The sequence below is a fragment of the Cervus elaphus genome, chromosome 4, assembly GCF_910594005.1.
Source record: "Cervus elaphus chromosome 4, mCerEla1.1, whole genome shotgun sequence".
NCBI lineage: Eukaryota > Metazoa > Chordata > Mammalia > Artiodactyla > Cervidae > Cervus > Cervus elaphus.
The window spans coordinates 47,796,101-48,267,256 of NC_057818.1; the positions used below are offsets into that span (position 1 = coordinate 47,796,101).

A 471,156-nucleotide genomic window follows, 5' to 3' on the forward strand; every position below is an offset into this window, starting at 1 on the left:
AATGTTTAACTTCTGATCTGGATAGGTGGTAATTCTACAGTTTAAACAACAGCAAGATATTATGAAAATGTACCTTCACAGTTTAGTACTTGATTTATTCTATGTGCATTTTCTCAGTACCTTTTATTTTTTATTTTTTTAAATTTTATTTATTTATGATTTGGCTGCACTGGGTCTTAGTTGTGGCACATAGGATCTAGTTCCCTGACCAGGGACTGAACCCTGGTCCCCTTCATTGGGAGCTTGGAGTCTTAGCCACTGGACCACCAGGGAAGTGCCTCTCGGTACCTTTTAGTATTACATGAGTTAAGGAATGCTGAATATGTGTATTTATATTTAGTGCATTTATAATTCAGTTATTTAGCAGTAGTTAAACAATATTAGGGAAGAGTCATTCCCTCCTTAATTACTGTCTTTTATGGAATTTCACAACTCATGGAAAAAATGAAAATTTTTGTTACATGGCTTTATTATTAATAAACAAACCATTCACGCTGACTGAATTATTTTTAAGGTGACAAGTACACCAAGAAAAATAACATTTAGAGCTTTCTGGACATCCATATACATTTAAGTAGGACGCGTTCCTGTTTTCTTTGGCCCGGACTACCTTGTTTGAGTGTATTGTCTTGCTGCTATCTCCTTCATGGTGAATTTCTGGATCTCATTGAATTACTGATGCTTCTTGAACTTCACTCTATTTATATGTTTGCGGATATTGATAATGTTTTCTCTAGTCTGTCTTACAGGTAACAGAATGGCTCTTAGTTTTTTCCTAACCACCGTTCTTTGCAGGAGCCATTATAGTAGGACCATTTTGGGAAAGAACTTAATAATTAGTCTTAATACAACTGGATAAAATGTAGGGGGAAAAATTAGGTTCATGCTAGGCAGTATAAAGTAGGGTAAATTCCCAACAAAAGGTCTAAATATTTTTAAAGGAGGGGGAAAAAATGAAACTTTATTACAGGAAAACATGAGTGAATTCCTTTATAACTTTGGAACTGAGATATCAATAACTGTGATTCAAAAATCCAGGAAGAAGTGAGGAAGAAGTCAATTTTTTGTAGAATTAAAGCCGTATCAACAAAGGTAAAGGAAAATCGCAAATTAGAGATATTTGCAACTATATCACAAACTCATATTCTTAAAGAGCCTAAAAGTTGAGATGAGAATATAAGACCACTACACTGAAATACCACTTTATACCAATCAGATGGACAGGACTCCAACAAGGTATTAAAATATTCTATTGGCAAGACTGGAAAAACAAGGACTCTCACATTGATGAAAATGTAAAATAATATAACTAATATAGGAGAGAACTGAGCAATGTCCATGTGTAATATATATATACACACACACACACATATATATACCTTAAGACTGAGACCCTTGCTTCTAAAGATACACTAGTGAAGTTACAAAATGTGGTATGCATAAATTTTTTTAAAATGCTATATGTGAGTGCAGCAGGCTAGAAATAAGATATCCAACATAAACTAGATGAATTAACTTCATATTTATCTAACAGTGGGATATCATGTAGCTGTATCGTAATAGGGAATGATCTTCAGGATACAATAAAGAAGAACATAGGTAAGTGGAGAATAATATGTATATTATTCTAATATTTGTGAAAGGAAGAGAGGAATACTATATATGCCTATACTTTAAAAAAGAAATAATCAAAATGAAACAACAGTAGGGAGAGGACTCTGTCTCTGCCTCACAGTGGGAGAATACATAGTCACTAAAGGTCTCAGCAGCCAAGGATGTTAGAAGGCGGCAGGTGCGCCTGTCACACAGCCACAAAAGCAAGCGCGCACACACATCTGGCACTGTGGAACATAAAGGGTATTGATAACTTATTTCACTTTACTCAAGTGACTCCTCAGAGGTTCTAGAAAACCTCAGAGGTTACCAGACCTTGAGTCTTGCAGTGATGCCTTCCGAGAAATAGTAGTCCAGGACTGAAAAAGCTGCAGAAGTCTAAGAAGTAGGGTCCAGATTTCTCAGACAGAGCTCTGGATTGGATGTGGTGACGGTGAGTACTGGGTTGCTGCTCAAAGGGGTTAAAGGGTGTGATGCTTGCTTCATGGTCGTGGTGGGTATGTGTGTCCTTGTGTGTGCGCGGGCAGACACACAAGTATCCTCTACTGGGGAAGGGAAGACTGTAGGGAGCGTGATGTGTGTCAGACTGTGCTTGAGTCTGAGAAATGTTAGTGGATAAGCATATAATCTATTTGGGATTGTTAAAGTGTCTAGGGATGGTGTGACTATAGCTTTAAGGGTGATGTCTGGGATTAATCAGTCTATGACTGAGTATTTTATAACTTGTTAAGAAAATGATTTTATTTGCATGGTTGTGTACTTAGATTCCTATGAAATTATAGAAATGTTAAGTGAAAGATACATGGAGAGTTCATTTGTAGCAGTGAATGCACGCACAGTATTATAAAAATGGGTATGATTGTGTCATCATGCAGCTCTGTGTAATAGTGATATCTTTAAGTTTCAGTGTCCTCGCCTGTAAAACAAAGCTAACATTCATGCAGTGTTGTCCAATAGAAATTTCTGCAGAACTGGGTTACATGTTGAATGTCTGTGCTATCCAGTACTGTAGCCACTGGCCACATTTGTCTACTGAGCACCTGAAATGAGACTAATTTGACTGGGGGATGAAATTTTAAATTGTTTAATTTTAATATATTTAAATAGCTATTGTGTTGAAAACCGTGAAAGTGTTAGTCACTCAGTCGTGTCCACTTCTTTCAACCCCATAGACTAGATTGCCAGGCTCTTCTGTCCATGCAATTCTCTAGGCAATAATACTGGAGTGTAGCCATGCTCTTCTCCAGGGGATCTCCCCAACCCAGGGATTGAAAGTGAGTTTCCTGCGTTGCAAGTAGACTCTTTACGGTCTGAGCCACCTATGGCAGCCTGAAGCATCAACTTACCTTCAAGATTTGGAGGGGGAGAAACTTAAATAATTTAATCTAGCAAATAATTTGAAAAATGAGAAATGAAATGAAGAGAAATATATATTGAAATGAAGAGACATGAAAAATGGAAATTCAGCTTTAGTCTTTATTGGGGGGATAATTTGCATAAAGTCCACAAACAATTACTATATACCTTAGGGATTTTTTTTTTTTTTTTAACATACCACACACATCAAGATGAAGAGCAGGGATACCAGAATGTTCCCTTTTACCCCAGCCTGGTCAGTTCTGACTCTACCTACAAATGACCATTATTTAGAATTCTAGCACTATAAATTAGTTTTGTGTATTCTTGAACTTCATTTAAATGCAGTCAGTGTAATGATATGTGTCTGGCCTGTTTTTAATCAACATTATGGCTCTTGAGATGAGTCCTTTAACCAACTAGTAAATATTCTAGGTTTTGTGGGCCAAATGTTCTCTGTCACAACTGCTCAACTCTCTCAGTGTAGCATGAAAGCAACCATAGACAACAAGTAAACAAATGAATGTGGCTGTATTCCAGTAAAACTTTATAGACACTGAAATTTGAATTTCATTTAATTTTGACATGTTACAAAATATTTTTTTTTACATCCTTTAAAAGTACAAAACCTTTCTTAGGTCATTGGCCATACAAAAATAGGTGACAGGCCACTTTTTGTCCACAGGCTACAGTTTTTCAGTTCTTGCTATAATTTATCCATTCTGTAGTGACAACAGACATTTGTGTGGTTTCCAGGGTTTTGGTTATAATGAATAAACCTGCCATGATTGACCTTAAAATATCTTTTGGTAGACATAACATTCATTTCTATTAGGAGTCCAAGAGTGAAATAGCTGGATCATAAAGTATTAATAGGTTTACATTTATCTGTGGAAGTACATTGTCAAACTATTTCCCAAAGTATTTGTGTCAGTTTACACATATATCAGCAACGTAAAGGATTTCAGTTGCTCCATATCTTCTTAAATGCTTGGTATTATCAATCTTTTTAATTTTTACCATACCAGTAGGTGGATAGTAGTATCTCAGTGTGATTTTTATTTGCATTTCCCTGATACTCACTTTAGCATCGATTCATATGTTGGCCATTTGGATGATCATTATGCTGAACTGCTTTTTTCACTCTTGACCATTTCATTAAAATCAGTTTGTGTTTTTTGCTATTTGTTTATAGGTATTTTTATATGCTGGGATATGAGGACTTTGTAAGACATATTTATTGTGGATATCTTTCTGGGGGTATGGCTTGCCTTTTCACTGTGATAATGAAGTCTTCAAGAACAGATGCTCTTAATTTGAATGAAGTTCACTTTATTAATCTTTTGTTTATTATTGATGTCTTTGCCATAAAGACATGAAGGTAGAATTCTGTTTTTCTTCTAGAGACATAATTATTTCACCTTTCTCATTTAGAGCTATAATCCATCTCAAATTAATTCTGTTTATTTCTTTTGAGGTGAGGGTCCAAGTTTTTTTTTTTACCATATGCATAACAAGTTGTTCTAGAACTATTTATTGAATTGCAACAGTGCATTTGTAATAGGACTAGTGACCTTATATGTGTGCATGTTTTCTGTACTCTTAGTTTGTCTCTTTGGTATATTTAGCTATTCTTGTACTTATACTGAACTGTTTTAGAATAAATATTGAAATATGGTGTGCACTTTAAGCTTTATTCTTTTTCATTATATTGGGTATTCTAGGCCTTATGCAATTCCATATATATTTTGAGAACTGGTGGTTAATTTTTTTTTTTTTTTTTTGGTGGGTAATTTAAAACCTGGAGGAATTTTAACTGGCATTTCTTTGACTCTTAAAAAAAAAAAAAAGGTGAATTGTTTTAATACTGAATTTCCAAGTCACAAACATAGTATATCTCTCATTTTCTTTAGGTCTTCATTAATTTCTCTCAGCAATGTTTTATAATTTTCATTGGAGAAGTTTTATACCTTTTAAAAAGCTTTGTCAATATATAATTAACATACCAAGAAGTTCTCACATTTAAAGTGTTTAGTTCAAGTGGTTTTTAGTATATTCACAGTCATACAACCATCCCCACATTTTCTGGTTTTAGAACATTATCATCACCTGAGAAAGAAACCCTATATCCATTAACAATCATTACCACTTTCTGTCCCCCTACCCCCCAGTTCCAGGCACCCATTAATCTCCTATCTTTATCTGTATAATTGCTTATTCTAGACCTTTCATATGAATTGTTGTTGTTGTTCAGTTGCTAAGTCCTGTCCGACTCGTGACCCCATGGACTGCAGCACTCCAGGCTTTCATGTCCTTCACTATCTCCCAGAGTTTGCTCAAATTCTTGTCCATTGAGTCGGTGGATATGAATAAAATTGTACAATATTTGTTTTCTTTTGTGATTGGATTCTTTCGCTTAACATATTTTTAAGGTTTATCCTTATTGCATGTATCAATATTTTATTACTCTTTATTGCTGATACTATTCTATTGTGGGGCTTCCCAGGTGGCACTAGTGGTAAAGAACGCGCCTGCCAGTGCAGGCGATTCCGTGGCCGGGAAGGTCCTCTGGAGGAGGAAACGGTAACCTACTCCTGTATTCGTGGCTGGAGAACCCCATGGACGGAAAGCCTGTTGGGCTAGAGTCCATGGGATTGCAAAGAGTTGGACATAACTAAGGCAACTTAGCATGCACATTCAATTGTACATATCTATGCCACATAACTTAGGAGAAAACATTCAGTCTTTCTCCATTTATTATGAAGTTAGCCGTGATTTTTCATAGATGCCCCTTATTTGAAGAAGTTTTTTTTTTCTATTCTGAGTTTGTTGAGTGTTTTTATCATGAAAGGATAAAGAATATTGTTAAATATTTGTCCTGTGGCATGTGTTTTCTGTCCTTCATTCTATTAACATGATGTGTTATATTGATTGATTTTTGCATGTTAAACCAACCTTACATTCCTGGCATAAATCACATTTGGTCATGGTGTATAAAATTAAAAAGTTACTGGATTTAGTTTGTTAGTATTTTGTTGAGGACTTTTGTGTTGTTTGTTTGCTATGGTAGGTACTTTTGTTTTTTTAAGTGATTTATTTAGTTATTTTTGGCTGCACTGGGTCTTCCTTGCTACATGCAGGCTTTCTCTAGTTGCAGAGAACAGGAGCTACTCTTTAGTTGAGGTGCACAGGCTTCTCACTGTGGTGGCTTCTCATGTTGCAGAGAATGGGCTCTAGGGCAAGGGCTTAGCTGCTCCATGGCATGTGGGTCTTCCCAGACTATGGGAAGCGTAAGAACAACATATGTTGTTCCTAATGTAATGTCTACATATGTTAAGTTGGCTAATTATAGTAGTCTCACGCACAGACACAACCCCATCCACGTAACGTACTCACTCAGGCACAGTGACACCCAGCTCGCTCTGGGATCCTGCCCCTGGCAGTTTTACCACCCAGTTCCAAACCCAACTGCTTGCTCCTGAAGAATCCAGCGAGAACACACACTCCTCTATGCGCCTGCCACACTAGTGACTATGTTTAGCATTCCCTGCGGTCTCCAGAAGGGGCGGGTCGCAGAACTGATAACTAACTAAAGAAAAAAAACCAGAATCTCCAACACTTCCGGCAGAGTCCCAGGGAGGAATTAGACGCAACTTGTTACTCAAGGGTTCTTCTTCAGTGTTTTGAGATTTTCTTGGTTTGAGAACTATCAATAACCTCAGATGTGCAGATGACACCACCCTTATGGCAGAAAGTGAAGAGGAACTAAACAGCCTCTTGATGACAGTGAAAGAGGAGAGTGAAAAAGTTGGCTTAAAGCTCAACATTCAGAAAACTAAGATCATGGCATCTGGTCCCATCACCTCATGGGAAATAGATGGGGAAACAGTGGAAACAGTATCAGACTTTATTTTTTGGGACTCCAAAATCACTGAAGATGGTGATTGCACCCATGAAATTAAAAGACGCTTGCTCCTTGGAAGGAAAGTTATGACCAACCTAGATAGCATATTAAAAAGCAGAGACATTACTTTGCCAACAATGGTCCGTTTAGTCAAGGCTATGGTTTTTCCAGTGGTCATGCATGGATGTGAGAGTTGGACTGTGAAGAAAGCTGAGCGCCGAAGAATTGATGCTTTTGAACTGTGGTGTTGGAGAAGACTCTTGAGAAAGTCCCTTGGACTGCAAGGAGATCCAACCAGTCCATCCTAAAGGAGATCAGTCCTGGGTGTTCATTGGAAGGACTGATGCTGAAGCTGAAACTCCAATACTTTGGCCACCTCATGCAAAGAGTTGACTCATTGGAAAAGACCCTGATGCTGGGAGGGATTGAGGGGCAGGAGAAGGGACGACAGAGGATGAGATGGCTGGATGGCATCACCGACTCAATGGACATGAGTTTGGGTAAACTCTGGGAGTTGGTGATGGACAGGGAGGCCTGGCATGCTGCAGTCCATGGGGGCGCAGAGAGTCGGACATGACTGAGCGACTGAACTGAACTGAATAGTTCCTTGTCTGGAGGTATCACACTTTATCCATTCACCTACTGAAAGTCATCTTGGTTGCTTCTAAGTTTTGACAGTTATGAATAAAGCTGCTGTATCTGTGTACAGGTTTTTGTGTAAACATAAGTTTTCATCTACTTAAGGATCTTAATTTCTGGGTTGTATGATAAGAAAGAGTATGTTGGACTTCCCTGGCCATCCAGTGGTTAAGACTCCATGCTTTCACTGCAGGGGCCTGGGTTTGATCCCTGATCAGGGAAGGGAACTAAAATCCTGCATGCTGCACAGTGTAGTCAAAAAAAAAAAAAGTCTGTTTACTTTTGTAAAACCACCACCAAACTGTCTTCCAAGGTGGCTGTGCCAGTTTCTTAACTGGAAAATACTACTTCGTAGCATTGTTAGGAGGGTTAGATGAGTTAATAGTGCAAAGTCCTTAGAATAGCCCCTGGCACATATTAAAAGCTCAGAAAACATTGCCTGTTATGTGTTTTTCTCTGCAGGCAGAATGAGCACCCAACAGTGGGCAGTCAGGTGACCCTGGTGAATGGAAGTCCATGTTGCTGAGCCCATGCATAATGTCCATCCCCTGCCACCACTATGTTCATAAGCCCATTGGATGATAATGGGGGGTGACTGGGAAAAGAAACTTATCCACAGAAGAGACCATCCTATCCACTTGATTATTAAATCCTCTGCTGAGGTCACCCTTTAGTGAGCAATTACACAGGACACAAATAACTTTAAATGTTTTGCCCAGAGAAGCCTATCCACACTTCTCTTTCCCACATTTCACTGTCACCAGATTTCCAATCATCTTCCTTCCACCATTATTCTACGTCTTAATATCCATTCCCATACTTGTTCCCTGGATTTCTGTCTGTACAAATTAGAAAACTCAAGCAGTTCTTTTTGAGTGTAGCACACCTCCTCTCAGGTCGCACTTTGAACTTCACCTTTAGGAGTCTGCTGGGACTTGAGTCTATTAGTGATGGGCCCAGAAATAAACAGGGGTAGCAGGGACAGTTTCTGAAGAGTCACATGGCCTCTGCCTCAGGGGAGATCATTATGCTTTTCAGGCAATGCAGTGCCTATCCCATTAAATGGAGGTGGAAATGTTGCCTCTGGATGGGGATGCCACTTCCACTGGTAAAGCAGACTCTAAACTTAGGAGTTCAATGGCCCCAGCATCATCAGGGTCTTCCCAATGTCTCCAAACCAACTTACGAGATGCTATTCTTTCCCAATCTATGCCCTCACTTTAACAGTATTTTAACACTATCTATTCAGCTGAGAATTTTTCAGATCTTTAGGTTCTGCTTCAGAAATTCCATCTTTTAAGTCATTTCTCTTTTCTTGCACTTCATTATCATCAGCCGGAAGGAGCAAAGCCACATCTTCAATTTCATTGCTTTAAAGTTCTACTTTCCACAAAACATTAGAACACAAACACAATTTAGCCAAGTTCTTTGCCACTTTATAAAAAGAATGACCCTTCCTCCCACTTCCAATAATACGTTCATTTCCAGCTCAGAATGAACCAGAATGGTCTTTACTATTCATATTTCTACCAACATTTTGTTCATAATTTATTTTCCAAGAAGACTGAGGTTTTCATTTCAGCTCTCCTCTTTTCTGAGGTTTCACCAGAATCACCCTTATCATTCATTATTCTTTGCGTACATGTCAAAACTCTTCAGCTTTTATCCACTCACTATTCAGTTCCAAAGCAGCTTCCATGTTTTTAGATATTTGTTAGATTAGCATCCATTTCTGGTACAAATTTGTCCTATTTAGCTTGGGTTCCTATAACACAGAATCACAGACTGGGTAGCTTATAAACATATTTATTTCTCACAAGCTTGGAGGCCGAAGTCTGAGATTAGGGTGCTAGCATAGTTTTGGTGACTATCTTCTCGTGACTTTGTTTTAGTGAACATTTAGTTTTAGTGAACATTTCCAGATTGAAAACTGTCATCTTCTTGTCCTGTCATCCTCATATGACAGGACAGGGTGACAGAACTCACTGGAGCCCCTTTTTTAAAAGCACTAATCTCATTTAGGAGGGCTCTATCCTCATGACCTAATTATCCTGAGAGGCTCCATCTCAATACCATCACAGTGGGGCTTACGATGTCAACACATTTTGAGGAGACACATTCAGTCCATTGCAAGGCCCAAATGGTTTCACTGGAAAATTATACCATTCAAAGATTAATTAACACCAATTCTATACTACCTCTTCAAGAAATTAAAAGGAGGCAATACTTCCAAACTCCTTATGTGAGGCCACCATCAACCTGATACCAAACGAGACAAAAAACAGAACAAAATTATAGACCAGTATCCTTCATGTAGACACAAAAATCCTCAAGAAAATATTAGTAAATCATAGCAATCATAGCAAATCCAGCTATATATATATATATATATGTTTGTGTGTGTATATATATTTAAAGTATACACTACAGACAAATGAAGTTTACTACAGTGATATAAGATTTAATCAATATTTGAAAATCTATCATATTAACAGTAAAAAAAACCACATTATATTCATTGTATCAATTGGTGCATATTTCAAGTAGAATTTCAAGGAAGTATAGATTCATGACAGTGTTTACAGGTAGCAAAGGGTTCTCAAAATTACAACGGGCTTGAGAGTGGAGGAACAATCAAGTATTCGGGGTTGTCATAAAAATATGGCTCCAGGGTAAAGATAAAGCCAACTTTCATCCTTTCTGTGAAAGAGCAGGGCTTCTAAGAATTTTAAAGTCATTTTCCCACAGAAGCCTCACAGGAAACCCAATACAGAGAAGAACCTGTTGATCTTTTGTCTAACTGAATGAACCCTAATAAAAATCATAGAAAATACAATCTTAAAGAGAATTGTACTTGATGCACTGCAAGCTTGAGCTTAATGGGAAACAGTATAAAATTAAAAAAAGGCCTTTGGATGCCAAAACTCTACAGGCCAAAAGCAGTCTGAGAAAACGACTCAGCTGTAAACACAGGCTACATTTTATGAAGAGGGGAAAAAAAAAAAGTCCAGCATGACTCAGGGTAGAACCAAGAAGGCCTCAGTAAACAAACATGCTACTCGACAGCAGAGACACACTTAAATTTGGGTTCTGTATTATGTAGTAACGCAAACCACTGAAGTTCACAGCTTCCCAACTACAGCAGAGAAACGCTGCGAGAAATTGAGATGTTAATTCTTTTTTTGAATGAAGTACTCAAAACCTCATGTGTATTTTACACTTAAGACCATTTTAATTTGTACTAACCACCATTCCAGTTCTCAGTAGCTCAGTTTTAAGTGCTCAACATGCTGCTAGCATCTACTTTATTAGATACTACAGTTCTATTCCATTGATTACACAAATAGCTGCAACTGCTCTTTTTACTCACTCCTGAAATATATGAAGTACTATGGGAACAGGTACTACAAGAGATGTAGCATTAGTTGCACTAGAGAAAATCTGGATCCTCAATCTTAATTTCCCAAATACCTTATAGAACATTTACTATCCCTATGTGTAGAACTTTAGTTACATCCGTAAGTTCTGATAGGTAGCCATTTACAAACACTATTCACTTAAAGCTGGCTATAATTTCATAGATGCTTTATGATTTTAAAAGTGATGGAAAATTTCAAATACATGAAAATAGAGAAAATAGCAAAAACAAAATAAGCAAAAGCCATGCAACTGATTTATCTTACCATGACTTAAACAAGTTATCTATCCTCACTTTTCTTTTGCATGAGCATTTTAACAGTAATTCTACACATACTGTTTATGTGTATAAACTTGCTAATTTATCTCCAAGACACTTTTACATAAACATAATGCTATTAGCACATCTAATAAGAACATAATTTCTTAATATTATCTAATACTATCAACAGTCCCATTTCCCCAACTGTCATAAAAATGTCTTTTGTTTGTTCAACCTGTGATCTAAATGAAAAACACTCATTCATTGCATTTGATTGATACATCTCTTAAGACTTCGTTAACATCTGAGAGTTCCACCTCCCTTTTTTCAATCCATTTCATTGGGTGAGAAGCTTATAGTCATTACTCTCATAGAATTACCCACATTTTATTGGTCTGCTTCCTGTTATATCGTGTAATTTGTTCTTCTGTTTCCTGAATTTTCTTTAAAGTGGGAGTTAGATCTTGATGCTTAATTAGATTCAGGTTCAATATTTTTGGCAATGGGATGTCTTATTGTATCATACAAGGAGGCATAAAATGTTTTGTCCTATTTTTGATGAGATTAAAGTTGATCAGTGGGTCAGATGTTGTCAACCTGATCTATTCACTGGGAAGTTCATATAGACCATTCACCTAAAGGTCTTAACACTTCTACTGAGAACTGTGCTTAGATCCATTATTTCATTATGTCCTGCAAATTCTCTAATAAAGAACTTTACCTCATCAACATCTAGTTGCCTTAAGCTATAGTTTATACAGGAAATGCAGGCTAAATCACTCCTCCTTCCTTCTGTTTATCAATGTCCAGAATGAGTTGGTGCCCTGGCAACCTCCAAAGGTTGGTATGTACAGATGAAAGAACAGAGGTGGTAATAAGTAAGATCAAAAGCTTTTTCACATTCACTCTTTAAGAGAGTTTCTTTCTATGAATTTCTATCAATTTCCAAAAGTTTAACATGGTTTGAGTGGTGATAAAACACTGCTATGTATTCATTAAATTAGCCTACTCTTTTAAAACCTCTTGTTTTAACTTTGAGCATGAAGCAAAAGGGATTCCTACATTCAAACACTTCTCCTCTAGAATTTCTTTTCTAACGCTCCTTAACACAAAATTCACAATGGGTGGCTTTCTTATAACTATTTAGTGACATTATGAACTCTCTGATGGTAAGTAAGATGTGAATGCTGCCTAAATGCCTTCTTACATTCCTTACATTTGTATGGTTTCTCACCAGAATGAATTCTCTGATGTTGGATAAGAGATGAATGAAGTCTAAAGGCCTTTCCACATTCCTTACAGTCATAGGGTTTCTCACCAGTATGAATACTCTGATGTTGAGTAAGTTGGGAGAGCAATCTAAAATTCTTCTCACATTCCTTACACTTATAAGGTTTCTCACCAAAATGAATACTCTGATGTTGGGTAAGTTGTGAGAACAGTCTGAAGGCCTTCCCACATTCCTTACAATCATAAGGTTTCTCTCCAATATGAATACCCTGATGTGAAATAAGTTCTGAGTAACGACGAAAGAACTTCTGACATTCCTTACATTCATAAGGTTTCTCACCAGTATGAATTCTCTGATGGAGAGTTAGATGATAGGCACGACTAAAGGTCTTCCCACATTCCTTACAATCATAGGGTTTCTCGCCAGTATGAATTCTCTGATGAAGAGTAAGTTGTTGCCGCACTCTAAAGGCCTTCCCACATTCCTTACAGTCATAGGGTTTCTCACCAGTATGAAGTTTGTGATGTACTCGAAGGCCTGTACTACACAGAAAAGCTTGCCCACATTCCTTGCATTCATAGCATTTCTCAGCAATATTAAGTCTTTGATGTCGAGTAAGGTGTGCATATTGTCTAAAGGTCTTCCCACATTCCTTACATTCATAGGGTTTCTCACCAGTATGAATCCTTTGATGGAGATTAAGTTGTCCTCGCACCCTAAAGGCCTTCCCACATTCCTTACAGTCATAGGGTTTCTCACCAACATGAATTCTCTGATGTACACGAAGATCTGCACCACATGTGAAGATCTTTCCACATCTTTTACATTCAAGGAGTTTGTCAGAAGCATGAATTCTCTGATGTCGACTAAGGTGGGCACACTGTCTAAAAGCTTTTCCACATTCTTTACATTCATAGGGTTTCTCGCCTGTATGAATTCTCTGATGGAAAGTAAGTTGCTGGCGTACTCTAAAAGCCTTCCCACAGTCCCCACATTCATAGGGCTTCTCTCTACTGTGAATTCTTGGATACAGAGTAAGAGATGTGCGTTTTCTGTTCTTGGGCATTTTTTCAGAGGTGGTTTTTTTCACTTGCCTAAAATATGCCTCGTGAGGACCCGCTTGTCCCTCAAACTTTTTATATTCACAATCTTTCCTGAAAAAAGAGTCTTCAAGGCCACAACCTCTAATTCTTTCCATTATCTCCCACTGAGAAAAACTCATTTCACAAATATCCTTTACTTGAAATAACTTTTTAGTGTCACATCTGGATTCCAAATCTGAAAGAAAAGAAGATAAAACACATGCTATTTTCTTCTAGAAAAAGTAAACAAAGAAGCAAATAAAAACTTTAGAATAGGAAAAAAGAAAATAAAGTCCAGTTGAAATAAATGTGCTTAAAAGTACTTTAAAAACTAACATAGCTTGAGAAAAGCTAAGAATAAAGAAAATAATGAATTAAGACCAGATAATTCAGAAGAAAATCAAAGTCTGAGATCTCTACCTAAGCTTTTTAATGATTTCCTTTTTAGTAAGAATAAAGTACAAATACTTTATTATGAATAACACAGCCTTTGTTTACCAAAAGATGTCATTTCAAGCTGTAGACCCCTTTACTCCCTATGTCTGTCACACTTGCCTCCTTTCAGCTACTAAAATATGTCACAATCTTTCCATTTTTTAAAGCTTTTTACTGGCTATTAAGTCTCCCAGGAATGCTGATGGGTTCTCCACATGGTTGGGTTCTTTTCATCCTTTAGATATCATGATAAAAATCAGAAAAACTATCTGTGCTGACTTCATCTAAATGATATCCTTCATTTTCTATCCCAATAATTTGTTCCCTGCTTCTTAGCACTTTTTTCAATTCTGTTGTCATATATTCATTAATTTTCCAAGTTTTTATTCTGTGTTCTTACCTTAACAATTTCCCAAGAGAAGAAAAAATCTTTCACTTATCACTGAATAACAAATACATAGCACAGAGAAACTATTATTAAGTTTTCATAATTAGTTAATAGCAAAAATATATATGTTTCCTTGCCTCCAGTCTTATACCTTTTTTTTTTAGCACTTTCTATAGAGATGGGAGACAAAAGCACACCAATGCTATCTCAATCAAATACATAAATGGAAAAATTTCTTTACATCTGCTCATCCTTCCAATGGCCTCTTTACTTTCATGTGCAGATATCTCCACTTCAGCTCACTGTCTACATAGCTGTAAGTGAACCTCGCTTTTGCAACCAAGGTAATGAAAGGTTCTATTTATTTATCTTCAAGTTTATTAACTATACACATGAATATTACAAACATGCAGCTCATTTTGTTTCTTCATACCCTTTCCTATCTTCTCCCTAAAGTCATCATAGCCAGTGCCATTTAGTTACTGTCTAGAAAGTATATTAGTGATTTTTTCAGTCAAAGCAACAGGTTTATAAAATAGTAACATGCTAGTAAAATTCTGAGCAAAAAATGTATTTTTTAAAAAAATCTACAACATTATTTTTAATATGCACAAACTAGAAAGAATCCAAGTATTCATTAACAGAAGAATGACTGAGAAAAGTTATGTATATAGATATGGATACAACACAATAAGAACAAACTGTAACAGCAACAAGAATGAATAATCTACAAGTACACACAATATGGATCATTCTCACTAACATAAGGGTGAGCAAACAAAGCCAGGCATAAAATAATATATATTATTCCATTTTTATAAAGCTCATAAACACTAAAACTAATCTATGGACTCATTAAAAGTCAGGCTATTAGTTAATTTTGATAGGGAGGAATGACTGGAGAAAACTAGAGAGGAGCTTCTGATATCCTACTAAAACTATTTCTGAATCAGTATACTGATTAGCTGGGCATAATTACTTTGTGAAAATTCAGTGAGCAGCATATTATGATTTCTGTTGTTTGGATCTATTTCAAAAAGTTTACTTTAAAAGTATATAATAAAAATATGTTAAAAGGCAACAATGATTTAAATACTGTAGATAATTTGTGAGCAGAGACAAATAAGTGAATGTCACAGAAGACACTCTGATGAAATCTGAGTATCTTTCTGCCTCCTTCCGTCTCCCATCCCTCTGTCCCTTCCTTCTTCCCTTACTCTTCCTCTTTCCTTTGTCTTTTTCTCTCCCCCTATCTTCCCTTCCTTCCCTTCCTCTTTCCTCTTCTTTCTCTCTCTCTCTCCCTGACTATCTTCCCTATTCAAGAAAGCAATGTAAAACTAATGTAATTTTGTAAAAATTACTGGGAAAAAAAAATTTAACACCTACAAGTGTTAAGGCAAATAAATTATAACTGATATATAAAATGAACAGTAATTAGCTAGTCATAACAGTAGTAAATAACTAGGTAACTACAAAGGCGTGACAGCTGTTATTAAGATGGTGATTTCAAAGAATTTACTTGTAAATTAAAAATCAATGATTTAAAGGAAAACAGTAGTCAAAATAAACACTGAAGGCCCAAACATTGGGAAGAAAAATGAGAAAGTGTATACAAAACAAAAGCTCATACAAACTGGTATAAGAAAATTAAACAAAAAAAAAAAAAAAAGAAAAGAAAATTAAACAATGGAAAAAGTAAGAGAATAAAGGAAGTGAGCAGACAATGCACAAAATAAAAATATAAACACACTGAGGACAAAATGTCCATATTCACTCATTTAAAAGAAAAAAAAAAAGTAGAAGTTACAATACTTACCCTAAAGAATTTGAAAGTTTTAAAGAACAAACAAAACATTCCCAGTGTGGATATAGTGAACCTGAGACCTTTTTTTAAATTAATTTATTTTTAAATTGAAGGATAATTGCTTTACAGAAATTTGTTGTTTTCTACCAAACATCAACATGAATCAGCCATAGGTGTACATATATCCCCTCCCTCTTGAACTTCCCTCCCACCTCCCTCCCCATCCCACCCCTCTAGGTTGATACAGAGTCCCTATTTGAGTTCCCTGAGACATACAGCAAATTACCATTGGCTATCTATTTTACATATGGTAATATAAGTTTCCATGTTACTCTTTCCAAACATTTCACCCTCTCCTCCCTTCTCCCTGTGTCCGTAAGTCTGTTCTCTATGTCTGTTTCTCTATTGTTGTCTTGCAAATAAATTCATCAGTATCATCTTTCTAGATTCTATATATATGTGTTAGTATATGATATTTATCTTTCTCTCTCTGACTTACTTCACTCTGTATAATAGGCTCTAGGTTCATCCACCTCATTAGAACTGACTCAAATATGTTCCTTTCTATGGCTTAGTGTAATATTCCATTGTGTATATGTACCACAACTTTATCCAATCATCTGTCAATGGACATCTAGGTTGCTTCCATGTTCTAGCTATTGTAAACAGTACTGCAATGAACACTGGGGTGCATGTATCTTTTTCAGTTTGGGTTTCCTCAGGGTATATGCCTAGGGGTGGGATTGCTGGGTCATAACCAAGACTTTTATATGGCTTCCCTACCTGACATGACACATTAAGACTTTGGCATGCTGAATATTCACATCTAGGAGACTATACTACAGTTGACCCTTGAACACTGGGGTAATAGGGGCCAATATCGCCCCTCCATTGAAAATCTGTGTATAACTTTACAGTTGGCCCTCCATTCCTGCAGTTCCACATAAACAGATTCAACCAACCTCAGATCATATAGTACTGTGCATGTGTGCTAAGTCACTTCAGTCATGTCCAACTCTTTGTGTCCCTATGGACTGTAGCCTGCCAGGCTTTTCTGTCTATTCTGTCTATTCTCCAGGCAAGAATACTGGAGTAGTTTGCCATGCCCTCCTCCAGGGGATCTTTCCAACCCAGGGATCAAACCCACATCTCTTACACCTACACTGGCAGGTGGGTTCTTTACCATTAGCACCACCTGGGAAGCCCACAGTACTGTAGTACACATTTTTTTTTAAACCCATGTATAAATGGACCCCGGAGAAGGCAATGCACCCCACTCCAGTACTCTTGCCTGGAAAATCCCATGAATGGAGGAGCCTGGTAGGCTGCAGTCCATGGGGTCGCTAAGAGTTGGACACAACTGAACGACTTCACTTTCATTTTTCACTTTCATGCACTGGACAAGGAAATGGCAGCCCACTCCAGTACTCTTGCCTGGAAAATCCCATGGACGGAGGAGCCTGGTAGGCTGCTGTCTATGGGGTCGCACAGAGTCGGACATGACTGAAGTGACTTAGCAGTAGCAGTAGCATAGATGGACCCATGTAGTTTAAACTCATGTTGTTCAAGGGTCAACTGTATAAACAACTGAACTGTAATCTTACGATTTCTATAAAAAGTCAGCCATGATTTTTCCCAAATTCGTTTATGCCAGTTCTTTCCCCTTCAAGAAACTAAAAGACAGCCATTTCAGTCAATCAAAACTAGGTTCAGTGCTTTGCTATTTCTGACTACAGATGCACACTGCATTGTTTCAGAGGAGACAGTAAGAAAATAGTAAAGATTGATGGGAAACATAAAAATTCATGAAGGACTCTGCACACAGATTGCTTTATAATTATCTTTAGATTCTTGTTCTACTTTAAATAAATTGAAACTGGAAATTATAGCCTATGCACTATACATGTGATTTAATCAAGAAAAAATTGGCTGGCCCAACATTGAAACAAAGGACAAACTAAACATCAAAAGACATATACAAAATATTTTAACTACTCAAAATAACCCAAATACTAGTTTGTAGTCTATTGAATCAAAGGGCTTTATTCTAGTAAATGATACTAATGCAAAAGCAAAATATTAGCCCATCTTATAGCAATGTAAAAGGAGAAATGTTATTTCCATTGGCAGGATACCAACTTTAATTAAAAAGAAAATAAGGAGCAAATTACCTGGTCATAAAGTTAATTTGTTTCCTGAGATGATGTCTTCAATAACTTTGCTGATACAAGATGATATGAATGTAGAATATTTATGACAGAAGCAGTTTTAGTCACATTAACACCAGGGTTAATGTATCCAGAGATCTGTAAATGTTAAAACCTTATAACGACAGAATTGTATTTCTGAAAGTCAAAACTGATTACATACTAAATAATCCATACTGAATTCCAAATAATTTTCACATTCTGCTAATTTTATTGCTAATTTCATCAAAGAATCAGAAGCAATGGAAAGAAAAATGTTATTCTCCCCTTTACCACGTTATCCAACCACTTAAGTTCATATTCTTATCATATGCATTGGTTTTCCTTCATAAATTGGCTCCTACTTCTACTCATTTACTGAAAGTCACTGCTTACAAAAATCACCCTCTCTCTTGATGCCATCAGTTTTCCTCTTTGAAATCATTCTCTTCAGACTATATACAAGTCCTAATACCTCACATCTTAAGATACTTTCCCTGTACCCCATGTGTCTGCTTTTATGGCAAAATTCCTCTTAAGTGTTACATACATTTATTTTCACCACTGTCTCACTTTCTTTTCCTTTTATCTCCCATTAACTTTAAAAGAAACCAAAATTTTATTACAGAGTACTTCTAACATACACAAATGTAGAAGAGTAATATTAAATGTACAAGTTATCTATGGACCAGCCTTAACAACATCAACCAAGCCCAATACTGACCTATGCAGACCCTTATCCACTCTCCTCAGATTGTCTGAAGCAAGTCCCATAATATATTTTGTAATCACTTTAGGATTTATCTCTAAAAGGATTTAAAAAATAATTGTAATACCATTACCCAAACCTGAAAAACTGAACAGTAACTCTTTGTCATTGTTGTTGTTCAGTTGCTAAACTGTGTCCAACTCTTTGTGACCCCATGAACTATAGCACACCTGGCTTCCCTGTCCTTCACCATCTCCCAGAGTTTGCTCAAACTCATGTCCATTGAGTCAGTGATGCCATCCAGCCATCTCATGCTCTTCTGCCTCCTTCTCCTCCTGCCTTCAGTCTTTCCCAGCATCAGGGTCTTTTCCAATGAGCTGGTTCTTTGCCTCGGGTGGTCAAAGTACTGGAGCTTCAGCTTCAGCATCAGCCCTTCCAATGAATATTCAGGGTTGATTTCCTTTAGGACTGACTGGTTGGATCTCCCTGCTGTCCAAGGGACTCTGAAGAGTCTTCCCCAGCACCACAGTTCAAAAGCATCAATTCTTCGGCACTCAGCTTTCTTTAAAGTCCAACTCTCACATCCATCCATGACTACTGGAAAAACCGTAACTTTGACTAGACAGACCTTTGTTGGCAAAGTAATGTCTGTTTTCTAACAGGCTGTCTAGGTTGGTCATAGCTTTCCTTCCAAGGAGCAAGTATCTTTTAATTTCATGGCTGCAGTTACAATCAGCAGTGATTTGGGAGCTCAAGAAAATAAAGTCTGTCACTGTTTCCCTTGTTTCCCCATCTATTTGTCATGACATGATGGGACTGGATCTTAGTTTTCCTGAATTTTGAGTTTTAAGCCAGTTTTTTCACTCTCCTCTTTTACCTTCATCAAGAGGCTCTTTAGTTCCTCTTCACTTTGACCCTATAGCATTTCTCATATTCTGACTGTATTCCCAAGATGTAGTAGAACATATTTCTCTATCTTCCTCCAATAAATTAGTGGTTGGCTAATTTAGAAGCTCCATCAGACTTAGGCCCACTTCATAGGTGATACTGTATTCTTTCATTTGAAGAAATACAATCTGACTGTCTCTATTTCTGTGATGTTATCAGCAGTGATGTTCAGTGTCTAGATCCAATAGCTCACTACAGGTTCTAAGCTGGTAATATTCTAAGTCTATAATCCTTCATTTATTCACCGAATACTTTAAGAAAAACATGGGCTTCCCCAGTGGCTCAGCTGGGTAAAGAATCTGCCTGCGAATGCAGGAGACATGAGTTTGATCCCTGGTTTCAGAAGATCCCACACGCCACAGAGCAACTAAGCCTGTGTGCCACAATCACTCAGCCTGTACACTAGAGCCCATAAGCCACAACTACTGAGCCCACACGCCACAACTACTAAAGCCTGCTTGCTTAGAGTCTGTGCTCTGCAACAAGAGAAGCCAGGTCAATGAGAAGCCCATGCACCACAATGAAGAGAAGTTCCCACTCACTGCAACTAAAGAAAACCTGCATGCAGCAATGAAGACCCAGCACAACCAATAAATAAATAAATAAATCTTGGGGGAAAAAGAATTTACAGAATTAACTATATTTTATGTGGTTGTAATACATTTCAGTTATGTATATAGATGCTTAAATGATTCCATCTTTTACAGGTTGAAGAACCTCTGCCAACTGGTTTCTCTTCCCTGACTGCCCTATCTAAATTACCCCATTAACCCATCATGATTCCCCATATTCTTACCTCCTTACTCTTCTTAACAATATTTAATCACTTCATGATACTAATCCATTTGTTTACCATACAATTTCCCTACTACAATGTAAACGCCATGAAAAGAAGGCAATGAAGAAATATATACCTAAGAGGCAAAATACAAAAGATGAGCTAAGTAGAAATTAGATGCAAAATACAAGTAAAATGGTGGTCACTGGGGAAGAAAGCTTTCCCCCATTGAAATGAGAAGGAAACAGGACAGTGGAGAAAGAAGAGATAAGTGGAAGTAGAGATGAAATTTCTTTGGCTGTCCATGCTGAGATCTAAGTTTTCTTCTCAGGTGTCACGTCTCTCCTTCGTAATCAACATCTAAGGAGTGTGTTTCTTCCCAACCTGCAGGGATATGCTGTGCCAGTAGCTGACCCTCCCCGACAAGCACTTACTCACCTAGTCTCCATCTTCTTTTCTCATCCCTCACAACCATCCAGGGTTCCTTCCCTTGCTCTAACAGAGTAATTACATCTGGCTTAGAAATGGAACATCCTCCTTGGAAAAAAACCACAATAGAACATAATAAAGAAAAGTATAAAACTGACCAAGGCTTCAGAACAAAGAAGAGTAATTGGACAGAAAAACATTCATATTAGAGTTACTTGAGGATCACAAGAACAGAGAGAGAGGAATACTGTCTTATTATAATCGCCAGTTCATACAGGCTTTGTCTCTAGAAGTGATCGTTGAGAGCACTGGCTTCAAATCCTGCCTCTGTCACCTGAGTCACTTACAGGCTGAGTTTTTTCAGTTGGAAAAACAATAATATATACTCATAAGTAAATAATAATATATTAAATAATATATTAAAATATATGAAATAATAATGTATACCCTGGAGAAGGAAATGGCAACCCACTCCAGTATTCTTGCCTAGAGAATCCTGTGGACAGAGGAGCCTGGTGGGCTGCTGTCCATAGGGTCGCACAGAGTCGGACACAACTGAAGTGACTTAGCATGCATGCATGCATTGGAGAAGCAAATGGCAACCCACTCCAGTATTCTTGCCTAGAGAATCCCAGGGACAGAGGAGCCTGGTGGGCTGTCGTCTATGGGGTCGCACAGAGTCGGACACGACTGAAGTGACTTAGCAGAGGCAGCAATGTATACCCATAAGATTTCTGTGAGGTGTCACTTAATAAACCAAGTGCCTGGATGAGTGCCTAGTACATACTAAGCACTATGCATGTTCATTAGGTGCTATTTTTGCTTTTATTTAAATATTTTGCTAGGAGGAAAATAATTTGTTTCTCGCCAATATATTCATCCAATGTCAAATGCAAAGTTCATGTATTTTAAACTTTTAATCATAAAAGTTAATGTTTAAATCAATTAAAAAGATAATATGTTTGTTGTAGTAAATTGAATGTGTCCACTTGAATTTCAACAAACGATTGATTTAACCCAGTATCATACACTGTATCAATTTTTTCAATAGGTATATAGAGCAGACACCTCTGTCTTCCTACTCACACTGCAGGTTAAGTTAATAGATAATAGACCATCTACCACAATATGAAAACAGACTTCTTTGAAAATGGTTTTGCTCTGAGTGTCTAAGAATTTATATCCAACTGTCATTAAAGAGAAGCAATTATATAATAGAAAAGGCAAAGGAAAATGTAAAGGTCAGTGATTTATGGGGGAAGCTAACGGTGCTATTTAATAGTTTAACAGCTGAAGGCACCTATTCTCAAACTACAAAACAGACAGTCGACTAGTTTTTAGACAGTCAGCCCTGAAATTCAGTCATGTGAATTTCTACATTATCTGACACAGATAACTTACCCAGTGACACCAAGTTGCTATAATTCTCTAATATCACATCTCTGTATAAATTCCTCTGATTTGAGTTCAGGCATTCCCACTCTTCCTGAGAAAAGTCCACAGTCACATCTCTGAACATCACCAAATCCTGAAATGACAAACCCATGATTTGTAAAATTATTTACTTCTGTATAGGGCCATATGCCACATATTGTCTCTGTGTATCCTTCCCTTTCCCTTCTTTTTTAAAATAATTCTTTCAGAAAGTAATTAACTCATAGCTTGTGCAAAAACAGGACCTGGGTTGACTCTGACTCACAAGCTGCAGTTTGCCTATTACTGCTATACACAAAGCTACCTATATACTGTGGTATACTTAGTTTTACTTCCAGATATGCACAAGTAGTCAATCAGAGTTTCACTAAATTGTAGCAATATTTTCTTAGATCAGTCTCCCACAGCAAAAGAAATAAAAGCAAAAATAAACAAATGGGACCTAATCAAACTTGAAAGCTTTTGCACAGTAAAGGAAACCATCAATCTTCTACTGATGGGCACAAAAGAAAACAAAATGAAAAGACAGCCTACTGAATGGGAGAAAATATTTGCAAATGATGTGACCAACAAGGGGTCAATATGCTAAAAATACCAAGAACTCATACAACTCAATACCAAAAAAAAAAAAATCAAAAAAATGGGCAGAAGACCTAAAAAGACATTTTTCCAAAGAAGACATTCACATGGCCAGGAGACACATGAAAAGATGCTCAACATCACTGATTATCAGAGAAATGCAAATCAAAATCACATGGTATTGCTTCACATCAGTGACAATGGTTATCACCCAAAGTCTACAAGTAATAAATGTGGAGAGGGTGTGGAGAAAAGGGAATCTTCCTACCCTTTTGGTGGAAATGTAAATTGGTGCACCCACTATGGAGAAGAGAATAGAAGTTCCTTAAAAAACTAAAAATAGAGCTACCATATGATCCAGTAATCCCACTTCTGGATATATATCGAGAAAATAAAGTTGGGTCTGGAAAAAATTCTTTAGTTTTATGCAAACTCTACTTTTTAAAACAGAGATCCAATTTCATCACTATATGTATCATTAGCATTTTCCCTTATCATAACAAACCCTTTATTGAATATTTTAAGCTTACTACAAAATAGTCCATTTTATAGATATGTTGGCCTTAATGATTATATTTAGATATTTCTTTTTCTTTTTAGTTCTACCACTTTATTGCTACCAACCCATCTCCCTCCACCGTCGTGCACACATGCTCAGTCATGTAACCCCATGGACTGCAGCCCGCCAGGCTCCTCTGTCCATGGACTTTTCCAGGCAAGAATACTGGAGTGGGTTGCCGTTTCCTTCTCCATAGATATTTCTTTTTTTTTGTTTTGTTTTTTCCTGTAACAGATGTTTATTTATTTATTTTTGTTTTTTTCTTTTTTTTTCATTTATTTTTATTAGTTGAAGGCTAATTACTTTACAATATTGTAGTGGTTTTTGCCGTACACTGACATGAATCAGCCATGGATTTACATGTGTTCCCCATCCTGCACCCCCCTCACACGTCCCTCCCCATCACTTTTAAATATGCTAAGTTATATTTACAATTTAGGTTATACAAAATTTCTAAAGCTGCAATGTCTCACTTGCTATCTTAGACACATGTGGTTACTGAGCATTTGAACTGTAGCTAGTAAAAATTTAGATGTGCTATAAAATACACACCAGATATTGAAGACTTTATGAAAAAAAAAGAAAGCAACATATCTCAATAATTCTTATTTTGGTTACACTTTGAAATGATAATATTTTGCTATATTTGGTTAAATAAAACACTAAAATTACTTGTGCATTTTGTTTTTACTTTTTAAAATGTGACACTAAAATGTTTAAGATTATGTGCCTTGCATATTATCCTACACTTTTTATGAGACTGACATGAGGCCTACTGCGCTAAGAAGGCACTAATTTTGTATTTTTAATATTGGACACTGCAGCTCTAAAGTGTTCTCCAATCCTGAGTTTCTCATATCAGTTGTCTCCCTCAAGGGACTTCATTTCTGCTTTATCGCTGCTCTAGACAAAGACTGAACACACAGGAGACTGAATAATTTGGTCAATTCACACATGGACATGGATGGACAAGAGAGGGGCACACAGGAAGGGCCAGGCTGTCTGGCTCCATCCTTCACTAGAATGGGAACATCTAGGAAGCTGTTTGGACAGGGATCTGTTTGGAAGTTTCAGGAGAACTAATGAGAATGTTCACATAACCTGAAAAAAAATCACAGCATTCCAAATAGAGAAAAATACCAACTTACATGAGCCATGATTTCAGAGTTGCAAGAAAATGATTAGTTTTTCTCAAGGGTCATTTACTGAAGAAGCAGAGTCCACAGACAGAAGCCAAAAACTGGAGGAAGAGTATGAAGCCATAAGAACAAAATCCCAGAGCCCCCAAATTTTAAAAACTCACATGACTTCTCCATTCCTACATGCAACACCCCTCCATCACAACTCCCAACACACAGACAAGTTATGAAAGGTAAGAGCTAATTTAGACAAATACATGCCCTTCCCAAAACAACAGGAAAATCACTGCACAAGGATAGACATGGAGAAGACTCTCCAGAAGAGAAGGTCATTTCCAGCTGTTTTGGCAGGAGAGATTCCGGGCAGTCCTCCACCTCAGTGAGGCTGATCTGGACTCAAGAGTAGGCTGCCCAGACCTGTCCTGAGCAGAGATCCATCTCCCCTCATTCCCCGTTTTCCCAGCTAATAAGTGGCTACACCATCTAAACCAGAATATCCTTCTCAGACTCAGGAATCTGGCTTGCCTACCCAACCATGAAGACAGAAAATATTATAGAGAAGAATTTTCCAAACTATGCCACACATTGGAATCACCAGCAAATGGTTTTTTGTTTTTTTTTTTTTAAGAGAACTTAAGTGTATTTTTTTTTTTTAAACATTTTGTTTATTTGACTGCACCAGGTCTTAGCTGTAGCACCTGGGATCTTTGATCTTCATTGCAAGCATGCAGGATTCTTTAGTTATAGCATGCAAACTCTTAGTTGCAGCATGTGGGATCTTCTATTATAGTTCCCTGGTCAGGGATTGAACTCAGGCCCCCTACATTGGGAACACAGTCTTAGCCACTGGACCACCATGGAAGCCCATTAGCAGACCTTTAAAATATACTGATGCCTGACTCCCATGCCCCAAGCATTCTGATTCAATTAGCAGAGAGTTGTGACTCGGGAATCAAAATTTTTAAACTTTCCCCAGGTGATCATAATGGGCAGGTTTAGTAATCAAATTTTGTATGCATCAGAATCACCTGAAAGGCTTATTAAAATACAGTTTGCAGGGCCCTGTTCCTCAAGTTTGGCATTTACTGGAGCCGGGGTTGGGCTTGAGAAATTGCATTTTGAAAACATTTCCATGTTGATACTGATGCTGCTGGTCCAAATGCCACAATTTGAGAACCACTGGCACAGACCATGCCTAGAAACCTTTATAATGGCAAAACTGTACTTGCCCACTGGGATCTCTTCCTCAAGGCTGAACTATCTTTCCCAGAATCCTCAGAGCTCACTGTTCACCACCTTCTATTAGGAATCATCAATATTGTCTACATGATCTCATTTACCGATCCTATTCTCTTGGTACTCAGGCTGGGGAAAAGTGAATTTGTAAAACCTGAGTATGGATAATGAAATAACCCACTAGTTAAAACTCAATAGTAACTAAGGAGCTGCATTTAAAGGAACTGGATTAGCAGATTTTAAAAACTGATAATACTTATCACTAAGACTGGAGAAATGGACACTTGTGGTATGGTGTAAAAAGAATGAAATGATACATGGAAAATGATTATAATGAGACCAAAAAAGTCAAAATAGACTTGGAATAAGATTTTATTGTGTTACCTCTGCTGGATGGTATCCCACGTGATCTTTATTTTGTTCTTCCCAGGAGTCTCTCAATTTTTTAATCAAGAAATTTTTAATCTGTAAAAAAAAGAAAACTTTAATTTGTATCACTTGTACTTGGACATAAATTTAAAACAGCTCTACAAGAGATATCACAAAAAGCCCCAACAATTCCATCGCTGATACCCTTTCCCCTATCTTCCAAATCTAGAGGCAACAATTTTCACCTCTTTTAGCTATTTCTTTTGTTATATAAATACCATATATTCAAATCACATGCTAATATTACTACTTCAGCTTTTATCCACCCATCTCCCACTTCATGTGTGCATAATTGCATCTCCCTATCCTTCCAATATTTTTTTTTTTCCCAGTGTGGTTTTGTTCTATTAAAGGGTACACATATTCAGTTTCTATGACTATGACTATTTAAATGCCATTACCAACTGAACTATATAGTATAATCAGATTATTTTGCCTTTCTTCTCTGAGTTTAAAATGATTTTGTTTTTTGTAAGATTCATTTTCTAGGTAATTATCATTAATTTATTTCTCAAACTCTCATTCAAATGAAGGATCAGGAGGATGAAGCTTCTGGCATAAAATAACAGAACTGTCCATTTCATACTCTAAGAAATAAAGCCAAATACTTTGTTATCACTTGTATCCCGAGTTGGCAGAAGTCAATGCCATATTCCTCAATGTTCCTACCTCTGAAATCCCACATGACTTTGAAGTGAAAAGCTGGTTAAGTAATAGGACCTAGAAAGCCTGCTGAAGGAATTGTGTAGGCAGTTTTGAACATCACTCCCCAATAACTTATTTCTTAAATACCTGATAAAACATCCACAAACAGAATAATAAAGTAATCATTAAATGCTGAGTTTTAGAAAACTTAAGGAATGGAAAATATCCAAGACACATTGAAAGAAAAAAAAAATCAGTTTAAAAAAAATATATAAAATCCATAAAAATGTTACAAAATCCATGAGAATACTGAATTCCTCTTTTTTATTAGTTTTTTTCCTCTTTTTTAAAAAATAATGAATTTCTTTTTTTTTATAATTTTATTTATTTTTGGTTGTGCTGGGTCATCATTGCTACAAGCAGGGGCTACTCTCTTGTTGCAGAGCACAGGCTCTAGGGCACACGGGCTTCAGTAGTTGTGGCATGTGGGCTTAGTAGTTGTGGCTCCCCAACTCTAGAGCACAGGCTTAATAGTTGTATATGGGGTAAGTTGCTCCACAGCATGTGAGATCTTCCTGGATCAGGGATTGAACCAATGTCTCCTGCATTGGTAGGCAGACTCCTTACCACTGAGCCCCCAGGGAAGACCCCTGAATTCCTATCTTAAATGAAGAACTAGAGGTCTTGCTTTCCTTTAAATTTTCAATTAATGTTATCCTATTCAGAAATAAAACTATATACAAAACCACAAATGCTTGTTATTTTGGGGAACATATGCTCTAAATATGAATAGTGATTATTTCTGGATGTTGGGAATATGTGTGTGTATGCTTAGTCAAATCCAATTCTTTATGACCCTATTGACTATAGTGTACCAGGCTCTTCTGTCCATGGGATTTTTCCAGGCAAAAATACAGGAGTGGGTTGCCATTTCCTCCTCCAGGGGATCTTCCCAACCCAGGGATGGAACCTGCGTCTCCTGCAAGTCTCCTGAATTGCAGATGGATTCTTTACCACTGGGAAGCCCTGTTGAGGACTATAATTTTTATTTTCTTCTTTAAGTTTCCTTAGTTACTAAATATTTCACAAGCTTGCATGAAATACATTATCTGAAATTTTTAAAAAGCTATTCCCATTAAAAATAATTTTTTAATGATTTGGGTAGACGGGTAGTCATTAAGAAAACTGTGATTACATAGGCCTGCATAAGTGGTAACAACAGGGAAATCAATGTCACTGAAAAAATAATTCTTACCAGTTCTTGAATACTGTATTTTATTAACACCCAGAAACCCTTCTGTGAAGGATCACAATGCTGATTCACAACATTTCCAAAAATCAAGAGATAGTATGCACAGCAGGCAGAAAAAAATGCTTATTTCATAGCAAATGCTCAGTCATTTGAGTTGACTCCTCCTGAATAACCAATTACTAAATCCTTGCAAAAGATCTTATTATTCCTTACCTTAGTGTTCAAGATACACAGGTAACAACAATTTCTTAAAAATCTTTATTCAGAACAATAAATACTTCCCAATATTACATTTTATATGGTTTCTTATTATGACTTTATAATCTTTATCATCCCATAACATTCCATCATAGATGGAGTGTGAATCACTTAACATTTCCATATTGTTAGATACTAGTTTTTTAAGATTATCCTCAAAATTATTCCTATTTATTCCAGACTTTGATGCTAGACCAGTGAAAATCAATTTTGTTGGGTCTTATACAATTCTGATATCATGAAATTACAAGTAAGCAGATTCCCCTCCCAAATTAACCACTGAAAAATATTTATGATATTTCTCTGTATATATCTTTGATTTTTTTCCTTGTCCTGAAAACCCATAAACAGAACCCAAAGACTTCATGTTAAGAATCCCTATTCTGGTCCATTTGCTGTTGATTTTTCTGCTTGCATTCATCATAAGTAACTTCACATTTTCACTATTCTTGGGAATAAAGAAAGTTGATAGGGAATGATTAAAAATCATCACTAACAGTAACCGCTAATATAATTAAGCAGTATTCTACTATGCTAGGTAATGTTTTAAGAGCTTCAACAGATATTAATTCAGGTAACCTTCAAAACAACCCTGTGAGGCATATAATAATTCCGATTTTACATATGAAGAAACTACAACACAGTTTTCCTTCGACTGCCCAAACTCACTTAGATTTAAGTGATGGTCAGGATTAAAATCCTCTTAATCTAGGTTCAAAATTCTTAACCACCGCATACATCTCTGTTCCTCTATTCCTAAAAAGTGAAAGTGTTAGTCGCTCAGTCCTGTCTGATTTTTTTCCACCCACGGACTGTATTCCACCAGGTTCCTCTGTCCATTCTCCAGGCAAGAATACTGGAGTGGGTAGCCATTCCCTTCCCCAGGGGATCGCCCCAAGACATACCCAAAACACTCATGCTACAAAATTCCACTTATAAGATAATAAGCTCTGAAGACCTCAAGCACAACATGGTTACTATAGATAATAATAATGTATTACATACTGGAAGTTTACCAAGAGTATATCTTAAGTACTCTTGTCACATACACAAAATAGTTAACCTTGAGAGGTAATAGTTAATTAGTCGGTGTGGTATTCTGTTCCACGATGTTTACATATATCAAAACATTATGCTGTACACATTAAACAATTTTTCATTTGTCCAAAATAAATAAAACTCATGCTACCAAACTCTAACCACATCAGGCTGGTACCAAAAAGTTCAACTCATGGATTCCCTTTGGGAAAAAGAATCCCCACTCCTACTGTGGAATAATTAGAGATGTCTAAACTCAACACAACCCAATAGCCATGAAATTAAAAAACAGTTACTCCTTGGAAGAGAAGTTATGACCAACCTAGACAGCATATTAAAAAGCAGAGACAAAAAAAAAGAAAAAGCAGAGACATTACTTTGCCAACAAAGGTCCGTCTAGTCAAGGCTATGGTTTTTCCAGTGGTCATGTATGGATGTGAGAGTTGGACTATAAAGAAAGCTGAGTACCGAAGAATTGATGATTCTGAACTGTAGTGCTGGAGAAGACTCTTGAGAGTCCCCTGCACTGCAAGGAGATCCAACCAGTCCATCCTAAAGGAGATCAGTCCTGGGTGTTCACTGGAAAGACTGAGATTGAAGCTGAAACTCCAATACTTTGGCCACCTGATTCGAAGAGCTGACTCATTTGAAAAGACCCTGATGCTGGGAAAGATTGAAGGCAGGAGAAGGGGATGACAGAGGATGAGATGGTTGGATGGCATCACTGATTCAATGCACATGAGTTTGAGTAAACTCTGGGAGTTGGTGATGGACAGGGAGGCCTGGCTTGCTGCAGTCCATGGGGTCGCAAAGAGTCAGACAGGACTGAGTGACTGAACTGAACTGAAACCCAACACTACTTAACAAATCACAGTCGAAAAGAAAACATAAACGGTAACTTCCAAAGGACTACTTCCATCATTAGAAACTGGGCTCACAGAGCAACTGGATTTATAGCACATGGTTAACTAAGGTGGCTCAGTGGTGAAGAATCTGCCTGCTAAAGGCAAGAGACACAAGTTCGATCCCTGGGTCGGCAAGATCCCCTGGTGTAGGAAATGGCAACCCACTCCAGTATTCTTGCCTGGAAAATTCCAAGGACAGAGGAGCCTGGCAGGCTGCAGTCCATGAGGTCCTGAAGAGTCTGAGCATAACTAACGGAAGAATTGCACTAAGTGGGCAACAGAAAGGGGAATCTATAAACTGGGTCCCCTGCCAGGACATAGGTAAATCCTAAAGTCAAAATCAGTAAGTAGATTACTCTTATTCAGGACATTTCAAGAGAAGGAAATTTTAACAATCTCGTGTCCCCAAAATCAAGTGCATTTCACGCAAACAAAGAAGCAGCAGAAACTCACAAAGAACGTGGCTTTTAGAGATGCAGCGGCGATTTGCTTCACTTCATAGGCCTCTGGAGACTGAAAGGGCTCGGGAAGCAAACCCGGTTGATTACACCGCAGGCGTTTCTGGACTCGGTCAACACCCACCGTCCACGCCCCCTTGACCGTCGCTACCCACCACCTGCAAACACAATGGGCAGATAAAGACCGGAGAAGGTCCGCCGCTCTGGGTCGGCTGTAATTCAGACACCGCAGCTACCCACGCTCGGGCGACCACCGCGCCTTGCAGGGGACTTTCATTCAGAGGTTCCACCTCCCGTTTCCCTCTCAGGCCTTTCCTCTACGGCCAGGCCTCGGTGGTCTGGGCGAGGAAGGCGACGGGCAGGACCGCCGGGAACAGGCCGGGGCGGCGCCCAATTACCGCCGCACGAGCTTAACCCCGCGCCGCCCAGTCTCAGAACTGCAAAGCCCTCACTCCGGCCTGAGGCCCCCAAATCCAACCTCGATCTGGTCCGCAGAACCTGCCCGGTCTCGCGCTTGTTTCCTTCAGAAGAGCAGCGGCTACCACCGAGCCTGCCTTACCGCCCTAGGGCTGCGCCAGACTCCGGGGACCGCCCAGCGCTCCAGACCGCGGCGCCGGAATTCCGGAGAGTGCCTTCTCGGTCCCGAGTGCGCAGGCGCGAATGGGGTGGGTGGGTGTTGGGGGGCAGGCCCCCGGCTCCTCAAGAAGCGCTCGGGGAAGACTGCTGGGGCACGATGCCCGCGGGGTCTGGAAGAAGAGCAGGGTTCCCTCGTAGGCCAACTCCTCGCCTGTAAACGTGATCTTGTGAGTGACTGGTGCCCTCGAGCAGAATCCACACCTGCTCCCCTGTTGGAACTGCAGTCCAAAAATCAGAGAAACTATATTCCAGCTTTTCTCACTCGGTTCTCGGTTCTCGGCTCCGCAAAGGGCTCAGACCCGGAGCTCCGCCCCTGGCGCGAGAGCCCAGCGCTCAAGCTCCTGAAAGATTCTGTCTCTGTCCCTCGTGGAGGTGAAGGTGTTCCAACCGGGGATTCTTAATGCAGCTGAGGAGGCTCTTGGGGCCACGCACATTGAGGGCTGGGGGAGGAGGGGTACGAAGAGATTGGAGCCAGTATTCCCAGTTGGTCTAGGGTGTCCAGATCTTTAGATTTTTAAAGGTGACCCTGATTGCTATATCCAGTGCCCCAAGCGTGTCTCTGTGACATTTGCCAAAAGACTAACAGTGGTGTGGTGCCCTCTGTGCCTGCCTTGTGATTGTGGATGGAGTTGTGTTTTCATGCATTAAGTTTCATGGGATGTGTGCCACTCCGTGGATGCTGGAGTGAAACGGACTCAGGGAGAAAGGAAACCAAGCAGGACCCCCTGCGGCCCTCCTTGATACAAAAGCTGTTTGGTTTTAGCCTCCTGCATCTTCCCAGAGTTCCAAAAGGCTGATTCAAACAGTTGCTAATCAGAAAAGTGGGGAAATGTAGAAACAGAAGAGAGGGGATCAAGCAACAGTGATGAGTACAAACAGTGCAGCAGTGGAAGTTCTAGTTTTTCCTCGAGGAATATACATAGCAATGTATCTGAGTTCTGCTGGAACTAAGGCCCACACCCCGGTGGAGGATGGCAACTTGAGGCTGGGTACCAAAGTCCGGGAGCCCTGCCCTGTAATCTCACCACTAACCAATCAGAAAAAGGTCACACACTCCACAGCCTTCACCCCAAATTTTGCCTTTGAAAACTCCTGGAAAACCATTAGGGAGTTTGGGGCTTTGGAGGCGGAGCCACCTGTTCTACTTGCTTGAAAAGTGAAAGTCACTCAGTCATGTCCAACTCTGCAACCCCATGGAGACTATACAGTTCATGGAATTCTCTAGGCCAGAATACTGGAGTGGGTAGTCTTTCCCTTCTCCAGGTGATCTTCCTGACCCAGGGATCAAACCAGAGTCTCCTGCATTGCAGGCAGATTCTTTACCAGCTGAGCTGCCAGGGAAACTGCTACTTGCTTGACCCTGCAGTAAACCATTCTCTGTTCCAATCTCTTGATTTGTTTGGCTTCACTATGGGTTGGGCACGAACCTGCATTTGACAACAGGTCGCATGCTATTATGCTGCACTGTGAAACCAGCTTTAGGAGTGTCTGGTAGTGTTGAAGAGGAGGGAATTTTCCTCTTAAGCTTCCAAGTTCTTCTGCCTCTTGTTACTTGAAAACTGGGTTTCCCTCTTTTGGTGTTGAGCCAAAAGACACAACTAGGCCAAAGATTGGGAGAAGGAGGAATTATTACCTGCAGCATTTAAGGAGAACACTGGGATCTTTCCCAAAGCAGTGTCTCCTCAAATAGAGAAATTGGGGAAGTTTTAAGTTAAGGGCACATGCATATTCATGAAGGGGCCTGAGCAGAGGAGAATTCAGCGTTGAACTGGGATAATTCTAGAATCCTAGCTTCAGTTGACTTAAGTCTCTTTCTGTCCTCCTCCTTAGGTGGTGGGGCCTTAGTTTCTGTAGAACTCAGAGATATGTTACTCTGTATATCCCTTGAAGAGGAAATGGGACTTTGTTTTATGACTGCACTATTGTTTGACTGCCTTTTCTCTGTTCCTACGTTCCTTTGTTGCCTTAAGATCATTTATTACTGAGTCTGTTTAATGGCAAGGAGATCACAAAATGGCTTAGGCTGGGACTTCCCTGGTGGTCCAGTGGTTGAGAATCCACCTTCCAACGCAGGGGACATAAGTTCCATCCCTGGTCAGGAAACTTATGTGCCATATGCCACAGAGCATCTAAAACCATGTGCTGCAACTACTGGGCCTGCACATTCTGGAGCCCCCATCCCACAACTAGAGAGAGGCATGCCCCAACAAAATCCCAGGTGTCACGACTAAGCCCTGACACAGTCAAAAAAAAGGCTGGACCAAAATGGCTTCTCTGAATTCTTTCCTGGAGAATCCCAAGGACAGAGGAGGCTGGTGGGCTACAGTCTATAGGGTCAAAAAGAGTTGGACACAACTGAAGCAATTTAGTACATACACGCATATATGTCAGGAAAAGCATTCCTGGTTCTCTTTCTCCAGTGACCCACTACCCTATCTGCTTACAATCTAAGAATTAAGTTGACATGAGACAGGTTAGCAGAATAAAATCAGACGAAACTTTAATAACATGTATACTTGGGAGAGATCCAGGAAAACTGAGTTACTTGCCAAAATAGCTAAAGGCAAAAGAGGATATTGGGAGTTGTGGTTTGGGAATTCAAAGAGGAGGAAGACAATTCAGCCAGAGATGGAAAAGCAAACGTTTGGTAAGCAAATGTTTGCTGAGCTACTCAGAGACAATGGAACAGGTAGTGGACCCATCTCCAGGCCCTGCCAAGAGTTTCCCCACCTCACTTAATTTGTGTTCTTTGCAGATCTCTAGATTGCTCTATTCTGAAAACAGCCCTTTATCTAAACTCGTGCATGCATACTCAGTGGCATCCGACTCTTTGTGACTCCTGCCTGGCTCCTCTGTTCATGGAATTTTTCAGGCAAGAATACTGGAGTGGGTTGCCAATTCCTACTCCAGGGGATCTTCCTGACCCAGGGATCAAACCAACATCTTCTGCACCCCCTGCAGGGAGATGTAAAAAGAAAAACTTCCTGAGTCTTCTTTTTCTTAAATATAATCAATCTAAATTAACCCTCATGCCAAAGAGACTTTTTTTTTTAAATAAAAAGTTTTATTGGAGAAAAATAGAACCACCATGTACACAGGGAAAAGAGCACAAAAATTCAACTGATACAGAACTGAAAGTCACAACTACCCAATGTTGTTTGCGATTACTTTTCAATTTCTTAAATGGCTTCCCTCAATTTTTTAAATAGCCTTGCCGATTTTCAGCTGAAATAGAATCAAGTTTTCAAAAAATTAAGAGCCTCAGTGAAGGGACCAGCTTTTAAAATAACAAAGGTGACACCAAGAGTCTCCTAATAGGACCAATTCTACCAAAAAATTCCTGAAGCACATAACTACTGAGTCTGGTAGAACAGTAGCTCAGAGACCATCAGGGATTAGTTAGAACACTGACTCAGATGGTCCAGTATGCAGAGAGGGCAAACAAAAAAACTGCATTTCCCTGTCAGATGAGTTCATGTAAGAAAACCAAGGCTAAGAAAATATAGGCAATGGCTGTTCAAAATAATTAAGAAGGCATTCTAAATACCACATATTATTAGACAACAGTGTGTAAAGTGATGCAATTAGAAAACAGGCAACTTAAAAAAAAAATATGGTCACAGGTCTTTGAGAACTCAAGAAAACAATCAATAGCAAACACAAGAGCTGAAAGTCTTCTCAGCTGAGGGTTGAAAGTGAAAGTGAAAGTGAAAGTGAAGTCACTCAGTCCTATCTGACTCTGGGACCCTGTGGACTGTAGCCCACCAGGCTCCTCCATCCATGGGATTCTCCAGGCAAGAATACTGGAGTGGGTTGCCATTTCCTTCTCCATCAAAGAGACATATTTTGGGTGGCAAAATTTGCTCCCGTACACACTCCTTGTGAAGTGCCTGAGATTATGTGTATCTGTGAAGACTGCCTTGAAGGTAAACAATAGTATGTCACTCCAACGTGTGCCTTTTTTGATATAAAAACAGTTTTGAGTTGAGGGCAATTTAGAACCATCAAATGCAGGAAAAACTCTCTCCACCCTCACCCATTTCTGCCTAAAGGCAGGATACAAATTCTCCTTTACAGGAGACAACTCTAGACTCTTAGCCCATAGACTGCACCAGAGGAAATGTGCAAATAAATTTTACTCCATTAGTTTCCTCCCAGTTTGCCACCCATGGAAGCTCAAGACTGCTTTTTTTAATCCTGTCATTTCTCAATAAATTTATGTTCTTTGCTGAAGATACCACATAATACGAAGTTCTAAGCCACACTTTGAATTGCTCTTGTTAAAGTTTTCACAGGTACACACAAGTTAATAAATTGTTTTTGTGCTGTTAATCTTTTTTTGTGAAAGAGACCTGTGTGCGAACCTAAGATGGCTAGAGGTAAGATTTTTCTTCTCTTGTAGCCCTATTATATTTTGGGGATGGTTTTGATAAGCCAACACTTCTGGCTCTTGCTTTCTATGAGAAGTGTGTTGTGGGTCTTTGTGTTACTAGATGTTAGGTTTTTGATGATCAGTGTCTAAAGTGTGTGCCCTCAGGAATGTGGAGCTGTACTTGTTGGATGAATAATTACAGGCACAAGCAACACTGGAAAGGGAGAGGCAAGGTTATCATTATTTCTGAGACAGAATTGTAGGAGTATATTGAAAGAGATTTTCACATATTGGGGTATGGGGAAGTCATTATGGCTTATACATGATTTAACTCAAATTCTATGCTAACTAAAACAGGCTGTCTGTGACCTATCAAATGTACACTGCACATCTGCTTCAGTTATTAAGGGAAAAGATTCAAAGACCAGAAGTAAAGAATGTCCATTTTAAAGATAAAGATTAAATGCCTCTCTTCCTGAGATGCCAGTGTACCAGCTCCTTCGATAAGACTCCCTTCCTTGGTGCCAAGATCTTACTCACGCGCTGTGAACATGCTCATCTGTTTTGTTTTGTTGAACCTTGAAGGAGTGTATCCCTGACATGTTTGGTGTCCTTTGTGCTGACAAGATATAAGACTGTGCTGAAAACCATGCTTCTCTAGAGCAGTTTCTCCAAGTTATTTGTGAAGCTGTCTTCCAAGATATTGTTTTCAGTGTGGCTCAAACAAAATTCTTTTTTATTTCTATTATAGATTGTTTATTCATTATTTTTGTGGGCAGTGTAATCAGAAAGTTGAAATTAATAGGACTTTGTAAAACAAAAGAGAGAGGAACTTTATTTTCTCCCATAATTGCACTTGTAGTATTCCTCTGTGGATGAGGGTCTTTTCCCCTGCTCCTAGATGAAATCTTGGATAAACTCAGTGTCTTCATTGGATAATAAGTTTCTTTGAACATTTTTAAAAGATCAGTCTCATTTTAGTAGTTAAAAATATCTTTTAGTTTCAACTAAAAAAAATAAAGTGAAGTGAAGTGAAAGTTGCTCAGTTGTGTGCGCCTCTTTGTGACCCCATGGAAGATACAGTCCATGGAATTCTTCAGGCCAGAATACTGGAGTGGGTAGCCTTTCCCTTCTCCTGGGGATCTTCCTAACCCAAGGATTGAACCCAGGTTTCCTGCATTGCAGGCAGATTCTCTACCAGCTGAGCCACAAGGGAAGCCCAAGGATACTGGAGTGAGTAGCCTATCCCTTCTCCAGTGGATCTTCCTGACCCAGGAATTGAACCAGGGTCTCCTGCATTGCAGGCGGATTCTTTACCAACAGAGCTATCAGGGAAGCCCCTCCCCACCAAAAAATGTATCAACAAAATGTTGAGAATTTTATTATTGAGGAATATAGCCTAGGATGGGGCTTCTCTGGTGGCTCAGTAGTAAAGAATCCACCTGTCAATACAGGAGATACTAGAGACTTGGGTTCAATCCCTGGGTCAGGAAGATCCCCTAGAGAAGGAAATGGCAACCCACTCCAGTATTCTTATCTAGGAAATCCCATGGAGAGAGGAGCCTAGTGGGCTGTAGTCTGTGGGGTCTCAAAGAGTCAGACATGACTGAGCGATTAAACAACAATGATAACCTGGGATACAGCCTCTCAGATAGCTCTGAGGAATTGTCCCAAAGAGGGAAGGGAGGAGCCAGGATGTATGAGTTTTTGCTGGGGGAAAACAAAACAAAACATATAGTCAAACATCAAAATATTTCTGCAAATCACAAAAACCAGACATCTCAAGTTAATGATTTTAGTGCTTTTCTATGTATAGAAAGATGCAAGAGTCTGGGTGCATTGAAATTATTCCTTTGATATGCATTTTAACTGCTAGGGCCAGTATTCTATTTTTCTCCATCCTGAATTCTCCTAAGGGCTCACTTTCAGGGGTGATTGCAATGGCAGATGGTTTGATGATGGGCAGTATTTGTTGTTTACTGAAATGGCAAGCAATATTTTTTGTCCACATTAGCAATAAAAATGTGCAGTGTAATAATACTTCATTTAAAGAAAAAAAAATGTTTCCTTTTGATCATCTTCAAATATGGTTAAATCTCAGTTATTGGTTATGTCAATATAATTATGTACATTTCTTAAAATTCAAAACCAAGTGTAGTTTTAGATACATTTTTGTCTATTAAGGACTTCATTAGGGACTTCCCTGGTAGCCCACTGGCTAAAGACTCCATGCTCCCAATGCAGGGGGCCTGGGTTTGATCCCTGCTCAAGGAACTACATCCCACATGTTGAAACTAAGGCCTGTTGTGGCCAAATAAATATTTTTTTTTAAAGGACTTAATTAGCTTTCTATGTATCTGTTGCTAGTTTTAGAGATGTTCCAATGCATGTGTTAAGTGTCCATTGGTTTCTATTTTTAAGTTTTTCAAATATCCAGTTGGTATCTCTCAGGCTTTCATTCTGTGGCTCTAACTAGACTGTACACTTACTGTGAAACTTACTTTCATTGTCTTCCTGAACTGGATTCCTGTTTCCTAGAATTAAGTTAGTTTTTGCTAACATTTCATTTTTGCTCAAGTTCCTTTTCCAACAGCTTCCTTAAGACACATGTGTTAGAAGGAATCCTCTAATGCTGCAGTGGTTAAGACTGTGCTTCTGAGGGCTCAGGTTTCAATCCCTGTTGCCATGTGGCCAAAAGGAGAAAAAAGAAAAAATATGCATGTTTTAGAGATGAATATTTAAGTCTTTCATGTTTGAAAATGGCTTTATTCTACACACTTTGCCAGTATTCAGAATTTGGAAACATCACCTCAAAGTTTCCTGGTCGTTCCTGTTGTCAAGTCTAATGCCAATTATTTTCTGTCTCTGTGTATATTATCTTATGCCTCCTTCCTGCTCATCTCCTAATACTTACTGCTTTTTATATTTCCAATGTATTAAATTTTCATGATTTATGCTGTGGATTTTTTTAACACTTTTATGCCAAGGAGAGGTGAGCACTTTCAGTTTGTAGGATCTAGTTCTGCAGATGTTTCTTATATGTTTGTTATTTATAGTCTTCTCTAGGTTTTTTGGCTCTCTTCCTGGAATTTGTATTTGATAGAAATCTTTTTCATGAATTGTGTCTAACTTCTTCTTCACTGCTTTCTATTCTTACTTATAGATGCAACATAATATCTGATCTCTCAGAGAGTAATTAGATTTGTTTAAAGTTTTCTTGTCTATGTCTTTTTTTGTCTTTTTTGTCTATGTCCAAACCAAACTTTAAAAAAATTTTTTTGAATTGTTCTCTCCCTTTTGCATTGAATACTTTCCTGAAATGTGTAGTGATTCTGTGAGGTAAAACTTCTCAACTGGTAGACTTTAGAGCCAACCTTTTTGCCAAGAGACTGCTGCCAGAGCTCTGTTCTCTGCTTTTTAGTTTAGAGCAGAGGACAGCTCCAGTCTCCTGAGTGCTGGTGTCTGGGGCCAGGATGGGGAAGATCCTTAGAGGCCCAAAGTCCTGGGTATGGTTTTTCACTCCATCTGTCTGTGCCTCAGTCTTTTTTTTTTTTCCATTTATTTTTATTAGTTGGAGGCTAATTACCTTACAATATTGTAGTGGTTTTTGCCATACATTGACATGAATCAGCCATGGATTTACATGTGTTCCCCATTCCAATCCCCCCCTCCCGCCTCCCTCTCCATCCCATCTCTCTGGGTCTTCCCAGTGCACCAGCCCTGAGCGCTTGTCTCATGCATCCAACCTGGGCTGGTGATCTGTTTCACCCTTGATAGTATACTTGTTTCAATGCTATTCTCTCAGAACATCCCACCCTCGCCTTCTCCCACAGAGTCCCAAAGTCTGTTCTGTACATCTGTGTCTCTTTTTCTGTTTTGCATATTGGGTTATCGTTACCATCTTTTTAAATTCCATATATATGCGTTAGTATACTGTATTGGTCTTTATCTTTCTGGCTTACTTCACTCTGTATAATGGGCTCCAGTTTCATCCATCTCATTAGAACTAATTCAAATGAATTCTTTTTAATGGCTGAGTAATATTCCATTGTGTATATGTACCATAGCTTCCTTATCCATTCATCTGCTGATGGGCATCTAGGTTGCTTCCATGTCCTGGCTATTATAAACAGTGCTGCGATGAACATTGGGGTCTGTGCCTCAGTCTTATCTTTCTTTGTGCAGGTATACATCCTCTCCAGGTCAATTTATGCAGAGATCAAACCTCCCATTAGTGTATAATATTTGGTTAGAGAAAAAAGTAAAGAGAGAGAGCAACTAATTGTGCACAAATTTTCAACCACTCTCCTGTTTCCAGTTCTGTATCTCCCCAGGGTCATCAAATTTCATACCTGAGTGTTCAGAGGCCTTATACAGTTAATTGTCTCACAAATAGATATCTCACTCTATAGGCCCTTAGAAACCAGAGTTCTCCAACAGTTCTCACTTGTTATCATTTTCATTTTCTTTCGTTCTCACATGTTAATACTTTTTGTCTTTCTAAACTAAATATACTCACTTTAATCTCTCTTTTTGTAGAGGAAAAATGGAAACTAAATTCATCCACTGGCTCTGTTTATGGAAAAGCCTCTCTTACTCTTTCTAAATCATAAGATTTTGCTTTCGCACTGGGAGTTTTTCTCTTATGTCAATTTTTTTCTTTTCGCTACCGATTTTCTTATTTCGTCAATTTTCACTTTTTTCTCTACTGATTTCTTCTGACTGCTTTCAGTATATTTTGTCAATGAAAACTTAATTAAAAGTCTAAGAAACAAATAGAGAATTGTACTTGAGCCAACCTGAGGATTATAACCCAAGAGACAATCTTTCAGAAAACTCTTGAGGACTATTTTCCTTGTTAGAGATTAAAGCGGATTTATATATGTTTTCAATGCAAAGGATTAACAGGACCATTGCATGGAGCTGGGACTCAGGGATCTTTCATCACAACCTGCCTTACCACCTTTCCACTCTGTCCCTCTCGCCCATTAGATGCAATTTCCACATAACCCAAACCAGGAACCAGGTTTGGTGGCACAGATACAGTATAACTGATGTAAAATGTTATATGTTACAGGTGTACAATACACTGATTCATGAATTTTTAAGGTTATAATTCACTTATTATAAAATATTGGCTATATTCCCTGTGCTGTATTAATAATACAATATAGCATTGTAGCTTTTTTTTTTTTAAGATTTTTTTTAATGTGGACTTTTTCTTTTTTTAAGTTGACTGTGTTGGGTCTTAGTTTCCTTATGCAGGATCTCTAGTTGTGGAGTGCAGGCTCAGTAGTTGCAGCACGCAGGCTTCTCCTCTAAGGGCTCACAAGGCAGGAACTTTAAAGATAGGAATCATGAGGGGAGGAAGAGTATCTATCTGCATCTTGCCACCTGGGCCTGCCCTACTGCAAACAAGCAGCAGAGATCTAGAAATCTGGGCTGTCAGGAACCAAAGGAAAGAAAGGCTGGTTCACCCTCCCTACTGTTCCCTAGGTGGTTGCCCCAGACCCATACCCCTGCCCTTCCCCAGTGGAAGCCAACTGTGCAGGCTTCAGTGGCAGAACCAAACCTCAAAAGGAGAGAACCAGACAAAAAAAATGAATATCAGAGTGGAATGGTTTAAATCACCCTCTTGGCCTCTAGTGAACCTGAGCCTCATTCTGTGCTCATTGGACTCCATTTGCCTAACGGGAAACACCTGACCATATGGAAGGATTTTTAAAAAAACAAACAAACAAGATGGGACCACGGTTCCAGGAAGAGCCCTGCTTTTTCTAAGAAAATCCAAACCTCTTTCTCTCCTCATGATCCCTACTTTTTAAAGTTCCGGACATGTGAGCCACTAGAGGAGAAGCCTGCGTGCTGCAACTACTGAGCCTGCAAGTGGAAACTAAGACCCAATACAGTCAACTTAAAAAAAAAATCTTAAAAAAATAAAACAAGCTACAAGGACACATTGAATTAATACAACAAAGGGAATATTTCCAATATTTTATAATAAGTAGATTATAACCTTAAAAATTCCTGAATCACTGTATTGTACACCTGTAACATCATATTTTATATCAATTATACTGCAATAAATTTTTTAAAAACTGAAATTTATTCAGTGAATCACACAAATATACATTAGAGTATCTACAAGTGTTTTCTTTCCCACTTCTGGCACTGGGAGGAAAAAAATGGATACCTTTGGGGATCTGTCATTGCCGTAAGTGCTATCAAGAGGTTGTTCAAAGGTATGAAGTAATAAAATCTCTCTTCTTTCTTCAATAACTTCAGTTTGTTTACCAGATGGATTTGTTCTTGTCTCAGTTCAGTCCAGTCGCTCATTCGTGTCCGACTCTCTGCGACCCCACGAACTGCAGCACTCCAGGCCTCCCTGTCCATCACCAACTCCCGGAGTCCTACCAAACCAATGTCCATTGAGTCAGTGATGCCATCCAAACATCTCATCCTCTGTCATCCCCTTCTCCTCCCACCTTCAATCTTTCTCAGCATCAGGGTCTTTTCCAGGGTCAGTTCTTCGCATCAGGTGGCCAAAGTATTGGAGTTGTAGCTTCAAAATCAGTCCTACCAATGAACACCAAAGACTGATCTCCTTTAGGATGGACTGGTTGGATCTCCTTGCAGTCCAAGGGAATCTCAAGAGTCTTCTCCAACACCACAGTTCAAAAGCATCAATTCTTCGGTACTCAGCTTTCTTTATAGTCCAACTCTCACATTCATACATGACCACTGGAAAAACCATATCCTTGATTAGACAGACCTTTGTTGGCAAAGTGATGTCTCTGACTTTTAATATGTTGTCTAGGTTGGTCATAACTTTTCTTCCAAGGAGTAAGTGTCTTTTAATTTCATGATTGCAGTCACCATCTGCAGTGATTTTGGAGCCCAGAAAAATAAAGTCTGACACTGTTTCCACTGTTTCCCCATCTATTTGCCATGAAGTGATGGGATCGGATGCCATGATCTTAGTTTTCTGAATGTTGAACTTTAAGCCAACTTTTTCACTCTCTTCTTTCACTTTCACCAAGATGCTCTTTAGTTTTTCTTCACTTTCTGCCATAAGGGTGGTGTCATCTGCATATCTGAAGTTATTGATATTTCTCCCGGCAATCTTGATTCCAGCTTGATTCCAGCAGCTGGGCTGCTTCATCCAGCCCAGCGTTTCTCATGATGTACTCTGCATATAAGTTAAATAAGCAGGGTGACGGTATACAGCCTTGACGTGTACTCCTTTTCCTATTTGGAACCAGTCTGTTGTTCCATGTCCAGTTCTAACTGTTGCTTCCTGACCTGCATACAGGTTTCTCACAGGACAGGTCAGGTGGTCTGGTATTCCCATCTCTTTCAGAATTTTCCACAGTTTATTGTGATCCACACAGTCAAAGGCTTTGGCAGAGTCAATAAAGCAGAAATAGAAGTTTTTCTGGAACTCTCTTGCTTTTTTGATGATCCAATGGATGTTGGCAATTTGATCTCTGGTTCCTCTGCCTTTTCTAAAACCAGCTTCAACATCTGGGAGTTCACGGTTCACATATTGCTGAAGCCTGGCTTGGAAAATTTTGAGCATTACTTTACTAGCGTGTGAGATGAGTGCAGCTGTGTGGTAGTTTGAGCATTCTTTGGCGTTTTCTTTCTTTGGGATTGGAATGAAAACTGACCTTTTCTAGTCCTGTGGCCACTGCTCAGTTTTCTAAATTTCCTGGCATATTGAGTGCAGCACTTTAACAGCATCATCTTTTAGGATTTGAAATAGCTCAACTGGAATTCCATCACCTCCACTAGCTTTGTTTGTAGTGATGCTTCCTAAGCCCCACTTGACTTCATATTCCAGGATGTCTGGCTCTAGGTGAGTGTGAGTGATCACACTATCGTGATTATCTGGATCGTGAAGATCTTTTTGTACAGTTCTTCTATGTATTCTTGCCACCTCTTCTTAATATCTTCTGCTTCTGTTAGGTCCATACCATTTCTGTCCTTTATTGAGTCCATCTTTGCATGAAATGTCGCCTTGGAATCTCTAATTTTCTTGAAGACATCTCTAGTCTTTCCCATTCAATTGTTTTCCTCTATTGCTTTGCATTGATCACTGAGGAAGGCTTTCTTATCTCTCCTTGCTATTCTTTGGAACTCTGCATTCAAATGGGTATATCTTTCCTTTTCTCCTTTGCTTTTCGCTTCTCTTCTTTTCACAGCTATTTGTAAGGCCTCCTCAGACAGCCATTTTGCTTTTTTGCATTTCTTTTTCTTGGGGATGGTCTTGATCCCTGTCTCCCGTACAATGTCATGAACTTCCATCCATAGTTCATCAGGCAGTCTGTCTATCAGATCTAGTCCCTTAAATCTATTTCTCACTTCCACTGTATAGTCATAAGGGATTTGATTTAGGTCATACCTGAATGGTCTAGTGGTTTTCCCCACTTTCTTCAAGTTAAGTCTGAATTTGGCAATAAGAAGTTCATGATCTGAGCCACAGTCAGCTCCCAGGGAGAGTCCCTTGGACTGCAAGGAGATCCAACCAGTCCATCCGAAAGGAAATTAGTCCTGAAAATTTACTGTAAGGACTGATGCTGAAGCTGAAACTCCGATACTTTGGCCACCTGATGCGAAGAACTGACCCTGGAAAAGACCCTGATGCTGAGAAAGATTGAAGGTGGGAGGAGAAGGGGATGACAGAGGATGAGATGTTTGGATGGCATCACCGACTCAATGGACATAGTTTGGGTAAACTCTGGGAGTTGTTGATGGGCAGGGAGGCCTGCCGTGCTGCAGTCCTTGGGGTCACAAAGAGTTGGACATGACTGAGCAACTGAACTGAACTGAAACAAAAGCAAGAACATCAATTCCTGGGAGACGAGAGGATCAGAATTCAGACTACTAAAACATATATAAAAAAATGAGAAATACAAAGAAATGGAAAATGTGACCCAGAAATAGGAAAAATGTTAGTAGAAACTGTCTCTGAGGGGGAAAAGATGTTGGACTTAGTTGAAAAAGTCTTAAAAGCAGCTATTATAAATATGCTCAATGAACTAAATGGAACCATAATTAAAGAAATAAAAGAAATGATGACAGTCATCAAATAGAGAATGTCAATACAGAGATAAAAATTATTTTTCAAAAAGAACTTAATAGAATTTCTAGCTTGGAAGAGTTTAATATCTGAAATGAAAAGTTCCCAAGAGAAGCTCATGAACAGATGGATCTGACAGAATGATGAATCTGTGAACCTGATGATAGATCACTGGAGATTATCTGAAAAACAGAAACATTAAAGAAAAAAGAAAAACAATGTCAGAAACTTGGACAATAATAAAGCATACCAAGAATACACAATACCCAAAGTCTAATAGCTACTTTGAAGGAAAGTGGAGAAAGGGGCAGAAAAAGTTCTTTGAACAAATAATGGCCCAACATTTCCTGAATATGATGGGGAAAAAAATCTACAAGTCAAAGGAGCTCAACAAACACCAAGCAAGATAAACAAAAAGAAATTAACATTTAAACTCACACAATCAAGCTACTGAAAGCCAAAGACAAGTAGGAAATCTTGAAAGAAGAACAGTTCATTATGTACAAGGGAACCACAATTGGATTAACAGCTCTCTTCCCTTCAGAACAATGGAGGACAGTTTGCAGTTGGATGACTTTGAATATGTGTTGTTTTTTTCTCTTAACTGACTCAAAAAATAATTTCACAAGACAACTATAAAACTGTACGTTGAACTTATAAAAAGATGTGATGTATATGATAATTGCATAACAGGAAGGGAAGGAATGGAGCTATATTGAAGCATAGTTTCTATATTTTGGATGTAAATTGATATTAATCTGAATAATTCTACATTAAGATGAATACTGTCTTCTCTAGAGCAACCACTGAGAAAATAATTCAATATATTAAGAAATCTATAAAACTAAAATATTACACTAGAAAAAATATTAAAAAGCTGTAAAGAAGATACAAAAAGACACAAGAAACAAATGGGCAATGTAAATTTAACAGTATAAAAATTTACATTAATTTGAAATGTATTAAAAACTCTGACCAAAAGCAGAGACTGTCATTTTCTAAATAAAACAATATTCAGCTGTATGCTATTTACGAGAGACACACTTTAGATTCAGGTATGTGGATAGTTTGAAGTAAAATAACAGGGAAGCATACCATGCAAATAATAGCATGATAGCTGGAGTTTCTAACCATGTCAGGCAGAATAGTCTGTGATACAAAAGAAAAAGAAGTCGCAAGAGACTAAGGGGAACAGTTTACAATGATGAAAGTATATAAATATTTAACAATTGTAAACATTGACAATGAGCAACAAAATAAATGAAGACTAGTAGAATTGAAAGAAGTAGAACGAAACATCTGGATTCTTCAATTTGCCATTATCAATTTGAGTCCAATCAGGAGGGAGACACCACACAACAATTTGATCAGGAAATGTTTAGTTTAAGTAAGTATTAACAATTACAGGGGATTATAGTAGTGAGCAGGTAAGTAAAGCAAACTTTAGCAGATACAAGAGCATTAAATCTCACAAACCGAGAGTTGAGACTGAGAACCCAAGGAAGATTCACCTTCCACAACAGAGACCCAGATGTTGTTGGAGAGGACATGGCCATTAGCTCACTGAAAAGACATTGCCACTATGCCAGGCTGATGAAACTTACTGGAAATCTGCCTTCTGAGGTGCTTGGGAAAGCTATTGTCTCACCAGAGATATTAACTACAAAACTACTCAAGGAAGGCTACTAGGGCAATCGGCTGTTACTGGCTACTGCTAGAGCCAGGCACTGGAGAAGCTGTGAATGATTCAGGAGCTGAGGTACTCTGCCACAAAAGTATGTGAGGATGGGCATAAGATTTAGAGGGCAAAGATGTATCTTCATAGAAAAGTCTGACTACAAATGAATTTATAGCTAAGAGCAATAAAATTTTAAGTGTCACACATCACTCTCAATAATGGGGACTTCCCTGGTGGTTCAGTAGTTAAGGCTCCACTTCCAACATGGGGGTGAGGGTTTGATCCCTGGTTAGGGAACTAAGATCTTACATGCTGATCTGACCTAAGTGACACGCATAGACCATATACATAACTTTCACATCTCTTTCTTTCCTTGAGTCTCTTATGGGGACTATTTATTTTGGAACAATGCTAGCTGCAATATGAAGGATACACAAGCAGCAGAGAGATTAATGGGGAGAAAATGAACATACCAGTATCATATAAAGAGGAACATCCAGCTCCAGTTGAGACTTAAGAAAACTGCAACCTCATGGGAATTGCCCAGAATCACCCAGCCACCTATTCCCAAGGGCTTCCCAGGTGGCGCAGTGGTGAAGAATCTGCCTGCCAATGCCAGAGATACAGGAGATGTGGGTTTGGTCCCTGGGTTGGAAAGACCCCCTGGTGTAGGAAATGGCAGACTACACCAGTATTCTTGCCTGGAAAATCCCATAGACAGAGGAGCCTGGTGGGATATAGGCTGGCGGTCACAAAGAGTTGGACACTGCTGAGTGACTGAGCACATGCCCATGCATGCACACCTGTTTCCAAAATTCTGACCTTTAAAAATGACAAAAGATAATAAATGTTAGTGGTGTTGCTCAGGAGTAGATATTAAAGAAGGTTGTTTATTAAATTAAAATATCCAACAAGTCTCATGGTGTGAATGTTGCAGGCATAGACAAATAAGAATCCTCATCTTTTGTGAATTTGCCCATATATTTTTTTTTTGGCCCATATTTTAAATAGTCTGATTCTCGATTACAATACATGAGTTTATCTCCAATAGTGTCCAACAGTTTCAGGTTAAACTGTTGTTACTACGAGGGTGAGTGCCGGTTTCCCTGGTTTCAGGCACAGAATGAAAGGTTGTTGCTGAACGATAAGACGCTGGGATTCTTGGCCTCCGGAGGAGACGAATTCAATCCGGGGTCAGAGACGAGGCTGGATCTCTCAGAGATTTGTGTAATAGTTTATTAAAGTATAAAGGTGATATAAAGTATAAAGTATATATACTTTAATAAACTATTAAAGTTTATACTTTAATAAACTATTAAAGTATATAAGCTTCTGACATAGGCATCAGAAGGGGGCAGAAAGAGTACCCCCTCCTAGTCTTCAGCTGGATGTTATATAGTCACTAGCAGTCTGTTAATGAAAAGAAAGGAATGTCTTAAAACTCAGAACAGCACCAGGCCCCTCATCCATAAGATGCATTTTGGGATAATCTTGGCACCAGATGATTCATCCCAGGCCATAAAATGATTGACTTGAATCTTGTAGAAGGGCAGATTACCATACAAACAGTTTCATTTACATAGATTAGGGGAACAATATCTTGAGTATAACATACTGGTTTGTCAAGTAGGTTCCGAGCCATTAGGCAGAACCTACTCGAAGACAGAGTCTGGGTAAATGCATAGTACATTAACATAGCTTAAGACAAAAATTTCCATAAGAAAAATGTATTGGTTAACTCAAGGTTTGAAAATAGTTAGCTTCAGGTGAAACCAGGTGTCATGGCAACACAGTATTTTAAGAGAAATCTCCTTTGAAATTTGTATAGAGAAGGAAAAAAATATCACTAGTTTGTTTCCTCCTGCCACTTAAGAGAGATAAAAATGTCTGATACTTGCAGCCTATTTCCTCCATTTGGAGACCCCTGGCCTTCCTGCCTGTTACCCTTGATGTCCGAATCCCCGAGCGGGAATAGAGAAGGCTTCCAAGACAATGCAACTCGCAAAAAGGGAAGTTTATTACTGACTCGAGCCAGGGCCTCTGCCACAGCCAACGCAGTGGTGCAGGGTCAGAGAGCCCCGAGCCCAAGCTGTTACACAAATTTATAGGGTGAGCACATGCCCTTGGTAGTTGGTTTAAGCGGATTGGTTACAAGTTTGCAAAGCAATTTCATTGGTCAAAACTTTCCTGCGCAGGACTTTCCTGGGGGTTTCCGCCCTGTTCCTAATTTCCTAATTGGCAAACAGTGGTCAGTGTTAAGCGAAAGCTAATTCGTTGTATCCAGGTGGCCTGATAATCTTACCACCCAGAAGTAGGAAGGCCTACTCCTAATCTAAGCTGCCTACCATGGCGTTACTTCTGCTTGCCTCACAACCCTCTCAAGAATACTTCGATTTAGATCAGGTAGAGAAAGGCTTCTACTCTACGAGACAGGATTATGCCCACTCTCAGCAGGAAGTAACAGAAATAACAAGCTACCACCAAGCAGAATTATTCAGGAAAGATCACAAGGAGAGAGGAGCTGCCAGTCCATATGTCCTACCAACCTTCCAGAATCCTTCTGGCTGGAATCCATTTGACTGACCAATGCCTGTGCCATTAGGAAAGACCAAGTCAGAATGACTAGCCAGAGACAATCCGGAAACTAACCACATTACCATAAAACCCAAGACTGGGAGCTACACAGCAGAAGTCCTCTTGGGTTCTCTTACTCTCCAGCTCATTGGAAGGACTGATGCTGAAGGTGAAGCTCCAATACTTTGGCTACCTGATGCCAAGAGCTGACTCATTGGAAAAGACACTGATGCTCAGAAAGATTGACGGTAGGAGGAGAAGGGGATGACAGAGGATAAGATGGTTGGATGGCATCACCGACTCAAAGGACATGAGTTTGAGCAAACTCTGGCAGATGGTGACGGACAGGGACGCCTGGTGTGCTGCAGTCCACGGGGGTCTCAAAGCTCAGACAGAACTTAGCGACTGAACACCACCTCCACTCCAGCTCTATGCCTGGGGCCCCTCTTCCCAATATAGTCTCTTGCTTTGCAGCACGTGTGTCACCTAGGACAATTCATTTCCGAGTGTTACACAAGAGCCCACTCTTGGGCCCTGGAAGGGCTCTCCCTTCCAGCAACAATAATATATGTTCACCCGCACACCCATAACACACACACACATACACACACACACACACACACACACAATTTGACTGGATCATGAACCCATCTTCAGGAGCTTGCACTCAATGACGCTTGGTGTCACATTACTGATTGAACAAGGCAGACCCCTCACATGAAGGCCTGAAAGTTAAAGTGAAAGTCACTCAGTCGTGTGTGACTCTTTGCCACCCTGTGGACTATACAGTCCATGGAAATCTCTAGGCCAGAATACTGGAGTGAGTGGCCTATCCCTTCTCCAGCGGATCTCCCCGACCCAGAATCCAATCCTGGTTTCCTGCACTGCAGGCAGATTCTTTACCAACTGAGCTATCAGGGAAGCCTGAGAACTCGGAAAACAACAGCCTCGCAGTCGCCTTAAGGTAATTTACTACTGCAATCAGTGCGATAACAATCGCACTCACCACCTCCGGGCAGACCTTGAGAGCACCCACCCCATCCCTTGTGGCCTCCAGCCATTCCGGGACTTGGGCTGCGCACGCGCAGTCCGGGCGTCACGCCCAGAAGTGTCTGGGGCTGCGTTGGGCGGCCGCTTTGAACTGGCACCTCCAGCGATGAAGCAGGTGACTTCCACCTCGGGTTCTTTCCTTGCTCCTTGAAGCCTTGTGAATGGCATCCATTCAAGCGAGAAACCAGTAGGTCGCCACGGAAACGACTGTGAAAAGGGAGCCCGAGCCTACGAGGGACAGTGAGTGGCGGTGAGAGTGGGGTCAGGGGAGGCGTTCAAAGTGTGGACGCCGAGCGCCGCTGCGCGAGTCCTCCCCTCTCCTCTGGGCTGTGGGCCTTTGAGCTGCGGGGAGGGTGGTTGCAGCCCTGAGAGGAAGTCGGAAAGGGTGAATGGTTGTGAGAGGCCATGCTTGGTGCAAAGGGCCGCGTTGGGGGACCAGGGGTTGTTGACGGCGGTGGACGATTTTTCGAGACCGGAAGAGGTGCGCGGATATCCTTGCGTGTTGGGGACATAAGATGCACGTTTTTTACGTGAGCGTGGGTTGCTGTGGTTCTGTCTTGAGTGTGTGCGTGACCGGTGGCTCTAGGCTCACTGTTGGCTTCCTTCGCCCCCCTCACAGCCACGTGCGGCTGCCACGAAGAAGTGGCTACAAGAGGGAGGTCAAATTCTGAGCCTGGATGAAGGTTTTCAGGAAAAAAGAGAGTCGCTGTTAGGGTAGGAAGTTAAATCAGAACTTGCCCTTGAGATGAGCGCGATAGACTCTAATAAGGGGATTCCTTCCTGAAGGAGTGCCCCTGGGAGTTCTCTAGGGGTTCATGGAAGTGTTTAAGAAATCCTGAACTCTGACCTCTAGAATGTGCAGTGAGCAAACGTAAGAGATTCCAGCCACCGTAAATCATTCGGATTTTATTTTATAAGAGATCACGGAGCGTGTAACCTTGGAGTGGGAAGCGTAAACTCTCCATATATGACGATTCACGGTCATTCCTCTTTAGGATTCTGCAGATCCAAAGGAACAGAAATATGAACTCAGTTGTGATGTGTGCTTGCAAATTAAGAAGGTGAGCCAGAATTCAAGTATTCCAAGACAGGAGTTGTTAACTAGCAGCTTTTTTGGGTCTGTTTTTTATAGGATTAAGGTGCAACACAAACCTTTTGAAATTGTATAGAGCATGGCAGTATGTATTTGGTAAATTTGCCTTTCTCTCAGGTTCCTCCTGTGTGTGCTTAATGGCTCAGTCGTGTCCAGCTCTTTGCGACCCTTTGGACTGTAGCCCACCGGGCTCCTCTGTCTTGGAGGAGATTCTTCAGGCAAGAATGCTGGAGTGGGTTGCCATTTCCGCCTCCAGGTGATCTTCCTGACCCAGGAATTGAATCTGTGTATCTTGTGTCTCTTGCAGGTGGATCCTTTATCTGCAGAGCTAACGGGGAAGCCGCCATGGGTGTACATAACCCAAATTATTTAACATGGGCTTTGGATCTGAAATGAAAAGTTGTTGTACCTCGTAATGGTTTTGCAGAAAATTATTGGCCAAGATTATGTAAGTGGTTAAGAATATCATGAGACATCTAGGATTAAGTATTAGGCAGATAATAAAATTTACCTTTGTAGAGAATTAGTCAATACAAGGAAAAATGGTGTTATCTAATGTTAAACCGTATGCATACTTAAAGATAATAGTTCTCCAGAAATTTTTCAATTATATATCCATCCCATTTGAAAAGATAGAACTTTGTGGAACCTTTTGCAAAAATCATATCCCAAGAGATAATTTAATTGATTATTCATGGAAAGATCAAAGGCATGTGGCCCCAGTTACTGAGTATCTTCTGAATATCTATTTTCATTAAATCTGCAAAGAAATTTCCCTTTCCATTAACAATTGCATAGTGAAATGTGTCTAATTATACAGATGCTGCACAGCTAAAAAATGTTCACAAACAGTAAATGCTTTAATCACACTGAGTTTTCATGCCATGGTTATAGTTACAGAATTTTTTCTAATGAAGAAAATGTATCCTTTTCCAGTGATGACACTTTTGAATATTTTAATATGTTGAAATATTTTTATGTTCTTGTTATGACAATGGAATTAAGGCAGGATTGTTTCCAAAAATTTCATTATCTAAGGAACTCATGGAGAACAGAGTTGGCATAATGCAGTACCCCACTGCCCAGAAATACAGACTTTCAAACTTTTGATATATGTTTGCTGTTTTCATCTATGTACATTTCCAGGTGGTTTTGTTGCTGTAGAACTGAATTGATCAAATAAAGGACAGAGACTCCAACTCTAATTTTGAAGATGTAATCTGACCCAATTATGGCCCAATTTGGATTTCTTTATATCAGTGCTTGCAAGTAGTAGAGGGAAGGGCTTTCTTTTTTTAAAAATTATTTATTTATTTATTTATTGGCTTGGCACAGTTGTGATGAGCAGGGGCTTCTCTTCGTTGCATGGGCAGGTTTCACCTTGTGGTGGCTTCTCTTGTTGCCAGGGATTCCCAGGTGATGCAGTGGTAAGGAACCTGCCTGCCAATGCAGGAGAGTCAATCCCTGGGTTATGTTACCGTGTAGCCAGCCATAATGAAACTGAGAGTGTACCCTGTGGGGTGTTCCAAGCAGTACCTGTGGGGTCCAAATTGTTTCTGTGTCCCATTTTCTTATTTGTAGGAAACAGGCTTCATTCAGGATCCTTGACCTTCCCAGAGTTCCAAAGGGCAGATTCAAACAGTGGGTAATCAGTGAAGGGAGAGAATGCATATACAAGGGAAAAGCAGTGAATAAAAACACAGTGCAGCCTTGGGGCAGCATGCCATTCCTCTAGGAGTATACAGAACAATACATCTGCAAAGAACTAAAGTGTGTGTTAGTTGGTTGATCATGGACTCTTTGCGACCCCATGGACTCTAGCCCGCCAGGCTCCTCTGTCCATGGGATTCTCCAGGCAAGAATACTGGAGTGGGTTGTCATTTCCTTTTCCTGGGGATCTTCTGGACCCAGGGAATGAACCACCAGGGAAGCCTGAACTAGCAAAAAACTAAGGCCCCATCCAGCTGGAGAATGAGATGATGATGTTTACCTCTAGTGACTTCAACTAAAACTTGAACTCTGTAGACCTTTGTCTGAATCCTATGCTAAATTCTCTGCTCAAGCTCGCTCATGAATAGGCATGTACCCTTAGCTTAAAACATCCCTACTTTTGCTGTTTGGGGTACCCTTTGGGAAAGATCCAATGGACTTCCCCGGTGCCTCAGAAGGTAAAGCGTTTGCCTACAATGCGGGAGACCTGGGTTCAATCCCTGGGTCAGGAAGATCTCCTGGAGAAGGAAATGGCAACCCATTCCAGTATTCTTGCTTGGAAAATCCCATGGACGGAGGAGCCTGGTAGGCTACAGTCCATGGGGTCTCAAAGAGTCGGACATGACTGAGTGACTTCACTTCACTTGGGAAAGATCCTCAGTGTTCTCTTTACTTGCTGCAAGTAATAAATCCTTCTCCGGTGGTTTGGCTTAGTTGTGTCTATTGGTTTGACATCTACCAAGAAGTGAACCCAGTTTTCGAGTAACAGTAACACATTGAACCTTTTGCCTACTGTGAGACATTTTATATTTTTAGTTTAGGTTGTCTGGAAATCATTCTTTTAAGGGGTTCCTAAAGTTTTTCTTAAAAACTTCCTTTTTTTTTTTTTTTTTGCCATGCCATGAGGTATGCAGTATCTTAGTTTTATGACTACCTCTCTGCTAGTCTTTCCATGTATTATTAATATATTCATGTGTTTTATAGAAAAGAAATATTGGCCAACCAGGGTTTTCTATTGACATTGTATCTGGAATATTTTCCATGTCCTTCAATATTCTTCACAAGGTAATATTAATGACTACTTTGTTTTCTAGCATAATAATGGTGTGTCATATATTTAGTGAGTGAGCTTTGCTACATTCAAAATGTGGAACATTCTTGTCCATTTCCAATATCTTGACAAACTAACCAATTTCTAAGCCACTAAAGAGGTTCTGTTTGGGATGATATGACCTCTTTTTAGTCTTAAAGTTAAAATGTTAAATATGGAAGAAGGAATATCTTCTCACAACAGATGAGTTGCTCAATCTTAGGTGCATATTCACCTGAACAAAATGATACGTTGGCCAGAAAACTTCATGCTGAAGTGTCTGGGTCTGGCTTCAGTACAGAAATGCCTCTGGTCTATGCCTTTGTGCAGCTGCGGACTCTGGGAATTGGGGGATGAAATGGATTTGTCCAGAATCCTAACTTCCCTAAATAACTATGATGGATAGCAGTTTGGAACTTGGAATGAAGGACATAATGATAATAATAACTTAAATCCAGTGGGGAAACACAGCACTAAAGCACAGCTGGTCTCAAGGTCTTTCTCTTTTCCAGGTGTGGTTTTCTGGACTCTGTTTTTCTGATAAAGGAACCCTGAGGACCGATCAGCTCTTGCAGGTCTAAAACCATGGCCCGGGTATGTTGATGTTCTTTCACAGTTGAAATTTGTGTGTGTTTTTCACATCATGTAAGTACTGTCCTTAATTTTTGTGAAGTTTCCTACCCAAGGAGGAAACTTCATTAGCCTACATCTTAGTTCTTTTCTTCCCATAAAGTGTGTGCCACATTACCCAGCTTCCTCCCTCCATGGCCCACTCTGAGCTAATTACTGTTCATTGTCATTATTGGCCAGATTACTCCACATCTCCCATGTGCCTATTCTTTTATTAAAGACACCAAAGGATGGGAAAGCAGACAAGTTACTTGAAGTCAAGGTTTATGCATTTCATGTCTGTTGTGTCCTCTGGTGAGACAGAGACAATTGTTCTATTGGTCTGTCCATGAGATGTGGTCACTGTAGGGCTTAAATGGAGTGGATCTGCTTCCAAGCTTACTTGGATGGTTGTTGATAGGATCTAATTCCCTTTAGGCTGTTGATCTGGGAGCCTTCCTTCCTCAATAGTCTTTAGCTGGAGACTGCTCTAGATTTATTGTCATGTGGACTTCTGCTTAGAGTACCTCACTACAGAGCAAGTGGGAAATCAAGAGAAGGAGAACAGTTTGGAAAGTACAGTCTTTTATATTCTGATATTGGAAGTGTCATTTGTTCACTTTTGCTAATTCTGTTTGTTAGAAATAAGTATGTCAGTAGGTTTATGCCATCCTCAAAGGTAGGGGATTATGCAGGGCATAAATGCCAGGATGTTGAAGTCACTGATTACCATCCTTGAGGTTATCTTCCACACTCAGAATATGAAAAATGTTCGATGAGACATGGTAGATGACAGTGAAAAAGAATATTGTAAGGAGTAGGTAAACACAGGAATCCTAGTATTGGGGAAGGCCTTACAAATATTGTGTAAACTAACATATAAATGTTTATGCCTAATAGAATCTATATTATAAGATCTATAATATAGATCCATAAAATATGTCTTATGATAAAATCTATTTGCTTATTTGCAGCACACGATAATGTTTATGGTAAGATTTGACATCCACATTTCTCACCAAATTACTTTATTGTTGTAATGCATGGTTTCATTTTATCTACTTCTGTTTTCCATATATTTTTCTGGATTTTCCAGAGTAATCCATAGGTTTGCCATTCCAGGGACCAGTAACATTCAGGGATGTGGTCATAGAGTTCTTTCCGCATGAGTGGGAATTTCTCAACTCACTTTAGAAGAAATTGTATCGCGATGTGATGATGGAGAACCATAGTAACTTGGTCTCACTGGGTATGTTTATTAGCCTCAGTTAGAATCTACTCTGTGGGTTATATGTTTTTTCCACTGTGATTTTTAGGACTGCCTTTTAAGAAACTGATTAAATTTGTTTTCCCTCTCCCCACCCCCCAAAAGTGGTTTGACCTTTATCACACTGGAAGTGGCAACTCTGTTAAAACACTTTCATCTTCTCTATCCATCAGTGACCTTCACAACTCCCTTTGGTTCTCCTTGTATTTTCCTCTCTTCCTTAAGGACCAAGGGGCTACCTTAGACTTTTCTTCCTTTGATTATGTAATCATTGTGAAAGGATCCAGGTTTCTTATTCATTTCTGCTCAGAATTGCTGTGGTCCTCAGTTATGTTATATGATTCAGTTATTGGGACACTAGCTTGATAAAGTGGTCTGAACTGCTCTCATGTAAAGAGCTTCTGTAATGAGAAACATTCAGCTTCAATGACTTGAACAAGGTCGTATATGGTTGGAAAGTGTCATACACAGGAATTGATGCCAGGCTCTAGATTCCGTGTCTTCCACTATATTATGCTTACTCTCAAAAGTTAAGAGGACAAAGGAGTTTAAATTTTTAATAAACAACAAAACAAAAACTTTTGCCCTCCCTAACTGATCTCTTATTCTTTAATTCTCTGACTCTTCTCAAAAATCATATTCAGTATGATTTCTGCCTTTTGTTTATTACAATTTTAATTTTCATTTTGACTTTTAAAGTTTGTGTCTATGTTCTGTCACATTTCTTTTCTTTGTAAGCAGGCCATTCCATTTCTAAGCCAGACATAATTGAGTTATTGGAGGAAGGAAGAAACCCCTGGATGATTGTGAGAAAAGAAGCAAGAAGCTGGAATACAGGTAAGTATGATGAGCAAGCCAGGTGGGGGAAACCACCCGTATAAGTGATTGCCCAGGTGATCAACACTCATTGAACACATCTCTGAAACATCATTTGGAAAAGCTAACTTCTTAGTGGAGAAAAAGCTTGTGATGTAGAGAGGATATCTTGCATGAAATATCTAGTGAGCTTTATGTTCACTTCATTAACCACTTGCCATTTTATACTCCCAGTTTTGCCCCCAATTTAGTGAGAGTTACCATCCTTCCACAGAGTCACCCCTTTACCTCTATTTTGGATTCAGTTACTTTGCAGATCCTCTTGCATATGTAAGTGGAGAAAAAGCTTGTGATGTAGCGAGGATATTTTGGCATAAAATATCTAGTGAGATATATGTTCACCTCATTAACCACTTGCCATTTTATACTCCTATTTTTGTCCCCAATTTAGTGAGAGTTGCCATCCTTCCACAGAGTCAACCTTTTACGTCTATTTTGGATTCAGTTACTTTGCAGATCCTCTTTCGTATGTAGAGTTGTATATGTGGCTCTGTTGCCTAAAAGTACATCATTCTATATCTAGCAGGTATTTGAGTACTCTGAGCCTGGCGCTATGCTTAGCACAGTTAACTAAGTAATACTGAATCAACAGATAATGTTCCTCTAATCATGGACATTGTAATATAGAAAGGATGATGTAAAATATACATGAAAACAAAGTAATAGAAGCTGGTAGAAATGTAGCTGAATTAGTGAGGTGTGACTAACAAGATACTACTAGGTCAGTGTGTTAAGAAGAATCAGGTCCTATGAGATTTTGAGTTTCATTATGAAGAAATTAGGATTGTTTTCTAAAAGTGATTAGGGGTCATGTTCTCACATAAGTTTTTATATCATTACCTTTTAAAAGAGATTTCAACCTTTGTATTAATGTTAAGATTTATATAGAAATCCAGGTTAAATAAATAGAATGTGATGAGCTATTCACTTTCATCTCTTACTTTTATTTCCTTTTGTTTTAATGTTGTCTTAACGTAGCAGGTTGAGTTTATCCTCTTTCTTTCTATTTTGGTATTCTAAAATCATTTTCTCTTTAATTTCTACTTTATTCTTGAGCTCTGTTGTTTGTGAGCTTTGCTATTTCTCTTCATGTTGTTTTATGTTTCTAAGTACTTCCTTTCTTGTACCTCATTATCAAATAGCATAGTGTTAGTCTGGTTTGATGGCACTTATTTGAGTTGTATTTCTGTTGTCTATATGATCGTCATTTAGTCTGTTTTCTCTTCTGCATTCTTGTGTGGGATTTGACCTTAGGCCTTTTTGTCATTCATTTGTTTTTCTCAAGCATGAGCAAAGAGTCATGATTTAGGACCAAGACTTTCATTTTAGTTTCCAGATTTGTGGTTTTAAAGCTGTCTCTTTTATTTAAGTGTTTCAGTTATCTTGGCTCTGGAGAAGGAATGGAGCTATATGGGAGTGCAGCATTTGTATACTATTGTAATTCAGTTGTAATAAATCTAATTTAAATTGTTAATAATTAATTATAATCACAAGGGGAAACATAAGAAAATAACTTAAATTTTAAAACTGGGGAAGGAAAAAGTATGAGAATTTAACTGGTTTCTAGAAAATATCTATGAAAGAGAAAAGAAACCAATAATGGAGAAATAGAGAAATAAAAAGACATAAGATATGTAGAAAAGAATCGGGAGCAAATCAGATGTATATTCTATCGGTAATTTAATTAAATGAAAATGAAGTGAACACTCCAATTAAACACAAAATGTGGCAGAATGGATTTTAAAGAGAAAACTTCTTAGTATATGCTATTCACCACAAAAATATTTTATAGTCAAAGGCCCAAATAAGTAAAATTAAATGATGCAAACAATCAGAATATTCAAATAGTACAAAGAATGCAGAAGTGGTTCTACTAATTTCAGACAAGATAAACTTTAAAATGAAAGAGTCGGATTATATATATTACACAAACACTAAAGAAAATAGAGTTTAAGGCAAAACTTGGTAATAGGGAGAAAGAAGAAGGACATTTTATCATAAAAGGGCCAACCCCTCCAAGAGAATATAACCATTATAAATGTATGTTACCTGAGAAACAAGTCCCAAAATGTATGAAGGAAAAAAAGTGATGGAATCAAACAGTAAAAGTATAGAAAATTGAACTATAATTGATGGAGACAACAGTAAACTGGTTTTAATAATGAATGAAGGAACTTCTGGTGGTCCATTGGTTACGAATCTGCCTGCCAATGCAGGGGATGCAGGTTTGATCCCTGGTTAGGGCAGTAAGATTCCCACATGCTGAGGGGCAGCTAAGCCACCACTAGGGAGAGGCACAAATGCTGTAATGAAGTTTCTTTGTGCCGCAATTAATCCGACACAGCCAGAAATTCAGTAAATCAATAGCGTTAAAAAATAACCAATGGAACAACTGGATAGAAAATCACTATGGAGAAAGAATACTTGAACAGTATTATAAACCGAGTAGGCCTAACACAATTCTGTGGAATACTTCTCCCCAAAACATCAGAATGCACATTTTGTACACAGGGAACATTCTCTTCGATTGTAGAACATGTTTTTTGACCACAGTTGGGTCAAATGAAAAATGCATAACCTTTGGAAGGATTTTTGGGAAATTTAACTGTATGTGGAAGTTAAACAACACAACCCTTAAAAAAGCAATGGGTCAGAGAAGAAATGAAAAGAAAATTAGTTCTTTGTGACAAGTGATAATGAACATGCAACATACCAAAATTTATGGGATGCACCGAACTGCAGTGATGTTAAGAGAGAATTTGAAGCTATAAATGCCTATATGAAAGAAGAAGGAGGGGCTTCCCTGGTGGTCCAGTGGTTGGAAGTTTGCCTTGCAATGCAGGGGTTGCCAGTTCAATCCCTGGTCTGGGAAAATCCCGTATGCTGCGGGGCAACTAAGCCTGCACACAGTAGCTGGGGAGTATCTCCTGCTGCAACTAGAGAAAAGCCCACGCAGCGATGAAGACTCAGCACAGCGAAAAGCAAATTAATAAAAAAAAAAAAAGAAGGAAATCTCTAATATTTCTTAACCTACCTATAAACAAGGAAGAGAAGGGTAAAATAAACACAAAGTATGTTGGAGAACAGAAATAATGATAAGAAGGGAGAATAATGAAACACAGAATAAATACATTAAAAATACAGAAACTTAGCCTGAAAGTTTATTCTTTGAAAGATTAAAAAAAAAATGACAAACTTTGGATTGAGTGGCCAGTAAAAAGAAAAGATTCAAATCACTAATATCTGGAATGAAAGGGTACAGTTCTTCCCACCTTAGGAAATAAAAAGGAATTATCAGGGAAAGTTATGAATAACTGCCAATGAATTAGACTGAAGGATATAAAGTTTTCATATTTCTTTATTTTCTTTTCAGCATCTTAAGTGATCATTTCCCATAATTTGATACTTGTCCAGCCATTCTATCTTCTACATCATGTTATTGTGTAGAGAAATATCTTTTACCACTTTTTAACTTTTATATGTTAACATCTTTATAATTAAAATAGCACTAACCCAGTCTTCAGTTTTTGTTTTGTTTTCTTGGTTATTGGTTGGTTTTGTTGGTTTTAACAATCTGGATCTTTTTATTAGAGTATTTAGCACATTTATATCCAGTGATATAGATGTAGTTGAGTTGAAATTTACATCTTGCTATTGTTCTTTGTTTCCTCTACTTGTTTTGGCTCATTTTAATATTTTTTTATATTTAACATTTATTTTTTTTAATGTTTAAAAAATTTTAAAATATTTAAATCTCATTAGAATATTAAAATATTCTAATATTTCTAAATATATTCTAATATATATCTAATAAATATATTCTAAATATATTCTAATATTTCATTTTATCTCCACTGTTTATATACTGAAAATGTGCCTTTGGGTAATGTTTGTTCTAGTCCTTACAATAGGCATCCTTAACCTATCACAGACTACCTTCAGACAGTATTACATAGTATATGTAAGGCCCTTATAATAGAAGCTTTCCTGGTGGCTCAGATGGTAAAGCGTCTGCCCGCAATGCAGGAGACCCAGGTTCAATGCCTGGGTCGGGAAGATCCCCTGGAGAAGGAAATGGCAACCCACTCCAGTACTCTTGCCTGGAAAATCCCACGGATGGAGGAGCCTGGCAGACTACAGTCCAGGAGGTCACAAAGAGTCAAACATGACTGAGCAACTTCACTTTCACTTATAATAGTCCAGTTCCATTCTCTTACATAACTTTTATGCTATAGTTGTCATAGTTTTTGTTTAATTCCTGAACAGTGTTGCTTTTGCTCTTCCATCCTCTGTAAACCTTGGGGAGTTGCCTTTACATTGTAACAAGGTACTTCTGGCTGCTCTCTTGGTAGGGTTTTCTCATGTTAACATAACCGACATGAAATATTTCTGTTTTCCTTTTTCTGTAGAATTCTGAGTTAAGCCAGACCACTAAAGATTGGCAAGATAAAAATGAAGCAGAAACCATATTCTTATGTTTGAAGTGAATGCAGGCCAGGACATTGTCTTACAGTCATACATTTTTTCACTCAACAACTGGCTAACTATGTTGCCTTGAGTCGAAAGCTGAATCTAGTTTCTCCTGTCTTTGCTAGACCTCCTCTTGCAGCTGCTATACATCTTGGGACATATCAAGTCTCTAGCTCCATGAAGAAAGGTGCCAGCCTCTGCAGAATTCCCCCACTGTCAAAGCTGGAGTCTTGGAGAACATGTGATGTTAGTTCAAGTTCTAGTCTATCTTCATGGCTTCCAACTGATTTTCTAAAATTCTTGTTTAAAGGTCCTTGCTCCCCTCACTTCACATCCAAGCTTCTTGCCAACTGTGCACCACCCTAAGTAACAGTCTCACAGAGAGTGTTTAACCAGCTCCCACGATAATTTACTTAACTAGTGGCCTGAGTAAATCCCTTAGTATTTATCTTTAATTTGTGTTTCTATCTTCAAATCCTAAACGTTTTAATGGTACTATTTTCATAGTTTTGTCCAGTCACATCACTATAAACCTTTGAATGCTTCCCTCTTTTTTGGCTTAAGATTTCTAAGCTTGCTCTTCCAGTGCCCTTCTTGAATTGTGCCTTTGTCCAGCTATCCTATACTCATCCTTTGGCACTGTATATTCAGTCATTACAATATAGGCAAGAAATCCATTTAGCTTTCTCTTCTCTGATCAATCGTGATGAATATGTCTATTCATTAGCATTCAGTTATACCATTATGTAGTACTCTTGTAATTTATTTTATTTGTTTGCTTTCTTTGGGGGGGGGGGTTTGTTTGTTTTGTTTTTTGGCAGCACTGTGTGACTTGTGGGGAATCTTAGTTCCCTGATCAGGGATTGAACCCAGGCCCTCAGCAGTGAAAGAACCAAGTCCTAGCCACTGAACTGCCAGGAAATTCTTCTTGAAATTTAAATAAATTCCTTTATGTTTTTGATTTTCCTCTTTTAATTTTCATTATTTCTTTTTATAATTTTTGATTGGTTTGGGCTTCTGTGGTGGCTCAGACAGTAAAGAATCTGCCTGCAGTACAGCAGACCCAAGTTCGATCCCTGGGTCAGGAAGATCTCCTGGAGAAGGGAATGGCTACCCACTCCAGTATTCTTGCCTAGAGCATGCCATGGACAGAGGAACCTGGTAGGCCACAGTCCAAGGGGTCACAAAGAGTTGGCCACAACTGAGTGACTAACACCTTCAATATTTTACTTTATGATATTTCTAAATACCAGCTCTTCAGTTTATTAGTTAATGCTGTTTTGTTTCCCAATTCATCACAATCTCTTTTTAAGTTTCCAATAGTTTACTATTTATTTCCTAAATATTGGATCCTACATTATTTGTTGATTCTAAAATATTTTTCTTCCTTCTTTCCTTCCTCCCTTCCTCTCTCCTTTTCTTTTTCTTTTTTTCGCCACACTGCATGACTTACAGGATCCCAGTTCCCCAGCCAAGGATTGAAACCTAACCACTAAGTCACCAGGGAACTTTTCCAATTTTTCTTTCATTTTTATTGAAATAAATACTTAAGTCTCTGAATTCCCTCAGTGTTTGTAATGAATGTCCATGATTATGAAAAGCAGTTATTTTTTTCTATTGTGACTTGATAGGATTTTTTAAAATTTTTATTTATTTTTGGCTATGCTGTGTCTTCGTTGCTGCCCGTGGACTTTCTTCTAGTTGCAGCGAGTGGGGGCTACTCTCTAGTTGCAGTGCTTGGGCTTCTCATTGCAGGTTTCTCTTGTTGCAGAACATGGGCTCCAGAGCACAAGCTCAGTAGTTGTGGCACGCGGGCTTGCTTGCCCTGAGGCATGTGGAATCTTACCAGATCAGGGATCAAACTCTGCAGTGGCAGGTAGATTCTTAACCTCTGGACCACCAGGGAAGTCCTGGTAGAATTTTTCCATTTCAGTTTTTTAATTTCCATATTGTCCTAGTGTTTATTATGTAGAGGACATTTCCATTTCTACATGGAAGGGCTCATAGTTTTTTTTATGTTATTAATATCTTTTGTTCCTGTATTCTGGAAGTGTTGTATAGATTATTTCAGTTTTGTACACAAAACAGACTGTAGTTACAAGATGATGCTTTTTGCTTTGAGTCATGTAATTTGGCACTTGTGATTTTGTTCAAACTATCGCTTTGTATAAAATATAGATTATTATCCTGCAGTCCCCTTGTTCCAGTTCTTTTTCTTGTAGTTCTTGCTATTTTTGCTATTGACAACTTTATATAATTCAGGTCCACCTGTTTTGCTTCAAAGAGTCAGCATTCTATTAAAGTGGTGTTTATACCTGGTGCATGTCTGAAAACTCATTGACGTCTCTTCTGGGGATGAGAAGAATGGTTGGCCTGGGTTAAAAGGGAAAGCTGGACCAGACCTTTACAAAGATAGGAAGGAATAAAATGGATAAAATGGATGTGAAATCTCAAGAGGAGTTAAGTAAATAACAGCTCAGTATCATCTGAAAAGAAGACATGGCTGTGCATAAGAGGGAATGAACTACAGTGAGGGAGACATTTGTGACTTTTAGGGCATCATAACTGCAGAATATCAGATACAGAATGTTACCAGGCATAGATATTCATCTTTTCTTATTATACATTTGTATATACCTACATTTAATGTGGGAGTGATGTGTTAGGGCTAAGCAGTAATGTCATGCCAGGGCCAGCTATACACATCTCTTCCTAACTCTGTGTTCACTGAATTATATTGGCCATGGTAGGAGTATTAACACTGTAAACACTACAAAATAGAGGTGTCTGTGTAGAGCTGGTTGTTTAACCAGCACTTCACTCCATAAAATCATTGTTTTTTGAGCTGTCCTTTCAGTATTTCAAATTTTACAACTGTTCTCTCACCCATCTTTACTGGGGCAGATTTTAAAATTTCTATTAATTATACTGTAAAACATTACATTTTTCTTACCATGGAATGATAATATTTTTGTTTTTTCATTTATTTTAGATTTGGATTCAAGTTATAAAATAATCAGTGATAGAAAAATATTTGTATCTGGGAAACATTCATCTCTTTTTCTGCATCAGATCATTCATGGTGGTGAGAAACCCTATGAAGAATGTGGGAAGGCTTTTTGTTGTGCCTCAAACCTTGCTCAACATGGAAGAGTTCATACTGGTGAGAAATCCTGTATATGTAAGGAATGTGGTAAGGCTTTTAGTGATGCTTCAACTCAGATTGCATCATAGAATTCGCAGTGGTGCAAAACCCTTTGAATGTGTCAAATGTGGGAACTCTTTTATGTACATTTCAAACTTTTTTTTTTCATTTATTTTTATTAGTTGGAGGCTAATTACTTCACAACATTGCAGTGGGTTTTGTCATACATTGACATGAATCAGCCATGGAGTTACATGTACTCCCCATCCCGATCCCCTCTCCCACCTCCCTCTCCACCCGATTCCTCTGGGTCTTCCCAGTGCACCAGGCCCGAGCACTTGTCTCATGCATCCCACCTGGGCTGGTGATGTGTTTCACTATAGATAATATACATGCTGTTCTCTCGAAACATCCCACCCTCGCCTTCTCCCACAGAGTCCCAAAGTCTGTTCTGTACATCTGTGTCTCTTTTTCTGTTTTGCATATAGGGTTATCATTACCATCTTTCTAAATTCCATATATATGTGTTAGTATGCTGTAATGTTCTTTATCTTTCTGGCTTACTTCACTCTGTATAATGGGCTCCAGTTTCATCCATCTCATTAGAACTGATTCAAATGAATTCTTTTTAACGGCTGAGTTATATTCCATGGTGTATATGTACCAGAGCTTCCTTATCCATTCATCTGCTGACGGGCATCTAGGTTGCTTCCATGTCCTAGCTATTATAAACAGTGCTGTGATGGACATTGGGGTGCACGTGTCTCTTTCAGATCTGGTTTCCTCGGCGTGTATGCCCAGCAGTGGGATTGCTGGGTCATATGGCAGTTCTATTTCCAGTTTTTTAAGGAATCTCCACACTGTTCTCCATAGTGTCTGTACTAGTTTGCATTCCCACCAACAGTGCAAATCAAAACCACAATGAGGTACCATTACATTTCAAACTTTAAACCACACCTGAGAATTCATACTAGTAAGAAGACTCTATGAATGGAAGAAATGTGGGAAGGTCTTTAGAAGGTGTGAGAGACTTAATCAACATCATAGTATTCATACTGGTGAGAAATCTTATAAATGTAACATGTATGGTAATTCCTTTAGTGTCAGTTCAACCCTTCACAGAGGATTCATACTGGTGAGAAACCCTGATAATGTAAGGAATATGGGAAGGCCTTTCACACTGCCTCATACCTTGTTATATGTGAGAGAATTCATACTGGTGAGAAACCCTGATAATGTAAGGAATATGGGAAGGCCTTTCACACTGCCTCATACCTTGTTATATGTGAGAGAATTCATACTGGTGAAGACACCTTTTGTGTGTCAAAAATGTTGCAAAGCTTTTAGTTACAGCTATCAACTTACTGTACTTTATGGAGTTCACAGTGATGAGAGATCTTATGAATGTAAGGAATGTGGGAAGACCTTTGGTCTGCATGGAAGATTCATCAGGCATCAAACTACTCATAGTTGTAAGAAACCCTTTGAAGATTACGAATGCAAGAAGGCTTTTACATGCATTGCAAGCCTCAAAAACATCAGAATACTCATGTTGTGAGAAACCCGATGAATGCTGGAAGAAGCTTTCATAATTACCTTCTGTAGCTTCTTTCTTTTCAGTTGATACAGTGCCTACATTCTCTATAGTTTTAATGTCACCCAGTCTCCTCATTAGCATCTTTAATGAATTCCATGTATGTGATGGTAATAAAAGGATGAATTATTGAAGTTGTCCTTCAGTTCCTCCCATTAATGAAGAAACTCCTGGGCTTAGCAACAGACCAGGAAATATCCACTATACTTAGTCACTTTGAACAAAAAAGAAAACAAACTCGAACTCTCTGTTTCAGTTTTATAATGTAATGAGGATGCAGTAGCAGCCATAAGTTGGAACTACCTGATTTCCATGATTAGGGAGAGTGAGGACTTGGTGCTCCCTCACAATAAGTTTAGATTGTCCACTCATATTGAGGAAAGAGCATATCTCAAATGGAATCAAGATGGTTAGGTTGTGAGGTCTTGAGAAGTAGATCCGAGCCGTGACCATACTGGTGGCCTGTGTGCTTGAAATACTAAGTTGTTGAATTTTGAGAGGCAGCCTCCTACCCTTGCTATAGTCACAAATCCTAACATGGGGCACAATTAGGGGGAAAAAAAAGTAAAAGGAGAACCTGGGCAAATTAATACTCAGTCATCATCACACACACACCAGAAGGCTCATTTTAAAATTTGACAGTATTAACTTAAAATTAAGTGATATTTTTAAAATACTGGAGTGGATAGCCATTCCCTTCTCCAGGGAATCTTCCCAACCCAGAGATCAAAGCCAGTCTCCTGCATGGCAGGCAGATTATTTACCATCTGAGCCACCAGGGATGTCCTTAACTGTTAAAAGAAAGTGATGTTTTTGAATTATGATACATTTGTGGACTGTGAATAGTCTATTTACATTGGGGGAAATACAGCAACATCTAGTGAAGCTGAAGATAGTAACCAGGATACCTACACCATTCTTTTGGTAAGTTCCAAAAATGGAAACAAACCACATTGATTATTATTCTTTTTTATTTTGTATAACTTTATTTTTTAAAGCAGTTTAAGTTTTAGAACAAATTTGAGAGGGAGGTACAGAGATTTCCCATATACTCACTGCCCCACACATGCATAGCTTGCCCCATTATTAGCATCCTTCAATAGAATGGTACATATTTTACCAAGGATGAACCTAAACTGACACATCATAATCACCTTAAGTCCATAGCTTACCCTAGGGTTCACTGTTGGTATTGCACATTCTGTTGATCTGAATAAAGGTATACATATAATACCAAAGTTTAATGTGTGTGTGTGTAGATACACGAATACAATATACAGAGGATACTCACTGCCTTCAAAATCCTTTGTGCTTCCCCTCCTTATCTGTCTCCTCCCTTGGCAACCACTAATTTTTTTATTGTGTCCATGGTTTTTCCTTTTCCAGAATGCCTCACAGTTGGAATCGTTACAGTACATGGCTTTTAAAACTTGGATTCTTTGATTTAGCAATATGCCTTTAAGGTTCCTATGTGTCTTTTTATGATGTGACAGATCATTTCTACTTGTCTGTGCTAAGTCGCTTCAGTTGTGTCCAAAGTCTTTGCGAACCCATGGACTGTAGCCTGCCAGGCTCCCCTCTCCATGAGATTCTCCAGGCAAGAATACTGGAGTGGGTTGCCATGCCCTTCTCCGGGGATCTTTCCAACCCAGGGATCGGACCCACATCTTTTATGTCTCCTGCACAACAGCACCACCTGGGAAGCCCCATTTGTACTTAGTGCTGTATAATATTGCATTATCTGGATGTTTTACAGTGTATTTACTATTCACCTACTGAAGGACATCTTGGTTGCTTCCAAGTTCAGGCAGTTAGGATTAAAGCATGTATTCACGTGCACATTTTTGTTTTCAACTACTTTGAGTAAATACAAAGGAGTACAATTGCTGGACTGCATGTGAAGAATATGTTTAGTTTTGTAAGAAACCTCAAACTGTCTTCCAAAATAGTTGTAGCCTTTTCTATTCCCATTAGCATTGAATGAGAGTTCCTGGTGCTCCACTTCCTCACCAGCTTTTGATGTTTTCAGTATTTTGGAATTTGACCGTTGTAGTAAGTGTGTAGTGGTATTTCCATATTTTAATTTGTAATTCCCTACCTGGTGGCTCAGAGGTTAAAGCGTCTGCCTGCAATGCGGGAGACCTGGGTTCGATCTCTGGGTCAGGAAGACCCCCTGGAGAAGGAAATGGCAACCCACTCCAGTATTCTTGCCTGGAGAATCCCATGGACGGAGGAGCCTAGTGGGCTACATTAGTCCATGGGGTTGCAAAGAGTCGGACATGACTGAGCAACTTCACTTTCTTTTTTCAATGACATATGATGGGTGTTCCTGGTGGCTCAGTGGTAAAGAATCCGCCTGCCAATGCAGGAGACATGGGTTTGATGCCTGGGTCGGGAAGATCCCCTGGAGGAGAAAATGGCAACCCACCCCAGTATTCTTGCCTGGAAAATCCTATGGACAGAGGAGCCTGGCAGGCTACATAGTCCATGAGGTCACAAAAGAATTGGATATGACTTAACTACTAAACAACAACAAATGACATATTATGGTAAACATGCTTATTTGCCATCTGTATATCTTTGGCAAGGTTTCCAGGTGTTGTGCCCATTTTTAACCCATTTGTTTATTTTCTTTTTTTTTTAATAATTGAGATAGAATTAACATATACCATTTTATCAGTTTCAAGTGTACAGCATAATGATTCATTTCTTTTATACAGTGTGAAACAACACCATAAGTCTAGTTAACATGGATCATTGTTTATAATTAATAATTTTTTGTTTTCTTGTAATGAGACCTTTTAAGATCTCCCTCTTAGGAACAGACTGCCAGGACTCCAAGATGGTGTCAGTTTTACCACTGAAGAAAAAGAAACTCCTGGATGTCAAATTAAGAGAGCTGCCAAACTGGATACTAATGCGAGATTTCATCCCTAAAGGCATTGCTGGAGCGTTTCAAAGAGGTCAGAGCCTTATGTGTAAATAAAAGCAAGTCTCTGGGTCTTCAGGTCTCTTTTTGCCCTGAATGAGTTTGGCCAGTAAAAGCTTTCTTAGACCAGTAAGTTATGTGGAGACGGACAGGGCGCAATTGTTATCTCCTGAATTTCCATGTTTGATGGGTCCTATCCAAGGCGGGCTCTGGGGCATTTTGGACAAGGAAATGTTTTTGTATTGCTGGGAATCAGTACCACTGCCTCCATCATTAAAGAAATGTCTGAAGACTTGAGGAAAATGAGTTTGAAACATAGGGAACATCAATCTATGATGCTCCTCTCCCTGTCAGAGAAAACTTCTGAGATGGATATTTGATATGGGCTGTCCTTCAGACCTGTGCATTTTAAAGTGCATGACTAGTCAGATCAATCCCATGGAACCCACGTCATCATCCTTTGGGGACCTGCATGGTCGCCAGCCTCCTCAGGGGCCCTCTTCCTTCTGTGTTTTTTTTATAATTTTGGCCACTCTATGACAGTTTTTTGTGTCCTATTTCCTCCTGCCCTGAGGCCTTTCCTCAGCTTTGTCCTCTCATATTAGAATGCGTAGAATGTGCCCTCAGAGAAGTGACTTCCTCTCCTGTTTGCAGGTTATTGCCAGTATTATAACAAGTTAAACATGAAGAAAGGGAGTGTCGCTGGGCTTTCTATGGTGCTGGCGGCTTACATCCTGATCAACTCTTGCTGTTCTTACAAGGAACTTAGTAAGTCTCTTGCGTTGTTTTGCCTTTGGTGGGGTTTCCTGTGACAGGGTGGTATTGGTTCTCTGTCAAATTAAGAAGTCCATCATTCTGCCGACAGCTGAAGAATTGAAAGGACTTATCAGAATATAGCCCATAAGTGAGAAAACTGTGGCAAAGACAGGAAAATGAGATGAGGCTGGGGTAAATACTTAGTAAAAAATACTTGGTAAATACTTAGGCAGCTTTCTCTAAGTTACCGCAGGCAAAGGCTGGTAGAAAACTTGGCTTTATCTTCCTAGCTGCTGCTGCGGCTAAGTTGCTTCACTTGTGTCCGACTCTGTGCGACCCCATAGATGGCAGCCCACCAGGCTCCCCCGTCCCTGGGATTCTCCAGGCAAGAACACTGGAGTGGGTTGCCATTTCCTTCAATGCATGAAAGTGAAAAGTGAAAGTGAAGTCGCTCAGTCGTGTCTGACTCTTAGCGACCCCATGGGCTACAGTCTACCAGGCTCCTCCATCCATGGGATTTTCCAGGCAAGAGTACTGGAGTGGGATGCCATTGCCTCCTCCGTATCTTCCTAGCAGCCATTGTGAATAAGGAAATAGGTTGAGTGCTACAATCCAGTATCTGTAATCTCTGGAAAAGCATGGCTGTTTCTGAGACTTGAGGGGAGTGTGTCTGATGGGAGACACCTGGTCAGGACCTGTGTCAGTGGTGGTCACTGACTGGGTTTCATGGACCGTTTCTGGCTGCATCCAGCCCCTTGCCAGTCTGGCACCCAGAGCAATGAAGGATGGGCTCTTGGGTGCTGTTTTTCTGAGTGAGTGTTCCTTCAGGGAAGGAAGAGGCTCCCTAGGTGGCAGATTAGCTCCGAATTCCTCAAACAGGTTGTAGGTCTTCTCCTGAAAGGAATTCTCAGGATAGTTTCACGTGATCTTAGCCTGCTTCCCTCCCCGTCATCCTTTGCTTTCACCATACTTTTGAAGAAATTGACCATTTTGCCTTTCTAACTTCAGAACAAGAGCAGCCAAGCGAGTACCACTGAAGAGGGCACATTCTTCATTCCTGACCATCACCTTTGCCAGGCACCCCTGAATCCTTTCATAGCCTAGTGGAGAATTAACACCCAATTAAAGATGACTGGTTAAAAAAAAAAATCTCTCTTAGCAACTTTCAAATCAAGTAATATGAATTATAATCACCATTCTGTATATTACATCCCCATGAGTTATTTACTTTATAATTGGAAATTTGTGGCTTTTGGCCTTCTTCACACGTTTCAGCCACTGCCTCTGGCAGTCATTAGTTTCTTCTAATGTTTCTTCTGTATCTGTGACTTCCGTTCCATCTTTTTGTCTTTGATTTTTTTTCCCCCAGAGTCCACATATAAATGAGGTCATACAGTATTGGTATATGTCTTTCTCTGTCTGACTTCACTTAGTACAATGCCCTCATCCATCCATGTTGTCACAAATGGCAGGATTTCCTTCTTTTTATTATTGGATAATATTCAATTGTATACATGCCACATTAAAAAAAAATCTCTTGATGATGTCTTGTTTCCATGTCTCTAAAAAATGCTGCATTGAACACTGGAGTGTAGATATATTTTCAAAATAGTGATTTTGGTTCCTTTGGGTAAATACCAAGAAGTGGAACTGTTGGGTTAGATGGTAGTTTCTAGTTTTAATTTTTTGAGAAATCTCCATACTGTTTTTCATAATATCGGAACTAGCTGACATTCTCTCCAGCAGTGTATTGCTTCCCTGGTGGCTCTCAGATGATAAAGAATCTGCCTGCAGTGCGGGAGACCGGGGTTCGATCCCTGGGTTGGCAAGATCCCCTGGAGAAGGGGATGGCTACCCAGTCCAGTGTTCTTACCTGGACAATCTCACGGACAAAGGAGCCTAGCGGGCTACAGTCCATGGGGTTGCAAAGAGTCGGACACTACTGAGCAACTAACACACACATACACCAGCAGTACATAAGGGCTCCCTTTTCTCCACATTCTTGCCAACATTTGTTATTTCTTGTTTTTTTTTTTTTTGGTAATAACCATTCTTACAGGTATGAGGTGATATTTTATTGTAATTTTGATTTGTATCTCCCTGATGGTTAGCGATGTCGAGCATCTTTTCCTGTACTTGTTGGCCATTTGTTTGTCTGCTTTGGAAAAATGTCTATTCAGAGCCTCTGCTCATTTTTAAATTGGGTTGTTTGCTTTTCTATTAAGTTGTATAAGGGTTTTAAAAAAATATATTGTAGATTATAAATAAACTATATTCTAATAGAAAATAAAAGTTTTTAAAATATACTGTGGAAATTGTTTTATGTGCCAAAGGCAGAAGATACTATATACTGATTAGTAGGGCATTAAAATGTACATCCAAGAATCCTTGTAACAAACATTTTGAAATGTTCATACTGGTTTTAATATAAGAACTGTATTATGCAGGATTTGATTCTCCTTTATGTTTTTTCCCCAAAATATCTTAGATAATTTTACCAAAATTTTTGTAATAAAATCACAAGAGGGCAAATATTTCACGTGCTTTCTCCCTTCTCTTGTAGTGTAAGGCCTAAAACGTTCATGTGGTATCTTAACATCGTTGAACCTCACAGGGCTCAACAGTCTAACCATGAGTTCCCCTCTTCTCACCAGATATGCCTACCACCCAGTGGAAAAGGCTTTCAGCTGGTTAGTTCCCATATCTGCCAAACCATCTGTACCCTTCCTGGCCTTCAGCCTGTTGGGGTGTATCTCCCTGTCAGTCACAAAGTTAATCAAAGAAGCCAATCACATCCTTCCACAGCAACCAGGGAGCAAGCACCTCATCTACTAACATCTTGTTAGCAGAACTCCTGTCTTCCACCACTCCTGTTGTTTTACTGTGCTCCTGAGTGACACCACCCTGTGACCTGTCGTGTCCATCTCCCCTAGGACTTGAGGATACTCGACTCATAGACTGTGGTCAGTCTCACCTGTCTGGTATCTAGGTGTGTATTCAGATATCTCCAGAACTCTGAGGCAGGACTCCTCCATTGCTGCTAGCTGAGAAAAAAGCTGCCTACTCATTTTTACTGCTATTCCATGAGTTGTCAGCATCTACACTGAGAAAAAAATTTTTTTTTAAATTTCGCTGCGTTGGGCCTTAGTTGTGGCACATGGGATCTTCATTCCATCATGTGGGATCCTTCTTTGTAGTGTGGGCTCCCTAGTTGTGGCACATGGGCCTTCAAGTTGTGGCACATGCAGGTTCAGTAGTTGAGCCTCTGCAGGCTTAGTTGTTCTGACACGTGGGATCCTAGTTCCCCGACCAGGGATTGAATCTATGTCCCCTGCGTTGCAAGGTACATTCTTAACCACTGGACCACCAGAAAAGTCTCAAAAGATTTTTCTGAAGCTCAATTAACCTTCAAATAGGAATGCTAGATCATGTTGTCAACTTACATGTCTGTGACTGAAATTTTATTTTGCTGAGTCTACAAACTAATATTATACTTTTGCCCTATTTGTAAGACAGATAGGCTAAAATTAATGTAGGTATCATAGGTTAGGAGCCCTCATTAAGCTTGGAATCAAATAGAAAAGGATGTTTTTGGATTACTTCTTCAGGTTGGGTGCAAGTCGAGCATTAGAATAAAAGAACTGCAAGTTAAAGGGGGTGAGGCGAGGAAAAAAAAACTGAATTAAAATGGGAAAATGGTAGCAGAAACACATTCTCGTACTGCTGTGAGAATGTAAAATGGTATAATCACAATGAGAAGTTTGTCAGTAACACAAGTTAACCTGCAAAAAGCAAGTCTACTTTTGAAGTTAACTCACATATAAGCCTTATATATATATGTGCAAAACTGAAGTTTATGGAGGGATATTAATTGAGCATTATAAGAAAGCATAGGAAAATTTATAATATTTATTTGTAGAGTTTCATTTCTTAGAAAAGGGTTCAGTTACACATACTGTGGCCTACTTTGCAGTTGTTAAAATGAAAACACTTCTTGTGTACTGCTATGGAAACACATTTGTGTGAAGAAAAATATATACTTTCATATGCATATAGCACACATAGTATTTGAAATTACATATACATTTTGTATTCATGTGTGTGTATATGTAAATACCTATATTTTACTTTAAAATAACATCTGAAACAACAATGTCCTACTGTATAGCACAGGGAACTACATTCAATATCCTGTTATAAACCATAATGGAAAAGAATATGAAAAATTATATCTATGTATAACTGAGTCACTTTGCTGTACCGCAGAAATTAACATTATATATCAACTATATTTCAATACAATTTTAAAAGATGTCAAGATAAATTATTTTTATGAGAAGAGGAAAAATCTGTAAGGTTAAAAGCTAAAACCAAAATGCTGTGCATGCTAATATTAGCCACTGTATGTCTGAAATATATTGCAAAAGAGGTTGATCACATTTTAGTTAAATTTTATATCCTTTTAAATGTTAATCTATTCATGGTTTGTATATTTAAAATATGTTGTAATGATGATAACTGACATATAGGTATCCTTTGATGAGAACTTTACATTTCCCACTTGCCGGTCTTACTCATTTATCTAAATTTATATGAATGCAACTTTGATTCTTCTGATAGCCCAGAAGAATTTTCCTCTTAGATTCTGAGCCTGATTTATCTTCACTGTCCAAACAACAAAGAAGCAAAATGTTTTTCAATGAGATGTCATGACCAGGCATTAGGAATTAAAAGATGTTTCTCAACTTGTGGGCTCTTAAAATGCAGTCAAACCCATCAGTTCATGATAGAGTAGAGAGGGATGAAAACAACCCCTTAACAACAGTTTCAGGTGGACATAGTATTGTAAAATGTAAATAAGGTATTGCTTTTCTTTTTGTTCTAGTTTTCAGAGAACTCCTGCAATCAGTAGTCTAGAAAAAGGGACCAAAATTCATTCTGCCTTTTTCTACAGTGGGAAAATGTTATATATATTATAGCAAAGTCTCACTTTATCTGGGCTTCCCAGGTGACTCAGTGGTAAAGAATCTGCCTGCCAATGCAGTCGATTCAAGAATTCTATCCCTGGGTCAGGGAGATTCCCTGGAGGAGGAAATGGCAACCCACTCCATTATTCTTTCCTGGAGAATTCCGCGGACAGAGGAGCCTGGCAGGCTACAAGTCCATGGAGTCGCAAAGAGTCAGTCGGCTGAGCAAACACACACACACACACACACACACACACACACACACACACACACACACTTTATCCAGCTTTTCTCACCTGGAAACACGGCTTTGCTAATTACACTATATTACACAATATAGTGTAATACACCCTTTGTAACCTCGGAGACTTCAGCTGTAAAAACGACAGGAATTACTTACTATCTGTGGCATTTTGAGTGGAAAGAGCCTTGTAGGGAAGGGAGAGTTTGTTTGGATTATGAACCCACCTTCCAGATCTTCCACTCCTGGCCCTCAGGGTCATATTACTGACTTAATTGTGCAGAACTCTCATAAGCAGGCTTGAAGCCTGGGAAAAGAAGAGCCCCTCAGTCCACTGCTCCCAGTTCTCTGATCTGGTCCCATTCGGACACGCCTCCTCCCGGCCCCTGGACCCGTTGGACACGCCCCCTACCTCACGTCCCGCCCCCTGTCTTTGAGAAGTTTGAGCTGCGCAGGCGCAGTCCGGCGGTCACTCCCAGAAGTCTCCCGGCCCCACCCGGCGGCTACTTCTAAGTTTTACGACGTGGAGCCTCACGTCGCACAATCGACCAGGTGACTTTGGCCCCTGGTTCTTTTCCCGTATCCCATGTTGCAAACTGCGCGTGAGTGGCACCGTCTGAGGAGGAATCCAGCGTGGGTTGCCGCGGAGACGACTGTGCAGACTTAGCCAGAGCCCGCTAGGGACGGTGAGTGGCGGTGGGAGTGGGGTTGCGGGAGGCGCTCAAAGCCTGGACCGCCCGAGCGCCGCCGCGCGTGTCCGCCCGTCCCCTCGGGGCTGTGGGCGCTTGAGCAGCGGGGTTGAGGGGGCGCTGGGTTTTCTCTCTCTTTTAGGGTGAGTGCGATTGTGAGACTGAGAGGTGCGCGTTCGTTTTGTGTGACGGAGACACCGAGTGAGTGTTCTTTCTGTGAACGTGGATTACACAGAGCTCTTTGTCCCCGCCGCTGCTTCCAGGCTTCTCTCAAACATGTATGTCTCCCAAAGAATGTGGGCGCTGTTGGGAAATCTGTTTTTGAGTCCTGCAAGACACCTTCCAGCAATAAAGTACATACCGGCTGCTGAGATCGGAATTTTAAAATCTAGAATTGTCCCTGAGGCCAGGGTTCTGAGAGGCCACTTTGTAGCAAGGGGCCTGAGAGTCTGTCCTGGTCGCTGCCCACCCAAAATTGTAAATTCCCCCATTTCTCCTGCCGTCCAGAACTTTAAATAGCCTCCAGCACACTGTGTGCCTGCCAAAAGTTGTATTAATAATTAAATAATGTCCAGCTGTCAAAAGGCTGTTATTAAAAAAAGAATTGCCCCTGAGACAGGTTCCTACCCCTATCCTTCCTCGGATTACCCTTCCTGGAAGTTCTCTGGGGTTTATTTATACATTTGAGTATGAAAGCATTTCTTGAGCTCAGACGGCAGAAACCTGCTATGAGCCTTGATACAGATTCCACAGTCCTGCTTAATTTTGGTTTTATGTATGAGATCACGGCGGATTTAGTAGCTTTAAAGGATGGAAGACAATAAATGCTTAACATTGTCTTTATTGTGGTGTCATTCACCCTTCAGATTTCTATAAATCAATGACGAAAATATGAAGTTAATGTGATGAGTGCTTCTATATCAAAGGGCTGCTGCTGCTACTGCTGCTAAGTCACTTCAGTCGTGTCCGACTCTATGTGACCCCATAGACGGCAGCCCACCAGGCTCCGCCATCCCTGGGATTCTCCAGGCGAGAACAATGGAGTGGGTTGCCATTTCCTTCTCCAATGCATGAAAGTGAAAAGTGAAAGTGAAGACACTGAGTCGTGTCCGACTCTTCGCGACCCCATGGACTGCAGCCCACCAGGCTCCTCCATCCATGGGATTTTGCAGGCAAGAGTACTGGAGTGGGGTGCCATTGCCTTCTCCTATATCAAAGGGCTAGGTGGAGCTGATTTTCCAGTGTTCTGATCCAGGGGTCCTTTGTGTTTGGGGGCTTACAAGGGACCACAAACTCTTTGTAATTGTCTAGAATTACCGCATATATTTGTAAAAATGCATTTTTCAAAGGTGTGCATAACCTTAACAGATTAGACTTGGGTAACTGATCTGCAATGAAAGATTTTTATACTTTTGGATGATTTTTCACAAAATTAATGATTATACAAATGGAATGGTTAAGAAAATCACAGGACATCCACGAGTTAAAATATTATATAGATAATAAAATTCCTGTTCATAAGAATTAGTCATTACAGGAAAAGAATGGCTATGATCTAATGTTGAGCAATCTTAATATACTGTAGTTATAAAACAGTAGTCAAGAAAATTTGAAAGCAGCAGCTCATTTTATTTTTTTTTTAGCAGTTCATTTTAAAAAGAGAATTTTGTAAAAACTTTTGCAAGGATTGTAGACAAAATGATAATTGGTTTTTCAGAGAAGAATGAAAGTGTTCAGCTACATTTACTGAGCATTTTCTATGTACCCAGAACTTTTCTATCTACTTGGTATACATGTTCACATTAATTTGTGAAGGCAGTTTCCCTTTGCGTTGATGTTAGAGTGTTTATGGTGAAATGTCTCTAATTATCATCAGTGCAATACAGCTAAAGGGTATTCAGGAAGTGAATATACTTAAGTGGTATTTTAATCATGTTGAGTTTTTCATCATAGGTCTGAATTAACAAATCTTTTTAATGAGGAAAATACAGCCTCTTTCCAAAGTCATGTCTATAAATATTTTAATACTTTGAGATATCTTTATATTTTATTTATGATAATGGAATTAATACAGGTTTACTGCCAAAAAATAAGCCTGTGTTCACTTCCTTAAGGAACTTATTGAGAAGAAAGCAAGGATATTCCATAATCTCCCTAGAGATAATCACTTTAACATTTTGGTGTGTATATATATATATTTTTTATTCTATTTTTGTGTGGCTTTGTTTTGGAAGAATAAAATTGATCAAGTAAAGGAGACAAATGAGTCCAACTCATAGTTCAAAAAATCTAATCTAATCCAATAATAGATTTCTTTATACCCTGTATATGTAAGGAGAAGAGGGAAGGGCAGAGAATCTTGTGTGAAAAGCATTACAAACAGTTATGCCTTTTATTTATTACAAATGTTATTTGAAACAATTACCAGGGCACCATATTACTAAGGGAGACATCTTTTCAGAGTTAATAACTTAGAAGTTTTAGCGTACTTTCTGAAAAAATAACATTAATCTCTAATTTCCAGGTGTCTTGCAAGTACAAGCAATATTTACAAACATAGTTGTTATGCTAGAAAATAAAGATAATGTTTATAAATATTTATGTAAATATGTGAAGAATAAAATTGATTCTCCAGTTGTATTCTCAATTTTATCATACTATTCTTTGAACTGGTTTATGATTCTGAAAAGTTTTTCTTACTCTCTGTGGCTGCTGCAGACTGAGGAAACGCATAGTTTCTCTTTTCTTGTCTAATAATCTCTCTTTTTTAAAATAATGATTTTATAAAGCAGAAATCTATTTTCTCAAATGTAGCTCCTAAAATTTTATTAAATATTAGAATTATAAGAAAGAGGAAGCTCAAGAAGCACAAGTTTTAATATAATAAAACCAGGAAGCATCAGAATTAACTTGTTTTTATAATGAAATATTAAGGAATATGGAATGATTTTCTTCTTCAGTAATGATAGAAAATTTACATTAGTCATCATGATGTACAGTTTAGTATGTATATGGATTATTTTGCCTAGTCTTCAAAATAGTTATATATGATTTTTTTTATCCTTACTTTGCTGATGAGGAAATCAGCATTGAAATGTTTTTCTTAATTTCAGTGGGATGCCACCTCCTAAATTATGCATGCCTTCTTCACTGAGCAATTCTTTAAATATTGTTTTCCATTAGTTATATGGTTTAATATCATCCTTATTAAGAATTGCATGGCATATATGTCACAATATAGCAGACTATAATATATTTAACCTTTTTGCTTGCAGTGAGATTTTAATGTTTTTAATTGTGGACCATCAAAAATTATTCTCTGATGAACATCCTTGTGTATAAACTTTATAAATTTATATAGTTATTTCCTTTAAAATTTTTTGAAAAGTGGTATTTTGTAGTAAAAAAAATCATACTTCTTTTAATTGTTTAAAATATGCCAGACCTGGAAAGTAGAATATTTGAGGTAGTGTAATTACTAAAGACATAATTGCTTCCTTCAGAGCACTTATAATCTGTGAAGGAATTTAAAACCTGAATAGGAATAGGGCTTTCCTGGTGATTCAGTGGTTAAGAATCCACCTGGCAGTGCAGAAGACATAGGTTCAATCCCTGGTCCAGGAAGATTCCCACATGCCTTGGAGCAACTAAGCTGGTGTGCCACAACTACTGAGCCTGTGCTCTAGGGCCTCGCAAGCCACAGCTACTGAAGCCCATGCTCCACAACAAGAGAAACCATTGCAACGAGAAGCCTGCACACCGCAACTAGAGAATAGCCTGCAACTAGAGAAAAGCCAGTGCCACAGCAAAGACTCAGCACAGACAAAAACAAATAAATAAATAAATTTTTAAAAATTAAAAAACAATCTGAATAGGGATAATTCTAAGGTAGTAACTGATAAAGGCCACTGGTGAGAGTTAAGTGACCTGCCTAAAGGAGACATCTGGGTGACTGTAGTGACAGTAAGAATATAAACAAGTAATACTGAGCACATGGGATCTGTATGGCAATATAAGTGGATATTTTTACTATAACCTTTATATCTTGTAGATGTCATTCTAGTATGAGATGTATAGCAAAATTATAGGTAAAATAATTCAGTAGCTTTCTGGAGGGTATCATGACAAAACTGACTGGTTCAGAAACAAAAATTCTTCTGTCAAAAAGATCTGAAATAAAGATGCATTGAGACTGTCAGCACTTCACAAAAGAGATTACTCAGGGACTGTTCCCAAGTTTTTTGTAGCCAAAATTCCCACATAACTGAGAAAAAAGTATAAAATGAGATATTAGGATCCAAAGGAAACAAAAGCCATTTAGTAAAATAATGTGAATTTAAAGAAGAAAGAACTTTTGGGAAGTCTTCACCTTAAGTTAAAAAAATCTTTCAAATTCCTATGTAAATTGTTACAATGATTATGAGGTAACCTTTTAAAAGAAACAAGATCTAAGCAAAAAGATAGGGATTGCTTATGTCAAATTCTGATCACGGCAAAGGTGTATTTTATGTCTTCAGTAGTCTTATTTGATTGTTTCATGTATGGACTAAAAACAATTGAATACACAGTGATTCATTTCTAAAGACATCCCCACAAAAAAAAAAACAATGCAAAACATAACCAAAAATATAAGAGCTCTTAGTATGTAGACATACAAATTTCTAGACATTTCTATCTTCTGTTTTATGATTGTCATTCTTTTCTCTGTATTGATTAATATGCTGCTATATTTTATAAATAGAAATACATTAAACTTGACTTTTCTATGGATGTAAATGAAACATTTTCCACTTCGTTAAATATTCTTCCCAATTTAACATTTAATGACTACTTTGTATTCTAGTATATTGTTGGTCTGTCATATATTTAACTAATAAGGTTTGCTGGACTTAGAATGCTGAACATTTCTTGTCCATCTCTAATATTTTGATCAACTGCAACCACTTTCAAGGCCACAAAGAGGTTTTAATTTGGATTACATAACCTCTTTTCTGTCTTGAAGTTCGCAATGGAAAGAGGAAGATCTGCTCAGAGCAAGACACAGCTGCCCAATCTCAGATTCATATCAATCTGATCACAATGGTACATTGGTCATAAAATTTTCTACTGAAGTATCTGGGTCTGGGTTTCAATGCAGAAGTGACTCTGCAGCTGAAGCCTCTGGGAAATGAGTGAGGAATGCATTTGTCCAGAATCCTAACTTATCCAAGTTGGGTGTGATGGGAAGTGATTAGGAATCTGGAGTGGAAGAGCATAAATGGTGATATTAACTGAAGCCCAGTGTGGAAACCCTAAAGCACATCTGAAAGTCTTTCTCTTCTCCCAGGTCTGTGTTTTTTGGACTTGGCTTTTCTGATAGAGAAGCCCAGAGGACTGATCAGCTCTTACAGGTCTAAAACCATGGCCCATGTAAGTTAATGTTTCTCTTCTCATTGAAATATATGTGTGTTTTTTAGGTCATGTAAGCATTTTCATTAATTTTCCTGAAGTTTCCTAAGAGAAAGTTTGCGCAAATAACCTGTTTCCTAAATAAATAAATAACCTGTTTCCTAATCCAGAGAAATATGAGGTCAGATTACCTAGCACTGTCTCTGTTTGGCCCATTCGAAACTAGTGTTCATATCATTATTTCCCAGATTATTCAGTATATTTTAAGTGCCCATTTTTCAATTAAGGGCAGTGATGGAATAATGGGGCTTAAAGTTCTTTGAAGTAAAGATTTATGCTGTGCAGGTCAGATTTCTAGCTTGAAGTAGAGGCAGTTCAGTTTAGTCACTCACTTGAGTCCGACTCTTTGCGACTCCATGGACTGCAGCACGCCAGGCCTCCCTGTCCATCACCAACTCCTGGAGTTTACTCAAACTCATGTCCACTGAGTCGGTGATGCCATCCAGCCATCTCATCCTCTGTCGCCCCTTCTCCTCCTGCCCTCAATCTTTCCCAGCATGAGTCTTTTCCAATGAGTCAGTTATTTGCATCAGGTGACCAAAGTATTGGAGTTTCAGCTTCAGCATCACTCCTTCCAATGAATAGTCAGGACTGATTTCCTTTAGGAGATAGAGATAGTGGTTCTATTTAACTATCCATGGTAAGACTTTGATGTTTTCCACAGATGTGAGATTTCCAGGTAGATGAGGTGGAATTTTTCATTGAATGACCTGAATCTTAATGTGGTATGAAATTCTTGCTTTCTGTGGATTAGGTTATGATCGGGGCTTTTAACATGGCAGTCATGGATTTGCTAGGAAAGCCATGAGACATAAATACTAAGGCTATTTTGTTGTTGAAAGAGACATGTTATGTTTGTGTAACATCTGTATATTGACCAGCCTTCTTCAGTATCATTTACGTCAAATGAGTTATCTTTTACTGCATAATTAATTCCTCTGAAATTAATTAATTTAATTAATTACTCCATATCTTAAGGCAGCAAACATTTATCTCACAGTTTCAGTCAGTCAGCTATTGAGATGTGGCTTAGCTTGACTCTTCTGCTCTGGGTCTCATATAGGGTTATCAATGTGTTGGTCAGGTTTGCAGTCATTTTAAAGCCCAACTCTGAGTGGATCTGCATCCAAGCTCACTGAAGTGGTTGTAGACTTGATGCAACAAGATGGCTGTTGGATTGAGGGCCTCACTTCCTCAGTAGCTATTGCCTGGCAGCGGTTCTTGGTTTATTGTTACGTGGGCCTCTCCTTAGAGCAGCTCACAACATGGTAGCTGGCTTCCATGGAGTGAGCAAGTGAGACTGCAAGAGAGAATAAGCAATGTGGAAATCATAGCTTTTTATAAGCTAACGTTGAACATGACATTCCATCACTGTTCTATATTCTATCAGAAATAATTCTCTCAGTTCAGCTCACATTCAAAGGGAGAGGATTACATGAGGACAAAAATTCCAGGAAATGGAGATTATTGGTAATCAATAAAGTTACCTGCCACACTCAGAATAAGGAAAACGTTCAGTGAGAAATGGTAGATGACAACAACAATGCATATCAATATATGTAGTTGGTGAAAACAGGACCTTAGAATTGTGGGAAACTTTCCAAACGTTGTATATCTAATTGTGTAAATGATTAAATCTGATTTACTTATAAAATACAATGTCATATACCAAAATAATACATGGATTTATTGAACAAAGCAAAAATGCTTATGGCAATATCTGACATAATGAAGTACTTAATGCTTATTTCAAATCCTGAAAGATGATGCTATTAAAGTGCTGCAGTCAATATGCCAGCAAATCTGGAAAACTCAGCAGTGGCCATAGGACTGGAAAAGTTCAATTTTCATTCCAATCCCAAAGAAGGGCAATGCCAAAGAATGTTCAAACTACCACAAAATTGCATTCGTTTCACATGCTAGCAAAGTAATGCTCAAAATCCTCCAAGCTAGGCTTCAACGATATGTGAACCGAGAGCTTCCAGATATACAAGCTGGATTTAGAAAATGCAGAGGAACCAAAGATCAAATTGCCATCTGTTGGATCATAGAAAAAGCTAGAGAATCTAGAAACACATCTACATCTTCTTCATTGACTACACTAAAGATTTTGTATAGATCACAATAAACTGTGCAAAATTCTTAAAGAGATGGAAATACCAGACCACCCTACCTGCCTCCTGCAAAACCTGTATGCAGGTTAAGAAGCAACAGTTAGAACCAGACATGGAACAGTGGACTGGTTCAAAATTGGGAAAGGAGTATGACAAGACTGTATATTGTCACCCTGCTTACTTAACTTATATGCAGAGTACATCATGCGAAATGCCAGGCTAGGTGAAGCACAAGACGGAATCAAGATTGCCAGGAGAAATACCAGTAACTTCAGATATGCAGATGACACCGCCCTTATGGCAGAAAGTGAAGAAGAAATAAAGAGCCTCTTGATGAAGGGGAAAAGAGGAGAGTGAAAAAGCTGGCTTAAAACGCAACATTCAAAAAAATAAAAAGATTATGGCATACATTGCCATCACTTCATGGCAAATAGGTGGAGGAACAATGTAAGCAGTGACAGACTTTATTTTCGTGGGCTGCAAAATCACTGTAGACAGTCATGACATTAAAAGACATTTGCTCTTTAGAAGAAAAGCAATGACAATCCTACACAGCATATTAAAAAGCAGAGACATTACTTTGCTGACAAATGTCCATCTAATCAAAGCTATGGTTTTCCCAGTAGTCATGTGTGGATGTGAGAACTGGACAATAAAAAAGGCTGAGTGACAAAGAATTGATAACCTTCAAACTGTGGTGCTGGTGAAGATTCTTGAGAGTCCCTTGGACTGCAGGGAGATCAAACCCGTCAATCCTAAAGGAAATCAACCCTGAATATTAATTGGAAAGACTGAGGCTGAAGCTGAAGCTCCAATACTTTGGCCACCTGATGCGAAGAGCTGACTCATTGGAAAAGACCCTGATGCTGGGAAAGACTGAAGGCAGGAGGAGAAGGGGACGACAGAGGATGAGATGGTTGGATGGCATCACCGACTCGATGGACAATTTATGCAACCCAGTTTTCTAAAATTTGAAGAAATATTTATTGAGAATTTTTGAGGCAGATACTATTTGAACATTATTCTTGTGTAGGCTTTTTAATTTAGGAGGGAAACATTATTATTTTGTCCATTTCCAAATGGTTCAGATATTTAGAAGTATCCAGAGTATGGAAGACATTCGCCCTGTGTCAGCAGGCTTCTTAAAAAATACATATACATTGTGCTTCGGTTTCCTTCCACATTCTAGATTGCCAGTCACATGCTTTCATTTTCTCTTTTCCTGCAGAAAAGTCCATCAATTCCTCTGCTTCTACAATTTCTTCAGTGACACATGTATTTATGGTTTCAGGGATCGCTGACATTCAGTGACGTGGCCATAGGATTCTCTCAGCAGGAGTGGGAATGCCTGGATCCTGTTCAGAAGACTTTGTACCGGGATGTGATGATGGAGAACTATGGTAACTTGGTCTCACTGGGTACGTTCATCAGCCTCAAATAATTTAGGTTAATTTAGAATCTGCTCTATAGGCTGTGTATTTTTTCCACTGTGATTTACAGGGCTGCCTTTCAAGAAACTAACTAAATTTGTTTTTCCTCTTCCCCAAAAAGTTGATAAGCTTTGTCAGGTTAGAAATGGCAGCACCATTAAATACCTTAATCTTCCCTATCCTTCAATCATACTTATATCTCCATGTGTTCTCTTTTTTGTATTTGCATCTCTTCCATAATGACCAAGCAGCTACATTAGAAATTTGTGGCATATATTGTACAACATGGTCAAAGGATCCAAGTTTTTTGTTCATTTGTGTTCCAAACTGCTCTAATACTTCATTTTACGATTTGAAACAGTTTTAGGGATATTAGCTTATCACAGGGCCCTGAATTGCTCTCAGAGCCTCCACAGTTTGTATGATAATGGGTTGGGTAATTGGAATTTATTTAAAATTGTACCAAAAGCAGTTCATTTCCTAAAACAAAAGTCTTAATCTGATTTGTGGCTGAAAGTTGTGATTGGTGAAAATTACATTCAAAATGGAATGAATATCTTATAGCTGTCTTTTCTTGTGTCCTCTAGTGATACTAGAGCATAAGAATAAAATTAATAGTTAACATTTTGATTACTGTGTAGTAATCGTTATTCTAGGTACATTATGTGGTTTAACTTATTAAAATAACTTGAGTATTAACTGATTTAATTCCCATAACAGTACTATTATCCCCATTTTATAAAGGAGAATACTGAAGTGCAGTGGGTTTAAATGAATTGTTCAAGGTTATGCCAAAGGCAGGAATTGATTCCAGGCTTCAGAGTATCTTTTTAACCACAGTATGCTTGATCTCTAGAGTTAGAAGACATAATGAGTTTGAATTTTAAACACAGCAAAACAAAAACTTTACCTTACCAACTGATCTCTGTTCTTTAATTCTCTCATTCTTCTCTAAAATAGTCAATATCATTATGATCTTTTATAATCGTAATTATAATTTTAATCTTGGCTAGTTGCAATTTATTTCTCCATCCCGTGGCATTCTTTTTTCTTTAAAGCAGGCCATTCCATTTCTAAGCCAAATGTAATTACCTTACTGGAGCAAGGAAAAGAGCCCTGGCTAGTTGTGAGAGAAGAAACAAGAAGTTGGTGTACAGGTAAGAGCCAGTCAGGCAGAAGACATCTGTGTAAGTGATAGCCCAGGTGGAATGCACTTGGTAAACATATCCTTGAAACATTAGTTGGAAAGTTTCCTTCTGGTGATGTGTGCTAAGTTGCTGCATTCATGTCCAACTCTTTGTGACCCCGTGAACTGTAGCTCACCAGGATCCTCTGTCCATGGCATTTCTGAGCCAAGATTACTGGAGTGGGTTACCAGATCCTCCAGGGGATCTTCCTGACCCAGGGATCAAACCTGAGTCTCCTGCATTGCAGGTGGATTCTTTACCGACTGAGCCACCAGGGAAGCCCAGAAACTGCATGTTTAACAATCTTAGAAAGTTTACATTGCTCCATTCCACTTACTCCATCTCCTTTTCTTTTTTTTTTCCATATCCTTTTCAACACTTGATCTTGTCAGTCACTTAAATTCTAGATACTACGGTTGGTATGTAGTAGTATCTTAGTGGTTTTAATTTGCATTTCCATGACTAATGACCTTGAGTTTCTTTCATTTACCGATCATTCATATTTTTAGGAGTATTTGTTCAAATCTTTACCCATTTGAAATCATTATTTTCTTACACTTGAGGGGTAACTGTTCTTTATTTTGCAACAGAAGGAAGTTGTTTTGGAACATTAAAAACATTTTCCCCACAATTTCTCTTACCTATTTTATTAATATCTTAGAAGGAGTTTTAAAATTTTTATATATTCTAATATATCAAATTCCTCTTTTATGATTTTTTTTTGTATACTATAAAATAAATCTTTGCCTACCCCAAGGTGGCAAAGTTTTTTCCCCTATTTTTTCTTGACCTTTTTTAAGTTTTGCTTTTACATTTAGTTCTGTATTCATTTTGAGTTAATTTTTTATTACAGTGTGAGTAGGGTTCAGGACTAACGGTTTTCCTATGGATACAGTTATTCTAGCACCATTTTTTAAAAAAGGAATTTCCTTTCCCCTTTGGATTGCTTTGGCACCCCGTTGGGTTATATGTGTATGTGTCTGTTTCTGGTCTCTGTTGCGTTCTTCATGTTGGCATAGAAAGTGAGAATCTTGAGGTAGATTTTTTCATTTGTGACCTTTGTTGAATTGAGGTAGTTTTATTTTGTTCCTAGTTTGCTGCTTTCTTTTTTGTTGTTGTTTGTTTTTTCTATGAATGGGCGTTCAATTTTGTCAAATGCTTTATCTGAGTCTATTAAAAATTTTTTTCAAAACTTGACATTTCTTGTGTCCCCTCGTAATCCTTCCTCCTCTGTCTCCTTTCAACTTCCCTAGGTAAGCACTGATCTACTTTCTACTTTCTATCACAATTGAGTTGATTGCATTTTCTATAGTTTTATATAAACATGATAGTGTGAAGTTTTCCATCTTCCTTTAGTCAGTGTAATTATGTTGAAGTTCATCATGTTTCTATTTGTATTTTACTGTTTATTGCTCAGTACTATACCAGTATTTGATTATACCGTAGTTTGTTTCTTCATTATTTGTTGATGGACATTTTTGGTTTTTAGCAATAACAAGTTAAGATGCTGTAGACATTTGTTTACAAGTTTCTGAATGGATGTATGCTTTCATTTCTTTAGGCTAAATACTGAGCAGTTGAATGCCTGGATTATATGGGATGTGTATGATTAAATGTGTAAGATTTAAAATTCAAATTTTATTTATTTTTGGCCATGCTGGGTCCTTGCTGAGGCTCAAGGGCTCTCTCTAGTTGCAGCAAGTGGGGGCTACTCTCTAGTTGCAGTGTGTGGCTTCTTATTGTGGTGGCTTCTCTTGTTGCAGAGCATGGGCTCTAGGGTGTGGGTTTCAGTAGTTGTGGCTCACAGGCTTAGTTGCCTGGTGGCATGTGGAATCTTCCTGGATCAGGGATTGTACCTGCGTCCCCTGCATTGGCAGGTGGATTCTTAACCACTGGACCACCAAGGAAGTCCAAGATTTTAAATTTAGATAAATAAAATTATATATTTAAATTTGTAAGAAACTTTTGTAGAGTTTTTATACCATTTCACATCTCCACCAGCTCTAAGAGAAGGGTGGATCCTCCATATCTTATGAACAATTGGTATGATCAGTCTTTTCAATTTTGGCCTTTCAAATAAGTATATAGTGGCATTTTGTTGTGGCTTAAATCTGATTCTCTGTAATGGCTAATGATATTGAGTATCTTATTTACTGTTTCTTTGGTGCAGTATCTTTTAAAATCCTTTCTCTGTTTTCTTATTGAACTTGTGAGTTACTTTTCATATTCTACATTAAAATATAATGTTTTTAATATTCTCTTTTTCATTGTGATTTTCCCTTTCATTCTTGTAGCAGTATGTTTTGGAGAACAAGTTTTTAACTTTCACAAAATTGAGTTTACCTATTTATTCTTTATGAATCATGACTTTTGGTGTATCTAAGAATTCTCCTTGCTGTCCAAGGGACTCTTAAGAGTCTTCGTCAACACCACAGTTCAAAAGCATCAATTCTTTGGCACTCAGGCTTTCTTTATAGTCCAACTCTCACATCCATACATGACTACTGGAAAAACCATAGCTTTGACTAGACTGACCTTTGGTGGCAAAGTAATGTCTCTGCTTTTTAATATGCTGTCTAGGTTGGCCATAACTTTTCTTCCAAGGAGCAAGCGTCTTTTAATTTCATGGATGCAGTCACTATCTGCAGTGATTTTGGAGTGCAAAAAAATAAAGTCTGTCACTGTTTCCACTGTTTCCGAATCTATTTGCCATGAAGTGATGATCTTAGCTTCCTGAATGTTGAGTTTTAGGCCAACTTTTCACTTTCCTCTTTCACTTTCATCAAGAGGCTCTTTAGTTCTTCTTCGCTTTCTGCCATAAGTGTGGTGTCATCTGCATATCTGAGGTTATTGTTATTTCTCCCAGCAGTCTTAATTCCAGTTTGTGCTTCATCCAGTCCAGCATTTCTCATGATGTACTCTGCATATAAGTTAAATAAGCAGGGTGACAATATACAGCCTTGACATATTTCTTTCCTGATTTGGAACCAGTCTGTTGTTCCATGTCCAATTCTAACTGTTGCTTCTAGACCTGCATACAGATTTCTCAGGAGGCAGGTCAGGTGGTCTGGTATTCCAGCCAGTCCATCCTAAAGGAAATTGGTCCTGAATATTCATTGGAAGGACTGATACTGAAGCTGAAACTCTGATACTTTGGCCACCTGATGTGAAGAACTGACTCATTTGAAAAGACCCTGAAGCTGGGAAAGATTGAAGGTGGGAGGAGAAGGGGACAACAGAGGATGAGATGGTTGGGTGGCATCACTGACTCAATGGACATGAGTTTGAGTAAACTCCGGGAGTTGGTGATGGATGAGGAGCCTGGCATGCTGCAGTCCATAGGATCACAGAGTCGGACACGACTGAGCGACTGAACTGAATTGAACTGAACTGAAGAATTCTTTGCCTAGCCCAAGGTCACACATTTTTTTCCTGTTTTCTTCTAGAAGTTGCACAGTTTTGTTTAATGTTCAGGTCTGTGATCCATTTTTTATTTCATTTTTATTTATGAAAGTCTGTATTCTTTTTTTCTTTTTCCTTTTTGGCATATGGGTATCCCAGTTGTTCCTGCATCATTTCTTTATTCACTATTGCCTTTGAAATGATGAAAGTAAAATTTTCACATATGTATTGATCTATTTCTGATAATTGATCTATTTCTGTTCCATTGGTTATGTGTCAATTTGATGTGTCTTGCTGATTATGTATCTTCATAAGTCTTATAATTAAGTAGTGTTATTTAGTCCTTGTATTACAGTCTTTGCAAAGTTTATTCTAGATCCTTTGCATTTCCTTATAAATTTTAGGATCAGCTTGTCAGTTTCATCATAGACAACAAAAATGTTTGCTAGGATTTTTTAATGAAATTACATTAAATCTATAAATCAATTCAGCAATAATTATTGACCTCTTAATAATACCAAGTTTTACATCCCATGAACATGATATATCTCTCCATTTATTTATTTATTCATATTTCTCAGCAGTGTTTTGTAGTTTATAGTGTACAGGTCTTACACATACTTTTTGAGATATATCCCTCATGATATTTTTGGTACTACTTTAAAGTTTTTAAAATTTGAATTCCTGAGTGTTCTCTCATATTTATTGTACATGTTGACTGTATATGCTTCACCCTTGCTAAACTGGGTTGTTATCTTCTAGTAGCTGTTTTGTAGATTACATTTGACTTTCTACATGTATGATTAAGTAATCTTGATGAATGACATTTTTGTTTCTTAGCTTTTTTCCTGCATGCCTTTATTTATTTTCTTGACTTGCTGCACTGCCTGGAACTTCTAGTCCAATGTTGAATAGAAGTGCTGAGACCATAACTTTTTATTGTTCCTGATCATATGTGGTAGGCATAATTCTCTCACCATTGGATATGATGTTAGCTGTGGGTTTTTGGCAGATGATCTTTATTAGGATAAGTTCTTTTTTTCTCATTTGCTGTAATTTTTTTTTTAGATTTTCTTTAATGTGAACTATTTTTTTGAAGTCTTTATTGAATTTGTTACAATATTGTTTCTGTTATTTATGTTACGGTTTTTTGCCTGCAAAACATGTGGGATCTTAGCTTCCCGACCAGGGGTTGAACCCACACCCCCTGCATTGGAAGTCTAATTCTTAACCATTGGATCACCAGGAAAGTCCCTGCTGTGAGTTTTTATGAGGGACAGATATGACTTTTATTAAATGCTTTAAAAAAAATTTTTTTAGACATGATCCATATGGGTTTTCTAGTTAATTATATTGATGGAATTTTCAAATATTAAACCAGTCTTGTATTCCTGAGATTGATCATTGATATGGTCTGAATGTTTCTATACCCCAGTGTGCACGTATTGAAATCCTAACCCCCAAAGATAATGGCATTTGGAGGAAAAGCCCTTGGAATTTGCTTAGGGCATGAAGGTAGAGCCCTCATGAGTAGAATTAGTGTTCTTATTAAGAATTCCCACACAGATTCCTAACCCCTTACACTGTATGAGAATGCATTGAGAGGGTACTGGCTATGAACTAGGAAGAAGGCCTTTCCCAGAATATGATCTTACTGGTCCCTTGATCTTGGACTTCTCAGCCTTTGGAACTGTGAGAAATAAATTTCTGTGTTTATGAGCTACCCAGGGTATTTTTTGTTACAGTAGCCCAAATGGACTAAGACAGGCATAATGTATTATCTTTTTTATATGTTGATCAATTCTGTTAAGATAGTGTTTAGTATTTTGCATATATGTTTACAAAGACTTCCCAGATGGTTCAGTGATAATCCACCTGCCAAGCAGGACCTGCCAAGCAGGTTCATCCCTGGGTCAGGAAGATTCCCTGGGGAAGGAAATGGCAACCCACTCCATTATTCTTGCTGGGTAATTCCATGGACAGAGGAGCCTGGCAGGCTACAGTCCATAGGGTCACAGAGTTGGACATGACTGATCAGCTAAGCATGCACACAAATATATTTACAAGATTTTATACTGTGTAATTTTCACTTCTTATGATGTTTTTCTCCTGTTTGGTATCAGAATAACCAGCTGCATAGAGTGATTCACTCCTCAATTTTCTGAAAGAGTTTGTTTAGAATTGGTAGTACTTCTTCACTAAGTATTTGAAACAATTCACCAGTGAAATCACTTGTGCTTGTAATTTTCTTTGTGGGGAGGTTTTCAAATTGTTTTGTAGGTATAGTGTTGCCACACTGATTTATATCCTCATGCACATGTCATTGTTGGTAAGGGTGAATGTTGTACTGATCCATACCCAAACAGGCTTCCCTGATAGCTCAGGTGGTAAAGAATCCGCCTGCAATGCAGGAGACCCGGGTTCGATCCCTGGGTTGGGAAGATCCCCTGGAGAAGGAAAAGGCTACCCACTCCAGTATTCTGGCCTGGAGAATTCCATGGACTGTATAGTCCTTGGGGTCTCAACAAGTTGGACACGACTGAGCGCCTTTCACTTTCACATACCCAGATACCAAATTAAGAAATCTCCTTTTCTGGCTACTTTTGTCCCAGCGTTCCCCCCTTGCTTTATAGTTTGTCAGTGCTCCCTTTCATTGTTCTTATAGCCAGAAATATTGTGGAGTTTCTGTTGGAATTTTTGTAGCCCATGCTTACCCCACAATAACTGGGACCTGCCCTTGAAACACGGACATGAAAATGACTTAAGCAAGAAACTCAGCTCAGTCTCAGCTGCTTTGTAAAGTCTTAACTCCTTTCCAAAGCCCTCATGATTTATTTACAGCCTTAATGTAGTTAACTTTTATGTTTTGTCAAGTGTTAATTGTTGAAGTCAGTGAGAAAGGGGGTAGGCCATAGGAATTTCATGCTGCCATACTGGTACTAGAACTTCTTTGATTAGAGTTATTTAATGATGAGAAACAATTTTTATCTCTTGTATCACTGCTGATTCATTGCTTTTTATCGCATGGTTTTTACCTGTCACAATCACTTTTATGCCACTATTTTTTTTTATTTTTTGGCCAGGTTAAACTTTCTAAGCCTTTGAATTCTTCCTCTCTTTTTGGCATAAGAGTCTAAATTTTCCCTTTGTCCAGCTATGCTGTATCCATTTTTTTAGATCTAGATATTGAGAAATTACAGTACAGGTGTTAAAATATGTTTATTACTTCTTTTTTTCCTGGCAGCTTTTTTTCTATTTCTTCTGTAGCATCTGATTGGTTTAGGCTTTCTCTTCTGTGGTCAGTTTTGATAAATTTTCCTAGAAAGTAATCCATACTTTCAAAAGTAGTCATGTAGTATGATTCATACAAATTATAACTTACAGTTTAAATAAATTCCTATTTCTTTTAATTCCTCTGGTGGTTCTTGTTTTCCTCTTATTATTATTTGTTTTTAATTGTCTTTTTTAATTGATTTATGTAACACTTCTTATAATGATTTTTTAAAAACACCAGCTCTTCATTTGTTAATGCTACTGTTTTCTAACTCATTATGTTCTACTTTTATCTTTATTTTACTGCCCTCCTCTGCTTTGTTGTTTATTTTTTACATATTAGGCTTTGAGTCTCAAATCACTTTTTTGTAGAGATAATTATTTTAGGTTTTGTGTTCTCTGCCTGGTGATACAATGCCCAAGATTCAGATATGGGCTTGTTTTCTGTGTGGTCCACTTAATAGAATTCTTTTATTTTAGTTTTTCCTTCCTGTCGTGATCTAGCCTTTTTGGAGAAAGCATTTTCATTTCCACATGAAAGCTCTTTTGGTTTCTAGTATTTATTAATTTCCATTGTTATCAATTTTGAAGCATGTTGTTAATATTCTTTCAATTTTTTATACACATACCACACCATATGCTAGTTACAAGAAGATATTCTTTGCCCTCATCTCATAGCCTCCTCATTAAACACTTTGTATTTTGATCAAGATACTTCACAGAGACTTTATCATTCAGCCCCCAACTGCTAATTGTTTTTCATATAATTATTGGTGCTCTTCTAGACTCTTTTGTATAATTCAAGTTCCCTCTTTTGCCCAAAGTCCCTAAATGTTCAAAATACTACATGACTTGTAGGTATACCTGGTATATATCAGAGAACTGATTGACAAACTTTTCTGGGGATGACCAGAATGGTTGATGATGATGATGTGATGTTTAGTCGCTAAGTTGTGTCCAACTCTTGTGACCCCATGGACAGTAGCCTGCCAGGCTCTTCTGTCCCTGGGATTTCCCAGGCAAGAATACTGGAATGGGTTGCTATTTCAGTCTCCAGAAGATCTTCCCAAATAAGGGATCGAATCCATGTCTCCTGCATTGGTAGGCAGATACTTTACCATCAGGGTAAAGCCTTGATCAGAATGGTTGGCCTTGGTTAGAAAGGAAAGCTAGAGAGGACCTGAGAAAAGCTATGAAGGAATGAATGAGATTGAACATCTATAAGGATGATAAATAATAAAGTGTCAGGGGAGGAGTAACTAAGCAAAGACCCTCAGTATCTTAATTTATTATGAAGAATAAATAAAAGCACATGTGGCTATGCACAGAGGTAAAGAGTCACAGTGGTGGAAATGAATATTTTTAGAGGAATTGTAATTGAAGACTGATCAGGTATAAATAATTGCCTTTTGAAATTTTATATATGTACATATTTATATTTTAGATAGAAATGGTATTTAGAGATGGCTGATACTGGCTCTCTAGGGACAAGATTTTGCATATCATCCTAAGTCTAGTTTCAGTTACATTACACTGATAGCTTGAAATTACCTGTGGTGGGACTCTTTACACCATAGACATTGGCAAACACTATAAATCAGGGCTGGATGTGTCTGTGTGTGTCTTTGTAGAGCTGGTTGTTAAACATTTACCAGCACTGTACTGCATAAACTTACTTTTTCTGAGCCCTCCTTTTAAATTTTCAAGTTTTATAACTATTTTAGAGTTCTTTAAACCATCTCTACTGGGTGAAATTTTCAGTTTTTCTCTTAATTCTATAAAATGTTTTGTGGTCAAAGGAACTTTTTTCTTATTTGTTTTAGATTTGGACTCAAGATATGAAATAACCAGCAATGGAAAAGCATACATTTATAAAAAACGTTCATCTCTTACTCTACATCACAGAATTGGTAATGGAGAGAAACCATATGAATGTAAGGAATGTGGGAAGGCCTTTAGTCGTCATACAGACCTAAAAGTACATCAAGTAATTCATACTGGTGAGAAACCGTATGAATGTAAGGAATGTGGGAAGGCCTTTAGTCGTCCTACAGATTTAAAAGTACATCAAGTAATTCACACTGGTGAGAAACCGTATGAATGTAAGGAATGTGGGAAGGCTTTTAGTCGTCTTACAGACTTTAAAGTACATAAGAGAATTCATACTGGTGAGAAACCCTATGAATGTGAACAGTGTGGGAAGGCTTTTAGTCGTGCTTCCAACCTTGCTCAACATGCCAGAGTTCATACTGGTGAGAAATCCTATGAATGTAAGGAATGTGGGAAGGCCTTCAGTGATGTTGGAACACTTAAAATACATCAGAGAATTCATACTGGTGAGAAACCGTATGAATGTAAGGAATGTGGGAAGGCCTTTAGTCAAGCCTCAAACCTCATACAACATGACAGGATTCATACTGGTGAAAAACCCTATGAGTGTAAAGACTGTGGCAAGGCCTTTAGTCATGCTTCACATCTTGTTAGACATGAGAGAATTCATACTGGTAAGAAACCCTATGAATGTAAGGAGTGTGGGAAGGCTTTTAGGAGTAGCCATCAACTTACTATACACCACAGATTTCATACTGGTGAGAAACCGTATGAATGTGAGGCATGTGGGAAGGCCTTTAGTGTGTATGGACGACTTACTCGACATCAGAGTATTCACAGTGGTGAGAGACCTTTTGAATGTAACAAATGTGGGAAGTGCTTTAGGCTCAGTTCAAGCCTTAAAGTACACCAGAGTATTCATACTGGTGAAAAACCCTTTGAATGCCACAAATGTGGGAAGTCCTTTAGGCTTAGTTCAATGCTTAAGGTACATCACAGAATTCATACTGGAGAGAGACTTTGTGGGATATATGTGTAGTAGACAGTGGAATTATACAACTTGTAATGAAGAGAATGTGAGAGGATTTTATATGGTTCAGTTCTTATAAGGCATCAAATAATTTAGGAACTCCTTGGAATTCAAGCAACGTTTAAAGTTTTTCAGTTATGACCCAAATACTGTTCACCTCCAGAGAATTTATATTGTACTTTATGTTAACAAGTCTTTTATGGCATTCCCCTTTTGTTACTATTCACTGAGTGACCAAGCTCTTTGGCCAAGGTTGCAAAGCAGATAAGTGCCTCCAGTTCCCTGATTGTGGAATTAAGATCCAGCAAGCCATGCAGCATGGCCAAAAAAGGAAAAAAGAAAAATAAAAATCTCCCAACAAAGAAAAGTCCTATGCCTGGTGGCTTCACTGGTGAATTTAAACAAGAATGAATGAAAAAAAGTTTTCTCAAACTTTTCAAAAAAATTGAAGAGGAGGGAATACTTCCTAACTGATACTGTGAGACCAGTGCAACCCTGTTAACAAAACTACTAAAAAACCACTACAGTAAAGAAAACTACAGAGCAATGTCTCTTATGATCAAAGTACTGGCAAACAGAATTCTGCAGCATATTAAAAGGATTGTACACAATCACCAAATGGATTTATTCCTAGAATGCAAGCATGGTTCATCATATGAAAGTTTACCAATGTAATATGGCACATCAGCAAAATGAAGGAAAAAACATGATCATGTCAACCGATATAGAAAAAGCATTTGACAAAATTCAACACCCCTTTATAATAAAAACACTCAACAAAATAGGAATAGAAGGAAATCATCTCCATTGTAACAATAGGTATATATGAAATTATCTCCACATAATAAAAGCTATATGGAGAGAACAGCATCGAAACATGTATATTATCTATGGTGAAACAGATCACCAGCTCAGGTTGGGTGCATGAGACAAGTGCTCGGGCCTGGTGCACTGGGAAGACCCAGAGGGATGGGGTAGAGAGGGAGGTGGGAGGGGGGATCGGGATGGGGAATACATGTAAATCCATGGCTGATTCATGTCAATGTATGATAAAAACCACTACAATATTGTAAAGTAATTAGCCTCCAACTAATAAAAATAAATGAAAATAAAATAAAAGCTATATGAAAGACCAATAGGAAGCATAATACTTGATAAAAGACAAGATTTTTTATCTAACATCAAGAAACAAGACAAGCATGTCTGCTTGTACCACTTCTATTCAACACACACTGAAAAGTTTCAGCAGATCATTATGCAAGAAAAACAAAGGCATCCAAATTGCAGAGGAAAAAATAAAATGATCTCTGTTATTAGGTGACATGATGTTATATGTAGAAAACCCTTAAAAGACTAAAAAAGAAATCTGTTAGATTTGATAAATGAACTCAACAAAGTTTCAGGATGCAAAGTCAACATGTAAAAATCAGTTGCATTTCTGTACATTAACAAAAAACAAAATTAAAAGGAAATTTCAAAAACAAGTCCATTTATAATAGCATCAAAAAGGATGAAATAGTGAAATTAACCAAGGAAGTATAAGTACAATGAAAGCTACAAAATAAGAAATTAGAGAAGACGTAAATAAATGGAGAAACATCCCATGTTCATAGATCAGAAGACACTGTTATTAAAATGCCAGTGCTACCCAAAGCAATCTACAGATTCAAAGCAATCCCAATCAAAACCCCAATGATGCTTTTTGCAGAAATACAAAACCCCACCCTGAAATTCAAATGGAATCTCAAAAGGATCTCTAGTCGCCAAAACAATCTTGAAAAGAACAAATCTAGAGGACTCACATTTCCTGATTTCAAAACTTACTATGAAACTTTAGTAATCAAAACAGTGTGGTATCTGCATAAAGACAGACATATCCACAAGTGGAATAGAATAGAGAGCCCACAAGTAAACCCTTACATATATAGTCAAGTGATTTTGACAAGGCTACCAAGACCATTCAATGAGGAAAGTACTTTTTTCAACAAATATAGCTGGGAAAACTGGATGTCTACACTGAAAAGAATGAAGCTGGACCCTTACCTAATGTCTTGTACAACAACTATCTCAAAATAGACTGAGGACCTAAACACAAGACTTAAAACAGAACTTTTAGAATAAAACAGGACAAAACTTTCATGACAATGGATTTGGCAATGTTTTCTTGGATATGACATCAAAGACACAGCAAAAGAATTGGACTTGATGAAATTTAAAAAAATTGTATCAAAAGACAGTGTCCATTCAAACAATATCATTGAAACTAATGGAGTATCATTTTCAATAGGTTATTTTTGGAAATCACTTGTCTATAACTATGTATCTTCTTCATTAGATGAGAATGTGTAGATCATTGTCACCTGAAGGAAGAAAGAAAAAACAGGCACTATCCACAGAGTGAAAGGCAGTCCACAGAATGGGGGAAAATATTTGCAAATTTGATAAGCAATTATATCCAGAATGTAGAGAAACTTCTAAAACTCAACATCAATTAAAAAAAAAAAAACAAAAAAATGGGTAAAAAACTTAAATAGACATTTCTCCAAAGAAGATATATGAATGGAGAATAAGCACATGGAAATACTCTTAACATCACTAATCATTAGGGAAATACAAATCAAAACTACCATGAGGTGCCACCTGACATCTATTAAGATCCTACTATTGGGAAAAAAAAAACAAAAACAAAAAGAAGTGTTGGAAAGGATATAGAGAAATTGGAACCTATCTTCACTACTGGTGGGAATGTAAAATGGTACAACCATTGTAGGAAGTGTATGTATTTCCTCAAAAGGTTAAAAAGAGAAGTATGTATGATCCAGCTGTAGGTATAATTGAGGTCAGGGTCTTTAAGAGTTAGTTATATACTGTTCATAGCAGCATTGTTCACATTAGCTCTAACATGGAGGAAATCCAAGAGTCCATAAGCTAAATGTGGTATATATGTATAATGGAATATTCCTTAGCCTTTTAAAAGATGGAAATTTAGTAGTATGCCAAACAAAGATGAACTGTGAGGATATTTTGGTGAGTGAAGTAAATTGTCACAAGAGGCAAATATTGAATGATTCCACTTATGTGAAGTACTTGGTCAAAAATCATTGAACTTGTAATGGTGGTTGTCAGTGCCTGGGGAGAGTGGGGAATTATTGATTATGATTGATATGTATAAAGTTTTAGTGTTAAAAAATGAAGAGTTATAGGGTTCAATGGTAGTTTTGACTATATACAATGTCACTGAAATGTATATTTAAAAATGGTTAAGATGGTAAATTTATGATATATGTATTTTTTAAAAATACAACAACAAAAATTCACAGACTGGATAGCTTTAATTTGTCTTCTCATGGTTCTGGAGACAAGATGTCATCAAGTTTGGTTTCTTCTGAGGCCTCGCTCCTTCGCTTGCAGATGACTGCCTTCTCACTGTGACCTCATGTGACCTTTTGTCTGTGTGTGCGCATCTCTGTTGTCTCTCTGTATGTCCTAATCTTGTAGTAACATTAGTATTAATAAGAGTGGGTTAGCGCCCACCCAAATAGCCGTATTTTAATTACTTCTTTTAAACCTTATCTCCAAATACAGTCACATTTTAAGGTCCTGGGGGTTAGGGTTTCAATAGATCAGTTTTGGGGAGGCACATAACACTGGTTCATAACACTGGTCAAACTGATAAGACGAGGTCTCAGGCATACAAAAAACTTTTTAGGCAAGATATTCCAAGGGATATTCCAGTTATTCCCAGAAACTGCTCAAAATCAATCCCTTCTTAGAATGTGCAGGATTTGGGCAAATCAAGGCTGAGGTATTAACCCTTTACTACAAGCTATGCAAGCATTAACTCAAAACTAATTAAGAAAATAAAGATAACCAGAGATAAAGAGGAATAAAACGGTATACTCATCAGAAACATGCAGCAATTTAAAATTTTGTGTAAACCTAATAACATAGCTTAAAATATATGAAGTAAAAAATGACAACAAAAAGAAGAAATAGAAAAACTGGCAATTATAGTGGAGGACTTTAATCCACCTCTCTTAATATACACATAGAGAATAAGTAGACAAAGAGTCAATGAATATCTGAGTAACATGATGAATGAATTTCACATATATAGAATACTATACCCAATAATGACTGAATACACACCTATTTTCCCATGCATATGGAACAATATATAAAAGTTGATCATAATTTTTGGTTGAGCCATAAGTTTCAATGCATTTTTAAAAATTAGGATTGTTCAGATAATGTCCTCAGAGTAGAAGGAATCTTATATATTAAAGAGTTTTATCCAGAAATTTTTTTTCTTAATGTTGAAATATTGAAAACTTTCCCCTGAGACTTAAAGCAAAACAAGATATCCATGGTCACCACTACTACTCAATATTGTATTGGAGAGCTTGGCCATTGCAAAAGGCAAGTAGAAAAGACTTAAAGGTTGGAAAGGAAAAACTAAAATTGTCATTATGTGTACATAGGGTATCTAAAAGGATTTCAGGTAGCTTAGAGGGAATGTATGAAATTAATAAGGTTACTGGCTGTAATGTCAATGTTTTTAAATTGTTTATATGTACCAACAACAAATACTTTAAAATGTTGTTTTTAATTACAGTTTATAAAGTATTAAAGTCAAATACCTAGTAATAAATTAACAAAAGACATGCAAAACTTTTACACAGAAAATTATGAACTATATTGAGATGAAGTAATACCTAAAGAAGTTAAAGAACATATACTTTGTAGATTGGGAAATTGTTGAAATAATTTCAGTTCTCTACAATCTGAGTTGTATATTTATTGCATAGTACTCCCCCCAAAATACCATCAGGCTCTGTGTGTGTATAATGGACAAGCTGATTCTAAAATATACTTCAAGTTGCAAAGGAGGAAGAGTAAGTAAGACAAATTTCAAGAACGGGGAGGAATAAGAGCAACAACAAAACTGGAGGACGTGTACTAGCAGGCATCAACTCTCACTATCCATTGTGGCCTTGGAATTTCCCCTGAGGCTTTGGTCAAGGATAGACAGATAGACCAGTGGAACTGTAGAGTACAGAAACAGGTTCACACATGTAAGACAGAGTTAACACTTTGTTGTAAGTTGGGAAAAGAATCTTTCTTGTAAGTATTGCTGGGTGAATTGAATATATGTATGGAGAAAAATTTTGATGCCTACATCACACTTTTCTCACCCTCATAAACATACCCCCTCATTCATATGACTTGAAGGACTAAATCTGAGATAAACAATAAAGCTGTATGGGAAAAAATAGATTATGATACTGGGAGTAGGTAGTAAAGTTTTTCTCAAGTAGTGATAAAGTTTTTTTATGTTGGTATATAGTTGATTTATTAATTTCTTAAATAGAATATAAAAAACAATGCCACTGAGGGAAAAATTGATAATTTGATCACATTGAACTTAAGAACTTGTATTTGTCAAAAGGCACTATAAATAATGTGCAAGAGGGTGGCACACCCACAGAGTGGGGAAAGATATTTGCAGTGCATGTATCTGATGAAGGCTTCCTATCCAGAATAAAGAGTTCCAAATCAATACGAAAATGAGGAAAAAGTGTGAACTGCACTTGACAAAAGGTAGATCCAGGTGACCCCAAAACATGAAAAGGTGCTCACCCTCGTGAGTTATTTTGCCTTATTTTAGTTTATCCAACTACTCATAGTTCCATAAATTTGAAGTTGCACCAAGATGTTTTACTGGGTTCTAATTGATCATTTCTGGCAAGAATACTTCTTGCCAAAGTATTACTAGGTGACATTGTATACATTAGAAAGCATACAATGTTGGATTTTTCCAGTGTTAACGAATGCTAAATGTTGTCACTTGGTTAACGTGCTGCACACTACATACCACCATGTTAGAGATCAATTTTACAGTTAATTTGTGCGATACTATTTTATCACCTCCCCTTTGATGTTTATAAGCTCATTTATATATCCTGATTAATAATCAAAATAGTATTCTTTCAAATATCCCCTCCCCCATGGAATACAAGGAATATATCTGGAAATACATTTTAGGTTTGGTTATGAACTGTAATCTTCAACCAAAGCTTCCATGGGGAAGCAGGGGTCGCTAAGACACTCAGGCTGCAAAATTCCCCACAAGGACTTGTGGGCATTCAAAAGATAGGATTAAGGTTTATTATAGTGACTGCTACAGATTAAATCAGCAAAGGGAACATTCATATGGGTAATGTTCAGGAGGTACTAGGCACAAGATTCCAGGCATCCTCTCTCATTAGAATTACAGGGGGACATGCTTAATCCTCATAGCAATGATACATGACAACATGTTCATGGTGCCAAATAGGGAAGCCCATCTGAACCTTGTGTTCACAGTTTTTACCGTGATGTGTGTGTGTGTGTGTGTGTGTGTGTGTGTGTGTGTGTGTGTGTGTGTGTGCGCGTGTGTGCACGCGCTCATGGTGGTCTTGTAGTGCCCACACAACTGAATGGAACTGTTCCAACTCCAGGCCCATAAAGGTCAAATGGTCAAATCTTGCTGAGGACTTTGGTCATACAAAAACAGTTTTCAGCATGATTTGCATTGTTAGCATTAACTATCAGGGCTTCTCCAGTGGCTCAGATGGTAAAGAATCTGCCTGCAGTGCAGGAAACCCAGGTTCAATCCTTGGGAAAAGATCAGAAAGGTCGGAAAAATCTCTTGGAGAAGGGAATGGCAACCCACTCCAGTATTCTTGCCTAGAGAACTGTATGGACAGAGGGCCTGGTGGGCTACAGTCCATGGGGTCACAAAGAGTCAGACATGACTGAGTGACTAACACTTTCACTTTGAAACCAATATAGCTTATCAGGGCAGATACTCCAAGGACTCAGGTTCAGTCAGGTCAATCACTCAGTCGTGTCCGACTCTTTGCGCCTGCCTGGACTGCAGCACACCAGGCTTCCCTGTCCATCACCAACTCCCAGAGCTTGCTCAAACTCTTGTCCTTCGAGTCGGTGATGGCATCCAACCATCTCATCCTCTGTCATTCCCTTCCCCTCCTGCCTGCAATCTTTCCCAGCATCAGGGTCTTTTCCAATGAGTCAGTTCTTCACATCAGGTGGGCAGAGTATTGGAGTTTCAGCTTCAGCATCAGTCCTTCCAATCAATATTCAGGACTAATTTCCTTTAGGATGGACTTGTTGGATCTCCCTGTGGTCCAAGGGACTCTCAAGAGTCTTCTCCAACACCACGGTTCAAAAGCAATAATTCTTTGGTGCTCAGTTTTCTTTATAGTTCAACTCTCAGATCCATACATGACTCCTGGAAAAACCATAGCTTTGACTAGATGGACCTTTCTTGGCAAAGTAATGTCTCTGCTTTTTAATATGCTGTCTAGTTTGGTCATAGCTTTTCTTCCAGGGAGCAAGCATATTTTAATTTCATGGCTGCAGTCACCATCTGCAGTGATTTTGGAGCCCCCAAAAATAAAGTCTCTGTTTCCACTGTTTCCCCATCTATTTGCCACAAAGTGATAGGACCAGATGCCTTGATCTTAGTTTTCTGAATGTTGAGTTTTAAGGACTCAGGTTATCTCCTCTTAACACAGGCCTTTCTTTGGAATGTAGTACTTGAGCACATGGGTCTTCTGAGTTAGCCCTCTATTGTATGCTCAGCTCATTTTCATCATTCTGATTTAGATAACCTGCTGCCTTTCATATATTGTAAAATATCCATGTAATAAATGATAAAGGAGAATATTGAGGACACAGAAAATGTTTGAGAAATACTGTCAGAAAAGTCAGGTTACAAAGCCATATGTAGGATATGATACTATCTGTGAAGTATCTGCATATTTCAAAATATAATTACAGACCATTAGACTTAACAGAAAAATTCTAGAATGTTATACACCCGTATATTAACAATTCTTATCTTTTTGCTTTGATCTTGCTGGAGGTTCTTTTGCTTAAATATATCATAGTTTTTGGTTCAGTGGCCATGCCTTACTTGAAACATATAGGTATGTGAACAGTTTTTATGTTTTAAGAGAAAGCTATCCTCCAAAAAAGAAAAGTTCTTTTATTAAAACCATTATGTTCATGCATGTGGATTTCTGTCTATAAAATGGGGATATCCTTGAGTAGAGCCTAATAAATACTGATGCTGGACTCACTTCTACATCCTTTTACAGATCTTTACAGAAATATTTCTGTGTTAGTCATGATACACTCCAAATATCTGCTAAATTAGCCCGTTACTTTCACTTTGCATCCAACATCTAATCCAACATCATTAGAATAAAAAATGTAAGGTATAACTTACAGCATAAATTCCTTCCCTTCACCCCAATCTTATCAGTTAGGCTTAATTTAATTATGATCTGATCATGGTAACTGTAATCAGAATTACATCACTACATCAAATTTCCAGGTCATGTCTTGTTAGCAGCCCCTAATCCTTAATACATTTATTCCTGTTGAGAGGTTATCTTACTACATAAGACACTTTAAAAACTATGTCATTTTAGTCTATCACCTCAAATACTTTGATTACAGGATCTGGCATGCTGTAGGTAATTAGTAAAGGTCTGGTGGTTTTGTCCCAAATTCTACTTCTAGCAGTCAAGTTAAGGAAATATCTGTAGAAATTTATGACATGAAAGGACATTCAACATGTGTTTTGGATAACCAAACATTAAAAACAAAATTCTAACAATAGGCAACAGATTAATTAATTTGGTTCTGCTATATAAAGACAAATATACTATTGTTAGTCATAATGATTTTAGTCTGGATTAATTGCTAAAGAATTAGTGAGTAGGTTTAAAATAAACATACATAATTTGGAGATGGTATCTTGTTGAAATTTAGACCATAGGGTCTCTTGTCAGATTTTTAAAATATGAAACTGAGTTCATAGTGTTTATGACATCTTAATGCCTTGTTTTTTCATTGATAAATGTAGAATATCACCTACTACATATGAGTATTGTGAAGCAAGATACTTTATAAAACACCTAGTAGTATTTTATCCCACTATATTAGTGTAAGTTAGCTGGTTTTACTGATGTGAAGATGTTACATGTCCTCAAATTAAATATAAAAGAATCTTAATACTAATATTATTATATTATACTATTAAGAAAATTTGTTTCTTATGCCTGCTATTTCTTATAGTGCTAATAACATCCACCCCAATTTAGTAGTTAAGTGTGAGACTGCATTTATTCTTATTAAAGGAATATTTTTTTAATCAGAAAAGAGTTTTGAAATACAAACCCAACCCACATTCCCTGAGACTGGCCTTGGCTCAATTAATAGAACCTGAAACTGTAAGAAAAAAAGGGAAAAGAGGCCTTTTTAAACTCATGTGAGTAAACTCAATTTATTCCAATTGTTATTTATAAGCTAATAAGTTTTATATTGAAATAATTGATTCATGACTGGGTTTTAAAATGAAACTATGAGATATCTGATTCTATCTTTATGCAAAAATTAATTTGTAAATGAGCTCTATTTATTCATTGGAAAAGACCCTGATGCTGGAAAAGATTGAAGGCAGGAGGAGAAGGGGATGACAGAGGGTGAGATGGTTGGATGGCATCACTGACTTGAAGGACGTGAGTTTGATCAAGCTCCTGGAGTTGGTGATGGACAGGAAAGCTTGGCATGCTGCAGTCCACGGGGTCGCAAAGAGTTGGACACAACTGAGTGACTGAACTGAACTGAAAGAAAAGTAATCACTTACAAATCAAACATTTCTAAATACAACAGAAGCTAACCTAAAGTTTGAAAGGATCACATGACCCAGGACTAATTTTTTTTTAATTTTATGAGTGAAAACGTTTAAATTTGTTGGTTTAATTAATACAGACATGTCTTTAGAGTCATCAGTATGAAGTATAATACATTGAATGTACATTACTGAAAGTAAAGCCATAATATGTCTCAAAATTTATCAGCAAGAAATATTAACTTGGGATGATAATATTTTTGTAACTAATAATAGGGATAAATGCAATAGAAGATTTTAGGTGAACTCTTCAGAAATAATTATGTTTTAGTTTTTCCATATTTTTGGTAATGTCGGGAAGATACGCTGGAGAAGGAAATGGCAACCCACTCCAGTATTCTTGCCTGGAGAATCCCATGGACAGAGGAGCCTGGTAGGCTACTGTCCACAGGGTCACAAAGAGTCGGACACGACTGAGCAACTACACACACACAAAACTCTAGAAGATGTAATAGGCATACAGAAGGAGATGGTAAATGAGGTCTCAGCATGAGCTCTGCACTTCAGATTAGAGAACTCAGCACACCCAGGGAAATGACACTGGTGTAATTTAGTATATTTTTTGTTTCTTAGTTTTGCTTTGTTTTTTTCTGACATGAATCACTGTTTACCTTACTTCTCATTTAAAACTTCCCAGAAGATCCAATCCAACTTTTTCTGTTTTTTTTTTTTTTTTTTGCAGGGGGTGGGGGCAGGGGGGCACTGTGCTGGCATACAGAATCCTAGTTCCCCAGACCAGGGATCCAACCCGTGCATCCCACCCCCTCTCCCTCACCCCCACCCCCTACCCCACCACTGCTGTAGGAGTGAGGAGTCTTAACCACTTGACCACCACCTGGGAAATCCCCAATCCAACTTTTTGATCAAAGAAAACTATATTTCTAATAGATGTGGACACATTCACAAGAAAATTGAGTTTCCTTGCAGCTTTGAACCTTACTGAACTCTTTTGGAGGTCTGGAGAAAGAGTTTTCCTCAGCAAACTGCCTAAAAATCTACAGTTCCACATTTCTGATTCTGGCTCCTCAAAAATAAGTAATAGGTTTTCAAAAATTATTTAGAAGTATCAGGAATTTCTATGCTTGAGACGTGGTAGAAGCTTGTGTTGGGAAAATCAAATCAACTTAATGCTTCTATATCTGTCCTCTTGTTTATTTTTCTGCACTTAAGATAGAAAATGTTATGAAACTTACCCAATATCCCCTTTTAGTCCTGGGTACTTTTTTCCAATTCCAGATATTACTGGGGCCCCTGAGTCTTAGATTATCTGGCTCTCAAGGAAGAAATAAATAAATCAACTAACTGAATGTGATTTTGATGCGATCTAGTTCTGATGTTTAACATGACATGATGATGTATGCCCCTTCCAGAAAAGAGAATTACTATAGACAGCAATTCTGAAGTCAGTGATCTTAAAAAGGACCCAAAGTCACTCTCTCCTTGTCTACAATGAGAGTACACTAAAAGGTAGTCTCACTTTATCCAATAAGACCTGGAAACATGGCTTTGCCACTAAATAGTGTAATTTGTATCTGTTTTGATCTCAGAAGCTTCAGTTCTAAAATGGAAATACAGGGACTTCCCTGGTGGTTCAGTGGTTGAGAATCCACCTGCCACTGCAGAAACACGGGTTCGATCCCTGGTTGGGGAAGATACCACATGCCATAGGGAAACTAAGGCCCTGCACCACAACTGCTGAAGCCAGGGTGCCCTAGAACCCACCAGCGACAAGAATAGCTACCACAATGAGAAGCAGAAGCACAGCAACTAGAGAAAGCCTCGTGGGCAACAATGAAGGTGCGAGGCAATGAAGAAGACCTAAAGCAGCCAAAAATGAAATACATGAAAAAAAAAAAAAATGAAATACATGATAAAAAACAAAATAAGATGGAAATATACTAAGCATCTGTAACATTTCAGGTGTAACTGGAATTTTAGGAAAGATATGTACACCCCGACATGCGTACACACGCAAATACATACACAAACGTAACAGCATGGGTAGATTATGAACCCAAGTTCGGGTGCTCACCTGTCAGGCGCTCCATGACCTTGGGCATCCCATCACTGACTCAACAGGGTGGACCCTCACACATAGTCCTGCGCCCTCATAAAATATGATCTCTGCAGTCGCCTCTTCAGAATTCTCCGGTGCGGTGCCACGCCACGGGGGTCGCCTCCTCCTAACCCTGGGAACCACTCAGCTTAGCCTCGGCCTCAGGTCGGACCGAGATCCGCGGGCAGAGATAAGCGGTGCGCACGCGCAGTCCGGCGGTCTCAGAATTCTCCCGGCGGGCTGGGAGCGGCGGCTTAGCTTTGGGACATCCTAGGCCAGACCGTAGCTCCCACAGTCGACGAGGTGTCTTCAACCTCAGGTATTTTTTTCCGTGTCCCTTGTTGCGCGCTGCGCGCGAGTGGCACCCTTCCAAGGAAGAATCCGGCATGGGTCGCCGCAGAAATGACTGTGCACAGGTAGCCCGAGCCCGAGGAAGACGGTGAGTGAAGGTGAGAGAGGAATTTTGGGAGGCGCTTAAAGCGTGGGCGCCCCGAGCGCCGTCGTGGGAATCCCCCAGCCCCCTCGGTCCTGTGGGCGCTTGAGCAGCGGGGAGGGTGGTTGCAGTCCTGAGAGAAAGTCGGGACGGGTGCGTGGTTGTGAGAGGCCTTGCTCCGTGCGAAGGGCCGCGGGGGAGTTCCATGGCGGTGGGTGCCATTTCGAGACCGGACGAGGTGCTTGGTTATCCTTGCCTGACGGGGATCAACGGTGCATGTCCTTTATGTGAGCGTGAATTGCGGTAGCCTAGTGGTGACTATCTCAGTGACCCGTGGTTCTGAGCTCCCTGCTGCTTCCTCTGCGCTCCTGTCAGCACCGACAACTGCCACAGAGAAATCACTCCCAAGTGGGAAACCAGATGCTAAGCCCTCGATGAAGGTTTTGGTAAGAAGGTACAGACTGGCTTTTAGGATGCAAATTTTAGATTAGGGATTGTCCCCGAGTCACGATTCTAGGAAGGAATGGATAGACTCTAAGAATGGGGTTCCTTCCTGTGACAGTTGTTTCTGGGTTCATTGGTACATTTGAGGATGACAACGTTTCTTGAGCTGTGAAGGCATGAACCTACTGTGAGCACCCTCTTATTTAATTTTGGTTTTCTGTATGAGCTCACAACGGATGGGGCCACAGAGGGTGTATTGTAATAAATAATAAATATCTAACATGTGGTGACTCTGATTATTTCCCTGCAGGTTTCTGTAGCTAAGAAACAAGAAAAATGTGAGGTTAATTATGACTTGTGTTTGAAAGTTAAGCGACTGAGCCAGAATTCAGCTGTCTAGTTCTTAACCAAAGTTCTTTTGATTGAATTTATGGGTGTAGAGGGAACCACAACCCCCCACATTTTTTATAGATAATCGCTATATATATTTGTAATTTCCATTTTTCAAAGGTGTACACAATTCAAAAGATTTAGACCTGGGTTTTTATCTAGAATAAAAATTTATTCTATCTTGGGACAGTTTTGTACAAAATTAGTGGTCAAGATAATGAGAATGATTAAGAAATTCCCATGACATCCATGAGACGATATTATGTAGATAATAAAATTTCTGTTTGTAAAGTTAGTCATGATAAGGAAAAATGGCCATGATCTAATGTTAAATCATTTTCATATGGGACTTCCTTGATAGTTCAGTGGCTAAGACTCCTAGCTCCCAGTGCAGGAGCCCCCCAACCCCCTTTACATCCCTGGTTGGGAAACTAGATCCCACATGCTGCAACTAAGACCTGCTGAATACAAATAAATATTTTAAAAAATTATCTTCTTCATAGTTGTAGATAATGATACCCAAGAAAATTTAAAATTACATGTGGCATTCATTTTTTAAAATAGGGGATAATCCTTGCAAAAGGATCCCCCTTCCTGCAACACTTAGTCTTCAAAACAGCCCTCTTTTGTAGGTGGTATTCTTATCCCTTTCTTTGCTGATGTTATAGTTAACATAGGCACTGAGATATTTTTAACTCTCACAGCTTAAAGTTGGTTTTCAATTCCTGAAAGTCCAACAACATAGCTTGTGTCTTCATTTCAACAGTATATCATCTTATACATTATGCATGCCTTTTTTTCTTTTTTTAATCCATTATGCCAGTCTCTTTTAAGTGAACAGTTTAATCCATTTAAATTTGAAGTATTTACTGATTAGGAGAAACTTATACCATTTTGCCATTTGTTTTCTGTGTGTCTTGCCTTTTTTGTTCCTTGATCCCTCCATTCCTGCCTTCTTTTTGTGTTTAATTGATTGTGGTGTCCTGTTTGATTCTTTTTCTCTATTTTTTAGTTGTTTTCTTAATGGTTATCTTGAGGATTATAGTGAGCATCTTAAATTTACGACAGCCTAGTTTGAATTAATACCAGCCTAGCTTTGATAGTATACAACAAATCTACTTTTTGTTTGTTTGTGTTTTTTTTTTTTTTTTAAGTACACTGTGGGTATAGCTCAGTGGTAGAACATTTGACTGCATACTTTTGAAACCTGCCTTGGTTTTCACTGAGTCAATATTGTTTTCCGTCATTTCATATGGATTAATTATTAAGGAAACCTTAAGAAAGGCAATGCCAAAGAGTGCTCAAACTGCCGCACAATTGCACTCATCTCACACTCTAGTAAAGTTATGCTTAAAATTCTCCAAGCCAGGCTTTAGCAATATGTGAACTGTGAACTTCCAGATGTTCAAGCTGGATTTAGAAAAGGCGGAGGAACCAGAGATCAAATTGCCAACATCCGCTGGATCATAGAAAAAGCAAGAGAGTTCCAGAAAAACATCTATTTCTGCTTTATTGACTATGCCAAAGCCTTTGACTGTGTGGATCACAATAACCTGTGGAAAATTCTGAAAGAGATGGGAATGCCAGACCACCTGACCTGCCTCTTGAGAAACCTGTATGCAGGTCAGAACGCAACAGTTAGAACTGGACATGGAACAACAGACTCGTTCCAAATAGGAAAAGGAGTATGTCAAGGCTGTGTATTTAACTTACATCAGAGTACATCATGAGAAACGCTGGGCTGGAGGAAGCACAAGCTGGAATCAAGATTGCTGGGAGAAATATCAATAACCTCAGATATGCAGATGAACTGTGGTGTTGGAGAAGACTCTTAAGAGTCCCTTGGACTGCAAGGGGATTGACCAGTCCATACTAAAGGAGATCAGTCCTGGGTGTTCATTGAAAGGACTTATGTTGAAGCTGAAACTCCAGTACTTTGGCCACCTGATGCGAAGAGCTGACTCATTTGAAAAGACCCTGGGAAAGATTGAGGGCAGGAGGAGAAGGGGACAACAGAGGATGAGATGGTTGGACGGCATCACCGACTCAATGGACATGGGTTTGGGTGGACTCCGGGAGTTGGTGATGGACAGGGAGGCCTGGCGTGCTATGGTTCATGGGGTTGCAAAGAGTCGGACACGACTGAGCGACTGAACTGAACTGAACTGAATGGGTCACCATATTGCAAGCTGTCATATTTTTAACCTGTTGCCTGAGAGATAGTTATTTTTAATTTTTGCCTATCAAAAATTATTCTCTGATGAACATACTTGTACACATGCTATTAAGTGCCTACAATATTCTAGACCTAGAAGTTGTAAGACATGGGTAATACAATCACTAGAAAGGCATAGTTGCCTCCTTTAAAATGCTTATTATCTCAAATGAGGTCAAATCTGAACAGGAGTAAGGTGGTGTGAAATGAGAGACGAAGGTGACCTACCTTGTGAATTCACAGGAATGTCTGTCTGTAGCAATAGTTAGGACCTGAGCAAAACACACAGATTCTATGAAATATCAGTGATAATAAATGGATTTTTTTTGCTGTGACTTTTGTACTTTACAGTTTCCTTCTAATTTTGTTGGGCACAAAGTGAACCTAGTAGGATATCATAATTCAGCAGCTGTCTGGGAGATATCTTGGCTTAGTTGACAAGTTTAGAAACCAGGTAAACCTTTCTGTCAAGAAAACCTGAAATAAAGCTATACTGAAATCATCATTTCATACAAGAGATTACACAAAGACTGCTCTCTATTTTGTCTAGACAGAACTCCATCATACCTGAGAAAAAATGGTAGAGTGAATGTAGATATTGGGATCCAAAGAAACAGACAAAAGATAAGCCGCTCAGTAAAACAATCTAAATTTAGATAACAAAGAATTTTCTTGAATTCTCCTTCTTTTTGGACAACATCTTCCTGTTAACAATTTTTTGAAAAATAATACACATTTATTTCAAGTTTCTTGTTGTTTAGTCACTAGGTCGTTTCCGACTCTTTGTGACCCCATGAACTGCAGCATGCCAGGCTTCCCTTTCCTTCACTATCTCCCATAGTTTGCTCAGACTCATGTCCATTGAGTCGATGATGCCATCCAACCCTCTCATCCTCTCTTGCCCCCTTCTTCTGCCCTTAATCTTCCCCAGCATCCAAGTCTTTTCCAGTGAGTAGGCTCTTCACATCACACGGCCAAAGTGGTAATTGTTAAAATAATTATTGAATAAACTTTAAAAAGAAAAATCAAGATCAGATTTAAAGAATAAGCACTGCTGTTAGATGGTCACATAACCTTCCAGACTTTTATTATCTAGTAATTTCAGTGGTCTGTTTCTCTGACTCTGCTTCTCTATGTTGCTTGATATATTTAGATATTGTTCAGAAATACATATATTGGTCAATCTGATTGTTTTGTTGACAGTGTATCTGGAATATTTCCCATATCCTTAAATATTTTCCCAACTTCACATTTGGTATCTACTTTGATTTATAGTACAGTGATGGTTTGTCATATATTTAACTAGTAAGCTTTGCTAGACTCAAAGTCCTGAACACTGACTTTCTCTCTTCAACGTCTTAACCAACTTCATATAATTACAAAGCCACAAAAGAGGTCCTTATTAGGATGGTAGTCTTAGAAAGTGGGACTAGAAGGAAGAGGACCTGCTCTGAGCAAGACTGCATTGCCCACTCGTACGTAGGTCTGCATCTCCCTTACCAAAATGATACAGTGCCAGAAAACTTCCTGCTGACATATCTGGGTCTGGCAGAAATGCCTCTGTTCTATGACTTTGTTCCTCCTAGACCCCTGGGATTTGGCAGAGGAAATAGGTTTATCTAGAATCCTAATCTACCCAAATCATGTGTGATGGTAAATAGTTTGGAACCTGGAGTGGAAGATTATAATGTTATTAACTTATGTTCTGTTGGGAACACCAAACTGCTCTCAAGGTCTTCTCTTCTCCCAGCTCTGGCTTTCTGGACATCTGCTTTTCTGTTAGAGGAACCTTGAGGACTGATCCAGTCTTGCAGGTCTAAAACCATGGCTCGTGTAAGTTGATGTTTCTCTCATTCTTGGAATATGTGTATTTTTTTAGATCATTTGAGTATTTCCATTAATTTTTCTAAAGTTTACTACCCAAAGAGGTTCCTCAGATAACCTGCCTCCCAGCTTTTGTTCTAGTGAAATGTGATACATAATTACTGAGCATCCTCTCAATGTGCTTCAGTCTAAACTAACTAGTGTTGGTGTTGCTGTCCTGCAAAGCTGGTGTCAGATGAGCTGCAGGGCAGTGCAGCTGGGCGGTGAGGTAAGCTGTCTGGCCTTTAACCCTTCCTCCTTGGTTAAGGAAATGGCCAACCAGTACAGTGTTCTCTTCAGACAAGAGCACACCCATGATGTTGCCATCTGGTCAGTTGCCTGAGGGTCAAACAAAGAAGACTCTGACACAGTGGTCATAGGATCCCTGGATGACCAAGTGAAGGTCTGGAAATGGTGTGATAAGAAGCTGGACCTACAGCGGAATCTGGAGAGCCATCAACTGAGTGTGTTGTCTGTGAACTTCAACCACACCCTACCCATTGCTGCAACCCATTCTCTTGATGCTCATATTCTTTGGCAGTTGGAAAAGAGCAAACATAAAGTCTGTAGATGCAGGACCTGTGGATGCATGGACTTTGGCCTTTTCTCCCGATTCCCAGTATCTAGCCAAGGAATTCATGTGGGGAAAGTGAGCATTTTTGATGTGGAAAGTGGGAAAAAGGAGTATTCTTTGGACACAAGAGGAAAATTCATTCTTAGTATTGCGTATTGTCCTGATGGGAAGTTTCTGGCCAGTAGAGCCATAAATGGAATCATCAGTATTTTTGATATCACAACTGGGAAACTTCTGCATATGCTAGAAGGCCATAATATGCCCATTCGCTCCTTGACTTTTTCCTGGATTCACAGATCCTTGTAACTGCTTCGGATGATGGCTCCGCCAAGATATGTGACGTACAACATGCCAACTTAGCTGGCACATTGAGTGTGCATCCTGGGTGCTGAATGTTGCATTTTGTCCTGGTGACACACACTTGGTTTCCAGTTGATCTGACAAAAGTGTAAAAGTTTGGGATGATGGAATGAGGACTTGTGTTCACACCTTCTTTGATCACCAGGATCAAGTTTGGGGAGTAAAATACAATGGAAATGGCTCAAAAATTGTGTCTGTTAGAGAAACGACCAGGAAATTCACATCTATGATTGTCTAATTTAAAGGTCAAAGTCTTCCAGACTAATGCTGCAAAGAGAATGTATAGATTGAGCATGACATCCCTTACCTTTCTGTCTTGTTTAAAAGAAATAGCATTTATTGTAGCAAAAGCTTTTGTAGATACGTATAAATCTTTTCATGTTTTATTGTAAATGCCATTCATACTTTAACATGAAGTGTTCTTAATGCAAAAAAAACCCACAAAAAACTAGTGTTCATGTTATTAATAAGAAATTATCCAACATGTCTTACATGCCCATTCTTCTACCAAGAGCAGTGTTGAAGGAGTGAAGGAGATAAGTCCGTTAAAGATTTGTTATATGAGTCAGGTCTGGATTTTGGTTGACATGGAGACAGTGGTTGTATTTGACTGCCCAGGAGAAGACTTTGAAATTTTCCAGATGTAAGATTCCAGGTAGATAAGACAGAAATTTGGTATTGAATGACTTAAATCTCAGTGAATAGTATTATCTCATAGTTTATGTGAATTAGTGTATATACATGATTGAGATTTGCAAACTTGGAGGTCATGGATCTTGGCAGGAAATCCCTGAAAGGTAAATATCAAGACTATCGTGTTGTTGAATGGAACATACTAAATTTGGGTGACATATTTCAACATCCTTCCTCAATATTCTTCAACTCTACCTATTAGTTATCTACTGTTACATAACATATTACTCTGAAACTTAGTAGCTTAAAGCAGTAAACATTTATCTCATGATTTCACAGGTTCAGAAAATCTGGACATAGCTTAGCTTGGCTCTAGATCTCTTTACACTAGGTCCCTTGCAAGGCTATTAAGTTGTTGGGTAGAGTTGCAGTCATCTTAAGGCCAGTATTGGGTATATCCTCTTCTAAGCTCACTCAGATGGTTCCAAGATCCAGTTACTCATAGGAGGATTGGAGGCCACCCCTGGTTGAGCAAGTGAGACATCAAAAGAGGCAAACAGCATGACAGTCTTAGTCTGCAGTCTGCCATCACAAGTAACATTTCACCACTTTAATCATATTGTGTTTATTAAAAACAAGTCACTCAATTCAGCTCATACACATGTGAAGGAGAGTGCATAACAGGGCATAAATACCAGAAGATGATCATTGGTAACCTAAGTAATCACTCAACACAAGCCAAGTGTTCAGTGATAGACGTTAGATGGCAGTAAAAAGAAAATGTATCATCATAAGTAGTAAGTGAATACAGAATCATAGGATTGGAGAAGACCTTACAAATGCTGTGCCTCCTAAGTGTTGTTCACTTAAATCTGATGTATACATAAAATATAATGTCATGTGCCAAAAATTAGGTGGATTTATTTTTTTTAAAACTATAAGATCCTCTGAAAGATTGAAGCCAAGAATTTGTAACTATGATATTTACTGTAAGCTGTAGAACATTCAATAACTATTAAAAAAGTTTCCAAAAAAAAAACAAAAAAAAAAAACTATAAGATCTGACATAGTGAAGCATTTAATAATTGAGGAAATTCTGTTTTATATAAACTGTATTTGCTAAAATTGGGACTTTATACTGCATTAAAAAATAACTGATTAAATTTTTGCTTCTTTAAAAAGCAAAAATTTTCCTTGACAGCTCATGTTTACTGAGAATTTACGTGACAGATACCAATCAGGCATTATCCTCATGTTCACTATTTAATAACCAAGTGTCACTATTTTATCTGTTGTCAAATGGTTCAGATACTTAAGAACAAGCCAGGAAATTTTGTCTATTTCAGCAAGCTTCTTCAAAAATACCTATATATTCTGCTTCAGTCCCTTCATATATTATAGATTTTTAGCCCATGTACTTGCCATATTACTCTCTTCCTACAGTACAATCCTTATCTTCTCTCCTGTACTCAAAATATTCCTTTCATCTCCCCAATAATACATAGGTTTGCTGTTTCAGACATCAACATTCAGGGATGTGGCCATACACTTCTCCCAGCAGGAGTGGGAATGTCTCAACCCTGTTCAGAAGAACTTGTACCAGGATGTGATGATGGAGAACTATGATAACTTGGTCTCACTGGGTATGTTTTTCAGCCTCAAGTGATTTAAAATAATTTAGAATCTGCTCTTTAAGATATGTATTTTTTCCCACTGTAATTTTCAGGGCTGCCTTTAGGAAACTAGTTAACACTTTGTTGTTCTTTTTTACCAAGGAAGTGGTTTTAGCTTCGTCAGGTTGGAAATCACATCTGCATTAAATATCCTTATCCTCCCTCTCCTTCAGTTACATTCATACCTCCTCTGTTCTTAATTACAGTTGCCTCTCTTCCTTTATGAATAGGGTGTAGTTTAGAAATCTCTGGGATCTGTTATATATCATTGTCAAAGAATCCAGATTTCCTATTTATTTGTGCTCAGAATTTCTATAGATATTCCATTTTATTATCTGATCCTCTTGCGGAGAGATCAGCTAGACACGGGGTGCTAAATTGCTCTACTTGCTCTAAAAGAGCCCCTACAATTTTTATAGCAGTGGGTTAAATAAATGGAATTCATTGAAAACTGAAGAACATGCATTATGTTTTGGAGAAATTTATTCTATTTTGCGGTTGAAAGTTATAATCAATGAACATTGCATTTTAAATGTATTTAATATCCTGCAGATAGGTCTTCTTGTGTACTCTTTGTAAAACAACAATATCGATAAGCTTAGGCAAGGCTCTAAGCATTTTATATACATATATATATCAACTTGTTTTTTCCTCCTTATCATTCCCATTTTATAAGTGAGCACTGAGGCACAACGGGTTTAAGTGACTTTCCCTAGGTCAGACACAACTGGAAGGTGCAAAAGCAGGAAGTGAACTAAGGTTCCAGGATCTGTATTTTCAACTAAGGTATTAATACATGCGTTCAATAAAAAGAGAATATATGAGTCTATATGTATGTATTCATATACATATATATCTTAAACTGACCCCTCCTGATTTCTTGTATTTCATTTCTTTACCTTCTCTTCTAGAAAATCTTATTCAATATTATTTTGACCTTTTAACTGAGCGATGCTTTCTTCTACATCGTGTGCCATTTTTTTCTTTGTAAGCAGGACATTCCATTTCTAAGCCAGATGTAATTTCATTATTGGAGCAAGGAAAAGAGCCATGGATGGTTGTGGGAGAAGAAACAAGAAGATGATGTACAGGTAAGTATGAGCAAGTCAAATTATGGGCCCACATCCATGTAAATAAAAGCCCAGTTGTCAAGGAGACACACACTTGAAATATTGGCTTGGAAAGCTTCGTTCACGTTGGAGAAAATACCTTTGCTCTAAAGTGGAAATAAATGCTCTGCATGAACTACCCAGTGAATTTTATCTTTACTTCATTAACCACTCCTTTTGTTATTCTTCTTACATTTTCCTCCCAGTTCAGTGATGGGCACTGTCCTTCTTCATGCACCTCTTATTTATTTATTTATTTGGCTGCACCAGGTCTTAGTTGTGGTATGTGGAATCTTTAGTTGAGGCATGTGAACTTTTAGTTATGGCATGTGGAGTCCAGACCAGGGATTGAACCTGAGTCCCTTGTGTTGGGAGCATGGAGTCTTAGCCACTGGACCAGCAGGGAAGTCCCCTTATGCATCTTTTATTATGTATTTTGGACTCAAATGTTTTCCAGAACCTCTTAGATTTGTAATATGGGGCACTTAGATTTGTAATATGGCTTCATTAACTAAAAATGTATTTATTACTATATCTGGTTAATAAATGGAGTTTGTATTATATTAGGGAAGACATAAAATAAATGTAAACAAATAAGTAGATAAATAGCATCACATAGTGAAACATAGTTTGAAGGAGACTGCCAAGGATAAGGCAAATTTAGATAATGAGGTAAAATGGCCAGGAACCCTTTTCTGAGGAAGTGATATTTGAGCTGAGACATGGAGGGTAAGGGCCCAAAGCGTTTGAATATATGAGGAAGTCCATTACAAGAAGAATAAATAATACATACAAAGGCCTGAGGGTGAACATGAATGTTGTGTGTTAAGGAGTATGTGGCGATTGGAATAAAGTTATTGAGGGTTAACTAACAAAACATGAAGTCAGTATATTATGGGAGTTCAGGTAATTTAAGGTGTTATTAAGAAGAATTAAAATTGTTTTATAAGATTATTTAAGAGCCATGGTCTGATTAAATTTTTAATATATTTATATATTTTAATACATTATTTCAAAAACCTTATTTATGAAACTTAGAAGTCTAGATAAAATAAATATAAATTTGTTTATTTTCTCATATACTTTTTATATATTTGAATTTTTTTATTAAAAATTTTTGTCCTAATATTAATATATTGGAGTTTTTCTTATTTCTTTCTAGGTTAATATTCTGAAATTATTTTTTCTTTTATCTCTACTATGTTCCTGAGCTCTATCACTTCATTTCTGAGTTTTTCTAATTCTGATTTATGTTGTTCTTTCAGCTCTTATAGCATATCAGAAAATTCAGAACACTTAATACTGTTAAGATGGCAACACTATCCCAAATTCTGTTGCTCAGTTGCTTAGTTGTGTCTGACTCTTTGCGACCCTGTGGACTGTAGCCTGCCAGGCTTCTCTGTCCATGGGATTCTCCAGGCAAGAATACTGGAGTGGGTTGCCATTTCCTTCTCTAGGGGAACTTCCTGACCCAGGGATTGAACTGGCGTCTCTTGCATTGGCAGGCAGATTCTTTACCACTGAGGCACCAGGGAAGATTCTTTAAACCATAATTTTAAAATTCTTTTTCAGGAACTTCATATATCTGCTTTTCTTTAGAGTTGGTTTCTGGCACTTTGTATTGGTCCTTTGATTTCCCTGTTTCTCTGTATCCCTTGTGATTTTTCACTGAGATTTTGGCTTTGTGGAAACAGCCACTTCTTGCAGTCTTTACAGACTGCCTTACTACCTTCACCAGTAAGCCCAACCAGGGGTCCTGGAACCTATCAACCACCTTTTCTTGGGATGTATCTTCTTTGGGGTTGTGTGTATGCTTTTATTTTAGTATAAATGGCTGCTTCTGACATGTTAATTTGCTGTTTCTTCTGAGGGTCTTTTAGTTTCTCCTGTATTCCTCTAACCCTTAATCTATTGCTTCTCCTGGTGCCTGCCTGTGGAAATGTATATTCTTTGCTACCCTAACATGCTGCAATACTCAACTGTGTTTTCAGTGGCCTCCAATGTGATGTACAAACTATGCCACCATTCCCGTTGGCAAACCAAGCCAGATGAGACAAAAACCAGTCCCTTGGGTAGCCCCCAGAGAAGTCAGAATGTTGGACACAAGTTCCACTTTTTTCCTGTCCTGAGGAAGGAGCCAGAAATTAGGAGTAGGTGGGCTTCCCAGGTGGCTCAGTTGGTAAAGCATCCACCTGCTAATGCAGGAGATGCAACAGACTCAGGTTCAATTCCTGGATCGGGAAGATTCCTTGAAGGAGGAAATGGCAACCCACTCCAGTATTCTTGCCTGGAAAATCCCAAGGACAGAGGAGCCTGGCGGGCTGCCATCCATAGGGTCACAGAAAGTAGGACACAACTGAACGACTGAGCACGGCACATACTCTTCATCACACCTCATTTTACTGGGTGGCAGGAGGGACTCGGGCAGGCAGACTCTAAACAAGCAAACTTCTTGGCTGTCTTTTCTTTTGTTTATGTATTTATCTGCGTGCTAGAGCCCCTTAGCTAGTTTTTAGAGTAAAGATATTTTTGTACATGTAATCCTGTTGATTCAGTATCTCTTGGGGAGAATGAGGGGCTGCATCTTTATAGTTCACTCTTCCTAATGCCCTGTCTTCCTTTGTTTTAGGTCTTCTGTTTCCATTTCCTGCTTTGTACTGGAGTATTGAAATATTTCTTTAATATTCATTTTCGTTTTTCTCTTGGCATTTTGACTATTTCTCTTTGAATATTTGTTTTAGTGTATGTTATAGGGGTTACAGTATAAAATATACCTAAGCTTTCACAGTCTATTTTTTCAAATATTGTAGCATTTCTTATAAAATGAAAAAACTTGTAGCTTCAATATGTTTATACTTAACCTTTCCCTTTATGTTATAATTGTCATGTTTATCACATTTACATATATTGAAAACACCACTAGACTGTTAAAAGCTTTGCTTTCCAGTCAGATACATCTGAAATAACTTAATAGGGGAATAAATGATCTTAATATATTTACCTAGATATTTAGCTTTCATGTTGCCATCTTTCATTCCTAAAGATTCTATCAGTGTAAATAACTTCCTGTAGTCATTTTTTTCAATCAGTTTTTTGCCTCACTCTGTCTCCTTTCCTTTTCAGATTCTATTTGCATCTTTACATATGTTACCACAATAACTTTTATACATCTGTGACGTTTGCTTTTTCCTCTATCATTTCCATTCTGCTATAAGCCCTCCAGCATTTTTTTCCCCTCAGACTTTAAACTTTTTATTTGGTATTGAGGTATAGCCAACTAACAATGTTGTGGTAGTTTCAACAACGTTGTGGTAGTTTTGCCCAGGCTGAGCAAAGGGACTGAGCCATACATATACATGTATCCATTCTCCCCAGCATTTTAGAAGTTACTTATTTCAGTTCTATAGTTTTAATGTTTTCCTTTATGTGGTTTCTTTTTCTCTGTGTTGTCTCAGCATCTGTGGTTTATCTTTTACCTTGAGAGGGGATCACATTTTTTTTTGTTCTTTTTACAATTAATAATTTTTAAGTTGTTTTTTTGACATTGTGAGTGCTGTGTTATGTTGAAATGTTTACATGTTGATATTTTTATTTTAGCAAGTAATTGAAGCAATAAAATTTAGGCTACATGTTATGTCTTGCTGTTTGGGGGCAGTAGTATAATTCTCTGGTTCTGGACTTAGCTATACTGGTTTGTGTCCTTTTCATGCATACACGAATCATGTTTAGGCTAAGATTTGTACGTGTTTCCTTCACAAATTAGGGAACTTCTCTCAGTGTTTCCTTTCTAGGATTCCTCCCTCACTTTCCTCTTTGGTAGTATTCCTTACTGTGATTCTTGTAGTAGGAAATATGTTGGGGGTTTTTTGTAACTCAGTTTTGCCCCAGTATACTTGAGGCCAACCTATATTGTAAAGCTATGAGTGATAGAGAAAGTGGCAAGAAACTCAGTCTAGTGTAGGTCATTTTTTAAGGTTTTTACTTCCCTCCACAACCCTTTTCTGTTTAATTTACAGACCTCAAGTGCTTGATTTTTTTATTCTGTCAAGCATTTTTAGTTGATATCAGTCATAGAGGTTCAGAGAGGGAGATGATCTTGAAAGGGTTTTCATCACGATGGTGGTACTAGAACATATTCAGTTGAGGAGTTATTTAATGTGAAAAATTTTTTAAAATTTATTGTCTGTTGTATCATTGTGGACTCATTGCTTTTTATTTTTATTTGCTTATTTTTACTATGTATTTATTTATTTATTTGGATGCACTGGGTATGAGTTGTACCATGTGGGATCTAGTTCCCTGACCAACGATCAAACCCATGCCTCCTGTGTTAGGAGTCCAGAGTCTTAGCCACCAGAAAAATTTGATTGCCCTTTATCATATTGTTACATTCCATCACAATCATTTTTATGCTGCTGTTTTCACAGTTTCGGCCAGTAACACCTCTGTAAGTCTTTGATGGAAACTGATATAAGGAAGAGTATATTAAATCACTCTAGTAAAGTATGATAAATGAGTTATGGAAACTGTCATTAATATTACACAATATATAGCTGATTTTAGAGTTATCTAAAGTAATTCACTCTGAGTGATATTTTTAATTTAAAAGAATGTAGTATAGAATATTCACTGTTCTTTGTCAAGGAAAATAAAATGTTTTTCTCTTTTAGATTTGAATTCAAGATATGAAATCATGAGCTATGAAAATGTACATATTTATTAAAAACCTTCATCTCTTACTGTGCATCAGAAAATTCATACTGGTGAGAAGCCCTATGAATGTGACAAATGTGGTAAGGCCTGTAGTTGACACACAGACCTTATAATACATCAGAGAATTCATACTGGTGAGAAACCCTATGAATGTAAGCAGTGTGGAAAGGCCTTTAGTTGTTCATCCAACTTTCTGCAACATCAGCTAATTCATAGTGGTGAAAAACCCTATGAACGCCATGAATGTGGGATGACCTTTAGTCTTAGTATAGGTCTTAGGGAGCATCATAGAATTCATACTGGGGAGAAACCCTACAAATGTAAGGAATGTGGAAAGGCCTTTAGTCAGGCCTCACATCTTGTTCAACATGAGCGAATTCATTCTGGGGAGAAGCCCTATGAGTGTAAGGAATGTGGGATGACATTTAGTCATGGCTATCAACTCATTCCACTTCAGCAAATGCATATCAGTATAAAACGCTATGAATGTCATGAATGTGGGCAGGCCTTTAGTCATGCTTCAGCACTTATTCAATGTGAGAGAATTCATACTGGTGAGAAACCCTGTAAATGTGAAGAATGTGGGAAGGCCTTTATTAATGGTGGAAGGCTAAGAATGCATCACATAATTCATACTGGTGAGAAACCCTATGAACGTAAAGAATGTGGGAAGGCCTTTAATCACCCCTCAAACCTTGTTAGGCATAAGAGAATTCATACTTTAGAGAAACCACATCAGTGTGAAAAATGTTGAAAGGCCTTTAGTCATGTTGAAAGCCTTAGAATGCATCACAGATGTTCTCATCACACTGGTGAGAACCCCATCAATGTAAAGAGTGTGAGTAGTGGACATCAACTAATTATACAAAGTAGATTTCATACTGGAGAGAAACCCTATGAATGTAAAGCATGTGGGAAGCCTTTAGTGTGTATGAATGACTTACTCGACCTCAGTGAATACTTTCACAGTGGTGAGAGACCTTTAGAATGTAACAAATGTGGAAAATCCTTTAGGCTTAGTTCAGGCCTTAAAGTGTATCAAAAAATTCATACTGGAGAGAAATGTTACGAATGTAAGGACTGTGGAAAAGCATATATATGCAGTAGAGAATGTATAGTAAGTCACTGTATTTATAACACTGAGAAAAATTTTGAATGAAAAGAACATGGGAAAGCTTTTAGATACGGTTCAGTTCTTAAGGCATTAAATAATTTATACTGGTGAGAAGCCCTCAGAATGTAAATAATGTTTCAGATATTTTAGTTATGACCCAAATGTTCAAATTCAGAAATTTACAGTTTATGTTTTTGTAACTCAGAAGGCCTTTACTAGCATCTCTCTATTTATGGATTACCAGAATATTTATAATGGAGAAAAATTCAGAGAATGTAGAAATGCCCTTGTTTTGTATGCTCTGTTTATAAAAGCTCTATAGCCCTAGTCAGTTCTTGTTACATTGGAAAAAAACTAATGCCAAAGAAAATCCTTGTTGACTTAACAAATCTGAAAAAAAACCATCCTGATTGCCATTTGATTTTTAGAGCCTGCGTGCAAGATATCTATCCCTGTGGGAGTCTTTTGTAAGTGATCATAATAGTACCTACATTATAGTGCTGTTATTGAAGTATAAGAAACATGGAAAGCTATCTCAAACATAGTATTTATTCAGTAAGGGTGTGGTGTGTGTGTGTGTGTTTAGTTGCTAAGTCGTGTCTGACTCTTGCGACCTCATGAACTATAGCCCACCAGGCTTCTCTGTCCATGGGATTTCCCAAGTAAGAATACTGGAGCAGGTTGCCTTTTCCTTCTCCAGGGGATCTTCTCTACCCAGGGATCAAGTATCTTGCATTGGCAGGCAGGTTGTTTACCCCTGAGCAGTCTGGAAACTTTATAGGAAGCAGTCAATACAACTAAAATTATTACAAAATGATACTCAAAAGTTTGGGTTTTTTCTGTGAAAAGTAATGAATACATCTGAAAATATAGTTTAATAATTTAGAAATGTAACAGTAATCTTGAAACGGTTTTTTAACTTAAAAATTTTTCTATTAAAAATGTTAACATCAAATAAACGTTGGTGAATCTGGTCAAGAAAAATTATAAATGTTACATTATAGCATTGTTAGTAAGAAAGGGGATTTAGCCATAAATATGGAAGAAGAAAAAATCAAAGGAAAACAACTCTTTTTTAAAAGGCAGCACTATGGCACATAGTCAGGTAAGACTTAAAGAAGGAAATGATTTCTAACAGTCTTTCTAGCTCATTACTGTATGGATTACATAATTATAACAAGTCTATTAGAATAATAGGCCCTAAAAGTCAAAAGCTAAATGAAGTTTCCTTATGAAATTGAGCATAGAAAATCCAAATATATTACCCGCCAACTAAAACAGAATCTACCAAAAGAATTATGTAATTAAAAATCATTTATCTAGAATATTCAAAACTTAACTATTCTTGTTTGACTTTAAATCTTGAATGATTTAATCCAATATGAAGCAATTGATCTAACACTTTTTATTTATTTATAATTAGAGGATAATTCCTTTGCAGTGTTGTGGTTCTGCTATACAACAAAGTGAATCCGCTATGTGTATACGTGTATCCCCTCCCTCTTGGACCTCTCTTTCACCCCGCACCGTCACACCTGTCTAGGTCATCACGGATTACTGAGCTGAGTTTCCCTGTGCTGTACTGCAGATTTCCACTAAGCTATCTGTTTTACACATGGTAGGGTGTTTATGTCTCCAGTCTGGTACTTGCTAATGTTAGAGGTTAGCAAATGATTGCCCTGTGAGCCAGCCACCTGTTTTCTAAGGTTTTATTGGAACACAGCCATATTCATTCACTTACATATTATCTAAAGCTGTAACAGAAAATGTATGCCCCGTAAGCCTAAAATATTTACTCTTGACCTTTAAGAACAAGTTTCCTGATCTGTGATCTCGATTCATTTGTTTTTCTAATATTAATACTAAAAGGAACCTCTCTCCCACCCCCTCAACACACCTACCTGACCATTTTTAAAATCAGGATACCTACTTTCAAACACTTCCAACCAGATAAATGTCAGAAATTAGTCATTTGAAATACCTTCCACTTTTTTTTTCTGGCAGTGTCAAAGAAGTGCCAGCAGCAAATCATATTGGTTTTGATAAAATATTGTGTATTTTTGCATAGTTGGTATTCAGTCACATAGAAGAATTGTTATTTGTCAGATAAGAATGATTCATGGAAATTACAAATTATGCATTGTCAGCCCACCATCTGTGATGTCAGTGTGATTGTCCCTTATAACCTGTACTTCTCTAACCACTTGTTGCAGTTGGGGAATCCACTATCCTATTCACCATCTGATGGTTAACATCATTGTCGCATACATGCTTTGTTGTTGTTTAGTCACTCCATAGTTTGACTCTTTGCGACCTCATGGACTGCAGCACGCCAGACTTCCCTGTTCTTCACCATCTCCATGCTTAGGTTTTAGAATTAAATATAATACAGGACAGAATAATTTGAGTTCTGTAATAAAATAAGCCTGCAATAGGTCAGCATGGTACTTCTCCAAGTTACTATATACATAGTATATAATACATGTATTGCTGTTAAGTCATTCAGTCGAGTCCAACTCTGCGACCCCATGAACTGTAGCATGCCAGGCTTTCCTGTCTTGGATTTTGCTCAAACTCATGTTCATCGAGTCGATGATGCCATCCAACTGTCATCCTCTGTCACCCCTTTCTCCTCCTGCCCTCAGTCTTTCCCAGCATCAGGGTCTTTTCCAGTGAATCAGCCCTTCGCATCAGGTGGCCAAACGATTGGAGCTTCAGCTTCAGCATCAGTCCTTCCAATGAATATTCAGGATTGATTTCCTTTAGGATTGACTGGTTTGATCCTGCAGTCCAAGGCACTCTCAAGGATCTTCTACAGTACCACAATTCGAAAGCATCAATTCTTCAGCACTCAGCCTTCTTTATGGTCCAGCTGTCACATACGTTGGAGAAGGAAATGGCAGCCCACTCCAGTATTCTTGCCTAGAGAATCCCATGGACAGAGGAGCCTGGTGGGCTGCTGTCCACAGGGTTGCACAGAATCAGACACGACTGAAGAGACTTAGCATGCATGCATGCATTGGAAAAGGAAACGGCAACCCACTCGAGTATTCTTACCTGGAGAATCCAGGGACAGAGGAGCCTGGTGGGCTGCCATCTATGGGGTCACACAGAGTCTGACACAACTGAAATGACTTAGCAGCAGCAGCAGCTCACATACATACTTGACTACTAGAAAAACCATGTCTTTGGCTAGACAGACCTTTGTCAGCAAAATGTCTCTGCTTTGTAATATGCTGTCTAGGTTGGTTATAACTTTTCTTCCAAGAAGCAAGTGTCTTTTAATTCCATGGCTGCAGTCACTGTCTGCAGTGATTTTGGAGCCTGAGAAAATAAAGTCTGTCACTATTTTCATTGTTTCCCCATTGCCATGAAGTGATGGAACCAGATGCCATGATCTTAGTTTTTTGAGTGCTGAGTTTAAACCAGCTTTTTCACTCTCCTCTTTTACCTTTATCAATAGGCTCTTTAGTTCCTCTACCAAACATTTAAAGAGGAAGTAACACCAATCCTTCCCAAATTCTTCAAAAATAGAAAAAGAGAGAACACTTCCACACTCATTTTATGAAGCCAATGTTGCCTTGATACCAAAACCAGACAAAGACACTACAAGAAAAGAAAATTACAGGTCAGTATCCTTGATGGTCATATATGTAAAAATCCTCAACACAGTGTTAGCAAACTGAATATAATATATTCAAAGTATACACCATGATCAAGTGAGATTTATTCCAGGAACAATAGGATGGTTCAACATCCACAAATCAATTGATGTGATACACCACATTAGCATCATGAAAAATAAAAATGTGATCATCTCAGTAGATGCAAAAGAAAAGCATTTGACAAATATCTATTTATGATAAAAGCAATGTGAGTATAGATGAGGCATAGCTCAACATGATAAAGGATATATATGAGAAACCTACAGCTAACATTGTACTCAGTGGTGAGAGACTGAAAGCTTTCCCTGTTAAGATCAAGAACAAGACAAGGATGCCTACTCCCACCACTTTGATTAAACAGAGTACTGGGAGTCTTAGCCAGAGCAATTAAGCAGGAAAAAGTAATAAAAATGTGAGAAGTTGGAAGAGAAGTAAAACTGTGCCTCTTTGTAGATGGTAAGGCATTATATAGTTCACCACCCCCCAGAAAAACCTGTTAGAATTGATAAATGAATTCAGTAAAGTTAAAAGATGCAAAATCAATATCCAGAAATCTTGGACTCCCAGACCTCTCCCATGATATCTGCAATCTGCTGCAGGGTCTCTTCCCAAAGCTCCCAAGCTTCGGATCGCCTGGGCTTCCAAGCTTTTGCTTAGAATCTGTCATCTCCCAGAAGACTCTGATAATTCTTACACCCAAGAGCTTCTACTGAGCCTCTAAGCATCGTCATGCTCTGGCATCTCCTTTGCTCTTGCTCGCCCTCTCCTTGAGCTCTGTCCCTTTTCCCAAGGTACCTTCAATCTCTCTTGAGGTTCCAGACCCCTCGTCTAGCCTACAGTTCCTCTCCTGTGCTCCCAGTATGCTAAAATGGGCATAGGCAGGATCTCGTTCTAACCTCATAATGAGCCCCATTTTTGCACATGATAAAACTGAGGATTAGAGAAGTGAAATCATTGGCTTGAGATTACATGTTAAATTGAAAGGCAGGGATTCAAATCCTGGTTTGAATCTAGAACCTACATTTTTATCCCCACACTATATCTCATTAAAAATAGCTATCCATTAGAGGAAAAGGACTGAATTCCAGGAACTGAATCAAGCATTTCACTTAGGTGGACATTATTGTCACCATTTTACTTTGAGAAAACCAAAAACTAAGATTAAAGAACTAATAAATGGCAAAGCAAGGGCTAGAATTCTTCTGAATTCAAATTGATAAACAGCCATTATTTCACTCTTTATCCCTGTGATGTACATGAGAACACTGAATCAGAAATGTTGAAGAACTTAAGTCAAAAACAAAGTTTAGGCTTCCCTGGTGGCTCAGTGGTAAAGAATCTGCCTGCCAATGCAGGAGACACAGGTTCCATGCCTGTTCTGGGAAGATCCCACATGCCGTGGAGCAACTAAGCCACAACTACTGAGTCCTCCTGCTGCAAATACTGAAACCAGCGTGCCTAAAATCTGTGCTCCACAGAAAGAGAAGCCCACATATCAAAACTAGAGAGTAGCCCCCACTTGCTGCAACTTGAGAAAACCCACATGCAGCAGTGAAGACCCAGCACAACCATAAATAAATCTTTTAAAAACAACATTTATACAAAATTGTGGGTCTTCTTTCCTTCCTCTCATATTAACACTAAATAAACAAAAGTCCACCTGTACCAAACACTCCCTCCAAGATCTCTTGAGGAAAGGAAATTACAACCAAAGAATTTGAGTGAAGGACAGGCTTTCCTGTCGAAAAGTGATCAAACACTGGCCCCTGACCTCCAAGGGATGTAGCCCACTGAATGGAGAACTTGTGCCTCTTCAGTTCAGTTGCTCAGTTGTGTTCCGACTCTTTGCGACCCCATGGACTGCAGCACACCAGGCCTCCCTGTCCATCACCAACTCCTGGAGTTTATTCAAACTCATGTCCATTGAGTCAGTGATGCCATCCAATCATCTCATCCTCTGTTGTCCCCTTCTCCTGCCTTCAATCTTTCCTAGCATCAGGGTCTTTTCAAATGAGTTAGTTCTTCGCATCAGTTTGGAGTTCAAGTTTCAGCGTCAGTCCTTCCAATGAATATTCAGGACTAATTTCCTTCAGGATGGACTGGTTGGATTTTGCAGTCCAAGGGATTCTCAAGAGTCTTCTCCAACACCACAGTTCAAAAGCATCAATTCTTTGGTGCCCAGCTTTCTTTATAGTCCAATCCTCACATCTATACATGACTACTGGAAAAACTATAGCTTTGACTAGACAGACTTCTTGACAAAGTACTGTCTCTGCTTTTTAATATGCTGTCTAGGTTGGTCATAGCTTTTCTTTCAAAGAGCAAACATCTTTTAATTTCATGATTGCAGTCACCATCTGCGGTGATTTTGGAGCCCAAGAAAAGAAAGTCTCTCACTGTTCCCACTGTTTCCCCATCTGTTTGCCATGAAGTGATGGGACCAGATGCCATGATCTTAGTTTTCTGAATGTTGAGTTTTAAGCTGACTTTTCACTCTCCTCTTTCATTTTAATCAAGAGGCTCTTTAGTTCTTCACTTTCTGCCATAAGGGTAGTGTCATCTGCATATCTGAGGTTATTGATACTTCTCCCAGCAATCTTGATTCCAGCTTGTGCTTCATCCATCCCAGCATTTCTCATGATGTACTCTGCATATAAGTTAAATAAGCAGGGTGACAATATACAGCCTTGACATACTCCTTTCCTGATTTGGAACCAGTCTGTTCCATGTCCAGTTCTAACTGTTGCTTCTTGACCTGAATACAGATTTCTCAGGAGGCAGGGAAGGTAGTCTGGTATTCCCATTTCTTAAAGAATTTTCCACAGTTTGTTGTGATCCACACAGTCAAAGGCTTTGGCATAGTCAATAAAGCAGAAGTAGATGTTTTTCTGGAACTTGCTTTTTCGATGATCCAGCGGATGTTGGCAACTTGACCTCTGGTTCTTCTGCCGTTTCTAAATTCAGCTTGAACATCTGGAAGTTCATGGTTCACATACTGTTGAAGCCTGGCTTGGAGAATTTTAAGCATTCCTTTGCTAGCATGTGAGATGAGTGCAATTGTGTGGTAGTTTGAGTATTCTTTGGCATTGCCTTTCTTTGGGATTGGAGTGAAAACTGACCTTTTACAGTCCTGTGGCCACTGCTGAGTTTTCCAAATTTGCTGGCATATTGAGTACAGCACTTTAACAGCATCATTGTTTAGGATTTGAAATAGCTCAGCTGAAATTCCATCACCTCCAATAGCTTTGTTCATAATGATGCTTCCTAAGGCCCACTTGACTTCACATTCCAGGGTGTCTGGCTCTAGGTGAGTGATCACACCATTTTGATTGTGTCATGAAGATCTTTTTTGTATAGTTCTTCTGTGTATTCTTGCCACCTCTTCTTAATATCTCCTGCTTCTGTTAGGTCCATACCATTTCTGTCCTTTATTGTGCCCATCTTTACATGAAAAGTTCCCTTGGTATCGCTCATTTTCTTGAAGAGATCTCTAGTCTTTCCCATTCAGTTGTTTTCCTCTATTTCTTTGCATTGATCACTGAGGAAGGCTTTCTTGTCTCTCCTTGCTATTCTTTGGAACTCTGCATTCAAATGGGTATATCTCCTTTTCTCCTTTGCCTTTCACTTCTCTTAGGACAAAGGTTATTTTTTTAATTCCTGTCTACCTTTTAGGGGATTCTAGGTGTGGGGAGGAAGAGAAATAAGCCAAAGTATTTGTTAGATTTTATTTTCTTGGGCTTCAAAATCATTGTGGACAGTGACTGCAGCCATGAAATTAAAAGATGCTCCTTGGAAGGAAAGCCATGACAAACCTAGATACCATATTAAAAAGCAAAGACATAACTTTGCTGACAAAGTTCCATATGGTCAAAGCTATGGTTTTTCCAGTAGTCATGTATGGATATGAGAGTTGGACCATAAAGAAGGCTGAGTGCTGAAGAATTGATGCTTTCAAATTATGGTACTGGAAAAGACTCTTGAGAGTCCCTTGAACTGCAAGGAGAATAAACCAGTCAATCCTGAAGGAAATGAACCCTGAATATTTATTGGAAGGTCTGATGCTGAAGCTGAAGCGCCAATCATTTGGTCAACTGATGCAAAGAGCCAACTCATTGGAAAAGACACTGATGCTGGGAAAGATTGAAGGCAAGAGAAGGAGAAGGCAGCAGAGGATGAGATGGGTAGATAGCATCATTGACCCAGTGGACATGAGTTTAAGCAAACGCCAGGAGATAGTGATGGACAAGGAAGCCTGTAGTGCTGCAGTCCATGGGGTCTCAAAGAGTCGGACACAACTTAGCAACTGAGTAACAACAAATTTGTTACAAATGAGAAATGTCATTTTATTTAGTGTGTATTAATAGGTTTCTGGAGCTTAATGAAAAGGAGTCCATGTCGAGCCTCACCTTAAAGTGGGTACCAGGTAAGGAGGCTTAAAACCTGTGGCCGGGTCTTATTTTCCAGTAGGACCCCAGAGTCTTAATAGTCAATCAAATCAGAGAGTAGGGGTAGGGATGTTGGGCAGCCTCTCCCTACGGTAAGAATTGGCTTTTGGTAGCCTTTTCCAGGCAAGTTCTAAGAATCCATACTGGGCAATGCCCGTGGGTTGGATAGTATGCACTCTGTTCTGCCCAGGCAAGGGTACAACATTCTGGAATTCAAGGGGACCTGCAGGGGCATAAGAACTACCACACATCAGGTCACAGAGTAACCGTTCACCAGGCACCAACTCCTTGATCCTTGCAGCCTCTTCGTAGATGGTCTGTTGTGGTTGGAGTCTCTTTCTCTGCAGCAACTCCAGTAGCAGCCTCTGGATTCGGGGGGACTTGAGCTGGTACAAGTCCATGAGACGTTTGAACTGTTCCATCCACGCAGCACTGTCTCTTGCATATCGCTTCTGCAACATCCGCAGAACATGGTATAAGGCCACAAACGTCTCCCATTGGGGGAGCTCTTCCTTGTCTTTAGAGACAGGTTGTGCCTTCTTTTCCAGCTGGGGCAGCTTGAGGGCCCTGCCTTCACCCTTCAGAGCCCTGAGATCATTCTGAAACATCAGTGCCAGAGTTTGTTTTTCCACAGAAGCATGGGCACCTGTGAAAATGTCTCTTGTGGCAGGATGAAAGTGTTGCATTCCCATCTCTTGGAGAACATGGGATAATTGCTGTGCCCGTGCACTCCTGTAAGGCTTTCCTAAAAGAAGCCAAGTTAGAGCCTTTGGGTCTTGAACCCTGTAGGTCATTGATGGTAATGCTGGTGTAGGGATGGGCTGGGCCTTTGCCTTGTGAAATGTGGGGAGCTCACTTCTCCCCAAGGCTCGGATGTCCAAGGACTCTTTATCCACAGAGGGATAGACGGCTGTAGGAACATCCTTTCTGGTTTGATAAAGGTGCTTTAACTTCTTGACAGCAGTGGATAACTGCTGTACCTGCTCCTTCCTATAGGACTCAGCTAAGGGATACCAACTGAGATCCTGTGTGGTCTGAGTCCTGTTAGTAGCTGACAGTAACACTGGCTCATGGATAGGGAATGACTCTCCCCAGCTCTCCATTTCTTTCCTTCTGATTGGAGGGATCGCTTTTATGTATACTGGGCTCAAAGCATCTTTATAGCGTCGTGATATATCTCTGTGACCTACCTGTAGGTTCTGCTGGAGGCGTTTAGCCACAGCTTTAAGACTGTACAGATGGGTCTGTTTCAAATATCCCTTTGAAGTGAGGTGCTTGAGGAGTTGGCTCAGTCTATGGAAACTGTCCCTTGAAAGTTGTTCTCCTGCTTCCAGTCTTATTAAGGCATTACTAATCCAGTCCCCATCTGGGGAATCAAGCCTTTTAGCTGGCATAGAGGTAAGGGATGGGTACAGGGCTGGAGCTGGGGTTGGGGTTGGGGCAGGGGCCTGGCCCTCAGTCTTGCCCTTTTGAGAATCCTGAGACTTTAAGAACCACTTCCATGTGCCGTCTTTGGGCCTGTGTTTAGGTTTCTGTGATTCTCTGATAATTTCAGTTAAGCGGGACTTTGGCTTGTGGAGGCCTTTTGGGGTCTGGGTCTCCATTCCCATGACTTGTAAAAACATGCCCTTGCCTTTCTCCAAGAGCACATCCTCTCGTCTTCCCCATGACGTTGTCATGGGGTGTGCTTTAAGAAGTTGACTTTCCTGTCCTAAATCGAAATGATGCCCTAACACTTTCAGGAGCATTCCCTTTTCTTTTCCCAGGGCTATAGGAAATGGTGTTTTGAGGGGGCTCTTCATAATTGTTGGCCACATAGTCTTATCACTAACTGTGGGACTTACCTGTCCATAAAACAGTGTGTCTTTTTTAGGAGCCATTTCTTCTTTAGCTATGTCCTCCCTTTTCTCAGCAAGAACCTCACTTGCTGTCTCTGGCTTCACAGGGAGCTCTATTTTCCACACTCTCTGCTTTACTGGGAGCATTGCCTCTGTAAGTCTTCTCGGCTGTTCCTTCTCTTTACTCATACTCTTCTCATCCTTCTGTCTTGCCTTCTTTTCCTCCTCTTTTTTCTCTGTCTTCTCCATTTTTTCTTCTTCCTCCTCTTTCTCACTCAGACTCTTCTCCTTCTCACTCAGAGCCTTCTCTTTCTTACTCAGACTCTTCTCTTTTTCACTCAGACTCTTCTTCTCACTCAGATGCTTCTCCTCCTCGCTCAGCCTCTTCTCACTCAGGCCCTCTTCCTCCTCGCTCAGGCTCTCCTCCTCTTTCTCACTCAGCCTCTCCCCCTCCTCCTCACTCAGCTTCTTCTCCTGACTCAGACTCTTCTTCTTCTCCCTCAGACTCTTCTCTTTTTCATTCAGATGTTTCTCCTCACCTAGGCCCTCCTCTTCCTTCTCACTCGGACTCTTCTTCTCACTCAGGCCCTCTTCCTCCTCACTCAGGCTCTCTTCTTCTGCACTCAGACTCTCCTCCTCACGCAGGCTCTCTTCCTCTTCACTCAGACTCTCCTCCTCACTCAGGCTTTCTTCCTCTTCACTCAGACTCTCCTCCTCACTCAGGCTCTCTTCTTCTGCACTCAGACTCTCCTCCTCACGCAGGCTCTCTTCCTCTTCACTCAGACTCTCCTCCTCACTCAGGCTTTCTTCCTCTTCACTCAGACTCTCCTCCTCACTCAGGCTCTCTTCCTCTTCACTCAGACTCTCCTCCTCACTTTGGCTCTCCTCCTCCTCACTGAGGTCCTCCTCCTCCTCCTCCATGTGTGGCTCCCCACCTTCCTCTTTGCTGAGGGGCTCCATCTCTTCCTCATGTGGGCCCTCTTTTTCCTTCTCCTTCAGCTTCTCTTTCTCCTGAGTCAGTTTCTTTTCCTTTTTCCTTATTTGGGTTGAACTCTTTTTCTTATGCTTCCCAGCCAAGCTGTCCTCCAATTTCTCTTTACTCAGGCTTACTTTCTTTTTCTTCTTCTTCATCAGGTATTTCCGTTTCTCTTTCTTGGGCAGAATCTCCTCCTCCTCCTCCTCCTCCTCCTCTCCTTCAATGAACCTCTCCTTGTCTATCCTCTTCTTAGTTGGAGCTTCCACTTCCTTCTCAATCAAACTCTCTGATAAGCCTTCGAATAGTATGTCTCTGATATTCTCTAATAACCACTTTACCTGGGTCTTTTCTGGTTTCTTCTCCTTGATTATCTTTAGAAGCTTCTTCAGCTGCTTTTTTCCTAACAGATTTTGCTGCTGGGCCTCTTTTAATATACTATCTACCTGGGTTTTATCTAATAGTATATTTTCCTGGACCTTCTCTAATAACCTTTGGTCTTCCTCCAAGCTCTCTTCATCGGTCAGTATTCTCTGTTCAGTAGCTAATCTGTCGTCTTCTAGTTTTCTCTCTTTCTGAACCAGCTGCTTCTCTTCTTTGGTTATTTCCTCCAGTTCTTTAGAATATTCCCACCTCTGGCCATCAGTTTCACTCATTTCCATAGAAAACAATTGATCTTCCTCAGATATTCCTGTTTCTTTCAATGGCACTCTACTCATTTCTCTAATTATTTTAGCCAGGATCTGCATCAAGTGACTCTCTTTCTTCCTTATATCTTCTTCTCTGGAACTAGTCTCTCTTCCTTCAGAACTAATCCCCACCCCTGTATCCAGTTTCCTCATTTCCTGTATACTCTCCTCTTGGATTCTTTTCTTTTTTTCCTTAGCAACACCCATCTCCTTGGCCCTAACGTCACAGGCCAGTTTCCCCTCTTCTTCAATAGTTTCTTTCTCTTCTTGAGTTGCTTTTTTCTTTCTCTTAGTTACACCAGTTCCTTCCCTGGCTATTGCCCTTTCTTTCTCGGCAATATGCCTCTCTTCCTTGCCCAGAATACTGTCTTTTTGAGTCAGTCTTTTCTCCAAAGCCCTTGCCTGTCTTTGCTGGGACTTTTTCTCCATTTCACCAGCTTGTTTCTTCTCTTCTCGGGACAATTTCTCTTTTCTCCAGGCCCATTGTTTTCTTTGCTCACTCTCTTTCTGACCCTGTAATCTGTCTTTCTGGGTCTGTTTCTCCTCTGGTAGGGCTAGTTTTTTTCTGTGGGCCCATTGTTTTTTTTCCTTGCTGATTTTCTTCTCTTTTTCCATGACCCATTTCTCTTCTTTTGGGGACACTTTCTCAATTTTCTGTCTACTTTTCTCTTTTGAGACCAGTTTCATTTTTTCTCTGACTAGTTGGGTTTTTTCCTCTGCTGCTTTCTCTACTTTTGGAGTCAATTTTTCCTTTTTCTGATCCCATCTCTTTCCTTCCTGGGCCTGTTTCTCTCCTTTCAGTGACAGTTTCTCCATTTCCCCAGCCTCTCCCTTCTCTCCTAGGTCCACTTTTCTCCCTGAGATCTGTCGTCTCTTTTTCTTGGTTATTTTCTCCACTTTCTGGGCCCCTCCCTCCTTTTCCCACGCTTTGCTTGCCCTTTTCTGGGTCTGTTTAACTTCTTGTTGTGACAGTTTCTCCTTTTCTCCAAACAGTTCCTCCTCTTTTTGGCTTAGTTTCTGTCTTTTCCTGGCTAATTGTTTGTCCTTGGCATCTTCCTCCTTTTCCTTAGCCTGCCTTTCCTTCTGGTCTACTTTTTCCGGTTTCTCAACTGGCTTTTCCTTTTTTTGGATTTGTTTCTTTTTATGGGCCTCTTTCTTCTCTATCATGAACGATTTCTTCTTTTCTCGGATCAATTTCATCTCTCGCTTTACCGAGCTGTGTCTTTTCAATGTCCGTTTTCCCTTTTTCCCAGACAGTCTTTCCTCTACTTTAGACAAATGTTCCTCTTCCTGGGCCAATTTTTCTCTTTCCCAGGCCTCTTCCTCATCATGTTTCTCCATTTCCCCCATGTGTTTCTTTATTTTGCGATAGCTTTTCATCATTTTTTCAATTTGTTTCTCTAGGTGCTGGATTATTTCCTCCTTCTCCTGGGCCAGCTCCTCCTCTTCCTCACCCAGCTCCCCCAGTTCCTCATTGAGCTCCTCCAGTGCCTCAATTAGCTTCTCCATTTCCTCACCCAGCACCTCCAATTCCTTTCTCAGCTCTTCATCTTCTTCACTCAGCTCCCCATCTTCCTCACTCAACTCCTCCTCTTCCTCCATCAGCTCCTCCTCTTCCTCCATCAGCTCCTCCTCTTCCTCCATCAGCTCCTCCTCTTCATGGAGCAACTTCCTCTCTTCCCAGACAGGCAACCCTTCTTCCTGGGCCTGCCTTCCTTCTTTGTACCGTGTTCTTTGTCCCGGGGTGACCTTTCCCCCTTTCCAGTTCATCCTCTTTCCTTTACCTAGTAGTTCCTCTTCTTTCCCAGTTCCCTTCTTTTCTCTTTGGACTAACTTCTGCTCTGCCTTGGTTAACTTCTTTTGTGAGATGGGTGATATTTCTTCCTCCTCAGCTCTTTTTTCTTTTTGAAGGATTGATTTCTTGTCCTTGGTCAGTTTCTCTTTTCCTTGCATTAATTTCAAATCCTGCTTACTCAATTTTCTTGCTTCCCCAGTTATTTTCCCTTTTTGCATAGCTAGTGTCTTTACTTTTTGGAATCTCATTTTGTCTGATACTTGGTCTTCATCTAAGTAAACAAGTTTCTTTTTCTTGACTTTAGAAGACACCTTGCCTTTCTTTAACATTTTTTTAGCTCTTTGTTCTTCTCGTTCTCCGGGTCCTACTGTCTTTTCTTTCTTGACAACCTCTGTAACCACTTCTGTTACAACAGGTGTTTCTTCCATCTCCATGTCTTCCAGTTCTGATGAGTCCTTTAAAAGAGGACAAATCTCCTGGAAGAGATCCCAGCTGGGCTCTTGGGGAGCAAGTATTGCCTGAGCCCAGTTCACCACCTCTTGACTCAGATCCCTTAACATTCGTGGATCAGAACTTGCTATCCTTGAGGTCACAAGATTGCAAATGTCATCCCGCCAAGATCTGGCTTCTGACTTGGTTGTGCGGCCGGGCATCCCAGACAACCCACGACCACCCTTTCTAAATACTTTTGTTGCATCTTCTTCTTGCTCAGCAACCTGTGTAACCTCTTTCTTGGGCTCTTCTGCAGTTGTTTCTGGAATTACCTTCAATTTTCTCTTCTCTTTCAACTTCACACGTACTTTGTCATGGCTTTTTTTCATTGCTCTTTCCCAAAGCCTTTTCAGGTTTTCTTGTCTCTGCACCTTAGGGATCCCTTTTCCATAATCTCTCATGCCCTGTTGATCTATGGCCTTCATAACTCCCATGGCCTCCACTGCCTCTCTGGCCTTCACTCTTTTTTTGATCTCCAAGGCTTTTGTGGGTTCTGTGACTTCTGTGGCCTCCAACACAACCTCCTTTGATTCAGCATCCTCTTTGGATGTGACTGGGCTGAAAGTACTTAGTGACAGGTCTGGCTCTGAGGCAACATCCTGAATGTCGATTTGATCTGATTCCTTGGCTTCTCTCCGTTCATCTTCATGCTCTAAAGTCACCAACACAGGGCTCAATTCTGTCTCTCCCTGCTTCCTGGAAACTTTCATGTCCTTTTTAACTGCAGAGATATTGGGAGAAAAGTAATTGAGAAAAACACAGAGGTCCTGAGTGAGATCCTCTGACACATCTAGTTCAATGAACTGCTGTAAAGGGTAACAAAAAGTACAGGCAACAAAAGCTTTATGGCCCAGAAATACCTGCTGTTTTATCCCAGTTTCCATATCCCTAAAGAAATAAGACCTTGGTATTTGTTGTGGGAAGATCCCCCAGAGAAGGAAATGGCATCTCACTCCAGTATTCTTGCCTGGGAAATGCCATAGACAGAGGAGCCTGGCAAGCTACAGTCCATAGGGTCCCGAAGAGTTGGACAGGACTGAAGTGAGTTAGGACAGCACAGCACAAAGAAATGAGACCTTGATGTTTGTTGTGGGAAGATCTCCTGGAGAAGGAAATGGCAACCCACTCCAGTATTCTTGCCTGGGAAATCCCACGGACAGAAGAGCCCGGCAGGCTACAGTCCATGGGGTCACAAAAGAGTCACACACAACTTAGTGACTAAACAATAAAAACACATTTGTTATGGGGTAGATCTTTCCCAGAAAGGTTACTTTCTGTGAAAGAGTCCTTACTTAAGTCTGTCACCACTGGTATCTTTTTATATAACTTGGGCTTATTGACCCTGCCTTTTGGTGCCCTAAAGTGGGCCCCAAATATACCCTATATGTCACCCCATACATACTGAGATTTTTGCTCTTTGCTGTAACAACATGTGTCATTCTTTGCTTTGGTTTGGCGATCTTTGCAGGTTCTGACCAAATTTTGAGTGTTTGTTCATCAGGGGCCTCAAGTTCATGATCCCTTGATATAACTAAAACCAAAGGAGGTTTCTCCTCTCTGTGTGACAGGGTCAGGTTCTCATTTAACCGCTGTTCCACCTGAGTAAGCAGGTACTGGATACCAGTAGCTTGAATTCCCAGCAGCTGGTCCAGAGAGATTTCTCCAATAAAGTCTTGCCTACAAAAGTCAAGGTAAAACAAGGATTATACTGAGCCATCAATAAAACAAAATTAGAGGAAAAGGAGGAGGAGAAGGAAGAAGAGGAACAGGAGGTAGTGGCTTAAGTATAGTGGAAGAAGCAGGGCTAAAGTAACCATCTAGGACAGAGTAGTTCAAGGTAAAAGATGGATAAAGAGGTAAAAATCTACAACAGCAAGGAATGAGTAGTCAGAGTGACTCAAGATGCTTCTTTAGTTGGGAGATTTGGGGACTTGAGTCTTGAAGAATCTTAAGGAAGTGAGGAAATGATGGAAGAGCAGGCTACTCAATGGACAGAAAAAGAGGGTGTCAGCTACAAATTGCTACTTGCCAAGGACACTTGCCATCTGCCTCTACAAGGATTAAGTCATGTGCAACTGTGGCTTGTTGACCTTCAACACACCCTGAACTGTGTTCAGGAGGTGGAGATCAGGAACAAGGCAGTCTGCTCTGGAAAAGCTGGCAAAACAGATCTTTAGATAGTTAGATATTTTCAGGAACTGATTTTATGTGCCCAATTCCTTCTTTTTTCTTTTTTGAACTTTTAATTTTTTATTGGGATATAGCCAATTAACAATGTTGTGATAGTTTCAGGTGAGCAGCAAAGGGACTCAGCCATACATATACATGTATCCATTCTTTCCCAAACCCCCTCCCATTCAGGCTGCCACATAACATTGAGCAGAGTCCCATGTGTTAATACAGTAGGTCCTTGTTAGTTACCCATTTTAAATACAGCAGTGTGTACATGACCATCCCAAACTCCCTAACTATCCTTTCCACCTGGCAACCATAAGTTCATTTTCTAAGTCTGTGAGTCTCTTTCTGTTTTGCAAGATCATTTGTATCATTTCTTTTTAGATTCCACATATAAGGGATGTCATATGATATTTCTCCTTCTCTGTCTGATTTACCTCACTCAGTATGACACTTGCTAGGTCCATCCATATTGCTGCAGATGGCATTATTTCATTCTTTTTAATGTATGAGCCCAATTCTTGCATCTCCTTATATCTAGAAAAGCACCAGATTCCTTCATGGTGATATCTGCTCCTTGTGACTAGCAGAAACCTGCAAAAATATGTGCTTGATTGTATGAACTCCCCCTTCACCAAAATCACACCTCCCCCTGCCCCCCCACCCATCTCTTTGGAGCATTTTCTCAGAAATATCTGAAATGCTGTCATAGCCTGAGCTATGATTCTCATTTTGCCCAAATAAAACTTAACTCATGACTCTCACATTGTGCTTTTTTTTTTTTTAAGTCAGTAAGGGATAGTTTGGTGTGTGTGTGGGGGGTAAGCAAATAGAAATAAAGAACACAGGCAGAGGAAAAGAACAGAAAAATCTGTGGGAAAAGGAAAAGAAGCAGTCAGATCAGGAGCCAGAAGGAACAGAAGGGAATAAGGTTACTGACTTACTGCATTTCCTTGAGAATGTCTCGTCTCTTCAGCAGAGCTATCAGCAGGCTCTTAGTTTGGATGCCCGTGACCCTTGCCATAAGGTATAAGGCCTTAGCCCGCACATTTTTATCGCTGTCCATCAATCCCACAGCCAGGGGAATCGCAAAGAGACGGCTCATGAAGCCTAGCTTCTCCAATCCCTCCCAGGCTGTCTCCCGGACCTCTGGATTGGAATGAGTTGTGTCTTCCATGAGGCAACAAGCAGTCTCAGAGTGCCACCTTGGAGACACTTGATGGGAGGCAAAAATCTGTGCCAGGATACTGATATATGTCTTGTATTGCTCTATAGAACAGTAAACTCTGAGGTTGAGGACGGTCTCAATTATAGTATTGATAAGTCCTTCATCCAGTTTTCTTCCCATCCAATTTTGACTGGCCAAGTTTACAAGAATATCAAAGAAAGTTTGTTTCCCCAGCATGGGTTTTTGGTCTGGTTTCCTCTTTGAGATTTTCTGTTTTATTGAAGTCACAGGTGACAGTGCCTGACTTCTGCTGAGTCCAGTCATGTCCCAGTCCTTATCTTGGTAGGATAGGTAGAGATCACAGTGCAAGAAGACGGGGGTACCCTCAGGCCAAAGACGGGCACGGATCACTGAGTTGGGGATGTAGCCATCCGGAGGAAAGGGCCAAGGCCGCCCTTGACCAAAGAAATGACATAATATCTGGTAGGGTTTCAACCCATCCCAGCCGGCCAGTCGCAACTGAGAAGGAACCACGAATGGGGGACGATCACGCTTGGGAGTAAGAGTAGGAAAATCAGTATACTTATCTTCCAAAAAATGCAATGTGGGTCCCTCCTGCATCACAGAGGACTCAGGCCTCTCTTCCTCTACAACATGGGGCACAGTATGGTCAAAGGCAATCATCCGTTTGTTAACAAGGGCCTCTAGCCCCTGTAATTCCTGCGACCCTTGACCAAAGTAGACAAATTTGGGTACAAATACTTTTTCGAATGAAAAGAAGAAGCTAGGCAGGAAGGGTTTAGGGGCTTCTTGTATGTCATCTGCATTGTTCAGGAGAGTTAGGTGAATCAGCTGGGCTGGAGGGAGCAGTTTTAAGCAGGATACCAGGTAAAGACTCTGGTTAAAAGTCAAAAGCAGGTCACCCCGGTTATTGGCAAAGCACAGTGGGCCAAAATGTAGCGCAGAGTCCAACTCGGTTATGAGTTTCCCATGGAAGTCCCAGATCCGGACTGAGCCGTTAGTGTCTCCTGTGACAAAAAGTTTCAGGGAAAGGCAAACATCAAATGAAGTGATGGCACACTGGTGCAGGCATTTTGTCTCTTTAAACTCAGATCTCTGCTTTGAGCCTGGAGATGTCAGAAAGTCCTGATAACTCCAGAGATGCCAGTGGTGGTTCTCAGTGATGGCACCCACAGAACCTGGCAAGAGTATCACGTGTTTTAGGGGGCAAACACAGAGAATTTTGCTGACAGGCTGCAGGACTACCCTGTCCCCCTGCAGAACAGCTTCTGTCAGATATACAGTATTATCCATGCCATAGGAACAGAGCAAGGAGTACTCCTGGGGACCCTCCAGGGTAGACAATGCCAGGACTGCCCCAGAGTGAAGAATCTTTGCTGCTCGGGCACAGCTGTAGTGGGAGAGGATTCTCACAGTGCCGCTGTCATGCCCACTGAACATCAGTCCTACAAGGCCCTTACCCAAGTGGTATTGCCCATAGGCCAGGCATTTGACTCTATCCCCAAGGCTTCCTGAAGGACACAAAAGATACTTGGCTGTGCAAGGAGAGCGTGTTGCATCAAACACCAGCACCTCTGAACTATCTGTTGCCACAAAGAGCTCCTCTCTGTGTGAGTCATAGGCCCAAGCCACAGCCTGATCCATGATAAGTAGAGGCCAGGTGATAACCAGGAGATCTCCCGTTACTGGAGACAAGAAGCGCAACAGACCATCCTTAGTGGCACATAAGATCCGAGTCCAGTTATGGCCACAGCAGACCCGCCGCACCTCCTGGGGAGCAGAACCACAGATATTGAAGAGGCTATAAAAGTAGGGCAGGTGATACAATGAGACAGTGTGGTTAGTCTGGCAGAAAAAGGTGCTATTATCAATGAACTGCAGTCTCTGCATGTTCTTATCAATATCCAGCTGCCGCAGCAAGTTCCCAAAGGCAAGGTTCCATTCCTTCACTACACCTTCACCGCCCGCTGTTAGTAAGGTATAGGTCTCTGACCGGCTTTGGATACACATCACTGATGAGGAATGAGCCTGGAAGCTGTGGAGGAAGTTACCTCGGTCTAGACCCCAAGCATGGATTTCTCCATCCTTGTTTCCAACATAGAAGTAGCCCTGAGATAAACAAGTGAAGGAGCAGGTGATGGTGGAGCCACTGTTGATGGGAGTGAACTTCTTCACCTCTTCCAGTTGGCCCTGACCTTGGTGGGTGAAGACTCTCACCTTATTTTCACAATGAGCCAGCAGGGAGCCCGGGGGGGCATTCAGGGAAAAGCCTTGAACAAGCTCACCACCAGGCATAGGCACAGTTTGGGCCATTTGCAGGCCCCTGCCGTTCGGCAAGATAAACCAGGTGACCACAGCCCCCAGGGTACCAGAGAGAAGCATCTCAGTTTCTGAGTCATAGCTGAGGCAGCTGATGGAGAAACGACAGGGGACCATACCCAGAGATATGAACCCTTGATGGTGATCCCCAAAGAGCCACAGGCGCATGTCATCACAGTAAGCAATTAACATGTGATAGGGACCTGTGTGGACCATTGCTTGGATGGGTGGCACTTGAGCCATCACATGGAACTTTATCTTTTTTATCACTCCTTCCTTTTCTGCAGCTTTCTTCTGAATCCAGAGTACTGCCTAGAAGAGGATGAGAGATGAAAGCCTCACCATGGAGGAAGTCTGCTCCCCAATGTGAGGGGTAGATGGACCTCCCTGGTGGGCCAGTGGCTACGGCTCTGTGCTCCCAATGCAGGGGGCCTGAATTTGATCCCTGGTCAGGGAACCAGATCCTACATGCCACAGCAAAGATCAAAGATCCCACATGCTGCAACTAAGACCTGGCACAGCTAAATAAATAAAAATTTTAAGTGAGGGGTAGAAAAAGGTTGAATGTTTAGATCCCTTTTCCCTCTTGTGGGTCTAAGAAAAGACTGAATAGCTTGACTTTGGGAGTTTCCTGATGCTAGGAGTCAGGTGTGTGATAGAAGCACTATGCTTAAGGCTCTTTCCTTGGCCTTTAGCCTACTTTATGCGGAATATGAATTCTGTCAGCCTGATGTCTAGAGGGGAGGAAGGATCACCGCATCCAGGGCAGAGTGGGATATAGAGATGGGTATTACAATGAGCTAGCTTAGAATCACCCTCAGCATCCTGAGATGAGGGCAGTTGAAGTATGTGCATGTAAAGTGGATTAAGAACGAGGTAGGGGACTTCCCTGGTGGTCCAAAGATTAGGAATTTGCCTGCCAATGTAGGGGACATGGGTTCATTCCATGGCCTGGGACTATTCACATGCTGTGGAGCAGCTAAGCCTGTGTGCCACAAATATTGAGTCTGTGCTATAGAGCCCACGAGCCACAACTAGTGGGCCTATGCAGCGTGACTGCTGAAACCTGTGTGCCCTAGAGTGCATGCTCCGTGACAAAAGAAGCCACTTCAGTGAGAAAGCCGCTCACTGCAACTAGAGAGTAGCCCCCATTCATCACAACTGGAGAACGGCTAAGCCCAGCAACAAAGACCCAGGGCAGCCAAATAAATAAATACAATTAAAAAAAAAAAAAAAAGAATGAGGGGGAAAAAGGATGACGTAACTTTACCTGCATTTGTTTTGAATACAGTTTTGCCCGGTTTAAGGAGACAAAATAGTTGTCATCAATGGAGTAGAAGCAGATGAAAGGTTTGCTCTCAGGATGGTGAGACTCTTGGCATAGAATCTCAGCCCAGTCACTCAGCATGTTCACATGACCCGCTGTCTTTTCATCAACCTGAGAGAGAGGAGTGACCTGAGCTAAGAGGGTTGAATCCCCACATACTCATTCATTTAATGAATATTTACTGAGGGATTAGTGGAAATCTGTTCTTTTGCTAACCAACATTTATTCACCCTACTTCTAGAAAGCACAATTGGGGGAGCTATCCTCTCTTCCCTAGCCCTCAGAATGCATCCTAATTCATCAAAGTATCTGCCAGCCTTTCTCACCAAAGTTCCATAAAAGAAGTAAGCCCCAACACCCCAACATATCTATTCTATATAATGGGTATTAATTCTTCCCTATGCATCTGGAATGCTACTAGTTATGTACCATCCTTAAGAGAACTGAGAAAATAGTCACTCAAATCATTGTCTGTGTCCTATGGGTCAGATGAGGTACCACCTTTGAGAAAGGCTGGTGGTATGTTTGTGACAGACACTGGGGATATAATGCTGAGCAAAAGAGACACGGGCTAAGCTCTTAAAAGATAAGAGTCCAGTGGAACAGATGCTAAGCACACAACTCACACCTGACTGTATGTATGTATGTATGCATGTATGCTCAGTCGCTCAGTTGTGTCCTACTCATTGCGACCCCATGGACTGTAGCCCGCCTGGCTCCTCTGTCCATGGGGTTTTCCTGGCAAGAATACTGAAGTGGGGTGTCATTTCCTCCTCCAGGGGATCTTCCTGACCCAGGGATCAAACCTGTGTCTCCCACGTCTCCTGCATTGGCAGGCAGATTCTTTACTACTGAGCCTTCTAACAAATGACTATACAAAACGAAGTCTTCAAAAGAAATACAATCCCATATGAGTATGACAAAGGAACTCAACCTTGGCAAATATCTCTCCCTGTCACAGTTGGACCAAAACTTTAAAGTTCCTGCCTGCACCCAAAGGACCACTCCTGTCATAATCACAGACATGATATGTAGCCTCTGGGAAACTCATGCTTTACACAGGTGGAATGACCACCGTGTGTGACAACTAGACCCTGTGGCATGCATCTCCTTCACTATTCTCATGTGCATCCATGGAAAACATGTTGTTGACAACACAGAGTTAGCTGTGCGTCAGCTCTAATATTCTGAATTCTGACCCAGTGGAGTGAGTGGGTGTGTGCACATGTGCTCACGTACTTCACACACATGCATCTCTCGAGAGAAGTTTGTTTCTTTTCAACATGTTACATAGTACAGTACACACTACCTTCTAGTGACTGTAGCATCTTCCTAGGATATATATCCTTATTTATATAAGGATATCCCTATAACAAGCATATATGAACTCCTCATTCTGACTAACCAAAGCTGAGGCTCAATAAGTTTATTTTGTAAGTCCCTCTTCTCAGCAGACACTCATGCTATACCTGCTTCTTGAACAATCCTCCATGAATCTAACTCTCCAAGTCTCTCTGCATTAGAATGTTCACTATGACCAACTAGGCTGGCAAGTAAAATACTCCAGTTCAGTTCGGTTCAGCTCAGTCACTCAGCCATGTCCGACTCTGCGACCCCATGGACTGCAGCACGCCAGGCTTCCCTGTCCATCACCAACTCCTGGAGCTTGCTCAAACTCATGTCCATCGAGTCGGTGATGCCATCCAACCATCTCATCCTCTGTCGTCCCCTTCTCCTCCTGCCCTCAATCTTTCCCAGTATCAGGGTCTTTTCAAATGAGTCAGCTCTCCGCATCAGGTGGCCAAAGCATTGCAGTTTCAGCTTCAACATCAGTCCTTCCAGTGAACACCCAGGACTGATCTTTAGGATGGACTGGTTGGATCTCCTTGCAGTCCAAGGGACTCTCAAGAGTCTTCTCCAACACCACAGTTCAAAAGCATCAATTCTTCAGCACTCAGCTTTCTTTATGGTCCAATTCTCACATCCACACATGACTACTGAAAAAACCATAGCTTTGACTAGACGGACTTTTCTTGGCAAAGTAATGTCTCTGCTTTTTAATATGCTGTCTAGGTTGGTCACAGCTTTTCTTTCAAGGAGCAAACATCTTTTAATTTCATGATTGCAGTCACCATCTGCAGTGATTTTGGAGCCCAAGAAAAGAAAGTCTCTTACTGTTTCCACTGTTTCCCCATCTATTTCCCATGAAGTGATGGAACCAGATGCCATGATCTTAGTTTTTTAAGTGTTGAGTTTTAAGCAAGCTTTTTCACTCTCCTCTTCCACTTTCATCAAGAGGCTCTTTTAGTGCCTCTTCACTTTCTGCCATAAGGCTGGTGTCATCTGCATATCTGAGATTATTGATATTTCTCCCAGCAATCTTGATTCCAGCTTGTGCTTCATCCAGCCCAGCATTTCTCATGATGTACTCTGCATATAAGTTAAATAAGCAGGGTGACAGTATACAGCCTTGACATACTCCTTTCCCAATTTAGAACCAGTCTGTGTTCCATGTCCAGTTCTAACTGTTGCTTCTTGACTGCATACAGATTTCTCAGGAGGTAGGGAAGGTGGTCTGGTATTCCCATTTCTTAAAGAATTTTCCACAGTCTGTTGTGATCCACACAGTCAAAGGCTTTGGCATAGTCAATAAAGCAGAAGTAGATATTTTTCTGGAACTCTCTTGCTTTTTCTATAATCCAGCTGATGTTGGCAATTTATCTCTGGTTCCTCTGCCTTTTCTAAATCCAGCTTGAACATCTGGAAGTTTTCAGTTCATGTACTGTTGAAGCCTGGCTTGGAGAATTTTGAGCATTACTTTGCTAGCGTGTGAAATGAGTGCAATGAGTACATTCTTTGGCATTGCCTTTCTTTGGGGTTGGAATGAAAACTGACCTTTTACAGTCCTGTGGCCACTGCTGAGTTTTCCAAATTTGCTGGCATACTGAGTTCAGCACTTTAACAGCATCATCTTTTAGGATTTGAAATAGCTCAGCCGGAATTCCATCATCTCCACTAACTTTGTTCACAGTGATGCTTCCTAAGGCCCGCTTGACTTCACATTCCAGGATGTCTGGCTCTAGGTGAGTGATCACACCATCATAGTTATCTGGGTCGTGAATATCTTTTTTTTGTATAGTTCTTCTGTGTATCCTTGCCACCTCTTCTTAATATCTGCTGCTTCTGTTAGGTCCCTACCATTTCTGTCCTTTATTGAACCCATCTTTGCATGAAATGTTCCCTTGGTATCTCTAATTTTCTTGAAGAGATCTCTAGCCTTTCCCATTCAATTGTTTTCCTCTGTTTCTTTGCATTGATCACTAAGAAGGCTTTCTTACCTCTCCTTATTCTTTGGAACTCTGCATTAAGATGGGTATATCTTTCCTTTTCTCTTTGCCTTTAGCTTCTCTTCTTTTCTCAGCTATTTTTAAGGCCTCCTCAGACAACCATTTTGCCTTTTTGCATTTCTTTTTCTTGGGGATGGTACAGTGTCACGAACCTCTGTCCCTAGTTCTTCAGGCACTCTGTCTATCAGATCTAATCCCTTGAATCTATTCGTCACTTCCACTGTATAATTGTAAGGGATTTGATTTAGGTCATACCTGAATGATCTAGTGGTTTTCCCTACTTTCTTCAATTTAAGTCTGAATTTTGCAATGAGGAGTTCATGATTTGAGCCACAGTCTGCTCCTGGTCTTGTTTTTGCTGGCTGTATACAACTTCTCCATCTTTGGCTGCAAATAATATAATCAATCTGATTTCGGTATTGACCGTCTGGTGAAGTCCATGGGTAGATTCAACTCTTGTGTTGTTGGAAGAGGGTGTTTGCTATGACCAGTGTGTTCTCTTGGAAAAACTCTGTTAGCCTTTCCCCTGCTTCATTTTGTACTCCAAGTATTAATACTTCTTTATTCAAAATGCCCATCATGTCTGCTGCCTACATCCACAGAGGCTTTCAAACTGTGCTGAAGCCATTATCCACAACTCAGAATCTCTGTTCTCCGTAAAATTCTCATTGTCAGATCTTTGTATGTTCTGAGAGAATACAGATAGCTGGAGAACTTCAAGCATGATTCAGGGACAGAGTTGAGAGGATCATAGTGTCTAATCATGATCTTCCCTCTTCATTGAACCGGAAACCTCATTTACACACCCTTTATTCCTTAGTTAATTACCATTCCTCTCCTCCTTTCCAGACTTCATGTACAAATAATTCACTCACTCATTCAGCACTATCAATGCTCATCTACAGAGGAACTCTAAAAGAAAAGGATATCTCAAGCCCAAGCAGTGTATCTGTACCGGGCACTACTGTTACCTACTCTGTGTCAATCCCCATTCCTTGCTCTTCGTCCTCCTTCCATCCCAATAAAACTTGGAACTTGATTAAGGTGATCATGGACTCAGAAATTCTGGAGATTGGTACTGATGCTGAAGCTCCAATACTTCCGCCACCTGATGTGAAGAGCTGACTCATTGGAAAAGACCCTGATGCTGGGAAAGATTGAAGGCAAAAGGAGAAGGGGGCGACAGAGGATGAGATGGTAAGATAGCATCACTGACTCAATGGACACGAGTTTGAGCAAACTCCAGGAGATAGTGAAGGACAGGGAAGCCTGGTGTACTACGCAGTCCATGGGGTCACAAAGAGTCAGACATGACTTAGCAACTGAACAACAATGACAACAGAGTGGCACCATGGTGCTTCAAGGCTGGCACAACCCTGTGCCCTCTGACCTTCTCTCTTCCACCTACTTTTAATTTAGAGCTGTAAGTGTGGCAACTATCTTGTACCCTTATGATAGAAAGCTGAATACTAAAGAGGTTAAAAAAAAAAAGAGTAAAAAGGAACATGGTTCTTTGACACCATGTAAGACAAAGATGCCTCCTGCTTGTTTAATCCATTTAAGGCCATTTTCTGGTTTTCATTTTGTTTTTGCAGAGCATGTTCTAATTATAACTAACGTTATCATATTAATCTAGACTTGGGAGTTGTTTAGGGCTATGAGAGGGCCCTTCCAAAGTGACTCACATGTTGCTCATGCCACAGGCCGCCCTGGCAGGGATAGATAATTAGTCCAAGCCCACCATGCGCATATCTCTCATACACTTCACCTGTTTATCCTTCAGGATATCCTTTAAGAGGGGTTTCAAGTCCTTCCACTTAGGAATAAGTCTGGGTGATGTTGACGTTCTCGTGATATCCCAGCACTTAAAAGACATCTTGGATTATTGAATCTGCGGAAGCAAAAGTGACTGAATTACAACGTCTGATGTGAGACTGGAAAATACGGAAACTGAGAGAGGGAAGAGCAACAGGGAAACTTAGAGAAGAGGAGAAGCAAAATTAGTCCTTTAGAAACAGGAGAAGCTCTTATTTCGAAAGATAGAGGCCAGGACTTCCCTGGTGGTACAGTGGATAAGAATCTGCCTGCCAATGCACGGGACATGGATTCCATCCATACTCCAAGAAGATTTCACATGCCAAGGAGCAACAAGCCCATGCGCCGTAACTATTGAGCCCACACTCCGCAATGAGAAGCTGCTGCAATGAAAAGCCCGCACACAGCAAGGAAGAATAGCCCCTGCTTGCTTCAACTAGAGAAAGCCTGAGTGCAGCAGCGAAGACCCAGTGAAGCAAAATAAAATAAAATAAAATAAGGGTCAGAGTGAACTACTGATACTTGCAACATGGATGAATCCCCAAAACATTATAGAACATATACTATTTGATTCCATCTATTATATGAAATTCTAGAAAGGAATCATTGAACCTATAGGGACAGAGAGCAGGTGAGTGGCTACTTGGGGCTAAGAATTTGGGGGCTTTCCTAGGCAGGCGTAAAAGGGAACATCTTGCAGTGATGGAAATGTTCTATATCATGACTTTGGTAGTTGTCACAGGGGTATATAATTTTGTCAAAACTCACCAAAACATACACTTCAATGGGTATACTTTAGTGCATGCAAATTATACCTCAATATGATTTCTAAAAAGAGATAGGAATGAAGTAGGGGTTTTTATGACATCTACAATTAGGAAAAAACGTAGCACAAGCAAGCTGTTAGGTGAGCTTAGGTGAGTCAGTTGTAGCATAGGTAAAACAACAGAGGAGCCCAGCTTTCCAGCCCTCCTGTAACTCTCTTCATTGGCATGCTCATTTCTCAAGACATAATTCTGTAGACACAACTGTGTCTAACCTCATCACAACTGAAGGCTTCATGTATGTGAAAGGCACTCATCCGTTCAGCGTAGATACACTGAGTGTTCGTTATGTGCTAGGCTCCGTGCTGAGAGCTAGAGACAAAGCAGCGAACGAGAATGTTTACCTGCCTGCACGGAGTTTACCGTCTAACACAGAAGGCAGACACTGAACAAGGTGCCAGAGTAAAACAAGCTGAAAGTCCCCCACTACAAACTCCTTAGACATTCTGGGTAGAATAACAAGTAGCTCAATTCCAGGAGCCAGAAATGAAGAAAGGGTTAGGGAGAACGACACCGCAATAAGTGCAAACTGCTTCTGTGATGGTCCTGAAGAGGGGTAGTTTTCAGAGCCTCAAACTGACCCTAATGGTCACGCCTAGCCTTTTGATATACTCTGCTGTGTTCCATGTAGCAGCATCATACATATTTATAATAATAACTTTATCATAAATGAAAAACGTAATCCTTTTATGAATCCACATTGGTAAACCTAAAGAGAGGTGGGCAAGAAGTATATATCTTTTTATTGTCACGTGAATGTAAGGTCAATAAAGACAGACTTTTGCCTATAATGATGTGTTCACAGCACCTGGAATTAAATCATGTAGCACTTTAAAAATGTCTTTAAGTTAACAAATGAATAAAACAATTAATTAAGTCATAATGGTCTAAAATATGGGACAGTAGTCTTTAATTGGAGAACATATATTGGCAAACATGAGGTTTTTTCTTTTTCTTTTTTTAAATTTATTTATTTTTTTGTTTTATTTTATTTATTTTTTATTTTTTCATTTATTTTTATTAGTTGAAAGCTAATTACTTTACAATATTGTAGTGGTTTTTGCCATACATTGACATGAATCAGCCATGGATTTACATGTGTTCCCCATCCCAATCCCCACTCCCACCTCCCTCTCCATCCCATCCCTCTGGGTCTTCCCAGTGCACCAGCCCTGAGCGCTTGTCTCATGCATCCAACCTGGGCTGGTGATCTGTTTCACCCTTGATAGTATACTTGTTTCAATGCTATTCTCACAGAACATCCCACCCTCGCCTTCTCCCACAGAGTTCCAAAGTCTGTTCTGTACATCTGTGTCTCTTTTTCTGTTTTGCATATAGGGTTATCGTTACCATCTTTTTAAATTCCATATATATGCGTTAGTATACTGTATTGGTCTTTATCTTTCTGGCTTACTTCACTCTGTATAATGATAAGTCAACATATGTAAAGTGCTTAGAATGGTGGCTAGCAAGTATTAAATGAAAATTAGTTGTTGGGAAAAAAATAGTTGACTACTATTGTATTCAATTGATCTCTAACTTTTTTCTTAACCACAGAAATGCTTTTAGCCTGAGCTCTCTTTTCAATATCCATGTCATGCATTACTGTAAGACCAAAATGTTATTTGCTAGGAACACTATAATAGCTTCCTAACAACTGATGGTCAGGCCAAAAACATCTCTTCGTGGCTTACAAAAAGTCAGATTTTGTGAGTGTAACTACATAGTTATATTCTCTATGAATTACTATAAGACCGGGAAGTGCTTAGATGATTTGTTATATATTTCTGACTTTGCATGTGTTGAGAAATAGACAGTGTAGGAGATATCATGTGTTAGATGAATGATAAATTGCATAGAGATTATATTGTAAAAATGAGTTTTGTGTTGATTTAGGTTTTATTTTCACATTGTTCTTCCTTTAATAATATATAAAATTAATAAACTTGTGATATTATGAAAAATTAAAAAAAAATTGACCCTAATGGCTGGGAATTTGGATAGTACTGCCTTGGCTAAGAGAGGAGAAAGGACTTGGGCCATGAGAGAGAAGAACCCGGGGCTTTGCTGGTGGTCCAGTGGTTAAGAATCAGTCTGCCCAATGTAGGGGACACAGGTTCGATCCCACAACTAAGCCCACAAGATGCAACTACTGAAGCCTGTGTGCCTAGAGCCCATGCTCTGCAATAAGAGAAGTCACCGCAATGAGAAGCCTGTACGCCTCAATGAAGATTAGCGCCCGTTCGCCATGATTAGAGAAAGCCAGTGTGCAGCAACAAAGACCCAGCACAGACAAACTAAATAGATAAATAAATAGAAAAGAGAGCTAGGGACCCAGAACTGAGACTCCTCCATTACCTTGGAGAGTAATACTTCCACAGACAGAGCTGGCTTATGACCAGCTTCATGAAAGCTTACACACCTTTAAATCTTTTTTCCATGCATGAGTTGAGAATGTACACACCTCCAAATTCAGGAGATAACTGAATGGGTATCATCAAGTCTCCAAATAATTCTCTGACACATATCTCCCAAAGAAGAGAAGGAAGGAGAAATACCACAGAGCATATGAATAATTCTCTCTAAAGAAATTATTTAAAATCTGCATCTGAGAGGGTAATGAGCTACAAAGGTAACAAAAATCTCCTTTACAAGGTCTTAGCATGCTCTGCATAGGTTATCTGACATCTTCTGTTCTCAAATGAAATTCCCAGAACATTGAAAGCCATATTTAATATTATGTTATAGGTATATATTAAAAAATCTAAGGAAACCACCAAAAACAAAGAAGCAAATAGACTGTATGATTTAACCAGGGGAAGGGGATAGGAAATAAAAGAAATATAAATCAATCCAATAGGGGAAATACAAGACAAAACATAAGAAGGGAAAAAGAGGTCATGTAAATAGAAATAAGGTGATAGAAACAAATCTAAATATGTTATTATCATAATAAGTACAGACTAAACTCTTTAGGTAAAAGAGAAATTTTCAAACAAATATTGTATATTAATGCATATATATGGAATCTAGGGAAATGGTACTGATGAGCCTATTTGTAAGGGAGCAGTAGAGACACAGACAAGGAGAATAGACTTGTGGACACAGTGGGGGAAGGAGAGGGTGGGAAGAATGGAGAGAGTAGCATTGAAACCTTTACATTATCATATGTAAAACAGATTTCTTTTTTTTTTTTTTGCTGTAGGACACAGGGAACTCAACCCCATGCTCTGTGACAATCTAGAAGGGTGGGGTGGAGTGGAAGGTGGGAGGGAAGTTCAAGAGGGAGGGGACATATGTATACCTATGATTGATTCATTTTGATATATGGCAGAAATCAACATAACATGGTAAGGCAACTATCCTCCAATTAAAAATAAATAAATTTTTTAAAAGACAAACTTTCAGATTAGATTTTTTAAAAAATGAATACAGTATGCTGTTAGTAAGAAACAAATCTAATATTTAAAAGCATGGAAGCTTTAAAGTATCATTATTACCATGGTCTTCTATTCTGAAAATAATCTAAGAACAAGAAAAAGAATGAAAAGATCTTTGCAAACTCCACATTCAGCAAAACTAGGAGATGAGTCTAATTGGAAGAGAATAAGTTACATGTAAGGACTGAGAAAAGCAGCTGAAATTGGGGGCAATTATGAAATAGGAACTGGAAACAAGAAACTATGAAGAAAAAAAAAGAGGACTTCCCTAGTGGTTAAGAATCCACCTGCCTACACAGGGGATAGGGGTTCGACCCCTGATCCTGGAAGATCTCACATGCCATAGAGCAGCTAAGCCCGTGCACCACAGCTGCTGAGCCCACATGCCCTACAGCCTGTGCCCTGCAAAAGGGAAGCTACTGCGATGAGAAGCCCACCCACTGCAACTAAAGAGTGGCCCCCTCTTACCGCAACTAGAAAAAGCCTGAGGGAAAAAATGAAGATCCAGGGCAGCCAAAAAGAAATAATCGATTAATTCAAAAAATAATAATAGAAACTATGGAGGAACATTTGAGCATTAAGAGGGACAAGCGAGGCAGATGTAAAAAATATGAGGAAAATTGCATTTCCCAAAGGTGAGGGTCTCACCATTAGCGTCCTCCTACTTGTAACTATGGCTGCAAGAAACTGGGAAACAGAGCAAGGAGGGCTGCTCAATCCTTTATAAAAGTCATGTTTATGATGGGAGACAAGAAGGGAGCTTTAGTTTCGGTTTTGTTTTTGTTTGTTTTGGCTGTGCTGTGGGGGTTTTCCTGGTGGTTCAGTGGTAAAGAATCCACCTGCAATGCAGGAGACGTAAGAGACTCGGGTTTGATCCCAGGGTTGGAAAGATCTCCTGGAGGAGGGCACTGCAACCCACTCAAGTATTCTTGCCTGGAGAATCCCACAGACAGAGGAGCCCGGTGGGTTACAGTCCATGGGTTCTCAAAGAGCCAGAAATGACAAGCAACTTAACAAGCATGCATGCATGTGCGACCAGGGATTGAAGCCTGAAATCTTAACCACTAGGCCACCAGGCAACTCCCAAGAAGTAAGCTTTAATGTTATGAAAACCAGCTGACTTGGAACTCTGCTCTGACTCCTTCAACATACCCAGGAACCTCTTGCAAAGAACTAGTCTGAGAAAACTCAACTCAGACAATGATGTGCAAGAAGAAAAGACTGAGTATAATATTAATCCAAAGCTACAAGATGAACTGTTCATGGGTTCTTGAGGCAAGAATACTGGAGTGGTTTGCCATTCCCTTTTCCAGTGGACCACGTTTTGTCAGACTTCTCCACCATGACCTGTCCGTCTTGGGTGGCCCTGCACTGCATAGCTTATAGCTTCATTGTGATCCATGTGATCATTTTGGTTAGCTTTCTGTGGTTGTGGTTTTCATTCTGGAGGCTGTGGGATTGTAGTACTTGCTTCTTCTGTTTGGTCTCTGATAGATGAGGATAAGAGCTTGTGCAAGCTTCCTAATGGAAGGGAGGCTTGCTCCTTGGAAGAAAAGCTATGACCAACCTAGACAGCATATTAAAAAGAGACATCACTTTGCTGACAAAGGTCCATATAGTCAAAACTATGGTTTTTCCAGTAGTCATGTATGGATGTGAGAGTTGGACCATAAAGTAGGCTGAGTGCTGAAGAATTGATGCTTTTGAACTGTGGTGTTGGAGAAGACTCATGAAACTCCCTTGGACAGCAAGGAGATCAAACCAGTCAATCCTAAAGAAAAGCGACCCTGAATATTCACTGGAAGGACTGATGCTAGAGGTGAAGCTCCAGTATTTTGGCTATCTGATGCAAAGAGCTGACTCACTGGAAAAGACCCTGATGCTGGGAAACATTGAGGGCAGAAGGAGAAGGGGATGACAGAGGATGAGATGGTTGGATGGCATCACCAACTCAATGGACAGGACACTATCAAAAAAATAAAAAGACAGCCCACAGAATGGGAGGAAATATTTGCAAGTCATCTATATAGTGAGGGTATAATATCTAGAATATATAAAGAACAGTTAGAATTGAATAAAAAGACAAATAACCCAAATTAAAAATAGGCTAAGGATTTGAAATGACATTTCCCCAAACAAGAAATGCAAATGGCTAATATCCACAAGAAAAGATGCTTAACATCATGAGTCTTTAAAGAAATGCAAATCAAAACAACAGGATACCACCAAATATCCACTACAATGGCTATACTTTTTAAAAATGGAAAATAACAGGTGTTAGCAAGGATGTGGAGAAATTGGAATCAAAATTGTCAAAACTTGGAAGGCCATCCTTGATAGATAAGTGAATAAATAAATTGCAGTACCTCTAGACAATGGAACATTATTCAGTTCTAAAAAGGAGTGAGCTATTAAGACATGAGAGGACATGGAGGAACATTAAATGCTTATTATTAAGTGCAGAAAGCCAATCTGAAAAGGTGACATACTGTATAATCCCAACTATATGACATTCTTGGAAAGGTAAAACAATGGAGACAATAAAAAGATTCGTTGTCAGGGTTGGGTGGGATGAATTCGGAGATGAGTAGGCAGAGCAGAGAGAATTTTTCTTCTGGTTTTTTGTTTCATTTTGGCCACGAGTCATGTGGGATCTTAGCTCCCTGACCAGGGATTGAACCCATACCTGCTACACTGGAAGGTGGAGTCTTAAGCACTGAACCACCAGGGAAGTCTCTCAGAGACGATTTTTATGGCATTAAAAACACTCTATGATGGGACATCCCTGGTAGTCCAGTGGCTAAGACTCTGAGCTCCCAATTCAGGGGGCCCAGGTTCGATCCCTGATTGGGGAACTGCATCCCACATGCCACAACTAAAGATCCCACAACTAAGCCCCAGAGCAGCCAAGTAAATAAATGAAAGAAAGTGAAAAGTGAAATTTGCTCAGTCATATCTGACTCTGTGCGAATTCTCCAGGCTAGAATACTGGAATGGGTATCCTTTTCTCCACCCAGGGATCGAGCCCAGGTCTGCCTGCATTGCAGGTGGATTCTTTACCAGCTGAGCCACAAGGGAAGCCCAAGAATACTAGAGTGGGTAGCCTATCCTTTCTCCAGTGGATCTTCTTGACCCAGGAATCAAACTGGGGTCACCTGCATTGCAGGCAGATTCTTTACCAACTGAGCTATCAGAGAAGCCCCAATAAATAAATATTTTTAAAAAATACTCTATGATATTAAAGTGATGGATATATATCATTATCAGTTCAGTCACTCAGTCGTGTCTGACTCTTTGCGACCCCATGGACTGCAGCACGCCAGGCTTCCCTGTCCATTACCAACTCCCAAAGCTTGCTCAAACTCATGTCCATCAAGTCGGTGATGCCAAATATATTTATATATATACTTTTGCCCAAACCTGTAAGATGCACACCAAGAGTGATAAGGCATGGACTTGGATGATTATACTATATCAATGTAGGTTCATCCTTGATGAAAAATGTACCATGCTGGTGAGTGATGATACTGAGGAAGAGGTAATGCATATGTGCAGGCAGGGAATATATGGAAAATCTCCGTACTTTCCTCTCAATTTTGTTATAAAACTGAAAGTGCTCTAAAAATATTTTTAAAAATACCTTCACAACTGATTTGCTTTTCATATGACAGAAACCAATACAACTGTTAAGCAATTTTCCTCCAATTAAAAAGAGATTTTAAAAAATCTTCACTTAAAAACTTGTATAGAAGTGTTCACAGTAGCATTATTCATAATAGCCCCAAAATATAAACAATCTAAATGTCCATCACTGGTGAGTGAATTAAATTCTTTTTTCATCCACAAAAAGGAGAGTACTGGTACATGCTACAAAATGGATGAACCTTGAAAATACTGTATTATGCTAAAACATTATATATCTGGATGAAAGCATCTGGACACTGGATAATGACACAAAAAACTAGTTTTAATGAATTTCAAATGTGAAATTCTGAGCTGTGGGGTCATGAGTATTGGCTCTAGTATTTATACTTTCCTGCAGCTTATCTAAATTATAAACAAAGAATTCCCTGGCAGTCCCGTGGTTAGGACTTGGCGCTTTCATTGCCATGGTCTGGATTCAGTCCTTGGTCAAGGAACTAAGATCCTGAAAGCCATGCACTGCTCAGCCAAAAAAAAAAAAAAAAAAGCTAGTTCCAAAATAGTCAACAACTATTTGTTGACATTCTACTTTATAACATGTACTTTGCTATCCACTCGTTTTCCTAAGATCAAAAGCAGTCACTGTCCTTAAGGAACTTACGTGATTAAAATTCAGTAATTGCTGTAATGGAGCACATGAAGCTGCATGCGATGCCACAGAAGATTCTAGGGGGAAAACATAGGTACTCAGCGCAAGAGGAGCATGAGGGGGGCTGCTCATGCAGATAATGCATTCCAGGAGGAGAGAATGGCACAGACACTGAAAGTATGATTTGTGCCCAAAACTACACAGGAATTACTCTTTTTTTTAATTTTTAAAATTTATTTTATTGTATATTTGGGGGGGTGGCTGCACTGGGTATTCATTGCCGCATGAAGGCTTTTTCTGGTTGTGGCGAGCAGGGGCTACTCTCTAGCTGTGGTGTGTGGGCTTCTCATTGCAGTGGCTTCTCTTGTTGCAGAGCACAGGCTCTAGAGCGAGTGGACTCAGTAGTTGTGGCCCACAGACTTAGTTGCCCCATGGCATATGGATCTTAGTTCCCAGACCAGGGATCAAACCCATGTTGCCTGCACTGGCAGGCAGGTTCTTAATCACTGGACCACCAAGGAAGTCCCAGAAGTTAAATATTCTTACAGCACAAAGTTCAAGAGGGCAATAGGGAAAAAAAAAAAAAAAAAAGTGGCTAGGTAGGTGGGAGTCAATAGTAAGTGCCAAACTAAGGAGTTCAGTTTTTAATTTATTCATTTTTGACTGCTGGGTCTTTCTTACTACACCCAAGCTTTCTCTAGTTGTGGTGAGTGAAGGCTACTCTTCACTGAGGTGGGCGGGCTTCTCACTGCAGTGGCTTCTCTTGTTGCAGAGCACGGGCTGCAGAGCAGCATGCAGGCTTTGTTGCTCCACTGCATGTGGGATCTTCCTGGAGCAGGGATCAAATCTGTGTCCCCTACATTGGCAGGTGGGTTCTTAACCACTGGACCACTGAAGTCCCAGGAGTTCCATTTTTATCTTGAGTAGTTGTTAGAAAAACACTTCAAAACAATTTTATTAATATATTATCTGATTTAGAGCAGTGGGAAAGGAAAATCAAATTATGAGAGCAATATAAGATATTTAGGGGTTAGAAACTGTGGGCTTCCCAGATGGCACTAGTGGTAAAGAACCTGCCTGCCAATGCAGGAGATGTAAGAGACAAAGGTTCTATCCCTGGCTCAGGAAGATCCCCTGGAGGAGAGCATTGCTTCTCCTGGAGGCAACCCACTCCAGTATTCTTGCCAGGAGAATCCCACGGACAGAGGAGCCCGGCAGGCTAGTCTATAGGGTCGCGAAGAGTCAGATATAACTGAAGGAACTTAGCATGCATGCACACAGAATCTATGGATCTTGAAAATTAGTTGGTGGGGAGAGTCAGGAAAGGAGAAATCTATAATGGTTCCTGGGTTTGTGAGTTGGCTGTGAATGAAATTTGGTGCATTCAGATGGACTAAAGAAGAGCAGGTATGGGGAAAATCAGTTTGATTTTGGATTTGTTGAGATGGTTATGGAGTATCTAAATGAAGACAACTGGATATGTGGGTCTGGAGATCAGAAAAAGGTCTGGATTGAAAACAAATCTGAAAATGATCAACCCATAGGGAAAGCTGAAGCCAGACACCTGGAGGAGTGTGCCCACAAGGGAATATGCAGCATGAGAGGGGACTTAATAAGCAGATAACTGTGGGGAAGCACACTGAGAAGGAACAACTATAGGAAGATAGGATGTTCTCCCAGAAACCAGAGGAGGAGAGTTTCATGAAGGTAGATCAACTGTAACAGAGAGATCAAATGAGATGAACCAAAGAGTGGATTTGGCAAATGCTACTGGCATCTTTAATGAGAACAGTATCACAGAAGAGTGATTCTTGAAGTCAGATTGGAAGGAGCTGAGGAGTAAATGAAAAGTAAAGAGTACATCATGAGAAATGCTGGGCTGGAGGAAACACAAGCTGGAATCAAGATTGCTGGGAGAAATATCAATAACCTCAGATGTGCAGATGACACAGCCTTATGAAAGAAAGTGAAGAAGAACTAAAGAGCCTCTTGATGAAAGTGAAAGAGGAGAGTGAAAAAGTTGGCTTAAAGCTCAACATTCAAAAAACTAAGATCACAGCATCCGGTCCCATCACTTCATGGTAAATAGATGGGGAAACAGTGGAAAGAGTGGCTGACTTTATTTTTCTGGGCTCCAGAATCACTGTGGATGGTGATTGCAGCCATGAAATTAAAAGACGCTTGCTCCTTGGAAGGAAAGTTATGATCAACCTAGACAGCATATTAAAAAGCAGAGACATTACTTTGCCATTTCCTTTGTTAGCAGGTGGATTCTTTTACCACTGGGCCACTTGGGAAGCCCAAAGACCAAATGATTGGTCCCTAAATGGTCCAGATGAACCAGTTTGCAGGGCAGGAATAGAGACCTAGATGTAGGGAATGGCTTTGTGGACATGAGGCAGTCCGGGGATGAATTGGAAAATTGGGATTGGTGTATGTACACTGCCATGTATAAAACAGACAGTTAGTGGGAACTTGCTGTATTGCACAGGGAGCTCAGCTCGCTGCTCTGTGGAGGTGTGGATGGATGGGATGGGGCAGGGGGTGGGGGATGAGGGAAGTTCAACGGGAGGGGTATATGTATATAGAGCTGATTCACGTCTTTGTACAGAAGAAACTAACACAACATTGTAGAGAACTATACCCTGTTTTTTAAAAAGGATTGTTTTAAATGAAATAATTAAACATGGTTAAATGGTGTTGGAGAAGAATCTTGATAGTCCCTTGGACAGCAAGGAGATCAAACCAATCAACCCTAAATATTCATTGGAAGGACTGATGCTGAAGCTGAAGCTCTGATACTATGGCCAGCTTATGAGAAGAGCCGACTCATTGGAAAAGACCCAAATTCTGGGAAAGATTGAGGGCAGAAGAAGGGGGCAACAGAGGATAAGATGGCTGGATGGCATCATCGACTCAATGGACATGAGTTTGAGCAGACTCCGGGAGTTGGTGAAGGACAGGGACATCTAGTGTGCTGCAGTCCATGGGGTCACAAAGAGTCAGACACGACTTAGTGACTGAACATCAACAAATGTCAGGAAGGGGATGCCATAAAGGAGGGAGAGTGCAAATACAGAGAAGAGAGAATGGGCTGCTACATCAAGCTGATATGAAGAGAAATGAGGGTTGGTTTCCACAATCTCAGAGACTCCCTAAGTTTTCTCTAGTAATTCAAGACTTGGAGCTCTGGCTGGAAAAAACGGAACATGTCTGACACTTCTGTCCAAATTCTGGGCTAGGGAATTCCCTGGTGGTCCAGTGGTTAGAACTCGATGCTTTCACTGCATGGGCCCAGGGTTCAATCTCTGGTGGGGGAGCTAAGATTCTGTAAGCCTCTCAGGGAAAAAAAAAAAAAATCCTAAGTTAACACTCCATTTCACCAAGTTTGCAGTGAGAGGCATTTCACTTTAACCCCTCTTGGCCTCAAGGAGGAATGCCCTCTCTTTCTCCCTATGAAAACCTTTAAAAAATAAAGTGAGATACTGAAATTCAAGAGATTTTGTAAAAAAAAAAAAAATACAGTAAAATTCAGGAGGCTATTATTGTGAGAGAAGTGAAGGGGCATGTTGTGATTGAGGGAGAATAGGAGAGATGAATAATGACACTTAGAATAAAATAGACTTACATGTATAATCCTAGGTTCTGCCACTTCAGTTTCTTCTTTTATCCCTTTAGGTTTCTCAGACTGAACAAAGTCTTCTCTCACATATATCAGATACCTTAATGAGCTCAGTGGCTCATTAAGTGGCTCAGATACCTCAATGCCCCTCAATATACATTCTCCAAGTTGGTAAATTTTTACTAACATCATCCATCACAGGTTTCCCATCCCCTCCTTATTCACTCCTAGCTCATACACCTTTATCCTCCACAGAAGATAACATGCCCCTAATTCTAGAAGAGACTGTGTCACAGCTTCCTATAGAAAGAGTGTCACTAGCTCCAACATCATAATGGTTCAGATCTCTCAACCCCCACCCCCCACACACACTATGTCCAGCGGGCACAACACCAGCACTGTTAAGAACCTCAAAATCCCCACATGAGTTTGAGGAGCACTGGGAGCAGGGAGAATCTGGCCCTTTGAAAATATGGCAGTAGAGTGGAGAGGGCATGTACACTGGACTTGCTCCACAGAGTGGCTTTCTGAAGGGTGACCATTTCAGATAGCACAGCCAGATGACTACAGACACTAATGTGTTGGGATGTGATGTAGTTAGAGGAGCTTTGCCATTTTATATAAACTTCACTGCATGTTTACATATGCCAGGTACTATTTTAGGAACTGTTTATGCACTGCTCCAACAATACCTTAAATCAGGGTTGCCAGATAAAATACAATTATACTTGAATTTGATTCCCAGTTAAATTCGAATTTCAGAAATACAGTATTTGGGACATGCGCTAAAAAAAAAAAAAAATTGTCCGTCTTTTAACTGAAATTCAAACTTAACTGGAGGTCCCACATTTTCATTTGCTGACTGCAGCCCTACAGTAAGGTACTGTGATGCCCTGGTCCGGTCACACAGCTAGAACGTGGCAGAGCCAGAGTCAAAGTCCAGGCACGCTCTTAGCTATTATGCCATGTCACCGGATCTGCGGGGATGCGCATTTGAGGCTCTGGCCTTTATGACAGAGGCCGGGCATCAGCGGCCGCGGGCGCCGCTGCCCCTTTGTGGTTATAAAGGGGCTCCTCGCGCCTTGTACGATGCCTGCGCCCGAGCCCCACCAGGCCAGATGAAGCCACAAAGCAAAACCTTTTATAAAAACACCAGTGGTAGGAGATGGAGCAGACAGATCCAAACATTCCTCTGGCTTCTTTCTGCGCTACCCCTCACAGGCAAACAGGCAGGGAGGCCACTGGAGGGCGAACTTGAGAGAACGGCCCCGCTCCGTCCCTGTGCAGGTTGGTCGGGAGGAGGGACGCGCGTGAGTCACACCAACGCTCCCTTCGGCGTCCGCCCGGCCCTCTGCGAGGATCTCGCTCCCGCCCAGCTCGGGCCGGGAGGCGCGGCCACAGCATTTTGGCGGGAAAGCACGCGAGCCCCACCGGGCAAGGGGGCGGGCACAGCTCAGACTAGCGCGGAGATGTGAGTGACGTGCGTGCGCTGGCGCCCACTCAAAGGCCCTGCCCCACCCCACGCCCCACTTTCCATACCTGAAGCCTCTCGAGGCTTGCTTCGCCTTCTCCCGCTCGGCGGCGCCCATTCTTGGCCTCTCACGCGCTCTTCGGCCTCTTTTCTCCACGGGTCTCGCGGTTTTCCCGCTCTTCAGTCGGAGACACCAGAAGGGAGGGACAGAGAGACCCGCGTGAAAGGGTGGCTAGTAATACGCGATCTCTCTCTGGGCGGGAGATCTCGTCCCTCCAGGCAGGAGACTTGGAACAACACCCACGACGGTGAGTGAACTACGACTCCGGTTTGGGCCGCGGAGGCAGGACGACGTTTCCCGGCGTCTATGCAGCGCTCCTTAAGCCAAGTCTTTCTCCGTCTCCTGGAGACGTAACGGCTGGAAGTTTGGATTTTTCCAGTGTGCTGCTGAATCATGCAGTTTCCAATACCATCCGTCCCAAGTTTCGTTAGGTTCCGCCTTTCACTTCAGCCTTAGCTTGTTCCCTAGGGACCCCAGGCCTAGGGAGAGGACGGCGCGGGGGGTCGGGGGTCGGGGGTCGGGAAGGTGCGGCTGCAGCTCCCGGGATGCTCGTGGGGAAGCTCCTTGGGGTTTACCTTGCCACCAGGCCAATCCACCTGCCTAGTGTTGCCTGCGGTAAGTAGGTAGCTGTGAAGGCGGTGTTGGGAGTGGATGGGAACCATAACCCCTAACCTACACAATGCTGGGAAACTAGTTCCTGTGTGCTGCCTGCCTAGCTCCTTGTGTTTCTTGGAGCCAGGGAATTACAGCTGTCTCTCTGGAGACCCTGGGGAGAGAGGGAGCTTTCCCAGGAGGCCCCGCGGGGTCACTTCTCTCCTTAAGTAGTCCAACTGGACCCGACCCAAACTCAACTCATTAAAAAAAATTTTTTTTTATTATGGTAAAAGTCACATAAAACATACTATTTTAGCCATATTTAACTGTATAGTTCAGTGGCACTAAGTACATTCACATTGTTGTGCAGCTCTCACCATCATCCATCTCCCCAGTTTTTCACCTTCCTAAACTGAAACTCTGTCCCCATTAAACACTAACTCCTGATTCCCCCTTCCCACCCCCAAGCTGCTGGCATCTGCCAATGTACTTTCTGACTCTCTATGAATTTGACTCTTCTAAGTATCTCTAGGTATAAGTAGATACAGTATCAAATCATTCTTAATGCTTCCCAGCCCTTTTTTTTCCCTAAGTCCATTCACTGTCATACCCAACTTTTCAAACACATACTCCCATTCCCTTTCCCTCAGCTAATAACCCTGCTTCTCATTTCACTGGGAAAATATAAGCTATCAGAAGAGGATCTCCAGACTCACCCACCTACCTACTAATCTACCTCTGTACCTCTGTATGCACATTCCTCTAGTGCTCATCCCACAACTAAACCATGATTTGATCTAACTCTAGTCTCTCCACTTGGGCACTAGATTTCACCCTTTTTAAAAATTTTTAAATTTATTTGGTTGCACCAAGTCTTAGTTGCAGCATGTGGAATCTAGTTCTTTAACCAGGGATCAAACCCAGGGCCCCTGCATTGGGAGCACAGAATCTTAGCCACTGGACCACCAGGGAAGTCCAATCTCACCTTTTTTTTTTGTTTGTTTATCAATTTCTCTCTCTCTTTTTTTTTTTTTGGCCAAGTGTCTTGTGGGATCTTAGTTCCCCCACCAGGGATTGAACCCTGGCCTGCAGTGAAAGCCACGAGTCCTAACCATTGGACCACCAGAGAATTCTCTATTTATCAAGTTCTTGACTCCAGCAATTCCCTTACCTTGAAAACACACACACACACACACACACAGACTTTTATTTCCTTTCTGTCATCAACTACTGTCACATTTCTAGCAAAGTTACTAGAAAATATCTATATTTCTTGCTTCCAATTCCTTTTCTCTTGTTCTGTCTTTAAAGCAGTCTAATCAGACTTTTGCACTCATCCCTCTACCAAAACTGCTCTTGTCAGGGTTACTGATAATCTTCATCTTGCTAAATATAATCACTGACTTTCAATTATTTTCTGCTTGACCTGTTAGCCGCACTTGACACAATTGATCACTCCTTCCTCCTTGGTACAGTTTCTTCACTTAGTTTCTGTGACACCAGAGGTTTCTTGATTTTTCTTTCTACTCATTAGCGTTCCTCAGTTTCCTAGGCTGACTTCTCCCTGCCCTTTTAATGTTAGAGGTCCTCAGGCTACAATCCTTGTTTCTCTTTCTTTATCCACATCCACTTCCTTGGTCATCTCATCCAGTCTCTTGGATTTTTTAAAGAATCATCTACACACCAGCGATTGCCAAACTTATGACCCCACTACAAACCTGTCTCCTAAACTCCAGACTTATATCCAGTTGCCTTCTGGACATCTCCTTTTAAATGTCTCATGGGCACATCAATCTCAATTCGTCCAAAACTGAATTCATGAACTCCTAATCTTCCTAGTACCAACTCCTTGTTAATCTTCCCCAACTAAATTGATGGTGCCTCCAGCTTTCCAGCTGGTCAAGCCCCAAACCTTGGGGTCATCTTTGACTCCTTCTTTCTCTCCTGTTCACGTCCATTCTGACAGCAAATTCCAGTGGCTCTACCTCTAGATGGGTCCAAAACTGCCCAGTACTCCTCGTGTTTACTGCCTCTTTCTCCCTGGTTCAGACCCACTGCCCTCTTTCCTCTGAATTGTTGTAGTAACCTCGTCATTAATCTCCCTGTTTGCATTCCTGCCCCCAGCCTCTGACTCCCTTACCACAATCTATTATCCACACATAGGATGCATTTTGAATATGAAAATTGATGGGTTTTTATTGGCCGAGACATGTGCAGCTTGAGGGATGTTAGTTCCACAACCTGAGATTGAACCCTTGCCCTCGGCAGTGAAAGTGCGGAGTTCTAACCACTGGACCGCCAGGGCCATGTACATTAGATTTTTTATCACTCATCTTCTCAGAACCCTCCTATGGTTTCCATCAAATGCAGAGTAAAAGCCAAAAGCCTTAAAATGACCCCAAATTTGTTATAAGATATATGAACAATCTGAAAAAAAAAAAAAAGATATATGAACAATCTGTAGGATACCCCAGAACTGAGAGTACCTGGAGAAGAACAAATTTGGAAGAATGCTCCCTCTCCAAGGCAGTGGGTGGAGGAATACCTTGCACATACCAACAAGTCTTTTTAATCTAATTTCAGAAGTTTCATGCACCCCTGACACACAACCGGATCTCATTTAGCAAAACTCTGCTCAATCAGAAAACTACATGGGAGAAACCTAAAGGATAACTGATTCAGTGTCTTCAACAAATCTACAGTGTGAAAAAAACCGGAGAGAGATGAGTGTAAATATTTAAGATTAAGAGTCTTCAGTTCAGTTCAGCTCAGTCATTCAGTCGAGACCCCCTGGACTGCAGCATGCCAGGCCTCTGTGTCCATCACCAATTCCTAGAGTTTACCCAAACTCATCTCCATTGAGTCAGTGATGCCATCCAACCATCTCATCCTCTGTTGTCTCCTTCTCCTCCTGCCCTCAATCTTTCCCAGTATCAGGGTCTTTTCAAATGAGTCAGCTCTTCACATCAGGTGGCCAAAGTATTGGAGTTTCAGCTTCAACATCAGTACTTCTAATGAACACTCAGGACTGATCTTTAGGATGGACTGGTTGGATCTCCTTGCAGTCCAAGGGACTCTCAAGAGTCTTCTCCAGCACCACAGTTCAAAAGCATCAATTCTTCGGTGCTCAGCTTTCTTTATAGTCCAACTCTCACATCCATACATAACTACTGGAAAAACCATAGCCTTGCCTAGACAGACCTTTGTTGGCAAAGTAATGTCTCTGCTTTTTAATATGCTGTCTAGGTTGGTCATAACTTTCCATCCAAAGAGCAAGTGTCTTTTAATTTCATGGCTGCAATCACCATCTGCAGTGATTTTGGAGCCCAGAAAAATAAAGTCAGTCACTGTCTCCCCATCTATTTGCCATGAAGTGATGGGACCAGATGCCATGATCATAGTTTTTTGATTGTTGAGCTTTAAGCCAACTTTTTAGGAAGCATAACAATAAAATCCAGTATGTAGCCCTTGTTTGAATTCTGATTCAAACAGATTAAGCATAAAAGGACACTTTTGGGGACAACCAGGGAAATTTGCATAGAGCATTGGATAATAGTAAAGGATTGTTTCATTAGCTGTGAAAATTTTTATATAGCAAAATTTTATTTTTTAGAGATGAGTGTCAAAGGACTTAGGGTCCTTTGATATCAAAGACATCATGATGTCTGGGATTTATTTTAAAATATTTCAATTAAGGAAAAAATAGATGAAGCAGTTTTTGCAAGATGTTTATAATTAAGTGATGGGGTGTTAGGGATCTGGGGGTTCATGATAATACTCTCTTCTACTTTAGTGATTGAAATTTTCCATACTAAAGAGAAAATACAAACAAGCCCTGGTCTCTGCCATTCTGGTAGAGGCAAAAGGCTACCCAGGTCATCATAGCCATAGCCACTACCATCCATAGAATTGAAGAGCCATCTATAGATTTCCTGACTCTGGGGCAACAGTTAAGACTATTTCTTGTCACAGTGTTTTATTTGTTGTTTGTTGACTGGAAGACCCACTGAAATCCTGCAAAATAGATTTGATAAGTATTACTATTCCCTTTCTGGATCTTTCTAGGAATTTGTCCTTTTCATCTGTGTTGTCACATTTATGGGCATAGAGTTGCTCATATTAGTCTTTACCCTGTTAATGTCTGTAGGGTCTGTAGTGATGTCTCCTCTTTCATGCCTTATATTTGTAATATATATTGTCTTCTTTTTGACACAGATAAGTAAACAGATGCCAGAAAGGAGCAATGATTCAGGTCAAGACTGCAGAGCCAGCTGGACCATCCTTACTTCTGCTGCCTTGCCTGGCTGTTGGGTTGATCATCCTTTTTGAGACTCCGTATCCCCAGCCCCCAGCTTGCATATATTTCATACTCCAGGCCTAGTATGTAATCTGACGTGCAAGAACCCTACTACATACTCAGGGCTCTCATTATCCTTGGCCTTCAAAGTGAATCCAACTTCTCAAAATGTTCTGTTGCCCTCTATTCCTGGATTCCCCACAAAAGCAAACTCAGGTGGAGGGAGTAGAATAAAGGAGAGGTTGGGATCGAGGGTGGCAAATCACATAGATGGGCTACTTGCTAGAATCTGTTGGTTTGGCTTACCTGGAAAGAGGCAGTTTTGAAGTCTTCATAGTGGGAAGAGGAGATTGGGGAGGATCACCATTACTGGCAGTGACAACTTCCTCCACTTTATTAACTCTTTCCCTTTAACTTGTCTTTTTTTTTTTTTTTAAGATTTACTTATTTATGGCTGTGATGGGTCTTCACTGCTGCACACAGGCTTTCTCTAGTTGCAGTGAGCACAGGCTTCTCCTTGTGGTGTGTTCTCTTGTTGTGGAACATGGGCTTAGTTGCTCCATGGCATGTGGAATCCTTCTAGACCAGGGATCAAACCAGTGTCCTTTGCATTGCAAAGTGTATTCTTAACTCCAGACCATCAAGGAAGCCCCTCTTGTCTCCTTAATCACTAGAGAGAAGGATCATAAGTCCCTAGAATGTCCAGGGCCTATTAGAGTTTACACCTAATCTTTCAAATTTTCATTCTATCATCCTCCCCCAAACCCATGTTTAGGTTGGCAAAGGAAGTGAAAGACATAGCCTTCCCTCCTTTGCTTTCTGCTTTAACCTCAAATGGCCTCATCTTTTAATGCCATCCAGTAATGAGGTCACCAGGTGGTACTGGCTAGAACTTGAAGTTTTTCCCATATTCTGAGGATTTTCTTGACACCCACCATACAGGCTGTTTGGGAATTAGGCATCAGCATGCAGAACTATGATCAGGGAACTAGAGTCTGCCTCCACTGTGTACATCCAAGATCCAAGGGCAAAATGCTAGGTCTTTTGATTCTAAAATCCATTTTCTTTCCATTGTACCAATGCCTCTTATATTAATGCCAAATATACATTCATTTTTGTGCCAGGTGCTTCCCTTCCTCTGGTCTTTAGGGGAGAATGGTGGGGGGCAAGGAAGAAAGAGGACAAAGACAGACTCTTCTGCCAGAACGCCTCTGGAGGGTGAGCACCACTGGCTCAGGAGGAGTTTTCCCACTCTCAGGAGTAGGTGAGTGTCTGGTCTCCCTGGCTATCTTCCTAGAGAAGCAATGTTTGAGGAAAAAAGGACCCATCACGGTGCTTGTTGTAAATGAGAACCTCCTCTTTATTCCACGTATAAAGGCTAGTTTCTGGAATTGTCCAGGGAAAGAGCTTTGGCCTGGCTCTACCTCCCTGTGAGTCCTAGGGGTAAAGGTCTAGATCCTGGTGACAAGGCCTTTCTCCAGGTAGGAATGAAAAGCCCCGCCTCTCCAGTCCCAAATCAGAGAGTAGGAGCAGCTACATAGGGCAGTTCATTGGTGAGGTGTAAATCAGCTTCCGGCAGGCTCTTCCAGGCAAGCTCTAAGATCCCATACTGGGCAATGCCCATGGGGAGCATGGTACGCACATTGTTCTGCCCAGGGAGGGGAACCACCTCCTGGAATGCCAGAGGCTCTTTAGGGGCTTGAGAGCCACCACAGAGCAGGTGGTAGAACAACCGCTCCCCAGGGGCTAGCTCCACGGCCCTTAGGGCCTCTTTGTAAGTGACCTCTTGGAATTGGGGCTCTTCTCTCAGTAGCAAGTCCTGCATCAGCTTCTGGATTCGGGGAGACTTAAGCTGGTATAGGTCCATAAGACGGTTGAATTGTTCCATCCATGCAGCACTGTCTCTTGCATATCGCTCCTGCAACATCCGCAGAACATGGTACAGTGCCACAAACGTCTCCCACAGAGGCACCTCCTCCTTTACTTTAGAGACGGGTCGTGCCTTCTTCTCCAACTTGGGCAACCTGGAAAACCTGCCCTTATCCTTAAAAGCCCAGAAGTCTTTCTGAAACATCAGCGCCAGGGTTTGTTTTTCAACACAGTCCAGGGCACCTGTGAAAATGTCTCTTGTGGCAGAATCATAGTATCGCATCTCCATCCCCCTGAGAGCAGTGGCTATCTGCTTTGCCCGCGCACTCCGGTAAGGCTCTCCCAGAAGATGCCAGTTGATAGCCTTCGGGTCTGGGATCCCTTTGGTAGCTAACAGAGACTTTGGTGTGGATGTTTGAGCCAGATGTTTGAGCCAGCTCTCCTTTTCCTTTCCTTTGATGGGAGGGATCACTTTGAGGTACTTTGGACCCAGGGGCTCCTTACTGGGCTTGGAGACATGTGTGCCTCGGGATTCCATGATCTGCTTGTGATGGTACACGATGGCTTCGAGCTTGGCCAGGTGTATCCACTCTAAGTTCTCCTTTGCGGTGAGGTCTTTGAGAAGCTGGCACAATCGGTGGAAACTATCCCTGGAAAGCTGTTCTCCTGCCTCCATCTTTTCTAGGACGTGGCGGATCCACTCTACATCCGAGACACTGATGTCTGTGTAGATTTCCTCAGCCAGGATTTTGGACAAAGGTAATTGTACCTCACTCTGTTTCTTCAGAGATGGATGACGCTGCAGGATCCACTGCCACTTGGCCCCCAGTGGTTTGCCTTGGAGTTTCTGAGCTTCCATGGTCTTCCTCAGCATGTGGGATAAATATGGGGTCTCTAAGTCAGGCTCCTGGGCCTCCAAAACTATATCCAAAACTTGTAGAGGTATGGGCTTATATTTCTTCAACAGTTCTTGTTTATCTATAAACCCTGCCCCTGGGAATACTCCAGGCTTCCCAAATGCTACGGCCTTATCTTCCCAGGATATTTGTTTAGTTAGCACTGGCTCTGATAGCTTCTCTTTGCTCTCCAGAACGACTGAGATCAGTTGCTTGGAAGGGCTTTTCAGAACTTCCAGTTTTACAGCACTGCTTTGGATGTCAGGGATTCTTTTTTCAATAGAAAGGACTTCTTCTCTTCCTCTTAAGTGCTTTTTTCCTCCTTCTGGTAACTTATATGTTTTTTCTCTTTTAAAAATTGTTTTTTTCTTGTCTACCTCTTTTTCTAACAAGATTCTGTGCTCTCCTTCCTCTTTCTCACTCAGATGTTCCATCTCTTCATCACTTGTGCTTTCCTCCTCAGCTACTTCCTCTTTCCCCTCTTCCTTCTCTTCCTTTTCCTGCACTTTTTTTTTCTTTTTCCTTTTCTTCTTCTTCCTCTCCTTCCCTTCCTCTTCCTCCTTCACCAACTCCTCCTCTACCATTCCCTCTTCCTTCACCTCCTCCTCTTCCATTTCCTCCTCTTCCTCCTCCTCTTCCTCTTCTTCCTCCTCTTCTTCCTCCTCCTCCTCAGACAAACTCTCTTGCTCTATTTCATCTAACAGGCGTTCCATTTCTTCAGAAGAGCTCTCCTCACTTTTCACACTTTTCACCTCGTCCTCTTGGCTGAGTAACTCTTCCTGTTGTGTATCAGCTGTCTTTAGCTTTTCTCTTTTTCTTGACTTTTGTTTAAGGAATGACTTTGCCTCTTCTTCCTCTGTTGTTTCTTCTTCCTCTATTTCCTGTATGACATCTCTCTGTTGCCTGGCCAATATGCTTTCTTGTTCAGTAATATTTTTCTCCCTCTTTATCAATCTTCTAATTTCCTTGGCTAGTCTTCTCTGCCTCTTAGCCAGTTTCTTCTCATCTATGGTAATTTCTGGTTGTTCCTTGGAAAAATCCCAGTCCTTGGCATCAAGTTCATTCTGTACCTTGTTCAATTCCCTTTCCTTAAGGACAAATAACCTCTTTAACTTTGTCATCTCTATTTCTTCCTGGGTTAGTTTCCTTTCTTCTTTAATAAGGTCTTGAAGTGTCTTTAAGGCTTTGCTGCTCACTTTTAATGGTTCCTTGGAAATGCCCTTGCTTTCTTTAGCTAATTTTCTTAGTAACCTGGCTAGCTTCCTTTGTTCCTGGGCATATACTCTCTCTCCTCTGGTAAATTCCAGTTTTTCTTTGGCCATGTCTGTTTGCTCTGTGGCCAGGATCCTTTCTTCATAGAGCAATATCTTTTCCTCTAGTGACAATTTCCTCTTGATTAGCTCTAGTTCATCCTTAGTTGGTCTTTTCTCTTTGGAAGTTTCTTGAGTTTCTTCCTTAAAGAGAATTTCCTTTTGCTCAGCCAGTGTCTCTTTCTCCCAGGTCAGTATTTTCATTTCCATGTCCAGTGCCTTTTCTTCCCTGGTAGTAGACCAGTCACCTCTGAGCTGGTTCAGTTCTTGGAACATTGCCCTCTTCCCCATGGCTAATTTCATTTTGTCATGGGCTACTTTGTGCTGTTTCTCAGCCAGGCTTCCCTCTAATTGGGTCAGTTTCTCCTCAACGGTAGCCAGTTTCTCCTTCTTCTGGAAGAGTTTCTCTTTTTCCTCCATCAGCTTCTTCTCTATCTGAACCAGCCTATTCTTATACATGTCATACTCCTCCTTCTCAGGGACTGATTTCTTTCTGTTCTGGATGAGGATTTCTTGGAGCCGGATTAAGTTTTCCCTCCTCTGAGCCAATTTCACCTTCTCCTGAGCCAGTTTCTCCTTCTCCTGGGTCAGGTTTTTTAGCCTCCAGGCCAGTATTTCCTTGCTTTGGGGAAGTTCCTCCATGTTTTGGACAAGCTTAGTCTTCTCCTGGGCCAGTTTCTGCTTATTCTTTATCAATTTCTCCCTTTTCTGGGCAAGTTTTGCCTCCTTCACTGTCAGTGTTTCCATGTTCTGGGCCAGTTTCTTCTCTTCCTGGATCAGTAGCTCTTCCTCTTGGGCCAGTTTCTGCTTTTTCTCCATCAGTTGCTCCCTCTTCTGGGTAAGTTTTTCCTCTTCTCCAGGAAGTTTTACCCTGTCTTGGGCTAGTTCCTTCTCTTCTTGGATCAGCAGCTCTTCTTCCTGGGTCAATTTATGCTTATTCTCCATCAGTTGCTCCCTTTTCTGATCAAGTCCTTCCTTTTCCTCAGACAGGTTTTCTTGGTCCCGGGACAGTCTCTTCTTCTCCTGAACCAGCAGTTCTTCCTCCTGGATCACTGCTTTCTCTTCCGCATCCAGTTTCTCTTCTTGCGATGGCAGTGTCATCTCTTCCTGATCCAGCCTGTCCCGTTCATTGATTAGTTCCTCCTCTTCCTGATTCAGTTCCTCTTCTTTCACAGCCAGTTCCTCCTCTTCCCAGGTCAGATCCTCCAATTCCTGGGCTAGTTCCTTTTCTTGCCATGCTAGATCTAGCTCCTTCTGGGCCAGTTTATCCAATTTCTGCATCATTATCTTTTTGACTTCAGCTAGCTTCCCTCCTTTCTTTGCTATGTTCTCTTCTTCTCGGGCCAGTTTCTCCAATTTCTTGGCTAGTCTCTTCCTTTGCTGGGCCAATTTCTCTGCATCCTGGCTCAGCATCTCCTCTATTTGGGCTAGTTTTTCCTCATTCTGGATAAGCTTCCTCTCCATCTGGACCATTTTCCTGTCTTTCTCGGCCAGTTTCTCATACTCTTGGGCCATTTTCCTCTCTTCCTGAGCTAGTCTCCTCTCTTCATGTGCTAGCTTCTCCTCTTCCTGAGCTAGCTTCCTCTCTTCTTGGGCCCGTCTTCTTTCAGCCTTGGCCCGTTTTCGCTCAGCCTGGGCCTGTTTGTATTCTTGGTGGATCTGCCTCTGCTCTTCCGTCATTGGTGCTTCTCCTTCTTCTTCTTCTTCTGCTGTTGCTTCTGCTTCTTCTTCCCACTCCTGAGGTGGTTCTTCCTCCAGGGTCACTTCCTCCTGAGTCACCAACATCTTCTCCCTGGCCCTGGCTGACATCTTTTCCCAGATCTGTGACCATTCATCCCATGTCCGCTTCGTCTTGTCCCTTCTGACTTGTTCCTCTTCTGCATCCGGGAGCAGCGGCTCTTCCTCCTCAGGTAGTTGCTCCTCTTCCTGATGACGCTGGCTTTCCCATGTGTTCTTCCATTCATCCCATGATATCCTTGTCTCACTGAAAGCATTTTTCCATTGATCCCATGACTTCTTCCACTCCTGCCAAGACAGTTTTATCTCATCCTTAAGTGGCCTTCTTTCTTGCTCAACCACTTTCTCCTTTAATTTGGCCACCTCCTCCACTTCCTGACTCATGCCCCTCTCTTCTTTGGCTAGCTTCTCTTTTTTATCCACTTTTATCTCCTGCTGGACTGCTTTCCTCTGTTTAGAAGGTTTAGAGGATTTTTTCTCTTCTTTCTTTGATATTCGTTTTCCCTTGCTTAGTTCTGGTTGTGCAAAAAGAACTTTCTTCTTCTTGCCTTTTTTTGGACTTACATGGGTTTCCCACAGGTCCTGCGTGTCCTTTTCTGTCTTTTGCTCTTGCGTCTCTCTTGTCTCCTCTTCCATGCCTCTGATTACCATGTCCTCTCTAATTGCTGATCCGTGAATAAAAACTGGTTTCTCCTCTGGCCAGGCTATATCCCAGTCAAGGTCCTCAAGCAGTTCCTCACTGTCTTTCTTCAGCAGGGGGCAGATCTCCTGAAAAAGCTCCCAGCTGGGCCGTCGATCAGCCAGCATCTCCTGAGCCGTGGTCACTAGCTCATTGTTGAGAGCTTCTAACATTTTTGTCTGGGAACCAGATATCCTCAGGGTCATAAGACGACACAGGTCGTCCCGCCACATCAAGCCATCTCTAGACCTGAGGCCAGGAGCTCCAGAGGCACCCCGCCCTGTGCCTTGCAGTGGCTTCGTAATTGAGTCTGTCTTTCCAGTATGTGGTAATCCCTCATATGTAACTTTAGCGTCTGTTACTTTCCTTTTGCGCCTCTTCATGGTTTTCTGAGATACTGATTTACGGCCTCTTTTGTCACGTGTCTTCCTCAACATCTTCATGGTCAAGGCCACGTGATCCTTTGAGGCATCTACCTCTGAAGATTGTTGTTCATCATCTTTTGCAACCTTTAATATACTGGAGGCTGAAGACCTAGTCTCCTCCACCTCAGTGGGTGCAGCTTCACTCTGATCACCTTCATCCTCTAAGGGACCTGGCTCTGTGCCAGTTTCTTTGGGCTTCTTGAGGCTCCGCAAAAATTTTCGGGCTATAGGGAAAATCAGGAGATGCAGATAAGGAAAGCATGGGAGTCTTAGATAACACCCTTCCCAACTGAGCTAAGATGAACTGCCATAACAGAAGTAGTGACAGAGGGGGCTGAGGCCTTTAACAAGAAGGCCTTCTCCTTGCTTTATCCCCAGTGCCTTCCTTCCCTCTTCCCCTCTCCACCCCACCTCTGCCGAGTCCCACAGAGATAGGTTTTGGGGTCCCTCTTAATTTGGGTGGATCCTTCCCAGGAGGGTTCTTTTCTGTGAAAGGATCTTTCCACTTATCTCTGTTCTTCTCTGATACCTCTTGTCTCACTTTAGCCCTAACTGCCCTGCCCCTTGGGGACCCTGAGGCATGAATCAGATTACCCCATACATACTGTGCTTTCTGACTACTGGTCGGCCCCGTCTTGGGCCTTTGCTGTGCTTGAAGGCAGCTTCAGGTTCTTCAGGGACAGTATCAGTTTCCTCGGAAAGGGCAGTAAGTTCAGAAGCCCCTGAGACATCTAAAGTAAAAGTAGGCTTTTCATCACCCTGGTATAAGGTCAGGTTTTCATTCAATCGCTGCACCACTTGAGTATGAAGGATTTGGAGATCTGGGGCTCGCAGTCCCAGCAGACGGTCCAAGGTTTCCTCCCCAACCATTTCCTGCCTATGAAAGTCAAAGGAGAGAAAGGACCATGCTGAATCAGGGACAAGAGGGAGAACAAGAAGGAAAGAACTGTTATAGAACTGGCAGGAAACTGGGCAGTGTAACTCACAGAGACAGCATATTTAGAGGAAATGATGGCCAAGAAGAAAGAAAAAGTCTAGGAAGTCAAGATGGCAATGAATGGAGTGACCTGAATGGGGGCTTCCAGGGTTGAAGAAAAGGGTGAAGGGGGTTCTTAAAGAGGCAGGGGACAAACAGGAACAGAAGAAGAAATGGAGAAAGGAGTGGGCAGTTAGGGGATCATCAGATAGGCTAGGAATGGGAAAAGACTATGAACAAGGAAAAAAAGACAGGAAGAGCTCATGAACAGATATGAAGAGACAGTGAAGGAAGGGAAGGGGAAAATGGGGAAGAGGAAGAAGAAAATCAGAAGCTAGTAAAGAATGGAGGAAGGCACAAAGAACTTACTGCATCTCCCGGAAAGTCTCTCGATTCTGGACCAAGTTCAAGAGTGAGGTCTTAGAATGGATTCCAGTATCAGCCATAAGGCTCAGGGTCTTATTCCTCACTCTGTCATCTTTGTCCATTAGTCCCTGGGCCAGAGGCACGGCAAAGAGATGAGTAATCATTCCTAGACGCTTCAGCCCTTCCCAGGCCAGCTCTCGAATCAGTGGGTTGGAATTGGTTGTATCATCCAACAGACGGTGGGCTGTTTCAGAGCGCAGGGGTGGAGACACCTGGTAAGAGGCAAAGATCTGCCCGAGAGCACCAATACAGCACTGGTACTTCAGTGGAGTGGCATGGATTATAATATTGAGAATTGTCTCAATCAGGCTATTGATAGCAATTTCACTCATCTTTTTTCCCAGCCAACTGCGGTTTGCTGAGTCTGTAAGAACAGTGTAAGTGATATCCTTGGATGCTCTTGTGAGGAGGAAGTCTTCATCTTCCCTTTCATGTATGTATGATCCCACATCGCTTATAGCTCTTGCCCGGCTGTGCCAGAAGAAGAATTGTTGAGACTTGTCCCATTCCAGCTCCCGCACAGGTGAGTGCAGGCTGCACTGCAGGGATATCGGGCTGCCCTCTGGCCAGAGACGGGCCCGGATCACTGAGTTAGGGATGTAGCAATCTGGAGCCAAGAGCCATTCCCGCCCGTGGCCAAAGTAGCATTGCAGTATCTGATAGGGGTTGAGTTCATCCCAGGTAGTCAGCTGTAGCTGGGGAGGAAGCACATAATGGAAATAAGGTGGCTTTTTCACCTGTGACGCATCAGCTTCCTTATACCCGAAATCATGTTTGAAGGAAGAGAGTAGCACAGGGCTCCCTTGCTCGTCTTCTTCAATGACATGTGGCACATTATGATCAAAGGCAATGGCCCGATGATTGACGAGACTCTCCAGACCCACCAGTTGCTGCTGCCCATGTCCAGGGTAGATATACTTGGGCACAAACATGGTCTCGAAGGAGAAGAAGAAGCTTGGTATGAAAGGCTTAGGGACTTCGAGCACTTCATCTGTCAGACCCATAAGGGAGAGGCGAACCAGCAGGGATGCGGGAAGCAGCTTTAAACAGGACACCAGATAAAGACTCTGGTTGAAAGTTACAAGCAGGTCACCCCGGTCATTTGCAAAGCAGAGTGGGCCAAAGTGCAGTGATGAGTCCAGCATGGCTATGAGTCTCCCATGGAAATTCCAGATCCGGACAGAGCCATCACTGCCACCCGTGACAAAAAGACTCAGGGACAGGCAGACATCAAAAGAGATGATGGTGCATTGGTGCAAAGGCAAGGTCTCTATGAACATTGAGCCATCCTGTGAGCCAGAAGACAGAAAGTCATGGAACTTCCAGAGACGCAGGCAGTTAGTCTGGGTGATGGCACCCACTGACTTGGGCAAGAGTATCAAGTGTGTTAGCTGACAGCTGCAGAAAATGCTGGCAAGGGTCCGCAGTTTCACTCTGACCCCTTCAAGCACAGCTTCTGAGAGGTGTATGTAGTCATCCATTCCATAGGAACAGAGCAAAGAGTTTTCTCGGCTACCAGAGAGCCCTCCGGGCAGTGTAGAGAGGGCTAAGACGGCCCCAAAGTGCATGTATGTCTCAATCCGGGCACAGCTGTGCTGGGAGAGCACTCTAATCACACCACTCTGGTATCCAGAGAACATGAGTCCTTCTAGACCCCGGCCCAGGTGGAAGTGCCCATAAGCCAGGCACTGTACCAGGTCCTGAGAATCTGGTGAGGCACATAAGAGATACTTGGCCATGCAAGGGGAGCGGGTGGTGTCAAAGACCAGCACGTCTGGGCTACCTGTTGCTACAAAGAGCTCCTCTTTATTGGGGTCGTAGGCCCAATCCGTGGCCTGGTCCAGGATTGAGAAGGGCCAGGTGATGACCAGGAGATTCCCTGTTATCGGGGACACGAAGCGCAGCAGGCCATCCTCGGTGGTGCACAGGATCCGGAACCAGTTACTGCCACAGCGGACCCGGCGCACCTGCTGGGGAGTGGAGCCACAGACATTGAAGAGGCTATAGAAGAAGGGCAGGTTGCGCAAGGAGAAAGAGTGGGTAGTCTGGCAGAAGAAAGTGGTGTTGTCAATAAACTGGAGCCGATACAGCTCCTCGCCCAGTTCGAGCCGCCGCAGTAGATTGCCTGAAGTCAGGTTCCACTCCTTGATTATGCCTTCCCGGCCAGCTGTGAGCAGGGTGTGGGCTTCTGGCTGGCTGCGGATACAGATCACCGAAGAGAAGTGGGCCTTGAAAGTGTGGAGGCAGTGGCCCCAATTGAGGTTCCACACTTGGATCTCCCCAGTCTTGTTTCCGGCGTAAAGAAAGCCCTGCTCAGAACAGGTGAAGCAGCAGGTGATCGAGGAGCCACTGATGGTGGAAGAGAACTTTTTCACCTCTGCCAGGAGGCCATGGCCCTGGCGCTCCAGGACCCTCACCACATTCTCGCACATGGCAAGCAGGGAGCCGTTGGGGCCGTTCAGCACGATGTCATGGACCAACTCGTCACCAGGAAGGGCGACCATGTGGGCTATTTGGAGACCTCTGCCACTGCGCTCAATGGTCCAGGTGACCACTGCCCCCAGGATGCCCGACAGAAGCATCTTCATTTCTGGGTCATAGCAGAGGCAGGTGATGTTAAAGCGACAGGGTACCACCCCCAGGGATTTGAATGACCGAAGGTGGTCCCCGAAGAGCCGCAGGAGCAGGTCACCACAGTAGACCACGAGGATATGAAAGGAACCTGTATGGACCATGGACTGGATGGGTGGCAGTCGATCTGTCATGGAAAACATTCTCTTCTCCACCATGTCTTCAGTCTTGCTCTTCATCCATACTACAGCCTGAGAGAGAATAAGATGGAAAGTATCTAGGGTAGATAGTAGAAGAGCAAAGGGCAGAGTAGTCAGCTATTTTTCTCTTGCTAAGGAGAAGTTGGAAGATCCTAGAGTGACTTTACCCACTGGTTTGAGGAAGTGGAAATACTGTAAAATCAGGAAACCTAGGACTCTTTCCCTAACCTTGGCCTACTTTAGGAAAAGAATAATATTTACTCAACATGGAGATGGTAACTGGAGAAAGGATGAAGGAGGACTCCTGGGTCCAGATCATGTTCACTCAAGGGGTATATCTTCCTGGATTAATCTAGGGTCAGAAGTTACATAGGCATGGCCCCCACTTAGAATGGGCTAAGGAGAAGAAAGACTGGGGAGTTTTACCTGTATTTCTTTTGTGCTTGTTGTCACCCAAGAGAGGGAAGAAAAGAAGTGGGCGTCACTGAAGTAGTAGCATATAAGCGGCATGTTTTGAGGATAGCGAGACTCTTTGAATAGGATCTGGGACCGGTCACTCAACACAACTACATCAGTCTTCAGGTCATCTAAATTTTGCTGGGAAGAGGCATGGCATTAAACTCAGAGACCAGGAACACACATACACTAAATATATTCTCACGCAAGTCACAATCGAAACCATTGTCAAATTTCTGCCTCAGCCCCAAGGATCACTCCTGTGACACCCACACATGCAGTTTATCACCTGTGGACACCTGCACTACACAAGCATGGAACAAAACCCTCAACACAAGGGTGAACCAAACCACTGTAGGGTCTATGTGGGCATCAGGGGAAACTGATATTCCTTCCAATGTGAAGTTAGCTATACCTGTCCTTGAACATTTTCCCTTGTGTCTAATAGGGTACACATGTCATGAGAGAAACATTTAACAGATTATAAAGGCAAGTACACTGCCATATGCCCACAGGTAAAGTAACAGGGTGTCCCAAAAGTCAGTGCAGCTTTATTAAAGCCTAAAATTGCACTAAGTAAGACTTTCAGGACATGCTACCTGGCCTTTAAATTTGACAGAGGACAATAACCTATCTATACACACACACATATACACATGTGTATATATGATCCCATGGTGACAGAGCATGTGCTATGAAACATGCACCTGGCATCCTTCTACAGAGTCAAGTCACAGCAAACCTGAGGTTGGCAAATGTTCTCTCTGGTACCTTCTTCCTTCTCGTCTAGAAAAATCTCTCTTCCCAGAGGGTGAGTTCTTCTGACAGTGCTCCAAAGTGTTCACCTCTCACTATCAAAATGTCCCAGCAAGAGGTCTCTAGGCTCACTTGGAAGTTGATGGCCCACTTCCTGCTATGGGGATAGTTGTCCTTATGATCTTCCCTGCCTGCTTCCTCTTTCCATAGGTGATCTATGCTCCTCTGAAAGGCTCATAACTTTTCTGACAGACAGGGACCAATAACATGTCTGTCCTACATATACATTACCGTGCTTTTCTGTATCATGTCACTTAGAAGGTATTTAAAGTCCTTCCACAGGGGGATGAGTCTGGGAGAAGTCATCACGTCGATTATCTGCTGGTCTTCCTCAGGACTGTTGTTTAAAAACCGGTAGGAATCCGAACAGCTTAGCCACTGCTGCTTTTTGAGAGCTGGAAATCAGAAGTCCAGAATGTCAGGAACTATGCATAAGACATACATTCTTAGGAGGAGAAGGGGATGACAGAGGATGAGATGGTTGGATGGCATCACCGACTTAATGACGTGAATTTGAGCAAGCTCTGGGAGATGGTGAAGGACAGGGAAGCCTGGTGTGCTGCAGTCCATGGGGTCGCAAAGAGTTGGACATGACTGGGTGACTGAACAACAACAACAGCCTGGGGAGGTAGGTATTATCTCATTTGAGAAAACTGAGGCTTGGAGAGGGTAAGTAAAGGAGATGGGGCTTGAATCTTAGCATGGGCTGTCAGATCCAATAGAATATTCCAGGGGAAGGAAGCAGAGAAACCCAAAGGGGCTGGAAAGGAATACTGTCATCGGCAAATAGTTATTCTTCGTTGGTGGTGGGCTGTCAAGACAGCTTTCTGCCAGGACCAGTAGTTCCCAAAGTGTGGTCCTGTGACCTCCTGCACCATGATTCCTGGGGGAGAGGTTCGTCTTAAAATGCAGATCCTTAGGTACTGAGGGCCTCCCTGATAGCTCAGTTGGTAAAGAATCCCCCTGCAATGCAGGAGACCCAGTTTGATTCCTGGGTCAGGAAAATCTGCTGTAGAAGGGATAGGTTACCCACTCCAGTATTCTTGGGCTTTCCCGGTAGGCTCAGCTGGTAAAGAATCCACCTGCAATTCGGGAGACCTGCACTGCGTTCGATCCCTGGGTTGGAAAGGTCCCCTGGAGAAGGGAAAGGCTATCCACTCCAGTATTCTGGCCTGGAGAAATCCATGGACTGTATAATCCATGGGGTCGCAAAGAGTCAGACACGACAGAATCACTTTCACTTTCAGGTACTGAAGCAGAACCATGGCAGTGGGATCCTGAGTCCTTCCCTTGTAATAAGCTCCCTAGGTGACTCAGTGGATGTTTAAGTTCAACTCCTGAAACAGGAAATCAAGATAAAAGGTGCCCAGGACTAAGAGTCAGCCCCACGTAGTCCAGCTGGAGAAAGAATCCAGTCATTCAGCCATGCAGGCTTTCCCAGGCTTGTGGAATCAAGTCACTTTCTTGTGTGTGATACATCTGCTATTCATCTTCTTCCTCCCATCCCCTTCTCTCTAGCCTTCATGAGGATAAACCTCTACTTTTTCTGACTGGATGTGAATAAAGCCTACTTTTAACAAGTCCCCTTTGTCAGGGAGTCTATCATTACTGGTCTGACGATGGACTTGTTTTCCTTATTTGTATTGATAATATGAAAATGCCAGTCTCGCCTACTTCACAGGATTGTTGCAAGGATCAAAGATGATAATTCCTGTGAATACCTTTTAAAGTATACTCTGAAGCAACAGACAATTATGACTGCTGTTTTTAGGCTGGTTTGGTTCTCCAGAGTAGTAGTTATTTCCTCCCAACCTATACTTTGTACTTTTCAGTTGCTCTGGAAACATTATAACTAAATTTATAGTCTGGCCAGCAGGGGGCAGTGGAAGCCATTCTTGCACATGCCAGATGAAGGAAAACTGGTGGACTTTAAAAAAGTAGTCCCCAAAGGGCAATCCTCAGGACAGCAGCATCAACATCACCTGGGAACATGTTAGGAATGCAATGGCCCTACCCTCAACCTACTAAATTGTAAGTCATAAGGGTAACGCCAAAAATTGAGTTTTAAGCAGCCAACCTTAAAGTCTAGGAACTGGTGGTTTGGAGAACTCTTGGAATTCCAGGTCATTGGGCCGGGGCATCCTGAGGTAAGGTCAGCAGAACCCACCCTCTTGCGTGGCTAAGCCTAGACTGTGTGTTTCCACAGAGACATGATGGCTGGATTTGGGGCAGAGGGAGCAGCAGGCAAAGCTTATCATCATCTCATGTGTAGCGTGGGTAAGAGCCCTCCCCTCCCCCCAAAAAAAACCCCACAATCACTCACTTCATGAGTTCTCGAAAGAAATCTGAGAGGCAGATCCTGTCACCTCCATTGTATGGATAAAAAGTGTGAATTCAGAGAGGTGAAGGATGCAAACAGAGCTACGCATGGTAGGCTCAAGACTAAGACTCAACCCACAGTTCAGGATTTTCCTATCCTTTCAGAGAAGCAGGAGGTTCTCCCAGCTGAGGCTAAGTGAGCTCTCTGCCTCACAAACTCACTGATGAGAGCTGGGGACTGGCTTTCAGACATTAGCATCCTGTGTTTCTTCTCTCCCAAAGGCTGCGCGCTGCCCTCCTGCTGTATATCTTTTTCCATTCTATTTCCCTGTGACCCTGCACTTGCTGACCGCCTTTGTGGAGCCACTGTGACCTGCTGAAATGGATCAGTGGGTGGCTCCTCAGGCCAGGGCTCCATAGTGCAGAACTATACACTCCCGCCCCCAGCTCCTTCTTGAGGCCCCAGAGCTACTGAGAGAGTGGTCACTCAGAGTCAACAAATCTGCCGTCACTGCCGTAAGTTTCCATTTTTCCTAATATCTCCTCTGGGTTCAAGCTTCTCTCAACCAGCTTATAAAAAGCAAGTGGTTGGGACCCTTGAGGGCATATTCTTTGGAGGTTAGTAAGAAAGAAGTCCTCCAACCCCCAAACCTCTGTTTGTTGTTATTTTGGGAAGTTTTGTTTGTTCATTTTTTTTGTGGGATCTTAGTTCCCTGACCAGGGATCAAATGTGTGCCCCCTGCAGTGGAAGCACAGAGTCCTAACCACTGGAATGCCAGGGAATTCCCTGTTTTTTGTTGTTCTTTTGGCCACTTTCTCCCATCTCATACACTGGTCTCCTTAGAGGAAACCTCTCCTACAATCTCCCACTTTGATTCCCTAATCCCATTACCTGTCCTTAAAAGCAAGTCCAGAGTGAGCTTCAGATGCCTTAAGCCCAATGATTTTGACTTTTTAATATCTTGATAACTGAAAGATGATCTAATGCGAAGTCATGCAGCCAACCTAGTGGAGTCAGTATGTGGCGGCCGAGATATGGTATGTAATACTGACTACGGAGACAAACTAGGTCTATTATTGGACACTGATGCTGGCACCACATCCTTTTTCTTATCTGCAGTCCATTCCAAGGTACAGTGCTCTGTCGATGGCGGGATGGAAGGCCAGCACCCTGTGAGCCCTGCCTTTGTAATACAGAGAAGTGACTCTAGGGGGCACTGCATCCCATGTCACTGTTGGGCCCTATTTAAGACAGAAAAGAACAAAGTATTGCGAGTATGTGTAACAGGGAAACCTGACCACCCTAAAGAATAGAGATGTCCGGTAAAGCCCTGCATGGATCTTATAGCCTTGCAGGTGGCTCATATGTTTGGGGACAGCGATGCAGAAAGCCCAGCTGACATCAGTTGACTGGAAAGTCAGAGGGACTGGAAAGCCAGAGGGCAATCTCAGCTTACTCTGTTGTTGTTGTTTTTTGAATGACATTTCTAATGAGCTAAAGTCTGTCCCCAAGGCCTGGACTACTACTCTGGTCTTATAAGTGATGTCACAGCTAGGGCTGGGACTGGAATGCATTTAACACACTTTATGGAAAGAAACAATTTTCCAGGCTGAAAAACATGTACTACCAGGGTGGGCAAGTTCCTATTAGGTAAAGAGTTATCCATTCAGCATGGGAGTAGTGATAGCATCCAGAAATGGTTAAGGTTGTAAAGTGGTAGGTAGGTACTTTACATATATTGTTTTAATACTATACAATAATTCTGGGACTTAGCTATCATCCTCCACTAATTGATAGCTAAGTCACAGAATGGACATGGTAAAAATATTCAAAACATACTAAGGAACATATACTGAAAAGAGAGTTACTTGTCCTATTTTCCTTTCAGAAAGGTAACTCTGGTTGTCTTTCTACAGGTGTTCTGTACACACACAAGGATGTATGTGGAAAAATACTACTTTTCTTACACAAATGTTAGTACGCTATATTGTTTAATCACTAAATCATGTCAGATTCTTTTGCAATCCCATGGACTCTAGCCTATCAGGTTCCTCTGTCCATGGGATTTCCCAGGGAAGAATACTGGGGCCAGTTGCCATTTCCTTCTCCAGGGGATCTTTCAGACGCAGAGATTGAACCCGTGTATCCTACATTGGCAGGTGGATTCTTTACCACTGAGCCACCAGGGAAGCCCAGGTGTTATACACTGCATTTTTCTCACTTAATAATCTTAAAGATTAACTCATATTAAAACATACAGTTCTGTCTCATTTTTCAACAGTTGTCAGCTGCATGGTATTCCATTGTCCGGCTGAACTATCATTTATCTAACGTCCATTAATACAAATTGGGCAGTTTCCAGCCTTTTGCTATAACCCATGTCACAAATGAATATTTTTGTTAATGCCTCACAGTTTTAATTAACTTAAAACTGAAGAAATGTAAATCTTTTTTTCATTAAACATAACTTTATTTTAGATATACTGGCTTAAATTATTAAAATTTCACCTGTTTAATTTTTTAATGTAAATTTTAAAGTTGCAGATTTGGCTTGCATTATACTTCTATTAGACAGTATTGCTTTAGATTATCACCTTCCGATGGTGGTCTGGACTTTGGTTCCTTGAGAGTAGGAACCGAATCTATCTTGATTTCTCCCTTGTCCTGATAATCACCCAAGCTGGCATGAAGCAGGTGCCTAATACATTTTTGTTGACTGAATGAGCAAATGAATCACCCTCTGCCCCTCTCCCAGGAAGAAGAAACATATACTTCCCAGCTCAGTCTCATTCAGCATCTTCTTGGAAGTAAGGAGATGGGAAGGGTATTGACTGGGTTTTCTTGGCCAAAGAACCTTGCAATTCCAGCTAGTTCCTTCGGTAACCCCTTATGGAGTAGTAGGAACGCCAATAAAAAAATGTCGGATCCTTGATTATGTCGGCATGTGGACTAAATTTTAACAAAATCTCCCCAGCCATAGGTACTCAACGAACACTGGTTACCCTAAGACTGTGCGATCAACGAATGAATGATAGGTAACATGGCTTCCAGGGCAACCCCATGGGTGGCGGTCAAGAGACTCCCGTCGAAGGCAGAGCTCCGGAGACTCCTACTACGGGGAGAAGCGACCAGACCGGAATCCCAACACATTCTGGCATCCCGGCTCTCCGCGTGGGAGGGAAGAAGGGCGTGTCCGCCTCCTCAAGGCTGGGGCCGCGCCTGTTACCTGCGACGACTGGGCTCCAGACAAGGGACGGGTACGGCGTGTGTGGCGGCACTCCGAAGCTATGTGAAGGGCCAGACCTAGAATAGGAGCGCCAGAGGAGCGACCCTGGGGATACTGCGGGAGGACTCGGCCAACAAAACGGTTAGCTCCCCAACCCCGCGCCCAGCGGACTGACCAAGGCAAGGGGAGTGAGCGCGCGTGCGCACTGGCGCGCGCCCGGCAGGAAAAAGCCCAGCGCGAGACCCCGCGCGCGCGCGCGCGTTCGAAAGGAGAAAAAAAAGTCTTCCCCGCGGGGGCCCGCGGCAATTTAGGCCGGAGTTGGCCGGCGAGCGCGCGTGCGCGAGCGCGCATAGAAGCCTTTCTCCACAGCTCCCCTCGGTTGGGGGTCTAGCGCTGTGTTCCGCTGCTCCCGCTTCTCCAGAGGCTCGCGCCCTCGGGGTAAGTACCTCGCGCCTCGCGGAAAAGGAGAAAGAGGGTTTACTGAAGGAAGGGAGGAGGCGGATAGAGCTGGGAAAAAGGAAAAAACCGCCTTCGCAGAGCAAGGAACGCAGTCAACGGGTTGGAGTCTACAGAAGACACACCTCCATCCCTCACGCCCCTCGGGGCTGCGGAAGTACTCTGGAGACTCGAGCGGCACGGAGGCGACAGGTGGACTACCATTCCCAGAAGGCGGCGCGGCGCCGCGCCTACTGCTCCCGGCAGCAGCTGCGCGTCAGGCTTTTTTCAGTTTGCGGCCGCCTAGGGCGAAACTACAGTTCCCAGGAGGCCTCGCGCGAAGCGGCTTGGAAGTGGGCAGCCTGGAAGTCACTCGGGCCACTGGAGCTGGCGGCGTCTCCAGCAAGCGGCGCGGATCTGGACGCCGCGGTCGTGGGGCCCGCGGGGCGGGCAGCCGGGACACCCAGGTGTGTGGCTCTGGGTGCAGGGTTGGCCTTGCACTAGGGTAGCGGGGAGTCGATGTCCAGTCGGACCCCCGAGGGTCAGCGCGGGCGAGCTACTGGGCGGCCGGCCGGGTGTGGGCACCGGCTGTTGGGGGGCGGCGGCGGCACTCTCGCCCCCCGAACCTGGCCGGATTCGTGCCCGCATGCTTCAACTTTCCAGACTAGCTACCCGGCGCCGTTGCGGAAAAGCATGGTATGGGAGTCGGGTAGCGGTGGGTTCGCGTACGGACTCTGCCTCTCGGGAGGTGCGATCTAGGGAAACCGCGCCGAACCTCAGTTTCTCCTTTCGGTCAAACCGGGGAAGAATAGTGTCTGTCTTATGCTGGGAATTCTGTTGAGATGTTGAGATCCGGTGAATAAAGCGTTTGGTACATGGAAGACACTTATTGCTTGCTTGCTTTATTGTTAGCTCCGGAGAAATGGGATGAAGGTATTATCGACTGAATGTGGTAAGCCGAGGGTGAGCCACATGGTTAGCGCTCGGTGGAAGGTGGCTGTTGTTAGGCGAAATTATTTTGCTAAGAGCTTCGGTTTTGGAGGCAGAGCCAGGTTCAAATTTAGGTTCTACCTTTTACCAGCTCTGTGACCTTGGGCGACAGACTTCACTGCCCTGTACCTTGGTTTTCTCTGTCTACAAAATGGGTATTTTTTAATAGCAGCCACCTTGTAGAGTCGTTTTGAGGATGCAGTGAGAATACCATTTGTGAAATGCTGAGAGCAGCAGCTGGCACATAGTCAGCATTTAATAAATGACCATTGATTCAGCGTTTTCCCGGTTTCTCCGAGACCCCCTGAGGGTGGGACTCTGCCTGTAGTCTTGCTTTTCTAGTGGAGCAGACTTATAACTGGTCTGGTTGACTTCCTCTCCTGCACCCTCAGGTTCCATCCGTGTAGAATGGGATAACAATATCAGCCTCAGAGGGTTGTAAGGATTTGCTGATACCGCGTTCCCAGTCCAGAGCCATCTCTCACTAAGTAGCAGCTCTTATATATTATAATTGTTCTTCTTCCATGTGCTCCATCTGGCCCAGAGCTTGCCTAACTGTGGTGGGATGTGACATGACAGCCCTTAGCTCCCCCACATATTCACTCCCAGCCTCTCTAGTGTCCCATCTGTGAAATGGTAGTCATAGGACATTTGTGCCAGGGTTGTTTCAGTGATTCCAAAAGATAATTCATGTGTAGTGTTCAGCACAGGGCCAGGTGCAGTTAATAAACACGCCTTGTTTTTCTTGATGGGCTTTTGCTGCTTATGTTTGTATTACAGTGCAGAGCAGGACAAGGTTAACGTCCCCTTGCCCCTAATTTTTACTCACCAAAGGTAAAATTGTGGAACATACTGCCATATAAGGGGCTGAGAAGAAATGGCACCGACTAGCTATTATCAGCAGGCCTCTTGCCCTCTCCCCAGCTCTCACACACTCCTGCCCCCAAATCGACCACTCTAGGGCTTTTAACTGTTGTACCACTGCTGCCCGCACTTGACTGTCTCAAAGCCCCATTAGCCCCCCGAGCTCCACCTCCACATGTGGGGCCTGTGCTCCTTGATGTCCTCTGCTGACTGGATGTCCCCTTGGGTGCCATGAACTCAGAATGTTAAATCGAAGCTCCTTTTCCTCCCAGACCCAGTAGTCACCACCTTGGCAGATGGACCAAGCCGGAGACCTGGGAGTCCTTCTCCCCCAGGCTTCCCAGATGCAGTTGATTGGCAAGGAGGATGGTGCTGTCATTCCATAGCAACCATTTCATTGGCCTGTCTTGGTTTCTTGTCTGTGGGCCACTGAAAGTCCCCCTTGGCTACTGAAGGTGGCCTTTTCCAACACAAGGTTGAGTTGTTTCTTTCAAGTCACCAAGGATGAATTCATGTCAAACACTGTATCAGTAGGAGCCAGAGAAGGCTCTGCAGACAGGGCCAGATGTCAGTGGCCACGAGCATGGAGGAAAAGCCCTGGCTGTCAGGGAGCCCGTTTCTAGCCTGGCTAAGCTTAGCTGAGTCGCTCGCTTTCTTTCTGCAGAGTTACCCAGTGTCAGCGGGTTAGAATATCCTCTGTGCAACAGGCCATCCTGAGTGTTTTGGGAGGCAGCACACGCACACCCAGGAAGAGGCTGGGCAGGGAGTGTGTTAGCTCTCCGTTTAGGGTGAGTCTGTCATCAGATCTGTCATTGTAATTGCTTTTTTTTTTTTTAAAGATTTTATTTATATATTCTTGGCTGTGCTGGGTGTTCCTTGCTGCACGTGGGTTTTCTCTAGTTGCAGTGAGCAGGGCTCACCATTGTGGTGCACAGGCTTCTCCTTGCAGTGGCTTCTCTGGTTGCAGAGCATGGGTTCTCTGAGTCGTTGTGGCGCACCAGCTTAGTTGCTTCTTGGCATATGGGATCTTCTCAGAGCAGGGATCAAACCCGTGTCCCCTGGGTTGGCAGGCGGATTCCTAACCCCTAGACTACCAGGGAAGCCCCTGTAATTGTAGTTTCATTTGGTGATGGGAACCTGTGGTCCCAAATTTGTTTTTATTTTTTTATTAATTGATTGATTTTTTTTTTTTTTGGTTGGCCATGTTGCTTGTTGGATCTTAGTTCCCTGACCAGGGATCGAACCTGGACTTCAGCAGTGAAAACTCCAAGTCTTAAGCACTGGATTGCCAGGGAATTCCCCCAAGTGCATTTTTTTGGATCTGAGGAAATAAAACAGTGACTTTAAAACAAAAATATTGGTCTTAATTGTTAGTGACAACAGCACGTGGGTTTTTAGCGGTCTGTGCGGAACGGTCAGAGTTAAACATGAGCCTGTTTTTCAGACATCGCAGTTGTTAGGCGGTAAATCAAAAATGGAATTTAGAATGTGCAGTGATTGGCGCCTTTTTTTTTCCCTGTGAAAGTTATTTTGCTTATATTTCAAACTTCAGTTTAAAAAAATGACCCGGGTTATGATAACAGCTTAACCTTGTTGTGTGTATAATTTCCCAAATCTAAATTAAATGTCTATATGTTTTGATAAAATAATTGAGCCGTCATTGCCTCTAAAGTAAAGGGTTTTTAGCAGTTAGAATGAGAGGCTGTTAGGACCAGTTTGTGCATTTGTGCCTTCTTTAAGACACTGCCTCTATTTCTTAGGACTTCTGTGGTCATGGCCTTAATTTGTGTGTGTGTGTGTCTGAGGATTGGTTGAATTTGGCTTTTAAAAAGTTATGCAAAGAAATGCATACTCGTAGTAACCTGTCAAACATTACAGAAATAGGCAAGGGAAATAATAACTGCCACCCTCCATTTCAAAATCCCATCCCCCTAAGAAAACCATTTATTCAGACAGTGAGTGTTTACTAAGTGTCCAGTGTCAGGCTTTGGAGATGTCTGAGAGAACAATGTAGATTCGTTACCTTTGGAAATTTGGGGGTGGATGCTCTCATCTTTTTCTGTGCTTGTTTGGATGTATGTATGCATATAGTGGGGCATCATCCCCGGTGGCTCAGATGGTAAATAATCTGTCTGCAATGCAAGAGACCCGGGTCTGATCCACTGGAGAAGGGAATGGCAATCCACTCCAGTATTCTTGCCTGGAGAATCCCATGGACAGAGGAGCCTGGTGGGCTATAGTCTGTGGGGTTGCAAAAGAGTCAGACACTACTGAGCAATGCATATATCGACTGTTTTCTTTCTTCTCCCTCACCATTCCCCAGAAAAGGAGGGATCAAGCCACACATATTTGTAACTCGATTTTTTAAAATATTTGATAGCGCATATCTCTTCAAGTCATTACATACAGATCTGACTCATTCTTTTTAACAGCTAGACCCACGTTCTTCAGTGTGGAGAGACCGTGTTCCACACTGCCATTTCCCTATTACTGGACATTTAAGTTCTTTCTGGTATTTCTTTCTTTTTTTAAATTTATTTGGTGGGCACCAGGTCTTAGTTGCAGCATGTAAGATCTTTAGTTGTAGCGTGTGAGATTTAGTTCCCTGACCAGGGATCAAACCTGGGCCCCCTGGATTGGGAGCGTGGAGTCTTAGCCCCTGGATCACCAGGGAAGTCCCTCTAGGTTTTCTGTTACATCCACAAACACACATCCAGTAAGCATTCTGGTACATAGGCAGTACAGCATAGTGGCTGAAAGCATAAATTTGGACAGAGAATAGGAGAGACAAGATCCTTGCTCTCCTAGGGTTTACATTTTAGCTGAGGGGACACGCAGTAAACAAGGTAATATCAGGTGGTGTTAATTTCAGATGGAGGAAATAACAGCGTGAGGGGATGGAGTAGACCGGTGATGGGGAAGGGCTGGTTCCTTTCGCTTGTATGACCCCAGAAGCCCTCCTAGGCCTCACTGAAGGGGAGTCATGTGAGCTGAGACCTGGATGAGCAAGAGGCACCAGCTGTGCCGAGAGCTGGGGGAAGACCATTCCAGGCCGAGGGAACAGGAAATGCAAAGGCCCAGGTGTGGGAATGTATTTGCTACAAAAACAGTATCATCGAAACTGGAGAAGGGTGAATTCCCACTGTCCAGGCTCATGCTACTTTAATTTTTGTAAAATAATAATAATAGCAGCTGACATTTCCTGGTACTTTACTCTGTACTCAGTGCTCTTCTGGGCATTTTGCACTTTTCCTCAGCTAATCCTCACTCTAGAAGAAGGGGACAACAGAGGCTGAGATGTTTGGATGGCATCACCGACTCAATGGACATGAGTTTGAGCAAGCTCCAGGAGTTGATGATAGACAGGGAAGCCTGGTGTGCTGCAGTCCATGGAGTCGCAAAGAGTCGGACACGACTGAGCAACTGAACTGAACTGAATCCTCATAAGAGTCCAGTGAAGCAGATAAATGTATGGAACTCATTACCGATGAGGATGCCGACTCCAGAGTCCCAGGTCTTGGCCCATATGCTACACTCCTCTTCCCAGGCCCCCTTGACCAGGCTGAGGCAAGTTTAAGAAGTGGGTGCAGTGTTTCCTTTCCACGTTGTTTAACATGCAGAGCTCTGCGGACTATATTTAGTACCTCATTCATGTGGCAGCGGGAGTGGTCTGGAGATGTGGCGGCGTTTCCACAGTAAGACGCGAAAGGGTCAGTTTCTGTGGGGATGTTTAGTTGGTTGGTTGTCGGTTACTTCAAAACTAAAGACTTTTCAGCAGAGCATGTCCTCAAATAAAACAAGATTGGCGGTGTGGCCGCCACACCAGACACAAGTTAGCAAGAAATGAAGTGTGGTGTTGAAGGAGCGTGAACAAGGAGGTGTCCCATTGAGCTTGCAAAGGGTGAGCTTTGCGAGAGGACTTGGATCAGCTGGGGAAAGAGTGTTTCTAAGAACTGAACTAGTATTATGGATTGTTAAAGTTTTAAAATACTGTCCAGTTATTAAAGTACTGATGCCTGGCCCAAGTAGGGGCTCCAGGATCCTGTTCCAGCCACCATGACTGTGTCCATTTTGATCTGGTGTAGCTTGGACCTTAAGAGTTGTTCAGTATTTTGAATGAAGGGCAGGCCTGATTAGATGTGAAGATGGTGGTGGTTGCTTTTAAGACCAGGAAAAGTGTGGAGAGCATCTTTCATCTAGCCATCTATGAAGCATGTTTTTCTGCCCAGCCTGTGTGCCAGGCACCATATGTTAGACACTGACAGTATGAAGTCAACATAAGAAGACTCTGGTTCTCCAGGGTTTGCACCAGTACTGTCCATTAGAAGTATAACGCGAGCCACCAATGTGGGCCAAAAACGTAACTGAAGCTCTTATGGGGATCACTTTTTAAAGAGTAAAAAGAAATAGGAAATGGACTTTAATAATAAATTTTATTTAGTCCAAAGCATATCATTTCAACATGTAACCAGTATAAAATTATTGAGATATATTACATCCTGTTTTTCTCACACTTCCTTCAAAGAACCGTGTGAAATCGACTCCTTCAGCCATCTCCAACTGCATTTCAGCAGCCACATGTATTGGACAGAGTGGGCCTCAGGTGTGAGACTCAAGTGTAGGTCAAGATTCACAGTGATGGGTCGAAGATGCCGTCCCTGTTTTATCTTGGTGAATAAGGGCAGATGAGTGATGAAAAGCATGCTGATCAGAGGCAGGCCTCGCTAAACTCACAGCTGTCGTCCTTCAAAGGCACCTTCTGGGCCTGGTATTCTGCTTGGCTCATGTGACCTGTGTTCTGAGGTAGCCGGGACTCTGATCATCCCCACTAAACAGATGAAGAAGCTGAGGCCTGGCAGCAAGAGGCCGCTTGCTCACAGTTAGCAGGTGATGAGGGCAGAATTTGAACTCAGATACAGAGACCACACTCTTATATCTCTGTTGTGTCTGTATTGTGTTAGTGTTTGAGGGAGGGTGGGGTCTGAGCTCTGAGCCATAGAAATACCATAGGAAGGACTCATCACACCAAACAGACTTCCAGTGTTCATCAGCCTCAGTCCTCGAGTTTCTTTTGGTGCTGTAGTGCTGGTTTAGACCTGAGAGGTTGGCTGACCCCCTCCTTACATTGAGCCCCAGGTTTGGTGGGAATGGATCTTTACTTCCCAGGAAGGGGAAGGGTCTTTGGGGACTGAGGACAGTGGGCAGGATGAGTGAAGGAAATGAGAAAAGGATGCAGCCTATTGAAAGTCCATTCTAAGTAGCTTCTGTGGGCATGAAGCCTCTTTTCTTTTCTTTTTAATATTTATTTATTTATGTATTTGGCTGTGTCGGATCTTAGTTGCGGCATGAGGGGGTCCTCCTTCATTGTGGAATGTGGGCTTAGTTGCCCCACAGCAGGTGGGATCTTAGTTCCGCAACTGGGGATCGAACCCGCATTCCCTGCACTGCAAGGCAGATTCTTAACCACTGAACCATGAGGGAAGTTCCCGAAGCCTCTTTTCTCTTTCATCTGCCTCCTCTCTCTGTCCCTCTTGACTGTGGCCTCCTGAGGGAGCTTCGTGGCCTTTTCCTGTGAGCTCAGCGACAGCCGAGTTTACCCAGTGTGTGAGTATTGCCCTTGTACAAGTCTCTGCTCTGGGTGCTTTTCATGTGATATCTCATTTAATCCTCATAACTCCATGGTGTAGGTATTCTTATCATTCACATTTCTTACGTAAATAGACTCAGGTCCTGAGAAGTGCAAATCACAAAGTTGGTGAGTATCAAAGTCAGGATTCAAGCCCAAGCCAGTCAAGTCCAGGCTCTTTTTTTTTTTTTTTTAAAGTTTCATTTATCTGTGTTTGTTTTTGTCTGCACTGACTCTTCGTTGCTGCATGCGGGCTTTCTCTAGTTGCGGCGACTAGGAGGTACTGGCGGTGGGGTGGCTTCTCTTGCTGTGGGGCGCAGGCTCCAGAGCACAGGCGTCAGTTGTGGCTCATGGGTCTTAGTTGCTCTGTGGCATGGCGTATCTTCCTGGACCAGGGATTGAGCCTGTGTCCCCTGCACTGGCAGGCGGGTTCTTAGCCACTGGTCTGCCAGGGAAGTCCCTAGGTCCAGGCTCTTAAACGCCCTGTCTGCAGTCTGTCTGGACGGCAGGTGGCCGAATGGGGTCGGGAAGCAGGGCCACACTGACGAGTTGCAGTCTCCGCACTCCACACGTGGTCTCTGAAGTGGTCTGGGGTAGTCCTGCAGCTGGTCCCAGGCCCCTTTGGGTCTGGAGACTTGACCATCACTCTGGGCGTGAGGTTTTTCTCTGACTGTGGACTTGAGGGAGTTCTGCCTGGTGGTCCAGTGGCTAAGACTCTGTGCTCCCGATGCAGGGGGCCCGGGTTCGGTCCCTAGTCAGGAAACTAGATCCCACATGCCACAGTAAGACCTGGGGAGTCAAATAAATAAGTACAAATACATATTTTTAAAAAATCAACCAAAAATAACAAAAATGCACTGGATGTTTGACATTATTAAGGAATTCTTGTTAATTTTTGAAGGTGTGATAATGATACTGTGGTTCTGCTTAAGAAAAGGTCCTTGTTTTGAAGAGTTACAGTCTGAAATCCCCATTAACTGTTAAGATATCTGAGACTTGCTTCAGATTAATACGGATGGGCAGGGAGGCGAGGGGGCCAAGTGTATGGGTGAGGAAAGAGATGAAGTGAGACTGGCCAGGAGGCAGTGCTGTTGAAGCTGGCTGGAGGGGCGTCCTTATGCTCTGCTTTTCACCTTTGTGTGTTTGCACCACGAACATCTCACCACGAAAAGTTAGAAGCAAATATAACAAATGTCACTCAGCATTTGTGTGTTTCAAACTAGAGTGTAGTGTGGAGGGATTCCCTGCCTCTGCCCAGTCCACTTATATAATGCAAAGGTGGTATTTTTTTTTTTTTTCTCTTTTCATCCTACGAGTCAATCTTTGGCTCCATTGGCCACATGCTCCCCCGACTGCTGTGAGCACCATGGCGCTGGTTCTCTGAGTCAGCTCACAGAGGTCCCTCTTCCCCAGGTCTGGTTCTCTCCAGCCTCTGAGCGTGGGGCCCCTCCCACATTTTTTCCAAAGACGAGTTCCAGCAGGAGGCCTCAGATCCTACCCCGTCCTCCCCTCAGGACAGACGTGCACAGATCCTTCCTCTGATGTGTGTCTGTCAGCCGCAGCCCCCCCCACCCCCACCCTGCACGGAACCACAATCCAGCTTTTGGTTTTGCCTCCAGCGCTGCTGCGGGAGGCAGGGAAAGTGCCCCCTTTCAGTCCTGACTTTTGACAAAGCTGCAAGATGCAGCATGTGATGGTGCCACGGACCTGATGATATTTCTCATCAAGCCAGCAGATAAAACTCCTTTAGCACAAACATGCACAACACCCCCCCTCCCCCCGCCCGCCCCTTCACATCAAGCAGAGAGGCTTCTGTTGCATTTGTTCTTTGGGGGTCTCAAACTGAACAGTGAGTCAGCAAGGGGCAGAAATCCGTGTGTGAAAGTGGCAGGAAAAACGGGCACCCTCGCGTTTGGGGGTTTCTGCTTGTGGTTTGCTTGCCAGGGAGGGGTAGAGATGTGTGATGTGAAGAGGAACTCGGGTCTGGCCTTGCTCGTGGCCGGCGCCATTGGTTCTGGTGATGGGCTCTTTCTCTGTTATCATGCTCTTGGTTTGCAGGGAGGAAGGCAGGCCAGGTCCTGGAACCCCCCACCACCCCCACCTCCTGCGGGCGTTGCCACCTCTCCCCCCACAGCAGTTCTGCTCTTTCGTGTTCCTTTGCAGGCTCTGAAGTACATCTAGCACAGAGAACACATTAGGATCACTGTCACCAGTTTAGACAGCCTGCTTTTTCCGGATTTCCCAGTGTAGACCTATATGTGTTGAATCTGAAGGTGGCAGACCCCAAACACTGATACTGATTTTTTTTTTTTTTTTAATATTCATGTATTTATTTGGCTGAGCCAGGTCTTGGTTGTGGCACATGGGATCTTTGATCTTTGTTGCGGCATGCAAACTAGTTCCCTGACTCTGGATTGAACTCGGGATTGACTGGGCCCCTTGCATTGGAAGCACAGAGTTTGAGCAACTGGGCCACCAGGGAAGTCCCCTGATTATGATTCTTACGCTTACTCATTCAACAGATATTCATCCAGCTGAATGCTCTTCCAGGTACTAGGTTTATAGCAGTCAGCAAGGCAGACAAGGGTTCTCCCCTTCTAGGGCTCTCATTCAAGCCGGGGATTCAAACAGTCAACAGATAAATAAGACGTATACTGTGTTAGGGCGCTTCCCAGGGGCACTAGTGGTAAAGACTGCCTACCAATGCAGGAGACGTAAGAGACCTGAGTTGGATCCCTGGGTCAGGAAGATCCACTGGAGGAGGGCATGACAGCCACTCCAGGATTCATGCCTGGAGAATCCCATGGACAGAGGAGTCTGGTGGGCTGCAGTCCACAGGGTCGCAAAGAGTTGGACACGACTGAAGTGACTTAGCACGCACGCATACTGTGTTTGATGGTAATAAGTTCTAAGTGGAAGAGATTAAGAAAGGGGATGTGAGATATTAGGGTGGAGGATGTTGACGGTTTAGACAGGGTGCCAAGGGATGGCCTCCCTGGGAGTGACTTGAGATCAGGCCTGAGGGAGGCGAGGCAGTGTGAGCAGTGGGGGTTTCTTGGCAGAGGGAGCAGCCAGTGCAGAGGCCCCGAGACAGCGGCTGGAGCAGAGTGGAAGGGGGAGTGAATGGGAGGGCACGAGGGTGCAGGAGTTTGCAGATCTCTTGGCATCTAGTGTGGCCTCGTCTTTCCTCTGAGATGGGACCATATTGCAGAGTGTGTTGAGTTATTAAATTTCATTAAGGGACTTCCCTGGTGGTCCAGGGGTTTAAAAATCCACCTTGCAATTCAGGGGATGCAGGTTCAATCCCTGGTCAGGGAACTAAGATCCTGCATGCTGCAACTAAGACCTGACACAGCCAAGTAAATACATAAATAAATGTTTTTAAATGTTTCATTAAGTTTTGATTAGTGGCCACACGTGCAAGGGACCAAAGGAACAAAAATAAAGCACCCAGTTCCCTTCCCCAGAGGCCATCACCATCCCTGGTTCTTGTTGGTGACCAGTTCCTTGGCACTGCATTATTTGAGTCCATTTCCTGGCCTACATTTGATCGAACCATATGAAATTGCCTTTTTTGTGGGTCAAAAAGAATGCTTGAATGTTGACAGTTTGGGGAGGTTCAGCCTAAGAGCTTCCTTTCCAGGGCCCAAGGAGCTTGACCCATCCTTTCTTTGGGGCTTTCCTGGTGGCTCAGATGGTAAAGAAAATACCTGCAATGTGGGAGACACAGGTTCTATCCCTGGGTTGGGAAGATCCCCTGGAGAAAGGAGTGGCTCCCCACTCCAGTATTCTTGCCTGGAGAATCCCATGGACAGAGGAGCCTGGTGGGCTACAGTTCATGGGGTTGCAAAGAGTGGGACACGATGAACACTTTCTTGCCTCAGGGGTTGGTGGTCAGAGGTCGGGACCCCCTTTCTGCACCCGCATATCTCTTTCATTGACTGGCCCAACAGTGTCCACGACACCAGTGTGTGTCAACCCCCTGCTCACCCAGAGCCCCATACCCGTCTTGCTGTTAGGCCTGACGAGAAGCTGCCTCTTCCTCCTAGGATGGTACCTGGGGGTGGCATTAGTCATTCTTTGGCTTTCTGCATCTTGGTGCCACCAGTTTTGAAATCACAGATGACTTCCAGAGGGAAGGGCACCCCTGGCCTCTTGCCAGGTGTTTGGCATGACTCACATGGCGGGACTGGATCAGTAACTGGGCCGAGTAGGAGGCAGGGAACAAGCCCAGTGTTCAGGAGGAGGTACTGGGGCTGTGTAGGCTCAGGCTGTGGGGGGAGGGCCGAAGAGCGATGGTCTGGACTTGGGAGAAAGGCCTTCCCTCTCCTCTGGTGTGTCCCCTCCAGAGAGTCACACATCCTGAACCCCAGGGCCCTGGGCCGGATCTTTCTTTGGGGGAGTTCAGCCAGAAAATTGTTTCAGTTGGTTTGCCTTTGGCTGCCAACAATAGTAAGAGCAACAGCAGCAGCAAATTTTTTTTTTGGTGGGGGGGCTGTACCACATGGTGTGTGGAACTTCCCTGACCAGGGATCGAACCTGCACTCCCTGCAGTGGAAGTGCAAAGGCTTAACCCGTGGGCCATCAGGGACATGCCAGAAAATAGATAATTTATACAGTGTCTACTAGATGCTAGGCACTGTGCTCAGTGCTTCTCATAAAGTGACTCATTTAAACCTCCCAACAACCCTGTAAGTACCCTTATTATTCCTGTTTTGCAGATGAAGCCAACTAAATTTAAATATCTTGCCCAACAGCTAGAAAATGGTGGGGACAGGATTTGGATCCTGGCAGCCCGGCTCCAGAGGCCACATTCTGAACTCTTAATCACTGTGCTTCTGCAATGGTTCTCAAACCCGAGCAGGCGCCGGCGTCCCCCAGAGGCTGCTTAAAACACAAGTTGCTGGGCCCCACCCAGAGTTTCCGATTCAGTAGGTCTGACTTGAGAATATACATTTCTAACAAGTCCCTGGGTGATACTGCTACTCCTGGGCCTGGGAGCACATTTTTGAGAACCACTGACCTACTATAATAGGAAGTTCAAGTGAAATTGGCCCCAAATCAGGAGATTGATGATCTGTAACAGAGAAGCCTGCAGATAGGCAGCACCAGGGTAGGATAATTAAGCCTGTGAGGATATCAGCCTTCTCCACTATGCTTGATGTGTCTCCTGTGTCCTCAGGCTCCCCTCATGGCCACAGGATGACTGTCACAGCTCCAGTCATCATTCCCTGATGAGGCGATATCCAGCAGCAGGAATATCCAGCCTCTGGAGGCTATGTCCAGAGCATCTCTTGGGAGTGTGGAAACTTCCTAAAAGCCCCGCCTCCCAGATTCCCCTCATATCTCATTGGCCAGCATTGTGATACCTGACCACGCCTGGGCAAATCACAGGCAAGAGCCAATCAGGATTTACTGTCAGGGCTGGGGCTAGAAGCCTCTTCACGAGAAGCACAGGACTATGCAGTGCGGCTGCAGGAATAAACCCATAGTACTGTTTAGGAAAAGACTGGGAGAGGGGGCTGGATATTGGGTGGGCAGACAGTAGTTCTGCTACAGAAGTTAGGGAAACAAGGTGAATGCCTAGTACCTGTCCACTTTTGTGTCACTGTCCTTACCAACTTCCTTTTGTAATTACCTGAATCAGGACATGGCTTTTTAATTCTCTAATCATTTCCACCTTTAAGAATGTGTGCACAGAGTCCCTGTATCATAGGAGCCCTCAATCCTTTCGGGAAACCAAGTATTTCATCTGAACACTCAGGGAAACCCAAGCTGGGTGATGAGGCAGCAGTCTGAGGGGCGGTGTTGGTGGTCCGTGAGCGCACTCACTGTGCTCAGCAACACTTGGGGCTCCTCCCTCTGTTTCTGACCACTTTTCCTGTTCAAGGTGCTCCTTGCAGAGGCTCAGTTTCCCCCTTTGAGGACTGCCTTCTAGGGTGGTTGTGAGGATGAAAGGAGAGGATGTAGGGAATAAGGAGAGGATGCAGGTCAAGTGCTGACCCCCAGGAGCTAGCTCATGGTAAGTGCTCAATAATGTGGCCCCTGCTGTTAACATATTTAATTTGACTTACTAATTGAATAGGGCTTCTCTGTTGTTTCAGGGGTAAAGAATCTGCCCACAATGCAGGAGACGTGGGTTCAATCCCAGGGTCAGGCAGATCCCCTCTAGAAGGAAACGGCAACCCACTCCAGTATGGAAAAATTTTCCAGTCTGGAAATCCCATGGACAGAGGAGCCTGGTGGGCTACAGTCTATGGGATCGCAAAAGAGTCGGATATGACTTAGGGACTAAACAACAATTAATTGAATAGTTATCATTTAATAATCCCACCCTTTCCTCCCAACAACCCATGAAAGTGACCATTCATTTTGCAAACTGACATTTCCTGTGGGTGCCTGTTGCTGCTGCTTATGGACCCAGCATAAAGCTGTTGCCCTGTAGATCTGCCAAGGGACTGAGGAATGAAGTGCGGGCTGTGGAGCCACATCACTTGGGCACAAGTCCTGGATCCATCTCGGGCTCCCATGTGACCTTGGGCAAGCCACTAGCCTTGCAGTACCTTGGTTTCCATATCTTTAAGGTGGTAATGAAACCGTGTAACTCAGATTGAGATTTGAATCAGTGAGCCCAGACTTGAACCCAGCCAAAATCCAGATGGTGACTTGAATCCACGGTCTTTTAACTGAGATCCCACATCTGGTCTCAGGACTTAATGAAGCTCAGGTTCTTGATGTCTCCTTGCAGAAAGAATTCAGTGAAAGACAAAGTAATGGCTGAGAAGTTGATTTATTTAGAGAGAAACACACTCCACAGACAGAGTGTGGGCCATCTCAGAAGGGGAGAGTGGCCTTGAAATATGGTGTGGTTAGTTTTTATAGGCTGAGTCATTTCATAGGCTAATGGGTGGGGGGATTATTCCAACTATTTTGGGGAAGGGGTCGAGATTTCCAGGAATTGGGCCACCACCCAGTTTGTGGTCTTTGATGATTGGCCTCAAAACTGTCACGGCACCTGTGTGTCATTTATCTTATGCCTGTGTGTTACATTTATCTTATGCCTGTATACTGAGGCTCAGGGTCTAGTGGAAGTTGACTTGCCCACCATCTTGGACCTATTTGGTTCTAATCAGTTTATGTCGTGTCCTCGGGCTGTGTCATTCTTACAAAGTCTGTGCCCTGCCACCTTCCCTCTGAGGCTGATGGGAGAATTGCATTCAAGCACACAAAGCATTTTGAGCACTGCAGCCCCTGGCCCCCAGTGAGCACTCAGTATATCCGCTGTATCTGCTGTTCTTTGAATATTTGTGCCAGTTTATTCACAGGAGATATGACTTCCTTGGTGGCTCAGTGGTAAAGAATCTACCTGCCAATGCAGGAGACACAGGAGATGGGGGTTCAATCCCTGGGTTGGGAAGATCCCCTGGAGAAGGAAATAGCAACCCACCCCAGTATTCTTGCCTGGAAAAATCCCACAGACAGAGGAGCCTGGTGGACTGAAGTCCATGGAATTGCAGAGTCAGACTTGACTTAGCAACTAAACAAATAAATAAGCTCCTTGAGGGCAGGGTCTGTGTGTTTTTTGTTGAAACCACTGTGTCCTGAGTAGATGGGTTATATATTTCTTTCGTGGATGAAAACAAGGGCAGTAAATCATCCTTCTTTTGTTTTCCCTTCAGCTGCCCAGAATTTAAACTCGGTGACTGTAATAACCTCCTGTTTCGAACCTGATTGAATCTGGGGGCAGCATGTGATGACTGCAGCTGGTGGTTATTGAGCGTTTTGTGCATGAGGGCTAAATGCTCTCTGTAAGTCCTCGCTGACTCTTCACACTCACCCCATTTTACCAATGAGGACCCTGAAGCCCAGTTGAGGATGGGGCACCTGTCTTTCCTCTTGAGGCGCTCCAGTGCCGAGGTTAACAACTGGAAACCAAGAGATGCTCTGCTTGGCTTAACTCTGCGCCGCCACTTTCTTGCTGTGTGACCTTTCTCCTGTGACGTCTCTGTTCTTGAACTTTCTCATATGTAAAGTAGGAATGCTAATCGTGCTTACTTAGGACGGCTGTGAAGGCTGGGGGAGGGGGGAGATGATTCACATCACGTGGAGTGCAGAGCGAGGAGGGGGCGTTCTGGGGCTGTTATTGTTGGGCACACCCATTCCCAGGCTGGCCCGAGGAGTCCGGTGGCCGCGTTTAATCATTAAGCCGCGCTGCTTCTGCGAGCCCGCTCCCCGTCCGCCCGGCGAAAAGGAGCCCATCTTTGGGTCGTGCGGTTATGAATGAAGCGGGCAGGGGAGGCCGTGGGCGCCGATCCAGCCCTGGATCGGTCAGCGAACAGGTGGCGCGTTCCTGGATCCGAGGTCACCGGCCAGCCGCCTTTGTTACCTTGAACTTTCACTCAAGCCCATTCAGGCTCCTCAGACCACGTGTCTGATGAGTAAGGAGTCCTTTGATTTCCCTCCCCCGAAGGGACCTCTGGCAGAACAGCCCGCCTTGGGGACGCGCGCCTGTTCGCCGAGACCCGGCCTGCTGTCGGGGGAACTCCGGTGGCCGGCGGGTCGTTGCTGCGGCTGTTGTTGAGTAAGTCGCTGTGAGGAGCTGGCACGGCAGGTTCCCGCTTCCGCATTCCAGACACCCACCGCGGGCGGGGGAGGCACCACCCACCGCGGGGCCAGGGCGGCCGCGAGCGCGGGCAGGCAGGTGGCCTTGGCCCGGACCGGACCCAGGACGGGACTCGAGAGCCTGGAGCTCCCCCAGGTTCACCTGCCGACTTGGTGATCCCGGCCGGGCTCCGGACGTCTTTCAGGTGAGCGGTGTCGGTTAAGTTTGGTAGGGACTTGCAGAGAAAGTGAATAGTGTGTTTCCTTCTTTTCGGGCATGAGACTGGAGGTTTTCTTTTTTTTTTTCTACCCCCCTCTCCTCTCCCCTGAAATGTTTACCTGTCTGCTGCTAACTGTGAAGAAAGGGTGGGCGGAGTGTTGAGGGAATGAGAAGGAAATGGAGGCGATTTCTCCCCGGAGAAGGCATGGGTGAATGCTGAACTCCCCGGGGGATGCCAACTTCTGTACCAGTGGGGTATCCTAGCCTGGTGCGGATGAGCTGTGTGGTCTCAGGCGAGTTCCTCTCCCTCTCTGAGGCTCACTTTCCTCATCTGGTGAAGTGGTAAGTAGGAGCAGTACCCACTCACCTTCCCAGTGAATCATTGCTCACAGCCTGGGCGCTCACAGCTTGGGCACAGAGTGGTGGTCAGTGTCAGCTAGCCCTACTCCCACCCCAACCCCTAGCCCCGCTGATGCCCTGTCTGACCTTATCTCTGACTTCTCAGCTGCTGCTAGCTGCCTCCTGCCCCTCCTCCCTCAGGGCTTTTGCCCTGACTGTTCCCTCTGCCTGTAACATTTCCCCAGTATCCCCGAAGCTCCCACCCCCTTTGGGACTCTGCTCACATGTCACCTTCTCAGTGAGGCCCCTCTCCTCCCTAAGTAGCACCTTCTCCATCACACTCTCGCCGTTTACTCTGCATTCGTTTTCCTCATAGCATGACCACTGACGTGTTTGTTCTCCCACCTCCCCTCCCGTTGTTGTTTAGTCACTAAGTCGTGTCTGACTCTTTGCGACCCTGTGGACTGTAGCCCGCCAGGCTCCTCTGTCCATGGGATTTCCCAGGCACGAATACTGGAGTGGGCTGCCATTTCCTCCTCCAGATAGTCTTGCTGACCCAGGGATCGAACCCGGTTTTCTCCTGCATTGGCAGGCAGACTCTATCCCTGAGTCGCCAGGGAAGTCTCCTCCCCTACCGTAGGCCCCAGGAAAGCACACTGTCTCTTTTCGTGGAACCATCCCTGGCAAATGGTAGGTGTGCGATATATTGTTTTATGAGTGGATTTGGGATCATGTCTGAGGAAGGGTGGCTGTTCCTATCTGGGTTTTGAGGAGAAAGTCAACATATCCTCAAAGCTGCGGCTGAGGGTGGGGCGGTGGTGTGCGCACTCCCTCTCCTTGGTCACCCAGGGTCCTCGGGCCTCCCTGCAGCATCCAGCCCTCTAGCTTCCTGTCCGTCAGCGCCTCCAGCCTGTGTAGCCTGGGCCCTGACAATACCATGGGTGTGTGTGGCATGGAACAGATGGCCTTGACCCTGGCCTTGCTCCTCATGAGCACAGAGGATGTGTGCAGTTTAGCTCAGGTGAGGAAGGCTTTGTTGAAGACGCCGCACACCCGCCACACACACACATACCACCCCACCTTCGCATATACATGGAAAGCTGACTCTATCATCAGGCCCTCTTGAGTGTTCCTGCAGTAGTAGAGGGTCAGAGAATACCTTGGAAATGAGAATGAACTGGCCAGGCAGAGTTTATCGGCCTCCCCGGCTTTAACAGGCAATCATTCTTGTTCTGGGGCTGAACAGGCTTTAATTAAACGGTGAGCTCCACGAGTCTGACCGTGTAAGAGCTGACACTTCCACATCTGTCTCCTGGCTCCCGGTGTCAGCAATTGATTCTGTAAAAATACCCTGGGCTGGGCTTCCCCAGGCTCCGAGGAGTGAGGTCAGTGGCCCTCTTGGGTTTCTCCAAACAGCATGGAGGGCCTGAGGTGTGCGTGGCCTTCACACACATCCTCACACCTAGGGGCCTACCGCTATTTTAAGAATGTGTGAAGTGTCAGAGTTGCTGCTCCCGTAACCTCTAACTGTCCTCTCAGCTCAGGTGCAGTGGGTTTTGGAGTTGACCCTCTTGCATAATAGTGCTCCCAGCACTGCCCAAACTCTCGGCCACAGCACTTAGCTTCTCTGGGCCTCAGTTTCCCTATCTGGAAAATGGGAATAATTAATAGCACCTGCATTAAGTGAGCAGTTTAAAGTGTGATGGAGTGACCTAGTTAGCACTGTGTCTAGTGGATTGAGAGCACTCACTTAATGGGGATAATTATTTTTACGAATTTTTTTCAAGTCATTTAAAAATGTTTCCAGTCAAAAAAAAAATTTCCAGTCCCTTTCTGGGGGGTTCCTCTCTACTGCATCCCCATGCCAGCATCCTCCCACAATCCTTCACCCATGGGAATAATCAAGCACTGTATGTATCTTTCCACATGTTTCTCCGTGGTTATATAATCCTGTAGGGGGAAATATTACCTATAAGGGATAATAATGCCCTCATTTTCCTGCAGGTTGCTTTTCTTATGTGGCAGTACTGTGTGGAAATGGAGGCCCAAGTCCTCAGGTTATGCTCAAATTTGCTCTTGTTAATGTCTCTGTAACACATGGAGGGATGGGTGTACCACAGTTTATTTGGCCCGGCTGTTACTGATGTGCATTCCTTTTGTTTCTAGTTGTTTGTTTGTTTTTTTCTCCTCTGTATTATTTTTACTGATAGCTTTTTATTATTTTTTTTTATTTTTACTGATAGCTTTTTAAAATTAGATTGCAGACATCCCGCCTGCTTAGCCACCTTGTTAAGCTCTAACCCTTTGAGAAGGAGGAGGAAGTACCATTAGCTTAATGAGGCATCTTGCCCAGATAGGAGATGTAGTTTTGGAGGGTTCTCACCCAGTCCAGCACAATGTTGAGCCATCTACTTTAAATGCCTTTTACTTATAAAAAGGATTAATAGATTCCTCATCCTCTATACAGATTATTTGTGCTTAATGAGTAATTATTACCAAATAAGAAAAGTTCTTATTTTTTTTTTTATTAATGATCTTTGTTGGAAATCAGAACATGCAAGAGATCTTACTAGAGTTGTGATCTATTGGCAAATTTCCTTTTAAGGTGGTACTTTAGTAAAGGAATAGATTTGGCTTCCTGAAACTTGTGCAGTGGTGTACCTCTTTAGAGGCCTGTTTCAGTTCTCTGCTACATAACCAGCCATCCCAGAACTTATGCCTTAAGGGGATGGAAGTTTATTATTTCTTATCAATCTCTGATTGACTGAGGCTCATCCGGATGGCTCTTCTGCTAGTTTTAATTGGGGTCTCTTATGTGGCTGGAGTCAGAAGATGGATGGGGCTTAAGGTGGTTGTACTCACAAAGGCTTCTCTGGTGTTTCAGCAGTAAAGAATCCCCGTGCAGTGCAGGAAACACTGGTTCGATCCTTGGGTCGGAAAGATCCCCTGAAGAAGGCAATAGCAACCCACTCCAGTATTCTTGCCTGGGAAATCCTATGGACAGAGAAGCCTGGTGGGCTACAGTCCATGAGGTTGCAAACAGTTGGACACAACTGAGCTACTCAGCAACAACTCACATGGCACCTTGGAGACGCCTGGCCCCCTCTCTGTAGTCTCAGAACCTCTCCTTCTGCATGGGTCTTGCCATCCAGTAGCTGGACTTAGAACATGGCAGCCCAGAGCTTCCTAAGTCAAGGCATAGGTCTAGAACTGGCCCAGTGGCGGCCCAGAATTCATGTCGGAAGGCAGACAGAAGACTTGAGTTCTGGAAGGTGTGGCCTATTGAGGGGCCATCTTTGGAGACCACCACAGCCTTCATTTTCTCCGAGAAGGAAAAGTGCAGAGGTCTCGCCTGTGTCCCTCGGGTGTGTCGGGACCGGGGTCGGGTGCGGAGAGCCCTTCATTCCGGGACACGGGGCGCGGCTGGAAAGGCAGCCACCCCCTCGCCTGTCACGCACCGCACGTTCGTGGGGAACCTGGTGCTAAACCATTCGTAGATGACCTGCTTCTGGGTCAGGGTTTCGTAGGTAGCAGAGCAGGTCCCTCGCTGCGATGCGATCTATTTAAAGTCAGCCCCGACGCAAGGGTTTGTAAAATGAAAAAAAAAAAAAAAAGTGCAGAGGTCATCAGGGCCAGGTGGTGTTGCTGTTTGCAGCGCCCCAGTCTCTTATTTATCTGCATTGCTGCCCTTAGCCTCATAGTGATAAGAAGGCTGCCCTATCTCCAGCCTCACATCCTTGTTACAGGCAGAAAGAAGCAAAGCTCTAAGAAAAAGAAATAGCACCTTTGTCAGGAAACCAAAGTCTTCCCTGAAATCCGTAGCAGACTTCTGCTTCTCCTCTTTGGTTAGAACCTTGTGACAAGGTCACCCTTTGCCAAAAGGAAGTCTCAGAAGCAGTGCTTATTGCCTCTTCAGACAGAGGGTCAGTAAGGAAGCTGTGAGGAGAAAGGACATGCTGGGTAGGCATCTACGAGTGGTCTGTTCAGACAGCTAAAGATGTGGTGGGTAAACTGAGGCAGCAAGAGTTCATTTATCAACCCTTTATAGTGGGTACCTGGAGTGGGCAAGACATTGGTTGTCTTTTTTTTTTTTTTTTTGACATTGGTCTTCTTACAGAGGCTGCAAAGATTGGAGAAGTGGACACATCTGGGGCTTACACTGACCAGGATCATCTGGTGGCCTGGACCAGATAATTGCTTAGCTCTGGTCTCCCATGTAGATGTTTGGAGTTAGACTAATGATCATAGAAATAGCCAGTCTCATTAAGGGTTTAATTTGTGAAGAAGAACTAAAGAAACAGCTCATGTTACCTCATGGGCCTATGAAGTAGGCACTGGTATCATGTACCTTTTCAGGTACAGAGAAATGAAATAACCTGCAGAGGCCTTATGGCCAAGGAGTAATAGAGTCGACATGCTGTCCCTCTCTGGTGGTCGGCCTCCAGAGTCTGTGCACTGAACCACTGTGCTATCCTGCTTTAGTTTGTTTATGATTAACCCAGCGTTTCTTGTTGAAATGAGTGTGTAAGTGACAGAGATAGAAACCACTTACTACTCCATCCCTCCCCTCCTACTTCGTGCCTTATTGGTCTTATCTGTCAGTAACTTGGTGTGTGTTCTTTTTCACCTCTCTCTATATGCATTTCATTTTTTAAAGGTGACCTATGGACACACACAATTGGATTAATCATAATCCTTGGTGCATGATACACTGGTGTTTTTGGTCTGTACAAAATGTTTATTACAATGAATAGCCATTAGCCTACTCTCTGCCCAAGAACTAGAACATTACCTACCAGTAATTTATATGAAACTATGGTATTTCCCATTCAGTTCCCAGGCTGCTCTCAGCTGTGGCCACCATCTTGAATTTTTTGTTTAAAGTTATTTGTTTTGAAATAGTTATTTTTGAACATCTACAGCGATATCAAACTATACATAGTCTTCTGGGACTTGTAAAATTGTGATTAATCCAGACCATTTGGTATAGCGGTATTTCATTTTTTACTGCCGTATAATATTCCACTGGCCAAAGATACCTTCTGTTTGTTTTAGTCATTTCTGTGGCAATGCATATATCATTAGTTTCCAGATTTGTTTTTGCTATTCTTGGGCTACTGTGAATGTTGTTAAACACATTTCTTAAGGTGCCTGAACAAGAATTTCTTTGAGGTATGTAATGGGCACAAGATTGGTGGCCATAGGATGTGAGCATCTTTAATTTTGCCAAATATCATCAAACTGTTCTCAAATTCTCACCAAGGATGTGTAAGAGTTCCTGTTGTTCTATATCCTGTCACACTTGGTTTTATAAAGCTTTTTTTATTTTTGCCAGTCTGATGTGAGATGAAATCTCATGGTTTTAATTTGTATTCCCCTGAGGACTAGTAAGACATTCTTTTCATTTATGTTTCTTCTTTTGGATATAGCCTATTCATCCTCTTTGCTTCTTTTTCTTATTGATTTGTAGTCATTCTTTATATAGTTTGGTTACTCATCTCGAGGCTGCAGCCAGACCTAACGAAACATTTATGATTCTCTTGTCCCTGTTTCCTTTGTTGTCTCCTCTGTCCACTCTCTCCCCAACTCCATGATGCCTGTTTGTGTTCTCCACCTCACAATGATTCTCCCTGGAACACTTCTCAAATTATGGGCGTTTTTATACGTTTGCGTGGATATATGACTATACCTGTTCCACCCATTGTACCATAGCTTTGTGATCCCAGGTGTAGCAGGATTAGGTTCAACTGTAGGTAATAGAAAACTGCTTATAAAACAAACTGACAATAGCTTAAACAAGGTAGAAGTTTATTTCTCTCTCACATAAAGGAGTCCAGTGATAAGGAGGCCCGGGCTGCACTCTAGTCAGGAACCCAGGTTCCTTCTGCCTTCGTGCTCCACCATCCTTTTATTGTCATCTCATGGTTCGAGATGGCTGCTTAAGCTCCAGCCATTATATCTCAGCAGGGGATGAAGATGGACACTTCTGCCTTATGGAAGTTTCACTCTATAGTTCTGCTTACAGACTCTTGCCCAGAATTTAGTCACATATATAGTTATAAGGGAATCTAGAAAATGTATTTCACATGACCTTGTTCTTAGCTAAAAATCAGATTCTATTACCGAGTTAAAAGGGGAGACTAAATATTGGATTAGGCAGCCAACAGTTTTACTAGTTCTGAAAAGTTCCCTAAAAATGGCTCTTAAAGGAGTTGCCAGACACCAGGATGGCGCCTCTAGATGATGCCCCTTTTGATTCTTTGATTTGTTACACAGATGTTTAATGAGCATCTGTTTTGCACAGGCACTATTCTGGGAAGCCAGTATTGAACAAAACAAGTGAAGTCCCCACCCTCACGGAGCTTATTTTTATAAAAGGGAAGATAGATAGTAAACAGACAAGGAGTTTATAGTGAATCAGAAAGAGATAACAGGTGTGAAAAGAAATGCAGGAGAAGGCATGGGATGAGGGTGAGTAGCATGTGGTGCTGTTTTATTTTGTTTATTTTTTAAGGATTCATTTATTTTATTTTTGGCAGCACTGGATTTTCATTGCTGCACGTGGGCTTTCTATAGTTGTGAGTGCAGGCTACTCTTCGTTGCAGTGTGGGGGCTTCTCATTGCAGTGGCTGCTTGTGGAGCAATAGAGCTCAGCAAGGCTTCAGTAATTGTGGTTCGAAGGCTTAGCTGCCTCGAGGCATATGAGATCTTACTGTATCGGGGATCGAACCCATGCACCCTGCTTTGTAGGCACTCTTAACCACTAGACCACCAAGGAATCCCTGGTGCTGTTTTAGATGGAGTGAGTGGTCAGGGAAGGCCTCCTTCATGAGATGACTTTGAAGCTGAGATGAAGGAGGCAAGGGAGGGAGCCATGTGGATCTCTGGGGGAAGAGCATTTGGGGCAAAATAAGGGCCAGTGAAAGGCCCTGGGGCGAGACAGTTACCCGCCTGCTTGAGGAGTTTTGGGGAGTGGTCCGCAGAGCTTGAGATTGATGAAGGAGGGAGGTGGTGGGGCAGATGGGTGAGGGGGGTGGGGGGCTGTTTGTGGGCCACGGTGAAGACTTTTGGCTTTACCTGGGGTGACATGGAGACGCAGAAGGGTTCCGAGCAGGAAGAAGATGTGGTTTGATCATTAGCACTTGATAGTGGAAGTGATCTTTCTTTCTTCTCAGTTCAGTTGCTCAGTCGTGTCTGACTCTTTGTGACCCTGTGGACTGCAGCACACCAGGCTTCCCTGTCCATCACCAGCTCTCGGAGCTTGCTCAGACTCTTGTCCATCATGTCAGTGATGCTATCCAACCATCTCATCCTCTGTCATCCCCTTCTCCTGCCTTCAATCTTTCTCAGCATCAGGGTCTTTCCAGTGAGTCAGTTCTTTGCATCAGGTGGCCCAAGTATTGGAGTTTCAGCTTCAGCATCAGTCCTTCCAATGAATATTCAGGACTGATTTTCTTCTCAGAGCAGCCTACATTTTTCACCTCCAGACACCTTTTGAAAAAGTAAATAGCACCAGGGGGACTTCCCCAGTGGTCTAGTGGTTTAAACTCTGCCTTGCAATGTAGGGGATGCCAGTTTGATCCTCGGGCTGGGAGATACCATATGCTTCGCAGCAACTAAGCCTGGGCAAGTAAGACCTGACACAGGCAAATAACTAAATAAATACCATCAGCTCTTATTAACCACTCTGGTTTTATAGATATCTGCCGCTGACCTCTCCCACTGGATTATTTTAAAGCTAAATATTTCAATATTGATCTCTGAAAGATAAGGTTTCTTTTTCCTTAAATTCATTATTCTTTCCATAATGACAGTATTACTGTCATGATTACAATAACTACCAATAATTGAATGTCATCATCTAGTGTTCAGTTAGTGGCTCTTCTCATAAATATCTCTGTAGAATTGATTTGTTCCAGTCAAGACCCGACAAGGTCCATAGTTGAATTTGGTTCACATGCTTATTAGGTGTCGTTTAATCTATGGGCTCTCCCTACCCCCACGTATTTTTTTTTTCCTTTTAATAGTTTATTTGTTGAGAGAAGCCATGTCATTTGTCCTGAGATTTTGTACATTCTGTGTCTGGCTGATTGCATACGTGTGGTGGTATTTAATGAGCTCTTCTGTCCCCATGTTTCCTATGAATGAGCAGTAGGATTGAGACTTGAGCAGATTCATATTTGAGATGCGTGCACACAAACACACACACATTTGTGTGTTGCTGTGTTTGTGTATCCATTGTTGTTGTTGTTTAGTCACTACGTCGTGTCTCTTTTGAGACCCTGTGTACTATAGCCCACCAGGCTTCTCTGTCCATGGGATTTCCCAGGCAAGCTTTCTGGAGTGGGTTGCCATTTCCTCCTCTCAGGGATCTTCCTGACCCAGGGGTCAAACCCACGTCTCCCGCATCTCCTACATTGGCAGACAGATTCTTTACCGCTGAGCTATCGAGGAAGCCCTTGTATATCCATCAGGGTCTGTAAAGCCTGATGTCTCTTTCCGTGATGTTGTGTAGAGTTAACCACTGAAAATGACTGTTGCCTAGACCCAGGCTTTCACTTGGGGGTTGCAAAAATTGTGACATTGTAATTCAACCCTCCTCTTCACTTATTAGCTGGAATATTCCTCTAGAGAAGAAACCTCTCTCATCTATTATTCAGCTATCCCGAGGGTACTGACTCTTTTCAGCTTTTGTTTACATTAGAAATGAGTAGTGAACAACTGGGCTGGTGTCTAATCAGCTGGCTTTTCCTTCCGTGATTCTAGCCTTCTTTGTTTTTGTGTTCATGCGTTTTGTGATATTTACTGGTCTCGGCTACTGCCCACGTCCGTCTTGGATTTGGGAACAAACAGATGAGCAGCGGTCACAGTCATCTCATTGTGTAGGCATGGCTGCCTCGGGCCTTACCTTTGACCAGGTGGAGCCCTGTATGCTTGTCAGTGTAACCAGGGAGAGTCGACTCTAGACTGTTGACATTTTCTTTTTTTTTTTTTTTTTTTTTGCCCTCTCCTGCCCTGGCTATGTATTTCCAAACCAACAGCCTCTAGAGAGTTCTCGTTCAGTGCCAGGGGATTAAATCTTTCTGCTTGGGGCAAGAGGTTTTTGAGCATTTGAATTTCTTCTGATCTGAAACTCCATTCTTAAGACAAAAGAGCAATAGAAGACTCCTCTCCATTGGAAAGGCCAGCCCTTCTAGTAGCCTGGCCAGGGGCGAGCTCTGACCCCAGCCACTGTTGTCTGGGTCATAAATTCTTTAGGGCACTAGCACGCTTGAAATCGCTTGGATGCTTTGTGATCAGTTAGGCACTGGACACCTGAGGGTTTTCTTTCCTCCTGGAGATTACAAACACATTTATTCCCACTGGGTGGGGAGAGATTTGATGTGGAGTGGTTCAGAATTCATTAATTCCTTCAGCCCCTGACTTGTTCATTTGGCAAATATTTATGGAGCCTCATGTGTTCCAAGTGCCGGGGTCAGAGCCTGGGAAGGCCCACACTCTGGGAGTTTACGTTCATGCTGAAGGACCCAGGTGATAACGTCGTAAACAGAGTGAGGATGAATAATGCTCTGAAGTCATGAAAGCAGAATGTGAGCGGACACACCTGGAAGGTGGAGGGGGGCTGTGGGAGGCCAGATAACTGGGGTGCTTGGGGGAAAGCCTTACTGGGGTGGTGACACGTCAGCTGAGCTTGGGATGGTACGGAGGTGACAGTCTTGTGTAAGACCCGGGGGAGAGCCCTCCCAGCTGCAGGGGCAGCGAGGGCAGGGGTGGGAGTGAGCCGGGTGTGTCCGCTCTCTCATTCCCTCTGGCTGCTGTGACAAGCAGAGATGGCAGAGGTGGGGGCAGAAGCGGGGCGATGAGGGAGGTGGAGTGAGCAGAGGAGTGTGGAGCCAGCTTGAGTGGTCTGGTTGGCGCTAGGGAGAAGCGCACGGCCCCACAGAACGTGCCAGGGGGTGGTCAGAGTGGATGGTGAGTGGGATGAATGCTTTTCCAGAGGCTTCGGGCTTTGCTGGTTTGGGTGACAGTTGTAACAGTCCCAGGTACCCTTAATTTATTTATTTTAAGGGTTTGTTTTTTTTTTTTAATGTGGAACATTTTGAAAAAATGTGCTTTTTGACATGTACACACTGCCCTATTTATTTATTGTTTACTTATTTTTGGCTGCGCTGGGTCTCCGTGGCTGGATAAGGGCTTTCTCTCGTTGTGCAGAACGGGGGCTACTCTCTGGTTGCGGTGCTCAGGCTTTTCACTGCAGTTGTTTCTTTGGTTGCAGGGCATGGGCCCTAGGCACACGAGGTTTAGGATTTGCAGCAGGCGAGCTCCGTAGTTGCGGCTGGCTGGCTCTAGGACTCACAGGCGTCAGTAGTTGCAGCACAGGGGTCATTTACTGTGGCTCTCCATCCCTAGAGCATGGGCTCAGTAGTTGTGGAGCATGGGCTCAGTTGTGGAATCTTCCTGGATCAGGGATTGAGTGCATGTCCTCTGTATTGGCAGGCAGATTCTTATCCACTGTGCCACCAGGGAAGTCCTGGTTTTTGGTTGGTTTTATTTTTTTGTCTTTATTGAATTTGTTACAATATTGCTTCTGTTTTATGTTTTGGTTTTTTGACTGCCAGGCATGTAGAATCTTAGCTCCCTGACCAGGGATCGAACCTGCCCCTCCTATATTGGAAGGTGAAGTCTTAACCACTGGACCACCAGGGAAGTCCCCTAAGTTCTCTTTAAAATGGACTGAGGCTCCTACTTACCCCTCATTTAACCATCACTTTGGTAGGCTCTTAGTCCCCTTTTCACAGATGAGGACACTGAGGCCCAGGGAGGTGAAGCCCTTGATCCTTGTCGCCCAGCTCCTCGGGGCCCAGGTTGGGACCCGGGTAGCTCATCTCAGAGTCTGACCTTGGTTGAGCTACCTGACCACAGCTGTTAATTCATGATGTTGACAGAGTCTGTGCCTAGCAGGAGCCAAATGTCAGTGTCCTACATGTATGAAATCAGGACAGGGGTTCAAGTCCACATCGGTGTCCCTTCCACCTTCCTGCTAACCTGGGTCCTGACACACCTTTTATTACAGTGTTTATTACAGGGCAGAAAACAAGGACTTTCTGGTTGCTGACACATTAGTAACTTGACTTTGTAACTTGACACTCAGACCAGATAAAACATGTACCTAGGCCCCGGACTTCAGGCTTCTGAGCCTGCTTAACTGATGGGGCTGAAAGTCTCCCCAACCATCAGATCCTTCTTATCTCCTCCTCCAGTGCTCCATGGGTCAAGGGGGCTCACTGCTTATGTGGAGTGTCCTGTGTGATGCCTCAGCCAGACTCACGGTTGTATTTGGTGTCCCCAGGAGAGAGGCTTGAGATGTCCACCTCCCCCCACACCCCCTGCCCCCCGGATCATGGCTCCTGGAAAAGGAGTTTGGTCCTGCTTACCACTTACCCTTTAACAGCACCGATGGACGCCGATCATCTGCCCCTACCTGCATTTAGGGTAGGCAGCAAAAATTTTCTATTGATAAGTTTTTTAAACTTCTGTTTGGGGGCTTCCCTGGTGGCTTGGTGGTAAAGAATCCCTCTACCAATGCAGGAGATGCAGGTTTGATCCCTGATCCGCAGGAAGTGCCCAGAGGCCTTGGCGCAACTAAACCTTGCTCACGTCAATGAGAAGCCCATGCCCCGCAACTAGAGAGTAGAGCCGGCTCGCCACAACTAGGGGAAAGCCCTCGTGCAGTAAGAAAGACCTAGCACAGCCAAAAATAAATAAATAAATAAATAAATAAATTTTAAATTCTATTTTAAAAATACTGATTTAAAACTTACGGAAGCCACTTGCTAGTTTTAACAGTTCGAGGAGCAGAGCGGCATGTAAAACGCGGACACTCTGCGTTCCCATTGTGGCCCTAGCACTTGGCCTTCTCCTCACCTCCCTCACTTGCCCAGAGGGACACCACGTGTGCCCTTCTTTGCTGTGTGTGCGGGGGATTGTGTGTGCTAAGAAAGCGGGCTCTGGAGCCACAGTGCTTGGGTTCAGATGCCAGTTTTGCTGTGTGCGTACTTGGGCCTTGACTTAATCACTCTGCCTCAGTTTCCCCCTCTGTAAAATGGAAGTGATGGTCCTAACTTCTTGACTGAGGATTCATTGCATTAAGTATGTAGCAGTTAGAGTGGCACCTTGCACGTGACAAGTAGTCACACATTAGCTATTTTTATTAACACAGGTTATACAGGTATTGTTTTACAGACATACTTTTCCCACGTATGCACTTTCCTTTAATAATTGGTCTTGGAGAGCCGCCCATGGTACTCACTGGGTCAAGGTCAGCCACATTCTTTTTAATGACTTCACAGTGTCCCGTCCTGTCAATGCCTGTTGTTGAATACACTGGTTGTTTCCAGCCTTCACTGTTACAACTGAACATCTCACACACCAAAACCTTTGTTTGCTTCTTAGATTTTTCTTACGACAAAACCCCGGGGTTGCAATTACTACCACAAAGTGAATAAATAAGCTTAAAGACTTGTGATATTTATTGCTAACTTGACTTCTAGGATCTCTTTATTAAACATATGTATTCCTTGTTAGTTGCCTGTTTGTTCTAGGGTTTTTTTTTTCTTATAGATTTATAGGGGATCTTTACATTATTGAAGGTATGATTCTTTCGTTATACGTTGCAAGTTTAATTAAAAAAATTTTTTTTAAGTAAATTATTTTTTTGCCCGCCATGCGGCTCGTGGGATCTTTGGTTCCCCAAGCAGGGGTTGAACCTGGGCCCAGCAGTGAAGGTGCCAAATCCTAACCACTGGACCACCAGGAAATTCCCTGTTTTGTGAGTTTAAATTCCTACTTAGTTTTACTTTTTATTTTATTTTTTTTTATGTTGTTAAACATATCGAGACTTTTCTTTTTAAAGCTTCAGTCTTAAATTTGAGATAAATATATCCCTAGTTATTTTATGACTTCATCTTTTACATCCAATATGTGGAATTTTTTCTTGGGGTTAGGTGTGGGATAAAGATCTTAAACACACCCTTCACCCACCCCCAAGCAGTAGTTAATGAATTGTCTCCTTCATATTGTCAGAGTAATACATCCTTTCCCACCCATTTGAAAAACTTATGAGCCAGGCCCCAATCTAAGTGTCTTAACACTTACCTCTCAGCCCCCTGCCATAACTCAATGAAGCAGGTTGGTAATACCATCATTCACTGGAGGAAACCAAAGCACCCAGGGGTGTGATCTTGCTTGCTTAATGTCTTACAACGTGGATGAGGCAGAGCCTGGCTTGCAATCTTGTGGATTTATTCAGTAATGAGCTTCCTTATTTCTATTTTCAGCAGCTTTCCCTGCAGTTGCTTGACAGACCTTCCTTTTGTCCACTAGTAATAGCCATTTCCATTGCTCCTGTGCTATTCCCTGCCTCGTTGCCTTGGCCAGGACTTCGGTGACAATGTTAAATACCAGTGGGGGGTTGCAGATGGGCGTGGGGGCCTCAGACTGCAGGGCGCCCCTTGTTGGGGGCCTAATTAGGCAGGGACCAGAAAAGTGGCAATGTCAGTACAATGAAGCAGTGGTCCCCAACTTTGATCTGAAGTAGAGCTGATGTAATAATAATTAAAATTAAGTGCACAACATATGTAATGTGCTTGATCATCCTGAAACCAACTTCCACCACCAAGTCCATGATAAAACTGTCTTCCATGAAACCGATCCCTGGTGCCAACAGTGTTTGGGGACCCCTGCAAAAAAGACCTCATCTGCCCTGTGGCTGGACCAAACCAGGGAAGAAGCTGGCTAAGTAAGACTTGACTGGCTGTCTCCATTTCAGGACAGGGGGTCTGATTGGCCCAGCCATGGTCAGATGGCTTCCTCTCATCCAGAGCTGAGGCGAGGCAGTAAGCATGGTACACACACCTCTCATAAGATGAGGGCTTTCAGGAGCCCAGCAGACCCTCTTCTTTGCTCTCCTGGCCGAGGACATCATTCCTCTTCTTATATATGAACCATCGTCATGCAGTGGTTTTGCACATGGGCCAGATGACTTGGATTCAAAGCTCAACCAATTACGAGCTCTGTGTGTTTACCTTGTGTTTATCACTTCACCTCTCAGGGCCTCCGAATCCTTACCTGTAAAAGATGATAATGGCTTCTACTTCATCAGGCTACTGTGAGTATTTAACAAACTAATGGAGGGGACTTCCCTGGTGGTTCAGTAGCTAACAGTCCATGTTCCCAATGCAGGGGGCCTGAGTTCGATACTTAGAGAACTGGATCCTGCATGCTGCAACTGAGACTCAGTGCAACCAACTAAATTTTAAAAAACTTATGGAAAGTATTTAGTCTGAGCCTGCTACATTGTAAGTGCTCAGGAAGTATTAGTTCTCATCACCATCATCATCCTTATTTATTTTTTTCTTCTGAGACTAGATAGGGTTCTATTGTTCAAGCTTGGGCTTCGGAATAAGGAGTCAGGAACTGATCTCAGCTTCCCCAACTAACTCTGTGACCTTCGCCGAGTGAGTAACTTCTGAAGGAGCTTTGGGTTCTTCACCTGCAGAGTGGGAAGAATCACAAGCTGACAGAGCTCCTTCCCTGGATGTCTCATGTGCTGTCTGCGGTTTGGGGCGATTGTGGAGAGGGAAGAGATTCCCGGTGTCTGGACTCAGTATAGCCCGAGTTCCTCCTGATCACACACCCTGCAAGTGTGACCTGGTGAGGCTGAGGTTAAGACCTGCCTCACCTCCTTCTCAGAGCTGTGCAGGGCCTCTCTGCACGTGGTATGACACCGCACCTGTTCCCTGGAAGTCCATCTGCCGCCCCTGGACCTGTGAGAGCAGGACCCAGGTCTGACCCACCCACTCCTGTCCCCTGGCTTCAGTGCCAGGTGGGAGTACAGAACACTCACCCTCATCAGGCTTCTTCTCTGGAGAAAGACAGATCTGGACAACAGCTTCTCAGGAAGTGTATTTGTATTTGTATCTGGTCATACCCCTTCCCTGGGTGGTGATTCTGAAACCTGGCTGGGCATTCGCCTCACCTGGGGAATCTTATTAACAGTTGGGCTTTTCTGGCTTCTCTCCTGCAGCTCCTGTTTGGGCAGGTGTAGAAGATAACTGTCTGCTGCTTTGGCTGCCCAGCAACCATTCTTTGAGATTTTCCCTTGGGGAACTGCTTCCGCCATTCAGTCCGTTTATTTACTGAGCTCTACTGTATGCATGACGGGGTCTTCCCTGGTGGCTCAGCAGTAAAGAATCTGCCTGCAGTGCAGGAGACCCAATCCCTGGGTCGGGAAGATCCCCTGGATTCAATCCCTGGGTCAGGAAGATCCCCTGGAGGAGGGCACGGCAGCCCACTCCAGTGTTCTTGCCTGGAGAATCCTGTGGACCTAGGAGCCTGGTAGGCTACAGTTCATAGGGTCACAAAGAGTCGGAAACGACTAAAGCAACTGAGCGCGCACTGTATGTATGACACCAGTTACTCTAGCACTGGGGACCGGGCGGTGAATCAGACACGGAAAGCCCTGCGCTTAAAAATGAAATGAGATGACAGTGTCTCTGCTTTTTAAATTTTTTTTCTTTATTGTGATAAAAGTCACAGAATATAAAACATGCCGCTGCTGCTAAGTTGCTTCAGTCATGTCCGACTCTGTGCGACCCCATAGCCGGCAGCCCACCAGGCTCCGCCGTCCCTGGGATTCTCCAGGCAAGAACAATGGAGTGGGTTGCCATTGCCTTCTCCGATAAAACATGCTCTTTTAACCATATTTAACTGTACAGTTCAGTTACACTAAGTAGATTCATATTGTTCTGCAACTCTAACCATCATCCATCTCCTGAGTTTTTCACCTTCCTAAATTGAAAGGCTGTCCCCATTAAACACTAACTCCCATCCCCCCTCCCCATCCCCTGGAATCTACCACTGACTCTGTGAACTTGACTATTCTAGGTACCTCCTGTAAGTGAAATCAAGCAGTTGTTTGTCTGCTTCACTGGTGGCTCAGATGGTAAAAGAACCCGCCTGTGATGCGGGAGACCTGGGTTCGATCCCTGGGTTGAGAAGATCATCTGAAGGAGGGCATGGCAACCCACTCCAGTATTCTTGCCTGAAGAATCCCCAGGGACAGAGGAGCCTGGTGGGCTATAGTCCATGGGCTCACAGTCAGACACAAATGCAAATACACGATGTATATTGGAATGCATGTTTAAGGTTAACTTAATATATGGAGATGACAGTATCTTGTAAGTTATATATTATCTTATAAGTTACATATTAGATTAGATACATTAGATAACAGTCATTTTCTGATTTCAATAATTGTACTCTGATTAGGAGAATTTCATTGTTCTTCAGAAACAGGCACTGACTTCTGTAGGGGTTAAAAAGAAGAATCAATTCTTGGGAAAAGGACAAGCAAACCAGTATTGGCCGAGCAATCATAAAATTGACTAAAATATTTATCCTTTTTCAGTTTGGGGGTAATGGTCATGAAGACTCAGCCGTGAGGAAATGCTTTGTTTTATAGAATAGGTTTGTATTCAGGAAGTCAGTGTGCATATGCACAATTTTGAGTTTAAAGGTTCTAAAAATATTAGGAGGTAGGAAGTTTATAGATTCTTTTCTTTCTTTATACTTTTGTGTATTTCTCACATTTTCCAGAAGGAACTTTTGGAAATAGCAGTAAGAAGCAGCTTTAAGAAAAAAAAAAAGCCCCTCCTCCCCACTTGTGGAATGTTCTGGTCCATATGGTTTGGCTGTGGAACCGTGAGCAAGCACAGGTCCTTCCCATCGGCCCCCCTCCCTGCTACAGTGACTGGTTCAGGAAGGGGGGGGTGTCTCGTCAGACTACTCAATTAATGCCGGAAAGCACCAGAAAAGAGGTATTTTTCTTTCTGCTGGGATCTGAAGTTGTGGGGCAGAAACCTAATGCCCCTGGGGACCATCTTTTCCAAGGGGTCAGACAGAAAGAAGATAGAAATGATTAGTTGCTCATAAGCTCTGGAAGTAACTGGTGTTGGAATAACCCCTGCACTTGTCAGCATGGTGACCCAAAAGGTTTCTTTTTTTTTTTTTTTCCTCCAGCCAGTTTGAGTTGGGTCTCAGTCACTGGCAACCCAAAGAGCTCTGTAAGTAACAAAATAATCTTAGTGGGCCCTAGAACCTGGAGCTTAAACATTTTCCACAAATGATTTGCATCAAGTTTCAGAACCACTTTGCTAGGGTTTTCCGAGCGGTGATTCTCAGACTTCAGTGAGCAGCAGACTTGCCTGGAAGTCTTGCTAAAAATACAGAGCCTCTGCTCTGTTCCAGACTGCTGGAGATTCTGATCTGGAGCCAGAGGCCAGGGGATCTGAGTTTTGAGCAACAACCACTCTGACAAAGGGCAGAGATCATGCCCAGTCTAAGGCTTTACCCCTGGTTGGGGCCCGGGGTCTCTCTCAAATGAATGAAAGTAAAGTTTGAGTCTAGATCACCTTTGGAAAATCATTCCTCTCCTGCCTGTTACCCAGCTATGCATACTACATGATGTTTTAATAAATCTAACCAAGGGACTTCCTGGTGGTCTAGTGGTTAAGACTTCGCCTTCCAATGCAGGGGCTTTGGGTTCCATCCCTGGTTGGGACTGGGATCCCACACGCCTCACAGTCAAAAAAACAAAACAAAAAAACCCCCCAAACATAAGAACAGAAGCACTATTGTAACAGACTCACTTTAAAAATGGTCCACATCACCCCTGCGCCCACGTCACCACTGTTGAGCCTGAGAACCTCAGCTACTGAAGCCCGCTCACATTGGAGCCCATGCTCCCCAACAAGAGAAGCCACCCCAATGAGAAGCCTGCACACCGCAACTAGAGAAAGCCCACGCAGCAATGAAGACCCAGCATAGCCAAAAATTTTAAAAAGTCATCCACTTCAAAAAAAAAAACTTAAGAAGTCTAACCAAAGGAACTATGGCTAGATATGTGAGCTTCATTAGTGTAATGGTTTAACCAGCGTGGACCCCTCAAGTAATTTGGAAACAGCTGGATATTGTGCAAGCTGAAATTGTTGCTTCAAATTCAAAGCAGTCTGCTCTTGAAGAAAGCTTTTGGCAGTAGTGGAAAATGTTCCAGAGGGTAATTACTCACTGACTTAGTCTGAGGTAATTTATGGTGAATGCTTCCCTCACGTGTGTGTTTGTGTGTGTGTGTGTACACATGTGGACCCGTACTTACTTGGAGGTGAAGGAAGGGCCATAGCCCTTTTACTTGGGTGAAAGGGAATCTTTTGAGTTGACCTATCAGGCCAGAAAATCCCTTTTCACATACCGTCTTGTAGCAGCTTTGCTCTTGAGGCCCCTGAGAGCTGGGGGAAGAAGAATGTGGAGCCTGAATGAAATGCCCTGTTGGCGCTCACCCCAGGCACGTGTGGCTTTGCCATTGTCTAAAGTCTTCCCCCCCACCCCCCACAAGGATTTGTACCCTACACTGAGTTCCTATACCTCAGCCACCAGGAATTAGGGTGTGGGTTTGCTATGATTATGCAAATTTAAACTGATCATCTTCAGATATTTTTATTTGTGTCCCCTCAAGAGAGTTCTGATAAGCCACACCTCCTTTTACATTATCAAGCTAACATCTAAAATGATTTTATGGTAATGTAAGATTTTTCTTATTGGTGGGAGAAAGACAAGAGTGCATATTTTTGTAAGATGAGATAAGATGAAGATTAATTGAAATAACTAGTCTAGGATATGATTAGATAAGGTAGGTTTTTTACTCCTCTATTAAATAAAACATGCAGACTCTGAAAGAAATCAGATTTGGAAATTTTTTCTGGTGGATTTCAAAAGGTTTGGTGGTCCTGCAAAACATTCCATTTAAGTGAATCAAGACCACTAACCTTCGACAGTTCTGAATTTAGGCAATCCCAGCATAGACCAAAATATCCTGTTTTTAAGGCCAAGTTTCATATCTAACAGAAATATGTGTAAGTCAGGGAAAGACAGGCAAGTCTGGGAGCTCAAGGAGCTTTATTATTCATTAAAGACTACTTCTGTGAAACCAGTATTTTGATGCTTTCTGTTGCTCGGAGGCCTGGAGATTTATACACCCCGCTGGGCAGTGCTTTTTGGGAAGAGGTGGGAGGTTGTGTAATGAAGGCTGGACAGCTGAGAAGGCTGGCTGGTTCACAGATCAGTCTCAGGAAGGAGACCTGTGGCAGTTGACAATCTCTTCCCTTAGAGACATTTGTGTTCTTGGATCAACTGAAAGTCTCTTTAAACCCCTGGAGAGAAGTACTTCCTCTGAGCATGAAGACTCAGCTGAAAGAATTTCGCTGTTTCTTACCTCATTGACGAGGAAGTCCAGAGGTATCTAGGTTACCGAGATGGTTGACTGGTTCACCACGGTCACCACTACTGCCTTCATCATTGCAGATCCAGTTGATTTCATCTCCTGGCTCAGCAGGCTTCCTCCTTCTGTGTGCATGGTCCAGGGGCCACTTCTGCAATCCTGGGCATCCTGGCCAGATAGGATAGTGTATATGGGAGAAGGAAGGTGATACCTGTCTCCTGAAGCCCCAACCAGCCTCTTCTTGCTTCTTCTTGGCCAACTGGCTTAGGCCAGACCATCTCCTACTGAGAGGTAACAAGCTATCATGTTAGTATGTAAAAATTCTAAACATCACTTCTCGATCACTAATTAATTTGGTGGCTAAAAGCCAGTTGTCACATGCCTTTACACCATGATTCCCCTCTAGTCAATATCTAAACTTGCATCACTTGTATCAGCCTTGGTCGACTGGTTTCATGTCCACAGGTGGTTCTGACCTTCTGATTGTATTTAAAATGTAACCTTGAGACTTTGCCTGCTTAAAATGTTGTAATGAGTTTTGAGAGCATAAATTTTTCCCACATAAAAATTAGGTGAAAACACATCAAGAACTATATACACTCAGTGAACTTTGTGTATTAAAAACCAAAGAGGCATTTTACTGGGAAAAGAATTTTAACCCAGAAGACGTTCTTTGTAGTGGTACCTGGCTAATAATAAGCCCTCAATAAATGTTACTTGTTATTCTTACTGGTAGGCTATTTGTTAAAATCTGTAATACCCTGCTTCCCCTAAATTAACAGTGTCTAATAAAGTAGCCATTCGATAAATGTTTGTTGAGTGAATTAGAAAGCATGGGGTAGTGATTGAATTGACAGCCCTGGAATTGTTGTTGTTGGTCACTAAGCTGTGTCCAGACTCTTTGCAGCCCCATGGACTGTAGCCTGCCAGGCTCTTCTGTCCATGGGGTTTTCCAGGCAAGAATACTGGAGTGGGTTGCCATTTTCATTTCCAGGGGACGAAACCCAACCCAGGGATCAAACTCCCATCTCCTGCATTGGCAGCAGGATTCTTTACCACTGATCCACCAGGAAATCCCAATAGCCCTGGTATTAGACAGACCTAAATTCTAATCCCACCTCTGCCATCTTTTAACCTTGATTAATTTCCTAGTAAAAACAGGATTAACTCTAAAGGTACTGAGTCAGTATGGATAGGCTAGGTTATGCTGCTGTAACAAATAACCCTAATATCTTAGTGACTTAAAAGATAGGGATTGTTTTCTTTATTACTACCACATGTTCCTTATGGGTTGACAGTATTCCCTGTTCTGCATCATTCTCATTCAGAGATCCAGGTTCTGCCATCTAGAAGTTGTTCACTCTTGCAGGAAGGAGAGAATGGGGGATTGTACCTCAGCTCTCAGAGTATCCCACTCGGAACTGACCCACATTGCTTCTGCTTATATTTCATCGGCCAGTGAAATATAAGCCTTCAGTGTGGTGGAGAGGTGTAGTCATACCCTTTGCCTAAAGGGTGAATCAGAACTAATACAATTGCTGTGCGGTTTAAGTAAGAAATTTGTGAAGCATTTAGCACTGTGTCTTATGTTAAGTGGGAAGTATAAGTGCTGTTTTGTTACGGTTGACGATGATGATAGGAGATTAAGTGGTTATTACTTTCATTCTGCAAATTTGCAGTGAGGTCTAGTGGTTGAGCTCTCTGATTCAGGTGCTGGCTTGGGTTCCAAAGTCAGTGGCCCTCCTTGCTATTAACCCTGTTGTTGAACAGTGGTTCTAGTAGTGAACTCTTGGGGACGTGGGGATGTGATGTTTGTGCGCAGAAGGGATAATTCCAGAGCCTTCCCTGGACACAACCAAGAGTAGATTGTTACTGTTGTTGTCACCCACATTGTTTCATTAGCTGAACCGGAATTGTCCTACATAGAGTAAGTTTAAAATTACTTAGCTTTTCTCTTTTGCTTCTTTTCCCATACACCCCATTCACTCCACACATACTTTACAGATTTTTGCTCTGTTATTTATTTATCTGGCTGTGTTGGGTCTTTGTTGCAGCACACATGATCTTCATTGTGTCATGCAGGATCTTTCGTTACATAACCTGGACTCTCCAGTTGTGGTGTGAAGGCTCTGGAGCACGTGTGTTCAATAGTTGTGGTGTGCGGGCTTTAGTTGCTCCGAGGCATGTGGAGTCTTAGTTCCCTGACCAGGCATCTGACCTGAGACCGCTGCATTGCAAGGTGGATTCTTAACCACTGGACCACCAGGGAAGTCCCAGCCCTACAGATTTTGATACGTCATTTCTTATGAATCATACATTTTTTAAATGATTAGCAATTTTAAGATACCTTTATTGACGTATAACTTTTTATACCTGGGTTCTGCCACTAGCAATCTGTTTTTTAGGCTCTCCATGTTTTAACATGTTTCAGTTCACTCCTTTTGTTGCTGAATAGTATTCTATTGTATGAGTATACTGCCTTTCGTTTACCCATTCACCAGTTGATGGATATTTGGATTGTTTCCAGTGTTAGGCTAGTATGAGTGATGCTGTTATGAACATTCGAACATTCATGTATGAGTCTCTTTGTGGACATTTGTTTTCACTTCTACCTAGGTGTGAAATTGCTGGGTCATTTGATAACTCTGTGTTTAACATCTTAAGAAACTGCCAAATTGTTTTCCGAAGTGACCATACTGTTTTACGGTCCCACCAACAATGTATTGAGGATTCCAGGTTTTCCATATTCTCATCAACACTTGTTGTTACAGTCATCCTAGTGGATGGGCGGTGGTATCCCATTGTGGTTTTGATTGACATTTCCCTATCGACTAAGGATGTTGATCATCTTTTTATGTGCTTGTTGGCCATATTTATATTTTATTTGGTGAAATGTCTCTCTGAATCTTCTACTCATGCTTAATCCTGTCTTCTTATTTGGTTGTAAGACTTTGTTTATGTTGTGGATAACAGTCAGTCATCAGATATATAATTTGCAAATAATTTCTCCTAGACTGGGATTTGTCTTTTCATTTTCTTCATGATGTCTTTCGAAGTGCAGAAGTTTTACATTTTGATAAAATCAAGTTTATCAACCTGTCCTTTTATGGAACCTGCTTTTGTGTGATGTCTAAGAACTCTGCCTGATCCAGTGTCAGAGATATTTTTCTTATATTTTCTCCTAGAATTTTCATACTTTTAGTGTAATTTGACCTAAAGCCCTGTAATCTATTTTGACATCACTTTTGTGTATCATTTGAGGTAAAGATCTAAATTTATCTGTTTGTGATTGTCCAGTTTGTCCCAGCACCGTTGGTTGAAAAAAGCACATTATTGCCTTGAGTTGTGTTGGCACTTTTGTTGAAAATCAGCTGACTGTTCATGTAAAGACATACTTCTGAACTCTCAGGTTTTTTTTTTTTTTGCCACACCATATGGCTGTGGTGACATTAATTCGCTGACCAGGCATGGAACCTGGGCCCCTACAGTGAAAGTGCCAAGTTCTAACCCCTGGACTACCAGGGAATTGTATTTGCAAATGTTAAACCAACTTTGCATTGCTGCGCTAAATCCCTCTTGGTCATGTTGCTAGATTTAGTTGCTAATATTTGTTCAGGATTTTGGTATGTATCTGCTTCCCTGGTGGCTCAGAGGACTTCCTTTGTGGTTCAGACAATAAAGAATCTGCCTGCAATGCAGAAGACCCAGGTTTGATCCCTGGGTTGGGAAGAGTCCCTGGAGAAGGGAATGGCTACACACTCCAGTATTCTTGTTCGGAGAGTCCCATGGACAGAGGAGCCTGACAGGCTACAGGTCATGGGGTTGCAAAGAGTCGGACATGACTGAGCGACTAATACTTGGTGTACATATTCATGAGTCATAATGGTATGTAGTTGATTTGGTTTTTTTATGATCTTATCCAACTTTGGTAGTAGGGTAATACTGGTTCCATGGCATGAATTGGAAATATCCTCTCCTCTTGTGTATTTGTTAGAAATTTATGAAGGGTTGATTTTATATCTTCTGTAAGCCTTTCACAGAATTCACTAGTGAAAGCATCTGGGATGAACTTTTGTTTATGGAAACATTGTTAATTACCTCTGTAAAATCATTTTCTTGTTAGGTCTAGTAAGATTCTTTTTTTTCTTTTTTTTTTAATGCAGGTTTTGATAATTTGTGTTTTTTTAGGGTTTTGTCCTCTTCATCTGAGTTGACTAATTTGTTGACATAAAAGTTCATAGTATTCCCCTATATTCCTTTTAATTTCTGCAAAGTTGGCATATTTTTTCACTCCTTATATTTTCTTTTCTCTCTCTTTTTGGTTAGTCTAGTTGAAAGTTTGTTCATTTTGTTGATCTTTTCACTAAGAACCAACTTTTAGTATATGTGCTGCCAGAGCAAGCATAAGAACTAATTTTTGGTTTAACTGACTTTTCTGTTTTGTCAGTTTTTAATTTCATTGATTTGTTTTTTAATTGAATTATTGAATTGACGGTGTAACATTGTTAGTTTCAGATTTCAAAGCATTACCATTTATATGTATTGTGAAATGATCACCACAGTAAGTCTAGTTACATCTGTTATCATACATAGTTAAAATTTTTTTTCTTGTGATAAGAACTTTTAAGATTTACTCTTAGTAATTTTCAAATGCAATGCAGTATTATTGACTATAGTCGCTATGATATATATTACATCCCCATGACTTATTTCTTTTATAAATGGAAGTTTGCATCTTTTGACCACCATATCCCCATTGCCCACCTCTGGCAATCCCCAGTTTGTTTTCTATATCTGAGTTTATTTTTTGTTTGTTTGTTTATGTTCCTCATGTAAGTGAGATCTTATGGTATTTGTCTTTTTCTGACTTATTTCACTTAGCATAATGCCTTCAAGGACCCATCTGTGGCAAGATTTTATTCTTTTTATGACTGAATAATATTCCATTGTGTGTGTGTCACATTTTTGTTTTTTAAAGTTTATCTATTTTTGGCTGTGCTAGATCTTCATTGCTTCTTTTTCTCTAGTTGCGGCAAGCCAGGGCTACTCTCTCGTTGTGGTGCTCGGGCTTCTCACTTTGCTGAGTTCCCTTATTGTGGACCATGGGCTCTAGGGCATGTGGGCTCAGTAGTTGTGGCTCCTGGGCTCTAGAGCCCAGGCTCAGTAGTTGTGACACATGGATTTAGTTGCTCTGTGACGTGTGGAATTTTCCCAGATGAGGGATCAAACCTGTTTCTCCTGCATTGGCAAGTGGATTCTTCACCTCTGAGCCACCTGGGAAGCCCTGTATCACATTTTCTTCATCCATTCATCCACTGAAAGATATTTATGTTGTTTCCATGTCTTGGCTCTTGTAAATAATGGGTGCACAAACATGGGGGTGCATGTATCTTTTTGAGTTAGTGTCTCTGTTTTATTTGGATAAATACTCAGAAGTGGAATTGCTGGATCTTATGGTAGTTCTATTTTTAATTTTTTGAGGAATTTGGTCATCTATTTTTAGTTTCTTCAGGTAAAAGCTTAAATTACTGATTTGAATTCTTTTCTTATTTTCTAGTATAGGCGTGCAAAGTTATAAATTTCTTTATAAATACTGATTTGACTACATTCCATAAATGTTGATATGTTTTTATTTTATTCAGTTTAAAAATTTTCTAATTCTCCTTGTGATTTCTTCTTTAACTCCTGGGTTATTTAAAAGTGTCTTACTTAATCCAAATATTTGGAGGTTTATCAAATTTCTTTCTGTTGTTGATTATTGATTTAATTCTGTTGTGTTGGAATAACATTCTTTGTATCATTTCAATCCTGTAAAAAATTTAAATCTCACAGAGAAATGCAAAAATAGCACAGGTGGAACAAATGGTTATCTTCATGCAGAAGAACAAAGTTAGAGTCCTACCTCACACCGTATACAAAATTACCTCAAAATAGATCATAGACCCAAATGTAGAGCTAAAACTGTAAAACTCCTAGAAGGAAATATAGGAGTATGGCTTTGTGACCTTGGGATAGGGTAGTGGTTTCTTAAATATCACTCCAAAAATACAAGTAACAAAAGAATAAATATATTGGATTTTAATCAAAATAAACTATTTTATGTGATTCAAAGAACACCATCAAGAATAGAAAAACACAAACCATTAAATGAGTGGGAAATGAGCTGTTGATTGATTTGATGCTCCTTGTGCATAACCACCTGTTTCTTTCTTCCTACTTTAAAGATTTTATCCTTGTCTCTCTATTTCAACAGCCTGATTATGTGTTTCTAGGTGTGACTGTCTTTTTAGTTATCTTGTATGTAGTTTGTTGGGCTTCTTGGACATGTAGACTAATGTTTTTCATTAAATCTGAGATGTTTTTGGCCATTATTTCTTAAGATTGTTTTTTTTCCCCTTTTCTCTTTCTTCCTCTTTTGGAACTTATACCTGTGTTATTGTCCTTCCTTCATTTCTCCCCCCATTTTTTACTGTTTCAGATTCGATAAGTTTTGTTGATCCACCTTTAAAGCTCACTGGTTATTTCTTTTGCCATTTCAAATCTGTTGAGCTCCTCAAGTGCCTTTTTCTTTGCAGTTATTATAAACTTCAACATTAAAAGTTTCTTTTTTAAAAAAAATGTTTCTTTATTGTCTCTGCTTTTAATTCTTTTAACATGATTTTGTTTAGTTGTTAACTTATTTACAGTAACTCTATGAAGTCTTTGTTTGCTAAGTCTAACTTCTGAACCCTCTCAAAGACAGTTCCTGTTAACAACTGCTGCTTTTCCTGAGTGTGGGTCACACGTTACTATTTCTGTGCATGTCATATGCTTTTGTTGTTGTTGTTGAGAACTGCACATTTTAGATTGTATATTGCAGCAATTCTGGATTCTGATCCCTTTTTCCAGACCATTGTTTTTCTAAAGTTGTTTTGTTCTTTTTATTCATTGAATGACTTTCCTGGGCTAATTCTTTGGTGTCTGTCTCTCCTGTGGTATAGAAACTGATGCCCATGCTCTTTAAAAAAGGAAAAAAAAGGTCTTATATATAAGCTTTACTTATTAGAGGTTGTCCTAGGTTCAGAACAATTTGGTGGTGGTGATTTATACGCTAAGTCGTGTCTGACTCTGGTGACCCCATGGACTACAGCCCACCAGGCTTCTCTGTCCATGAGATTTGCCAGGCAAGAGTACTGGAGTGGATCGCTATTTCCTTCACTAGGGGATCTGGACCCAGGGATCGAACCCGTGTCTCCTGCTTTGGCAGGCCAGTTCTTTACGTCTGAGCCACAAGGGAAGCCCTCAGTGTGGTTTAGTGGCCAGCAGATGCTTGATCAGAGGTTGTGCTGAAAATCCTTGAGTCGGTAAGGCAACCCACACAAAGTGGATTGGGTAATATTTTCAAAGTTTAAACACTCTATGAATTTTCCTCTGTTACTGCTTTATGCCTGGTCATCTGGTATCTTCTTTGCATAGTCTGAAGGGCTCATGTTCAGCCAGGGATATGTGGATAGTGAAGACCCTCTCTTGTGTCCTTGGAGCTTGCATATGGCCTTGTATAAATATACATTCTTCCAGACCAGCAGTGATACCCAGGAACTTACAGGCCCAGTATGGCTGTCTCATTCTCTGGATCTTCCTGTGAAAGTTCTGGTTAGTCTGCAGGTCCATTGCTTACTCCAACCTGGTCATAACCACAGTTTAGCTGTGATGAAGCCCTCTCCCATTTGTTTGCTGCTGAGACTGCTACTGTTTTAATAATGCCCAGGGGTGTGGGGTTTTGCCTGCTCCTCTCCAATTTGGTCAGCCTCTCCAGCAGTGAAGTTTTCATGGCTTGCTCTGCTTTGGTTAAACTGTAGCGCAGATGGAGCATGTAATGGGAGTAACCTAAGTTAAATAGCACATACCTCCACTGTTCTTACTCAGAATTCAGCAGTTTTTCTTACGTAAATGCTTCTTAGGTTATTGTATGCCTTTGGGTGATTTCTGGTGTCCTCAAATGTTTGTGTTTAGTTGTTTTGTCCATTTTTTTAAAATTGGTTTTTGGGAGAAAGGATTTTCTGAGTTCCTCATTTCACCATTCCAGAAATTTGATTGACAGTTTTGACTTTTGATTTCCTACTTAACTTAAGACACCCACAAGTATTTGTGAGTTTTGCAGATTTCAATTATGTAACCCTGGCTACCTCTTTTGATCTGTTGGGGAACTTTTATTTATGTATTTTAAAATGCTTTTATTTATTTGGCCGCCCCAGGTCTTAGTTGTGGCACTTGGGATCTTTAGTTGCTCCATGTGAGCTCTTAGTTGTGTCATATGGGATCAAGTTTCCTGACCACGGACTGAACCTGGGTCCCCTGCATTGGGAGTGTGGAATCTTAGCCACTGGACCACCAGGGAAGTCCTCATTGGAGAACTTTTTAAATTGTTTGTTTGTTTACATTTTACCTTTTATCATGAACAGTTGCCAACATGTGGAAGTACAGCATATATGATCTTGTCCTGATCGGTCTCACCTCATTAATATTCTGTTTGTGCCTGCTTCCCCCCCATCATTAGTTTGAAACAAGTGTTATACATCATATCCAAACCATAGATATTTCAGTATGTAATTCTAAAAGGAGAAGGTCACTTTTGAAAACATAACCACAATGCCATTATTACAACTAAAACAATTTATAGTAATTGCTTAGTATCATCACATAAACTTGGAGAACTTTGAAAAATAAGATGCCCAATCCAATGCAATCAGACTCTCTAGGGCTGAGGTCTCAACATCAGGATATAGGATTAAACTCCCCAGGTTTGTTCGCTTGTTTATTTTTATATTTTATTCATTTATTTGGCTGCCTCAGGTCTTCATTGCATCATGCAGGATCTTTCGTTGCTGTGCACAGACTCTCTAGTTGTGGTGAGTGGGCTTAGTTTCCCAACTAGCGGTAGAGTCCACATCTCTGACATTGCGAGGTGGGCTTTTAGCCATTGGACCACCAGGGAAGTCCCCCACTCCCCAGGTTTAGAACTGCTAAGTTAGATTTCTCTTTATCCTTTTCCAAAATTGTGTTTATTTCTAGTTTAAATGCATTAGGGTCAGTGTATTGTGATAGGAAAAATTCTCTTTGGGGGAATTTGAGAATTTTCTTAACATAGGATCAGTTTTTATGAATATTCAATGGATATTTTATAAAGAATGAATCTTATCTGCTTTCAGGTAAAGAGTTTTATATCAACCTTTAAAACCAAATTGCTACCAACAGGGACCTACTGTCCAACACAGGGAACTGCTTGATATTCTGTGATAACCTAAATGGGAAGAAAATTTGAAAAAGAATAGATTCTTGTATATGGATAACTGAATAACTTGGCTGTATACGTGAAACTAACATAACGTTGTTAATCAACTATGCTCCAATAGAAAAAAGGAAACCGAGTTGCTAATTTATGTTATTCAGTTTCTCTGTAGCCTTATTATTTGGCCACATTATATATTGTTACTTTCCTGAAAGGAGTATGTGTGTTTCCCACAGTCATTATGATTTTGTCTATTCTCATATTTCTAATGGTTTCTATTTTAAGCATTTTATTTTAATTAAAAAAAATTTTTTTTAGCCACGTGGCATGTGGAATCTTGCCCCAACCAGGGATTGAACCTGTGCCCCCTGCATTGAGAGCACAGAGTTTTAATCACTGGACCACCAGTCCTGTTTTAAACATTTAGATTCACATTTCCCTCATAACTTTCTGCCACAAAAAGTTGAGGAAAACAACAGCAGACTGTCTCCTACCCACCCATCCCTCCGTTCCTGCATTTCCAAATCCTTAATTGTAGTTGGAATATTCTCTGATGTCAGTGTCATCAAATGTGTCGGGTGACATCAAATGCCATTTCAGCCCTTCTCTAACAGGCCCTGTCAATCCAAGGTTCTTCTTAGGGTCCCAGCCTTCGACTGTGCCTCAGTATGTCTGGACGTGGCCACCTCCTGCCCACCTCCAAAGCATCTGCCGTGTTTCTGATCTTTGTGCATGTTGGGCACGTAAGGGAAGCGTGTATATTAGAAACAGCAAGCTGTGTGCGATTTAACACCTGATTTTTTGTGGCCCGGGTGTGTGCTGGGCTCGCTCTCCACTCCCGCTGTTAGCACCATTTGGTCTAGATACAGTGTCTCCCCCACCCCCAACTCCCCTGCTGTGTGATCCATGCCTCAGTTTTTTTCCCCCTGAAATAAGTGCTAATTGGTTTTCAATTTCTCTTGGATTTTAATGCTGCCCACTTCAGCCTTAGTCCAGAAACACTGATCAGTTTGAAGAGGTGCCCCTCAGGAGGAGGAGTCCTCACGGCAGGGAGCTGGCAGGCTCTGCCCTCCCCAGCTTGCCATGGTGGCCGTGGGCCCCTGCCAGCCACATGTGCCACCTGCTTGGACTCCGCAAGGGGTGTTCTGCAGAGACCTGCTCACAATGGCGAGGACAGGTTTGGACAGAGCTTCTTTGCTTCCATGAGTAGAGAGCAACTGGGTCTTGGTGGGTAGGGGCTGGGGGAATGTCATCGGCCAGCTTTGGGGTGGTGGGATGGGGACTCCTGATCCAAGAGTGTTGCCCTGTCTTCTGGATGACTCCTGCCAGAGGCCCGTCTCCCTCCGCCTTGCCCATCTGGGGTCGGCTCTGCTCCCGGGGCTGCTGCCGTGCCAGCCATCTGGGGTGGGGAGGTGGTTTTGATCCTCCTCCACCCTCCTCTCCGGTGTTGACTTCTGTGCAGAATGCTGTCCGGGATTGCCGCACTTCTGGGCAGCCCCCAGGGCCTGCCCGTCTGCCGCCCATCTTCCCTTCTCCTCACTCATCCAGGCCTTGGGAGCGTGGGGAGGCCGATGTCAGTCATGCTGATAGAGACCAGGGGCACAGGGAGGGTCGGGCCATTTCTAGACCCCGGGGTGGGGGACGGGGCAGTTGCCACAGGCCCGAGGAACAGAACAGTGGTTGGAAACACGGCCTCCCAAAGTGGACAGATCCAGCACCTCCCCCGCCAGCCGGGGCATTTGGTGACGGTGACCCCACCCCCCAGGCCTCAGGTTCCTCTTCGCAGTATTAGTTTTCTGGAGCTGCCATAACCAAGTACCATGAACTGGGTGGCTTACACAACTAAATGTATCATCTCAGTTTTAGAGGCTAGAAGTCCAAGATCCAAGTGTTGGCAAGGTTGATTCTTTCAGAGGGCCACGAGGAAGACTGTTTGCCTCACTCCTAGCTCCTGACAGTTTGCTGGCAGTGTTTGGTATTCCCTGGCTTCTGGTGCATCATTTTGACCTCCGTCTTCACTTTCACATGGTATATGGTATTCTCCCTGCATGTATGTCTGTGTCCAAATTCCTCTTTCTTCTAAGGGCAGCAGTCACACTGGGTTGGGGCCTACCCAATCCCAGTGTCACTTTGTGAAGTCAAAGTGTTAGTTGCTCAGTCACGTCCCATTCTACAACCCCATGGACTGTAGCCCGCCCGGCTCCTCTGTCCATGGAATTCTCCAGGCAAGAATAATGGAGTGGGCTGCCATTTCCTTCTCCAGACATCTTCCCAACCCAGGGATCAAACCCACATCTCCTGGATTAGCAGGCGGAGCCTTTACTCTCTGAGCCACCAGGGAAGCCCAGTATAACTTTATTCTAACAAAATTGGTTACATCTACAACAACTCAGTCTCCAAATAAGGTCCCATTCTCAGGTGCTGAAGGTTAGGACTTCAGCATATGAGTTTTGAAGGGGACACAGTTCAACTCACGCGAGAAAAAAAGTAGCTCTGATAATACTCCCCATGCACCAGGATTCTTAGGTTACTAAAGCACTCAGCTCAGTTCCTGTCACATACTAAGTGCCCAGTAAATGTTAGTCTTGTTAATAGGCTCTGGTGACCTCATCTTCCAGTGAGACTGTTGAGGTAGCCTCCTAGCTGGCTCACTGCTCCTATTCTGGCTTCCTCGATTCATTCTCCAAATATAGAAATAAAGTCATGTTATATCCTGTACGTGCTTCCCCGGTGGCGCAGTGGTAAAGGATCCGCCTGCCAATGCAGGAGATGTGGGTTCAATCTGTGGGTTGGAAGATCCCCTGGAGAAGGAAATGGCGACCCACTCCACTATTCTTGCCTGGGAAATCTCATGGACAGAGGAGGCTGGTGGGCTACAGTCCATTGGGTCACAAAGAGACACAACTAAGTGACTGAGCACACATGCATACCACATATATAAACCCTCCAGTGGCTTCCCATTTCTAGTAGTCAGGAAATTAGGATTGCAAGAAACAAAACCCAATCCAAACTGGCCTATGGAAATTCAGAAATCATTGGTATGACATGATTTTTTAAATTAATTTTTATTGGAGTATACAGTAGTTGCTTTACAATATTGTGTTAGTTGGCGTGACATAATTGAAGTTCATTATGTCATGAACTTCATGCTTTAGATGCAACTTGATCCAGAGCTCAAATTATGCTATCACAATACTGAGTTTTTCTCCTTGATCCCTCAGTTGGTTCCTCTGAGCTGTTTTTACTCATAACAGTTCTGACACCAAATGTGTGGGTGTTTCCCTCATAACATCCAGTCCTTCAACTCTCTGGACGGTAACCAGGTGTCCCACAACTCAATCCAGTTCTGAAAATAGCTACCCTGAGTTGTCACGGACCCCGCAGGTGAAGGGCTCAGTTCCACAAGGCTGCCCCCACTTTGATGCCAGGTGCAAGGCCCGGGTGGCCCGCTGTCCTTGACCAGCTGACTATAAGTTGAGGGTTCCACTGACTCCAGTTTATAGTTAAACCCTATAAATAGAGGGTTTCAGGTTTGATATTGGGTTGGCTAAAAAGTTCATTCAGGTTTTTCCTTAAGATGTTACGGAAAAACCCAATCGAACTTTTTGGCCAACTTGACTGTTTTCTAGATGGACTTCCCTGGTGGCCCAGTGAATAAGAACCCACCTGCCAATGCAGATGAGACATGCCTTCGATCGCTGGTCTGGGAAGATCCCACATGCCTTGGAGCAGCTAAGCCCATGTGCCACAGCCACTGAGCCTGTGCTCTAGAGCCCACTTGCCACACAACTCCTGAAGCCCAAGTGCCTAGAGCCTGTGCTCCGCAACAAGAAAAGCCACTGCAGTGAGAAGCCTGCACACTGCAAGAAAGATGCAGTGCAACCAAAAATTAAAAAAAAAAAAGTTAAAAAAAAAGATAATTTGCTGTAACAGCTCACAAAAGACTGGAAAACACCTTACTTAGCTTTACTGGTTTATGATAAAGGATGCAGCACAGGATGAGTCCAGTGGAGAGGATGCACAGGGTGGAATGTGGGAAGAGGACCGCAGAGCTTCCATGGCTCCCCAGGGCCACACTCCCCCAGCCTCCACCTGTTCACCAGCCTGGACGCTCTCCCAACCCGTTGTTTAGGGTTTGATGGAGATCTCAGTATGTAGGTGCAGTTGATGAAGTCACTGGCCTTTGATGGTTGTCTCAACCTCCAGCCCCCCTCTCTTCCTGTAGGTCGAGGGTTGAGGCGGACAGTTAACAACCCTTTGATGATGCCTCGGTCTTTCTAGTGTGACCGGCCCCCATCCTGAAGCTCTCAGGGGCCTCTCAGTCAAGAGTCACTTTATGTGCATAAACTCAGGTATCGTTACACACAGCAAGAAGTTCCAATCACCCCTGTCTTTCAGGAAATTCCAAGGGTTTCAGAAGCTCTGTGTCAGCAACTGGGGACAAAGACCAAATATATATTTATCACAGTTCCAGTCTTAAATTGGTTGTTCTCTGATAGTTATGATTGCAACAACTCTAGCCTCAAATTATGAGGCTCAAGTCCAGCGGAGAAAGAGCTTTCTTAAGCCCTTTTTTTTTTTTTGGTGTGTGGGGATTTCTACAAAAGTTCTGAAGTTCACTGTGAGCAGCAGAGGTCATGTGTGCAAGTATTACCTTCAGTATGACCTGGGGAAGGTGGGACGCCTTGATGGGCTTAGTCCTGGGTCAGGGCTGGAGCCCCCTGACATCTCCTGGCCTGCAAGTGGGGGCGATATGCGCTCCAAGTGCAGATAAGGTGCTTTGTGGGAAAAGAGATAGTGGTTGCCAGTGGGGACAAAGAACAGTTACCTACTAATTTACTCCTGTACCAACAATAACTTTCAGAGATCATTTTCATGGCCAGGACTTCCCTGGCATTCCAGCAGTTAAGATTTTGCATTTCCACTGCAGGGGCGTGGGTTTGTTCCCTCATCGGGGAACTACGACCCCCTCATGCTGCGTGGTATGGCCAAAAAAAAAATCCTTATCGTGCCCTACAAGGTGCCCCACAATACAGCCCCTGCTGACCTCACTCGCAGCATATGAGCCAGTCTTTGGTTTAGTTTCTCAAACAAACCAAGCTTCTCTGACCTCGGAGCCTTTGTTCATGCGCTTCCTTGTCCTTAAATGCTTTTCCTGATGGCTTTTCTCCTAGCTTTGGTTTTCATCCCGAAGATTGCAGCTTAAATAGCAAGGCTTCTAAGAGTCTCTCCTGGACCATCCTGATTCTAATTTAGGCCCCCTGTTATCCTCACCTGGCAAACCTTCAGAGCAGTTATCATAATATTTAATTATACGTTATGTTTGCCTTCACATGTTTAATGCCTGTCTTCTCCACTGGGCTGTAAACCCCCGCAGGTCACGCCCAGGCCTGTGTTTATTTCCTCGTGTTGCATCTGCAGTACATGCTAGGTGCTTAAAAAAAATCTTTATTAAATGAATGTGGTGGAAATGGAAAGGTTTACTCATTTAAAATTATGATTAACCTGTCATTGAACTGGGGTAGGAAACAGTGACTGACCGGAAGTTTTTTAAACCCTGGCAGTGAAATTTCAGAGTGAAAGTTTTACTAGTAGATTAAATGAAATGCCTGCCTCAGCTATATTTTTTATAGGCCTCTGGGTATTAAATGATACCCAAAGTGACCTTCCTTTTGGAGTCTTGGGGCCAGTTGAGATGGTCCATCTCCTAACAATAAAAACTTCACCACATGAACTAGGGAAGGAAGAGAAACACACATTTTTAATTAGCCTGTTAGTCATCTTGTATCTGAGGAGGCCAGAGAGGGGGAAGCTAAGGTCAGGCATTTGAACACTTGGCTACATTGTCCTGCATCTCTGCAGGCCATGGAGGCTCCTGCACTTGGAACCCTTCCCCGTGTGGCTCTGTTCTCTGCTAAAGCCACAGTCAGCCTCTCAGTGCAGAGCAGAGAGGTCACCAAACTGGCACACAGCCATGGTGGCTGATCCCTCCTCTCCTGCAGGAGGCAGGGGTGGGGACTCTTGGGGGTGGGGACTGTTGATCTTGAGGAGTGCACCTCGTGGCAGAGTTAGCTTTGGCAGTCGTCGAGTAAAGCAGAAGCACTGTAGGGTCAGGTGACCTTGAACTTCCTCTTAAGATGTCTGGTATCACTTAAAAATACGTGGGTTATTTTCAGATATCTTTTGGTATTGATTTCTAACATAATTCCACAGTGACAAGAGAACAGACTCTGTATGATTTCAATACCTTTAGACCGTGAAATTTTTGCACCTTGTTTTATGTCCCTAGATATGTTCCAGTGTCTCTGAGTTTACAGTCTATGGGAACTTGAATAGAATTTGTATCCTACTATTGTGTGAAAATTGTATAAATCTTCATTATGTTGAATTGGTTCATGGTGCTTTTCAGGTCTACTCTATACTTTTCTGTATATTCATTCTATTAATTTTTGAGAGTTTGATATTGAAACCCCAACTAAAAATTTTAATTCATCTACTTAAAAAGTAATTATAATATATAGTGGAACTGTATGTAACTTTGTTCTGTATTTTCCAAGTCTCCTGTAAATGTGTTATCATACTTTCATAATTTAAAAATTAAAAGCAAAGAGAAAAAAAGATGTTGGGTATTAGTTGAATATGGATTTGGCTGCTGTAACAGACCCAGAATAGCAGTGGCATCAATGAGGGAGCAATTGATTTCTCTTTCCTGAAACATTTGAGAGTGAGCAGCCCAGGACTGATGAGGCAGCTCCACAGTCTTGAGGACCCAGGCTCCTGCCAGTTTGTTGCTCCCTATTCCTGGGATGTTGTCCTCATCTGCATGGTCCAGAATGACTCCCCACCATCACCAGGTGTGCCTTCCAACCCACAGGAAGGGAGGATATAAGAGAAAGGGAACCTCCCCTTCTTCTTAAAGCACTAGTTACTTCTGTTTTGAGAGAGAATTCACACACCATAAGATTTACTGTTTCATTTTTTAAAAGTTTTTTTTAATGTGTACCATTTTTAAGATATTTATTGAATTTGTTATAATATTGCTTCTGTTTTATGTTGTGGTGTTTTCGCCAAGAGGCATATGGGAACTTAGTTCCCTGACCAATGATAGAACCTGTGCCCCCTGCAGTGGAAGCATGGAGTCTTAACTGCTGGACTGCCAGGGAAGTCCCAAAATAAAATTTTTGAAATAAGAAGATAACAAATTTGTGATCTAGTGTGGCAAAACCCAATGACAGGACCAATAGCTGCATGATTTCAAAGTACCAGAAGACATCGATACTGTTTTGAGATGTTTGTAAGAACTGTAGTGTGGTTAAAAAAAAAAAAAAAAAAAACCTGTGATTTCTATTGTAGGTGACAAATTCACAGGTATTGTAAAAACTACTGTGGTTTGCCTGTGTTCATAATGGAAGGAAATGCTGAATTTTGGTTAGAAGCTAGTGAAAATAAAAGAGGTAATCTTCCACCTCTAAATTAATGGAGCTCCTGAATTCTATCACACTTCAATGAGCTGACCCAGAAATCAAGTACAGCTCTTCCATTTCTGTCCTGTTGGTCTGAACTTAGTCACATGACCACACCTAGCTGCAAGGGAGGCAGGGAAATGTAGTCTGCATTCACATCAACCATGTGTCTGGCTGACATGTAAGGAGTTCAGTTATTAAAGGGAAAAGGGAGAAGGTGTGTTGAGGGACAACAGGAAGTTAATAATACACTACACTCCATATAGCCGATTTCTTGCCCAAGTTCAGAACATGCATTCTTCTTTCTGACAAGTGCCTCCTGAAGGAGCTGGTTTGCCTCGAGAGGCCATGTTTTAGGAAAATGTGCATCTTGAGACACTGGAATACTGCTCAAGGTGGTGAGCTGCTAGCTGAATCTGCCTGAGGGAATAGTGTATGCTCAACTCCCCTCTCACATTCACACCAGAGCAAATGCTCATGAAGTGGAATGCTGGACACTTGTCCCACCTTAATGATTGGCCCTTTGGAGGAAGGAAGGGGTCATGTGCATTGTTGAGTGTGTGCGAGGTAAACATTTGATGCAGCCTCTTGGTACCTCTGGACTGTGCTGTAAGATGTGCTGTTGGCTTCTCAAATGCTGAAGTGGATGTTACATTGAACGCTTGATCTTAAGTGTCAGAACTCATCTTAGATCACATAGGACTGGAGAGGGACTGATTCGTTGGCTCCGAGTCCAAGGAGTTTGGCAACAAAGAGAGCGGACAGCTTAGGCGTCAAGAGTAGGAAATTGCAGGTCACATTTGGCCCATTGTCTCGGTCGCAGTGATGCTGATCATGATGATGGTAACAGCTAGTTTTCATTGAGTGCTTACTGTATGCCTCGAGTTTATGAGTGAGCTCATTTGACAACCATCTTTTGAGCTGAATCCTGCTGTGTCCCCCTTTTCCCGATGCACAGGAGTTAATTGGCCCATGCCCGGGATCGTATAGTTATTTATTCATGGCAGGAATGGGATTTAAACACAGAAGGTGTGGTTCTGGCCTGTGCTGTTAATTAACCCTACTGTCATGAGGACAGAAAGTGAGCACAGGAGTAGAAAGCTTGAAATTCTGGAAGGAGGAGTATGTTTACTTTCATGCTTTCATTTCCCCAGTATTTATCTTGTTGCTGACTTTTGAGTTGACACCACAGTGGCACCGTCACAGACTCCCCTCCTGCTGCTGCAGCACCCAGGGCTACATCCTCCTCATCTCAGCTCCACCACTGAAATGCTCAAGTGACTCCGTTGATCTCATTGCCTGCCTCGACTCTAGGCCACCCCTTCACCCTGGTTTCAGTTTTAACAGCCAGTGTTTTGCTGTCCTAGTTTTAAATGTGAATTTTTTAAAAAGTGGTTGATTTGCTACTCAGCTAGTATTTCCAGAGGCCACATCTGAGCCAGCAGACACAGGTACATCATTAAGCAAGTCCCTGCCTTCATGGAAATGACAGTCAGGAGGGGAGGCGAAAGACTCAGGCACCCAACAGATAAAAACACCATCAAGGAGAAATACAGGGAGCTCAGAGAGCATGTGAGAGTTTCACTGGTGGCTCAGAGGTAAAGAATCCGCCTGCCAATACAGGAGGCACAGGTTTGATCCCTGGATTGGGATGATCCCCTGGGGAAGGGAATGGCAACTCACTCCAATATTCTTGTCTGGAGAATCCCATGAACAGAAGAGCCTGGCGGGCTACAGCCCACGGGGTCACAAAGAGAATCGGACACGGCTTAGCAGCTAAACAACAACAGAGAGTGCATGAACGTGTGGAACACAGGTCCTGGGTTGGGGGAGGGTGGTGAGGAGGGGCAGGGCTTCCTGGGGAGGCGTGTGTCTGTGCCGAGGCCTAAAGCTGAGTGGTGGTGTGTGGGCAGCATCTGGGCAGAGGGGAAGCAGACCACCTTCAGGGTGAACTGGGAAGCCGCAGACACTGGTCACAACCTCACTGGACTCTGAGGAGACTGCTTCCAAGCGAGGCCCCTCTACCTACGAGCAAGATGCAGCCTAATCAGGCTCAGTTTCCTCATCTGTCAGATAACGGTGACCTTGGTCATGGTGCCCACTTGACTGGTGGCTGTGAGGATTAAATGAGTGGATGTATGTAAGATGTTTAAAACAGTTCCTGGCATGTAGCAGGGGCTCTCTCCGTGTGAACAGGTCATGAAAACTTGTGTGTTGTGGGACTTAAAACATCTAATAGAAAATCAAAGAACCCAGCCCAGGGCCAGAATCCAAGCTAGGGAAGAACTGGACGGGGGCTGCCAGGCCTAGGGACTTGGTGTGGGTATTAGGGCAGCAGCCACTGGATTCCATTCCCAGGAGGCTTTCAGGAACATATGGGGGTTGGTTTGATCTCACAGTGAAATGATAGGGCCACCACAGGAATTTAGGACCTGGGGACCAAGGATGCTGAATGTCCTGCAATGCAGAGGATTAGTAACAAGAGGGTCCCTCTCATGAGTTTGTGTCATCTCCATATATTAAGTTAACCTCAAACATGCATTCCAAAATACATCGCGCTTGTGCTCAGTCGTTCAGTTCTGTCCGACTCTTTGTGACCCCCATGGACTGCGGCCTGCCAGGCTTCTCTGTGAGATTTCCCAGGCAAGAATACTAGAGTGAGTTGCCATTCCCTTCTCCAGGGGAATCTTCCCGACCCAGGGATCGAACCCTTGTCTTCTGCGTCTCCTGCATTGGCAGGTGGATTCTTTATCACTAAGCCACCTGGAAAGCCCAACAAAGGATTGTTCCACCCAAAATGCCAGCAACAGTCCCCCACCCCACCCCCTGGAGAGAGCTGTCTCCTAATGAGTCCCCTTGGTTCTCTCCTTGCTCTCTGTATCCTGTTGGGTTTCTCCTCCCTTCCCTCACCCCCTTCCTCCCCACTGTGGAAAGAGGCTGCTCTGGCAGTTGCAGGCCACCCCCAATGCCCTGACCACCAACTCCACGTCCTCAAATGTTCCTGAGCTGCTTCTGCCCTGTAGCACTTGGAGGCACACTCTGCCCATCTGGCAGAAAGTGTGAAACCAAGTAAGTATTCCGGGTTTATCAGTTCGGTTCTTGGGTTGCAGGCAACAGAAACCAGCTGGGGCTACCTGCAGTAAAAGTGAAACCAAGGTCAGGCAGCTCGGGGGCACCTCTAGGTGGGTGTTCAGGGCTATCTCAGGGGTCAAGGGGCCAGGGGAGGGGAGCCGTGAGGAGCTCTGACTCCATAGCTGGCCTCCTGGGGATGAATCTCAGCCTCACTGCTTACTCAGAGGTTTCCCAACCTTTCTGTGCCCCAGTTTGTCCGCTGTGAGACGGGGAATAAGAAGGATTGGGACCTCCCTGGTGGTCCAATGGGTAAGACTCCATGCTTCCACAGCAGGGGCCATGGACTTGACCCCCTCTTGGTGAACTGAGACCCCACATGCCGCACAATATGGCCAAAAAATAACAATAAGATGATAATTTTTAAAAAAGAAAGGTTGTTGTAAGGATATAAGTTAATACTTGAGACAGATTTAGAATAGTGCCTAGTACAGAGTATGTGGCTCTGATAAACATTACCTGCTTTTGTTTTTATTTTATTGCCATAGTTACTGTCGTCATTATTTTTATTGAAGTCCAAATTCATGAGCAAGACCAGCTGATTGGCCGAAGCTGGTGAGGGGGGCAGAGTCCCATGATTGACAGCCCCCTCCTCCCCAAGCTAGGAGGAACTGGGGAGGAGCTCTTCTCCTAGAAGTAGGCTGCTGTCACTCAAAACTGGGGCAGGCCCAGACCCCAGATGTCCTCCAAGCTCAGTAATTTGACCCCATTAATGTTGGTTATTTGCCTGCTTTGTACCATGACCCACTCTAAGGACAGAGGACACGGAGGGAACAATAATGAGCAAAGTCTTTTCCTGACAGGTCTCAAAGTTCAGAGGGAAGCAGCTAGAAGACAAGGGGCCTCGTTAAGACCAAGTACCTAGAATAATGCCTGGCTCTTTGGAGGTCAGTATATATTTGTTGAATGAATAAACACACAGGAAAAGCAGAGGATTATAGGAGCACACCACCAATGCATCTGCCTTCGCTCTGATTCCATCGGTTGGTTGGTTTTTGGCTGTGCTGTGGGATCTTAGTTCCCCAACCAGGGATAGAACCCCTGTCCCCTGCAGTAGAAACTTGGAGCCCCAGCCACTGGACTGCCAGGGAAGTCCCCCATCAGTTTGTTTAAAAGAAGCCCATATTTGCACCTGCAGCCTCCAGGGCATGGTGCAGAGGGGTGTCTATCTGCATGCCCTGGCACATGCGTTTAATAAATGGGCACTGAGTGATCTCATGGATGCAGGCCGCAGTCCACCCCGTGTGACACTCAGGGACAGACCCTGGGCTAGGAAACTGGCCTCCTTCCCTGCCAAACAGGACGTGCAGACGTGGCTCCAGGAGGCATCTCTGTGGAATGTGGTTGCTAATACAAATGAGCTTCCTTACGTCACAAGGCATCCATTATGTGGACAGTCGGATGACTCGCTGTGGGACTGGGCGGACTCTCAAGGGGAATTTTACAGCCGCAGTTATGTTTCAGGCTTCCCTTCGGAGGAAGGCTCTTCCCCATGAATGACTCTTAATGAGGATAATAATAGCCAGCATTTTCCAGGTGCCTGGCGCTGTGCAAAAGGCTTATTAACCCGTGGAAGCCTCCCAACTGCCTGTGAAGCCAATACTGGTGTTATCCCCATGGTGCTGGGGCTCAGAGATGGCAAATAACTTGCCTGTTGGGTCCACAGCAGGTGAGGAAGAGTTGGGATTCCAGCCATGGTCTCTGACTCCTGAGCGTGGGCTCTCCAGCCCACGCGTAGCCTCCTTTCTTGTTTGAGTGTTAACTTTAAGACAGCACTCGGCTAATTCACACGTGGTGTGGTGTGCGCTACGTTGCTGCAGTTGTGTCTGACTCATTGCAACCCCATGGACTGCAGCCCACCAGGCTCCTCTGTCCATGGGATTTCCCAGCAAGAATACTGAAGTGGGTTGCCATTTCCTTCTCCAGGGGATCTCCTTGATGCAGGGATTAAGCCCATGCCTCTTACGTCTCCTTCATTGGCAGGCGGGTTTTTTGCCACTAGCTCCACGTTATTTAAAAATTAAAAAATGAACTTCCTGCCTTGTCCATCTATGAACCCTGCATAGAATCAGCCACTGTGACCTGTCTCCTTCCTGAAATTCTCTGCGTATCTACAACAAGCATACACATGGTGCCATTCTGTATACCCAGGGCGTCAGACTGCAGACCGTGGGCCATTCAGCCCGCTGCATGTTTCTGGATGGTCCAGGAGCTAAGAATGATTTTTACATTTTTTTTAATGGTTAAAAAAAGAAAAAAATCAGGGGATTGTCCTGGTGGTCCAGTGGTTAAGAATCCACCTTGTGGGAATTCCCTGGTGGTCCAGTGGCTAAGACCCTGCACTCCTAATACAGGGGGCCTGGGTTCGATCCCTGGTCAGGAAGCTAGATCCCACGTACCACAACTAAGACCCGACGCAGCCACATAAATTTTTTAAAAAATCAAGAGTATTTCATGCCATGTGAAATTAGATGAACTTCAGGTTTCAGTGTCCGTGAGTGAAGTCATGTTGAGCCACAGCCGTGCTCATACTGTCAGGGCCGCTCTCACACGACAGGGCAAAGTTGAGTAGTTGAAACAGAACCATGTGACCCCCCCAGCCTTAAAAAAGATTTACTGTCTGACCATTGACAGGAAAAGGTGGCTGATCCCTGAACCACGCTCTTTCAGCAGTGTGTCTGAGAGCCCTTTTTTTGTATAGTAATTGTGTTCCCTTCCTCCATACTCATTAGTTTATTTCATGGAAGCCAGCAAGCAGTGGGCTAAGCTCCGGTGTGCAGCGGGTGGTGAGTTGAATGGTGCATCCATTGCCGCTCACTCTGAGCATTTCTCGGGCACCAGCTGCGTGCCAGGCTCCTGGCTGGCAGCCCGAGCGGGTCCAGACGTGACCTCAGGGGTCCTGAGGGCCAGTGGGTGAGTCGGACATTATCAAGGAGTCCCACAGATGGATGTGTTCGGGTCTGTGGTCACAGGCCACCTCTTACCCTCTGCCCTTCACTCCTGCTTTGTTCTGTTCTGTTTGTTTTAAATTTTACTTATTTATTTATTTTTGGTTGTGCTGGCTCTTCACTGCTGCGCAGGTTGGGGTGCACGGGCTTCTCATTGCCGTGGCTGCTCTTGTTGCGGAGCATGGGCTCTAGGGCACTTGGGCTTCAGCCCTTGCAGTTGCCTGGCTCCAGAGCACAGGCTCAGTCGTTGGGGTGCACAGGCTTCATTGCTCCACCGCATGTGGGATCTTCCCACACCAGGGATCGAACCCATGTCTTCTGCAATGGCAGGTGTATTCTTTAGCACTGAGCTACCAGAGAAGCCCCCCTGCTTTGTTTTCGGGATACTTTTTAAAAAGTAGGTCACACATCTGTAAGCTTCAAAAGTCAGTTCTGCGTGCGTGCCTCTGCACATGTGTGCGCGTGTGTAGACACACACACTGAGCTCTCTCTGCCCACCTTGTCCCTCCACCCCTTAAGTAATCATTCGTATTAGTCTCTTGTGTATCCTCTAAGGTTTCTTTATGCAAATACAAATATCTATTTTTATCTTCCCCTCCTTACACAAAGTGCAGCCTACTCCACACCCTGTCCTGTACTTTGTTTTTTTATTTGATTTTTTGAAATCTTACCAGCAGATCACGGAGCTGTCTTGTTATCCAGCCCAGTGGCTAAACATTGAAGGGTGGGTAGGAATTAATTAAGGGAAAGAGAACAATGTGTAGTGGGGCAAAGGGAAGCATGAGGAAGAACATTCTAGGCCAAGAGAAGAGTGTTTGTTGAAGCTCTGGGGAGCGGGGCTTCCTCCAGAGCAGAGACGAGGCTGTGAGGCTACAGTGGCGGGGAAGGGTCTGCTCTAGCTCCGAGGGCCTGGGTCAAGGGAGAGACCATGGCCTTGAATCTAGGAGCAGCTGGGAGTGGAGTTCTGCTCTGTTTCCTTCCGTGCCCTGCTTTTCTCTGTGGCCAAGTACACGTGGCCTTTATCACACGTGGCCCAGGAGAGGCCAATAGTGTCCTTGAGAACAGGTTATTGAGTGTGGTTAATAGTGAAAAGAAATGTCTCCTGCGAGCTATTTCCAAGAGGTGTGATCCAGTGTCTGGGGGTTTACAGACCTGTACCTCTGACCTCCATGGTCCTTACCAATCATGTGACAGAGGTCAAGTCTAGTCACCTCTCAGCTTTTCAGTGAACACGGTCATGGTGCTGAGCACAGGGGGTCTTTGGCACGTATCACACTACGCCAGGCTCTCAGGTTGCCACATAGTAAGTGCTCAGTATGTGGTAGTGATAATTTTTATTATTTTTACAGGGCGGCCTTGTGCCCATACTTGTAAGTGTAGCTCACAATGAAGGCTTTATTTAAAAAAGGTGTTTTTTGGCTGTGCTGGGTCTTTGTTACTGTGTGTGGGCTTTCTCTAGTTGCAGTGTTCGGGCTCCTCATTGCAGTGGCTTCTCTAGTTGCGGTGCACGGTCTGTAGGCGCAGGCTCAGTAGCCGTGACACCCCGGCTTAGTTGCTCTGTGGCATGTGGGATCTTCCCGGACCAGGGATCGATCCTGTGTCCCCTGCATCTGCAAGTGGATTATTAACCACTGGGCCATCAGGGAAGTCACGGTGGAGATTTTTGGTTAGGAAGCCTGGGCACATGGGTTCTGATAGGTCCTCTGCCACTTACTATCTACATCCGGCAAGTTACTTAACCTCATTGTGCTTGACTTTGGTCGTCTGTAAATGGAGATGATAATACCTGCCTTTTGATCCTGTGCTGAGGCTGAAATGAGTTATCATTTGTATTGCACTTAAAATAGTGCACAGCAAGTAGTGACAACAGGGATTGCCCGCCGTTATTATTACATCACTGGACACCCTCTGCTTTCCATCCGGAGGTCTGTACACTGTATACTCAGGGGGAACTTGATGTCACCACCACCGTTTCAGGAGAACACTGCCCTCTCTGCATTTGCAGTAACATCTCACTTTTTCCGAAGATCATCTGCCCGCAAATACCTGGAGAAGATTGTCTGTTTAATCAGGAACGTCATTCCACCAGACTTCCTTTTATGTCTTTGGCCATATAAAGTCACATGACCACTCTTAAGTGCAAGGGCGGGTGGGAAATAGTTTTCTAATTCTCTCTTGGTAGAATACAAATAACATATTCACAGGCAGGCTCAGTAAATATTTGCAAGCATAGAAACTCATTTACCCATCTAGCTATCATGAGACCTCCCGACATTTTGCACATGTCCGTGTTGGAGTCAATTTGCAGAAAGTGACCCATGAAATGTGGCAAAACAATTGGCCCCCAACCTGAAGTGCTAGAAGAAAGCTTGTGAGGGACACGGTGTTAAAGCCTCTTGAGTTGTAGCTGTCTAATCAGGGAGATAATTATACCTGCTAGATCAGTGTGGAGGGGCAGGCTCTGGGAACTGGGCCCAGAGCAGCCAGAGAAAAGTTGCAGAACTGGTTTCTTAAACTTTTGATTGCCAAGGGGGAAGGGGAGGGGGGAAGGGATAAATGAGGAGATTGGGAGTGATGCAAATACACATGTAAAATAGATAACTTGTAAGGACCTACCATATAGTACAGGGAACTCTTATCAACACTCTGTAATGACCTATGTGGGAAAAGAATCTAAAGAAGAGTGAACATGTGTGTGTGTGTGTGATTCCCATGCCTGAGATGGCAAAGAATCTGCCTGCAATGCAGGAGACCGGGGTTCGATCCCTCAGTAGGGAAGATCCCCCTGGAGGAGGGAATGGCAACCCACTCCAGTATTCTTGCCTGGAGAATTCCATGGACGGAGGAGCCTGATGGGCTGCAGTCCATTGAGTCGCAAAGAGTTGGACATGACTGCAGCCAACACAGCACAACATAACTGATCCTATTTGCTGTGCATAAGAAACTAACATAACACTGTAAATCAACTATACTCCAATAAAAATTTAGAAGAAAGAACCGGTTTCTTGGACAGGTCTGTTTACCTGCTTCTCTGATGCCTACAGAACAGTCCCATTGGCTCCCAAAGGCCTCCCAAGTCGTCTCCTCCCTTAGGCGGGGCCTCTCTTTGCAAATGGCTGTGTGTTGCGATGCTTGGAGTCGCAAAGAATCAGACACTACTGAGCGACTGAACTGAACTGAAACAGCCTGGGGCCAGGAAGTGCCTACTGTGTGTCTGGTGCTGTCCAGTGTGCTGGAGATAAAGTAATAGATGACATTTATTGGGTGCACACCATGCCAGGCGCTGCAGGTGCTTGGGTTAACTCATTTTCTCAGCAGCCCCATGAGGTGGGTCTTGTGTTCAGCCCATTATAGATGTATAAAAAACAAAATACGTGGGATTTGGGGATTTTTTGCGTTTTCTCCTTTTCTCCCCCCTTTATTGAAGTACAGTTGATTTACAGTATTGTGTTAGCTTTAGGTGAACAGCACAGTGATTCAGTTATTTCAGATTCTTTTCCCTTATATATTATTACAAGATATTGAGTATAGTCTTCTGTGCCATACAGTGGTCCTTGTTGGTTATTTATTTTATATATAGTAGTGTGTATATGTTTATCCCAAACTCCTAATTTTTCTCTCCTCCCCTTTCCCCCTTTGGTAACCTTAAACTTGTTTTCTATATCTGTGAGTCTATTTCTGTTTTGTAAATAAGTTCATATCATTTTTTTAGATTAAAAATGGATTTAGATTAAAAATTGTGGGTTTTTTAAATTGAGTTATAGTTGATAGATTGTTGTTTAGTCACCCAGTTGTGTCTGACTCTTTTGTGATCCCATGGTTTGGGATTTTCCAGGCAAGAATACTGGATTGGGTTGCCATTTCCTTTCTCCAGGGGATCTTCCAAACCCAGGGATCAAAGCCACATCTCTTACCCACGTCTCCTGTGTTGCAGGCAGGTCCTTTAATGCTGAGCCACTGGGGAAGCCCATGGTTGATGTAACATATTATCAATAGTTTCAAGTATACAGTGTAATGATTTTATATCTGTATATATTGCAAAATGATCCTAAAGTCTTCATTAAAAAATCCTTATTTTGTTTTTCAGTCAGTAAGCCATGTCTGACTCTTTGCAGCCACATGGACTGCAGCGTGCCAGGCCTCCCTGTCCCTCCTGTCTCCCGGAGTTTGCCCAAGTTCATGTCCATTGAGTCAGTGATGCCATCCAACCGTCTCATCCTCTGCCAACCCTTCTCCTTCTGCTTTCCATCTTTCCCAGCATCAGGGTCTCTTGCAGTGAGCTGTCTGTTCGCATCAGGTGGCCAAAGTGTTGGAGCTTCAGCCTCCAGTCCTTCAGCATCAGTCTTTCCAATGAATATTCAGAATTGATTTCCTTTAGCATTAACTGGTTTGATCTCCTTGCTGTCCAAGAGACTCTCAAGGTCTTCTGCAGCACCTCAGTTCAAAAGCATCAATTCTTTGGTGCTCAGCCTTCTGTATCGTCCAAGTCTCACATCTGTACATGACTACTGAAAAAAGCCATGGCTTTGACTATATGGACCATTGTTGGCAAAGAGATGTCTGTGCTTTTTAATATTCTGTCTAGGTTTGTCATAACTTTCCTTCCAGGGAGAAAGGGTCTTTTAATTAAGTCTTCATTTAAAAACTCTTATTTTATATGATACTTAATATTTTAAAATTATGAGTATTTGTTATCTCAGTATAACATATGCCTTTTTCACTGATGGCTTATTTTGTTAAGATTGATTCTTTTTTAAAAAGTAGATTTACTTTTTATAGCAGTTTTAGAATCATAGCAAAAATTGAGGAGAAGGTATGGAATTCTTTTCATGAATCTATACCCCACTCTTGAGTAACTTTCCCCATTATCAATATCTCCCACCATAGTGATACATTTATTATAATTGAACTTACATTGAAGCATTGTTATCACCCAGAGTTTATAGTTTACATTAGGGTTTACATTATAGTATACATTACATTAGGGTTCACTCCTGGTTTTATACTTTCTGTGAGTTCAAACTAATGTATGCTATGAGTCTACCATTGTGATGTCATACAGATTTTCACTGCCCTAAAATATCCTGTGAGCCCCACCTGTTCATTTTCCCTTCCCCCAACCTCTGGCAACCATTGATCTTTTTACTGTCTCCATAGTTTTGTCTTTTCTGGAATGTCATATAGATGGAATCACACAGTAGGTAATCTCTTCATATTGGCTTCTTTCACTTAGTAAATATCATTAACTTTCCTGAATGTCTTTTAATGGCTTGATTTCTCGTTTCTTTTCTGTGCTGAATAATATTCTATCACATGTATATTTCCAAGTTTTGGCATTTGAGTAAAGCTGGTATAAGCATTCTGTGTGCATAGAAGGTTTCAACTCCTTTGGTAAATACCAGGGATCATGATTGCTGGATCATATGGTAGGAGTATGTTTACTTTCCTGAGAAACTGCTAAATTGTCTTCCAAAGTGGCTATACCATTTTGCGTTCCCACTCGCAATGAATGAGAGTTCCTATTTCTTCATGTCTTTGTCAGCATTTGCTGTTGTCAGTTTCCGGTTTTGCTGATTCTAATGGGTATGTGGTGGTATCTCACTGTTCATTTCCATTTTCATTTACCTGGTAAAGTGGAGCATCTTTTTATTTGCTTATTTGCCATCTGTATGTCCTCTTTGATAGGATGTTTGTTAAAGTCTTTGGTCTGTTTTTAATCATGTTTTTCTAATTGTTGAGTTTTAAGAGTTCTTTTTATGTTTTGGGTTGCAGTCCTTTATCACGTGTCTTTTGCAAATATTTTATCACAGTCTGTGACTTGCCTTCTCATTCTCACAACGCTGTCTTTCATAAAGCAGAAGTAGTAAATTTTAACAAAATCCAGTTTATTGATTCTTTCATGGATTGTGCCTTTAGTGTTATAGCTGAAAAAGTTATTCCTGTACCCAAGGTCATCTAGATTTTCTCCTGTGTTATCTTCTAAGAGTTTCATAGTTTTCATTTTACCTTTAGGTCTGTGACCCATTTTGAGTTAACTTTTGTGAAAGGGGGAGGATCTGTGTCTAGATTCTTTCTTTTTATTTTGTTGCATGTGTATTTCCAGCTGTTCCAATACCATTTGTTGAAAAAGATTGTCTTTGCTCCTTTATCAAAGATCAGTTGACTGTACTTATGTGGGTCTATTTCTGGGCTTCCCATTCTGTTCCATTAATATAGTTATCTGTTCTTTAGCCAGTACCACAATGTCTTGACTATTGTAGTGAGTCTTGAAGTCAGGTAGTGTCAGTCCTCCAACTGTTCTCCTTCGATATTGCGTTGGCTGGCCTGGATCTTTTGCCTCTCCATATAAACTTTCGAATCAGTTTATCAATATCTGGAAAGTAATTTGCTTGGATTATGTAGAATCTATACATCAAGTTGGAAGGAACTGATATCTTGACCACATTGGAGCTTACTATTTATGAACGCGGAATAGCTCTCCATTTATTTAGTTCTTTGATATCTTTATCAGAATTTTGTAATTTTTCTCATTTAGCTCTTATTGGGGTATTTTATTATATTCTCACCTAAGTATTTCATTTTGCGGGGTGCTTAATGTAAACGGCAATTGTATTTTTAATTTCAGATTCCACTGTCCATTGCTGGTATATAGAAAAGCAATTGACTTTTTAATATTAACCTTGAATCCTACAGCCTTGCTATAATCATTTCCAGGAGTTCCGTCTTTCCCTCCTCAATTCTTCAGGATTTTTGACACAACGATCATGCCATCTGCAAACAAGGGCAGTTTTATTTTTTTCTAATATGTATTTATTTCCTTTTCTTGTCTTATTACATTAGCTAGGACTTCCAGTACAGTGTTGAAAAGCAGTGGTGAGAGGGGACATCCTGTCTTGTTCTTGATCTCAGTGGGAAAGGTTTGAGCTTCTCACTAGTGAGTCTGACACTATGAATGTGACTTTTCTCACATTAGTTCCCCTATGCCAGACATTTGGAGAGTGGCACACTGCATCTACTTCCCTTAGCCCAATCCTGACCATGTAATTGATTTTAAAAACATGTCAGCGAATGAGTAATAAGTGACTAGTGGCACAATGAACAGCTAAACAGAACTTTACTTGCAGTTACCTTCTGGGCAGATGTCAAGTTGGAGTTAAGTAGGCAGTAGAGGGTAGTGACTGTCAGCAGAGTCTAGAGCCATGAGCTGGTGTTCAAATCTGGCTCTGCTGCTTGCTTGCTGAGTAACCGGGGGCAGGGGACTGTGCTCCCTAGGACCTCAGTGTTCTCGTCTGTGAAGTGAGGATAATAATGGGACCTGCCCCATGAAGTAGTTGTGGGATTTAAAGAAGTTGGGCATGTAGAGTGTCTGGCACACGGGCACAGGTGTGAGAGTGAGCTACTGCTGTTACAGTGTCATGTGGTAGTTTCAGCTGTAAAGAGTAATTTGTGTCTTGTCTTCAAGTGTGTGGAGAGACAAGCTCAGTTCCAGGGAAATGAAGTTCAACCCGTGAACCTGTGAGCCAGTGATTTCAGCCCCCAAATGGCTGCTTGGCACTGATGTGGAATTGTAAGTCCAGCCCCGATCAGTACGCTTGCTCGTTAGTACAGGTATGACGAAAGTTGGAATTTTTGGAGTTGTGTTCTTTGTGGGAGAAGTTGGGAGGAAGGCACAGCCTGCTTGAATCTCCTGAGAACGTTGAGGCACTTTCCCAGGGGCCCTGTCATTCCGTTCTCAGGAAGCACTGCCATATGCTCTGTGCAGAGCAGTGGTTAGATAGAGCTCGGTGCAGTATTCAGTCCTCGCTGAAGTGTGGCCTTGGGCAAGCAACATAATCTTCCAGGCTTTGGTGTCCATCTCTGCAAAATGACGAAAAGAATAAGATGCTACATCCTGGGCCTGTTAAAGAGCTTTGAACTAGTAAAGCTCCTTGCAGTTTCTGTTCCTTGGAAGAAACGCTATGACAAACCCAGACAGCATATTAAAAGCAGAAACATCATTTTGCGGACAAAGGTCCATCTAGTCAAAGCTATGGTTTTTCTAGTAGTCATGTATGGATGTGAGAGTTGGACCAGAAGGAAGGCTGAGTGCTAAAGAATTGATGCTTTCAAACTGTGGTGTTGGAGAAGACTCTTGAGAGTCCCTTGGACACAAGGAGATCAAACCAGTCAATCCTAAAGGAAATCAACCCTGAATATTCATTGGAAGGACTGATGCTGAGGCTGAAGCTCCAATACTTTGGCCACCTGATGTGAAGAGCCGACTCATTGGAAAAGACTCTGATGCTGGGAAAGATTGAGGACAAGAGGAGAAGCAGGTGACAGAGGATGAGATGGTTGGATGGTATCACCCACTCAATAGACGTGAGTTTGAGCAAACTCCAGGAGACAGTGAAAGACAAGGAAGCTTGGCGTGCTGCAGTCCGTGGGGTTGCAAAGAGTCCGACACCTCTTGACAGCTGGGTGACAACAGGCAACTCTGTAGCAAACTAGAGCGTCATGGTCTTGGTGAACCCTCAAGAAGATAATATTTATTTCATTAACCTGGATAGAAATAAAAGATTCACCTATTCACTCAACAAATATATACATATATATATATAGGGCTTCTGTTCTGTGCCAAGTACTGTTGTAAACCGCGTGTCCACTGTGGACAAGACAGACACAGTCCCTGGTACTCCTAGAGTACAAGGTCTGGTGGGGAGGCAGATTAGAAATAAACAGCATGTATCAGAGTGATATTGTTAAACTCAACTAAAGCAGGATACTGAGATGTGAACAATGGTGGGAGAGGGACTTTGGCGAGTGGGGTCAGGAGATGTTGTTTGAGCTGAGATTTGAAGGATAAAATTGTGCCAGCCATGCAAAGAGGTGAAGAAAGAACCAAGAGAACAGCAGATGCAAAGGCCCTGAGGTGGGAATGAGTTTGGCAAGTTGGAGGAAAAGAAGGGAGGCTGGCATGGCTTGAGTTGGGTGGACAAGGGTGAGACTGTGGGGGAGGGGTTTGTGGGCCCTGAATTTGCCCCCTGAAACCTGTGCTTTCTTGCATCCCTGGGAGTGTTTGAAGAGAAGGGCTATGGAGTGCTGACTTCAGCACCTTGGAAGAGGTGTGGAGGCTTGGCTCATGCCTCAGCTCTTACCGACCTTCTCAAAGCCCTATCCCAGGGACTCCAAGCCAGGATAAAGAGACCTTTTGCCCCATGGCTGGCTTCTCTGACTTCCAGCCAAGAATGTGGTTCGCATTTTTTTTTTTTGTCTCCAATGTGGCCTAGCTGTGCTGTCAAGCACGGCAAAGCCATGATGCTCTGTGCCCGAAGCCCATTCTCCTCTTCCACAAAGTAGGACAACTGAAAGCTAGCTGCCCTGGAGAGGTACCAGGAAGCACCCTGGCCAAACCCCCCTGCTTCTTGGGAACGTGGAGGATGCTTGGTGCCAAAGGCTGACAGGTCAGGTGCTCAGTCATGTCTGAGAGTTTGTGGCCCTGTGGACTGTAACCCACCAGGCTCCTCTGCCCATAGGATTTTCTAGGCAAGAATACTGGAGTGGGTTGCCATCCCCTCCTCCAGGGGATCTTCCCAGGGATCAAAGCTGAATCTCCTGCATCTCCTACATTGGCAGGTGGATTCTTCACTGGTAACTCAGCTGGTAAAGAATCTGCCTGCAATGCAGGAGACCCCAGTTCGATACCTGAGTCAGGAAGATCCCCTGGAGAAGACATAGGCTACCCACTCCAGTATTTATTCTTGGGCTTCCCTGGTGGCTCAGATGGTAAAGAATCTGCCTGCAATGCGGGACACCTGGGTTTGATCCCTGAGTTGGGAAGGTCCCCTACAGGAGGGCATGGCAACCCACTCCAGTATTCTTGCCTAGAGAATCCCCATGGACAGAGGAACTTGGCGGGCTACAGTCCATGACGTCAAAAAGAGTTGGAAATGACTGAGCAGCTAAGCAAGCACAGTGCCACCCCCGAAGCCCCGTGCCGAAGGGGAGGGAGGTGTTAAAGCCCCAGGTCTTGGTGGGGGAGCAGTTCAGCAGTGAGGACTCTTGAGTTTCAGCTCTCGCTTTACCATCTATGAGCTGTATGATCTTGAACAAGTAACTGGCCTGTGCCTTGCCTTAGCTATCTCATCTGTAGAATGGGGGCATTACTCCTGTGCTTAGAAACAGGCACACCGGACATGCCGGCTATTGTTGGTATCACCTTCCCATTTGAAGTCACAGTGAGATAAGTTCCTCTTTCTTCTTGTTTTCTGTGAACAGTTAAGACGCTCAGATGTTTTACTCCTGTTTCTCCACATCGGCCTAGTTCCTGCCCAGGAGCTTGGCGTCTGGCAGACAGCATAGGCTCTGGGTGCCAAAGCACCCCTGCTTCTCAGGGGCCAGGTTATTCAATGCCAAGGACCCGAGAGTTGATAGGATGTTTGTCACCAGAGGGCGGCGACTCTATGGGGGGCCTCTACAGTGGCGACTGCTCCTGCCTGCCAGGGAGAAAAGACTGCTTCCTCCAGGGCTGTGCTTCTGGGCTTCTCAACCCTGAGTTTGAATTGGTACTGAATTGGGAAGGTGGAGCTGGACTGTCAAAACCTGCCCAGCTGCCCCCCTCCATCCTGTCCCTATGTAAAAAGCCTGAGGCCCAAGCATGGAAAATTTTTTCAGTGCTCCCTAATTTGCCACCAGGATTCCCTGAATGTCCCATCACTGAATGTACCTGAGAAGCTTGTTAAAAATGCAGATTCTGGAAGATAGCTAGTGGGAGGCTGCTGCATTAGCATGCGGAGCTCAGCTTGGTGCTCTGTGCTGACCTAGAGGGTGGGATGGGGGTGAGCGGAGAGGAGGCCCAGGAGGGCGGGGATACATGTGTCCTCACAGCTGATCCGTGTTGTTGGACAGAAGAAACTTAACACATCCTGGTATAGCAATTATCCTCCAATGAAAAATAAACCGAAAAAAAAAAATTGCGGATTCTGTTTCAGCAGATCTGAGGGCAGGCGATGGTCTGCATTTCTAAGGTGCTTCCGGTGTTAATGACACCCCTGCTCCCTGGACCAGAACTTTGAGGCTCATGGGCCTAGAAGTTGGCTTCACAGACTCAAGAATCTCAGATCACCACCACCGCACCCCTCCTCCCTCCCTACACACACTGAATTCCAGTCTGCATTTTTACCAACTCCATTGGTGCTTCAGCATCTTTTTATTGTTTCCGAGCCTAGACCCAGGGTTGCTCAGCCTCATTTGTCGACCTTTGGGGCCAGATCGTCCTTTGTGGTGGGGCTGTCCTGTGCATCATGGGACATGGAGCAGCGTTCCTCACGATTGTGCACAAGATCCCAGTAGCAGGCACCACCCCCAGTCATGATGCAAACGTCCCGGGGTGGTCGTTCAGTCGCCAAGTCATGTCTGAATCTTCACGACTCCCTGGACTGCAGCATGCCAGGCCTCCCTGTCCCTCACCGTTTCTCCGAGTTTGTCCAAGTCCATGTCCCTTGCATTGGTGACGCCATCCAACCATCTCATCCTTTTTTGCCCTCGTCATCTTCTGCCTTCAGTCTTTCCCAGCATCAGGGTCTTTTTCCAAGTCGGCTGTTCACATCAGGTGGTCAAAGTCCCGGGGTAGGGGTGGCAGAACACCCTCAGAAGCAAACCAGGGGTCATGAGCCCGCCAGCTTGGCCATGCCTAGGAAGCTCCTGGCCAGGCGGGCGCACAGATGTCCAGGTCCTGACGCAGAGGTCACGACTGCTTTAGTTCTGGGTGGGGTTGGAATTCATAGAGAATAAACACACAAAGCGCCAGACCAGCCAGATCATTACAAGTGGACTATAATTACTGCTGTCTCACAGCTGGTCAGCAGGAAACCGAGAACCCTGCCCCAGCTCTAGGCTGCTGTGCCCTTCGCCACCAGCAGGCCTATGTGCTCCTTTGAGAGAGCCTGCTTTTAAAAAAAGAAAAAAATTGTGCAGCTGGTGGGTGATCGCAGGGTTTCTTAGAGACTGAACGGGAATCTGCCCTCCCAGTGGGCATGAATGTGTTTAATTGGGCTGCTCCTACTACAGCTGCAAATGCCTTTTTTTAAAGCCTTTTTAAAAAATATATTTATTTTTTAATAGATTTTAGTTTTATTTGGCTGCACCAGGTCTTGGTTGCAGCATGTGGGATCTTTTTTCTTCGTTGTGGCATGCAGTATCTTTAGTTATGGCATGTAGGAACTAGTTCCCTGACCAGGGATTGAACCCTGGGACCCTGCATTGGGAGCTCGGAGCCTTAGCTACTGGATCAGCAGGGAAGTCCTATACAATAGCAAACATTTATGTAGCTCTAAGCACCAGGTCCTAGTCTATGTATTTTTACACAACAACCCTATGACATTGGTACCATCATTATCCCCCTTTTCAAAAGGGGAACCTGAAGCACAGAGAGGAGAGGTAACTTGTCTGAGGTCCCATAGTGAGTAAGTGGCAAAGATGGGATTTACACCCAGACCATCTGGCTTCAGAGTCCTTGCCCTAACATGCTGTGGGCATAGCGCAAGGTTGGACAGAACCAGGATTGCTCACGGGTTGATCTCTGGGGATGTGAGGAAGCCCTGTGAGTGTAGAAGTGAGCAGTTCCAACTCCAGATCTTCAGGGAAGAGACAGCTCCCCATGTCCCAGAACAGAGGCCATGGAGTACACCTGAAACTCATGTAACATTGTTAATCAACTATTGTTGTTGTTTAGTCCCTAGATCAACTCTCCTCCATGTAAAATAAAAATTAAAAAAAAAGAGAAAACTAATAGGGAAAAGTCAGACAAGATTATTCATTAAAAAAAAGAGAATGCATAAAGAAAATTAAAAAGCAATGGAACACAATTATAGATGCTGCAGAGATTAAACATATTGTGAATAACTTTATGCCAGTCAAGCTCAAAATTCACAGGAAACAGATCCACTCCTAGAGGTATGAAACACACCAAAAATCACTCTGTAGAAATAACAAACTGAATAGGACTAACATAGAAATTACCAAAAATTAATTAGATATTGATGATTGTACAATATGGTGAATGTGGTTGATGCTGCTGAATTGTCTGTTTAAAAACCATTACATCGCAAATTTTATGTTATATATATATTTTACCACAGTAAAAAAACAATGTAAAACCCTCAATCTAGAAGACAAGAGCAACGAAAAAAGGTCATGGATAGTAGAGACATAGACGTAGAGGGTGGACTTGTGGACACAGCGTGGGAAGGAGAGAGTGGGACAGATTGAGAGAGTAGTCTTGAAATGTATGTATTATCATATGTAAGAGAGCTAGTGGGAAGTTGCTGGTTAACACAGGGAACTCAGCCTGGTGCTCTGTGATTCCCTAGAGGGGTGAGATGAAGGGGGTGAGAAGGAGGCTTATGAGAAGGGACGTCCGTTTGCTTATGACTGATTCTTGCCTGGGAAATCCCATGGACAAAGGAGGCTGGAGGGCTGCAGTCCATGGGCTCGCAGAGTCAGACACAACTGAGAACACACACACCCGTGACTGATGCACTTGAGTTCAGTAGGCTCCTTACTGGGGGGAGGGGGATGGTGCATGCAGCAGTTACCAAGCGGGGTGCAACTGCCGCGCTATCTCCTGTCCTGGGGATTGGCCAGGGCTCCTGGTCACTGTGAGGCCCAGTAGCAGTGATGACTGTCCACCGTGAAGTGAATACTTGGAGCTAGAGACCGGTTTCTCTTAGGGGGCTTGCTGGGAACAGGGTAGAGATTTAGGACATGTGGAATTGGGGTGTGAGGCTGTGAATCCTTGCAGCTAAGGGTTTTGGAGTCACGCGGTCGGCACCTGCATCCTGGTCTGTCCTGCACTAGCTGCGTGACAGATGGGACTGCACGTCTCTGAATGTCAGGCTCTTTGTTTTTAAAGTATGCACCTTGGGACTTCCTTAGTGGTCCAGTGGTTAAGACTCCATGCTTCTAATGGAGGGGGCACAGGTTCGATCCCTGGTTAGGGAACTAAGATCCCACATGCTGTGTGTCATGGCCAAAAAAATGAGGGGGAAAAAACACCTCATCAAGGTGTGTGTATACGGAGGGTAGGGGTGGGAGTCACTGAGGTCATCTTGTGAAAGGTGTTTAGTCCGGAGCCCGGCACCCATGAGTGCACAGGCGAGATTATGTCGTGGGAGGCAGTGTCCCTGAATGGTTAGGACACAGCCTCCGGAGCCACCACTCCCAGCTCTATGGCCTTGGGCCAGTGGCCTTACCCTCTGTGGAGCAGCATTTGCTCATCCTAAAACAAGGATAATGCTTGTCCTTACCTCATAAGGATGCTGTGAGCTTTGGATTAGTCAGAACCTGTGAGGCAGTTAAATTAGCACAGGGCCGGGTGCTCGTACCTGTCATGGTTTAATTATCATCAAGAATGTGGGCCTGAGGCCTAGCAACCAGGTGAGGAGAAACCTCACACAGAAGAATGTTATGAATGGGCTGGTTTTAGAAAACTCCACTTAGGTCAGCCAGCTTCCCTCTAGGCACAAGAGACAGTGATGTGAGGCTCCTTTGGTTGTGTCAGGGCCTCATCTCCTTTGAGACGGGGAGGGGGGGTTGGCCTCTCGGGGCTGAATAACGTGCGCCAGGGCCCCGGGCCTGCGTTCCACTCAGGTTCCACTCAGGTGCTGGCTGTGTGGTCGGTTATGAGGGTGAGAATGTGTTCCAGGATCGGCTGACCTGGATCCCAGCTCTGAGCAGTGTGACTTCAGGCGAATTCCTTAATATCAGTGTTCAGTTAGCTCGGAGGAGGTTAGTCTGCGCCAGCAGTTATGGGGTCAGCAGGGTAGTGAGGAAGTTAGGAGGGTGGACCCCTGGAAGTTAGGGGGGTGGACGTGGAGTCAGCCTTGGCTATGTCACGCCCCCGCTGTGGGACCTTGAGCAAGCAACTTAATCCCTCGGAACCTCAGTTCCCTCGTCTGTGAAAGGAGAGTGACCCTGCTTTACCTGGGGCCTTGTGAGGATCCTCAGTTCGTGGGGGGAGGGGGTCCCTCATCACGTCTGACTCTTTGAGACCCCATGGACTATATAGCCTGCCAGGCTTCTCTGCCCCTGGAATTCTCAAGGCAAGAATACTGGAGTGGGTAGCCATTCCTCTTCTCCATGGCATCTTCCTGACCTAAGGATTGAACCTGAGTCTCCCGCATTATGTATATCAAGTCCTAAAGCAGAACCCAGTACAGGGAAGGTCCTTAGTGCACATTGGCTGTTGTTCTTGTTGTTATTGTTACAAACCCATCCTGGAAGACAGTGTAAGTGAAAGAATGAACCATGGATCCATTCCAGGGGACAGAACCCTAGTGAGGGAGTTTAGGGCTCTGCATCTGAGCTAGCATCTGAACTTTGGTGTTTCTAGAATGTAAGTGAAAAGAACATGCAAAGGAAGGGGGGTGGAGGGGTAGGAACCTGCTGACTAGGAATGATGTCTTACTGCCATAGGGACAGGTTTCCCAAGGTCGGATCGTTCCACTAGATAATTTGAGGTGGTATGAGTAAACACCGTAGACAGTTTCATAGTCCTACTTTTATTTTCATGCGTAACAGCAAAAGAATTTCAATAGCGTATCAAACCTGGTATTCCATGGCTGTTACTGCTTTGGGTGAGGCTAGTGATGGTATATAAGCCAAAATAAAAGGGAATGCAATTAAAGAGAAGTGCAAAGTAAGTCATAGTACCAGTGGTCTGAGGATATGGCAAAAATGGTGAAGGTGCGTACAGATCCCGGCAGTCAGGACATGTGCATTAGGAGAATGGGTCTGAGCTAGTTTTGTTGTTCGTTTTTTTTGGCTGCATCAGGTCTTAGTTGCGGCATGCAGAATCTAATTCCATGACCAGGGTGGAATCCGGCCCCCTGCATTGGGAGCACGGAGTCGCAGCCACTGGACCACCAGGGAAGTCCTGCCAGCTGGGTTCTAACCTTGTTTTCCAGCCTGGAAAGGCTGAGGCTCCCTCAGTAGGCTGCCAAGCTGTGGGGCCCCTTTTGCCCCTCTTCTCCTTGGCTCTTTCTTGCCCCTGAAGGAGGGGTTGCAGCCGCCTCAGAGAGGGGCCTCAGCCCTGGCGGCTGTAGCTCCCTCCATCTGGGGTGGCAGGGCGGGCGCTGAAATGTACCAGGTGTCTGCAGCCGGCCCCTCCTCTCTCTGCCAGGGGCTGTGGAAGCAGCTCACTATGATAATGGTAATAATCTGTAAGCAAGATTGGGTGAGCACCCAACAACATCCTAAGCGCTTTACATGCGTGACGGCATCGCACCCCTGCTCTGTGAGGCGGTGTGTCAGTGAGGACACATCGGGCTGCAGGTAACAAGATGCCTCGTGAGGACTCCTCCCGTGGCTCAGTGGTAAAGAACCTGCTCTGCCGATACAGGAGACATGATTTTGATTCCTGAGTCAGAAAGATCCCCTGGAGAAGGAAATAGCAGCCCACTCCAGGATTCTTGCCTGGGAAATCCCATGGACAGAGGAGCCTGGAGGGCTACAGTCCATGGGGTCACAAAGAGTCAGACATGACTGAGCGACTGAGCACCCACCTCATGTGTAGGTTCCAGGGCAGATTCTACATAGTGAGTGTTCACCAGTGCGGGTAGGGAGTTCGCTGAGGAACCTGGAGCAGTGGCCTCCCACGTGGAAAGCCCAGGATGCTAACTTGCCAGGATCCGGTGTTCTCATCTAAACCTTGATTGCTTGCTTTCACCTGTCAGCTCTGGCACATAAAAGCTGTGTAATCCTGGACAAATGACTTTGCCTCTGTGTGCCTCAATGTCTACGTTGGTACCGGGGAAAAAAATGCTTAAGACATTGCCAGGCACATGAGAATCATCAGTAAATATTTTTTTGTTGAGTCCACGAATGGAAGAGCCAAGTCAGAAGATACATGCTGGTTGTCAAGGTTTTTGGGATCTGTATTGCCACGAGGCCCTGTAAAAAGGCATTTCTCCATCATACTAGCCGAGGTGACCCATTTCCCTACTCCTTAGTCAACATGAGGTCTTACCTTCTAGGAAAAAATTCATTGTTATTTTGATCAATTAAGAAACCAGCTTAATATTGTGAACACATAAGCACCTGTCTGCATACTTTAGATCTACCAACTGAAACATGTAAAATTGAAAGAACCTGATATCTAGGATTTACTTTAAAATCCTTCAGACACGAAAAAAAAAATCCTTCAGACAAAAGGAAAGGGGTGGGAGAGAAATAGGGAATAGATGAAGCTAATGGGGCAGAATTGATAATTACTGAATCTGCGTTTGAGTAATTGGGAGTGCATCATACTTTCTCTCTACATTTTTAGAATATTAGCAAAACTGAAAAAACCAGCCCCCCCCGCCTCCCCCAGCACCTAAAGACAAGCATGGTGAGACATTACTGAGCTCTGTACACAGGCATTTAGCAGGGCCGGGATACATGGCAGCCTTAGAGCCCTTGGTCACCCCTTCTCTGCATGGATCCTCTTCATGGGGAGACTGTTTTGGCTCAGCACCCAGAAGGATAGTAACTCTCAGACCCCAAGGAGCGATTTCTCATCTACCTCCCTCAACCGGACATTCTGAGACTTTTTCCTGAGATAGAGGTTTTCCCTTCCTAACCTGGAGGGAAAACAAACTCCCGAGTAATTAACTCCTGGGAAAATCCCCTGTGGTTGTGGGTCTGGTTTTGCTGTGGGGTTAGAGGGAGTCACGGAGCTGCTTTCTGTGTGATGATGGCAAAAACATAAGTGGCTGATCCTCTGTGGTGATTCAGTATTGACACTAGCCCCACTCAGCCTCTGAACGTGCCAAGAGCAGTCCCTGCCCACCCCTGTCTGACAGCCGTAGCCCTCAGCCCTCTGTCTAGATTCATGTGTAAATACATGGCAGGCAGTCAGTTTTCTAAGCCTGTTTTCCAACCCACTGGGAGGTGAAGTTTGGGAGGGGCTTTCACATCCCATCTGACACTAGGTGAGGTCTCAGTCGGGGGAGTGTGATCCACCCAGGAACTGACCCCTGGTCCCCTCCAGAAAGGTCATCATTTAAGAATGTTTCTTAGCCCAGCAGAGACCTACATGTGTGTGTGGTCAGCTCTAGTTTCCGGCTATCTCACTTATGCTGAATTTCAACAATTTCTCATTTCCTTTAGGAAATAAAATGAGTCTGGAAAGAAGTATGAATAATGATGATGACAGACTTGGCAACAGGGACATTGGGAACCTTGCCCTGAATGAAGCTCATAGCTGGTGTCCTTGTTGTCAGGGTCTTGATAGTTGAACCCAAAGGAAGAGGATCCCTGGGGCCAGATGACTTGGGTTCAGACACCGGCACCACCACTCAACGGCCATGTGACCTTCAGAAAGTCACTTAGCCTCTCTGCCTCAGTCTTCTCATCTGTAAAATGATAACAGTACCCGCCTTATGGGATTGTAAGGATTAAATGAAACAGTCTTTATAAAAACATTTAAAATGGCCTGATTGAAAGTCGTTGTTCAGTTAATGCTGGCAGTGGTGATTGTTATATCCTGTTATGGTCATGCGGAGTTAGGATTGAGAACAACTGGTCTGTTCTCAATGGTGGTCCAGTGGCTAAGACTCCGAGCTCCCAGTGCAAGGGGCCTGGGTTCAATCTCTGGTCAGGGAACTAGATCCCACACGCGCATGCCCCAGCTGTGAGATCCCATATGCCGAAACGAATATTGAAGATCCTGCATGCTGCAGCTAAGACCCAGTGAAGCCAAATAAATAAATAAATAAATATATATATATATATATATATTTTTTTTTTAAAGAGGAAGAAGAAAGAAAAAAGAATCACTGGTCTGTAATGGTGGTTCAGATGGAAGCAGAAGTTAGAGGATCAGAAGAAGGGGATAGTCTTCCTTCTTCCAAACAAGTCTATAGTTTGGGGAGACAGACTTAATTTCGCCATTTAAAGATATTTTCCACTCAATGTTTAAAATCTAGAAAAGCACAGGTGAAAGACTTAAAGGAAGAAAAAAAAATCTCTTCACTGCTCTATACACATACTGCTCACACTAGAGAAAAAAGACTAGAAGGAAATGAACTAACATCTTTATAGTGGTTATTCTCTGTGGGGAGATTATGGGTAACTTTATATTCTTCTTGGCACATTTATTTTCCAAGTTTTTAATGTGTATGTATAAGCATATATCACTTTCATAAGCAAGAAAAATATTTTGAAAGGTAAAGAATCATGTGAGCTGTGACTTCTGGGGAAGCTAGGTGGAATTCTCTGGAGCTGTCTGTCTAATGTTTGAGAAGCTTGTGTTCCAGCCTTCCTTGACGAGGCATACTCCCACCCCCCACCCTATAACATTTCTACTCAGAAAATCCTTATTATCAAAGCTGATTCCTCAGCATCCAAGCCTCCACCTGGCCAGCCTTGCTCTAGGTATTCACACTCTCTCCCATCCTGTTCTCAAGATGAAAGAACTCCAGGTTTTTTTTGGTGGCCCTGACCTTGAGAAGGAGGCTCATTTTTAAATGGCCATGACCAGTAGTAAGTAGCCCTTACACAGGTGCCTCTCAGCTCACTGCTGTGTGCATATAGGTGCTTTCGTGTTAGCTAATGTTATGAATAACTATAAAACTGGGAACAAAGCAGTTGATTTATGTATTCAATAAACATTCATTGAAGACCTGTCCTGAGCCAAGTATCAGTGAGCAAGGCAGACTCGGTCTGCCCCACCATAGAGAGTGGAAGACGCAAGAAACACATGGCCACACGGCTAATCCCCAGCTTCTAAACGTTCAGAAGAAGGATAAGATTTTTTTGAGCCATAGGACAGGCGCTTCCCAGAGGCTCCCCAAGGAAGTAGAGCTTAAGTAACATACTCCGGGTGCAAATGGAAAAAATGAACCTGGTGTCCATCTCTAGATAAGCCTCGCTTCCGAATGTTTCCAGCTGTGGGCAGGGATCTCCAGATGGGCGTTGCTATGGAAGCATCTTCCAGTTCTCACTTCCTGAGTTTATTTCCGAGTTTCCCGCGCCCATGCCAGTTCCCAGCTGTGGATACAGACGTGGGGCGGAGGGGGGCGGGTGGCAGTCCGGTCTTCCTGCTGCCTCATAGCTGTGCGGAGAGCGGATGTGGCTGGAAGCCAGGCGGGAGCCTCCTCCCGGCTGAGCTAGTTGTGGAACCTGCCGTGTCGTGGTTTCTCTTGCATCCGGGCTCTTTCCTTTGTCCGCTCATGGGACTGTGCCAGCATGTCCCAGCCTGTGTTTTGAAACTTTAGACCCCAGCTTGTATTCGATGGAGAAATGAGCTCATGAGGGCTTCCTCCGCCACCCAGCTACAGAAGTTGAGTCTAACCGCTTTCATTCAAATTCCCTCACCCTCCCCTCAGAGCTTAGATTTGCCATCCTCCTGACAGAAACTGGGCTGGCTGTTTGTTTTTTGGGACTGTTAGTGAATAAAGGATTTGATGACCTAAACAAAAGGAGTAGCAAAACAAGATGGGGGAGGGCTGTAGCTAATTGCTGTCTGCAATTGAGACCTTTCAGCTACCCTTCGATGCTTTAGAATAATCATTGCTAACATGTTGAGAATTTGCAATGTGTTAGGTATTCTTTAAATTGTTTCTAATCCACTTAACCCAGTGAAGTGTTTATTATTATTATCCCCATTTTACAGCTGGATAAACTGCTGTTCAGTCGCTCAGTCGTGTCCAGCTCAGTCGTGTCCAGACTGGACTGCAGTCCAGTCCATGGACTGCAGCACGCCAAGCTCCTCTGTCTTCACTGTCTCCTGGAGTTTGCTCAAGTTCATGTTCATTGAGTCGGTGATGCTGTCTAACCACCCCATCAGGGTAACTTGTGACAGGGGGCAAATTATGTTGTCGGTCAAATTGCTTTATTGTTGTCTTAGAGCTCCTTAAGGCCTGCCATTTTAGCAGCTTTTTAGGCCAAAAAGGAAGATTTAACAAGAGAGTGCTAGGATGGCCCAGAGAACCAAAGCAGGGCCTCGGGAAGGACTGTGTACCAGTTACTTGGTTACAGGTAACGGAAACACCAAGTCAGATGGGCATAAGTCCTAGGGGACAAGATTGACTCACAGCTGGAAAACCCAGAGGTGGGACAGGCTTCTGGGCTGGTTGGCTCTGGAGCTCAGGGCCATCCCCAGTGACCCACTTTCTCTCTGTCCTTCCATTCTTTCCTCTGATGTCCGAGTCATCCTCAAACCTGGCTCTCCTGGAGGTAGCAGACTGGCTGGCAGCACTGGTCCAGGCTTTTGTCTTCTCATCCTTGGCCTGAGAGGTAGAGAGAGTGGCTTATCCCTCAGCCATAGTGCAAAGCTGCGGAGTTCCTGTCTGGTTGGATTAGCCCGGGTCATGTGACTCTCCTGAACCAATCCCTGTGGCAAAGGGCTGGGGCCGCACAAACAGGCTGGTTGCTCCCTCCCAAAACCACTCATGGGGAAGGGCGGAGTGGGTGCTGGGCAACAGCCAGCCTGTCGAATTGGAACCAGCACACAAATGCCACCAGCAGGGTTCTCTTCCTCATTCCTGCCCCCGCCCCCATCTGCTTTATTCATTCTCTGATATTCATGGTCTTTCTGCCTTTCCCTCTGCTCATTGACGACCATCTACAGACCACGCTGTATACCTGTAGTGGGCTCCCAGAAAGGCCAGAACAACCCAGGGGAGGGAAGGTGTCTGCCTTTGGACTCATCACCCAGGGCCAGGGAAGGGGTTCTCAAGATGGGTTCAGTTGAGGTCAGGTGCTCTTTCTGGACCAATAGGCTGTAGGCAGGGATGGAGTCATTGTTCCCTCTGTCCTCGCCTCACCCCGCTGGGTGCCCTACTGTATCCTTTTCTCAGGACCTCTGGGCTGAGAGTCATTTAAGCAGGACCCCTGAAGACAGCTTCCCAGGTGGTGCAGTTGTAAAGGATCTGCCTGCCAGTGCAGGAAATGCAAGAGACCCAGGTTTGATCCCTGGGTCTGAAACACCCCTGGAGTAGGAAGTGGCAACCCACTCCAACATGCTTGCCTGGAAAATTCCATGGCATCAAAAAGAGTCAGACACGACTGCACACACACACGCACACGCACGCACATGCATGCACACCTGAGGACAGCAGTTAGGCCTCACTTCTTGACAGTAGTGACACTAAAACCTCGTTTTATTTCCAAGCGGCTGGACATGAAGGGTGTCCCTTGCGTTTTCCACATTCCTGGAGCTGTCCGCTTGCGAAAAAGCCAGCTCTTAAATCCCACCAGGCTGAGCAGCCTGTGGGCCTCTGCTCGCCCCCTGCCCCCAGCCTCATCCTTTAGGCCCCTCGACACTCCACCCTCCAGCCACCTTGGCTGGCTTTCGGTTCCTTCAGCTCATGACATTTGTTCCGTCTCCTGGAGAGCTTCCCCTGCTCCCCGGTCTTGCTCCCCACCCTCCCACCACCGTTCTGGCCTCCCTGTGCCGCCACTCTTTCAGATTTCCCCTGACACATTTCTGCAGGGGCTTACCTTGACCACACACCCTACTCTTCTTCCCTGAAATACTCAGCTGACGTATTCAGGGCCATTCATCCTCTTAGTGAAAGGATCAAATCTACTTTGCTAAAGTTGTAACCCTTTCTGTCAAAGATATGCCTGACTAAGTTTTGCTGAGGGATTGAATGAAGCAGTAGTAACAGTAGTGGTCTTTTTTTTTTTTTAATATTTATTATTTATTTGGCTCCACTGGGTCTTAGTTGCAGCATGTGGGATCTAGTTCCCTGACCTGGGATCGAACCCAGGCCCCCTGCACTGGGGCCTCAGAGTTTTAGCCACTGGACCACCAGGGAACTCCAAGACTTGATTGATTATGGCAATTGAACTCAATCTCTAGCCCCTCTCCTCTCCTCAGAGGTCGGGGGATGGGACTGAAAGCTCCAACCCCCTAATCCGAGTTGGTTCTCCTGGCAGCCAAGCACCTCAGTGGGTATGGGGGTTTGGGGGGAAATCCTTGGGTTTCCCCTAGGGACTTTCTGTTAGTCACCCCATTAACAAACTCAGGTGTGGTTGGAAGGGGCTTGTTCTGAATAACAGGACACTCCTTTCCCCTTTATAACTCTGTAGCTACTTTAGGAATTTAGGACAAAACACCAATAATTTGAAACAAAAGATATTCCCTTTGCTCTTATCACTTAGGAAGTTCCCAGGATTTTAGAAACTCTGTACAAAAAACTAAGTTCGAGCAAACTCCGGGAGATGGTGAAGGACAAGGATACCTGGCGTGCTGCAGTCCATGGGGTCACAAAAAGTCGAACATGACTGAGTGACTGAATTGAACTGTGCCAGAAACAAAGACCAACTACATTTCTTACTATAACTCACAACACCACAATACATATTTCTACACATTCTATGTGTATAGTCTACATATACTCCACATGGCACGTAATAAGATAAATGCCAGTTAAGATCATGCTGAGTTAATAGTTTTCACCTCTCAGAGACTTCCCTGGTGACTCTGATGGTAAAGAATCTGCCTGCAATGCAGGAAACCCGGGTTTGATCCCTGGGTCGGGAAGATCCCCTAGAAAATGGAATGGCTACACTCCAGTATTCTTGCCTGGAGAATTCCATGGACAGAGGAGCCTGGCGGGCTACAGTCCATAGGGTCGCAAAGAGTCGGACACGACTGAGTAACCAACACACTTTCAGTCCTCAGAAGGGCAAGAGCAAAAGGTGAGCTGCAGGCAGTGGTGTGGGGGAGCAGGCAGGCTTGTCCAGTGCTGCCGGGGGTGGGTGAGCAGGGCCGTTGTTTGGATGGACTTGGGCGATGTCAGCCCCACACTTGGACACCGCTCCCTTTGAACCCTCCCTTTGCCTAACACTCCCACTTCGAGGAATGTTTGCCTCAAAAGATGTTCCCGGGTATGAGAAGTGATCTCTGTCCAGCGTGGGTCGTTGCGGCACCATTTGGCAGAACAGAAGCTGGGAACTGCCCTACGTGTCCCTCATTGTGTGGGGACTGGATGAATCAGTGAGGGTCATTGTACAGTGGAGCACTGTGCAACTTTGCAGGGGCATGGGGTCCTGATAGAGAGTGTCTTTCGTGTCTGTGGTACACCGCCAAGTATGAAAAAGTAAAGGAAAAGGAACACCTTTTTCAAATGATGCTCCGTTGGGAAGGGCATTTTGGAACCTGAGGGGGAAAGTGTAGGTGTTTTAGGAAGGGGGTCCCCTTCCAGGGTCTGAGAGTGGGCTCTTGTCTAACCCTCGGAAATGAATTATCCGAGGAGACACACATGCTGATAGAGCAAGAGACTTCATTGGAAAGTGATGCCTGGGAGGAGAGCAGGAGGCTAAGGGAACCCAGGAGAACTGATCTGCCACATGACTTGAAGTCTCAGGTTTTATGGTGATGGGATTAGATTCTCAGTTGTCCCTGGCCAATCATTCTGATTCAGGGTCCTTCCTGGTGACGCATGCATTGCTCGGCCAGGATGAATTCCAGTGAGGAGAATTCTGGGAGGTTGGTAGAACACGTGGCATCTACAATGACCTTTCTGGAATTTTTCTGGTTGGTGGTGGCTTGTTAGTTCTGTGTTCCTTACCAGGACCTCCGGTCATAAAATAACCCATGCAGATGGTTGCTATGGTTCCTGGCCAGGATGGGTGGTTTCAGTCAGTGTGTTTCCCCTAATATAGGTTTTTCGAAGATTCCAACCCCCGTAGCCCAAGAGCGTGAGTCACTATCAAAGCAGATACCTTAGATTTCTATAGCAGGGGCTGTGTTCTTGGCTCTGTGCATGTGTGTATATTATGCATACAGCCAGCCAGCCATATCCAAGATTATGTATGAGTGTGGGTATGCGTGTATATGTAATTTCACTACTTTATTCAGGTCTCAGCTTGAATGGCCCCTCAGAGGGACCTTCCCGAGCACCCATCTAAGACAGCTCCTGCTCTGTTTTCCTTCATGGCAACCGTCATCATCTCTTCTTACACATTTGTTTGCTTTCTGCACCATCCTCCTCAACTCTGAGAGTAGCAATCATGGGTCCATTCCTTGTCTTATCTCAGTGTCTAGAGCAGTGTCTGGCCCATAGTAGTTGCTTAATGAGTCTCTGCTGAATGACTGTGAACACGCCTGAAGAGTGAAAATTGTCCCCATGTTAGGTGTGGACCTGACGCCCTCAGAGGCCTTGACCTTCTTTCATGGAACAGACCGAGGGCCCACTGCTCTTCTGACTGGGGAAGAAGCAAGAAGTGGCCCTAGACTGCCTTTGATGTGGCTAAAATTCTTGCTTTACTCACATTTCCACCTTGAGAGATACGGATGTAGGCTGGGGGGTCTGCCTGTGAGGCACTGAAAAACGAGCCTGTACTGGTCTCATGTGATGCCCACTTCCCAGACTGTCTGTGGCCCATCTCTCCTCTCTGGCTTGCATTCGTGGAGAGCAGCGTAGACGGAGAGAGAATCTTCCAACTGAAGGCTCCTCTTCTCTGGAGGACCCTTCACTTCTGCCCTGTGCTTGATATTATGAGTCCAGTTTGGCCAAAGGATGTCGGCAGATGTGAGGAGTTGAGAGTATTGTTTATGGTTTCTTCAGTGTTTGGGGTATAACAGCTTTGCTAACATCTTTTAGGGCTCCCTCTGTGCCAAGCGTTTTGCTAGTCCCTCAATCCCTGTTACCTTATTTAACCCTCCCAACAGGCTTGTTCAGGGGTGGACATGACCCACCCACCCCACCCCCACCTTTACTGATAAGCGGACTTGGATTCAGAAAGGTCTAGTCATGAGTCATGGGTCACATAGCTGCTGAGAGGCTGAGCCGGGATTTGATTCTGGCCCTCGCCGACCACCATGAAGGCATTCTTCCAGCCACATGGCCTCACTGCTTGTCCATCTGCTTTGGGTATTCTCCCGGTGGCCAGTGGAGGAGGGTCTGGTTTCCTACAGTGCGATATGATGGATTGTCGGTCAGGTCACAAAGCCCCGCTGGCCAGCATGAGGCCTTGTTGGGCTGGAGGAAGTGGCTGGAGAGCCTTCTGCTTGTTTCTTTCTCATAGACATTTACCACACAAATGACCAAACTTCTGTTTCTCTTCAAGACTGGTTTTCACCTTGGGCAGGAGAGAGGGTGGGAGAGCAGCCAGGGGAACCCTCTTACCACTCCATCAGATTTGTCTGTCCTCTGCTCCCTATTACTGAGTAAAAATCAAAGTCCTCATCGTCCCCACACAATCTGCCCCGCCTTGACCTGTGACTTCCACTCCTCACCTGCCTGGCTCCTTCCATGGGCCTCCTCAGTGCTCCATAGACACCAGGGTATGTACCTCCTCAGGACCCTTGCTCTGGCTCTTCCTGCTGCAAGGAAGGCTCTTATCTCATACCCACGCACTTTGCTCTCGCTTTATCTTCTAGGGCAAAATGTGCAAAGGCCTTGGGGTAGGAATAAGCTTGAAAGGGGAAAATAGGCCAGTATGGTGGGAGCATTGGGGTGAGAAGTAAAGTGGAAGTGGATGAGGTTCCTAGAGGCGTTAAAAAATTATAAGCAAGAAAGGGATCTGGTCCTTGTTTGATTTGATCCTTCTGGCTGAGTGTGTGTAGAATAGAATCTGGGAAGGCAAGAGTGAACTCAGGAAGACCAGCAGCGGCTGTCAGGGAGCTGTCCAGGTGAAAGATGGTGCTGGCAGCTTGGCCTGAGAAGAAGGAAAAGGGGGTGGGGGGTGGCTTTCCTGGTGGTCCAGTGGTTAAGACGCCACCTTCCGGTGCAGAGGGAGCTGGTTCAATCCCTGGTCAGGGAACTAAGATTGCATGCGCCTCAGGGCCAAAAACCAAAGCATAAAACAGAAGCAATATTGTAACAAATTCAATAAAGACTTTAACAATGAAACAAAATTAAAAAGGCAAAAGGAAATAGATTCAGGATGTGTTTTGGAGGTCCTGGCAACAGAACTGGCTAACGGACTTGCTGTGGAGGGTGAGGGAAGGAGAGACATGGACTCTGCTGGGTGTCTGCATTGCACTTTTTTGGCTCGTCTCTGCTGACGGTCCCTCAAGTTGTCTCCCGTTTTCCCCATTCATGGAGGCCGCACACACCCTTGCTGGCCAAATCTCGAAGGATCAAGGGCAAGGGCATTCCAGGTGGAGGGAACCACTCCAGCTAAGGCTGGGACCTCTGCTGCATCTGGCCCAGCTCGGGTCAGAGTGTGGGCTGCAGAACGGGAGCAAAGGGCCTCAATCCACCACCTGAATCCTGTGGACCTGCTACTGATTTGAGATGTGTTTTCATGCTCTCCCATCCCCCACCTTCCCCTGAGTAGCTTTCTCATCTGGCCACGTCCAGTCCCTTCCCCACCCCCCAACCCCCTACCCCCCGACAGGTGAGTCCGGAGCTGCAGGCAGTGTGGCCACAGCAGGTGTGTTCAGGTGGAACGGCTGCCCGTGCTCAGGGCCCTCGCTGTCTACACGAGCTCAGCTTTGTCATCCTGTCATTTGAGTCATGCCCGGGGCCTTTGGTTCTGGACCAGCCCTGCAGGCTGACGGGCCTGTAGGAAGGGAACGAGAAAACCTCTTGCTTCTCTGAGCTCGACTCTTCTGTATTCTTCGTCCCCTGTTCCCTCCTGTCTTGTCCTCAGAAGACAGGGCCCCACCGCTAGCCGCTGCCCCTGCAGCCTCCCTCGCCCTTCCTCAGAGGCCAGGGGGCACTAGGGGGTCTCCAGGCTGCTCGCTAATGAGGCCGTTCAGCCGGCAGGAGTTTCAAACCGTGACCTGCATGCCCGTGAGGACAGAGCGTCCCTTCTGTCTTCTGCGTTTGGTGCCTTCAGGTCCCTAAAGACCGGCTCCCACCCTGCCTGGGGTTTCTCTCTTGTGCCGTTGGGAGGTGTCGGCCAGGCTGACTTGTCAAAATTAGTATCTCTGGCAGTTTGCTTTCTGTCTGCCCAAGGGCTGTGGAATTAGAGGAATTGTGCATCTCATGAGCAGGTAAAATGTGATGTTTGAGCTTGCACTAGGTCAAGAAATGGGGGCTGGGGGAATGGACAGCCTTGAAGGAGAAAATATAGGGCATTAATGAGCTCAACCGAGTCTTCTCCCACGTTGCTGGAGGACATGTGAATCATCGCAACCTTTTTAGAAGACAGCCTAAAAAAGAAACCTTATTTATTTTTGAATGAGCCGTCCAGGCACGTGATAAAGCAGTCAAACGACACACGAAACCACGTACAGTGGAAATCAAGTCTCCCTCCCCATTCCCTTGTCACCCAGTTCCCCTCCGTGAGGACACCCATTTCAGGTGTATTCTTCCAGTGACACTCTATACCCCAACAAGCACCTGTTAGACACACAGCTCCATCCTTTGATCTTGGAAGCCATTCTCTAAGCTAACTGTAAAATACTCCATAAATAGCCTTTGATGCCTGCAAATCTACCCTGCAGAAAAAATGGTCCCCCGTACAAAAGATTACTTATTGCAGCATTATTTGTGGTGGCAAAATGAAAAACAAAGCAAAACCCCAGAAGGAAAATGAACGCCCATTTTTCAGGGAACAATTGAGTAAAATATGGCACCTCCACACTGTGGAATATTAGCTGCTAAGAAGAGCGGGTCAGAGCTCTCCTAGTTGTTTTAGAGGTGATTCTGTGATGCAGTTAAGGGAAAGCAAGATTCCGAGAAGTAGGTATGATATGATTCTGTTTATTTAAAATACAATGAGAAAAATCTGTATGTTGTGTATGGTTTTTAAAACAAAACAAAACATTTATTTGCCTTCACCAGGTCTTAGTTGTGGCACACGGGATCCTTAGTTGTGGTGTGCAAACTTTGAGCTGTGGCATGTGGGACCTAGTTCCCTGACCAGGGATCGAACCCAGGCCCCCTGCACTGGGAGTGCGGAGTCTTAGCCTCTGTGTGTTGTGTCTGAGTGGTGGCTATCATACTCACGCTCTTCCACATCACACGGCCCAGCACTGTCTTCGGGAGACTTTGCAGTGTCCTCCATTGTGGTCAAAACAAACTCCACTTGTTGGACAACCATAGAGGCCCCCTGGGGAGGGTATCGAACCCACATGACGAGAGCCCATGGATTTGGTGTTGGGAAAGGTGCCCTGGACCTCTGTCAGCATAGGAGGGCCTCGTGTGACGTGTGGTGAGAAGTCCCTTCTAAACAACAATGACAGGCTATTTGACCTACTTCCCAGGCATTTGGTAGGATGAAATAAGCAGAGTTTGGTCAACTGTGTGAAGCATGCAGCGCCACCAAGTCTGCCCCTCACGAGAATAATCAAGAAGAGTTAGGGAAACGCCAAAGTCAAGGCCTCAGGTCCCGGGCAGTGATTCTGGTGAAGCTGCCCAGGGCAGGCAGTAACAAGTGACCTCACGTCCACCCCCAGCCCACCCCACGGAGACACACGGTGGGACGCTGCTCACACCCACCGCTCCAAAACCGACCAGCCTGTTGCTGGGGAGAATGGACCTGGAAGGAAGCCATGGGGAGGAGACATCCCCAAAGGACTGTGTTTCGCCACTCTGGGGGCTCTGTTTGTGCTGTGGTCTGCGATCACGGTGACCCTGGAGTTGTTCTGTGTGAGGCTCTGCTTCCCTCCCCGTCTCCTGCTCCTCGGCCCAGAACAAGGATTCATTCCTCCAGGATTCTGGTGTCCCCTCAGGATGCACGTGGCTGTCAGTGGGTTGGGGGCTTATGACCCCGGTGAGTCACAGCTCATCTTCTGGGCTTCCCTGGGTGATTGTTGTTCCATTGCTAAGCCAAATCCAACTCTCTGCGACCCTAGGGACTGAGCCCGCCAGGCTCCTCTATCATGGGATTTCCCAGGCAAGAATACTAGAGTGGGTTGCCATATCCTTCTCCAGGGGATCTTCCCAACTCATGGATTGAACCCAGGTCTCCTGCATTGGCAGGTGGATTCTTTCCCACTGAGCTACCAGGGAAGCCCTCACCTGCAGTGGCTGTTCTCGATTGAGGTACAGGTAAGGATATCATATGGAGAGAGAGACAGAGAGAATGTATGAGAGAATATATATATGATCGTACACATACATACATATGGAGAGAGAGAATTCATATGTTTATTGAGAATACAAAAATATGCCCTACAAAAAATCAGGCAGCGACTGTTCATTTATTGAATTCATTTCACAGGCATTTGCTGATCTGCTCTTCTTGTGCTATGCACAATTGGAATCTGGCAGAAAAGCACTTTGGAAAAACTCATTAGACCGTGTAAAGATCACTCTCGAATCTTCCTTTTCCGCCTCACCCCACCACCCCTTTCACGGCCAGGCCCCCATCAGGACTTCTCCGTCCTTGACCTGAAACAGATCATCACCAACCTTCTCTTCCATCCCGCTGCCTTCACCCTGCTCCCAGCCATCAGCATCCGTCCTGGGGTGTGACAGCAGCCACTTCACCCCTCTCCCTGCTTCTCTTCAACCCTGGCAGTCTCTATGCAACAACCAGAGGGGTCTTTCAAATGTCAATCAGAACACACCATCCTCCTCCTCCTGGTCAGACTTAGAATAAAGAGCATATGGCTGGCTGGGGCTCACAAGCCCTCGAGCTTCTGCCTCATCTCCCAGCACCACCTCCCTCCCTCCCTCACTAGAGCGATCTGGGCGAGAGGGCCTCCTCTGAGTGTCTTTAACAAATTTCTCCATCTCCTGGAATATTCTTTTTCTTTCTTTTTTTTTTTTTTAAGCTTTCATTAGAGACTTTATTACCAATCTGGTAATTCAGTCTGAGTAGCCCTTTGAGTGTCTTTTCATTGAGATATAATTCACATACTGGGCTTCCCTGATAGCTCAGTTGGTAAAGCATCCGCCTGCAATGCAGAAGACCCTGGTTTGATTCCTGGGTCTGGAAGATTCCCTGGAGAAGGGATAGGCTACCCTCTCCAGTATTCTTGGCCTTCCCTTGTGGCTCAGCTGGTAAAGAATCCACCTGCAATATGGGAGACCTGGGGTCAGTCCCTGGGTTGGGAAGATCCCCTGGAGAAGGAAAAGGCTATCCACTCCAGTGTTCTGGCCTAGAGAATTCCATGGACTGTATAGTCAGTAGGGTCGCAAAGAGTCGGACATGACTGAGGGACTTTCACTTTTCTTCTTTCACATACCGTAAAGTTCACCCTTTTAAAGCATGGTTCAGTGGTTTTTTGTGTGTTCACAAGATTGTGCGACCATCACCAGTATCTAATTCCAGGATGTTTTCATCCACACAGGAGACACCCTGTACCCATCAGCAGTTAGTTCCCTTCTGTGTCCCCCACCTCCCAGCCTCTGGCAACCACCGATCTGGATTGTCCTATTCTGAGCATTTCATATAAATGGAATCTGCTAATATGAGGTGGTCTTTTGTGATTAGCCTCTTTCACTTAGCATCATGTTCTCAGTGTTCATCTATGTTGCATATATATTCTTTACAACTGAATAATATTCCACTGTATCGATGTATCATGTGTTACTTATCCATTCTTCATTTGATGGGTGTTCTGGGATATTCTTACTCCTATTCTTCACATGGCTTCCTTCTCCTTTCTCTTCAGTTTTGTGCTGAGACTCACTCAGGTTTCCTACATCATACTTCTTACGGTTTGCACTTATATATATATATATTTGTTCCCCTGTTTGTTTATCTTCTGTCCTCTGTTCCGGACTGTGAGTTCTGTAAGGGTGGGGACCCTGTCTGCCTTTTTTTTTTTTTTTGGCTGCAGGGTCTTCCCTGCTGCTCATGCAAGCTTTCTCTTGTTGCGGCGTGTGGAGGCCACTCTCTAGTTGGGGTGCACAGGCTTCTCATAGTGATGGCTCCTCTTGTTGCAGAGGACAGGCTCAGTAGTTGTGGCTCATGGGCTTAGTTGCCCTGTGGCATGTGGAATCTTCCCAGACCAGGGATTGAACCCGTTTCCCCAGCATTGGCAGGTGGATTCTTAACCACTGGAGCAACAGGGAAGTCCTGACTCTTAGCTGCTTTTGTTCACCCTGCCTCACTCAGTGCCCAGAATAGAGGAGTGCGTAGTAGTTGCTGGATGAATGACTCAGTACATCTCATCCAGTTCTCACTTTACATCCTCTTAAGGCAAAATGATTGTAATTCCTTTCTGTGGGAAATTCTGTATCTTGCCTTCTGCTTACTGTACCTAGTTCTGTACTCTGAATAGTGGCAGGTTGCTGGGAGGATTCCTCTGGTGTAGAACACTGTCCCATCTGCTGTGTAAGGCCACAGTGTCATTGGAAACGGCATGTGGCTGCCAGTAGCAGAGATGAGAAGTAACAGTGGTGTAAACTCAATGGAAGGTGGTTTCTCTTGTGAGTAAGATGTCCTGAGATCTGCAGTCTGGGGCTGGGCTGGCAGCTCCATAGTCCTCGGGTAAAGCAAGATACTTCTATCTTTTTGCTTATCCATCACTGGCACAAAGCTTTCATCCTTAAAGTGGCCTCATGGTCCACTGTGCCTGCTGGAGTCAAGCCAGTGAGTCTGTAATCCGGGTGGGAATCAGGGTAGGGAGTGGGACACAAGAGTTTGTGTGTTAGTTGCTCAGTTATGTCCGACTCTGCAACCCCACAGACTGTAGCCCGCCAGGCTTCTCTGTCCGTGGAATTCTTCAGGCAAGAATACTGAACTGGATTGCCATTCCCTTCTCCAGAAGAACTTCCCAACCCAGGGATTGAACCCTGGTCTCCTGCATCTCAGGCAGATTCTCTACCATTTGAGCTAGAGGGAAGTCCTCTAGCTATACAAGAGTATAGTCCAGCTCTTTATTCCTGGTGAGGAATTTTCCTTGAAGTCCTGTAATAACATCTCCCTACCTTTTGTTGACCACCCCGAGCTGCAGGTCATCTTACACACTAGCAAAGTATTGCTCAAAATTTTCCAAGCTAGGCTTCAACAGTATACGAATCAAGAACTTCCAGATGTTCGAGCTGGATTTAGAAAAGGCAGAGGAGATCAAATTGCCAACATCTACTGGAGCATAGTAAAAGCAAGAGACATCCAGAAAAACATCTACTTTTGCTTCACTGACTACGCTAAAGCCTTTGACTGCGTGGATTACAGCAAACTGTGGAAAATTCTTGAAGAGATGGGAATACCAGACCACTTTACCTGCCTCCTGAGAAATCCGTATGCAGGTCAAGAAACAACAGTTAGAACTGGACATGGAACAACAGACTTGTTTCAAGTTGGGAAAGGAGTATGTCAAGGCTGTATATTGTCACCCTGCTTATTTAACTTATATGCAGAGTACATCATGGAAAATGCCGGACTGGATGAAGCACAAGCTGGAATCAAGGTTGCCAGGAGAAATATCAGTAACCTCAGATACGCAGATGACACCACCCTTATGGCAGGAAGCAAAGAGGAGCTAAAGAGCCTCTTGATAAAAGTGACGGAGGAGAGTGAAAAAGCTGGCTTAAAACTCAACATTCAAAAAACAAAGATCATGGCATCTGGTCCTATCACTTCAAGGCAAATAGTGGAGAAACAATGGAAACAGTGAGAGACTTTGTTTTCTTGGGCTCTGAAACCACTGCAGAAGGTGACTGCAGCCATGAAATTAAAAGACACTTGCCCCTTGGAAGGAAAGCTATGACAAACCTAGACAGCATATTAAAAAGCAGAGACCTTACTTTGCCAACAAAGGTCCATCTAGTCAAAGCTATGGTTTTTCCAGTAGTCTTGTATGGATGTGAGATTTGGACCTAAAAGAAAGCTGAGTGCTGAAGAATTGATGCTTTTGAACTGTAGTATAGGCAAAGACGCTTGAGAGTTCCTTGGACTGCAAGGAGATCCAACCAGTCCATCCTAAAGGACATCAGCCCTGAATATTCATTGGAAGGACTGATGCTGAAGCTGAAACTCCAATACTTTGGCCACCTGATATGAAGAACTGATTCACTGGAAAAGACCCTGATGCTGGGAAAGATTGAAGGCAGGGGAAGGGGACGACAGAGGATGAGATGGTTGGATGGCATCACTGACTTGGTGGACATGAGTTTGAGCAAGCTTTGGAAGTTGGTGAATTACAGGGAAACCTGGCATGCTGCAGTCCATGGGGTTGTAAAGAGTTGGACACGACTGAGTGACCGAACTGAACTGAGCTTCAGGGGAGCTTGGGAGATGTAGTCTTTGCTGAGCATCCCAAGAAGAAAGGGAAGAATGCCTACTAGCTGGACAGCTCACACCAGAAGGTCCATTTCCTGCCCCTCGGCCCTGGCAGCCAACTTCTGCCCATTGGCCTGGGCTTTCAAGCCTTCTCCTTCCCTAAATGGCCAGGATCAAAGGAGTGCCTTTCTCTGCCTGATTGACCAGAGGGGGAGATTTTGAAGCCTCTTGCGGGCTTTTAGTCCAAAAAACTGACCATGTCACCAGCATTAAAAATAATGGTATTGCACGTTTTTGAACATTTAGTACATGATCAGTCCTGCTCTAAACATTTTTCATGCAGTAATTTACTTCATGGGGCTTCCCAGGTGGCACATTGTTAAAGAATCTGCCTGACAGTGCAGGATACACAGGTTTGATCCCTGGTCCAGGAAGATCCCCTAGAGAAGGAAATGGCAGCCCACTCCAGTATTCTTGCCTGGAGAATCCTATGGACAGAGGAGTCTGGTGGGGCACAGCCCACGGGGTCTCAAAGAGTCAGACACAACTGAGCGACTGAAAAACAACAGTAGTTTACTTTATCCTCATCTCCACCTTACAGATGGGGAGACTGAGGCACAGAGAGGTTAAATAATCCTAGACATTCTCACTGTTAATATTTCTTTCTCATTCTTCCCTTTCAGTGTATACAATGAACAAGAGGATTAAAAAATAAAGCCTGACCTATTTTGGTAGATTGACCAGTGTTCGGTCTCCCATCTGATGAGCTGAGTTCCAGAGAGTGCTTTGTGGAAAAGCACTCGGCAGTCGAAACCACATTGACAGGCTGTTTTCATAGGAGTGCAGGAAGGGGCTTAACTCTTGGCACATCCAGCAAATGCCTACTGACAGGAGGAGAAAGGATCCACAAGCTCTGCGGGATTTCCCCAGCCCGTGAGCCTGCAGCCGGTAGACCTCAAAGCATTTCTGCCAATGGGCGGGGCATGGCCTTTGAAACCATGGCCTCTGCGACAGCTCTTAGGGCCCATGGGGAGAAAGAAGGCCCTCTTCAGTTCAGATCCTTTGAGAATTAATTCAGGCACCAAGTCATCTTTCTGGATGCCTCTGATCTGGGAGGTAGTGAAGGACAGGGAAACCTAGCGTGTTGCAGTCCACGGGGTCGCAGAGAGTTGGACACTACTGAGCGACTCAACAGTAATGATCAGCCATGCTTGATGGAAATCTCCGATTCTCAGAGTTCACCTCTGAATCGGGACTTTTTGAGACAGTTTCAGGCTCCTGTTAAAGGCTCTTTACAAACTCTAGTTGGTGGTGTGATGGTGCACTGTGATGGAGCAGGTCTGTTTCGGTCAGGAGTGCATTGGGCTGCAAGTATCAGACAACACAGGTGGCACTGTCACTTCAACACATTGGAGGCGGTTTGTGTCTTATAACACCTACAGGGAGAGGATGTGACTCAGTAACTTGGCAGAGTGAATGCCAGTGCTGTGCCCCATCGTGGCTGCAGGAAGGCTGCTGCCCCCACCTTCCCCATGGGGCTGGGGCACCCTGACAGTTCAGTCCTTTCCTTCTGGCAGAGGAGTGTTCTGGAGACAAGAGGGGTCCTCTCAAATCCAAGTATCATGTCCACATTCCAAGCTGGAAAAAGGCAGACTGGTGAAGGGGCAGAGGGTCGTGTGGGTGAGCCTCATTCTTTTCGTGAGGAGAGCAAACACCTTCCCAGATGCCCTGACTGAGAATGTTCGCTTACCCCGGTGTGGAGATACGATTCTGCTTTATCTTCTAGATACACTTGTAATTTCCTTTTGCCTTTAGGTCTTGGTTCCATCTGAAAATGATGTCTGAATGTGGAATGAGGTTGGGTTCCGGGCTGAGCCTTTTCTTTTAACTCTGTTTGGGAAGTGGCATGGTTGGTGGTTCTGGTGCCAGACCCACTGGGTTTGAATCCTGCCTGGCTGCACCTCCTTGGCTGTGTGACCTTGGGCAGGCTACCCCTCTGTGCATCAGTTTCCTGAGCTGTTAAAAATGGGGATGCTGGTAGACCCTCCTTCACAGGCTTGTTATGACAGTTAAATGAGTTGATAGTTGACTTGAAAACAGTTCCTGGCATGTAACAAAAATCAAAGCCTTACCCTTCAAGCCAGAATGAGAATTCACAAGGTCTCGTGGGTCTGGAGACTTGGCAGGGAATCTCAGACCCCAGTCAGTGGGGAAAGTGAAGCATGTCACCGAGGTCACCGTCTCTTTCTCTTTACAAGAAGTGGCCAGACTGTCCTCTGAAGATGACTGTTGCAACATACGCTCCCACCTGCAGTGAGTTCCCCTAATTCCATAACTTCAGTACATTTGTTGGTATCAGACTCTGACTTCTTAGCCAGTCTGCTGTGCATAAAATGAGTGACCACTCATAGACGCTTTACCTGAGCAATTTTTCTGTAGAGGTATGTCATGTGCCACTCAACCAGAAGTTACTTGGGCTAGGCTGGAGGCAGGACAACCATGAGACGGTTCCCCCCACCCCACCCCACCGCTGGCACAGTGAAGACCTCAGAGTTCCTTGCTCAGAGCCCAATACCAAGATGCTTCTCTGGGACAGGGTTGGGGAGGGGTGGAGGCTGAGGAGACGACAGAAGATGAAGCTCTAAGATCCTTGTAGTGAGTGATCCAGCCTTGGTCATGACTGTGGACTGAATCAGTCAGTGAAAGAACCAGTGCTGAATCGTTAGTATGTGTTATTAATAGAATATAGGTCATAAGAGAAAACATGATTAATTACAAGAGGATCCCAGTGGCTGTCATACAAGATAGCAATTGAGGGCCTGAATTTTCCCACGGCAAAGTCTTTTCTTCCCGTAGCAGCTTTTCTTTGTTGGCAGGTGGGTAGAGGCAGTTCAGTGAATGGAGATTTTCCGAAGTTGCTGTTTCAGAGACAGGGTAGGGATGGGTATAATGGGAATCTTCTCTAAATAAAGGGTGATTGGACCACTTTATTAGTAGGTCCCTCATGCCCCCAATGTGAAGCTCTGGTAAAGTCTAAAAAAGAGAACGCAGCTTGTAGCAGAAGGCCCTTCCTGGGCTTGGTTCTCCTTCACCTCAAATTGAAACGCCTAGGCCAGCCACTTACAGACCTGTCTGCCTCAATGACCACCTGGTCAGGGGGGTGCCTAGAGGTTGGATGAACACCGGCCAGGATGTGTGTCTTGCTCAGTAAAAGACAGAAAGCTGCCGTCTCTGGGCACAGGGAGAGAAAGGAGCTGGTGGGGCCTGGTCCCAGCCTTTGGGGCTGCTGACCCTGCCGACTGGGAAAGTGGGTGCCAGCGCCAGTCACAGGCCCTCACCGGCCAGATTAGCCACCCCTTTACCCAGGTGGCACTAGTGGTAAAGAATCGGCCTGCCAGTGCAGGAGATGCAAGAGATGTGGGTTCGATCCCTGGGCCAGGAAGATCCCCTGGAGTAGGAAATGGCAACCCACTCCAGTATTCTTGTCTGGGAAATTCCATGGACAGAGGAGCCTGCTGGGGTACAGTCCATGGGGTTGCAAAGAGTTGGACACGACTGAGCGCGCGCACACACACACACACACACAGACTTCCTTACTTGGTCTTTGTGAAGAGGTATGAGTGGATGACCTTTTCCATATCACACACACACACACACACACACACACACACACACACAGACTTCCTTACTTGGTCTTTGTGAAGAGGTATGAGTGGATGACCTTTTCCATATCACACACACACACACACACACACACACACACACACACACACAGACTTCCTTACTTGGTCTTTGTGAAGAGGTATGAGTGGATGACCTTTTCCATATCACACACACACACACACACACACACACACAGACTTCCTTACTTGGTCTTTGTGAAGAGGTATGAGTGGATGACCTTTTCCATATCACACACACACACACACACACACACACACACACACACACACACACAGACTTCCTTACTTGGTCTTTGTGAAGAGGTATGAGTGGATGACCTTTTCCATATCTCACACACACACACACACACACACACACACAGACAGAGACTTCCTTACTTGGTCTTTGTGAAGAGGTATGAGTGGATGACCTTTTCCATATCACACACACACACACACACACACACACACACACACACACACACACACACACACACACACAGACTTCCTTACTTGGTCTTTGTGAAGAGGTATGAGTGGATGACCTTTTCCATATCTCACACACACACACACACACACACACACACACACACACACACACTTCCTTACTTGGTCTTTGTGAAGAGGTATGAGTGGATGACCTTTTCCATAACACACACACACACACACACACACACACACACACACACACACACACACACACACACACACACACACACACACACACACTTCCTTACTTGGTCTTTGTGAAGAGGTATGAGTGGATGACCTTTTCCATATGAGCTGAGATGGAAACTGAAGGGAAGAAGTGCAGGACAGAAAGACCCAGGTGCACAGGCTGCTCTGGGGTCAGGAGAGCAGCGCCCGGGCTGGCTGGCCTTGGAGAAGCACCTTGCCTGGAGCCATGGCTATAAAGCCGGCTTCACAGGATTTCATTCAGCAAGGATCAAAGCCAAGATCGTTAACATGTAAACACCATGAAATGTGATATAAGAGACTGGTTTTCAGGATGTTGATTGTGGAGTAATGGAACTTTTGTCAGACACTTCCCTGAGAGCCCATTTTTAAAAACAGAAAAAAGTAGAGCTGCTGTAGGGGAATGGGGGTACGGAGGCCCCCTGCTGTCTCCCTAAGGACCATACTCAGGGGAGTTCAGGGTGAAACCTCCTGGGGCTCTGAGGAGGCTTTGCCCCCAACTGGCCCTGAGTCCCAAGCAAGACATCTCAGCATCCTGAACCTCAGTTTCCTTATCCATTAAGTGGGCAGATCAGACTAGCTTGAAGAGTTCTTCACCTGGTTCCTATGAACAGAGGTTTCAGAGGTCTTTGACATCCCTGAGACAGTTTGGGGGGTGGAGGCAGGGAGGGGGCATTCCTAGAGAGACAAGACAGTTTTGTCACCTCCTTGCAAGGATTATGTTCATTGGAACACGAAGGAGCACTGTTTTGATTTCTGAGGTCCCTTCCAGTTCCAACAGTCGGTTATTTCTGTTGTAAATGATAGAATGAATCCTCCCAACTCAAACTGGCTTAAACTGCAAAGGGGGAATTCATGGCTCTGGGACTTGAAAATCTCAGAGCTGGCCTGACCAGAGTCCGCACTCAGGTGTTCTTGTCAGGAATCCACCCTACACCACTTCTGGATTTTGCCTCTTTCGGCTTTGACTTTTATTCTCAGATGACGTTCCTCTCCCCCAGGGGGCAGAGAAAAACCCTCAGCAGCCCCTACCTTCCACCCATTTCTTCCTCCCAGTAATCCAGCAAAATGTCTGGGGTCGACTGTGATTGGCCTTGCTTGGGTCATGTGTGTCTCCCAAGAGCCAATCTCTGTGGCCGAGGGGAGGAGTCATCAGACTTGGAGGCAGGCCAGGATGCCCTCTCACCCCCAGGTTCTCTCATCCTGGCTTCTGTTTCTTGGTATAAACCCTAGGAAGCAAGGTGCACAGCCCTGACTGTAACCTCTGTGACAGGTGAGCCAGGGCTGTTGCTCTGGTGGGTGCTGGAATTACTTAAGCAACTCCAACGGGGGTCCTTCCCTCCCAGGTGGTGTAAGAGGGGCTCTGGGCTGCCTGGGGTCCTGGCTGAACTCCTGGTGCTAAACCCTGCCTTCGCTGCATTTCCACATGCCTTGGGCATCTTCCTTTCTGCTGCGGCCCCTCCTGTGTATCAGGGACCCCAGACTGATGGACATCACAGCTTCCTCCATTTGACAGGAAATGGATTCCCAGCTCAGAGAGACGCGGCACCACCGCATGTCACTGCTGATGTGCCTTTAAAGAGCCATGAGCATCACTCTAGAGAAAGAAAGGGGGGAAATGAGTGGCAGAAAAGCAATTTCCGATGCAGTTAAAAAGGCACTGATTACAATTTTACAGGAGCTTTATTGCAGGGGCTTCCTGATCATCCCAAGAATTTTTTTTAATGATAAAGCCTGGTGATAAAGGAAGGTGTTCTAGGTGCTTCTGGTTCCCTCCTGCCCGTCCAAGCATGTCGAAAATCAAAGTCATTAGTATATTTCATAGACCAGCTTTAGGGACTTCAACCACCCAAGAGATTATTTCTGAGTTTTTACCGAGTGTGTGTTTTTCTGTATCTGATGATTCTATGTATAGTAGCTGTTTCTAATTTTATTTTGTGCTTTCCGAAGTGTCTTGGTAGTGAGCTGTGGGAATTGTCAAGAACTGTACTCACTCCTTCCCTTCTGTCAGTTGAGAGTCATTTGGTTGTGTGAACAAGTAGAAATTCAGGTCAGCCTGCTTACATATGAGAGGAAATGTTTGAACTTGTAGTCTGGGACATTCTGTGTGTAACAATCTCAGGGTTGCCGGGACCCCATTTCCTTCTGTCTCCTGGCTCTGCAGTCCTCTGTTGGTTTTATTGTCAGATAGGCTCTGGGGCAGCTCCAGGTATATATCCGACCAGCTTAGCAGCCCCCAGGATTTTTCTATTATCTCAGCTCATGTCCTGAGACTCTTCTGTGGACCTGATCAGCTGGCTTTGGTGCCAGGGTCACGTCACCCTGAGCCATCCTTGAGGTTAGGGCTCTCGAAGAGGGGGTGCAGTGACTTTATTGGCCAGGCCTGTGTTTTTATGACACCATTCCCTTCCCTACCAACCTATGGGTGGGGTCATCCTCACAGGAATCCCATGGGCTTAGTGAGAAAGATGAGGTTCCGGGGCCTGACCTGGAAAAGGGAAGTGGGTACAGGATGCACCAAAACCACTCAGTGCCCAGGACCGCTTCCCATATGAAACTCACACGGATCTGGATCCGCCCCACACCCCCTAGTTGCTACCTTCCCCAAACACCTGCTCCACCTTTACCCTAGCCCGGGACTAGCACAGGTGTTCTTAGTCTCGGGTTCATGGACCCTTGAAGAAATCCTCAGATGGAATTTAGAGGATCACGAAGTTGGCTGGGGAAAAATTACATCTTTATTTTCTCTACCATCTAACTGAAATAATTTCCATTCCTTCTGAACAAAGACCACAAGCCACATTGTATTAGCAACACCCATGACTTTGTCGCCACTCGAAAACTCAAAAGTATTTCCATATCACATTACTGTTGCGGATAGTGCAGCTTATCATTGACACTCGTCTCTTTCTAAATGACCGTAGCTCCTGGACCCACTGCTAAGGTCTTGTGATTTGAAGCATTCATTGTCTCTGTTGTTCAGTTGCTCAGTCCTGTCCGACTCTTTGCGACCCCAGTGGACTACAGCACACCAGGCTTCCCTGTCCTTCACTGTCTCCCAGAGTTTGCTCAAACTCGTGTCCATTGAGTCAGTGATGCCATCCAACCATCTCATCTTCTGTCACCCCCTTCTCTTGCCCTCAGTCTTTCCCAACATCGGGGTCTTTTTCATGAGTCGACTTTTCACATCAGGTGGCCAAAGTATTGGAGCTTCAGCTTCAGCATCAGTCCTTCCAATGAATATTCAGGGTTGATTTCCTTTAGGGTTGACTGGTTTGATCTTGTTGTCCAAGGGACTCTCAAGAGCCTTCTCCAGCACTACAACTTGAAAGCATCAATTCTTAGGGGCTCAGCCTTCTTTATGGTCCAGCTCTCAGTGGAAAAACCATAATTTTGACTATACAGACCTTTGTCAGCAAAGTGATGTCTCTGCCTTTTAATACACTGTGTAGGTTTGTCAAAAGCATTCGTAAAGAAGCACAAAGATGACTGTATCTCAGAATAGGTTTTGTGCTGAGGAATGTAACTGATTTCCTTTGTAATCTTGTGGATTGTATTTTGTACGCTTGAGCATGTGATTCTAAGAAAGAACCCACACCCTTCTTCTTCAGGTTGCTAGCACGGGTCCTTGACCTGAGAAAGGGTAAGAACTAAGAACTCTTTTTGGCTTCTCGATTATTGAAACTGTCCTAATCCTTAGGCTCTGGAAAGTAGGCCAGCTGCTTGCTAGGTTTCCTTCCTCGGAGGCTCGCTGGAGGATCTGGCTGGCGTGTGAGGTCGGCCTTGGTGTGTGGGTGGCATGTGGACATGGCAGCATCGGGGAAGGACGGGGAGGGTCCCTGCCAGCCTGCAGTTAGCCCTCTCTTCGTTGATCATCGTGACCACGTGGCCTGGCCAAGTGGTCGGGAGCAGGCTGTGAGCAAGTGTGAGGGACCAGGCTGCCTGGGTTCATCCTCCCTGAAGTGTACTTTTGACTGGCTGGGCAGCCTCAGCTAGGGGGCCCTTTACCCACTGTGTGCCTCAGTTCTCTCATCTGTAATATGGACACAATAATATTTTGTATTTCCTAGGGTTGTTGGGCAGGGGTGGAGACATGAAATGAGCCAGCACATTCTGCCTGGACGGAGCCTGGCACACAGGGAGAGAGAGTCACCATTTAGCACCTGGGAAGGTTCTAGGTTGTCCTCTCAGATCTCATCTTCCTGCCTTCGTGCCTAGCCTCAACTGAAATGTGATGGTGAATTGTGCAGACGGTGGCCTCTCGACCCAGAGACATTCATTCATCCATGAAATATCCACTTAAAGATGCACAACCATACTAAATATTCAAAAACATAAATTAGTAATACAGAGTGACAAGTCAGGACAAGAGCTTTTTCTCCACCACTCCTCTGCTCACAGTTGTCTGAAGGAGATGTCATTATAATGCGCTTTCATCTGTGCTCCTGACACCTCCCTGCCCTCATCTCCTACACGCACTCTGCTTCTGCAGCTCCTGCATGCCCCCCACCCCCACTCCAGCACACACACGCTCATGTGCGCACACACACACCCACCTCAGGTCGCGTGCACCGGCCGTCCCTGTGCCTGGAAGGCTCTTTCCCAGATGGTCACGTAGCTCATGGTCTCCTGTGTTCAGGTCTTCGTCCTCAGACCTCCTCTGATCAGCAGAATGTGCTGGCTCATTTCATGTCTCCACCCCTGCCCAATAACCCTAGGAAATACAAAACTCCCTCCCCTGCTGCAGTGTCTGCTCCCCATGGATCTGGTCCTGGTCACTGGCATACCCTCCGTGCCTGGCACGCAGCAGCCATTCAATAAATGCTCGTTGAGGCAGTGAATTCATGAATAACGGGTGGGTACTATGGTAGGAAGGCTCATATTGGCCAAAGGCGTAACCTTGTGTTTTGTTTTGTTTTTTTCTCTATAGATGCACAGTCTTTGACCTCAGCTCTCCTGGGACCCATAAGGAGCGCTAGTGTCCAGAACATACCAAGGGTGAGTACTAAGGTTTGCTTGACTTTGGTTTGCTTAAGCTTTACAACTCGTGCATGTAAGTCTCTTTATTATTTTTTGCTTGTTTTTTAGTTTTTGAGTGTTTTTTTGTTGGTTTTTTCTCTTTTCTTAATTTTTTAAAATTTTTATTTGGAAGAGTATCAGGGGAAAGACAGAAGTCTCCTTCACTGTCCCTCCCAACACCCATAGTCTGATGTCTTCCCTCCGAAGTAATGACTGTCAGTAGCTGGGTGGGTGTCCAGCCGGACCTCACTTCCTTTCATCTTTTTAATTTCCGTTTTTAAAATTTACACCAAGTGAAATTCACCCTTTGGTGTGTAATTCTTTGAGTTTAGGCAAATGCATGCCATTGTGTAACAGCTACCACGGTTAGGATACAGAATGGCCCCATCCCCCACCGTGTGGATGTGCTGGGTGTCTATAGGCTAAAAATGTCGTGCGAGTAGTTACACGAAATTAAAATACGTGTACACGGTAAGTACTTACCTGTGATATGAAGATTTTTAACATGTTTTGAAGTGGATTTCTGGGTGTTTGGCTAGTGAGCACCCTCTTTGGTTTCTTTGGCCTAGACCAGAGGAGGGGGCCTCGGCGTGGGGGGTGTCCCAGGTGACAGTGGGGATTCCTAAACGAGGACAGCTACCTTTGTTGGCAGGATGCCACAAGGGGCTTGGGAGAGGGGATGCTGTCTGACCCTTGAAGCACCAAGAGACCCCAGTAGTGTGGCAAGTGGGAGAACAGAAGATTCTGGCATGCAGGCTCTGGATGCAGATAATGGTATTGGCTGAGTTGCAGGGACCAGACAGTTGAGTTTGGGAACTGAGTGACCCAAACTAAGATCATGGCATCTGGTCCCATCACCTCATGGGAAATAGATGGGGAGACAGTGGAAACAGTGTCAGACTTTATTTTTGGGGGGCTCCAAAATCACTGCAGATGGTGATTGCAGCCATGAAATTAAAAGACACTTAACTCCTTGGAAGGAAAGTTATGACCAACCTAGATAGCATATTAAAAAGCAGAGGCATTACTTTGCCAACAAAGGTCTGTCTGGTCAAGGCTGTGGTTTTTCCAGTGGTCATGTATGGATGTGAGAGTTGGACTGTGAAGAAAGCTGAGTGCCGAAAAATTGATGCTTTTTAACTATGGTGTTGGAGAAGACTCTTGAGAGTCCCTTGGACTGCAAGGAGATCCAACCAGTCCATCCTAAAGGAGATCAGTCCTGGGTGTTCATTGGAAGGACTGATGCTGAAGCTGAAACTCCAATACTTTGGCCACCTCATGCGAAGAGTTGACTCATTGGAAAAGACCCTGATGCTGGGAGGGATTGGGGGCAGGAGGAGAAGGGGACGACAGAGGTTGAGATGGCTGGATGACATCACCGACTCCATGGACTTGAGTTTGAGTAAACTCCGGGAGTTTGCGATGGACAGGGAGGCCTGGCGTGCTTCAGTCCATGGGGTTGCAAAGAGTCAGACACGACTGAGTGACTGAACTGACTGACTGACAGATAGAGAGAATTCCCTGGCAATCCAGTGGTTAGGGCTTCAAGCTCTCACTGCAAAGAACCCAGGTTTGACCCCTGGTTAGGGAACTAAGATCTTGTGGCCAAAAAACAATTTTTTTTTTTAAATTAAAAAATTCTAGACAGCATCTTCCTCCTCGTTTGTTTCTTGGGTCTCTTCATGTTCCTTCATCCTGGTCTATGGCTCTGCCCAGGTACGAAAGCTTGTTTGTGGGGCAGTCTCTTGAGACCAGATTTCCATTGTGGGATGCTTCTTGGCCCAATTCTTTATTAACTTTTTTTTTTAATTTTAGAGGAATTTTAGACTTATAAAAAGTTACAAAAATAGCACAGAGCGTTCACATTATCTATCCTTCAACCAGCATCGCCTAATGCTACCATCTTATACAACTGTAGCATAGCTTTCAAAACCAGGAGGTGAGCTCTGGCCCAGTACGGTGAACTAAGTTACAGACTCGTTTCACTTGTTTTTTCACTGATGTCCTTTTGCTGTTCCAAGATCCTGTCCAGGATCCCTGACTGCGTTCAGTGGTCCCGTTTCCTTAATCCTCCTCTAGTCCGCCTCGGTTCCTCAGGCTTTCCTTGTCTTTTATGACTGGGACACTTCCAAGAGAGCGGTTCTGTCATTTTGTAGATTGTCTCAGTTTGGGTTTCTCTGGTATTTCGTCATGACTGCAGCTTATGCGTTACTTGGCGGAACACCTCAGAGGTGAGGTGCCCGTCATGGTGCATGGCACCCACAGGTCCACATGTCTTATCACTGGTGATGTTAACCTGGATCACTCGGTCAGGTTGCTGTCTGCTGGCTTTCTCCACTGTCTGGTAACTGTTTTTCCCTTTGTAATTGATAGTTATCTTGGGAGAGGTGCTTTGAGACCACACAAGTTTCTCCTTAAGCTTGCACCCACTCATTTTGGCACTGGTAGGGTGCATCTTGTATGTAAGTTATTACTGTGGTATTTCCCAATGGTGATTTTTTTTTAATGTCCTTCATTCCTTTTACATTTATGAATTGTCCTCATGATTAGTTCTGTAAGGAAGACCTGTCCCTTTTCCCTCATTTATTTCAGCTGTTAACATATATTTATATGGCCTCATGAAGTGAGGTGAAAGTCGCTCAGTCGTGTCCGACTCTTTGCGACCCCTTGGACTATACAGTCCAGGGAATTCTCCAGGCCAGAATACTGGAGTGGGTAGCCTTTCCCTTCTCCAGGGGATCTTACCCCAACCCAGGGATCAAATCCAGGTCTCCTGCATTGCAGGCGGATTCTTTACCAGCTGAGCTGCCAGGAAAGCCCAAGAAATCTGGAGTGGGTAGCCTATCCCTTCTCCAGCGGATCTTCCTGACCCAGGAATCGAACCAGAGTCTCCTGCATTACAGGCAGATTCTTTACCAGCTGAGCCACCAGGGAAGCCCTATGGTCTCATAGGGACTCATTTTAATCTAGTGTGGCCCTTTATAACGTGGTAGAAGGGGGACTTCCTTGGTGGTCCAGTGGTTAAGTCTCCACGTTTCCACTGCACCAGGTTCAGGTCCAGTCCTTGATAGGGGAACTAAGGATCCCACATGCCATGCAGCATGGCCCAAAAAAAAAAAAAAAATTTTTTTTTAAATTTAGTATGGTATCAGCAGACGAATGGATAAGGAAGCTGTGGTACATATACACCATGGAATATTACTCAGCCATTAAAAAGAATTCATTTGAATCAGTTCTAATGAGATGGATGAAACTGGAGCCCATTATACAGAGTGAAGTAAGCCAGAAAGATAAAGACCAATACAGTATACTAACACATATATGGAATTTAGAAAGATGGTAACGATAACCCTATATGCAAAACAGAAAAAGAGACACAGATGTACAGAACAGACTTTTGGACTCTGTGGGAGAAGGCGAGGGTGGGATGTTTCGAGAGAACAGCATAGAAACATGTATATTATCTAGGGTGAAACAGATCACCAGCCCAGGTTGGATGCATGAGACAAGTGCTCGGGCCTGATGCACTGAGAAGACCCAGAGGGATCGGGTGAAGAGGGAGGTGGGAGGGGGGATCGGGATGGGGAATACATGTAAATCCATGGCTGATTCATGTCAATGTATGACAAAAACCCACTACAATATTGTAAAGTAATTAGCCTCCAACTAATAAAAATAAATGGAAAAAAAAAAAAACAATAAATTTAGTACGGTAGAAGTTCCAGTTTCTGAGTGAATTCCTAATATTGCCTCTCAAGCCACAGGAGGACCAGCATTGTCCCCACCTCGTAACCAGTACATCAGGGACTGGAGAGCAGGAGATGGGGTTTCATTTGTCCCTTCATTTGTTCCATTCATTCCCTCAACAAATAGGCATTTGAGCACCTACTGTTATGTTCCAGGTACTGGGGATTCAGGAATGAACAAGACAGACAAAATCCTTTCCCTGCAGGCACTGACATCCTACTGAAGGATAAAACAACAGACAAACGAGTGAACGTCGGGATAAGGATGAGTACAGCAGGAAAGGGGACTCACTGGGAGCAACTGGGGGCAATTTTATTTTATTTTTGGCCACACTGTGGGGGGTGTGGGATCTTAGCTCCCCAACCAGGGATTGAACCAGTGCCCCCTGCATTGGGAGCACGGAGTCTTAGCTGCTGGATCACCAGGAAAGTCCAAGAGGGCAATTTTAGACCAGGCGACTCAGGAAGGCTTCTCTGAGGAGGCCCTGACCTAATTCTTCCACCTGCCAGGCAGGAGAGCTGAACAAATTAACTCACTTCTGAATAGGGTTTTGGGAATTGTGGCAAACAGGAAAACGTGTTCCCTCTCTGAGGAGCAGCCCCTGCTTAGCTCTAGCCCATTTGCTGCCCTGTGGAAATGCTAAATCTTGCCAGATCTTCTGATATTTTTTTCCCCAATAGAAGACAAAAATGAGGAATTCTTGCCAACCACCTGAACCCAAATTATGGTACATCAGTTAGCTTTCAGAAATCAGTGGATGACTATCTTTTGTTCATTTTCATTGTGTTTATTCATTAAGTTACTTTTGTAGCAGAGGATACCAGTTTTGCTGTTTGAGTAAGAATGTAGATTCTACATATAAATATATGTATATATATTCAAGTTTATTAAGTAAGTAATTGTATAATGGAACATATTAATAGATGCAACTGCAAAGGGAGGGTAGAACACAGCTACTCAGGTTTGGTAAATACTGCCCTGTCTTGGCCTTCCATGCTTTCTTCTCTGGATCAGGAGTTCTCAGCCGGGGACCTGAACTGAGGCTGGCAGACGGTTACCATGGCCATGTGCCCTGAGCCATTCATGTCATGGTGGGTGCAACAGCCTGGAATGGTTTCAGCTGCAAGAGCAGAAAACCCAGCTCACAGCAGCTTAAATAAATGAGGGTTGCTTTCTGTTCCCTAACAACAAACCAAGAGGTACTTGGCTGCCAATGTTAGTTCAGAGGCTGAGTAATGTCTAAGCTGGGGCCTCCTTGAGTCCCTTGGCCTTTCGCTCATGGTTCCAAAGTTGCTGCTGCAGCTCCAGCCAGCACACGGAAGGGTGCATCAATGCCAGCAGCCTGTTTTTTTCTTTTTTTTTTTTTTCCAGTTCTGAACTGCTCAGCACTCCCAGAATCCCCCTCCCCAGAAGATTCCACTTATGCATCCTTGGCCAGAAATGGGCCATATAACCTCCCCTACTTCTAAACTATGAAAGTGTTAGTCACTCAGTTGTGCCTAACTCTTTGTGACCCCATGGACTGTAGCCCACCAGGCTTTTCTGTCCATGGAATTCTCCAGGCAAGAATATTGGAGTAGATTGCCATTCCTTTCTCCAGGGGGTCTTCCTGACCCAGGGATCGAACTCAGATCTCCTGCTTTGCAGGCAGATTCTTTACCATCTGAGCCACCAAGGAAGGTGAGAAGTTTCATTTAGCTTTTCAACATCTTCTGAGGGGGAAGCTAGAGAAAAAGGGAATCAAGAGTGTCAGTGGGTTAGCCAGCCAACAGTGTCTGGCTCCACAGGGGAAGAAAAACAATAATAACGCACATTAATGGGTGCTGACTCGTTGCCAAGCCCTGCTGTAAGCACTTTACACGCATGATCTCATTCACTCCTTCCACCCACCCTGTGATGTCTCTGCTGTGATCTCCCCACTGTAATGACTTAGAAACTGAGGTGCCGAGAGGTGAAGCCCTTTGCCAGGTAGAGGAGCTGGAGTGGGAGCCTTTATTTATTTATTTATTTTATTTTAAAAAGTGATTTTATTTTGGCTCTGCTGAGTCTTCACTGCTGCAGGCAGGCTTCCTCTAGTTGTGGTGAGGAAGGGGGCTATTCTCTAGTTGTGGTGCGTGAGCTTCTCATTGGGATGATGTCTCTTGGTGCAGAGCATGCGCTCTAAGGCACACAGGTTTCAATAGCTGCAGCACGTGGGCGCGGTGGTTGCAGCTCCCAGGCTCTGGAGCGCAGGCTCAGTTGTCGTGGCGCACCGGCTTCGTTGCTCCGAGGCACGTGGGATCTTCCCAGATCAGGGATCAAACTCATGTCTCCTGCATTGGCAGGTGGATTCTTTACCACTGGGCCACTGCGGAAGCCCCAGAGTGGGAATCTTGACAGTGTCTCCAGAGTGCTCACTCTTGGCCACTGCATTTGGTTGCTTCATTAAAGGTCCTGGGGTTCCAGACTGCTAGCTGTCTGACCTCAGCTTAAATTCTTCTAGGAAGGCAGGAGTTGGGCAGCATATTTGCTTTGGGGAGGTTTTGATCATTAAAAAGCTGCTTTGTGAATCACATCTGCTCTGTGTTCACATCTCAGTGGTTCTGGCCCCATCCTGGTGAGGGGCAGTGGTCACACACCTTCCTCCCGGGGGCTGTTTGTGGCTCGCAGATGGCGGAGTCGTCTCCTGAACTCCATTTCCAAGCAAGCTATGTCTGTGCTTTCAACTCTTCTTCCCAGAATGATGCTTCCAGCCTTCCTTCCTTTCTTGGGGTTCTGCTGGTGGATTCAACACATATTTAACATGTGCCTCCTCAGTGCCCATCCCTGTAGTGTAGTGGTGTGGGCGAGACGGCCCCATGGCCGAGTGGACCATGGACTCAGGGTTCCTCATGTAGTGAGGGAGGCAGACCCTCAGACAGTCACAGCTCAGGCTGTATGGGGCAAACCCAGGAGGTGAGGGGAGCCCAGAAGAGGTGCCCAGACAAACATGGGAGTCAAGGAGGTCTCCTGGGAGCAGCTAGGGCCCTTGAAGGAGGAATGGCAATCATCAAAGAGCAGTTTCTCTCTCTCCTCTGCCTCCCCTGTCTTCAGGGAAACTCTTGCACTGCAGCTTTCATTGCTCTATCTCCACTGCCTTCCTGTAGGATGAAGGGTTTGGACTTGGGTTTCCATCCGTCCATCCAGCGAACAGATCCCATGTGGGCACTGGGCCCCAAGGCCTGCCCTCTTGGATAGAGAGTATTTGGGGAAAGCTTCGTAGGTGCACAAGCCAGAGCGATGAGAGTGCTGAGAGGAGAGGCCACAGGCCCTGGGAACTCTGAGGAGAGACACCTGACATTGGCTTGGGTCTTCAGGGCCAGCTTCTTGAAGGAGGTGAAATCCATCAGAGCAGGCTGACACAGTGGCCGAGAGCACAGGCTCAGAGTCCAGCCCACCTGGGGTCTAGTCTTAGCTTGATCACTGATGAGCCCCAAGTGGGGAGCCTAACTCTGGGAGCTTCTGTTTTCTCCTAAGATTGCCTTGGGAATTACAACATGACTATGAATGTTGGGGGCTTCCTTGGTGGCGCTGATGGTAAAGAACCTGCCTGTCAGTGCAGGAGGCAGAAGAGATGCAGGTTCGATCCCTGGATCGGGAAGATCCCCTGGAGGAGGAAATGGCAACCCACTCCAGTATTCTTGCTTGAAAAATCCCACGAACAGAGGAGCCTGGCAGCCTATAGTCCATGGTGTCACAAAGAGTAGGACACAACTGGACAGCAACAGCACAATGAATCTCAAATACTTAATGCCTGGCCGAAGTCGTCACTTAGTAGATGAGATGGCCATGGTGGTGGTGGTGATGGTGGCCACTTTCATTCATTAGCCTTGACTGCATGTCAGAAGTTAGGCATCCTTTAGTCGCCAACCTATAAGATAATAATAAGCACTCACTGCTGCTGTTAGGATTGTTTATTCCTCAGATACGAGTGTTTACCTTGCGCCCAGCTCCAAGCTAGCAGGGTGCCTGGACTGTGCTCTGGAAACAGCTGAGACCTGAGCCAGAAATTTTATGGGAGAAGAGAGGAGTTTGTTCAGTGTGTATTGGAAGCCGACAGCTTTCAGTCTCCCCGTCCCCTTTCCATCTAGTCCCTGGGCCTTTCAGCGAGTGCTAGCCTCCAACGCATGGGCTGCCCTTGACCTCTGTGGCCAGAACGCATGGATGCTCTCTCTGCTCAGCCCATCAGCCGAGTCCCAAATTAGACCTGACAGTGTGATTTATTCTCTGGGATGGAGCCGGGAGGGCAGAGCCCCAGTGGGTGATTCCGAGGGAAGGTTGTCAGCCCGAATTAGCCCAGGCCCTTCATGCAGCCTTGCTGTTTCAGCTTCCACTAGCTAATAGGGTTTTCCAGGGTGTTGCTGGCTTTGGAGCGGCCTCCTCCCCATTCCCAGGGGCCAAGCCTTGGCTGTGATCCCTAAGGGGCTGCGTTTGATGAGGGCCCCGAGGCGGGCTCTGTCTGAAGGGAGTGGGGGCTCTGGGTCCTTTCATCTGCCGCAGCAGGCACTGAAAGTGGTGATGCCCCAGGGAGCAGTTATTCAATCTCCCCCTCTCATCCTTTCAGTGAGTTCAGTACTGGCAGCTGAAGCCACCTCCCTGCTCCTCACCTCCCAGTCTGTAATCACAGTTGTCTCTGCCTTCATTCATCCACGGAGAATGCCAGTGAGAGAGAAGATTCTGCTGCTGGAGCAAATTAACCCTGAGATCCTAGAGGTTGCATGCAACAAATGTTGACTTCTTACTCATGACCCAAGATTGGTGGGGGTGGGCGTTGGGGGGGGAGGCTCCCCTGTCTTGAACAGCGGGAACATACAGACTCCAGGGTCACCACGGCAGGGCGCTGGAACTAGAGGGTCACACAGCAGAGCTTAGATGCCAAGGCCGGAGTGACACAGTCCACCTCTGCAACCTGGAACTGGCTGCATGGCCTTGCCTAACTGCACGGGGCCGGGTATTCAGTGAGCAGTAAATATCCGCCACTGTAGGCAGGTGTAGTCTTTATTAAGCACTTACTGTGTGCCAGCTCTCCTCAGGGGGCTCTGAAGATACAAAGGGGCCCTTGCCTTCTTGGGGCCCGTGGTTCCGTGGAGGAAACACAACCTCAGTAAGTAATCACTGAATGAGCCAAGTCATTACCTCTGCAGTTCGTGCCCCAATGGGGGAACCAGGAGAGCCTATCCAGGGGGAATCTGTCCTGTTCAGAGAGGTCAGAGGACGTCTGTCATACAGACTGCCATTTGAGGGGAGGCCTGAGGACGTGTGGCTCCCCAAGTGACTCAGTGTAAAGAACCCGCCTGTTAATGCAGGACACGCGGGTTCAATCTCCGGGTCAGGAAGATCCCCCTGGAGGAAGAAATGGCAACCTGCCGCAGTGTTCTTGCCTGGCGAAACCCATGGACAGAGGAGCCTGGCGGGATACAGTCCACAGGGTCACACAGAGTCAGACACAGCTGAGCATGCACACACATGTGCTGAAGGCTGTGTAGACCTTCGTGGATCAGGGCACATGCCCAGTAAAGGAAACAGCATCAGCGAGTTCTGGACGTGGGAAGGAGCTTGACTTGGAAGGAACTGGAAGGCGGCCAGCCTAACGGCAGGATCCTGAGCTGGGGAGAGGAAGGTGGAGGCAGACCGTGCAGGGGCTGCGTGGTTGTGGGGAGGAGTTCGGTATTTGTTAACACCTACCTTTTGGAGCTGTTGGAAAAATTACATGAGCTCAATCATTCTTTCAGCAAAGGCTTGTTTCAGCTCTTTGGCAGGCAGCGTTTCAGGGCCACGGGACATAGTGAGAACAGGATGGACACGTGTTCCTGTCTCATGTAGCTGGCATTCTGGAAAGTCGGGGGAGACAGATAAGCAAGAAAACCAAGTAGTATCATTTTACCTGGTGCGAAAACTTCTGCCCAGTGAAACAGGGTAATTTAATAGAGAGCATTTAGTTCAGATGCTTTTGGCCACGAGTAACAGAAAACCTGATTTGTGCCAACTTAAACTGTCAGGAAATGTGTGGGCTCCCCAAGTCTAGGCGTTCTCAGGGCTGAGGACTTGGCTGCTCAACGTGCTGTGGAGAACCCAGGTTCACCCTGCAGCAGCTGGGCTGTCCATGATGCACCTACCTGCACCTTAAGACAGGTCCCTCCCATGATCACTGGGAGGCAGTTGGGACATCGCAGGCAGTCGCAGGGGTGGAAGCAGAAGCTTTTTCAAATTCTGTGTGTCCCCACAAGGGATCTCCTTCAGCCCACCTTTGTGGGCTGTGAATTGTAGGGCCTGTGGGAGAGCAGGAAGGCGGCTTCTGCAAGAGTCCAGATGGCAGAGGATGGAGGACAGAACCAGAGTTGGGGGAGTGGAGGGTGAGGGGGGGCAGGTTAGCAGGTAGAATGGCTGGGGCTTGCTAACAGCACGGCTGCTGGAAAGAAGAGATGCTGAGCACACACGCTCGCATGCAAGCACACACACACGGATGGCCGCCTTGTACTATATCCTTTTCTTGCAAAAATAATGGTGCATATTTGCATATTGCAGGCTCTGAGAAATCTTGCAGGAAAGAAACCTGCTTCTTTGACGATGGAACCTTTTGCTTTTCTAAGAGGCACTTAGTAACCTGTTCTGCAGAAAAACTTGAAAATTTTTGCTTTAATGGTGTCTCATCTTTGTGGCACCTTAGAGTCACATGGGGAGCTGTAAGAAACCCCAAGGCCTGGGCCCCACCCCAGAGCATTCACTAGAGTCACCAAGGGTAGGACCAGGCGTGGGATGGGTTTTTTTTTTAAGCTTCCCAGATGTTTCCGGGGTGCGGCTGAGGGTGGGAACTATTGTTTTATTGTGTCCTTTGGTGAGCCTCACATTATAAAACTGTATTGTTTTTCTGTGTGTCTGATTATCAAAGTAATAATTTGCTTGTTGTTTAAAAAAAAAAGATCAAAGGACCTAGACTCTGCCAAGATAATCATTTTTTCAAGCCTGATGTGTTCCTTCCAAATTAAAAAAAATCCTTGTATCTAAAAATATGTATATGTTTTGTATAAAATATTATATATGAAGTGTGTGAAGTGTGAAAGTCGCTCAGTCATGTCCGACTCTAGGCCAGAATACTGGAGTGGGTAGCCGTTCCCTTCTCCAGGAGATCTTCCCAACCCAGGGATCGAACCCAGGTCTCCCTCATTGCAAGCGGATGCTTTATCATCTGAGCCACCAGGGAAGCCCAAGAATACTGGAGTGGGTAACCTATCCCTTCTCCAGAGTATCTTCCCGACCCAGGAACCAAATCGGGATCTCCTGCGTTGCAGACTGAGCTACCTGCTGAGCTACCAGGGAAGCCCCCAATATTTTATTTATATATATATATATATATATATATATATATATATATACACACACACACACATATACATACACAAAAGCCCCTAATATTATATATATACATACGTGTGTGTATATATCCCAAAGCAGAGTAAGCGACTGAACTGAAGGCAAAGTGATTCCCCATCTTTCCAGAGAAAAGATTTTTTTAAAGTTTCGGGGTCTATTTGAAATATTTAGGAATATTGATGACATAATTAGCAGCCTATCTATATTTTTAACTTATTAATTTTGTGACACATTTAGAATCATGATATTAAAAATGTTGAATTAAAAATGTGGCTTAGATCCTCTCACTTCATAAAATGTCACTCATACTATTCACAGACCTCCTTCTCATCATTGGAGCCCCTTTTCAGTCATCGATGCACATTTCCAGAATACACTGTTTCCACCTACCTCTAAAGTGCTTGTGATGCGGCACTTCTTGAATCTGTGTATTAAGTCATTTCTGAAAACTGTATCCCAAATAGTCTTATATCATTAGACAATTTTTTTCAAATTCCCCTTTTAGTTGTGTATTGGTGATCTCTAATGTGTAGCCAATAGCTTTTACTATGTTACATTAAGAAAGAAAAAAAAAACAGATTTTTTTTAAAAAGGCAATTACAGAAAATTAATAAATGAAAAAATATGAACATATAAAGGTGGTTACATAAGCATTCATTTTTTTGAGTCAATCAGACTAATGATTCCAATATGAATAATAAATGACAGTTTAGGAAAATGCAGTTTCATCCCACACAGCAGCAATTTGCCTCGAGATGGTTTTCAGTCTTACTTTACACAGCCTTTTTTTCAGTTTTCAAAATTCTAGTTTAAATGCCCCTTCCAAAAGTCCACAGTAAGACTTTTTTACATTGAGTATTTTGTTTAAATTAAATGATTTCTTTGTCTCTATCTTGCTTTCTGTCTTTAAAGGGCCTCTTTAAGTGACTTATAACACTTGGAATTGTGAGGTCAAGCCCCCCAGAACAGTTCCTGAGTCTGTTATACTATATCCCTCCTTTTTTATTGTTGCCAAAGCTGGCATCACTGAAATCTTTAGATTCTACTGTGGCTTTTTCTCAGATGGCACTTTGTTCAAAAGAAAATTATGTGAAAACTCTTATTTCTGAAGATCATTTTTGAGGGGGGAAATCTTAACTTTGTATTTGGGTAGATCTTATATTCAGACTAAATTAATTAGGTTAAACACAGTTCACTCAGTGGTATTTGTATTTGATCTTCCTGCCATGAGCAATAACTCCTTGGAAAGCCTGAGTTTTCTCTTTCCCAGCTTAATCTCATTCGTTCGTTCAATACTGATTAATCTCCTATTAGCTACCCTAAGAACCAGGCTTCCCAGGTGGCTCAGGGGTAAAGCCACCTGCCAGTGCAGAAGAGGCAAGAGACAGGTCAGGAAGATTCCCCTGAAAGGGGAAATGGTAACCCACTCCAGTATTCTTGCCTGGGAAATCCCACAGAGATGCCTAGTGAGCTACAAGCCATGGGGACCCAAAGAGTGGAACAGGACTGGGCGACTGAGCATGCGCAAACCCACGCACCCTAAGAACCCGTGAAGAGTCGTGGTACAAAAGACCTGTGTTGGAATCCCAGCCTCCCACCCATGTGAGTGTGGCCATGACACTTAACCTCCCTGTGCCTCAGTGTTCCCATCTGTAAACTGGAGATGATATCACTAACTCCCTTGTAAAGTGGTTGTAGGGATTCAGGGGTTTAATACAGATCCACAGTCCCAGGTGGAATGTTTTCCAAACAGATTATCATCACTGCAGGAATAGCAATGTGACGGATGCTTCCCGAGACCCTGCTGGGTATAAGTTCTCCATCGCTTTTCTAAAACCCAAATCATCCAGGATCCCAGTATTCATATGGTCTAAAAGGTTTGGAAAGGCACCTGTATCTATAAAACACTTATGAGTGCCTGGCACATAGTAAGTTCTATGTAAATAGTAACCCTTCATTGTGTGTGTGTTCAGTCGCAAAGTCCAGTCCCTCTGTTTCTGATCTGATGGACTGCTGTACGCTGGGCTTCACTGTCCTTTGCTGTCTCCCGGAATTTGCTCAGATTCCTGTCTGTTGAGTCAGTGATGCTATCTAACCCTTCATTATTATTATTGTTTAAATAATATTTTTAAAAAATAACCCTTTGTATCATATTATATTAAATAATAATATTATGATTTAAATAACCTTTCATTATTATTATTATTTGAAGCACATCCCTCACTATCCTTAATCATCATGTGGAAATGCACGTGATAACCACGAGATGCCATCGCACACCCACCTCAGTAGCTGAAATCAAAAGACAACACGGGAGGAGATGAGGTCAGAGTTACATGTGAGGCCTTATAGGGACCGAGGCTTTTTGCTGAATGTGTTGTAGGAGGGCTCCAAGCAGAGGAGGGAGACGGTCTGACTCAAGTTAGCAGACTCCCTCTGGCTGTGTGTGGGAGTAGGGCTGGGAGCTCCTGCTTCGGTTCACGGCCCAGGCTGGCGGGGAGCAGGGGGAGGACCAGGGAAGTGGGCAGATCCTCACCATAATTTGAGGGTGGGGCCAATACTAACTTTGAATGGACTGGATGTGAGGGTGAGAGAAGAGGGTGGAGGGTGGCACCAGGGGAGGAGTGAAGGTGTTGAGTTGAGAACCAGCAGAGTGGAGATGTGCAAGGAGCAAGTGAAGGTGGGAAAACCAAAGATAGAGCTGATGGGAATGGATTCAAGAGAAAGAGGAGTTTTAAAGGTATACAGAAAAACGATCATAGAGTACAGAGAGTTCTCACAAACTCCATCTCTCCCCACTATACAGTTTCCCCTTTTATTTACATTCCTATTAGCGTGGTATGTCTTTTTAAATGGGTGAACCGGCACTGATATGACATTATTAACTGAAGTCTGTAGTTTATAGTTAGGGCTCATGCCTCATGTTCTCCACGCCATGGGTTGTAACACACGTGATGTGTATCCACCATCACGCTGTCACGCAGGGTCGCTGCAGAGCTCTGTGCTCCATCTATTTGGTCCCACCCCTCCACCAACCATCACCCCCCTCAACCACTATTGATCTCTCCTGAAGAAGAACAGGACTTTGTATCCATCCCCCCAGCAGACGTGAGCCTGTGAAAATGCGGCTCCGTGTGTTTTGTTTGTTGCTGTGCCTCTCGTGCTTTGGCCATGCCTGACGCACAGTAGCTGCCCAAGAAGACTTACCTGGCGGTCCAGCGGTTAACACTCTGCGCTGGGGATGCGGGTTCAATCTCTGGTTGGGGAACTTGCTGTGCTGCATGGCCAAGAGATGAGAATAAAAAATAATATGCTCAGTTAGTGTCTTCTTGGATTGGAGAGGCATTAGATCCTGAAAGGGCTTCCCTGGTGGCTTAGATGGTAAAGAATCTGCCTGCAATGTAGGAGACTCGGGTTCAATCCCTGGGTTGGGAAGATCCCCCGGAGAAGGGATTGGCAACCTACTCCAGTATTCTTGCCTGGAGAATTCCATGGACAGAGGAGCCTGGCAGGCTACAGTCCATGGGTTCGTAAAGAGTCAGACATGACTGAGGGACTAACACTTGTAGAACCAGAAGGAGCCCATGGAATCAGACGCTATACATAACCAGCGTGTGACACAAATGTGCTCCGTGGACCTGGGCTTCTGCTCTCCCATGGACTCCACTCCTCTCTACCTTGGACATTAGGGGGCGGGAATAATCAGAATGTACCCTCAACATCTGTGTCCCCCCTCACCCCCAGACTAACCATTTACAGAGTGCCTGGTCCCATGGACAGGACTGACGTGACTTCCCCATCTGTAAATTAGGGTAGTAATAGTATTGACCTCACAGGGCTTTGGTGGGGTGGGGGGGGTCACTGAGATAATGCTGGTAAAACATCGTAGGTGTTTAATAAACGTGATGAGCTGTTGTTAAAAGTAATAATGTCACTGCCATTATTCTGACTTCATGGCACTCCCCATGTGCTGAGGGAAGATGCATGTCAGATAATCACTCAGATAACAACATAATTTAAACTGGTGGTTAAACTCTAAAGGAAAAGTTCAGAATGCCTGGAGAGAGAGTTAACAGGTGGGCCCTTACTGGAGTGGGGTTGGGAGAGTCTGAGAAGCCTTTTCTGGAGAAATGACCCCTAAACCTAAACTTGAAGGATAAGTAGGAGCTCACCCAAGGGCAAGCTGGAGGCCAGGTGTTTTGGGGGCAGGAAGATGAGCCTGTTCAGAGGCCCCGTGTTGTGGTGGAGGGGAACAGAGGCCCATGTGCCCTGAGCAGAGAGATGGGGGGAAGGGTCATTCCGGACCTGGTGAACCATCCATCACGATTGGTCTTCTTCTGGGGGCCCCTGAGTTCGAGGAAGGGTTTTAAGGAGAGAAGTGATACGGGCTGGCTTGGTTCTTTAACTCCCGCGTGCAGCGCCCTTTCACCGCCTGGCCTCCCGGCTGCCTTCCTCCCCTGGGACAGTTTATACCAGAGAGTAAGCCAAGGTCAAGGTCAGAGACTGCAACCCTCCCTTGTGCTTTTTGTGGCCCTCTGGCTGTCCGTCTGCAGGGCTGGAAGGAGCTTTACATAAGAAGGTGCCCCGGTTCCAGACTCACCAGCCCTGAGGAAAGAAGCAGCTTGCGGATCCATCCCAGGCCACAGGGAGGCCCGCGAAACAGGTCACCGCAGCAGGGCCTCTTCCTCAGAAAGGCTCGGGGCCTTGCTGACTCACCATCCCCTCCTCTCAGAAGGGACCCGGCCCCACCCGTTTCCCTGTTTCTTTTGCAAGATGCCCACCAGTATGCCTCTCTCAGTTCTCTCTTGTGGGCCAGGCCCTGGAGAGACCAGGGACAGCAATGGGGAGGAGAGATTCCTGATGACCTTGGTCTCCTCAGCCCGGCACAGGAAACAGCTATTTTGTGGCCCAAGAGTTTGGGGAGGCCCCTGTGCCCGGCCCCTCTGCGAGGGCTCAGGTGATTCCTCCAGCCTGGGGAATGGTGTCAGATTTCCGGGGTGCGGAGAGGCCCAGGTACCCTGAGCAACTCCTCTGATCCTGCCCTGGCGTCTCCTCTGCTGGTTTCTGGGTAAGTGGAGGCCTTGCTGTCCCCTCTTCCGCCGTGTCCCTGTCTGGTCGTTCCCAGAGCTCCCAGAGGGGAACTCTGACCCATGGAGGGGGTGGGGGGTCTCCCTTCTGAGCACTTGGGGGCACTCTGTCTCAGGAAGCCCACAAAACTTTGAGCTGTGGCTTCTCGTCATTGCTGCCTGGGGTGTTGAGAGGCTTAGAGAGTCTTTTAAACGGATGGATTCCACACCCAGGGTCTGTGCTGCTATTACCTTGCTCAGTCCTCCCAACAGCCCTGGGAGATGGGTTCTCTTAGGAAACTGATGAGGAAACCAGGGCACAGGGCTGTGAGGGCGCTTGCCTCAGCCCCGCAGCTGGGAAGTGGTGGATTTGAACCTGGGCTGTTTGGTTTCCTAATCACTGGCTGTGCCTCTGGCCTGCCTGCCCTTATCACAGCACTCTGTTTATTTTCTTCTTAGCACCTACTCAGTTTGTTGACTTGTGTATTGCCTATCTACACACCCTTTAGGATGTAAGCTCCTATTTGATAATACAAGTTACACTTCTTGTTTGCTGCTTAATAAACATCTGTTGAATGAATGATGACAAGGATGTGGAGGAACTGGATCACTCCCACTTGCTGGTGGGAATGTCATATGGTACAGGCACTCTGGCAAATAGATTGGTAAATTCTTAAAAACTAAGTGGGCAGCTCTCATATGACCCGGCCGTTTGACTCTTGGGCGGAGAAGTAAGACTTGGGCTCACACAAAAGCCTCTATACACAGTTGTTCACAGAAGCTTCTTCATAATAGCCACACACTGGAAACAGCCTGGCTGTCCCTCAGCAGATGAATGGTTAAACTGTGCTACATCCATACAATGAAATACTACCAGCAGTAAAAGGGAGCAAACTACTGATACACTTGCCAATTTGGATGAACCTAAGGAAGTTGTGCTGAGTGAAAAAAGCCAGTCCCACATGGTTGCAAACAGTATGCTTCCATTTACATAACTTTTTTTTTTTTTACTGTATATGCTATAATTTTATTTTTTCCACTCATCATTGATAGTTATCTTTGTTTTTTATATATATAGTTCTTAAAAGTTACACTCCATTTACAATTACTACAAAATATTGGGTATATTCCCCACGTTGTACAATACATCCTTTTAGCCTGTCTTACACCCAGTAGTTTGCACGTCCTGCTCCCTCATTCCTGTATTGCCCCCCCATAACCACTAATCTGTTCCCTATCAGTGAGTCTGCTACTTCTTTGTTATACTCACTAGCTTGTTGTATTATTTATGTATTTACTTCTGGCTGCTCTGGGCCTGTGTTGCCGTGCGTGGGGTTTCTCTAGTTGCGGCGAGAGGGGGCTCCTCTCTAGCTGTAGTGAACTGGCTCAGTAGTTGTGGAGCAAGGGCTTGGTTGCTCCAAGGCTTGTGGAATCTTCCCCGACTAGGGACTGAACCCCGTTCCCCGTGCCTTGGCGGGAGGGTTCTTTACCACTGGACCACCAGGGAAGTCTGTTGTATTTTTCAGATCCCATACCTAAGTGAGTTCCTACAGTATTTGTCTTTGTCTGACTTATTTCGCATTGTCCTCCAAGTCTATGCATGTTGTTGCAATATGTAACATTTTAAAATGCCAAAATCGTACAGATGGAGACCATGTTGGTAGTTGTCAGGGGTGAGGGACATGGTTATGGAGGAGTGGATGTGTGGTTACACAAGATAACACAAGGGATCTTTGTGACCATGGAACTGTTCATATCTTGGTTGTATTGGTGGATACACGGCACACACATGTGATGAGTGGGTGTAGAACAGGATTACACACACAAATGAATATGGGAAATTGGAATAAAGTCAGTAGATTGTTTCAGTGTCCATATCCTGGTTATGATATTGTGTTTCATTTTTGTAAAATGTTACTTTGTGCCAAATTGGGTAAAGTGTATATAATATCTCTCTGTGGTGGTGGTTTAGTTGCTAAGTTGTGTCCAACTCTTGCAACCCCCGCCCGGCTCCTCTGACCTTGGGGTTCTCCAGGTTGTATCATGGTTTACAAATGTAGGTGAGTCTGCAATGATCTCAATAAAAAATGGCTATTTTTAAAAGTCACCAGTGAGACGGGAAAGAGAGAGACGGGGAAGTGGAGGATGGATCTCTCTGCAGAGACCAGGGAGAGCATAGGGGCTGGAGGCCATGGGAGGGGTTTGGAGTTTACCCTGAGGTCAGCCCCTGAAGGGTTTTCAGACTGGAGAGGGGCCTGGCCAGTTAAGTGATAACATCACACTTAGAGATTGCAGTCAGAGCAACTGGAGGACAGAGCCATGGCAAGGAGACCAGAATGTGGAGGAAAGGGAGCTGGCTGGGGAGCCTTTTAGGGCTACAGCTGACCAGCCTCCATAGGAGAGGGTCAGGGATGACTCCTGGAATAAGGCACTTAGTATGTTTGGTCAGCTAGCCTCCGTGTCTTGTTCAGAGTGTGTGTTACACGTGTAGACATGTGTCAAAATTATATATATAAAACACACACACACATACACATACATGTGGTGGTGTTCAGTCACTCAGTCGTGTCCGACTCTTTGCAACCCCATGGACTGCAGCACGCCAGGCTTCCCTGTCCTTCACCATCTCCCAGAGCTTGCTCAAACTCATGTCCATTGAGTGGGTGATGCCATCCAACCATCCCGTCCTCTGTCCTCCCTTTCTCCTCCTGCCTTCAATCTTTCCCAGCATCAGGGTCTTTTCTAATGAGTCAGCTCTTTGAATCAGCTGGTCAAAGTATTGGAGCTTCAGCATCAATCCTTCTAATGAATATTGAGGATTGATTTTCTTTACAAATGACTGGTTGGATCTCCTTGCAGTCCAAAGGACTCTCAAGAGTCTTCAGTACCACAGCTCAAAAGCATCAATTCTTTGATGTTCAGCTTTCTTTATGGTCCAACTCTCACATCCATACATGACTACTGGGAAAAACGTACGTGTTATTTATTTGGCTGCTCTGTATCTTAATTGCAGCATGTGGGAACTTTGGTTATGTCATGTGAACTCTTACTTGTGATATGTGGGATCTAGTTTCCTGACTAGGGATCAAACCTGGGCCCCCTGCATCATTGGGAGCATGGAGTCTTAGCCACTGGACCACCAGGGAAGTCCCCAAACTGTATACTTAAAACTGATATGTGTTACTATATGTAATTATACTTCAATAATTGATGCATACATACCATCAAATCTTAACGATTGAAAAAAGATAGCTCACATTTCTTAAGCCTTTACTCTGTGCCAGACTCCATGCTAAGCACTTTACACATATTCATTCATTTTATCCACACAACAGTCCTGTGAAGTGGGTACTTCTGTCCTTATTTTATAGATGAGGCAGCTCAAGTGAAATCACTGGTCCAGGGTCACGAGGCAGCCTCACGACTGAGCGGCCATTGGCCCCAGGGCAGGCCGGCTACAGAGGGCAGGTCTCTCTGAGCCCCTTTCATCTCGTTCAGGCCTTTCCCTTGACCCTGATGGAGTGATGGTACACCACAGCCAGTGGGGTGTCCTTGCCGAGGTCCTCAGGCCGTGAGCCACTTCAGAGAGCCTAGCTGTAGTCATATCTCAGGGTTCTCAGATCCAGAAGTCCAGCCTTTGATTCAGGAACAGAGTCTCTGCAGGAGAGCCAGGCTGGGCTTTCTCGTCCTGTCTGTCATCCTCAGCTGAGTCAGCTGGGGATTAACCCCCTGCTGAGTTCAGGACAAATAGAACATAGAAAACTGGCTGCAGCTTGGCTCTTATGAAGAATGAAGGAAAGGAGTAACCACCGCATAACGTTTCCTGAGCTCTCGGGCGCCAGGGACAACCCGACAGCCTGTTTCTGCAGCATCCCATGTGTCGTGTTGTCCCACCAGGCAGGGGACGCACACCTTGAGACTTGTAAACCTTCTCGATGCTGCGTTCCTTCCTGTCGATGTCGCAGATGCCCCATGTCCCTCTTGCAGGATTTTTAGCCACTGGACCGCCAGGGAAGTCCCCAAACTAAAAACAGCTGCCTACTTTGTGGTTTTAAGGATGCTTTCAGTTGCAAGTAACAAAAACCTTGGTATCATCTGGCCAAATGGTAAAGACATTTAATCCATCTTAGAAGTCTAGAAGTGAGTGGGTATCAGGCCAGGTAGGGTCAGCAGCTCAAATGTCTGCCATCTAGGTTCTCAGCATTAGCTTCATCCTAGAGTCTCTCTCTCTCTCTCTCTCTATCTATCTATATATGACCCATGTGCCTCTTGGTCCCAGGATGGCTGCCAGTGACAGTCAGGGCCACCTGCTTTCCTGTCTCCAGATATTAGGAAAGAGAGAGAGAAGAAAAAGAGAGCCCAGTCCCTCATGGGTTATAAATACTTCCCTTTAGTCTAGGACTGGTCCAGCTGAGGTCACGTGCTCTCCTCACCTGGCCAGTCAGATCACCAGAGGAATGCCATGCCCTGATTGCCTTTGACCAGTTGGGGTACATCTTCCAGGGGAAGAGGTGAGTGAGTATTGAGTAGACAACCAAACACCGGCCACAGCTGGGCAAGGCCTCCAGACTCAGTGACCGAGGCTAAGTTAACAAGTTGTCAGGCCCAACAGGTCATGCCATTGGAGAAGAAAGATTTTCTTTCGAAGAAGTGTAGTGATTCATGTCCAGTTTCTGCCTTCTGCCTCCTTCTCCACCCTCACCATGTGTACCATGTACTCACTCCCTCAGTCGTGTCCGACTCTTTGTGACCCATGAAGTGTAGCCCACCAGGCTCTTCTGTCCCTGGGATTCCCCAGGAAAGAATACTGGAGTGGGTTGCCATTTCCTCCTCCAGGGGATCTTCCCGACCCAGGGGTTGAACCCACATTTCTTGCGTCTCCTGCATTGGCAGGCGGATTCTTTATGTCAGGTCGGAAGCCCCCAGAGAAAGGCGGAGGGTTAGGTAACTTGCCCACAGTCACACACCTAGGGAGCAGTGTACCAGGAATCCACATACGAGTAGTGGTAATACCAGCTAACGCCTCCCGGTGGTTACCTGTGCCAGGCGCTGCCCTCGGAGCTTTACATATGAACCCACTTACTCTTCATGTCAGCCCTGTGAGGGGAGGTACTTGAGTTATTTCCATCTTACAAGGAGGTGACAAGTCAAAGACAAGAATTAACATTTGCTTGCGAGGATGCTTTGTACCGGACTGTTTCAGATTTCTAGCTCATTAAAGCTGAAACAGGTCATGGTGGCCACTTGACAGGCAAGAATACTGAGGAGGAAGAGAGGTTGACAGTGATAGCAGCTACCACCCATCCCTGGCATCAGGTCCTATGCTAAGTGCTCCAGACGTACAGATATCGATGCTTCCTCTGGAATCCTGTGAGGTAAGCCCTCACAGATGAGGAGACATAAGCTCAGAGAGCTGAGGTGCCCTGTTTGGAGCTGGAAGGTACTGTCGTTGGCACTCAGACTGTAGCGCCTGTGCTCCCAGCAGTTGGGCACCATCACCAAGGACATCGGTGAGGATCAGTCACCAAATGTCACCCGTGTGCCCGCTGTGCCAGTCACTATGCTGGTGCTGAGACACAGCCATGCACAGCACTGGCAGTGACCCCCTCAAGGAGCTCACATTTAAGTAATTGGACACAAACAAGACTGGTGTTCACCCTCCGTTCTGGTTGCCCGTTACCATGTTGTTGTTTTATGTCTCACCCTGGTATATAAGTAATGCAGAGTCAACTCACAGTGGCTTATTGATCAAGAAGTCCAGAGAAAAGGTAGTTCTGAGATTGGTTCCACAGCTCCACATGTCAGGGCCCCAAGAATGCACTCTTGAGATCATCTTGACCCTTCCTCATGGTTGCAAAATGGTTGCTGTGGCTCCAGGTAACATGTCCTCTCAGCCACAAGGCAGAAAGCAGAAAGCCAGCTAGGACTGCCATACCGCTCTTTTATGAGTAAGCGTTCCTATCTTCTAGCAGCCTTCTCAGTTGGAAAAGTGAATATCTAGCTTTTTCAGCCTCAATATTGGCAGGTTAACAAAGGAGAGGGGGTTTAAAATGTGGGGAGGCCAGTTGAGAGTGTTTGCTGTGGCTTAGGGAGAAAAAAGTGAACTTTATTGCTGCTCCATCCTGGCCCCAGGTGACTCTCTTCATGCCGTGGACATTTGCACATTTATTCTTGCAATGGAGGAAGAGCTCCTAGAGGTTAAAAACAGGGACTGTATAGAGTCAGTCTGCAGGATTTGAAACTAGCTTTGCCATTAACCAGCTGTGTGACCTTGGGCAAGTTCCTTCATTCTGTGCCTCAATTTCCTCCTATGTAAAGTGGGGTTAATAAAAGTACCATTCTCAAAGGGAATGGCAACCCACTCCAGTATTCTTCCCTGGAGAATTCCATGGACAGAGGAGTCAGGTGGGCTACAGTCCATGGGGTCACAAAGAGTCGGACACGACTGAGCGACTAACACATACTGACATTTCTCAAAGGATTGTTGTGCTGATCAAATGAGCTAATACGCATGAAGTGCTTAGAACAGTGCCAGGCACATAGTAGGCCCCATATGAATGTTGGGCAGTGTGATTATTCTTTGTCCCATTCATCAGATGGACTTGAACTTGTCCTGGAGGTGCCAGCACTCCTGGGAGAGTCGGTACAGACCATAAGACCACAGGAGCTGGTCTTGTGGAGGCTAACACAGTCCCCGATAGGAGTGCCAGGTAGCCGGCCTTTCCAGACACCACATCAGGCAGTCAGTGGGCCGGACAGAGGGGTCCCGTAGCTTTCCTGAGGGGCAGCGCCAGGTGGGTTGGGGAAATCAGGGAAGGCTTCACCCAGGAGGTGGCTTGGGAACTGGGTTCCCAAAGATTGGCATACATGGCAGCCACTGCAAGCAGAAGACAAGACCAGTGCAAGGCAGGGCAGTGAGGAGGCTGCTGGCAGAATAGTTAGGAATTCGCTGGGAATCCTGGGGGTATTTGGTCTGTGAGAAATCATCTCAGTTAGGGTTAGGGTTAGGGGTTGTGTCGAGAAATCATCTTTGCATCCAAGAATTCCCTAGAGATGGTGAACGCTTTTGGTCACAAGAAGAGGTCTTTGGAGGAGGAGATCCACACTGTACCTCTGTGCTAGTAATAATGGAAACAGTTATTGGGCACTAGCTGGACACTGTGCTTTCCATTCATTCCTCATTGAACCCTCACAGCTTCCTGTAAAGCCAGTGGTGGGGCCCCCATTTTTCAGAAGAGTCCCTCCACCTTCCCTAGCTTACTTGTAGCAGAGTACAGTCTTGACTGATAAGAGGGCATTGGTCATTGCTCCTTTGGGAGCACCCACCACCAGCCCAGTTCAGAGCAAAGGAAGCTTGTGCTTCTAGTGAGGGGAGTAGACAAGCAGACTACTGAATGGAGAAGTAAATTGAAGCCAGGTTTTCTGCAAAGCCAGTATTCTTCACTAAGATTCAGGAGCCGTTGATACTATGAAGTGGTTAGAGTACGGGCTCACATTCCAGCCTTATCTCTTCCTGGCTGTATGTGACCTTGGGCTAGTGACCCTTCCTCCAAGAGCTTCCATTTCCTTATCTGTAAAATGAGGATCTGGTTAGGACCTCATGTCTCAACATAGTTTCTCTTGCACATGGGAAGGAAAGCAGTGTGGGTGGACTGGCACAGGGCCACTGGCTGGGAGAGAGGGCTCCTGAATCCTTGTATGTGGCTTTCAGCCTCACAGTCACAGTATGGCTGCCACACCTCCAGCTATGGCATCCACATTCCAGGAAGGAGAAGGATGCAGAGGATGTGCTCCTTTTTATTGGAAAGCAATAACTTTACCAGAAGACCTCTTCCCCCATGCCCAGTGGACTTCCACTTAACCTCTTGTTGACCAGAATGAGACACCTATTAGTGATAACTACAAGGGAACCTGAGAAGGCAGTCTTTTTGGATGTACATCCCACTGCTCAAAACAAATTCAGGAAGAAAATGGATTTGGATTTGACAGCCAGCAGTGAAGTCCATGGGCTTCCCTGGTAGCTCAGTTGGTAAAGAATCTGCCTGCAATGTAGGAGACCCAGGTTTGATTCCTGAGTTGGGAAGATCCCCTGGAGAAGGAAATGGCACCCACTCTAGTATTCTTGCATGGAGAATCCCATGGACAGAGGAGCCTGGCAGGCTACTGTCCATGGAATTGCAAGAGTCAGACACTACCTAGCGACTAAACCACCAATCACCACCACCAGTGAAGTCTATGCAGACACAATTATGAACTATTCAGCATGGGATGGTTAGCATGGGTGCTTAGCACAGGAGCAGGCCTGGGTGGAGAGTCACAGTATTCTCACAACCGAGGGCCCGAATTCTTACTCTTGTTATCAAGAAACACCATGATTTGCACCCAATTTCCTTATCTACCCATTGGGGATGCTCCTTGCCTTAAGGTCTCCTGAGCAGCACTTACAAAAGCCTCCCCAGGAAGGATTTTGAAATACTGCACATCCTATCCCATCAGAGGGTAGGGACTGACTTTTCTTTGGAAACCTGTCACATTTCTCACAGCTGAACGCAGCCCTACGAGGTGACTGCCAGCCCAAACACATTGCCCTGTGATGGCTCGTTTGCTCACCTCTGCCCCTCTGTAGTCTGAACAGCGTGGGGCTGAGAGCAGAAGGGATGGCCTGCATCTTGGTGACCTGGTCTAGCCTGTTCCCACCTGGTACTCAATTTAGGACTGAGTGCCCTGGAGTTCCTCCTGTGTGAGGAGGCAGCCAGATCCTCTCCGGTCCGCGCCCTTCCCCTTCTCTACATGAGCACCACCCCCGTTCTGGGCAAGGCCACTCCTGCCCTCTGCGAGGACGGCTACCCCAGCTCCCAGGGGGACTGACTCTGCCACTTACCAAGTTCATCATCTACGTGGCAGCCAAGTTGGGTCACTGCCTTCTAAACCTGCCATGAAGGACAACTCTAGACTCCTCAACACTCTGGGGTCTTTCCACTTGCTCTTTATCTCTACTCCTCACTTACCACCCTCCCTCCCTCTGATCAACTTCACATCCTTCAGAGCTTAAATACCACCACTTCCGAGAAGGCTTCCTTGATCACCCACACTACAGCACCCTGTTCTTGTCCTCCATCAGCTCATTCTCTCTTCACATCACTTATTCTAATGTGCATGTTTGATAAGGGCACTCAATTTATATATATATCTTCCCCTCCAGCCATGGGGCACAGGGGGTCTAGTTCATTCAGTGCTTTATTACAGAAACTTCAGGAAACATTCCTCTAGTGAAAGGAAATCAATTAAATGAATGAAAACTTACTGCTTTGTTCCCCTGATTTTGAAAACATTTATTAAAGGTAATTGGGAAAATATAGGAATGTTTAGGTATAAAGAACACATTTTCAAAAATAACTGGGTGACTTCTCTGGTGGTCCAGTGGTTAAGACTCTGAGCTCCCAATGCAGGGGGCCTGGATGTGATCCCTGGTCAGGAACTAGATCCCATATGCTACAACTAAGACCCAGTGGAGCCAAATAAATAAATTAAAAAAAAAAAAATCACTGGTAGTACCAACTCCAAAACATAATCCTGATGAACATTTTGCAGTTTATTTCCAATCTTTTCTCTATGACTGCATCTGCATTTATAATAATAATAATGTGTAATATTATAAGGATATGTGGTAATATATTTAACCATTCTCCTGTTAGACATTGAGGTTGGTTCTTTTTTCTTCCCCCTTTATAACCAATGCCATGAATTTTTTTCTTCATTTCTGTTTCTTTGGGATCAGTTTCCAGAAGTAGCTCTACTGGAAGGTAAGAACGTTTTTAAAAGCTGTTGCCAGGTTTCCTCTTAAAAGTTCCACCAACTGTGACCATTTAAAAAAATGGTTGTCCTGCAAGTGAGTGGCTGGTTTCCTGGCTTCCTGGGCTCCTTTGAGCTCCCAGAGAGCCCCTGCCCTCGCCTGCTCACGGCCAGTGCCCCTTCCAGCCTGTCTTCCTCAGCCTGGGCCTTGTTCTGAGTACCTATCCTGCGTGCAGTCCTGGGAAAGGATGTTTGATTATGGTGTTGTTCAAACAGAGCTGCAGTCCCCGCCAGCTGTCAGCGGGTATGTGGGCCCTAGAGGAGGCTGCGCACCCAGTCTCTGGTCAGGAGCCCTTCAGAGCTCACTGGTACCGTGAGGGGCCCCCACCCAGCCCTGTGCCCCGAAGCCCTCCTGCATTTCTCAGGTGGCTGTCCGTCCCCCCCCACTCTGTCCCCAGATGTCACTTGACGATTTGTCCTGAAACGGATACTGTGAGACACCCCTCCTCTCCCTACACCCGCCTCCCCGCCCAGGGCTAGGAGGAAATACACCTTCCCTCAGCCTGCCCAGGGTGTTTGTGTTCACACGGGCCAAGTGGCCCTGCAGGTTCTGGGAAGTGGAATCCTTTTACAGAGGAGAGTGAGCAACAGGGGTGTGTGTGTGTGTGTGTGGCAGGATAGTGAAAAGAGAGTGAGGGCAACTGGGGTGTGTGTGTATGTGTGTGTGCACGCACACAAGCAACTGCGGTGTGTGTGTGAGACTGAGAGCAACTGGGGTGTGTGTGGGGGTGTGTGTGTGTATGCACCACCCACAAAGGCATAAAACTGGCCCTCAGGTACTTCAGAGTGGGTCTGCAGAGATCAAACAGCTGAGATTTTCACACATATTTACCTGCTTTTTAAAATTACATAATATGAGTACAATAGTATATAATACTCATATTATGTAATAGAAGTATGATCTCATTTTTAAAAAGAATTCGTACAATGCAAAAGACTTTTTAAAAACTTTGTTACTGGGGAACGTAACATAGGCACAGAGAAGCACACAAGGCGTAAATATACAGTTTGGAGAACAGTTATAAGGTACGCACTCCTGTAACCCCCGGATCAAGGAGAGAATCTTGCTGGCACCCCCAGAAGCCTCTCCCTCCCCCAGAAGCCACCGCTCTCAGGACTTCCCTGCTCACCGTGTCTTGCTTTTGAAGTTTGGTCACTTGTGTAAACAACTCTGCAGATCGTGGCTCCATTTTGCCTGTTTTTGAACTTTACCATCATGGAATCATAACCCATATTACGTCGTTCTCCGTCTGGCTTTTTTTTTTTAACCCCCCCCCCCAGGATCATGTCTGGGAGCTGCATCCTGGTTTGGATGTCAGTGCATTTCTGGTATGAAAGCTCGTTCACACTGCTGTACAGACAAGTCTTACGAAGGATCGCATTTGTGCACTTTGTTTGATGAGTATTAGAAGAAAAAATAGTAACTTCAACACTGTTGTTATTAAGGCTTTAGTGAGTGAGTTGGTTGAAAGGACCGTCTTAAGTAAATAATAGCACAGATGGTCTGTCAAGTACACAAGCCCAGGTGGTCTGTTTGGTGTCAGTGAAGGTGTGTGACTTTGGGAAGTTTGGGAGCTTTAGGGTCCAGGACAGGATGATCGCTTGTATGCATACCACTGCTCCCCTCCCTGGGGTAACTGCCGACAGCTGGAGCACAGCCTCCCAGATTTCAGCCCTGTGTTGACCTAGGTAGCTATATAGACATAAAATAGGTAGCTGGGAATTTTTTTTTTTAATACAAATTTTTTTTTTTTTTGGTAAGAGTGTGGGCCATGCTTCTAAATTACTTCTTGAAGTTTCTGAGTTTGTTCTCCAATTAAAATAGCCCATTTCCTTTTAAGATTGCCCTTCGGGGTGGAGATGAGACTGGATATATATACATATATGTATGTATGTATGGTCTCAAGCTGCAGATGTTGGGAACTTGGAATCTGGAAGGAACTTAACAGAGGGATCAGGCAGAGACTGCCGGCCTGCGACACATCCCCCGTAGTGAATTAGCACGGGATTGTGACTCAGGGATCCGACATGTGCAGGGCCATGATGTGGACATCTGTGCGTGCACATGTGTGAGAGAGACACACAGAACAAGGACAGGGACGTGGAGAGAGGGGAACAGGGACACAGAGAGGTGGAGCAGAGACAGAAACGTGGGACAGAGATGCAGACAGACAGGGATCGAGGGCGCAAACTGAGACCAGTTCGATGGCTAACTTGCCAGGTGGCTGGTTGGCTAGTTGGTTATCTGGCTGAGTGACTGATTGGTTGCCGTGGTAGTTTTGGCTTGGGGTTTTTTAAATGGACTCAGGAAATCCAGGACTCCCTGGATTATGGAGGACTCGCCCAGATCTTGGAGCTGCTGTGGACCTGGGGACAGAGTGGTTGACAGTGGCTGCAGAACATCTGGGTGTCTGACCCTCCCCACCCCCATGAAGGTACTTTGAATGTAGCTGCTTTGTCTTCATTTTTATTGTGTGTGTGTGTGTGTGTGTGTGTGTTAATCCTGGATGAGGGTGTATGAGTGCTTTTTAAGCACCATTACTGTGGGGAGTGGGGCCTTAGGTCATCTCGGGCTCCTCCAGCAATCTGAAAAGGCGACACTGTTAATCCTCTCTGGTCTGTGTTGGGGCCAGTATTTGATCCCAGGAGATCTGACTCCAGAGCAGGAGCCTAATTTCTGCCATGAAATTACCCAGGAACAGAGGCCAGGTGTTTACTGAAGACTCACCATATTCACGGCTTCATGCCTGCTTTTTAGAAATGACAGTAGTTACTATGGCCATAGAGTCACCCACCTGGGTTCAAGCCCCATCTTTGCCTTTTTCCTCACTGGGTGATCTCAGACAGGTAACTTGCCACTCTGAGCCTCAGTGTTCCTTTCTGTAAAGTGGAGAGAACAGTAAGGCCCTCCCCTACGAGGCGGTGTGGATTGAGGAGGGCCAGGCGTGAGGCCAGTGCTTCTTAGCGGGGCCACCATTATTACATGCAGCTTAGGGGAATGGACCTTAGGAGCAGGCCTCCAGCCTGGGCTCCTGGCTCCATAAGAGCCAGATTTGGCTCCTTCTTTTGACAGCTTGTACTCATGTGCAGGGATCCCCCGAGTGATCTTGCGGCAGACTCTGGAGTAGTGAGCCAGACCAAGGTTCAGACCCCTGCTCCTCTGACAGTGGGCACGTAATGTCCCCTCTCAGAACCTTGCCTTCCCCATTTTAAAGTGGAGGTGCTGAGAGCATTGCCTTCAAGGGTCGTTAGGAAACTTAAGTTCAGTTTTGTGGCAGGTTCTCTGCAGGGAGCCTGCACTCTGGATGGGGGAGGGGTAGTTACTGTTGGCAGCTGGGCGCCACCCAGGAAATCAGGGCCCAGCTCTCTGTGTCCCCCTCACCCCCTCCCCGCCCTCTCATCATGGGGAGGCTTCTTAGTGTTCCTGGGGGGGTCCACTGCCCACCACCCCCACCGCAGAGCCATCCTCAGGTGAGGACAAGCGGAGCCTGGCCCCCCAGGAGCAGGCTGGAAAGAACAGGGCTTTAACAGATGTTCCTTGACGAGGATTCTCTGGCTCTGTTTAATCAAGATTGTCAAATATTGATTTAATCTCCAGGCCCAGCAGATGTGATCTTAGCAGTGGCAATTAGCTGGGATTAGTTAGCAAGTCGGGCTCCACGCTGACAAGACATCATCTTCCAAAGGCAGCCTGACCTGGCCACAGGAGTGAGCCCTGGGAGAGGGGGACGGACTGATATTTAACCACCAGTCCGACCAGCAGCGGCCACAAGAGCAGAGTCAGAAGCAGGGTCCTGGAAGCCCCTGTGGGCCCAGCGTTGTCCGAAACAGTGATCTCGGGAACACTTGGGGTTCAAGGCAGCAGCCGTTGACTGAAAAGCTTCAATATCAAAATAAATGGCACAGGGACTTCGCTGGTGGTCCAGTGGCTAAGACTCCACACTCCCAATGCAGGGGGGCCCAGGTTCAGTCCTTGGTCAGGGCACTAGATCCCACATGCCCAGCTAAGTCCCAGCACAGCCAACCAAATAAATAAATGGGCACAACCACACCAGTGCTTGTGGTGTGACACTGGGTGTATAAGTGGGGTGATCCCCTGAGGGGTGTCTGACTCCTGGAGAGGGGCTTGTGCTCCCGATTAAGTCTCCCGAGAAGGATCTCCCCTTGACCACCGAGGCCCCCAGCCCGGCTCTATCACTGTCCCCCACTCCTCAAGCCACGCCGCAGCTCCTGGGTGGGCCTAGCACGTGTGCCCGGACTCCAGGAAGCATCCTTTTTTAATTGTGCATTTCAAAGCCTCATTTGAAGTGAGCAGGGCTGCACCCAGAATTGGAACAAGATGCTCAATCCACATGTGCTTCAGGGAGGTAGTGACACCCTCACCCAACCCACCCGACCCCCCAGGGACTCGGCAGCGGGTGCCCTCCTGGCTCTGGGACCACCAGGAAGGAGGGGCTTGTTCAAGGTTGGCTAGCTTCTGAGCCCAGAGGAACCAGAGTTCATTCCAAGGCCATGTTTGGTCCTATTTGTTTGCTTGAGATATTATTATTACATAAATGAAAATGGTAATTTTCGTTGTTGTTTAGTCGCCCAGTCGTGTCTGACTCTTTTGTGACCCCTGCATGAACTGTAGCCTGCCAGGCTCCTCTGTCCATGGGATTTCTTTCCCAGGCAAGAACGCTGGAATGGGTTGCCATTTCCTCTTCCAGGGGATCTTCCCGACCCAGGAAATCAAACCCATGTCCCCTGCATTGGCAGGTGAATTCTTTCCCACTGAGCCACCTGCTAATATTTATATATCACTGTTTGCCAGGGTTATTCTAAGTCTCTACGTTCATTAGTTCATAACGTCTCCAAGAGTTATGCCCTATTATTATCTCCATTTTACAGATGGGAAAACTGAGGTATCAGGCGTCTAAGTCACCCGCCCAGGGTCTAACTAAGAGGTTAGAGGTGGGAATTGAACCTGAATGGTCTTTGCTTCTAACCTCTCTGCTGCTGCTGTCACATCAGGAAACATCTCTGATCTCTGCTAATAAGTAAGAAAAGCAGCCATGGAGCTGTTAACTCATTTATTTAAAAAAAGATTCATCTCTGGGTATAAGCACTTACTCCAGCTTAAGCATTTTGGGTAAGTGCTGTTCCCATTTCTCTGGGGAACACACAAGCCCAAGATGGGTGCCGCTTCCTTCCCTCAGAGTGTCTAGGGGCAAGCATCCTGTCAGACCACAGAGGAATCTCCACTTGGAAAGACGTGTATTTTCAGACTCCATGGCGCTAGAGGCGACGTTGTTGTTCAGTCACTCACTTATGTCCGACTCTGCAACCCCATGGACTGCAGCACGCCAGGCCTCCCTGTCCATCACCATCTCCTGGAGCTTGCTCAAACTCATGCCCATTGAGTCAGTGATGCCATCCAACCATCTCATCCTCTGTCGTCCCCTTCTCCTCCCCAGCATCAGGATCTTTTCCAGTGAGTCAGCTCTTCGCATCAGGTGGGCAGAGTACTGAGGTGGGGACTTGTGCTCAATCCAGGGGGCGGGGTGGCTCTTCCATTCTAACCACATCCATCAGGGTGTTTGTGGCGTGGCTTTCGCTCCACCCCCATGTTTCCCTTCCCAGGCTCCAGTTTGAAAACTGAAAACCTAATCCCAGCCTGAGTCGCCCATCGCCTATGCAGTTGTGAGCATTTCCTTATAGACTTTCAGAGAAAGGTCTGGAAGAAGACATGCATGACCCATTCTTTCTAGGATTTGGATTTGAGACAGAGCCTCATAGGAGGAATCTTGAAGAGGGCCTTGAACTTGCATGCTTGTAAAAGTTTATATATAGCCAGGGAGAGAATATTTTGTTTTTTTAAGTTTTCCTTTATCTCCATTCCATTTTACTCCTTAGAGGTAACTGCTTAACAGTTTGACGGATGTCTTCCTAGACACTTTCTTGTCTATTTTATAGGATTTATGTACATACACACTCACACTAACAAAATTTGCCCCCCCCCTCATTTAAACGTAATGGGGTGGGGGGGGTACTTCCCTGGTGGTCCAGTGGTGAAGAATCCACCTTCCAGGGCAGGGGATGCACGTTCAATCCCTGGTCCAGGAAGATCCCACATGCCACGTGCTACTAAGCCCGCACACTGTACAGCCCGTGCACCACAGCTAGAGAGTCTGAGCGCTGCAGCAAAGACGCAGCGTGGCCAAATGAAAAACAAACCATGCTTTCTAGCTGAGTGACCTTGGGCAAGTCACTAAGCCTGTCTGGACTCAGTTGCATTGACTTTGTTTACTTATTTTTAGTATTTATTTATTTGGCTGTGCCAGGTCTTAGTCGCAGCACCCAGCATCTTTGATCCTTGTTGCAGCATGTGGGATCTAGTTCTCTGACCAGGGATCAAACCCAGCCCTACGTTGGAAGAGAGGAGTCTTAGCTACTGGACCACCGGGGAGGTCCATGCATTGTCTTTAAATGTCTTTGAAGGGCCCTCGGTTAGTCCCTCCCTCTCAGGCCGGTCAGGATGAAATGGGTGAATGTATTATGTAAGCATTTCACCTGGTGCACAGTAAGCACTCCATAAGTAGGAGCCAAGCTCATTCACTTCAGGCTGTGGAGACGATTTCCCTGCCTGACACAGCACTCCCTCACTGTTTATCACAGAAACGGCACCTTCCCTGGAGTAAAGGCAGCCAGACACGCTTAACCCATCCTCTGCTCCTGGGCACTGGGGCTGTTCCAGCGCTCCCATATCACAGCAGTGGGGCAGTGTGAGCGGGCCTGCGATTGAACCACCTTGAGCCTGTCTGTCAGGGTGCACTGGGGTGAACACCTGAGGGAGAAGTTCCTAGAAGGGGAATTGCTGGATTCAATACAGCAATATGAGACTTCCCTGGTGGTCCAGTGGCTAACACCCCATGCTCCCAATGCAGGGGGCCTGGGTTCAATCCCTGGTCAGGGAACAAGCTCCCACATGTGATAACTAAGAAGTCACATGCTGCAGCTGAGTCCTGGTACAACCAACTAAATAAATATTAAACAACAACCAATATGCACACCTAAAATTCCAATTCGTTCTTCCTATTCATTCAAGAGGAAAAGACCATTAACTGATTTATATCATTAGAAACAGGATGAGCCACTGGGGAACTCTGACCTGTTTGGGTGAAATAGCTCTATATGGCTGCCCTTGCCCATGTGGGGGCTGCCCTTGACTGCTAGGTAGGAACATGGACCCCTCCTGGATGCCTGGGAACATTTAGTTAAAAACACCCATTCAAAAAAAAAAAAAAACACCCATTCATGGGGCTATTTGAGGTTAAATACTAAAGTACAGGTTCTTACCGTGTGATATTATGATATAATAAGAAAAATATTTTGCTCTTCATTCAGGTTTCTGGCACAAGAGCTTATAAAACCCTTGACTGATGTGGGTGATACCATCTTTTTGTTATTCAAGATAAGCTCCTTTCAACCATTACTTGAGTTTATGCTGGAGGGGTGACTCTTGGTGGACCCCTGAATAGCTTCAGGGTGGGCTGGTTGCCAGAGGAACCAGCCACGGGCTTAGAGGGTTGGACCTTTCAATCCCATCCCCTGACCTCTGGGAAAGGGAGAGGGGCTGCAGGTTGAGTTAATCACCAGTGGCCAGTGATTCAGTCAACCCTGCCTTCGTAACGGAATCTCCATGAAACCCTGAAAAGGAAGGTTCAGAGAGCTTCTAGGTTGATGAGTTCATCCGTGTATTGGGAAGGCACCAGACTCCAAACTCCATGGGAACAGAAACTTCTGCACTTGGGACCTCTCTGGGCTTCGTCCTGTGTATCTGACTGTTCATGTGTATCCTTTATAATAAGCCAGTAATAGGAAGTCACACTACTATATATAAAATAGATAACTAATAAGGACCGACTATATAGCACTGTGGCTCAGACAGCAAAGAATCTGCCTGCAATGCAGGAGACCTGGGTTCCATCCCTGAGTCAGGAAGGTCCCCTAGAGAAGGGAGTGGCCACCCGCTCCTGTATTCTTGCCTGGAGAATCCCATGGACAGAGGATCCTGGTGGGCAACAGTCCGTGGGGTCACAAAGAGTCGGACACGACTGAGCGACTAACACTATGCCACTGGATAGCGCAGGGAGCTCTATTCAGCACTCTCTAATAACCTAAATGGGGAAAGAATCTTTTTAAAAAGGAAGTAGTGTTTCCCTGAGTGCCGTGAGCTATTATCACACATGATGGAGCTTGAGGAAAGGCTCTTGGGAACCCCTGATCTGTAGCCAAGTCAGACAGAAGTGCGGGTAACCTGGGGACCTGCTTCTTGCTGTTGGGGTCTGAGGTGGGGATAGTCTTCTTGGACTGAGCCCTTCACCTTTGGGGTCTGCGCTAACTAGCAGGTAGTTAGTCTGAGGACTGAGCTAAATTGTAGGACATCCAGTTGAAGAGTTGCTTGGTATGGAAAACCTACACATTTGGTGTCAGAACTGTTGAGAGTACAGAACAGATCACAGTAGTGTATGGCTATGGTCAAGGCCCTGCTTCTTGTTCTTTGGGCTGATGGAGCAGAGCCTCTGCCGTGATAACTTCCTAATGAGATTTCTGAGAATCCCATCCATCTTGTTTCCTAGGGGAGCTCTAAAGCGGTCCTGTGTTTGCTCAGATTTCCAATAAAGTGGGGAAAGATATAGGAGGAAAAAAACAGACTCCTAATCTGAAATCTGCTGAGCTGTTGCTGACATTCTAGAGCTTTGTCCTTATAAATTGATTCTGAAGATACATGTGTCACTCACGTATTCACACAGCACACCCGTGGGACCTGCCGTATCTTATATCGAGAGTGGAGCGGGGAAGGTATGGGAGCCAGACTGTTGAGGTTTGCATCCCAGCTGCCCCACTTGCCAGCTTGTGACTTGGCCATGTTACCCTTGCCTCATCTGTAACATGGGCATGCTAGGGTTCCTATTTAATAGGATAATGATAACACACAAATTAATACACCCCACGAGGGTAGCGCCACATGTGATCCATCAGAACTCATAGTGTTAGCCTTATTGTTACAAACATCACCACCATATTATCCTTCCCCTCTTCCCAACCCACGTAGCAAGAACACATATGTTAGATTCCAGTCCACCACAGACTTGGAGCTGTTCAAGGCCTGAGGAGGACAAAAGATATTCAGAGGCTTAAAAATCCAGTGCACTTGGGACTTCCCTGGTAGTCCAGTGGCTAAGACTCCACCTTCCCAGTGCAGAGGGCCCAGGTTCCATCCCTGGTCAGGGAGCTAGATTCCACGTGCCACAACAAAAATCCAGCACAGACAAATCAATACATTTTTTAAAAATCCAGTGGGCTAACTCTTGTAGGTGAGTGTGTGTGCAGCCCAGACCCCAGAGAGCTCAGCCAGGGGAGGACAGAGGTGAACCCTGCCTGGGGTGTGGAAGAGCTGGCAGAAGGAAGCCATGGTGGGCCAGCAACACCGGCACTGAGGGGTGTGAATTAGGCTCCCTGGAGCGGCAGCCCTCTGCAATACCTCCTTGCAGTCGTTACCAGTGCCCTTCAGACCAGTGCTGTGTGCTCAGTTGCTCAGTCGTGTCTCTTTTCGACCACATGTACTGTAGCCCACTAGGCCCCTCTGTCCACGGCCTTTCTGAGGCAGGAATCCTGGGGTGGGTTACCATTTCCTCCTCCAGAGGATCTTCCAACTCAGGGATCAAACCCGTGTCTCCTGAGTCTCCTGCATTGGCAGGCTGGTTCTTTACCCCTGAAGCCACCAAGGACGCCCTCTTCAGACCAGTAATCGCCACCAAAGGTGATCCTCTCGGCAGCATCCAGCCCTGTGGACCCCCTGGTCCTCCCCAGACCACCTCCCCCTCCGGGCCCCCCTGCATCACACTTGCCCTCCTGTCCCTCGGCCTGAGCCCCCTGGAACTGGGGTGCTCACTCCCTCTGGCGTTTGCGGCCTCTCGAGGCTTGACATCAGACCCTCCTCTCTCTGCTGTCTGCATGTCTCCCCCTGTCTTCGGCCCTGGCTGTGTACTGGAGTCAGCTGCAGAGCTCTTAAAAGACGCTCATGCCTGGGCCCCACCGCCAGCCAGGTGATTCAGACACTCTGAGGAAGGAATGGGAACACCTGTATTTTTACAAAGCTCCCTGGGTGCCTCTAATGGACAGCTAAGGGGGAGAACCGTGGCCTCGGACAACCCCTTGTACACAGCCTCTCCCAGCTTCCCTGCCCGGACACGTCAGCCTTGCTCATCAGCCCACCTGGAACAAAACAGGCACCCTCTCTTAGTGCTGACCCCCACCAGAGGGCACCCCCTCTCTGAGCCTTCAGGGTAGGACCTCCTCCCACCCTGTCCCAGCACTGACTCCTTTATATGACTGACTACCCTTTGACGTTCCCTTGTTTTCTGTCTTTGTTTACTCATTCCTCTGGCTTCCTTCTACTGGAAGTACATTCTTAAAAGAAGGCGTGGTCCATCCTCTATCTTCAGTTCCTGCAACAGCAGCACATAATAGTAGATGCTTTAAAAAATTTATTGACTAAATTAACCGATTTGAAATATTTGTGGAATGAATGGGTTATACATGCCTAGTAAATGTTGAATGAGTGATTTTTAAATTTGCATTTGATACTGGAATATAGTTGATTAACAATGTTATGTTAGTTTCAGGTATACAGCGAAGTAATTCACTTTTACATAAATATGTGTCTATTCTTTTACAAAAGCTTTTCCCATTTAGGTTATTACAAAGTATTGATCACAGAGTTCCCTGTGCTATACAGTAGATCCTCATTGGTTATCTGTTTTAAATATAGCAGTGGGTCCATGTCAATCCCAAACTCCCTAATTCTCCCTCCTCCCCAGCTCTTCCCCCTCATAACCATAACTTCATTCTCTAAGTCTGTGAATAGGTTTCTGTTTTGTGAATAAGTTCATTTGTATCATTTTCTAGATTCCACCTCTGAGTCTTTGTCTGCCATACTTCACTCAGTATGATGATCTCCAGGTTCATCCATGTTGCTGCATTGGCCTTATTTCATTCTTTTTAGTGGCTGAGTAGTATTCCATTGTATATATTAGCATGTACCACATCCTCTTTATCCACTCTTCTGTCAATGGACATTTAGGTTGCTTCTATATCTTGGCTGTTGTAAACAGCCCTCCAGTGAACATTGGAGTGCATGTATCCTTCTGAACCATGTTTTTCTCCAGATGCATGTCCAGGAGTGGGTTAGCTGGATCATATGGTATTTCTGGTTTTTGTTTCTTAAGGAACCTCCATACTGTTCTCCATAGTGGCTGCACCAGTTTACATTCTCACCAACAGTGTAAGAGGATTCCCTTTTCTCCACAGTGAATAAGTTTTTAGTGCTTTAAGAATGTGGTAGATATTTGTTGTGTGAGTGAATGAATGAATAAGTTTTAAGAACTAGTTCTTACTGGTCAAATGAATGACTTGTATGTGCAAGAAATGACTGAATCACCAGTTGTTATAAATGTTTTGTTGTTGTTTCGTCATGTAACTAAAAATGTCTGAAGGTAGAATAGAGTTGGCTCCAGGTTCAGGCTTGATGTTGAGACTCATATAGTGACTATAAGCCCCCAGTTGGCTGTAACCTCTGCCCCTTTCACAAACGATTCTCCCCTCATGATCACAAGATGGCTGCAGTGATTCCATCCTTCACATCCTTTCCTACTTGGGGTAAGAGGATAAAGCACAATCTTCAGCCCCAGCATTTCTAGCAAAGCCATCACTGAGTCGGTGGTTCTGCTTGGGTCATGTGATTTTGTTCCTGACCTTGAGAAGAAGCCCTCCTCTAGCCCATTGGATGGAGATTAGAGGAGGCAGATTCTCAAAGGGAAATCTGGGCTGTTGTTAGAAAAAGAAGTCATGGAGCAGACTATAAATGTCTTAACACCGGAAGACTTGTGTTTTTCCCTTCTGCTCTGCCCTGTGAGGTTCTGGTAGACATTGTGGCCCTGCTCTGCAGGGCCCTTTAGAACCAAGATGCTGGGGCCATGGTGCTAGCCTGTCAGTTTGCCGTGCTAGCCACCAGGCTTTGGGGGCCTGATAAGGAAGTGTCTTCTCAGCTCCAAGTTAGTTCCCCAGCATCTCACAAATGACAGTCTGGGAGCATTTAAACAGATATACCATAAGTTGCCTGCAGACCTAACACAGTCTACCTAACAGACCGTGATGATTTCAGGGAACCAGTGTGGCCAGCCCCAGACATAAGTCCTCCCTGGCCCAAGGGCAACCAGAATAGTCACAGATCTCGCTTCACCAGCTTCTCTGGCAAATAGAGTGGCCATAGTGACCACATTCTGGTCAATGAGACATAAAAGAAAGTCTTTGGAGGTAGGGGCAGTGTTCTGGCAAACGTCCTCATTCCTGGTTAGAGCAGATAGGTAAGAAGAACGCTCTTACATCATCTTTTCTTTAGCCTTTGCCAATAGTGCGGCGAGAAGCATGACTGTAGCTGCCAGCTTGTGACCCTGAGGCCGCAGTCAAAGATGCAAGCCAGCTGCACACTGCAGGACAGTGGGGGGCGGGGGGGTAGAGAAAGCGCCTGACATCATTCACCTGGCCCAAGCCGCCTCCTTCTTCCATGAGATGATGAAATGTCTTCATTGCCCAAGACACCATTGGATGATAGCATTCAGTTCAGTTCAGTCGCTCAGTCGTGCCCGACTGTTTGCAACCCCATGAATCGCAGCACGCCAGGCCTCCCTGTCCATCACCAACTCCCGGAGTTTACTCAAACTCATGCCCATCGAGTCGGTGATGCCATCCAGCCATCTCATCTACCATTACTTGCAGCCAAATGCCTCCCACCTGACTCACCCATTGTCACTTGCTTCTCCTTGTGCCACTGCTTGGACCCCGTTTGTTCTCCTCTGCCACCCATGGCTGCCTTCTTTGCTCACAGCACCGCGTATTCGTCAGGGTCCTCAAATGCCAGCAGCAGAAGCCTGACTTAACAGTCTTGGGCAGAGGCAGATTTATCGTGCCTCATAGAATCAAAAGGGGGCCAGAGGGGCAATCGTATAAAGCAGGCAGGAGCCAAGCAGCCCTGAAAGGATCCCAGGGACTTCCCTGGTGGTCCAGTGGCAAGATTCCATACTCCCAGTGCCAGGGGCCTGGGTTTAAATTCCTGGTCAGGGAACTAGATCCCACATGCTGTAACTAAAAGATCCTGCCTGCCACAGTGAAGATTGAAGATCCTGTGTGCCACAACTAAGACTAGGCGCAGCCAAGTAAACAAGTACATATTTTTAAAAAAGAAAGAAAAGAACCCAAGCATCCCTTGCAACTCACATGCAGGAAAAGCCAGATCCATATTCCCTATCACTGCAGGACACCCTCCAGCCTTTCATGCTCTGCTGAGGTCCTGTACCCACCCCCACCCCACCCACACCCCCATCCCCGTGCACTTCTGTCATTGGGGGAGGGGGAAGAGCTCCTGCCAAAGAGATGTGAAGGAATGGTGATAATAGCAGGGACCCTGAGCTAGAGGGTATTACCCTCAGTTTACAGATTAAAACTGAGCCGTGGTTTCAGTGACTAGTCCATGGCACAGCAGTGTCTGAACCCAGGCAGGCTGGCGCTCAGGCTGTGAGCATCCCTGTCAGGGTGATCAGAGGGCTTTTAGGCAGAGGGAGCTCGACAAAGGCAGCTGGAATGGGACCCGTGTGCACTGGTCCCTGAGTCCCAGGGAGGCTGCGGGGATCACACACTCAGTCTGGGAACGTCACGGGGAGACGCAGCGGCACCTGCTCCGGGAGGGATTTGTGCAGAGAGACTGGGGCCTCAAGAACATCTGTGTGTTTTCACAGAGCAAAGCGAATTGGGGGTTTCTGACTGAGCGGGAACAAAATGCCATCAGCAAAGCCCATCTGTCAGAGGTGTTTGCATAAGCAAGTCAGGGTTGCTTCGCGGCCACTGTTTTTTTTCCCAACCAGCCCAAACGGGGCCTCTGAAGACTGATCCTCTGAACCCTGTCAGGCTGACCCCAGGACACGGCCAGGCTGCTGAGTGCTGCCGGCCTGGACCCCCAGCCTGGCCTGGGACCTGGGGCCCAGCAGAGTATGGGGCTGCCTTCAGGCCCTCATTGCGGGCAAAGCTGAAGACCAGTCACGTAAAGTCACAAACCAGCAGCCTCTGCTCGAATCCGGCCCACATGCTGACTTTGTCAGCCCTCCTGGTGATGTGTGTTGTAACACTGTTGAGAGGTATTCTGTTGACTAGGAATACAGGCAAGTAATCCAAACAGTTGCCAGTGGTGTGCAGGGAAAAATAAGGCTCCTTCCCACCCCTTCTTCAAAAACGCAGATCCTGGTGATACACGGGCTTCCCAGGTGTCACAGTGGTAAAGAATCCACCTGCCAATGCAGGAGATGCGGGTTCGATCTCTGGGTCAGGAAGATCCCCTGGAGAAGGAAATGGCAATTCACTCTAGTATGCTTGCCTGGGAAATCCCATGGACAGAGGAGCCTGGTGGGCTACAGTCCATGGGGTCACAAAGAGTCAGACATGACTGAGCATGGGGATACATAGTAGCTCACATTCTTTTGGGGAGGAAGACGGATAAATCAGAGAAATAAGTACTAAGGAAAATACAGGAAGCAGGGGAGGGAGGGGGCTGGGAGTGGAGGAAAAAGATACCCAATTTCCCTCCCCAGAGGCAATCACCATGAGCGGTTTCTTGAAAATCCTTTTAGAGGTCATCTCTGCATATTAATTTGTTGCTGTCATAGCTGCTGATTTTGTTTTTTCAAACTGGGAGATGTTGCATACAGTTCCAGACTTCCGGTTTGCCTTGAAAAACCCCATGATCAGGCATTCACATTCCTGCAAGGCTCAGTTGCAGGAGCAGAGGCCCACCTGCCTCTTCAGAAGACACTTCTGCTGGCCAGGTCACCACAGCTTCACCTGGCCTCCATCTCCTTTAACCAGCCCAGCCCTGGGGAGTTCCCGCTTTCTCGCCCCTTCTCCACCCCCTCCCCTGTGTACCTCCCTGCAGCTTCTTCAGGAATGCACTCATGCTCTTGAGGAACCAAGAAGAGGGTGCCCTTTTGCTCCACACCTCACACCTCTCCCCTCACCTCGTTCTCATTTTCTCAGAGGTTACAGGCTCCCCTTAGGAGGGTTCCCAGGTGGCGCAGTGGTAAAGAACCCGCCAGTCAATGCAGGCTCGATCCCTGGGTTGGGAGGATCCCCTGGAGGAGGGCATGACAACCCACTCTAGTAGTCTTGCCTGGAGAATTCCATGTACAGAGGAGCCTGGCGGACTGCAGAGTGCAAGAGTCGGACACGACTGGAGTGACTTAGCACACATAGGCTTTCCTCACTGTTTTGCTCCGTGAATCTGCTTCATGCTTCCTGCTCACTCCCTCTCTGCCAGCTAACTCCATCCCTCTGGGCAGGAGTTGTGAAATGCTTCCTGCACGTGTGTGTGCATGTGAGCACACACACTCTCACACAGGAGGCCTTCAACTTCCTCACTCGGAAAGCACGCACAGTCACCGACCACAGTGGCTGTGTCCAGCTCCACATTCTCAGGGACAGAAAAGCTGCGATCCCCTTGAGTCAGATGCTGACCCAGCACTCTGCCACCTGTAGAGAGTCAGTTCAGTTGGCAGGAAGAAAGAGCACAGCTGCTGGGCCAAGCAGCAGGTTTTGCCACAGGCCGTGATCCACTTTCCCTTTCCTTCCCCACTGAGGGTTTCATCTTCCAGAAGCTCAAGGTGGAGACAAACAGAAGTGATCCTGCAGAGGACTTTATGTTGCTGGGCAGAAGAAGGATGAATTTCCCTTCCCCAGAGGTCTGCAAGTCAGGATGCACATACACATCAAGTTAGATAGAAGCTCTCTGTTCGCTCATTCGTACACTAAAAGAGTGAACGAGGGTCCCAGACACCGTTCTGGGAACTGGGACTACATCAGTGAACAACAGAGACACCCCTGCCATTCTGGAACGGATCATATAGTGGTGGAGATGGTCAGTAAATAGATAATGAGCAAAGTAATTTCAGTTAGTGGTAACTGCCAAGGAAAAAGAAGAAAGGGTGACAGAGAAAAGCTTTGAGGGTGGTTTTGGAAGGCTTCATTAAAGAGTGAATGTCAAGTGAGGGAACCGGCCTGGTGAAAAACCGAAGAAGGATTCCCCATGTATCCCGGATGGGGCTGGATGTGTTAGAAAAACAGACAAGAAGACCAGTGTGATGGGATCTTAGGGCTAGGGAGAGGCATCAGAGAGACTGGCCAGTCCTGTGGGACTGGTGAGCCAGCAGGAGCAATTTAGATTTTATTCTAATAAATTAGAAGCTACTGGGGAGATCTCAGTGAAGTAGTGATGGGAATTGATCTACTGGCTCTCAGACTATCTAGTAATCACGTAGATTTCCAGAGACAGTCCCTCCAAAAAATCCACCAGTGCTCATGGTGATTCCTCCATCTTTTTCAGTTCCTTTCTGGTGGGTGAATGGTCAGGTGGACTGGAGAACAGGCAGACAACAGTGCAGCCTCTGCATACAGCCACCAGTAGACAGGACTCATGGTGGGGAGCGGGGGGCACAGGGGAACATGTTCGGACACTGCAGAGAATAGCCAGCGGATCCTGAAAGTGGGAAACTCTGTGAGACAAGTGACCCTATTCCTTCCAGAAGTAAATATCATCAAGATGGGGAGGGGGAGGTGTAGACTAGCAGAGACCTGAGAAATATAATCTGCCAGAGCAGAGCAAAGATATTGTTTGGATCCTGATTTGAGCAAACCACCTCTCAAAAGACAGTTCTGAGACGATGGGGGGAAAATGTAATTCTGTTGGGGTATTACCTGACCTTAAAGAATTCTTATGTATCTAGATGGGTGTGACAAAGATGAAAGTGAAAAAGTGAAAGTGTTAGTCACTCAGTCATGTACAGCTCTTTTGCAGCCCTATGGACTGTAGCCTGCCAGGCTCCTCTGTCTATTGGATTTCACAGGCAAGAGTATTGGAGTGGGTAGCCATTCCCTTCTCCAGGGGATCTTCCCAACCCAGGGATCAAACCCAGTTCTCCTGCATTGAAGACAGATTCTTTACCATCTGAGCTACCAGAGAAGCCCCTATGATAAAGGTATCATGGTTATTTTTTTTGAAGGCCTTATCACCTAGAGATACAAGCTAAAGTATTTATAGGTGACATGGCCTGATGTCTGGGATTTACTCTAAAATATCCTGTCAAAGGGCTTCCCTGGTGGCTCAGTGGTAAAGAATTCACCTGCCAATGCAGGAGACTCAGGTTCAATCCCTGGGTTGGGAAGATCCCCTGGAAGCAAATGGCAACCCAATCCAGTATTGTTGACTGGGAAATACCATGGACAGAGGAGCCTGGCGGGCTACAGTCAATGGGGCCGCAAAGAGCCGGACACAATTGAGAGACTGAACAATAGCAGTCCTGTCAAAAACAACGTGGAGGAGTGGGGGAACAGATGCAAGGAATGAGAAATAGTTAATGGTGTTGAAGCTGGTGGGGTGGGTCATCGTGCTCTTCTCTCTGCTTCTGGGTACGTTTGACAATGTCCATAATAAAAATTGTTTTTGTTTTTTAACAAGTAAAGTTGAAAAAATAAGTCATTCTGTGGCAGCAGTAACCTCACATCTCACTTCCGTCTTTTTTCCCTTTTCAGCATGGCAGGGAAGGCCCCCCTGCAGCCCGCCGGCCCTCACACATAACTGCTGCTCCCTCTGCCCTGCTGACCCACTCAAGTCTGGAGGCCCCGGGACAGCGCCTGCCTCGAGAGGTTGTCCAGGCACTGCTGTCCACAGCGATGGTGGAGAATTGGACTCCACAGGCTCACAACCTTCCCGTCAGGCTTCAGGGGCCAGCAGCCTTCATCCTAGGACTGGTGGCCCTGAACAATGGCTGAGGGCCAGGGGACCCCATAAAGTTAGTCTACAGCTTTCAGGGGCCAGCAGCACTCCAGTGCCCGTGGACTATGACCACCTATCGGCCCATCCCCAGTGATGGTGTGGACCTGGCAGCCGCCTGCGGGGCCAGGGCGGCCGATGTCCTGCCCGGGCCGCACACCGGGGACTACGCTCCCTTGGGATTCTGGGTGCAGAACGGCAGCGTGCCCCAGCCCGTGGGCGAGAGCACGGTCAGCGCCGCCACCCGCCCCAGCCCCACCACCCCCGCCATGCCCAAGATGGGCGTGCGCGCCCGGGTGGCCGACTGGCCGCCCAAGCGGGAGGCCCTGAGAGAACAGAACAACCCCAGCCCCTCCCTGGACGCAGATGGCACGAAGGCCACGAAGGCGGCCCATGCCATGAGGAGCGTACAACAGAACGGACAGCCCCCCGCCGGTACCCCTACCCCGGCTTCCTCAGGGTCCAAAGCCTTGCACCGACTCGCCAGGAGGCGGTCTAAGGATGTGGAGTTCCAGGATGGGTGGCCCCGGTCCCCCGGCCGGGCCTTCCTCCCGCTGCGGAACCGCAGCAGCAGCGAGATCACCCTCAGCGAGTGCGACGTGGAGGACACTGCGGAGCCCCGGGCGGCCCGCCACACGGGGGCGCTGCCGCTCTTCCGCGAGTACGGAAGCACGTCCTCCATCGACGTGCAGGGCGTGCCCGAGCAGAGCTTCTTCGACATCCTCAACGAGTTCCGCAGCGAGCAGCCTGAGGCCCGGGGCACGCCGAGCCTCACCGAGCTCCTGCGGGCCGATCCCGGTCCCCACGTCTCGGGGGGCGGCGGCGGCGCAGCCAAGGGGGAGGCCCGCAACGGGCAGCCCGCCAAGGACAGCCTGCTGCCGCTGCAGCCCCTGAAGGAGAAGGAGAAGGCCCGTAAGAAGCCCGCGCGGGGCCTGGGCGGCGGGGACCAGGTGGACTCGTCCATCTTCCGGAAGCTGCGGAGCAGCAGAGCCGACGGCGAAGCGGCCCGGTGCTCCGGGGAGGCCGAGGACGGCCGGAGCCCCCCGGAGGCCAGCCGACCGTGGGTCTGCCAGAAGAGCTTCGCCCATTTCGACGTGCAGAGCATGCTGTTCGACCTCAACGAGGCGGCGGCCAACCGGGCGTCCACGGCCCAGCGGCGGAACACGACCACCGGGGCCTCGGCCGCCTCGGCCATGGCGTCCCTGACGGCATCGCGGGCCCACAGCCTTGGTGGCCTGGACCCCGCCTTCACCAGCACGGAGGACCTGAACTGCAAGGAGAACCTGGAGCAAGACCTGGGCGACGACACCAGCAACGACCTGCTACTCAGCTGCCCGCACTTCCGCAATGAGATCGGTGGCGAGTGCGAGCGCAACGTGAGCTTTTCGCGGGCGGCCGCCGGCTCCCCAGGTGGAGGCGGGGGCAGCGGCGAGGTCCGCCCGCCAGAGCCCACCCTGAGCGCCTACCGCACCAACGCCAGCATTTCGGTGCTGGAGGTGCCCAAGGAGCAGCAGAGGACGCAGAGTCGCCCGCGGCAGTACAGCATCGAGCACGTGGACCTGGGCGCCCGCTACTACCAGGACTACTTCGTGGGCAAAGGTGACGTGGGGGGGCGGGCAGGCGGGCGGGTGGGTTGGTGGAGAACTGCTTGTTTCTGAGACGCTCACTGCTCATTCATTCTCTGTATGCGTCCTGCCCCTGGCAGGGAGGATGCAGAAAGAGGCAAGACCTACAGAGAGGGACTGGGGGGATGCAGTGAGCCCCGCCTCATGACACATGCTTCACACTTTGAGCTGTAGGAGACAATAGGTAGACATTAGTTCAGCAAGTATGTGCTGCGTTCAACTACGTGTCAGGCACTTTCTAGAGCCAAGGTGTACAATATTGACCAGCTTAAAGCAAAAACCTTGTCTTCCTAGAATACAGTGTCTTAGTGGGGTAAGACAAGCAATTATACTAAATAAATATATAAAGTAGATAAGGGGTCATCAGTTGGGAAGTGCAGTAGAGAAAAGTAAAACAGAGAGGTGGGGAAACTGTCAGTATTGGGGGGTGCGTTTTCAATAAGGAATGGTCAGGGAGGACTTTCTAGGTGGGTCCTCTTTGAGTACTGGGCTGAAGAAGGTGAGAGAGGGAACCTTGTGGAGATTGGAGATGCTGTTCCTAGCACGGGAAACAAGTACAAAAGTCCTGGAACATTGGGGGAAGAGGATGGAGGCCAGTGTTGCTGGGACAGAGTGTGTGATGGAGGGTGAAAGGAGACAAGATCACATGGGATTTTGTGAGCCAAATCCTCACAAAAGTGAGGACTCTTCACTTTTACACTGAGTGAAATGGAGCCACAGGAAGATTCTGAGCAGGAGAGGGCCTTGATCTGACTCAGGTGTTAATAGCTTCCCTCTGGGGAAGGAAGCTGTAGGGGCAGAGGAGCAGGGAGACCCAGGAGGAGTCTCCTGCAATAGTCCAGGCCGGAGATGGTGATGGGCAGGTCTAGGATGGGAGCCCAGGAGTGAAGAGGAAGCAGGCAGGTTCTGGATCCCCTCGGAAGGTGGAGCTGCTGATGTTTGGAGGGTGTTAACATGGGGATCACACATGGTTAAACTCACTGATGCTGATGAGGCAATCCTCAGACGATTTGTGCAAAGATCGCAAATCCAGGCAGCCAGAGAGGCCAGGCAGGAGACAATAGAGGGAGGCAGGCCAGGCAGGGGCTGTGCAGAGGGGAACTCCTATTCACTGTTGTCATCCAGGAAGTGTAGACAAACCCAATGTTTCCATCCTTTCTATAATTAGATAATTATAGAATATAATTATCTAGATAATTCTAGATTCTCCTGAAATTCAGATTTTTTGAATATGGATTCTCCTATGTCAATTCAAAATTGCTTGTAATTGCCAGTAACAGGCTTAAACAACATAATTTATTTTTCTCCGCATAAAAAAGTCTAGAGATGTGCACCTCAGGTATGGTTACTCCTCAGCATCAATGGAATGCCAGCCTTAGTGCATTAGCCTCCAAGCCCTCAGAGTGATCTCCTGATGGCTGCCTGAGTTCCAGCCATCATATACATGTTTCCAGGCAAAGAGAAGGAGGAAAGGATTCAGACAGAATAACAGATTTCCTGTCAAGTCAGCACCCCTCCCCTACCTTTTTATTAAGTCAGCCCCTTTTAAGAAGAGCATTCTCAGAAGTCCTAGCCAACTGCTTCTGTTTATTGGCCACTCCAGTCTGCAAGGCAAGCTGGGAAATGTTGGTAAGACATAGCCTCTCTCTTTTCTTCCTCCGAGAACAGAGAGTTTCTCTTAAGAAGAAGGGAAGAATAGGTAATGAATAGGCAGCTAGTACTCCACAGCAACTAATTTAAAACTTTTTGTAAAGCAGTATCCTAGTCAAACGCAACTAATGTCATCCCTCTGGGTCATCCCTCTGTCTAGAGTACAGTCTCTGGCGCTCCACCAGTGTTGGAGTCAGAAAGCCTTGGGCTTGGGATGTATGTTTCATAGCTTATTAGCTACGTGACACATTTTACCCCTTGGACTCTCTGTCCTCGTGTGAGGAACAGAGATGATTGTAGCAGCATCATGTGCCCAGAAAAAAAGTGACACAGAGATTGGAAATTAAAGGATGAAAAAAAAAAGTTCAGACAGTGCTAATCAAGAGAAAGCTGGTGAGGCAACATCAGTATCACACGAAACAGACTTCAAGGCTAACAGCATTTGTTAGAAGAACCAAAAGGACCATTTCATGTAGATTTTTTAAAAATTTACCAAGAAACTCTGATAGTTGTGTACCTGGTAACCTGGTTGAGGGGTGTATAAATAAAAAACTAATACGGCTACAGGAAGACATGAACAAACCCACAACCCATGGGAGAGGTTGGCAGGGTCTCTGTTTGAAATGTATAAACCTAGTGGCCAGAATATTCTGCTGAGGGGACTTGAAAAATCTGGTTTTGCATTTATATTATATTAATTTTCTACCTAACCAGCAGAGAACACATTGTTTTCATTTAACACATAGAAATACCTACACAGAAGGACTGTGGTAAGGATCAAAGAAGACTGTACATCAAAACAGTCAGTTCTTCATCAGGCAGGTAGTAAGTACTTATCATGGAGCTTTCAAAAGGAGCTGTTTTCTTTCAAAAAATAATTTCTTTGTAGCTCTGGAAGCTCAGAAATGTTAGTCATTGGTCAGTGTCTATTGAGTGCTTAGTCTATTCTAGGACCTCAAGGGTACTGGGTATGCATTGGTGGAGAGCAGAATAGCCCCTGCCAATGTTTTGGGGATAGATTGATATCTGTGGAGCACATTTATTCTGTTCTCTGACCAGTTGGGGAGATTGTCTAACCCACTGCAGGTGCTGTTCTGATTGGGACCATTAATTAACGTTATTTGAGCTTTAGATAAGCCTTTAATTCACCAAGAGCATCTCATGAGACTAGGAACCCTCTTTTAAACATGGAAAGCACTGGAGTGGGAAGAAATTTCTTGCAGTGTGTAGATGCCGGCTTCATGAACTGAAGCTGAGACAGACTGCTGGTGGGCATGCCACCAGAAGCAAGAGATACTTGGGTTAGACACAGGAAGAACTGTTTGCCTGGAAAGATTGTAAGACAGCAGCTTTTTTTTTTTTAAAAGCAAAGACAGCTGTCATTTCGGAGAGAGAACAAATGACTTCCTCCATGACTCGTTAAAGCTCAGTCACCATAAGGAAAAAAAAAGAGTAGTGTTGAAGTTTCCTCCATCTATGGGAGCATGGCTAGATACAGGTGATGCTTAGGGACTTGAATTATGGTCCTGTTCTGTGATGAACATCATGCCCTGAGGGTAGTAATAGCCAACACATCTCACTTGCTCCCTCTGTGCCTGGCTCTGTGCTCCACACGTACTAACCTATTTAATCCTCACAGTCATGGTGAGATGTGGATCCATCCTTCCTGATCCCATTATATTAATGAGAATGCTGTCAAGTGACGTGGGCCACATCTGATGAGTCCAGGGCCCAGATTTCAGCCAAGCAGAAGACACTTTAGACTACAATCTTACTTTTTTTTTAAGACTAGAATCTTAACAGCTTCACGAGGGCTAATTGGCAGCTAAGCTGCTGAACATTTGCAAATACGAGATAATCACAATGAGAGGCTAAGTTTATTACAAGGCAGGCACCACACTAAGCTTTTTTTTATTTGTAGCTTCAATTCACTCTCACATCACCTCTTATGAATTTCGGGTATCCGGTAGCACTAGGGCCCACTTTATCCTAGATGAGAGCATGGAGACTCAGGAAACTTCTGTGACTGGCAGGAAGGTGCAGTAAGATGGGCTTGACCTCTCATGGTCTCTCCATCGAGTGTGGCTGCGACCAGGCTTTGTGTGATCAAGACCCCACAGGGCACACAAGAGCCTTCCCCGGCTGTCCCCTCGGCAAGCCTGTCGTGGGACGTCACCCCTCCTTCCCAGAGAACTGACTCTGAACTCCCTTGCTCTTCCTTCTCAGAGCACGCCAATTACTTCGGGGTGGATGAGAAGCTGGGGCCAGTGGCCGTGAGCATCAAGCGAGAGAAGCTGGAGGACCACAAGGACCACGGGCCTCAGTACCAGTACAGGATCATCTTCCGGACCCGAGAGGTAGGTCTCGTCACTCATGTTACTATGACATACGTCACAGCCACTCATATCGCTGAGCCCTTATCGGTGCCTGGTTCTGTGAGCAAGCGCTTCCCCTGCTCCAACTTCTTCAATCCTTCCCACAGCCTCACAAGAGCCATCCCATTAGTCTCCCCATTTTACAGACAAGAAGACTAAGGCTCTGAGACATGTTTGAATCAGTGGCCAAGATTAGAATCCAGTGGGTCTGACCGCAGAGCCCCAGATTCTGACATTTGCAAAAGGTTGAAGGTAGTGAGCATAAAAAATAAAGGGAGAACCGTAGGCAATTCTTTCAGGATTGTGAGGTGTCCTGCAGAGTGGAAAGGTGAATGAAGGCCGCAGGTCTCAGGCAGGGCAGGAATTGAGGACTCGTAGGAGCAGGCACTGCTGTTGATGGGCTCAAAACATCCCAGCCCTGCCCCTTCCATTCAGAATAGAGGAGCCCCTTGTCCTGGCTTGGTCCGAGTCTTCCCCTGGAATAAAGGTCAGCTGTGGCTAAGGAACGAGGCCTGTTCGGGGCACCCTATGTGATTAGGTCTCTAAGTTTTAAATGGCAGATAATCTACTTCTATCTGGGGTTTTTTGTTTGTTTGTTTTTATTAGTTTGGCTCCTATAGACAGAGGAGCCTGCCAGGCTCGTTGCAGCTTGCGAGATCTTTACTTGTGGCATGCGAACTCTTAGTTACAGCATGTGGGATCTGATTCCCTAACCAGGAATGAAACCCAGGCCCCCAGCATTAGGAGGGCTGAGTCTTAGCCAGTGGACCACCAGGGAAGTCCCAGTTTCTGCCCACTTTAAGCCAGGAGTAGAATTCATTGGCTCATGAAACTGCAAGTCCAGGGGTAGGACTGGCTTCAGGCATAGCTGGATCCAGGCACTCAAATGATGTCACCAGAGCTCTGTCTTCCTATCTCTTCCACCAGCTGGCTCTGCCACTTTTTGCGTTGTGGGTTGTCATTCTCTTCTGCGACTAACAAGCTCTCTCCATGTCATGGGAAAACAGACCAGCTGCTCAAGTCTTCTACATCTTTATACTTTCTCCTCCACATTCTTACCTGCTGGAGCTCTGGGAAGGACTCTGATTGGCTCTGCACGGATCACAAGCCCATGCCCCAGGCCAGTCACTGTCACCAGGGATGGTAGAGAAATGCTCCACCCTGGGTCCCGGGGCAGGCAGGGCACTATGACTGATGGTTCTGTCAGAGCCACCTGGCGGTGCTCGAGAGGCAGTTCCTCAGCAAAAGGAGAGGGAGCTAGGCCAGCAGAAACGATGGAGACTTCCAAAAGACCCAAAGGAAGACTTTCCAGAAAAGAGGCAGTCATCAGCTGGGCTTCCCAGGTGGCGCTAATGGTAAAGAATCTGCCTGCCTGTGCAGGAGACATGAGAGATGCAGATTCAATCCCTTGAGTCTGGAAGATCCCCCGGAGGAAGGCGTGGCAGCCCACTCCAGTATTCTTGCGTGGAGAATCCCATAGACAGAGGAGCCTGACGGGCTCCAGTCCACGGGGTTGCAAAGAGTCAGACATGACTGAAGCGCACGCACATCAGCTGGGCAGACCCCCAAAGTTGATCTCCCTCCCCACATGCATTATCCCATCCCCCTTGCTCCTGGCAGACATGGGGACCAGCAGGCAGCCACTGCCAGGGAGCTTGGCTGTGGGGCCGGCCAAACCTGGACCTCATCCAGACGGCAGATGCTGCACCGAGGGCCTCGGCCCCATCCCCTCACGAAGACCTTCCCACTGAGGGGGAACGAGAGGACACAGAGGCTTTGTGGCAACGCGGGGGAGGCAGCCCCCAAAACTTGGTGTCCATCCCGCAGGTGGTCACCTTCCCCTCTGTCTCCCTAGCACCGCCCCCCACCCTGCCTTTCTGGCCAGATGAGCGCCCGGGCAGAATGTGAGATGACAGCTCACCCTGCTTCAGAGTGGTGTTTGACATATGGGGAGTGGCCAGGTGAAGTGACAGCGGCAATCATATACTAATAAATAATATTGCAGCTGCTCTTATGTTGCAGGTTCACGTCACACTGCGTGTCAGGCATTTTCTATACCTGTTATGTACATTCACTCACTTAAATGTCATGACAGTTCTACAGTGAAGGCACTGTAATCCTCCTCATTGTAGTGATGAGACAGGCACAGTCAGGGTAGGGGACTTGCCCAGAGCACCCTCAGTGGGTGGCTCAGGCCCCAGCCACCCCTCGGCCGCCTCTGGGGTTCCTCTGACTCAGCTCAGGCAGTATGTACATCGGACCCATTCATGAGTTATGAACTCCGTTTCATGCCAGTGTTTTATTGTGTTTGTCTTTTTTTTTTTTTTTTTTTTTTCATGAAGACAGAACATGTAGAATGATTTTTTTTTTTTAATGTACTGGACTTTGCTTTTTTTGTTTGTTCTTTTGTTTTTTGGGGATTTTTTGGCCATGCTCTGTGGCTTGCAGGATCTTAGTTCTCTGACCAGGGATCGAACCCAGGCCTCGGTAGTGAGAGCACAGAGTCCTAACCACTGGACCACCAGGGACTTCCCCCAGAGTTTGTTGTTCACACTGAGACTCGTGGAGATGCTCGGTCAGGGTGTAATATTTTTCTGTGGTTCCTATTCAGTAGGTTTGAAACTGACTTGGTGCCTTTACTGGATTATGCCTACTTCCACACACTTCCCACCCCCAAGTGCCCATGAAAACTAGCCTCTGAGCCACCCCAGGCTGGACATAGGGTCCTTGGAACTCAGGGACACAGGTGTGGAGTTCCTCCACTCAACAGAGATTCACTCAGCACCACCAGCAGCCAGCCCTGCACTGGGCACTGAGGAACCTGCAGTAAATGCAGCAGAGATGCTCGTGGGACCGTGGGGAGGGCAGACAATACATAGATAGCCTAGTAAATTATACACTGTGGTGTATGATGACAAGGTGGAACAGAAAGCAAGGAAGAGATAAGTGTGGGCGTGGTAAGATTTTTAGACAAGATAGTCAAGGGCGGTGTCACTCAGAACATTTGAGTAAAAGGCCTAAAGATGATGAGAGAAGGAGCCATGGGGACATGTGAAGAATGCTCCAGGTGGAGGAAGCAACCTGTGCAAAGGTCCTGAGGCAGGAAAGTGCCTGGTGCAGTCACTTAGTGGTTGTGAAACCTTGGACAATTTCTCTCAGAGCTTCCGTTCCCCCCGTGGGATCCCAGTCTCTCAGGACTGTGGCGTAGGCTTGGTGAGGTTGCCCGTATAAAGTAGGCAGTGCTGGGCCTGGCCCTTGGGGAGAGCCCACAGTTAGCCTTTGGCAGGGGTCTCAGTTTCCCATCCCTTTGTCACATTCCAGTCAGCCCTGTTAATTTTGGCCCAGCGTGAGGTTCACAGCCACAGATGGGCCTTCCTCTGACCTCACACATGTGCAGGCCACATGGGTATTCAGTCCTGGGCCCAGCCCCTCACAGAGCTGCCTGTTGGACACCCAGGCCTGAGGACCTTGTCATCTGGAGGAAGGGGCAGAGGCCAGCAAGGTTTGGCTTGCTCCTTCCAAAGGCCCTTCCTGGGACTTACCTGGTGGTCCACTGGCAAAGACTCCACACTCCCAATGCAGGGAGCCTGGGTTCGATTCCTGGTCAGGGAACTAGATCCCACATGCCACAACTAAGTGCCAACACAGCCAAGTAAATGTATTTTTTAATTAAAAAAAACAAGCAAAGGCCCTTCCTGCCGTGGCAGCAAAGGAGTCACATAACCCAAAAGTAGTAAGGACAATAGTAATAAGAATAGTTAACACTTGCAGTGCATATTCCTGACATGTGCTGTTCCAAGTGTTTTATATTCATTGAGCTTTCACATCCTCTCAGTAGCCCCTTGATGTGGGTTCCATGATCCCCATTCTACAGATGAGGATTTTCAAGGTCTAGGGAGACAATCACTTGTCAGGGTCCACAGTGGCAGAGCCAGGATAGGAACCCAGACTGCCTGCGTCTCCAGTCCATGCTGTTAACCTCTAACCACTCACCACTCGCTGTGGGGCTGAGTTTGAACCCTGGCCCTGTGAACAGACAGCGTGGGGTTCGGTTGAGCTCTGCCACTCACCAGCCTCGTGACCTTAGGCAGACAGCTTTACCCCTGGACGCCTCCATTTCTTCATCTGTAAAATAGACCTGTACTGTCTGTGCTGTCTCCAGGAAAGGTGGGAAGGTTCCCCTGGACCCACACATGGGAGCTGGTAACACACGGCTGCAGGGTAGCGAGTGCTCTGAGCAGAAGGTTCTGCGATGACGCTGAGGTTGTGGCTGTCCCTCTTTCCCGAGAGGTCAGAGGGCCATGCTGGGGAGTGAAGGTCAAGCTCACAGACAGAGTTCTTTCTGTCCTTCTCCTGTCACGCACTTGTGTCTCGGGGGCCAGAGCGAGGGGCCCAGGCTGTTTTCCAAGCCAGCTGGCTGGCCCACCCCAGATGGCCGCCCCCGGCCACCAGGGAGACAGAGTGGGCCCACGTCTCCCAGCAGATGGGACAGGAGCGTTGGCAGTGCCAATCTTCCCGCCAGGGCGGGAACAGACTGGAGCTGGGCTTCGGCACCACACACCAGAATGTCAGCCTCACCCACCCTGAGCTTGGACAGGACAAGCTCCAGGTCCAGGCCAGGGCCGCCCTGCCCTGAGCCCCTGGCTGGCAGGACACAGGGACTGCCAGTCGCCAGGGGCCCCCGGGCCAGTGGGTTCCCTTTGGCTCCCAAACACGAGTTTTTGGCAGCCTTAGTTTGGTTAGGGTTAGAGGTTTGGATTCTTTTTCTTTCTTTATTGAAAAAAGTAGCAGTCACTCATTAAGTATTTAAACATATACACAGTAGAAAAGGAAGAATCTTGTATTAAGTGCAGAAAGTAAGGGTAGTAGTGAACCTCATTTGGGACCTCACTTGTGTTCAGCGGGTACCTCTGTTGCTGTGATGTAATCTCCAGAACATACTGTTAAGTGAGGGGAAAAACCAAACTGTAGCTTCCTAATAAGGTTAAATTTTCTTTACGTTTTTAACGACACATATGGGTTTGTGTAAATACATTTGTGTACTGTGACAACGACTGACATATTGAGCACTCAGTTTGTGTAGATAGAGTGGTAATAAGCACTGTGTAAATTTTTCTTATTGAATTTTTTATTTTGACTGTGCTGGGTCTTCACTGGTGCTTTCAGGCTTTCTCTAGTTGTGGGAGTCAGGGCTGCTATGCATTGTGGTGCACGGGCTTCTCATTGTGGTGGCTTCTCTTGTTGCGGTTCCCAGGCTCTAGAGCTCAGTATTTGTGGCACACGGGCTTAGTTGGTCCGAGGCATGTGGGATCCTCTCGGATCAGAGATTGAACCCACGTCTGCATTGGCAGGCGAATTCTTTACCCCTGAGCCATCAAGGACGCCCTTTGTATTGAATCTTTACAACCTTTTATGGCAGGAACTGTTTTTCTCCATCTTATAGACAAAAGGCATGGAGAAATTCAGCAACTTGCCAGAGTCACACAGCTAGAAAAGGATTTGAACTGAGGCAGACTGACTCCCAAGGGACCTCCCAGGAAGACCTCTGGGAGAGTGGACCAGTACGGAGGAAGGCAGGGGCGCATCTGAGTCGGGGGCTGGTGAAGAACAGCCTGCACGGGTGGGGACCTCCTTGCTGGCGTGGCCTTGAGGCCCTTTCACAGCTCAGTGAGATGATTCAGGCCGAGCGGCGAGTGTAGATTTTATTGGGAGAGAGATGGACTGCTGTCAGCGGCTTCTGCACAGAGGAGAGACATGATCTGACTCAAGCTGCTGCGGGAGGAACGGACTGGAGTCAGGTGGTGGCAGGGCGGGCGCAGGGAGACCAGAAGGCTGCTGTCACAATCCAGGTAGGACAGGACCAGGTGGAGGGCGGAGGTGGCCGCACGTTGCAGCCTGCCAGTGCCCTACTTATTATCCCTAGCAGAGAAGTACAATCTGGGAGCTTTTCAACGTGGCTTTTGGTCAAGTCTTCAGAGCCAGAAATGTGACGGTAGGCCACCTGTCTCCAGTGCGGAAGAAAACGAGGACTTCTGGGCCACACTCTCTTGTCTCCAGCAGAGGGCGCTGTGGGACAGTGTCCGCAGGATTCAAAGGCACTGATCCTGTGGGTCTGTGAGTGGAAATTCACAATCCCAGGGCCACCCAGATTGACAGAGCAAAGCATCCATATCATGGCTTTTCATGATCTATTTCAAGACTATCCTGCCTATGATAAGAGAGCTGTTTGTTTATAATTGAGAACTCCCAACCATGAGATCATCTCCTTTCCATGCCTGTTGCCCAGGTCCTGTTTGGCAAGGGCAGGCTGTGTGTTTAGAGGCAATGTTGTGACATGTTCTTTTTGCTGTCTCTTGCGTCTGTTGACTTAGGATGAGCGTGTTTTTCCAGTTAACACTAAGCCATCTCAGTCTTTTAAACTGTAGCCCCACGTGTGTTTCAGGTGCTCACAGCAGTCCCCTCGGGGGAGGATTTTTTTCCCTGTCCTGCTGTAGACCAGGGAGTCATCTTGCAGTGACGCTGGAGCTGCGGTGCCTCACCCAGGACATGGCGTAGCCTGGCAGCCAGCAGTGCTCTGTGGATGGGAGCCTGAGCTAGAGTCAGTGAGGACGCGCAGCAGGGGCTCTCAGACAGGGCTGGCGGGTGTAAATGGGCACAGCCACTTGGAAAACTGCTTGGCAGTTCCATAAAAGTGAAAATTAACATGCCTGGTGACTCAGCAATTCCTCTCCTGGGTATAAACCCAGACGCAAATGTGTTCATGTGCTCTGAGAGGTGCTTCCATGAATGTTCCTAACAACACTGTTTGCAGTTGTCAAACACTGGAAGCAGCTTCCACGCTCATCAGCAGTAGGATGGATTAAATCCATCATGGTAGAAATGGTGACCTCTTGCAGCAACCTGGTCCCATCTCATAGCTGTGGCATTGTGAGGAAGAGGCCAGATAGAAATGAATACAAACACATGAAGCTCAGAAACAGGCAGAAATACATCATGGTGCAAAGAGTTAGGATAGGATTGCTCTTGTTCTTGTTTAGTCACTGAGTCGTCCCCGACTCTTTGCAGCCCCATGCATGCACTATGGCCTGCCAGACTCCTCTGTCCATGCGATTCTTCAGGCAAGAATGCTGGGGTGGGTTGCCGTTTCCTTCTCCAGGGGATCTTCCTGACCCATGGATTGAACCCACGTCTGGCACACTGGGAGGTGGAGTCTTTGCCACTGAGCCACCAGGGAAGCCTAGGGTTGCTTTTAGGGAAGTGAAGAGGGACACAAGAGTTTTTTGGAGACTGGCAATGTGTTTCTTCCTCTGGGTGGTGATTGCCTAGATACTCACTCTGTGCTAATTCCTTCAGCTGTACGTACATGTGTGGTGTACTCTTCTGGAGTACATTATATTTCAGAGGGAAAAAATTACTCAAAGAGAAAAATCATGAGCTCTGGAGATGTCACACCTAGGGTGGAATCCTGGTTCAGCCACTTAGCTGCGGTGACCTTGGGTAAGGCACCTAGCCTCTTAGAGCTTCACTTTTCTTATCAGTAAAAGGGAGATAGTAGCATTCCCCTCCCCCAACAGACCTGTGCATATACTAGTAGTTTTAACTACTATCATGCCTGAATACAGTGCAGTTGAACTATGCTTTCATAAATGTGACTTGTTATTAAGATATATCTGTTAGAAATTACTTTGTCTGCAAAGTAACAGGAAACATGACTATAGCTAAAACAAATATGGGGTTATTTTAATTATCTAACAGGAAATCTGGAGGTAGGAAGTGACAGGGACTGACTTCTATGTCATTTTGTTGATGTCTCATTCCTAATGATCCCAGGATGGCTGTTGCAGCTCCAGACATCTTATCCTCATACCAGCGTCCTTAGAAAAAAATGAGCAGGTGGAAAGGGGCTTTTTAAACCAGGGAGGAAAATCTTCCACCAGGAAAGAGAATCTGCCACAGATGTCTTCCCCAAGCTGAATTTCCTTCTCATGTCATGGCCTGGATCTAGTCATGTGGCCATCTGTAGGAGAAACCTGGAAAGCAGCATCTGGGGAAGGGGAATGCAATGGCCATGACTGGCTTGACTAAATGTTTTGTTTTTTTTTAAAGCAGTTTAGACAATGTATATTTCATAATTTACTGTTACATTCCATCAGGATATTTGTTATGACAGTCCAGCAGCTAAAACATAAGCACTGGGAAGACCCAGAGGAATCGGGTGGAGAGGGAGGTGGGAGGAGGGATCGGGATGGGGAATACGTGTAAATCTATTGCTGATTCATGGCAATGTATGACAAAACCCACTGAAAAAATAAATAAATAAATAAATTAATTAATTAAAAAAAAAAAAAACTTCGAATGCTTAGTTTTGTAACATATAAATATAATGCATATAACAAAGATATAGCAAGACACCTCCACCTACCCACAAATTGGAAAAGACCCTGATGCTGGGAAAGGCTGAGGGCAGGAGAAGGGGGCAACAGAGGATGAGATGGTTGGATGGCAACGTGGACTCAATGGACATGAATTAGAGCAAACCCAGGGAGATGGTGAAAGACAGGGGAGCCTGGGCGTGGGCAGTCCGCAGGGTTGCAGTCAGACATGACTGAGTGAACAACAGCAACAACCCAGAAATTGCTACATTTCTGAAACACCTCTGTATTGGCCACAATGCTTTCAGCTCTGAGAAAACTTAAGTCTGTAAAGTACCAGATAGTAACTGTCTGAAGTTCTGTGGGGCATATGGTCTTCTTCAGACTATTGAACTCTGCTAATTTAGTGTGCAGGTAGCCACAGGTAAAACAAACGAGTGTTTTTTTTTATTAGTGTTCTAATAAAACTTGACATTATAGACACTTAAGTTTTAATATCATATACTTTTCACATCACACGATATTCTTTAATTTTTTCAACCATTTAGAAATGTAAAACATTGCAGGCAGTGGGCCAGATCCAAATCACTTGTGGAAAAACATACAACCCAACCAAAGCAAGGCACTGCAGCAGTAAAATGGGTGAATGCTGGTAATCAACCTTTTATTTATTCATTTTGCAGCATAGTTCAAAAAATACAAATTATAACGATGATAGTATCTAACATAGAGCTCTTCCTATGTCTCAAACACTTATCCTAAGGACTTCAAAAATATTAACTCATGTACACCTCAAAGCAATCCTAACATATTGTTATTATCACTTTTTTATAGAAAAGGAAACTGAGGCACAGAGAGGTTGAGTGCATGCCTCATGCTAGAATCTGAGCCTGGGCAGTTGGAGTCCCGAGGCCACGCTCTTAACCTCTGTGTCATGTTGCTTCTACTAAAAAGATAAAGGTAGTGAAGACCATGTAGGATTCTCATATAACTCAGCTGCAGTATAAATTGCAACCTGCTCTGCAACCTGCTAAATATCAGTTCAGCTCTGCAACCTGCTAAAACAACACTAACATATTTCTTTCTGTAGTATTACTTTCTTATTGTGTAGGGTATTTTCAGCTTTTTTTTAATTTAACTTGTTGTTTAGTTGCAAAGTCATATCTGACCCTTTTGTGATCCCATGGATTATAGCCCACCAGGCTCCTCTCTGTCCATGGGATTTCCCAGGCAAGGATACTGGAGTGGGTTGCTGTTTCCTTTTCCACTGACTAAAGGTTTTAAAATCTGACTGCACATCAGAATTTCCTGAGAAATATTAAAAAAGAGAATAGGTTTGTAAACATACAGATACATAAGTGTGTGTATACCGCACACATACATGCATACATACAGACAAGCCTGGGCCCCACCACCAACCGGCTGAATCAGAGCCACTGGTGGTGACTTTGACAGGAAACCAGGGCTGCAGTTCAAGACCCACGATGGTACTGCTGTCTGGGGCAGGCAGCTGTTTTACCTAAGAGTGCGTGGTAACAGACTTCCCTGGTGACTCAGGCAGTAAAGAATCCGCCTGCAGTGCAGGAGACTCGGGTTCGATCCCTGGGTCAGGAAGGTCCCCTGGAGAAGGGAATAGCTACCATTGCCAGTTTTCTTGCCTGGAGAATTCCATAGACAGAGGAACCTGGTGGGCTACAGTCCATGGTGTCTCAAAGAGTTGGACATGAGTGGTAATACATGTACATATATTATTGTGATGATGACAGTAAAAGTGTTTGTTAGCATGCCGACATTGTAGTGCCTGTTTTATTCACTCTACCTTTTATTACCTGATATTATCCACTGCCCCACCTGCGCATCAGCTCCAGGAAGACAGGGGTCTTTGTTTTTTCACCACTCTAAAGAGGGCACTGGGACAGTGTTTGTTGAACAAACAAAGGCTGTTCCATCCAATGTCCCAACACTCCCTGGAAGCTGAGGTGGAGAGATAGGAAGTCACTTGGTCAAGATCTCACAGCCAAGGGGCAGCAAGTTCAAGTTCGTTCAGACCCAGTGCTTTCCAGCCCCAGAGTCCAAGCTTCTGACCATCACACATGTCGCTGTGAGGACAGAACAGCCTCGTGGGCTCTCTCTTGTTCCCTCCCGCGTCCTGAGAGCCTCATCTCCCCCCCTTCTCCCTGGAGTAGCTCACCACCTTGAGGGGCTCCATCCTGGAGGACGCCACACCCACCGCCATGAAGCATGGCACCGGGCGGGGCCTGCCCCTGCGGGACGCCCTGGAGTATGTCATCCCTGAACTCAACATCCACTGCCTGCGCCTGGCTCTCAACACTCCCAAGGTGACGGAGCAGCTGCTGAAGCTCGACGAGCAAGGGGTGAGCCGGGGCCCAGGAGGGGTGGGGGCGCGGGCGCGGGGGCGGCAGCCTGCAGCCCCACTGCCCGACCCTTTTCCGTCTCACTTTTTTTTTTCCTCCAAAGAACAGAAACCCACTCAGGCTAGTTCCAGTAAGAGGAGGAACCTTCTATCAAGTTCTAGGGCTGCCAGGAGCATGTGACTGCTGGGGCTCCCGGGGGAGATAGTCTAGGAGTGAGGCAGCCACCGGGTCCCCGTGTGTGTCAGTGCTTCTGCTCCCTCGCTGCATACTGCCTCCCCCTGCTTCTCTGGCCCTCCCACAGCTCCCAGAGTTGCTATTAGGATGAGAGCCTTGTACAGGCCCCAGCTAGCTGACCCTCAGTCCCAGAAGAGCCTCTCACGGCCCCACGCTTAGGTCACGTCACTGTCTGTGGTCCGGTGACCAGGGCATCAGGGACACATAAAACAAGCATGGCTACCAGGGCTCACCCCTTAGAAACAACGTCGGCCCCGCTGAGCCCTCCAGAATTGCCTTTTGCGGAACCTTAGCCAGTTCCAGCCCACCTGCTGTGGGAAGCCAGCCAGGGTGACCGTCTTTCCCTCGAGAGCGCCACTCTCCACCCTGTGTAGAAAGCCAGGGCGTGGTGGCGGCGCCCCTTGCCGTGCCTCTCTGGAAACGTGGGGAGGGAGAGGGACAGCTGGGACACGCCCCCACATCTCTTTTCTTCTCTGGCTACAGCACTGAACCCCCATGTAAGCCCAGCAGCCAGGGGGAACCCCTTCTGTCCCGCGCCCTCCTCCATCTGTCTGGCCTGCCTCCCTGACGCTGCTCTCGCCTCTGCAGCTCTGCCGGAAGCACAAAGTGGGCATCCTCTACTGCAAGGCCGGCCAGAGCTCGGAAGAGGAGATGTACAACAACGAGGAAGCCGGCCCGGCCTTTGAAGAGTTCCTCTCCCTCATCGGGGAGAAGGTCTGCCTGAAGGGCTTCACCAAGTACGCCGCCCAGCTGGACGTCAAGAGTAAGTGGCCGCAGTGGGTGGCCTGGCGGGGGGAGCTCTAACCAGCCCACTTATCCCACGGGCTTAGTCCTGGTGATCCCCTGGCGAGGACGCTGGGCAGCGGGCACTCAAGGCCTTGGCTGCTGACAGCGTGGGCGGCGCGGGCGCTCTGGATGAGTGTCGCGTGTTCTGGTAAAGCCTGAAGATGGTCCTGCGCCGTGTCTCAGCACCTGCGCTCCCAGACACGTGCTCTGAGATCCCGAGCACGTGCGTGCCCAGAGGGGTCCTGAGGGGTCACAGCCACAGACACCTGCGTGGTGCGCACTGTGCCCAAGGACCCCAGGGAACACAGTGCTCCTGGCCAGTCTCCCAAATCACAGCCACCGGGAGGTCACCTGGCCCTGGTGCTGGCCAGCCATGGCTTCAGTGACCTCACCTGTCACAGCTTGTTCCCTGGGATGTCAGCCCACAAGAACAGGCATTCCTCAGTCTGTTCTGCTGCTTCCCTCGCACCTACTTAAGTTAAGCTGGGGTCCTAAGGGGCCAAGGCATAGGCCTCCAGGGTGAGTGTGACGCCCTGGAGTCAGTTGCAGCGCGGCCTGTGGGTTCACTCAGACATGCAGCAGAAACCGCCTCCTGGCTGTCCTGCCCAGACAGGAAGGAGCAATTCAAGGTGATAGAAGAAAATATGGGGACCCTGACCTTGTATCGGGCCTAGGCCTGGACAGCATGGTGTGTGACCTGAGAGGGGTGAGTTGGAATAAAATAGACAAAGAAGGGACAAGAAACGCGTTCCAAGCAAAAGGAACAGCACATGAGAAAGCCCTGAGGTCCCAAGCTTCAGGGAATAAATGGGAAGGATGAGCTGAGGGGGCAGGCAGGGGCCTCACAGGCAGGACCTTTACTGCTGAAGATCAGTGATTTAGGTCTCTTTCCTAGGAGAATTTTGAAACTCATAAGAGGCAGCATTGAATACTATTAAGAAGACATTCTGGAGACTTCCCTCATGGTTCACTGGCTAAGACTCCACACTTCCAGTGCAGGGGGCACAGGTTCAATCCCTGGTCAGGGAACTAAGATCCCGCATGCCAGGTGGCCCAGAAAACAACAAAAAAGAACAATGCTTGGCATGTCCAAAATTTTTTAAAAAAGAAAACACTCTGGAGTCAGATAGTCCGAGTTCCAGCTCAAGCCCTGCCACTCACTGTACTGTGTAAGCCCTGGGGTGAGTCACTCCATCTGTGTGCCTCAGTTTCCCCCTTGGAGTCCATAATCGGGGGTGTTTCTCCCCAGTCATAGCACCCTGCCGTTAGAGAAGAACGTGTCTTGACGCTCAGGATTATCATTTCCTTCTTCATAGTTTTGCAGTCTACATACGCATCTCTAAATAATATAATCCATTTTGCCTGTTTGGGGATATAATGTGAATAGAATTATACAGTTTGTGCTCCTTTGTGTCTGGCATCTTTTGTTCAACATTGCGTTTGTAGGATTTGCCCATGTGGTGGCTGTGACTCATTCATTTTCATGGCTGTATATTTTTCCACAATATGAATTGTTTGTCCCTGGGACTGACATATTGAGAATAGTTGTACCCATATCCTGGGGCACTCATGTATGATTTCTCTAGGCTGTGATCCTAGGAGAGAAAGTGCTTGGGTCATCAGTGAAGCCTGTCTTCAGGTTCAGTAACTATTACTAAAGTTTTCCAAAGTGATTGTACTAATTTACACACCTCACCAGCCTCACAGAGGGTTCTGGTTGCTCCACACCCTCCCCAGCCCTTGGCACTGTCAGACTTTGAAATGTTTACCAGTCTGGTGGGTGCTTAATATAAGGTTTCCTTTTCATCTTAATTTACTGGAACTTTATTGTCGTTGCTGTTGTTGTTATTGTGGCTCTGTGACATGTGGGATCTTCGTTCCCCAACCAGGGATCAGACCCACGTGCCCTGCGTTGGATGGACAGAGTCCTAACTACCGGACCACCAGGCACATCTCTAAATTTACTGAGCTTTAAAGAGTGAGGTTAAATGAAAACATCGACTTAAAAACTAACACAGATGGCATGTGGGACATGGCAGGAGCCCAGAGGTTTTGGAGACGTGATGCTTAACTAGTGTTTCTGTTTCAGCCGACTCCACAGGAACCCACTCCCTCTACACGACGTACCAGGACTACGAGATCATGTTCCACGTCTCCACCCTGCTCCCGTACACCCCCAACAACAGGCAGCAGGTCAGTGGGGCCCAGGGTGGGGGCTCCAAGTGACTTCTGGTTGATGCACAGCTGAACCCGAGGCAGCTTCCTTCCCCACGGCCTTTGGCTGGCTGCCCGCCCGGCACCGGCTCTCCTGGCACCATGTCGTGCAGCAGGTGGAGGCCTTCGGCCCTGGAGACCCTCTCTACCGCGGTCTCATCGCCTGGGGGCTGGAGACTAGGTCAGGTGTCATTCTGTGTCACTTTTTTGTTCTGGCTTTTCCTTGGCCACCCTGGCCAAGGGTCTCTTGAGTCATCAGGTGTCCTGTGGGGAAAGACCCAAGTGAATCAATCAACACTGTATTTTGACTGTAAGTGACAGAGTACAAATCAAATGAACAAAAGCAAAAAATGAGATTTACCGAGTTATATAGTTCTCAAGTATAGCTCTAATACTTTGGCCACCTGATACAAAGAGCTGACTCATTGAAAAGACCCTGATTCTGGGAAAGACCCAGGGCAGGAAGAGAAGGGAGCAACAGAGGATGAGATGGTTGGATGGCATCACTGACTCAATGGACATGAGTTTAAGCAAACTCTGGGAGATGGTGAAGGACAGGGAAGCCTGGGCATGCTGTAGTATATGGGGTCGCAAAGAGTCGGTTGGACACGACTGAGCGCCTGAAGAACAATTGTCAAGTACTGGGAGAGGGCTGGCTTTAGGTATGGCTGGATCCAGGGGCTCAGACAATGTCAGGAGTTCTTCCCGTTTCTCACCTCTGCTTGTATTCTTAGTGGTTGTATTCACAGATCTTTCCAAGGAGTGGGCACCTTACATCCCACCAGCTTAACTCCCTCAGGAGAAAGAGAGCTCTGCCTTGCAAGTGTCCCAGAAATGTTTCCGGGCTGAGTCTCATTGCACCACCCACTTGCCAGGCCCAGGGCAGGGCTAGAAAGGGCTGATTGGCCAAACCTGAAGCATGTGCCCACCACTAGAGAGGGCCAGTGGGAGGTGCTTTCCCAAAGGGGATGGACACGGCTGCCTGGAGGAGGAGGAGGTGCTAGGTGGGCACAACAGCTGCTGCGTGCCACCAGGGCCTCCTCTCTTGGACATACCATGCATGTCCAGGAGCAGTTTCTCATGAACAGAAACCCCACAGGCTTTTGACGGTTTAGGAAGTGTGTATATTTTTTCCTGTTGGTATGGGGTTTCCCAGGTGACTCAGTGGTAAAGAATACACCTGCCAGTGCAGGAAGCCTGGGTTCAATTCCTGGGTCAGGAAGATGGTCTGGAGTAACAAGTAACAACCCACTCCAGTATTCTTGCCTGAAAAATCCCATGGACAGAGCACTTTGGCGGGCTACAGTCCATGAGGTCACAAAGAGTCAGGCACAGCTGAGCACGCACACCACACCCCCGCAGGTGACAGTGTACGGTCTACCGGCCAAAAATGGTCAGACATCAGTGATTTTTAGAACGTTCACCTAGTAGCAGCTGGAGGAGCATCGCTCTCGTTGGACCCGAGCTGCGTTCTCTGTTTGCCACTTCCTCACTGTCATCTCACCTCCCTGGGCCTCAGGTCCCTCCTCTGAAATGGGCAGAACAGTAGCACCCACATCTCAGGGTCGTTGGGCAAAGACCCTGCACTTGTGTGTGAAACCAGAGCTCCTGGCAGGGCCCAGCACGGGAGGTACACAGGAAGCAGCTGACCGTGCTCCCGGAGGTGTGGTGGGGAGGGCTTGGGTGTGGGGTCACGCAGAAGTGGGTTCAGATCACAGCTCCCCCCTCCATGACTCTGGACTGAGGGCATGACATTTAACCCCTGTGAACCTAACTTTTCTCATCAACAAAAGGAGGTCAGATGAATTAATCCCTCACAGGACTTGTGACGGTGACGTGAGGTTACAGCTTTCACATGTGGGTGGATGACGCCTGGTTCAGGGCTGGTCACAATAAATGGGCACTTCAGCAGTTGAGTTTGGTCCTGTGTATAAAACATAGAGAACTACCAGGCCGGCAGGGTGCGTTGTGCCGCTACGTGCGACCAGATTTCACACTCCCGGCCACCTCACATAGAGTTGGACGCGACCTCCGCATCGGCGGGAATTCCTAACGGTTATATGAAGACTAAACTTCTATACCTGAGAACAATGTGGGACTTCCCTGGACATCCAGTGATTAAGACTCTGCACTTCCCACTGCAGGGGACATGGGTTCGATCCCTGGCTGGGAAACTAAATCCCACATGCCCACACGATGTGGCCAAAAAAAAAAAAAAACACAATGTAATTTTAGCAAGGAAGTAAAATGCCAAGAGTACATCATCGCCTTTAAAGATGACAGTTTTTCTCAGAGGCCATGACAGGCAGGGGGGACATGACGGGGTTCCTGTGGGCTGATCTGAGGCTATCACCCCAACCTCCTCAACTCAGGTAGCCAGAGATGGGCCCTGCCAGTGTCCATGCATGTGACCTTGAGCAAGTCAAAAGCTGCCAGACCGTGCTGTCCTCCAGCTGAGATTTATTGAGCACCTGCTGTGTGCCAGGCCTTACTCTGGGCACTGAGAATAAAGCACCTGGCCGTGAACAAAGCAGACAAAACCCTTGTCCTCCAGGAGGTGCCGCGTTAGTGGGAAAAGACAGAAACAAAAGGAAGAGGGGCAGCCGCTTGTTAAGATGAGTGTGAACGAGTAACACACTGTTACTTAAGTAACAAGGGCAGAAGAGCAGAGGGGGTGCAATCATGGGTAAGACAGACAGGCAGGGCCTCGTGGGAGGGTGGCATTTCAGCCCAGACCTGAAGGAGGGCAGGAGGGATAGAGCCACGTGGGGATCTGGGGGAAGAAGTTCCAGGCCGCAGGATGGTCCACAGGAGCCTCAGGTAAGGAAAGGTTTCTGATTCATTCAAGGAGCAGCAGGAGGCTGGTGTGGCTGGGGCAGAGGGGGAGCATGGCAGGAGCCAGCAGAGAGGTGACGGGGCGGGTCATGAACCTGAGCCTACCCTGACGTTTTCGTCTCCCCACCATCAGCTGCTGAGGAAGAGGCACATAGGCAACGACATCGTGACCATCATCTTCCAGGAGCCCGGGGCGCTGCCGTTCACCCCCAAGAACATCCGCTCCCACTTTCAGCATGTCTTCATCATTGTCCGGGCCCACAACCCCTGCACTGATAACGTCTGCTACAGGTACGCGCCCCGCCCCTGCATGCACAGGAAGTCAGGAAAGCTGGTTTCCAGCGTCCAGGGAGCGTGGGGGTGGGATAGGGAGGGCACGGCTGGCCCAGGCAGGCCGCCTCCCACGATTCTTGTCCGTGCTTCAGTAGGGGAGCTCTACTCACTCATTCCTACACCTCCTGAGGGAGTGGTTCTTAACCAGAAAGGAGCATGCCATCCCAGTTTCGGCAAAGAAACCATCAGGAATTTGTTTTTGCCTGGAGTCTTTTGGTTGCAAGTGACAGAAAACCCACCTCAAAAAGGCAGCCACAGGGCTTCCCTGGCAGTCCAATGGTTAAGACTGTGCGCTTCCAGTGCAGGGGGCACAGGTTCGATCCCTGGTCGGGGAACTGGGATCCCACATGCCTCGTGGTGCGTGAAAAGAACATAAATAAGTGAAGACGCAGTCTTACATGCTGGCTATCATAAATGACACAGTCAGGCCCACCTGGAGGTGTTCCACTTCCCTGTACATCATTTCATTTGCTGGCAGCTCCAAGCTTAGCATCTTGCCAGCTGCAGACCCAGCAGAAAGAGGGCCTGCCTTTCCCAGGAGAAGAAGCCCCAGAACCGAGGCTCACTGACCCACGTGGGGTCACATGCCCATCCCAGAGCAAGACTAGCACCTGTGCTGGGCACGGGGCGTGTGGCTGAGAGGCACCGGAGTGTGGCCCAAAGGAAGACCAGAAGATGCAAGGATGGAGGCAGGGTAGACAGCGGCGGCCCCCTCGGGAGGCAGAGCTAAGGGTTCTTAATTTGAAGATCAATAAGTGACAAAAGGGACTTCCCCGGTGGTCTAGTGGCTAAGGTTCCACGGTCCCAGTGCAGGGGGCCTGGGTTCAATCCCTGGTCAGGGAACTAGGTCACTCATACCACAACAAAGACCCAGTGCAGGCAAATAAATAAATATATTAAATAATACTGTGTTACAAACTTCAGTCCTATTCAGTGTCTTCCCCAAGTACCAGTCTCACCAGAGGACATGGCCGGCCCCCACAGGACAAATGCAAAGTGCTCTGGGTGTGGGGTGAGGAGAGTGCTGTGGTTCTTGAAAACCAACCCATCAATAACCTGGGCCCAGGGCCAAGGTCTACATTGGTCCCTGGTCAGCATCGCAGACACCGCGGCCTGGGCTTAGGAGTGTTAGTTTACATTTAAAGGACAAAAAAAAACCTTTGAAATTAGATACAAAAGGTAAAATTTTTTTAAGTTAAAGGTCAAAAATTCGCCTTTCATCTCTAAGTCCTCACCATCCCATTGCCTTCACAGAGGCAACTGCTCTTAGCACTTTCCTGATAACCTAGGCCCATTCAGGCAAATGTGTGCAAGTATTCCTTTTCCACCCTTTTAATACAGGTAGTATCATATCTATTCTGCATCCTGTATTTTTTCACTCAGCAGCCTTTGAGAACTTTGCACACCAGTCTATAAAGTGTTTTTCCCTTCTTTATGACTGCATATTATTCCATCACATAGGCCTAAGAATCTCCCCCTATCCCTTGGTGATGGGTATTGGGGTTGTTTCCTGTCACCTATTACTACATTCCCCCTTGCAGTGCTATTATTAACACATTCCCTCCACATAGTTTTGTGAGGGAGGGGCAGTTGTTTATTTTTGGCCATGCTGTGCTGCTTGTGAGATCTTAGTTCCCTGACCAGGGACTGAACCCAGGCCCTTGGCAGTGAAAGCACTGAGTCTTAACCAGTGGACCTCACAGGAATTCCCCATAACCTAGTTTAGACGCTCATGGCATATGTGTCCAGATACACAGCTAGGATAGGTGAGGTTCTCAGCATGGAGTTCCTGGGCCAAACGGTATGTGCATAGGTGCCCTGGGTGGACTCTTTGGAAGTGCCAAGAACCTACCAGTTTCTTCTCATTTGACTCATTTGAAAAGACCCTGATGCTGGGAAAGATTGAAGGTGGAAGAAGAAGGGGACGACAGAGGATGAGATGGTTGGATGGCATCACCAACTCAATGGACATGAGTTTGAGTAAACTCAGGGAGTTGGTGAAGGGAGGCTTGGAGTGCTGCAGTCCATGGGGTCGCAAAGTCAGACATGACTGAGCAACTGAACTGAACTCACCAGCTTCTTCTCTGGGCCAGATATGTGAGAGGATGGAGGGGGATTCCAATATGCAGGAAGTGCTGTGGACCACCAGGCTGGATGTGTTGCCGCTGGGAGCTAGCACACCAGGTGGAAGGCCTGTGGCCCCTTCCCCCACCCATTGCCAGTTCCCAGGACAGAGCACCAGCTCAGAGGGCTTGTGCCTCCAGGCTCCCTGTAGGCCTGAGGTTACAAAGATAGAGTTGTTCTTGAACATGCACACACATGTGCACACACACACCCTTATAGCACATCAGAGGTAAGAGGCTGCTGGGTAAGCCCTTCTCCCCTTTCTCCTAACCATGAGCTCCCCTCTCCTACCTGGCTTATCACAGGAGCCTGCGGCCAGCCTCCCCGCTTTCCAGGCCAGCCTTCATGTGGTTTCCAGAGGGATTTCTTTTGTTCTGACGCACCAAGCTTTCTTGTTTTTTTTTTTTTTTCTTTTTTTTGCAATTCAAAATATTTTCATTATGCAACATTTCAAACGTTCTGAAAAGTACAGAGAATAACAGACACCCGTGTGCCCACCACCAGATCTCACAGATGTTTAACATTTTGCCGTCTTTGCTTCAGCTCTCGCTTTAATTTTGAAGAAAGAAAATGTTAGAGATGCAACCAAACTGCCCCCTCCCACAACCCCTTTTCTCCCCTCCCCCACACACAGCTGTTCTCTGGACAGACCTTCCCCTGTCCCCTCTTCTCCCCATGACCCCAGACACATTTCTATCATAGAACTTGTCACACTGTAAGAACTAAGTTTTTGGTTTTGTTTTATTTTTTAAGATTTATTTGTTTTATTTTTTGGCTGTGATGGATCTTTGTTACTGCACACGAGCTTTCTCTAACTATGGTGAGCGGGAGCTGCTCTCTAGCTGCAGTGCACAGGCTTCTCATTATCGTGACTTCTCTTGTTGCAGAACATGGGCTCTGAGGGCTTGGGCTTCAGTAGTTGCTGCTTTGAGGCTCTAGAGCACTGGCTCAGTAGTTGGGGCACACAGGCTTAGTTGCTCCAGGGCAACTAAGAGAGATCTTCCCAGACCAGGGATCGAACCAGTGTCCCCTCCATCGCAAGGCAGATTCGTAACCACTGGACCACCAGGGAAGCCCCAGGAACAAACTGTTGATGTGGCTATTGCCTCCCTCGAGGGTCACAGCACGTCACACTTGCCTTCATATATCTGTGCTGGGCAACCTTGTTATGTAAAGGACCCCAGAGATGCCTTGGCAACCAGGCAGATGCCTGACCCAAACATTGTAGGTCCTGGGAAAATAGCTGTTGAATAAATGATTGTGAGTGTTCTAGAAATACTGAGCTCTAGTGACCAGGTGACCCAGTGGTCACACCATCTCCTGGCTGTATAACACGGTACCACCTTTTCCCACTTCATGTGCTCACTTACTGAATGGCACACCAGCACCCCCACAGCCTGTGGGCTGTGAACACCCCATTCCTCCTGCTGGGGAAATGAGGACCCAGCCGTTCTGATTGTCCAGAAACCTTCAGTAGCTTGCAGTTCCACGATTCTTAAAATCATGAGTCAGGACTGTGGGAGAAGCCAGAATCTGTCACTATGAGCAGTCTAGTCCTGAATGAAGAAGTTGCAGAGCTAGTCTCAGCTGTAAAACCCAATCTGAAGACACCATTAATTAGAGTGGAGAGACTGGCAAGGTCATCTTACACATCCCCTGGCCTGGAGGCAAGGCCACCCCCACAGGGTTTCCCACAGAAGAAAACCTGCCTGGTTTGTGTGGCCTTTGAAGGACCTCTCCCCCGGGAAATGCCTTTTTCTGTCAGACCTACACGTTGGCAGGAACCTGTTTCTTCTTGGTCTGTCCATTCAAGTCTAAATCATGACTGTAATCAGTACTGAACACCTGTGCCGGCCCTGGGGCATCCGCAAAGCCCCGGGTGGCACCTCCCCTTACCCTTTACCGGGATGTGGTGGTCTCACTGAACAGTGAGCCATGGAGCCAGGGAGCACGGGGCCTGGCCCTCCTGGGTCTGCAGGAGCTCCCTCCATGGTCTCTGCACACGCTCTGGCCCCTTCCCTCCCTTTCTTCACTGGGCAGCCACGGTGATCCTTGCAGATGGTCCGTCTGGCACCTGTGTTCATCAGGGACCCACGGAGAGCAGGTGCCCCCCACTCAGGGTTTTGGTTTTGTTGTGTTTTACTTTACTTGGCTGTGTCAGGGCTTGGTTGCAGCACACGTGGTCTCCATTGCCTCACGTGGGATCTTTCATTACAGTGCGTGAAAGCTCCAGTTGGGGCGCAGTAGTAATGGGCTTAGTTGCTCCTTGGTTGTGGGATCTTAGTTCCCCAACCAGGGATCAAACTTGTGTCCCCTGCATTGCGAGGCAGATTCTTAACCAGTGGACCACAAGGGAAGTCCCCCACTCAGGGTTTTAACTGAGGGGTTAATGAACAGGCTGATAGGTGTGGGTAGGGCTTCCCTGGTGGCTCAGGCGGTAAAGACTCTGCCTGCGATGCAGGGGTTCGATCCCTGAGTCAGGAAGACACCCTGGAGGAGGGCATGGCAACCCACTCCACTCTCACCTGGAGAATCCCATGGACAGAAGAGGCTATGACAGCTACACTCAGTGGGGTCACAACGAGTCTGACAGGACTGAGCAGCTTTCACTAACAGGTGTGGGTAGGTTAAAGGAGCCAGTATAGGAAAGTGAGGCATCCAGGAACCAGTGACAGCAAGGAGCCATTACCCACCACGAGGGATGAGGTCAGAGGGCATGGGAGACATTTCTGGAAACCAGGGAGAAGGATGGCTCTGGGAGGGGGGCCACGCCTCAGAAGCTGTGGCTGTTGAGCAAGAGACCAAGGACTACAGCCACTGTCCTAGCTCGACAGGCAGGCAGTGCAGAGAAATAAAGACTCCACCCTCTCTCCTCTCCCCTCCCCTGTATCCTGGCCGGGGGAACCGGCCAGGTGACACAGCCTGTGGGGACCCACCTTCCGGGGCGCTGGAAGGGGCCGAAAATGGCAGAGACTGGATCTGGGGATGCAGACGGTGAATCTCAAAATGGGTGCTGGTTTCCACAATCAGAATGCAGAATGCTTGCTCACTGTCAAGGCGCTGCTGGGCCTGGTCCCTGGTGACCTCACCAGCCTTCCACCCTTTACTCTCTGGGCTCTGGTGCGCCAGCCTCATCTCACCCTGCGTGTGCTCTTTCCTGTTGGGTCTTACACCTCCCCTGCCCGTTGCCTGCAGCACCCTCCCCTCCGTTCTCCCTTGGGCTCCTACTCAGCCTCAGATCCCAGCTTAATTTCTCTTCCTCATCACGCCACACCCCGAACACTCACTCCCCAGGGCCCAGGGAGGGGGCCATCCCGGAAGTGCTGGTCAGACACGCGCCCTGGTCAAGTTGGGTGGAGGGCCAGGAGTCAAAACCTAAACAGGCCTTACACTGTGGTTAGGTTTCATGAATAGGTTTTCATCAAGAATCTCATTACTTTAAAAAATTGTCTTACAGTATGTAGTCTCTCCCCAACACCATAATCACAAGCTGACATTTTTATAGAAGGTGAATGCAGTACTCTTTAAGAGAAAGCTTCTTTTTAGTACCTCATACTGTTTTTTAATTGTCATTGTGTAAACAGCATAACTCACGCATGGTATCTCCCGAGGCTTTTTTTTTTTCTTCTTAATTGGCTACATGACGCAGCATGTGAAATCTTAGTTCCCCGACCAGGGATTGAACCCATGCATTAGAAGCGCAGTCGTAACCCCTGGACTGCCAGGGAAGTCCCTGGAGCCTCTTTAAGTTAAATGTCTTCCCCTGCTCCCTGGGTGCTCACTCTGGCAGCTGCGATAGCCTTTTTGCCTGATTTTTTAAATCATCTGCCCTGTAGCCACTGAGTCTCGAGCTGGTCATTACAGCATCGTAACTGAGATTCATCAGATATGAACCTGACTTACCAGCCAGTCTCCTACCTCCCAGCTCAAGGCCGCCTCCACCTGGGAGCCTCGGTGGATGGGGAGCCTGCGTCCCTCTCCTCTGTTTCTCCGGCTTGCACTTCCCCTCCCCCAGGCTCACTGCCAGTTTCTGACCCGTCCAGGGTGGGAGCACAAAGAGGAAACAGGAAGCGGGAAATTATCACTGGAGCTGTGGTGACAGCTGCTGCAGGGACTCTCGAGTGCCTTTCTTTCTGCCAGCTAAATAATTTCTGGACTCTGGGCTCTTCGGGGGCTCCCTGCCCTCCTTCCAGAAATCCCAGGCAGGAGCAGCCCCCAGTCTCCTTCCAAATGTAAGGGTCACTGAGGAGGCCCCTGTTCAGGGAGGGAATGGAGATGACAGGCCCACTTTCTCCGTGGATTTTCCTCCCAATAAGATTCTCCCTTTCCAGTTTGCATCATGGGGGAGGAGATTCAGGAGTTTGGGGGAGAAGGTTTTAGATCATTTCTTTTATACCTTCTTATTCAGTTGCTGTATGATTTCTGTCCTAATGGAAGCTCAGTTAAAACCAAAGTAGGGGACTTCCCTTGTGGTCCCGTGGTTAAGACTTCGCCTTCCAGTGCAGGGGGGCGGGTTCGACCCCCTAGTTAGGGAGCTAAGATCTCACATGCTTCACAGCCAAAAGACCAAGACATAAAACAGAAGCAATATTGTAACAAATTTAATAAAGATTTTTTAAATGGTTCACATCAAAAAATCTTTAAAAAAAAATAACCTTTGTAGAGATGATTTACAAAGCATGTTCATGTTACGCAAGTGTCTGGAAGAAGTAAATCACAGAATGTTCCATATCAGTCTGATTTTGCTATAGTAACAGTGCTTAACGAACCACCCCGAAAGTCAGAGGCTCACAGACATTATCATTTCTTCTTGGCTTACTCATCCGCAGGTTGGCTGAGGCCTGGCTGGCCCTGGCTGCATGTCTGCTCCAGGCACCCTCATTCTCCTGGACCAGTAGACCCCAGAGCATGTTCACCTCATGGTGAGGGCAGGTACACAGGAGGCAGGCCTGGCACACATGCACATGTGTGCCATTGCTCGAATGCCGTTAGCCAAGTCAAATCTCATGACCAAGCTTAGGATCAACAGGGAGAGGATGTACCTGTCCATAAAGGTAGAGAGGAAGGGATGAATCTTTGCAAAACTATAATTTACCACAAGCCTGTATGAATGTAAACTGAAGTTGAACAGTGCTAGCAAAATTATCCTTTGAATATCAGTGGATGTCATAACATCTGCTGCATAGGAAGTAAAAACACATATGTGTGCCCTAAGACTTTCTCCAGTTTCCAGTCTAGTCAGCTGGCAACTTATTAGATGTAGACTTCCTTTCTTAGAAAGGAAACTCCTCTTTTTGATTGTGTATTTTCTTTCTAAAGGGACTCTCCAGTGCCTTTCTTTCTACCATCTAAATAATTTCTCCCTCCTCAGTATGGCAGTGACCCGATCCAAAGACGCTCCTCCTTTCGGCCCCCCGATCCCCAGCGGAACCACATTCCGAAAATCTGACGTCTTCAGAGACTTCTTGCTGGCCAAGGTGATTAATGCCGAGAACGCTGCGCACAAGTCTGACAAGTTCCACACCATGGCCACCAGGACCCGCCAGGAGTACCTCAAGGACTTGGCGGAAAACTGTGTCTCCAACACACCCATTGACTCCACCGGCAAGTTCAACCTCATCTCCCTGACCTCCAAGAAGAAGGAGAAGACAAAAGCCCGGGCAGGTGCCGAGCAGCACAGCGCCGGGGCCATCGCCTGGAGGGTGGCGGCTGAGGACTACGCGCAGGGGGTAGAGATAGACTGCATTTTGGGAATTTCCAACGAGTTTGTGGTGCTGCTAGACTTACGCACCAAGGAAGTGGTGTTCAACTGCTACTCTGGGGATGTCATCGGCTGGACCCCAGACTCCTCGACAATCAAAATCTTCTACGGGCGAGGGGACCACATCTTCCTCAAGGCCTCTGAGGGTTCTGTGGAGGACATAAGAGAAATTGTCCAGAGACTGAAGGTAAGGGAGAGAGCCCCTCAAGGTGCAGCAGTTCTGTGGTCTGGCAAAGGCCTTAGGAACCACTGAAGTGCCGCCCTGAGCCCAGTCAGTTGGGCCAGGACACTTATCGGCCCCAAGAGAATCAGAATTGCCACTTTACACACCAGGGGTCTAGTGGGTTCTGCAGCCTGGGTTCTCCCTGGGGAACGCTTGGGCCAAAGATCTGAGGCTGTCCATGTCATAACCTTGAGAGGACAAAAGGCTTATTTACTCACTCTAGATGTTTAAACTCATGTTAAAAATGTAAGGGTACTTTCCAGAAGAATTAAAACATTGGACTGGCCAAAAAGCTCATTTGGGTTTTTCTGTACCTTCTGACAAAACACCTAATGAACTTTTTGGCCAACTCAACAGAATGGAAGACTTCCAGACCTTTAAAATACAGGGGTGGAAGCAGGATATTGGGGGTGGGGGTGTAAAAAAGGCATAAGAAAAAAACCCAAAATTATGTGGCAGGAATAATTCCACATCAGTAATCACAATAAATGTAAGTGATTTAACATTCTCTGTTAAAGAACAGAGACTCGCAGTCTAGATTGAAAAATCTTACCCTAACCTCTTGGCACCTCAGGCTCAGACAGCTGCCAAACCAAAGGTAGCAGATTGGTTTCAAGTCAGATGACAGTTTAGTTGGTAATGGTTGTTGGAAGCGTTGGGCTAAGAAGTATTAAGGCTCCTCAGAGCCCTGGGTGAAGGAACCCTGTGGTCAGTGATTGGCTCTCAGTGGGTTTAACAGAATGTCAGGCATGAAATAGAGAAGGCAGTGTATCACGGGAGTTAACAACACAAGTTCTCAAGTCAGAAGGCTTGGCTTCAAGTCCCAGCACGGCCACATGCCAGCTGTGTCACCTCACCATGTTACTTAAGCACTGGGCGACTCAGTTTTCCCGTCTGAAAAATGGGAACCGTGATCATCCTACATCATATGACAGTTTTAAGGACTGGATGAGTTATGTTGCCCAGGCAAGCCGGCCTGACTTAGGAGGCTGTGATCTCCAGAGGCCAGTACCACAGCCAGTTCTCTTCACCCTTCTCGGCTTTTGCACTCATTCTTTGAGTTCAGGTGGGATCGGTAAAGACTAGCTTTCAGCTTCCCTGACTTCAAACTTCATGCCCCACCTTAAACGACAGCCACAGCCAGTGTGATTTAGATTTCCCATTAGGATGTGAGGTCTGTGAACAAGGGCCTCTGTTTTGCCCACTTGCTTATGGTGGTTATTAAATGCTGATTAGTCGATTAGCTGAATCAGATGATTGACCCCTGATTGTGTGCTCATGAGCGATGATCTCACAGCCCTCCACCCACCCTGTGGAGTGTAGGCACTGTTTTTATCCCCATTGGACCCATGAGGAATATGCGGCTCAGAGAGGTCACACAGCCAGTAGGTGGCAGACTGGGATCTGAATCCAGATTTTTCTGACTCCAAAACCTACTTGTGCCCACACTTGAGACTAACGACTAACTGCTTACTCAACTAACTGCAACTCAACATGTGAAAGTCAACATATCTCAGAACAAGCTCCTGATTTCATTCCGCTTGCCTCCTGGGGTTCTCCTGTCTCATCAGAGAACAGGCCTATCGCATGCGTGGAATCGTAAGCCTCAGCACCATCCTCAGTCCTCTGTCTCTCATACCGACGTCCAGTCTGTCGGCTCCACCCCCCGGAGGCAGACTCTGCTATCCCTGCCCCTCCTGGTCTGTCCAGTAGCCTCCTCGCTGATCTCCTTTGCCTCCTTGCTTGCTCCCCTGGGGTCTGTTCTCGGGAAGGTTGTCAGAGGGATCTGATCATGTCCCTGCTCTGCTCAAACACCTCAGCTCATCCTAGGTAAAAGCCCAGTTCCTTATGGTGGCCCGTGAGGCCCCACATGGCCTGGCTGGCTGTCACTCTTGTCTCCTTGTTACTCTCTCTGCTCCAAGAACACAGACTTCTATGTCCAGAGTGGGCTCGTCGGGCAGTCAGCCTCAGGGCCTTTGCACTGCCTGTGCCCTCTCAGCGGAACATGTTCTTCATCCCCACATGGCTCCCTCCCCTTCTACATGTGTTTATTCAAAGGTCACCTATCAGTGAGGCCTTATTATCCAGAATTGTAAAAACCCCCTCCACACCCTGGCCTTGAGCTTATCCTGCCCACTGTCCCTGCTTTAACTTCCACAGCAGCGCCTACCACCGTCTGAGGTGTGTTTTTACATGTCTGCTGCGTCCTCAGCGCCTGGGCCAGTGTCTGACGTGCAGCACACACTCAGTGACCGTGGACTGCGTGCACGCATGCGTGCTGTCTGTAGTGACAGCGGGAGTGGCCACTCACAGGGGGCCAGCCGTCTGACTCCTTGCAGCCTTGCATTTCTTCTTCCCAAAACCCAGTGAGGGAGATACTATTATTAACTCAGTTCACGGGACACAGGGGTGATGACTTCAAAGGGAAGAAGCGTTTTGACTCCCAAAGTGGAGGCCATGGTCTGGGATGAAGCCAGTCATGAGTTTCTCTTTTGAGGCACTAAACTGTAGGCTTTCCTTTCAGACAAATTTGTTTTAACTTTTTAATCATGGAAAATTTCAAACAGACACAAAAGTAGAGAAACTCACATTGTGAACCCCTAGTCTTATCACCAGCTTCCGTAGTTATCAGCCTGGGGCCCATCTTGTTTCTCCCTTTCCCTCTCTCTCTTCCCTTCCGCTGATAATTTTGAAACAAATCCTAGACATCCTGTCATTTCATCAGTAAATGTGTAAATATTTATCTCTAGAAAATACAGCCTCTGAAAATAACTGTTTTGCCTATTATATATAAAAAAAACGAATAGTAATTCCTTATTGACTTGTAAACATGTTGGGCCATGAAATCAATTACTGGATCTCAGCAGGCAGTTTTCAAAGATAGGGTAGAAAAGAATGACGCACTGAGGAGGCGCTTGGTCTCATGGAGCCTTGTCCCAGTTTCACATGTTTCCTCACCTCCCAAATTCTCACTACCCAGACTAGCCAGGAACAGATGTGTTTACATCTTCAGGTAAGTCCTTCACCATCCACACTCGTTTCTTGCTGCCCACACTCGGGAACGTCTGTGTGAATTGCAAAGAATATTTTTGTGTATGTGGATACATGTGTAAATGTATGACTGCACAGCGTGGCTTGTGACATAAGATTCTTACTGTGAGCTCTAACGAGTACATCAGATAGCATCGTTTCTACCCAGGGAATGACTTCTCACAGGAGATGTCAACCATTACACAGATGCTTTCCTTAAGGCAGTTTTTAGGCAGGCAGATCTTGATGTAACTTGGTTAACAGCTCCGGCTTATTAAGCTAATCTTTTTATTCCAAGAAGAGGAGGGAATCCCTCAGGATATGCTGAAGCTCTAGGTGTTCTGTTCAGTGGCTTATCCTATCTATGGTCATACGTTAGCATGGCGGAAGTCTCCCACAAGAAGCAGGGAATAAATCAGAGAGAAGGCCCTCCCTGTGTGGTCTGCTTGGCTTCAGGATGGGGGACAGTCTGAGGCGGAGGTTCGAAAGGGGTTTTTGCCTTACAGAATAAGGTCCTGGAGTAAAGAATACGGCGCCAAGCCCCCAGCCTAGAAAAACTCACAGGGTCTCTGGTCTCTGGCTTCTCCAGCTTACTCTGGTGACAGTCACCGTATCCATCAGGGCATCAGACAACAAAGGTTTATCCCACTCATGCCATGTGTCCATTTCAGGTTGAGCTGGAGTCCGGGAACTCACAGACCCTAGCTGACCAAACAGGCGCTCTCTGGAATAATCCTAGTGGCTGTGGCAGAGGGAAAAGGCTTGAAGAGGGTCTCGAATTAGCAATGAAATGCCCCAGCCCAGAGTATGCCAGTCCCAGTCACAACTCATTGGCCAAAACAAGTCTTGTGCATGCATGCTAAATTGCTTCAGTCATGTCTGACTCTTTGTGACCCCGTGGACTGTAGCCCTCCAGGCTCCTCTGTCCATGGGATTCTCCAGGCAAGAATACTGTAGTGGGGTGCTATTTCCTTCTCCAGGGCATCTCCGTAACCTAGGGATCAAACCCGAGTCTCATGTCTCTTACATTGGCAGGCAGGTTCTTTATCACTAGTGCCACCTGGAAAGCCCAAAACAAGTTCCAGAGACCACCAACCATAGAGAGGGTGGGAGGGGGCATGTGGAGAACACGACTCATGACCACTGCCTCTGTATGAGGTGTCCATGTTTCTCCACGAGTCAGGAGCCCAGGCTCCTGTACCCTGACATCACTAGGAAGGTGGTGGGGGGGGTGGTCTTTGGCCTCAAAAGGGCAGAATCTCCCCCCAAGAGCTGCCTCCGTTCCCCCTGAGCAGCTTGTGAAACTGGACCCTGCGTGTGGCCCACAGGTGATGACCAACGGCTGGGAGACAGTGGACATGACCCTGCGGCGGAACGGGCTGGGGCAGCTGGGCTTCCACGTGAAGTATGACGGCACCGTGGCCGAGGTGGAGGATTATGGGTTTGCCTGGCAGGCCGGCCTACGGCAGGGCAGCCGGCTGGTGGAGATCTGCAAGGTGGCCGTGGTCACACTGACCCACGACCAGATGATCGACCTGCTACGCACCTCCGTCACCGTCAAGGTGGTCATCATCCCTCCTTTCGACGACGGCACACCCCGGAGGTAAGTCTCCCCGCCCCCCCCCCCCCCGAGAGGTCGGCAGCTCCCTGGGCACTGGCCCTTGGGACCCTTCCTCAGCAGATGGTGATAATGGTGTCAGGGTCCAGGTCAACATCTGTGGAACCCCTCCTGCAGGCGGTCATGGTCTAAGCTCTGCATGTGCGTGCTGTCCCTTCCGGCCCCATGAGGTGGGCACCCTCCTTAGTCGCACATAGCGTTCAAGTCCTTGCCTGAGGGAGTTCCCTGGCGGTCCAGTGCTTATGACCGCTTCCACTGCAGGGGGCTTGGGTTTGATCCCTACTTGGGGACCTGAGATCCCACATACCTTGAGGCATAGCCAAAAAATAGTGGGAAAAAAGACCTTGCCTGAAGGTACAATATGCTTCATCATTTGTTCAGCACATATTTATTGAGCCCGTACTGTGTACACACTCCATTTGAAGTGTTGAGTAGGATTTAGCAGTGAACAAGATAAAAGCACCCATTCCCTTGGAGTTTGTATCCTGACAGGCAGTCGTTAAATAGGTATGTAACACAGGACCAGGCAGTGAAGAGCTCTGAGGAGAAAGAGCAAGGTCATAGAAGGGGCTAACAGGTGGTCAGGGGAGGCTCCTTGGTGGAGGCCGCCGTGTGGTTTTCCAGGTCAGCAGCACCCAGACCACGGACAGGCAAGGGCAGGGTCTGCAAAGTGTCAGCATCTGTAGGGGGGAGGGTTCCTGCAGCTCAGGGAGCGTGGTGTGGAGCCCGGTGAGCAAGGCTGGGCGTGGGGGCAGACTGGGGCCCTTCCTGGACACAGCGCCGAGCTTCGGATTTGTTCACTGGGAAGCCAGTGCAGGATTTGTTTCTTGTTTTGTTTTAATGGGATATTTCAAACATTTTTCTCTAGTATTATTTATTTGACAGCATCGGGTCTTAGTTGCTGCACAGGGCATGTTTGTTGTGGCGCGTGGGCTTAGTCCCTCCCTGGCTTATGGCATCTTAGTTCCCCAACCAGGAATCGAACCTGCATCCCCTTCCTTGGAAAGGCAGATTCTTAACCCCTGGACCACCGGGGAAGTCCCATATTTCAAGCATATTAATAGCATGCTGAGTCCCCTGTTAAAACATTTGTCAACGTGTGGCCAGTTCTTATTTTGTTTTTGTTTCTTTTTAATCCCGTATCTCTCCACCTTAGATTATTTGAAGCAGTCTCACTCCTTCGATTATATCTCTACTCAGTCAGGACCTTTAAAAAATTTAACAGACTGCCTCAACTCCCCCGTCCATCTTTAACTTCTTTTGTACCAGAGAGAGATTTTTAAAAAGCAGTTGCTCTGTTCATCAGGCTCTTCCTGTGGCATTTGGTTGATGAATCTTTTTTTAAAAAATCTTATTTTTTTTCTTACGGTTTGTTTTGGGAGGAAACCGGGCCACTTGTTCTTCAGAGTTTCCTGCTTCCTGGATTTAGCTGCTTGCATTCTCCTGGTGTCCTTTAACCTGTTCTTCTAGCACGTGTATTTCCCACAAACGAGTTCAGCATAAAAGCTTGATTGGATTCTGGTTGAATTTCCTTTTGTTTTTTTTTTTCTTGAGATTTTTTTGATGTGGACCATTTTAAAGACTTCATTGGATTTGTTACAGTATTATTTCCAGTTTATGTTTTGGTTCCTTGGCTGTGAGGCATGTGGGACCTTAGTTCCTCAACCAGGGATTGAACCCACCTTCCCTGGCTTGGAAAGCGAAGTCTTAACTGCCAGTGAGGTCCCTGAACTTATCTTGGTCACAGCACTTCCCAGGTGTGCACCCATCAGGAGGCCACATATCTGGCTGTCCCTGTGTGACTGATATTAGGGGTGGTCAGAAGGTTCCGAGGGTGGCAGCCTGACCCTAAATGCTATACATTTCCCCTCAGCTCTCAGCAGCCATTTGTGATCCTTGTCTGGATCCCCTGTGTCATGACAGGTCACACTCAAGTGATGTCCTCAGTTCTATCCTTCCTTCTTTATTTTTAAAAAAATGTATTTATCTGTCTATGTGCTGCGTCTTCGTTGCTGCACACCAGGTTTCCCTAGTTGCCATGAGCGGGGGCTGTTCTCTAGTTGCAGTGCACAGGCTTCTCATCGCACTGGCTTCCCTTGTCGCGGAGCACAGGCCCCAGGGCACACGAGCTTCAGTAGTTGCTGCTCCTGGGCTCTAGAGTACAGCGTCAATAGTTGGGGCTCACGGGCTTAGTTGCCCCTCAGCATGTCGGATCTTCTCAGACCAGGGATTGAACCCATGTCCCCTGCCTTGGCAGGCGGATTCTTAACCACCGGTCCACCAAGAAAATCCTTTCTTCATGTATTGGCTGGAATTCTTCCAAAAAGAACATTCCTTCAGCAACCATTTGATTCCTCTCAGATATAATCTGTACAGGGAAGGCAGGATAGATGTGATTCTGAGAAGAATGAATTGGTACCCTAGCAACCTCCAGCAATGACTTAGAAACAATGGTTCTAGAATCACTACATCTCAAGTGCCGGAAGCACAGCTGCACGGAGGACAGTCCAGGCCTGGGCTGATGAATGGATTGGGGAAGACAACCAATAAGAAAGTAAGCCAGTGAGATGGTTCACATAGTCCAAGAGGTAATCACTGGGCATATTGGGAAGGCAGACCTGCAGGGAGGTTGCCTACGTTTGAGTCCAAGCTCCTCGTCTTATTAACTGTGACCCTGGGCGAAGGTCCCCGCCACTCAGTGCCTGTTTCCTCATTTATAAAACAGGGACGTTAATGGAGCTTTTGCCCAGAGGTGGCTGTGAGGTTGGAGGAGGGGAGGCCCACAGCACACAGGACAGGACTTGGCCTGTAGGAGGCACTCAGAGGACACCAGCTGCGAGGTCCTGGGTGTGAGGCACATTAAGGGCCGGACCTGACGTTGGACTCGGGGGTCAGGGCAGGCCTGAGGGTGGGAAGGAACCAAGATACAGGCCCCATGGGGAGGGGAGGGGAGAACAAGAGGCCCTTGGGTTGTTGACGGACCAGAAGGAGGGTCATGTGGCTAGAACAGGCGAGCCAAGAGAAAGGCACGCAATGAGGGGATACTGAGAGCTTATATGCATGACCTCCCAAGGCTGGTGTGATCCCTGGTTTACAGATCAGAAAACTGATAGCCAGAGTGGGTCACTGCCTTGTGCAGAGTTGCGTGGCTAAGTGGCAGAGTGGCTCGTTTGCTCTAAGTGGCAGAGCAAAACTCAATCCAGGTTTCCCCTCTCTGTGTATTCTGCTGCCTCTCAAAGCAGTCTCGAGCTATCGGCATGTGAGTCCTGGCTGCACCCTCCCACCTTCTTGAGTCTTGCTTGCTCTGAACTTGGTGGGGACAGTTCTGGGCAGGGTTCAACCCTGCCACAACCCAGGGCTTAGCCACCCAGGTGCCAGTCCCCTAGCCTTGGGACTCCAGTCAGGCCCCAGGCGTCCCCTTCTCCCAGCCCTCTTCCGGGGCCTCCTCCACCCCTGCACGGGGCCAAGGCCGGGCCACACCTTTGCTGAGCTCTGCAGGGGCAAGTCAAGCTGAGGTAACCCTTCTGCCTCGTTACACACACACACACACACACACACACACACACACAGACACACACACACACACACAGACACACACACACACACACAGACACACACACACACACACAGACACACACACACACACACACACACACACACAATAGCAGCCCACACACACACACACACACACACACACACACACAGTAGCAGCCCGCACACACACACACGCACACACACACACACACACACACAGAGTAGCAGCCCGCCTGTTGTATGACTCTGCAAAGCTCAGGAGCACCAGAGACCACACAAGTGTCCTTGGACCTGCAGGTAGGGACCAGCCGAGTGAAAGGCAGCATCTGCAGGCTCCCTTATCCAGTTCTGTGGAGACGAGGCCGAGGAGGGTGTGAGCAGACAGACGGGTTCCACTTCCCCCCCTGTTTAGGAGGAAAGCTCTCATCCGGCTCCCTTTACAAGGCAGCCACCAAAACGGGGCAGGTGTGGGTGGGGGCTTGTGTGGTGTGTGTGGTTCTTCAAGCGCAGAGGGGTCTGGCTGACCTCGTTTGCAGAGCTGATACCCCAGCTCTGCGGTTCCTACAGCCTCTGCTATGACCCTGGCCGCCTAGCCCGGGTGTCACGATAAGCTCTGAGGGGCAGCACGCCAGGATGAGCCCAGGCATTCTCCCTGCCACCGGCCAAGCTCTGTAGGGCCTGGGTCTGGACCCTAGGCTCTTCAGACACTGCATAGAAAACAGCGGGTCATACTCACACCCCCAGACCATGAGGCTGGGGTTCTCAAGTGAGCCCTGCCAGGTGGGCCAGGTAGCCTGGAGGGACATCCCAGAGCCCCCGATGCCGTGTGTCATGGTGACCTGGCATGTTGGTACAGGCTCATCTCTGTCCTGCCTGATGGGGAAGCTGATCCAGGACGCCTTTGGCCCTTGATTTGGATTCAAGACATCTGAAGGGGGAGGGGGTGCTCCTCCCTGAGAAGGGGAATTGAAAACCCCACAAGTGAGTGAGTTGGAGAAAGAGAAAGGAGTCCCCATGGCCTCTAGAAACTAGGCTGTTGGGAATCAAAGAGAAGGAGGCAGATAGGAAAAGTGGCCTGCAAACCTGGGCATCCATCACCAGGCGTCTTCCGCACATGGCTGAGAGGTTGGAGAGGGAATCTTTAGTCGAGCAAAAGACTAGAAGAAACCTAGATGTCCAACCATAGGAGACTGGCTAAGTGAGTCCCAGGTCATCCGTGTGATGGAGTAGTAATTGGTTGTTTACAGAAGATGCAGTGAGTCAAGGATATGTAAAACCCTGGCAGCTGTGGGTGCTTCTGGTGAGTGTAACTGGTGGACAGAGATGTCGTCTAATAACACTTTAATTTTAATTTTAATTTTTTTTAACACTTTAATTTTTAAAAACCATCCCAAAACTGGATCCGTGAAAGGAGCTTCTTAAACTTTCTCGTGTCAGCATCATCCCTGGCAACTTGGTAAAATGCAGCTTCCTGGGCCCCGCCTCAAAGAGGACTGTGATCCAGAGGAGCTAAGATGGGCCCAGGCATCTGCTTTCCTTTACTGAGCACTCGGGGTAATCTAGATGCTGATGGATCTCAGATCACAGGGAAAGAATTTGTTCCAGAGCCCCCAGGTGGGTGTGGCTGGACTTCAGAAAATGGAAAGAAGGCTTCAGCTTTTGAGCTGTGGGAATGGCAGGCAGAGTCCACAGCATCAGCTGGAGAAGGCGACCACAGCAACAGCTCCTATGTGTTAAGCACTTGGCATGCGCCAGACTTTCGGCTGAGGCTTGCCACCACTCCTATTTTGCGGATGAGGAAACTGAGGCTCTGAGAAGGAAACTCCTTCACCCAAGGCTACGTGGGCCATAAGCAGAGCTGTGATCTGAACCAGCTGTCTGCCTGCGGAGCCCTGGCTCTCCGTCACTCTGTGCTGCCCTCCAATGATTGTTTCCGTCTTTGAGGTCATGCCCAGGGGCTCTTGGCCAAAGGTGGAGCTGTCAGTAACAGGGGCAGAAGTCACAGACCCACGGAATCTACCCACTGGCTCCCAAACCACTGTCCCAGTGAGCTAGTGTATATGGTGGTTAAAGTTGTGGGCTTTCGGGTCAGCTTACTATCTTTAAATCCAGTTTCTGGGAATTCCCTGGTAATCCAGTGCTTTCACTGCCAGGGCGTGGGTTCAATCCCTGGTCTGGGAACTAAAGTTCTACAGGCCACATGGCACAGCCAAAAAAAGAAAGAAAAAAAAAAAGGATAAATCAATCAATTCAGTTTCTACCTCTTACTGGCTGTGTGGCCTTGGATAGATTACTTAACTTCTCTGTGCATCAATTTGTTTTTCTCTTCAGTGTATCTACTGATAATAACCAGCAACAGAGATGAAGCAAAAGAGAGACTTACTGGCTAATGCACCTAAGAAGACCGGGAGATAGGGCAAGATTGAAATGTGGCTTTATGCAGGGTCTTGGACATCTTCATCAAGAATCTCTCTCACCTGTCCATTTTCTGCGTTGCTATCATTCTCAAGCCACCTCTTCCTCATTGCAGCTCCAGCTTAGGTCTCCCCAGCTCAGCAGCTCAGTGAAATAGATCCTTTTCTTACCACCTACCCCCCACCCTTGCCCACCCCCCACCTCGCAGCAGTTCCAGAGTTGATGTTCACTGTCTTTGATTGGCTCAGCTTGGGGCACCTGACAATCCTGTGCCTGTCAGCTCAAAGAAGCGCTTCTGATTGGCTGGCCTGGGTCACATGCTCATACCTGGAGCCAGGAAGTGGGATCCACCCCACCCAGAGCACACAGACCTGTTCTCAGGAGAAGGGGGTGTAGAAGCTAGGCAGGCAGGAGCAGCGGGTATGCACTGCCTGGGTCCACGGTGGTACCACCTCCACCTGGGCCTGGCAGATCTGCAGGTCCTGTTAGGTGTTGGTATGCTGTCATTCCTCACCTGGCACCTGGTGAGGCGTGGGCACCTACTGATCCAGAGAAGCTGCTGGAAGGCGCTTCTGAATATCAGCTCCAACTCCAGTGCTGCCGAGGGCACTGTGTGTCTGGCCCAGGTGCCCCATTCCTGGGTCACTTTCTGATGCCTCCTTAGCAGACATGACCTGGGTCCACAGCCACCACGACCACCAGATCTTTTGCCGGGTGACCCTGAAAGTGCCCCGGGCTCCAGGGGGCTCAGGAGAACCCCAGAGGGTTGGCTTAGTGTGGGCCTGACAGCTTCCAGGCCCAGGGCTCCTACCAGCTCGGCTCCCACAGCTGCTAGGAGGTGGGTTTTGCGAGCACGGCCCCCTGCTCGGGCTCAGAGCCCCCTCCCACGCTGCACTGCAGCGGAGGTGGAGGACTCCAGCCCAGCCTGCAGAGCCCCCCGCCCTGAGCCAGGAACATTGCAGCGTGTGTGCCAGCCTGGTCTAGGGGGAGTCACAGGCCGTTCTGCATCTATTTCAAGGTTCTGGATTTTTCGTGGCTTTTTTTTTTTTTTCCTAACCACCCTGCAAAGTAGGTCACCTGCTCCTCTTCCAGCTGCCTTTGAGCTTCTTTGGAACAAGGCAGATACTGTCCTTTGATGCCGAGGGCATCCGCCTTTCTGGCCCTGAGTACTGCCAAGGGAGGGCGGGGGGGCCGAGCCAGCCTGAGGAGGACACTGGTCAGCTGGAGGCCTGGGTCAGGTGAAGGGAGAGACAGGGAGAGAGGAAGAGGAGGGGACGGGGAGATGGACTAGAGTGTGCCCAGCAGTCGGGGCCACTGTGCTGGACCCTGTCTGGGTTGAGGACACAGAGCTGCTCCATTTCAGACCAGTTTGAAGGGTCCCCACTCGGCCTTTAAAATAGAAGACTGTTCAGATCTGGGCTGCAAAGCTGCAGCGCTGCGCGCTGGTGGGCCAGGGCCTTTTCTGAGTAACGATGTTTTCCTTCCCAGGGGGTGGCCAGAAACATATGATATGAATACCTCGGAGCCCAAGACCGAGCCGGAGGGCCTGGCCCCAGGGGGCAGGCCCCCCTACCGCAGCAATGCTCCCTGGCAGTGGAGTGGGCCCGCGTCCCACAACTCTCTCCCGGCCTCCAAGTGGGCTGCCCCCGCCACCCCCGGACACGCCCAGTCCCTGAGCCGGCCCCCGAAGCAGACCCCCATGGTCCCCTTCCGGGAGTCCCAGCCCCTGCACAGCAAGAGGTAAGGACACCCCCACCCCCAACCCCATCCAGGGGTGCCAGCCCAGCCCCCACCTCCCTCCTGTCCTCTGCCGCCCTCTGCCTTTTTCTCTCTCCTCCCCCTGTTGTCCAATCTCCTCCTCTCCCTTACCTTCTCATTCTCGTGCCCCTCCCTCCCTCCTTGCCTTAAACTTGCCTTATGAGCCTCTGGAGAGTGGACACAGCTGGGGCGCTCAGCGCCTGCGGTTGGAAACCCACCCCACCATGTGTGATTAAAACCATATATTTGTTTTAAAGGTCAAGGGACTGATAAGCACAAAATTTAGGAGAGTGATTACTTCTGGGGGAGACAGGGAAGTGGGGCGCGGAGGAGCCCACCCATGGGTACTCATGGCCCCCGTTCTAGCTCTCCGGTCGGGTGGTAACTTCAGGCAGTTTCTTTTATTATGATGGCATGTACCTTACAGATAAGTGCTTTTGAATATATTATATATTAAAAAAAATAAAAATTTCTAAGAAATGAGAGAATACAACTTGGAGAGGAGAGTCTTGTCCCAGGCATGGATGGCCCGTCCAGCCTCTGTCAGGCTGCAGATGCTGAGGGGTGGGTTCAGTTGTGGTGGGAAGGAGGGAAGGGGTGTCCTGGCCTCCCCAGCCCTTCGCTCAGCAGCCCTGCCTCCATCCCCTCAGAGGAGAGCAGGTGAAGCCCACGGGTGTGGCTGGGCCGCAGGACTGGGCCGGGCTCTCCTTGCTCACACCCACCCGCTTCCTCTTTCCTGTCTCTGTTCCAGGCCCGTCAGCTTCCCTGAAACCCCTTACACAGCGTCACCAGCAGGGGTCGACAAAGTCCCTCCCTACCGACAGCCTTCTGGGAGCTTCTCCACCCCCGGCTCAGCCACCTACGCGAGATACAAGCCATCCCCAGAAAGGTCAGACTCTCTTCTCTCTTTCCCGTTAAGGAATCTGATGAAAGCCAGCATCCTTCTTCCTCGGGAGATGCACTTACCTGACATACAGGTTTATTTGCCATTTTATGGGGCTCCTGGATTCCCCAGGGTCCTCAGAGGCCTGCTGGGATGGAGGGCTGTGTGTGTTAGGATGTGGGGCCAAGCCAGCCTGGCCAGGACGCGCCCTGCCGGTCATGGCAGCAGCATTTAAGTTGCCATTTTTCTCAATGCCTGAATCACTTGTCTGAGCACGCCCCTTGCAACACAGCTGTTATCTGCCTCCAGCCCATGCTCCCCCCACACCAGGCCCCCAACATTACCCAGTTTTCAGGGTCAGTCAGGCTTCAGTCCTGTCCCCTTCCCCAGTCTGGCTGCCAAGGGGATCTTCCCAACTCCTGCCTGGCTCCCTGTGCCCTTGGAATAAACCCAGTTTCTCTAGGTTACTCTCCAGCGGCCTTCCACTCCAGTGCCCTGGAACCTTCCTTCTCCCGTGGGGTGCCTGTCTGAGGGGTGGCCACACCACTCCCCTGTCCTCGGGCCAGAGCCGTGCACCTCATCCTGGATGCCTCCCCTCCCCCTTCCCTCTGCTGCGGCCCATCCCTTCAACCTCTTGAGCATCTCTGCCCCCGCCCCCTCCTCCTTTCCCCAGTGCGCTGCCCTGGCCACCTCCCTGAGCCCCCAGCCTGCGTGCCACCTCCTCTAGTCCACCCCCCATTCAGTAGCCAGGGGGTCTTTGTCTGGCCACGTCTGTCCCCTGCTCCACACCCCACCCCCACGTGTCCCAGATCTCTCGCGACACGGTCTGCACGCTGCAGTGTGGCCACGGGGCCCCTCCCCTGCCTCTCCAGCCTCGTGCAGTGCCCTGCACATCAGCCCCCCCAACCCCTTCTCCCATCCAAGTACTAGCCAGCCCCATCCCTGCTTAGCTTCCGACATCAGACAAGGTGGGGCGAGTTCAGGGTGGTATGGCCGTAGACCCCAGCCACTTCTGATCGCTAGGCAGGCTGTGTGCTTTTCAGATTCCTCCCTGCGTTCTCCCCTCCACCCGGAAGTTCTTCACGATCTTCACCCCCACAGGCTCCTCAGACCCCACTCTTCCAGCGTGAGTGCTGACGCTCCTCCAGGAAGCCTTCCCTGCACCCCCACCTCCCCCACAGTGACATGCCGCCCCCGTGCCCTTCACTCCCGTCTGTCTTTTCCTGACGACGGCCTTGAGTCCTCTCCATCCTGTTAGCCCAGGGAAGTGTGTGTGCATGCATATTCATGCATGTGTGCATGAACAGGCTTGCTGCTCTCCAATGTATAACACTTTTCTTCTTAGGAGCACCATCACACGGCTCAGGGGCTGGTAGAATCTTGGTATATATTTGATGAAAGGATGGAGTAAGTGAGTTAGTTTAAATAGCATGCCTCAGAGTCACCCAGAGGGAGGACTTGTTAAAATACCGATGACTGGGCCTCACCCTTGAGTTTCCAGCTTGGTAGGACTAGGGTAGGACATGCGATTCCAAGGCTGCCAGCCCAGGGAACACACTTCGAGAGCTACCACACTAAACCACTGCTTGATTCTAAGCCTCTGTTGTAAAATTGGGGGAAACATACTCTTTCATCTTCTGGTAGCCACCATTCAGCTCTCAACTGCAGTGGGTCCCAAGAGCCCTCTGTGTTGCGGGTGTCAGGAGAAATATTTGAGATACTTACCCCAGGGGTTCCTGTTACCAGCACCTGCTATGGTGAGAGAAGGTCTCGGAAGGGATGCACACTCTGCCAAGAGCTCTGATAGACTCAGGCCTTAAAGGAGGGAGCCCAGCCCAACCCCAGGTCTAGGCTGGCTGCCCAGAGCAGGTGGTATCTGAACAGGACTTTGAGAGATGAATAGGAGTTTGCCGCAGAGAAGAGGGAGAAAGTCATTCCAGACAGAGCAGAGGCCACAGACATCAGTAAGCAGAACGGTGTGGAATGTAGAAGGAATGGAGAGGAGTCTGAGGTGTGGGAGCACCTGGGTGGCAACAGTGGCTAAGGCTAGAAGTGGCAGTTGGCATGGAGCCATCAGCCTAGAATAGAGGTGGTGGGGATGATGCTATTGGTAATTCCAAGGAGCTTTTTTTTTTCCCCCAAAGTCCTGGTTGTCCCCCCTCGTATCTTATTGCTTTTAAACTATTTGAATAATTTTAGATTCACAAGAAGTTTAAAAGAAACGTATAGAGCCCTCCTTGAATCCTTCACCCAGCCTCTCCAAATGTTAACATCTTGCATAACTGATACAATATCAAATCAGTTGACATTGGTACAATCAACAGTGCTTATTCAGAATACACCAATTACCTGTGTGTGTGTAGCTGTGTGGAGTTTTGTCCACAGTTAAGACTCAATTGTGCCATCACCATGAAACTCCTTCTGGCTACCCCTTTATAGCCACACTCATCCCCTCCGCCATCCGTCTGGCAACCAGTAATCTTTTCTGGGTCTCTTACTTCATGAATGCTATATAAAAGGAATCACACAGTATGTGCCCTTTTGAGATTGTTTTTCTCTCAGTTGAGAGTCATCCACATTTTTGCCTATATCTGTAGTCAAATCCTTATTATTGCCAAGTTGTATTTGGTGGTGTGGTACCATTGATGAATATTCAGGTACTTTCTGGGTTTGGGCTGTGCAAATATTCATGCTCTGAACATGCGTGAAAATAAGTTTTCACTTCTCTGCAATAAATGCCCAAGAATGCAGTTGCTTGCCAAAATATAGAAACAACCTAAATGTCTGTTGACAGATGAATGGATAAAGGAAATGTGGTGTAGTATACACAATGGAATATTATTCAACCATAAAAAGAGGAAATCCTGCCATTTGCAATAACGTGGATGAACCTTAAAGGCATTATGTTCAGTGAAATAAATCAGAAAGACAAATACTGTGCAGTATCACATGTGGAATGAAAAAAAGTCAAACTCAAAGAAACGGAGTAGATAGAATGGTAGTTACTTGGGGGTGGGGGCAATGGGACAATGTTGGTCAAAGGGCACAAACTTTGAGTTATAAGATGAATAAGTTCTGAGGATTTCACGTGTCGCATGATGGCTGTAGTTAATTCTGTACTGTACAGTTAAGATCTGCTAAGTGGGTAGATCTTAAACATTCTCACCCAAAAAAAAGATAACTATTTGAGATGTTAGATGTGGTGATTGTGGTAATCATTTTACAGTGTATACATATATTAAATCATTACATTGTACACCTTTAAGTATATTATGATTTTATTTGTCACTTACACCTCAGTAAACCTGGGGGAGTGTGGGGAGATGTTTCTCCAAGTGCTCCTTACTCAACAAGTTGAGAGCATTATTATTTCAGTGAAAGGGTGTGCTGACCATTCTGTATTGTGTGTAGAAAAGTGTTTAGGAAAGAAAAGAAAAGAATACAATTGCATAATGTGTGGTATGTCCGTTTTTAGTTTTAAAAAGAACTGCCAAACTATTTTCCAGAGTGGTTGTACCATTGTATGTTCCCACTAGCAAGCTGTGAGTCATCCGGTTTCTCCCTGTCCTCATCACTATCTGGTGTCATCGCCACTTTTCACTTTAGCTATTCTCATAGGTGTGTGATGATAGCTCATTGTGGTTTTAATTTGCATTTCTCCAATGGCTAATGATGTTGAACATCTTTTGTGTTTCAGTGTTTGTATATACTAGACATAAGTCCTTTGTCAGCTCTGCGGTTTGCAAATACTTCCTCCCACCAGTCATTAGTTTGTCTTTTCATCTTGTTAACAGAGTCTTTCACAAAACAAAAGTTTTTAATTTTGGTGAGATGCAAATTACAATTGTTTTCCCTTTATGGATCCTGCTTTTGGTGTTAAATCTTAGAACTCTCCTAGTCCTGAGTCCTGAAGACTTTTTTTCCCTAGAAGTTTTTCCTTTTTTTTTTAGCTGCACTACTTGCAGTAATCTTCACCACTGACCCACCAGGGAATTCCCCTCCTAAGAAATTTTTATTGTTTTATATTTTGCATTTAAGTCCATGGTTGACTTTGAGTTAATCTTTTAAAGCTAGTTTTTTCATAGGGTGAAAAGTTTAGGTTGAGATTCCTTTTTTTGCCTGCCAGTGTCCAGCAGCATTTATTGAAAAGGCTCCTTCTCCTCCACTGTCCTGCTTTGCTCCTTAAAGCAAAAGCTCATTGGAAGGGGAAATCAACTGGGCACATTTGTGAGGGTCTATTTCTGTGTTCTCTGGACTGTCCCATTGAGCTATATACATGATCTCAGTGAGTTGTTTCTATCAGTTCCATGAGGTGGGTAGCATGTCCCATTTTACAGAGGGAGAGGGAAAACTGAGGCTCAACAAAGTGGATCCACTTGGGCAGGATCACTTTTCCAGGAACCTGGGCCTGTGTGATTCTGAGGGACCAACTCTGACCAAGAGCTCTCCTCCTGCCTGTCCACAAGAATGGTCCCTGCAGGAGTCCCCTCCCCCACAGTGACACTTGGTGGCTGTGATTCTGTGTTTCAGGCTCTCTGGCATTGGCAAGTGGAAAACTCTCACTTTCCCCTCAGATTCCAGCTCCTCCCAGCCCACCCCTCTCTCCCCAGGGCTCCCTGATGCTGCTCTCTGTGGCACTGGTCTCAGTATTTTTCATCTCTGACAGCCAGCCAGGTTCCAAGTCCTGCCAAACATTCCTCCCATGCCTCAGCCCCTGAACCCCCCAAGTGTTTCTCGTGGCTGGTCACCAGCCAGCCTTAGGAGGCCCTGGAGCAGGTTGGGCTGCCCCAGTGGCCTTTGGCCTCAGCTCCTTTCCCTGTTTCCTGTCGCACAGTTGACATCCTGGAGCCTGTGGGACCCAAGCCAGGCATTCCAGCCCAGCCACAGACATTTCCCCCTTCCGGACTCCTCTGTCTGCTGCTGTCTTCTCCTGCGGGCCTTGACCTGCCAGATTCATCAGGTTTTCAGGAACTCAGAGACCCTCATAGACTGAACTTGTCCCGTAGCCCGTCTTAGATTTACGGGGAGACAAGAGGACAAGAGGGCCTGTACTTTATCAGCCATGTGGTGTGGGCCAGGGCCTTCACCTCTCTGCCCCTAGGTTTGCTCACATGTAAAACGTCTGCCTCGGGGACTTCCCTGGCAGTCCAGTGTCAGGGCTCCACGATTCCACTGAAGGGGGCACAGGTTCAATCCCTACTCTGGGAACTAGGATCCTGCATGCTGCATCAGTTCAGTTCAGTTCAGTCGCTCAGTCGTGTCCGACTCTCTGCGACCCCATGAATCTCAGCATGCCAGGCCTCCCTGTCCATCACCAACTCCCGGAGTTTACTCAAACTCCTGCCCATCGAGTCGGTGATGGCATCCAGCCATCTCATCGTCTGTCGTCCCCTTCTCCTCCTGCCCCCAATCCCTCCCAGCATCAGGGTCTTTTCCAATGAGTCAACTCTTTGCATGAGGTGGCCAAAGTACTGGAGTTTCAACTTCAGCATCAGTCCTTCCAGTGAACATCCAGGACTGATCTCCTTTAGGATGGACTGGTTGGATCTCCTTGCAGTGCAAGGGACTCTCAAGAGTCTTCTCCAACACCACAGTTCAAAAGCATCAATTTTTCGGCGCTCAGCTTTCTTCACAGTCCAACTCTCACATCCATACATGACCACTGGAAAAAATAGCACAGCCCAAAAAAGAAAAAAATTAGCTGTGAAAAAAAAACTCTGTAAGACTTCCCTGGTGGCTCAGTGATAAAGAATGCACCTGTCAGTGCAGGAGACGTGGGTTCCATCCCTGGTCCAAGAGGATCCCACAGCAGCAGAGCACCTAGGCCTGTGTGCCACAGCTACTGAGCCTGTGGCTTAGAGCCCGGGAGCCGCAACCACCAAGCTCACATGTCACAACTATGGAAGCCTGCACATTCTAGAGCCCGTGCTCTGCAGTGAGAGAAGCCGTTGCAAAGTCTGCCCCTGAGCAGCATTGAGAACATTCAAGGAGGGAAGCTCTCGCGAGCACTCAGAACTCAGCCCACCACACAGGACATGCTCCATGAGGGTCCTGAATGTCACTGCCACAAGCACGGCTATGCCAGCAACTGCAGATGCCATCCTCATCCTCAGGAGTTTGCCACTCTCGTGTGCAAGATGAGCAAACGTCCAGACTCAGCCCAGAGCTAGGACAGAATTGTGTGCCCAGCTCAGCACCCTGCAGGGCTGGCCTGGACCCCAGATGTTTGCTTATCAGACTACCTGTCTGGCTTTTTTTTTCCCCTTTGTTTTCCTCTGCTGGTTCCATAGAGTGGTCCTTTAGTTAGGAAGCATTTGACATTTTGCGTTGAGGGGGGGCGGATTGCTACTCTGGGTCTTCATTATGCTGCACAGGTTCTTTGTTGCTGTATGTGGGCTAAGTCATTGCAAGCCACGAGCTTAGTTGCCCCACGGCATGTGGGATCTTAGTTCCCGGACCAGGGATAGAAACTGTGTCCCCTGCATTGGCAGGCAGATTGTTATCCACTGGACCACCAGGGAAGTCGAAACATTTGACTTTAGACAGAAAACTTAACTCAAGAAGGCATGAGCATTAAGGGGATTTATCATCATCACATAATAATTCCAGAGGCAGGTGGCTCTTGAGCTGGTCAGTTATGTAGGTTCTTCCTCAGGGACCTGACTCCACTCATGACCCACAAGGACTGCTGTGGCCCCAGGCAGAACCGGTGCCCCACAGGAGAAGAGGGAAGAGCTGTTCTCTAAGGATGAAGGAACTCAGTCACTTGCCCACCCCTGAACTAAGCCCTGGAGAGGTCACATGGGACCCCCAGGATTGTCTTGTGTGCTTAGTCATTCAGTCGTGTCCAACTCTTTGTGACCCTATGGACTGTAGCCACACCAGGCTCCTCTGGCCATGGGGATTGTCCAGGCAAGAATACTAGAGTGAGTTGACACGTCCTCCTCCAGAGGATCTTCCCAACCCAGGAACTGAACCCAGGTTTCCCACATTGCAGACAGATTTTTTTTACCGTTTGAGCCACCAGGGAAGCTCAAACCCTCAGAATTTGCTCAAGTCATGTGGTCGAGGGTTGGCTGCCACAGCAGCATCCGGACTGCACCAGCAGGGACTCAGAAGGTGGTGCCTCCTGGAGTGGCAGCCAACAGTGGCTGCCTCGTGTGGCCACCCTTTACCCAGCCATCCTATAATGCTCCCATCCCCAGCCCCACCCATCAGTGTCGGAGACTGACAGAGCACGCTGGAGCCCTGCCCTCAGGACTCCACATCTGTCTTGGTACTTTCCTACGTGGCAGAGTAGGAAGTTCAAAGCAAAGATCCTGGCAGCCCAGGCCTGCATCTGGGGAGTTTTGCCCAGAGCTGTGCATGGTGAGATGCTGGAATGTCCTAGTTTCATCAGCTTGACCAGGATTTGGCAGCGATACAGATGGCCCCAAATGGGACATATTCAGCATCTAAAGAATGGTCAGTGTAGGCCAGTCAGTTTGCATTGGGATGGGAAGAAGGCTCTTTAGTGAAAGAATTACATGGGTGAACAAAGTACAGGTTTTCTTGATAGAGGACAGTTAGCTGAGAGATGAAGCTGTAAACATTTGTTCAGCTAAAGATAGTCCATCGAGGAATTCCCCAGTAATCCAGAGGTTAGGACTCTGTTCTTTCACTGCCAGGGCCTAGGTTCAATCCCTGATTGGGGAACTAAGATCCCACACCATGCTGGCAGAAACTGTCTGGGAGTCACATGTGGTGCTTTTATTTCATTGGCCGGAACTGCAAGGGAGTCTGGTAAATGTAGTTTGTTAACCCATCACATTGCTGCCACCAGTACAATTTGGATTCTGCTACCATGGTGGAGAAGGAAATGGCAGTCCACTCCAGTGCTCTTGCCTGGAAAATCCCATGGACAGAGGAGCCTGGTGGGCTACAGTCCACGTGGTCGCATAGAGTCGGACACGACTGAGCGACTTTACTTACTTGCTTACCAGGTGGAAGCAGAGAATAGACACTGAGGGAAGTGCCTGCAGTGTCTGCCACTCGGACCTCCCTCTTACAAACCTAGCAACTGCCGACCATTGTCCATTAGCACTCAGGATTTGATTCGGGCATGTTGAGAAAATGGAATAAACCCATCAACACTTGAGCTTCCAGCAATACTGGAGTCACATTTTACCAGGAGGTTGGCTGGCTGCTAAGTCAGCCAGTAAGGTGAAGACTCCCTATGCTTTTTTGTTTTTTAAATAGAGTATAACTGCTTTATGATGTTGTGTTAGTTTCTGCTGTTCTACAGCTTGCATCAGCCATATGTGTACATTTTATCTCCTCCCTTTTGAGCGTCCCTCACACCCCACCCCCAACCCCACCTCTAGGTCATCACAGAGCACCAGGCTGAGCGCCCTGTGCTATAAGGCAGCTTCCCACTAGCTAGCTGTTTTGCGCACAGTAATGTACATATCTCAGTACTGTTCTCTCAATTCGTCCTACCCTCTTCTCCCACCACCCCCATGTCCACAAATCCATTCTCTACATCTGTGTCTCCATTCCTTCCCTGTAAACAGGTGCATCAATATTCTTTGTCTAGATTCCATGTATGTGCGTTAATCTATCGTATTGTCTTTCTCTTTCTCACTTCACTCTGTATGACAGACTCTAAATCACTTGCATCACTACAAACAACCCAATTTTGGTTTCTTTCACACACACATACATATACACCACATCTTCTTTATCCATTCACCTGTCTTTTTTTCCTGGAGGCATTAGAGTTCAGGGCCTGGAGAAGTGGGGATAATATGTTTTCCTGGCAGGTGAGGAAAGATGAAATTTCAGAAAGTCCAACGCACCTCTGCTGCCTGTATATGTGAAAGCCAGGAGCTTAGAGTTGGTCTTTGCAGAGACAGCCCTGGCTTTGAACTGGCAGGGTGACCCCAGAGAAGTCAGTTAACTCTTCTTTTGGATTTTGGGGGAGGGATTCCAGTTTATTATCCTCTCAAGTTGCAAGTTCAGGCATAGGAAACAAGTGAGGAATCACAGTATCAGCTTGATTAATGGAGGCTCAGTGACTCCTCCAAAGTCCAGGGCTCGTGTCCATGGAATACTTCTGGCTGCAAGTAACCAAACGTTGTAGGAATTTGTTATCTCCCAGAAAAGAAGGTTCAGAGGCAGAGCAGTTCTCAGGGAGGTTAATCCAGCACCTTGACAACATTGTCAAGGGCCCAGTGGCTCTTCCTGCCCCCTCTCTTCCACACTCAGCATTGGCCTTGTTCTCAGACTTGTTGGGAGAGGGCGACAGCTGCAAGTGGTGTCATATTTGGACCCTGCAACATCTGGTGAGCAAGAGAAGCCATCTTTCCCTGTCAGCTCCCTTTGGAGCAAGAAGACTTTCCCCCACAACCTCTCAGCAGACTTCCCCTATTTCAGTCAGGTTATGCTGGTTAACAGACACCTGAAAATTGCAGTGACTTAAGTCACTGAAGGGGTTTCCGAGGTGACTCCACGATAAAGAATCTGCCTGCTAACGAGTTTGATCCCTGGGTCAGGAATATCCCCTAGAGAAGGAAATGGCAACCTACTCCAGTATTCTTGCCTGGGGAATCCCATGGACTGAAGAGACTGGCGGGCTACAGTCCATAGGGTTGCAGAGTCAGATATGACTGAGCAACTAAATAACAACAAATCAACAAGGGTTTATTTTGCACCCACACTGCCGGTCCACCACTGAGTGGACCTCTTAGGACCCAGGCTCCCTCACAACATACTGATCGTCACACAGCCCCAGCCAGCCAGTCTCAAAGGGCTGGAAGAGTGGTCCTGCCGTGTGTTTGTCAGGTGAAGAACCAGAAGTATTTCATGGGAGTCTTAATAACTGAAACCCTCTCACGTCTCCTCTGCCTTTCCTGACCAACCCCAGTCAGACGGTTTCTGCCATGGCGGATTCTGATCTGAGGTGGAATGGATGTGGAGGAGGTGCCCACAGGCTCCGGGTTCACATAGAATGTCGCTGGGACCCCAGGCCACAGAGAACCTTTGCCAGTCCCTCTGTTAAACCTCAGGCCTTGCCTGAGGGCAAGGGCCTGCCTCCAGGAGAATCTCCCTCTAGGAGACAGCTTTGTCATTTCATCCCTCCACAACCCTGCGTAGTAGAAAATGTCATTTTTCAGGTGGTAAAACCTCAGCTCAAACTGATGAGCACTTGCCCGGCCAGCGTCACGCAGCTAGTGAGGGGTGGAGCTGGGGTTGGGCCCAGACCTGCCTCGTGCTGACTCCTGAGCCTTCACCCTCTCCCCTGCAGCCCCTTCCTCCAGCAAAGAGACAGACAGACTCAGTTCCAGCCCCTCAGCCAGTGGTATCACGTGTCAGTCTCAGGCTATAAGTTCTGGGCACACAGGAATGCATTCAGTCCTACAAGGAAAGACTTACTGCAGTTGCCTCTTGACAGCTTGGGAAACTGTCGGGGCAAGGAAGTGACCGAACCTGGCTGGGCAGGAGGCCGAGGAGAGGTTTGATCCCCCAAGCGGCCCGCTTCCAGGCCTCCTGGACCTACAAATGGCTGCCTTGTTCTGCTCTCGTCCGTCAGAGGGAGAGGGAGCCCAAGACCAGCCTAGGAGTAGGGGCTGCTGACAGCAGCTCACCCTATTTTGTAGCCAAGAAACGGAACACCGGAGGACTTCCCTGGCGGTCCAGTGATTAGGACTCCGTGCTTGCAATGCTGGAGGCGGTTCCTAGTCAGGGATCTAAGATCCTACGTGCCGTGTGGTACAGCCGAAAAAAGAAATGGGAACCTCGAGGAGCCTAGGGTCCTGAGTGGCTTCTGCCCCCGCTCTTTCCTTGAAGACCCCACCTGGCCCCGCGCGCCCTCCCACCACCGGCTCCCTGGCATGCTTCCCGGACAGAGCTCATTCCTGACCTGCAGTTAATAGCACGTTTCCAGGCTTACTCATCCAGCCTCCCAGCCTCAAGGAGCCTCCCGGGTATTTAAAAGCAAGCAAGTCTCAGGCTCAGGTGGTTTTTGACACACCAGCCCTTCACCCTGTGCCCGCCTCCTCTTGCTCCCCTGCAGGTACACGGCCGCCCCACACCCGCTGCTGTCTTTCGATCCCCACTTCAGCCACGACGGGACATCCAGCGGCGACTCCTCGTCAGGCGGCCTGACCAGCCAGGAGAGCACCATGGAGCGTCAGAAGCCAGGTAGGGCCCCCCCACCCGGGGCCAGCCGTGCCCGTGGCCTCACCCTGCCTGACCCGTTACTCACAGTGTGAAGGGTAAAGCCCCTCCCCTGTCAGTGATGGATACAACACAAAAGCAAGCTGTCAGTGCACCATGGAAGGTTAGAGAAGGCACCTGGGAGAATGGTAGGGACCAGTGAGCCGGATCCGTGTCCATCCAGACAGGGCATCAGCAGGCGGGGTCTGCCGTTGCTGTCAATCAGGGGTTGGAGCACAGATGTGCAACACGGAGGAGGGGACTGCCAGGGGACACCTGAAGGTGGTCCTCTGGGGGCGGGGGGCTGAGCCGAACTGGCAGTATCCTGAGACTGCTTATTACAGAAAGCCTCCGATGCTGTTTCTCAGTTGTTATGCTGAGACACGAGCCCAAACCCAGAGCACCTAGTGTGATAATATAATCACAAAGTGAACACACCCCTGTTCCACACCCAGGGCGAGAGAGACACAGCCAGCCTCCTGGCAGGCCCCAGCCCCTCCCATTCAGCACCCCCAAAGGCCACCGCGTCCTATTTCTCACAGCCAGGTTTAGTCTTGCCTGGTTTTGAACTTCATGCATATGGAACATAGATTTCCACTGAACACACCGTGTGTGTGTATACATGTGTGTGACTTCTGTTGCTCAGTGCTGTGTTGGTGAGGGCCTGCCACATGACTGTTGCAGCGCAGTTCTGAGTAGTATATCCACTGTCTGAATGATCCACAATGTCTTACTCCACTCTAACTTTGAAGGGCATTTGGGTTGGACCAGTTTGGGGTTGCTTAGAACAGTGAGGCCAGGAATATCCTTGTACCTGCCTTTTCTGAAGATGTGCACACGTTTCTGCAGGGAATATATCCAGGAGTGGAATTGCTGGGTTATGCATTTAACTTTCTAAGAGATTGTCACACCACTTCCCACTCCCGCCAGTGACAGAGAGAGTTCTTACGGCTCCGGTCCTCACCAGCCTTCCTGTCAGCCGTCCTGGTGGGCTCATAGTGGTGCCACATTGTGCTTTTCATTTGCATTTTTCTGATGCCTGGTGAAACTAAACATCTCATCCGTTTACTCTCCTGTGTATAAGTATTAATCATGGCATGTACTCCTTGGATGAATATCTTCAACGTGATGTCTCCTAACAAAGCTGTTAGCCACTTTGAACTGTGAGAACCAGCAGGTGATAGGTGGGTTCAAAAGAAAGAAAATCAATGAAGAATCAGAGGGTGCTGACTTCGGAGGGGGAGGAGATGGAGATGTCCACGCAGTGGGTGTTTGAGAATATCCAGGCAGTTCTCATGCGGGTTGCCCATGTCTGCACATCACTGGCTACCCCCCAGGTGCTGTGGGGCAAGGAGGGGTTGCTGCCCCAGGGTGAGCAGCCTGGAGAATTCCTCAGCACCTCCGCCCCATGGTTCTCTCCCTCTGTATGTGTGTCTCTTTTTCTTTTTAAATTTCCTTCCTCCCTTCCTTCGTCTTTGGCTGCACTGGCTCTTCGTTGCTGTGCAGTCTCTCGTTGTGGAGAGCGAGGGCCGCTCTTGATTGCCGTGCACAGGCTTCTCATTGCAGTGGCTCCTCTGGCTGCGGAGCCTAGGCTCTAGGCACACAAGCTTCAGCAGGTGGGCTTCCGCGGTCCATGGTTCTGTTAAACCAGGGACAACGGTTGGACTTCAGCCAAGCAGGTTGCCCTCTCCCTGACCACACTCTCCCCGTGTCCGCTGCCTCCGGAGCCTGCAGAGCTCGCTCCTCTGCTCAGCACGCTTGATCCCACCCGCAGGTCTGTGATCTCTGCTCCCACAGACAGGTTCGCTTCCTCCTCCCCACCCAGGTGAGAAAAAGAGAAACCTGTTGCTGGGAGATGTCATTACACCAGGGTGTAAGTGGGGAGGAAACTTCCCCAGCATTCACTATTCACTGTGGGCCCCACATAAGGGGGTCACAGAAGCTCTCCGTGGGCCCTCCTTCCTTCTGTCTTCAGTCCCCCACAGCCCTGCTCCCCTCTCACCGCCTTGAGACCTTGTTGTAGTTGGCTGACATTTCCCTGCATGCTCACAGATCAGGGTGGTCTGTGCTCAGAAGTCACCGTGAAGTCCAGGGTGTATTCAGGCCGTGGGGTGGGGGGGTCCGTCGGAGGGAGTGGGCGTGGGGGAGCGCCCAGCCCCGGTCAGGTGACTGCGGTCACAGCAGCAGCAGCATGTTTGCGGGTGCTCCACACTCTGTCCTGTTTAATCATCTCAGGAACACAACAGAGGTGACCACCCCATTTTAGAAACGAGGAAGGTGAGGCCCCGAAAGGGTGTCTCTTGTCCGAGGTCCCGGCCGGTGAGTAGCTGCATTGAAGTTTGGACCAGGACCTACTGGTTCTATAATAGAACCCCTCCTTGACCCACGCCTGCTGCAGATACCACCATAGTCCCTCACCCACAGTGTGAGCTGAGTATTAACTGGAAACAAGCACAGTGCCTGGAGAGTGATTTGTGCGGTCTGAGGAGGTCTCTGAACAAGTAGCTTTTCAGGAGAGGCTAGAAGAGTGTGAGGGTGACAAGCTGGGAGGAGAACATTCCAGGGAAAGGGAACTGCTGAGCAAAGACCCCCGGGTGGCAAGGGGTCTGGTGCTGGAGAAACAGGAAAGAGGCCAAGGACCTGGAGAAGTGGTGGGAGACGAGGCCAGGGAGGTGGCGGGGACAGCGGGGTGGGGGCTTTGTCCTTCACTCAGAACCACGGGGCTCAGCTCTTCTGGGCAGAGGGGGTTGGGATCTGACTCAGGTGTTCACAGAGTCCCTCTGGCTACAGATTCACATGGGGCGGGGCCAGTGGAGGGGGAGAGATGGGCAGGTTCTGGATACAGTCCTTTGGAGGTAAAGTTAGGATTTCCTGAGGTTCAAGGATGATAACTGGTTTCTGACCTGAGCAGCCAAAAGGACAGAGGAGACGAGAGATGGAGGTTTAGGGGGAAATAAGGAGCTGGCTTTGGCCATGTGTAGTAGGAAGTGCCCGGTAGATAATTCCGTGGAGGTGTGTGGGCAGCTGTTTGTACAAGTCTGGAGTTGTGGGGAGATGTCCTGCCAGAGACAGAAATGTGGGAGCCATGGTGTCCTAGGTGGTAGAGAAGCTAGGTGTGACTGCCACGGGCTTGGCTCTCTGCAGAAATGTCGTCTCCTGGCATTTTCAGCCCTCCTCCCAGCAGACCAGTGCTTCCTGGGCATCTCAGATGCTTCCAAGGAGGAAAAGCATCTCTGGAGGGTGAAGCAGGTGGACATAGTGGGCAGTGACACCCTTGACTGTGTCTAGTCTGGCTGCTCTCTCTGTGTCCCTGAGTGCCCTACCTGGCCCTCCACGCCCACCTTCCCCAACAGGAACGTGGGCCCAGAGCCCCCTGGGGTTGCACCAGGGGCAGCGGTGTGTGTACGGTGGTGAACTCAGGCTCCGATGGGCCTGGTGGGAAGTTCTGAGTCAGCTGTATGACCTTGGCAATGACCTCGTCTCTCCCAGCCTTCTTCTGCAGTGGACACCCTAAGTGTCTTTCCTTGCAAGATGGTTTTGGGATCCAGTGAGATCACGCCTGTCCAGCCCCAGCACAGGACCCAGCCCATCATTAAGAGAATGACGACTCCAGCTTCCGGAGTGCTTACTCTGCACTGTTGCTGGCGTTGCTGTCGTTGGGGAAGCACAGGCCTGAAGCTCTGTGTGACCTTGGACCAGTTATTTAACCTTTCTGAGTGTTGATGTTCTCCTTCATCTATTAAACTGGTACTAATATCCACCTCATAATATCACTAGGTGGTTATAGCAAGGTAATACAGGCAGAGCGCTTATAGTAGTACTGGACACAGAACATGTGCTTAATGATAATCATTATTATGAGTATTTTAACTGCAGCACTGATCAAAAGTGTGAGCTCTGGGGTTAGACCACTGGGGTTTGGGTCCTCTGTTAGCGCATTGTGTGTTTGTAAGTTTGATAGATAGTAATTAGCCCTCCATTTAGATTGTGTGTATGTACGTGTGTTTAACTTTTCATTTTATATTGGAGTATAGCCAATTAACAGTGTTGTGATAGGGACTTCCCTGGGGGCTCAGTGGTAAAGAATCCACCTGCCAGTGCAGGAGACACGGGTTCGATCCCTGGTCTGTGAAGATCCCACATGCCGAGAGGTCACTAAAGCCGTGTGGCAAAACTGCTGAAGCCCACACTCTAGAGCCCGTGCTCTGTAAGAGAAGCCTCGGCAATGAGAACCCGACGCACCACAACTAGAGAGTAGCCCCTGCTCACGGCAGCTAGATAAAGCCTGTGTGCAGCAGTGAAGTGCAGCCAAAAATCAATAATTTTTTTAAAAAGGAACAGTGATGTGATAGTTTCAGGTGGACAGCAGAGAGCCATATACATGTATCCATTCTTCCCAGAGGTTGTGTGTTTTTTTAAGATCTGATGCTCCATTCAGGCATGTTGACCAGCCTTGGAAGTTTAGACTAATTTACACCCATAGCAGCCATCGTAATTTTAAACCTGTTTCACCTTTGAACCAGCCATTTCACTTGGAGAATTCTGTCCCATACACAATTCCACACTTGCTCAAAGTTGAATGTAGAGAAAAGGCCAGCAAAATGTTGAGAAAAATTGAAAATAACCTGAATATCCATCAGTAGGAAACTGGATAAATAACTGATGTTCGTTCAGTGATGGAAAACTCTGCAGCTCTTAAAAATAAGATAACTTCCAGTTCAGTTATGTGAACGTGTGTCATGAGGATGCACAGCGAAAAGCAAGTGTCAGTATATCTATCTGTAAAGTGAGAGTTAAATTGTCAGACAGTGCTTATTATGATTCTGCTTCCATTTAACCAAAAATGTTGTGCATGGTTAACCAACAGAGGAATGCTACCTTGCATATATAAAGGACCCTGTTGAGGGACCTCCCTGGTAGCCCAGTGGTTAAGACTGCACCACCACTGCAGTGGGGGGTGGGGCTGGGGGGAGCGGTCCCGTCCCTGATCAGGGAACTAAGATCCCATATGCCATGTGATGTGGCCAATAGAAAAAGAAAAAAGAACCCTGCTCACCAGAAAGTGGTCATTTCCATAGGAAAATTTAGAAAGGACATGGACAAATAATTTATAAAATAGAAAATCCAGGTGGCCAGGAAGGAAGAAAATGCACTCAACCTCCTTTGAGGGTTGAGGGTTGTTGTAATAAGGCTTCACCAAGTCAAGCTATGTAAAGCACTAGCATGGTGCCTGGCACTTAGTAAGTGCTCAGTAAATACTCTGTCCATGAGCGTTGCTAGACCCTAAGACCTGAGTGGATAGGGGTCATGGGCGTGTCGTGGTCACAAGCTGAGTAGACAAGCTGGCAGAGGAATGGGACCATCGAAACCACATGTAGCGCCAGATTCTTGAGGTGAATGCCTGAGCCACTGCTAACCACTGGTGTGTCTCCTGTTGCACTGCAGAGCCTTTGTGGCATGTGCCCGCCCAGGCCCGGCTCTCAGCCATGGCTGGAAGCAACGGGAGCAAGCACGCCTCCAGGCAGGACGCAGCAGGCAAAGATTCCCCCAACAGGCATTCCAAGGTGAGTCTGGGCCCCGCCTGCCAACCCTGGGGAGCCAGGGCTGTGGGAGCCAGCTGCCTGGCCCGCCCTGGCTGCCGACAGCTGGACGGCTTCACAGCTTCACCTGGGCATGCTCCTCCTCCGCCCCCTCCCGCTCCAGCAGAGGGGCTAAATGCCTGGTCTGGAAGTAGATCCAGCCAGTGGTGCATCCTGGCTCCAGCCCCCACCGTCCATGTCATGTTGAGCAAATCTCTCACTCCTTCAAGCCTTGATTTCCTCATTCCATCCGCCATGGTTGGTGTCTTCACCAGCTCAGGCTGCCCTAACTGAAACACCACAGACTGGGTGGCTGATAAACAGCAGTTACTGATTTCTGCTAGTTCCGGAGGCTGGAAAGTCCAAGGTTAAGGCACAGGCAGATCCAGTGTCTATAATGAGAACCTGCTTCCTGGTTCATGGACAGTCTTCGCCTTACCTCTGTGGTCTCCCTTATACGGATATAATACACATATATATATGGATTTTATAACCCCCTTCATGAGGACTATATAAACATACATAGGATAAATATGTGAAAACATATAGGAGTTTGTAATCTCATTCATGAGGGCTCCACCCTCATAACCTAATCACTTTCCAAAGGCCCTCCCTCCTAATACCATCCCACTGGAGATGAGAATTCAGTGTACACATGTTGGGGGACACAGACTGTTCAATCTTTAGCAATAGGTTAACTGTTTCCCAGGTGGCTCAGCGGTAAAGAATCCTCCTGCCGGTGCAGGAGACGCAAGTTCGATCCTCGGGTTGGGAAGATCCCCTGGAGGAGGAAATGGCTCCCCACTCAAATATTCTTACCTGGAAAATCCCATGGACAGGAGAGCCTGGCAGGCTGCAGTCCACGGGGTCACAAGAGTAGGACATGACTGAGCGATTAAACAACAAACTGCCGTAACAGACAGTCCCCAGGTCCTAGTGACCTCACAAAATATAAGTTTATTCCCCTCTAATGTGGCAGTTCAGTGTGGGTGTTCAGTGTAGCAGCTTTTTGCAGGATTCAGGAACCCAGGCTCACTCCCTCTTGTAACTGTTCCTTGGGGTGCCAGAGCCCTCTAATGGGTCCTTGCCTCTTTCTAGCAGGTGAGAGAGAAGGGAGAAGGGACCTTTTTTGACTCAGACCTAGACAAGGCATAAATGACGTCCACCTGTAATGTTACATTGGCCAGGATGCTGTCACATGGCCACACATCACTGCGAGGGGAGCTGGGGGATGTAGTCCTGTGTGCCCAGGAGGAGACTGAGAGCTTGGCAGTCTCTTCACATCTGTTCATTCAGTGAGTGAGTGATGAGCATGTACCATGGTCCAGGTACTAGGACCCCAGGGATGAAGAGGACAGGTGAGCCCCCGTGCTCACAAAGCTGACATTCCAATGTAGGCAACAATCAGTCAGCAGAGAAACAGATTCATTATATAATGGTGAGAACTGATTCTTACTGAAAAAGAAAAAGTCCAGTTAAGGGAAAAGAGAGTGTCAGGCACAGCTGCTTTAGGATGAGGTGGTCAGAGAAGGCCTTTGAGGGAGTGACCTGTAAATAAAACCTTGAAGTAAGCGGCAGCCCGTGAAAATCATCTGAGGGAAGTGCATTGCACGCAGAGGAAACAGCAAGTGCGAAGGCCCTGAGAGAACAGTGCACCTGGCATGCTCAGAACAGCGAGGAGGTCAGTGTGGCTGGGACGGAGTGATCCAGAGGAAGAAGGAGGTGAAGTTAGACACTGGAACCCAGAGCCAGATCATACAGGGCCCCAGGGGCCATGGAGAGGACTCTGGCTTTTCCCGAGTGAGAAAGAGGGTTCTGAGCAGGGCACGGATGTGAATGGACATGAGTGTTCACAGCCTGTCTCTGGCTACATGTAGGGCACAGGCTGGGGGCTAGGGATGAGGGGAGACAGACAGGAGTAGGAAGACGGGAGGAGGCTGCTGCCATGGTCCAGTGGGAAGCAGTGGTGGACAGGACCAGGGTGGAGTCTTGAAGGGAGGCAAGCTGGCAGGTTTGGATCTATTTTTGAAGACATGGGCAACAAGATTTGCTGTTGGACTAGGTATAGGTGTGAGAACAAAAGCAAGGTTCAGAGTGACTCCACAACTCTCGGGTAAGGACAGCCGAAAGGACGGAGGTGCCCTTAGGAGACATGGAAGAGGTGAATTCAGGAGGGAGGGCCAGGAGCTCAGTTCCAGACACACTGAGCTTAATGTTGGCAGCATGTTATGTAGGCAATGTCATTTATCCCTCTGAGCCACCCCATGGAGCAGGGTTGTTATCAACCCATTTCACAGATGTGGCAACTGAGGCACAGGGAAGTTCAGTCAGTGGCCTGAGGTACCAAGGTCAGTAAGTCAGAGAGCCAGAGCTCAAAGCTCTCTGGCTCCAGGGTTCACACTCAGATGTGAGGCAAACCCCAGTGGGAGGGTAGGTTGCCCCCTACCCGCCCCCCCCAGCCTGGGGTCTAGGAATAATGACACAGTTCTCCTGCCTTCCAGGGGGAGCCCCAGTACTCCAGTCATTCCAGCAGCAATACCCTCTCCAGCAACGCTTCCAGCAGCCACAGCGATGACCGTTGGTTTGACCCTCTGGACCCCCTGGAGCCGGAGCAAGACCCTCTCTCCAAGGGTGGCTCTAGCGACAGTGGCATCGACACCACCCTCTACACCTCCAGCCCCAGCTGCATGTCCCTGGCCAAAACACCTCGACCGGCCAAGCCGCACAAGCCCCCGGGAAGCATGGGCCTCTGCGGGGGTGGGCGCGAGGCCACCGGGCGGTCTCACCATGCAGACCGGCGGCGGGAGGTCTCGCCCGCCCCGGGCATCACTGGACAGAACAAGGGCTACCGACCGAAGCTGTACTCCTCAGGCTCCAGCACCCCGACGGGCCTGGCCGGGGGCAGCCGTGACCCATCCAGGCAGTCCAGGTAAGGCTCCAAATCTCGCCCGGGTTCTTCAGGGGTCCTGACCACTTTCCACATCCCCCACGGTCCTGATGGTGGAGATCCCCTCCCCAGAAATATGCTCACAGGTGGGTGTGCTCACACATTAGTGTGCTTACAGATCTGGGATCCCATGGACCATCCCCGGCTACCCATCCACTGGCCTTTAAGGATCTCAGTGGAAGAAGGAAAATCCCTGTCTGTCTGTCTCTGGTCCACTCTGACCCTCAGTCTCTCCTTTTTCTCTTTCCCAAGACCAGTAGTTTTTATGCCTGCTGGGAGTCACACACTGTTTCTATTAGGAGTGCATTTGGCTGAAGGTAGTAGAAAACCAGACCCACAGAGGCTTGAACAAATAGAAGTCCAGGGAGGGCAGAGCTGGGCTGGTGCAGCCGCAGCTCAGGGAGGGCCTTGAGGCCTGGCACCCCTGTCTTCCCGCTCCGTCGTCGTCCTCGTACTGGCTGTGACTTCCTGGTCTCCAGATGGCTGTGGTGCCCCTGGGAGGCCTGGGGGCAGAGAATGGAGGGAAGACGGCAGCATCCTTGTTGCTCCCTGACTGTGGAAAGAGCAAATGCTTTCCCAGAACCCCTTCCACAGGTAGTGTCACCTGCCCATGTTTGCTGCAAGAAGTCTGGGGAATCTTGGCTTAGCCTTCTAGCCTCCATAGTAAAGGGCAGTGTGGACCCCAGATGGTCTCCACTGGAGGGCTGTCCAACACCCATTCCCCTAACCCACTGGGTGGGGCCTGAGAATGTGCATTTGTGCAGGGTTCTGTGTCGGTGCTGATGCTGTTGGTCCCCAGACCGTGCTTTGAGAACCACTGGTAGAGAGGCAGACGGGAACAAGTGAGAACGAAAGGCGTTGACTAACCAACAACCTGGAGTCTACACCGCATGGGCGTGCGTGTGTGCTCAGTAGCTTCAGCTGTGTCTGACTCTCTGTGACCCCATGGACTGTAGCTCACCAGGCTCCTCTGTCCATGAGATGCTCCAGGCAAGAATACTGGAGTGGGTTGCCATGCCCTCCTCCAGGGGATCTCCCCGACCCAGGGATCTAACCCCTGGCTCTTAAGTCTCCTGCATTGGCAAGCAGGTTCTTTACCAACTAGCGCCACCTGGGAAGCCTGAGCACCGCACACACTTTGAGAATCCAATGGAAGCCACGAAATGCCTCCCGTAACAGTCATTCTGCCATCATCCGAGGTCTGTGGCCCCTGGCAATGAGTACAGTGCTGCAGCCCCCAGTGTGGACCCCTAAGTGTGGGTCCACCTCCCCAGGTCCACAGTGTGGACGCCTCCCTTCCCTTCCCTGACCGCACCTGAGCAGGGGCCAGGACCGCATTAGGGATCTTCATCTCCCTTGGCTTCCTGACACCTTGGCCAGTCCCCAGACCTGCGCCTCTCTTCACACAGAACACATGCGCCTGGCAGTGTCCTCGGACCTCCTTGACCACAACCCCCAGTGGACCTTGGGTCTTGGTCTGTGTAGAAATGTCTGTTTTTTTTAAAAGGTGAAGCAGTACTTCACTGGTGGTCCAGTGGTTAAGGCTGCTTCAAATGCAAGGGGCACGGGTTGGACCCCTGGTCAGGGAACTAGATCCCATGGGCCACAAGACATGGCCAAAAGAAAATTTTTTTCATTAAAAAAAATTTTTTTAAAAGGTAGAACCAAAATCTCCCTCGAAGTTCTTAGTGTGATGGTGCAAAGTCCTTTAGTCTAGTCTAGGTCATTCAGAATGGTTGTGTGCTGCTTGCTACCTCCTCAAGGATCGCATGACCTCATAGTGGTTCTCCTCTCACCAAATTCGGGTTCTGCTGCCCGTCACTCGAAAGCCAGTATTTGAGAGACTGGCGTTGGCTGGAAAGAAAAATATACAGTAGTCTGAGGGTGCTGGAGCTTAGAGATTCGAGTATAACCAGATTTTAAGACCAAGAGGCTACTGACACTGACAGATTGGAAACCTCCGTGTTTGGGAGTGCCCGTGTGTCCGTGCTATCCCTCACCCTGGCCCCAGTGCTCCTGGAGTCGGGAGCCAGGAGAAAGGTGAGTGTGGAGAGGAAGGGTCTCCCGGGGACCTAAGTCTCTGTTACAGTCTGCCTCACTAGACAGATCTCTTTTTTTTCTAATTTATTGATTTACTGACTGTGTCAGGTCTTAGTTGCAGCACACAGTGTCTTTCACTGAGGTCCTCGGGCTGCAGAGTGCTTGAGCTCCCCAGTTGAGGCATATGGGCTCAGTAGTAGTGGCACATGGGCTTAGTTGCTCCGCAACATGTGGGATCTTAGTTCCCAGACCAGGAGTCAAACCCACATCTCCTGCATTGCAAGGCAGAATCTTAATCACTGGACTACCAGGGAAGTCCCTAGATAGATAGACCTGAATCATCGGAACTCACGAGCTCTTTCGAACAGCTCCTTCATTCATCTGCCCGTTCATTTCATTCACAAATATCTCTCAGGGACTTGTTTTGTCCCAGGTTCTAGGCGAGAGCTGAGGAGAAGGAATAAGCAAATGCAGATGAGACGCCTAGCCGTCCCCTCACCCACCATCCACTGAGGGAGACAGACTAGAATCAGGTCATCACTGAGACATGTCTGAGGGCACCCACCAAGAAGGACTCGCTGCCATGGAGTGCCCAGGTCTCCCCTGCTGGGCACAGGCCTGTAGTAGTAAAGCTGAGTAGCTGAAGGGTTTTGGAATGTGTGCTATAAAAGCAGCGGTGCTGGGGAGTAGACCGTGGCTGAGGCAGGAGGAGTGGGTATAAAATTACCCTGTGTCTGAGAGAAGGATTTGCTGAACCCAGAAATGAAGGGAGTAAAATGGGAGAGGCACCACTTCAAAAGAGGGCCCTGTGGTTGGGAGCTTTAATTTGCATACAGACAATTGATGCTAATTGCAAATCATTCTTATCTACTCATTAAAGCTGCTTCCTGAAGTTTTCTCCTAGGCAACCAGGCTTTAGTGTGGAACAGCCTTTCCCAAAATGGGGTGCTCAAGGTAAATTGGGTGGTGCGAGGAGGAAAATGTTTTATTTAAAATGGTTATTAGGAAAAGTGTTATCAACTTATCCCCTGATTTTACAGATACTGCCTTGGACAAGTTAAGGAAAATTAAATGAATTGATTTAAAGAAACAAACAGTCGATGAGAGTGTGGACTCCAGAGTCAGCCCACTGGGGCTTGAGCCCCTCCTCTGCCTTGTGTTGGCTGTGTGGCCTTGGACAAATGGCTGAACCTCTCTGGGCCTCAGTTTCCTCATCTGTACAATGGGGGCCCAGTCACTGTCCCTAACTAAGGCCGTGTCAGTGTCCCTAGCTGAGGCCCTGACGCTGTCACTAAGGTCCTGACACTGTCCCTAAGGACCTGAGCTATTTCTAATTAATGTCCCAAACTGTCCCTAACTAAAGCTTGACCTTGTCACTAATAGCCTGAAGCTGTCCCTAACCAAGGCCCTGATTCTATCCCTAACTAAGACCCTGAGTGCGTGCTCAAATGCTAAGTTGTGTCCAGCTCTCTGCAACTCCGTGGACTATGGAGCTCACTAGGCTCTTCTGTCCATGGGATTCTCCAGGCAGGAATACTGGAGTAGCTAGCCATTCCATTTTTCAGGGGATCTTCCCGACCCAGGGATTGAACCCACGTCTCCTACACTGGCAGGCAGATTCTTTACCACTGAGACACCTGGGAAGTCCAGCTGATGCCCTGACTGTCCCTGAAGCCCTGAGGCTGTCGCAGACTCCAAGCCTGACTCTGTCCTGACAACCTGAGCATCGGCATCTGTTTAGAGACAGCGCCCTCAGTGTTCACAGTCAGGGCGGGAGACAGATCCACCTCCAGTGACGGCCCAGAGTGGTCAGGGCCAGGGTGAGGGGAGCCCTCGGGGGTGGGAGCCCAGAGGAGGGGCCAGACCCAGTGCGGGGGGAGCTTCCCTGGAGAAAAGAGGCGGAGCTCCTGGGAATGAGGAGGGCGGAGTGTCCCAGACAGTGTGTGTGCGGGTCCCACCGCCCCCCGCTGGCCCTCCCACCGTCTTCCCAGAGGGTCCCTGAGCACCTGTGCGCGAGGGGCCCACATGTGCCTCTGACTGCTGCCGGCCCCACGCTGCCCCTCGCTCGGGCAGCCCCGTGCTTCTGCTGTCACGGGTCCACTCCCTGGGGCGGGGCCGGAATGACACCCTGCTGCCCAGTCAGCTTCCCGCAGGCAGGCACGAGCCCTCCATGGCTGCCCTTGTGTCTCCTTCCCGGCCTTTGTAGCCCAGCACTTGTTGCTCATTCATGTAGCAGGCGCCAAGTGTATGCACAGCTCTCTGCCTCAAACCGTTCCCTAGCTCTCCTGGAACAGACAGGGTGCTGGGGGAGACAGCAGGCAAATAATTACAAAAGCAGTGAGTGAATTATGCTAGGGGAGTGCCTGCAGGGCAAACCTCCTGGAATCTGAGGGGATGTGATGCATGGCTGGAGGGGTGTCTGATCTAAGGGGATGGGGGGTGGGAAGCGAGAAGAGATAATTTCCCTGAGGAGGTGTCATTTCTACCAAGGACCAGAGGGTTAAGAGGGAAGGAGCAGGTAAAGTGGTTTCTGGGGAACTGATGATTTCATCTTGATGCAGTTATGTGGGCGTTTGCTTTGTAACTGTTTGTTAAACTGTACATATATGTTTTGTACACTTTGCTGTATGTGGGCTATTTTACAAATTTTTTTTAAGAGAAAAAGGAAAGATGATGTATGGAGAAAGTGTCCCTATGAGCAGAAATAGCATGTGCAAAGGCCCTGGGGTGGGGAGGAGGGTGGGTGCTGGCAGGTCACAGGCCTCTTGGCTTAAGGATGGAAATTGGGAGGGCAGCTGATGGGAAGTTGGGGAGGTTGCCAGGGGCCACACCGCGCAAGGCCCTGTCAGCCACAGCACAGAGTTTGGACTTAGTCCTAAGAGCTGTGGGCATCAAGGAAGTGTTTCAGCAGAAAGGATGATACGGGCAGATAGATGTTTTGAAAGATGGTGCTGGAAGCAGGATTGGAGAAGGGTCAGGGATGGGTCTAAGGCTGAGACATCAGTGAGAAAGGAGGGAGAGGGCCTGGACCAGAGGGCAGAGCAGCTGTGGGTGTGTCAGCAGTGTTACTGCCAGGATGTGAGAAGGGAGGAGACAAAGGTCCAGGACAGTGCTGGCGACTGCTCGTGTCAGGAGGCTACTGCACACGGGGCTCTTGAGATTCGTGAGAGAGAAGAGAAGACGGGCTAAGCAGTCCCGAGAGGAATGTTACTCTTTGGTTATACTGGGTCTTCATTGCGGCACACAGGCTCTTTGTTATAGCTCACGGGGTTTTTCTGGTTGTGGCACATGGGCTGTAGAGTGCATGGACTCAGTAGTTGAGGCACGTGGGCTTAGTTGCCCCATGGCATGTGGGATCTCAGTTCCCCAGCCAGGGATCGAACCCATGTCACCTGCATTGGAAAGCAGATTCTTAACCACTGGACTACCAGGGAAGTCCCCAGGAGTGTTACTCATGTTTATTGTTGTTTAGCCGCTAAGTCATGTCTGAGTCATGTCTGACTCTTCGCAACCCTATCGACTGTAGCCCACCAGGTTTCTCTGTCTGTGGGATTCTCCAGGCAAGAAGACTGGAGTGGGTTGCTGTTTCCTTCTCCAGGGGATCTTCCTGACCCAGAAATAAAACCTGTGTCTCCTGCATTGTCAGGCAGATTCTTTACCACTGAACCACAGGGGAAATCCCTGTTCTTATGTTTACTGACCCTAAAGCACCTACTGTGTGCCAGGTACCTTTCCAAACACGGTGATACAGCAGGGGACGAAGTCGAGTCCCTCTTGTGGAAATGACACTCTCTTGGAGAGAAAGCGAGGCAGACAGACAGACAGCTGAGAAGCCATGTGCTGTTAATATGCCAGGTGGAGATAAGGTCTGGGAAGAAAACCCAGCTAGGCAGAGGTCCCTGAAGGCCTCTTGGAGGAGGTGATATTTTGCAGGAACCGTGGAAGTGATTCAGGCAGGGGAAATAACAGATGCTGAGGCCCTGAAGGTAAACTCGTTTGTGGTGTTCTAGAGATGCTCTGCTGGCCAGACAGGCTGAATGGGAGAGCGGCAGGAGGTCTGATTTGCATGGTGGGCAGGGACCCAGCTCAGGCTGGGTTTTGGTTCTGAGAGACATGGGAGCCACAGAACATAATCTGACTTGTGTTTTAAGATCACTGTGGGCTCCTCAGGGGAACGTGGGCTGTCTCGGGGTAGTGGGGATTGAGTTTGCCAGCACGACTCAAGGACTGACTGACTGCCAGGGAAGGGAAGGGCCCCGCCATGCCCAAACCCCCCCACCCACTCCCTCCGCGCGCTCCAGCCCTCCCGTGGAAACCGCTGCAGCCTGTAGCAGCTTGTGCCCGTGGATGATTCCAGTGACTTCACAGACTCTCCCCCCAGACATTCGTCATGGGAGCCCGGCTTCCAGGCACGGGGCCAGGCGCCAGCGCCTGCTGCGGGCACAGCAGTGGGCTGAGCGATCCCAGGCGGGCAGCCACCTGGCCCCCCGCCCTCTCTCAAGGCAGCACACGCTCCAGAGCCCCCTGGGCTTCCAGAGCAATTTGTCGGCACTGTTTAGAGGCGATGAGAGGCTCTCCGCTCCGCGTGGAGCTGACACGGCCCGGCGTTGCCGGGCGGGCAGGCAGGCAAGAAGCCCGCGGCCCTGCTTCCGCAGCCAGGGCCCTTGTCTCCGGGATCCCCTCCTGGGGGCACAGCCCTGAAAGGTAACATGAGGCCCTCAGGGTCCACTGGGCCCCACCCTGCCAGTGTAGGCTTGGAAGCCAGGGTCAAGGGGAGAGACCTACTCGGAGAGTCACTGTCAGCTTGGGAAGAGGAACTCAGGCCATCTCCAGAAACTCCAGGGAAGGAGGATACCATGCAGAGATCGTGGGGTGGGGCAGGGGGAGTGCAAAGGCCCTGAGGTGGAAGTGTGTCTGGTGTGTTTGAGGAACAGTGTCCATGTGACCAGAGCAGAATGAGTGAGAGGGGGAGTGGAGTCGGTGCTGCTGAGGGCAGAGAGGGGTCAGCCCAGACGGTGTGGGGCCCTGTGGACCCAGGAGGACTCTGACCCTGAGCTGAGGAGAGTGGTGATGGCTCTCACCTTGTGGCTGGGTTTGGGGGTGAGGGCAGGAGGAGGCCACTGTGGGGATACCTGGGCACTGTGGTGGGGAGGGGGCGCGATGGAGGTGGCCGGTGGCAAGTGGAGTCCCCATTGATTTTGCGCCATGGAGTTTTTGCCCCATATTGTCACTGCTTCCACTTTCTGAAGACCTGATGGTTTTGCTCCCAGGCTGAAGGGCAGAATGTTGCCACGTGTGGCTCCTACACCGAGCCTGATCATTCCAGCCATGTGCAGGGACTGATTCAGCTCTCAAGCCCCTGCCAGACACCAGGCAGAGAAGGCCCCACAGAGTTCCCCTTGGGGGTATCTGGTGAGCAGCGTTTCCCAGGCTTTGGCCTCTGACTGCCTGTGTCCAAGTCACAACTCCACCACTAACCAGCTGCGTGGTCTCCACCAGGCTCCTTAGTTTCTCTGAGGCTCAGTTTCCTCATCTGTAAAATGGAGGTGAAGATAGACTCTGTGGTCCAAGGCTGCGAGGATACACCCTACACCATGGGTTTGAAGCAGCCAGCACAGGGCCTGAGACATAGCTGGCCCAAATACACCAGCTGCCGCTAGGTTCAGTTCTCATGTGTTATGTATTTGTCATGAATACTGTTGTCATCGAAAGTACAGGTTGGTGGTTAAACAGAGCGTCTCTTGAGCCAGACTGCCTGGCTTTGTATCCTGGTTCTGTCCTCAACCAGTTGTGTAATTTGGGGCGTTATTTAAATCTCTCTGGGCCTCAGTTTCCCCACTTGGAACATAGGGAGAGTGGTACTTCCTGCCTCATGGGATTTCTGGGGCACCCAAATAAAGTGATGCCTATGAGATGCTTGGAACAGGGCCTGGCTGTGTCCATGGGCTCAGCTCTGGGCACTATCGTCACTACCACCTGCTCCGTCAGTGCTCTTCCTCCCAAAGGCAAAGGCAGGACTTCCCTGGTGATCTAGTGGTTAAGAGTCCACCTGCCAAAAGAACCCAGGAGACGTGGGTTCTATCCCTGGTCTGGAAGGATTCAACGTGCTATGGGGCAACTAAGCTCATGCTCCACAGCTGCTGAGCCCCCATTCTAGAGCCTGTGAGCCTCAAATACTGAAACCCAAGCACTTAGAGCCCATGCTCTACAAGAGAAGCCACCGCAACTAGAGAGTAGCCCACACTCACCGAAATTAGAGAAAACCTGTGCACAGCAGCAAAGACCCAATGCAGCCAAAAGATCATAAGGCAGGGGCACAGCTCCCGTAGTGCCTGTTGCCCGCCTGGGGCCGCCCGTCAGCCTCCCCAGGGGTGAGCAGACCAGAGCATGGCGCCCTCCCAGGCAGCTGTGCAGTTTCTTCACTCAGCCTACAGTTTTTCTGCTTTCACTCCAGCAAAATCTTAACTGCTCCCCCTGAGATACAGCACAGGTAACTGCCCAGTCACTCTGGGGGAGGGTGGGGTGAGAGTACAGAGCAGAATGTTCCCTCCCCAGCCCTGGCTGAGCCCCGAGGCCGGGCATTTAGCCCCTGGACACACCACATCCCTTTGTATCTGCAGCTCCAAGAGCACATTCCAGTGCCCAGGCATACCCTGGGCACTTTGTGCGGATATGATCTCATGAGGCAAGTGTGTCGTTGCCTCGATTCTCAGAGGAGAAAACTGAGGCTCGTCAAGGGGAAGGGGCTCCAGCAAAGATCACAGCATGTCAGTCGGGGCTGGGATTGGACCCCAGGTCAAGTAAGCAGTGTGGTCCATGTTCTCATCTGCCGAGAGGTGCTGCCTCATTTTTCAAGCTGAGGCTCGGGGAGGGCACCTGGCCTTGCTTCAGAGAAAAGGTGTATTCACTCTGTTGATTGGCAGGTGGGGTAAGAACTCCACCCTGTACTTGGCACCTGGCGCAGCTCATGGTCCAAGGGGAGTGTGAGAAGGGGCACCCGTCTGAGTGGGCCGGGTCGAGATGCACGGCGTATTCAGAATAGTTCTTTGTGGCCCTGCTTTGTGTGGGGGGCACCCGTTCATGCCTGAGGCTGGTAGAGGTTGAAAGCAGGTTGGGAATGCCTTTGGCTCCAAGCAGCAAGTTCCAGCTCAATTGGAGGAAGTCTGTTACCTCTGAGAACATGAAGTCCCACACTAGGGAGGGCCCCACAATTGAGGAATTTACTGGCTCAAGGACTCAGGTTCTTTCCCTTTCTTTGTTCTGTCTCCATCGGCCTGCATACTGGCTCCCCTCACAGTCTCAAAGTGACTGTCGAGATAGTCACCGTGTCAAATGGAAGAACAGGTGACATTTACTACAAGTGGTCTTTGTAAAGAAACCTTCCTCAGAAGTCACCTAGCAGACAGTCCACACAAGCACCTGATGCTTCACTGTCCACAAGTAGATCACAGACCTACCGCTGACCCATCCCAGACAGGTGGCATCCACCATTCAGGATTGTGCCCTGGGCTGGGTGCCGGGTCACCTTCCTTGAGGATGAGTAAAACCAGCCCTCATTTACAAGGTGACGGGGAGTAGGATGACACCCAGTGCCTGCCACAGGCTGAGGGAGCAAACCCATCCCAAATGGGGCAATGGATGGAGCCAGCTGGCAGACAGAGAGAAAGGGGTGTTCTTCTTTTTCTCTTCATCTTATTATTTATTTTGGCCATGCAGGGTCTTTGTTGCAGCACACAGGCTTTCTCTAGTTGTGGCATGGGGCAGGGGCTCTCTAGTTGCAGTGTGTGGGCTTCTCGTTGCAGAGCATGGGCTTAGTTGCCCTGTCGCATGTGAGATCTTAGCTCCCCAACTGGGGATTGAACCTGCATCCCCTGCACTGGGGGGCAGATTCTTAACCACTGGACCCACTCTTCCTTTTTTTTTTTTTCTTTATCATCTCTTGTTTGTTTTTTTTTTTTCTTTTTTTTCCAGCTCATAAAAGCTGAACATGCCTGATGACAGGGTAGAGAAATATGTGCTGTAGAAATATAAAAGTTAGGGTTAAAACCAGTTAGGATATATTCATAGAGTGGGCCACCTGCAGCCACTGAAGGGAGAGGGTTTTGTGTGGACTGACACGGAGCCAGCTCCAGGGCATCGTGTTAAGGTCAAAGCTAGGTGCAGAGCAAACTCATGATAGGCTGCCATTTATGTTAAAAAGGAAAATTGGGAAGCTACACACACACTGGGCTCTCTGTTGAAGAAGAAGAAAGGGGAAAAGTCAAGGTTGCCTCAGAGAAGGATACTGAGCTGTCAGATGGCACTTTCATTTCTACCCTGTGCTGTGTGTCTGGTTTCATCTCCCCCATCGTTACTGCTTCCAGAGATAAACAGTTAGTGTGCATTCTTCCAGAGACTTTTCTCCAAATCTGTACCAGCCCAGGTCTATCAAACATATTTTGACAGTTTCCCAAAACAGGAAAAGCATTTTACATTACAACCCAGTGTGGACATCCTCAGTGAAGTTTCACAAAACTACTTACCCTTACCTCATATGAGGTACGCTGAGATTTTTTATTCTAGTCTGTTTCTCCCCACCTCCTACCCCAAATAACAATCAAGATCTAGTAAATTGATTTCATGGCCCACAGTTGGGAAAAAACTATACATTTCCTTTTCATTAAAAAAAAAGATCCCCCCCCCAAAAAAAAGCCCAATAAACATTCAACAACATATGTACATTTAAAAAAAGAAAAAGCATGCTTTGCATGATGCCTCATTTCCACTTCCTGTAGCTCAGGCATCTGTCTTCATCCATAAACAGAAGTTGACCTCATTCTTCACACTAGCTGCATAGTTTTTGATCATATGGATATGGTTGGACTGATCTAAGAATTCAGGCCATGTCCAGCTTTTTCTTGTTTACACACAGCATTGCAGTGACCATCCTTGTATGTGCTGGCATGTCCTTGTGCAGGATTTTCTGTGGTGTGGATTTCTGGGAGGTCAGATGCTAGACTGACACTACTCACATCTTTCAGTTCCGCTCAGACACTGTCTCCTCCTTGGGGAAGCCCTTGTGGCCTCCCCGGATAAAGTCCGATCCCGATGTTACATGCCCCATGACTCCCTGGACAACCCCTCCCCAGTGTGCAACCTTGGACCTGTTGACAGATGTTGCTAGATTATAGAGAGTCTATGTAAGTCAGTCAGAGCTTGCATTTTAAAATCCATTCTGACAGTCTGCTTTAGGATTGGGATGTTTCAGTATTCACATTTAATGAAGTTACTGATGATAATTAGATTTGCATTTGCCATTTTGCGCTTTGTTTTCTATGTTTACTATCTTTCTCCTTTGTCCTTCCTTTACTTTTGCCTTTTGTGTTAAATTAGTTTTAGTACACCATTTGGATTCCTCTTAACTTTAATTATCGTATGCATCTTATCAGTGTATTTCAGATTAGTGCTAACTGAATGCCAACAAAATATAGAAACTTTTCTCCAACAAAGCCCCATTCCTTTCCCTCTCCTTTGTGCTATTACTGTCATACATTCTACATCCATATATATTATAAAACAAACAATATAGTGTTATTGTTGCCTTACACAGTCTTACATGTAACTTTAGAAGTTAGAGAAGAAATAAGAAAACCTAAATATTCTATGCTGCTGTCCAACTCTTTGTGACCCCGTGTCTATAGCCCACCAGGCTCCTCTGTCCATGGGATTTTTTCCATGCAAGAATACTGGAGTGAGTTGCCATTTCCTTCCCCAAACTGTTCTATGAAGTCTTTTATTCTAACCCACAAGCTTAGCATCTTGGACCCTTCACTTCTTCATGTGAATTCAGGTCATCACCTGCAGTCATTTCCTTTCAGCCCAAGGAATTATTACTCATCAGGCAGATGTGCTAGCAATGAATTCTCTGAGTCTGTTTATCTGGGGACATCTTTATTTTGCCTTCATCTATGAAGGGTAGTTTTGCTGGACATAGAAGTCTTGGTTGACGGTTTTTTCTCTCAGCACCTTGAAAATACCACCCCATTCTTGGCAACCCACTGCAGTATCCTTGCCTGGAAAATCTCATGAACACAGGAGCCTGGTGGGCTGCAGTCCATGGGGTTGCAGAGTCAGGCACGACTGAGCAACTAACACACACTTCCATTGGTTCAAATAGCAGGTCAGCAGTTAATTGTACTGATTTCCTCTGTATATGATGAATCTTTTTCTCTTGGTGCTTTTGGAGGTTTTATCTTAGTGTTTGACTTTCACTTGTTTTTCTGGATGAAGTCTTTGTGCTTATCCTGGTGGAAATTTGAGTTTCTTAGATGTATAGATGAATGTTTTTTTAATCCAGTTTGAGAAGCTTTCAGCCATTATTCCTTCAAACCTTTCTTCTGCACCTTTTTCTCTTCTCCTTCTTGAACCTTCAGTGAGGTTCTCCAATGGCAGAACTTGCTTGTTCATTGAGCTGGGCAGGGAGGTGGGAGGAGCCCCAGGCTAAAACTTCAGATTCCCTCTGTTCTTACCCTGAAGTTCAGTTTTTCAAGAAAATAAACAATACTTGGATTGTTGCATGTCCTCGGTCAATTTCCAGAGTGCTGAAATGGTTGTTTTTGTTGATTTTGTGCTTGGTGGGGAGAGAATTTGCCAATCTTCTCATTCAGCCATAGTCAGAAGTCCCACCCTTTAATTTTGCTAAATTGACCTTCAGTAAGTTTTTATTAACTTGCACTCCAAGGACATTAATTTTCCCATTAAAGACCTCTTACTTGAAGTGGAATTAGAATTTTATTTTAAAGTTTTAAAAGCTGATTTGCTTCAGTGGGGTCAGCAGTTGGGTCCCCAAGAGTTGGGTCCTAATTAACCACATGAGGTTCATTGTAGCATTAACTCCACAGGAATCCAGCATTTGGAATATCGAGCTGTGGTTTTAGATTACATCAGCTGGAGTGGTGTCTGATGTGTATTAGTGCTCAAAAAATATTTGAGTGAAGACACTATGTGGCAAGGCATAAGTTTAACAAAAATAAGTTACAGAACAATTTATTAGCACAGTCTCAGTTATATGAAAACATAATTCTTGCACCCTTCAAAAAAAAAAGGCTCCTGTTTTCCAGTTGTATACACATTTTCCTTTTTGCCTGTTTTTCTTTTTCTTTCTTCTTTTTTTATTTTAGCCGTACTGTGCTGCTTGTGGGATTTTAGTTCCCTGGCTGGGGATCGAACCCAGGGCCCCAGCAGTGAAAGTGAGTCCTAACCACCGACCACCAGGGAATTCCCAACATGTGTGTTTTAACCATAGGAAAGGGTTAAGAAAGAAATACAGCGAACTGTAAACCATGGTTACCTCCAGAGATGGGTCGGCAGGACCCCCACCTTCAGCTAGGTTGTAGTGTAGGTTGTGCTCAGGATACAAGGAATCTCCGGGGGGGGTGGATCATTACCCACAGAGGGTGACTTTTTTACCCATAGAGGTACCAACTGTGCTAGGAGGACATCCCTGGAGGGGATGGGGGCTATGAAGGCAGCATTACGTTTTCTCCACATAGACATCTGTGTATTAGAATTTTTCATAGCAGTGTCTCTCCTGTGTGAAGGAACTTTTTGTTTGTTTCCCAAGAGTAAACTTAAACAGATTGACTTTTCGAAACGTGGGACAGAATTGTTTTACTTTTCTAATTTTTACATTGCAGCGACATGAGCTCACGGGCCGGCTACCCCGCTCAGGTTCACAAGACAGCCAGCACCGAGAGCCCGCGGCCCTCACAGCTGGCCCAGCCCAGCGCCTTCCAGCTCTCCACCTCTGTCCCCAAGTCCTTCTTCTCCAAGCAGCCCGTGCGCAACAAGCACCCCACGGGGTGGAAGAGGACAGACGAGCCCCCGCCACGGCCACTCCCCTTCACTGACCCAAAGAAGTAAGTGCCTGGGCACCTGGTGAGGCACCCCCAGAGCCAAGCTTGGCATCTTGGGGCAGGGGGGAGGGTGACCCCTCGCTCCCTCATATGTCAGTCACCATGCCAGTCTACGCACTGGGAATACAACCGCGCACAGGCAGACAGGGTCCCTGCCCTCCAGGGGGCCATGCTGGTTGGGGAGACGGACAGCAGATAGGGTGAGTAAGAAAAGTGTGCAGAGTCAGATGGTGGCTAGTACTGTGACACGTCTGGATGGAGAACGTTCCAGGCAGAGGGAACAGCAGCTGACAGACCCTGGGGCAGGAGCAGGCTTGGTCTGTTGGGGGAGGACCAGTGTGGCTGACAGACCCTGGGGCAGGAGCAGGCTTGGTCTGCGGGGGGAGGACCAGTGTGGCTGACAGACCCTGGGGCAGGAGCAGGCTTGGTCTGCGGGGGGAGGACCAGTGTGGCTGACAGACCCTGGGGCCAGGAGCAGGCTTGGTCTGCGGGGGGAGGACCAGTGTGGCTGACAGACCCTGGGGCAGGAGCAGGCTTGGTCTGCGGGGGGAGGACCAGTGTGGCTGACAGACCCTGGGGCAGGAGCAGGCTTGGTCTGCGGCGGGGAGGACCAGTGTGGCTGGGACCATGTGAGCACATGAGGTCAGAGGGCCAATGAGCACAGACCGTGGAGGGTTCTATGGGCCCCAGGTAAGGGCCTGGGCATCTGCTGTAAGTCAGGGGGAACCACAGAAAGGTCTGGAACAGAGGGGGACAGATCTAAGTTGGGTGTTCATGGAGCCCCTGTGACTGCATGTGGAGCATGGCCTGCCAGGGGCCAGGAGACCAGGGGGCTCCTGCTGTGATGGTCCAGGCAGGACACAAGAGGTCTGGGGAGGAAGAAGGAGGCAGCTTTAGGACAGATCTCTGAAATGGGAGCCAGCAGATTCCACTGGCAGGTCTGATGTGGTGTAAGAGAAAGAGCAAGGTGGAAGGTGATACCAGGTGTTTCAGCCTGGAGGATGGGCAGACTCTCCTTGAGCTGAGATAGGGACTGAGTGGGGAGCGGGCTCAGGGTTGGAACTGTAGAGTGAGCTGTAAACCATGGTTCCCTCCAAGTGGGGAGCTCCAGAGCTCAGGCCTGGACGGTTACCCTTTTATTTTTTTGCTGCACTGGGTCTTGGTTGCTGCACGAGGGCTTTCTCTGGTTGCAGTGAGCAGGCGTTACCCTGGCGGTGCACAGGCTTCTCGTTTCGGTGGCCTCCCTAGTTGGCGCACAGGCTCCGTGGCACACGGGCTTCAGTAGTTACAGCTTGCAGGCTCTAGAGTACAGGCTCAGTAACCCTGAGGCACATGGGATCTTCCCAGACCAGGGATCGAACCAGGGTCCCCTGCATTGGCAGGCGGATTCCTAGCCACCGACCACCAGGGAAGCCCACAGAAGGATTACTGCTGTGATGCGCAGTACACATGGAGGAGGCAGTCGGGTAAGGCGTCTGGAGCTCAGGGAGAGGTCAGGCTGGAGAGAGAAATGGGAGTACTGTCAGCATAACGGCTGGAGAGGAGGGGGATGTAGGGCTCTGCCTGAGATCCCTCAGCGTTCATACGAGGAGGAGGAGCCAGTGAAGGAGGAGCCCAGACAAATGTGGGGTCTGGGAGCCCAGGGGTGACGACTGGGAGCAGTCAGGGAACCGAGCATGGGGTTGAGCCTCACAGAGGTGACTGGAGGATGCCAGAGAGAAGCCAGGGCAGAACAGGAGGCAGCTGGTTTGGGGCATTTTGCTCTGAAACCAAAAGGAGGAGAGGAGTGGTCAGTTAAAAAACGGTTCTTTGAATTTGGAGGTTTTATTTATTTTAATTTGGCTGCACTGCACAGCACGTGGGATCTTAGTTCCCCAACCTGGGATCGAACCACCCCTGCCCCCTGCATTGAAAGTGTGGAGTCTTAACCACTGGACCTCCAGGGAAGTGCCGATTTTTGAAGTTAGAGTACGATGATACTGAAAATGTATCCAGTACTCACCATGTGCTAGTTTTGGTGCTGAGCTCTAGTCCATGAATTGATTCACTGAATCCATCTCAACAACCCTGCCATGAGTTGTTCAATCAGTCATTCATTTCCCACTCTGTGACCCCATGGACTGCAGCACACCAGGCTTCAACATCTCGTGGAGTCTGTTCGAACTCGACTCCATGTCCATTGATTCGGTGATGCCATCCAACCATCTCATCCTCTGCCACCTCCTCCTCATCCTGCCCTCAGTCTTTCCAAGCATCAGGGTCTTTTCCAGTGAGTTGGCTCTTCACATCTGGCAGCCAAAGTATCAGAGTTTCAGCTTCAGTGTCAGTCCTTCCAGTGAATATTCAGAATTGATTTCCTTTAGGATTGACTGGTTTGATCTCCTTGCAGTCCAAGGGACCCTCAAGAGTCTTCTCCAGCACCACAGTTGGAAAGCATCATCAGGTTCTTTGGCGCTCAGCCTTCTTTATGGTCCAACTCTCACGTCCATACACGACTACTAGAAAAATCATTTCTAGTGATTTTTGACTAGACGGACCTTTGTCGGCAAAGTGATATCTTTGCTATTTAACATGCTGTCTAGGTTTGTCATAGCTTTTCTTCCAAGGAGCAGACATCTTTTAATTTCATGGCTGTAGTCACCGTCCCCAGTGCTCCATGAGGCGGACCTGTCATTTGCCCAGCTTTACTGCTGAGGCTCAGAGGCTCACAGCTGGGAAGGGGTGGAGAACCCAGAAAGGGGTCAGAACCCAGAAAGCCGTGCCCACGGCTCCTCTTCAGGTGGGGGGCCTGCCCTCCTCCGTCCTGTTCTCTGTAATGTCCTCTCTCATGACCTGGAGGGGGCCGTTCAGATGTGTGGTGACACAGAGCTCATAAGGAGAGAGGTGTCAGGAGACAGAAACAGGATCCCTGGAGAGGTGGGCGAGCGAGCAAGCCGAGAATCCAGTTCACGCTGCTCCCTGACAGCCAGGGGCCACTCTGCAAACTAGATTTTGATCCTCCCCTCCCCTGACTAAAACCTCCAGTGGCTTGCCCCGCTCCCAGGACTAATGATAAAGGCTCTTATTTCCTGAGTGCGTATATCATACCAGGCACTGGTGCACTGTGCGCTTTGCCCAGACTCCCACCTGGACCCTGCACAGCGTGCCCATCACCCTTCTGCCTTCATCTCCCATGCTCCCCCAGGCTTTCTCCACTCCACCCACCTGGCCTCTCCTGGCTCCTCGGTCTTTGCAGTGGCTGTCACCAGTTCCCGGAATGCTCCTCCTCCACGTCTTGTGGCCAAAGTGGGATTCCGGAGCTTGGTCCGGCCACCTCCTCGTTCTGGTCTCCCCAGCCTTCCGTCCCCGCTGCCGTCACTCCGTCCCCGGTCTCCGTCCCACGGCCCGTTTCTGCACAGGAGAGCAGGTGACGGTCTTGGTCACAAGACACGTGTCACCTGACACTGTGGGTACTCCATCAGTGAGTGGAATGTCTGAGCCTCACATCACACTCCATCCTCACTGTAACCCCATAACACATGGTGAGGCCCTCACTTTCCAGGGTGGCCACAGGGTGCGGCCCTGCTGACCCCACTCTGCTTCTCCCTGAGAGCGGGCCGCCCTGGCCTTGCCAGCATCTGTGCTGTTCTTTGTGCCTGGGCCCCCCCGCCCCATCTGGCTCCGTCCTGCCCACCTGGAGTTTGCTCAGGCTGCCATCACAAAGCACTGCAGACCGGGGGGCTCAACAGCACAAGTGTCTTTTCTCGGAGCTCGGGAGGCTGGAGGTAGGAGCCAAGGTGGTGGCAGGGTTGGTTCTCTCCGCGAGGTGAGAGGAAGTGTCTGTACCACGCCTCTCTCCTGGATTCTGGTTGATTCGCTGGCAACCTGTGGGGTTTCTTGGCATGTAGAAACATCTGGGTGTGTGTCTCTGTGTCCACATCTCCCATTTTCATAAGGACACCAGTTGTTAGATTAGGGTCTCTCTTAATTGCCTCATTTTACCTTGATTGGGCTTCCCTGGTGGCTCAGATGGTAGAGAATCTGCCTTCAATGCAGGAGACCTGGGTTTGATCCCTGAACCAGAAAGATCCCCTAGAGAAGGGAATGGCAACCCACTGCAGTATTCATGCCTGAAGAATCCCGTGGACAGAGGAGCTGGCAGGCAGCACAGTCCATGGAGTTACAAGAAGTCAGACACGACTGAGCAAGTAGCACTTTGACTTTACCTTGATTCCTCTGGAAAGACACCATTTCCACATCAGGTCAAATTCTGAGCTTCTAGAGGTTGGGACTTCAAAATATCATTTGGAGGAGACCCATAACACCAGCCCTCAGGTCTTACACTGAGCTGCCATCCTCAAAGAAACTCTTCCAAGCCCCACACCAGGCTCATCCGTCCCATGGACCCCACACTTTTTCCCCTGCTTGGCCTCTCTCCAGAGCACATTACACAGTCATTTGCTAGAGATTCATTTCTTCCCTGTCAACCTGTTGGACTGAGAGTACTGGGACAGCAGACCCACCTGAGCCCCATCCAGGACAAGGTATGTAGTAGGCGCCCAGAAAATACACCTGGCAGACTTCCCTGGCGGTCCAGTGGTTAGGACTCCATGCTTCCACTGCAGGGGGACAGGTTTGATCCCTGGTCAGGGAACTAAGATCCTACTTGCCACCCTGGCATGGCTGAAAAAAATATACACCTGGATAGGTGACAGCCAAAAACAAACAGCAGCGCCCCTTTTCCCACCATAAGATCCAAAGAAAGCTTTTTATGTATGTACGTGCATCACGTAAAAATATGTAAACTAAATATACAAAATACTGGGGGACACAGAATAGTTTCATGGTTTCTTATATTTATTAATTTGGTTACAGATACATTTTTAAAATCACATGCTTCAAGTAATATGTTAACTTAGAATTAATGCTTTTGTCCACATGCTTTTAAGAAAGCTGCTTTATTCAAACTCTCCCCAAGCACTTTGGAAATGTCTTTGTCATTGTTAGAGACACTTCTGAGTCACCTAACCTAGTTTTCCAGAAAACATTGTCTTTACTTCCAGCTAAAGTATTTGAGGCTAAACATGTTTTTTTTTTTAATCTGTGTATAATTCTGTTGCTGAAATTTTATCCCAAGGCGTGAGAACTCATTTGCATAACTTATTTACCTACTTTTACTGATACCTCCCCTGCCAAGTGGGCTTCCCCAGTGGTGCAGTGGTAAAGAATCTGTCTGCCAGTGCAAGAGACGCAGGTTCAATCCCTGGGTCAGGTAGATCCCCTGAAGGAGGAAATGGCAACCCACTCCAGTGTTCTTGCCTGGAGAACCCCCATGGACAGAGGAGCCTGGTGGGCTACAGTCCATGAGGTTGAAAAGAGTTGGGCATGACTGAGCGACTAAGCATGCCCACACACACACACCCCTGCGAAGTATTGTCATAAGCCCTTTACCTTTTTTAACTCATTTAATCTTCACTACGAACAGTGAGGTGTAGGACTCTGTATCCCATTTTTCAGGTAAGAAAAATTGAGGTGCAGAATGGTTAAGTCACTTGCCCAAATTCACTGTTAGTTAATTAATTAACTAACTTAAGTTAGTTAAGTTAGTTAATTCACCGCAGGTGTCATGGTTGTTGGTTTTGTAACTTGTTACCACAGAGGTCACCACATATTTCTTTTAATATTTATCTTTATTTATTTACTTATTTGTCTGCCCCGGGCCTTAATGGCAGCACGCAGAACCTTTGATCTTTATTGTGCATGCGGAATCTTTAGTTGCCACACGTGGGATCTTAGTTCCCTGACCAGGGATCGAACCCAGGCCTTCTGCATTGGGAGCTCAGAGTCTTAGCCAGTGGACCACCAGGGAAGTCCCATAGGTCACCCCTAATGTGAGTGTGTCTCCAGAGGAATAATCACCACATCTGCCTCCTTTCTCATTGATTCTGGTCAGGAACCTCTAACACATCCCCAGAGGGCTATAAATGGCTGTGGCCAGCACAGGGGTGCTGTCTTTCAGCCAGGCTGTGTGGATAGGGCTTTTCAGACCCCCCCAGGTCCTCCCAGTGACCCTATTTCGAGAGGAGGAAACTGATGCACAGTTAGAAATGTGTAGCCTGGGTCACCCAACTGGAAGTGGCAGAGCTGGGATTCATACCTAGAAAGAGAACTGGCTGGGCGTCTCATCACGGGAAAGACTCAGGCAAGGCTCACATCCAAGGCTGGGACTCGCACCTTCTGAGGACTGACTTCTCGGAGGAAACAGTCGCCTGTATTGGGGCGCATGCCCCATTGCACGAAAAGCAGACTGAGCTGGTGAAGGACGGAGGAGCTGCACCCAGGGCACTGAGGCAGAAGCCCCCCCGGCCCGCTGCCCCGCACCCAGCCCCTCTGCTGCAGGCCCCGGTCAGCCCTGCAGCTCCGCCTCAGGAGAGGGCTGCACAGCCCCGTTTTGACTGCTTTGTCGAAGGACACTGAACTCACCAGCCTGCCTTCTCCCGACCAGGAGAGCAGCACGGTCTGGGGGTCGGGAAGGACTCCCTCGTTGGCTGCTCACCCCTCCCTCGCTCAGTTTTTCTCTCTTTAAACTGGCGTGACATCCTCCCCACCTCCCCACTTCCTGAGGTAACCCCCGTGAGGACCCCAGCACCAAGGTTGAGCTGCACAGGGCTGAGCAGGAGGCAAGGTGGCCAGGCTGGGGCCCCATGGAGCAGGAGACAGAACCCGCAGCCGTCAGCCCCACTTCCTCAGCCGTCCAGGGCACCTCCTCCCTGCCAGGCTGGCCTCAGCCCAACTGAAAGGCTGGCATGTGGCGGCCCTGCTGGCCCTGGTCCCTGCAGACAGGGCCTGGTGAGGAGGAGGCATGCCCTAGGGAACAGCCTGCTTATTGCTTAAGGGGGAGCAGTGGTTGTGGCGGCTGAGCCCCCAGGTCACGTCTGAGGACCCAGGCTCCAAATGTCCTCATCCATAAGAAGGGCAGTCTTGGAACGTCCCTGGTGGTCCTGTGGTGAGGACTCCCACTTCAACTGCAGGGGGCATGGGTTCAATCCCTGTTCGGGGAACTAAGATCCCATATACTGCATGGCGTCACCATAAAGTGAAAAAAAAATGAGCATCCTGGGGCCTGAGAGAGAGTGAGTGCTCAGGGGGCGAGCTTTGCTGCAGCTGCTGTTACTGCCACCGCAATCAGGAGCAGTCCCCTGAGTCAAGCCCAGGACCCAACTCTGCGGTGACTGTGTCAGAAGCTCTCGGGGCATCAGTCCTCTTGCCGATAAAGCGAGGCAATGGCAGTGATGGCCATGGAGAAGGAACGTAGCCCCGTGAGACACCCCAGCCCCAGAGTGGGGACCCACACCCCCAGAGCCGCCGTCACCACGTCCCAGGCACACTGAGTACCGCGTTCATTCATCAAGAGCAAATCTCAGGCAGCTCAGAGCACCAGGCAGAGGGGGCTTCCGAGCATCCTCCACTACCGTGCCTCGGTCCCCAGCCTCTAAAAGGGAGGACAGGGGTGCCTCCCTCCCTGAGGTGGCACAAGGAGTCATCGAGGCCTCGGGAAGGTCCCCTCAGCGCTGGCACTGGCATCTAGCAGTTGACGTGTGGCCTGCAGGTGCCCTCCTTCCTCGAGTTTAGGGGCCCTGGGTTCAGTTCAGCGTAGCCACGGAAGCAGCAGCATCCCCACCCCATGGCAGGGTCGACCCCCACCCGCCTCTCCCAGCCAGCCTTCCAGGAAAATCGGCCTGCCGCCCAAGGCACAGACCCGATGAGTGTCCTCGCCAGCGAGGCTGGCAGAACCCCCAGCTCAGGCAGGCCAATCGACAGTGGTGCTAATTAGCTTAATTAACCCAGCCCCAAGGGAGCTGCCGGGGTTGGAGGCCAGAGCTCCCAGTCATCTGGGATCAGGCCCAGCCAAGTCAGAGCCTTTGGTCGCCTTCCACTCCTGGCCCGGCCATCACAGGAAAAAGAAGTTGCTGTTGTCCCGCTCCTAACCTCAGGACTGCCTTTGTCATTTTTCTGTCTCCCTCTTTCTTTACTAACGTGAGTGGTTTAATTCCCCAGCGTGGCAAATACAAGTTCAGACAACATGGGCAAATTAGGGACTCTGTCCAAGGCTGTCAGTCAGAACTCTGAGAGAGGGTACCTCCTTCTGGGTGTTTTCTTCATTTGTGTGTTAGATGGTAAAACATGCAGAGGATAAAAACCAAACTAGTTCAAAAGGGTGTGCCACGAAAATCAGGCCTCTCTGCCTTCCCTGGCCCCCAGCCATCTAGTTCCCCTCCCCAGAGCAACCATTGTTTCATTCCTTGTCCATCCTTAGCAGAAATGTTCTGAACATGATTGAGCACACGTGAGTGTGTGTGTTTCCTTCCCGACCACCCCCCCTTTTTTATCCACGGGGTCACCTCCTGTCTGTGCTCCAGCCTCTTTCACTTGCTCTTTTCTCAGCTTGGCGGCAGTTCCATATTAGATAGAACACACAGAAGGTGATCTCATTCTTTTTAACAATCAGAGTCGAGTCCATTTTATCCTCAGAGGTCATTAGATTTAAACATTTATAAAGACCAGAGATCTTGAGAAGAAGGAAAAAGATCAGAGGTGCACAAACCCAGTTTTTTTCTTTTAACCTGGAATTAATGCCATCTTAAATTATTGCTTAGAATTTTCAGTTTAGACAATACATTAGGAAATCCTCCCAGAAGAAAGAGAATGAGGACAAAAATGATGAGTTTGACACTCCAAACTGAATTTCATCATATTTTATTCCTTTTAGACATGTCACAGCTGCCCACTAACAGTGTCAGGCCATGTGGAACTTGCAGTGGATAGATAGATGTGGAGCTGAGGGTCGGAGAGAAGGTTCTAGCAGGATTTCTTCCAGGGAGCCAGCCCTCCCCTGGAGAATCAGGAGAGCCCCACTCAAGTCCTAGGGGTCCTGAGAGCTGGGAAGATAGTTTCAGCAAATGAACCCAAACAGAGCAAGGAAGGAATGCTTATCTTCTCTTGGCTTGACTTTTTTAAGTATCTCTATCCTTTTATTTATTTTATTTTTCTTGGCCGTGCTAGGTCTTCGTTGCTGTGCACTGGCTTTCTCTAGTTGCAGCAAGAGGGCGCTACTCTCTACTTGCGGTGCGAGGGCTTCTCATTGTGATGGCTTCTCTTGTTGCAGAGCATGGGCTCCAGGGTGCGTGGGCCTCAGTAATTGTGGTCCTAGGCTTAGTTGCTCCATGGCATGTGGGATCTTCCCAGACCAGGGATCGAACCCGTGTCCACAGCATTGGCAGACAGATTCTTAAACGCTGGACCACCAGGGAAGTCCTCTATACTTTCTCCTGGTTTATGGAAATCATTTAAGCTTGCTGGGAAAGGAAGAGAGAGAGGAAGGGAGGTTGGAAGGAAGGAAGGAAGGAGATGGGTAGGGAGGCCGGCTGATGGGTTAAAAGGAAGGTCAGTTCTGTGTGATACGTATTTACCAACTAAGTCGGTGTGCCTGCCGGCCTCGTCCCCAACCCAGGACATAAACACAGACTGCAGGTGAGGTGGGAGGAGTAGAACCCCAACATAGTCACACAGGACAAATCACTGTGAGATGAATACAGTGAAGAAGTAGGACAGGAGAGTGTGATGTAGCTCACCTGGGCTAGGAGGGAGCCACAAAAGGTGGAGTGTCAGGGAAGGCCTCTCTGAGGAGGTGACATTTGAGTAAAGCTGGGTGGATGAGAAGCTGCCATTTGCAAGGACTGCTAGGAAGGATGCTCTGGGCAGGCAGAACAGCCGATGCAAAGGCCCTGAGGCAGGAACTTTGCTGGCATGTTTCAGGAACCTTGGGAAGCCTGTATGGGAGGAGATGAGGGCTGAGGTGGGTGGAACAGATTGTTTTGGACCTGGTGGGCTGTGGCAAGGAATGTTTTTAGAAAGAGAATCCCTCCCACATATCCACCTTAGGAGCTGAGAGTTTGGTAAACCTTGAATATACCACACTAAGCTATGTGTGGGGCTTCCCTGGTGGCTGAGACAGTAAAGATTCCACCTGCAATGCAGGAGACCTGGGTTCGATCCCTGGGTTGGGAAGATCCCCTGGAGGAGGGCACGGCAACCCCCTCTAGTATTCTTGCCTGGAGAACTCCATGGACAGAGGAGCCTGGCGGGCTACAATCTATGGGGTCGCGGAGAGTTGGACACAACTGAGTGACGAAGCACAGCACCGCATAAGCTGTGTGTGAGTTTTGTTTCCTAAAAATGTTTTCACATCACACATACCCCCCCTTTTTTTTTTAAATATTTATTTGTCTGCACCAGGTCTTAGTTGTGGTACACAGGATCTTTAGTTGTGGCATGCGAACTCTTAATCGCCATGCATGGGACCTAGTTCCCTGACCAGGGATCAAACCTGGGCCCCCTGCATTGGGAGTGTGGAGTCTTAGCCACTGGACCACCAGGAAAGTCCCCATAACCACTTTCTTATTCCCATGACGTATCTGGGCAAACCTCTTCCCTGTCATGTGGACCAAGTTTTCTTGTCTTCAGCAGCTAGAGGGGGTTATTCTGGGGTACCACTGTCCCTCCCTGCCGGGCCTCGTCCTGCCATTACTGGCCAGTGCTGTTTCCTCCTTAGTCAGGACTTCATGAAGCGTCCCCGAACACCTGGCACCTTAAAGGGGAGGGACACTCCCAGATGGAGAACTCCTAGGGTGGAGACAGTGCACGGTTTTACACTTTCAGCAGGTCATCTTACACCCTTCCCAGAGGGGAGCCTCGTGGACAGCGCCTTGGGCAGCGGATTCTGGGAAATGGTGAAATCAAAAGGGAAGCGGGAGGGGTGAGGCCCCTTGGAGCTCCCAGGGGAACAACGTGTACTCTTGGGGGGGGGGGGGCGTGTCTTTCTTGCTTGTGTCTGTTTCTCTCTTGGATAGAAAGCTTTTCGTTTGCCCAGAAAGCATACTTCCCTAATAATGACGGAGCCAGAATTACCCTAGCCCTGGAATTCTCATTTGAGAAGGAATATGACCTAACAAGAAAAAAAAAAACTTAACCACCCTCTCTTCCTTCCTTTGTTGAAATCCCAAGGCTGGCAGCTGAGAAAATAAGAGAAAAAATAAAAAAACATAGACTTCAGTACCCTCAGGAGCCCAAGATATCTTATTTCTTCCTGAGTTCAAAGACTTTTCTCTTTTTCTTTCTTGAGTTACACAATGATGAAGTCTAGGTGTCAGCTCTTTTTAAACTATTTTTTATTATTATTTTTGTTACAATACATGATTATAGCAAAATAAATTCAAGCAGTTCAGAAGGGTGTTTGTATCAGATGAAAAGTGAAAGCCTCATTTTTCCACCTTCTAATATGACTCCTACTTCCCAGAAGTAATTATTGTTCATAATTTCTTCCAGGATTTTTTTTAATGTGTAAAAGCATTTTTAAAAAGACTAATTTATTTGGCTGTGTCGGGTCTTAGTTGTGGCACATGGGATCTTTGTTGGGGCATGCGAGCTTCTCTAGTTGGGGTGCCTGTGTTTCTCTTTAGTTATGGTTCCTGGCCTCCGTTGCCCCTCAGCATATGGGAATCTTAGTTCCCTGACCAGTAATCGAACTCAAGTCCCCTGAATTGGAAGGTAGATATTTAACCATGGGGCCACTGGGAAAGTCCCTATAAAAGCATATCATTAAACCCAAAGTGATTATGTTTCACATTCTATACATCTTTCGTACACCAACTCTTTGATAGAAACGTGACAGCCAAGCGCTGTCGTGATGCCCGTGGGCTCAGCAGCCCGGTGGCCCGGAATGGAATCCTGACTCCTCTCCTCCCAGGCCATGTGACTGTGGACAGTTACTTTAACCTCTCTGTATCTCACTTTCCCACCTGTAGAGCAGAGATGCCAATTAACAGTGGCTCCCAAGGAGGGCTGCTGTATAGATTTCACAGGTTAGCTCACATGGAGCCCATGGACTGGTAGATAGCGCCTGGCTCTGTGCTTCTGTTAGCTGTCATTATTTCTTTCCTGGGTGGGGTGGCAACACCTCAGATGAGGGATCCAGTGTTGGCTGGAAAAGTAGGACCTGATCCCAAAGGCTGGGCCAGACTCAGGAGGCAAGAGGAGACTGCAGGGGAAGTCCCAGGAGTGGAGGGCAGAGAGCCCCCAGGAGCCAGCCCGGGCCGGGGAGCTGGGATGACAGCCTGTGGTGCCTGCAGAATGGGGAAGGAGCAGTAGGAGAGGACTGTGTGCAGCTCGGGGTGCCCAGCACCCCCAGAGAAACGGTCAGAAGAGCAGCTCTCATTTCCCCAGTGTCCGCTCTGTGAGGTGCTGGCCAGGCAGTTTGCAGCAAATTCCAAAATGTAGTAAGGTCACTGTGTTTTCCCTGTGTGCAAACCAAGGATCAGAGAGGTGGTGTGACTTGCCCAGGGTCCCAGAGCAGGAACAGGCAAAGTCTAGACTCAGACCCAAACCTGTCTGCCCACCAGGGCTCCTGCTGTTAACCCCAGACTGTGCCTCAGTGACTTTTAGATCATAGAGTCTTCTGGAAGGCAGCCCTGAGTCAGCTTTGGGAATGCTGAAGAAGAGCGTGGTGATCAGAGTGACCCGGGCTCACAAACCATCTTCTGGAACAAGAGTGGAAGTTGCTCAGTCGTGTCCAACTCTTTGTGACCCCATGGACTATATAGTCCATGGACTTCTCCAGGCCAGAACTCTGGAGTGGGTAGCCAGTCCCCTCTCCAGGGGCTCTTCCCAACTCAGAGGTCAAACGCAGGTCTCCTGCATTACAGGGGGATTCTTTATCAGCTGAGCCACCAGGGAGACCCAGTAGAAAAGCAAGATAGGAGCAGTCAGAGGCTGCTCCAAGCCCTTGTGCCTCGTCTCTGGATCCTCCCAGCCACCCCATGCTGTGTGACCCCACCCCATGTGATGGAAAGCAAAGTGAGGGAGATCTGGTGTCAGGCCCTGGAGCGCCCAGGCCAGAGGTCTGCAGTCTGTGGCCCAGCCCCAGCCCAAAGGGACCGGTCTCCCCAGGGGATTCTAACTCTATGGGACCCCCCCTCCCTCTTCTGTTGCTGGAGTCCCTGGTCTGCACCACCCCTGTGTTCCACCTGAACGACTCCGGAGGTTCCTGTCTCCTTGTTTCCGTGAGGGTGACGTCTCCGCAACTCTTCTAAAGCACAAATCAGGACCAGGCACTCACCAGATCAGACTCTGCAGATGCAATCCTGAGACCCCTCTGTGGCTCATAAGTTCCCAAACGCCTGCCCCAGCCCCTCCCAGGCCTCACCCCCTTCCCAGGCCTCACCGTCTTGCCCCTGACGCCTCTGTAAGCTCACCAGGCTTGTTCACACATCTCAGCCCAGCACTCGCTGTTCTCTCTACCTGGCCTCCTCTTCTACCAGCAGATTCCTGCCTTCTGCCCTTTCTGCTCAGACGTCATCCCCTTAGAAAAGCCTGCCCTGGGCCTTCCTGGTGGTCCAGCGGTTCAGACTCCATGCTCCAGTGCAGGGGGCGCACTGATCCCTGAGCTAAGATCTCCACGCCATGTGGTGCTGCCAGAAGATGACAAGAGAAGCCAGCCTCCATCCCCAGCGACCCCTGTCCCTTTACCCAGCTTTATTTCCCTTCAGAGTACCTCTCTCCACCTTGCATTGTGGGGTCTCTCTCCCTGTTCCTTTTTTCATGGTCAGTCTCTCTGACGGGTCTGCTCCACATTCACTGCTCTATTCCCGCTGCTGAGCACACACACGGCACGGAGGGGATTCCCAGGCCGCATCTGAGGGATGGGCAAGTAGCGAGGATAACCTGGGTCTCGCCTCTGTCCATCTGCACCGGGTGACGTGGGGAAGCCACGGTCACTCGCCCGGTGGTGGTTGGCTCCCTAGGGTCAGGACAGCTCTGAAAAGCGACTTGAGCTTCCAGAGACCCTTCTGACCATGACCTTCTCCTTCCAGACAGGTGGACAGCAGCACGAAAAACGTCTTCGGGCAGCCGAGGTTGAGGGCCTCCCTCCGAGACCTCCGCTCCCCACGGAAAAACTACAAGTCCACCATCGAAGATGACCTAAAGAAGCTCATCATCATGGACAACCTGGCGCCCGAGCAGGAGAGAGAAACCGGCGTACGTGGAGGCTGCCCGTGCCATGCCCACACCCATGCTCGCATGCGTGCAATCAGACAGGCAGAGGGGCAGGGGCAGGGCCGGGGCGGGGCAGCTCCCTGCACTCACTCCAGCCTCTGCCTGCCCGAGGCACCCACCGGCCTGTTGGGGTGTGTGTGCCCCTGCAGCCAGGAGTCAGGACGTCGTGTTGGTCAGGGACAAGATCACAGTGTGAGCCAGCCTGGCAGGCCCACGGGGGCTTTATCCCCATTGGACCGCGTGCAGCTGCCAATGGATGCTCACAGTGGCTCTCACAGCCTTCTCCCCGAGCGCAGGGTGGAAGCAGCACCCGCCTGCCCAGACCGCAGGACCAGGAGTGGAGGGAGTGCTCAGGGGGCACTTGGGCTCCTGTGACCCAGAGGTCGGGGGAGGCCAAAACAGCAGGCGTTCTCTGTCCCTCTCTTTTCTGCCTCCCCTGGTGGGCCAGGCGCTTGGCAGGTGCACTCTTGTTGGGACCTGGGTGGCCCCAGTCTCTGCAGGGTTTCCTCCCACCAGCTCTGGGGGGAGCCAGCACTCTGTCCCAGGTGGTCCCCACCAACGCCTGGGTCTCCTGCTCTAGCTGAGGTCACCCCACCTTCCCTACCTCCCCTGGAGCTGGAGAGTGGGGTCAGCCCTCCAGACCCAGGTGGGCTGCAAAGAGGGGAGGAGGAATCCTCAGGGAGAAGTGCTGTACTTTGGGCAGAAACGGGTGCTGGGTGGGTCAGGACTGCAGATGGTGGGAAAGAAGCATCCGAGGGCAGTGATGGTGGGCCTGGCCCTGACCACACCCCTGTCCTGGCAGCAGTCGCCACAGAAGAGCCTGCAGCGGACGCTGTCAGATGAGAGTCTGTGCAGTGGGCGTCGGGAGCCCAGCTTCGCCAACCCTGCCGGCCTGGAGCCGGGCCTGCCCAGCGACGTGCTCTTCACCAGCACCTGCACCTTCCCCTCCAGCACGCTGCCCACCCGCCGCCAACACCAGCACCCCCACCCGCCTGGCGGCCCTGGCCCCGTCCCCACCACCGCCGGCAACAGCTTCCCCGAGAAGAAATGTGAGCCCGGGAGCCTGGAGGCTGGTTGGGGTGAGGGGTAGTGGGACAGGAGGGCATGAGCATGCGGATCACCTTGAGGTCAAAGGCCACAGGTCATCAAAGTCAGATGCGGGTGGAAACTGAAGTACGCAGGAGCTTCCGGGGACCCCAGTGCTTCTGCACACTGGGTGTCACCCTCAGAGCAAGGGATTGTTGGCCAAGCATCAGTCACCTAGGAATGGGGGGCCCCAAGGATTGGGGTCCTCTGAGACCAGAGAGAGGGCGTTAGTCTCTCTAGGTATCTCCAGACTGGAAGCTCATTACTAGGGCCCTGAGGATCAGGGTTTCCATTATATGCGCCCCTTTCCCAACTCCCTGTTCCAGCCCCAGCTCCCTGTTCCAGCACCAAGCAGATAACCTCATGAATTTTTTTTTTAATATTTATTTTTATTTATGTATTTGGCTGCTCTGGGTCTTAGTTGCAGCACCCAGGATCTTTAGTTACAGCCTGTAAACTCTTAGTTGTGGCATTTGGGCTCTAGTTCCCTGACTAGGGATCAAACCTGAGTCCCCTGCATTGGGAGCACAGAGTCTTAACCCCTGGACCACCAGGGAGGTCCCTGCCTTCACATACGTGACTTCCTCCAGTCCTGCCAGCTCTCGAAGGGAGGGGATACAGTGGTGTGACCACCATCAGCAAATATTTACTGAAGGGAGTGCTGTGTACACGGTTGCGCACTGGCTGGGGTCAGCTGTGCCTTCAGTCCACCTTGTAATCCTCTGTCCACAACCTCAAAGGCTCTGGGACTGGAAGGCAGGACAGAAGTCCAGGCCAGGCACCCCCCACCAGCAGTGCCCGACCCGAACGGATGTAAGGCTGTTCATGGCCCTTCTTTACCCCACTTGGCGTGAAGCATCCGTTGCTTAGTTGAGGAACACGGGTGTGTTGAATGGGGGCCGCTGCCGACCTTTCCGGGTGTATATGTGTATATAAAGTATGTCATTACTTTGTCAGATCGCCACAAACCTTTACTTCAGAGATGTGCCCACCCCCAGGTTTCAGCTGAGGGGCTATGCCCTGTAGCATCTGATGGAGCCCTTTTGTACACCACAGTGGATGGAGGAGACTCGGGGACTTTTTTTGAGGGGTTCTGTCTGCCCCCTTAAAATTCTTCCACGGCTTCTCACTGACCTCCTATCTGGGTCCATATTCCTTGCCCTGATATTTTGGGGCTCCACCCTAGGGCCCTTCCTCAGTGCCTCCACTTCATGGCACCCTCTCTGAGAACCTCCTGTCCCACACTCGCGCTCCTCAGGGTATTCCAAGTGACTTGTTCCCTCTGCCTGCCATGCTGTTCCCCAGCCCCCTGCTTGGTACCTGACTCCTTTAGGGCTTTGCTCAGATCTGGCTCTTTGCTGGGGTCTCCCATAAGCCCCAGGCCGGGTTCTCTCTCCCGTCTTAAACTCGAGAGCCCCTGGCCTGCCCCTTTGTTGGCTTTCTCCCACTGTTTCTCCAGCCCCCGGTCCGGGCCAGGCTCTGCTGTGGGCTCTGGGCACCCAGCAGTGGGGGGCACATCGCCCCCTGCCCTGGTGGCAGAGCTTCCCAGCGGTTTCTCTGGCTTCTCTGAGCTTCACTCTGTGTCTCCTTCATCAGCCTCTCACCTCCACTGCCCTGCCCGTGCCGAAGGCAGGGCCTGGCATGAGGAGGCATTTGACACATGGTAAGAAGACAAGAGGCGGGCCAGGGCAGGGGTAGTGTGCCCAGAGATCCCAGACAGACAGACAGAGTACCTGCCTGGCTCTACCTATCCTTTCAGTTGTGACAAAGAAGCTGCCTCCTCCAGGAAGTCCTCTCTCCCTAATCAGGCTGTGTCAGGCACCTCCTCTGGGCAGCCCCTGCCCCCAGCTCCCTCCCATCCCATCATGCTCTCTCAGCCTTGGTTTCCCCATCACAGCCCCACTCTTTCCCGGCAGTCGCTGTGTGGGAATGAGTCTGTCTCCCACGCTGGACTGGGGACTCCCTAAGAGCAGGACCCAGGGTTGTCTGGGTCCTTACAGTGACCGTAGCCCAGGGCCCTCTTTCTCATGAAACGCGTGCGCACACACACACACCCCCTCTCTGTGCCCATCTGACTCCCCTGTCCTCCTGAACCTGAGAGCCCATCTGGCCAGGGGCCCCAGGCCTTTCCACGTCTCCACGCCTGCTCGAGAGCCCTTCCCAAGCCACGTCAGGGCTGAAGAGGTGCTGTCAGCCCGAGCCCAGGCTCCCCTGATGAAGGGCCCTCAAGGCCAAGGAGCCTCTCACAAGGCAGCGCCTGAGATGACTTGCGTGGCAGAGGCAGCTGCTCCCGCGGTCCCCACCCACTCGGCCGTGAGACACTAGGATGCTGGAAACGGGAGTGTGGGGATCAAGGGCATCCTTCTGCCTGCCTTCTCATCCATTCCCCTGAGTGTTCATTCACTCACCAACGAGCACCTCACATCCTGAGAGCCGGGTGGCTGGGGTTTGTGGTCAGGTCCTGACCTCACAGCTGTAACCTCCGTGTGCCTATAGAATGTAGGCCAAAAAAGCACCCTCCTCACTGAGTTAATCTGAGAATCAGACAAGCTAGTACAAGGGAAACACCAAACTAAGAGCCTGATGTGCAGTAAGCGTTGAAAAAAACACTAGCTGTTGATGTGTGTGTGTGTGTCAGCATTCTGTCGCCAGGAGCGAGCATTCTACATTCTCATCAGTCAGGTTTGCGCCTCTGAACTAAGACATGAGCAGGGAGCCTCTCAAGACCAACGCCGTGTGGGGCCGGGCTTAGAGCAGGGTCAGCGGCAGACCCCACGTGTCAAACTCAGGTGCCCCCACCAGCGAGAGAGAGGGTGCGAGGCAGCCAGCTTCCTGTTCTGAGCCCCAGTCGCCCCTCTGTCACATGGGGTCATAGTAGTGCTTCCCTCCTGGCTGATTTGGGGGAGTGGGGGCTGAGAGATGATCGCTGTAGTACCCAGTGTGGTGCCCGGCGAGAGGATGAACCTGGGGTACATGGAGCAGGCCCAGCCTTTCCCGCTGGAGTCACCGCCCGACCTCCGTGCTTCCCTGTCACCCTCTGCGCCCTCCCCTGTAGGGTCGTGAGGCCTCAGTGAGTCAGGGCCTAAGCCCGGCAGGGGGACTCCCTCCATCTCTGCAGCAGATGCCACCGTTGACACGCTGTTTGTGCCTTCCATCCTTTCCAGCACCCTGAGGCTCTTTCCCTGCCTGTCATGTCATGCCTGAACCCACCAGGTCTCCCCACAGTGACCCTAAACACCGGCCGTACCCCAAAGCCCCACGTTCTGTCTGCAGCCTGGCACTCTCCCCTCTGCTCCAGACGCGCGTGGCCTCCACCCCACCCACGGCTCTGTGCGGGTGTCTCAGGCTTCTCACACTCACACCTCCAGAAGCCTCACTTCTGATCTCGCCCCCGGTCCTCCCCGACTCAGTGCCAGCTCCAGGATCCTGAAGTCCTCCCGGAGCCCCCCCTGTCTCACACCCACGTCCACCCTCAGGGAATGCTGTCGGCCCCACCTGCCAGGCAGACCCAGGACCTTGTCCCTCCAGCCATACCGGGCCCTGTCTGCCTTCAGCTCCCTCTTGGACCGTCCCAGGAGCCTCCTCACAGCCTCCCTGATCCCCCCACAGAAAGCCAGAGGGATCCAGTGGACACCGGCGACAGCTCAGAACCCTGCTCTGGCTCCATCTCACTTGGGGAAGAGATACGGTTCTTGTCGTAGCCCCCAGGGCCCTGCACCCTCCAGCCCTGTCGCCACCTTCTGTCCCAGCCACGCGAGCCTCCTTTTTTTTTTTTTTAGTTTGTCTGTGCCGGGTCTTAGTTGTGGCATGTGGGATTTAGTTCCCTGACAAGGGATCAAACCCGGGCCCCCTGCAGTGGAAACGCAGAGTCTTAGCCACTGGATATCTAGAGGAGTGCCCTCCTCAGTGTTTCTTAAACCTCCTGGCACGTTCCTGCTTCAGGGATTCATTTCTCACTGGTTGGTTCATCTGCCCAGAAAGCTCTTCTCCCAAGATGTACCCCCCTGACCACCCACCACGGCCTCGCCTCCTTCGGAGTTTTGTACAAAAGGCCATCTTCTCCGCAAGGCCTCCCCTGGCACCCTGTTTCAAATCATACCCACATAAATATCCGAGACTCCCACCCCCTTACCCTGCTGGTTGTTTTCCCTGGCGTTTATCATCTAATAAATATAATTTATTCATTTAATTATATATAACAGTGTAACAGTTATGTAATGTTACGTAATTGTATGTGAAGTGTAAAGTAACGTGTTCATTTCTTTATTTCTCCCACGCTTTCACTCGCACCCATCCTCTCCCCACCCAGCCACCATCTCAGCCTCTGAGCTCTCACTGGCCGACGGGCGGGACCGGCCGCTGCGGCGTCTGGACCCAGGAATGATGCCACTCCCCGACACGGCTGCTGGCCTCGAGTGGTCCAGCCTGGTGAACGCAGCCAAGGCCTATGAAGGTAGGCGCCTTCCACCCAACCCCACCAGATCCCCACTCCCTTCTCTGTTCTGGAAGGATCCATGGAGGGCCTTGGAGCTTTTCTTTTTTTTTGTAGCTTACTCTATTTTATTTAACTTAGCCCTCTGTAGTGCTGTGGTCAGTCGTGTCCGACTCTTTGCAGCCCCATGGACTGTAGCCCACGAGGCTCCTCTGTCCATGGGATTCTCCAGGCAAGAGTACTAGAGTGGGTTGCAGTTTCCTCCTCCAGGGGATCTTCCCGACCCAGAGATCAAACCCATGTCTGTTGTATCAGCATATGGGTTTTTTACCACAGAGCCACGTGGGAAGCCCACTTACCCTCTCTGTCAGCATTACCTTTTTTTTTTTTTTTTTGGTCAAACTGGGCCTTTTTCTAAGAAGGAAGATGTGTTTTCTTTTTAATTTATTTTTTAATTGGAGGAAAATTGCTTAAAAAATATGGAACACTTCACGAATTTGAATGTCACCCTTCTGCAGGGGCCGTGCTAGTCCTCTCTATCGTCCCAGTTTTAGTGTGTGTGTTGCCAAAGCGAGCACGGCCTTGAGGCTCTAAAGGGGGACACACTCAGGTTCCACATCAGGGGAGGGCAGGATTCACATCCTCCCTGTCACTTGCTCACTGTGCAGTCCTGGGCAAATGTCTTCATCTCTCTCATCCCCCCAGCTAGAATGAGACTGTACCCACTGCCTAGGGCCACAGGGAGGAATCTATGAAAACTGTGTATAAAACCTGTCATCACAGAACATGCCATCAACAGACAGTGCTCTCTGTTATTATTTTAGAGCGGAAGTGTAGTGATCCCAGTTGTACTTAGATGTGCTTTGGCTACAAGTGGCAGAATATCCAGTGACTTAAACAAGGTTTATGCGGTGAAAATTCCAGGGGTGGGCAGTCAGGCTGGCGGGCAGTAAAAATTTCTGGGGTCATCACTTGTGATTAGGGTCAAACTCCTTCCCCCTCTGCTCTGCCATTCCTGGGGACCTCACCCTCACAGTTGGGCTGCTAGAGCTCTGGCCATCACGTCCAGCTCTGCCCAGCAGGGAGAGACAGACACCCACCCCACCCCACCCCCACTTGAAGGATGTCTTCCATAGCCTCACCCTCCTCCTGCGCTTACACCCCACTGGCCTGAGTGTCAGGGCCACACCTTGCCACAGGGCAGGCTGAGGAATGAGGCCCTGTGCACGGCTGAAATTTGGGGTCTGTTATTACGGAGAAAGAGAAAACAGACCATAAGACAGCTGGCTGTCTCTGCCATTTCCATCCCATGTGTCCTTGGGCAAGCAGCTTTACCTTTCTCAGCCTCGGTTTCCTCATCTGTGAAACCCTGACAGATAAGAATGTATTCTTCTGGCTCACTTTTCATCTTTTAGGCCACAGCTTTGCAGTCCCTCCTCCAGGAAGCCCTCCCTCATATCCCTTAGTCTGGATCAGACACCACCTCCTGTTTCCCATGGCCCTGACTCCTCAGCCTGTGCCCTTGCTTTCTTTTTAATCAGTTAATTAATTTGGTTGCATCAGGGCTAAGTTGCAGCACTCAGGCTTCTCTAGTTGTGGCTCATGGGCTTAGTGGCCCCAAGCATATGGGATCTTAGTTCCCTGACCAGGGATTGAACCCACCCGCCTTGCAGTGGAAGTAGAGAGTCTTAACCACCGGGCCATCAGGAATGTCCCCTGCAATAAGTTGTTTTTAAAAAGTAAAGGAGAAGGGGCTTCTCTGTTGGCTCAGTCGTAAAGAATTCGCCTACCAATGCAGGAGACATGGGTTCGATCCCTGGTACAGGAAGATCCCAAACGCCACACGGCAGATGCCGTGCAGCACAACTCTAAGCCTGCGCTCTAGAGCCCAGGAGCCGCAGCCGCTGAGCCCATGCGCCCAGAGCCTGCTCTCCACAACAGGAGACGCCACCACAATGAGAAGCCCTTGCACTGCAACTAGAGAATAGCCCCCGCTCACCGCAACCAGAGAAAGCCCATACACAGCAACGAAAACCCAGCGCAGCCAAAAATAAATTTTTTTTTTTTAATGTGAAGGAAAAGAGTGATCAGGAGAATTAAAAACCAAAGAGATCGCAGGGCAGGAACCCCAAGGTATGTTGAAGTGTGTTGAAAAGTGCTGAAACGGGTGATGGGTTCACGACCCCTGATGCTCTTTCCTCTGCTTTGGGGCCTGTTTGAAGCTCTTTATATGAATGCATTTTCAAAAAGCATAAATATTGAATCCAAGATAAAAAACAGCAGCTATAAAGGATGTTATTTAGAGAATTGGGAAAATTTCAAGGTGATTGTCTATTAGACGGTAATAGCATGTCAACGTCAACTTGCCTGAGGACGATGTTGTGTCAGGAATATATAGGAGCATTTCTTTTCCTTTCTGGAGATGCATCGTGAAGTACTCAGGGTGAAGTACCAGAATGTTGGTACATTCCCTTCCCCAATGGTTAGGGAAGGAAGTACGCACAAACACAGGAAGTAAGTGTGCCATAACCGTTAACGCTGGGGAAGGGCACTTGGGTTTTCACTGTGCTGTTCTTGGAGCAAGGAGTTAGAAATAAAGGAACCCGCCTTTGCCTCCCCCGGAGAGGCACAGCCCCTCCTCTGTTCTGTCCTAAGACTCACTTAGCGAGAAAATGTTAGTTGCACAGTCATGTCCTACTCTTTGTGACCCCATGGACTGTAGCCCACCAGGCTCCTCAGAATGGGATTCGCCAGGCAAGAATACTGGAGTGGCTTGCCATTTCTTCTCCAGGCGATCTCCCTAACCCAGAGATTGAACCAGGGTCTCCTGCATTGGGCTTCCCTTGTGGCTCAGCTGGTAAAGAATCTGCCTGCAATGTAGGAGACCTGGGTTCAATCCCTGGGTTGGGAAGATCCCCTGGAGAAGGGAAAGTCTACCCACTCCAGTATTCTTGCCTAGAGAATTCCATGGACAGTCCATGGGGTCGCAAAGAGTCGGACATGACTGAGCGACTTTCACTTTCACTCCTGCATTCCAGGCAGACTTCTTTACCGTCTGAGCCACCAGGGAAGCCCCAGGACTCACTCAGCCAGCCACTCTTTGGATGCATTCAGACTGTTTTCGATTTCTGCCATCATAGGACCACCTAACGGTCCCATGTGAAAATGCAGGCACTGGCTCAGGCCCCGCCCCCCGAGCCAGTCACGTGTCTGGGGGATGGGACCTGGGCATCTTTGCTTTAACCACCAGCCCCATGAGACTGTTTCTCTCTTCCATATACCTGATAGTCTCTGTTTGGTGTCTCTCTCTGCTTTGGAAGTTTCACATTCATTCTCAGAGTTAGGACATAATGAATCCCTGTGTCCTCATCAGCCATTGTCAACCCTATCCACTTCCGGCCATTTCCCCCCCTCACCATTATTGACAAAACCAGGCCATTTCAGCTGAATTGGGGCGGTTCCTTGTCCACACTGTGCTCAACTCCTTTCTCCGTCCCTTGTATTGTGTATAAACTGGTCATCGGGTCCGGAGGCTTACTTAGAAACAGGATGGAATATTGTGTTTGTGTCCGACTTGGTTTGGTTTTTTGGCAAGAATCCCTCCTGTGTGCCTGTGTGATCTAAGCGGGTGTGATTGGGAGTGTCCTGGGGTTTGCAGGAAGGGGTTGGCCGTTGCAGGGGGAGGGGTGGTGTGAGGAGGAGCCGGGAGCCCAGCCGACCACCGCGCCCCTCTCCCCCGCAGTGCAAAGAGCTGTGTCGCTCTTTTCTCTCAACGACCCAGCTCTGAGCCCGGACGTCCCGCCTGCACACAGCCCTGTCCACAGTCACCTGAGCCTGGAAAGGGGGCCCCCGACCCCCAGGACCACCCCAACCATGAGGTGAGGCTCCCCTACCCCGCTGTCCAGGCAGGAGGCCACCCTGCAGGTCCCCCCACCCCCTCGGCAGTAGCAGGAGGGGCGGCCACCGCCTCATCTAACAGACTTTGGGCTCATCCACTCCCTGGGGCCCAGCGGAGACCAAGCAGTGTTGGTCCTGACCTTGCATGGAGTGATCATTGTTCTGCTGCCAGCTTTGAAAATCGATAAGTGGGGGACTTCCCTCATGGTCCAGTGGTTAAGACTCCATGCTTCCAACTCAGGGGCATGGGTTCAATCCCCGATCAGGGAACTGAGTTCCCATAGAAAAAAAAAAAAAAAGAAAATCGATAAGTGGTACCCCCGGTCTTCCCTGCCTGCTGCCTCACGTCCGCCCCCTCTGTCCACCCTGCTCCTAGCCTCCAGCCTGCCCTCTGTCTGCTCCTGGGTCTCCTCCTCTGCAGGTTCCTAAATTACGTGCAGGTGCCCCTGACATTTATCTCTGACCTCGTCCCTGGCAGGCCCCAGGCCGAACGGACTGTCTGGGGACCCAGCGGTGACTGGGGCCTGAGCCCTATCCTCACGAGGCTTCCGGGGGTGGGGAGGCAGGCCTCTCCCATTTGTCATCTCACATTCGGCGCAGCATGTTTGAGTGCACTAGCTTGGCAGAAAATAGAATCACAAAGAGGGAGAGAAGATGGAAATGGCAGGCTTGCATGTCCGTGGATTTAAATAGTGCATTTCACACTCAGCTGCATACTTCACCGTGCAGTGACGTATGCGACAGTAGTGCACGCTACTCTACGGGCAGTTGAAGCGATGTTCAGGGGTGGTTTTGGCTCTTCTTGTTTTTCACCTCACACCCTGGCTTTAGAGCTCAACCTCAAGCCGACAGTGCTGGCCCCACTGTCACAGCAGAGCTGGGCAGTTCCAGGATGGGGCGCTGCAGTGGGGTTGGGAGCACAGTGCGTGTAGAAATGCCAGGGCCTGTGGCTTCCCGGCAGACCCCTGGACGACTCTTGCCCTGAGCTGCTGGCCCCCTCCCACCTGCCTCCAGCCTCCCCCTGCGACTGCAGCTCCCCAAGATGTAGGACCAGCAGGGAGGAAAGAGTGGTGGGGGCATGGGGGGTGGGCAGCGAGCCCTTCCTGCTTCTTGAGCGGACACCCTGCCTCCCTTCTCATCCATCCCGGGTGCGTGCATTCCCACCATGCCCAGAGGAGCCTTCTGCAAAAAGAGGCTCTCCCCTTCCTCTGCAGGGGCCAGGCAGCCCCAGGATGGGGGAACCCACTCAGGAGGAGCCACAGGCTGGGGTCATGGGTACAGCGTCCCTGCCTGAGCCGCTCAGACCTCACACATCACAGGGTGGGCTCTCAGGAACGGGGGCTGTTACCATCATCCGTCTGGTTACTAGTCCTGCCCCCCAGGCAGGCCCTCCTGCTCACGTGCCCACTTACACACCCCGAGTGCCGGCTCCGTGCTAGGGCTTGCTCGGTGCTGGGTGGGTGGGTGTGGGGAGGGGGCTTTGTACCACGCTGCCCCGGGTGGTGGGAGGTGGGAGGAATTCCTCCTGAAAGTGCACACTTGGTCCCTCTGCGGGAGCACCGACGCTCACTTGAGGCCTGGTGCTCCCACGCCCCACCAGGTGAGGAGCCTGCCCCAGGCGGAGCGCAGCCTTCACCCCCCAGGCACCCCTGGGGACTCCAGCAAGGAGAGAACTGCCCAGAGCCTCAGGGACAAGAGGGGCCTGCACCCTGGGCTCCTCCCAGCTGTGGGCAGAGATCCTGACCCCGCCCCCTGCCTTTGCAGCGAGGAGCCGCCCCTGGATCTGACAGGCAAGGTGTACCAGCTGGAGGTGATGCTGAAACAGCTGCACACGGACCTCCAGAAGGTAAGGCCGCCAGGCAGCTGCCTCACATGGCACTTCTCAGATGCCTGGGGGCTGGGCAGGTGGGCAGCAAGGCTGGGGCTCCCATCTCCACCCCCATCCCGTCTGTTCTAGGAGAGGCCACCCAGCTCTGAATGTAGTCATGAGTGAAGAGCTTGACAGTAGGGAAGGCTGGTAACGCACCTAGAAACTCTTAGAAGGAGAATGAATTGGCCCAACCTTATTGGAGGGCGGTCAGACCATATTTATCAAAACCATAATTGTGTACCTCGTCGACCCAGCAGTTTCACTGTGAGAATTCATTCAATAGAATTCCAAGCACGGGCACAGAGAGACCCGTGAGCAGGGGTGTTCACTGCTGGACCACTGGCCATAAAAAAACGGAGCCAGTGCAGCTGTCTGTTCACAGGAGAATGGTGACGTAAATGACAGGACAGCCTTGCAGGGGAATAATCGGCTGCGAATTAGTCATGGCAGAAATCTACGTATTCACTGACATACAGAAGAAGTCCAGTAACTCAAGGAGAAAACTCAGCATGCGGCAGACCTGTTTCCTAGTTTTAAGTAACACTTAAAAAATGTCTCCCAGCTGTGGGTCAGAGGGCTATCTAGAAGGTGACATTCCAGATGGTTCCTTATCTCCAGAGTGTGGGGAGTGAGGAAAAATCAGTGTGGAAGAGACTCTCACTTGTCGTTTTACATACTTCTGGGTAAAGGGCCAGAAGGTGGCCAAGTGTAACGTGGAAGCCTCAAGCACAGTAGTCGCGGGGGCCTGGGTTCAAATCCCACCCCACCATGTAAGGCTGTGTGATGCTGCAAACATCGATGCCTGAGCATGTTGCCCTGTCCTGAGAGGGCAGCCCTGCATCCACGTCCCAGCCCCCTCCTCACTGCATGAGGAGGTCTGGTCTCCTTTCCTGGTCCAGGAAAATCGGGGTCACAACATCCCACAACCCTTGGGTGGCTGCAGGACTGGAATGAGGTGATCATAGTAACTGTCACACAGTTACTCCACTTCAGGCTGTGTGCTGAGAGCTCAATATGCATGACCTCAGGGAAACCTCTCAACCACTCTTTTCACAGTTTTCTTGTTTTGTTTTTTTGACTAAACAGTGAGGCATGTGGGATATTAGTTTCCCAACCAGGGGTGGAACCCGCACCCCCTGCCTTGGAAACGTGGAGTCTTAACCACTAGACCACCAGGGAAGTCCTGTCAACACCCCCCCCCCAGTTTTAGAACTGGGGAAACTGGGGCCCAAAGAGCTTGACCTTCTCTGGGTCAAATGGGCCCATGAGGTGACCAAAGTTTGGGCTCATGAGGTGACCCGCCTGAGGTTACTCAGCTGCTGAACCCTGGCAGCTGGGCAAGGCTCACAGGCCGCAGGGGGTGCCATTCAGCCTGCGCCCCGCTGACACCAGCCCCTGCCCCACAGGAGAAGCAGGACAAGGCAGTGCTGCAGTCAGAGGTGGCCAGCCTGAGGCAGAACAACCAGCGGCTGCAGGAGGAGTCGCAGGCCGCCAGCGAGCAGCTGCGCAAGTTCGCGGAGATCTTCTGCAGGGAAAAGAAGGAACTCTGAGGTGGAGAGGCCACCACCCCCACCGGCCGCCTGGGTGGACATGGGCTCCTGCCCTCCTCTCCCTCGGCCCGGCCCCTGGTCGCAGGCGTGACCAAGATACTCAGCCCAGGCCCCACCACCCTTTCAAGGACACGGACGCTTGGGGCAGCAGTGGGACCTGAGGGAGGCCTCCCCCAGCTGTCTACTCTTGGTTCTCGAGCCCCAGAGGGCAATGTGGTCTCCGGCCTCCCTCTGAGCTGCTCTCTCTGGTTCCTGGGGGCTGGGCCCGTGCCCACACCACCCCCAGGGGGCCCGTCCCACTCTCCTCACCCAACCTCTTCCTAGGACCAAGCCATTGGAAGCTGTAGGAAGGGGGGGAGGGCAGGAGTGAGTCTCCAAACCCCACAGCTCCAGGAGTTCACAAACCAGGTTTCCTCACCACATCCAACAGTATCTGGGGTGGTGGGGCCTTGACCCCTGCATGAAAAATCATGGTGGGAAACCGGCCAAGCGGCGTGGAAGCAGGGCCAGGGCTCTCCATCCTGGGTGCACTGGCTCCAAAAAGCATGAACTTTGCCCCCTCCCCACCCTATCCTCCAAAAGGCAACCAGGAGCACTTTCTCAGAGTTTGATTTATTTTCTTGAGGGGAGGGCATCCCAGGATGGAAAGAGGAAACGCCGGCATTCCAGAGTTAACTTCTTTGAAGGGGAAGCTATTTGCACACTTGGGACCATTTCCACAGTCTTTTTCGACCAGTCCCCAGACTGCCAGAGGCCGCGGTGCCTGGGCCCCTCCACCTTCGAGCTACTGACGCGGCCAGGCCCAGCGGCCTACCTCTCCTCCTCCATCAGCCCCGGCCTCTTCTGGACACCAGGAGGGCCTCCACCGAGGCCTCAGGTCAGGGCTGGAGAGAAACAGCTTTCATCTCCTCTCTGCTTCTGTTTTCCCTTTACAAGACCCCCAGCCCATCTTGCAGGTCCCCCAGCAGCGACATTGGACCCCCCTAGGGAACACTGCAGTGCGCACCCCCATTAGGCGCTGGTTCTCCAAAGGCAATAAGGGGCAGCTGGCCGGGCAGCCGAGCCAGTGTGGTACTACGCTGTTCACCCAGGAAACAGAGCTTCTTTTTTTTTTTCCTTTAAAAACAAAATATATATATATATATATATTTATTTTTTCATGTAGAGTTGCGCCAGAACAAGTCTGTATGGTCACACAATCTGTGGATTCCCCCAACCTCAAACTGAGGACCGAGGCTTGTTCCCCGCTCCCAGTGGGCTGGGGCTCAGCTGGGGGGACTCAGAGGGACAAAAGCTGAGCAGGCCTGGGGACCCTGCTCCAAGCAGCACACTCCGACTGGGAGGCCAGCGCTCGGCGTCCCAGCCCCACGTCCAGAGATCCCCACCACCTTCTCTCTGGGGCCAGAAACCTCAGGGGAGGAGGCCCACACAGGACACAGACTTTTAAGGAGCAGGAGAAAAGGACCCTGGTCCCTGAAGCGACACTGCAGTCCCACAAGAAGAGCCCTCGGACCTGCCATCTCCTCTTCCCCAGGAAGGGAGGGGGGGCGGCCCTTGGGGTCCTCAGCCCTGGCCAACTACTGTGATGTCTCTGCCCCTCTTCCCGGATCCCTTCTTGGAAGGGTTCTCCAGGACCACCCACCCCACCCCCACCCCTTTCCTCCTCAGACCCTAACCTGGAGCCTGCCCCGCCCCCACCCTCTTTTTTTAAGTCATCTCCTACCTTCAGATCATTTGAATCATCTTGGGGACCTAATCATGTACATTAACACGTGTAAATTAGGATTTTTGGTTTTGTTTCCTGTTGTTTTTTAAGGATCTCTGCAAAGCACATCTATTTAATTCAAGTTTGGTGAAGATAGCAGAAGGGTTTTTTGTGTTTTTTTTTCCCCTCTCTTTTCCCCCCAGTATGTTGATTTGTTTCATCTGGATTTTTTTTTTTTTTTAGTTCTTTATTGTCTTTCCCTCCCCACCTCCCCTCCCCATCCCAGTCTTGAGATTTTCTGGCATGTTTCTGGAGGTTTCAAAGGAAATAAATGTTTCATAGAAGTGGCTTGTGTGTTCACTAGCTGAGCACCCCCGCAGAGTCCCTGACAAGAGGGGATGATCCAGCATCAGCCTCCTGTCCCCCTCATCCCAAACACCATCACCCCCAGTGCGTGCACACCTCTAAGAACCCAGGAGCACCATTCTCACCAACTTCTCTTTCTCAAAACCCTAGCAACAGAAATCCAACACAGAATGTAAGAAACGTGAAAAGCACAAAGTATAACCCCTGGACTGCCAGGGGATTCCTTCAAATGTAAGAAATTCTTAAAAAGAGGGAGGTTCTACCCTCACAAGTCATATACCGGAGGCCCGAAATCCAGACCTGGGGTTTCCCTGGTGGTCCAGTGGTTAAGAATCCACCTTATGATTCAAGGGACGCAAGGTCAATCCCTGGTCCGGGAAGATCCCACATGCCTCGGAGCAGCTAAGCCCACACGCCTCGTCTACTGAGACTGCGCTTTGGAGCCCAGGAGCCTCAACTACCAGGCACTGCAACAAGGGAAGACACTGCAGGGAGAAGTCTGCACACCACAACAAGAGAGGAGCCCCCGCTCTTCACAACCAGAGAAAGCCCAAGCGCAGCAACGAAGACTGACCCAGCGCAGCCAGAAGTAAATGCGTTGAGACAGAAAAATGAATTTTTTTTTGAAATAACGATCAGCTTGATCTCAGCTGGCCTTGACCTGCAGTGGCTTGAAGCAAGATTTCTGTTCCTGGTCAGAGATTGAGGTCGGGCCACAGCAGTGAGAGCACTGAATCCTAACCACTAGACCATCCGGGACAGTGGCCGGTGAAGGCCCTGGCCCGTCAGTTGTGTAGAAATGGGTTTCCACATAGAAACGGAAATTACCGAAATAAGTGTCCATTAGGAGGGAAAAAGAGTACAGTCTGTGTGGATTAGACATATGGGTGGGCTCAGAGAAAGTCACGCCCTCCTGGTAGTTTGAATCACTTTTACGGGGCATTTCTTCAGGGTTTCCTTTGGCCAGTCATCTTGCATTGTCTGGTTCGGAGTCCCTCTTTGGTTTATCCCAGGATCCTCTCGTGTGCCCAAGCATCTCTTAGCCAAGATGGATTCCAGCAGAGAGGCCTATGGGTAGGAGTTGACATCACTTACTATGAGGTGACTTCCCCTTCCTTTTGACCTCCAAGGAGCCTTTCTGCACATGTGTAGTGGGGAAAGTCTACTTGACTTGGAGAATAAAGAATGTGTGGTCTATTATCTGGGCAGGGTCCAGCTCTTCTCTCTCCTGCTATTTTGAAGGATCTGTCCACAGGGGAGAAGCCAGCTGTTCACCCTAGGGCCCATCTAGCTCCTACCTCATGGTTTTTAAAATCTGGAGGTGGTACAGAAAGAAAGCTGGATTTTGAGCTTAGTAACTCTGTTCTCAAACTCTGAGCTGCAAGACTCAGAACAGAGGGGCCCCTGCCTCCCAGCTGGGCTGTCGCCCCAGGCCACACCCTCCAGGCGGGCGCTGGCTCATTTGCACCCCCTCCACCCCCGTCCCCCACCCTTGCCTTCTCTCTGCCAGTCGTCTAGTTGGTGGTTTGGAGTGAAGAGCAGCTGCTGCTTCCAGTCCCAGAGCTCCGGGCGTTGTCAGTGTCTTGGAAAGATACTGGTGTCCCCTGGGACCTCAGCCCTGGGTCAGACCCTCATCTAGGGGCTCTCATGGCCAGGAGGGGTCCTAAACCCCTGGCCTCAGATCTGCAGCTGCCCTGACGAAACCCCTTTTGCAGTTTGACCCAGGGATCGGGGTCAGACTTATTTTCCAAATCCCCAGATTTCATGTGAGAATCCCATGCTCCGGCCTCTTGTGGGAAGTCTGGGTCCAACTCCGCCTGGATCCGAGAAGCAATCCCACTACCTCTTTACAGGCCTTGCCCCACGGCTGGGGCTTTCTGGCCCACCTGCCCATTTACCTGTGCCGGACTTTATCATTTCTGAGCTCATACCTGATGCTTCTCTAACCCAGACCCCCGCCCTGCAAAGAAAAAAAAAAAAAACCTTTCCCAAATGGGTACATATCCTTTTTCCAGAGGAGGTGGACCAACTATTTCCACACCTCCTAAAAATTCTAGAGTGTTCCAGACACCCTCCCTGTCTCCGCCCTCCTTGAGGCTCCATCTTCAACCCCGGCTACCCTCCCCCACCGGCACGGAAACGGTGGAACAAGCTGTTCTCACATCCTCTCCTGGCGCCTGTGACACACACCAACTTCCAACACCCCGCAACTCACACACGCCAGCCCGTGCTCTCGCCCGAACTGTGCCCTGCGCGTCCCTTCCCCGGCTTGCCCCACTTTTCTGCTTCCTCTGCCTGTTTCTCCCCTCTCCCCCCAACCCAAGCGGGCGCCCTCCCTGCCCGCCCCCAGCCTCTCCCTCAGCCTCCCACCCCACTTCTGGCTCTCCCCTCACCCAGCCTTTGAATTCTTTCCTGCTTTTGGCGCTCTCCAGGTTTTTCTATTGTCTCCCTCAGTTCTTGACGTCCTCTTCCCCGTGAAGTGTCATCTCTGTATCATTGTCCTGGGACTTTGCCTGTCCTGGATGCTGACTTCATCTCTCTCCCCAAATGTACCTCCTTTTTCATTCTCTCTTCCCCTCTCCTGTTTGATGGGCCCTGGTTCTCTGCCTTCCCTCACGGAATCTCTTCTACTTCTCTCTCCAAATCACTGATTACTTCTCCTTTCTCTGTCTCTCCCCGTGCGTCTGCTATTTTTTATTACTGTTATTTCCTCTCTCCCACTAAATCTCCATCTCGTCTGTTTTCTTCCCCCATAATTCCTGTGGCTCCTTCATCCACATCTCTCTCCCAGATCTATGTCTTCCCTCTCCTGCTCTTTTTTCTGATTTTCTAAAAATGTGTGACTCTGATAGCTGTCTCTCTCCTGACCGTTCTTGTGTCCTGGTTCTCACTCTTCACCTCACCTCACCCGAGTCTGTCATTCCCCTGATGTCCCTGGATCTGCACTGTTCTTTCCTTTGCCCCTTCCCCTCTGTCCTTTGCCCCACAGCGGGGATGGGGAGCTCCAGGGGATGTCTGGTCCTAGGGTGAGGCCCTAGGGTGGTGCCCCTGCTCCCTCCTGTAGCCCCAAGGGGAGGGCGTCTTCGGCTCTCCATCCCTACCCTTCCCCCAGTCCCCAGCTTCCCGCCTCCCTCCCTCACTGCTTCCCTCCCTCCCTCACTGCTTCCCGCTGCAGCTGCAGCAGTCGGTTGCCAGGGCAACCACAGCTGGCTGGGTGGGAGCCCCCTCTTCCCCATCCCCCCCCTTCTCCTTTCTCCTCCCCTCCACCCCAGCCTCCCCTCTTCTCCTTTCCAGCGAGGCTAGGAGGAGCTGGGACAAAGCCAGAGAATGGCGGGGGTGCCGAGGGGAGCTGGGAGGGAGATGGAGGTAGGGGCCCCGCTCCAGCTGTTCACCTCGGTTGCTTCTCCCCTCGCGAGGCCCCATCTCCCCTTCTCGGTGACGCCCCAAAGCAGCCTGAAGAACGAAGCCAATGATGTGGGCAGAGGGGTCAGCCCCACTTTAATACACAGAACAAGTTAATTCACAGCAGAGGCAGGCAATAAAGGAGACTCGTTGACAAGGGGGGGTGGGCACGCCTGGATTGGGGGGAGACTCCCCCAAGCCCACCACTTCCCCCACTTGCAGTCTCGATTTCCCTTTTTTTTTTTAAACCCGAACAACAAACACACACAACCACAAGAAACAACCACGCCCCCTCGTGACCCGAAAGTGGCCCGCGAGGGTGGCAGGGAGGGGCAGGGAGGGGAAGGGGGAGAATCTAGTCCATTGCAGAGTCTGTGCTTCTCATTCCAGCAGGCGCTGGGCAGGGGCCCGCCTCGCCCCACCGGCGACAGCCAGCCAAGGCCGGCAGGCACGGAGTGGGCACGGGCAGGCGGGCAGGGCTCTCGGGGAGGGAGCAGGAACGGAATTCAAAACCATGGTTCACGTCGTCATGCAGTATCCACGGTGGGCACCGAGAGGGGGCGAGGGGTGGACACCACGCCCCCCGGCCCAGGGCACAAGGAGGGGATGGTGCCCGTCTTGGGTGGGGAGGTGGGACAGCTGCAACTCCAGGGGCTGGGGGGAGGGGCCGCCAGGCAGGACGCTGGCGTAGACTGGTGCCCAGTAGATGCGCTCAGCAGTGCCCCCTCCACCCAGCCAGACCTTATAGGACTCTTTGTTATATATTAATTTCTCTCTTTTTTTTTAAGTTTTTGACTTTTTCTTTAGAAAAAGGCTTTGTCCATGCCCCCAGCCGGCATCCACCACCCCTCGTGCCCGCCTAGAGGCGGGGTATGGCTTTGAGGGGAGCAGAAGGCCCTGGTACCCATTTGCCAAGGGGGTGAGGAAGGAGGGAGGAAGGGAGAGGACCCTGCTGGGCCCACCAACCCACAGGGCAAACATTCCACTTGCTCAGAGGGGAGGGGGTGGCCCGGCCCCCTCTCTGGCTCCCCCGCCCCTCCCACTGTGGGGCGTTAAGGATGGGGAGAGAGTGGAGGAGCTCCAAGAGGAGAGGCAGGTAGGCAGGCATCACCCCAGAGGTCCGGGCGAGCCAGAGCCAGGCCTAGGTGAGGGTGATGTAGGCAGACGCCTTCTCTTTCAGGTGCCGAAGACAGAGGTGACAACTCCAGCTCCCTGCGGGGCGGGCGGAGGGCAGGGAGCTGGGTCAGGTCTGGGCCGGGCTGCCCCCACCCCCAGCCCCCGTCAGACCCTCCTCCTCTCACCTTCCGGGGGCTCCGCCATGGGGGGACTCAGGCAGTACATGTGGTAACCCCGATCGCAGTCGTCACAAAACAGCAGCTGGTCCTGGGGGGTGAGACCCGCCCAGCTGGCACCCTGGGGGTACGGGCACCAGAAACCGGGGTGGGGGGCGGGGGCAGGGGCCAGGTCAAAGGGGCTGGGGGAGGTGGTCCTCTTGCAAGACAAAGGGCTCTGAGAAGGTCATCTCTGCAAAACCCTGCTGGGCCACGCCAGACGCCCTTGAGGACCGTCGGTTTGTGGTTTGTAGTTTGGGTTTTATAGGAGTCTGTGGGACATTGAAAATGACACTGAGATGGTCTGGAAGTCATGGGTTCAGGTCCCAGCGGAACCATGTCCCTAGCTGGGTGACCTCGGGCACGTGTCTTCCCCTCTCTGAGCACGGTGTCTTTTCTGTGAAGTGGGAACAAGAGCACCTACCTCAGGGCGGTAGGGAGCACTCAGAGAGTGAAGAGTGTTAAGTGCCGGGTTCAATTAATGGCCACTAACAACAGTAATGATACAGGTTACTGGTGTTCACAGGGAGGGCGCTCCAGGGAAAGGCGTGAGGCCCAGCTGGCAAAGAGAGCGCTGCCAGGTGTGGAGGCTGCCTGGGGGCAGGTCCCCGGGGGAGGGCGCAGACGGGTACTCACGTCGTTCTCCGAGGTGCCACACAGGCTGCAGGACTTGCACTCGATGCACTGCCAGCGGTAGGTGCGCACGGCCGCCGTCATGTTCACCGTGAACTGTAAACACGAGGGGTGTCCTGGGGGCCGAGGGGCAGGGATGCGGTTAGGGGTTGTCATGCCCCTGGTGGCTGCTGACCCTGGGGAAGCCCCTGGGGGCTCAGCTCCGACCCCCTGGCTCACGAGGCCTGGCCCCGCCCAGCCCACGGTGCCCCGTGCCCGTTCCGCAGGCAGCGCCGCCCCGGCCACCAGTCTCCTACCCAGCCACCATGGCAACCACACTCTGCTCCCCAGAACACCATGGCAACCGCATTCCATTACCCACGGTGCTGTGGCAACCACTTTCTACCACCCACAACACCGGGGCAGCCACGTTCTGTTAACCGCTGTGCTGAGGCAGCCACATTCCATTAGCCACAGCCGAGTGGCCAACCCGTTCCCTTAACCGCAGAACGTGGCAACCACAGTCTCCCAGCCACGATGCCACGGCAACCGCCTTCCACAGAGGGGTCCCCACACCCTGGTTCCCTGCAGCCCAAAACCATTACACACAATGCCACAGCAACCATACCGTTAGCAACGTGACTGTGGAGCATGTCAACCCTCTGGTGGTCCCACCAGCCCAGCGCAGACCCACAGCCACGACCCCAGGCCGCCACGACACCCAATCGCCATGACAACCATATTTCACTACCCGTAATACCATGACAACCACAATTCATTAGCCACGGTGCTGAGGCAACCACAGTCTCTTACCCACAAGTCCACCTTGGGAAACCACATTCTGTTAACCACAACTCCATGGCAAGCGCCCTCTGTTGCCCACAGCATCCAGGCAGTGGCGATCGCTGTCACAGCCCACCACCCCATGGTGTTTTGGCAGCCATCTTTCACTGTTCCCCATGCCAGACAGGCACGTGCCGGTGCCCACGATGCCATGACAACTGCGTCCCATTGTTCCCAGAGCCTCCCTGACCCCATTGAGTTTCCCACAGTCCTCAGCAGTTGAGTCAGCTGTTTATCCACCAGGATGCTCTGCATTCGCCCCAGTTCTCTCTCCTCTGCTTCCTACCCTCCAGATCTGGAGTCTCTCCACCCCAGCCCCCAGAAGCCTCAGATGGGGGGGGGCATCACCTGATCGCCCACAGTCCGCACAGGAGATGAGGTCCTCAGGACACCCTGTCTTCTTGGAGCCCCCCAGGCAGAAGTCGCAGTAGCCGTTGGGGATGACAGTGCCGTCAGGCGCCTTCTTGGCTGAAAGACAGCAGGCAGGGGTTGGCGGGGGCAGGAAGGGACCCTCAGTCCAAGGCTGCTGCAGAAGTAGGGGTGGAGGGAGGCATCCCTACCTGTGTGTTTCCTCTGTGACTCAGGGACCCAGGCCAATTCTTTGTAAAACTCTGGGGGTGGGGGACAGAGAGAGGGGCTCTCACCACAGGCAAGGCTCCACCCTGCCCACGGCCTCAGCCCCAGGGGTGAACCCCTTGTCCAGGCATGGGGGAGGTGAGGAGAGGGAGCCGCTACCCCAAGCTGCATTCAGCAGCAAAAGAGAGTTGCAAGGAGCCCAGGCAATTCTCATCAGGACCCCCCAACTCTCTGAGAACAACTGACAGGGCCTCCTTATTAGGTAAAAACTTGGCAGGTACAGCTTTAGGAAAAGCCCCCTGCTTCCCCCACCCATATGCACTTCTGCCAGACAGCCACCCCCAACTAAGCCCCAACTAAATAAAAATTAGGTAGAGGCCACTGGCCATGATCTGATATGGAAACAGACACTCAGAAGGAAAATTCTGAACACAGAGGTGCTTGGGTGTGTAGTAGGGGTGGGATGGAGAGACTGCTCTCTCCCACCGAGGAATGGGTGGGAGGATGGTTCCTCCACTGGCAGAGCCTCTTCCCAAGCCTTCCCCCATCCCTCAGCTGTCGAGGTTGGCACTGGATTGGCATGGGCGGATGCCAAGGGTTCCCAGGCCATGGCCCCTGCCCCTTGGCCAAAGCTTAGCAGAGGAAGGAGGAAGGGAGGCAAGGAGGGAGGGGAGTCATCTATCACCCCCCTCCCCAAGCTCTAATTGAAACAATAAATCAGACCCAGAAATATTACGCCCGGCCGGGAGCGAGGGAGAGATGGTTGGTTGCCATGGCAACCCCAGAGCCAGCATCCCCATGGTTGGTGGGGGGAGGGGACCGCTGAGCTGGAGATTTTCCAGAAATGTCTAATGTGCCCCCTCCCTCCCAGGCTCCTTAGCCCCCACTCCCAGGGCCCCTCACCACCCCACGCCCTGCCCGCCTGCTCACGTTTATGGTTGTTTTTCCGGTGGAAGGGCAGGGCGTGGCGTTCGGCGTTCTCCTCCCCCTCCTCCTCAGCCAGGTGGGTGTGGGTGTAGTGGTAGCTGAGCCCTGGCCGGTTCTTATACCGTTTCCCACAGACTGGAGAGTGAGCAGGGAGGGCCAGTCAGCCCTCCAGCCCCTGCCGCCTCCACCCTGGCCTCCAGGATCACACCTCCCCCCTCTGCCAGGGTCCAGAACAGGAGGGAAGGGGGCCAGTGCGGGGCAAGGTCTCTGGGTCCCACTCTCTCTCTCTCTCTCTTCCCCCCTCTTCAGAAGGACTCACTATCACAGACATACGGCTTGTCTCGGTCCTCCAGGGAAGCGGTGTCCTGGCGTTTCCGGAGCCCCCCGATGCCGTATGCCTGAGGGGAAAGAGTCAGGAGTAAGGGGCCAAGAAAGGGAAGGAGCTAAAAGAATTTTCACCATTTGGGCCTGAAAGCCCAATCAGAGTTCTACCACTTCCTAGTGAGTCTAGAGTAACTCTCTTGACCTCTCAGAGGTTCCATTTTCTCATCTGTGCCATGAGTAGGAAGTTAGCTCTAACCCACTGTACAATCTCTGTTTTGCAAATGACTTAATATGCCCAAGCCTCAATTTCCTCACCTGTAAAATGGGTATAAAAATCCCCTACCCCTCCAGGCTGCTCTGAGAGTTAAATAAGGTAAAATTGGGGCAGGGTCTGAACACTGCACAAGCAATCAATGGAACCTGCCTTGAGAGGAAGGGTGATGGGGGGAGGTTTGGGAGCAATACCTTTCCTTTGGCCCTGTTCTTCCTCCTGGGCATGTCATCCTCTGGGTCTTCCACTTCAAGATCATGCGGAAACTCCAGTAGTTGCTGTTTCTGGGCACCAGGAGAAGGGAGACTGGGGTCAAGAAACGGGGTAGTCTACTTTGGGAGGTAGTTCTGGGCATAGCAAAGATCAGGGGTGGCAGGGCAAGTTAGGAGGTCTTCCCAAAAGAAGATGAAGTGTGGAGGGATGGAGACAGGATGCTCAAAGGTACTAGGGAATCAGGGGAAATTTCAGAGCAGGAGCAAGATGGGCCAGGACACAGACCGGTTGAGAGGGCAGCCACAGCCCCTGGACGGGTTGGGGGGGTGGGCAGTCCTACCTGGCAGTCCATAATGGTCTCCTCCTCCTTCAGCTCTATCTTCTTCTCCCCTGTCTCGGCACACAGGAGAGCCTCAAGGACTGGCCCTTCGGGGAGGCCACCCTCCTTCTTCAGCGGTGCTTCACAGTCTAAGGACAAGACCACGGCAGGTAGGAGGGGGGTCAGGTGGAGAACTTGTCCCTGGAGGAGGACTCAGACTGCCCAGGTTGGGGAATCATGCTCTTTGCTGGAGGAAAGAGGCTTTCCCACACTCAACCAGCAACAGACTCAAATACTCAACCATCCATACCTCTCTCAATACTTCCACACATCCTAAGGATGCCCAGACCCTGGAGAAGACACAGTCAGACCATCAGAGACCATCAGATGATCAGAGACCATCATATGACCATTGGACATATTCAGGGAGAGACATGGCAGGACCCTCCTGTATAACCACATAATATAAATAGGAGACCCTACCCAGACCCCCACAACTGGAGAGAACAGACATTCAAACGGCACACATGGGCATACACAAGGGAGATACAGACAGATCATCTGAGACAGCCAGACACACAAAGGAAGAGATATACCCAGACACTCAGATACACCCAGACTCATGGAGGAGACATATTCACACCCCTGGGCACACCCAGAGACACTCCAAAAGAGAACATTAGACCATCAGATAAACCTAGACCATATGGGGAAAACACAACCAAATGGTACCAAACACCTGAACATACTTAGCGGGGAGAGAGACACACCAGAGAATCACTCAGATGGATACACATACACACAGGTGATACAGACAGTCCCTCTGGGACAATCAGACACACCCAGGAAGACAGAGCCAAGATGGACACGCCAATACACCTGCCTGGACCCACACAGATCCTTGGTCATGCCTGAGCAAGGGAAGAGAAACAGCCAGTGACTCTAATAGTACTGGACACATTTGAGAAGTGATAAAGCCAGACACTCATGGAGCAGCAGACATGGGCAGAAATACACCTAATACAACAAACAGACACTCAGGGACGAGATTCTCCCAGACATTCCAGAGCATCTGGTACTCAAAGGAAGAGAGACACTCAGGAACAGACAGACCAGACACACTTATGAGGAAATAAGCCTGGAAACACCTGAGAGGAGACACGAACACCCAGACACACTGTACTACACATGGAAAAAGTTACACCCAGACACTGACACACCCAGACACACTCAGACAGCCACAGGAAAAAATAGGCAGATACTCTGATACATCCCAACTCACAAGGGAAGAGATATACAAGGACGGGATACACCTGGACACACAAAACAGACACCACACTCTGTTCAGGAATGCACCTGGGTCCGAGGAGAAGATGCAGTCCAAAACTCAGGGGAAACTGGAGAGTCTCTGCACTAACCCCAGACACACGCCAGCAGACACAGCCAGTCACTCAGACATGGGCCAGGAGGGAAATAAAGGCAGATGTTCAGACACACAAGGGCATCAACACACTGATCAGCGAGTGGTGTGGGCACCCACGGGGGCCACCCCGGCACAGGACGGACCCCACCTACCGATCTTGTACTCGCAGGGCCGGAGTCTGGGGTCTTCCAGGATGTTGAGCCTCCGTTTCTTTCTCCAACAGCGGGCCGGGTACGTATAGATCTGTCCGGGGGCCAAACCTGGAGTAAGAAGGGCGGTAAGAACGCGGCCGGGAAGCCCGCGGCCCCGCCCCACCCCCGCCCTCCCTGCCGGTACCCGGGCCGCGGTGGGTCTTCTCCATCCAGATGTAGCAGTTGTTCTGGGCCACGCCGGTCTGCGAGTCGAGGAAGGGCAGGCGCAGGCTGCGCTCGGCGCACAGGCGCGCGTTGTAGCTGCGGCAGTGCTCGATGGCCTCGCGGTAGAAGTCCTCGCCTAGGCTGCGAGGGGCGGGTAAGCGGGCGGGCGGCTGTCAGCAAGGGCAGGCGCACCCGGTCGCCCAGCACCCCTCCCCCAGCCCACCCGCGGGAATGGGTGGGCCGACTCCTCCAACCTCACCTCTCCCCTCCGGTGGGGACCCAGGAGCCCCCAACCCGGGACTCAAGCGGGCCTCGAGCCAAGGTGTGGATACAATATAGAAACAGATAAAGATACACCAGGACACATCCATTCAGGCACATATCCAAATCCACAACACAAATGTATCGCACATACTCACACAGGATTCACACACAAAGAGAGACATATCCCAAGACTCACAAAGGGAGAAACAGACACATCTCACATATGGGCACACACAAATATCTACTGAAAAACACAGATCTCGCAAGTTCCATAGTGTAGAAACAGACAGATCACACACGTGTCCATGCACAAATATACATCACATATCCAGAGACACACAACATAAATAATCACCCACACAAAGACATACAACATGTAAACAGATTACACACCACAGACACTCACACTCACTCATGCATCCAAAGACACACACACAGGTACACAAATGTTAAGAGAAAAAATGTTAAAACAAACTACCCATATAAGCACTTACACACATATCCAAATACACAACACAGATCACATACAATTCAAATACACTCTACAAAGAAATCACACAGATTCACACAGGATACACACACACAGTCACAAAGATACACAATAATATAGAAACCAACATCTAAAATACCACATATTCAAATACACAAAGATACACATATACTCAGTGTAGAAACAAATCCACCCATATTCACACAAAAATTTGCACATAAATACAGGAATACCTACATATCCAAAGACACAGAACACAAACGATGCACAGTTTCAAAGGACATGCACACACACTCAAAGACTCAAATATCCAAAGATACCTAGAGTAGAATAAAAGAAATCAAATACACATCCACACACATATCCAAAAATAAAAAATAAAAAACACCAGAATCCGAACAAGTGACACACACTCCATATCCCAAGACAAAGGTACTGTGAGCTTCACTCAAGTTTACCAAGGTCCCCCCGCCCCTAGTCCATTTCACCCTCTCCCCAACCCCGGGGGTCTCAGGGCGGGACATGACCCCCTTTCCCGAAGAGGACTCGGAGTTCCGCACACTCTCCGCTCCTCCAGGAGCCGCGCGTCGGACACGGTTCTTGCCAGAGACCCACAGTCACACACTCTCGCAACCCCGCGCAGCCCGGCCCACGGTGACAGCCCCCCAGACACCCCATCGGCCCCACCCCCAGCCGCCACACACACACACGCCCGCGCGATCCGCCCGCACGCCCTCCCCCGCCTCCCGCCGGCCCGCAGCACCTCAGGGGGCCGGGGATGACCGTGGCCATCTTGCTCCCCGGGTCCTGCCCCCAGCAGGTCCCCGCCGGGCCGGTCCTCCCAGCGCTCGGGCGGGCGCTGAGGCCGCCCATCCATTCATTCCCGGGGGGCGGGAGCACCGGGGCCACAGCCAATCAGGGCGGCGGGGCGGGCCCGCCCGGGCCATGCTGGGAGTGGTAGTTCCCCGCCTGGGGCTGGCGGGACCCCACCGGGAAGCCGGTCAGAGGTGGGGCCCGAGGCACGCCGAGCCGCTCACGCAGGCTCACCCGTGCACACCTCGGAGTCTCGCACATGGGTCTACACTCACGCATGCACACCTGGGCTCGCACACACCCACACACGGCGGCTTACACACACATTCACACATATACTCACAGCCTCCCACGCAGACTCACGCACACTCCCTCTCCCACACCTTCGCACAGACTCGCATACATTTGCACTCACACAAACACTTGAGTGCCAGGAGACTTAGAGACACCGTACAGATGCCCACGCAAACGTCCCGCCAACGCACGGCTCCCTGACGCCGCCCCCTGCCCCCAGTCCCTCCTAGCTCCAGAGAACCCTCTCGGTCCCGGTCTCTGGTCACCGTCCGGGCTGTCTCTCTCACAGGGACCACGCCCGACTCAACGCCTTCCCAGGCCTGACAGCAGCCGTGCTAGTTCGTTGTGTACTGTAGCCACACTTCCTGGGTTCAAATCCTCTGCCACTCGGTGGCCATGTGACCCTGGGCAAATAATCTTTCTGGGAATCAGTTTCCTCATCTGTAAAATAAGGATGATGCCTCCTTGGATTGTTGTGAGGATTAAATGAGTAAGTATTGGGGTGTGCATGTGTTAAGTCGCTTCAGTGGTATCTGACTCTTTATGACCCCGTGGACTGTAGCCCGCCAGGCTCCTCTGTCTGTGGGATTCTCCAAGCAAGAATACTGGAGTGGGTTGCCATACCCTCCTCTGGGGAATCTTCCCAACCCAGGGATTGAACTCTTTACGTCTCCTGCGTTGGCAGGAGGGTTCTTTACCACTAGCGCCACCTGGGAAGCCCTTAAGTGTTGGTAAATTGCTTCAAAAGTCACCTAACGGTGACTTCACTGTTGGTCCAGTGGTTGAGACTCAGCACTCCCACTGCAGGGGGCACAGGTTGGTTGGGGAACAAAGATCCCTTATGCCACGCAGTTTAGCAAACAAGCAAACAACAAACAAAACAAAAGGTACCTGGCAGGTAGTAGGTGTTCAATAAATTCATTCATTCCACAAAGAGGACCTGATGTGTGCTGAGATGTGAAATGGTGATAGCTAACCATCATTAGAAAGAATAACGCTTAGCATATGTGTGTTAGTCACTCAGTCGTGTCCGACTCTTTGCAGCCCACGAACTGTAGCCCACCAGGCTCCACTGTCCATGGGATTCTCCAGGCAAGAATACTGGAGTGGATTGCCATTTCTTCCTCCAGGGGATCTTCCCGACCCAGGGATCAAACCTGAGTCTCCTGAATTACAGGCAGATTACCCTCTGAGCCACCAGGGAAGCTTGGCATATAATAGATGCTTACAAAATATTTGTTAAGAATAAATATACTGAGTTGCCACCAAGTGCAGGCACAGTTCTTTAACAGAGATTCACCTGTCTGATCCTCATAATGACCCACCAGGATGATATTATTACCCCCATTTTCCCGGAGGAAGAGAGTCGCATGCCGTCAACCCCTGGTGTTTGCTTGAAGGTGAGACTAAGAGAAGTATTCACTCACCCAGATGTCTGTACCACGTGGGTCACCCCCTTCTTTCTGCCACTGTCACCCACACTGACTCCACCCTAAGGGATGCACAGAGAGGAAGCTGACCTATGGAGTCCCAGCACTTGCCAAGTCCCACTCACCCACACCAAACCCACATCCCCATCCAAAGTTCCTGTTCAGGTTTGAGGCCTTGCATGGATAAAAAGGCCCACAAATGTCCTTGTCTACCAGGGAGCTCTCCAGCAGACAGAAGAGGCCTTAAAGCCCTCCCCTCTTTTGTCTCTTGATGCCCCCACCTACCTCCCTGATGAGAGAGGCCCCCTCCAGGTCTTCCACACCCATGGTCACTTCTACACACACACACACACACACACACACACACACACACACACACACACACACACTTCCCTGGTGGTCCAGTGGTTTAGACTCCACAATCCCCAGTGCAGGGGTCATGAATTCAATCCCTGGTCAGGGAACTAAGATCCTCTAGGCAGCAAGGCATGACCCCAAAACAAAAAACAAAATACACACACACACACACACACACACACCTTTAGTCTTAGACCCCTTCCACAGGCTCTCCCCCATCTGTCCCAGGTAAGGCCTTGACCTCCCTCTCCTCAAACCCCAAAAGCAGGGAGTGGGTCTCTGCTTCACATCTGGCCTAGAGCAGATGGCAAGGGGGTGAGGCACCTCATGCATCACACGTCACACAGTGCCACAGGGACACTGGCACCTCAGTCACTCTGGCCTCCAGGTCCCCTACAGTGGCCACCCCGATCTCATCCACAGTGAGCCCTGCCCCCTCAACCCACCAGCTCAGCTCCGAGAGCCCTTGCCACCTCCTCTGTCACCTCCCACCAACCTCCAATACACCCTTACACTTGCTCCCCACACCTCTAGCCTCAGGCACCTGGCTCACCCCAGAACCTTGGCATCAGTTTTGCTCAGCTTGGAGCCTGAGTGCAGAACACTCCATCAGCTCCCTGGAGGCCCTTGTCCACTAGTGCAGTTTGATCCACAGCTGACACCTGGAGAGGGGTCTCTCTCCCCTTCCTTACCCCTAGTTACCCTCACAGACCCCTCAGCTGCAGTCAAGCTCCCCTGTCCAAACACAGGAGCTCCCCATCCCCCCATGCCCTGTGTGGAAACAACCACAAGTGAAATCAACATTGATACTAAACAGTAAAGAATCTGCCTCCAATGCAAGAGACCTGGGTTTGATCCCCGGGTCGGGAGGATCCCCTAGAGTAGGAAATGACAACCCACTCCAGTATCTTTGCCAGGAGAATTCCGTGGACAGAGGAACCTTGCAGGCACCAGTCCATGGGGTCGCAAAAAGTCAGACACAACTGACATTTTCACTACATTTAGTCAGAGTCAGGCTCAGTACCAAGTGCTTTACAAACATCAGACCAGCAACCATGAGATAACAAGAACTCTAATGATGCCCCAATTCACAGATGGCAACACTGAGGCTCAAGGTTGGGGAGGTGGTTAGTGCTCAAGATAGGGTTCCAATGCAGGCAGTCATAACCCTCCAGAGCCCATTCCTAAGGGGACTGGATTCTCTCGGGAGCCAGCCCCTTCCCTCCCCTCACCTCCTGTAGATCCCTCAGAAGGTGAGTGCAAAGAGGGCTACTAGCACTCCCACCCCCAAGCTTACTCAGGTCTTCAGCCGCCCCTCCGCCCGCCCCCAATGGCTGCCCCACACCTACTCCAAGAGGTCAGAGTGAGGAGGTCTGGATACCTATGATCCACCAACCTGCACGGGAGCCCCGTGCCAGCCAGTTTGAGGGTGTCCCTGATAGGGGTAACATGTCTGTGTTGAAGACTGAAGAATTAGAGCGAGAGGGAGGCAGAAAGTGTCACCGTTACACACCGTCTCACGCCTACCCCAGCCCCACACACACCCTCCAAGCCGGCTTGGCTCTCCGCAAAGCCACACGTGTAGGCGCGAGCTTGCAAGGCCCGGCCGCTCCTGGCCCACCTGCCCCCACCATCAGAAACCTGAAGCTACTGGGGGCCTTAGGTCCGGCCACCCCAGGAACAGCCTTTCCGAAGGGCGGGGGGCGGGGGGCGCCCCAAGCCCCTCCCCCACCCCAACCCCCAGCACCCGTAGCTCAAGGTCAAGGTGGCGGAGGCGAGGGGCTGCGGGGAGGGTGGGGGAGGTCGCCCCGGCCCCTTTGTGCGGCGCCGCGGGCGTTCGCCCTCCGCCTCCTCCCCGCCAGGCCGGGGAGCGGGGGAGGGGAGGGCCGCGCGCGCCAGCCGGGGAGGGAGGGCCGGAGCGGCCGCGCGCCTGTCACTCCCAGCCCGCTGTCACCGCCTGGGGAAGGGGGCGGGGAGCACGGGGACCCAGGAGTTCGGGATCCCGAGGAAGGAGCGAGAGAGATGGAAAGCGAGGGAAGAAGTGGAGAGAGCGAGGGCTGGCCAGGAGAGGAGAGGGCTAGGAGACAGCTTAGGCTGGAACCCAGGTGTCCAGGATGCCAGCCGCGGGGCCCGGGAGGAAGCGAAGCTCGGAGGAGGCACGCGGGCAGGGAGAAACGGAGGGAATCCCCGGAGACTGAGGGCGCTCCCAGCACCCTCTCCCGAGGCATCCGCTCCCCAAGGAGATAGGAGATGCTATCATTACATGTGTACGGGCAGGGAGAGGCAGGGAGTCCACGGTCTAAACTGACCGGAGCGTCAGGGCTTTAGGTCCTGAAGACCCGGGAAGAAAAAAAAAGGTGGGGAGACAGCAAGGATCGAATCGGGGACCCCCGACGTCTCAGCTCCCTCCCACCCTGCGGCCGCGCAGACAGAGGTCCCCGGAGAAAGAGAGGGGAAAGAGAGAAAGATGCTTTTGAGGAGGTAGAGACCTGGGAGACTAGAGTCCGGACTTAGGCATTCGTACTCCCAGTCCCAGACAGGGGCAGACCCGGCGCCCCCAGAGACTCGGAGGAGGAGAAGAAAGCCCCTACCCCCACTCTGGGTGGGGAAACGGCCTCCGCCACCCCCAGCCCGCGCCACATTCCTTCACTGACAGCGACAAAGAAGAGGCGCCCCCGCGACCCTGGAGTGGCTCCTGTCCCCAGCCCCAGGGGGGAGACAGGGGGTGGCGCCCCCCCAGCGGAGGGACAGGGGGACAGGCTGGGGGCCCCATTCAACTACCACCGCCCACTGCGTCCCCCTCCCCAGCGAGGGCGGGGGCAGGGTTCGGGTAGGGGGCGGGATGGAGGGACGTGGACGGCGGGGACACTCACGACTTGAGCGGGTTCTGAATGGCGGTGGCCATGGCCCGCTCGGCTGGGCCGCCTCCGGCCCGGGGCGCCGCTGCCGCCGCGCGCGGGCCCAGCCCGGCCTGCGCCGCCCGCTCTGCCGCCCAGCGCGCTACGATTTCATTCATTCTTGGGGCTGCAGCGCGAGCGGAGCGGGGCGGGCCGGGGGCGGGGCTCGGCCAATCCCCGCACCTCCCGGCGCACGACGGGACGTGGAGTCTAGGGGCGCGCGGCGGCGCCCGAGGGCGCCCCTGTCCGGACTACACGTCCCAGGGGGCGTCGGGAGGACCGTGTGCCCATTGGCTACTGAGGATACAGGGCGGGGCTGGGCTCGCCCCAGAGCATCCTTTCCCCTCCCTGGAGTGCTCCCTTCCCAGCTTCGGCTCTTCAACCTCCAAGAACCACGGGCGCGCGGGAATGGGTGGTCGCTGATTTCTGGGTCTCCCCTGGGTATGTGGATGATCCCAGGGTCTGTCGTGTACTGTCTTTGCCTGCTTCTCTGGTGTCTCTTGTAAGCCAGTCTGTAAACAAGCACAGGGGTTAATCAATGCCTTTGTTCGTTTATTAAGTGCCAGGCACTCTTCTAGGCACTGGGGAAACAGCATGAACAACAGACAGAATTGCTGCTCTCAAGGAGCTGAGCTGTGAGTGGAGAAAAACAGATGATAAACAAGCAAACAAGCTCTTAATTTTACAGAGTGATAAGTGCTATAAAGAAAGTGGCTTCTCTGAGGAGGTGACATTTGAGCTGAGATCTGAGAAGCTGCCGTCATGCAATACATAGAAGCTGGAAAAGCTTGGCAAGTTCAAAGATTAGTGTGGAAAGCTAGTGTAAAAGAGTCGAGTGAGTGAGGGGGGAGACAAGGTTAGCGAGAGAGCAAGGAACCAGATCATGTAGGGCCTTGTAGGCCATTATAAAGAAAATGGATTTTTGTTCCAAGTGCAATCAATCATCCTTGACTCTTCTTTTTTCACACACACCTCAAGTCCATCATCAAATCCTGTTATCTCTACATTCACAAAATAGATCCAGAATCTACCCACCCACCCTTCTCCCTTCACAGCTTCCATCCTGGGACTCCCTCCTCCTATCATCTCCCCTCTGGACAATCCCTGCCTCTTCTCTCCAGGGTAGCCAAGAGTGAACTGTCTAAAACAGCTGGCATCACCACGCTCTCTGGCTCAAAACTTCCAATGACTTCTTTCACACTTGGAATAAAATTCTAAGTCCTCTCTATGCCCTCAGGGCCCTACTCAAGCAGGTCCCCAACCTCCATCTCATTTCCTCTATTTATTTATTTATTTAGACTGTGTGGACCTTAGTTGCGGCTCCAGGATCTTCATTGTGTGGCATGCAAACTCTTAGTTGCAGCGTGCATGCTGGATCTAGTTCCCCAGCAAGGATGGAACCTGGCCCCCTTGCATTAGGAGCACAGAGTCTAACCCTCTGGACCACCAGGGAAATCTCCTCACTCCCCCCACCACCCCAGTTACATTTCTGATCTCATCTCCCTTCTTCTTTTCCTTGACTAGCTTTGCTGACTCATTGGAAAAGACCCTGATGCTGGGAAAGATTGAAGGCAGGAGGAGAAGGGGATGACATGGTTGGATGGTTGGATGGCATCACCGACTCGATGGACGTGAGTTTGAGTAATCTCTGGGAGTTGGTGATGGACAGGGAAGCCTGGTGTTCTGCAGTCCATGGGCTCACAAAGAGTTGGACACGACTGAGCGACTGAACTAAATAACTTTGCTCCAGCCACACTGGCCTCCTCCTTATTCCTGGAACATTCTGGCCCCACTTCAGCCACAGGACCTTTGCTGTTCTCACTGCCTAGAATGCTCCTCCCCCAGGCATCTTCATGGTTCCAACCCTGACTTTATTCAGGTTTCTGAATTAATGTCACTTCCTCAGAGACAACCTTAGCTAAAATGGCATCCCTGAGAAACTCTATGTCCTCTTAAAAGCTCCCCCCACCCCCGGGACTTCCCTGGTGGTCCAGTGGCTAAAACTCCACTCTCCCAATGTAGGGAGTCTGGGTTCGATCCCTGGTCAGGGAACTAGATCCTGTATGCCAGTCTTTGTCATATGGAAAAGACCTTGATGCTGGGAAAGATTGAGGGCAGGAGGAGAAGGGGATGACAGAGAATGAGATGGTTGGATGGCGTCACCGACTTGATGGGATGAGTTTCAGCAAACTAAGGGAGATGGTGAAGGACAGGGAAGCCTGGCATGCTGCAGTCCATGGGGTCACAAAGAGTCAGACACGGCTTAGTGACTGGACAACAAAATACTGATCCTGTGCTGCCACAACTAAGATCTGGTATAGCCACATAGATTAATACTTTTTTTAAAAAAAGCTTTCTTTTTCTCCCAACACTTGCAGTAATCCATCCTCATGCTATAGACCTATTTACTTACTTGATTTATTACCATCTCCAGCCCTTTGAATACCAGCTCTAGGAGGCAGAGATTGTTATTTAATCCACTGCTCTCTCCCCAGTGCCTAAAACAGGGCCTGAAAGATAGCAGGTGCTCAACAACTAATTGTTGAATAAATAAATGAATCAATTAGTCATTATACTCCATGTCTCTCCCCACTGTCTGGCTCTGTGGAGCACAACCAGCAAGGAGAGAAAGAGTCACGCGGGCTCCAGGCTGTGCCCTCCCACACACATAGACACTTAGACAATCTGAAGGGGACCAGGGTGGTGGCCAGGGTAGCAGTCGGGGGGCGTTGTTGAATTAAGACAACTTTCCCAGCAGAGGGTCTGGAGCTAAAGTTTCAAGGCATAAAGAAAGGAGAGGTTTGTTTCTACAGTATCATGCTCTGTGTGGGCATGCAATGATGTGTTTGCACTACTTATTTATGTATTGGCTGCACTGAATCTTCATTGCTGCATGCGGGTTTGTCTCTAGTTGTGGCGAGTGACGGCTACTCTCTGGTTTCGGAGTATGGGCTCTAGAGCAGAGGCTCGCTAGTTGTGGCACACAGGGTTCGTTGCTCCGTGGCTTGTGGGATCTTCCCGGACTGGGGATCGAACCCATGTCCCCTGCATTGGCAGGCAGATTCTCAACCACTGGACCACCAGGGAAGGCCCAGCAATGAAATGTTTGATGGCTCTGCCCTAGGCTCTGCCTTCAGTTTGCAGTCCTGTGGGGTAACAGACCCCTCACTATACAATGGGTGGGGGAAGCCCAGGCAGGGGGTCAGGAGATACACGGGCTGGGGGAGCCCAGAGGAGTTTCCTGACCCAGTCTAGGGGTCAGGGAGGGCTTCTTGGAGGAAGTTTCAGGGAAATCTTTTTAAGTGTTGATCCTCTGATCTCTCTAGATACAAGGTAAGTCCCTGTTCTGACCTCTTGTGTCCCTGATGCCTGATCTTCCCTTCACTCAAGTCTCGGTAACAAGCAATTTAATCACTTCTCCCAACCTGGAACCCAGAGATTTGACCACCAGAGGGCACTGTGACTCCAGTTTTTGTCTGGGTGGGCTGTTGAGGAATCCTCAGATCCAGCAGGGACATTGTGCAGGGAAGTGGGGCCAACCAGTGGACACATTGGTCCCCCGACTCTGAGCCTCAGACCCTGCCTACAACCTGGTCATCAAGGTCTGAGCCCCTCCCTGCAAGAACTCCTGTGGAATCAATGTGTGCGTGCGCTATAAGTCACTTCAGTCGTGGCCGACTCTTTGCAACGCTATAGACCATAGCCGGCCAGGCTCCTCTGTTCATGCGATTCTCCAGGCAAGAATACTGCAGTGGGCTGCCATGCCCTCCTCCAGGGGGTCTTCCTGACCCAGGGATTGAATCCACATATCTTGACTCCTGCACTGGCATGCAGGTTCTTTACCACTAGCGCCACCTGGGAATCAGTAGGAGTCCCTCTGTCCCAGGCCCCTGGGAGCCCAGCTTGGGCCTCTGAGGGAGACAGTTGCTTAGCCTCCCTGATCCCTCTCTTCCCCACTATTCTTCAGAGGGTACAGCCCTCCCCTAAACTGCCCTTGGGATGTTCAGACATGACCCTCAGACGTCTCCTGCCCAGATGGGGATACTGAGGTATACAGGAGGTGTGGCTGGTGGGGGGTGGGGGGAGGGTGTCACACAATACCAGGACAAAAACAATAACAATTAATAATAATAACCACAATACAGGACTTCCCTGGTGGCGAAGTGGATAAGAATCCACCCACCAATGCCGGGGACACGGGTTCCATCCCTGGTCCAGGAAGATTGCACGTGCCACCAGATCAGAGCAGCTAATCTAGTGAACCACAGCCTACTGAAGCCCACGGACCCTCGAGCCTGTGCCCCGCGACGAGAGAAGCCACCACGATGAGGGGCCCTCACAGTGCAACCAGAGAAAGCCCACGGGCAACAATGAAGATCCAGTGCACCCAATAAACAAGTGAAAAACAATACAGAAGGCCCCACTATTTAGCGCCTCCTGTGTATCAAGACCTGTCCCGAGCCTTTTACAGGTCTCGTGTTGCTGTCATACAGACCACACTTTGGAAGCGGGACTCTTCACCTCAGAGTCAGACCAGACAATCTGGGCTCAGAGAGACAACACCCTTATCAAAAGACCCCACTCATCATGGCAGGAAGATCTGGGGCTTTTTAAATTAGTTTTTATTGGAATATAGTTGCTTTACAATATGTTAGTTTCTACTGTACAACAAGATGAGTCTCAGCTATATGTATACCTTTAACCCCTCTTCGTTTGGGTTTCCTTCCCATGTAGGTAGAGTTCCCTGTGCTATATAGGTCCCCATTAGTTATCTATTTCATATATAGTAGCGAATATAGGCCAATCCCAATTTCCCAATTCATCTCACCCTCCTTTTCCCCCCTCGGTGTCCATATGTCCATTCTCTATATCTGTGTCTGTATTTCTGTTTTGCAAATAAGATCATCTATACTATTTTTCTTGATTCCACATATATGTGTTAATGTACAGGATTCTTTTTCTCTTTCTGACTTACTTCACTCTGTATGAGAGACTCTAAGCCCATCCACATCTCTACAAATGAACCGATTTCATTCCTCTTTATGGCTAAGTAATATTCCATTGGGCCTTCTGCCGTGGCTCAGTGGTAAAAACACTGCCTACAATGCAGGAGACTTGGGTTTGATCCCTGGGTCAGGAAGATCCCCTGGAGGAAGAAATGGCAACCCACTCCAGTATTCTTGCCTGGAAAAATCTCATGGACAGAGGAGCCTGGTGGGCCACAGTCCATGGGGTTGCAAAAAGCTGGATACGACTAAGCAGCTGAGCGGGCTTCCCTTCCCTGGTGGCTCAGCTGGTAAAGAATCCACCTGCAATGCGGGAGACCCCAGTTTGATTTCTGGGTTGGGAAGATTCCCTGGAGAAGGAATAGGCTACCCACTGTAGAATTCGTGGGTTTCCCGAGATCTGGGTTCGACCTCTGGGTTGGAAAGATCCTCTGAAGGAGAGCATGGCAACCCACTTCAGTGTTCTTGCCTGGAGAATCCCCATGGACAGAGGAGCCTGGTGGGCTACCGTCTGTGGAATCTCAAAGACTCAAATGTATACATGAAAGCAACTGAGCAGGAAGAAGAGAGAAAGCCCTTAGTGTTGGCACATTTTAGCACGCAATAACGGAGAAGGCGATGGCAACCCACTCCAGTACTCTTGCTTAGAAAATCCCATGGACAGAGGGGCCTGGTAGGCTGCAGTCCATGGGGTCGCTAAGAGTCGGACACCACTGAGCAACTTCACTTTCGCTTTTCACTTTCATGCATTGGAGAAGGAAATGTCAGCCCATTCCAGTGTTCTTGTCTGGAGGATCCCAAGGACGGGGGAGCCTGGTGGGCTGCCGTCTATGGGGTCGCACAGAGTCGGACACGACTGAAGCGACTTAGCAGCAGCAGCACACAATAAATATTGTCTGTGATCCTAACAATACCAGTTCCTGTGCCCACATACCTCCTGAGTGCCATGCCCAGGCTGAGGGTTTTACATGCGTAAAACACATTTCTCAACAGCCTAGAGAAATGTGGTCTCCGGATAGAGATCACAAAGAAATCATGAAATCTGGACTTGGGACTTAGGTGTGCTGACCAAAGCACACTCTGGGCTGCCCTAATGGGCACTTTTTAAATTTTTTTATTTATTTGGTGGTGTTGGGTCTTAGTTGTTCCATTGTGGCACACGGGCTGAGTAGTTGGGGCATGTGGGATCTTAGTTCCCAGACCAGGGATTGAACCCGTGTCCCCTACATTGCAAGGTGGGTTCTTTACCAGAGACCATCAGGGAAGCCCCTCGATGCGCACCCTCACCTTACTGGCCCCCATGCTAGTGGGCACACTCATGTGACCCTCACAACAATCCTAAGACAGGGGATAAGGCGAGGCCATATCAGGTAGGACCACAAAACGTCGGGTAAGGGGTTTGGATTTGATTCTGAGGCTAGCAGGAAGCCAGTGGAGGGCTTTCGGCATGATCTCCTTCTGTTTTAGATAGATCCCCATGGCTGCAAGTGTGGGACAGACAGTGGGGCCAAGGTAGGAGGTGGGAGACCTGGCAGGGGGCTTCGATGGCTTGGGTGGGAGGATGGGGCCAGTGTGGGGGTGACAAGGTGATGAGAGGCAGCAGAATGCAGCTGCTGGAACAAATGACCACGAATTTGGCAGCTTAAAACAACAGGAATCTATTATTTTTTAATAATTTTATGTATTTATTTATTGCTGGCTCTGCTGGGTCTTCGCTGCTGAATGGGCTTTTCTCTCATTGTGACGAGCGGGGACTACTCTCCCTTGCGATGCATGGGCTTCTCGTCACGGTGGCTTCTCTTGTTGCAAAGTGTGAGTTCCAGGGCACACGGGCTCCATCTTCCCAGACCAGGGATTGAACCCGTGTCCCCTGCATTGCCAGGCGACTTCTTATCTACTAGTACCACAAGGAAAGTTCCCAAAACAGAGATTTGTGCTCTCACGGTTCTGGAGACCAGAAGTCAAAAATTGGCATCTCTGAGCCGAAAACAAGGGGACGGCAGGGCCACACTCCCTTGGAGACTCTCAGGGAACATCTCTCCTTACTTCTTCCAGTTTCCGGTGTCTTCTGATGCTACTTGGTTTGTGGCCTTACCGCTCCAGTCTTAAAGCTCCATCGTCACATCGCCTCCTCCTCTGTGCGCGCGTCTCTCTCTCTGCTTCTGCCTATGAGGACAGTTACAAGTGATGCTATTTAGGGCCCACCTGGACAATCCAGGATAATCTTCCCATCTCAGGATCCCTAACTTCGTCACACACTCTTTTTCCTTATAAGGGACTAGAACCAGTAGCTTTGGGGTACCGTTATTCGGCCTACTACAGCAGAGTGGGTGGAATTTGTAGATGGATAATGTTTGGACTGGGATTCCCTAGTGGCTCAGTGGTAAAGAATCTGCCTGCTCAGCAGGAGACACCAATTTGATTCCTGGTTCAGGAAGATTCCCCTGGAGAAAGGAAATGGCAACCTACCCCAGTATTCTTGCCTGGGAAATGCCATGGACAGAGGAGCCCGGTGGTCTGCAGTCCATGGGGTCGCAAAGAGTTGGACACGACTTATCGACTAAACAACACAGCAGCAGCAACAGTTTATGGAGAATGAGGGAAAGAGTCTTTGGAATGGCAAGGAGGACTCCGAGGGCAGTGGCTTGAGCAGCTGGAGGGATGGGGCTGGAGGGGGAGGGGCAGGTTTGGGAGAGCCCAGGAGCTCAGCTTTGGAAGCAGAAGTCTTGAGTCTGAGTTGGATGTCAAGCAACTAAGGGGGGCTGCTGGGTAAGTCTAGAGGTTGGGTTAAACAGAAATTTGCATGCATAAAGGGACTGGGCGAGTTCTCCAGAGAGAGAAGAGCACCAAAGTCACACGACCAGGGTTTTCAACAAATAATTTGCTTTAAAGAAAAGGGCCTATTAGGGACTGTCATTAAGCTTTTGCGTGCAGAGGGGCCCGTAGGTACCTCAACATCTCGTAAAGCCCATAAGGCCCTTTTCAGAATCAAGTTTACAAAGGTATAACAGCCACAAAGTTACAAAGGAAACTTTTTGTATTAATATACAGTTTAAGAAATGATTGTGATATTTGTGCTTCTTTATTAATACAGTAAAGAATAACCTGATAGCTCAGTTGGTAAAGAATCTGCCTGCAAAGCAGGAGACCCTGGATCGATTCCCGGGTCAGGAAGATCCACTGGAGAAGGGATAGACTACCCACTCCAGTATTCTTGGGCTTCCCTGGTGGTTCAGCTGGTAAAGAATCTGCCTGTAAAAAAAAAAAAAAAGAATCTGCCTGTAGTGTGGGAGACCTGGGTTCGATCCCTGGGCTGGGACAATCCCCTGGAGAAGGAAAAGGCTACCCATTCCAGTATTATGGCCTGGAGAATTCCCTGGACTGTATAGTCCACGGGTTTGCAAAGAGTTGGACACAGCTGAGCGACTTTCACTTTATTTCTTTTTTTTTTTTTTTCACTTTATTTCTTTCAAAGAATAAGATCTGGCTGCAAATCCAGTGGGGCTTCCCAGGTGGCACTAGTGGTAAAGAACCTACCTGCCCTGCAGCTCAATTCCAGAAAAATATATGACCCAATCAAAAAATGGGCCAAAGAACTAAACAGACATTTCTCCAAAGAAGACATACAGATGGCTAACAAACACATGAAAAGATGCTCAACATCACTCATTATTAGAAGAAATTCAAATCAAAACCACAATGAGGTACCATTACACACCAGTCAGGATGGCTGCTATCCAAAAGTCTACAAGCAATAAATGCTGGAGAGGGTGTGGAGAAAAGGGAACCCTCTTATACTGTTGGTGGGAATGCAAACTAGTACAGCCGCTATGGAGAACAGTGTGGAGATTTCTTAAAAAACTGGAAATAGAACTGCCATATGACCCAGCAATCCCACTTCTGGGCATACACACTGAGGAAACCAGATCTGAAAGAGACACGTGCACCCCAATGTTCATCACAGCACTGTTTATAATAGCCAGGACATGGAAGCAACCTAGATGCCCATCAGCAGATGAATGGATAAGGAAGCTGTGGTACATATACACCATGGAATATTACTCAGCCATTAAAAAGAATTCATTTGAACCAGTCCTAATGAGATGGATGAAGCTGGAGCCCCTTATACAGAGTGAAGTAAGCCAGAAAGATAAAGAACATTACAGCATACTAACACATATATATGGAATTTAGAAAGATGGTAACGATAACCCTATATGCAAAACAGAAAAAGAGACACAGAAATACAGAACAGACTTTTGAACTCTGTGGGAGAATGTGAGGGTGGGATATTTCAAAAGAACAGCATGTATACTATCTATGGTGAAACAGATCACCAGCCCAGGTGGGATGCATGAGACAAGTGCTCCGGCCTGGTGCACTGGGAAGACCCAGAGGAATCGGGTGGAGAGGGAGATGGGAGGGGGGATCGGGATGGGGAATACGTGTAAATCCATGGCTGATTCATATCAATGTATGACAAAACCCACTGAAATGTTGTGAAGTAATTAGCCTCCAACTAATAAAAAAAAAAAAAAAAAAAGAACCTACCTGCCAATGTAGGAGACAGACATAAGAGACACGGGTTTTGTCCCTGGGACAGGAAGATCCCCTAGGGAAGGGCAAGGCAACCTTCTCCAGTTTTCTTGCCTGGAGAATCCCATGGACAGAGCAGCCTGGCAGGCTACAGTCCATGGGGTCACAAAGAGTTGGACACAACTGAAGCAACTTAGCACGCAGATCCAGTAACTACCATAATTTCTAAGCACTGATGAGTAAAACCAGTGTTTCAAGATATCTACAACAACTGTTATGTGCTGTAAAACAGCTGTGATTTATGTGGGTGATAAAGTCACAGGTTTTGCCAATAGTACTGATTTGTTGCCAATGTTCATAATTGACAAAAATACCGAATTTTAGTTAGAAGTTTGTGAAAACAGACATTTCAAATCTTCCCCACCAACAGTGATAGAACTCTGGACCCCTTGGAGGTCCCAAGACCCCAGGTTAAGAATCCCTGTAGATTAAAAACACAGCCTGGGAGTTTGCTAGTGGTCCAGTGGTTAAGAATTTGCCTGCCAATGCAGGGGACACGGGTTTGATCCCTGGTCGGGGAAGATTCCACATGCCACAGGGCAACTAAGCCCATGCGCCGTAACTACTGAAGCTGTAGCGCTCTAGAGGCTGTGCTCCACAAGAGAAACCGCTGCAATGAGAAGCCTGAGCACTGCAACTAGAGAGTAGCCCCCACTCACTGCCGCTAGAGAAAGCCCGCCTACAGCAATGCAGACTCGGTGCAGTCAAAAATAAATTACTTAATAAAATAAGTTTATTTTATTTATTTTTCTTATATTTATATACTTGGCGGCCTTGGATCTTAGTTGCAGCTCATGGGTTTTGTTGCCCCATGGCATGTGGGATCTTAGGTCCCAGACCAGGGGTTGAACCAGCATCCTCTGCATTAGATGATCGCATATTCGTAACCACTGGACCACCAGAGAAATCCATAAAATAATTTTTAAAAATACAACGTGTATAAGAACAAGCATATGGATACCAAGAGTGGGGAGGGTGGAATGAATTGAGAGACTGGGGTTGACCGCCTTGGCAACCCACTCCAGTATTCTTGCCTGGAGAATCCCATGGACAGAGGAGCCTGGCAGGCTACAGTCCATGGGGTCGCAAAGAGTCGGACACAACTGAGTGACTCAACCACCACCACAACATATACGACTATGCATTAAATAGATAACTAATAAGAATCTACTGTATAGCACAGGAAACTCTACTCAGGGCTCTTTTGTGACCTAAATGGGAAGGAAATACAGGAAAGAGGGGATATATGTATATGTACACCCAATTCACTTTGCCGTATAGCAGAAACTAACCTAACATTGGAAAACAACTATACTCCAAAAAAACTTACTGTTTAAGAAAACCTACAATGTGTGGATCTTGCATAGATCCTGATTTGAACAAACCAACTTAAAAAGACACTTCCAAGATAATTGGGATATTTGATCATAGGGTGTGTATTATAAGATATTAAGGAAATATTGTTCAGTTTTTATATGATACAGGCATTGTGATTATGATTTTTGTCACATTATTACTGATTTGAGATAGATGGTGAAATATTTGAGATAGAAATTTCCAGCTAGGGTTGGCTTATTGTGTGTGTAGCTTTAAATTAGGGTTTGTTTTAAAGTATCATAGCTAAAGGGGAGTGAGGGAATTTTCTTGAATGATGGTGAGATCCTGTTTCTTTGCATGGGTGTGCGTTCTCAGTTCAGTTCAGTTCAGTCGTTCAGTCGTGTCCCACTCTTTGCAACCCCATGGACTGCAGCATGCCAGGCCTCCCTGTCCATCACCAACTCCTGGAGCTTGCTCAAACTCATGTCCATCGAGTCGGTGATGCCATCCAATCATCTCATCCTCTGTCATCCCCTTCTCCTCCTGCCTTCAATCTTTCCCAACATCAGGGTCTTTTCCAAGGTGTGTGTTCTATTTCTTATCAAAGATTGGGATTACACAGGTACAAGTATTTGTCAAAACCCATCAAGGAGCACACTTAAGAGTTTGCATTTCTTTGTGTACAAATTTTACCTTAATAAAGGTAAATAGGGCTTCCCTGCTAGCTCAGTGGTAAAGAATCTGCCTGCCAATGCAGGAGACACAGGTTCGGTCCCCAGTCCAGAAGGATCCCGTATGTCGTAGAGCAACTAAGCCTGTGCGTTGTGCCACAACTATTGAGCTTATTCTCTAGAGCCCAGAAGCCACAACTAGTGAAGCCCATGCGCCCTAGAGCCTGTGCTCCACAAGAGAAGCCACAGCAATGAGAAGCCTGTGTGTTGCAACTAAAGAGTAGCCCCCACTCCCTGCAACTAGAAATAAGCCCAAGCATAGCATATGAAGACCCAGAACAATAAAAACTAAATAAATAGTTTCTTTTTAAGTAAATAAATCTTGAAGCTAGGTAATTGTATGTGTATTAGCTTCCTAGGGCGGCCATAACAAAGTACCACAAACTGGGTGGCTTAAAAACATCGGAAATTTATTCTCTCATGGTTCTGGAGGCCAGAAGTCTGAAATCAAGGTGTCTGCCTGACCGTGCTCTCTCAAAGCTTCTAGGAAAGGCTCTCTCCTTGCCTCTTCCAAGCTTCTGGCCGTCCCAGGAGTTTCTTGGTTTGTGACTGCACCATTCTAATCTTTGCCTCTGTCTTCACATGGCCTCTTTCTGTGACTCTGTGTCGGCACGTGGCTGTCTTCTTACAGGGACACAAGTCATACTGGGTTAGGAGCTTCTAGCATGACTTTCCCTTAACTAATTACATCTGCATCTTCTTTTTTGCCATGCCACAAGGCTTGGGGGATCTTAGTTCCTTGACCAGGGATCAAACCCGAGCCCTTGGCAATAAGAGCTCAGAGCCCTAGCCGCTGGACCACCAGGGAATTCCCTATCTGCATCTTATTATTTGGAAATAAGGTCACATTCCAAAGTGCTGGGAGTCAGAACTTCAATGTATCTTTTTTGAGGGGATACAATTCAACTCTAATATGCTTGCTGAAAAGTGTAGAGGAAGAAGGTGGAGCTTTGAAATGTATTCAAAAATGTGATGGGTGGATGGTAGGATGGATAAAGGGGAAAAATAAGTGATAGTGCCAGTAGATTAGAATGTTTTTGATTAAGACGTCCCTGGTGGTCCAGGGGCTAAGACTCCGCGTTCCTAATGAGGGGGCCTGGATTCCATCCCTGGTCAGGGAATTAGATCCCACATGCTCTAAGAGTTCGCCTGCTGCAACTAGGACCTCCTGCAGTCAAATAAATAAAGATAAATATTTTCTTTAAAAAATGCTAATGGTAGAGTCCAGCTGATGGGTGTGTGGGTATTCCCTGAACAATTACTTCAACTTTCCTCTATTTTTGAAATTGTGGAAAAGAAAGTGTTTCAGCTTAAAAACTAAAAAGGGTAAGGAGGATAATTAAAATATGAATCACTGTGCATTGATAATTGCTGGAGCTGAGTAAGGGCTAAATAGGGGGTCATGCTATTCTCTCTACCGTCTATGCTTGGAAATTCCCAAAATAAGTAAAGAAAATTAAGAATTCTGTTTAGTGAAGGAATTATGAACAAAATTAATAGACAGGTAAGTGAAAAGTACCATATCTGAAACTGACAAAGGATTAATGATAAGAATATTCAAAGAACCCTTAAAAATGAACAAGATAGCCACTTCCCCCGCCAAAAAACAATCTGAGCGAGCAAAGGATGTGAGCACTTAAATGTCAGAAAACCCAAAAACCTGTCAAGCATAAGAAAATGTCTTCAAAATTGTTAGTACTCAGAAAAATGAAAGTTAAAAACAACTGGGATATGAGTGTTCAAATTCCTTCCAATTTTTCTATACATTTGAAATTTTTCATAATGAAAATGGGGGGAGAAAAACAATGAGTGATCACTTAGTACCTAGTTGTTGTTCTTCAGTCACTAAGTGGTATCTGACTCTTAGGGACCCCATGGACTGCAGCACGCTAGGCTCCCCTGTCTTCCAACATCTCCCAGAGTTTGCTCAAATTCATGTCCATTCAATCGGTGATGCCATCCAAACATCTCATTCTCTGTCATCCCCTTCTCCTCCTGCCCTCAATCTTTCCTAGCATCAAGGTCTTTTCCAAAGAGTTGGTTCTTTGCCTCAGGTGCCAAAGTATTGGAGCTTCAGCATTAGTACTGCCAGTAAATATTCTGGATTGACTTCCTTTAGGAAATTGACTGGTTTGATTTCCTTGCCCTCCAAGGGACTCTCAAGAGTCTTCTCCAGCACCACAATTTGAAAGCATCAATTCCTAATGCTCAGCCTTCTTTATAGCACCTACTAGACAGACAAAAATCAGAAAGCTAATCATGTCAGGTGGCAGAGGAAATGTAGAGACCCGGAAACCCTCAGGCATGGGGCGGGGGTACCGTTAGGGGAAGCGGGCCAGAAGCTGCCTGCTCTGGCCAAGCTCCGTAGTAACCATTTGCATGAGTTTTATGACGGGAGGTCCTAGTAAAGAACACGGAACTAACAAGCCACCACCAACTGGAAGAATTCGGGAAAAGTCAAAAGGAGACCCCACATGCCCTACCACCTCCCAGAATCCTCCTCGCTGGCGTCCATCTTGGCGGAGCAATGCTTGCACCACCAGGAAGGACCCCGAGTCAAAATGGTTGGCCAGAGACAACCTGGAAACTAACCCCCTCACCATGAAACCCCATAGCGCTACTCGAGGGGCAGAGCGGTCCTCCTGGGTTCCCTCGCCCTCCTGTATTCCACCCGGGCGCCTCTGCCCAATAAAGACCTTTGCGTTAGCAGCAGGTGTGTCTGCTCAGACAATTCATTTTTGAGGGTTAGACAAGAGGCCCCTTTTGGGCCCCCTCCACTGACACAAGATCTAGAGTGATTCCCCCACATTCTGTAAACAGCTCCTCTGTGAGAAGGTATCTCACTCAGGTTGTCCTTATCTGACTGGCCTTATGTTTCCTCTTGGGGCCATGATTGATACAGCCGAGTCCGCCCCAAGCCAGTGGTACGCTTGGAGGTCCACACACAGGACCAGGAGTACACTGTACCAGCATCATTGGTTCTTTTGTGTCTCCGGTGAATTCCTCACTGGGCACCCCAGTCCTTTATGATGACTTCATTACCGTGACAGTTGATGCAAGCTGCCAGCAGACTGTGTATATCACAGCCACCCAAGTCAATCTGTTTCTTATTCCAGCTGCTTTCTTAAACGGTGGCCCGTGCTTGGGCACTTACACATTCAGCATGTAAACTGAACTTACAGCCAATTGCTATATGTATTCCCATGGGAAAGTACCCTATGAGGGTGTATGCTTAGCATTCAGCCCTTGGGGGTCTCTGACCTGACCAGATAGCTTATCCTTAAGAAAGATCCTGTTTTTTTAGACTCTCAGACATGGAGAATAGACTTGTGGTTGCCAACGGGGACGGGAGGGATGGGTGGATTGGGAGTTTGGGATTAGCA

At 46.1% G+C, this 471,156-nt stretch overlaps 9 protein-coding genes, 2 long non-coding RNA genes, 1 other non-coding gene and 1 pseudogene across 33 annotated transcripts; 6 read left to right on the forward strand and 7 right to left on the reverse strand.

Annotated features, from left to right (window-relative positions):
• Positions 1 to 9,953: 9,953 nt before the first annotated feature.
• Positions 9,954 to 31,751, reverse strand: LOC122687533 (zinc finger protein 30 homolog). 3 transcript variants are annotated; one of them, XM_043893083.1, is made up of 7 exons: positions 31,593 to 31,751; positions 31,110 to 31,272; positions 26,514 to 26,594; positions 24,903 to 24,994; positions 22,584 to 22,710; positions 21,192 to 21,290; positions 9,954 to 13,701 (listed from the first exon to the last, which is right to left on the reverse strand). In XM_043893083.1, exons 4-7 carry the CDS (start codon positions 24,909 to 24,911, stop codon positions 12,332 to 12,334), a joined length of 1,605 nt encoding a protein of 534 aa, XP_043749018.1. In that variant the 5' UTR covers positions 24,912 to 24,994; positions 26,514 to 26,594; positions 31,110 to 31,272; positions 31,593 to 31,751; the 3' UTR covers positions 9,954 to 12,331. The 3 variants fall into 3 exon arrangements, with proteins under 3 accessions (XP_043749018.1, XP_043749026.1, XP_043749010.1); XM_043893091.1 differs by lacking the exon at positions 24,903 to 24,994; XM_043893075.1 differs by lacking the exons at positions 24,903 to 24,994; positions 26,514 to 26,594; positions 31,110 to 31,272; positions 31,593 to 31,751 and having other exon boundaries at positions 22,584 to 22,743.
• Positions 31,752 to 54,306: 22,555 nt separating this feature from the next.
• Positions 54,307 to 71,864, forward strand: LOC122688104 (zinc finger protein 607-like). The gene is made up of 8 exons (XM_043893939.1): positions 54,307 to 54,374; positions 54,912 to 54,993; positions 56,131 to 56,257; positions 57,017 to 57,112; positions 64,614 to 64,784; positions 69,180 to 69,323; positions 69,944 to 70,057; positions 71,054 to 71,864. Exons 3-8 carry the CDS (start codon positions 56,224 to 56,226, stop codon positions 71,080 to 71,082), a joined length of 588 nt encoding a protein of 195 aa, XP_043749874.1. The 5' UTR covers positions 54,307 to 54,374; positions 54,912 to 54,993; positions 56,131 to 56,223; the 3' UTR covers positions 71,083 to 71,864.
• A 3,857-nt stretch (positions 71,865 to 75,721) lies between these two features.
• Positions 75,722 to 96,617, forward strand: LOC122687767 (zinc finger protein 607-like). Of its 2 annotated transcripts, none has more exons than XM_043893391.1 (5): positions 75,722 to 75,939; positions 81,269 to 81,351; positions 84,796 to 84,922; positions 85,993 to 86,091; positions 94,620 to 96,617. In XM_043893391.1, exons 2-5 carry the CDS (start codon positions 81,343 to 81,345, stop codon positions 95,663 to 95,665), a joined length of 1,281 nt encoding a protein of 426 aa, XP_043749326.1. In that variant the 5' UTR covers positions 75,722 to 75,939; positions 81,269 to 81,342; the 3' UTR covers positions 95,666 to 96,617. The 2 variants fall into 2 exon arrangements, with proteins under 2 accessions (XP_043749326.1, XP_043749335.1); XM_043893400.1 differs by having other exon boundaries at positions 85,996 to 86,091.
• A 10,683-nt stretch (positions 96,618 to 107,300) lies between these two features.
• LOC122688404 lies at positions 107,301 to 125,515 on the forward strand. 4 transcript variants are annotated; one of them, XR_006339437.1, is made up of 4 exons: positions 107,301 to 107,927; positions 115,896 to 116,033; positions 117,059 to 117,154; positions 121,843 to 125,515. It is a non-coding gene; the product is annotated as an uncharacterized LOC122688404 (long non-coding RNA). The 4 variants fall into 4 exon arrangements; XR_006339440.1 differs by lacking the exon at positions 121,843 to 125,515 and adding an exon at positions 119,802 to 121,834; XR_006339435.1 differs by lacking the exon at positions 121,843 to 125,515 and having other exon boundaries at positions 117,059 to 118,192.
• LOC122687961 lies at positions 113,095 to 114,135 on the forward strand (annotated as a pseudogene).
• A 5,644-nt stretch (positions 125,516 to 131,159) lies between the features above and the next one.
• Positions 131,160 to 132,537, reverse strand: LOC122692755 (WD repeat-containing protein 87-like). The gene has a single exon (XM_043900586.1). The coding sequence runs from the start codon at positions 132,501 to 132,503 to the stop codon at positions 131,160 to 131,162; it is 1,344 nt and encodes a 447-aa protein (XP_043756521.1). The 5' UTR covers positions 132,504 to 132,537.
• A 27-nt stretch (positions 132,538 to 132,564) lies between these two features.
• On the reverse strand, positions 132,565 to 136,379 carry LOC122692756 (golgin subfamily A member 6-like protein 22). The gene is made up of 4 exons (XM_043900588.1): positions 135,309 to 136,379; positions 134,058 to 134,192; positions 133,223 to 133,913; positions 132,565 to 132,575 (listed from the first exon to the last, which is right to left on the reverse strand). The coding sequence occupies exons 1-4, from the start codon at positions 136,377 to 136,379 to the stop codon at positions 132,565 to 132,567; spliced, it is 1,908 nt and encodes a 635-aa protein (XP_043756523.1).
• Positions 136,380 to 137,973: 1,594 nt separating this feature from the next.
• On the reverse strand, positions 137,974 to 150,833 carry LOC122686856 (WD repeat-containing protein 87-like). The gene is made up of 4 exons (XM_043892191.1): positions 149,022 to 150,833; positions 143,850 to 144,017; positions 140,016 to 142,891; positions 137,974 to 138,573 (listed from the first exon to the last, which is right to left on the reverse strand). The coding sequence occupies exons 1-4, from the start codon at positions 149,127 to 149,129 to the stop codon at positions 138,198 to 138,200; spliced, it is 3,528 nt and encodes a 1,175-aa protein (XP_043748126.1). The 5' UTR covers positions 149,130 to 150,833; the 3' UTR covers positions 137,974 to 138,197.
• Positions 150,834 to 162,770: 11,937 nt separating this feature from the next.
• Positions 162,771 to 180,444, forward strand: LOC122688463. Its single transcript, XR_006339463.1, has 5 exons — positions 162,771 to 163,024; positions 168,793 to 168,932; positions 170,223 to 170,296; positions 176,331 to 176,509; positions 180,365 to 180,444. It is a non-coding gene; the product is annotated as an uncharacterized LOC122688463 (long non-coding RNA).
• LOC122688453 (WD repeat-containing protein 87-like) lies at positions 169,129 to 180,415 on the reverse strand. 2 transcript variants are annotated; one of them, XM_043894465.1, is made up of 6 exons: positions 180,261 to 180,415; positions 179,308 to 179,354; positions 175,930 to 178,815; positions 175,190 to 175,461; positions 172,800 to 174,808; positions 169,129 to 172,547 (listed from the first exon to the last, which is right to left on the reverse strand). In XM_043894465.1, the coding sequence occupies exons 1-6, from the start codon at positions 180,333 to 180,335 to the stop codon at positions 169,185 to 169,187; spliced, it is 8,652 nt and encodes a 2,883-aa protein (XP_043750400.1). In that variant the 5' UTR covers positions 180,336 to 180,415; the 3' UTR covers positions 169,129 to 169,184. The 2 variants fall into 2 exon arrangements, with proteins under 2 accessions (XP_043750400.1, XP_043750390.1); XM_043894455.1 differs by having other exon boundaries at positions 175,930 to 178,808; positions 179,184 to 179,354.
• A 4,867-nt stretch (positions 180,445 to 185,311) lies between the features above and the next one.
• SIPA1L3 (signal induced proliferation associated 1 like 3) lies at positions 185,312 to 440,181 on the forward strand. 6 transcript variants are annotated; one of them, XM_043894518.1, is made up of 23 exons: positions 185,312 to 186,013; positions 186,113 to 186,477; positions 288,127 to 288,194; positions 331,943 to 333,782; positions 337,685 to 337,815; positions 348,392 to 348,580; positions 349,403 to 349,577; positions 351,690 to 351,793; positions 354,783 to 354,940; positions 362,478 to 363,054; positions 367,449 to 367,723; positions 375,176 to 375,427; positions 376,197 to 376,334; positions 387,382 to 387,509; positions 392,970 to 393,088; positions 395,605 to 396,032; positions 409,766 to 409,987; positions 423,892 to 424,057; positions 424,878 to 425,124; positions 429,471 to 429,614; positions 433,336 to 433,471; positions 435,255 to 435,336; positions 436,767 to 440,181. In XM_043894518.1, exons 4-23 carry the CDS (start codon positions 332,252 to 332,254, stop codon positions 436,908 to 436,910), a joined length of 5,346 nt encoding a protein of 1,781 aa, XP_043750453.1. In that variant the 5' UTR covers positions 185,312 to 186,013; positions 186,113 to 186,477; positions 288,127 to 288,194; positions 331,943 to 332,251; the 3' UTR covers positions 436,911 to 440,181. The 6 variants fall into 6 exon arrangements, with proteins under 6 accessions (XP_043750453.1, XP_043750462.1, XP_043750471.1 ...); XM_043894527.1 differs by lacking the exon at positions 186,113 to 186,477 and having other exon boundaries at positions 185,324 to 186,013; XM_043894536.1 differs by lacking the exon at positions 185,312 to 186,013 and having other exon boundaries at positions 186,047 to 186,477; positions 433,375 to 433,471.
• On the reverse strand, positions 430,067 to 430,171 carry LOC122692940. The gene has a single exon (XR_006340752.1). It is a non-coding gene; the product is annotated as a U6 spliceosomal RNA (small nuclear RNA).
• Positions 440,182 to 442,446: 2,265 nt separating the features above from the next.
• On the reverse strand, positions 442,447 to 456,407 carry DPF1 (double PHD fingers 1). 10 transcript variants are annotated; one of them, XM_043895042.1, is made up of 12 exons: positions 456,100 to 456,257; positions 449,559 to 449,719; positions 449,375 to 449,482; positions 447,821 to 447,948; positions 447,462 to 447,551; positions 446,992 to 447,070; positions 446,676 to 446,807; positions 445,730 to 445,780; positions 445,518 to 445,637; positions 444,351 to 444,463; positions 443,685 to 443,766; positions 442,447 to 443,595 (listed from the first exon to the last, which is right to left on the reverse strand). In XM_043895042.1, exons 1-12 carry the CDS (start codon positions 456,240 to 456,242, stop codon positions 443,525 to 443,527), a joined length of 1,278 nt encoding a protein of 425 aa, XP_043750977.1. In that variant the 5' UTR covers positions 456,243 to 456,257; the 3' UTR covers positions 442,447 to 443,524. The 10 variants fall into 10 exon arrangements, with proteins under 10 accessions (XP_043750977.1, XP_043750967.1, XP_043750985.1 ...); XM_043895032.1 differs by having other exon boundaries at positions 443,685 to 443,796; XM_043895050.1 differs by lacking the exon at positions 456,100 to 456,257 and adding an exon at positions 451,096 to 451,624 and having other exon boundaries at positions 443,685 to 443,796.
• Between the last annotated feature and the right edge of the window lie 14,749 nt (positions 456,408 to 471,156).

Excerpts from the sequence above, each read along its gene's own strand:
- LOC122687533 (XM_043893075.1), bottom strand. The coding sequence starts at position 22,728 with ATGGGTTTGTCATTTCAGGATTTGGTGATGTTCAGAGATGTGACTGTG. Across the intron at positions 21,291-22,583 it reads TAGCAACTTGGTGTCACTGG|GAGGATGTTCCATTTCTAAG; the intron begins GTAAGTTATCTG and ends TTTTTTTCCAAG. Across the intron at positions 13,702-21,191 it reads GAAAAGAAGATGGAGACTAG|ATTTGGAATCCAGATGTGAC; the intron begins GTGAGTAAGTGC and ends CTTTTCTTTCAG.
- LOC122688104 (XM_043893939.1), top strand. The coding sequence starts at position 56,224 with ATGATGGAGAACCATAGTAACTTGGTCTCACTGG. Across the intron at positions 56,258-57,016 it reads TAGTAACTTGGTCTCACTGG|GCCATTCCATTTCTAAGCCA; the intron begins GTATGTTTATTA and ends CTTTGTAAGCAG. Across the intron at positions 69,324-69,943 it reads TGCTGGAGCGTTTCAAAGAG|GTTATTGCCAGTATTATAAC; the intron begins GTCAGAGCCTTA and ends TCCTGTTTGCAG.
- LOC122687767 (XM_043893391.1), top strand. Across the intron at positions 84,923-85,992 it reads TGGTAACTTGGTCTCACTGG|CAGGCCATTCCATTTCTAAG; the intron begins GTACGTTCATCA and ends TTTTCTTTAAAG. Across the intron at positions 86,092-94,619 it reads AACAAGAAGTTGGTGTACAG|ATTTGGACTCAAGATATGAA; the intron begins GTAAGAGCCAGT and ends TATTTGTTTTAG.
- LOC122692755 (XM_043900586.1), bottom strand. The coding sequence starts at position 132,503 with ATGCCAGCTAAAAGGCTTGATTCCCCAGATGGGGACTGGATTAGTAAT.
- LOC122692756 (XM_043900588.1), bottom strand. The coding sequence starts at position 136,379 with ATGAACTGGAAAGGGGGAAAGGTCACCCCGGGACAAAGAACACGGTAC. Across the intron at positions 134,193-135,308 it reads CAGAGGAAAAAACCCAACTA|GAAGTGGAAGCTCCAACTAA; the intron begins GTCAGAGAAAAA and ends TTGATTGAGAAG. Across the intron at positions 133,914-134,057 it reads TGAAGAAGAAGAAAAAGAAA|GAAGAGATGGAGCCCCTCAG; the intron begins GTAAGCCTGAGT and ends GGCCCACATGAG.
- LOC122686856 (XM_043892191.1), bottom strand. The coding sequence starts at position 149,129 with ATGTCTTTTAAGTGCTGGGATATCACGAGAACGTCAACATCACCCAGA. Across the intron at positions 142,892-143,849 it reads TGTATTCAAAACAAATGCAG|GCAGTACTCTGGATTCAGAA; the intron begins GTAAAGTTACGT and ends ATCCTCTTCTAG. Across the intron at positions 138,574-140,015 it reads GACATTCTCAAGGAAATGCA|GCAAGACTTTATTGGAGAAA; the intron begins GTAAGTCAGTAA and ends TGACTTTTGTAG.
- LOC122688453 (XM_043894455.1), bottom strand. The coding sequence starts at position 180,335 with ATGACTTCTCCCAGACTCATCCCCCTGTGGAAGGACTTTAAATACCTT. Across the intron at positions 179,355-180,260 it reads ACATGATACAGAAAAGCACG|CAAAATTTAGATGACCTGAA; the intron begins GTAATGTATATG and ends GCCTCTTCCCAG. Across the intron at positions 175,462-175,929 it reads GAGACTTTCCGGGAGATGCA|GCAGGAAATGGTTGGGGAGG; the intron begins GTAAGTTCTTTG and ends TGACTTTCATAG.
- SIPA1L3 (XM_043894518.1), top strand. The coding sequence starts at position 332,252 with ATGACCACCTATCGGCCCATCCCCAGTGATGGTGTGGACCTGGCAGCC. Across the intron at positions 333,783-337,684 it reads GGACTACTTCGTGGGCAAAG|AGCACGCCAATTACTTCGGG; the intron begins GTGACGTGGGGG and ends CTTCCTTCTCAG. Across the intron at positions 393,089-395,604 it reads CCCCCAACAGGCATTCCAAG|GGGGAGCCCCAGTACTCCAG; the intron begins GTGAGTCTGGGC and ends CCTGCCTTCCAG.
- DPF1 (XM_043895032.1), bottom strand. The coding sequence starts at position 456,242 with ATGAATGAAATCGTAGCGCGCTGGGCGGCAGAGCGGGCGGCGCAGGCC. Across the intron at positions 447,949-449,374 it reads GCCCTGCGAGTACAAGATCG|ACTGTGAAGCACCGCTGAAG; the intron begins GTAGGTGGGGTC and ends TCTTGTCCTTAG. Across the intron at positions 445,781-446,675 it reads CCGGAAAAACAACCATAAAC|AGTTTTACAAAGAATTGGCC; the intron begins GTGAGCAGGCGG and ends CCCCACCCCCAG.